Source organism: Peromyscus californicus, unplaced genomic scaffold, assembly GCF_007827085.1.
Source record: "Peromyscus californicus insignis strain IS unplaced genomic scaffold, ASM782708v3 Scaffold_8__1_contigs__length_139910024, whole genome shotgun sequence".
Lineage (NCBI taxonomy): Eukaryota > Metazoa > Chordata > Mammalia > Rodentia > Cricetidae > Peromyscus > Peromyscus californicus.
This window is the reverse complement of record NW_026294606.1, coordinates 125,608,425-126,185,140: the sequence shown is the minus strand read 5'-3', so window position 1 is coordinate 126,185,140 and position 576,716 is coordinate 125,608,425. Positions and strand designations below refer to the sequence as shown.

At 39.9% G+C, this 576,716-nt stretch overlaps 3 protein-coding genes and 1 pseudogene across 10 annotated transcripts; 1 reads left to right on the top strand and 3 right to left on the bottom strand.

Annotated features, from left to right (window-relative positions):
• Nucleotides 1–61,792: 61,792 nt before the first annotated feature.
• Neto2 (neuropilin and tolloid like 2) lies at nt 61,793–134,567 on the bottom strand. 5 transcript variants are annotated; one of them, XM_052726814.1, is made up of 9 exons: nt 134,346–134,567; nt 113,521–113,577; nt 109,671–109,811; nt 108,802–109,050; nt 103,000–103,044; nt 102,793–102,920; nt 83,057–83,285; nt 67,566–67,679; nt 61,793–66,378 (listed from the first exon to the last, which is right to left on the bottom strand). In XM_052726814.1, exons 1-9 carry the CDS (start codon nt 134,377–134,379, stop codon nt 65,798–65,800), a joined length of 1,578 nt encoding a protein of 525 aa, XP_052582774.1. In that variant the 5' UTR covers nt 134,380–134,567; the 3' UTR covers nt 61,793–65,797. The 5 variants fall into 5 exon arrangements, with proteins under 5 accessions (XP_052582774.1, XP_052582770.1, XP_052582771.1 ...); XM_052726810.1 differs by having other exon boundaries at nt 103,021–103,044; nt 134,346–134,511; XM_052726811.1 differs by lacking the exon at nt 134,346–134,567 and adding an exon at nt 130,693–130,815.
• Nucleotides 134,568–147,093: 12,526 nt separating this feature from the next.
• Itfg1 (integrin alpha FG-GAP repeat containing 1) lies at nt 147,094–295,654 on the bottom strand. The gene is made up of 18 exons (XM_052729033.1): nt 295,334–295,654; nt 293,619–293,691; nt 289,953–290,098; nt 288,183–288,240; nt 284,842–284,916; nt 261,832–261,926; nt 219,317–219,378; nt 214,878–214,959; nt 199,290–199,384; nt 196,817–196,989; nt 177,467–177,617; nt 175,323–175,431; nt 172,806–172,849; nt 167,293–167,371; nt 153,579–153,703; nt 152,909–152,991; nt 150,144–150,261; nt 147,094–148,430 (listed from the first exon to the last, which is right to left on the bottom strand). The coding sequence occupies exons 1-18, from the start codon at nt 295,536–295,538 to the stop codon at nt 148,371–148,373; spliced, it is 1,833 nt and encodes a 610-aa protein (XP_052584993.1). The 5' UTR covers nt 295,539–295,654; the 3' UTR covers nt 147,094–148,370.
• Nucleotides 295,655–295,774: 120 nt separating this feature from the next.
• Phkb (phosphorylase kinase regulatory subunit beta) lies at nt 295,775–503,623 on the top strand. 4 transcript variants are annotated; one of them, XM_052729031.1, is made up of 32 exons: nt 295,786–295,899; nt 297,803–297,908; nt 339,136–339,225; nt 341,685–341,823; nt 343,266–343,365; nt 354,201–354,308; nt 360,297–360,377; nt 386,418–386,533; nt 401,852–401,915; nt 409,407–409,502; nt 410,543–410,740; nt 415,859–415,916; nt 416,949–417,026; nt 419,298–419,456; nt 430,893–430,987; nt 454,767–454,822; nt 455,262–455,355; nt 460,010–460,093; nt 460,572–460,676; nt 461,623–461,705; nt 462,134–462,224; nt 465,157–465,218; nt 465,307–465,469; nt 466,473–466,554; nt 468,623–468,680; nt 470,801–470,891; nt 473,733–473,935; nt 487,096–487,230; nt 492,755–492,884; nt 500,039–500,146; nt 500,949–501,089; nt 501,716–503,623. In XM_052729031.1, the coding sequence occupies exons 2-32, from the start codon at nt 297,857–297,859 to the stop codon at nt 501,851–501,853; spliced, it is 3,258 nt and encodes a 1,085-aa protein (XP_052584991.1). In that variant the 5' UTR covers nt 295,786–295,899; nt 297,803–297,856; the 3' UTR covers nt 501,854–503,623. The 4 variants fall into 4 exon arrangements, with proteins under 4 accessions (XP_052584988.1, XP_052584990.1, XP_052584991.1 ...); XM_052729032.1 differs by having other exon boundaries at nt 295,835–295,853; XM_052729028.1 differs by lacking the exon at nt 297,803–297,908 and having other exon boundaries at nt 295,775–295,899.
• LOC128103677 (prolyl-tRNA synthetase associated domain-containing protein 1-like) lies at nt 422,271–424,538 on the bottom strand (annotated as a pseudogene).
• Nucleotides 503,624–576,716: the final 73,093 nt, after the last annotated feature.

The window sequence follows — 576,716 nt, the reverse complement described above, 5'->3', positions numbered from 1 at the left end:
CCAGTGTCACTTTAACAGACCATCCGGCCTTCTTCTGTTCTTGCCTTATAGCATGCTGTCCCTCACCCCATTAGTCTTTCCTTTCGCTTTTTTTTTTTTTTTCTATTCTAGCCTGGTTTGCAGGGTCCCTGTGTCTCAGCCTCCTGAGAGAAGAGACTTTTACATTTTCATTTTCCAACAGAATATCTTTCCATGCCCTTCTGCTTTTAAAGTTTCTGCTGAAAGATTGTTGCTAATTATTCTGGTGACCCTGAATTTATATGTGACTTAGTGTTTCTTGCTGCTTACAACACACTCTGTTCTGTATATTCAATATTTTAGCTATGCTATGACATGGGGAGTTTGTTTTCTTATCCTGTGTAGTCAGTGTTCTCTATATCTCTTATATTTAGATGGGCTTCTCTTCCTCTAGTCTTGGGAAATGTTCTGCTATGATTATACTCAAAGTATTTTCTGTGCCTTTGGCATGAAGTTTTTCTCCTTTTGTGTCTATAATTCATATACTTGGTTTTAACATGATGTCCCAGAGATTGTGCATGGCCTGTTCATTTTTGTTGTTGTAGACTGAATACACCAATTCCTCTACCTTGTTTTCAGGACCTGATGGTCCATCCTCCCTGTGATCCATTCTGTTAGGAAAGCTTTCTACTGACCTTTATAACTGATTTGCTGATTTTTTTCCACAGCATCAGTTCCATTTGGCTTTTATTCAGTATTTATGTTTATTGACTTCTATTTTTGTATCCTGCATTGTCTTTTCTATTCCATTCAGCAATTTGTCTGTATTCTCTTGGAAGTCATTTTGGAGTTATTCATATTTTCCTTCATTTCTTTCAAAGTATTTGTGCTGTGGGATGGTCTGTATGTCAAGTGTGTTGCTGATTCGTCAATAAATAAATCACTGATTGGTCAGTGGCTAGGCAGGAAGTATAGGCGGGACAAGGAGGAGAATAAAGCTGGGAAGTGGAAGGCTGAGTCAGAGAGACACTGCCAGCCGCCATGATGACAAACAGCATGTGAAGATGCCGGTAAGCCACGAGCCATGTGGCAAGGTATAGATTTATAGAAATGGATTAATTTAAGCTTTAAGAACAGTTAGCAAGAAACCTGCCATGGCCATACAGTTTGTAAGCAATATAAGTCTCTGTGTTTACTTGGTTGGGTCTGAGCGGCTGTGGAACTGGCAGGTGAGAGAGATTTGTCCTGACCATGGGCCAGGCAGGAAAACTCTAGCTACATATTTGTCATCAGTATTTTAAAATCTTTATCTGCAATTTCATCTAAGCCACCCACATTTGAGGGTCATTAATCTGGGATTGGTAGGTGTTGGATGCAGGGATTAGTCAACATATGCAAATCGGTAAATGTAATACATCACAAAAATGAACCTGAGGACAGAAATCACATGATCATTTCAATGGCTGCATAAGAGGCCTGTGACAAATTTCAACATTCTTTCATAATAAAAAAAAAAACCCTGAAGATCCAGGCATGGTACCCCAATGCTTTCAATTTTAGTACTTCTGAGGCAGAGACAGGTATGTCTCTGTGAGTTCAAGGCTAGCCTGGTCTACATAGCACATTCCATGCCAGCAGAGCTGCATAGTGTGACACTGTCTCAGTAGAAAATGAAAACAAAATCTCTGAAGAGACTAGGAATGTAGGGGACATGTCTCAACATAACAGGGGATGCATATGAGAAACCTGTACCCAACATCTTGTAAGTGGAGAAAAACTGAAAGTATTTCCACTAAGATCGGGAACAAGACAACACCATCTCTCTTCTCCATTCCTGTTAAATACGGTGCTTGATGACTTAGCTGGTACAGTGTCAAGGGAAGGAAAAAAGGATACACATAGAAAAGAAAGAAGTCAAAGTATCCTACTGGCAGATGATATGAGTATATTACAGATAAGAGACCCTAACACTCCACAAGAAAACTCTTAGGCTTGATTAACACTTTCAGCAAACCAGCAGGATACTTCATTCAAAAGAGAAAGAATAATCTATAGCCTTTCCTTTTAAAAAATTTTTTAATTGTTTTATTTTATTTAGGCCATAATGCTTTCTTTTAAAGCCTCATTTATAATTTTTCTTTTTTAAAGTTTATATATATATATATATATATATATATATATATATATATATATATATATATGCATATATATGGCTTTTTTTTTTTTTTTGGTTTTTCGAGACAGGGTTTCTCTGTGTAGCTTTGCGCCTCTCCTGGAACTCACTTGGTAGCCCAGGCTGGCCTCGAACTCACAGAGATCCGCCTGGCTCTGCCTCCTGAGTGCTGGGATTAAAGGCATGCACCACCACCGCCCGGCCCGGTTTTATTATTTTAAAAAAAAACCTTTTTATTTATTCTTTGTAGCTTTCACATCATGCACCTGGAAGTGTCACTGTACCTGAAGCTTTACTACAGAGCGATAGTAAAAACAGCAGGGTCCTGCTTATGCACACACAGATATATGAATCAGTAGGATGGAACAGAGGGCACAAATATAAGTGTACACAGTTGGTTTTTAACAAAAATGACAAAACCACATATTAGAGAAAAGGCAGAGTCTTTGACCAGTGGTTCTGGGTAAATGGCTATCTTCATGTAAAAGAACAAAACTGGAGCCTCATCTCACCCTGCACTCAACTCAAGCAGATCAAAGACCTTTATCAACATCAGCCCTGAAACTGAGCTAAAGGAAAAAAAAATATGAGAAACACTTAAAGATACAAGAATAGGCAAAACATTCTGATTAGGACTTTGGTTACTCAAGAAATAAAACCAATATTGGACAAATGGGATGTCAAAACTTAAAGACCTCTGTACAACACAGGAACATATTAATTGAATGAAGAAGCAGCCTACAGTAAGAGAAAATCTTCAACTACATGTCTGACAGAGGGTTGATATCTAGAATATTCAAAGAACTCAAAAAATTAAGTATTGGTGGCTGAAGAGATGGCTCATCAGTTAAGAGAAGGCTGCTCTAGCAGAAGACTGGGGATTAATTCCCAGCACCCACATGGTGGTTCATAAGCATCTGTAACTCCAGACCCAAGGGATCTGGCCTCAGTGGGCACTGCATGTGGTACACAGACATATATGCAGGCAAATCACCCTTATATGTAAAATGAAAATAAATATAAAAAGCTGGGTTGTGGTGGTGCATGCCTTTTGTCCCAGCACTTGGGAGGCAGAGGCAGGCCTGTGAGTTGGAGTCCAACCTGGTCTACAGAGCAAGTTCCAGTACAGCCAAGGCTGTTAACACAGAAATCCTGTCTTGAAAAACAAAACAGAGCAAAACAATATAATATATTATTTTAAAAAATTAAATATCAAGAAAACAACCAAATAAAAATCGAGAATATGAAACTGAAAATAATTCTCAGGAGAAGTACAAATGCCTAACAAATACTTCTTAAAGGGTACAACATTCTTAGCCATCATGAAAATGCAAATTGAAAGTAGTTGAGATTCAGTCTCACCTAAGTCAGGGTGGGTATCACTAAAAAACAAATGCTAACAAATGCTGACTAGGAGATGGTGAAGGGGGGACCTTTGTTTGCTGTTGAGGGGGTCTGTCACTTGTGCAAATATTGTGGAAATCAGGGTCGAAGTTTCTGAAAAATCCCAAACAGAACTGCGTGTTACCTAGCTATAGCACTTCCGGTTTACCTCCGAAGACCCTTGACCAGGGAGACACCTGCACAGCCTGTTCTTGTGCTTGTTTTGCAGTGGGAAAGCACCGGAACCAGCATAGGTGCCACCAGCAGATGGCGGGACAGTAAAAACGCAGTGTTTAGTGGTTGTTGGAGGAGAGAGAATCAGTTTTCTTCATTGACTTAGTCCCTTGGTAAGTTGTTCATGCTCCAGTAAATATCTTCCCACCCATGCTCAAGCAAGCAACTATAAACTCGGAATCACAAGAAAATGAACAAATGTGAAAATAAGGGGGAGGGAACTTATTAAGAATAATGGATCAGCAGGTGTGAAAAAGGAACGGGGAAGCCATGAAAATGACTAAAATACACAAGACGTGTTTGGGATTGTCGAAGTACATTAAAAACAACTCCCGGCGTCATTTTGGTTGGTTCCGTAGGAAAGGTGTCTTCCCCATTGAAAGGATGATAAACGGCGCTGGTGGCGGTGCTGGTTACCACGTGGAAATGACAGAACCCAGTGTTAGTTTTCAGAGCTTTATTAGGAGGGAAAGGGGGGCGGGGAGCCAGCCTGGAGAGAGAGAAAGATGGTGGGGTGGGTAGAGAGGGAAGCAGAGCAGAGAGAGCAGAGAGAGCATGGGGTCTGTATCCAGCTTTTAAGGCACAGATTGTGTGACCATGCCGTGCGTACATAGTCGCCAGCACCCATTGATGACATAAGATGCAAGACTCCAAACTGCGTATGTGCAGTCATGTAGCTGGAGTGAGGGCAGAATTCCAACACCCATAAATAGATCTTAAATTTAGCTATTCTTTCCAGGTGTGGCAGTGCATCTCTCGGTACTTAGGAAGCTGGTGTATGAGACCTCCATGAGATTGAAGCCACCCACACTACATAGTGACTTCAAAATCTGAACTATAATGTGAGACCTGCCTCAAAAAAAAAATATAAGTGTGCACACATACATACGCATACACACACGTACACACTCACACACACACTTCATGGTCTTCAGAGTTGTCCATGAAATTTTAACTAAAATTCTCAGGCCCACCATCAGATTTACTGAATTAGAGATAGAGGAAGGGATCATAGGATTTTGAATTTGGCATGACTGGACGGATCTTTCAGACCTATTTTTCAACTTTGTCTGTGTCCCTTGAGCAAATTTCATCACTTGTTGGAGCTTCAGAACCTTAAAGAAGAATGACATGACATGCCCAGGGCCTCCAAGGGTTGGCACAAAGGTGAGGTACCATTCAGCATTTGGTAAGTGGGACTGTCCTCTCCTTCCTGAACCCCTAAAACCACTGCCATTGCGACTTATTACATAATAAAAGTGCCTTAGTGTTCTATTGCTGTGAAGAGACATCACAACCAAGGCAACTTATAGCAGAAAGCATTTAATGGGGGCTTGCTTACCATTTCAGAGGGTCTAGTCTATGGCTATCATGGTGGAGAGCATGGCAGCAGGCATGTATGGTACTGAGCACTAGTAAGAGCTTGCATCCTGATCCACAGGGAGTAGGTAGAAAGAGCAGGCCTGGGCCTGGTGTGGACCTTTGAAGGTTCATAGCCCACCCCCAGTGACATACCTCCTCCAACAAGGACACACCCAGCCAACCCTTCCTGTTTACAGTCATCTAACTGGGAACTAAGCATTCAAATACATGAGCTGGTGGGGACCATTGTCATTCAAACCACCACATTCCACTCCCTGGCCCCCCTAGGCTGTATCCATATCTAATGTAAAATGTGTTCAGTCCAGCTTCAAAAGTCCCCATAGTCTTTTCAGGTCTGAGAACTGTTTAAAAGTCCAAAGTCTCTTCTGAGACTCTCTCAACTGTAACCCCCTGTAAAAGCAAAAGGCAAATTACATACTTCCAATGTACATTGTCACAGAATATACATTACCATTCCTAAAGAGAGAGAAAGGGGCATAGTGAGGAAATACTGGAACAAAGCTGAACTGAAACCCAGCAGGGGAAACTCTAAATTCTACAGTTCTACAATCCGATGCCCAAAGGTTTAGATCTCCCATTCCTTTCAGTCTTGATTGCAACACACTTATCTTGGGCTGGTTCTACTCCCAGTTTGGAGGTCTCTTTGGCATTTACCCCACGCTTCTGGCATCTTCAACATCTTAGGTTCTCCTATGCAATCCAGGCTTCATTTTCACAGCCTCACAGAATGGCCTCTTTGGGTCTCCATGTAGAGAGGGACTCCCCTGACACATGCCTGGCCTCAGCGGCTCTAACTAACTGCAGAGGGAGATTCCATAACTCCTTTACTCCTGTTTCCTTAAATCCAGGACCACAAGGCATAAATTTTCAAGTTCTGCTGCCTGCTGAGGCTGGAACCTGGCCCCATCCTTGCATTACATTTGCATAATCTTTGACTTGATCATTTTAGGCAGAGAGATCACCAAGGCCGTCTCCTTTCATTGGTTGCATGCAGGGTTAGCTGGGTGGGGTCTTGCACCGAGGGTACCACTCCCTTTATTTCATTTAGCATGGAATTTCTCACCTCCTTGAGCACAGGAACTGGCTCCAACATTAATTTCTTGGTGCTTATGCAGGTGGAGGCGGTGCATGTCTTTAATTCCAGCATTTGGGAGGCAGGAGCAAACAGATCTAGGCCAGCCTGGTCTACAGAGCAAGTTCTAGGACATCCAGGACAACACAGAGAAACACTGCCTAAAAAACAAACAAACAAACAAACAAAAAAACCTTGGTGCTCTTTTTCTCCTCAAACTATGCATTTTGTATTTCTCTTTGCCCTGCTTGCTTGTGTTCACTGCAGATCTGCAGAAGAGCAGTCACTAATAACCATGTGATACAGCCAATGCTAGGTCATCTTGAACTTTCCACTGCCAATGACATTAGTTCAAAACTCTTCAGTTTAGCTTCTGGCAGATATTTTGGGCAAGGGCAAAAGGCAGCCACCCTCTTTACCAAAATATCACAAGAATGGTCTCTAACTCAGTTACTACTGTTCCTTTCTGAAATCTTGTGAGCTGGACCTCCATAGCCCACATGGCCCTCAGTCTACTGTTTTCCAAGTTCCTACTAAATTAAGGAAAGCATGGCCTGGAGAGGTGTCTCAGCAGTAAAAAGCAATGGTTACTCTTACAGAGGACCTGGGTTTGATTCCCAGCACTTACATAGTGACTCACAACCATCTTTAACTACAGTCCTAGGGGATCCAATGCTCTCTTCTGACTTCCTCAGGCACCACACCCACACATGCTGCCCATACAAAAATGCAGGCAAAGCACTCATACACATAAAATAAAAACAAATAAGTCTTTAAAAAAATAAGTAACCCCTGGGTGGCAGAAGACACCCAAGAGCTGTCCTGGCCTCATGGTCTGGGGTGGCTGGCACTACTACAATGAACATATGTGATGGAAAGGTGGGAAAGATGGAAACCTGGCCCAGTGTATGCACTCGTAGAGAGAGAACTGGAGATGTGATGTTGGTGACAGGCGAGAGAAGGGGCAGAGGTTGACAAGCTGTCATTGTCCAGTCATATCAGCCCAATGCTGTACAGATGCAGATTTGCACCCCCTCCTGTGTGTCGTCTCCCCCCCCCCCCCCCCCCCCAGCTGCCTGAGGTCCAAAATGAGGAAAGTTTCACTTTCTGGGTTGGACCTCCTGGGAGGAGCACCACGGTCCCAATGCCACTGGAAGCCATGTTGGTGTCTGTGGTCCATGCTACTGCCCCAGGCCATGAGGAAGCCTGGGATCCACGTGGCCATAAGCAGTCTGTGCTGCTGCTGCTGCTGCTGTTTTTGGGGCTCTGCTGCCTTGGGGGGCAATGGTAATGTAAGTGCCATGTGTAACCACCAGAGGCCATGTTGGGGTTCATGGTTCATGCAGCTGCTGAGGGCCATGAGTGGGTCAGTGGTCCTGAAACGGCCAAGGGCCATATTGATGTCTGTGGCACGTGTTACCACTGAAGCCCATGCGGATGCTGGAAGTCTGGGTTGCTCCCTAAAGTCATGTTAATGTCCATGGGCACTGAAGAGCTGGTCCCATCCCTCATGGGAGAGCTGGCCCCCACCAGCCCACAGCATGGCGATGCAGATCATGGCATGGGTGTGGGGAGCTGGCCTCACCCTACTCTAGGCATAGATGCAGGGGGAGAAAGACTCATCTTCTCTTGGGGGGCTGGCCACTAGGAATTTGACCATGCTCCAGTGAGTATATACACAACACAAAATAGACATTTTTTGGGGGGACAGAGGTCACCGGGAAGGGGGCAGACACAGAAAGACTGGAAGGTGAGTATGATTGGGATGCATGATGTGTGATTCCCAAATAATCAATAAAAAATAATAAACCACTCCAGAGGGGCACTGGGGAGATGTCTCGGTAGCAGTTAAGAGCATTGGCTGCTCATCCAGGGGACCCAGGTTCGATTCCCAGCACCCACATGTGGCTCACAACCATCTCTAACTCCAGTCACAGGGGATCCAACACCCTCTTCTGGTTTCTGCAAGTCCCAGGCACACAAGTATAGACGCACAGACATACATGCCGGCAAAACATCCATACACATTTTTTAAAGCTACTGGAAATATTTATAGGAAAATGTGTGGAACTGGAAAATGTTATATTAAGGGAAATAAACTAAACTCAGATAAAAAAAGAAAAGAAAGTAAACAGGATGGGTATCTGAGATGCTTCAGTTCAGAGGGAAGAGGGGTAAATATAATAAAAATGCGTTTTATGCATGTTTGAAATTCTCAAAGAATAATAAAATTGTGTATATTTAAAATAAGTAAACAAAGAGTATGGAATTGAGGGCTTGGGAGGAATCTCTTACCATGCTCTCAGGCCTATTTAGTGGATTTGTTGGAGATTTATTTTTATTTTAATTATGTGTTTATGTGTGTGTGGCTCTGGGTATGTGCACTTGAGTGCAGGTGTCTGGGAAGGCCAGAAGAGGGCATCAAATCCCCTGGAGCTCGAGTTCGAGGTGGTTGTGAACCCTCTGACAAGGGTGCTGGGAACTAAATTTAGGTTCCCTGGCAGAGCAGCGTGCTCTCTTAACTCCCGGGCCATTTCCATTTCCAGCCCCTCACTGAACTCTTTGACATAGAGGGGAGAGATAGTGATACTACATTTGGGGCTTAAGAATCTTTTGTTTTTGTCTTTTTGGATTTTTTTTTAAACCAGGTCTCCTTTAGTGAAGACTGACCTTGCACTCACTATGTAGCTGAGGCTGGTCTTGAACCTCTGCTCCTCCTGCTCCTCCTGTTCTTACTTCCTAGATGCTTTGACCACAGCACACATTACCAGGCCCAGGGTGGGGCTCAAGTATCTTAAGTAATAGGACTGTAAAAGCTGTATGATTCATTTGTCCAGAATTTGTAAAGCTGCCTGTTTCCTAGCATATTTAAATGGGAACTATGCATGCTCTCTAAAGTCTCCAGGGTTCACACGATGGCTTTCCTAATTGTGTGCTTTCTAGAAAGAAGAACAGCCTGTTCTCTTATTTCTTATCACCTGGCCAAGATGGAAAAGCAGATTGTCAAACCTTTTCTACCTGCTGGAAGGCCTGTACTGGTCTGTGTACAATAGTTGGCCAACAGGTCAATGGAATGCATTTTACAAGGTGTGGTGGTTAGGTTTGTCAACTGGACACAAGTTAGAGTCATCTGAGAAGAGGAATTATTCCCTCAATTGAGAAAATGCCCCCGTCAGATTGGCCTGTAGACAAATGTGTAGGGCATTTTGTTGATTAATGGTTGATGTGAGAGGGCCCAGCACTGTAGCTAGAGATTTCCTGCCTGGCCCACAGTCAGGACAAATCTCTCTCACCCGCCAGTCCCAAGCCGCTCAAACCCGACCAAGTAAACACAGAGACTTATATATTGGTTACAAACTGTATGGCCATGGCAGGCTTCTTGCTAACTGTTCTTACAGCTTAAATTAATCCATTTCCATTAATCTATACCTTGCCACATGGCTCGTGGTTTACTGGCATCTTCACATGCTGTTTGTCATCATGGCGGCTGGCAGTGTCTCTCTGACTCAGCCTTCCACTTCCCAGTTTTTTCTCCTCCTTGTCCCGCCTACACTTCCTGCCTGGCCACTGACCAATCAGTGATTTATTTATTGACCAATCAGCAACACATTTGACATACAGACCATCCCACAGCACAGCACACTGTGGGTGATGCCACCCCTGGGCAAGTGGTCCTGGGAGGTATAAGAAAGCAGACTGAGCAAGCCAGTAAGCAGTGCAGTCTCCATCATTCAGCCTCAGTTCCCACCTCCAGGTTTGTCCTTGAGTTCCTGCCCGGACCTCCCTTCATGATGAACTGTAACCTGTAAGATGAGATAAACCCTTCCCTCCATCTGGCTGCTTTTGGTCATGGTGCTTACCACAGCAACAGAGAAGCAAGCTAAGACAGAAAGTGACTCAGTAGTAAAACCTAAACATCTCCTATCTCAAACTGAGATTCCTTGCATAAGTTAAAAAGGATCAAATACTCCCCCCAAAAACCCCAATCTTTACTAAATTAACTTTTACCATGGAAAAATTGGCCGAGTGTCATGTGGACTCTAAGTAAGCACTCGCAGTCATCTTGAGAACCAGTAAAGAAAAAGTTCACGCAGTGCTAATGGTGGCGCTTCTGAAATAATGGCAGAAGTGAGCCAGAGTGGCCGCCTCTCCCAGGCACTAGGCACTTGTGATGTTACTAAAGCACCAAAGTGACCTGCTAAGACCACGCAGTCTTTAGTTTTACATTGTAATCATTTTAATAATCAATTTCCTGTATATAAGCAAAGACACTAGTGATGGAACAATTTTTTTCTTTCTTCTTTTTTTAGAATAAAGCAAGTATATTTTGGAGTCTAGGATGGCTCCAAGGTCTAGGATGGCTGCTCTTGCAGAGGACTCAGATTTGGTTCCCAGCCCCCACTTGGTGGCTCACAACTGTTTGTAACTCTAATTTCAGGATCTGATGCCCTCTTCTGACCTCCATGGGCACCAGGAATGTACGTGGTTCACATATATACCTGCAGGCAAAACACATAGATACATAAAATAATTGATCTAAAAAATGAAATAGAAGATAGTGTAGTGTTGGTAGTATGAATGACAGATAATAATGAATATTTTATACATTCATATAATAATATTCATGTATTCTTGCTGGACCAAGCAAAAGGAGGCTGAAGTAGAACATCCTTCTGTTCCGACCTGCGTTTGGAGACAGGTGAGAGGACAGTACTTGGTGTGTTCAAACACAGGCTCCCCTTAGGTCATGAAGTGTAGGGCACGGATGAGCCACCATTCCTAGTTGTTGTGTGTCATATCCGTGGGTTCTGAGATCACACACGTGCCTGCCAGTGTGACTCAAGTCTTGGGATTTAAAAACAAATTCCCGCCGGGCGGTGGTCGCGCACGCCTTTAATCCCAGCACTCGGGAGGCAGAGCCAGGCGGATCTCTGTGAGTTCCAGGACAGGCGCAAAACTACACAGAGAAACCCTGTCTCGAAAAACAAAACAAACAAACAAACAAACAAACAAACAAAAAAAACAAAAAAAAAAACCAAATTCCCCAGAGAAGCTGCTGCCATGGAACTTCCAAGGAAACTTTCTGTGTCTCTCAAAATAGACCTGAAAACCCCCACCCCAACGCTTGAAAACTCCTAATGGGAGATGGTAAGCGAGCCATGCGGTTGGTCAGAGGGTAAACACGCCCCATACTGCTGCTGTTAGCCTGGGAGCAGCCAGAGGTAGGAAAAAACCGAAGCTGTGGGTGGGGGGTAGGGGTGGTGTGGGAGGGGTTGCCCTGGTTATCTATACAAATCAGTGACCTAACTTTACAGCTAGTAAAAACTGTAAATAATTTCAAATTAGATGTCTCCCACATTAAATGTAGCAAAACTAAAAAACAAAACAAAACAAAAAACCAAGTAAATAATAGTGCTAACAGAAAATCACATGGCAGAGAGCGTGAAATCAAGAGAAGGCCGCAGGTTCACTGGTACTGCCCACGGCTGGAAAACGTCTTCACTTAGTTCGCTAGCACACCACCGTTACCGCTTGTGTTTATGAACCATTACCACGCAACCACACCACATGAAGCCTTTCTCTTCACAAACGGAAAATTCCTCTAGTCAGCCTTGAAGCATTCTGCATTTCTTTGCCAACCTTGTAGCCGAGTATCTTGTTCCAGTTTATTTTGGTGCAGGTAACTGGAAACGGTTGGACAAGGCATACACAATACAGAAGCCGTTGAATAAAAATCTTTAACACAGACTCAGAGCACTGTCGTGGATTCTCTTCGAGACTTCAAACCTGTCTGCATCCTCAGTCGTCAGGCTTGGTGCAAGCACCTTTACCCACTGTGCCATCTCGCTGGCCCATGTACCAGACTGTTTGGAATCGCCAACTGGAAAGAAACACAAGGAGACAAGTCCGGCTCACCCTGCCGCTGCTTCCCCTGCTGCGACAACTTCTTAATTTTCCAACAAAAGCTTCTTAATTCAGGCTGAGTCGGAAATGAGGCATGGACCAATCTGGGAGGCAACCTCAAGGCCAGTGGCACTGGGGCAGCCTAGGAGGCATCCTCTGTGCTGTGCCACAAACTTGATTGTGAAGGCGTCCTGTTCGCTACCCTGTTGCTTAACGGAGCTTTCCAGCAGTGCTGCTTGCCACCAGCACCAGTTCGAGCCCACCCGGGGCCGTGCCCCTCCGGGATCCGCATGCACAGTTCCTGGATTGCGGGCTCCCAAGTGTGTTGCCTACAGAGGCAGGTACCCTGAGTCCTTCTGACAACCCAGGAGCAGCTGGGACAGCAGATCAGAGAGCTCATAAAAGGCCATTAGGATCTAAGGAGGGACCTGCAGGCTCTGGTGGCCCAGAGCGCTGTCCGGTCTTCTGACAGTGTCAGGAATAGGGACTGGAGGCTGAAATACCAAAATTAACATACGAAAGAAGCCACTTTGCAGAGAATGACCAAAAGTTTCACCTAATGAACAGTCTGGGTGAGAAGAGCAGGTGAGAGCCAGGTGCTAGCTATGGTTTTTCGCGGCACTCTTACCCTTCGAGGAAAAGTCACGAAACACACAGACTCCACTAACGAGAGTTTTATTCAGACAAGGAGAAAGGGACAGATGTGATCAGGCCTGCTGAAAAGACACGTGTGGGAGAAGGGGGGAGGTGGGACTGATGGGATTGGAAGCCTCATTTCCCATTAAGTCACCCTGAAAGTACAATTAAGTCTGGTGGGGTGGGTAAGGCTGTCCTCCCTACCCTGACAATAGGGAGATGAGGAGAGGACTGAGTAAGTGGCTCTGGTGTCCAGAAGGAAGGAAACAGATCGCTTGTGTGCTGCGTTCTGGGTTCCCTGCGAGCGAGCCTGTGGCCAAACCTAGGTCTGCTGGAGGTCTTAGTTTGATGCTCCCTTGCCCCTCGGTGCCTGGGTGCAGTCAGCTGACCGGTTGTCTCTCTAGGTGGCACTTTCAGCACAGCTCAGTTGATGGCCTGGCAGGGCACGCACTAGCCCACATGGCCTTTTTTTCCCCACACTTAAAACAGGGACCCAGCGGCTTTTGGGAGCTGGTCCGACAGTGTGTGCCAGCACTTGGCAATTTTGTTCTCGGGCGTTTTTATCTGTCCCCTGGTGTACCTTAAATGCCACAGCTGAAACTTCCACCTGTGGGGTCAGGAGCCTTGCTCTCCAGATGCTTACATTTTAGCCCTAATGTTAGGGAGCTCTGGGAGACAAGAGATGGATTTTTTTTTTTTTTTCTGGTTTTTCGAGACAGGGTTTCTCTGTGTAGCTTTGCGCCTTTCCTGGAACTCACTTGGTAGCCCAGGCTGGCTTTGAAAAGAGATGGATTTTATTCCCTGTCTTGAATTTTTTTTTTTTTTTTTTTTAATGTCTGCTGGCTTGAGGACAGCTTTAGGAAGACCCACCAGGAGGCAGGGTGTGAACTGATTTCTGGCTAAAGAGCCGTCCTGACTACTGTGATCCCCATGTGGGCCCTGATCATGAACTTGTTTGCATGCATCCTAGCCTGCTACAGACCCATCTGTGCTTCTCAGGGCAGCTTGAGAACGAGTGGGAGGAGTTAAGGTGAGTCAAGGTGAGAGCCAGGGTTGGGCAGATGCGGCCCGCCCAATACTGGAGAGTGGAGAGCGAGCACAGCACAGAGCGGAGAACAGATAAGATAAGGTTCTTTGGAGTCAGAGATTCCTTAGGTTTAGGAATGCACGTGGTCAGGAGAGAGAGAGAGAGAGAGTCAGAAAGGGAGAGGGACTTCAGAGCTTAGATAAAAGCGTGGGGATAAGGTAACTCTTTTCATTTGCCTGTTCGCTGGCAGAAGTTAGATAATTCCCGTAAAATATCAGGGTCTAAGGAACCATTTGGTGGCCATTTTTTGTTATTTTCTAAGGCATATTTGGGCCATCTCTTAGTGCAGAGACAGACAAGCTTAGCAATCTTTAAGCAAGGCATTAAGCTGAGAGGTTTTAAAGCTTCCAGAAGGCATCCTAGGGGAGAGGTGGGACTGATGGAATTGGAAGCCTCATTTCCCATTAAGTAACCCTGAAAGTACGATTAAGTCTGGTGAGGTGGGAGTCACAGCACCAATAAAATGAATGATAAACAGCACTGGTTACGGATGGAAAGGTCACAAGGCACGGCCAAGACTGCCTCGTAGTAGAGAGCTTTATTAGGGGGAAGAGGGGTGTGTGTGGATACAAGAGAACCAGGCCTGGGAAGGAGCAGAGAGAAAATGGTGGTGGGAGGGGAGAGAGAGCCCAGCAGAGAGAGGGTGGGGTCTGCGTCCAGATTTTTAAGGGCTCCCGGTGAAGTGGGCTTATGGAGCCATGCACACGTAGTTTCGTAGTTGCCAGCGTACACTGATGACGCAAGACACAAGACCCTTTGCTTAACTCCTGAACTGCGCATATGCGGTCATGAAGCTGGAGTGAGGGCAGAATTCTAACAACTATGTGAAGGTCCGTCCCAGGACTGGAGAGGGCTCTGCACTGCAAGGCCCATGACTTGTTTTAGGCTCTGAGCTCACTAGCCCACTTGTACTCTTGGGAGTGCTTCAGCTTTTTAGATGAACTCTAATTTTTTTAATGAATTTTTAACTATCCATATACAGCAAATATGTTTTTTAAGGTTTATTTATTTATTATGCATACAGTGTTCTGTCTGCATGTATGCCTACAGGCCAGATCTCATTACAGATGGTTGTGAGGCACCATATGGTTGCTGGGAATTGAACTCAGGACCTTTGGAAGAGCAGCTAGTGCTCTTAACTGCTGAGCCATCTCTCCAGCACCTCTATTTCTGTTTTTAACCACGTGTCCCTGATGTGGTCTTTTGTCTTGGGACACAAGAGCCTGAAATTGGTGTCCTCAAGTCAGATCTGCAGCCTGACACTAAGCAGGTTTTTTTTTTTTTCTACTTCTTTTCTTTTTCTTATCTCTTTTTTTGGGGTACCAGAAAAAAGCCTAAGCATGCTTTCCCTGACATTCTGGGCTTTCTTACTGTTTCTCCATCCTTTGTACCTAACCTAAAAGGCAGGGCTGTTGCTGTAGTTTTTGCTCTTTTAGGGGGCCCAATTAAATCACAAACTGAGGCTTTTTTTTTTGTTTTTTTTTTTTTTGTTTTTCAAGGTAGGGTTTCTCTGTGTAGCCTTGGCTGTCCTGGAACTCACTCTGTAGATCAGGCTGGCCTTGAATTTGCAGAGATCTGCCTGCCTCTGCCTCCTGAGTGCTGGGATTAAAGGTGTGTACTACTACCTCCTGGCTGGAAGCTTATTCTTAATTATAAATGCCTGCCTTAGCTTGGCTTGTTTCTTGCCAGCTTTTCTTAGCTTTAAATTATCCCATTTACCTTTTGCCTCTGGGCTTTTTCCTTTTCTTACTTCTGTAATCTTACTTTCACTCTTACTCCCTGGCTGGCTGGGTGGCTGGGTGGCTGGCCCCTAGTATCCTCCCCTCCTTGTTCTCTTGCTCTTTCTTATTTTCCTTCCAGATTTTTTCTTCTACTTATTCTCTCTGCCTACCAGGCCCGTCTATCCTTTCTCCTGCCTCTCTATTGGCCTTTCAGCTCTTTATTAGACCAATCAGGTGTTTTAGACAGGCAGATTAACACAGCTTCACAGAGTTAAACAAATGCAACATAAAAGAATGCAACACATCCTTGCATCATTAAGCAAATGTTCCACAGCATAAACAAATGTAACCCATCTTAAACTAATATTCCACAGCACAGAGCTTTTTCTCCATCTCCCTCTTGCTGGTTGTTTTCCTCCAACTTTACTAAAATTGCCCTCAAGCCTCCTTCCAAGTCCATTTCAAAATTATTTTATTAATCAAACGAAGAACCCAAAAGAAGACCTCAGTTTCCCAGGCAATGGGGCCGAGCTGTGAGCAGTGGGGCCTGGGAAGGGGGACATAGTTCCACATTGTCACTTGTACCAGACTGGGGTGTTCTTATAGAGCTCTCTACCTAGGTAAAACCAGGATTCTTGACTCATCTGCCACACATTTCAGGATGGGTCAACATGAAGCTGCTGGAGTGTATTAGGAAGATATTTAACCTAGGTTGAAGCTAATAAAGAGGGACTCAGAAAAAGATAGTATGCACCCAAGTATGGGCCAGGGCTTCTCAAGGGAGTCGTATTTGAGTGGCAGTAGCTGTATATATCATTTCAGTGGCCCTCAAGCTACACCGCAAAGGCTTGCTAGAAACTCTTTTTCTCCTATTTCCTTCTGATTTTTCAATAAGTTAGGTTATAGACTGCTTCTGGAAGTGCTTTGGATAACTTTATAACCCGATGAGATAAAGCCATGGGCCACAAAGGCTACTACTATACAAGAGGGTGAAGACATGCCTGTTACTGTAAATTATGAGATTTCTAGAAAACTGGGGTTTTCAGCTGGGAAAGGAGAATGGCCAAATACCATTAGACCTTAAGCATGACTTACAGTTGTTTCAACATCCTTTTTAAGATTTTATTTTTAGTTTTATTTACATGTGTTAATATTCTGCCTTGCCCCCTTGAAATCCCGCCCCTTGGGGCCGCCCTGCATCCTGATGTAGAAGCCTCTTAAGGAAAATCTCTGCTCCTTTCTCTCCCTCTCCCTCTCCCTCTCTCTCTCCCTTCCCCTACCATGAGGTGTATACCCTCAACCTCCCTCTCTTTCCCTCTCTCTTTTTTTCTCTTCTCTCCCTCTTTCCTATCTTTTCTCCACCTCTCTATTATAATAAACCATTTCTGCTCAGATGTAGCGTCTGGGTTGTGAATGTCCACCTGGCGCCCCACTGCCATGCCCACCTGAGTGGGTTGCCCGCCAGCCTGCTGCTGCATCTGCCCAGCATGCCAGCATGTTTCCCTGCACTCTTGGGATACCCTCGGGATCCCTGTGTAATATATCATAGCATTGGTGTCATGATCATAATAATATGTATGTGTTTTGCTTGCATGTGTGTTTGTGAAATGCATTTGTGCCTGATACCTGTGGGAGCCAGGAGAGGGCACCGGATTCCCCTAACTGAAGTTAAGAGTGTTGTTAGCCTCCGTGTAGGTGCTGGGAATCTGGATCTGGAACCAGGTCTTCCATAAGAGTAGCAGGAACTCATAACTACCGAGCCACCTCTCCAGCACCTTAATATTATTCCTTGAAATATTTCTTTTTTTTTAACATAATTTTATATTGAATCTTTGGTAATTTCACATCATGAACCTCAGTCACACTCATTTTCCAGTTCTTCCATGTCTGCCCTCCACCCTTGTAACCTCTGCCCCAAAATAAAGTAAATAAAAATAAGAAAAGAAAAAAAAAACCCAACCAACCAGCCAACCAACCAAGCAACCAAACTCTCCCCTGCCCCCCGCCCCCCTAAAAACCCCTCGCTGACACCTCTGGGCAACAACTCCTCCATCCATCACAGCCTTTTGTGCGTGGACAACTCCACTCCTCCCTCTTGCCTGCCTCTTCATCATGTTTGTTTGTAGGAGCAGTGGGAGCTGTGGAGTGTCACACAGTCTATCCTTTTGCCCAAACAGCTTTACTTTCAAGTGTTCATTGCAATGAATCATTAGTCTAGTTCAAGGCCTCTGGCTTCTGCTACACCATCGATACTGGATCGTCATTGAGGTTCTCAGATCCTGCTGTTGCCCCGGAGATCCTGTGGCTATGGATCCACAGGACCGGCCCTTCATCACTTCCAGCTCCTAGACGGTGAAGATGTTGGGGTGGGCCAACTCAAAGCCCTGGATCTGGGGTGGGTGGGAGCCGAGTTGGTCATCCATGCTATCAGGGCCAGCTCTCCTTCACCCATGTCACTGCTGGTGCCACCATGCAGTGGCTGGTGAGGGGCAGAGGCAGCTCAGTGCAGCCCTCTGACATCAACATGGCTTCAGGCTGAAGTACAGACAATGGACAACCACACAGCCTTGCCTTTCATGGTAACACAGGCACGGACATCGACAGAGACCCCTGATGTGGTAGGGCCATGGACCCAGACATGGCCCTCAGCAGCTGCACAGACCCAGACATCACCATGGCCTCAGGAGATAGCACAGGCCACTCCCGTCAGGCTGTTCCTCACTGCCGTCGTATCTCCAGTTCCACCTCTCTTCATAGTGCACAAACCACTTTGCTTCTCTCTCTCATCTCTCCACCACAGATTTGCTCACTTCTAAGTGCCCTCCTTGAAATATTTCTATAATAAGAGCATTGTCTTTACGTAGACAACTTTCACAGCAAACAATAATCGTGCTAGAATTCTCTTTGAATCTTTTAAACTTTATTATTACTACGTGTGTGTCTGTGTATATATGTGTATGTGGTGTGCTTGTTTCTGCTTTCAATAAAATTTGATGAGTCCCAGGACCTCCTTCCTTTTATTCTTGAAATCAGTCAAGAAAAAGAACCTATTCCTGAAACCCTAGCTGACCTCACACTTCCTTATGGGTCTCCAGGACAGGGAAGATCTCAAGCCCCACTCAGGCTGTCATTGATTCTCAGGCAGCAGAGGAAAAGGAGGGCATTCTGAGGAAGTACCACATACTGCATCACTAGGTCCTGGAAACCTCACACAGGAAGGCTGGGCTCAGGTGGGGTGTGGGCACTCTGATGTAGGGTACCAACTATGCAACAACCTGGATCCTCAGCATGTTTTATGTACAGCCTCGGGGAGGGGTAGCTGGTCCCTGCAGGAGGTGTCTGCAGGTGAGCACCCTCAGGCTGTAAACATCAAGGAGGAGGAAGCTGCAGTTGCTGGCTTTCGAGCACATTGCCAATGTCCACACTTTGTCTACATGGACACTTGGACTAGAGGAAGGCTTTGCCAATCCTCTAAGCCTCACTCTGGGGTAAAGTTCTGCAGTCCCTATGGGTCTGGGGCATTGGGTTCTTGATATGGCAATACCCACTTCAACAATACACACTCACTCAGGACATTACTGGCTTTTGTCTTGGGGTTTCTATTGCTGCAATCAAACACCATGATCAAAAAGCAAGTTGGGGAGGAAAGGGTTTATTTGGCTTACACTTCCATATTGCTGTTCATTAGTGAAGGAAATTAGGACAGGAACTCAAACAGGGCAGGATCCTGGAGGCAGGAGCTGATGCAGAGGACATGGAGGATGCTGCTTACTGGCTTGCTTCCCATGACTTGCTCAGTGTGCTTTCTTATAGAACCCAGGACCACCAGTCCAGGGAAGGCACCACCATGGGCTGGGCCCTCCCCATTGATCACTATTTGAGAAAATGCCTTACAGATGGATCTCATGGAGGCATTTCCTCAGCTGAGGCTCCTTCCTCTCTAGCTTCTGTCAAGTTGACACAAAACCAGCTGTACAGCGCTTTACACATTTCACTCAAAGCTGCTTCTGCTCCCCATGGGGAAGGAACGCAATACTGAGGGTGTGGGGAAGTGAGGCGGAGGGGCATATCTAGTTAGGTGTACCCATTATCCTGGCAGGGGGTGTGCCATAGTCCTCTGATGCTACTAAGTCTGGAGTCTTGAGGCCTGTAAGCTTCCTTGAGGAAGTGAGAATGGGCCCAGCTCCCAGAATCTGGACACCTGGGGAGTAGACTCCTAGATAGGCTCTCATGGAGGGGTCTTCTCCCTGTGGCAGCAGGGAGTCCAGGATCAGCTGTGAGGATAGACAGGGAGGGCTGCTGATGGGCAGCAGCTGGTCTAGGATTCTGATAACTAGCAGGTGTTACATTATTAAAACAGCTGTAGACAGAAGTCGGAAAGATAGACTTGGGCTGACCTGAGGTGGAACCATGTTTATCCATGGCAAGGGGATATTTTTGTCACCCACGTGTGTGGATGGCTAAGATGCCTACAGAAAAAGACAGGATTTGGCCCTTTATAAGGGCAGAACCACTCCGTGGTCCCTTCCTTCCAGAACTGCTTGGTCTGGCAGTAAGGGAAGATGGGAAGTGTAGTCTTTTAGCAGGAAAGAAACTATCATTCCTAAATGTAAGAGGTTATAAAAGTGCAGGGCAGGGGCATTATAGCTGTTTTTTTTTTTTTTTTTTTTTTTTTTTTTTTTTTTTTTTTGCTGAGGAGGTCTTTGTCAGAGGGGTTAGTTTTGGGTCCATTAAGGAGGGGGTTCTCTGGTCATGTGGCCTGGGGGGGGAGAGAGTCTAAACCTTATTAGGCGCAATGGATCATGTGATTACTGTCCTGTGTTTCTGAAGAGAATTGGAAAATAATTATTAGACAACCATAAGCAGAGGGTTTGGTTTACAACGTAAAACAGAGATTTTTCTGGGAAGGTTGAGGGATAGGGAGGAATGGAGGCAAGAAAATGGAGTGGGCCCGTGGGAGGAAGTGGGCATAAAGCTTGTTCAAGGTGACAGTGACTGGTCCCATTGCCAGATGTACAGATGAGCCAGCAGACATGGCAGGGAGGACAGGGCATCAAAGGGGGGGACAGGAGAAAACAGCGGACTGATGAAAAGGACTGTATCTGGCCTGGGGTGAAAGGGAGGAAGGCCCCTTTAGCCGGTTTCTCCACAGCATCCAAAAGGTCTGTTGCAGGTGCATCAGGAGCGAATGGAGCTGATGCAGGGTAAATGCTGTCGGGAGAGCTTACGTGGGACATTTTGTCTGGGTCTAGGGTGAAGTTCACGAAGTAAAACATTTAAAAGACAGGGTGAAAAATAGGCATGAGGATAATAAGGAGGACAGAGTGATCCAGGGGAGGAGCCAGAGAGGGAGGGAATCCGAAGTCCATACATAGGAGGCGGCTTGTGGTTGAATTTTTCCGGTCTGTCTGTAGACCCCATTTCAGATAGGATTTGTTGGCCTGGAAGCAGCATGTTCATGGAGGGGAGCAAAAATAACATTCCAGCAGTCCAACCTGATCCTATAACCTTGGAGTACTGCAGCAGTCATGGAGTCCATTGGTCCCGAAGGGCGTTAAGCTGATCTGAGCCAGTGAGACAGACAGGGTAATTGAGGCAAGGAGGCTTCAGTCCAGCTATTTCATTTGAGTCCCAAAAGCAATCAGTGTTCAGAGTGGAAAGGACAGGGATGAGTTCTGTGGTCCATGACCCATTAGTCCCCTTTAGAAGTCACCCGACTTGCTTTTAGGGGTTTGGGGACATCAGTCTCGGTAACAGCTTCAGGGCTGATGGAAGGGCGATGAGGAGAGCAGCAGTTAGAACGCCCCAGAAGAGGCTCTAAAACCTGACAGTTGGCGAAGATCCAGGACATAAGCCAGGAGGTGATAACTGTACAACTCTGTCTCAATTATGAGACAGAGTTACATGGGGGAAACTTTTTGGCTTTTTTTTGTGGTTTTTGTTTGTTTGTTTATTTTTTGAGATAGGGTTTCTCTGTGTGATTTTGGCTGTCCTGGCACTCACTCTGTAGACCAGGCTGGCCTCGAAATGAGAAATCCACCTGCCTCTGCCTCCCAAGTGCTGGGACTAAAAGATGTGCACCACTACCACGCAGCAACATATGGTGAACTTTGTATATTTATTTTAAATATTAACAAGACCAGCTATTATGTAATAAACAAAACCAGAATTTCCTTAGTAAAACACAATTTTTGGTTAGAAATAATTTGATAAGGTAAAGTTTTAAAATTGGGACTATTACTTTAAATGGCTATATTTTTTTTTTTTTTTGGTTTTTCGAGACAGGGTTTCTCTGTGTAGCTTTGCGCCTTTCCTGGGACTCACTTGGTAGCCCAGGCTGGCCTCGAACTCACAGAGATCCGCCTGGCTCTGCCTCCTGAGTGCTGGGATTAAAGGCGTGCGCCACCACCGCCCGGCAGCATATTTTTGTTAAAATCAAATTGATATAGCTAAGTTCCAAGATTATACACTAAATATATTTTATATTGTCAGGCTACATAAGAAGACAATTTAATTCTAAGTTGTATTACCCAAAAAGAAGTGGTTTTTAACTTTCAATTCAAAAATATGTCCAGAGACAATGATACCTTGCTTTCTCCTCAATGGGCACTTCTTTAGAACACTCCAGAACTACCTTAGTCAGTGACTGCCATGCCAAGAGTAAATGCTTTTTTTAACCAAGTTTTTTTTTTAATTAACTCTACTAACGGAAGCTTTTAAAATTTCTCTACAACATTTTCATTCCATACATTCACCCAACAGATGAAAAATGACAGCTGTCATGTCAAATCTATGATAAATAATTCACATGTTACATGGACTGAAATAGCAAAAAAGGCTAAAGCCAACTGTACTGCCTGGTTTTGTGTGTCGACTGGACACAAGCTGGAGTCATCAGAGAGGGAGGAGCCTCAGCTGAGAAAATGTCTTCAAGAAATCCAGCTGTAGGGCATTTTCTCAATTAGTGATCAATGGGGGAGGACCCAGCCCATGGTGGGTGGTGCCATTCCTGGGCTGCTGGTCCTGGGTTCTATAAGAAAGCAGGCTGAGCAAGCCATGGGGAACAACCCAATAAGCAGTTCCCCTCCACAACCTCTGCATCAGCTCCTGCCTCCAGGATCCTGCCCTGTTTGAGTTCCTGTCCTGATTTCGTTCACTAATGAATAGCAATATGGAAGTGTAAGCCAAATAAACCCTTTCCTCCCCAACTTGCTTTTTGATCATCACGGTGTTTGGTTGCAGCTACAGAAACCCTACCTAAGACACCAACTCTTTATGCCTTCTGAAAATGGACAAATCTCTAGGTCACCATGTGTTGACAACAGTAAACATATTTTTAAACATCATTCTATTTAAAAATACATTGGTTGTTTAGAGGCATTATTTGTAAAGCAAGATAACCACATTAAATGAGCTTTAACAAATATTGGCCTTTGGACTTTCTTAGAAAACATCCACAGGCATCACTGCCAAGGCCTGTGTACTCTCTGTCTGGGTAGAGACTAGATTACAGTCTCAAAGCCTCGGTTCTGGGGATCTCTGCAGCAGGAGGCAGGAAGGCACTTGGGTACAACACAATTCAATAGCCAGTGCTGGCTCACACTTCGGGTGTCTGATCCCAGCCGTTTGTTTTAGTCCCATTTAAGCACCGCACAATCTGGCGAAAACAACTTTTGCGATGATTATCTCAGTCCCTTGTGCACAGCAAAGCATACTTAAATCTCTTTGAGGAACAAAGTAAACTAAATACAGATGGGATGTGACTAGATGGAAACTCTAAAGTACACGTGACGCCTTCCATAAAGATAGTTCTATAGACTGCCTGAGAAAAAGGAATTTATGAGAAGGGACTCGGGGAGGATTTGGTGCTGAAACGTCTCCTGCCCCATAGATTTTGCAAAGCTCACCAGGCTAGCAAGTGTGTCCATTCCAGCCTTCTCGGCAGAAAACAGGTTTTTAATTCTTTCTCTTGAAGGAACAACCCTGTGTGCTTAATATTCCAGGTTCCTCTAGTGCAGTGATTCTCTTGCGACCCCTTGGAGGGGGGTGTCAAATGACCCTTTCACAGGGGTCATCCAAGACCATCGGAAAACACAGATATTTACATTATGATTCACAACAGGAGCAAAATGACAGTAATGAAGTAACAACAAAGACAATTTTATGGTTGGGGTCACCACAGTATGAAGAGCTGTATTAAAGGGTCACAGCATTAGGAAGGTTGAAAACCACTGCCCAAATGCGTGTCTATGAGCACAAAGACCTCTGTGTCCCCTATAACAGGTTAGTCCAGGTTGGTGGGAAACTCCTTCATCTCAGTCATCTCCTCCTGAAGAGCCTGAGGACTTGGGACATTACTTAATAGAATCATTGCAGACAATACAGACACAAAGCCGAATGTCAAAGACACCATTTGGATATTCTGAATAACTTTCCAAAGCTGTGAGATTGATGGCAGTATCTGGTGGCATCCTCCTATAATCAGGCAATATGGGTGACTAGGGTATAGACCCTGAATTTAGTTTTTGCTAGGAGGAGGCATTAAATGCCACGGTAAAGTGTTAGCATTTATTGGGGTGGGAGGTAGACCTTGGTGGGTTGGGCCCAAGGTGTGCTGCAAAGAGATCGAACCATGTAACAGATCTCACATAAAAGGTTTATTTGCTGGGGGTGGGGGGTGGGGGCAGCAAAAGGCTATCTCAGGGTGAGGCCATGAGAGAGACTGAGACAGACAGACAGAGAGCCCAGGAGACAGAGATTGAGAGAAAGCGATCTGGGGTGGCAGGGCCCTTTTAAAGGGTTGGCATTCATAGTGACGCAGCTGCTGAGTGATTCCCGAGGGCGTGCTGTTGGAGTGCCTGGTTTCTGGCATCCCTCCCTTTTGTTATTGTGAAAGGTGAGGAAATAGGAAGGGGTGATGGTGAGGCAGGAATGTGGGTGCCACGCTCTTTAGACGGCTTCCTGTTGTCTGGGTGTGTCAACATCTTTGGGGATGTTGGCCAAGACCTGGAAGAGCAGGGCGCTTCACTTGCTGTCCAGGCTCTGTGGGACCATCTGGGGCTAGGGAAGTGCAGGCCGCATTGGAGCAGTCTGTGAGGTTGGACCACCAGGGACTAGCCACTTTGGAGCTGTTCTGGATGCAGATTTTGAGGGAACACCTGGACCTGGCAGGATGCTGGGACAGATGTATATATATATATATATACACATATATATATGTATATATATACACACACACACATATATATGTATATATATACATATATATATATGTATATATATGGGGCAAAACATAAAGTTAAGGAATTTAGGGAGAAATTTCCTCAGGTGTACATTTGAAACTTTTAGGCCCATGGTCTTGGTAGTTGATGGAGGGGAGTCCTAGGACCAGAGAAAGGGGAAGAGATCCTACCCTCAGGAATAAGCAGTAGGTGGGGAAACTTAGGTTGCTGATTGACAGGAGTACTTATTTGGAGTCCATTTGACTCACAAGAGGTGTATTCAAGCCGATTCCCTGAAGCTTACAGAATTAGTTTATGGTTTTCTTTTGAGACGGGTTTTTCTTTGTAACAGCCCTGGCTGTTCTGGAACTTGCTTTGTAGACCAGGCTGGCCTTGAAGCCACAGAGATCTTCCTGCCTCTGCCTCCTGAGTGCTAGTATTAAAGGCATGCACTACCACTGTCCCTCTACCAGAAAAATGTTAAGTTTACCAAAAGAGATTCGTTTAGATATGTTAGCATTCCCACTGTAATCTGGGTTATAGAAAAGACTCACCCCTTTGAGTCACAGGGGAAGCTTGGGAAGCGTGGGTTAAAAGCATGGACACTCGTTATGAACAGAAATCTCCCACAGAGCAGAAGGGCAAAAGCCCACTTGATCTTGATTTTCAGTATGAATACAGGCCATGAAACCGAGGCCTCTTCCCTCTGTCCAGAAGACTGGATGTATATAGATTAGACAGACATTTTTAGCACAATGAGAAGCACTTCTAAGTCTATACTTAGAAGACAACCAAAGGAAATTTGAAATCTTAGGCCTGTGACTATTATAACAGTAGTCAAGGCTTACCAGAGCTAGATTAGTAGCTTATCAGAACTCCATTGATTCATGTTAAAACTCTGAACTTTCGAAGTCTTAATATAGAAATAGCATAGTGAGGGAAAGAAACATATTTCATTTTTATATACCTTAAGTCACTTATCACCACTTATGCTTTCATATCCTTATACCTTACAGACATTTCATACTTTTTCTAGCCAATCATTCACCACGAGACACAGGAGGTTGAGGGCAGTCATTGTAAATCAAGTTTCTTTCAATAAAGGAATAGTAAAAAGTTACTTTGAAATCTGTTTTGTGAGTTTATTCTGTTCTGAGTCTGGAAGCAAGGTAAACTGTGTCTAGACCTAGTAATAGCTCTAGGAGAGAGAGGCCTGTGGCCTGAATTTTACACACAAAGAGAACCGAGGAGGCATCTGAAGCCTTGGTTGCTGCTGTTAAACTGACAAAGCTATCACCAGCCTAGTGGTCAATAGTATCAGAGATCTGAGGATAAATTTCACTAAGCAAACAGGAAGCACAGACCAAGTAGCTTTCCAATCTATTAAAAATGGCAGAGACTTACTGGCTACCTGAACAATTACATTAGGTTCCTCCATGGTCACTGGGGACAGAAGTCCCAGGGCAGCATCAGTCTTGGCTGCCAGAGCCAGAAGGTCCAACAGACTTTCCTGTGGAGTGGGGAGTTGGGGTGGGGTGGGGTGGGATTGGCCTACGTTGTCTAGACCAAGTGGGGCAATCAATTCCTGGTGTCCTGCTTGTCCACAGTTTGGACAGTTTCCTGGCAGTGGGTGGTATGAAGGGCAGTTTTTCAACCAGTGGCCAGCTTTGCCACATTTACACCAAGTTCCAGATGAAGTTTCTTCTGTGCCCATCATCTTCTTTGGAGGAGATTAGGTGTGCTTCCAGGAGCTGGCATGTCTCTCTATCACAAAAAGCTTTTTTAAAATTAAACATTTTAAATGCCATATTTAATTTAAATGCCAGGTCTCTGAAGAGTACCTAATTTAGTTACTTGCTTTAGGCTTAACTTTGAAAACATATACAGGAGGCTAAATAAGGCTTGTTCCTGTAATTAATACACTAGTACTTAGCATGACTACAAGTATAGTTCTGAACATATTGAAGAATTTGATCATTTATAAGATGACTGACTATTTATTAACTTGCATGTCTGAATCATCTTTAACAGTTTACAGTAAGTTAGTAGCTTTTATAAGACTAGGATTTTACATTCCATCCCTGTTAGGTTTAGCCTTCAAACTAATGATTTTTGAATCGAAAGTCTTCTAGTGTCAAAATAAACTACTTGGTCTGTACTTCCTGTTAATGCCAGTGAAACACACACACACACACACACACACACACACACACACACACACACACGCACACGCACACGCACACGCACACGCACACGCACACGCACACACACACGCACATGCACATGCACACACACACATACACACACCTACAGATTTTAATTGTAAGCCTTTTGTTACAAGTTTAAAGCCCAATTTTGTTACAGATTATATAGATTTTAAATCATACCTGATGAGCAACTTTTACAAATCCTAAGAGTTTACAGCATAATCTTAAGATTTTTTTTTTTTGAGAGCAGAGTGAAAAGAAATCATAGAGATTAAAGATTTTTAAGGAAGTAGAACCTTAGAAGTGAGAGACATTTGGAAGTGTTGAGCACAGCAAGTTTAGATATAAGAGACTTGGGGATCATTTGTTTGTGGCAGCAGCAATTGTTAATGATTTGTGAAAATTTGGAAATCAAGTTCTCCCACCCCTTCCTTTCCCATTGATTTGTACTGAGGCCAAGCTGTTGTACTAAAATCTGAGTCTGTGGAGAAGAGAGAGAGGGACTTGTAGCTCAGAATACTGTGTGGGTGTGCATGGGAAATAAGACATGCCTGCAGACTTCTGGCATGTCTTATTTCCCATGCATCCTTGTCCTGTAAGGAGACTAGCATGCAACTTAATAATATGCTCCATGCAAGGGACCAACTTGAGTCTGCAGACTTCCTGCCATGTAAGTCTATTGTAAATTTAACCCATTTTATTCAAGCACTCGGTTTTTTCCATAACCAATTTTTATATACCTGATTTTGAATATTTGCTCTACATTAAACAAACCAAGTGTACATTAAACTTGGTTTGCTTAACATGTTCCAGGTTTAACTTTGACAACATACACAGAAAACTGTAGGAGGCACAGGAATCATGCTGTGTGTGACTTTACCATCTTGCTTAAGGTAACCACATGGTTTCTTCTTGCTTATCATTGCATCCCATTTTTTAGACTAAGGTGGCAACACCAGGCTTCCAAATGGTTTGTTTTAAAACTGGTCATATGGGGCTGGAGAGATGGCTCAGAGGTTAAGAACACTGCTTGCTCTTCCAAAGGTCCTGAGTTCAATTCCCAGCAACCACATGGTGGCTCACAACCATCTGTAATGAGATCTGGCGCCCTCTTCTGGCCTGCAGGGATATGTGCAGACAGAACACTGTATACATAATAAATAAATAAATCTTTAAAAAAAAAAAAAAACTGGTCATATAAAAACTGTGATATTTTTGCTATGTTTGTTAAGCTTCAGCTATTTGGTGAAACTGAGTCATATAAAAAACTAGTATTTTATAAAGTTACACTATAAAGAGCCAGTTGGTGTGTGTCTGCGGATGGAAGCAGACAACCTGGGATGCTTTTGCCTCTTAGCTGCTGAAGATACACGCAGAACTTCCCAGGGCAGGAGAGCCAGAAACACATGGAGACCACAAGCATAAGGCTCTCTGAGTTAGGGAAGATGCAAGTTTGGAGCCCAGCAGAAATGGCTGTGGGCATCCCAGCTCTGGTGTAGTTGTAAGCCAGAGCCTTGAGAAAGATTAAAGTGAACTGTGGACTTTATGGGAGATTGGGCCTCGGATCAGACTACCATTCCATTTTAGTCAGTTTAGATATTAGAAATCAAAAGTTCCAAATTTGGGCCAGCAGTAACTATTTGTCTATTGTATATTGAGGACAGATTTGGACCCAGAGCTGAACAAATGAACTGGATATGAGGTCTCCCAAATGGAGCTTTTCACACTAGCCTGAAGCCAGGCCATGGGAGCGTACTTTGGGATGGTGCTCAAAATCAAGGTAAAAACAAGGATCAATATCCAACTGCTTAGACCGCCCTCTAAGTCTTGACTTTGACCAATTGCACCTGGAAAGGGGATGTCTCCAACTTCTACAATTCCAGAATCAAGAAACCACAGAGCCAGTGGAAGGTTCTCGGAGCTTTTGGCTGATCATCTGGTAGGCCAGGGGAGAATTCCTGGAAATCGAATGCTCAAACTTTCTCACAGCCAGTGGAAGGTCTCTGGTGCCTTCAACCAAGTGGGTCTTAAGACCGACAGAAGAAAGCTCCAGTTAAGACCGACAGAAGAAAGCTCCAGTGAGCCTCTGAACCTAACTATGGCACCTTTGAGCTGTGTCCATCGAATTGTCTTGTCCCAGGGTTTTGTTATGCTTTGTGTGAGTGTTCTGGTTGACTGTAGCGTGGCTTCCTCCTTAGAGTCAGACTACGTCAGGGCAAGACAGTAAAGTGAGAAGGGGCAGAGACAGGGATCAAAAAGAAAAGGCTGCCTGAGAACAGTCCTGCCTGGCCCTCTCGGCCTGGGCCTGGAGAGTGTATGAGAGCCAGGGAAGTTTATCTGTGGGTGGGCTTGAGCCACTAGTGGGCTCAGATTTCCCATCCTGGGATTCCAGCACCATTATGGTAGATTATTAATACATGTGAGGTCATTACGAGCAGACCTATAGGCAGGACCATGTTTATTGGTGGGAACACGGCAAGGGGTCATTTCAGCTCTCACGCATGTGGATCGATGGGCCCTATGTCCCATGCCATGTGGGCCAATAAGAGAAAACCTAACCGCAGGTTTCTCTGTTGTCAGTAGACTGCAGCGTGAGATGGGGCTCTGTAGTGACTGCTTTGGGAAGACAGCCTGAAGGGCTTGTGCCACTAACAGCAGAGTTGATGGGGAACAGCAGCAGCCTCTGGCTCCTGCATCATTACGGTCTGCACGGGGCCAGAATAGAAGTGTGACCAGACTTAGGGCTAAAGCTTGTGCCCCAACAAGACACAGTCCACTGTACACCCTAGGTAACCCAATCAAAGAGCCAAAATGAATAATGAAAAGCAGAAAAAGGAGATTAAAAAATGTGGCCACCCTAGGAGGAGGGACAAAGAGATCCGTGACCACTCCCCACCCCAAGTCCATCCTTGGGGTTCTGACACAGAGTTATATGTAAGTAGGCAATGTAGTCAAGGTGTGGCCCCACCCATCCTTGTCGCCCCAAGGCGGTCTGACGAGGTGTTGGTACCGTGTGAACTATTTCAGGAGACAAGCTTCTCAGATCTGCTGACACCAGTCTTCCTCTCTCCCTTTTCCACGCATGAGGGAAGGTCTAACTCCCTGGGGTGCCTCATTTCACAGTCCAGTGGCAAAAGAGAGACACAGTGTCTACATCTCTATCCTTGCCAGGCCAGTTATAGGGCGGCCTAGATTTTCAGTTCTTATCTCCAGTTTCTAGTTCATGAGTTTTTTAAATGCAAATAGGATCCTCTGTTTTACTTGGGTATAAAAACAACAATTCCCCTATGAAGACGGTGAATATGCTGGGGTTTCACAGAGTCAAATTACCAGGAGCAAGGAAAATACCAGAAAGAGTGAGTGGACGACACGTGTGTTCCTGCATTTGTCAATGTGCATTTAAAGAAAGGGTGTCTGGTTCTATCAGCATTGCAAGATGTGTTTGAAAGCCACCGCATTTTTCCATCATTAAAGTCAACCTGAATTTCCAAGGAAGAGGACGAATGAATTGGACCTGCTAGGCCCAGCAGCCCTTGCTTCCTATTTAACCCAGTAATTCCTCCCTGTCGTTAAAATGAAGGTCAAGAGAATCAGACAATACCTTGATTTTAGAGACAGGAGTCTCTCTAGGGGCCCTGGAGACTATGGAGAGACCATGAGTCACTACAGAGTGCCTGGGCCAGTCTCGGGTCCTTCGTTAGCCCACGTGCATTCACAGCCTTTCTTCAGGCTTCCTGGAAAGAACCACCAGTTCCTCCCTCCCTCCCTCCCTCCCTCCCTCCCTCCTTCCTTCCTTCCTTCCCTCCCCCCTCCCCCCTTTCCTTCCCTCCCCCACCCTCTCTTCTTTGAGACAGGGTCCCATGTACCCTTGAACTGCTTTTAGTTTAGGATAACCTTGAACTTCTGATTATCCTACCTCCACTCTCAAGTGCTATGATCACAGGTATGTGCTGCTATGCCTGCCTCTTTCTGCTTCCTTGTGCTTATAAAGAATGTGCACACACGGCCCTCTCTCACAGGCTTTGAGGCTGAGGCCAAGCTCCAGCCAGAGTATTCTGGAACAGCTACATGAGAAGTGGAAGAATATGTTGCATTTGTTATTTTGGAAACCTAAACATTTGGCCTGTCAATTATTTTCTTTTTAACCCAGCTATTTTGGCACAGCAAAAGCACAATTTGAGAGATTCTTTTTAAAATATGTATTATTATCATCATCGTTATTATTTGTTTGTGTGTGTGTGTGTGTGTGTGTGTGTGTGTGTGTGTGTGTGTGTGTGTATGATCCTGGGACACATGCTATGGTGTCATGGGTTCTTTCCTTCCCTGTCCATGAATTCTGAGGATCGAACTCAGATCACCAGGGTTGCAAAGCAGGAGACCACCACCCCAACTGAAGTGTCTGAACAAGGCAAACTTTACCCCTGACCCGAGGGTATGCTCAGAAGAGCGGACACACAGAAGCAGGAAGTGCACTCATTTTTTATTATAACTCAGGTGGTGGCTATGCCTTTTTCTCATTGGCTGGGTCAGAGCTCACAGTCTTTTCTGACTGGTCAGTCTTCAGAAAAAACATACAAGATGGGAGAGATAAAAAGATTTGAATTCCTTCCCTAGATATCAATTTATAGGATTTGATAGAAAAGACTCATACCTAATATTTCTTATGTGCAGTAAGGGCCTTTACCCACGGAGCCATCTCACCTGCTCCAAAGATTATTTTTATTTTTATTGTTTTTAGATTATTACAATCTCATGGCTTTTTTTTTTTTTTTTTTTTTTTTTTTTTAGTCAGGGTCTCACTGTGTAGTTCTGGTTGCTTGGAACTCACTATATATACCAGGCTGGCCTTGAACTTACAGATATCTGCTCCCTCCTGAGTGCGGCCAATTTCATGTTTGGTTTTTTTTTGTCTTGAGTAATAATTGGATATTAAGCATTAGATATGGCACAAATGCCAGCTAAAGCAGCCAGTATGTAGTAGTGGCCAGATGACAGCCCCAACTGTTCCGTTCCCTTCAGGCCTAGGATAAGAGGGACGCTGAGGCAGGACTTTCCAATGGCATGTCCGTTTGTGAACTGATCTGTGAAAAGGCCGAGGGTTGATGGGCACCCACTGTGAATCTGATTCGTGGGGCTGATCCCTACTTCAGAGCAGGCGAGCTGCCCCGCTCATCCTCTGGCTACTCGAGCAGGAGAACACAGATATGAAGACCTTGAATTCCAAGACAGATAATCCATATAATCAAAAATGACAGCCCAAACTGCTTCTAAATGTAAGCCTATTTCAGAACGGCGATGGCACTGATTGTCTCACACAGCTTCATGTCTCACAAGTTTTTCAGCTAAATAAAGAGTCCTAATGGTCATCAGGGTCCTGCCCTGTGCAGTCGCCATAATCATAATGAATGGGATGCAGCATTGCTGGTAGAGACGAGGCCTCAGGAAACAGTGTCAAGAGACCATCACACCATGGGAAAGCACATCGCCTGGCCTTTGGCTCAGGCAGAGGCAGATCCTTTCCTGTTTGGTGAGTGTGGCGTGAGTGTGGCACTTGCCCCTGGTTTTATCTTCAGCACCAAAACAAAGCAAACCAAAGAAGAGGGCGGAATGCGAATGTGACACTGCTCCAGGAGAAAAGTCAGGAAGCCACGTGCATGCAATAAGGCATGGGAGGGCTGCTATTGGCAGGGGTCAGGGGGTGCTTACTCTGCGTTTAAAGCCAATCCAGGTGCTTTACAACGATGCGTCCCTTATAAGGTAGGCTTGGTTATTTCATGCTGCTGGGGCGGAAACTGGACTTTGGGGGAGGCTGCAGACCTGGCCTACTATTACATAGCTTGAAAACGCACAGGCGGCCTCTTCTAGGTTGAGATTTCTCCTCTTTTTTTTAAAATTTACTTTTATTGTGCTGGGATTGAATCCAGGGCTCTGGCAATGTGGTACATACGCAATCCTTTTATCTATTTGTTTGTTTGTAAGACAAGATCTTGCTTTGTAGCCAGGCTGTTCTTGAACTTGCCATCCTCTTGCCTCAGACTTCTGAGCACTGGGATTTTAGGTGTATGCCACTGGAAGGAGACGACTTACCAGCTGGGACAGTTTTATTTCAGAGTAAACCTGAGAGGTGCGCTGCAGAAGAGCGAGAACTTCTCTTACAGGCTAGGCTTTTTACTCAGGGTTAGGGAGGAGAATGGTTGAGGCGCTAAGGTCCGGTTCACTGTTAATAGTTCAGTTAGGACCTGGGGGAATGGCATCAGGAAACTGACTTTGGGAAACTGAAAATGGAGGTCACAGGTCAGGGGCCGCTGTCCCAGCTGGAATGTAGTCACAGGGTGGGAGTGGGGGGTTGGGCATAGTCATAGGAAGAAGGGGACAGTTACCAGGCTGGAGTGGGGTGTCCTCTGTGTGGTGTCCTTGTTCCTTCTGTAGTTATTGTATTTTAAAAACAGCGGGAAGAAGCCGGGCGGCGATGGCGCACACCTTTAATCCCAGCACTCGGGAGGCAGAGCCAGGCGGATCTCTGTGAGTTCGAGGCCAGCCTGGTCTACCAAGTGAGTTCCAGGAAAGGCGCAAAGCTACACAGAGAAACCCTGTCTCGAAAAATCAAAACAAACAAACAAACAAACAAACAAACAAAAAAAAACAGCGGGAAGGAGTCACACCATATAACAGGGCCCATGTGGGAGATTTGTTGAGGGGAGGGGAGAGAAGGGGCAGAGACTGGTCCCTGGGGACGAGAGCGAAGAAAGAGAAGGAGACCGGAGGAGGGTAAGGGCCACCTTTCATAAGGAAACTTAGCGAATGCGCACAGGGGTGCTCTTAGTGGCTGCAGCTGAGGATGTATCCTGTCAGGAACCTCAGGGCAGGCCAGTACAGATGCCTAAATGCTAACAGTTATACTGTCTCTTACATCACTTCGGTTTTTGGAATGAAGGGCCTGAAGAAGGAAGATGGCTCTGGTGGAGTCATGGAGGTCACTCAGGAAACTTCTGGAAGAGGTTAATTAAACAAGAGAGGAAGAGGAGGGGCCAGAGAGAGGGACCAGCAGTTAAGAGCAACCTGTTGCTTTTGCAGAAGACTGGGGTTCCCAGCATCCACATGGTGGCTCCCAGCCACCCCTTATCCCAGTTCTTGAGGCTCCAGTGCCCTCTTCTGACCTCAGTGGGTACCAGGCCCACACACAGAGCACAAGCAGACATGATAGCAAAATACTTACAAATAAATCTACAAAAAAGATTTAAGGGAGAAAGAGGAGCCCCAGTATGACAGGGATGGAGGAGGAAAGGGGGGTCTGGCTGTGAGTATGACAGGGATGGAGGAGGAAAGGGGGGTCTGGCCGTGAGTATGACCAGGATGGGAGGAGAAAAGGGGGGTCTGGCCATGAGTATGACAGGGATGGAGGAGGAAAGGGGGGTCTGGCCATGAGTATGACAGGGATGGAGGAGGAAAGGGGGGTCTGGCCGTGAGTATGACAGGGATGGAGGAGGAAAGGGGGGTCTGGCCATGAGTATGACAGGGATGGAGGAGGAAAGGGGGGTCGGGCCATGAGTATGACAGGGATGGAGGAGGAAAGGGGGGTCTGGCCATGAGTATGACAGGGATGGAGGAGGAAAGGGGGGTCGGGCCATGAGTATGACAGGGATGGAGGAGGAAAGGGGGGTCTGGCCATGAGTATGACCAGGATGGGAGGAGGAAAGGGGGCTGGAGGGCTGCCCATGAATTGGGGGACCTGCTAAGGGCAATGGCTCTACCTTTTCATCTTCGTGCCTTTTCTCTTTCCAGAGTTGACCTCTTGGGAAAGATGCATCACTGTTTATCCAGAAATGCACAGATTACCTCACGGGTAGGTGGCAGGAGTTGGGAATCCAAGCAGTCCTGCAGTGCAGCAGTGGCCAGGGAGCTGATCTGGACTTGGACTGCTAGGGGCCAATCAGGGGACACCTTTTAGGCTCTCTGATAAATGTTCAAGGAAGATGCCGTGAGGCAGTGGTCCTTCCTCAGTAGTCTTCCTGCTGGCTAGTATTGGTATAGCTGCCTAACATCCCTGTCAAGAGCTGAGACCCTAAAATCATTTAAGAGATGTGTGCTGAGTCCGTGGGTAGGTTGGGGGGGGGTGAGTCAGCTCTTAGCCACTACACAGCTTCTCTGAAAACCAACTGAACGTTCTTCCCAAGGGGCTTGAACCCTAGAAGCACTTAACTCCTGGTCAGTCAGGCAGGGGCACACCCCATAGCAAGACTGCTGATTGGTGGAAGTTGGGAGAAACCTCCAGGAAGCAGTGGTCTTGGAGGGGACCTTTTGGGGGATGGTTCCTGTGGCTAAGAAGAGCAAGGAAAGAAAGACCTGTCAGAAAAGACTCAGGTGAGCTGTGTCCCTGGGCTGCGGGTAGTGGATCAATGAAGGGGTTTCCAGATGAACTAACCGTAGTTTCCAACTCTGGTCAGCAGAGGGCAGGCTGGCTTGTGAAATGATCCCCCACCCCCATCACTCAGGCTTCGCTCTAGACAGACGATCCATTAGAACCAGGACGAAGAAAAACCCACTGGGTGAATCTTCCCAAAATATTGTGCCTTTGGGGACCAGAGATGCTTGCCCAGTGTTTGCCGCCAAGCCCCATGCTCAGAGGGCATGTGGAAAGGAGAGGGAGGAAGGAACTGGCTGGGTCAGTTCACAGAGGTGTCATGTTCTAGGGAGGGAACTCTCAGAGACATTTCCTCCCGAATGTTTTGCACACTGATTTCTAGCTGTGAAGGGGAAGGCGGCAGAGGGGCCAGAGTCATGGGAGATAGGAAGAGAGCAGGGTGGTGAAGGTGATGGAGGAAGGCACCGTGGCCTTCAAGTTGGACTGTGTGACCTTGGAGAGATCCCATAACCTCGTTTGAGCCTCTACTTCTGCATCTGTGACGCAGAAGTCCACTTCATCTGCTTCAGCGGTCAAGTGGGAAAAATGTGCCTGTGATGACACTCTGTCAGTGAGGGCTGTAATCAGCATGCTGACACTGTGCTCTTCTTAAAAAATTCGGGGTTCAGGGGCTGGAGAGATGACTCAGAGGTTTAGAGCACTGGCTGCTCTTCCAGAGGTCCCAAGCTCAATTTCCAGCACCCACATGGCAGCTCCCAGCTGTCTGTAATGGGATCTGATGCCCTCTCCTGGTGGGTAGGCATGCACACAAAGCACCCTTATACATAACATGAATAAATAAATCTTTAAAAATTAGGGGTTCAGTCAAAGAGTGGGGAGACTGCAGGAAGGGGGAACAGGGAAGACAGGAGCGCTCTTTGGGGGGTTTGATGTCCATCTTCTTCTTGTTAAACATTCTAGAAAACCTGGACTCTATCATCATCATCATCATCATCACTTTTATTTCTTCAGATGAGGTGATCATTCCTAATTCAGCAAACACTTGTGGATCCTCAGCTTCTGCGGTCCTGGGAGGGATTACTCCAGAAGGCCGCTGTCTTACCTGCTTTGGCATCAGAGTTACAAAGCACATTGAATGGCAGTTTTCTAATTTGACCTCTAATTTTCTAAATTGGCTGAAATAAGGTTACGTATCTATATATATTAATTTCAGAGGTAGGAAGCAAAAGGTTCAGTGGTACCTAGGCTGTGGCAGTGACTTGGCAGTGAGGGGTCAACACTGTCTCCTTCCAAACAAAGCGACCTTGTTTATTGAATAAATGAACTAGGAAGCCAGGGTCTGCGTCCCCCAGTGGGATGAGAAGGCTCAGCACACTCTGATCTCAAGGCCATATAGGGTGTTTTGTAGTCTGGTTATTAAATTTAGGGCCAGTGTTCCACCTCTGAGCTAAACTCTAGTCCAGTTTATCCACCTTTTGAGATAATAATCATGGCTTTAATTACTTTGGTTCTTCTGTGTATGAGGAGGCTGTGTCAAGCCTTCCACACAGATTCTCACTTAATCCTCACAGCATGAGGGAGGTACTCAGTGGTGACTCACAAGGTCACACAGCTGGAGAGGGTGGATGGGCTCTGTCGTCAGGGCCCTGGAGACTGCTTGTGGGAGGGTGAGCAGATTGTCCAGCCACCAGGCTGTCCACACTGACTTGGTGTCTCTTCAGTGTGGTACAGTCCTCATACTGCAAGTCTTTGTAGACTTGGTGAGAGAAAGGCTTGGGTGTGGGAGTTTCTGTGTGAGTGAAACACAAATTTCACATTCATTTATATTTTATGTGTAAAAACAACTCTAAGATGGCAACTAATTTTCAGTGACAACTTCTGTATGGACCTTCTGACCTGCAGGTTGAGGGTAACATAAAAACCTACAGTCTTCGAATATCTTGTAACAAGTTGGATATTTTAGAGGCCTTGGAATTGCACTGTTTATTATAGTGAAAATGATAAGTCATTTAAATGTCCCCAGCTAACCCAAGAGATCCTTCCTGACCCATCTGGCTAGGATGCTCTTCCAGCTCAACTTGGGTGGAGGTGTTGAAGGTTCAGATAACATCTGAGAAAGGGAATTGGTCCAGATGCAAGGCAGAGGGAGACTGGCTGTGGGATGTGGCAGGCTTGTCTTCTCCTCTCTGTCCAGTGGGTTCTGGATCTCTGTGTAGGTGGATGGGAACCCACATAGACATCTCCATCTGGTTTCTACCTGTTTTCTCCTGGAGGAAGCCTGTTGAGGGCTGGGGGAACAGAAATGCTTCCTGAGGACTGGTACAGCTAAAGCTTTCTCATGGTCTTATCCCTAACCAGACTCCCTGAGGGGAATAGGGTAGGAAAGGAGAATCAGGTTTGTCCTCTTCCTGGGTGACCAATGTTCTAGACTAGCAGGGGTCAACCCGTGGGGTCGTAACCCCTTTGGCAAACTTCTATCTCCAAAAATATTTACATTATAATTCATAACAGTAGCAAAATTATAGTTATGAAGTAGCAAAAAGTAACTGTATGGTGGTGGTGGGTCACCACACCAGGAGGAACTGTATTAAAGGGTCACAGCATTAGGAAGGTTGAGAACCACTGATCTAGACAGCCTTGACCCCAGGTTCTTTCCAATCCCGTTTCTCCAGGGGGTGGAAGGCAAGCCTGGACTCTCAATAGCTCTCCCAAACCCCTGACTTTTCCTGGAGTCACTGGGACACATGAATGTTATCTTTTGGAACCCTGATTTGATGGTAAGCATGTTGACAGATGTAGATATGTAGAGAGAAAACTTATGAGAGGGACCTGTCCAAAATGTTCATGGTGGTCATCTCCAAATGAGGAGACTGTGGCTGAGCTTCGGTTTTATAGTTATTATTATTATTATTATTATTATTATTATTATTATTTAAGCATCTTAGCTGGGTGGTGGTGGAGGCAGAGGCAGAGGCAGGTGGATATTTGTGAGTTCAAGGCCAGCCCCTGGTCTACAGAGCAAGTTCCAGGATGTTCAGGGCTACACAGAGAAATTCTGTCTTGAAAAATAAAACCAACCAACCAAACAAACAAAATAACAATTTCATACTATGTAGTCCAGCCTAGCCTCAAACTCACATGCACCTGCCTTCACTTCCTAAACATCTAAATACTGGGATTACAAATGTGTACTGGTACACCTGGCCCTAATTTGTTTTTTAAAGTTTGTCTATAGCTTCATAGATAAAACCACCAAAAGAGAAAGAAGAAGGGAAGAAAGGGAGGGAGGGAGAGAAAAATAAAGAGAATAAAATAAAACAAGAAAGAGAAGGTATGGGGAGGCAGAGGAGAGACGGACAGGCAACAGGCAGAGAGAATGGGGATGTACCCCAGTTCTAGACTGTGCTCTGGACAGGTCTCCCAGAGCAGGTAGCAGCTTGTATCTCAGAACTGTGTCAACAGGACCAAAGGCCAGGCATGGACTGATTTCACAGCTACTCGAGGGTTCCCTTCAGATGGTATGATATGTCTTCCTAGGACATTGGCATGGCAGAGCTTTGGGAGCAAAGCTGTGTGCAGAGCTGTTACCTGCAGTCTGAACCGTGTATTCCAGGTTCTTGCAACCTTGTTCAGAGAGTCGGAAAAGCCTATATGAATAACAAGGCAGTGAAGGGCTCCTTCCAAAGCAAAGCAAAAGCACAGAGTAGATATTCCGCCAGAGGACAGTAGGCCTGAAGAAGGTTTGCTCAAGAGCCCTGGGCTAGTGTATGGGCCTTTCTTTTATGGGTCCCAGAGAAGGAAAGTTGGCAGCCAGGAGGTAGATGTGTGTGGTTTCCTATTGTGATTGACAGGCTTGGGTTACATAAGTCTTTGTTCATTATGCACACTTTTATTAACGAGAATTTCATATACTGCATTTTGATCATATTTACCCCCATTCTTCTTTCTAACTTCTCCTGGATCTACCCTCATTTCCCTCCCTCTCAACTTTGATTTTTTTTTTTTTTTTTATAATCCATGGACTCCATCAGTGTTGCCCGTATACTCATGGGCATAGGGCCATCCACAGGAGTGTGGTTGATCTACCAGGGGCTACACCCTTAAAGAAAATTGATTCTTCTTCCCACTCCATGCTGACTGGCTTGATCATGTGCAGGCCTTGTGCAGGCCACTACAGCTGCTGAGTTCATGAGTACAAAGCTCCTGGCACGTCCAGTAGACACCGCTTGCTCTCGTCTTCAACCTCTGACTCCTACAGTCTTTCTGTCCCCCCTGTGGAGGGAGTCCTCTTTGGAAGATGATACAGATGTTCCGTTGTGGCTGAGCACTCCACTGACACTCATTCTCTGCATTGTGACCAGATGTGACTTCCTGCATTAACCACCATTTACTGCACAAAGAAACTTTAAGTGTTTATTATTTCTAAGTGTGTGCAGGGAGTAAGTGCGTTTGAATTTGCTGCCCCTAGATGAGAGAGGTGATGGATCCCCCTCAAGCTGGAGGTACAGGTAGTTGCAAGCCACCTGATGCGGGTCCTCCAACCACCAGGCTATCTCTCCAGTCCCTTCCTAAAAGCTGAATCTGAGGAAACAATTTGCTTTATTGTACATGCTGCCCAAACTAGTCCAGGGTGATCGGCTCACTGTCTCTGGTTCCAGGATATGTTCCAGATGCATTTGAGCATGAAGGGGAGTTGCTAGGGAGTTAAGGGCAGTGGCTGGTCGTTTTGTTTGGAAAGTGTGTGTATAGCTCAATGGAGGTAGAAGTCCCAGGTTGTGAAGATGCCTCCACAAACTGCTTGTCTCAGTGTCTCACTCTAATCCTAGCACTTGGGAGGCTAAGACAGGAGGATTGCTGTGAGTTCAAGATGGCCTGGGCTACAATGTAAGACTATGTTACAAAAGACAAAAATAAAATAAAAAAGGTTCTCCTAATCAGGGACAGGTCTTATCCTGGAGCAGGAGCAGGTGTACATTCTGCCCAGGATAAGCTATTTCACTCCTTTGAGAACTGGGTCCTTTGGGGTAGGCTTGCATTGTGAGGCATTCTCTGTGTGACTCAGAAACACAGGAGGAATCTGGTCATACTGTAAGAGGAGGTCTGCAATAGGAACGCTTGTTGGGGAGGGCAGGAAAGATGCCGAAGCTGTATTTGGTGGCTCATAACTGTAACCCCAGCAGTTGGTAGACCAAGGCTGAGTCTCAGGCCAGCCTGTGCTACACAGCAAGACAAGACCCTCCCTCAGAGAGGGATAGGGAAAGAGAGACTGGAAGAGGCAGAGATAGAGAGAAACAAGGAGACTAAGAGACAGAGGCAGAAAGAGAGACAGAGAGAGCCTGGGTTGCATGTTTGGGTTAGTGCTGAGCAAAGAAACAATGACAGTCATAGATATGAGAAAATTTGCTGGAAACTCCTGCAGGGCAGGAGATATCCCCCAACGTGACAGTTCCCAGGGATTCTTGTCAGTCACCTTGACAGGAAGGCTTGTGATCTCTATTATACAGATAAAACAACCTCAGAGAAGCTAAGAGCCTGTTCACGGCCGTGCAAGAGGCACAGTGGTTTAAGACGTCGCCTAGAAACATCTGGAGAAAGTTTATGCTGTGGAATAATCTTTTTGTTCACTCTAAAGATGTGTCACTCTGATTGGTTTAATAAAAAGCTGAACGGCCAATAGCTAGGAGGATTTCTGGGCAGAGAGGATGCTGGGAAGAAGGCAGAAAAGCCAGCTAGATGAGGGACAAGTCAGACACATAAAATGTGATAGAGGTAAATGCCATGTGGTAGAATGTAGATTAATAAAAATATGGGTTAATTTAATTTATAAGAGCTAGTTAGGAATATGCCTAAGCTGAATGCCAAGCTTTCATAATTAATAACGGTCCCAATGAAAAAGTCCAACTACGTAGTACAGTTCCTGTTTCTTGTGTCCCCAGGATGCCCTGGCTTCTGCCCTCCCAAAGGTGGGGAAAGTTCTATTCACTCACTCTTTCTTTTTATATGTGATCAGTCTGGATCCTTTTCTTTGGCTTCAGTAACCACAGGGAATTTCTTAGCCCGTTACTTAAGTACTCCATTTAAGTGGCATGTGAATGAGGCATACACTGTGTCTGGCCCTGGTCCCTCTGCTGGAGGAGCTCAGAGTCCAGAGGGGATGGTGGGCTCTCAGAAGGAAGCTGATGAAAACATGTGGAGAGATCAAGGAGATATATAGGCTGTCTGGAACTCAAAATGTATCTTGAGCTTCCCCAGTGACCACTATTCTCAAAACAGTTAGATGAGGAGGGAAATCTACCTGCCGCAATCTAGAAATAGCCACCAGCAACAGATCGAACAGAGTGAGCAGGAAAGAGAAGTTATTTGCAGGTTTCTCCTTCCTTCCAAGATAAGCGATTCAGTTCTGTTCAGACTGAGAAAACAAAAACAATTAAAAAAAAAACCTACCTTGAATCACTAAATACTCTTTCTGTTATCTTGATGGCCCTAGAGCTAGTGATTCATATCTTAGGTGGCCTGTGTCCAAGGTGTGTGTGTGGGTGGGTGGGCATGGTGTTTGGGTAGTGTGTGTATGTCCTGGGTGCGGAAGAGGGAGAGCAAATGCTCAGCCCCCCACCCTCCATTTCTTTCCAAAAAAGGAACCTGCAAAACTAATCAGCACCAACAGCCAGAGTGGGAGAAATTCATTAACAGATCTAGTTTTGCAGAACTTAGTCATTGGCATTAAAGCTTGCATGCTTCCCTCATTGGAATGGCCTTGGAGAAGCGTAAGGAACTGGATTAATCCCACAGTGGTGAGATACTGTTTACAGCAGCAGACATAAGCTGCTGCCCAGACTGGGGTCTGCTTCCACTCAGATGTTCTTGCTTGCTCTTTATAGTTCTAGAGGAGGAAGATGGCCTGGGTTATTTTCCTAGCGAGAGTGACAGGTGCTGAACTAATGGAGATCTTGTCACATGACTCGTGCTTCCCTCCCTACTGCTGTGGCAGGCCTGCTCCAAAAAGGGTTGTACTGGACACACATCACAAGGCACCAGTTGGGCATGCCAGCGGCGTGGGCAGTGTTGGGAAGTCTGGCAGCACCCTCATCTCGGGTGTGGGTTTCCTTCTTCCAGACTGTCTCAGGTCAGTGGTCCTCAACCTTCCTAATGCTGCCAGCCTTTGGTACAGTTCCTCATGTTGTGGTGACCCCAAACGATAAAATTATTTCGTTGTTACTTCATAACTGTAATTTGCTACTATTATGAATTGCAATATAAATATCTGATATGCAGGGTACCTCATATGCAACCCCCAAAGGGGCATGACCCACAGGTGAAGAATCCCTGTCCGGCTGGGCGGTGGTGGCGCACGCCTTTAATCCCAGCACTCGGGAGGCAGAGGCCGGCGGATCTCTGTGAGTTCGAGGCCAGCCTGGGCTACCAAGTGAGTTCCAGGAAAGGCACAAAGCTACACAGAGAAACCCTGTCTTGAAAAAAAAAAAAAAAAGAATCCCTGTCCTAGGTCAAACATTTCCCTTTTCTTGCTGTTTAGTTTTAACTGAAATAGGTCCATTGTTCCTTTGGATCATCTGATGGGCATGGTGTAGTCCTGCTGTCGATGGCCCTTCCTGAAGCTCTCACAGCTGGCCAGCCCTCCTGAGACCATCCTGTTTTCATCTGTGTCCACGGTGCCTGCAATTGGTTGGTCTTGCTGATGATGGTGCACCTGCCTCTGCAGGGGGACTGCTTTGTCCTGAGGTAATTTCATAGTTCAGCTTTCAGAAGGAAACCTTCTTCCTTGTTCTGAAGTTGAAAAGCATCCTGTTTCCTCCCAGCAGCCCTCCCCTACCTGTACAAAGAACACAGAGAAAAATAACACATGAGCTCTGCCTTCTTCACAGCTGGATGATGGGCCATGCTTTTGGATAGTGAACTCTACTTCTAAGGTCTCCCCTTTGCCTTGAAGATTATTTGGTTCAGGAATGCAGACTTGCAAAGAAAGCAAACTGGATCAGGAGGACTCCTGTAAATGCTGGCGATGTTTCTGGGAGTCAACACTGTGATATCCTGGTAAGCAGAGGCCTTTGGGCTCATTCAGGGCTCCAACAACCTTCTCCTCATTTCTCATTCTCAGTGTCCTTGCTGAGGTCCAGGATTTTGTGGCTTATCCAGACAGCGTGGATCCAATTTGTTTTCAGTTCTTCCTCCGGCCTGTGCTCAGCACAGCGGTCTTAAGGCTGAGAATGGCTTTGCTGAGTTAGTAAAGGCATGGATTCTAACAGCACAAGTTCACCAGAGGTCACTTGTCTAGGTCCTGGTAAGAGCTTCCAGAATCTTAGCAAGAATCTTTCTATCCTTGGGTCGGCCTCCAAGTCACCCTGTCTGACCCTGGTATCTTCCTCCATCTGAAAAATGGCAAATACCAGAATGCACTTTTCAGTTATGGCACAGATCTTAGAACCAGGCCAAGTGCTCAAGAAGCAAGACCCCTTCTCAGGGAATGTGGTCTGCTGGAGGCTGAACCCAGACCTCCTGAATGCAAGCACGCATCCTCCTACTGAGCCCCAGCCACACTAGCTCTTCTTAGTCCTACTTGTCTCTCTGAGCTGACTGCTTAAGGGACATCTATCTCCCTCTATTTTTCTTACTTCCCAACCCTCCCACTCTCTATGGAGACACACTATTGCTTCCTTCCAGAAAAGTGCACGCAAAGGGCTTTGGGCACTTCACCTTGAGGCGCTGTGGTTGGCTTGTGTGGAATGCTCCTGCCTACTCCCCTTCCTAACTGGTCATCTGAAATCACCACCTCTTAAGTCTGTTCAAGAAAATTGTTCTCAATCACTAGTTCTCGGGATGCTGCCGTAATTGCACTGTGGCTTCTGAGAAGGTAATGGTGGTGGTGGTGGTGGTGGTGGTGGTGGTGGTGGTGGTGGTGGTGGTGGTGGTGTGTGTGTGTGTGTGTGTGTGTGTGTGTGTGTGTGTGTGCACACATGCCAGAGGTTACACTTTATTTGTGAGGCAGGATCTCCCCCAAGCCCCATCCTAAACCTAGAACTCACTGATTTGGCTAGCTAGACAGGTTGATCCAGGGGCCTGTCTTCACCCTGAGTGCTGAGATAATAGTCAGGCAGCCATGCCCACCTGGGACTTGTGTGGATGTTGAAGATCCAAACTCAGTTATGCTGGCCCGGCAGGTGCTGTATCTATGGAACCAGCTCCCCAGCCCTTCCCTGCTCCTCATGTTACCTGTTACAAGTCACGGTCCATGACTCCTCACATTTTATTACTCACTAGAATGGCTTACAGAGCTCAGGGGTACATATACTGATTTCCTGTAAAGGAGACTGTAGTGGAGCCAGGTGTAGTGGTACACTTGAGGCAGAGGCAGGAGGATCTCCATGAGTTTGAGGCCAGTCTGTGCTGCATAGTGAGTTCCAGAGGAGCCAGGTCTACATGGGGAGACCCTGTTAAAAAAATTACAGTAGATAGTTGATGAAGCAGATGACGAGGTGAGGCCTGGAAGGGTCCTGACTGTAGGAGCTTCTGATTGCATGGAGCGGGGTCAGCCACTCTTCTGGCATGAAAACAGTTCACTAATCTGGAAACTCTCCAAACTCAGCAGGGATCTGTAGGAAATGTCTTCATGTAGGCACAATTGATATTAACCCACAGCCCTTCTTTGCTCCCATGGGATGCCCCAAGCTTTCTTACAGCTTGGCCTTTGTGCTGACCTGCCCTGTCCAGGAGCCACCACAGGGCACCTTGTTATAACTAAAGATGATCTGTCACCCAGGAAAGTCTAAGAGACTGGGAGCTGTACCAGGAACTGGGGATAACAACTAAAACACATGTCTCTCACTACATCAGATTATCATAGCCCGTGAGGGCCTGTGACTAGCTGATGAACTAGCTGCGCTTTAATGAAGACCATGGAACAACTGGTACAAAATCATTCATGTTGCATTTCACTCCAAGCCATCCCAGAGCTTACCAGCGGCTGCCACTGTTTGGCACAGTGTGAGTTCCAGAAGAGGAAGGAGTGAGTGTGCACACATTCACATCAGCTCTCAGAGCTGGTGGAAACTGGTCCTGTGCCGGGTACGTGAACAGTGCTCTGGGTGACACCATGTGGACAAAGAGCATGGCCTTATTCAAATATGGGCTCAAAAACCTGTGTCTTACTGTCTGTGCAGCTCGAGGAAGTGGATCTGTCTCCCAGTCTGCAATGGGAACACCATTTACCCCACAATGGTGCTAGGAGACTCACAGAAAAGTCTTAGTAGGTGGTAGTGTCCCACCTTTCTCTCCTGATACTTGAGTAACCAGCATGCACTCAGTTCTTAGTGAGGTGATCTGCTTCTTCCTTTTACAGAGGCCTGTGACACTTTTCCTGGAGAGATGTGAACAAATGTTTACTCACCCCAGACAGGAAGCAGACCAGAGTATGAATACTGCCAAAGTCCAACTTGCTGAGCCAATGAGTGTTACTGTGCCTGCCTACCAAAGCAGAATTCATTGAGAGACAGCTGTATTGCCAAAAGCCCACCCCAGCATGGCTGACAGCTTGAGCCGTGACAGCAGGCACATGGACAGGTTGGAGAGTGCCTTTTTTAGGTGGCCCTATTGGTCTGAGCGTCTTCCAGGCAGCTTGGCTGGTCTGGGAGGGTCCCTCAGCAGTACTGCTTATATATGCCTGAGCAGGAAGAAACAGTAAATATGGTCAGTTTCAGAGACTTCCTGAAGCTATTGAGTTGTTTACTTCCTGAGCTAAAGAGCTTCCTTATAGGATGGACTGTTTTACTTCCCCCAGAACATTTTGAGTCTGTCTCAGTTAGGGGTTCTATTGATATGAAGAGACACCCTGGCCACAGCAACTCTTTTGAAAGAAAACAATTAATTGGGGCTGGTTTACACTTTCAGAGGTTTAGTCCATTATTGTCATGGCAGGAAGCATGGCAGTGTGTAGACAGACATGGTGCTGGAGAAGAAGCTGAGAGTTCTGCATCCAGATTGCCAGGTAGCAGGAAGTGAACTGGCTTGAGCTTCTGAGACCTAGTGACTCACTTGCTCCAACAAAGTCACACCTACTCGACAAGGCCACACCTCCTAACAGTGCTACTCCTTATGAGTCTATGGGGGCCATTCGTATTCAAACCACCATAGAGTCTTAACAAGCTTCTCTCCAGGATGGGCGGTGTTAATCTCAGGAGTTGGCTGTGCAACAAGAAGAGTTTGCCCTGCGTCTCAAGGATGTAGCGCTCTTTTTGTACTACAGTAGCTGAGAGGCACTAAAGCCAAGCAGGTAGCAGCCTCTGCTAGGTACTAAAGCCTTGGTTCTCATGCAAGGGACTGTGGCTCTTGTTGGCCTAAAAGGCCTGAGTTAAAACGGAAAGTGCCTACCTCTGCTTTCAAAGTCTCAATTCCTCCTGTGTTTGGGCAGGTAGAACAGTCTGCCAAGAAGTGGAATTCACTGGAGGAAGACAATAGGGAGTGTTGGTGCTTTGGGCAAGCTAGGATAGGATTAACACATTCAAGCACATATTTGCCTGCATACATATGTCTGTGCATCACTTGTGTGCAGTATCCATGGATGCCAGAGAGGGCATTAGATGCCCTGGATCTGGAGTTACAGACAGCTGTTAGCTACCACATGGGTTCTGGGAATGGATCCTGGGTCTTCTGGAAGAACAGGCAGTGCTCTTAACCACTAAACCATTGCTCCAGCTCCAAGAACTTTAAATTTAGAAAAGAGTAACAGCAAAATTGTGCCACTTTAATTATCATTTAATGTTTAAATTTAGTGTACCCATTGTTTTAATAGTTTTAAAACATTCTCTAAGGTAACATGAATATTACCACATTGAGCATTACAAAATACCAAAAATGTACAGATATTGTGTGTGTGTGTGTGTGTGTGTGTGTGTGTGTGTGTGTGTGTGTGTCTATGTGTGTATGGTACAGACATGGGTTTTCTTCCACCATGTGGGTCCTGGGATTTGAACTAAGGCCCTCAGCCTTGGCAGCAAGCATCTTTATTCACTGAGCCATACTGCATGCCTTATTTTTTTTTTCTTTCTTTGTTTTGGTGTATGACAGAGTCTCACTATGTATATCCAGCTGGCCTTAAAACTCTGTGTAGACCAGGCTGGCTCCAATTTCACATAGATCTGCCTGCTTTTGCTTCTCAAGTGCTGGGATTAAAGGCATGACTACCACTCCTGCTATGGCCTTATTTTATGACCCCCGAACTCACTGATTTGGTGAGGACGGCTGTCCGGTGAGTACCAAAGTTGTGGCCCAGGCCTGGAGGACAACTCCTCTCAGCAAGATCACTTCCTCCACCTGCTGCCCCAGCCTCAGACAGATGTGCACTGGCCTGGGAAACACTGATTGCTGTACAGCAGGAAGAGGTGAGGCCAGGTACAGCACCCAATGAGACCCGGCTGGGCACCTGACACTAAGCTCAGCCTTAGCTACGTGCTGTCTTTAGTTTCTACCTGTGTGGTGTGGAGGAAATGTATATTAAAACTGTTGAATTATATCTATATATTGACATATTTTTTTTTTTATTGTTTGCATATGCCCTGTAGAGGTCAGGGGTCAGTTTTCTCTTTCTAGCAGGCCAGACTCAGGTCAAGCTCAGTGGCAAGCACCTTTACCTGCTGAGCCGTCTCACCAGCCTGAGTTATTTTTGAAATTGATCCCTCCCCTCCCTTCTTGGCACTGTGTTGCTGCCACCAGCTCTGATAGCTCATGGTGGGATCCAAACTAGATGCTGTTCAAGTTACGCTTCTCTGCAGCTCTCTCATCCCCATCCTCTTGGCCGATTCTGGGACCCTTGCTCCTACCGGGAGAGACAGACACCCACACACTGCACCACATCTTCATAGACTCCAGAGACATCAAAAGATCCCAGCATTCTGGAGGCAGAGGCAGGAGGATCTCCATGAGTTCGAGGCCAGCCTGGTCTACAGAGTGAGTTCTAGGACAGCCAGGGCTGTTACACAGAGAAACCCTGTCTGGAAAGAAACAAAACAAGACTACAGTGGCAAATGCACCCACCTCCACAATTCATTTGGAAACTTCCCTCATGGGAACTCTCTCCCTTGTCTGCTCCTTGGGAATCAGAGATAGCCTGGCTCAGGCTCATGCTGTGAGACCTTCCTTTGAGTCCTTTAAGAGATCCCCACTTTGCCTCAAGACCCTAAACTCTCCTCAGAGCCCCTGCCAAGTGTCTGTCTGTCCGCGGCCTTAATGACTCTTCTAATAAACTTACCTAAAAGGGAAGTCACCTCAATGTCCCAGTTGAAACCCACACCGGAGACCCTTCACTTCTGTAAGCTTAAAAACAAACAAGCAAACAAACAAACAAGAGACTCCCTCCCCCTTTGCCACGGTGTGTTCAGTCTGGGGAAGTTTCCAGCAGTACTCAGAGGGAACCCCTGCCCTCCAAGGGTGTCCGGTCTCTTCACATCGCTACGACATTGTCACTGACAAATGGGTGGGGTTGCATTCACAGCTATCTTGGGACACATTCAGCCTGTGGGCTGCAGGTTCAACATGCCTGGACACGATCCCGGTGAGTGGCCCAGGCCAGCAGGAGGCTCAAGCGTCTTTGCGGGAGTGTAGGATGCCACAAGCCTAGTGAGAAGGCCTCATGGAGGCCCAGGGCAGGATCACATCGGAAGAACTGTTGAAGGAACCAAGGGCAGCACCCGGGAGGCAGAGGCCGGCGGGTCTCTGGGTTCAAGGCCAGCCAGGGCTACACAGTGAGACCCTGTTTCACTCTCCCCACTGTGGTACCCAGTTCTCGAAACCCCAGAGACCGCCAAGGAGCCAGTTTCTGATGTGAGCACAGAAGGGCCCTTTTATTGTCAGGTTCAACCTGGGCCACCGCACCGCAGATGGAAGGAAATGTGGTGGTGGCCATGAACCCAGATGTAGAGAGTTTTTATAGGGAAAAACCGGGGTAGAAGGGGTATGGGGCAAGGGGATTTTTTTGAAATTATTGGTCTAGACTTTGGGTGCAAAACCACATTTGAAACCATTGGGTTAGACTTTTGGCGGGGAACCACAACCCGCTGAACAGGATTATCAAGACTGCTCAGCAGGATTATCTAGATATCTTTAAGGGCTGTAAACTGCAGACAGAATGTCTGCAGGAGGATATCTCTCTGTATCTGTTTGAGTTGCCATGGCACATTCCTGAGGTCCTTCCTGGAACTGAGTAGAGCAGGTGGTCTGAGATGGTGGTCCTTTCCCTAAGATGGAGCCTCTAAAGTCAAGTCTAGACCTTCACATCACCCACCATAAGAAAAGGACCAGGAGAGTAGAGAGTCTGGCTGTATTAAGAGAGACAAAGGCTGAACAGAACAGAGGTGGTAGACAGTGACACTGATGGCCAGGCCAGGGAAGGGATGGAAGTGGCTGAGGTCATGAGGCCTTCCACCTTCTTCTCTTCTCATCCTTCCCTTTGGCCCAGAGCTGCTTGAGGTGGGTGTGTCTCTTGTTCACCCCACTCAGGTAAGAACACCTATCACGGATGAGGCCTGTCAGTAATCACCTGTCTCCTTATGCTCGCTCGGCAAGGTGCTGGGGTGACGATTTCTCTGCCAGCTCTTAACGTAGCTGCTGCTGTCTATGGTCTGCTCTTGGTGAACAGCTGATCCTCGAATCTCTTTAGCTGGCTTGGGACACTCTGGATGGCAAACCTGGGTGTGTCTGTTTCCCATTCAGGTTGAACATAGTAAGGATGGGGACCTGTTAAGTATGTGCTGGGATCCCATGCAGAAAGTCCATGCAGTCCAAAGCCTAGGACAGCTACTTGGGTATGTCCAAGCCCTGTGTGCTCCATGCATTTAACTTGGAACCAAATGTGTGTCCTCCAAACTAACCTGCTTAAGGAGACCCCTAGCACTAGGCTGAGGGGAGGGTCTAACCACATGCCTCAGTGGTTATCAATTTTTTTTTATCAATTTCCATTTTTTTATGTGCATGACAACTTGAGGGTATGGGTGTGTGTGTGTGTGTGTGTGTGTGTGTGTGTGTGTGTGTGTGTACATATGTATGTATCAGAGGACAGTGGTGGTGCTTTCCACCTGTTGACACAGGGTTTTCAAGATGGCCCAGAACTTAGTCATATAGGGTAGGCTAGCTGGCCAACAGCCTCTCCTCTCAACCATCACTGGTATCACAGGTATGTGGTACTGGGTTTTATTGGGTTCTGGAGATACGGTGGTTTGAATGAAAATGGCCCCCATAAGCTCAGAGGGAGTGGCACTATTAGGAGGTGTGGCCTTGATGGAGGAAGTGTGCCACTGGGGGTTTGAGGTTTCAGAAGCCCAAGCCAGGCCCAGTGTCACTCTCTCTTCCTGCTTCTGGTGAATCCAGATGGAGAACTCTCAGCTCCTTCTCCAGCACTACGTTTTTCCTGCATGCCACCATGCTTCCCAACATGACCATAACGGACTAAACCTCTGAACTCTAAGCTATCCCCAGTTAAATGTTTTCCTTTATAAGGTTTGTGTGTCATGATGTCTCTTCACAGCAATAGAAATCCTACCTAAGGCAAGGATCTGAACCCAGGCCCTTGTGATTGCAAGGCAAGCACTCCACTGACCGAGCCATCTCTCCAACCCCAGTTTGCCTTCCGCCTCAGCACCCTTTTTTTTTTTTTTTGGTTTTTCGAGACAGGGTTTCTCTGTGTAGCTTTGCGCCTTTCCTGGAACTCGCTTTGGAGACCAGGCTGGCCTCGAACTCACAGAGATCCGCCTGGCTCTGCCTCCCAAGTGCTGGGATTAAAGGCGTGCGCCACCACCGCCCGGCTCCACCTCAGCACCCTTTATTCGAGATCTAGGAATACATCCCAGACTGGCTTGGGTCTTGTGATTGTCTTGTGCTGGGCTATAAGTGTACACTACTATACAGCCTTCATATTTACTTTATTACTATTATTTTTAGGATATGGTCTTAAGTGTATAGCCCTGGCCAGGCTGGAATTGGCTTTGTAGGCTAGGAAGGCCGTGAACTCACAGAGATCTGCCTGTCTCTCCCTCCTGAGTGTTGGGATTAAAGGTGTGTGCCCCCATGCCTGGCTCTAATTGCTTAATTGCTGCAGTTTGGGTGCTTTTTGTCCTCTGAAGATTCCAGCTTTGGGAGCCTGGTCCTGTGTGATGCTGGAGGTAAGCTCTTCACAGGGTAGGGGGCAGTGGGAGTTGAGTAAGTGGGGTGTGCCCTTGCAAGGACCGAACCAGCCTCAGTTTCTCTCTGGCTCGTTCCAAGCTGTGACCTCTTCTTCTATGTGTGCTTCTGCCTTTTGCCATGAGGTCCTCCAAAACGATCTGGATTATGCCTCCAATCTTTGCAGCTGTGAGCTAAATAAACTTCATTATAAAAAGGTTAAAACCAGGTGTGGTGACATACATTTGTAATTCCAGCACACTGGAGATGGAGGCAGGAGGATTAGGAGTCCAAGAGTTTGAGGCCAGTCCAGGATGCATAACTGTCTCAAAGCCTTTTTTTTCTTTTTAGCCTATCTCAGACCTTCTTCTTCTTTTTTTAAACAGTAATAACAGACTACTACAGCATATAAATGGATGTGAACAGGATCCAGTCTACCTTGTACAGCATGGGATCTTCAATGTACATGTACAGCATGGCAGTTGTGATGCTCAATAAATACTTGTGGAATATGTTGGGCGTCAAGGCTCAGGACTCTAACCTCTAATACCAGTTACTCAGGAGGCTGAGGCAGGATGAGTACACGTCCACGGCCTGCCAAAGCTACAAAGTGAGTTCAAGGACAAGCTCCGTAACTTATTGAGACTCATCTCAAAATAAAAACAGGCTGGAGAGATGTCCCAGCAGTTAAGGGCACTGGCTGCTCTTCCAGAGGACCATGTTTCAGTTTCCACATGGCAGGTCACAGCCATGAGGAACTACAGTTCTAAGAGACTCATTACCCTCTCCTGACCTCCAAGGATAACAGTCACGATCATGGAGCAAAGACATATCTGCAGGCAAAATATCTATACACATTAAAAATTAATTAATTAACTAACTAATTAAGAAAGGTAAAAAGACGTTTTGGGATGCAGCTCAGTGGTGGAGCGCTCACAAGGTCCTGGGTTCGATCTCAGTGCCACAAAACAAAACAAGCCCTGAATATTTGTGGAATGAATGGCAGAATGAGCATTCTGGTCCAAGTGTAGTCTGAATCAATTCAGAAGAGCAGCAACCTAAAGCACAGGTCTGAGCCGTAAGCCAGAGGATGAACGAGGGAAGGGAGGCAGTCCTCTCTAGGTGTGGAGGCAGCGTCAGACAGCTGTCGTCAGAGCACTGCTGGGGATGTCTTTCTGTTTGTTGTGAATGTGTTGCTCTGATTGATTGATAAATAAAATGCTGACTGGCCAGTAGCCAGGCAGGAAGTATAGTATAGGCAGGATAAGCAAGCAGAAAGGAGAATGCTGGGAAGTGGAAGGCTGAGTCAGGAGACGCTGACTCAGTACCGGTAAGCCACAAGCCACATGGCAACTTACAGATTAATAGAAATGGGTTAATTTAAGATATAAGAACTAGATAGAAAGAATCCTGCCACAGCCATACAGTTTATTAGTAATATAAGTCTCTGTGTGTTTACTTGGGTCTGAGTGGCTGTGGGCCCCAGTGGGACTGGAGAAATCTCCAGCTACAGAGCACCCTAGACAAATGCTGAATTCTGAGACCTGGGCTGGCTACTGAGAAGACTCCTTCCAATCCTAGCCTCCCTATCATCAGTCATCCAGGCACTCAGCAGTTACATCAGGAACGTCTGATGTGTGAGAGAAATCATGGATGCTGCACCTGGATTTTCTCTCTTGCATGGAAGTGCTCGGCACAGATAATGGGACTCAGCAGGACTCCACAAATGATTATTGAGCTTACAATCTAAAGAACAAAGTGACATTATTCAGCCAGAGAAAGAGCACAGTAGTTATCAGGGTTCTCTGGTTGCAGCGAAACTGCCTCGGCTGATGTAATTAAGTGCTTAACTAGACACACAAGGGAAGCAGCAGTTCCCAGAATTCAGGCACCTGAAAGAGTGAAGGAAGGTTTGTTCAGGCCCCTGGGGAACAATCTGTCATCTGCCATGAGTGCTCTGGCGCTTTTCCTAGGAGGGAGAGGCCTTCTGACTGACGGTCCCACGTAACAAGCAAGGCGGGATTGTTCAAAGGGAGGTGTGCAGATATTGGGTGGGTGAAGTCTAGATGCCAATGGTTTCAGGATCTGTACTGACAGCATGGGAGTCTCCTGGCAGACCACCCTTGCAGGGTTCCTGTCCTTTCATGTATGGGGCAAAATGTCAGGAGCTTTCTGGCTTCCTGGACCACTGGGATCTGATTCTTTGGCTTGGCCTTTCCACTCTGTGTCATGACACTGGTCCCTGTGTTTGCCTGGGCTGGCAGGTCAGACAAGGAGCCCAGGGAACCAGCTGTCAGCATCATGTCAGTGACCTAGGATATGGAGACTAAGGACAGAAGAAACTTGTTTAGGAAGCCAAGAGTGGACTAAGGGCCATCATACATTATATTTATCAACTGAAATGACTAAACATATTCAAACAAATTTGTCTTTAAAATTTTTTCATGAGCAGGATTCTAAAACACATGTGAAAGTAAAAAGTAGAAAGTCTTCACCCAAATAAACACACCACTTACAGCTTAAAGCCAAGTCTCTGGTAAGGAGTTCAGAGGCAAGTGATGCAGCAACTCTCTCAGAGAACTGGCTCTGGAGCCCTGTGCCAGGTAGGAGGGGGTGACACCTCACTGAAGCAACACTTGTCATCTGTGAAGAGGTGTTGTGTAGCAAGCTCTGACCTGGTGGTAAGAATGCTCAGTGTCTCATCATTGTCTCCCGTCTCTGTGAGGCCTGCTGTCTGTTCCAATTCGTTCTCTGAATTCCTTAGACAGATCCAATGGACTGACTTTTTAGAGTATTATATGTTATTTTCAGGGGTAATTTTTTTAAAAAAGACTTTCTTTACTTTTTATTTCACATGTATTGGTGTTCTGTCTGAATGTCTGTCTGTGTAAGAGTGTTGTATCCCCTGGAACTGTCTGTCTGGAGTTACAGATGGTTGTGTTGTGAGCTGCTATGTGGATGCTGGGAATTGAACTTGAGTCCTCTGGAAGAGCAGCCAATGTTCTTAACTGCTAGGCCATCTCTCCAGCCCCAGGGGTAACTTTTATCCAGTCCATTCTCTAGAAGCAGAGCTTGGGTCTAGGAGGTTGTACTGAACAAGGTGAGTAGCAGTATGGGAAGGATAAAGCACTCTCAAAGCCGAGGAGGGCCAGCAGGATGGCTTAGTGGGAGAAGAAGGCAGCTGTCACCAAGCCTGACTGTCTGAGTGTGGTCACCAGGACCCACATAGTGAAAGGAGAGAACTGCTTCCCACAAGTGTCCTCTGACCTCCACAGGGATGCCATGGTGGCCACTTGGGCACATACATGTGCAAATCAACAAATACATAAAATGTCTCCAATTTAGAGAAAGAAAATGACAGCCAAATAAAAGGCATTTAGGACCAAATAAACACGAGCAGAGAAGAACCTCACCACACAGCAATACTAATTTCTTTTAGAAACATTTATTTTTGTGCACAGGGAGTGTGCGTTTGCATGCAGACACCTCATAACATGCATGTGGAGGTCAGTGGGAGCTGGAGTCCACCATGTTGGTTTTGGGTATCAAACTCAGGTCAGGCAGGTTGGCACCAAGTTCCCAAACCTGCTGAGCCATCTCACTAGCCTAGTACTACCTTTTAAATCAGGGTTCTGTGTATGGAGGTGCTCACTGTTCTTTATATTTAATCATGTCTGAACTAATACAAAAAAGAATGCAACATCGTTGGTGTTTTTCACTTTTTTTTTTAATCCTCAAGTCTTCCTATAGCAGTAGTGTTTCTCAACTAGGCTCTATTTTTGTCTCCCATCTTCCAGCAGGGGACATTGTCTACTTTCAGTGGTTACCACTGGGGGCGCAGGGGTTGGGGGGCAGGTGCTGCTGACATCTAGTCAGGGAGGCTACCCAGTCTTACAATGCACACAGTGGTCTCCTCACTGCCAACTGTCACTGGGACCACATCAGGCATAGGGATGAGTTTGAGGAACTGTCTTTTAGTGTAAGAAAGCAAGTTTTTCAAAAATTGGATTTTCAGCCGGGCGGTGGTGGCGCATGCCTTTAATCCCAGCACTTGGGAGGCAGAGCCAGGCGGATCTCTGTGAGTTCGAGGCCAGGCTGGGCTACCAAGTGAGTTCCAGGAGAGGCGCAAAGCTACACAGAGAAACCCTGTCTCGAAAAACCAAAAAAAAAAATAAAAAAAAAAATTGGATTTTCTCCTCTTATTTAAAAAGATATGGAACAGAACTACTATCACTTGGCAGCTTGTTCACAGTATTTTTTATGTACATAAGCTTCTTCCTAAAGTAAAAATGCTTGACCAAAGCCACTCGGAAAACACCACAGCACGCAGGAAGCACATTTTAAAGCATCAAACATTATCCTCTGCATCAGCACTGTGGTGCAAACCTCTAACCTCAGCTTAACATAGTAGTGCACACCTACAGCCTCAGCTTAGTGCTAAGCACTTGCCTAGCATGCCTAGGGACCCACACCTGACTCTCAGCACCGCACTAAACAAGTCTGGATAATTTTGCTAAGTAACACACGCAGCCCAAATTGCTGAGTTGCTTCTGGTTGGAATCTCCTGTGAGGTGAAGGCCCGTGGACAGCAAGAAGGTTCCAGTCTCCCCCTCTTTAGGGAAAGGATGAAAGGGCAAGTGAGAAAAACAGCTTGTGCTTTCTGGCTGCAGCACATTGGTGTTCCATAGTGGACTAAATTCTGCAGCTGTTACTGCCATGTCTTGATTAAGCTCCCATCTTACACACTTGGAATGTTAATTACAGTCCAATAAATCAGTGCTCTTGAATTTTAGTTTATGTAAACCTTCTTCAATTTAAACACTTAATTCGGGAGCAAAGAGCACAAGCTATTTCTTTTCTAAGGATGAAAAGGTGAGGATGGAGCTTAAAATAGAAGCATTCTTTGGCACACTCTTTAAGAGGTGGCTTTTGGTAAAGCTAATTTCTCTATCTGGCCTCAGCCTACTGCTGACAGGCCCAATCCGTTAGTTCCTTCCTTCTCATGACTGGCCTCTTCTTCAGAGAACCTGGTTTGTGTGGGTTTTTTTAGTAGTGAAAGAAAAAGAAACCAAAGCAGATTTTCCAGACAGGAAGTTCTGAGAGCTGGACAGGAAGGATTTAACAGAGGCACATTCTGATTTAAAAGTTACAGGGCACTCAGGAGGCCTTCTTCCAGCTCTGTATAAGACAGACTGAAGAATTTCAGGAACACAGCCACTGAGGTGTGTAACTTCAGGACAGTGGAGGCTCAGGTAGTATTGCTGGGAGTTTGAGGCCACAAAACAAATCATGGTGTGCTGGATTTATGTCAACTTGACACAAGCTAGACATCTGAAAGGAGGGAACCTTAATTGAGAAATGCCTCCATAAGACCTGGCTGTAGGGCATTTTCTTAATTAGTTGTTGATGGGTGAGGACCCAGCCCACTGTGGGTGGTACCATCCCTGGGCTGGTGATTCTGGGCTCTGTAAGAAAACTGGCTGTGGTGGTTTGCATAGGAATGGGCCCCATAGGGCCCAATTAAATGTTTTCCTTTGTAAGAGTTGTGTGGTCATGGTGTCTCTTCACAGTGATAGACACCCTAACTGAGATACTGTTGAGCAAGCCATGAGCAAGCCAGTGAGCAGCATTCTTCCATGGCCTCTGCATTAGCTTTTGCCTCCAGATTCCTGCCTGTGTTCTTGTCCTGATCTCCCTTTCATGATGGACTATAATGTGGAAGTGTAAGCCAAATAAATCCTTTCCTCCCCAACTGGCTTTTGGTCATGGCGTTTCATCACAGCAATAGAAACCATAACCAGGACACATGGCTATTGACTGACTTCTAGAAACTGGAAATGTCAGGATAGGTACTGAGGGTATAGATCAGTGGTGTATTTCATGGTTCCACCCGGGGTTCCACTTTCAGTACATCAAAGGGGTGGGGTGGAGTAAAATGGGGTCAGGAGTTACAGATGGTTGTGAACCATTTGTGTGTGCTGGGTCCTCTGGAAGTGCAACAGCTGCTCTTAACTACTGATCCATCTCTCCCGCACCCCCCTCCTTTTAAGGATTTTTATTTTATGTGTTTGCATGTGTGTGCACCACATGTGTGCCTGCAGAGGCCAGAAGAGGGTGTCAGATCTTTTGGAACTGGATTACAGGTTGTTGTGAGCTGCCACCAGGGTGCTAGAAACTGAACCAGGGTTCTCAGCAAGAGCAGCAAGTGTTCTTTTTTTTTTGTTTTTTTCGAGACAGGGTATCTCTGTGTAGCTTTGCGCCTTTCCTGGAATTCGCTTTGGAGACCAGGCTGGCCTCGAACTCACAGAGATCCACCTGCCTCTGCTTCCCGAGTGCTGGGATTAAAGGCGTGCGCCACCACCGCCCGGCCAGGAGCAGCAAGTGTTCTTAACCATTGGGTCATCTCTTTTGACTTTGCCTTCCCTTTTTAGTTTTATATTGGTTAGATATGGCTGCATAAAAAAATTCATTTCCAAATCTAGTAGCTGTTTTAAACTGCAAACACCATTGGCTTTTTGTTGTTGTTTTTTGAGTCAGTAACCTAGGTGACTCACAAACCTGCAAGTAAGGTATCAGCTGCAGCCACTCCATGGTTCCAGATGCTCCTGCTGCTCCTGCTGCACCTCCTCTTGAAACAGGGTCTCACTATGCAGCCTTGGCTAGCCTGGAACTTGATATACAGACCAGGCTGGCCTAGAACTCATAGAGATCTGCCTGCCTCTGCCTCCCTGAGTGCTAAAGTGGTGGGCCACAAAGCCAGGCTACAGATTCCACTCTTTACAGGGTGTGGCAGTGAGGGCCTCAGTTCCACTTAGCTGCTGGACAGAAATGTCCATTTATCACCCAGGCCTCTCTCACAACATTGCAACTGCTTTCCTCGAGCAGGAAGCCCAGTAAGGCTGCACAAAGCAGCTAGAGGTTGGTCTGTCACCTTACCTCTGAAAGGACATCTGTGGCTAGGTCCTGCTGAAGGACAGAAAACCACAGAAGAGCTGAATACCAGCAGACAGGTCACCGCCATCATAGAAGATTGTCTCATCTTAGACGTTTCTAACTCCAAGTGTTTTTGTACATTAAAAGCTAACGACTAAGGAATTCCTTAACTGAATTTAAAAGGCGTTGGTTTTAGAGCTGAGCCAGTTGACTATCTTGTGTTCAGAGCTAATTATCTTTTGAGGTGTGCACATAACAGAGTGCCAGCTCCAGGGGCCAAGAACTCCCCTCCTCTTTTTCAAAATGTGATAATAGTTCTTGGAAAAACCACTTAATACAACACCACAATGTTATTGATGAAGAATAGAAGATATGAAAAGAAAGCATGGTTCAATACCTAGATTTCTGATGAAAATTCCTTCCAGCAATCAGCATCCAGTCTCAAAAATGAAAAAAAGAAATGTGTCAATGATCTACTTGCTGGCTGAGAAGACCGATAGCATGGATGCTGTAGACAAGAGGATGACAAAGATTAGAAGATGAGAACACTGTGGAGGCCCACAAAGGTTTCCTAGTGAGATCTGAGCTTGCTTTACCCGGCAGAGCTGTATTAGAGGATTGTTTGACCATGTGCATGGCTCCTAGGTGACTGAAAGGGTTTACCCTTGGCTGAGATGGGGGAGGTCTTTGCTTCACTCCTTGGCATTCCTACAAATAGCCCTTTAGAAGAGACAGAAGGGGCTGGTGGATAAGGATCTAGGCCCTCCTGAGGCTATCCTGTGTTTCTGTTTCTCTCCTCTCTATCCTTCTATCTAAATCTCTTATCCCTCTCTCCTCAAGAGCACCCTGGGGTAAAATGTGGGAGCCCATCTCCCAGCTGGGCTCCTACAGATGGTGCTAGGAACAGGGACCAGAGACTTGGCAAAGGGAGTGTCAGGGGTGTCTCGGGTATAAGGAGGCATGACTGATAAGGAATTAAAAATGAAGGCGATGGTACTTTATCCTCGGGAATGAAAGTTAGGTGGCTGATTGCCAAAGTTAAAAGTGAGTGAGGCTGAAGCATATATTTCTCTCTATCTAGGTTTCTTTCTTTTTCTCTCTCTTAATTTCTATCTCTAAAAATTAAGAAAAAATGTAAGGTAGACTATAGAAATATAGTGTAAGAAGAAATTTAGGAATAAGAGTAGAATTAGAAATATTGGGTAAAAAGAAACTCAGGGAAAGGTAGAATAAAATAAGCAACAAGGGGTTGGGGATTTAGCTCAGTTGTAGAGCACTTGCCTAGCAAGCACAAGGTCCTGGGTTCGGTCCTCAGTTCCGGAAGAAAAAAAAAAAAGATATAATGGATGGTTTGCCGGGCGGTGGTGGTGCACGCCTTTAATCCCAGCACTCAGGAGGCAGAGGCAGGCGGATCTCTGTGAGTTCGAGGCCAGCCTGGTCTACAGCGCGAGATCCAGGAAAGGTGCAAAGCTACACAGAGAAACCCTGTCTCGAAAAACCAAAAAAAAAAAAAAAAAAAAAAAAAGCAACAAGACAGAGGAACTATGTCCTTGATTTCCAACTATGGGACTATGAATGCAAACTCCTGAGAAGAATCAGTCATGAAAAAATACTATGAAACTTAAAAAACAGCTTTAAAAAATTAAGAAGAGGGAAATCGTACTCTCAGAAGCTTGCTGGCTGCCTGAGTTTAGTATGATGTGTGGAACAGAGAAATGTCAGCTCCAATGACACTCCTCCAGAAGAACTGGAGTAACTTTCAGAATGATATTAAAGCTGACCATGAACTCAGAACTTTCAGAAATAAAGCAGTGTTGAGTTCACTTATAATTTTTACTATGGTAACTCATGATTTGCATACTCTGCCTTGTTGAAAGAAAATAAGTTAGTTCTGTTAAGAGATTCTTTGAAATGATTTGAAATGACTGCACATATGTGGTATATAGACAAACACACATGCAGAACACCCATACATATAAAAATATAGGTTATTTTTAAAAAAAGATTCACTTTTATTTTTATTTATGTCTATTTGTGAAGGTATACTACATGTGTGGGTGCCCTCAGAGGCCTGAAGAGAGCATGAGCTCTCCTCATGCTGGCGTTACATGTGGCAGGGAACCAAACTTTAGTTCTTTAGAAGAGCAGCAAGAGCTCTTACCTGCACTGCTGAGCCAGCCCTCCAGTCCATAACATTTTTTAAAGATTCAGAGAATAAATATATAAACACAACTTGCTCAATCTGTATAATGTTACTTGGATATTTGCTTTCAGGACTGACCATATCATACTGGATAACCAACCAATTGCTGTGCTCTTCCCTGGGGAAGACTATTTCTCTAGTTCTCAGCATTCATTAGCTGCCTGTGGCTCTTTGCCTATAGCTGAAGACTCATGAGCTTCCCCTTCCATGCAAGCATGTCTATTGATGTCATCCTTGTCAGGTCATGTTTATGTAGTTATGTTGGTGAGACTTCCTGGATATAGCTTTTCTGACATTTCAAGGAGACAGAGTCTCACAGCAAACTCTTGGTATCTGGCTCTTATAATTTTCTACCCTCTCTCAAACAAACTTCTAAGCCTTAGGTACAGGAGTTGTGTTGTAGATGTATCAGTTGGGACTGGCTTCCACAACTCTGTAATTGGATCAGTTGTGGTTTCTGTAATGGTCTCCTATTGTAAAGAGAAATTTTCTTGATGAGGAGCGGGAACTCACTTATCTGTGGGTATAAGAATAAATACTTAGAGTGTAATTAGAGATTGTGTTGGTTTAGTAAATGGGCAGTTGTAGATTCCTCTCCAAGGTCCACGACTTCACTAGCCCTGGGTAGTTGGCTGTGTTTCCAGAACCAGGCATGATCTCCCTCTTGCTGAGTGGGCCTTAAGTCCAATTAGAGAGCTATTAGTTACAAATTTTATTTTATGTATATGAGTGTTTTGCCTGTATGTCTGTCTGTGTACAGCATGCATGCCTGGAACCCACAGAGGCCAGAAGAGGGAACTAGAGTGCCTGGAACTGGAGTTACAGTGGTTGTGAGCTGCCATGTAGGTGCTGGGAATTGAACCCTGATCTTCTGGAAGTGCAGTAAGTGTTCTTTACTGCTAAGCTATCTCTTCAGCTCCCCATCCTGTAACTTTATTTTTTTAAGCTCATCTTCTCTTAATTTGAAAGTAAAAAATGGTTCTTAAATTTAATAATCATCCAAAGTTACCTTAACAAATAAATCTCAACTATGACTATTTTATCTGGGAAGTAGTAAAAATAGGACATGCCTACTCTGTCCTAGGAAGGGCATGTAAATGCTGATGCCCAAAGCCCTAAATGTTCTGTTTACACACTTTAGAAATTGAGGCAAGCAAGAAAATCAAAACAGTAGTTTTTATTTGCAGTTCAAGGGTTAAATACTTTAAAGTGCCAAATCTGGATTAAGCACATGAGAATTCTTACATGATTTGGAAGTTGATCTCTAATAAAAATCTACTGCTTAAAAAAACAAGTTTAGGTAGTACTCACTATACGTGCACCCTCATCATTAGCTTGCTGGGCTTTTTAAGCCAGTAAACCAATCTCAGAAATATAATCAAAAGTATATTAAAAAGCTTAGTAAAGAAGAGCATATAACTAGTAGAGGTATATAAAACAGGTAATTGATGGTGCAGGAAGCTAAAAAGATATCCCAGGTCAGCTTGTTTTCTTATTGTGGTTCAGACTCAAATAATTCTCAAAACTCAAGATACGGTACCCCAATATTTATAATTTCTGTAATGTACATCGTTTCTTTTAACTTAAAAAACATTATAAAAGTGAAAGCAAAGATGCTTTCTCTCTGGCATCACCCTGTGTGCTGCTAATCAGCACTATTTATTAAGAATTCACAGTAATTACATATTTTGCAGGTGCCAACAAAGCCTGGTAACAAAAAAAAAAAAAAACACGGTAGGATAGTAGTGTTATATAAATTAAAAAAGGAGGGGTGGAAACCATAATGTAAACAAAATTATAGCATTACATTTTAGGTAAGAACAACTAACAAGCTTTGCATGGAACATCTAGGCTGATGTTTAAGACTGTGTGATTTTTAAAATCTAAGCAGGGAGGGAACAAGAAGCCAAGGATGAACACTGGGCTAGGAGTTCGGAGGCATGGGGTGCCACTTCATCTTTAGAGTTTAGTCTTCTCATTAACAAAACTAGACTAGATCATCTCTCTTGGATCTTTAAAAAGAGCAAAACCTAAAGTTCCTTCTGTCCATAATCAATGTGAATCAGGAATATTTCTTTTAGTATTTGCAATAAAGAAACGGACATACAGCAGACATCATTTTGCAACGAAGTGTAATCTCTGACTGTAATTATTCCTGGAATGACAACCAGGCTTTTCTCATCTTCTCTCAGCAGCTGGCATGCTCTGGAAACAAGTAAGCACCCTCATTAGGTAGTAACAGAACCGCAGAAGCATTTGGTGCAGACTGCGGCTCCTCAATGCTTAGTGATTACACAAAACACAACTGGGAGAGTGACAAAGGCTCTATTAAATCAAAGCTAAAGGAACCAGTTAGAGCTCTGGATGTGAAATGCGAATATCCTTTGGTTTTTGTGAAATATTTATATTGAATATCCCTCCTCTGCAAAAGGAATAGCACAGTTTCTTCCTGTGTCTTTGAGATAGTGGATGAGTAGGTTGTATCTGTGGCCACTGGGGCTGACAGCTATGCTAAGCTTGGGATGGAAGATAGCAATGCTGACATCATACAGCTAGTCTGTAGCGTTCTCTGGCACTGCAGGGTTTTACCACCTTCCTGCTTTACATTGTTTGTCAGAGGGCTTGTTTAGCACTGGGTACTCTGTAGGGTGTAATAACTCACATAAGATAGCTAAATTTCATGTCTGTCATTATTAAATTTATGGCTTTCACTTTAGCCTCTGAATATAAGTGTTTTCTATTGTAAAAAGGAACAACTCTCAGGTTAGTTGTCAGAGAATTTAGAATCAAATGACCATCCAAGCTTCTCTTCCTGAGTTGCATGAGATCATGCAAATCTACACTGTTGTAAAGTCTAGTGTTTTCTACAAACACCTATGTTTTATAAGTCTTTTCAAATTCCTTTCAAATAGGATACAGTGTTAAAAATAAAAATATAGCTACAAGTGATAATGATGTACAAAATCATACTATAAGCTCTATAATCTAAAAATTATGGACGAGTATGACAACTATTTTTACAATGGATATAATTTTACACAGGAAATATGTTAATTTTTCTTTCATGAGAAAGAACTTCATGAGATCACAGCTGTCAATTTAAGTATTTACTATGATGTTGGGACATTTACTCACCTAAGTCACCTAATAAAATGCCTACTTAATAAATAGTTAACGAAAGAACACAGTTTCTAATCTTTCTCTGGATAGTTAGTTCAGTGATTACTACATTTTGAAATTCCTTTTACTTTTCCAAGTTCTATTTTTAAGAAGCAGGAATGTTTACTGACTTAAAAAGTTAAATAATGATTATGCTAAGTGCAGGTTTTCCTATCTTCTTGATATCATTTCCAGACCAAAGCGAGTTCCAGGAAAGGCGCAAAGCTACACAGAGAAACCCTGTCTCGAAAAACCAAAAAAAAAAAAAAATAAATAAATAAAAAATAAATAAATAAAAGTGTCACACAGAGAACACTTTGGGCAGAAAGTACATCACACTGAAGGTCAGTTTTCAGCAATCTCAGAGATCAGATTTATGTAGTACTTAAAAGAATTAATGAAATCTAGTGAAACCTGAACTTTTCATTTCATTGAAAATTTAGTTCGATACAGAAAATGAGAATTTACCTCTTTAAAATGAAATTACTCATATTATTTATCATTAAATATATGGATTCTTCCCCATTCCATCTTATCCGAAGTATTTCTGCTATAAATAATATAATTGAAGGATTATGTAACAATGTATACTTTAATATAAGATTTCTGTTGTGATTTGGAACAATAAATACCACACAGTGAAAAACTTATCACCAACTAAATACAGCAGCAAAAGAAAGAAAAAGCTTATGTACATGACCAAGGTCTTTATAACAGTCTATAGTACAGTCCCATCACAGCATATTTCTACACAAAGTCTCTAATGTGAACACTCAAAGAAATCTGTCTTGTATGTCTTAAATCTTGGTTTAACAAAGTTTGTACAGTATCAAATAATATCAAAAGTCTAAAAAAACACGATGAGTTTTGATATCATGTTTATAAATTATTGTTTTATATACTTTACAAAACATAAGGTCAAAAGTGCTTTTAAAAAAAGTTGAAGCTGCTATTCTTGATGATAATGGCTAGAAAAATGCAGTGTTCCAAGCAGAAGCTATGTAAAGGCTCACACAGTTTCTTAGAGAATTTCTTTAAGTTTCCACTAACCATGGTTACCATGTGTCAAAGACAAACCAATACCAAGAGAACAAATAAATCTTTTTGAAAGATGATAGGGAACATAGATCTGACAAGAAGCTCTGCATGGAGCCATAATTAAAGGCCTGCCCACAAGAGAGTTCTAGGATCCTGATTACTGGGATGAATGTCTGTCACTGAATGAGACCCAACAACTGCAGAGGTCGCTACACGTTTTTAATCTTTCTCAAATTTTCACTCCTGACTAACTGGTAATAATACACCCCAAGATTATTACTTTTCTAGTGTAACTAAGACAAAGCATGATTTAAAGGTGATAAATCATGTCATCTATTACTTCCCACAGAAAAACAGGACTAAAGATGCAGTTATTAAAGACAATAGTATAGGAATGATTCAGGGAGAAATGAAATATGACTATGTCTTAAACTGCCATTCATCATAGCACTAGCCATATTCTACATGTAAGAGCAAATATATGCCCATGCTGAATTAAGCGACACATTATCCCCTTAACGAAGGAAATCAAAATGGTAAAACTATAGGCAAATAAAACATATTAGAGAAAAGAAAGACAAAAGGAATATGAAAAAATCTTACTTTTAAATTTACTGTGGGATCAAACTGATGGGGCTGTGTGAATAAGAACAGTATCCTGATATCAACACTTCCAGGCTGCTGAGCCTGGCTCAACATGACCACTCACTCCTCAACTGCTATTGAACTGTTGGTATTTTGTAGATAAGATGCCAAGCAACAGATGATGACTTTTTCTACTGAATACATTAAGTTCCTTGGTTGGTTTCACATATATAGATTGCCTGAGATAATAAAATCATCAGCATTATGATAAATTATGAAGGTCTTTCTAATTTGACAGAACAAGATTGGCTGCTGAGACAGAATGGGTGTTGGTGTAGGCTGCATACACATACTTAATAATTAATGCTTTTAGTTGACAATTAGAAGTCGATGGATATGGATGCTTGGGCAGAATCATCTCGCCCTCTGACATAAATCTCACAGGGGATCTCTTCCATCACTCTGTCCTCTAGAGCCTGTTCAGGGCACTCATGCGCTTGTTTGAAAGTGTAGCTGCTTTTTTTGAAGGTGCTATTAAATGTTTTCATTGGCTGTGGTTGTGCAAAATCATTTCGGAAGGGAAGTTCCATGGAACTGAGGTTGGTCCTGCTTTGTTTGACACTGGATGCTTGAGATCCACAGTGGTGGTCATGAATGCACCGGGAGGCCGTGGAGGAGCGCCGCATCTTCTGGTAGTTGTCAAGTTCTTCTGACAAATCTGCCAGGTCTGCGGAAATCTCTTTCTCTCTTAGTGAAAATAGTTCATAATGAGGAGGATCAAATACTTCTTGGAACCCAGTTTTATTAAATGCAGTTTTGCAAGCCATAACCTTTTTCCGGGGCTGTTTCACTTGTACTAAAATAGAAATAATGAGAAGAACCAAGACAATCCCTGATGTAATGCCAATAATTGTCCCATGAGTTTTAGTGATCTGTTCAAATAGTCCAGCTTTCTTCTTCTCTGTAACAAAGAAATGTTGAGGTTTTCACAATTCATTAATAAGAGTTCCAGCACAGACTGACTAGATATTTTTAGGTAAAACAGGTTATTTGGTGCAAATGTATCAAGAGATAATGCAACTGAAGAATTGGTTTTTAAAACCAATAGAAAATACTATTATGATTTTTGAGTCAAGTAACAAATCATGATATAGCTAGCTAGAAACAGAAAAACTAAAGTGCTTGTTCCTTACTCAAAAGGTTCACAAGTGCCTATAATCTTCAAATTATATTAATATAGAAAATGTCAAAAACAAATACTCCTGATCTATCAAGTTTAGTTTTCTGCTATAAGGCAGATTCAACTGCTATGTTGATTCCTATCTGCAGGATCAGACTAACAATCCAGGTGTACCACCATGGTCTACTGTTTTGGAATGATAGATAAGTGCATGCCAAGTAGTTAGTGTTGCCCTCAGATTACATCAGCTTCCTATAGTAAGATATTTATGTATTCAATTCTTAGGAAGTTGAAAGACAGATACGTTTTATTTTTCCAACTGATGTGACAACTAAGTTTCAGTATCTAATACCTCTCATCATCATATTTGCCTTTCAGAGTATATGTTAGAAATAGAAGTAACTTGATGAAGAGAAAAAAACAAACAAACAAAGAAGAAGCATTCTATGATGCGTTGCTTTTACATCACTGTGATAACCTATGAGTTGGTCTTATTAGTTCTTCCATTCTCGAGGCTATCCTCTAAACTATCTAACTACACAGTTCAACAATAATGTAATACAGGGTATAAAATACAAAGATACACTTCTGAATAACTTGACAATATACTCTACAAACAAAGAAAGGCTTTTGTTGAATATTTCTTTTATAACATTCCAGAAGTCAATTATCCTTTAAAAATGTTATTACGACAGGTCGTAGTGGCTCATGCCCTTAATCTCAGCACTCTAGAGGGAGACGCAGGCAGATTTCTGAGTTTGAGGCCAGACTAGTCTACAGAGTGAGTTCCAGGACAGCTAGGGATACACAGAGAAACCCTTCTTTGGGAAAAAAAAGAATGTTATTATGTGTCTAGCTCTGCTAAACAGCTATGCTAAGCACACCAGTAGAAAAAGATATTCTAGTTCCTTTCTTATGAAAGGAACCCCTACTCCTCATAGAAATACTGGCATTTGCATCAGACTTACCTTTACAGTGATTCTCATCCCAAGGGTATGCACAGTTTTGAACACCATTACAGACCAAAGAATTGTTGATGCACATGTTGCTATGGCAAAAGAAAGTGCTGCTTGGACAGGGAGCTGTAGAAAGAAAGAAAACTGGTGTTGCTAAGAATAGAGACATACAGACTACAAACCAATCTTCATTTACTTTGACTTAAGAATTTAACTTTAGCCTGGTGTGGAGGTACATGTCTTTAATCCCAGCACTCAGGAGGCAGAAGCAGAAGGATCTCTGTGAGTTTAAGGCCAGCCTGGTCTACAGAGTGAGTTTCAGGACAAACAGGGTTACATAGAGAGACCCTGTCTCAAAATAAATAAATAAAGAATTTGACTTTATAAGAGTAATTTCTTAGCTTAGAGACCTTTCCATGAACACACTGTAATACACAACCAGTAAGACAAAGGCCAATATTCTATAATGCTGGCTCATACAACATTTTGAATGCTGGGCACCAAAAGGTTATTTTCAGTGTAATGACAATACAAGTATAGTATATGCCCCATACTTCTCAAGGATTTCTACACAGGTGAGAAAAAATTTTCAAGACTTTGTAAGACCATGCTGGCAATTGTGGTGACTAATTATGAGCTGATGAGATTAGAACTGCCTAGGAGACAGACCTTTGGACATGTTTGTGAAGATGCTTCTAGAAAGGTCTAACTGAGGTGTCATTGGCTGGAGCCCCTCACTGAATGAAAAGGGGAAGGCAAGTGTGGCACCAGTGTTGTTTCTGCTTCCTGACCTTGGACATCATTTGGCAGCTGCCTCTTGTGCCTGCTGTCCTAACTTCCTTACCATGATGGACTGTCTCCTTAAACCCTGAGCCAGAATAAACCTGTACCTTCTGAAGTTACTGTTGTCAGAGCAACAAGAAAAGTCACTAATACAGAGGGCATGGAGACATTGGGAACCTTCTATGTGTTGCAGGTGGAAAATAAGCCATAAGATGTTGTGGAAAACTGGCTCCTTTTCAAAAATTATCTCATGATCTAGAAATGCTACTGCTACCTATATATCCAATAGTACTCTGTAGGAGCTCAAATTGGTATTTGAATACTAGTGGAGGGCAGTATCAATCACATTAGTCAACAGGCAGAAGCAACCCCTCTGTCCAGCAATGGCTCAAAGAAACCACAATAGAATATTAAGACAAGAAAAGAAATTCCTGCATGTATGGTTGAGAGCTGATAACATTATGCTAAGCACAATGAGGCAGCTATTTCAGTTCCCATAACTAGATAGTAATTATTGTATGACAAATACATATGACTTCATTTATATGAGGTACCTAAGCAAATTAAGAGATCAAAAATAGAACCAAGCTTATCAGGTACTGGGGGATGAAAACAGTATTTAATGGGAAGAGTTTCAGTTTGGAATGATAAAAATGCTTAGGAGGGGCTGGTGAGATGGCTCAGTAGGTAAAGGTGCTTGGTGTGCAAGACTAGTGAGTTGAGTCCGATCCCTTGAACCTACAGGTGGAAGAGGAGAACCTATTCCACAAAGGTGTCCTATGCCCTCTAAACACATGCTGTGGTACAAGCTTATCCTCCATACCCATCGTGCTTTGTACATATGTGTGAGTGCAAAGTTCTGGGACTGGGGGTGAATATGGCTTAGTGGAAGAGTACCTGCCTAGGACACATGAGGCCCTAATTTTGGTTCACAGAAAGGAAAACAAACAAACAAACCGTATTTTGTGTTACTAATTTTTTGCCAGGATAAAATCCATTCTTTAGAATTACAAAAATAAGGGCCTTTTATTCAAAGACTAACACACATATAGAGAAGACAGGTCATGTATTTTCACACTCTGTAGGTAGTTCTTTCAAGTGGGTATGTCTCCTTTCCTTAAGGGTTGCTATAATTTTTGCTTTTCAAGATAATCTTTTTTTCTTCTTGGTTTTCTGAATCAGGTTCTCATCCTGTAGCCAAGGCTGACTTCTAACTTGCAATCCCCCTGTCTCAATTTCCCAAGTGCTGGGATTACAGGTGTGAGCCCTTATGCCTAGTTCAAGAAAATCTTTAACGTTTTCCCATATATGAGAAATGCCCTTTATTCTCCTAAATATCTAGTCCCTCTGGTGTGCTTTTTAAATGTTCCATGCCTCTCTCTTTGACGCCTTCTCATGTCCAGGTGAACATTTATTATGCTGGGTCATGATGCAATGTGTTTGCTTCTGCTAAGATAAAACTTTAGACTGCAGAAAAAACTGAGCACAACAGACAGTATCATGTGATCCAAAGTAAACACACACACACACACACACACACACACACACACACACACACACACACACACACACACACACGAAGTCAAGGAGACAGGCAGCCTAATATTTTCCACCTAGACTGTAGAGGTATAACAAAACCTGCCAAACTCAACTGTTTTAACTTCTAAAAATTGTAACTTTTCAACTGTATAAAATGTATATCCCACCTAATACTATATATTTTCTTTTTAGAAAGTATATTATTTTTCAAGGAAGAACTAAATATTGTGATATATAATACTGACATATATAGATACTTATTTATATTAATATATTAAAAGTTTCTTTTATTTTCAGTGGGCTTTGGTGGTGCATGCCTTTAATTCCAGCACTCGGAGTCAGAAGCAGGTGAGTCTCTGAGTTTGAGGTCAGCCTGGTCTACAGAGGGAGTTCCAGGACAGTCAGAGCTACACAGAGAAATCCTGTCTCAAAAAACAAAAACTAAACCAAACCAAACCAATCAGATCCAACAAATTAACAAAGTCCGAAAAGTTTCTTCTCAAGGTGAAAGAAAGGTCTAAAAATGTACTAGATTAATAAATAAGTTTTCTCTCTAATCACACTGTCTTTTTAAAAATAAGTATACAATTGTAGAGATCCATAGATGTTTCCTAGTGAGAACTTACTCAGGGTCCGAGAATCTGGGCTTGCTTAACCCAGCAGGGCTGCATAAGGGGATGAACGACCACGGGTGTGGTTACCAGGTGTTGGGAAGGGTCTACACTTGGCTGTGCAGTGTGCTTTGATCTAGCAAGGCAGAGGTCTATTGCTCTGCCCGTTGGCATTGTTGTAAAAAGCCCTTTTGAAGAGGCAGAAGAGACTGTTGGGTTTTGATGTAGGTCCTCCCAAAGCTGTCCTGTGTTTCTATTTTTCTCCTCTTTGCTATCTTTCTATCTAAAAGTTTCCTATCCCTCTCTCCTCTCCTCACAGGAACCTTTTTAAAAGGTGGAAGTTGGCCTCCCACATACAATAAACTTCATTAAAATATAGCCAGGGCTGTATTTTTTTTTCTCTAAAGAGTGTAGTTTTGGGTGATTTTGGAATGTCTGGCCGTGGTCTACTCCTGCACAGTATCAGTAATATAACTGGCATCTTAGTGCCCACCAGCCACAACTTAATCTTTGCCACACTAACTCTCAGTATGGGCGGGGAAACAGGTATTTATTGGGCTCTCAGAAAACCCCAAACAAAACCTGGAAGTGTAGTTGAATGGAAACTATCCAAATTCTTTGCTATGAAGGCTGACTCCCCTGTAAGGTATCATTCACTAAGATTCCTGTGCAGTTGGTAGTTAATCCATGATTAATTATCACAAGCTACAGTCTGTTTCAAGAAGCAAATAAATAAAAATTGCTGGGCATTACAGAGACAACTGTAATCCCAGCACTTGGGAGGCAGACACAGCATGAATGCAGTAAATGTAAAGTCAGTCTGGGCTGTATAATCTGTTTCCATGAGACCCTGTCTCAAGAATAAACAAAGGCTTGGACAGCATACAATGCATTCCATAGTTCTTAGTTCTAAGAGCTGAAAGAGCAATGAAATCAGCAGTCAAAGTAATGTGGATCCTTTTGCTTTTAATAGAAGTGCAAAAAAGGTACATAACTAATAAGAGATTTACTACACTGCTAACTTGTAAAAACACTATCACTTAAAGCATTACTTAAGCAAGATTTATGATCGATCATTCATTCATTCATTCATTCATTCATTCATTCATTCATTCATTTTTGGGTGCTGGAGATTGAACTCAGGGCCCTGTTCATGTGAGATAAGCATACAAGCATTCTTGTCAATTGAGCCTCTACTCCAGTCTCAAGATTCTATGATTCTTCAAAGTGCTTGGTGGCTTCAAAGCCCATCATGAGATGGGAGGCATTAGTGATATAATTAAGCCACTGGACTAAAGGTTTTCAATGAAAAAGCACAATTGCATTTTATTTACTTTGTAAAATTTGCTAGTGTATTTACTTCAGTTGTGTCATGAATATTATAAAACTTTATCTATGATACTTGTACTTTAAGTATAAAGAACGGACTAAAGAAACAACAATTTTCACAAGCTGTATCATACACAATATAAATCATATTCTAATTCTACAACCTATCTTCTATAGTTCACAACTAGAGATCCAGAGGAGCTAAGTCATTTTTAAAAGACAAGTTGAATGAGTCTATAAACCTCATTATGTCTCTTTGGTATTCTGATTTACTTTAGAACATCATGCGACCATATTTTCATGGCTCTTTCTAACATCAAAGGTGTTGTAAAATATAGGTTCTCTGCTCTGTATTCCTCATATATTGAACACTTTTAGGGAAATACTTTTAGTTTTTATTATAGATTATTTAATTACATTTTAATTAATGTATGTGGGTATGTATGTCACAGCACAGGTGTGAGGTCAGAGAACAACTTGCAGGATCTCATTCTCTACTTCTACTATATGGATCCTGGGGATCAAATTTAGGTTATCTGACTTGATAGCAAGCACCTTTACCTGCTGAGCCATCTTGCCAGCCCATTAGTACAGGTTTTTCTTTTACAACTGTTCTCTGTATTATTTAAATTAACCAGAAGATTGCACTGATATAGTCAGACTGCTTTGTATAAAATTGTGAGTTACATATTTTTAATTAGTATACACTAATTATATAAAATAACTTGTTTCATTGTGATACTTTCATATGCACATATAATGTACTTTGATCATATTTACCAGGTTATTTATAATTGCAAATCTTTAACAAGAATTGCTAAATGGTCTTATTAATAAAAAACCCGGAGCCAGATATTGGGGTGAATGCTGAAAGATCAGAGAAACAGAACAAGCCACAGCCAACCTGTAGCTAGAGATTTCTCCAGTCCTGTTGGGGCCCCGCAGTCACTGAGACCCAAGTAAACACACAGAGACTTATATTACTTATAAACTGTATGGCCGTGGTAGGCTTCTTGCTATCTAGTTCTTATATCTTAAATTAACCCAATTCTATTAATCTATAAGTTGCTACGTGGCTTGTGGCTTACCGGTACTTTACATCTTACTTCTCATGGCAGCAGTAGCTGGCAGCGTCTCCTGACTCAGCCTTTCATTTCCCCAAATTCTCCTCTCTTCTTATCCCACCTATACTATGCTTCCTGCCTGGCTACTGGCCAATCAGCATTTTATTTATCAATCAATCAATCAATCAATCAATCAATCAATCAGAGCAACACATTCAAAACATACAGAAAGACATCCCCAGCACCAACCTCACCTTACCAAATCCTCAGTCTTCAGAGAGAGCTACTTCCTGTATACTCATGCCTTATATGCCTTTCTGTGTTCTGCCATCTTACTTCCCTTCTCTACTCAGCTTCATCACTTCCTCTTTCTGCCCAGCTCTATCACTTCCTGTCCATCTGTACAGACCTCCAGACCTCTATGGTTAACTAGTACTGGGATTAAAGGTGTGTGCCACCATGCCTTGCTCTGTTCCCAGTGTGGCCTTGAACTTACAGAGATCCGGATGAATCACTGCCTCCCGAATGCTAGGATTAAAGACATGTGCTACAACTGCCTGGCCTCTGTATTTAATATAGTGGCTGGCTTTTTCTTCTGATCCCCAGATAAGCTTTATTGGGGTACACAACTAAAATATTACCACACAAATCTGCTAAGCTTTATGTCTTCTCACTACATAAGCACAGATGTTTAAGACTTGGGTTCAGTTCTTAGTACTGAATAAATTGGGTGTGGCTCAAGCCTGTAGGATCAGGAGTTCAAGGTCATCTTCAGCTATAGGTCAGGCAGGAATACATGAGATCTTACTTCAAAAAAAGAAAAACAACACTGTCTACATTTTGATCCGCAGGCAGTAGAAGGAGAGACTGTGTACTGGGCGTAGCTTGAGCATATATGAGACCTAAAAGCCTGCCCCCACAGTGACACACTTCCTCCAACAAGGCCACACCAATTCCAACAAGGCCACACCTCCTAATAGTACCACTCTGGGCCAAGCATCCAAACACTTGAGTCTATGGGGCCATACCTATTAAAACCCCCACATTCCACTTCCTGGCCCCCATAGGCTTTTAGTCATAACATAATGCAAAATGCATTTAGTCCAACTTCAAAAGTTCCTACAGTCTAAACAATCTTTAAAAGTCCAAAGTTCAAAGTCTTTTTTGAGATTCATGTAATCTCTTAACTGTAATCCCCTATAAAATCAAAATAAAAAAACCAGATCACATACTTCCAACATATAATTTCACAGGGTATACATTACCATCCCAAAATGGAGGAAAGGGAGCACAGTAAGGAAATATTGGACTAAAGCAAGACCAAAAACCAGCTGGGCAAACTCCACACTCTGCATCTCCGAGTCGGATGTCAAAATGCTCTTCAGATTTCCAATTCCTTTCAGCTTTGTTGCTTGTAACATATTTCTTTCTCTTGGGCTGTTTTGACTCCTTAGCAGCTTTCCTCAGAAGGTATCCCATGGCTCTGGCATCTCCAACATCTTGGGGTCTCCAAGGCAATCCAGGCTTCACCTTCACAGCTTCACACAATGGCCTCTCCAGGCCTCCATTCAGGGACATGCCCCACCACATGCCTGGCCTCAGTGGCCTTCCTTAGTTATGGAGGGTGATTCCATAACTCCTTTCTTGTATCTCTGACTCTAAAGCCAGAACCACATGACCAAAGCTGAAAGTTCTGTTGCTTGCTGGGGCCAGACCATGGCCACCTCGTTCAATTATATTTTCACCAGCTTTCTGTTTTCCATGGTTTCCTTCACTGCCTAAGTTTGGCTGTCCTGGAAGCTTGCTCTGTACACCAGGGTGGCCTTGAATTCAGAAATCGGCCTAGTTCTGTTTCTTGAGTGCTTGAATTAAAGGTGTGTACCACTACACCTGGACCCAAGCTGTTCTTTAATTCATTTTCACAAGTTGGAAGATCAGATGGGTGGGATCTGGCCCTGAGGTCACCACTCCTTTTATTCCATTTAACATCAGGCTTTCCTTTAATCTGTTTATCTCCTTGAACACAGGATTTAGATCCATTCCACTTCCTGGTGCCCCTTTTCCCTCAAATTGTACATTTTGTATTTTCTTTGCTCAGCTTGATCCTTTTCATTATAGATCTTTATAAGAGTGAACGCTAGCCGGGCGGTGGTGGCGCACGCCTTTAATCCCAGCACTCGGGAGGCAGAGGCAGGCGGATCTCTGTGAGTTCGAGGCCAGCCTAGGCTACCAAGTGAGTCCCAGGAAAGGCGCAAAGCTACACAGAGAAACCCTGTCTCGAAAAACCAAAAAAAAAAAAAAAAAAAAAAAAAAAAAAAAAAAAAAAAAGAGTGAACGCTATTAACCATATGTCAGAGTCATTCCTAGGCTGTTTTGAGATTTCCTCTACCAATGGAATTAATCCAAAACTCTTCACTTTAGCCTCAGATAGACTTTTTGGACAAGGGCAAAAGCAGTCACATTCTTCACCAAAATATCATAAGATCAGTTTCTAGGCCACATACTAACATTTTTCTCCTCTGAAACCTCTTGAGTCAGGCTCTCACAGTTCAAATCACCCTTAGCACCAGAGTCTTCCATGTTTCTTCTAGTATAATCCATTAAGCCCCATTTAAAGTGTTCAACTGTTTTTCTAAACACAGTCCCAAAGTCCATAATACTACAAATAAAAAACATGGTCCGGACTATCATAGCAATACCCCAGTCTCTGGTCTTAGTTTGGGCTTCTATTGCAGTGAAGAGACACCATGACTATGGCAACTCTTACAAAGGAAAACATTTAATTGGGGCTGGCTTACAGTTTCAGAGGTTTAGTCCATTATTACCATGGCAGGACATAGTGGCATGCAGCCAGACATGGTGCTGGAGAAGGAGCTGAGAGTTCTACATCTTGATCCATAGGTAGCAGAAGGAAAGACTGTGTACTGGGCATAGCTTGAGCATATATGAGACCACAAGTCTCAAGCCTGCCCCCACAATCTCACACTTCTTCCAACAAGGCCACACTTCTTCCAACAAGGCCACACCTTCTAATAGTACCACTCCCTATGGGCCAAGCATTCAAACGTGAGTCTATGAGGTCCATACCTATTCAAACTACCACAAACACAGTAAGGGGAGGCCCTGGCCAGCAAAAATACTTTCTTAGATGAATCAGACTGCAACTGATATTAATAAAAATTCACAGAGGTATTCTCATTGGAAATGAAAGATTATCTGAGCAAGACTGACCTCTTGCTTTTCAGTAGCAATGAAATACTTCCATATCTGAAGAAACTAGGAGAAGAAATCAAACTTTGACAGCTGCTGGAGTAAAGGCTGTGGGTTTTTCCCATTTTTGCAAGGGCTTTTGGTGGCATGTCCCATGGAATCAGGGAAGTCATTATAGACTTTCCATAAGCCAAAATAAACTCTTTCTTCTACAGTAGCCATTTTCAACCTGTGGGTTTTGACCCCTTTTGGGATCACATATCAAATATCCTGTATAGTTTATTTATAATTCATAACAGTAGCAAAATTACAGTTATGAAGTAGCAACAAAATAATTTTCTAGCTGGGGTCATCACAACATGAGGAACCATATTAAGGGGTTGTAGCATTATGAAAGTTGAGAACCACTGTTCTACAGGTTGTCCTGGTTACAGAGTTTTATCACAGCAACAGAAAACTAATATAATGAACAGAATCTATTTTTTACCATAATAAATATGCACTAAAATAAACTACAAGTAAGTTTCACAAAGGTAACGAAAGATTGAGAAACTGCAAACTCTAAAATATTATTAAAATAAATGAAAGATGACAAAAGTATATATTTATGGGAAGACATTCTATGTTCATTGATTGGAAAATGTAGTTTCGATGGCAGTATTACCTGAACTGATCCATAAATTTAAAGTGACCCCTATCAAAATCCCAGGAGTATATTTTGCTAAAATTAAAAAAAGAAAAAGAAAATCCATACTAAACATCATGAAATCTGAAGGAAGTTAGAATAGTTAAAACTGTCTTGAAAAAGAAAATATTGGAGGAGCTGTTCTTCCTGATTTTATGACCTACTACAACAGCACAAATCAAAACAGCTGGGAGTAGGCAAAGAGTAGAACAGACAGAGAGCCCGAAAAGGTCAGCAGATTTTTGGCAAGAGTGCTAGCATCATCTTTTAAGCAAAAGGCTCCAGTAAAACTGGTTATCTACTTGAAAGTGAATGAATTGGATCTCTACCTTGTACAAACAAAAAAAATATTTCAAATGTATCAAAGACACCAACATAAGAACTAAGGTCATATAACTCAGCAGAAAAAAGGGAAGAAAAACTTCATGACATTGGTTTTTATTAATGTTTTTCTTGTTTATCACAGTAAGAGCACATGTGGTTGATGTACTGTGCACCCCAATAAACTTATCTGGGGGTCAGAGACAGTCACTATATTAAACATAGGCTTAGGCAGTGGTACCACACGCCTTTAATCCCAGCATTCAGGAGTCAGAGATCTGTCTGGATCTCTGTGAATTCAAAGCCACACTGGAAACAGCCAGGCATGGTGACACACGCCTTTAATCCCAGGAAGTGATGGCAGGAAGCAGAAAGGTATATAAGGCATGAGGACCAGGAACCAGAGTTTTTTTAAGCTTTTAGCTTTTAATAGCAGTTCAGCTGAGATCCATTCGGATGAGGACTCAAGAGGCTTTCAGTATGAGGAAACAAGATCAGCTGAGGAATTGGCAAGGTGAGGCTGGATGTGGCTTGTTCTATTTCTCTGATCATTTGGCATTCACCCTAATACCTGGCTCCAGGTTTGTTTTTATTAATAAGACTTTTTAAGATTCGTGTTACAAATATAGGTAACAAAAGAAAAAAACCATATAAATTGACCTTTATTTAAATTAAAAACTAATTTATATTACTGGGTGTGGTGATGCATGTCTTTAATCCTAGCATTGGGAGACAGAAGGAGAAAGGGAGTTCTCAGAACTCCTTGAGTTAGTGGGCAGCCTGATCTACATAGTGAATTTCAGGCAAACCAGGGCTAAATAGTGAGATTTTTGTCTCAAAATAACAACAAACCTTAAGAACTGTCAAAATACTGAGATAACATACAGAATATGAAAAATATTTATCTGATAAGGGAATGATAATAAACATACATAATTCTTACAACTTAGTAACAACCCAATTTAAAAATGAGTAAAAGGCCTGAGTAGACATCTCTCCTGAGAAAGCCTATACTAAGTAGCTCATGAAAAGATGTTCATGAATCAAACCTCCAATGAAATTCCATTTTTCATACAGTGAGGGGTTATTATTAAAAAAAAATAGAAAAACTGCTCAAGTGTTGCAAGGTTGTGGAGAAACTGGAACTCACTCCTGGTGGTATAGAATGGTATAGCAATTGTGGAAAAGTGTGTTGGTTCCTTAGAAATTTAAACATGTATTTATCATATGAGCTAGCAAAAAATTAAAAGCAGGAACTATGACCTGGTACCCCAATATCTGCAGCATCATTCTTCATAATAGCCAACAGGTACAAACAACAAAAGTCTCTATCAGTAAGTTTTAAGAACAACATGATGAACAAATACTGTTATGGTTTGAATATGAAATGCTCCTCACAGGCTTATGTTTTAAATACGACATTCCCAGACAGAGGTGCTATAAGAAGAGCTTGTGGATTAGGAAGGATGTAGGACCTAGCTAAACAAACACTAAGTCATGGGAGGTGGGTATATTATCTCTAGCCATTTCCTGTAACTACTACTTCCTGGTTGTCACAAATGAATGGTTCTCCTCTGCCACATGCTACCACCCCCATGATTCTCTGTCCAAGTGAATGGAGACAAATGATCATGGACTGAACAGTCTCAAACAATGATCCAATATAAACCCTTCCTTCCTATGTTGTTTCTGACAGGTATTTGGTCATAGGGATGCAATTATCATGTTTTAAAAAGAACACAATTCTGATATATGGAAAAGCTTTAAAGTATTAAACTAAGTGAAGTAAACCAAAAGTAAATGACAAACATTGCATAACCCACTTAAGTGAATTACTATTATTAACAGAGACAGTGGAGGAGAGTAGCGCTTACCAGGACTAGGGAGAGCAAAATTAAAAAAAAAATGGCTATTTAATGTGAGGAATTTCAGTTTTGGATGACAAAAATGTCTCTGGAGATGGATAATGGTGTGGTAGTTTGAATAAGAAAAACCCCATAGGCTCATACATTTGAATGTTTAGTCATTAGGGAGTGGCACTATTTGAGAAGGATTAGAAGGATTAGGAAGTGTGGCCTTATTGGAGGAAGCATGTCTCTGGGGTTGAGCTTTGAGGTTTCAAAAGCCCATGTCAGGTCCAGGCTCTCTCTCTCAGCCTGTGGATCAGAGTGTAGCTCTCAGCTACTGCTCCAGCACCATGTGTGCTGCCATGCTCCCCAGCATGATTATCATGAACCAACCCTCTGAAACTGTAAGCATGCCCCCAGTCAAATGCCTTCTTTTATAGAGTTGCCTTGGTCACAATATCTCTTCACAGCAACAGAACAGGGACTAAGATAATGGTAATAACTGTATAAGAAGATGAATGTACTTGAATGTTAAGCCCTACTAATTTGTACACGTGAAAATGGTTGATGGTAAGTTTTATGTATATTTTACCATAGTATATATAAAAAAAGAACTGGACACAAATGAGATACTCTATTAGGATGTTCTTCACAGAGATAATGGCTAGCAGTTTTGAAATTATGTGTATGAGTTGAAGAAATCAATCTGTTTTGGACAACTAGACAGGTTTTTCATATTAAGGAAAGGAAGCATGTCTCTAGAAATATGGTTAGTTCTAAAGCTGGAAAACCCAATGGGCCTGTTTCACCAAGGAATGCCATTAAATATAGGATTAAAAGGAATGACTGGACACTGAAGGAGACAGGAGGCAAACTCAAAGACTCATGGGGTTGAAGCTGGGATATTATACAACAAATACCAGGATTTTAGAGTGACAATAGTAATATATAATTATATAATAGAATAAATATCTATAAACTCACTGATGTATATAAATTGCTGTATAGCAATTTCTTCTGGGATAAAACCTCTATGTAAAGGGAAGCTCTTAAAGCCTAGACAGTAAACAACTCAGAGGCTTGAGAAAGTCTTTGGAACTGAGCATACACTCGTCCCCTCTCCCACCAAGGTTACATAAGCAGTAAGGACAGCTGAGAAATTCTCAGACCACCTGAGCTGCTCAGAAGAGACATTGTCCAACCAGCTGAGCTGCCCGCAGGCTGTGCAGTGTGCTTCAGGTTTCCAGCTTGGTGAACTGTCACCTGTGCTGGAGTGGGCTTTGAGGATCCGCCATCTTTGACTCATTCCTGTTCTTGTACGTAACCCTGGAAAAACTAACTGGCTCACAAAGTTGGGTTTTGGTAGCATCTTTACCTTGGTCTGTCACTGATTTCCTATTTGGAGTGAATAGGTATTTGTTCATGTCTTCCTAGGAATAGTGTCACACAACAAATGAATATGTAATCGAGGGAAAGACTAGACTAGTTTCTCCTCACAAGCAAAATTATAATTAGAATATGCAGACGGAATGATAGAAATTGAAAGTCATCATTAGGTAAACACTGAACAAATAACTACTGCAAGTTAAAGACAAAAAAATTCAATGGATGCTAAAATTAGTTGTGAAAAGATATTTTCACAGTCCCCAAAAGACCAGCAAAGAAAAAAAAAAAGAATAATTCTGTAATTGGGGAAAACTGGCATAACATTAGGAAAATGGTAGAGTTAATATGGTAGTCAATCAGCATTAATAAGACAATCAGTATTCCATACCCAACTTCACTGACACGTTGAACAGAGAAGGCACTTAGTATTCTAGATGAAATTCATGATCTCAATGACTCATTTAGAAAACATCACATAAACCCAAATTGGTGGCTAGTTTACTGAATCACTAACTACTATACTTCACATGTCCAGATCACATGTAAAGACTGAGTAGCTGTCAGATGGACACGACCAAGGACATTGGCAACTGAAAGCAATGTGGGAAACTAGATCATAAAAAGCCATTAAAGAAAGGGGAAAGCCATTAGGGGGAAATTAGTCATATGGGGTCTATAGATTGGTTAATAGTGTATTAATGCTAATTTTCATCTTGTTTTTTAATGATGTTAACATTAGGAAAGTCTAAATAAAAGTATAAAGTTTTTACTATTTTTGTAAATCTCTGCAAATTCAAAACTATTTAAGAATAAAAAGTGAAAAAAATATGTGGTGATATTTTGAACAAATAAAATTTGCCTGAAGATCAGATGACAGAACTAGCCACAGAGTTAGCCATAGAGGTCAGGCAGTGGTGGCACACACCTTTAATCCTAGCACTCAAAGGGAGGCAGGGGCAGAAATCCATCTGCATTTCTGTGAGTTCAAGGCCACACTGGGCTACATGAGATTAATTCAGTCTAAAAGAGAAACAGAGCCAGGCAGTGGTGGCACACCCCTTTAAGGGATCACACACCTTTAACGCCAGCACTAGGAAGGTTGAGACAGGAAGTGATATGGCTGGGCAGAGAAAGGAATATAAGGCTGGAGGAGACAGGAACTCGCTCTCTTCCAGGCTGAGGAGCTGGTGAGGTAAGAGGTGGTGGCTGTGGCTTACTCTGTTTCTCTGATCTTTCAGCTTTCACCCTGATATCTGGCTCTGGGTTTTTATTATAAGACCACTTAGGATTTGTGCAACAAAAATCTTCAACGTATATCTAAACTTCTGGTGTCCAAGGTTTGCACAGTTTGCAGGAGTCAATAATTACCAACGAAGCTGAATTACTACAACTGATAACTTTTCTTTCTTTTTGAGATAGGGTCTCTGTATTATGCAGCTTGGCTGTCAAAGAACTCACTACATAGACCAGGCTGGCCTTGAACTCATAGAGATCTGTTTGCCTCTGCCTCCTGAGTGCTGGGATTAAAGGTGTGCCACACCATGCCTGGCCTGATAACTCTTTTTAAGATAGAAAAATCCCCAGAGAAGACCCCACTTCTGAACTCTCTTTTACTGACCCAGTGCTGCCATTCACATACCAACACTTTTCCCCTGTCATAGCAGTCAAAATTTTAAGAACAGGCATCATGGCTGGGCGGTGGTGGCGCACGCCTTTAATCCCAGCACTCAGGAGGCAGAGGCTGGTGGATCTCTGTGAGTTCGAGGCCAGCCTGGTCTCCAAAGCGAGTTCCAGGAAAGGCGCAAAGCTACACAGAGAAACCCTGTCTCGAAAAACAAAAACAAAACAAAACAAAAAAACAAAACAAAAAAACCAGGCATCATAATTTCCTCATTTTGACATGCTTTTGGATACATGGTTTTGTCAAAAATACATATTCATATTGATAAATATTACTCTGGGGCTGAAGAGATGGCACAGTGGTTAAGAACACTTGTTCTTGCAGAGGATCCAAGTTCAATTCCTAGCACCCACATGACAGCTCACAACCATCCATAACTCCAGTTTTAACAACGTCTTCTGACCTCTGCAGGCTCCAGATGTACAGTCATGTGAGCAAAGCACTCATATGCACATAAAAATATCTAAAAAAATTAAAAATAATTCCTCTGGATAATTCACTTGTTTATAATAAAATTAATGTTGATACTTTAAAAATAAACAAGTTTCGCCGGGCAGTGGTGGCGCACGCCTTTAATCCCAGCACTCGGGAGGCAGAGGCAGGTGGATCTCTGTGAGTTCGAGGCCAGCCTGGTCTCCAAAGCGAGTTCCAGGAAAGGCAAAGCTACACAGAGAAACCCTGTCTCGAAAAACCAAAAAAAAAAACAAAAACAAACAAACAAAAAAAAAAACAAGTTTCACTATATATTTAAAATTAGTGTTTTATGGCATGTAAACTTCTGTTACAGACTGATTGATTACAATATTGATTGGACTCTGCATAAAGCACCATAATCTGACTCCCTGACCATCTGCCCTGACCATCTTCACTCTTGTATTAATTCATTGATATGGCATAGGGTTTGCTGTAAGTCAGTGGGGAAAAAATGTTCCTGTTGAGTTAAAAACTGCAGCGTGACAGTTTACAAAACGATGTTATAAAATAAAGTACTTTTTCTGTCAAAACAAAGTAGATATTCAGTAGGCATCTTGTGAATGATTTACTTACGTTCCACAAAGGAAGTGAAGAGCATCCTAAACCTGCTGAGCCGACTGCCTTCATCTGCCCACATCCGTATCACCCCCACTCCTGTTTTCAGCATTACATCATTAGCCACAGTGCTGCAAAACTTGGCCTTCAGATTTTCAATGGCACTGCTTCCATCATAGACCGCCACAAAATTTCTCTTGCATTCATTTGAGTGTTCCATTTGGTAATCTAAGAACCTCAAATAAATCTGTAATATCAAAACACAAGAATTTAAAAAAATACTTAAAATTGTTCTATTTTAAGATTCATAGTCAATATATTAGACTGAATTGTAACAACTGACTGAAAAACATAAAATAAAAATATCTAAAAAAATTAAAAACAATTCCTCTGGATAATTCACGTGTTTATAATAAAATTAACGTTGATGCTTTTAAAATAAACATGTTTTACCACATATTTAAAATTAGTGTTTTATGGCATGTACATTTCTGTTACAGATCAATATTGGACTTTGCATAAAGTGCCATAATCTGATGGATTATACCTTAGTAGTTAAGGATCTAAAAACAGTCTCATTTTTGGTTGTCTTAATAATGGAACTAAACATTAAGAAATCTAAAATTTATGTTTTATTTACAAAGAGGTGTTTATATTCTTATATAATCTCATTATGATAATTCCATGGTATTGATATATAAAAGAAATAAAAGCATTGTTCACAATTTTATTATTCCAACAGTCAATGTTATTAGTTGGTGCTTTCAGTTTTTTGTACATTCTATTACTTACTTATTTTCAAGGCAGCATCTCATGTAGCCTAGGCTGACCTTGAACTCAATATCTAGCCAAAGGTGACCTTGGATTTCCGTTCCTCCTCTTTTCTCCACTTGATGCTGAGATTACAGGCATATACCACCCCACTTGGTCTTACGCAATGCTAGGAATCAAACCCAGAGTTGCATGCATAGAAGACAAGTGCCTTGGCAGCTGAGTTGCATCTCCAACCCTTTCTGTACATCTCAAAACCTGAGCTTAACTATAAGATGCTCAAGATAAATACACCCCATTTCTGTAATAACACATCACAAGGGTCATCTACAATCTTTATTGCAATCCTCACTCACATAGAACCTTATCATTTATTTATTCACAATTCCACTGCTATACATTTAAGCATTTTAAAAATTCTAATCTGTAAACAATACTTCCTACTTTTTTCCAGACAAAACATAGGATCTGTATTGTAAGGACTATTAGCATTTGCTTTATTCATTTTATAAAATTGCTATTGGGGACCAACTGATTTATTAGTATTTATTACAATTTGGTTTCCTTTTGTCTGAAGATTTTACTTACATTTTTACATTCTCAGCTACAAAGACTAAGCACTAATCTCTAACAGAACCTTATAAAGCAAGTGTTACTTATGGCAAGAGAGATTCAACCTGCTCAGGGTCACACAGTGCAAGAAGGTGAAAAAAAACATTTATTTTGATTTATGTGTATTTATGTCTGTCATGTGTATGTGGGTACCCACAGAAGCCAGAAGAGGTTACCAGAACCCTGGAGCTGAACTTACAGTGGTATGTACCACTAATACAGGTGCTGGAAACACAACTGCGGTCCTCTGGAAGAGCAGCAAGTGGTCTTACCTGCTGAGTTATCTCCCCAGCCCCAAGGGCAAGGATTTGAACTTAGGTTGATTCGTGTTTAAAGTGTGTGTTCCTCAACTTTAAGGGAGGCCTTACATTCACATTCACACACACACACACACACACACGTTCTCACTTTTTGTCTTTACTTGCCTTGACCTAAAATTTTCTGGTGTGAAAAGTAGTATTTCCTCGGACTTGTCACTGAACTCAACCTTCCAGATGTTACTCAGGAGGCAGTGGTATTCTTTATAACCTTAAAAGGCTTAATACATCAAAACCATGGCAAAACAGCATCAAATTTTGATCTATTAATAACTTTAGTTTATTTGAAATTACCAATTTGCCATTTCCATGAGCATGGTGAGAAATTAATAGTAAGATAGGTTTTGTAATCTGAAAGTACAAAATCTTTGTGCATGTACCTAAACAAAAAAGAGACATTTTTCATGCTAGTCGTGGTAGCAGAGGCCTACAGCCTCAGCTCTTTCTGTTTTTCCCCATGTTCTACTTTTTATTCTCTATTTACTTAGATAAATAAATAAGGAAGCAGGAAGATTAATTGGAACTTGAAGGTTATCCTTTCCTATGCAGAAAATTTCTGACTAGCCTGGACTATGTGAGACTCTGTCTCAAAACCCCCCAAACCAATCAAACAAAACAAGCCTGGCGTGGTGGTGCCCACCTGCAGTCCCGGCCCTTGAGACATGCAGGCAGGAGTGCCAGGAACTCACACTTGCCTCACATGGCAAGTTCAAGAGTCATCCTGGGCTGCATAATGGCCCAATGAGAAATCAAAATGAAAACAATATTAATATTAAAATGCAATTAATTAATATTAACAAAACATTAATATTAAAAATAAAAAGTATATTAAAAATTTTTAAAAATTAATTTACTATTTGTGTGCATCTTGGTTGGTTTTTGTCAACTTGACCCAAACCTAGACGTATCTAGGAAACTGAAATGTCACCTGAGTAAATGCTTCCATCAGACTGCCTTTGGCAAGTCTGTGGGGCTTTTTCTTGTTAAGGATAGATGTAGGAGGGCTCAGCCCACTGCAGGAGGTGCCGATTCTGGGCATGTGGTCCTCGGTGTATAAGAAAGCAAACTGAGCAAGGACTCTGTGGCTTCTGCTTCAGTTCCTGACCTGATTTCCTCAGTGACTGACTGTTACCTGAAGTGTTCAGATAAAATAAGCCCTTTCTAAGTAGACAGTGTAAGTAGCTCTCATAAATTTACTATTTATGCAATAAAAACACTCTGTTTTTGGTTCTAACACTACAATTGTCTCCTCCATTAGACTGTAAAGGCTTCATACAGGAGGATCATATACTAAATAATAATCTAGCATATTTTTACTCAGAGAAGGTAATAATTAGGTTTTTAAACTATGAATTAGAGCCGGGTGGTGGTGGCGCATGCCTTTAATCCCAGCACTTGGGAGGCAGAGCCAGGTAGATCTCTGTGAGTTCGAGGCCAGCCTGGGCTACCAAGTGAGTTCCAGGAAAGGCGCAAAGCTACACAGAGAAACCCTGTCTCGAAAAAAACAAAACAAAACAAACAAACAAACAAAAACTATGAATTAGATCAGGATGGAGGGACAGAGTACTGGGAAAGACAACTGGAATTTGGGGGCATCTCTAGGACAAACTAGAGACCCAGTGCAATGGAAACTCCCCAGGAACCTATGAGGGTGACCCTAGCTAAGACTCCTAGCAGTGGGGGATATAGAGCCTGAACTGGCCATCTCCTGTAACCAGGCAAGACTTACAGTGGAGGGACTGATTCACCAACCCAGCCATACAATCTTCGACTTACAACTGTCCTGCCTACAAGATGTGTTGGGGGTAAAAGGTGGCACAGAAATTGTAGGAGTAGCCAACCAATGACTAGTCCAGCTTGAGACTCATGCCCACCCCTGACATTGCCTAGAGGGCCAGGGCTCAGAGGCTGGAGAGCACAGAGACCTAGGATAAAACCAAACATGACTGGCAAAAAAGAAAAAAAAAGTCAATGAAATGATTCCTAAGGATATTCTGCTCCAGCTACAGATTGGTGACTAGCCCAATTGTCACCAGAGAGGCTTCATCCGGCAACTGATGGAAACAGGTGCAGAGACCCTCAGCCAAACATCAGGCAGAGCTCGAGGAATCCTGCAGAAGAGAGGGAGGAAGGACTGTAGGAGCCAAAGGGGTCAAGGATACCACAAGGAAACCAACTGGGGCTCATAGACTGAACTGACAAACAGGGAGCCTGCAAGGAACTGACCTAGGCCCTTTACACATTCTACAGTTGTGTAGCTTGGTCTCCTGGTGGCACTCCTAACACTGGGAGCAGGGGCTGTCTCTGACTTTGTTCCTGCTTTGGGGACCCTTTCCTCCTACCAGGTTGCCTCATCCAACCTTAATATACGAGGAGGTGCCTAGTCTCACTGCAATTTGATATGCCATGGCTGGATGATGTTCATGGGAAGCCTGCCCTTTTCTGAAGAGAAAGGAGTGGATGGGGGGAAAGGAGGCAGTGGGGGAGGAACTGGGAGGAGAGGAGGGAAAGGAAACTGCATTTGTATGTAAAAACAAATGAACAAACAAACACCCATGAATTAGAAGAACTAATAAGTAGCAGCAAAACCAAAAAGATGTCTCAAGTGTTTACTGCCTCATTTTTGTGGGTGGAAGTGGTACTAGGTTACTTAACCCAGGGTCTTGCATATGGTAGGCAAGTGCTTACTACTGAGCTGCATCCTCTGTACATTCAATATTAGTCAACAGTTATTGATAGTAACTGATTATTGTGTACACACATATGCTACTGCATGTTTATGTGAGAGGAAAGATCTGTGGAGGTGGCTACTTCCACCTCTGCGTGGGTTCCAGTGATCCCCTGAAGTTGTGAGGCTTTGCAGTAAGCACTTGCCTCTGCTCAGCCATCACACTTCCTTACTAACTCATTCCTTTGAGAAAAGGAATTGTTACAAGTTGCCCAGAATGGTCTCAAACTTGCCATGCTCCTGCTTCAGCATCCTCCAAAGTAAGTGGGATTATACACCTGTGATAGCATATCTGCCTGTCTGCGTAATCTTTTAATATAAAGACATATGTTTAGGGGCTGGAGAAATGGCTCAGAGGTTAAGAGCACTGGCTGATCTTCCATAGAACTGGGGTTCAATTCCCAGCATCCACATGGCAGTTCACAACTGTCTGTAACTCCAGTTCCAGGGCATCTGACACTCTCACACCAATGCATATAAAATAAAGTTAAATAAATTAAAAAAAGAAATATGTTTAAATCTACAGTAAATATTCTTCAAAGACATTTAGCTCAAAGTAAGTCATACGAGACACACACACACACACACACACACACACACACACGTGAATACACTGAAACAGAACCAGGTGTGGTGGTGCTCACCTGTAATTTCAGAATTTAGGATGTAGATACAGGTGGTTTAGGAATTCAAGGCCAGCCTGAGCTACACAGCAAGTTCGAGGTCGGCCTGAGCTACAGGAAACCTTGTCTCAAAACTCCCTACAACAATGAAACCCTCAAGTTAATTTAGACAACTTTTAGAGAATATATGGATCTGACAAAGTGAAATGTGTGTGTATGCTACTCTCTTATTCCAGAGGGCATGTCACTCTACTCTTGCATAGCCCATTCAGGAGATTACACATATTGGAGGTTTTTGGCATATTTCTTTCTGGGAATTTTTTTTGTCAGTAATTTCCTTATATCTCCCGAAAGGAGCTTACATTGTATCTTCCCTAATTCTTAGATAAGATTATGAATGGTCATTACAGCTCTTGCTAGTAAACTCATGGAAGTCTTGGACATTTTTGTTAGAAGGTTTTAAACTATTAGTTCAAGTCTAGCTTAAATGTAGGATGACTCAGATTATCTAGTTCTAAGCTATGGTCACTTTTTTAAAGGCAGCTGATTTGGGGGCAGAGAGCTGTTTACCATGGGTCTCTTTTTCTTTTTTAACACTGGTAGAGTAAAACAGGTTTGATTTAGCTAGATACTGTTCGTTGCCCTTTATTCAAGAAGTTCTATGATTCAATGACACTTCTCATTTACTTGAAAAACTTTCTTTAATTTATTTTATAGCAGGTCTACAGGCAATGATGATAATCTCTTTGTCTTTAGGAATGTTTTCAGTTTGCCTTCATCCCCAAGCTTTTCAGGCTACAGAATTCTGAGTTTAAGTATTCCCTAGTACTTAGGAGGCTAAGGCAGAGGATTGTGAGTTCCAGGAGCCTGAGCTACATAGTGACACCATCTGAAAAAATAATCAATAAAATAAATTGATTTTTAATTTACTATTACTTACTTAATTTAAATAAAAATTTAATTTAATAATTATTTAATAAAATAAAAAATATTTTGAGGGGGAGGGATGGATATCCTCAGGAAGGGGAATTAGAATAGTTATGACTGGGGAGGAGACAGAATGAATGATCAAATGGGGAGGGGGAGAGAAGAGGGTTGAAGGAGGGAGTATGGGGGAGGGGCAGCTAAAAATAAGGGCCATTTGAGTTGTATGAAAATGTAATACATTAGAAGCTTCTTAAAATATATATATATACATGAAAGAAATCTAAGTGGAATCAACAAATAATGGGGAGATAAAGCCCCAACGAGACATTTGTTGTCTCCCAATGAAATATTTAGTTCCATGAATGGGTTATATCTAATCGAGTTGATGGTCAAAAAGAACCCATGGACACCCCAAACAACCAGAATATTGATAATGCTACTGGTTGCTCTCCACAAATTGATGGTAAGGCCCTATTGCTGAAGACAACACCCACATAACTCATTGAACTTGGAGAAGTCAAGCTGGTGCCTACTTAGAGCCTTCCCCTACTGATCAGTGTTCATGGTACTAGCAGGTACTCTGCATGCCACCAGGAAAAAGGTAAACAACAATCGAACTAGGAAACCTCTGATATACAACGTGACCTAACTGCCAGATACGCTGGTGCAATAGTGACCCAAAGCTTGTGGGAGTAACCAGCCAATATCTGATTAGATTTAAGGCCCACTCCACGAGATGGTACCCATGCCCGACACTGCTGGAGTGGCCCAGAACCCAAGATAGGACAGGGACCCTGGGAAAATTCAACTACGACTATTCTCCTAAAGGAATGTAATAATAAAATGACTCCTGACATTCAGCTAGACTCATAGATGAGTGCCTTGCTCAGCCATCATCAAAGACGCTTCCCAGAGAAGCTACTAGAGTGGATAGGAACAAAAACCAGAGACCCATAACAGAACAAAGTGCAGAGAGTGAGAGCCCTCTGAACACTCAGCTCTAAATGGGATGTCTTCATTAAAACCCTTTTCCTCAGAGCTCAAGGAAACTGTGGAAGAGAAGGCAGAAAGATTCTAAGAACCAGTGGGGATGGAGGACACCAAGGAAACAAGGCCTTCTAAACACAGCAGGACTGACACACATATGAACTCACAGAGACTGTGGCAGCATATAATACAGGGCCTGCACGGATCTGTGCCAGATGGGGGCCCAGTGCTGAAAGAAGTGGATGCAGGATGCCAGCCTGAACCCAGACACTATCTCGAATTAATAACCCCTTGCAAATGAAAAATTAGTTTTCTCCAATGAAGTCTAACGGGTATACAGACGATACTTAAGGGCAGGCCCCATGCCCAGCAATAGATGGCCAACATAAACTGAACTCAATAGAATTCTTTGAAATTCCTTGTTTCATAATGCTTTGTCTGGACATTGTTTTCTTTATAGATTGTATATATATTATGGTTTCTGGTGTTGTGTTTTTATGGGACTTTCATGTATGCAAATGTTTCCTGTGCTTTTCTTTGGAACCTTTTCTCCTGGTAGTTTGTTTGCATCATCTTATTCTGTTTTTTTAATCTTATTTTATTATTACTTTTTAGATGCCTGCTTGTACTCTAATGAGAGTGAAAGAAAGGCTGTGGATTCGGGTGGGTGGGGAGGATCTGGGAGGAGTGAAAACTATAGTCAGAATATATTATATAAAATATATTTTTCAATTAAAGAATTTTTTTCTCCAGTACTTTCAAGATTTTCATCTACTAGCTGTGTATTCCATGACTTCTGAAGAGACACATGCAAATTTATTAAAATAATCACTCCCTTATACAAAAAGCATGATTTTCCTGATAGATATTGGGGGCTCCATCATTGGTTTAAATAATTTGATTATGACGTGTGTAGCTTTCTTTTGCTTGTTTATCCAATTTAGAATTCACTCAGGTTTTTTTTTTCTTTTTCTTGAGATAGGGTTTCTCTGTGTAGCCCTGGCTGCTCTGGAACTAGCTCTGTAGATCAGGCTGACCTCAAACTCAGAGATCTGCCTTCCTCTGCCTCCTGAGTGCTGGGATTAAAGGTGTGTGCTGCCATGCCCAGATCACAGTGAATTTAAGTCTGTAAATTTTATATATTTCACCAAACTTGAGATTGCAAAAGCAAGTATTTCTTCTAATATTTATTATGCACTAAGCTTTTTCTTCATAGATTAAATGATACAAATATGAGACCTTTTGAAATTGTCCCACAGGTGCCAGAGGATCTATTAACTTGTTTTAAATTCTTTTTTTTTTTGTAATTTAGGTTAGATAATTTCTATCAATTCATGTTTGATGTTATTGACTTTCTATCATTTCCATTCTGACAGACATTATATTCAGCAATTCTGTAAACTTCAGACATTGCTTTGGGCTGATTTTTCAGTTTCCCTGCTGAGTCCTATCACCCCTCACTCCCCTCCCCAGTTTTGGTTACATTGATGATTTTAAGTTTTGACAATTTGATATTTGGATCCCATTAAGGTGGGGGAACTGTTGAAATCTAATTTCAGAATTAATACCATTTTCTTGGTTGTTTGTATGCCATTAAATTTTTTTATACTAGACCTTTTCTGTGTTAAGACAGACTCTTGCTATGAGGCCCTGGCTAGCCTGGAGATTAGTCATCCTTCTGTCTCAGCATCCAAAGTGCTGGGATTATAGCATGAGCTAACATACTTGCCACTCCTAGACACTTTGAATATTGTGATATAAGATGGAAACATCCTGGAGATCACTGAATTTTGTTCTTTCTATTGCCTTGGCAGGCAATCAATGCTGTTCCCACTCCAAGCTCAGCCTCACTTTGTGTGATGGATGGTGGTTCCAAATTAGGGTGTATTTAAAGCCTTCGCTGTGCTGGGTAAGTTTATCCAGGTAGTGATCCACTCAGAGACTGAGAGGGTGGCTTGTTCTGTAATTTGCCGTTTTGTGGATCTGCTGTCTGCACATGCAGCTGAGGAGCAGAGAATCAGTGCTGTCCCCTCTACTCCTTTTTACCATCTCTTCTCTAGCTGACTTGACAGTGTTCCTCCTTGTCCGTTTCACTGGCAAGAATGAGACAATTTCCTCAGTTTTAGTCTCCTAAGATGTTGTGAGGAGAAAGATATAGGATAGAAAGGGGGGCACAGAGAGGAAATGGGGAGATTCTCTACACCATATATCACAATTTAGACTACTTATCAACCTATTAATGAAGTTTTTTCCATGATATTCTTGTGATAATCTAAAAACTCTCAACTGGAAAACTTTAAACATGTAAAGCAGAAAAAATACACAATATACCCACAAACCATCCCCTCACCTTCACTAACAATCAACTCAGGTAGTTCTGTTTTATCTTTGTCTTTCATTACTTCTGCCCCTGTTACAAATGCCACACACTAATTTCATTTCTAAGTAGTTCTCTATGTACCAACAAATGTGGAGAGATGTCTCAGCTTGACTTTTCACCATAGTGGGGAGCTAGGCATGGTGGGCTTGCAGGACCAGCACTGGGGAGGTGGATTAGGTAGATCTCCAGAGTTGCTGGAGCCAGCTTGCCCAGACTAATTGGTGATCCCTAGGCCAGTGAGAGACCCTATCTCCAAAAACAAAGTGGATGGCTTCTAAGGAACCACACCCGAGGCTGACCTTTGGCCCCACATGCAGATGCACACATATGTACACACACAAATCCTATCCCATGCTACAGTCAAAATAAATAAGCAAACTCCTAATATCAAATACATCAATTTCCAATCATTTTTTAATATCAGGAATCATTTCCTTTTATAATTTAATTCCATGAGTTCACTGGATTTCGTATCTCAATTCAATGCTTCTCTCTGTTTTGTGTCCTCTGTTTATCTGATATACTTTATGGTTGATTTGTCTTACAATAAATAAATTTTTATTTAGGAGACTGGAGAGAGATAGCTAAATAGTTAAGGACACTGGCTGCTCTTCCAGAAGACTTGGGTTTGGTTGCCAGCAGTCACATGGAGGCTCACAATTGTCTGTAACTCTGGTTCCAGGGGATCTGATGCCCTTCTGATTTCTGAGGGCACCAGATATGCATGTGGTACACTTTATACACATCTAGACAAACACATATGCACATAAAATTAAAAACTTTACTTATATTTAGTTTTTATTGAATTTTTTAAAAATAGAATTTTACTATGTAGTCTCAGGTGGCTTAAATTTGCTGAAGCTGGCCATGGACTTGTCATCTTCTTGCCACTGTCTCCTGCATTTTGCAATTACAGGCATGTAATACCACCACACCCAGCCTACTCTTATTATTTATTTCTTCCCCCACCTTTTTGAGACTGTGTGTGTGTGTGTGTGTGTGTGTGTGTGTGTGTGTAGCCTTGGCTGTCCTGGAATTAAAGGGAGTGTGCCACCACTGCCTGGCTCATTTTTATTTTTAATAGACACATAGTAATTGCTTAATACAAACTACACTGTGCAATGATTAAAGATGATAAGCATATAGCTATTACTTTAAACATTTACCATTGTGTTAGAAATATAAAAACATCCTCTTTATCACCTTTGTTGTAACACAGAGAATTGTCAACTAATTATCCCACAGGACCCCCGTACCTGTTAGTCATTCTTCCCCTTCCTCTTCCCTGCTTTCCAGCCTGTGCTCATCACTATTCTACTCTCTAATGAGATCAGCTGTTTTTAGCTTCCACATTTTAAGTGAGAGCATGTAACACCTGTATCTGACTAACTTAACATAATCTCTAGATTCAGAATGACTGTTCTTCATTTTCATAGTAGAATAATAGCCTACTGTGTATATATAACCTTTTTTTGTCCATTTGTATATCTGTCGGTTTCACAGCTTGGCTACTGTGAACAGCACTGAAATAAACACCGGAGTGCAATTCTCTAGTTGAACACTGATTTGTTTTCCATTTGGCTGTATCTGGTCACAGAGGAGCTAAGTCACATGGCAGTGCTAGTTCTGAGGAAGTCCTACACTGCTTACTACAGGGCTACAACTAATACACATTTCCATAAACAAGGTAGAGCAGTTCCCCTTTCTTCAGCCTCCTCAGTATTTGCTACTGAATTTTAGGTAACAGCGTTCTAATTGGTCAAATTTTAATTTGTGTTTTGGTGATTAATAGTGATGCTTAGCTGTTTTTCAAATCTATTGGCTATTTGTATGCTTTCTTTTTATTTAAAAAACTCAAAGTATGTTATTTATCAATAATGATACAGTTTAGAATTATAACATATATTGAAAAGAACAAATACCTAGCATGGTACTCTTTGAGATTCAGGGACAATAAATCAGTATTCCCAGGTATTCTCAGCGCTTTCAAAAGTACATTATTTTAAACATACCTAATAACCTTTATAATTTGAGTAGCTAAAATTCTTGTTTAAAGAATAAAATATACAACTAAAGATAGTACTTACAAAGAACTACATTTTATAGGAATATTCAAATAAAACCATGATTTAAAGTTTAGGTCTCCCAGTAACAAACAGCAGCCCCTCATGGAATCACATATGGACACTGCTCATTAAAGGACTTATTTTGCACTGAAAATGCCTTATACCTTGAGATGGAATTAAAAGGGCTTACACAAAGTATACTATATGAGTGAACTCAGCAGTAAGCATTTTTCTTTTTTATAACCACATGTAATTTGTTTACTTACATAGTGTATACATTATAGTTTAGGATCTGCATATGAGGAAGATCACAAGGACTTTTTCTGAGATTGGGTGATACTGATTAAGATTATATGTTCTAAGCCTATCTGTTTTCCTTCAAATTTTTTGATTTCATTTTTATTTTAGACTGAATATTCCATTTTAAATATATACCATATTTTCATTATCCATTCATCTGTTGCTGGGAACTAGGTTAGTTCTACTTCCTTGTTATAGTCAAGAGAGCAGCAATAAACATGGGGATGCAAACATCTCTATGATAGGTATGGAGTTCTCTGGGTCTATGTCCCAGAGCAGAATAGCTGGGTCAGATGGTAGTCCTATTTTTAGGTTTTTTTTCTCCAGGAATCTCCAAATTGATTTCCATAATGACTATATTAATTTGCATTCCTATGAACTATGAAAAGAGTTCTTCTTTCTCCACATTTTTCCCACATTTGTCAAATTATCGACGGTATCTATACCCAGTTAGGTCCTAACTGGGGAGAGGTGGTATCTTAAAAATAGTTTTAAATTACACTTATCTGATGACTAGGGAGGCTGAGCATCTTAGAAAGTAGTTATTGGTCATCTGTATTTCTTGAAAACTGTCTATTCCATTCATTAGCCCATTTGCTGATAGATAGTTTCATTACTTGGTATTTAATTTCTGCAGTTCTTTTTTGCGTATTAGCTCCTTATCTGAGGTAAAGCTTCTCTTCCTTTCTGTAGGCTGTGTGCTCTACTGACAGTTTCCTTTGCTGGGCAGCAACCTTTTTCATGTAGATCCACCTATTTATTGACACTCAGTGTTACTTCCTGCACTGTTGAAGTTCTTTTTGGAAAGTTCCTGTGCCTACTGCAGGGTCTTGAAGAAGATTCCCTATGGTTTCATCTGAAAGTTTTTAAATTGATTTTTGTACGTGGATGACATAAATTTAATTTCATTCCTCAGCAGGTAGATGTCCAGTATTACCAGCACCATTTATTGAATAGCCCCCCCTCCCCATGGTGAATGTTTCTGCCTCCTTTGTCAGTTAGGTGGGCAGAACTTTGTTGGTTTATTCCTGGGTTCTCTATTCTGCTTCACTGACTGATCTGTCTGTACTAGTACAGGCTGTCTTCATCACTATAGCTCTACAGTAGAGTCTGAAGCAGGTATTGTAATACCTCCAGCTGTATTTTACTTCTTTGGTTATTTGAAGTCTTTTGTGATTTCATATGAATTTTTGGATTATTTTTATTGTTATATTCTATGGAATATAACAACGGAATTTTGGTAGGTATTGCACTAAATCTGGGATTAATTTTGGTAGTGTAGCCATTTCACATAAATTGTGCCAACCCAGGAATATGGAAGGACTTTCCACTGTCTTGTCTTTTCTGATTTCCTTTTTCAGTTTTTCTCTTCTTTAGTTAGGTATATTCCTGGGTGCTTAATTTTTTTGGAACTATTTTGAATTGTGCATGTTTTCCTTGTTGGTATATATGAAAGCTACTGTTTAAAAGACATTGATTTTGTATGCTCCAATTTTACTGTATTTATTAAATCTGAGAGTTTTCTAGAAGATTCTATAGGACATTTTAAGTATAGAAACATGTCACTGGCAAATAGGGATAGTTTGACTTCATTTCCTATTTTTATCCCCTTTATACCTATCTCTTGCTATAGCTCAAACTTCAAGCACTATATCAAATAAGAAAGGGGAGAAGGGGCATCCTTGTCTCATTCTTGATTTTAGAGGAAATGCTCGTAGTCTGCCTCTTTAATATAAGGTTGACTATAGGTTTGTTGTATACAGCCTTTCTCATTTTGAAGTATGTTCCACCTATTGCTAACATCTCCATTATTTTATCATGGAGGTAAGTTGAACTTTGTTGAATGCCTCTGTGAGATCAATCAAGATGATTACATAGATTGTGTCCTTAAGTCTGTTAATATGGGACATTACATTTATTGATTTTCATATGTTGAACCAACCTTGCCTTTTGGGGATAAAGCTCACCTGGTCAAAATACCATGTGTTCTTGAATTTGGTTTCCAAGTATTTTGTTGAGAAGTTCTGAATCTTTATTTATCAAAGAATTGGTTTCTAGTTTTCTTGTTGTCTTTACCTGGTTTTTGAATCAAAAATAATAATGGTTTCATAAAATGAATGTGGCAGTGTTCCTTCACTTTGTATTCTGTGGAGCAAGTTAAGAAGAATTGGTATGAGATTTTCCTTGAAAGTTTGATAGAATTCAGTGGTGAATCTGTCTTGTCCTGGGCTTTTCTTTGAGAGGATATTTTTTTGATTATAGCTTTCAATTTTATTGCTTGTAATGGGTCTGTGAAAGTTATTTGTAGCTTCCTGCTTTAATTTTGGTTGATATGCATTTATATGCTTTCTTTTGAGAAATGTCTATTGATGCCACTAGCCTATAGTGTACACATGTATATAAGTAAGCAAATATATATATATATATATATATATATATATATATATATATACATACACACATACATACAGTGTGACATTTAGAAAGCACAACAAAAGGTAGTTAAAAAAAAGATGCATGCATGCATGTCCTTGCTAGAAGTTGGCATTGGATGTTTTTCTAATCACTCTCCATATTATTTTTGAGGCAGGGCTTGCCACTGAATCTTGCCAATTTAGTTAGACTGGCTGGTTAGCAAATCCCAAGGACCCTCCTGTCTTTTCCTCCTCAGTGCTGGGATTACTGGTGTGTACTGCTGCAGCAGCTTTTGTGGGTGATAGCAATTACACTCAGGTTCTCACCCTTGTGCAGCAAGCACTTTAGTGCCTGAATCATCTCCCCAGACAACTTGTTTTTTGAGATAACATTTCTCATTAGAACTTGGAATTTGCACAGTGGGTTAGGCTGGCTGGCTGGGAAGCCCCAGGCTTCTAACAGTTAATTGTGTGTTTACTTTTACTAATTTAGTTCTTTCCAATAAGAGTTTTTAAATTTTGCTTTACTTGACTTATGCCATTTTCTATGTCTAATATTATCTAGGAGCCTTTTTTTCCCATGTCAATCTAGCTAGAGTCAGCTTTGGGTCAGATTTTTTTCTTTTGAAGCCTCCTAGGCTGGCCTCAAACTCTAGCTCATCCTGCTTCAGATTCCTGAGTAGCTGGAATTACAGGCCTTTGTCACCCATGACTGTTCCTGGGTGTCTTAGTTTCTGTTGCTGTAATCCAACGCTGATCAAAAGCAACTTGGGAGAAAAGAGTTTATTTGGCTTACATTTCTAGTTCATACTCCATCAGGGGGAACTTACCAGGAATTGAAAACAGAACCCATGGAGAAATGCTGCTTATAGGCTCATTCTCTGGCTAGCTTGCATGCTCATGCTTACTTTTTTTTTTTAAGTTTTTTTTATTATTATTTTTATAATCTGCGCATGAGCATTTTGCCTGCTTGAATATCTATGTACCACATGAGTGCCTGGTGCTCAGGGAGGCCAGAGGAGCATACCAGATGCCCTGGAACTGGATTACAGATGGTTCTGAGCTCCGTGTGGGTGCTGGGAATTGAACCTGGGTCCTCTGAAATAGCAGTGAGTGCTATCAAGCCCTGAGCCATCTCTCTTGGCTCGCTCTCGCTCTCGCTCTCTCTCTCTCTCTCTCTCTCTCTCTCTCTCTCTCTCTCTCTCTCTCTCTCTCTCTCTCTCTCTCTCTCTCTCTTCTTTAAATACTGTTCAGTACCAACTCCCTGAGGAATGTTGTCACACAGTGGGCTGGGCTCTCCTACATCATTAAAAATCAAGACCTTCTTTCACAGACATGCCTATAGACGACTTTGATGTCAGCAATTCCTCAACCAACGCTTCTTCTCTCAGATTACTCTAGGCTGTGTCAGGTTGACAATTATGGCTAACCAGGACATTAGGTTTTACCTTATTTCTGTTTTTAAAATTATCTTTTATTTTCCTTAAATTTGTCATTTTTATTTTTCGAGATGAATATTAGCTCATTAAATTCAAGCTTTTTTCCCCAAAGGAAGCATGTATGGTCATAGATACTCTCAAAGTATTGTTTTAAATGTATCCCACAATTTTTTGATATGAGTATTTTAATTACTGAGTTTTACATGTATTCAAACTTCCATCCTGATTTCTTCTGTGCTATATGAATTACTAAGTACCACATTGTCCCATTTCCAAACATTTGATCTTGTATGCAGTTTAGTCTAACACAGTGTTCTCAACCTTCCTAATGCTGTGACCTTTTAACATAGTTCCTCATGTCGTGGTGACTTCCAATCATAATTTTTTTCATTGATACTTCATAAATGTAATTTTGCTACTGTTATGAATTGTAATGTAAATATCTGTTTTTCTGATGGTCTTAGGTGACCCTTGTGAAAGGGTCATTCTATCCCAAAGGGGTTGCAGCCCACAGGTTGAGAACTGCTGGTCTGGTCTAATCCATGCATCAATTTTGTAAGTCTATGCTTAGGAAGAACACACTCTCTAGATGTTGTCATCAAGATACCACATGTTGTTTAAATCCTAATAGCCTTATGATATTTTTTTAACCTTTGGTATATTAATTATTGAGGTGAAATTACTGTAAATGGAATTTTTGATTTTTAGTTTATGCTTTGTATACTTTGAGGTCATAATCTGTAAGATTTTAAATTATGTTTTTCTTGTGAATTAGTGAGTCTGGATTCCTATTTTAATGGGTAATATCTACTTTCTTTTGGTATTTGCTGGCATTTCTTACTATTTATTTATTGTGTGTGATGCATACATTCATATGTGTGCAGGTATGCTCATTTGTGTGTGGATGTTTAGAGGGTATCTTCCTCTCACTCTGCATCTTACTGTCTGAGGCAGGGTCTCTTTCTAAATCTGGGCTCACCATTTCAGCTAGAGTGACTGTCTACTGGGATCTGCCTGTTGCTGTCCTGCCCCACCCCCTTCCATCCCAGTGCTTAGGTTATAGAAATGCCCAGTCCTGCCTAGCTGCCCTATATGGGTGCAAGGAATCTAAACTGTTTCCTAATGCTTACACAGAGAGCAATTTATTCACTGAGTCAACTTCCAGCCACACTTTACTTTCCTATCTTCAAATTTTTAGTTATCCTATAAACAGGACTTATTTGGATTTTAAATGTTGCACCTAATTCATTTATTGTTTTTACTCAGGAATCACTTAGCTTTGCCTTAATTCTTAAATTAGTTCAGACACAGAAAATGTAGGCTACTTTCTTTCAAGACACAACTATCTCCTTGAGCTTCTATTTTACTATGGAGGGTTTCTAGGGCAAACTGAAATAGCATCAGGCCAGCAAGATGGCTCAGTGGGTAAGGACATCTACTGTGAAGGCTGCTAACCTGAGTTTGACTCCTGGGTCCCAAGAGGAGAAATGAGAGAACTGTCTTCTGTCTTCCACATGTGCCAAGGTATGCATGTATCCCCTCACATATGAAATAAATAAATACATGGTTTCAATAAATGACTAAATATCCCTTTGGAGGCAATCTTCCTATTCTCGGGTTTAAATTTTTTCCTGTCTGTGGGCTCAATCTACACAACATTTAATCATATTTTCTTTTAGGGAGTCACCATGTTATGCCTTTCATCAATTCTTGAAAATGTCTTAAGATACTGTTATACCTTACTATTATAGATTTCCTCAGCTTTTAAAATAACCATTCCTTTTGTTATTGATTTTTTTTTTTTTTTTTTTTTTTTTTTTTTTTTTTTTTTTTTTTGGTTTTTCGAGGCAGGGTTTCTCTGTGTAGCTTTGCGCCTTTTCCTGGAACTCACTTGGTAGCCCAGGCTGGCCTCGAACTCACAGAGATCCGCCTGGCTCTGCCTCCCGAGTGCTGGGATTAAAGGCGTGCGCCACCACCGCCCGGCTGTTATTGATGTTTTTTATATGTAGTCCTTAAAAAAATTTACCTGGTCATTTTTCTTTCTCATCTTTCTGTTCCTTCTTGTAGGATATAGTTCTTGGAAATCTAAAACCTAGGAGACTAAGCTTCTTTCTTTTTGTTTTGTTTACTCTCACCTCATGATGGACTGTGAGCAGAAGGGTTATTACCTAATGTGGGATTGGGAGGTGACCTTCAGTGGCATTTTATGGGTGCAAACTCCATAGTATGTTTGGCTATTTTAGATTAATTAATTGCCTTAAAGTTGTGAGCTCAGGACTAGACTCTCTTGTTAATTTTTGTGAGTTGTACTTCCTGGACTGACCAGGGAATATCAATTCATATCCCAGACATGAAGGTTACTTTTTAAGTAGGAAATCACAGGAGAATGCCAGGCATGGTGGGGTACACATTTAATCCCAGCACTTGGGAGGCAGAGGCAGGTGGATGGATCTCTGTGAGATTGAGGCCAACATGGTCTACAAAGCAAGTTCTAGGACAGTCAGGGCTGTTAACACAGAGAAATCCTGTCTAGAAAAAAAAAAAAACCAAAAACCAAAAAAGAACCTTCCCTCACCAGAGAACAAGCCCCTGCTGTAACATGTTTCCTTGTTTTCCCTTTAGTTCAGTCATCTCCCTCTAAGAGTTCTGGATTGTAAGGGGCCTCACAATGGTGGTGTTGAAACCAAACTCATGGTATGTCCCCCGCTGACCCCTGAGGAGTAATGAGTAACTGAAATCCCCATAGGCATTTGTAACATCAGTTTTATTTTACTGTACTAATATACAGTTGTGTGTTTTCATAAGAATCACTGGTTTTATTTTAAAATTATATTTTCTTTTTGAGGAATACCTGGTAAGTTTTGTCTAATATTTCCAAGTGTTTTGACCTGTTTTAAAACATTTTCAGGTTATCTACCATTTTGCATAAATATAAATCTCATTTTTCATGCTTTTTTGTGGGAGGGTCAGATCTCACTTATGTAGCCCAGGTTGGTCCCCAAATCATGATATGTTCTTATAGTTCTCTTTCTTTCTTTTCCCTTTTCTACAAACACATAAATTAAATCTAATTTTATCTCTGTTGATATTCCTAGCAGTATAACTTAAAAATAAAAAGCACAAGTAGTCAACAATCAATCTCAGAGTTATTTAAAGGCATTCTTTTTTTGCAGCACTGTCCATAACAGGTTGACATGATTACCGAGAGCAGAACAGTGGGAACACAGACCTGAGTAAGATTCAGTGTTTGTATTTCACACTGATATGACCAATCCTTTAAGATATTTAACTTCTTCCAGTCTAATGTTCCTTACCAGAAAAAGGATTTCTTCTGAAGACATATGTGTGTCATATGTGTACACATGTATCTTCCTCTCTTGCTATCCACCTAATTAGTTTTTGAGACAGGGTTTCTCACTGAATCTTGAGCTCCCCATTTCAGCTAGACTGGGTGAGTAGCAAGCCTCTGGGGTCCGCCTGTGTCCCCTCCCTCCTTCTGCTAGTGTTACAGACGCGCACTACCACAAAGGTGCCTGGCTGTGTGTGGGTGCTGGGATCTGCACTCAGATCCTCTTGTTGCAGAGCAAGCACTTGACTCATCCAGCTGTCTTCCCAGGACCCTAAAGCACTTAAACAAAGTAAAACAAAACAAAACAAACAAAAACCCAGCAAGTATTTCATCAAGACTTGAATTCAGCAGTCAGAACTCTGTAGATTTTTAATTCATCAATACTTGCATTCAGCAGTCAGGACTCTGTAGATTTTTAAAAACCACAGTCTTTCAAGATGACGAGTCTTAATGTGGGGTTGATGAGATGGTTCAGCAGGTAAAAGACTTGCTGTGTGATCCCAATGACTGAACTTAACTCCCAGAACCCACATGGAGGTGGAAGGAGAAAAATCAACTCCATGAAGCTGTCCTCTGACTTCCACAGCTGGGCTGTGCCATGTGTCTTTGTGCACACACACACTTAAAAATTAAACAAGAACCTTAATATATGTATAATATCTAACTATTCCTATCTCAGTTTATTTAACTGTGAAAACACTGTGGTCCTAGTAGGTGCCCAATAGAGTAAAAGAAACAAAAAATTTAGTTACAAATATTTACATGAATCAAACAATACATTATAGAAATCATACATTCTTACGTTCGTCTCTGAAGTAAGTCAATATATAACAAACAATACCTTGGCTTTTGGGGTAGCTTTAATTGTCCATATGCAATCAACTGCTTGGCCAGGCTTTGTTTTTTCTTCTTGTTCTACCTGGCTAGAACGTATTATTCCATCAGCTCCTGAGAGCTCAAACTGGCAATCTAGAAAAAAAAAAAGATATTCAAAGAAAAATAAAACTAATAAAAAATGTCATAGGAAGAAAGAGGTAATATACTAAACCTGGGATGGGATTTAAAATACCTCCAAGGTAAGTAAAGTCTGGATCTGTAACAGAAAAGAAAAGAAAGTCACTGGTACTGAGCTTCCTTCAGACCTAACTCATGTCCAAAGCTTCACTACACAGCAATGTAAGAGACATTTTCATCGACAGATACTGCAGATCACTAGTCATTTGTGAGAAAGCTCATGGCGTTGACATTTAATGAAAATTTGTACACTTTTGATTTCATTATGTGTGCTTTATGCTACTGAAAATATTAATTGTCAAATGTAATAGTCCACTAACATATGGACAGATAAATAAAATATGGTCTATTAATACAATGGAATACTATTTAGCCTTAAAAGGAATACATTTCCTTTGTGTTGAGCTATAGTAAATGTTTTCTAAAACATTTGCTTCAATGGGTAGTGGTGATAATTTCAAAATAAGATAAATATACCCAATGCTAATGACTTATAAATAGTTCCTATTTAATCAGTCAAATGTTCTTTTTAAAAATATCACATATATGCCTCAACAATTATTTCTAAGTTAAAAGAGGAACCACAAATAAAAGACTGTATATGTACTCTGGAAAACCTAATTTACAGACATGGTTAAATCCAAGTAAGAGGACACTCAATTTTTATTAACACTGTCTTTAATTGAAGACACTTTAGAAAATCACCAAATTACATATTGGAAAGTGGAGAAATAAACTATTAGCTCAATTTCAAATACATTTCAGTGATTGTTCTTTTTAAACTAAAACTAAATTTATCCTCATTTAAAGAGTCAACTAGGAGCTGGAGAGATGGCTCAGCGGTTAAGAGCACTGGCTGCTCTTCCAGAGGTCCTGAGTTCAATTCTCAGCAACCACATGGTGGCTCACAACCATCTGTAATGAGATCTGGTGCCCTCTTCTGGCCTGCAGGGATACATGCAGACAGAACACTGTATACATAATAAATAAAACAAATCTTTTTTTTTTTTTTTTTAAAAAGAGTCAACTAGTGGACACCAGCTCTTCTGCAAAAGTATCAAAGCAGAATTAAAATCTTAAACTGTACTAGGAAAAAGCTATGAGAACTTTTTGGAAAATTAATCAGAATTATTTTTCATTTCTTTCTTTTTTAAAAAAATTATTTATTTATTTGAGACAGAGTCTCTCTTCATAGCCCTGTCTGTCCTGGAACTATGTAGACCAGGCTGGCCTTGAACTCACAAGAGATCTACCTTGCTACTATAGTGTATATAGGCTGGCCTTACTATGTAGTGTGCAACTGGAAATATGCCTGTAAATAACATCAAAATAAACACAGCTGTATTTCAGTCCATTATGTATCCCATATTTATTGTTATGAGTTTGTTTTCGAAGTTTAGAGATAAAACTGGGGAATTCCTGTCTACAGTAAAAAGGAAATATGACACAATAGAAAAAATAACCTAGGAAACTCAATACAGTCCTGAATTTGCTACTGTATAGAAAAGTACTTAATTCCTAAGCTTTCTCATCTATAAAACAGGATATTATGTAATGCTGATGATATTTCCATTAGTGAAAATTTAATATAATGAAGGTAGCACCACAAACCCTGTAAAGTACAAAGATAAAATATTCCAGAAATTCCAAGCATTTTTACCTATAAACTGTAAAAAAAGAACAAAACAAAACTACTTTTGTACAAAGTGAGTGTCTTTACATATAAAGTTGGCTGACTTAGTTTGTGTTTGTGTGTGTGTGTGTGTGTGTGTGTGTGTGTGTGTGTGTGTGTGTGTGTACAACTTGCAGAAATCAGTTCTCTCCTGCCACCTGGTGGGAGTCTGGGGATTACATTCAGGTTGCTGGGCCTATGTGCAAATGCTTCTTTCTACCTGCTGAGCTATCTTTCCAGCCCTAAATTTGGTTATTTAAAAAATATTTTTTAAAAAAGAATATTAAAAATTGTGTATGTATGTAGAGGCCAGATGTCCACTTGGGTATCTTCCTCTATCATGCTCCACTTTTTTGTTTTGTTTTAGTTAGAAACAGGATCTCTCATTGAACTCAACGATTCTCTCATAGAACCTAGAGTCTGAAGTTTTTGGCAGGACCAACCAGTGGATCCACTAAGTCTCTGCCTCCCAGTGCTGTGGTTACAGGTGTGTGTCACCACACACAGTCTTTCATTTTTACATAGTTTCTTTTACATGGGAGTGCATGTATACAGCAAGCAGTTTAACCACTGAAACATCTTTCCAGATCCTGAAAAGTATGTTTTATTGTCAATTTTTTTGTTTCAAAACTCTAAACTTGTAAAGATGTGACTCATATATAAGATTTTGTAGTAACATTTTATGACACTAAAGGGGTTACTTCAGTTAATTTAGGCTGTAAACATTAAATACATGACCTATGTAAACAAATAGCTTATTTTGTTACAAATAACTGGTTCTCAAGCTTCTGTGAACAAGTTTATAGGGCAGAATATCCTGTGAATCACCTCCTCAGTTATCCTTCTTAACTTCTTACATTTTGAGAAAAACAAGTTACTACATTTCAGTTGTAGTAAATTCCAAACAAAACATAGCACATTAACTATGGTTTTGAGACAACGTCTTGTGTACAGCCCAGGCTGTCTTCAAATGTGCTCTCTTCCTTTCTCAACCTCCTGAGTAGCAGGGATCCTAAGTGTGTGGCACCATTCTAGGCATGCCAACCATTTTTTTTTTTTGGTGTACATTTCAGTGATTTTAGTGCATAGACACAGTTGTTCAACAATCATCACTTTTTTTATTTTCAGAAATAGTTTTCATCATCAAAAAAGGAGTCTCTGCTCACTAAAGTGCTAACTTTCTACTATCTATTTCCATGAATTTGCCTTCTTGATGTCAGAACAGAGTCCAAGAATGGAGTTGTGTGAGAATTCTGAGTGCTTGTGAGAAACTCCAAGGAAACAAGATAAGAGTTGTGACCTCAGTTTCTTCAAAGCACAGAATTGTTCTTGGAATGTGTTTTTGTGCTCTTCACAGGTGTAGCAGACAGGAGTGAGCTTACTTCAGCTGTTGTATGTGCCTCTATGGAAAAGCACGTTTTTGCATGTGTTACTTGTCCTTGTGATTGAAGACCTTACTCATGTGACTCTTCTTAACCCTCAGAGTATAAACTGTCTGATGCTCTGAGTAAAGTTGGCTACTGCACAAAACTTTAGTATACCTCATTTTTAGGAACCTGCTTTCCCAGGTTCATGCCACCAACTAGTGGTAAACAACTTTAGATAATTTATACAATTGGACAGATACAACATATGCCTTTTGTTTCTAAATAATTTTCCTTAGCACATATCACAATTCACCTTGGAGCCTACATGACAGAGAAAACTGATTCCTACAAGTTGTCTATTAATCTCTATGTACCGTGACAAACATATACACAATAAAGGCAACACACACACACACACACACACACACACACACACACACACACACACACAATCACCTATTAAGCCATGGAAAAACGTCATGTTCACATAGTTAAGTGAAAGAAGTCAACCTGAAGAGTCAACGTACTGCACGATCCCAACCATACATGACATGGAAATGAGAAACCAATAGAGAGGCCAGTGGTTGCCAGCAGTTTAGGAGGAAGGATGTGCAGTGAGTGGAGCATAGAAAATTTTTAGGCAGTGAAACTACTCTGTAGAACAGTGGATATATGCTATTTACCAAACTCATTGAACATATAATATCAAGGGTGAACTATACTGTAAGCTAAAGACTTTGGGAAATTATGATGTGCCCATGTTGGTTTACTGATTGTACCAAATATACCACTCTTTTGGCAAGATGTGGATTCAGAGGAGTGGAGGGGCGCATCTGATAACTACTTCCTGCTAAGTTTTGCTGTTATCCTAAAACTGTTATTAAAGTCCATTAGACGAGTTTTACTGTTTGAAAACATTGTCCTTTCAGTATTAGATAGATGATACTAATGCAAAAAACTTCTATAATGCTTATTGATTCAGATACAAAGTGGTTTAATTTTTAAGGGAAAAAAATCTGGTAATAGAGCTGTATGCATAGCATAACCAGTTTTGTAAAAGCACACTGAGTAAAGAAATCCATCTTAAGAGGTAACTACCAAATTGTTATCAATGATTTAAACATAAAGTGACAGGATTATAATTAGTCTCATTTGTGTATTTTTCAATTAAATTTCCCCCATAAAAAACAAACAGAAAAGATTATACACTTGCTGCACTAGGCTGTCATTTCATTTTGTCATGTTTGTAAACTCCTTGGGCACAATAACATACCGATTTCTGAGTTTCCACATTAAAGTGTATGTACTTTCCATGGATAGCATTTGACCAGTGTTCTTACCTACAAGGTGTGGGTAAGACCATGCAGTAGGCTGACAGTGGAGTAGTGCCCAGATAGATCCACATCCAAATCCCCGTGAATTTTACTTTAAATGGTTATAAAAAGAGTATTATATTACAACATAAGATACATCAATAAGAACTTTAAGAAGACTGGGTCTGAAGAGACAGATTATCGTTTAAGAGCACTTGCTGCTGTTTGCAGGAAGAACTGGAGTTCTGTTCCCAGGATTCAGAGGGAAGTTCACAACCACCTGTAACTAGCTTCAGGGGACATGATGTCATCTTCTGGCCTCTGTGGGCATAAGTGCATGCAGACAGAGACAGAGACAGAGGACAGACAGAGAGACACACACCCAAAATAAAAAATGCACAGGAAACTATAAAAGCAAAAGAATTTTAAGAAAAGCTGTGAAGTCAGAAGTTAGAGCACTATGTCACAAATGCAGAAATGCCAGGATAGTCTTCCAGACAATGGAAGAGATAAGAACAGATCTAACTGTGAGTGATGGTGCACACCTTTAATCTCAGCAGAGGCAGACAGAATTGGAGGCTGGCATGATCTACATAGAGTTTAAGGACAGCTTAGGGCTACATAGGGAGACTGTCTCAACTTCCCACCTGCACCCCCAAACAAAACAAGATTCAGTTCCTAGAGGGAGTGAGGCTTTACTGGATTTTGGAATTTTTGATTTCCAGAACTACAACAACTCGTATTTCTCTTTCCTTAATCAAGTCAGCAAATTTATGTTATGTCAGTCCCAGGAAATGAATCCAGAAGGTATTACTATTTTACTATTGCAAAGTCTCAGGCACAACTTTATGGTAGAGAAAAGACTCAAACCCAGATCTAGCCTTCTTTTTTTTTTTTTTGGTTTTTCGAGACAGGGTTTCTCTGTGTAGCTTTGCGCCTTTCCTGGAACTCACTTGGTAGTCCAGGCTGGCCTCGAACTCACAGAGATCCGCCTGGCTCTGCCTCCCGAGTGCTGGGATTAAAGGCGTGCGCCACCACCGCCCGGCAGATCTAGCCCTCTTAAATGCAGGTGCAGTATTGATTATATTAAGTAGTTTCTAAAGTATTTATGCATGGTTAATAAGTGCAATTAAAAATATCTGCTTTTTTGGGAATTGTGAAAAGACAATGGATTGAATTATTTAAAAATATTATTTATTTTGATGTTGTTGGTCTTAGATGTGTGCCCTAAAAGATATTTAAGAAGAAAATGCAATGTTGCCTGGCCTATCACAGAATTGGACTGGGATGTGTGGTCTATTGCTCCCTATTTTAAACAGTTTTTACTTGTTCCTAGACTGATTTTCTTTTGACTTCGACAATTTCTTCAGTCTTATCTAATTACCTTGATCAAATGATCCTTTTCTAACCTTAAGATTCTAAAATTAGTGATATATTCAAATATTGAAAGGTAACTTATTTTTTAAGGACACTTAATTTGTTACCTGGGATGAATGAGTATTTTGCTCGAAATCCTAGTCCTTCAAGTTCTTCATCAGAACTAAATTTAATCCACATGAATCTTCCTGTTGATCTAATTAATGCAGGGCTTTTCATGCCACAGTAACGGTCTATAAGAGGAGAGAAGCCAAACGGTCCATCTCGAACTTCCAAGTGATCAAACCGACATTCAAATGATGGCTCTATATAATAGCGTTCGTCAAAGGTCAGCTCTATTCGTTGACGAGGAGCAGCTATAAAGTAAGAGTAAGCAAACAGGGCAGCATGAATAAGACATATAAGAATGGACCCAGATGACAAGCAAATCAATGACTTTAGTGCCTCACATCTGAGAATCTCACTGAGAACTATGTATGCAAAAGCCATAAGAAAAACTCACAGCAATAATAATGCCATATTCTAGAATTATAGTAACATAGTAACATTTCCCTGAGGTATTTCCCTGTGGTATATGTCATTTATTAAATTAGTTAATATACTTGGTTGACTAAAATGAGAGGAGGTGGAAGGCTAATTCTTGCTTACTTCATAAAAAGTAAGTGTATCATATGTGATACAGAGAAAAACAAAGGAACTCAACATGAACGTGCCAGTGAACTTACATTCCTTATCAGGGAATTTTCTCATACAGTGATGTACTTAATCGAACTATACTTTAAACAATTATGAATTCCCATTAAAATTTAACTATCATTTTGTTAATGTATTTGATATTTACAATATTTATCTTTATTATAATTCAAACACATTTAAATTTTGTTCAAACTGGTTTAAGCAGAGCATTTAGCTAATGCCCTCAGTTTTACAGTGAAGTAAAAGTTTATGTAAGAAAAGACAGAGATTTGTCAAATACCTTCCAAAATATAGATACACTCCTTGTTTGGCGGATATGAGTCAGGATAATTTGGTGAAGCAAAATGACCTCCATTGCTGGTTCGAACCCAAATGCCACACTGGGTTGCAGGAATGTGCTTGATCCCAATATTTTGTCCATCTTGAACAGAATTTTAAATATCATTACAGCAAAACTTAACAAGCATTATTTTCTTTCCCCCAACACCCTAAACAACTGCCTACCCTGTTGCATGTATGACTTCATAAGAACCACTGCCAAATGTGGTATGACAGCTGAGTACAGCAGAGGTGCAAGGAGGCTTTTATATATAATATACATCATATACATGTAATATATGCACATATTTTGAAAGCTTGACAGTAGAGGATAAGTTTGCCACAACAGGCACCTGCCACCAAGCCTGACAAACGGAGTTTGATTCTCAGAAGCCATATAGTGGAAGGAGAGGACCTGCAAGCTGTCCTCTGACCTCCACACCTAGGAGCAGTGGCACATTTCTTTGATGAAGGTAAAGCAGGATTAATGGACTGGGGACAACCAGGTGCAGCTGAGGGTGAAAATAGCAACTTGAAAATTGAGAAGCTGGTGAATGTTAACGAATTCAATGACAGTCCCAGGTTTCTCCCACTTGACTCTTGAAGTAACAGAGACTCTGACAGGAAACAGAGATTTATTTTTTGGGAATTCAATCTCTAAGAAAGGGTTAACAATACAGCTCAGAGAGTCCCAGATGTCAGTTCAAATCCAAGATGAGAGCCACGGCAAACACATCCTACCCAAACCTCCAGACAACTCATGATCAGCGTTTTAGTGTACCTGTTAAAGTATTAAGTACATATGCAAGGACAACCAGGAATTTGAAGAAAGCTTCTAGTATGAAAAATGGGTTGGAACACATGGAATAAAGCAACTCTGAGTAAATAAAGCCTATGCAAAAAAAAAATGAAAATAAACAATAAACCCAAGTTATCAACCAACCAGTAACAACAGGGTTTCATGCAATTTCCCCAGAGACAGAAAAGCAAATATATTCATAAAAGAAAAAGAAACACTTTCTAAAAAAAAAACAAAAACAAAAACCAAAAAACAACAACAACAAACATCAACAAAAAAAACAGAAGCAAGCTCCACCAAACAAAGAAAATCAGAGTGAGAAAGTTTAGAGCAGAGGTCCAACGCCTGTAGGCATGTGTTAAGTTTTCCTGGATCATATCAATACCTTTTAATCGCTCATTTTGGTTGCTTTCACACAACAAAAGAACTGGGTCACAGTTTCAGGGATAGGCTGATAGAGGCCTAAATATTTATTGGCTCTTTCCATAAAGTTTTGTAATTCTTAGTTTATGAAATAAAAATTGAGGAAGTCTCCCCAGATTAAAACAAAAATGTGTGAAAATATACAGAAATTAAATTTATATTTAATTCATTATATTGAGTTTCATAAGAAATTCACCACTTTGTATGTTAACTTAAAAAAAACAGTAATAAAAAACCCAAGAAAGCTGTAAGTAAACAATAGGGAATCTGAAAAAAAAAAAAAACTAGAGAAAATGAAGGAATTTATTATTATTAATTAATTAATTATTTTCTCTGCTCTATCAGTTCCCCTCCCTCCTTCCTTCTCCTTCGAGTCCCTCCCCAACGTCCACTCCCTCTCCCTTCCTGAAGGAGGAAATTTTAAAAATTGAATGAAAAAAATATTCCTAAACCTAAAACCAAAATTTGTATTGAAAAACTTTGATGAGTGGTTTAAATCGTGAGTGCTGATTTTTGCACTTATTTATTTATTTATTTATTCATTCATTCATTCATTCATTTATTTTGTGAGACAGGTATTGAAAAATTGTTCAGGCCAGATCAGGTCAGCTTTGAATTTGTGATCCTCCTGCCTCAACCTCACAAGTGGCTTGGATTAAAGGCTTGGACCACAGCCTGGTTCTGAATGTTGATTTGATCAGAACTGTGGTGCAATTTTATCTACAAGGATGGTTCAACAGGAAAGAAAGCGAATGCTTATAATATGTAAAGGAGTGAACAGTAGGTATATAAGTGAACTAAACTCTCATGTTTATTTCATGAGAAATCAGATGTTGTTGGAAATTGAAATGACCAAAAAGCAGCAGCTATTTACAGTATGCTAATTAAAGATTCTGAAAATTAAAAAAAAAAAAAAAGAAGTAGCTATTTTTGGTATAAGATGATTTAGAGCAGTGGTTCTCAATCTTCCTAATGCTTTAATCCTTTAATACAATTCCTTGTGTTATGATAGCCCTTAACCATAAAATTCTTTTCTTCTCTTTTCTGGAACTCACTTGGTAGCTCAGGCTGGCCTCCAACTCTGAGATCCATCTGCCTCTGCCTCCTGAGTGCTGGGATTATAGGAGTTCACCACCACCACCCGGCCATAAAATTACTTTTACTGCTACTTCATAACTGTAATTTTGCTAGTTATGAATCATAATGTAAATATCTTTTGGAGATACAGGCTTGTCAAAGGGATCTCGACCCACAGGTTGAGAAAAAACTGGTTTAGAGAGTTAAATGCTCATGCTTTTCAAGATGATGGCATGACTTCCGTCTCCATAACTCAGGGAGTGGTAGGAGAGAACCCACTTCCCAAAGCTGTCCTGCCCTACAGATGTGCACTGTAGCATATTTGTCTATCTTTCCCCAGACAAAATAAAAAAAAGTTTAAAATAGTAGTGGTTTTCATTAAGCAGGAAATAGGAAGAATAGAAGAAAAGTGATTTTTCCCAATTGTTTAGTATATTTTGATTTTTTTTTTTTTTTTTTTTTTTTTTTTTTTTTTTTTGGTTTTTCGAGACAGGGTTTATCTGTGTAGCTTTGCGCCTTTCCTGGGACTCACTTGGTAGTCCAGGCTGGCCTCGAACTCACAGAGATCCGCCTGGCTCTGCCTCCCGAGTGCTGGGATTAAAGGCGTGCGACACCACCGCCCAGCTATTTTGATTTTTTATCATGTGAACGTATAACTTTGATGAAAATAAAAAATAAAGTTGTAGAGAACATGTACTAAACTTTGACATGGAAATTTGCTAATAGAAAAAAAAAATCACACTAGCTAATCTTCTTCAAAGCCAGACAATACAATAGGACCAAAGGGCTTTGAAGACTGTACTGAAAGACTCTGCTTGTTCACACTAGAAAAGACACTTAATTTTTCTTAGTGATAAAACTGTAAATTTCGTTGAAATTTTGGATATAATTAACAGTGTATTAAAAGCTATGAGTGACGCTGGCTTTTGAAAAGTTGATCAGGGCAGGTTGTGTAGACAAGCTAGTAGCTGATTGTGGTTAAGTTGAGCTCTATAGGCTGATAGAAAGCTTTAGGTCACTACAATAATCAAGAGGAATGTGTTGGTTAGGATTTTTTGTCAACTAAGCTAGGGTCATCTAAGAGGGCACCTCAGTTGAAAAAAAAGCCCCTAGAAGGTTGGCCTAAGGGCAAGTCTGTGGGCGTTTTCTTGACTAATGATTGATGTGGGATGGTCCAGCCCACTGTGGGTAGGGCCACCGTGGGCAGCTGGTCCTGGGTGCTGTAAGAAAGCAGGTTGATCAAGAGTAAACAGCACTCCTCCAGAGTCTCTGCTTCAGTTCTTGCCTCCAAGATCCTGCCCTGGCTCCTGCTCTGACTTCCCTTGATGATGAACTGTGATGTGAAATCATAAGCCAAATAAATCCTTTCCTCTCCCAAGCTGTTTTTGGTCATGGTATTTTTTTTTTTATCACAGTAATAGAGAGCAAACTAAGACAAAGGATTATGAAATAGCACTCAAGTTATAATTCTTTCAAACTGCCTGAACATACCATGTACCTGTCCATACTTTACCTTGGGTCTTTTGGGCCACAGCAATCCCTTCCACTACAAGTACTGTTACTAGCAACACTAGAGAAAGAACAGAAAAGAATAGTTAAAAAGTTGAATTTATATTACATTTTACTAAGTCTATAAGGAAAATCTGATGACAATAAAAGATTAATAACTAAAATCACTTTTTTTAGATGGGTATTGTTATGGAGGCCAAGCTGGCTTTGAACTCAAAATCTGCCTTCCTTTATTTCCCAAGTGCTAGGATTATAAACATGAGCCACTACATTTGGCTTAAAATCACCATTTCTTACCCAATAGTCACTACAGAGTCTTTGAAATCCTAAATGTTATATCCTTGGGCTGGCGAGAGAGCTGGCTCATTGGATAAAGGTGCTTGCCACTGAGCCTGATAACCTGAGTTTGATGTCCGGAATCTATATGGTGGAAGGATGACTCCTCAAAGTTGTCCTCTGACCTCCCATGAGTACCATGGTGGGAATGTGTAAAAGCTTGAACATGCACACACACATATTCACAATGTAGATAAACAAATGCTATATTCTGATTTACTATTTGACCCTTAAAACAACCAAAGAAAAGATGTGACTGATTTTGTATTTCTTTATATAAGAACTAATAAATACCATGTGGCATTTAAAACAGTTTTTTCAATATGAAAACAAGCCCACATATATGTGTTGTGCAGGATTTTGCTAAGCCTCACTACTCCATTGACTCCACCTGAAGTGTGTTTATGCATTTGGTCAGCTGTGCAGTGTTTTATGCCAAAGCTCAACCGGATCACCCGACTTCTAGAAGTCAACTGAAACAGCTACTGTGCATCACTACGCTGCGGCTTTGCTGTAAACAGGAAGCTATATTTAGACACTAAAGCTATTTCACTCTTCACACCTAATATTTGAGACCCAACGAACAATATATTCTTTTTTTGTGTGTTTTGGAGATTCCAAAGACATTTTTTATGAATGGTGCCTTCTTTCATTCAGTGGAAAACTACTACTAGCCTACCCCATACTACTAGCCTACCCCAAACTACTGTGTGACTGAAGTAGGTATTCATATAGTCAATAGCAAGTATCTCCTTCTGTTGAAGGCAAAGGTATGGCTAGAGAATTCAGCAAAGTGCCTAAGAGTATGGACTTCAGGAGATATAGGAGTTTAAGTTTTTGTCTTATACCACTGTACTAGTTGTGAGGTCTTTTTAAGCTTATTTTACTTATTTGCAAAATCAGGAAGATGTACTAATATCATGGGACCAGTCTCAATGGTGTGCATATCATATGTACTAAGCATTCTGCTAAATAAATGGTAGATATTAGGACAATTAGCATCTTCCTAAAGTCAACTGTCAAAGACTACCTGTAATACAGGTGAAAACAGAGGTTTACAGACTGCCTAATGGAAACATGGAGAGGGAACTGATATTCATTCTTCTGGAGATAAAAGAGCAGAATGAGGAAAACATCTGGAAGTGAGGTATGTTCTGACAGACCTAATTGGACTTGAACCTTTGAGGAAGAAATATGGTGGCTTAGCAGGTTAGGAAAAAGGCAGGATAAGTCTGGAGAGTAAAAACTCTTAAATACCATGTTGATGGACTTGGACTTTCAATTACAATAAAAAAATCACTGTAGACTTCTGTTTGTTTGTTTATTGTGGTGTTAGGGAATGAACGCACAGCCTTGTGCATGCTAGCCAAGTGCAGATACATTTCTAGGTCCTCACTATAGGTTTTTATTTATTTTTAATTTAATTTGTTTGTTTGTTTGTTTTGTAGACAAGATTTTACTACATAGCCTTGGCTGGCCTGGAACTGTTAGGTAGACCACGCTGGCCTAGAATTCAGAGCTCTGTTTGCCTCCGAATTCAGAGATCTGCTGGAATTAAAAGGTATGCACCACCACACCTGGTCTCTCACTATTGGTTTTTTTTTTTTTTTTTTTTTTGGTTTTTCGAGACAGGGTTTCTCTGTGTAGCTTTGCGCCTTTCCTGGGACTCACTTGGTAGCCCAGGCTGGCCTCGAACTCACAGAGATCCGCCTGGCTCTGCCTCCCGAGTGCTGGGATTAAAGGCATGCGCCACCACCGCCCGGCCTCACTATTGGTTTTTAAACTAAGAGAGTGTATAACTGCTTCTAAGTTTCAGACCAACCCTCCTAATGGTTGTGTGGAGGCTAAACTTATAAAAAGATCATTTGAAAAGTAAAGTAATGACGATGTATTGAAGCAGAGATGTGACTGTGGAATTGCAAGGGAGAGAGACTAATGACATGATCAAGACACAGAGTAAACTGTAATTTATAGCTTACAAGATGTTAGGGGAGAAGGAAATAGAGTGATTGAAGACTGTGCCAAATGAGAGAGAGAGAGAGAGAGAGAGAGAGAGAGAGAGAGAGAGAGAGAGAGAGAGAGAGAGAGAGAACAGGTTTATTTAATAGCATGCCTTCAGTATCTATTAACAAGGCCATCAATGTTACAAAGATATAGTTCTTGTCAGTTAGTTTACATCTTAAAATCTAAGTATTTGATCTCTTCATCTTTGGTTTCTGGAATCCTTATTAACCTTTGTCTCCTTTCAACTATATTAATTGCCTTTCCCTTTTCAAGGACATTTTTTATGAATGGTGCTTTCTTCCATTCAGTGGAAAACGTACTACCAGCCTGTCCCAAACTACTGTGTAACTTGGAATAAGTATTGGACTTAAAATTAGAAAAACAAAACAAAAAAACCACTGTAGGCTTTTGTTTGTTTGATTAAAGATCCCATGTCAGAATGAACACTCTTTTTTTTTTTCCTTTTAAATTTCCATTTTAGGTGTTGTGGGACATGTCTTTAATCCCAGAACTCAAGAGGCAGAGAGGGTCTCAGTGAGTTCTAGGACAGTCATGGCTACATGGTGAGATCCTATCTCAAAATAAAATAAAACACTTCCCATCTTTATATTGGAACTGAATCAGAGGAACAGAGCCTGGAACTTAAATGCAACCACAAAAAAAAAAAATTAGAAGATTTATGATTAAAAAACAAAACAAACCCACAGTCCCCAAACATTAGGAATTTAAAATCCAGCAAATAAAACATCAATTTATGTGAGCTATCCTATCACAGGAAGCTATCTCCCATGGTGCATCATCCAGATGACACACAACTGTTCAAGAAATTTTTTTGTTCACGATCCTTTCCTTCCAGAATTACAGGTATAACTATTTATCAGTTTTCAAATTTATAACTTATAGCTTTAAAGCAAGTGCCACAAAGCCAGCAGACAGGGTAAGAAATCAACAAACAGGGCTGCAGAGGTAGCTCGGGGGTTAACAGCTCATAATGCTCTTGCAGAGGACCTGGGTTAAGTTCCCAGCACACACATGGGGGCTCAAAATGATCTGTAACTCCAGTTCCAGTGGATCGGATGCCCTTTTCTGGCCTTCAAGGGGACCAGGCACACATGTGATACACATACATACATGCAGGTAAAACATTCACACATATAAACTAAAAATAAATAATCTTAAAAAAAAAAGGAAATCAACAAACAGAAGCAGGACACCAATAATATAACTACGATTAAAAAAAGAAAGTATGTCAGAAAATTAAAAAAAATTAGTAGGTAATAAACACTCATACATACAAAATAAAATTTAAAAATAAATGGTTCTGGGATTGTATATTAATCACAGAAATAGCTGGGCAGCAGTGGTGGCACATGCCTTTAATCTCAATATTCAGGAGGCAGAAGCAAGCATATCTCTGTGAGTTTCAGGCCAGTCTGGTCTACCAGAGTGAGTTAGTTCCAGGACAGCCAGGGCTACACAGAGAAACCCTGTTTTGAAAAACAAAAACAAAACCCCCAAAACCAAACCAAACCAAAAATAAATCCCAGATTTGTGTGTGTGTCTGTGAATTTTAATAAAGACAGAAACAAATGTTTTTATTTTGCACATTTTATTAAAATATATAATATACATATTTATTTTATATATACATGGGGAAAATGGTTATACCATCAGCAATATGTACCAAAATGTAAAACCAAAAAATTCAGCTTTATTAATATTAAACAATGTAGATTTGGGGTTGCAGTGATGGCTCAGAGGTTAAGAGCAGTCACTGTTCTTCCAGAAGACCCAATATTGCAGCATTCAAAGCCAAAGACTCAAACTGCCTATAACTACAACACTAGGAGATCCCACATCTTTTTATAGCTTCCTCGGACATATGCACACATGTGGCATACATTCTCTCTCTGTCTCTCATAACACTCACTCTAATAAATATTTAAATAAAAATACAGTTCTTAATGAAAACAAAAAAATATTGCAAGGAAAAATTTTAAGGCAAAAAGAGAGACTTTCATCACAGTTTGCAAACTGGGGAGAGAGCCATGGGCATAAACTGTTAGTGTGATCCAAAGGAACAAAGAAGGATTGGTTTAAATAAAGTTCCTATCCAAGTTCTCATGCTGGACGAAGTGTTCAGTACTGTCTGTTGATATCTAAAGTTTAAGGCTAAGTGTGGTGGTGAACACGTGGTGGTGTACACCTTATGGTAGTTTGAATGTACCTGTCTCACATAAACTCATAGGGAGTGGTACTATTAAGAGGCATGGCTTTGTTGGAGTAGGTATGGCCTTGGTAGAGAAAGTATGTCACTATGGAAGTGGGTTTTGAGGTCTCATATATGCTCAAGCCATGCCCAGTGAGACAGACCACTTCCTGCCACCTGTGAGTCAAGATGTAAAAAAACCTCAGCTCCTTCTCTAGCATCATGTCTGCCTGCATGTTGCCTTGCTTCTTGCCATGATGATAATGGACTAAACCTCTGAACTGTAAGCCAGCCCCAATTAAATGTTTTCCTTTATAAGAGCTGCTGTGGTCACAGTGTCTTGTCACAGTAATTGAAACCCTAAGACACACCTGTAACCCAAGTACTCAAGAGGCAAAGACAGGATTTTTCTGAGTTCCATGCCAGCCTGGTCTACATAGTGAGTTCTACACCATCTAGGGCTAGAGCGAGACTCTCTCTTAAAACCAAACCACCAAACCAAACAAAACATAGTTTACTGTAGGTCACATGGCTTATTGGTTAGGTTTGTTTACCGTGACAGCTGAAATAGGAATATGACTAGGCATGGGACCCATAAAGTTTAGTTTGTCATTTCTCCATGAAAAAAGTACATATGATACCAACCCACCCCTCCATCAGCAAATTGTTACCAGACTTCATTTTTATTAGAGCCAGTCACCTGGCCCTCTTCTTGGAGCCAGCTGCTAGTGAGGGCATCTAGAAACCTGTTAGATCTCCAAAATCTCTTGGGTTAATTGGGTTCTGGTATCTTGTTGGGATGAATCCCAAAGTCTTAAAGGTTTTAACATTACCCTGAGTCTGCTGAGTTTCTCTTTGTAGTAGCTGTTAAAACAGGTTTTGTTCCTCTTAAAGAGAAGTCAAATGTCATTCCTAGTATGAAGAGAATCATTGAAAGTGGTGGGGCAGAACACAAGAGGTAATCAGTGCCAATTAAGACACTTTTAGAGATTTAGCCAACTTTAAGAGTCTGAAATTTTCCAATTCAATCTGTCCCAAAGTATCCAGGTACAATTTGAGGTACATAGAACAGAACTGACACTGCCCCATGCAAAAAGGACTATTATTTACGAGTATATGAGCACAGGAGTCCAAAGAGCTCTGGTGGGGCCTACTGGTCTTGGACAGTGGACTAGTGACTGTGTTAACAGCACAGGAGGGGCCAGTGTGATGACTGGGTCAAAGCACTTTCCAAATGAGGCTAAATTCAATCCCCAGGACAGACTCCTTAGAGTTGTCCTCTGATCTCCATTCGTATGTTGCATGCATGTACAACACACACCCAGTAATAAAAATTTAAAAACCCAGAATAGTAAAAGTTTCCAATTACATATTCATTCTAGGTGGTACCAATTCCTAGCAAAGATCCTAGCATTCTTCCATTTCTAGCCCAACCATAAGGATAATTCCTCCCAATAAATCATACCCTTAGGAATGCCCACAGATGTTATCCTTATAATGAAGGGTTGGCATCAGGGTAATTACCTCTAAAATAATTTTTAAAAGCCTCTCTCTACAGTGTGCTATTTGGGCTTGAAATAACAGTCTATGTGTAAGGTGTTAAAAGGCACAGCCAGATATCCAAGAGGTGGTACATCCAATCTCTCTCAAGACCTGTTCTCATAGCACAAATGAAAATAATTCCAGCAGGGGCACAAATGAGCTCTGACATATTTTTTAGGTTAAGATGACTTTCAGTGGATAGGGAGGTAAGAAGAAAGGAACATCAAGTCAGTGAGGAAGACACCCAGGCAGTAGTTCATTTGGCTTGTGGCTTATAATAGGAGGGGGTAGGTTTTCCAGATGACCAGTCCAAGTGAGAAGGTTCTTGTTGGTAACAATGGAGTTTAGCTTTGTAAGCAGCTTTTTTTCAGATCTGCTCAAGATACAAAGTTAAATCTCGAGGCAGGTAAAAAGTTAAGGAAGAGACTTCACAGATCTTAGTAAGCAGATTTATTCCTGAAAGGCTTCAGGATATGACACTGTAGAACAGGCCTTGGTGAAGTTGACACAACAGAGAATTATTAGGCTATTCATACCAAAGGCTTCAGTAGAGGTGTGATGGCATATCCAGTATTCCATTAAGTTTCTGCTCATGGCCAAGATCTGAGAGGGTAGATGATGGTGATCTGTGCAGGGCAGGAGGAGTGGCTAGGATAGCCAGAGCAATAACAAAAATCAATATTGTATTTCAATGTCAAAGAAGCTGAGTGGGGAAAACGTAAGGATCAGGGAGATGCTAGAGCAGTGGTTCTCAACCTTCTTAGTGCTGCAATCCTTTAATATATGTTGTGGCGACCCCCCCCCCAACCATAAAATTATTTTGTTGCTACTTCAAAACTGTAATTTTACTGCTGTTATGAATTACAAGAATTTGATATGCAGGATATCTAAAGTGCAACCCACAGAGGGTTGTGACCCACAGGTTAAGAACCACTATGCTAGAGGATGTTTATGATTTCCTGTCATGGTGGATCAAACTAGTCTAGGTAGTGAAGATCTTTAGAGAAGAGTGTTAGCAAAAGGGTTAAAGAACTGGAATGGATGTAAGTCAAAGTGATAAACAAAGAGACATTGGTGTTATAGGACTATGAAGAAAGAAAACAGTATCTCATGGGGAAATAGTGTAATGAAAATCCACAAGTTTTCAGCTAAATGCAAATTCATTTGGAAGCTGTACTGTTCTTGTCCTGGTTCTTGGGAGAAGCTCCTTTCTCAGATGTTATCTTATTTCTTTTGTAATGTAAGCTTCTTTTAAACTTGATTTTGATACTAGTGGCAGGAGCTGAGGTCCATTAGCTGAAAGTGGAGGGTCAGGAAATCTTTGTAAATGGTACAACCCTAGAAAACGAACCCCTATGCCTATACCCCTTAATTTAGCTGTATATAGGTTGGAAAAAAGCTTCTATAGAGGGAAAGATAAAGGTTCGTTAATAGTACTTGAAGGAGTCCCTTCAGTAGGACTAGAAGGAACCTAAACTAGTATCATTTCTAATACACTCCCTAGGCTTTAGGATGTAAGAGTAAGCTTTGTATACCAAGGGTATGCAGTTGAAGGAATCTTTAACAAAGGTAAGCAGTACATTGTAGGATGTTAAGCAACCCTTCCCAGCAATGCACATATCCTCTAATGAGCACAGGTTGTGAAATACTTTGTCTAGCACTTAGACACTAAGTGCATTGGATAGCCAGTAATGATCTCAAAAGAAGATAAAAATGTCTTCCTGTGGGAGTGGAGGGTTGAGGGGAGCTAATGGAAGGACCTTGGATAATGGCAGACTAAATATCTCAAAAATTTTTACCAACTAGGTGTTTATTTCTTCATTGGTCTTGCAATATATCTAGACAACTGGGGATATTAAGTACAATGGAGATATAGATAGGTTGATTCTACAATTTGAATAACGTGTCTAGTATAATGAATCCTTTCATCACTACAAAGTTCTTAGGGGATCCTCCTGGTGAATAATATTTTCCATGGTTCTGGACTAGTGGTAAGGGAAAGCTTCAACTCAAGATGAAAACATGCCAGCCATAACCAACACACACTAGTGTCCTGTGAAGTGGTACAGTGAATAAACCTTTTCAGACTTTGAATGGACCATTAGACAGTTGGAGATGATCTTGGAAGCATGATTTGGCTTTCCAGGGTTGTACCAGGGACATATTTACAGAGTCAATATACTTCATAAGCAGTGATGAGTAAGGGCTTCCAATAATATTGATTTTCCTATTTGACCACTTTGTCAATATTCTAGAAAGTCAAGACACAAAGGATAAAAATTAATTGTGCAGGATAGGATGCCAATTTATACTCACCCAAAGATGTGTCTTTAAATCAAATGATGTTCCTGTTTGTCCCCATCCCCAACCATTTCCCACTCCTGGCCATGCAGAAAACAGTTTGATCCTTTATTAGTTGGTGGCCTAAACCTAGGGTTGAGGAGGACACAGGGCAGCTTATAGAGGCGATGACATTAATATGCTTGCTTCTTGAAAGACGGCCATTTAAAGTTCATGTACTTTATTTTGTTTGAACTCTTGGAACCTGAGTGACATGAGCGGGCAAGGACATGGTCCTTACTTTCACCTGTTGTCCTAAGGAAGTAAAACTCTTCTGGGCTTCCAGAGCACACCTAGCACACATGTGACCCCCAACGTGTATCTACTGTTTATATAAAGGTTTCTATAGCCAGTGAATGGAGCTCTAGCCTTAGAAAAGGGTCTGAATTCTATAATCTTGTCAAAGGAAACTGTAGCAAAAACTGATTTGATAGTGACTACTGGATCATCTGAGATAAAATCTTTTACAAACTAATTGTTGTAGTATCTACTCCACAAAGGAGTTTCTTGTTCATCTAGTCAGAGGGAAGTTGATTAGTTAGGATAAAAAAGTCAGGAGGGGCATGTAGCTGGAGAGCTTCTCTCTGGGTCCTGCCAAGCCCCCGCAGTCCCGAATCCCACTTATAAAATAAACACACAGACGCTTATATTATTTAAACTGTTTGGCCTAATGGCTCAGGCTTCTAGCTAGCTGTTCTTATATCTTAAGTTAACCCATTTCTATTAATCTATAAGTTGTCATGTGGCTTGTGGCTTACCGGTATCTTAACATCTTCTCATGGCGGCGGCTGGCAGTGTCTCTCTGCCTCAGCCTTCCACTTCCCAGCCCTCTCCTCTCTCTTTGTCTCGCCTATACTTCCTGTCTGGCTACTGGCCAATCAGCGTTTTATTTATCAACCAATTATCCACAGCAGGGACACGGCAGTCTGGGAGAGGAAGCAGACCAGCAGAACCTAACCCATCCTAACAAGTGACAGAAGATGAGGTGAAGAGGAAAAGACTTTCACGGGTGGGCTGCTAGCAGAGGCATCAGTATAGTGAGAGCTGAAAATAGCTTCAAGAGAGGGAGGGACACAGATGAAAGACGATCCCATGATAACTGGTCAGTGAGGCAGTAACCTCATAGAGACAGGAACATGGTCTTTGGGCCAGTAGGTCTAGCTGCTGTCTGTACTGACCCCAGTGGTCTGTTTTACCTTCCTAGAGCTGAGGTAGGATTCTTGGTGTCTTCCTTTCCCATACATAAATATGTGGAAAGGGAGAATGTAACTGGGGTGTCTCAAAGTGGGAGTTATTGTCAACTGCTTCCCGATATCCTCGAAGAACCGTTTTGCATTGTAGAACCACTAAATATGGTAAGGACGGGAATTTTTCAGTAAATTGTACAGAGATTAGAACACCAAAGAAAAGTTTAGTGGCCAGTTCTGGGAGTAACTAAACAAGTCCTAAAAATCCCCAGAGTTGTCTTTTAGTGCAGGGAAGAAGAGAAGCTAAATGTTTTGAGGGCTGTAAAGATAAGATCCAGATCTTTAGGCATCAAGAGCAAACTTCCAAATGTGATAGAGGTTTGACAGAACTGGAGTCCTTATACCTTCTAGAGGACAGGCTATGACAGAATTGGAGGCTTTCAGTACAGGCTTCTTGGGGTGAGGCATGTAAAAATAGATTATCCTAATATTGAAGAAAAATGAAACCATATTAGAAGGATATATTAGCTAAGACATACTGAATTATCAAAAAGAAGTAGGTGGGACTTTCAGTATAGCTTCCCAGGTAGACTGCTGGTCCTTTTGTGTTAAAATAGAGAGGTACTACTGGCTATGAGGATGTACTGAAAAAAGCACCACAGAAGCCAATGGCTTCTCAGGGAAACACTGAACAATAAAGTACGAAGGCAAGCAATCACTGGCTGTTAAGGAATAACTATTTTGTTAACAGCTATTAGATATTGAAGAAATCTCCATCCTTTTCCATTAGGCTAGTGGACAGGTAGCCTATGTGTGAAATCATCCACTATGAGTTGAATGCTAACAAAGACCTAATGACTATTTAACACTGGTGAGAAATTTTTTAGGATCCACCTGGATTTTAACCGGAGATGCTGAATGGATATGACCAACATTAGTACTGGAATGAGTCCAGAGGTTCTTGGTCAATCTACTGGAATGTAGGTAGGTGTGGCAGTATTAGAACCTGGCTTTCTGGTGGGGATTAATTATATTACTGTTTCTCCCTTTGGGAAGAAAGAGCTTGATTTTGTGTCCACAAAATTTCTCCCTAAAATCTACACAGGGGTTGTACCAATTAGTAAGCAATATAGCAACTTTCCAGTATAGGAGAGAGCATTATTAGAAAGAAAAGGGTTGAGATTTGGAAACTGTCAAAGATTGGGTAACCATCTCAACCATCTGAGGGAACTTGGAACTCTGGGGAAGAGACATGAGGGTGTCAAGGTTAATAAGGAACAGATTATCCCATGTGTTGTGGTTTGAATGAGAATGGCCCTCACAGGCTCACATATTTGAATGTTTGGTTTCCAGTTGGTGGTCTGTTTGGGACGTGTGGCCTTATTAGTAGAGTTATATCACTGGAGGTGGGCTGTGAGGTTTCAAAACCCATACCAGGCTCAGTCTTCCTCTCTCTCTTGCCTGAAGCTTGTGGATCAGAATGTACTGAGCTAGCACCAGGCCTGCCACCACACTCCCTACCACAATGATCACATGCTAACCTTCTGAAACCGTTAAGGAGGTCCCTGATTCAATGCTTCCTTCCATAAGTTGCCTTGGTCACTGTCTTTTCACAGTAGAACAGTAACTAAAACACCATGTCCAAAAGTGATCTGATTAGCTGCTGTGGTCAATTTTATTTGTAACCATGACAAATACCTGAGAAACAAAGTAAGATTTATTCTGGCTCACGGTTTCAATGGTTTTAGTCCTAGGTAGCCTGCTCCACTGCGTTTGGACTGAGGGTGCATGTAATGGTAGAGAGGGTGTGATAGAGTAGAATTGCTCATCTCATAGCAGCCAGGAAGCAGATAGAGCAGAGGAAGGGGCTCAGACAAGATATATCCCTCAAAGGCAAACCCCAGTAGCCTCCTTCCTCCTACCAGGCACTATTTTGTCAATAGCCCTTTCAGAATAAGCACATCAAACAATTAACTTGTTGATAAAGTAAAATATACTTTATTTGTGTGTGTACATGTGTAAGCTAGAGGGGTTGGTGTCAGGTGTCTTCCTCAATCACTCTCTGCTACTACTACTACTACGACTACAACTACTACTACGACTACTACTACTACTACTACTACTACTACTACTACTACTACTACTACTACTACACGCACACACACACACACACAATTCTTTGATAACTTCATATATGCATAAACTGAATTCTGAGTCATTTTTAAACCCTCCATTATTCCCTTAAACACTCACATATAATCCATTACTGAAATCTGAAATCCTGGTTCTCTCAATAAGCCTCCTCCTACTGTGATGTCTTTTACTTATTTTGATCCACTGAGGTTAATTATTGTTGTTTGTAAAAGCAGGAGTAGGGAGTTACTGTGTTAAAATGCCTTCTAAATACTTACATTTATACCCATAGTTTAGTGCTGCTCTCAGCCTTTACTAGAGAAGCTTCATTTTGAAGTGAATGAATGGTCAAGAATGAAGCAACTCATTAATGCAGTGGTTCACAACTGGCCAAACTAGAAAATAAGCAACTGTGGAATGTTTGCATCTAAACACGGCATCTACAACATCCCCTCCAAGGCTTAGGGACCATCATGGAAAAGGAGGTACAAAGAATAGACGAGCCTGAGGTCAGGAAAGAGTACTGTGAAACAGTGTCGTCTGGACATGACATGGCCACTGTACTCATGAGCTCACCACACCTGTGGTTATCTGCACAAGACTGAGCCCATCACCACTTCATGACGACCCACCTCTTACTGAGGGACTCTGGGCAGTTACTGGTGCTGAGTGGGGGAACAACATTTTCTTCAGTGGTATAGCTTATCAGTAGATAAGTTGTCTACCTCACTTTTTGAGAAAAGGTTTCTCAATGAATTTGGAGCCGATCAATTTAATTAGAGTGGCTGGCTAGCACTTTCCAGAGCCAGGATTACAGGTATACTCCACTGTGCCTTATATTGCAAGCACAGTACTCTCTGAACCATCCCATCAGCCCGAGTTTATATCCAAACCACAGCACTGATTTATCTTCAATTTTAGTATTTAATTTGCCTAGTTGGTTGTAAGAAAAATGACCATGGAACCTCCCTAGTTTTGCTTGAAGGTTAGGAGTGAAGAAGTTTTATCATGTATTTGAAGCAACTGCTTGCAAAACAGTCAGTTTACAGAACCCAAGCAGAAAATCAAAACCAGTTCTTTTGACTGAGCTGTGGAGGCCATTGGTAGTTTTTAACTGGAGTTTTTAATTTGTTTTCTCCTAGAAAAGGCTTGAGTGGTTTTATGCCTATCCTTTTCAATAGAGTTTTGGTTAGCTAAAAGAGGGTGTTTCATGGGGGTGCCGTGCTGCTCTATTGAAATCCTGTTGTTTGACCAGGGTGTTGAAGGCTTCTGAATCTAGCTAAAGATCAAGTCAAATAAGTTTACGGTCTCTTCACAATTCCGTAACTTCTAAGTTTTGACAAAAAGTGTGTTCCAATACATTAAAGTGATTAAGGGTACAGGGCTGGCTTTATGGGAATGTCTTATATTAAGAATGACTTTTAGCTGCTGCTGCTGCTGGTGGTGGTGGTGGTGGTGGTGGTGGTGTGTGTGTTTGTGTGTGTGTGTGTGTTTGTGTGTGTGAATTATCAAATCTTCAAGGGACTCTGCCATTAGGCAACTAGCTTCCATTCCTGAACCTGTCCATTTCCTACAAACATGAGGTGATAAAATGTATTTGGAATTCAGGACGATCAGTTTGGAGGACTAAGTAATTTCTGAGAATTGCTGAACATTCCAGCAATTAGTATAAAGAGTGTCAGCAATATAATCTAGCTCTAGTTATTTGGATATTAAAGGGTGCAATTAAAAGAAGAGTAGGGAAATTAGGGACAGAAAATTAAGGGTAGCCTGGAGAATAGGGGGATGTGTGAAGAGGGGAGTGGAAAGTAGAGAGTAGATGGCTGGGAAAGTAGAAACAATGGTGGCTATATCTGCATTAGTAGCACTGATGATTTTAACTTTGTTGGTAAGTGTTTAGTTCCTTAGTTAAACTTGCTGAGTTTTGGTTTAAAATTATTCTGAGACAAGCAACAGTGAAATCTTAGACTTGTTTATAAGCTTTGAAACACCAATTAAAAAATACTTCCCAATGCTTTGGCCAAGTTTAGTATTTTTTTATTTGTTGTTTTGAGACAGGGTTTCTTTGTGTAGCCCTCATTATCCTGGAACTCACTCTGTAGACCAGGCTGGCCTCAGGCTGAAACTCACAGAGATTCACCTGCCTCTGTCTCCTGAGTTCTGGGATTAAGGTATGGGCCACCTGTCTAGCTAAGTTTAGTATTTTATCTGTTTTAAATGGGCAAGCAAATAGACAAGTTTTAGCTCACTGTGGGTTATCTAGGTCCAAAGAACTAATCAACCACTTTTCTGGATATAACTTTGACTCATGAAAAAAGCTGGAGTGGCAGAAGGTAACTATCAGCAGAGAGCCTAAACTTTGGCTTACGCCTTTTGTGTGCACCTAATGAAAAAGCCACTTCGCACAACTCAAGACCTCTACATGAATCAGAAGGGGTATGAAACAAAGGGATTTTACCTAGTGTGCTTGGTACAGCCAAGGAGACAACTGAACCTAAGTGCCTTTTTTTGTTGCGTATGTGTTGGTTCAGAATACCATATGAAAACTGGAAGAGCCCTTTGGATTTCAATTCTGATACCACTAAATGTCAATACAAATTTGTTAAAGATTTTAAACCTATAAGCAGGTTGTATTTCAATATTTTGCAAACTAAAGAAACAACAGCCTTTGGTACAAAATCCAAGTGTGATTTAAAAGAACAAAGAGAGCTGGCTGGTAAAGACAAAGCTTTGGCTTAGTCCTATACAAATGAGGAATGGCATCATGAAGAAAGTGCTAGGTTTGACTGGCGACAGTTAAATTTGTTTTCAGTCACAGCTAACTGGTGAGTCTTGGTAAGCAAAGCTGAGACTTATTTGGGGTTATCTTTTTTAATATTTATTTTATATGTAAGTGTTTTGCATGTATGTGTACCCGTGTGTGCTTGGTGTTCTCATCAGATCCCCTAGAACTAGAGTTACAGATATTTGTGAGCTACCATATTGGTACTGGGAACTGAACCCAAGTCCTCTGCAAAAACAAGTGCTTTTAACCACTGAGCCATCTCTCCAGCCCTGGAGTTATTTATCTTGACCGTTGAAATAGGAACATACTCAGGTAAGAACCAAAACATTCAGTTTGTAGTTCTTAGAATAAAATGAGCACCTTATGTGCTACCAGACCCATGTTGAATTTAAGTCCAATTAGCCTACTAACTAGAACAATTGGGATCCTTCCAGAATAATTAGCTTTTTAGTAAGTTCACCCAAGTGTTGCTAAGGCTATTAGAAAGGATGTGTTCACATTCTGCCATTGGATTGTAAGGCTGCACACCTTTTTGGATGTTACATCTGGTAATGTACTATGGTTTAAAAAAAGGTGCTGGTCCTACCTTGCCATTCTAATTCAGGTTTGAGAAAGGAATTAGAGAGTATTTTTCAAAGTTCAATGTACATCAGTCACCTCCAGGGTTATCGGATCAGACAGTGGTGGGTGAGTGGAACTTACTTTTAGCTATCTAGAGGTCTAGAGCAGGACTCAAGAATCTGTATTTTTAATTGATGCTGGTGCTGCTGGACCCGGGGTCGTACTGTGAGGACCACTGCAATAGGATGAGCACACAAAGAAACAGAAGAGTTGCTTTTCTTCATCTTTGATACTGACAGACAAGTTTGTGCCAATAACAGATGGGACAGGAGGTGGGCTGATTGGTTCTTGTAATGTTGATCAGGTGAATTGCTTTACTGTTTTCTTAAGGCTCTGCAAACATTTCTCATTGTTTCTGCCTATCACATTTGCTACGAATCTTTCTGCATCTAGAAAAATCACCTCTACAATGTTTAAAACCTCTTCCCTCTAAGAACTTCTTCCAGGTTAACTTTACTTGACAGAACCCCACTTTCATTTCTGTGACTATTTACTAGCTCTCTACTAATCTGAGTTTGTTACCTTTCAATTTGTGCATTCATACATTAGCATTAGGACTGGAATATGTATCAGAAATACCATAATGAACAGTTTAAGCAGGATACTGTCATACTTCTGACATATGAACAATTAGAGATAACCAGTCAAAGCAAAGTGAAGGTTGTTATTAGAGAACTAAGACCATTCTATCTTATTCAGTTAGGTTTTCTATTCCCAAAGTCATCTCAAGACTCAATGTGGCTATCAGGTTGCCAGCCATCACAACTTTCCATATTTACCATGCCTGCATCATACTCAGCGTGCAGGAAGACGTGGCATAGAGTATTCCTTTTCCATTAAAACAAACAAACAAACAAACAAACAAACAAACAAACACAAAACTTGCCCAGACTCTAAAATTATCTTAAAACAAAAAGTTTATTATAAATAACAAAGCAGCAATTTCCTTAAGATGTACGTATCATTTTATACTTATATATACCACTGAAACAAAATCACATGACCATACCTAACCCTAAGAGAGTCTGGGAACAATTTTTATTGTGAATAACTGTGTTTTTAACTAAATTCAGAGAATTACTGAAGAAGAGTAATGGCTATTTGGTGACAATCAAAAGTTGTGCTACAGACCTCTGTGGACTACTGTGCCAACGGCAACCAGTTATCTTTTCAAAGTATCATTCAGATCACATCATAGCCTTTCAAAAATTTTACAAAAGACTCCCATTACATGTAAAATAAACCCACCAGCCACACTCTTTTGAGGTCCAGTGGAACCTGGCACCTGATCACTTCTGATTGTTCTCTGTAGGTCCACAGACCCATTACTTCAATGTCTTGTCTTATGAACTAACCCATGTTATACGTCTAGAATTAGTCTCTGCATGGCCGATTCCTTCATTCTTTCTGATTTGTTGAAGCTTCTCTAATTTCTAAATAAATTCTGGTTTTTAAAATCATCTTACTCTACTGTCACTAGTATTTATAACATCTGATTTTTGTCATGTGTGTATGTGTGCTTATTTAGTTTCTTCTTATTAAAAAGAGGGGCCATGTTTGTCTGGTTCACTGACATATTTTCACTGCTTAGAAGATTGGCCTGGCCCATAGTAGCACTCCATACAAATTAGATGAATACATGATGTGACTAAGCAGGAATCTGACTGCACATAGTACTGAAAGAGCTGTACTAACTGACAAACTCACACCTTACTTAAAAGTAGCATGTGCACAGCCTAGCTTTTTATTTGAGCATAAATCAGGTAGGATACGAAAAGAACAGACTTTTTTTTTTTTTTTTTAAATTTGGCTACCAGACACTACTCTTGTTTATCAACATGGCTCAACTTACCTTTTCTAGCAATTAAACATGTCTCTTTCCAGGTACTCCTGTTTTGAGCATCTAAGCAGTAAATGTAAGGTTTGTTAAATCTAACACAAGAGACAGAATGATGGCTTTGTTTTTTTTTTTTTTTTTTTTTTTGACCAACTAGATTTCAAAGCACAAAACATACTCACACTTAAATATCATATATTATTGGTGGAGAACGCTGGGTAAACATTTGATCACTGCAACCTATAGATGCTGATCATCCTGCCAGGCACATTTATAAGAAAGTGACTGTGCAGCAGAAGTGCTTTCTCCTTCCTTCACAACGGGGCAATCCTGTTAGTGAGTGCTCTGAGGGCAGGTCTGTATGCTACACCTTGATTAAAGGAGTCGACTTTCCACATCCACAGAAACTGTCATCAAATTTTCATGTGATCAAGCCATATCTGAAAGAATAATTGCTATATTCTAGTGCTGTAATTTCTAATATATTACTCTATGCATATTTGATCCAACCAACTTTAACCAGAACAAAATTAAACTTTCTGATTAGTATATGGTACTCTGTCATTTTGTAAGAAATATGCTAACATGTTGAAAGGCAGTGGTTTCCCATGAAATACTCCTCTTAAGTGTTGTTCTGGCTTTTGTTGTTAGAATGCCTCTGAAGGGCTTCTGCCATTAAGGAGAGCTTAGGAATGAATCCCTGGTTAAATCACCTCTCAAGAGACTCCTTTCTAACTCACTCTTAACCTTAAAGTATTCCAGAAACACATTTCAAATATCCATAATTATTCCGAAGAATACATAGGAAGATGAGAGATTATGCTGAACAGGTAAAGCCTCTAAAATTTGAAATATTGTTTGAAAAATAGTCATGGAATTTAGAGTCTATCATTTTCCTATTGTATTCCCAAAGGACTGAAAGTGGCTTTGATTTAAACTTGCCTTGTAATGCACACATTCTTCCCCCTTAAGAAACACTGGTTTAAAAATGTAAATTGGCCTCTAATTCAAGATTTAGTATAATAAAATCATTGCTTAATAAGAAATTTCAATTGATAAACAATTTATTCCAAACTGTCTCTGTGCACGTAGGTGGTGGGCAAGTTTTAAGAAGGCTGTATTGAGAAGCTTTACTGTTAAAGGGATAGTCCCCCCTGTATCTTTCCTGGAGGAGGTTTAAGACTAAAGAACAGAAGGTAATACTCAGTTCAGACAAGACTTTTAAATACACAGGGCTAAGGAATAGTTAAGCTCCATTATGTCATAAACTTAACCTCAGATTATATAGCTTTGCATAGCAATTGCTTTAACAGGATTTTTTTCTGAAGCAAATGCACAGTATTTGAGAAGAAGCAATTGGTTCATAATCTCAATAGAAGATTCATAGGATTATAATGCCTAGATACTATAGAGAAAAGGTTGACTCAAATTCTGTAATATCTGAAGTGGTTAATAACAGAAGTGAAGTATTCACTTTCACTGATATTGGAAAGGCTCAAATAACCTAACAGAATTACTCTTTTGTTATAACTGCTGCAAAATAGAAAAAGAATAGTAGCATCTTTGAAAAGTAAAATTAGTGGCTGGCAAGATGTCTTACTTGGCAAAAGCACTTGCTGCCAAACCTGACAATCTGAGTTCAATCCCCAAGACCAACCTCCCACATGTTCTGACCTCCACATGTACGATGTCATATGTGCATGCACACACTCATGCGCGCACACACACATTACTGTAATTTAATAAATCACTTTCTATTCATAACTTCACACTCGTTTTTGATATTTAACTGGAAGCTGACTATTATATTCCAAAACAAGTGTTTGAGTAAGTAGCATCTATAATTATACAAGTGTTAAATGGCTACTTCAGAGAAGAGCCTCTTGATGTGGATAAAATTCACTTATAAGACACTTAAGGGATGCTTTTTCATGCCTCAGGACACAAGTAAATAGTAGCACTGGAAAAGAGTAGTTGTCTTAAAGTACATTTTTAATATTATTATTTTATATAGGAAATACATGCATTTGATTTAAAAAGCAAATGATTCAATATGTGCAGTAAAGCCTAAGCCCTCCCTTTTTCTTTCAGCCTCCAGATTGCCTTCTCAGGTTCAAATTTTGTTAACATTTTTTTTTAGTCTTTCCAAACCACATTCTAATGTTTACAAAGCATAGTATAGAAGAATTAAAAAAAGCTTGCTCTCTCTCTAGTTAAGCCCACAACAGCACAATTTTCTGGAGCTGTAAAAATACTTTTGCTATGTAAAAATAGTTCAGGTTGAATAATATTTGAAAAAAAATAATAAAAGCCAGATACTACACTGTTTTCACTGGAGCTCAGCCATCATCACAGACTCTTTTCCGGATAGGCGCAACAATTCGCGTTGGCCAGAGAGGGCAGTGTGTACCCACTGAAAAGGCACAGGCAAGCTGCAATTCCTTGAGTACCTATGGAGATTGCCCAATCCACTTCAGTTTCGTCCCGTTCTGCAGGTAAAGCTGTGTAACAGATCCAAGGGATTTCTTGCGGAAGGCTACTCAGATGGACTTGTCATTATGGTGTTGGCAACACTAACATGGTGGCTTCACAATCACAATGAAAACAATTCCCCTAAAGCAGCAGAAATCCAGTTGTGCATGTGGGTTCATTTATTATCAATGAGTGAAATAAAACGTTAATTTCCAAGGGAATGACTGCAGAAATCAGGACTTACAAGCAACTACAGAATTTTGGATTTGTTTTTTTTTTTCTACTAAAGGAATCACTAAGAATTTATGGATTAACTGAAATATTCACTGCTACAAGGTTATTGATTATCTTGGCACAAGTATTGATGCGTATAGCTGGGTTGGTAAATATTGAAATTCAATGGTGGTAACGTCAACTACGAATTTATTAATATTTGTCTAATAATGAAGTTTGTCTAAAACATCATTAGTTCAAGAATGATGAAAAGTAAAGTTCTATTGAACTTTCTAATAAAACAAAATTTGAAAATACAGTGGTAACACGGACCAGGGAAACATTAACATCTGTAATTGTGCAAATATTCAGCTTCAGTGCTAAAATTATACATGCCAATATTACCACTGTCTTAACGTTTCTTCAAAAAGCATTCAGATATTCCATTTGTCATTAAAACATTAGGGGAAAAGGAAGTCAGTTAGTGAATGGCGGTGCTTTTCCCCGAGATTTATAAAAGGATCAATCCAGGACGAGTTCCGGAATAAACTTTGCCTTCAATGTAAACGATCTAGAAATATTTATCTGACATAACACCTCGGGTAAGAGGCAGCTGCCAAGTGGCTTTCCGAGCTCCGTGCTGTCGGCCGGCCGGCCGCTGATGACCGGGTTCATCCTCCGCACAAGACCGGGCAGCAGGATCCTGCGATCCCGGGAAGGCAGGCGGCGCGGGGTGTGCGGGTCGCGGGCAGGGCGGCCGTGCGGAGCCCGGAGCCCGCAGTGGTGTCGCAGCCTCCCGGCCGCAGCAGGTGGGACCCGCTGGAGGCGCGGGCGTCGCGGGGCTTCTCGGAAACCGCTCCAGCGCGTCCGAGTTGGGGCTTTTGTGGTCTGCGCGCAACGACTTTCTGCGGTGACAACCGGGGACCGCCGGCCTTCGCCTCACACACTTTGCGAAGCGCGGCGTGGAATTCTCGGAGGCGCGAGCGCAGTCGCCGGCGTCCCCCGGCCTCCGCTCCCCCTAGAGCTGGCTCGCAGCGGCGGCGGCGGGCGGCCTGGGCCAGACAAAGGGCGCGAAGGCGGCGGCGGCGGAGCGGAGCGGAGCGCGGCCTGACCCGCAGGGGGCGCCGTCCGCGCCCGCGCCCGCGCTTACCTTTGAGGACCGCGCAGAGCTGCTCCAGGGCCATGTTCCTCAGCGTCGGCGCTCCGAGAGCGCCCGAGGCGGCGGCGCGGCGGTCACGGCCCGGCGCGGTGGCTCCGCTCGGTCCCCATCGCCGGACGCCGCCGCCTCCCTGCAGCGGGCGCAGCGCCTCAGCCCGCCGTGCCGGGTCCCCGACGGCCGCCGCCTCCCGCCGCGCCGAGGACAGCTGGCGGCGCCCGCTCCCGCGGCGGGCTCCCTTGAAGTGGCGCGCGCCGGGAGCCCCGGCTCATTTAAGCAGCGAGCGCAGCGCCGCGTGCCGGCCGCGCGGACACTGCGCACGCGCAGCCCCGCCCGCCCGCGTGCCCCGCCCGCCCCCTCGCCTCCCGGGCCTCGCGCGCGGCCGACCCCTCCCTGCCGGTGGCTCCTCGAGGCCTCTCCTTGCTGATCTCGGTGGAGGGCAGACCAGACTTGGGGTCCTGGACGTGCCCGGGTGAGTTCAGGGGACCAGCAGTCACGTTGTTGCAGTTACTGGTACTTCCACGGCAGTTCTTGAACCGTCACCAGGCTGCCGGGCACCGTGCCGCTTCTGGGAGCATCACTCCTAGTCCTCACCACAGTGGGCTGGAAGCTCTACACCAGCTAGGAAGATGAAACTTTTTGTCCTAGCTGAAGTGAAGACGGGAGGCAAGACTGAATCCAGAGGGTGGGCCACCCCAAGGCCACCCCTTACCCATGGCCATACAGATGGACTGCTGAGTGCCCCTGGGGGAAAAGTCCACATCTGTTAACAACTGTATAGTTTGGACATTATTACGTTTTCCTCCAGCACTTGTGCTTTGAAATTGCCTTGATGGTAGAGCTGTCTCCATTCCATTAACATAGAAACTACTTGAATGTAGGCATGCTACAGCCGTTATTTCACACATCACATATTTATCGGTATGAGTTATGTGCATATGTAACAATGACTGCTGTTGGGGAGACAACTAGTATTAAGCCCTACCGTAATAGATCTGGCATATAAATGTTGATCTAGCAAATTATAGCTAAGTTAGACTATCCAGCAACTGAACAAAATATTCCAAGGGTGTCAAGTTCATTCTTTTCTTGGATGTCTCTAAGAAAGGCACAAAAGTGTAAGTAATTCACAAACTTATAAATAAAACAAATTAACACCAATTAACCTAAAGTTGTTTAGTCCTTTGCTGTGAGCTTCCGTGGTTATGAAAGATGTGTGATTTGGGGTTTCTAAGGCAATCGCCTGCAGTTAAAATTAAAATTGCACCCAAGAATCAACCTATAAGGCATTTCAGAACCTTCCCACAAATAATGATAAACAAGCATAGTAAATAATAATTCAGTCTATGTCCTGAGCAACCGTGGATAAAGAAATTGAGAAGCCCATTGAGTTTCTGGATCAATATGCATGGATGACTGAAGAAAAAAAAAATCAGCCTGTGTGATGTCATCAGAGAATGCTCTCTGAAAGAGAGAAAAGAAGAATGGAAAAGCTTTGGATGGCAGGTGAAGATGAGAGAGGTAGGAGAGATTGTCAAGTCTCGGGTAAGGAGCAAGTGTGAGCACTGAATTTGGGACGAGTGTTATTTTCTGGAACTAAAATTAAAGATCAGGTGGACCTTGAATATGGAGATACAGCTATTCTCAGTATCCTGGGAACACTGGTTTTAGGACACCTTTCCCTAACCTCAGTTGGCACATGTCAAGTCCTTCAGAGGAAATGGTGATCATGGAAGCTATACATATCTTCCCTCAGGCTTCCAATCATTTCTAGATTAATTATAATACTGAGCACAGTGTAGATGATATGTAAATAGTAATTATACTCTATTCGCTAGAGAGGGACAAGAGGGGAAAATCTGCACATGCTCAATACAGACACTTAGAAAAGGATGATTGTTCCAGTATTGGTTGAACCCTTGGGTTCTGACGCCTTAGAATTTGGAGGGTTGACTGGACTTGCTTGAATGTTAAGCATAGCAGTCTGTACTTTGGTTTATAGGCCGGGGGATCATTTTCATTAGTGGAGTCATGGAGTTCTGTGAAGGTTAATCTGCTGGCTAAATTGAGGGGGTAAAATGGATAGATTAGAGAAACCATGGTAATTAAAAAAGTAGGTGCCTCGTACTTACTTAGCTTTGTAGCTTTTACTGATAGTATTGCGTTGATAGACTCTAGAAAGACTTCTCCAGTCTGATGGTTTGGGAGCAGACTTCAGTTGAGAATGCTAATTGAGTGGTCCATCTTAAGACACCTGTCTTTTAGATGTACTGTGGTAAAAATTTCAAGAAATGTAACAGAGCATAGATCATAGATGAGACGACCATGTAGTCGTGTGTAAGCTAAATCAAAAGGAAAGCACTTTGCCTTCTCTGTACCTGAATTATTATTATTTTCTGCAAAGGCCACTCAGTAGCACCCATTCTGTTCCCACATTGCCTGCCAGTTTGGGGGTGACAGAGGACTCTGTTTTTGTAGTATTCATGGCCTGTCTTTTAGGCATATAGTCTCTGCTGATTCGCATAGGATCATTCCTGTAGTTCAGATTTGGTTTTCTTCTACCAAGTCATTTGTAACATTTTACTAGTATTGTCTGTGCTGGGCATGGTGGCACACACCTTTAATCCCAGCAGAAGCAGGTGGATTTCTATGAGTTTGAGATCAGTCTGGTCTACATAGTGAGTTCCAGGTCAGCTAAGGCTACATAGACCCTGTCTTAAAAAAAGAAGAGAAGAAAGAAAAAAGGGCCATATGTCATTGATATCATTAAAAAATTAATAGGCATGATGGAACATGACTGTAATCCCAGCACTTGGGAGGCTGAGGCAGGAGGTTTGATAATGAAAGTAGCAGCATTTTATCTGAATGTTTGTATATGTAGTGGATTTTGTTGTTTCTCTTTGAGTAGTTTGGGAGCTCTAACAGTTTATTAAAAGATGGTCTATAAAGGTGAGTTGCTATGGTTAGAGACTGTTAGAGAAAAAATGCTTATGTTCCCTAAGACTCCTAAGTTAAAACCCTTAGGAAGTGTGGATTGTATTTTGAGACGGGGCCTTGATAAATACTGAAGGTTGATTGAGGTTGTAAAGGCAGAGCTCTGAACTGATAAAACTAGTGTCCCTGTAAGAGCAAAGAAAGCTTGTTCTCACCACACTGTCACCAAGGAAAGGCCATGTGAGGACGAGATAGTCATTTGCAAGCCAGAAAGAGAATCCTCCTAAGAAGCTGAATTGGCTGGTGCCTTGATGTGGGACTCCAGCCTCCAGCTCTGTGAGAAAATACAGGCCACTGTTTAAGCCACTTAGCTACAATATTTTGTGGCAGCCCAAGCTGATTAATTCAGAAACACAACTAAGGAAGACAAAGGGATTTATAACTTACCAAACTCTGATCCACAGAAAATCTATTTTATTAAAAAATAATATGTATCTCCAACTGCCTTAAATTAGTGTGCAAGTAAGACTACAGTAATATGAAATTTAGTGAAAAACCAAAATCATATAGGATCTTAGTGAGTGAAGATCTCATTATTATATAGCTGTGCTGGGGGCAGATTTAGGGAAGGAAAGGGTAAAATTACAAATGTTTTGGGTAGATTAGGATCCCATGCCATGGGTGTCCGGGAGGCTGGTAGACTGAGAGAAAAGTGCCAACAAGCTCGACTTTTGTTGCAGGTTCTTTCCTGCCTCGAAGACCACCACTCACCTTCTACATGTGGTTTTTACTCCATATTCCTGCCGCTTCTTCCCCTTGTTATAAGGATCCCAGTTGATTAGCAAAGAAACCAGCAGTATGGCCTTGTTTAATATTAATTATCTCTTTAGAGACCCTGTCTTCGAATGCAGCCACATAGATGTTAGGGCTGTACTAATTGCATAAGATGTTAGGTTATACTAATTTGCAGGTTAGTGGCATGCAATTCAGACTATAAGATACATGAATCCAGCTGTTAGTGACACCAAAGAACATCCAGGGAATGAAAAATAGGTCTTTGGTAAAACTATCAGCAAAACTTGTTTCCAAATTTTTGTTTAATAAAACTGCAAATTAGGAAAGTTTTAAGAAATATGACCTCCTATAATAGTAGTTTTTTAAATTTTACTTTATCAGGAAAATTTCAAATTATCAGAAGATTTCTGGTCACCAATTACTTTCACTTCACTGTGAAAGACAAAGACTCAAGTAATCTTTATTAGAATTAAATTGCTAACATAAATGGTATCTTTGTCTTCAAAGCTAAAATCCCATTTTGAAATGTCTGTTTACTTCCTATTTAAAGCTATTGTTAGCTGATATAAATCTCATTTATCCATGTAGTATGAAACTAAGTTTTTTCTTCTTTTTTTCCATTTTTCTTTGTTTCCCTTCTCCCCTTACCCTCTTCTCTCCTTCCTCCCCCTTCTTTCTTTTGTGGTTCTGGGAATTGAATCTGGGACCCTGAACATGCCAGGCAAGGGTTCTATCGACCACTAAACCACACTCTCAGTTTTGTAACTATAGCATTAAAATAAAAAAAAAAATAATTGAGGTAGCGTCTTGCTGTGTAGCCTTGGATGGTGTATGGAACTCACTGTGTAGCCCAGGCTAGCCTCAAACTTGTTGCCTCCCATCTGGCTCAGCCTCCTTCTGAAGTGCTGGGATTATAGGCATGTATCACCACACTACACCTGACTTTAAGTATTTTCTCTTTCTTCTCTCTTCTCCTTGGGCCGGTGCTGACACCTTCTGTGGTGAGGATCGAACCCAGGGGCACCTGAGTGCCAGGAAAGCACTGTTCACTTCACTTTTTTTGAGCCATAAAGCATAACTTAAAAAAAGGTACATTAACTTTCATGGATATGAGTGTTTTGTATGCATGGAAGTACATGCACCACATGTGTGCCTGGTATCCTAGGGGGCCTGGATTCTCTGGAATGAGTGACAGACAGTTGTGAGCCATCATGTAGGTGTTTGTAAACAAACCTGGGTCCTCTGACAGAGCAGGAAGTACTCTTAGCTGCTGAGCTGCCTGTCCCTCTAGCACCAAGTGTTGGTAAGGCAATAGTAATTTATTGGAAATTCAGTTTAAGGACTTGATGAACTGGGAACATCTGTACTGGTGGAAATGCATATTTTATTTAATAATAATATAATAACTATAACTAGTGATTTATATAACTCATCATATCTATCCCTTCCATATATATGGTATATAAAGTTATACTTAACCCAAATTTCTGAAACTACTTTGTTCTATAAAATATATAACCTAGGATTTGTAATGAAGCTCATTGCTAGATATATTTATCTAAAAAGAGGTCTTTGAGAAAATTTGATATTTTTAGGGCTATGACTGTACCTCAGTAGATAGAAGCATTTGCCTGGATTATTTGGGTTCAGTGCCCCAAAATGCAGAGGGCAGGGGAATGAAGCATGTTCTGTGCCCCAGAGTTCATCTCTTTGGAGGAGGATAGAGATGTGAATTTACAGGAAATGTTTAACAAAAGGAAATGCAGCCATTGTTTACAAAGCTCTCTGAGAGCCTAAGACTCATGCTCCACGCCCACCCCAGCATTTCACTGTTGGCAGCTGTAAGACTGTCAATCTTTTTGCTCAATTTTTTAATGTTACATACTTTTCTTTAAAAACCATTCTAGTCCAGTTTCTATATGTTGGGTCCTCAACAGTTGTATGCATTTTGTGTGGTTATCCTTTTTATAAAGTGCTTGTGATGTACAGGGGTGTTAATGCTAGTGCATTCCAGTGTGTTAGTGTCTTACTGATCCGTGCTTTTCTTGTTTTGGTTGCTGCCTGGCTGTGTAGCTCAGACATGCCCTTAGCTTTGGCTCCTCCTGTCACAGCCTCCCACTCTTCTTGGGTGATTACTGGTAAGTCAGATTCTCCCAGATCATGAAGTTACTTATATTAAGCTATAATTAGCTGAGCTTGGTAATACCTACAAAAGATCAAGAGTTCAAAGCAAGCCTGGCTGCTCAAGACTGTTTCAAAAACCAAACCAATTTCAAACAAAAAAATCCAACCACAGCAACCCCAACCCCCAAAGATCTAGAAGCTTATAAATTTACATGTCACACTTACTCTTAATACTCTTGGGATTGGTTTTTCTGAGAGTTAAGGGTGTTATTAATTTTTAGTCTTCATGTAACTTGCTTCAGCCTTATTTACTTTTAAAACTTTCTTCTTGTTCTGTTTACCAGTGTGATGGTTAACATAACATTTAAAGTATGCTTCAGAGACAAAAAAAAAAAAAAAAAAAAAAAAAAAAAGACTCTTTAATGTGTAAGTCCCTAACTTGTATAGGCTGTACTCTAGCAGGCCACTTTCTACCCCCATATGTTAAAGACTATTTTTAAATCAATTGATCTTATAAAACTTGTTGTTTAGCAGGCCATAAGACTTTTATTTTTGTTTTTGTAATCAAACTTGTTTACTCTGTTTAAAAGATGACTAGGGCAACTATAAGATATATATGTTAAAATTACATGTAGACAGAATATATGTAATCTTGTGGTTTTTGCCTTTATAAACTTCGGGCTGATGTGGCTAGGGGCTGCATCTTGGGAGCATTCTTGGGCACCAGCTATATAAAAAGCCTCTGTTTATTAAAGTTTATTTATGGTCATGGTGAACTTCTGAGGGACCCTAGACCCATAACACCAGCTCCATACTTTATTAATCACTATAATTTTATATATGGCAGGACAAGTCCTTGTTCTTTTTCAGAGTTATCTTTGTTATATTTGGCTCTTTGTATTTCTGAGAAACAGCAGGTCACACCCAGCATGGTGGCACACACCTTTAATTTCAGCACTTGGGGGGCAGAATCAGGTGGTGGATCTCCAAATTCGAGGCCAGCATGGTCTACATAGAGTCCCTATTTAAAAAACAAAACAAAACAAAACAAGAAACAGCTTATCAATTTCAGGAGTAACAACAATAATGATAGTGGCTACAACCCCCACTTGGAGTACTGAGTGGAGTTGGAAAGGATTTGGTATCTATAATTTTGATTCTTATAACTAGGGTATGTATTTATTTAAGATTTTTTTAGTATCTATCCATAAAGTTTTATAAATTACTCCACAGAGATATGGTGCACATTGTGTTAGAACCTTGATTAATATTATTTTTGTGTGTGCTTGATTTTTTTTTTTTTTTTTACATGCCTGTAATCTTAGCATTTGGGAGGATGAGGCAGTATTGAAAAGTTAAAGGCCAGGCTGGTAGGCTGCTGTCTTAGTTAGGCTTTCTATTGCTGTGATAAACACCAGTGACCAAAAGCAACTTGAGGAGGACAGGGTTCCCTTATTCCTACGGCTTGTAGTCGATCATCCAGGGGAAGTCAGTGTAGGAACTCAAGGCAGGAGTCTGGGGCAGGAACTGATATAGACACCATGGAGGGATGCAGAGACCAACGAGGGATGCAGCTTACTGGCTAGTTCCCCTTGCTTGCTCAGTTTGGACCACCTGCCCAGAGGTGGGCTCCTTGTGGGCTGGACCCTCCCACATCTGTCATTAAGAAAATGCCCCATAGCGGCATTTTCTCCGTTGAAGTTCCCTTTTCCCAGATGACCCTAACTTGTGTCATGTTGACCAAAAAAATAGTCAGCATGGCTGTATAGAGTATTCCAGACTAATCTAAGCTATTTAGTGCAGCTCAGTCTCAAAAATCAAAACAAGTAAACAAAATCTCCCAGTGATCCCCCTACCCAAACTCTTTTCTAGTCTGTGTATGTGATCAGTCACACGTGTATGCTTTATTGTGGGGTGCATGTACAAGAGTGCTCATGCACATCATGTAGAAGCCAGAGCAGGACACCAAGTATTGTCCTCTATTCTGTCTTAGTGCTTTCTGACGCTCTCCTACTGAAACAGAAGCTGGAAACTAGATGTTTTGGCTGGGATGGATGGCCAGGGAGCTTTTGGGATATGTCTGTCTCTGCCCTCCACTTCTGGGGTTATAGGCATGCACAGCCATGCCTGGCCATATTTTAAAAATTTTATTTTAAAATGTTTTATCATCATTTTATGTGTATGGATGTCTTGCCTGCATGTATGTCATGTGTGTTCAGTGACTATGAAGACCAGAAAAGGTCATGTGATCCCATGGATTGGAGTCATGGACATTTGTGAGCTACCATGTAGGTTCTGGGAATTGAACCCTAGTCCCCTGGAAGGGAAGCCTGTACTCTTAACTGCAGCCATTTCTCTAGACCCCCCACCCCAAAATTTAGAATTGTATTTATTTGTGTGTCCATGTGTGCTTGTATGTGAATGTCACAGTATGCATGTGGAGATCAGAGAACAACTTGTATGAATATGTTTTCTCTTTTTTCCTGGTGATCAAACTAGGGGCTCCTGCCTTGGTTACTGAGCCATTCTGATGGTCCTATTTGTGTGGGTGCTTGGAATCTGAAGTCACTGCCATGGCCCTAGTCCCTTAGTTGTTGCAAAGTTTGTATTATGAAAAGTTTTATTTGTCTATGTGTGTAGAGTATGTATGTATTTGTGTTGTGTATGTGTGCATATGTGCGTTCCTTTGAGGCAGGGTCTCTCTATGAGTTTTGGTGTCTGGAGCCCCCTGTTTTACATGGATGCTAGGATCCAAACCCCAGTCCTAATGTTTGTGAAGCAAGCACCCTTAGCTGCTGAGACATCTCTTAAGCATCCAAGAAAGGGTGTTGATATAGATTTACATAGAGTTTCATGTAGAACGGTCCGGAAAGACAGCTATATACATGAAGAATGGTGAGTATGGGTCTCTTAAGGCAGTCATTCTTCCTTATTCTTAAACTGAGTTACGTTTGTATTGTTGAGATTTCTACAATTTAGATATTACTCAACTGTTAGAATTGAATTTGCAAATATTTAATTTGCCTGTTTATCTTCTCTATCCATTCTCTTGAAAGGATCTTTGTTAAAGTGAATATTTTAAATTTTGGTGAAATAAAATTTGTCATTATTTTCTTTTGTGGATCATATTTTTAATATTATTTCTCTGTTCCCTCCCTCTCTCCACATATGTATGATGTATGTATGTATGTGTTTGTGCATATCTGAGATCAAACTGAGGACCTCACATATGCTAGGTAAATGCTCTATTGTTGAACTACATCCCCACCAAGACATTTTTACTCCTTCCATTACAATGGAATATAATTACAGTTTGTGTTTTTCCCTCAGCTAATTAACACTGGTCAGGACTTGCAGTGTTATTTTGAAAATAATGAGGAGATACTCTTACTTTGTTCCTAATCTTAGTGAGAGGAGAACATTGTTTCTTACATTGTTTAGCTGGAGATTTTTAAACGCATGTCTTTATTATTAAGGGAGTTTTTTAGATTATAATAAAAATTAGGAATGGCTTTCCTCATTGAAAGGAGTTAAAAAATTTTTGTTAATATGATGAATCAACTGCTTCTGTTTTCCAAATACATAATCAGTGTTACATTTCTAGGATGAGATCTTGGTTATGAACTATCTTTTAATCTATTTCTGGATACTTTTTTCTATTTATTGAATATTTTTGTTTGTATGTGTGTCTGTTTGATGACAGATAATAACCAGACATTTTATTTCCTTGTAGTATCTGTACTGGTTTTCATATTGAGGATTACTGGCCTCTTATAAGGAGTTTTCAAGTATCCCTTCCTTTCCTAGTTCTAACGAAGCAATGGATAAAATAGTACTTCTTTTTTAAATGTTTTCTAATTAGGTAATTCGCCCTTAGTTTCCTTTGTAAAGTTTTCTTTCTTTTAATTCTAAAATCACAATTAGGAAGTATTGATTTCTTTTGGATGACGTTAGTAACTTGCTATTGTTCAAAGAACCCGCTAAGTAAAGTTGCTGGTGGATGCCTGGGCATTGATTTGTTCCCAGGACTCCCTCGTTAGCTCTACTGTCTCTAGGACTAGCATGATGTCTTTTATTTTTTTCATTATTAAGTTAATTCATCCCCATTGTCTTTTCCTGACTAGCTTGACCATAATATTTTTTAATTTATTCACTTTTAAAGAATGTTTCACCTTTGTATTTCATTGATTTCTGTTCTAATCACATTTCCTTTGTTGGGTAGAATATTATTTAAGTATCTACTAGTTTGACTGTTTTTCAGGTCATTTCTAAACCGGTAAAAAAAAGTATTATTGTGTGCATGTGCCATGGCACACATGTGGAGACCAGAGGATGCGTGTGTGGAGCCAGATCTCTCCATCTACCTTCATTCATGTGGGCTCCTGGCATTGAACTCCAGTTTGCAGGTTGGGTGGGAAGTACCCTTACCATTGAGGCATCCCAGCTACCAGCTTTCATGTATTTTTTACTGTTTTTATCAGTAACTACAGAGAAATGTTGATGTTATTGACTTAAATGGTACAGTCATCTACTTTTCCTTATACATCCTTCAGTTTTTACATATTTAGTTTATGCACATTTAGGATTCTTGACAGTTTTATACATGAATATAATGTATTCTGATCATATTCATACCCTCTGACTCCCTCTTGTTCCTCTCTCCGGCTAGGCCCTCTTCCATTTTCATGTCTTTTTCCTGTTTTGGGAACATTTTTAATTAGGATTGTATATGTCAGCATGGTGAGGGTTATTTACAGAAACACTGCATGTTCGCAGTGACTGAACCCCAAAGGATCACCCCTCCTCCAGCACTCACTTACTGCCAGTAGTCCCTTGGGAGGGACTGAACCTCTTCAGCCCCATTCTGTAAACAATCAGGAAGTGATCAGTAATCTTGGATGAGTGTGCACTCTTTAGATGAGGCCGAGAGCAAAATACTGTTGGCACTTTCAGCCATCCAAATTATTAGTTCTGTGCTTTTAAAAATTTGCAAGGTAGCAAAGTATTGGGCTCCATTATGGCATCTTGGTGTGTTCTGTGTGAGTGATTACATTCTGTTCTTATTCAGCACCTCTTCACCCCAGCTGTCCGCCTCAGTCCACTTGCCTCTGCTCTTGCTGGTCTTCCTCTTCTAGTCTCCTGCATTTCATTATCCTTTTTACTACCTTCTCATTTCCCATAAATCTGTGACTCTGGGCAGAAAGCCTCAATACGACATCACAGAATCAACTAGAGGAGAATTCCCTATTTTTCTTTTGGAGTCCATTTTGGTGATATTTTCCTAAGAATCAATCGATTTTGTATACACTTCTAAATTAATTGCTATAAAATTATCCTTTTACAAACAGTTTTAAAACTTGCAGTTTCTATTGTGCTATCTTTTGCAATTCACAATGTTTCATATTTGTCTTGCTCATTATTTTTCTTGGTAGATGTTTCTAAGCTGATGACTTGAGGGTAAAATCCAGCCTCTTGCCTTGTTGTGGACAGGTCAGGAGAGAGGATGCCATCTCTTCTTGGAGTGCTCTCTGTTCAGGACACAACATCCCTCCATTTACGTTCTGTCCCAGCTTCATTCCTTCCCTTTTGGGCACAGCTGTTGATCATGAGTGTCTCCTTTCCTGTTATCTATTTTGTTAACTTCAAAAATAAACCAGGAAGTGGAAAGTCAGGCTTCAAGTCATTAACAAGAACTGGTTTACCACCAAGGTCTCCGGGGCATAATTTAACTTTTGAATTTCCTTTGAAGTGACTTTTAGGTATTTGTAAGAATAATAGGAAATGTTTTCTAAGTTGACCGTTAAGTCTCTTTCAGATTTATTTATTTTTTGTATACGAGTGTTTTGCTCACATGCATGTTTATGCACCACACTTGTACCTGGTGCCTGTGGAGGTCAGAAGAGGGTGTAGGATCCCTGGCACTAGAATTGTAGATGGTTATCAGCCTTCATGTGGGTGCTGGAAATTGAACCTGGAAGAGCAGCCAGCGTCCTTAACCACTGAGCCATCTCTCCAGACTGATCTTCAGTCTTAACCACTTGTTCCTCAGGGGACTACTGAAATACAACAGTCCGAGAACACCAGGCAGGAAGTGATGGCTGGTTACTGTGGCGGGGGTCAGAGGGGAAGAAAAGAAGCTGCATGTTCCTAGTGCATACCTTCTGTATATACATTGCCATTCTTGGACGCTAGAGAATGTTCTTCGTGGCAGGTGTTTCTCGTTAGCCTTGTCTGACTGATGAAGAAACCACAGCTTGACATGAAGTGACTAATTAGAAGTCACAGACTTAGGGTGGGCTCTGAGTCCAGTTATGTCTGCCCCCTCCAACAGAACATGTAAAATTAACACAAGGATCTTTGTTGATCTCAGTGTAAGGACACTTTTTTCAGTTTTTCAAGACAGGGTTTCTCTGTATAGCCCTGGCTGTCCTGGTACTCACTCTGTAGACCAGGCTGGCCTTGAACTTAGAGATCTACCTGCCCGTGCCTCATCAGTGATGGGATTAAAGGCTTGTGCCACCACCACCTGGCCTTACACTTTTTTTTTTAAACTTGCTATACCCAATAAATGATATCAAAGTTGTGTTTGGTAATACAGAAATATTATTGTCACCAAATATATTTTAATTATCACTAACATTTTATCTATAACATTATTCCTCATAGATTCTGATTCCAAGTGAGTTTTAGAATTCATATTTTACCAACTGCCAGATGCTAAGCTTAATTATCTTTGTAAAGGATGAGCTGATCTGTTCCGTGACCTTGAGTCCTGTCTGTGACTCACAGGTAATGGGCAAGTCACTCCATTGCCGTCCTCATCCACAGTGATTTATACTTGTTATCCCCTAAAGCTCAGAAACAATGATTCAAATGCCCACCACAGTACTGTCATTCAGTAAGGAATATTTATTTAGAAGATATAGTAACATGCTTAGATAGAAAAATGAACACATGCCCTTTAGTGAACTGTAATGAAGAAAACAACATGAACAAAACTGTCTCCGAGGAATTTTATATTTTAGAGCCATACCATGTCTTAATAATCAGAATGTTAGCTGTGATAATAATTTTATAACCTCTCTCCTGAGCTCTAGATTTAAATAATTTTAAAGTAAATTTTGGCACTGCAAAGCTCACAATATAAAATCTGAGGTCTGAATAGAAATGAGACAGACTTTCCAAACTTTTGAGAACAGAAATATGATGGTGCAGGTACACCTCCAGATTCTGCCTAAATCAGCTTTCTTTCAAGAGACCAAATGCTTTTCATTATTGCACAGGGATTAGTATTTAAATACTAATTTTTAGGACACATTTAGAGAGTATTATAATTAGTTGAACAACTTATTTTTTATAATATATGTATCACCAAGAATTTAAGTTTTCCAAAGAATATGTCCTTATGTCTAAGATAACTATCAATTCTATATATTTTGATAATTACCTTTAGCAGTAAAATAAAATCACCTAAAATAGCAATAATGATGGCTGCTGCTTCATGAACACTTAGGCACTGAGCTAAGCACATCCTGTACATCATACAGTTGAATGTTCATGATAACTCAAGTAGGCAGGAAAGTTAACCATCATATAAACAAAACAGGCTTAGAGAAAAGCTAAGCAACAGCCAAATTCAAATCACTTTTAAGTTGTAGAGCCAGGTGTCTAAGGCAATCTGTCCTACTATGATTCAAAGCCAAGATAATTAGTATCATTCTGCTCCATTCATGAGAACTTTGATCTGCTGTGATAAATGTTAGTTTAATAACTTTGCCATATATTTATGAAAGTACAGTTCACATTTTTTAAGATAAGAAGCAAGATCAATTCAGGTGGAACAATGCCTCTGCCCCAGCTCATTTAAATATTTTTTATTTACATGTCTTTCTACCGTCATTATTCTAATAAAATTATAAATGCAAATATACCAGAGTACATGCAACATATTCCACAAAGGAACAAAAATGTTCAGTGCTACTGAATAAAGAACCCCAATATTACATACAAAGTGCTTAAAAAAGACCTTATGAGATATCCAGGCCATATTTATTTTAGAATTTTCCAATAATTGACAAGGAAGGCATAATTTATAAATATCTCAAATCCATTATTTTTTACTATGAGTCAATCAAGTAAGTTCCATTATGGATACTTAAAGCAAAGTCACATGGCATCAAAATGGAACCGATGGGCTTCTTGTCGCTTCTCTCTATCGTCTGCTTTCTGAAAGACAAGTGTAGAGTAATTTAAGTACTCAGAAAATAGTAAGATTCATTTCTGAAACATAATTTTTAAAAGATCAAAGAAATTTAGAACATAACAGGTATGATTTTTATAATGCAGTAATATAAAATATTTTTATAGCTCTAGTAGCTATTTTATAATTAAGAATATATTACTTGAATTTAAAAATCAAGAAGAAATGTTCCATATACTTATATTGTCATCACTTATTATCTGCTTGATAGTGAGAGTAAACATTAGGTGCTAGAAGAACACAATCACTGTTAACACTAATGTTAACAAACCAATCTAAACTAATTATATTAAGATGATTATTGGTTAGTTAACCTATTGATTTAGCAGATATTTATTGATCATCTTCTCCCAGTAAGAAGGATTAAAAAAAAGTTTTGTATTTTGTTCTTCAAGCACTTGAAGCCTAGAAAGGATAAAAACAAAACTTGCTATGCATCAGATTGACCCTAATTGTATTACTTTGGGTTTGAGTGAGGAAAGGGCAAGCTTTGCAAATACTATTTATGGAAATGGGAAGGGGCATTCATTTCAAGCTGGGAGTTCAGCATAAGGAGGCCTGGCGGGTGTGGAAGGTGGAATATAGGAAAGGATTGGAAGACACAGGAGAGCAGGGCATGTTGTGGAGTGACAAGAGAAGGAGTGTGAGGGTCTGGGTGAGGAACACTAACATATGTTGACAGTGATGAGTGTCTAGTGCAGGAGAGAGGGGGGAAGATGAAGTCAGAGAGACCAGCCTGGATCTAAGGAAGTGGCAGAAGGAGGCAGATGTGGAATCAGCTACAGAGATCCTCAGGAAGGTGGCTGATTAACACTGAAGATGAGTACGAAAGGGGAGAGAGGAAGCCTTAGAATATTGGCTTTGAGGGGAGTAATCCTGGTAGAGATCATTGTAACAACTGGAAATGGAGAAAGAGATGGAGAGAGAACATTTTGAGATATAACAGTTGACTTTAAATGAAATTGGCTGGAAAGTGGAGAAAGAAGAGGGCTTTGGGGGCAGGTGTGTAGAAAAGTTGTCCTGGGAGAATGGAAAATTCTGCGAGAGGTAAAAAACCGGCTAAAGAAATAGAAGACTAGTCCCAGGTGATACAGTGTGTCCATGGTGACGCAGTCACTTCAGCTGCTGCATCACAGCTGTTGGAATCCCACGTTTATACCACAGTCGGACCTCCTGATAAAATAAGGAACTTAGTTTCCTTATTAAGGTCACCAGATATATTTTGGATTATGTTGCTTTTAGACAAAGTATAGAGTCCTTCTACAATCTTAAAGTTAACTGAATATATAATTGTTAGTTATTATTTCTGATACACAAGTGATCATTCTTTGGAGTGACAAATCTATGAATAGTTATTAGAATAATCAACATGTTTTCCTTTTCATAAGTTACAAGAACAGCGAGATAAAATAGTAATTTTAGTTAGCAAAACATGATTCTGGTAGGCATGACAGTCCAAAGGAAAAAGAAAAAACCTCTCCTTTGTGAGAGGAGCCTTTTTGGGGGATATTGCTGGCATCTATTGGCTGAGTATCTGATATTACTTTCTTCTCCTCTTTGTGTGGTGCTAGGGAATGAGCCTATGCCCTTGACCACTGAGTTATATGGCAGTTCTTTAGTTCTGAAGAGCACCATGCTACACCATACTAAACTAACCAGAGTTACACTGAGAAACAAACCTTTTCCTGCCAGTGTAAAATAGCAATTATTGCCAAGATGAAAACGCAGACACCAATGAGAGCTACTGCAGTCAGCAGGACGATGTTACTCGGTGTAAGATACAATTTGGCACTCCAGCTGGGGATAAAAACAGAACAATTAAAATTGTAAACTTTAACATAATAAGGTTAAATTGAGATCAGAAAGCAAAGCAGCATATTAATTAATGAAATTTCATTGGTTAAATCATTCACTCATCTTGCAAAAGCAATTAAATTTAGATAATATGAAGAATATTGATGATCCTCAAGTGTTCATTGTTTTCTTAGAACTGAACTAGAATTTTCTTTTTGGCATATGTTTTTGGGGATTAAACCCAGGGCCTCATGTGTGCAGGGCCAACACTTTATTACTGAAGTATACACCCATCTCTCTGAAGTAGAACTGTTGATGAGATATTTAATATTTATGTATTACTAAGTTTGATCTTCAGAATTATTAAGTAAACTTACCAATAGTACTTTAGACAATTAAAGATGTCTTTTGAAAAGGAGATTTTGATCTGTTGAATTTGAAATTTTTAACTCTAGGGCTCTGTAAGTCACCTGATTTCACAAAGCCTATAGCATCTTAGTTTCTGACTCCCCTGCCCACACATGTAGTACAAGTAAAACAATCACATGTCTGAGTGGGTGTTTAATTGATGTCTGTGTAAAGCTGGCTTCATGTTATGTTGAACATTTTAAATTATTACAGTAACTTTTATGTTGAGACTTATAAAGTCACTTAGCCTTTCTGTTAATGTCAATACATCAGCATAAACATAATTAGGTCTGCTCTCTTAAAACACTATACATAATGCAGCACCTGTAAACACTGCAAATCCTGAAACTGGGGTCTTTATGACTAACTCTGTGGGCAGTTATGCACACAGAGCTTCTTGTTCTCCCTGGAAACAGGAAATGACTGTGTTCTCATTTTAAAAGAGTAATAAGGGCAAGATCATTCTAATGAACAGCAAGTAGCTATTGATTTATTTTGACATAATTAAAATTTATTGATCTGTAAGTTAGTCTTTAGTCAGTAAATCTCAGAATACACCTCAAACAAAAATCAATTAGGGTTTTTATTATGTACATAAATTTGAAAAGGACATTTCTTTGGAAAGAGCAAGAGAAACATGAGAAATGTTCTGATTATGGAAGAAAGCTATGGCAGGATTTTTCAGAAATTCAGAAAATTGAGTATTGCTGAGTACCTTACAATAGAAAACCAAACTATGTTGTTTTTCTGAGACAGGGTCTTGCTATCTAGCCCAATATATCCCTGAAGCTGACACCATCCTGCCTCAGCCTCCTGGTATTGGGGTTACAGATGTGAGCTACCACGCTCAGAAAAAAAATGGTTTTCAATAAATCATTACACTTTTTAAAAATTCTTTTTATTTTGTGTGCGTGCCTGTGTGTGTGCATGCATGGCTATGGAGGCCAGAAGAGGGACTCGGGTCTCCTGGAGCTGGAGTTACATGTGGTTGTGAGCCACCTGACGTGGGTGTGGGAACTGAACTGAGGGAACAGCAATCGCTCTGTCACTGAGCCATCTCTTTAGCCCCTAAAACTGATTTTTTTCTTCCATCTTGAATTTTTTTAGTTCTATTTTTTAAATAGACTTTTCCCTCCAAAGATGAAGACATTCGTCATTTTGGTTAAAAGAGAAACAAAAGGTCAATCTTCAGTTGCCTACTCAGGAGATTTCTTGTATAGTCTGTCAGAGATATACATACATGAGCATGTATGTACAGACATCTTCTTTTAAAATCACAACATATATTTCTCCATTTTGCTTGTTTTCTTTTTCTCCCTCCCTATAACGTACTGTTCTGTGTCCATGGCAGTAAACATAAATGAGTCACTACAGTGTACTCTTATCAGTACTACATTTTCTATAGTTTCCCTGCTCCTTATTCAGATTTTATAGTTTGTTATCAACTTCATGTGGAGAAAGATACCACAAATATACAGCACTGGATTATTAAAACAAAACAGAATGAAACAAAAACAAACAAACAAACAGGCACCAGGGTCAGGCATGACAGTTCCAGGTACTCAGGAGGCTGATGTGGGAGGGTTGTGGAGCCCCAGAGTTTCAGATCAGCCTAGGCAACATGGTGATTTTTATCTTAAAAACAAAACAAAACCTCAATCTACTCCAACTCTGAACCAGACAAAATAGCTATATCTATTAATGTTATCTTATTGATACAGTGATGTGCTGGCCAGTTAGTTGTCTAGCAGGGAAGGTAACTCTGGTTTATGACATTTCTTAGTTTTCATGGGGTAAATTCTCTCAGAGTAAAAGACTTTAATGAATAAAGATAGAAAAAGATGGACACAGTGAACTCATGAGATGGCATGCACTGGTTCCCACTGAATGTACTCATGTACAATTTTAATGAAGACTGGAGCTAAGAGAGTAGCTCACTGGTAGAATGCACAAGGCATTGGGTTCAACTCCCAGGACTGCAAAACAAACAAACAAATCAAACTAGTATTTACAAGTAGTGAAAATTAAATATATGCAATATGTTTAAGCTTCATTTTGTCCTAATAGGAATGAGTTTACTCCTTATAAAACACCAGGGTAGGTGTGTTAAATAATTTGAAAGTGATTAAGTAAATTAAGTGTTGGGCACTCAGGGAAACAGAGTAGGCAATAAATATGATAGTTTATAAAAATATGCCACTGGATATCTACCAAATTGAGGTCAATCAAGGAAGGATATTACCTTCGAGGGACATTGTGAGGATATGGAATGACAATCAGCTGGGAATTTGGAATGATTGCTGTCCACTCTTGTTTTCTTATTGACTGAAAAGAGAATTTAAGAACACTTAATATCCAATTAGTCTAAATATGAAAAAAAAACCCCAACCAACCAAACAAACAAAAAAAGCAAACCCTCAAGTATTTTGAGAATCTGAAATCCAGATATAGAGGATTATATTTGTGTGTTATGAATTCAGTCATTCAACAAATACTGATTGTTCAATTTTAGCAGGCATTATTCAAAGTGCTCCGTGTAAATGCTGATTGGAGCTAAAATTCACATCAGGAAATGGACAAATGACACTATTCTATGTATCCTATGTATATATGTGTAAGTACAATAATGCTACTTTTATGGTAATAGATACTACTTATGCTGTAAGTGATAAAATATTATGAAGAAATAGCAGGTAAAATGGATAAGAAGTCACAAAGTTTAATGGGGAAGAAATGGAAAAAACTATATAATAACAAATCATGGTATGCTCTAAGATAAGGTTAGACAAGTCACTATGAATCATTTTTTAATTATTTAAAGGCAATAAAATATCTGAATTCAAATGATTGGATTTAAATGTTTAAGTCATAAGTATTAAAACAGATTGTCAAGCAACTAAATGTTTACTTGCCTTCTCTCCAGATGGACGGGGAATACCAACATAAAGGTGGTCCAGGAAATTGGCACTTCGGCCTAAACCAAGTACATTGTAAGGTAGTTGGAGAGCTAAGTGTGCTGACTGGCTGAGCTGTCCAGCTAGATTTATGAAAAAAAAAAAACACACCAAAAAAAACCAAATAAACAAAAACACTTCTGAAAACATTGCACTCATTAAGTCTTGAAGTCTTTAATATTTTAGTTAAATCCAGGTATAAAATGTCAGATGAATGGTCAGTTAATTAATATTAATGATTCATAAAAATATGCTTTGTTTGAGATACAATTCCCATACTATAAATAATGTCCACTTATAAAATATAGTAAAATGGCTTTGAGACTATCCTAAGGGTTCACCTTAGTGAGCACAATGTAATTTTAAGATGCTTTAATTACTTGAAAAACTCAATACCCAAGGCTGGTACTCTTGTCAGCAATATTACACTTCCTGCTGTAGGCATTCTCTCTAACTGTCCTATTCTGAGGACTTTATAAACAGTCATACAATAGATGGACTTTGTAACTGGCTTCTTTCACTTGGCATATTCTCAAGGTTCACGATAAAGCATGTTTCAGTACTTCATTAACTGCCATCTAGCATGATACATACTACATTTTGTTTCATTAATTAATTTCATTAATAGGCTTTTGGGTAATTTTCACTTTGGGTTACCATTAAATAATACTGCTCTGAACATTAATATACAATTTTTTGTATTTACTAGATTATATACCTAAGAATATGGATGATAATTAATTGCCTATTCCAAAATAGGCACCAGAGATAATCTCTGGTGTTCCTAACACAAAGCAATCATAAGTGTTTGAGGTGTTAGATTTGCCAATTACCCTGATCTAATTATTATACATAATATACATGTATTGAAATGTCACATTGTACCCCATAAATATGCACAATTATGATGTATTAATTAAATGTAGTATATATGTATGTAAAGATAAAAGGTACCTGTCCCATTTCATACTCAGACAAGCAACTGTATGAAGGTCCAAAATTTTCTATACACTAGCGAACACTTATTATCACCATATGATGGCTGGGAAACAACATCTCTGATATCAGAGTTTAACCTGAACTCCCTATTACCAAATGATGTTGAACTTCTTTCAAGTGCTTGCTGTTCATTTGTGTATCTTCTTATTTTTATGAACTTAGTTCAAACTGAATTTTTGTCTTTTTTTCCTGATCAGTGTAAGTGAAGTCTTGCTAGTTTTTAAATATGTCTCAAACGTATCCTTTGGTTTGCTGTTTCTCTCTATTCTCTACTTCATTTAGTTCCTTTTTATGTTTCCAGTTTCTCAAGGTGAAAGATGGCAATACTCATTCCAGACAGTTATTTCTACAGGGTCTCTAGCTCAGGCTGGTCTAGAGCTCTCTATGTTTCAAGGATTATCTTGAACTTCTGCACCTCCTGCTTCTACCTCCAGAGTTCTGGGATTATAGGCATGAGCCCCAGAAACAGGTTTAAGAGGTACTGGGGATCAACTCTAGGCCCCTGCATGGCAGACTACTATTCTCCCGGCTGAACTATATATCCCTACCTGGTTCTTATTTTTTTTAATATAGGCATTTGGAACAATCCATTTTCCTGTAAGAAAGATTTTAGCTGCATTCTATGGATTTTAATATGTTGCATTTTTTTGGTTCACATTTACTTCCATGTATTTTCTAATTTTTTTCAATCCATTATTTTAGAGTGTGTTGATTGATTTTCATGTATTTACAGATTTCAAAAATGTTCTTGATTTTTTAAAAAAAGATTCACTTATTTTATGAATATGTGCATGTGCCTGAGTGTACGTATGCACACCACATGCATACAGATGTTTTCAGAGGCCCCAAAAGGGTATCAGATCCCCCAGAACTGAGGTAACAGGTGGTTGTGAGCCACCTAATGTGGGTGCTGGGAACCAAACCCTTGTATTCTGCAGAAGCATCAAGTACTCTTAAATGCTGAGCATTATTTTAAGCTTCTTCTTACTGATTTTTAATATGTGGTCAGAGAACACACTTGTGTGTTCAGTCCTTTAAGATTTATTGAGTTTTATTTTATGACACGGTATGTGGCCTATATGGGAAAATGTTCTATGTGAACTTGAAAAACAATGCATTTTCTAGGTGCAGTGTTCTACACATTTCTGTTAGGAAAATGTTCTATGTGTCCCTGAAAAACAATCATTTTCTAGGTGCATTTCTGTTAGGTCTTCACATCTTTAATTGATTAGCTGCTTAGTTGTGTGACCCATTTTGAAAGAGAGATATTAAAGTCCTTACCAGCCCATCATCAATCAACCAATTATTGGTTAATCAGTGTGTCTCGATATGTTGAACTTCAGGACTCACATGATCTTCCTACCTTAGCTCTGGAGTGGGTGGGACCACAGGAAAGAGTGACATGTGACTATGTCTGGCTCCAGTTATTTATTGTTGAGTTACCCACCCCTTACTTCCATTCTTCATTAATTTTGTGGCTCTGATGTTAAGTGCATATATATGTTGAGTTGTTGCACCCTCTTATGGACTCACATTGAAATCTATTATTATTAGTGTATGTGTGTAAATGCCTGTCACGGCAGATGTGTGGCATTCAAGGACCACCTGCAGGAGTCAGTTGTCTCCTTCCACTATGTGGGTCCTGGGGATTGCGGTGGTTGGGCTTGGCAGCAAGCCCCTTTACTCACTGACCCATCTCACCAGACCATGGACTCACCTTTCACCGTTCTACTAACAGTTTTGTCTTTAATGTCTAGAGAATCTCCTATAGACACAGTAATTTTGTTATCAGTTCTGACACAATCTTTTGATGGAGTGCTTCTTTCATTTACTTTTAAAATAATTACTGATAACAGAATTTATGTCTGTGCCCACACAGGTCAGAAGAAAGTGTCAGATCTCCAGGCACTGCATTTACAGACATTTTTAGCAGCCCTGAGGGTACAAGAACAAGTGTTCTTAATCACTGAGCCATCCCTCCAGTACCTCAGTGTTTTAATATATTTTGAGTGTCACTATCCTAGTGGTTGCCCTGGGGATTTCAATTAACAGCACAGAAAAAAAAATCTAGTTCAGATTAATACTAATCTAATTCAAAGTTCATATAAAAATATGCTACAGTATAACTGTTGATCTGATTTGTATGGATTTAAATTGCTGTCTGTATCAGTCTTAAAGGGGATCTTTTTAGTGTTGGAGAGTTCTGCCAGTGTGATTAATGCTGTTTTAGTTTCTCTGAGCATATCTAGGGTACTTCATATTTGAAGGATACTTTTGTCTATCTTTGATTGATAATTCCCCTTTCTGCATGTATAATGTATAATCCACTGCCTTCTTGCATACAGATGATGTGATAAGTTACTTTTTTTGTTGCTTTCAAGAATATTTTTTGAGAGTTGATATGACTGAGTATGGGTCTTTGGGTTTATCCTATTTGGGGTTTGTAGATCTTCTCAGATGTGTGTATTAACATTTGTCATAAAATTTGGGTGGTTTTAGCAATGACTTATGTATTATTTCTGCTTTTCTTTCCCTGTTTTTTTCATCCTACAATTTCTATTACCAATATGATGGTGCCTCCACAGGTCCCTGAAACAGACTGTCAACTGATATATATTCAAGTGTTCAGATTATTTCCTAGCTCAAACATCACAGAGCCTTCTACTAGTATTTTCAAATACAGTAATTTCCGACTACAGAATTCCTACTTGATTTTTTGGTAGGTCTGAGGCTTGAACTGAAGGATTCAAGCATGCTGGAGTTAACTATTACTGGGATGCCTTCCTACCTCTCTTCCCTGTTATTCAATAAAGTGCTGGAAGTCTTAGGGTAATATGACAAGAGAAAGAAACAAGAGAGCTACAAACAGTAGTCAATTTATTTCTTTTGCAGATGTTATGATCTTGTACTTCAGAGGCCCTAGAGACCCCACTTGAAAGCCCTTAGACTTGTAAACACAGTAAAGTAGCAGAATACAAAAGCAACATATATTAAGTCTCTATAAATGATAAACTTGTTGAGGAAGAAATTAAGGTTCACAACAGCTTTAAAAAATATCCAGGATAATTCCAAGGATGCAAATGACTTCTACAAAGGAAACTTTTAAGACACTGAAAAAAATGCAAGGCACAGGAAGATGAAAATGCCTCTAAGACTCATGGATTGTCAAAATTAGTGTTGTGACAATGGCTATATTATCAAAAATGATACAGATTCAATGCAGTGCCCATCAAAATCCCCATGGCATTCTTCACAGTACCAGAAAAGCAACCCTAAATTTCATAGAGAAGCAGGTAAGATTCCAAACAGCCAAGACCATCCTTAGCTGAAAGAACAATCATACTAGAGATATCTTAGATTACCTGATCTCAAATTAGAGAGCTACAGTAATAGAATCAGCATGGAACTGGCACAAAAACAGACTTGGTGACCAAGAGAAGAGAAAGAAACTCACATACCTAGAGCCACAAAGGTGTCAAAATCACTCAGCTGGGTATATGTGTTAGCTCATCCCTACAATCACAAGCACTAGTGAGGCTGGGGTGTGAAGACTGCCATGAATTTCAGGTCATCTGAGTATACAGATTAAAGACTTTGATGTAAGACTTGAAACTGAAAGGAGAAAACCTTTTAAGATTAATGAGCACAGGCCAGGATCTTCTGAAAAGAACTTCAGGGCATAGGAACAATCTGAAGAACTGCAAAGTGGTGATATACGAAACTAAAGCTTTTGCTCAGCAAAGGAGACAGCTACAGAATGAGGAAGAAAGAAAAGCTTTTCCAACTTTACGTCAAGCACAGAAATAATATTGAGGATCTATAAAAGACTGCAAAAATTAAATACTAAAACCTCAAATCATCTAATCAATAAATGGGCTAATGAACTGAATAAGCTTCTCATAGAATTACAAATGGCCAATAAAAACTCAAAGTAGTGTTCCAACATTCTCAGCCATCAGAGAAATGCAAATTAAAGCTACTTTGAGATTCTACCCTAACTCTGGTCAGAATGGCTATTATAAAGAAATAGGACATCTGCTGTGAGACGGTGTCTTCTCTTTAGGTCAGGAAAGTTGTACCCATAAAATCTCAGCAATACAGTAGCTTAAACAAGACCTGGACAGTGGCAACACCAGCTGACATGTCAACATGGATGGAGGAAATATCACAAGGCTCCAATTCTGGATGAAGAACTATAGGCAATTAATGACTGCTGAGAGACAGGGATGGGCCCCTAATTGACTATCCAATATCAAGGAGACAATCCTAAAAACATATACATGAACTCAGCAGGTTGTGTGTATGTATCATATACATATGTATGTATAGATTTAACAATAATAAAAAAGAAAAAATGATAACTACTGTCAGATATCTGGTCAAAGAACAACTCTTATTCACTGCTGGTGAGAATGTAAACTTGTGTAGCCACTATGGAAATCATTATAAAGCATTCTCCAACAACAAAAAACTAAACCCAAAACTGAAAAGAGAACTGCCATATGGCCCATCTATAACACTGTGGGATGATGTGTGTGTATGTACACACACACACACACACACACACACACACACACACACACACACGCATGAGATGGCAAGTCAACATACCACACAGATACTTGTACATCTATTTATATTGCTGTACTATACAGCTAAGAAACAGAATCAGACTCAATGCCCATCAACAGATGAGTAGATGAAGAAAATATTGTATATACACATGATGCAATTTTATGCTACTATAAATAAAAATGAAATCATCATGACATTTTTAGGTAAAATAGAAACCATTCTTTAAGTCAAATAAGCCAGATCCAGAAAGGCAAATACCGCATGCTTTTGCTCTCATATGTGGAATCTAGATTTAAACGTGTGTGGTGGGGAGGGAAGGGAGAGATCTGAAGGGGAGGTGAGAAAATGGAATGGAATATATTTAGCATGAAAGAAGAAAGAACTATGTGGGGAAGGAAGGGAATCTTCTATAGGGGACAGGGCAGTAGTGGGGAGGAGGAGGGATTAGAACAGTATAACATGTGCACCACAATGTTATAAGGAAATTCATCACTTTGTATGGTAACCTAAAAAATAAAAAGGAACATGGTAAGACTTGGGATACAAAGGCTAATGACGCAAGTTGAACAAAATGTTTTCTATGGGACCTTGGAAACACCACCATATTTAAGAGGATCTTTAGTTTTAACTAAGTTGTGGTTACACACATTGAGGCAAAATTTACCTTAGCTATCTTTACCAGTGCAGGGACAGAGCACCAAGCTGTACAACCATCACTTCTTGTCTCCAGAGCTCCTAATTAAAACTCACTGCACTTCAGCCCTGTCTCCTTGCAACCACAGTTGTACTTTATATATATGGATTCTGCAATGAGGGTATCTCATATAAACACAATCTACAGTATTTATCTTTTTGTGACTGGATTACTGCAGGAAATCCACAGATTACTGAGAAAAGGACTACTTGTTAGTGGATTATATGGGGGAACAAATTACTGATACAGGATAAGGCAAATTCAGTCTCAGAGTCCCTGGAAGGCTGAGAACTAGTCCCACAATGCTTCATGCCACCTGACTTAGTCTTTACTATCCAAGAATGTGAGAGAGAAGGGGCACCGAGTATGGGCTCCCCAGATCTTAGGCTAGCCAAGAGGCCACGCCCTAGGGGCTGGTACCCCAAGGCCATAGGTGGAACGAATACCCACTCCATTGGATTATTTTACTTAGTACAATGTTCTGTTAGTTCATCTGTGTTGTAGCATGTGTCAACATTCTCTGTAAGTCTGAATACTATTTTTTCATGTGTATATTCTACATTTTGTTTATCTACTCATCTATGCATGGATACTTTTGACCCTGTCTCATTAAACTAAAACAACAAGAACAACAACAAAGAAACCTTGGTTATACAAATCTCTCTCAGCAAAACTGCTTTTAGTTCCTTTGCATGTTAATTCCAGCAGTGGATTTACTTCAAGATATGGTGATTCTGTTCACTTCTGAGGCACCAACACACTGTTTTCCACAGAAGCTCAGTTATTTTTTCTTCCCCTTAGTCTACACCTGTTAACTTTGTGTGTGTGTACATGTGTATGTGTGTGTGTGTGTATGTGTGTGTGCGAGTGGGAGAGAGGGTGGGTGTGGGTGGTGATAATGTGTGGTGTGTGTATTACTTGCATGTGAGTATTCAGGTGCATGCACATGCAGAAGCCAGAGCAGGACACTAGGTCCGCTATTGTTCTCTTACTGCTTAGAGATGAGGTCTCTCATTGAACAAAGCTTGCTGTTTTGGTTAAGCTAGCTAGTAATTTAGCTCTTGGAATCTACCTGTCTCCAACCCCCAATGCTGGGGTTACAGACTCTATACACTCTTTATGCAGGGGCTGGGGATTTGAACTCAGATCCTCATGTCTGCAGAACAAGCACTCCTACCCAATGAACTATTTCCCCAACCTCAAATGCTGATTAGCAGCAGTTATTTTGTGGACAGGAAGTAAAATCTTTTATTTACATTTTCCTAATAATTAATGAGGTTGAGTATCTTTTCATGTGCTTTTTTGGCCACCTGGATGTCTTCTTTGGGGAAACGTCTATTCAAAACCTATGCCCATTTCAATATTTTATTGTTGTTATTGTTGAATACCTCTGCATGTTTTAGGATCTTTTTTGGAGGTAATACCTATTTGTATCCTTATGCTTAATTTTAAAGTAGTTATAATTGCACAGAGCCTGTGATTACTCACAAGTGACAGTATGAGGAAAAAAATCAGTGCTATGAGAAGGAGTGGCAGACATTTCAAAATTAATTCAAGGTTTAAAAGTTCCATTCAATCATTTTGTTTCAAATATCTAGTTTTCTAAACTGAAAACAAAGCTGAACTTGCTAGCATTGGGACATAATTTCATTTTAATAGTAACAAGTTAAGAGACCATTATTGTCTACTTTTCTAACTATTTTACTGGTATCTACTTAGGTGAAAGACAAGTAAGTTGCCTCATAATAATGAATATCTATGCCATTTCATGTCTGTTTCAGATGTAACTAAAATTATAAAATGTTTGTTTATACAACAATGCTAATTACTTAATGAACATAAAAGAATAGCATAGGCAATAGTAGGTAGTAAGAACTACATGAATCCTAGTGTCCATCCTCATGTTTACACATTGTCATAGTTAGGATCTATTGCTGTAAAGAGACACCATGACCCTGGCAATTCTTATAAAGCAAAGCATTTAATTGAGACTGGCTTTCAGTTTCAGAGATTTATTTCATTATCATCATGGCAGGAAGCATGGCAGCATGCAGGTAGACATGGTGCTGGAGAAGGAGCTGAGAGTTCTACATCTGGATCCTCTGGGCCTGGCTTGGGCTTTTGAAACCTCAAAGCTGACACCCAGTGATACACTTCCTCCAAGAAAGCCACACCTACTCTAACAAGGCCACACTTCCTAATCCTTTCAAATAGTGCCACTCCCTGATGACTAAGCATCAAATATATGAGCCTCTGGGGGCCATTCTTTTTCAAACCACCACATACATTTTTCCAACACTGAGAGAACACTGTACCCTACTGAAAAGTCTTTAAAAACTGTACTCAACAAACTCTTGGGTATCCTTGAATGGATAAGAATCTTTATGACAAATTAAGATTTGGAGCCAGTCCTCAATGAGGATTCATGGGAGGTTAAGATGGAGAACTACTAAGTGATATAGGGCCTCTCTCTACGCTATGGCAGACATCATAGAAAGGTACAATATAAAGTTCTATTGACACTTGGTAGAATGAATTTAGCTATATGGTCAGACTTAAAAGTGTTGAGGCGCTGGGCAGTGGTGGCGCATCCCTTTAATCCCAGCACTCGGGAGGCAAGAGGCAGGCGGATCTCTGTGAGTTTGAGGCCAGCCTGGTCTACAGAGCGAGATCCTGGAAAGGTGCAAAGCTACACAGAGAAACCCTGTCTCGAAAAACCAAAAAAAATAAAAAATAAAAGGGTTGAGGCATAGGGATGGAGAAAAGGTTGTGACTAGAAAGATGAAAAAGGGCCAGGGACACGGAGATGGATTAGATATACCAGAAATCAAGCTGGACACGTATAACACACATAAAGGGAACATAAGTGAATATGATGGTAAGAAGTTCAGGGTTCACTTCTCAGTGAGGGAGAAGGCACTTGGATTGAAACTAAGCTTTGCATTAGAAAGATTAATTTCTACAACTAAGCTTCTATGTTATTTCAATGTCCTGAATGTTAATTGCTGATATTAGAGATGAAATGGGAACTTTTCTAGTGAACTAGGTCAGAGGCTGTGGGAACAGGAGAAAATTACAGAGCCATGCTGTGGTCAGTATACGGGTGAGGACGGGAGCTGTGGGCACTATGCTATGTAGGCACAGTGAACAAGTCTGTACTATGGTGTTTGTTTTTGCCTCTGATTCTGTTGTTGGCACTGATCTGTATGTTTACTGTCAAGTTTGTAGTGAACAGTGCATAAAGAAGTAAAATACAGAATCTGCTTCAGGGTAGAGCCAGATTGAAATCTCAGATCCCCACTAGTCAGATGACAAACAATACAATTCAATTAGTAACTTCCCCTTATTTTATGTTTTAAAATTTAGTTCACTACCTCATTTAACTGTAGTACTATGCTTCTAATAAACTTAAGATAAAGGTTAAAAATTAATAAAGGTGATGGACACCTATTTATTTTGTACATATATTACCCTATTCTACTTAATTTTTAAGCTCACTTTATAGGAAATGATTCTTTATATTGCATTACTTATAGTTAACTGCAGTAAAGAATAGTCTCATGCTACTTGTGCTGAGTGTTTCCTATGCTTCAGACAGTTCTATACATCATCACGTCTGTGAGTTTCAACCTTTACTATAGCACACAGTTGCTTTACATGGTATATTGACAATAGCCAAGTCCTGAACTACTACAACAAGAAGGAACATACCAGCAGTGTTACTGAGCAATGTGAGATATAATCAGATTCTTTCATTCTAAACACACTTACACAGTAAAGGAATTATTTCAACAGAGTGTAGATAATAACACATTGCTAGCAGAGACGGCAGAACAGATAAATAATATTCCTTTTCTCACTTCCTATTCCCAAAGCTCTCATGTGACAGTTGTTCTTTCAGCATTAGGCTCTATATTGACTAAATATTTTACTAGAAATTAGTCTGGAGTTATTTTGGAAAATGGCAGATACAAGCAGGCATAGGCTGCTAGACTCTTCAGGGAGAACACTGGGGAAAGTCGAACAACAGCCATAGAAAGGTGAGTAATGCCCCCAAATCTAGTTTAATAGCAAAGTAAAATAGGAAAACTTACAAAAGCAGAACATTGAAAAAAGCTAGTGTCCAACAGAGGGACTGATATGTTTGGGGAGCTACTCCTGCCTATGACTATGGAGGAGACACTCTTGAGTTTGTTCTGCACACCATGTTCAGCAAGGTAGAAACCTGGTTGAAGCTAGAGTCTGTATGGCAATACAGGTTCCAAGTGGCACGCCTGATATCTTGAAGGACTTCCCAGGGTGGGTACAATATTCATAACTAGACCAGTGGTATGACTAGCCTTTCTGACCTGGCAGGTAAAAAGCTGTCCACTAATGGGATCAACATCATGATGTCTTTACAAAGAACTGCTCAGGCATGTGACAGGCATTATGGAGACAGAAAAGGAATGCTCAGAGTCAAGACTTGACCACAAAGCAGGCAAGAACCTTAAGGTGAACGGGTTGAACAGTTACACAACTGCAAAGATAAACTATGAATAGAACACTCAAGATCTATGGGAAACTGTAAATGATCAAATCTATGACTCACAGACATAGAGAATTTCATGCTAATGGCATGAAAAACATCTTCAAGTTATAGCCATTCTACCCTCTAAACCTTGTTAAATTTTTATGGGAGAAACCATTTTTCAATAAAACAATAGCAGATTTCCCAAATCTTGGGAAAGAGATGTCCATCCAGGTACAGGAAGAATTGAGACTACCAAAGAAACACCACCAGAGAAAAACCTCTCTACATCACAGTCAAAACACTAAATACACAAAACAAAGGACATGTCCTGACTGAAAGCTGCAGGAGAAATAAGTAATATAAAAGGCAATCTCATTGAGTAACAGCAAATTTCACAGAAAAACCTTAGCTGAAGCAGAAAATAACAAATGCGCGGGTGAGGATGTGGACAGAGGGGACACTTAGTCTGCTCGTGTGAATGTAACAAGTTCAGCCGCTTTGGAGATCAGTATGGAGGTCCCTCAAGACACTACAACTACAACTACCACAGAGTCCAGGTATAGCACTCCTGTGCATTTATTTATCCAAAGAATTTCACACCAATACATCATAGAGATCCTTACTATGCATTATAAATTCATTTTGCATATGCATGTTTATTACAGATCTATTCACAAGAGTTAAACTATGGAACCAACCAAAATGTCCAACAACAGAGGTAATGGATAAAGAAAATATACTATTTATACACAATGGACTTTCTTCCAGCAATGGAGTTATGCTGTTAGAGTCAAGTGGAATCAAGTGGAGATAACCATATTACATGAATTAAGCCTATTTGAGAAAGACAAATATCTCATATTTTCTCTCATTTTGTGCTCTTTGGTTTTATACAATATTGTATGTATGAAAGTAGAAGCAACCCTGTCTAGGGGAAACATGGAGGGAGTGGTGGGGAGTACAATATGGGTATGCTCAGTGTATATTTGTGCTTATATGAGAATATCCTTACTGTAACACAGTATTCTGTACAATGAAAATATACAATGAAAAGAGTCCTGATATGAGCTCTACTATGGTACTTTCTGGGCAGCACCACCAAGAATTCTCTCATTATGGCAGTGCTTCTAGTTGTTAGTGTTTAAATATTTCATTTTGAAAGTTGAGTAGAGCCTCAGATAGTGCTCATGCATGTACTTGTAACAGTACCAACTTGCTAGTGCATTTCTACCGACTGGACACTACATTCATATGCCCTTATTTTCTTCTATGTCTAGCCCATTGTTGTATGTGCTCTCCCCTGTGCTCCCAACAGATGTTTATTGTTGCACTGTCTTAATGTAATGAAGAGGCAAATACAGTAGAAGGCTGACCAGCATAGCTACTGTATCTCCATAACAAAAAGCCCAGAAGAAATCAGGACTTCCTATGAATAGGCATACAAAAACATATATGGCATATAATTTTAAGAAAAAAATGTGATAATACAGGACTTTAAGATATTGGTGTATAGCTGTGATAAGTAAGAGATTTTCTCATTTTAAAATTAATAACACAGTCCTGAGACAATCACTTTTTTGATGGTGTGAAGTAAGTAGTTTTTGAAGTGTAAGTAGATTTAAGTTGCTAATGTGTAGATATGAGTTTCACTGAGAATTCACCAGTGGAGGTAAGTTTTGGATTTGGAGTGTGCTAATTTGCTTGAGTTTACCAGCATTGTGAAATAAAAATGAGTCTCACAACATCTCACTTAGCAGTGAAATTATTTGCACATTAAGAAAGAATTAGCAAACAATAAAAATATAATATGTATAGGAATTAAAATTTAAATGACTTCTTTGTTGTAGTGATATATCAAAATATTTGATTGTAATAGTCTTATCAGAATTTTCCTTAATTTTTGCTTGCAGAATGCTTCTATGCTGAAGCAGCAATATGATGAATTCTTTTTTTTCTTTTTCTTTCTTTTCCTTTCCTTTTTTTTTTTTTTTTTGATACAGGGTTTCTCTACATGGCCCTGGCTGTCTAGTTTACTACACAGACCAGGCTAGCCTGGAACACACAGAGATCCCCCTGCCTGCCCCTGCCTCCTGAAAACTGAGATTAAAGGGAGTATGCCACCACACCCACACAATGAATTCTTAAATGTTTATAATTAGCTACAAAATAAACTCATTATAGTACATTTAATTTATGTAAGGCAATTATATAATACCAAATTGGCCTCTAACACATTCTTTCTGGTTATTATATTAAGCTTGTTTATATTTCTTCATGGGCAAGATTCTAGGATTCTCAAGAAATCATCTAATGTTGGGATTTTATTCTTTATGCAGGTAGTTGGATTTACTGTAATTTGAAAGGAAGTTCAGGCACCAGTCACATGCAGACATCTTTTGGTCTGTTTCCTTTTTGTCTTGACTGAATTTCTCCACAGTGTTTGTTGCAATGGACAAGGAAGCTGTGCTTTTATAAAATGATATCAAAAACATCTCTCTAAATTTTAGACCTCTTATTCCACATTTGAAAATATGGGATTAATTTAAATTGTAGTATCAATTGGATTTCTAGCTTTTACTTTTCTTAAAATGAGCTAGTTTATATGATTTATCATTTCAATCTTTAAGGTAAGTCAAGTTACCTCTCCTTTTCTGTTATTTCAGCTGAGAAATAAGGAGAAGGGTTCGGTTCATCACAGTAATAATAAATGAAGGAATACATGTTGACATTTTTGTCCTGAATAGCTCTTAAAATTTGTTTATGTATATAAAGAAAAAGTGCAATGAGAGAAAATTGTATTCAGGGTTGTGACATAATTGTGACAGCAGCTCGCCTCTCCAATATACTGAAAGAAGATGCCTTGCATGTTGTAGACATCCCACACGCCTTACCTGAGCCGTTTTTCAGATAGCCATTTGCATCAACTGTTGTGTACATGATATACGGTCCAGGCTGGTTCACTCCAAAGGGCTGCATAAGAAAGGAAATGGTTGGTCTTGGAAAGTAAGTGAATGATTTGAATTTCAGGAAAATTTATTATATAGTAAAAAAACCCCAAAAAACCAAAAAAAAAAAAAAAAACCAAAATGAAGAATATTTATTCTTAGAAATTTTCATACATTTATAAACTGTATCTTGATCATACTCAACCTGGCTCTCAAATTCCTAGCTCCAAAGACCCAAGACCTCACCCCACTTTTGTGTTCTCCTCTTTTTAAAGAGCCCAATGAGTCTAAAACTTCAGTGCTGCCTGCTTATGCATGTGCGTATGTGGGGAGGGGCATCTACTAGAACACAGACAATCTACCAGCAGCCACAAACCAATTCTTCATTTTTCTCTCATAAATTACATCCCAACTGCTGTTTTCCCTCCCTCCTCTCCTTCAAGTCTCCCACCCCCAACCCCAGATCCACTCCTCCTCCTTTCTCTTCAGAAAAGGGGAGGCCTTCCAGGGATATCAACCAAACATGGCCTATCAAGTTAAAATAAAACTAGGCACATTCCCTCATATTAAAGCTGGACGAGGCAACCCAGTAGGAGGAGAAGGGTCCCCAAAGTAGGGAAAAGAGTCAAAGACAGCCCCTGCCCCCACTGTTAGTAGTACCACAGGAACCTCAAGCTACACAATCATAACATGTATGCAGAGGATGTAGGCCAGCCCCATACAGGCTCCCTGATTGTTGGCTCAGTCTCTGTGAGCCCCTAGGGACCCTGGTTAGCTGATTCTGTCGGCTGTTTTCTTGTAGTGTCTTGATACCTCTGGCTCCTGCAATCCTTCCTTTCTCTCTTCTATAGGATTCCCAGAGCTCCGTCTAATGATTTGCTGTGGATCTCTGCATCTGCTCCCATCAGTTGCTGGGTAAAGCTTCTCTGATGACAATTATGCTAGACACCAGTCTGGTTATATAAGATGGCTGGTTTGGGTACCATATTCCCTATTACTAGGAGACTTTGCTAGGATCACCATTGTAGATTCCTGAGAGTTCTATTGCATTAGGTTTCTACCTCACCCCTGAAAAGCCCCCCAATTCTAGTTGTCTCTCCCAGCACCCCCCCCCCCCCAAAACTAATCCCTCCTGTTCCCATCCACACCCATCCCCAGTCCACCCTTGACATCTTTCTATTTCCCCTTCTCAGGGAGATCCATGAGTCCTGCCTTGAGCCCTCCTTGTTACTTAGCCTCTCTGGGTCTGTGGATTGATTGTAGCATGATTATCCTTTACTTTACAGCTAATATCCACTTAGAAGTGAGTACATACCATGCACAAACCAATTCTTTTTTCTTTTCTTTTTTTTTTTTTGATTTTCAAGACAGGGTTTCTCTGTGTAGTTTTGGTACCTGTCCTGGATCTTGCTTGGTAGACCAGGCTAGCCTTGAACTCACAGAGATCCACCTGGCTCTGCCTCCTGAGTGCTGGGATTAAAGGCATGCGGCACCGCAGCCTGGCTACACAAACCAATTCTTATGTATATGTCTTAAATAATCGTAGCTATTTAAAAGAACATTTCCATAAACAGATAATAGCTCAAATTAAACCTGGTTAGTGGAAAATTATTAAAATTAGTTATTTATTGTATGTGTATGTGTATGCGTGTGTGCGTGCGTGCGTGCGTGTGTGTGTGTGTGTGTGTGTGTGTGTGTGTGTGTGTGTGTGTGTATGCAGCCATTTGAGTATTAAAGTGCATGTGTGTAGGTTAGAGGACAACCTGCAGGAGTTGGTTTTCCCTTTCACCATGTGGATGCTGGAGATCAAACTCATGTCATCAGGCTTGGTCTTTACATGCTAAGCCATCTCACTGGCCTCCGAAGAAAATTCCTAATACCTTATAGTACTTGAAAGTTGCATTTATATAGTTCAGAATTTTAACTGAGTATTTTAAAGACCTGATGTTTCTACTTTATAAGGGTAAATATTTTAAGCAAACTTTTCTTTATTATTCTGGTTTCATAGGGAACAAAACTACAAGAGTTTTGGAGTGAAGGATGCAGATTGTGGTAGAGAGTACCTGAAATACTCTTGAGTTTGACTACCAGTACTAAGAGAACCTCAAGCCTGAAAACGGTTTTATCATTACATTTCTTCTTCTTTTCCCCCCTCCTCTGTCCTCCTCCTCATCTTCTTCCTCCTCCCCCTCTTCTTTTTTCCTCTTCTTTTAGTTTTTTGACACAAAGTCTTCCTACATAGCCCTGGAACTCTGTAGACCAGGCTGGCCTTGTACTCAGATCTACCTGCTTCTGCCTTTCAAGAGCTGGGATTAAAGGCATGCACCATCACACTCATCGTGTTATATTTATATTGAATTGGACATATGCTACAATTTCTTACTAATGTACAAAAATGTCAAATTCTATTTATAATTGAGTGAAAATATTGACTTTTAGTTCTGTCACATTTAATCTTTTACACATTTAGAGAATATTACTTTCCAGTTTTTCCTGAGAAACTCAGAGCCTAATTGGATTGGCAGTTTATCTCAACTTGTATACCATTTCCTATTTATAGAACTGTCTTTAAACTTTACATAAAATGATAGACTTCCTCTCTTCAAAATCAACTCTAATCAAAAAGGGTATAAAATGTAGCTTGTAATGAACATCCTATTAAAAGTTAACAAATGCTTGAGAAATTTTTGTTTGAAAATTTATGACAAAAATAAAATGTTAGTGATCTTAGCAAAACCGACTTTCAAAAAACGAAGGAGAAAGCTTCATTTGGGCTGTAGCTCAGCTAGTAGAATGCTTGCCCAGCATGTATGAGGTCCTGGGTTTGATCCAGCATCACACAAAGCACATGGTGGGGGTACCTATAATCCTGTAGACAGACAGTGGAGACCAGGCTCAAGGCCAGCCTGAGGACATGAGACCCTACTGAGTGGGGTGGGGTGGGGTAAGAGGAGGAGGAGGAGGAGGAGGAGGAGGAGGAGGAGGAGGAGGAGGAGAGAGAGAGAGAGAGAGAGAGAGAGAGAGAGGAGAGAGAGAGAGAGAGAGAGAGAGACACACACGGAGGGAGGGAAGAGAAGAGAAAATGAGGAAAGAAGAAGAAGGGGAAGGAGGAGGTAGAAGAGAGAGGGAGGGAGGGAGGGGAGAGGGGAAGAAGGGGGCGAGAAGGGGGAGGGGGAGAGAGGGAGAGAGGGCGCGGAGGGAGGGAGCGGAGCTGAGAGAGAGGAGAGAGAGAGAGAGAGAAACTTCTGTGTTTTAATCCCTATTGTCTTCTTTGCATTTTTATGAATGTAGGTTCTACTGATGACAAACCAAAAATTTCTCAAGCATTTGTCATCTAGTTTTTTTTTTTTTTTTTTTTTTTTTTTTTTTTTTTTTTTTTTTTGGTTTTTCGAGACAGGGTTTCTCTGTGTAGCTTTGCGCCTTTCCTGGAACTCACTTGGTAGCCCAGGCTGGCCTCGAACTCACAGAGATCCGCCTGGCTCTGCCTCCCGAGTGCTGGGATTAAAGGCGTGCGCCACCACCCGCCCCGGCCTTGTCATCTAGTTTTACCACAATTACAGACTTGCTTCGGATGACATCTTTTCTCCTTAACTTCCTCAACTGTGCTGGAATACGGCAGCAGTAACTACTTTAATAGATGCAGCTTCTTCATTAATCTGCCTTTAAAGTTGAAACCTACTGTTGACTCTGCATCCATCCTTAGCTTATGGAAAATGCCTTGGTGTTGTAGAAGATGTAGTGATGCTTCATTTTGGCCTCTGTGCCAGGACAAAGACACTCACTTCCTGGATTCTGCTGCTAAATCACAGTTGGACTTGACCAACTCTTCTCAGCTTAGGGAGCTGTGTCACACATCTGAATGCACTATCTGATTACTGTAGGAGTTGAGAGACCCTCGCCCTCTGCCTCAGTTGAGGCTGTCTGAAGAATCGCCTCAGTTTTAGGGCTCTCCATGCATTGTAAACCAATCTCTTTCTTCCTGCCAACCCCTGCTTTCCTCACTACTTCAGTTATCGTTCCCAAGTACAGTCAAGCTGTCTCAACTACAGAAGTTTCTCAACTATATATACATGAAAGTATTGGAATTGTAGTGCTTTAAATGGATTGTAAGGATTTGAGACTATAATCAAAACATCTAGCTTTGTGTTGAAATTTCTCACTTGACTCCAAGACTTCGGAAACTTTAACTTGTGTGTGTGTGTGTGTGTGTGTGTGTGTGTGTGTGTGTGTGTGTGTGTATGTGTGTGGTGGTTAATAATTTTTGAGGCCTGGGAGATTGCTCAGTGGGCGAAAGCCTTGCAAGCCTTAAGAGCTGAGTTCAGACTCCTGTAAAAGCCGAATCCAGTGATTACTGTCTATGATGCCAACACTCCTTTGATAAGATGGGAGGCAGAGCCAGGAGAATCCCTTGAAGCATGTGGGCCAGTTAGCCTGGAGTATGCAGCACAGTGGCAAAAACAAGAGACCCCAGCTCTCCAACAAGAGACCCCAGCTCTCCAACAAGATGGAAAGGTGAGGACAAACTCTGGAGGCTATCTGCAGACTTCCACGTGTGCCTGCCCTATCAACACACACACACACACACACACACACACACACACACACACACACACACACACACACTGTTTAGAATGTGCATGATTCTGTGCTCTCTATCAGCTATGCAAAGGTGAATAATAAGGTTCTTTAGGGTTGCACTCTCCTGTAGACAGGCATCTCATGTTAAACAACTAAATGGGAAGGCAGCAATGGGAGGGCCTCATAAAACACTCGGTAAAGGCAATGATCCTTACACAGACATTTGTTTTTAGTTTCGTCTTGTTTTGAGATACAGTTTCCTGGATCACAGGCTGGCCTCAAATTTGCTATAGAGTTGAAGATGATCTTGAACTTCTCATCTCCCCTGGCTTTACCCACTGTGTACTGGGATTATAGACATGTACCACCATGCCTGGTTTTATGCAATACTGAAGATCAAACTCAAGGCTATGCTAGCTAGCAAGCCTTCTACTAATTGAGCTATAACCTCAGTTGTATAGTGATAACTTTTTATGGAGAGGTACCAAAATTCTAGCATTTCCTTGAGTAATAATGGATACTTTAATAACTACCAAATACAAATATCAACTTTGATTGTAACTTATGACTATTTTGCGTATATTTACTTATCCTGAAGATAATTTAAAAAAAAGATTATTTATATACTGGTTTTATGTGTATGAGTGTTTGCCCGCATGTATGTATGTACTCCATGTGTATACAGTACCTGAGAAGCCCTCAAGAGGGTGTCAGATCCCTAGAAGAAGAGTACAGACAGCTCTTAGCCTCTGGGTGGGTGCTGAGAACCGAACCCGGGGCCTCCACAAGAGCAGCAAGTGCTCTCAACCATTGAGCCAGCTCTCAGGCCCCTGAAGAAAACTTCATAGAAATATCTGTGATGAAGAATCAAGTTTACTTACTGTGATCTTACGAGGACAGTCATTAGAACACAGACCACTAAGAACTGTGGAAAGATAAAGAACAGCCTATTACTACTGTCATAAGCTTACATTAAAAATACAATCTAATTTCACCCAAAGTCTATTAATACATTCACTGACTTATGACCACAGATAAGAACCAGTTCAATTTCTGAGAAAATTAAATTTCACTTTATACCTATATGTCCTTAAAAATTAATTTAAAAACTTAAAAAATCTGTTCACTTTATACATATATCTTTAAAAATTAATTAAAAAATTTGAAATCTTTGTGTATGTTCCTGTGTTGGGGTGTGGATGTCTACATGACACAGTGTATGTGTGGAGTTCAGAGGTCAACTCTAATAGTATTAAAAAGAGCTATCCTCAACACTAATTCCTCTCAGTCAATGAGAAAGGAAGTGAACCTTTGAAATATGACCTAAGGAGAAGTCCTTGGACAGCTAATATGCCTAATGAGGAAACGTGATGCTCATGAGGGAAAGGTGGCAAAGATGTCCACTCTTATTCATTCTAGCTAGCACAGTAAGACATAAAAGGCATGGAGATTAGAGAAAGAAAGAAATTTGTTCCTTTTTGAAAATGGCTATCTATAAAGAAAAATTCTCCCAAAAACTATTTTATAAAATACCTTCCCAGAATCAGTGAGTCCAATGAGGCTACATTGAAGTATTTATTTCCACATACTAAAAATGAACATGTAAAAACCCAATGAAAAAACACAGCAGTATTTCAAGTCTTTGCAAAGAGTGCAGGCATACACATAGTAAAATACATAAGCCTTTATGAGCACAGACACTCCTGGGACAGGCAACTGCAAGGAACTTGTTACAGAAAAGAAACGGCGCAGGGAAATGAGAGGCCAAATTCTCACTGCCACAGAGGATGTATATAGAGAGACTGCAAAGAACTTGGAAGTACTGTGTGGGTTAAAAATGTAAGTAGTGGCAGGAATCCACAGTTTTATCATACATGTGACCAGATGTGTATGTATATGAAGCCTGACTTCCATTTTCTTACTTTTGTCGCAAAGGAACCTGGAAGAAATGACAAAACACTAACATGTACACCAAGCATCCAGAGCCTGGGTTTACACATGATTCAAGGCACAGGGCAAGCACTGGACAGAAGGAATATCTGAACGCCAGCCAGTTATGTGGAAGGTTGGGGCTGTGCATAGAGCTCAGCAGTTAAGAGCTCTTGCAGAGGACCCGGGTTTGGTTTCCAGAACCCACAAGGTGGCTTACAACTCTTAACGCCAGTTCTTGGGGATCTGAAACCCTCTTAGGACCTCTGAGGGTTCCTGCATGCATGTGGAACAGATACACACACTCAGGCAGCCACACACACAATCTAGTAAATAAATGTAAAAAAAAAATAATGTAGAAAGAATGATGGCAAAGCAGGATCATTATTTGACAAAAGTTGAGGCAGGAGCTATCAATAGACTCCAATGGTAGCAGGTAAAAGTTTGATATAAAAAGGATACAAGTAATATCAGAATGTCTGTCTGTAGGAATGGGGAAGGGAAAAACAGTGAATGCAGGAGAGAGAAAACTGGTCATCTTGGGGCTGGACAGATGGCTTTGCAGTTAAAAGTACTAGGTGCTCTTCTGACTTGAGTTAATTCCCAGCACCCACATGGCAGCTCACAACTGTCTATAATTTCACTTCCAGGGGACCTGACACCATCACACAGACATACATGCAGGAAAAACACCAATGCACATAAAATAAAGTAAATTAAAAACCAAACAAACAAACAACTGGTCATCTCAGGGGTAAAGAGACTGCTCAGTGGTTAGGAGCACTTGTTCTCACAGAGGACCAGGATTCTGTTTCTAACACCAACATGTGGTTCACAACAGTATGTAACTTCAGTTCAAGGAGATCCAATGCCCTCTTCTGACCTCTGAGGGCTTACAGGCACATATAAGGTACACAATACGTACATGCAGGCAAAACACTCATACACATATAAAAAAAAACCAAACTGTTCATCTCTGTGAGCAGGTGAGCAGTGTGCACCATGTGCCTCCTGGTCCAATGACCTGGAAGTGCAGAATCCCTGCTCTGCAATTCCTTGCTGTGGAGTTTTGCCAAAAATGGGTAACTGGAGTTAGATAGTGAGGAAACAGGATTATCTAACAATAAAAAATTTGCATTCTTTAAAATCAATGGAGATAAAAATAGAAAATGACTGAAAAAGTGTCCTAGATTGAGGAAGCCTGGAAAGATGTGAAAAATTCAACATATCCTGGGCAGAATACTAAACCAGAAGGGGAAGAGAGTCATTGTTGGGACAGCTGGTATATCTGAATGGGGCCTATGTATAGCTAGCACGATGTTCTGCTGAAGTTCATTTCCTGGTCTAGAGGTTGTACATGCATTACACAGGAGTGTGCACTTGTACCAGAAAATGAGTAGAAGGGAAGAGAGAGAGGAAAGGGAAGGAAGGAGGAAAACAAGATGAATGGTAACATCTAAAATACTCACCAATGACTTTAACAAAATAAGCATCTGCTTCAAAGTTATTTTTGAGTGTATGAATGGCGACATCATTCTTGGTGTATCCTTTACTGAGTACTATAATGTCCAAAATTCCCTGAAAAAACAAAAATTGTACTACTAGGTGAAAGAAAAAGACCACTGTGTGACTTGTGCTATAGTTTGGATAATTTACACCAAAGGCTCACATGTTAAAGACTTGCTTGGCAGCCTGTGGGAGGTGGTGGGATCTTTTGGGAGATAAGGCCTGTACATGGGTATGTTCCTGATGTCCCTGAAGGGGTGTTGTGACTTCAGCTTCTCCTATCTCTCTCTGCTGTTAGGCCATCACAGGTGAGCTGGCCTCCTCTGCCATGTGCTCCTGACATGGTGTACTGTGTGCTGCACTGGCCAAGAGACAGGATCTAGTGACTGTGGACTGAAACCCTTCGTCCTTGGAAGTTAATTTTCTCAGGGAGTTTGTCATTTGTACAACCTTAGTAGGTTGATGTTTGAAATAAGTTTACTGAAAATATATGCACACAATTTAAATAGGAAATAAAAAAGAAAATAGTCCTGGGAAGTAATTGTTAACATTTTGTTATATTTCCTTCTGGTCATATGTACATGCACAGTGAATTTTTTTTTCTTTTTTTTTTAAGACAGAGTCTCACTATGTAGCCTTGGCTGGCCTGAAACTGGCTAGCCAAGTTTGTAGATCAGGTTGGACTCAGATATACAAAAATCCACCTGTCTCTGCTTCAAAAGTACTGGAATTAAAGGTGTGTGTCAGCACACTTAGCCCTAAGATTCCCTCTTTAGACCCATTACTGTGTGTGTGAGGCATACATAGGGAGTGTAATGTGGAAGTCAGGGACAACTTTCGGGAATTGAGTCTCTTTTTTCACAGAAGGTTTTGGGGATCCAACTCAGGTTTCCAGACGTTTGCAGCATATGCTTTTTACATGTAGTAGAAGCTCACTACTTTGTGCAGGAATTTTCAGCTCCTCTGCAAACGGGGCCAAGTTCCCTGTTGCGGGGCCTGCGGCACTGGTACCACCTTTCCCTCCCTCTTTAACACGTAGAAATTCAGTTCATTTTATTGTAGAAAAAACAAACATTAATTTAAAGTTGACACTCTTCTGCATCTCATGATGCTACTCATTTTCATTTTATAAATGTTAGCAGCATATTTTTTCCTGTAAATTGACTATATTTTTCTAGAGAATTTTTGGTGACATCAGTTTCTATGAATACTTTTATATTAAGGATATTAATTATTTCACTCATTTGTAGCATTTCTATTTTCCATATTTAAAAATAATTTAAATTTTCATTTATTATATTTTTTGATGTATAGAAATTAAAAATTGATTTGTAGGCAATTTTGTTGATTTTTTTCTCTTGTAATATTTCTACCAATTACTTTTATGCTTGGAAACTGCTAATGAAAAATGAAATGAAATGAGATTTGGCAGCAGGAAAAGCAGAAGGAAATGTGGGTATCAATAATTCATCATTGAGTATAAGCCTCTTAAACTCAAAGCAAAATAGAACAACAAAATAGAAAGGTTAATGAAGACATAAATGTCCTGATGGGCTTTTACTTTCTACAGTAAACTATCTGCAAGGATATATGCGGATAAGTTAACTTTATATTCTTTAAAAGCTTTTTTTCTTCCTCTAAGTAGGAAACTAGAACTCTCTTTAGAAAGGTGGATGCCAGGTACCAAGGTGGATGCCAGGTACCTACAGAGTCTTCCACCAGCTCACTTGGCAACTGTGACAGAGCCCTAGAAGTGGCAGCAGAGATGCCTTGTTTCACTTTATAAGTGTGGTGGATGCACTCTTCTGCTGTCTGTGTGGGTACCTGTTGGTTCTGCTTTCGGTCAGCTGATGAACATGTACATCTGCTAGTCTTAAAGCACAATTTTGCAGCAGTTTATTCCAAATAAGTACAAGAAGAGCTAACATTTTCATATTCAACTACAGAGATCAACTATTCCTAACATTAGTCAGCCCCCACCCCTATTTAACATTAAAAGGTTTTCTTTAATGAATCATTCTCATTCCATTTGCTCGTATATGAAGCTACAGTGAAATGATCTAGATAGCAATTAAACTCTAAGCACACAGGACAGTTCTGAACTCACATCTTCATAGATATCAAAAAAGGTGGCAACCACGGCGTCTTTGATTAGATTTAGGCCTGCTAGGTCCCAGTAGACTTTAAACATCCGATGCACTTCCTCACAGCTTGCATTATTGCATGGGACATTCTCCAGTAAAAAGGCTTGCTGATTGCTGTGTGATAGACAAGAGGTAGGTATTTAGTTAAAATCAGTGCTGTGAAGTAGCAGCTGTCCTTTATCTTCCAGATAGTCCATGTAAAATTCTGGGGTTACTGGACTGGGATGAGAAATGCTCTGTTCTCTTTAATGTGGAGTTTCTACATCCATCCCTCCTTCATGTTTCCACTTGCAGTTTAAGTTCCTGGGGTAACATTTTAGATGTGCTGCTTTCCTTTACAAAGCTCAGGAGGATCCTGAAGGTTATAGAAGGACAAAGAAGAAAAGAACAAAGAACATGCTAGGGAGATGAGACTGTCTGCAGGGGTCTAGTGCCGGGCTCATGTGGAATCGCTCCACATGGAGAGTGGGTCATTGGTGCTGGAGCTGCATTTGGAGCTGAATTTGAGGTACCCATGTCCCAGTCAGCAACCCCACTCACCTCTGACCCTCTACGGAACCTCAATAAGCTCACTGTTTCACTGAGACAGATGTGTTTCTTTGGTCTGATCAGTGCTCTTTCTAGAATGAACAGATCTTTGCTCTCATCTCTTTAAGTCCGACACAGATGTGTATTAATGATCAATGAATATCTGAATTTGAATTAGGACTCTTGATTTCCCAAAGTCTTGTAAATCATGGTGTTCACAATTTCCAGTGTAAAGTAATAGTTTACAACAGAAACTTTTATCAAAGTCACACAATTTAAAAGACCATTCTTACTATTAATTTGTGTCTTGTATAGGGAGAGTCAGCATCTTATTTCTAAAAGTAAAATTTCATTTAAGCCTCACAGAAAAATTATGATCATTTGCTTCTGAAACCTTGGGGAAAATGGTCTTGATTCAGTTTTTCTGTATTTTTGGCAATTATATATAATGCGCCATTTAAAAAATTGTTTTATTTCCAAAATGATTATAGGAACTATTATAAAATTCAGGCAACAGGAACATTTAAAAAGTAAAAAATAATTTCTTTTCACAGATAACCACTGTAAATACATTGGTATGCATCTTTCTAAGACTGCTAGGCACATACAAGTATGAAAACACATTGAGAATAATACAGCAATAAATGTGGATGTGCAAATATCTCTATCTCCCTCAACTCAAAAACACCAAACCTAGGTAGGTTCTGTTCACATATTCTAAGGCTTTTTTCTTTACGTAATATAGTATACTCACAGAGAACATGTGTATAATCTGATGGGAGACACAGACTTGACACACTGAAAACCCCTCTCTAGACATTGCATCCTGTTTCTCTCTTCCTCCTGGCCGGTCACTTTTCAACTCCACTATACCAGTAAGCTGTCATTCACTTTAACATCTAACTCCCCAGAGCTAGTGAGGTTATGCGTCTTAGAGGAGAACTTACTGCCCCACTTCACTAGACCGGTATAATTCCCAACTGCTTTCTAAAATTTAACTGTGTCCTCACAGGGAAGTACAGCTCTCACAGAGCCCATTACAGAAAACCACAAGGGTTATAATCAGCTGATCTGGGGAAGCCCACCCCAGCGATCAATCTACAGCACAACTGTACACCTAAGACTCAGGGAGCATTGAGGAAGAGGGGTGAAAAGAGTGCAAGAGCCAGAGGACCAGGAAGTCTGCTATGAGACCGTCTCTTAGAAATGACAAGGGAGCTACACCCACAATATTTCAACAAAATGGCTGCCTAAAGAAAATCTCAATGACAACACCAACAGACATACTTATGTGGGGAAATCTCCCAGGGGCCCCCACCCACAGACAAAGGCCAACAGGAAACTATTGACTTCTAAGAGAGAATGAATTAAGTCTTTCCCAGGGATGAGCCCCCTAAATGGTTTTTCAATACAAAATGGTCAGCCCTGAAATCACATGAGCAACACCAAATGGACTTAGCAGGTTGTATTTATATAATCGCATCTCATCCTTCTCTCTCTCTCTCTCTCTCTCTCTCTCTCTCTCTCTCTCTCCCTCTCCCTCTCTCTCCTTCTCCCTGTGTGTGTGTGTGTGTGTGTGTGTGTGTGTGTGTGTGTATGTGTATGTGTGTTAACGATAATGATCAAAGAAAAAGAGGCCATCAAAATGAGGGGGTCATGGAAAGGATTGGAGGGAGGAAAGGGAAGGGGAGAAGCGATGTAATTAGATTTTAATTAAAAATCTAAAAATGTAGAAAATGATTTACTTTCCTGTGTGTGTGTGTGTGTGTGTGTGTGTGTGTGTGTGTGTGTGTGTATTCACTCATAAATGTGCACACACATGCTCGTGCAAGAGCTGGAACTGGAGTTAGAGGCAGTTATGAGCCCCTGAGGTGGGTGCTGGGAACCAGGCTGGTCCTGTGGAAGAGTAGCAAGCATTTGTAACCACTGAACAGTCTCTCCAGCTCCTGTATTCCTTTTCTTGAGAACAGACTATTCAGTTCATCAGTCTATTTATTATTGGGTGATTAGGAATGCGAAGGTTTAGTTTTTGTTGTTCTTTATATATTTTAGATAATAATACTCTGTCTGATGTGTAGTTGGCAAAGATTTATTTTCATCCTATAGGCTGTCTTTTTCACTCTGGTGAATATTTCCTTTGCTGCAAAGCAGCTTTATAACTTCATAGTTCCATTGCTCAATTCTTGGGATCACTTACTGTGCTACTGGAGTTTTTTCAGAATATTTATTGTTGTGACTTTGATATTTTGTTAGTACTTTTTCCCATCCTTAAAAAATTTTTGTGTCCAATGTCTTTCACCAAGAGTTTTTTTTTTTTTTTTTTTTTTTTTTGGTTTTTCGAGACAGGGTTTCTCTGTGTAGCTTTGCGCCTTTCCTGGATCTCGCTCTGTAGACCAGGCTGGCCTCGAACTCACAGAGATCCGCCTGCCTCTGCCTCCCGAGTGCTGGGATTAAAGGCGTGTGCCACCACTGCCCGGCCTCACCAAGAGTTTTATACATATTTATAAAGTCATCTGTCCATATTTTTATGGCATCTTAATTAATATTAAAGGGCATCTATCAGGCTGACTAAAGACAATAGTCAATAACAACCCAGATCTATACAAGGCATTAGAGAGCAATGGGTGCAGAGAAAGTCAAGCGTGCAGGCAGATAGGAAGTGCCTCAGTGAATGACATCTCTGCACAGGACAGTATTAATAACACCAGCGGAGAAACGGCGCAAAGCTGGAAGAGGCCAGACACACACTGCCGAAGAGTTGTAGAACAATCAGTGACATGTAGTATTACTAAAGACAAAACTCAAAGGTGGGCTAAAAAAAACCTAAGACAGCCACTAAAGCAGTATTTACAGTAGGTCAACAAAAAGGGCAAAATTAAAGCATAAAAACAATATTTAAATTAAAATCACAGTAGAAAGGGAAAATAAAGAAAAAAATAAAATGGTAAACTTTAGCCAAATCAACATTGGTATGAAATACAAAAAGCTTAAACCCAGAGTTAGATTGGTTAAAACAACTAAGACTCAAATAGTTTTTTTTAATAAGAAATATAAAGTAGGCAATATTAAACATAAAAATAGGTTAAAAAATAAAAATCATGATAAAACTTCCATGATCAAAAAACCCAGCAAGCAATAAAATGGCAGGCAACCCTGGTAAACTGTTCCTTATTAGAAAGTTGAATTTATACCATCATCCTTTTTCAGTCTGTGGGCTGGCCAGGGCCTCCTACCTTGCCAAACCTCCCTACTTGGTTCCTCCTGGGGTGGCCAATGATCTAGCTCTGGAGAGGAGGAAGTGGCGACACTGACCTATACAGGTACGCATCCGTCTTTCTACTTTCTTTTCTTTTCTTTTTTTTTTTTTTATAACTTTTTTTTGAGACAGGGTTTCTCTGTGTGGCTTTGCGCCTTTCCTGGATCTCGCTTTGTAGTCCAGGCTGGCCTCGAACTCACAGAGATCCGCCTGGCTCTGCCTCCCGAGTGCTGGGATTAAAGGCGTGCACCGCCACCACCGCCCGGCCCGACTTTCTACTTTCAACATTCACTATTGGTCACCCTGCTGGAGAGGTCAGTGTCAGTGTCAACTGATGGAGCTTCTGAGTTTCAACTCTATAGTGGATAAGAGGTTACCAAGGCTGATCTGATCAATCACCTAAGGCTTGGCTCTATCAAACTCCAGGTTATTCTCTTTAACATCTGGTCCTAGGAACCAAGATGGTGGCTACCTTTCTTATGTACAATACTAACTGCCTGGCCAAGTCTCCTGCAGCCATCCCTTAAAGGGGTCACTAGGGAAAGGAAGTGGACCATTAATTAAAAAGGGGAAACATGAGGCTGGGAAGGGTAAGTTGAGAAAACAGATAGTAAGAACAAGATCTGTATGAAAAAGCCCAAGGAAATCCATTGCTTCATATAGTATCTTTAAAAATTAATAAAAGAATATAAATACCTAACCAAATTTAAGATTCAATATTACATTCTTGGGAAAAGCCTCAAAACTTGCTGAGTTAAGCTAATTATGTATTCCTTAAGGGGATTAGCATACCAATGAAAATGCATTAAAATAAGATTAAATCAGGAATGTATAGAATCACCTATTAAATCTTTTATTAAGTGGAGGACAAAACATTTAGATAATTGACTAAAACTTGGGTTGAAAGAAGAAACAAATGTAATAGAATTAGTTCTTCTGAAATCCTGAAGACTTTCCCTCAGCCAGTTTCTTGGCTGTAGGTCAGTCACTTCAGGTGACCACCAAGCCAAGTTACATTTCACCATTACTCAGAAATGAGTTGAAAAACAAAAAAAAGATCATGATGGCTGTAAAACTGTCAAGTAATAACACGCAACAGTGAAACGTGACTTCTGTGTTAGTAAATTCATGCTAATAAGTTGCTGAAATACAGAAATGTACAACTATTGTGTGAGAAAGCCTGTAGGCTTAATTTATGTTCTGGAGAAAAGTAAGTCTTTTTAATGCTGTCGCTTTCCAGCCAGCGCCATGATTCCTCCTTCAGTCTTTCTAAGAAGACTATAAATTAGCATACAAAGTATTAGACTTTATTATGACATTTTCAAACAACATTCGCTTTCCTCCCTCACCTTCTCCCCGGTCTTCTGTCCCTTTGCCCTCAGTACTCTCTTCTTTGTAGGTACCTTGTAAGTTTCATAGCCTACACACATTTACATACACCTACTTCTACACAAGCCAGAGGACACACACACACACACACACACACACACACACACACACACACACACACACACACACTAGGACCTGCAATGCATATGCTCAAAAACAGACTTTCTGTCTGATTCTACCACACTCTTCACTGCATTTCAAACTCCATTTTGTGAAAAACATCTGATGCTCTTCTTACTTTCATCTTCTACTTGATTTCAATATGCATGAAGAGAAGAGAATTTTTTCTGCTTGGATTTATATTTCTAAATATTTTGCTAAGTTCCTGAGCATGTACAAACTGTTATTTTCATATCTTCAGTTGACACTGTCTATAGAGTCCTGAAAGGATGCATAATCAATAGTAGTACATTCTATCAGAACGTGAGAATCCTAGTCTCCCCTCATTGTTATAACATTTCTTCACCTGTTATTTTGTAGTACAAACTACTTCTACCTTGATTTTAAAATGCTAATTATGGGCCTAAACAAAAATGACAGCACATAAACACACAATAGTAGGTATTTATAAAGTATACTTAAATAAAATAGAGTATATTTTAATACAAGTTTACATCTTATGCAAGCAAAGGTTTTCAAATCAGTGTGGTAAAAATCATGCAAGTACTGGAGTTCTTTCATCTGAATCCAACTAATATATAATGCTTTGTACATTATAAGAGATCAATGTATAACTTGTAGTTATTAACAGCAGAGGATAGATGATTTTATTTCATATGCACTCTTCTTTATGGGATGTCACAAAGGAGGGATAATTACACAAACACACTTGTATACCTGAACTCATGAAGGCATGAATAGATTTTTACAAGTAATTTTGATGCTATAAATTACAAAATCTAATTTGTATTTCTCTTATGTACCAAAATGAAAACAGTGATCAACTCTGAGTGACTATGGAGAATTTTAGTTTATTTCCATGACTTGTATTAGAAAAACATTTAATAAATACTGTAGAAGATAAAGGTATATCAGTAGCAGACTGCATTTTCAACATGCTTGAACCCCCAGGTTCAGTCTTTGGCACTACAAATTATTATAATATATTATATCTAATAGTTCTATTTAATATGTAATAGTTCTATTTACTAAAATGTGAATTCCAGATCCAAGGAATCTGACATCATCTTCTGACCTCCGCTGGCGCGCGCGCACACACACACACACACACACACACACACACACACACACACGTAAGACACACACATACACACACACACAAACATGAATAATGAAATAAATAGAATAAATCTTTAAAACCCCACTAGTTTGTAAGCTAATTAAAATAAAAATTTTAAAGAAGGAAATGCTGGAGAGCTGGCTCAGTGGTTAAGAGCACTTGTTGCTTTTGTAGAGAACCTGGGTTTGGTTCCCAGCACCTATATGGTAGCTCACAACCATCTCTAACTCCAATTCCAGAGGATCTGATGCCCTCTTCTGGTTTCCATGAGCAATGCATGCATGTGGTGGAAATACATACACCAAGGCAAATACTCATACACATAAAATAAAACTAAATATTTAAAAAATAAACCCATTTTAATCATTTGCTTGTGCTAATCAGGCCAGTCCTTACAAAGCTTTAGAGTAGTGGCTGGTTATCAGGACATCCAAGCCTACATTGGAGGGTGAGAACTTTTGGCAATGCTCTGTAATCTTCAGGAAAGGTAGAGCAGCAGGAGCTGGAGTCTAGTTACAACAAATGTCATTTAATCAATTATGCCTATGTAATGAAGCCTCCCTAAAATCTACATGACTAGCTTCAGACAACTTCTGAGTTGTTACATGTGCACCCGTGAAGGTGGGATATTCCAAATCCATTAGATAAAGTCTCTCTGAGACACCGTCTCACCCACTTGTCACTTGGTTGACTATTTGTAACCTTTGCACAGAAATTCAGGGCAGCAGGAGAGCTAGGACCTGTGACAGTAGTCTGACATGAGAGTGGTCTTAGAACTGAACCCATGACAAATGCAGAGTCTGACACTAATTCTAGGTGGTTAGTCTCGAAGTAGGACTGAATTGTTATGAAGAAAAATAGTGCTGGAGAATCAGATACATGCAGATTGCTAATACTTTGTTGGGTAATTTTGCATTTATGTTTAAGAAAGAAACTAGAAATTGGCCTTTAGTTTCTCTCTGGTTATAAAATGACTCCAGTTGAATTCTTTGGGCATTACAAGGTATCTGGGGAAGCTTAACTAAACATGTCTTGGCAACTGTTCAAACCACATCTAGCACTGAACATATAACTGCTATTATCCAAATGTGATATGCTGTTTCCATGCCTTATAACAGATATAAAAATGATTAACATTTATACCTTTATTATACCCCTTTATGGAAACTTGGAAATTCAAAGACATCCCTTCCCTCTGAGGACAGTGGATTAGCTTGTGTGGTGATATATTGTGTACCCTAATAAAATTTGCCTGAAGATCAGAAAACAAAACAAGCCACTAGATCAAACATAGATACCAGGCAGTGGTCGCACACACCTTTAATCCTAGCACTTGGGAGGCAGAGATCCATCTGGATCTCTGTGAGTTCAAAGCCACCCTGGATACATGAGATTGACTCAGTCTAGGAGAGAAAACAGAGCCAGGCAGTGATGGCACACACCTTTAATCCCAGGAAGTGATGGCTGGGCGGAGAAAGGTATATAAGGTGTGAGGAGACGGGAACTAAAGGCTTTTTGGTAAAAGTGTCTCTTTCAACTAGAGGCTTTTATGGCTGCAGCCTTTTGGGTGAGAATTCAGAGGATTTCAGTCAGAGGATTCATGGAGTTGGTGAGATGAGATGTGGCAATGGTTTGTTCCTTTGTTTCTCTGATCTTTCAGCATTTACCCCAATATCTGGTACAAGGTGTGTTTTTTTTTTTTTTTTTCTTCTTCCGGTTTTTTGAGACAGGGTTTCTCTGTGTAGATTTGCGCCTTTCCTGGAACTCACTTGGTAGTCCAGGCTGGCCTCGAACTCACAGAGATCCGCCTGGCTCTGCCTCCCGAGTGCTGGGATTAAAGGCGTGCGCCACCACCGCCCGGCCTGGTACAAGGTTTTTATTAAAAGACCATTTAGAGATTTGTGTTACAAGCTTGTTCCTTGCTAGGAGCAGGAATGGAAATGGAATTAGCAAAGACTAGATTTCAAACCATTAACCAGTGGTCCAAGCATCAGAGACAAAGAAAGAGAAACAAAACTGTGGTCTAATATTTGAAGGACTCCCTGGAAAGATTTAGATTTTATTTTTCCATGAAGATTAAATATGGTGCCTGGCATCTTGCACATTCTTCTGTAGGGATTAGCCAGGGAAGCCTGCATGCTCCTCCCATCCATGCACCTTTCCCAACCCCCAAGATCTAGACTAGGCCACACATACAGTGCCCCAGCACAGTCTGGTCATTCCTGTATGTGTCTCTATCAATCTTCGGCCATGACCCTCCCTCCATCCCTCCAACTCACAGGCCCCTCTAATGCCATATCCAATCTCTAGACCTAGCAAGATCTATCCCTCGTACCTCAGGCTTGGACCAGGACACATATCCTGTACAGCATCCCAGTCCCTTGTATCCATCAGACTTTATTTCACCCAAGCCATAGCCAATCTCTAGGCCCAACTTGACATACACATCCTGTACTTTGCCTCAACGCAGTCTTTCCTAATCAGACACAGAACTAACAAAACAAGTCCATATGCCCAGATCTCACGGCAAAAATACAGACAATATGAAAGATGAAGACAGTATCTCCTCCCCCAAACCCACCAGTCCCATAGAAATATTTGATGATGAAAATTACCTTAATGAGCCCCTGGACAGAGAATTTAAATGAACAATCATAAACTTCATCAAAAAATTCAGAGTTTAAAGAAGACACAAAGAAATAGTTCAATGAAATTCAAGAGAAAGCTTAGGGAGAATAAACACCCAAGATATACCCAAGAAAATACAAACAAAAGGCTGATGGAAATGATCAAGACAGTCCAGGACTTAAGAAGAGAATTAAATAAAGAGAAGAGGAGTCATTTGCAATGAAGATGGAATTGAAAACCCCAGTACAATGCAAAGGAAGATGAATCAAGCAGGAGACAGAATATCAAAGCTTGAAAAAAAGTCGAGGAGCTAGACAAAATAAACATCAGAAATGAAAAATTTAAAAACACAGAGGAAAGGAACATACAGGAAATGTGGTAAAAGACTAAACCTTTGAATTACAGGGATTGATAAGGGAGAAGAATCCCAAGTTAAAGGCATAGACCAAGAAAACTTCCCCCCAAACTAAGGAAAGACCCAAGTATACATATACAAGAAGCACACAGAGCATCACATAGACAAGACCAGAAGAGAAAATCCCCACAGCATATAAAAGCTAACAGTAAGCATACATAACAAAGAAAGTGTACTTAAAGCTTCAATAGAAAAACAGAAGTCACATACAAAGGAAAACCCATTAGAATAACAGCTGATTTCTCAATGGAAACTTTGAAAGCCAGAAGATGCTGGAGCAATGGATTCCAAGTCTAAAAAGACTATGACAATCAATTAAAATAATATACCCAGGAAAAATTACATGCTTTAGTTGAAGGAGAAAGAAAACTTTCCACAATATAAACATCCTAGAAAACTTATACTCAACAAACCAAACCCAAAGAGAATACAGGAAGCAACATTTCTGGCTGAAGAGAGGAATGAGCACAGCCAAGACTGTGGAAAGAAATATGAAGCCATAATTACTAAACACAAAGAACACAAAAACTCAACAATATAATGACTGTAATCAGTACACGTTTCAATAATAACTTGAATTATTAACAGCTTCAACTCTCCAATCAAAAGAAACAGGCTAACTGTTGTCTACAAGAAAGGCATCTTGCTTTAAAGATAGGCACTGCCTTAGAGATGGACAAGAGTGCTTCAATCAAATGAGATCAAGAAACAAGCAGGTGTCACTATTTTAATGTCTGACAAAACAGACTTAAACGAAAACTAATCAGAAGAGAGAAGGGGTACACTTCATTCTAATCAGGGGAACAAGATGTAACTATCCTAAATATAAATTCACCAAACTCACCAGTGCCAAATTTCGTAAAAAATGTACTACTGGAATTAAAGACAGATTAACAACAACCCAATAATAGTAGGTGATTTCAGTACCATACTTTCTCCAATACACAGGTCATCTGCTCCCCATCCCACAAAAAGCAGAAAAACACCAGAATTAAATGACATCATACATCAGATGGACTTAGGTATCAACAAGATATTCCACCTAAACACCAAAGCATCATATTGAAGCCTCACTAAAACAGACCCCACACTGGGACACAAAACAAAACTTTACAAACTCAGAAAGATTCAAGTAACTCTTGAGTATCCTACTTGATCATAAAACAGTAAAACTTAAAACCAATAGCAAACAAATGACTAGTAAAAACACAAATTCATGTGGATTGAACATCTTACTACCAATGGGCCAATGAAGAAATCACAAAAGAAATTAAAAAAAATTTCCTGAACTAAATCAAAATGAAAACACAACACAGTAAAAACTCTGGAACACATTGAAAGCAGTCCTTTGGGAGAAACTTATAGTTTTAAGTGCCTAGATTAAAAAAAATCAGAAAGAGCACAAATAAATTACTTAATGACTACAACTCAAACAACTGAAAAACTAGAACAAACTAAATTCAAATCCAATAATAATAACAATCAGAGCAGAAATTAATGAAACAGAAACTAAGAAAACAATACAATGAACAACAACTCCAAGACCCGGTTTTTTGAACAAGACTCACAGACCTTTGGACTACCTAAGCAAAGAAAGAAAGATATGATTCAAACTAACAAGACTGGAAACCAATAGGAAAAACTTTACAACAAACATTAAAAAAAAAATTTTAAGGCAATACTATCTGTACTCTATTAATTTGGAAAACCTAAAAGAAATGAACAAAGTTCTAGATTCAGCCAAACCACCAAAATTAAACTAATAAGAGATGAATAACACAAACAGACCTATACCAAATGAAGAGATTGAAAGAGTAATAAAAACCTTTCCAACCACGAAAAGTCCAGAGTTAGATGGATTCATAGCATAATTCGACCAAAGAGCTTCAGCCAATCTTCCTTAAACTATTAAAAAAAATAGAAACAGAAAGAACAATCTCAAACTCCATAAAAGGAGTATCACTTTAATACCCAAACAAGGTAAAGACACAACAATAAAAAGAAAACTATAGGCCAATTTCCCTGATGAACATAGATTTCAAAATGCTCAAAGAAACACTTGCAAACTGAATACAGACATATACAAAAAAGATTATCCATCACAATCAATTTGCCTTTACCCTTGAAATGCAGGGATGGTTCTACATATGCAAGTCAATAAATGTAATAAGTTACATAAATAGATATAAAGAAAAAAGTTACACAGTGATTCCCTATGATCAGGGAAAGCTTGGCCAGGTGTAGTAGTTTGAATGTAATTGGCCACCATAAACTCATAGAGATTGGCACTATTAGGATGTGTGGCTTTGTTGGAGTAGGTGTGGCCTTGTTGGAGGAAGTGTGTCACTGTGGGGGCGGGCTTTGAGGTTTCTTATGCTCAAGATACCATCCAGTGTCTGAGTCCAATTTTTGTTGCCTTCTGATCAAGATGTAGCCAGTACCATGTCTGCCTGCATGCCGCCATGCTCCCTGCCATGATGATAATGGATTGAACCTCTGAACTGTAAATGAGTCGCCACCTCAATTAAATGTTTTCTTTTATAAGAGTTGCTGTGGTCATGCTGTCTCTTCACAGCAATAGAAACCCTAAATAAGACAATGTAAAACTGTAACTGTAAAAAAGACCATTAAATTATACATTTTCAATGCCTACATTTTATGGGATGTGTATTTACATCAAAAATGTGTCAGACAATATTAGAAAACATTAATAAAGTAGATGAAAATTATTAAAAAAATCACAGTATAGAGAACACTATATATTCTTTTAAGTTATGATATATGTAGCTTACCTAAGCAGATAGTGTGTTATTACATAGAAACCTTAGAAAATACTTTCTTCACACTCAAAAATGCCTTAATACAGACAGATAACATTCAGCTTCTCTGATGTCACTTGCAGTTGCAATGTCTAGTGTAGTGCAGTGTGGTGATATTCCAGGCAGCTGGCTGTTTCTGTCAACTCACATTTTTCTGGAAGTTGATTGTTTGCACTTCCTGTTTTACTAGGTAATATTATTTCCTTCTTGGGTCTCTAAGGGAGTTGAAGATTAGATAGTTGTAGTAACAATTTTCCTTGTTAAGAAATTCAAAAAAGAAACTCACTAAGGAGGTGTAAAGTGTTTAAGTTTGAAAGACATTATAAAGTAGTTTCCTGTTGGTAATACAAGATAGGATAGAAAGTGAATTAGGTACATTTTGAACTCAGCAAAATAGATAATGGAATATTTTCTCTGAATTTGTCAATGCAAATGGACTAGACACTGTTGATGTATTTACTGCTTGTATATATTATATATAGTTATTGTACTTACTGTATATAGTTTTTCTTATATTAGTTATAACTTTTTAAAATTTTTATTAATCAAAAAAGGGGGAAATGTGGTGATATTTTATTTGTGCTTTAATAAATAATGCTTGCCAGGAGATCAGGGGGAAAAGGACAGCCATTTTAAGTAAACAATATCAGGTAGTACACACCCTTAATCCTTTAGCAGGCAGGATCTCTGTGTGTTCAAAGCCACACTAGGGAACACAGCCAAGTGTGATGACATACGCCTTTAATTCTAGTACCAACCATGGAGACCTGGCGGTCTTTACAGACAGACAGAAGTGACAGAGCTGCGTAGGAAGAGGAAGTGAGGTAGCTGGGCTAAGATAGCCAATGAGAGGGCAGAACAGCAAGGCAATAAAGGCGTGGGTAGACAGGAAGTAAGGGGCATTTGGAAGCTGCAGAGCTGGTGAGGTAAGGTTGGCTGGTGGCTTTCTCTGATCTCTCTAAGGCTTTAACCCAAATTTCTGGCTCTGTGTTTATTTAATAAGACCATTTAGAAATTTGTCTAGAGTATAGCCATTGCTTAAACAGAGAAATATTCCCGTAATAATAGTGCCATAAAAGTAGCCAATGTCCCAGTAAGTATTTCAGTGAATTCTTCAACTACCTGTCATATTAATTCCTAAGTCAACTATGCTTGCCTTCCCCAGAGCCAACTTCAGGACAACTCTGCTCCCTAGAGACTCAAGAGAGGAATGAGCATGCTATTTTTGATACATTTTTGAAAACACCACGTGCTTGACATAATTCATGGAAGGATAATTGTTTCTGAAACTACATAGTGATTTTAATACCTCATCAATATACAAAATACCCTCAAGTGAAGTATTCCTCAATTGATGGGAAAGGTGATTTCACTGAAGTATTCTTAAATCTGGAGATGGACACCCAAGATTCTAAGATTTTCTTGAATCATATGTATATTTTAAAAATTTTTCAGTGAAGTATTTATCCTGGAGAAGTGAAATTATTGAAAATTGTCAAAACTATATGTGACAGGAGCTTACTTAGAACCAAAGTTAAAAGTAATCTGAAAGGTCAAGTATTATCACTCTCATATTAGAAAAGAACATAAAAAAATTGGCAACATTTTGCCGAATTTTGGACCTGTCATACATACTACTTCTTATAATTTTCTTTATGTCCATTCAATCTGTCTGGGCCTTGGTAAATGCTGTTCTCCCTCTGTAGTACAGCCATATTTTGTATTCAAAGGTAAGTTATATCTTTTCCTTTCGAGACAGGGTCTCAAATATGCTATGTAGCTGAGCATGACCTTGATCTCCTGACCCTCTGTCTCCCAAATACTAGTAAGATGAAGAAATGTGCCACCATATTCAGTAAGTTATTTCTAATTCCTCTAGATCCTATTTACACGTCAGTTTGTCTCGAGTCTTTCCAGGTCACTGCCTCCACAGTGCTGGTTAGAGGAGGAAGTTAACCATATCATGCCACTTGAGTGTGCATCTTACACATTTAGAACAGTGCTCAGGGAGGCTAGTACTAACTTAGTGATTGCTGCATGCTTGGCTTCCAAGGGAGGAGGGCAGAGATGGACCACTGTCTTTGAGGAAGGCAAGGAATCAGGGTAGTTAGAGGGAGCATTCTGACTATAGTAAAGTCTTAACAGAGGCTTTAGCTATTCTGCAGGGGCTCTTTACTTGGGTGGCTTGGCCGGGAGGTGGTGGCGCACGTCTTTAGTCCTAGCACTCGGGAGGCAGAGCCAGGCAGATCTCTGTGAGTTCGAGGCCAGCCTGGACTACCAAGTGAGTTCCAGGAAAGGCGCAAAGGTACACAGAGAAACCCTGGCTCAAAAAACAAAAAAACAAAAAAACAAAAAAGCAAAAAAAACCCTTCCCCCTAACTACACCATGGGGCAGTCATGTGGTCAGTTTATACTTGGGTGGCTCTTCACAGTCCCAGAGGGTTTAAGATCCTGCACTGACTAGGTGCAGAGGGGAAGTATATCACTGGACTAGATATCCCAGACAGTGCTAGTACATTCCTGCTGTCAGATAGGCAGGCACTTTCCCATGGGTTCTGAGACTATGTGCTGAGTAGCACATCACTCAGTAGACTGCTTATGTACTATTTGCTGGGTACAGAACGAGGATACCTTGTTTAGTTTGATCCTTACAATCTTATGAGGTACAAAATATTACCCCTGCTGTACCTGTTGTGGTTATAAGGCTATGGCTGAGAGGTGTTAAAATTTTCCACAAATAATGTGGCTGGCTTTCAACATCTATGCTTTTTCTATTATCTTTAAATTTTATATAGTTTGCCTTTAGTGAATGTTTACCAAGTATACACTGTTATTCAAAGGTTTAGGCCTAGAAGATTGTAGGGGCCAGTGTGGATGGAGGACACCAAGGAAACAAGAGCTTCTAGACACAGCAGGACTGACACACACATGAACTCGCAGAGACTATGGCAGCATGCCCAGGGCCTGCACAGCTCTAAGACAGATAGGGTTCATCTTGAGAGAGGAAGAGGACACGAGCACCCATCCCTAGCCTAGATGCTATCTCTAACTGATAACAGCTCACAAAAGAACAGTTAGTTTTCTCCATAGAGTCTCAGTGGGTACACAAACTAGACCTAAGTGCAGGCCATATCCATCAGTAGATGGTAAACACAAAATGAACTCAAGGTATTTTTGGAGGTTTTTTTTTTTTTTAAAGTCTCACAGTGCTTTATCTGGGCATCTTTCCTTCCCCCTTTTCCCCCTTCCCTCCCCCCCCGATCTCTCCTCTCCTCTCTTCTCTCTCTCTCTCCTACCTTACTTCACAAATCTTTTGCTTATATTTATGGTTTCCAATTTTGTTTTTATATTTTTTGGGTTTTTTTTTTTTGGTGTGTGTAATGTGAATGAGTGTGTCTCAACTTCTGTATGTGTTTCTTGTGCTTTTTTTTCTTTGGCTTTCTTTTTTCCTGTTTGTTGGTTTTGTCCTTTTTTGGTTTGTTTTTTGATTTTATCACCATTGATATTTTAGATCCCTATGAATATTCTAATGAGAGAGGGAGAAAAGAATGTGGATTTGGGTGGGTGGGGAAATGGAACTCTGCGAGGAGTTGGGGGAGGGGAACTGTAATCAGAATATATTGTATAAAAAAATCTATTAAAAAGTTAAAATGTTTGGCCCAGTTCTGGTTTCACTTTTGTTGCTGTGATAAAATCCCCTAACAAAAGGTAACTTAGGCAAGCAAAGGGTTTACTGGGTTTATAACTCCAGGCGATAGTCCATCATTATGGGGAGTTAAGGCAGAACTCAAGCCATTAGTGACCCCACATCCCAGAAGAGCAGAGAGAAACACATACATCCATGCTGTCTGCTTTCTTTCGCCTCACTGTTCTCACTCTCATATAGGCAGGGGTCCTCTACCCAGGGAATGGCACAGTCCTCCTGATCAATCTCCCACAAGATGTGCCCACAGCCCAACTTGACCTAGATAATTCCTCGACTGAGGGCCTCTTTTCAGAAGACGTTAGATTGTGGGAGTCGACATTTTAAAAACTAACCATCACAGGTCCACTGAGGCACACAAAACCACACTAACTGCTGCCCCTATTTTATTAAGTTCAAGCTTGATAGAATGCAACAAATCAAGAGTACTTGGTTAAGAAGTGATGCTATGAATTGGGAATGAAATTTAGTAGTAGAGTGATTTTGTAGGGTTGATCCTCAGCACAGATCAAAAAAGAGAGGGGCGGGGCAGGCTTGGGAGGAGGAGGGGGAGGAGGGCAGGAAAGGTGGAAGGAGGGTAAGACACTGACACATCAGAAGGTTTTGTTCAATAGATACAAGAGAATAAATCTCAGTTAGGTCTTATTTACTTTTGTAACAAAACAGTTACTCAGTTGAGCAAAGACTTTTCTAGAACACAGTGAAAAAGAAAAAGGGCAAACAATGTCAAAGGGTAGGGGCAGAAAAAAGAGACTAGATCAAGAAGCCCTTCTAATGAAAGCTTAAAGAAAAATTAACCAGAAGACATTAAAAAAAGGATATTTACATTGAGATGTAATTGGACCCACCACAATAACCTTGACAACACTTGGGTGAAGCACCAGTCCAGGATCTTAAACAGAAGAGCACAGGTGATCTGCACCAGAGTAATAGATTACATAACGTTTTATAGCAGAAAAAGTAAGTGTTAAGATTTAATGGTAAATTAACTTTAAGGAAAATAAAATGACTTTTAAGACTGGGAAAATCTCAGAGAATGGAGATTTTTCTAGGGAGCTACTTGAGAATCCACCCAGAAAAATGACAAACTTTTTTTTTAAGATTTATTTTATTGTATGTGTATGAGTATTTTGCCTGCATGTATATATATATGCATCACATGCCTAGTGCCCATGGAGGCCAGAAGAGAGCATTGATTCCTTGGAATCAGAGTTATAGGTAGTTATGAGCCACCATGTGGGTCTCCAGAACCAAACCAGGTTCTCTGTAAGAACAGCAAGTGCTCTTAGCTGCTCAGCCATCTCTCTAGTCCTCCTTTTCTAAAAAAAATACATAAATTTAAGAAAGAATGAAAGACAATTTATAATACTAACCCAAGAAACTATCAAATCTTGAAATTATGTGTAAATAATTGTAGAAACAAAGTGGGAAAATCAGTCAGTAAGTGAAATGCCATCATTAGGAGTGACTCATGGATAGAGAACTAGGAGTATGTCAAAATTCTTGACTCAGGTTGTGATTTCAATAGTTCCTTAAAAATAACTTTTTGTTGCATGCTTCAAAAATATGATCACTGTAACAAAGAACCAATAATGTAGGCTATGATATTAAAAATAGGCTATTCTTTTTAATAACATTTGAACAGTTGGAACTAACATGGTATGTGACATAGCAAAGCACAATTAATTTTGTCAAACAACCAGCAAACATTCCCAGTAGGTATATGCATGAGATACTTATTGTGTAATCATTGCAGTTAGGAAGCTTGTACATTTCCCGTATCCATAGAAAAAATAAAGCAAAAGTTTTCTTTAAACAGAAACTCTGAGTTATTTGGGTTACTATGCTTGCTTTGGAAATTAGGAGTTTTTTTTTTTTTTTTAACTGTAAATTCAGTGTGTGTCATTTGATTAGTTGTGGATATCATCATTACAAGCCAAAAGTTAAAGAATTCAGGTTAAATATTTGAAAGCTTAAAAGAGAAAAATTGACAAATAACTTTTAAAGGAAAAATATAAATTATTTGGATGATCTTCTAAGGATAAGAAATCAGGCTTAAAGAATTTAAGTTGTATTATTTTTGTGACTACAGCTGATGCCCCATAATAAAGCAATTTTATGTTCCTTCGTTTTTATGAGACTTTATTTTTTTGTTCTTCTCTTCAAAAAGGACAGGTCTTGCTACACAGTCCAGGCTGTCCTGGAATCTGTGATCTTGTAGCAACACCTTCAAGGTAGCACGTTGCCAGCCACTGTATTATTAAAAAAGAGTGATGCTCATGGTTCATTTGTCCACACACATAGAATAGAGAGCACACAAACATTAACACAGCATGAAGACTGTGCCTGAAAAAGGTTCTGTAAAACTAACTTCAAATTAAGGGTCTTAGATGAATTTAAGTTCAGATTACTTACAATTTTTCTAAAAGTATTTTAGAGGTACTCACTCATGGTGTTTTAAGGTAAACAATGAAATAATGTTTAGATGAACTGTGGGTAAGTAGTACAGGAAAGATTACCTCTCAAGGAATACAACTAGTTGTAAGATGAATGAAACAAGAGGAACTTAGGGGTAGCTACATTCTTGGAGACTGGCAATACTGGGCTAATTATGCATTTCAGCTTATCTTCTAGTATTTTTTAAAAGAAAAAACTTGCCACAGTGTCCAAATCACTGGTTATATTATGAACATAGTTACATACCTTATATATATATATATATATATATATATATATATATATATATATATATATATATCAATAATCATGTTGGGAATTCTGGTGCTTTTAGAAAACAAGTAATAATAAGGTAATATTTACTTAAGTAGCATTGATATGTACAGAGTATCTTTCTAAATGGCTTGTCCATTTATTTTTACCTCACTTATGCCAGAGGTATAATTATTACTCTCATTTCATATTTCATGAGTTTAGGTGATCTGTCCAAGGTCATATAGACAGTGCTGGGCTGAAACTGAAGTCTAGCATCAGTTCTTAACCACCAATCTTCAGTCTCAAAATGTACTGTCATTCATCTTTAGAAGAAAAAAAAAAAGAAAAAACAAAACTTGAACTTTCAAAGATCAAGTTTTGCTGAATGAAAAATAACTTTTCATTTTATAGTGAATGTTCATTTTTTTCTTTATAGTAAAATGAATCTGTAAAAGGAATTTTTTTCTAAGTCATGGGATGAGTTCATGGCTCACACAAGGAACCATGAGCTGAGCCCATCAAATCCTCCTTGGAGAGACTGTACCAGATTAAGTGCTGTCAGTCACAAGTTCCTGTGGTAAAGATATTTTACAAGTGTCTGTCATGCAACTTACTGTCCATACCTTCCAGATGTATTCTTTAATATGGCCAGAGCATCTGGGTAACCATCCATGTTGTAGTCTCCAACATGAAGGGTGAGTGGAATTGGGATTGATGTTGGTTGTTCTTCATGTGAAAATGGCACAAAGCCCCAGAGTGTACCCTTGTTGCTAAAATCCTGAAGCACAGGTACCCACTAAGGATAAAGAGGAAAAAGATTAATCACAATCACTTTAGGAAACAGTCATTATTTGCAAAAGGAATGATTTATTAAAATGCTGAAGACAGCCATCATTTTACTTCTTCATCTTTACACAAGGATAGGCTATTACAATTTACTGTGGTCCTTTGATGTACGCGTAAGACACTGGAGAACTGGTCTTCCATAGGCTTTGTCATGAGCATCTTTGCTTGAACAGCACACAGAGCCACAGGTCCCTCATAACATGCATTCAACCTTGGGAATGAAAAGCTCCATCCTCACCTGACAGGCACTGCACAGACAAGGAGGATGAGCTATGACAACCAAAGAGCTAGAAACAAAGGTTTCGTAATGCTTCTTATTTCTATAGGACCACAATGAAAAGAACAGGTTGCCTTTTAAGTGAGCTTTCTCTCTCCTCTTCTGACTGCACAGCTCTTTTCAACCTTTGATAAATTAATATAACACTGAGATCTGAAGAGTAGAAATCATGGCACTACCATTACAGATGTGCACATGTTCCCTTTAGAGTCACTGAACCTGGACATGTCGTAAGTGGAAGCAGGTACAACTGACTTCACATGGCAGGTGGCCAAACATGCCTACACAGGCATTTTTCCCCTCACAAGCAGCTGATCAATTTTTATTGTTGCAAACTAAACTATATTAAAAACTGCTTCTTTAAAAAAGTATGGTGTAGCAAAAACAAAAACAAAAAACAAACAAACAAACAAAAAAAACTATCACCAACATTTAATAAGTTTTCCTAAGAAAGTGTAATTTGCCATGGGAAGAGGGAAGACCCTTAATGATAAAGACATTGGATACATTCATTTAAGGAAAAAGCATTACTTTATATTTTGTAAACTTTAAAAGATAAACATTTAAGTAATTTCACCTGATTTTGAAAAAAACAAAACTGTTACATTTTGCAAAAAAGCTAGAAATTTCTTTTAAATTGTTACAAATTTCTGAAGCAGGGACCAGTGTGGGGTTGTATGCCTTTAATCCTAGTGCTCAGGAGGCAGAGGCAACTGGATCTCCATGAGTTCACGGTCAGCCTGTTCTACATAGTGAGTTTCAGGACAGCCAGAGCAACACAGGGATACCCTGTCTCAAAAAACAAAACAAAACAAAACAAAAACAAAACCCAAAACAAAACCAAAAATTAAATAAGCAACAACAAAACCCAACAATAAATCAGAACCAAACCCCACCCCCCAAATTTCTGAAGCAGTCTATGGTTTATGAATGAAGGGTAAATACATGGTAGATAAAGTGTTTCTATTAAGATAACTGTATTAAAACACTTTTCACTCAATTTGGCATCTATAACACCCATCAAAGAACTGTGATGTTTGTCTTATATAGGTAACTATATAATTTTCTTTCTTCCTCTTTTTCTCCTCCATTTTTCAAGATAGGTTTTCTTTGTATAGCCCTGGCTATACTGGAACTCACTCTGTAGACCAGGCTGGCCTCAAACTCAGAGATCTGCTTGTCTCTGCTACCTAATTGCTGGGATTAAAAGTATGTGCCACTGTTCCCAACTAACTATATAATTTTCAAGGGTTTTTATTGTATATTTTTATACCTATGAACCAATGATGTATATTTTTATACCTATAAACCAGTGATGGGAAGTTTCTTGAGCTAGTACTTTAAATGATTCACAACTATCCAAATACAGTCAAAGATAATAAAATAATTCAATGATTTTTAAAATGCTGAATATATAAAGATGTGTTTTATTAAGTTGCTGAATATAAAATGTGATGTTTCCTACACAAAAGGGCTATAAAAGTCAGCATGATATCTATGATTTATTAGTTAGTCCCCCAAGAAAATGAAGCTGCCTAACTCTAAAAGTGTCGGGACCTATTATTTCCGTATCAATCTTCCACTGTGACTCTCATGATTCTAAACTATGAGGCAATGGGCAAAAAGTCAGCATGAGAAATGGAATGGATCTGCACATGGAAACAAAAACGGAATTATCTTCCTTGTAAGTTTTTATTATAATGTGCTTTCTATATTGCTGGCATCTAAAATGCTACATTTAATTTAACTATAGGATCTAGAACGGCGTTTCCTCACCAAAAGTCAACACAGCAGCATTTTCTACCCCAGTGAAAGAACGAAAAGATTTAAATGTATTTTACTTAGGTAAAGCAAAGAATTCTATAATGTAATTTTGGATTTTATTCTGTTCTGCTTCTTTAGACGTATTTTCTAACGTTCAAGATTTTTCAAGCGTATAAACATCGTTTATAGCATCCCCAAAGCTGACATACCTGCCCTGTTCCGGATCTCATTAAGTATATGGCACTCTTCTGACAGTCTTTATCTTCACAGCCTGGTAGCAGGTGATCCATGTGTCCATCTCCATCTGTCAAAAGGAACTTCAGGAGTCCATTAACAGTCCAGAATAAGGTCTTCATGTGTGATAGTTAAAGCTCCTATTTGTTAAATGATTCCCCCAATCCAGACAAAACCAACAACTTGACACATGGCTTTATAATGAAGGGGAACCATTAAAAAACAACACTCTGGTCCTTGTCACTTATTATCTAGACTGTATCTTACTTGTTTTAAATTGCAAAATTCTTTGTGGTTAGATGTTATTATATATAATTATTGAGGTTAATCCCGATTTAAAATCATTTTAAAACATATTTAGAATTATTACTATTAATTATTATTTTGGTTTGGGGACTGAACTCAGGTGCTTACACATATTGGGTAAGTGCTTTTACCTCCAAACATAACCAACTTTTAAGAGGTAGTTTTTGATTCTGTTATATAATTATCTATATTGAGACACAAGAAACACATGTATGCACACAGTAACTTTATTATACAGCCAATTTTAAATACGGAGGATGTATATGTAGCTTTAAGTGCCTTTTAGCCAGCATGAACTTCAACTCATGAGTTACAGAGTTTTCTGTTCTTTGGCTTCTCAAAGCATCCATATATTTTCATCAATAAAGACATAAATGAAGGGAACACACTCACTGCTATGTGCAACTCCCATGTACACTGGATAGCTATGAATGTGGTCCAAAACATAACTGTTAACTAATTAAAACATTTAGAGACATTTTGAAAAAAAGAATTTGATCACATAGTTCTTGAGTGTGAACTTCAGAGAGTGTGAACACCAGGCTGCCTGGCACGGCTTCTTTACATCTGACTGGATTTTTGGCAAGAGTGCTACTATATACCTTCTGAGACAGATACACCAAAGGCCCTGAAAGCACCTCTTTTGATGCTCCCTCATACATGCAGATCCCACTGTCTGAGGTTTAGAAAGCTTGAGGGACTAGAGCTAAAGCCTTCTGCAACTGGAGTAGTAATTTAACCTCTAAATTTGGGGCATCTTTTGAGCTCCTTTAACCACTAAATTACTTGCTATGAGTTACTCTGTCATTTCACTTGGGCTCAATGTAGTATTTACGGTTGGCTGGAAATCAACAGATTATCAATACAGATATAGCCTTCATTGTATAGAGATACATGAAGAGAAGTATATGACTAAAACAAGCTTAAAGCACCTCAGATTTCATTTGAAAAAGAAAAGAAGTTAGACTGCATGGGATGAAGTTCTAGCCAATGGAGCCGGACCTTAATAAAAAGTATGTTTTTTTTTAAGATCACTTCCAGTATTTTAAAGCCATTCAAGGGGTAGTAAGTATTGGAAGGCACCTCCTCCTGCTCTTATCTATTGTCTTCTACAGGGTCAGTCAATGTGTTAGCTTCCTGCATATCTTTATATAAATACATAGAGCATGTGCTTTACAGTATATTCTATAGTTTGGCTACCTTGAAAATTTGACAAACCATGTTTACTTTTTAAAAAATGTTTAAAATTTTAAAAATTATGTGTATGTGTCTGTGTGTATGTGCATGTAAATGCATGTACCCATGGAGGCCAGAAAGAGGGTGTCATATCACCCTGGAGCTACAGGCATTTGTAACTGTCTTATGTAGGTGCTGAGAACGGAACTTGGGTCCTCTGTAAGAGCAGTACACACTCTAGACTGCTGAGCCATTTCTCCAGTCCCAGTTTACTGTTATCTTTGAGAGAGCTTGGTATTGTTAAATTTACATCTGGCTCCTGCATAGCATCTGTTACACTGTATGGAAAATACCTCAATATACTTTGTTCTTACCTGATGTCCTAACACTGAGCTGTGACAAGTCCAAATAATCCAACAATAACTAACTTAGTATAATCATATTATTATTTATTGTGTAAATGACATAAATGGAAAACTACTGCTTCAATCATTACACGATATTAAATTTTTTGTCTAATTTCCATAAAGGGGTTCTTTTTATATTTAAAACTCAGGATACTACACTCTTACTGACAGGTCATTCTGACAGAAAATAAACAGAGAAATAACTGAATTAAATGATATCAGACCAAATGGACTTAACAGATATTTATAGAGCACTCATCCAAACACTGTAGATTACACATTATAAAACTAATGTTTTTGTAAAATTTTGTAAAATTAATGTATTTCTCTCTTGATTTTTTTTTCAGTGATCCACTTTTTCAGTTGTCCACTGTTATCTTCAGGAGTCTGTGTACAATCTCAGGTTGTTATCTTCAGGAGTCTGTGTACACTCTCAGGTTTCTCTTGCTGCTGATTTATAGTCTTATCCCATTGTAATTGGATAGAATACAACCAATTATTTCAGTATTCTTGTATTCAATATTTTGTGCCCTGCTATTTTAGAGACATTAGAAATAAAATCAGTCTTAACAATAGTTAATGGTACATGTAAAGGCCTCAGAAAAAAAAAAAAACAAGCCAAACCCCAAATCACAGAAAGTTCACAATTCACAGAAAGAAATCATTAAGACCAAGACCAACATTCAAGAAATGAAAAACAAACAACAACAACAAAACCACACAGAAAATCAACAAAATGGTTGGTTCTTTGAGAAACCCTTAGCCAAGTAACCAAATGAAAGAAAAGATAAATTAATAAAATTAATGAATAAAAAGGGGACCATTGAAGCATATACCAATGAAATACAGAAAATCATTAGGTCTTATTTTAAAAAGACATACTCAACTAAATTGGAAAGATCTAAAAAAAAATGATGAATTGATGCATATAGCCTACCAAAATTAAACCAAGATGAGATAATTCAATGAAATTGAAGCAGTAATTAAAACTCTCTCACCTAAAAAAGTCCAGGCCCAGATGGATTCACTGGTGAATTTTGCTAGACCTTAAAAGAATACTAATGTTTCTTAAACTATTTCATAAAACAGGAAAGGGAGGAGCATGTCCAAGCTCTTTATGAAGCTAATATTACCCTTTTACCAAAACCAGACACAGATGCAACAGAAAGAGAAAATTACAAAGCAATTTCTCCAATGAATACACATGCAAATATTCTCAACAAAATATGTGTAAATCAAATTCAAGAACACACCCAGAAGATCAGTATTCATTATTCTAATAAAGTTGGCTCTATTATAGAGATGTAGGAATAATTCAACATATAAATCAATAAGTGCTATAAATTGGACTCAAGGACAGAAATACCATGGTCATCTCGATACACTCAGAAAAGACTTTTGACAAAATCTAATACCTCTTCTTGATAAAAGTCCTGAAGAAACTCTGAATGAAAGCAACATACCTCAGTTATATAAAGGCTATATCCAACAAACCTCTATATAACATTATATTAAAGTTGGAAAAATTTAAATCATATCCAACAAAGTCAGAAACAAAGTAAGACTTTCTACTTTCTCCACTTTTATCAAACATAATACTGAATACTAGCTAGGACAAGAAGATGTGGGAAGTAAAAGGACATAACAAGAGAAGGAGGAGATAAAAGCAGCCCTATTTGCAGATGGGATGATTCTATAAGCAAGAGACCCCAAAGGCTTTAGGAGAAAAAAAATCTTAGAGTTGCTAAGTAGTTCAGCAAAGTGTCAGGAAGATTAACATACAAAAAGACAAACAAACAAACAAACAAACAAACAAACAAACTTGATAGTTGTTCTAGTTGAGTTTCTTCCTGAGAAAACACTGACCCAAAACAACTTGGGAAGAAAAGGACTTATTTCAGCTTACAGGTAACAGTGCATCAATGAAGGAAGTCAGGACAGGAGTTCAAGCTGGAACTAAAGGAGAAGCCATGGAGGATTCTGCTGTGGAATAGTCCTTCTGTATACTGTATGAATATATGTCTCTATGATTGCTTTAATAAACAAGCTGACTGGCCAACAGCTGAACAGGATAAAGTCAGGCAGGAAAGTCAAACTGAGAATAATGGGATGAGGAAGGGCGGAGTCAGAAGAGATGCCAGCCAGAAATGGAGGAAGTAGGACATGTAGAAAATGAGGTAACAAGCCACGAGTCACTTGGCAAAGCATGGATAAGAAATATGGGTTAATTCAAATGAAAGAGTTAGCTAGTAACAAGCCTGATCTATTATTGGCTGAGCATTTCAAATTAATATAAGCCTCTGTGTGGTAATTTGGAAGTGGCTGCTGGGACAGGAAAACTCCACCTACAGGACTCTGCTTGCTGGCCCATACTTAGCTAGCTTTCTCACACTCAGGTTTCACCTATGGCTGTTTCCCAACTCAGCACAAATGTTCAAAAGTGCCTTAGCACAGTGGCAGGCTGAAAGGCAGAAAATTTGGTTGTTGGTAGTTGGGTTTTATTTACATTTCTGTTTATTTTAACCCTTGATATTCAAGAAAATCTCTACCAAACATATATATATATGTATATGTATATATACATATACATATATATATATAATGAAGAAACAACGATCAGTGACTTTACATGACAAGAACACTGTAAAAACACTTAAGAAAATTACTAAATAGACTATTACAAATAATCAAAAAAGCAACAAACCCTGGAGAAGACGAGAATCGGTTACCACCATTACTAGAGGTAAAACTGAAATGTTTGCTTTGTAAACAAGAATGGCAGCAACAAAAGCACAGGGCACACAGAGAACAAGAGAAACAGTCTCTTCAGTGAAGAAGCAAAATGAAATCACAGAGGACACCTTGGTGGAAGACTTACCACTACATTTACCAGATTAAAAATGTAAAAACATGATCTGTAACAAGTTCAAAAGCAAAGGAAATATGACCATGAACTGGCCGCTATTAAGAAAACAACATATGAACAAGATGGTATCAAAACAGAGATTGTAAAACAAATATTCTGGAGCTGATACAGTACAACACATGAAGCAAGAAGTTCAACAGAGAGTGTGTGAGGGTCAATGGCAGAGAGGAGTAGTCACGACAAACAACTGGTAAACCTGAAGACAGCACAACTGACATTAAGTGGGATGGAGTCAGGTAAGCAGACTTGAAAGGTCCTGTGAGTCACTATTAAGTGAATCAATATCTGTCTGGTGACAGAGAGAAGCAGCTTAGCATGAGCAAGGAACACTTAATAAACTACTGATTGTCATCAGAAACCCTAGGGACAGAAGATGGCCACAAAACAGAACAAAACACAGGCTGAGAAGATGGTTTGTTGGTCAGGGCTTGCTGTAAACACATGAGGACTAGAGTTCAATCCCCAGTACTAATTCAAAAGCTGGGTACGGTGGCACAGAACATTTGATTGGCATAAGGCAGAGCTAACAGTAGATACTTCACATGAAGACTCTTAAATCAAAGGAGAAAAACAGGGTTACTGTGAAGAAAAAATTTCTTGATAAGATACAAACTAAGAGAAGACAAAGAGAAATTTTGTGTATTTATTATTTAATGTTTAGGAAAGAGTGTATTCAGATATAGTTAGTTCCTGGTCCCAAACAATGAACAATAATTTAGAAGTGAGCTATAGCTAAAAATCTGCCTGAATTCAAAGGGAAATGAAGGAATTTCTTTCCAGGAGCCTACAATATGTAGTAGAAACAATAATGGGATGAATTTACACTGATGAGAAAATAATATTTGATAATAAAATCTTTCAAAACGGCAATCTCATCCCAAGACAAATCAACACTCAGTGAATTCTGTAACAGAATCATTTCTGCTTGGTGTTCTCCCACCCCCAGAATCAATAAACTAATAAATACATCGAGAACTATATGTGTATCATGTTTCTGAAATGAGTAACTTCAGAGAATTTGGTCATATAGTATAAATCTTTTCTAAGATTAAGGCCATTAAAGGTGTAAGAAGCAGAAGGAAACATTATAAAAGAAACCATGGTTTTAAACCCTTCAGATCGAATATAGCTGAAGCTCACTGTTGGCTGCCATCACTGAGGATGATCAGGCACACATCTTAGGAGCCAGTAAAGAAGAAGAGTACATGATACATGAAAACAGAGCTGATACAGAACTAAGCATCCTTTCCCATCTCTGCCACTTTCATCCTAGCCCTTGAGCCGTGCTTCTTCACCTCTGAATCTCAATTGTTCAGTGGAATAAATAATATTTCTCACCCCAGAGAGATTTGGAAAAATCCCTTGAATTACATGTACAACATTCCCTCACATCTGTAGAGATGGGTTTGCTCTGTTTTGTCTAGGTGGGTTTTGAACTTGGCTCAAGTGTTCTTCCTGACTCAGTCTCCCATGTAGGTTGGTTGATAGCATTGATCACTATGCCTGGCTTATAAAAATTTTCTTATAAAATAGTTCTTGATATAAAAGTATTATTAATATGAAAGAGAAGTAAATAAATATTTGCATATCCTAAATTCTAGATCCTTTCCATGTTACCGATAAAAAAAAGCTTGAAAACTTCCCCTTAATGAAGTTGTGACTATTAGTACTATGGGGCAATGTGATGACAGGCCATAGCAGATTAAATACATATAATGTCCATTCGTCTCTATGCATGCTACTGTGGAAGGGAATAGGAATATGGAATGTCTTTGTGAAAGCTGCTAATGGAATAGAATGCTCTGGGCAAAAGGAAAATGGCAAAGGACATTTTCACCCATCCACCTACCCTGTCACCATTAATCCAACTCACCTACCTATCTAATCCTCTCTTCAGTGGGTGAAAGTTAAGCAGAGGACTTATGTACCCACCTACATCCAAGAAACAACACAGCTCTGATCTTCCTAATTATTGGATGAGGCATTTATACAGAATGAAAACTGCAGAGTTGTAAAACGAAGAAAAAGGATAATCACAAACAGCCAAACTTGTTTGAAAATAGCACAGGACATTTAGTTCCTTCATAGCATTCAGACTTCTATATTCCTCTGACTGAGAGCAGGGAACTCCTCTCGGGTATAATTTGCCAGAGAGAAATACATTTCACCATCTTCTTAGATGTATGAATCTAGTAGGTCTAAGAATAGACAAGGTGTCTTCAGTAGTCACTATTACAGTGCTGTAGAAATCAAAGAATGAAGAGATTGTAAAGTTCACAGGGCACTCAAATGGGTTGTTATACTAATCAGAGTGGAATTATAGTGATACATGTTCAATTAAGTGGTGTTATATTACAAAATATTGAAGATATCCATTAAATTATGAAATATGTGCAAGAGTGTAAAAGACATCGTTATTATGTAGAAATTTTATATTCAAAGGGATAATTTTGCATTCACACTAATAGGCATCACTAAAACCAGTTAAATGTGCAGTAGTTTGAGACTGTGTAATTAAGTCTGAGGTATGGCTTTATAAAAAACTCATTCATAAGTCAAGAATTTATCATATAAAACCCTACACATAGGTTTCAGGAACACTGGGGTTCCAGCTTTTCCCTAAAAACATCTAACTCAGCTTTAAATGCTGAGTATGTATAAAAAATTCAAGAATCTAAAGTAGTAATTTTATAATTCTTACATAAATTTCTCTTAGTGTCTTTTCTTGTTGCTACGATTAAACACCTAGAAAAAAGCAACTGAAGAGATAAAGGGTTCATTTCAGCTCACAGTTCCAGGTTCCAGTCCATCAGAGTATGGATGTCACACCAGCAGGAACTTGAGGAAGTCAGTCACATTGCATCATATTCAGAACAGAGCAATGAAGGCATGCATGCCAGCGCTCAGCTGGCTTCCCCCACTTTTATCAGTTCAGGATTCCCTGCCTATAATTAATACAGGTTGTCCCACATTAATTAACAAAATCAAGACAACCCTTCCCAAGCATGCTCAGAGACCTAGTTCCCAGATGATTCTAGACTTTTTCATGTTGACAATTAACACCAGCCATCACAATTACCATTTTCAATAAAAACATTCAAAGTATTTATCAGACCCACGGCTGGCATCTAAGACTCATCATAATAGATGTCTTGTGAAACTTTGTGCTACAAAGTAGAAAGAAATTCTGGGACTAATCATGCCTGTTATGGGAGTGAGGCTGTAATCTGCAGTGACATGGAATGGAAATACTGATGAATTACGTTTAGTATTAGTATTTGTTTCAAGGCTTCTCTAAGAATACTTCTTAATACTTCTCTAAGAAAAACTTCTCTGAGCACTTCATTTGCCACATGTCAATGTATATAAATGTAATGTTTACTAAAAATTTATAATAGTATTATTACCTTTCTTTGGAGTGATAGAGGGAGAAATGTCTGAAAACAAAATTGTCAGTATAAAGATATAAAAGGATATTAAGAAGCTGTATAAACATTTTCTATTAAAATGTTAGTAAGTGCTGAAGGTAACATGCTTTTCAGTGGTCAGAACTCAAGAATTGGAAAAATGGAAATATGAAGACTGGCTTTTCCTAATCTCTTCTTCAGATCACTAGTTACATGCTACTCACCTCTCCATTGCTCCCCCACCCCCTACAATGCTCCCTGTTTACTTGCCTGGTTTCTACAGTTACTCTGGGTTATGAATCATATCTGAAGACTTAAGAGCTAAGAGGCTCACATGAGAGGGAAGATAACATGTTATGTTTGTATTTCTGGATCACCTCAACCAATATGATTTCTAGTTCTATCCATTTACCTGGCTAGACCCTGAAGAAGGGTGTGTTCGAAATAGTTTTGATGAATTATTTTAAGCAAATGAAACAGTTCCATTGATTAACTAATTTGTTTTTAAGAGTCAAGCTCAAATTTACTACCTAAAATTCTTCAAATAATATCCTAAGGACCCCTGATGCCAAAATGCTAAGGGATCTTTCCAGAAAGGGGGGGGGGGGCAAAAAATTTCTAAGAGCCAGAAGAACAGTGAGTTTGTGGTGGAATTGTGTCTCCAAGGAATATCAGAGAATCTATTCCCATAATGTTTGTGATGTCGATTCTTCATAATAAACTTGACTACATCTGGAATTAACTAAAATCCAAATGGAGGGCATATCTATGAGGGATTTTTGTTTAATTTGAAGTAGGAAGAGCTACTTCTAATACAGATCTTGAGGTGGAAGACATACCTTTAATCTAGATCATTTAAACTGGAAAAACCCACCTCTAATCTGGGTCATACCTTCTGCTGGAAGCCTGTATAAGGACATGGAAGAAGAAAGCTTTGCCTGCCATTCCTTCACTGGTATAAGAGTCTATTTGTGGGGGATTCCAGTATATACTGAAGATCAGCTGAGATATCCAGACTCATGAGATTGAGCAACTACTGGATTCTTGGACTTTCTGTTCATAGCCAGACATTGTTGGATTAGCTGAACTGCAGCTCATAAGTCATAAATACCCACCTCTCTTTATATATAAAATGCATATATATGTTATATATAATATAGATATTCATTTTATAAGTTATTACTGTAGAGAACCCTGACTAATACAAAGTCTAACCAACATAATCATGAGCTGAACAAGAACAATAACAGATATACTAATGTGGATGGGAAAGCCTAGGAGGGTTCAACCCTGCCCAAAGTAATGTGGAGTGGGAGAAATAGTCTTTCTCAGGGAAGAGGATACCATTTGTTTATACAATCCTAAATGATCAGCCCTGAAAATATACATGTAAGTAGCATTATACAGGCTAAGCAGGTAATATTTATGTATTTATGAATATATACACACATACACCATCAATTAATTAAAAATGAGGCATGAATTTAAAAGGGAGGAAGGGGCAGTATATAGGAGGGCTTAGAGAGAAGGAAGATAAGGGGAATACGACGTAATTATAATCTCTAAAATATCATTTATAAGCAGCATTGATCCAGACTTGACAGAAACAGTAAAAAGTAAACCACACCAATAGAGCACAGTTTTGTGGGTTCAACAGGTGGGATGTATAGCACGTTAGATAGAGAGACTAGGTAAGGAAAATAGGGTCCACAGTGTTGGGCATATGGCTTTCAATTTTGAACAAAGTGGTCAAGGAAGGCCTCCAGGAAATGGTGACATTTCAGTGAAATCAGAAGGTAGTAACATAGTAAACAAAGAGGAGATCTAGAGGAAGACAATTTTATAAAGAAGGATGAGAAAGGGCAAATGGGTCAAGAAGGGACTACTTGAAAAACATCATGAGGCCAGGTAGCTGGAGAAAGTTACAATAACAGTTTTGGTGAGGCAAGATGCTATGGACATAGGCTCCTTCAATGCCCTACGACCTACTGTCCACCTTATAAAAGGTGATGAAACAAGGCTTTGCTACTAGTTAAACCTAGTGGGTCTCCAGAGCTTATATCTTGTTTGTATTACATTTGAGTATTTAGCAGACAATTTTACTGTCTAAAATACTATGTATAAAATTTGTCAAAAGCACACAAATACTTGAATGGTACTGCTATGCAGATAGCTGTTCCAGCTAAATAACAGAAATCATTTTTTATTTTAATTTGATTTCACATCTAGTCCTTCAGTATGTGTTACCAACTTTGTCTCCAATATACCAAATGTGAGCATTTCTTTCTACTTCCTAGAATTGTGCTGGTTCCACTTCATCCAGAGTCCTTGAATGGTTTACCACAGGTTCTTTTTCTTTAAGAAATTCTTTTTTATTCATTTTATATATCAGTCAAAGATCCCCCTCTTCCCTCCTCCCACCCCTCAAGTCTTCCCCTCCTAACCCATCCCCTATTCCCTCCTACAAGAAGGTAAGACCTCCCATGGCGAGATACATTTTTAGTAGAGGCAGGTCCAAGCCCCTCCTCCTGCCTCAAGGCTGTGCAAGGTGTCCCATCATAGATAGTGGAATCCAAAAAGCCTGCTCATGCACCAGGGATGGATTCTGATTCTACTGCCATGAGGTCCCTTAAGCAGATCAAGCTACACAATTGTCTTGCTATGCAGAGAGCCTAGTCCAGTCCCATGAAGGCTCCACAGCTGTTGATCTAAATTTCATGAGTTCCCACTAGTTTGGTTTGGTTGTCTCTGTAAGTTTCCCCATCATGATTTTGATGCCCTTGCTCATAGAATCCTTCTCTCTCTTCAGTGGGACTCCTGGAGCTCCACCTTTACCACAGGTTCTTTTAACTAATCTGGAAATTTTCAAACTCCTTACCATAGTCCATAAACCCATATAAGTTCTTGCCAAGAGACAGTCTTCTTTTTTGCTCTTTGAACAGCAAACTCATTTAGCCAAGTCTTGCTCAAATGCAATCTTCAAGCAGTTACTTAAAGTACCCTTTATCAACTTCTCATTTCAGTACCCTGTTTTAGTTCCTCACAGCTCTTTCCCTACCTTTCAAATATTTTTACTTTGTTTAGATCTCTTCTTCAATAGAATTTAAATTTCATGAGCATATGTTTCATTCATGGCCAAATGTCAAATATGTGAAACAGATTTAATCCACATGACAGGCACTCAAAGACAATTTTTGAATACATTAATTAACATCTTGTATGTAGTATAAACTTTTCATTAAAAATGAGAAAGAAGCTAAATGGAAGAAAAATGGGAACATGATTTTAAAGAACATATTGAATTATTTGATTGAACCAATGCCCATACAATTCATCCAAAGAAAATAAAAGGTAATCAGATTCCTTGGCCCCATCACTTGATAAGTTTGTCCATATTATACTTATTAAAGTAACTCTGTATTTTCTTGAAAAGTTATGACTAGTGATTAAAGTGATATAGCAATAAATTTAAAAATTAATATCTAAGATCTCCAAGATTTTTCTGATTTATTGATGATCCTCACTGGAGTTCATTACTTTTATTTTCTTTTTTAACAATAACAGAAAATAACGAAGCTACTTAACAAGAACAACCAAATTTCAAATGTAAGAATTAGACAAATAAAAACAGTATTAACTTGAAAATTTGTAATTAAAGGTATCCTTAAATAAGTCACATAACTGTACCCAGAACATCCCCTTTACAACTGCATTTAAGATACAGTTATTGCTTGTCTACTGATTGTATTTGATTTTTAAAATTCTTTTGTAAGAGAGAATAAGAACATTCAGGTGCTAATTAACATATATATTAAATATAAAATTTAAATCTTTATACATGGTTTATCTGACTTCTTATTCCCCATCAAGCAACAACAAGAAAATTTAATTTATAAGACTGTTACTAAATGACCTGTCTGTAAACCGAGGGGATGTGAGTGCTCTAAGTGTTGTTTTGATATAATCCTTTCTGGTCTACTATGGTTAACCAGAAATGAGAAGAAAATTTTTACCAGGCATTATATAGATTTCCTAAGAGAACCTTTTGGTGACAGTTTCCTAATACTTCTTAATTATCTAATATGGTAGGTACAACGGTATCAGATTTGGTACTAACAATAAACAGCGCTATGTTTACATTGGTTGGTATTTTCCACTGTGTTAATAACCTCATGGATAATAAAGTTTTCTGTTTTACTAGACCCTTTAGATAAGAGACCTGGAGACTAAGACAACAACATGGATGCTTCAAAGTCATGTCTAGTTCTTGTTAAAGAGCTAGGTATCAGATACTATGATGATCTGATACATGAAAATATCAGATATGGATATATAATAAATATTGAGTTTTGAAGTGATTCCATATTTAGAAAATATCAATATCCTACATAAGGTTTTGTTTTTCCTTCAGCTATGTAGCCATGTGTTTGTTTGTTTTTTGAGATAGGGTTTTGCCTTAGTCAATGTCTATTGCTGTGAAGAGACACCATAACCAAAGCAATCCTTAAAAGAGAAAGCATATAATTGGGGACTTGCTTAGTTTCCGAGGGTCAGTCCATTATCATAATGGCAGGGAGCATGGTGGCATGCATGGCACTGGAGCTGTGGCCAAGAGCTACCTCCTGACCCGCTGGCAGTAAGGCAGAGAGATACTGGCCTTGACATGGGCTTGTGAAACTTCAAAGCCCCACCCCTAGTGACATACTTTCTCTAACAAGGCCACAATTCCTAAACCTTCTAATCCTTTCAAATAGTGCCATTCCCTGGGCCTCTAGGGGTCATTCTTATTCAAACCACCAGAGGTCTCATGTGGACCAGGGTGGCCTCAAATTTACTAGCTATATAGCTGTGGATGACCTTTACTTTTGTATCCCCTGCTTCTACTTAACAAGTGCAAGGATTGTGGGTGTGCACCAATATGCCTGCTTTTTGTGGTGCTAGTGACTAAACCAGGGCTTTATGCATATCTGGAAGCCATTCTACCAACTGAGCTAAACTCTCAGCCCAGCTATACAGCTTTTTCTTGATTTTTCACATTAGATCTGGTATTATATACATACAAAATTAATACATTTTTCTCTAAATCTAGCCTTATGTAATTTTTTTTTTGTTGGAAGAATGTACCTTATTTCTACCAAGTATTTGCTTTATATAAGTTAATAAAGAGAGACTTATTTGAAATTCTATAATTTGATATTCTGAGACTATGTAGGAAGAGACAAAACTAACATTCGCATGTAAAGGGCAGATACAGATGAAATGTAACATGCCTTCCAGAGCTGAGCACAGCAGTACACACCTATAATCAGAACACTTGGAAGGCAGAGGCAAGAGGATTATGGAACTTCGAGACCATATATAGCAAGTTCATGCCAGCCAGGGCCACACAATGAGATCTAGTCACAAAACAAACTAGAACAACAAAGCGACTTCTAGCAGACACACTTTCCACAATGACTGCCCACTAACAGAGGCTAAGACACAGCACTTTCCCCAGTGCCCGCTGGCAGCTGTCATTTACTACATGATTTCTACAGCTCAATAAGGGCCCTGAGTTCTACAAATGGTAACCTTGGTAAATGTAACACGCCACTAAACTCTAAATCCTCCTCTTGCCATCCTCTGACATCACATTTTCTGCCTGCCAGTGGTTCTGGCCCACCTTGAGCTCTCCTGCCATCATTTGTCCTCTGTCAGTTTTTGTTTTATGCCTTCCTTAGAGGGTTCATTTAACTCCTGATCTTTGGGCTCTGGGAGGATTCTCCAGCTTTCTTTGGTTTTATTTCTCTGTTTAGACTTACTAAATGTTCCAGCTTTGTTTCTATACACTTTATTAATGTGACAGGGTTAAAGCACTTAAGTATGCAATCTACCTTTATTTAATTTTTACATGTCTTACACATTGTACCATTATTATTCTTTAAGTCTTCCAGAATAAATTTATTTTACTTTTTAAGAGGGCTGGAGAGTTGCCTCAGTGGTTAGCAATGCTTGTTGCTCTTGCAAAGAACTTGGGCTCCATTCCCAGCACCCACATGGAGGCCTACAATGCTTTCGATCTCCAGGTCAGGCAATCTGGCGCCACCCTCTGACTGCCACAGGCACCAAGCATACATGTATTACACACACACACATGAAAGCAAAACAATCATGTACATAAAACTAACAACCCTAAAGACAAATGAAAAACAATTTTACTTTTCATCTATTCTAGTGTCCGAACAACTAGCTGACTTCCTGGTGCTTCCTTCGTAGGTTCCTGCACCTGCCTCTTCATTTACTCATGTGGCTATAACTCCATCCCTGACTGCTTTCCATAGACAGAAGTTAAGTGTCCTAAAACTGCTTCCAGCTGCCTCTCTTTGGACAGAAAACTCGAGGCGCCTCATAGACTCCAACAGTCTTCCCAAGGCCTGAGAAGCATTTACTTAAGCACATTCCACTAGATCAAAGGCTTTGTTCAACTTTATTTCTGGAAGTCAATATCTAAATGTGGTTTTAACCAATTCTTCAAAACTGTTCTATTTGCCACAAATTATACAGGATAAAACTAGTCTTTGCTTAACTGTAATCATTTCGATAACCCAAAGTGCTTAGTCAATCTGTATGTTTCTACATTTTTACAGAAACTCTCCATTCAAGCCAAACTGGTATGTTTACTGGTCACTAACCATACCATTCACATGCTACCACAGACTTAGATGAACCTTATAGGTACTTCCAAGTCCAGTCCAAGTTCCCATTGACCAGCCATGTGCTGGTTTTCACTTCTCCTGTGGTATCAACTCCATACTCAGAAAAGAACTATAGTCTCTTTCCCCTCTTATATGTAGTAACTGTTTTCATTGTTCTTGTATTTATTTTTGGGATATTTATCTTTGGTCTTCCCACTTACACTGTATTTGTTTAAAGGCAAGGCTCTTACTTTCAAAACTTCAGCTTTATTACATTGTTTTTAGTATATCAATTTAAGTATAACAGAGGTCTAAGTTTTGCATTTAATTTGAAAGAGCTAATGATCCTGTAAAATTATATGACTTTTCTAATGGAGTTGTTCATGTAACTGAAGATAGAATCAATTTTACAGGAACTAAGAAATTCTCTGACAAAAATTCTCACAACTATTTTGTTAAAAAAACCTTTACTGGGTAATAAATTCTTAACTTAGTTTTTTCTTTATCATTCTGTAAGTTGTTCACTCCTACTTTCACTACATAAGCACATAAGAGAAAGCAGGGAAGGCAGAAGTGAGATAATCTGTTATTTTGATCATTTCTAGCCTTGGTTGCTGTGTTTTGAAACTGGGAACGTGGGGGCACTGAGAGGCAAAAGCAGTCTTACCGAAGTCTGCAAATGCTGACTGTCCAACCACCACCAGGTTTTTAGGTTTTTCAAAGACACTACTGATAGAGAAGTTTCCATCCTGTAAAACCAAACCAAAACAAACAAACAAACAAAAAAGAAAACAACTATCAATTAGGCCATCATAATGCATTCATCTGTCAAGTGAGAAACTCAAGAGAAAAATACTTTAATCCTCTTGTTCTTTCTCTAAAAGCATCCCAATCTCCTATCCAGCTTTATTATCAGAGGAGTCACAGTGAGCCACAGAAGACTCTTGTGGTTTGCTTGTTCTTTGCGATTGTCCCATGATGCTTATCACCCCTGTACTCCAGTTCTACACCTCTAATCAATTCTGTGAATCACTCTTCTAAATTATGGTTCTTCCCACTCCATGTTAGCTATTTCCTTTGTCCTTTCTATTTCTGTGGTGGAAACACAGCACAAGTTACCATTACATTAATATATATCCTACCTTCTCAATATATCCTACCTTCTCATAGCTACCTTTTTTCATCCATTTCCAACATGGTATTCAAGTAACTCACCTTCCCTAAGTTACTGTGAATCTTGCTCATATTACTGTACCACTTCCAGGTATTCTCTATCAAACCATCTGATATGGAGTAGTAGCCATAGTAACTGGGATAACAAAAGTTCCATTCATCTTCCTCTCAGTCTGAAACCATTTGATAGCTTCTTAATAGATTAACAAAGAGCTAATTACTTAGAGTAGAAGTCAAGACCATGCTAATCTTGTCTAAAGCAGTTTTTCTAATCTTACTTTTCAATATTTCAAATCATCTCTCTTCTACTCTCTGAATGCATTTGGTGATTTCTGTACACATCACTTCTTGCCTGTCTCCTCCTCTGACTTCCCCACTAAAACCCTACTAGCCATTTCAAAAGCTGACTCTTTCCTAAAGCCTTCACTGCTAATCCTGGGTGAGGCAGAGAGAGGCAACTGCTCCTCATATTTTGGCTTCTGTAATGTAAGGTTCATCTCTCTCCTCACATCTCCTGGTGAGGAGGCGTCATTGACATATCAGTCTTGGCTGTCCTGGACCACACATCTTGATTTCTCAGAGTGTGATCACTGAGCTGAGCATGTATATGCTCTAGAAAAGTCTTGCTGCTGCAGCTTCAGTGTTCTACTAGTTAATGTGGCTTTATATATTTAAGGTTCTATTTGGTCAACTGATAAATTACTGCAAAGTACTTGACCAGTCTTTTACTAAAACTGGCCAGCTATGTAGCATGAGTCTTAAAAGGTCTTATTATTAAGAACGAACCTCAAGCTAGGTATTGGGGTGAATGCTGGAAGATCAGAGAAGCAGAACAAGCCACAGCTTCCTCGCCTCGCCAATTCCTCAGCTGATCCTGTTTCCTCAGACTGGAGGCCTCTGAGTCCTCATCCAAATAGATCTCAGCTGAACTGCTGCTAAAAGTGTAAAAGCTTAACCAGCCTAGTTCCCTGTTCTCATGCCTTAAATACCTTTTTGCTTTCTGCCATCACTTCCTGGGATTAAAGGCTCTTGTTACCACACCTGGCTGTTTCCAGTGTGGCCTTGAACTCACAGAGATCCAGGCAGATCTCTGCCTCTATAATGCTAGGATTAAAGGCGTGTGTGCCACCATTTTCTGGCCTCTATATCTAGTGGCTGTTCTGTTCTCTGACCCCAGATAAGTTTATTAGGGTGCACAATATTTTGGGGAACATAATATCACCACACAGCTATTTTATGAATACTGTTATCTTATTGAGTTAATTTTCAATATATATTTCCCTTCATTTATATTAGTGATATACTTAGTGAGTACTGACACAAGGTCTCTCTTTGTATAACTTCTATTAGGCTCTTTTAAGAATTCTACTTAGCTCAAACCTGGCCTTTCATCTCCATCCTTATAGAATTACAAAAAATGCAACTAAGTTAGGTTGGCCAGAACCCCTTCTTCCTTCAGTTAACTAATAGCTCTGGCTTGCCTTGAGCTAGGATCCTGTTAAGTGAGTTCAGACAAAGATCATTCTTTCCTCTTAGTAACGTTATTCTTTTGTTCCTTGGCTATAAAAATTTCACATTTTTTTTTTATTTGTAGTTGAGCCCAATACTCTCATCCCTATATCAAAGCCCCATTGTAAGTAGTCTCCCTAAATCAAACCCATCTTTCCATCTTTAGCAAGTGTTTAATTAAAAAGATTTTGTTTTTAAAAACATTTTAATTTTTATTTTATACGTATGGGTGTTCTGCCTGCATTTATGTCTGTACATCACATGCATGCAGTGCTTGTGGAGGCCAGAAGGTAGCACTGGATCACTTAGGACTGGAGTTGTGATCCACCATGTGGGTGCTGAGATTTGAACTCAAACCCAGGGTCCTTGAAAGAGTAGCTGGTGCTCATAACAACTGAGTGGTCTCTCTAGCTCCCTGGCTATTTTATTTGTTTTATTTTTGATTTTTGCTTGAGACAGGGTCTCATTATATAGCCTTGCCTGGCCTGGAATGTGCCATGTAGAGCAGGCTGGCCTCAACTCACAGAGATCTGTGTGCCTCAACCTCTCAAGTGCTGGGATTAAAGACATGTATCACCATGACTAGCTTTTTATCCAAGTGTTTGGATAATTTTTACTTTAATGGTTACTCATTGACCCTGTCACTTTATTAAAACAACTTAGTTTATGTTAATAAAAATATTTGTTTTCTTTAAAGGAAAAAATTTTATAGACAAATGATCTCAATCAAGAATCTGTATTCTTCATGAACCTCGTTTTGCTATGCTTGATCACCTGTAAATCAGGCTATAATGAGAGGGTCCTGTGCATGTAAAAGTGTTTCATAATTTCATATACAAATTCTACTTATTTGTATCAAGGCTTGCCCACACATCCCCAGTATAAATTAATCAAACAGGTCTTGTGTGCTCTAAGCTCGAGATTTACTTGAGGTAGGAATGAAAGGCCATCTTCAAGCAAGTGTTCTTTAGCAGTGCGAGTCTTAGTGTCAACTATAAGAAATACACTAACAAGATTTCTGTCATCAGACACAGAAATGCAGTTACATTTTAAACCCAGGACACTGACCAAGGTTACTGTGTATTCCACCATTTTTCTCACCTTTCCCTGCCCTGTTAAAAACCAACTGAGTGAGTCACCTAGAGGCAGTCAGAGGCTTTGATCCCGCTTGAACAGGAACTATAGCAACATCATTGGCCTTTGGGGGGCAGGAGACAACTAAAGGGAAAAAAAGGCCGGGCACTGGTGGCGCACGCCTTTAATCCCAGCGCTCGGGAGGCAGAGGCAGGCGGATCTCTGTGAGTTCAAGACCAGCCTGGGCTACAGAGTAAGATCCAGGACAGCTAGGGTTACACAGAGAAACCCTGTCTTGAAAAACAAACAAACAACAAAAAACAACATAACAAGAAGTGACTTTCCAGCAATCTCTTCCCATGAGTTTGTGCTGTACATTTGCTACAACTGATTATTTACTATCAGAATTCTCATAAAATCTAGGGAATGGCTTTAATTTGGACTGAATAAAAGACAACCAGATAATCAGGAGTAATTAGGTGGAAAATCAAAAAGTCTAAAACTAAACTTTGATGCCTACTCTGCACCCTTGTGCTTTCCTCGCAAATATTCTACTGAACAGACTATTTAGCCCATTTTCCATGAGGAATGAGACTTTCATACTTGACTAATATGTGACAAATGTCACTGAGTTGGCCATTTTTACTGACCTTGAATTCTACTTTCCATCATGCAGCTTGAAATTGGCTTTGATATTTCTGGTGGTTTGCTCTTTGTTAATTTATCTTTCATATGACCTATATTAAGCTAAAAATCAAAGCATGAAACTGCCTTGAAAACTTATTAACTATTAACACCTATGGGGAAAGACTCCTTAATCTCAGTCAACCTGGCAGTAAATTGTCATTTGTTTTTAATTATTCTTCTAAAAATTAATTTTGTTTTTTTGACACATTCATATAGTTGTATAATGTATTTTGATTATGCCATCCCATCTTCTCTTATCTCTCCCAATTATTTAGTTCTCCATGTAATTATGTAAGCCTAAAGGTGAGGAGAAAAAAATTACTTTTTTAAAAAAAGTTCACAAATCATCAAGCTGAAAAATTAAATGTCAGTATCCTCTTTCAACAGCTGTCAGGCCAGCAGGGGTCCTGTTAACATCCCCATTAGAGCAGGCTTATTGCTTTAATTGGCAGTCATGCCTAAAGACCTGCAGAACCTGATGCTTAAGCAACCACTTCCTTCAGTATTCAGTAGTCTGAGTGCAGCAATGCAAGCAAGGGCTCTTAATGCTCTTCTGTTTATTACTGCAACCAACCACATGATCACAGTAACCTCATTTTATAAGACTGTGTGCCTTTATGCAAAGCGAGAATTTAAAAATGCTTCAGAGAAATGATTTCTTACCAGATTTTCCCATATCTCAAACTGGAAGGTATTAGAGGCAGACAATGTTGTGAGGAATAAATCTAGAAGGAAAACAAACAGCGATGTAAATTTTTGTAGTCATACTGATGTTTATACATTTAAAAGCAGGAAGAAGCCATACATAGAATAGTTATTAATATATTTCTACCTTAACATAAATTGTTTGATTATATTTTAGCAAATTTGATCACATTTTTAAAAAATGCAGATGACCTTGAATAGAACAATTAAGAAAAATGTACTCTTCATTGTTAAGAGCACATTTGCTATGAGACCTCCAAATGCAATCTGTATTTTCAGGGACAATTATTTCCAGCTTTTTCTTTTTGTTCCTTTTTTGTAGAGATGGGGATAGAACTCAGGTTTATACATGTCAATAAACCACTATCTTTCACCTATAAGCCTGGTCCTAGCTTTTAAAATTTTATTTTATTTTTGAGAAAGTCTCTCTATGTAGCCCTAGCTGTCTTGGAACTCCCTCTGTAGACCAGGGTAGTCTCAAACACATAGAGAGCCACCTGCCTCTGCCTCCCGAGAGCTGGGATTAAAGGCGTGCGCCACCACACCTGGCTCTTAAATCTTCTTTTATTTCAAGGTACACTATTTCGAGCACAATCAGTTTACATTTTCACCCTTAAAGCTGCCTCTGTCTATCACAGGATGGTCCAGCACCATGTTCAATCTCAGCACCCAAAATCTTTTAGCTCACATTAAGTGGGCAGTAAGTCAGGCTTACTATTCTGAGTAACAAAAGGTTTGTCCTCATAAACTAACACTACAGGAAGTGACTACAAAGTGCATGGGTAAAATGTCTCTAGGAAACAATAGGTTGATAGAGAAATCAAACACCCTCTTAATGCCAAGGTCAGGCAAATGAGCATTTATTTGAAGAATATAACTTATTTTTTTTTATAACAGCAATTTTACCTAGTGACTATTAAAGGTCTGAAGCCTAGTAGGTGACTCTTGGAATTTTAAAGTGGTTTCACTCTCATATGCTCTAAAATTGCTATTATTCATTATGACTCCAGACCACGAATATTTTAAAGAAATGCTTTTCCCCAACATGATGCTTAGGAAACTAGCAGTCACATTTTATTACTTTGTGTCAAATTTTATACAAGTTTATGAAGGTGGTGTATGTAATTATTATAGCTTGGTTCAAAGAACTTGAACTAATTTGCTCACTCTTATAATTAGCTGAACTCAGACTCCTGGCTCCGGGGAGAATAATTTTTATGTCCACACATCAAATCCTCAGCATTTGCTACGATCAGTCTGAAGACACTCTGCCTCTAGACAGAGAATTGTAGCATTTGATGAAGATGACTGATACCTTTATTGTCACAGGCATACTCTGGCTGAGGTATTCACTTTCACATTTATTTGGCAGCATTTGGGATTTTGGTGATGACAAACCTACCAGCAATCTCCTCTCATTTGGCTATGCATTCTCCACTTACAACAATTAACCAAATGCGAAGTTGTTTTCATTCCTTTTATTCTGATTGTAGTACACATCTTTCATCTTCCATGGGAAAGCCTTATTATCTGTTTCTCTGCTCCTTCCCTCCTACTCACACAGGTACACTCTAACAGAGCAGTTGCCATCGGATTTTACCATACTTTCCCCGTCTACTTGCATCTACATGTGCACTCCATCTGTACTTGCCCTTTGTGCTGGCTAGTTTTATGTCAACTTAACACATGTTATAGGAACCTGAGAGGAGGGAACTGCAATAGAGAAAATGCCTTCACAAGACTGGGATGTAGCCTGTAGAACATTTTCTTAAATAGTGATTGATGTGGGAGGATCCAGCCCATTGTGGGTGGTACCATCTTGGGCTTGTGACCTTGGTGCTATAAGAAAGCAGACTGAGCCAAGCCATGAAGAGTGAGCCCACAAGTAGCACTGCTCCACAGCCTCTGTATCAGCTTCTGCCCAGTTTCATTCCTGCCTTGGCTTTCCTCAGTGGACCGTGACTTAGGATGGGTAAGCCAAATAATCCCTTTCCTCCCCAAGTTGCTTTGGTCATGATGTTTCATCACAGCAGTAAAAACCCTAAGATACTCTTATACTTCAGAGTCACCTTGTAAATGAATTCTTCAAAATTGGCTCAAATTTCTCCCTTTCCTTCCAGATCTTTCCTTGAGGCGCAGCATTTTCCCCACTGTTACTCCATGGTGACATTCTGAATTCACACATGTCTTTGGAGTTTCTTGGGTGTGGGAGTCTTGCTTAATTGATTATTTCTGTGGTTTCTATGTACTTGGAAAGAGTATGTGTTCAAATTATTATTGAGCAATTAAATGTGATTGGCTGTGATAGCTATTCTTGGTTGTAAACCTGAGTATATCTGAAATTAACTAAACACCAAAATGGATGGGCATACATGTGAGTGATTTTTTGCTTAATTAAATCATTTGAAGTGAGAAGATCCACTTCCAATCTTCTGCTTCTTCTTCCTTTTTCCTCTTCTTTTTCCTTCTTCCTCCTCTTCTTCTTTTTCCTTCTTCCTCTTCCTCTTCTTATTCTTTTCCTGCTTACTCTTGCTCTCACTAGCAAGTTCATTCCTTCACCGGCATTAGAATCTACTTCTTTGGGATTCTGGCATATACTAAAGCCCAGCTGAGACAGCCTTGTGGATGGAGTAACCATTGTATTCTTGGACCTTCTATTCACACACCTCCATTTTTGGACTAGTTGGGCCACAGTAAGTCATTCTAGTAAATCCCATTATATATACATATATATACACACACTCTCTCTCTCTCTGTCTCTCTCTGTCTCTGTCTCTCTCTCTCTCTCTCTCTCTCTCTCTCTATATATATATATATATATATATATATACTTTCTATAAATTCTGTTACTCTAGAAAACTCTGACTAATATACTGGTCATGGTGACTACTAAGAAGAATGTACACGATAATGCTTTTAAATGATTTGAAAAGGTAGCAATAGCTGGGCAGTGGTGGCACATGCCTTTAATCCCAGCACTTGGGAGGCAGAGGCATGTGGATCTCTGAGTTTGAGGCTAGCCTGGTCTACAGCTCAAGTTCTAGTTCAGCCAGGAATGCACAGAGAAACCTTGTCTTGAAAAACAAAACAACAACAAAAAAAAACAACCCCAAAACAAACAAAAAAAGAAAGAATAGAAAAGAAAAGGTAGCAATCAGCATATTAAAGTGATTTGGGATTAATAAGGATTATTACTCACAGAAGAATCAGAATCACTAAAAATGCATTTGATATAAATCCTGAGATCCTTGAAAGCAGTAAACGCAGAAGAGAGGCAGCCATGCCTCTACTACAGGACAACTGGGCACAGGTCAGAGTTCTTCAGACTAAATGGCACATGTCACTAAAACGGTGGGCTTGTTTAGTGGTAAAGGAGCTAGAATCTTCTGGACAAAGATTCAAAGGCTCAGTGCAGATCTTCAGGGGCCTGGAGCTACTTTGTTACCACACATAGTAGATAGCAGCAAGCAATTTATTGCCACTGTTAGAAGACAATTCCTTTTTCCTGCTGGTGCTGTATGAGTCTTAGCATAGTGATCGCATAAAATGTGGTAAATTATTAACTTCTTGCTTTGTGCATATTTGAAAAATTTAAGAACTATAACATACAGTGCTACTATTTTTATAGTTTCACTAGCTGCTTGTTAAAACTGTGTAAAGCACTAAAGCTACATGAGGAAGTGTAGTAAAGCTATACTTGAAGTGCCTTGTAGATAGATTTAAAAAAAAATCTCATTTCAGTTTTGAATTATGTAAAGAGGTTATAGAAAAATGTTTACTACTTGGAGAAATAAAATAGAAATGATTAATTATTGATAACTCATTATAAAGAATCAATCATATTTCAGAGTGAATAAAATAACTACTAGAAAAAATCTTTAGGACATCAGCTATGAGACAGTGTCTTCTACGTATGATAGGGAAGCTGCATCCATGAAACTGCAGCAATAACCTGAACAATGACAATACTAGCTGACATGCCAAGGTTGCCTCTCACAAGGCCATATCCCTAAATGAAGAACTAAGGCAACTGATGTGTACTCAGAGAGGGAGAATCAGGCTTTTTCAGCAACAAGTCTGATAACCCTGATAGTCAGAAGCCCCCCTGTAGTCAGTCCTAAACACATATTCATATGAACAATATTCATTGGACTCAGAAGGTTGTATCTATATATACGTATGTGTCCGTGTGTATATGTGCATACATAAATATTAGAATCAGTCTTCTCCAGGGACAAGCCTGATAATCCTGATAGGTCATAGGTCAACCCTGTAGTCAGCCCTAAACAACACCAGAGGGACTCAAAAGGTTGTATTCATATATACATACATATATACATATACATATAAATAAATAATAGGTCATGCATTTGAGAGATAGTGAAAGAGACATGAGAAAAGTTGAAAAAGGGAGTGGAAGGGGTGGAAATGATGTAAATTTAGTTCTTATGTGTGAAATTCTAAAAGATAATTAAAACAACATTAGAGACCTACACGATGGCTCAGTGGCTAAAGATGATTGCCACCAAGACTGATAACCTGAGTTTGATTTGAAGGTCACACAAGGTAGAAGCAGCTAATTGACTAGTAAATTGTTCTTTGCCCTCCACAGGGGTGTACCCCCACCCCCACTTCACCACACATACAATAAATACATGTAATAAAAAAGAAAAAAGTTTAGTCAAGAAAGCAACAAAGCCTCTGTCTCTCTGATGGGTAAGAGTAAGTTACACAATAAAATGAAAGAAAATGCACCCAAGATAATGCTAATGGATGCTCCCAGATCACCTCTCAGGAGTGAAGGATTTACCTGAAGAGCTGTGGGTAGTTCTGCTCTTAGACAGCCCTAAGTAGTCAGTATTTGGAAGAGGTTTTGAGAAACCCACACTCAATAACCTGTCAGTTTACTGGCAAGAGCATGGATCCACAAAGAATTCAGGGTAACCCTGTGTGGTCATTGCCTCTATGTTCACAGCTCGCATATAGTTATAGTCAGTTGAAATTTTAAGTGACATTAGATCAAAATACAACTCTGGTTCCTTTTCTTCTCATCCATTAATAGAATATTTCCTAAAATGAAACTTCCTATAAGGAGCTTCTCAGAGTCTGTTTCCCAGGGAATCAAACCGATAGCAACTGCTACCCAAAGTGACTGAAAAAAGCAGGCGAGAATGTAGAGTTGGACCACCTAATGTGATGAACAGCATAGTTAGGCCAGCAAAGGTATCTCTCCCTGTCTTGAGATAGTATTCTGGTATCTAATATTTCAGGCTTTTACATGAATATGGGCTAAATTCTAACTATAAGGACAGTGCATTCGACAGCTATGGCCACACCAATTGACAATGTGACAAAAACGTCATGATGGCTAAGCATGGTTGGTTAGAAATGAAATACTAAGTGTGGATGATTCCATCATGGCTAAATAGAGGTGGTTAGTGGTCAGCTCTTACAGCAGAGCTCAAACAACTGAACAGCAGCATTTCAAGGTGAGTGGCTGAAGGAAGACATTAGGTCTCAACGAGGGAGACTCAGAAACCATGTTAAGACCCAGAAATCTGAGCTGGCAACATAGAAAGAGGAACAAAGTACTGGAAATTTCCATTCAGGCTCTCTGTCTGGGAAGACTCACTAATAGTGGGAAGGGAAAATGAGACAGCCTAGCAGATGCTATTGGTGAGGAGGCCATCAATTTTAGCTTCAGGAGAATGATGGAGCTCTCCCAGTTAGAAGACTTGCTTAGAGTTGGCACAGTATGCTTTAAACAAAGAACTTAGATTGTTTCCAGTGCCCAGGTCCACACTGTTGCAGCATGGTCCCATCTTGAAAAACAAACCATTGTTAGAATTAATACTACCCTAGAGGGCAGACTTACACACACACACACACACACACACACACACACACACACACACACACACACCCAACCCCCATACCCACACCCACATCTTTGGAAGCCCAAACACATATCAAACTACTTGTACAAAAAAGGCTGTAAACTCACAAACCCAATTAGACTCAGCAGTGCAATTATGAACCTAGTATCCAAGCTTATGCAGTGTCTTACACTATAGAAAACATGTTGTTTAGCATAGCAGGGGTCAATGACCCAGCTCTGAAAACCAAGGAACCTGGCTCTGCCATCTTATTATCTGCTGCTGTTGTATGCTACCATCAGGCTTAAGAATAACACAGCAGTCTCTAACCCCAACTTCCTCTATGCCATAGTATGTTGTCCTTGTGTAGTTCACTCCTAAGAATGAACCTCCTGTTTTGTATGACTCCTGTTATTGATGCTGGCTACTATCATGCTGTGTTATCAGGAAAACTGAGGATGTGTGTCTCACTGGTCCTTGCTTCCAGATGATTCTATCATGAGCCATACAGCAGCACCACTCCTAGAACCACCAAAAGACCCACATTGTCAATGGAGTTTGTTCAAGCAGGGCTTAAGGACTCATATATTAAGGATAACAATACCGGAGACACTACTGACTGCTAGAAGCCCTTGTATTGGTAGTGTTCAGCCCTGGGTCCTGGGGACATACCTCACACTCTCAACAGCCCTGGAGTGACTGAGGTGGAATCGCCGCACTGAGGGTCCATTCCACTGCTGTGTGCACTATTTCTGTCTCTGCTACTACAGTGCTTCCAACCCCATTTGTCCAAGTTATCTTCCTTGACCAAAACCATCGATCACTGCTCAAAAAGACTCTACTACAGTGCCCAACTGGAAGCCAAGCCTAACAAATCAACCCCAAAGACAACACCAAACTCATTCTCAGAAGAATGTGGTCTACCATGAAAGAGATTTTATAAAAACTGGTAAGAACAACTAATTTCAATAGATGGGCAAATTATCAGTGAAGTAAAACAGCAATTATTAAAACACAAGGCAACATGATGCTTCCACAAAATGCAGTATTTCTAAGAGCACGAATAAAATGTTACCAAAAAGGGCATGATAAAGACTTTGAAATGATGATTCCATGGAAATTCAACTAGTTTACAAGAGCATACAGACAAGTAATTCTATCAAATTAGGAAAAAAAATGTGAAACAAATGAGGAATTTGGAAAAATATTACAAAATATTAAAAGGAAATCTGGAAACTGAAGAAACGGTGAAATAAAAGCATGGCTGAAGTTTCAATTCAGAACTTCTGAATAGAAAGTCATGTCTCACAAGATGTCTGCATCATGTGATGTCACCAGGTCATAGACTAGAGGAGCCTGTTGTGTTTCCCTTCACAACAGAGGACCAGAGGGAAAAATAAGACCTATTTCATTAGACTGTTTGGGGCAGGGCATTGGCCACAGTGGATATGTGGCAGAGTCAGAGTTCAGAGAAGTAAACAACTTTACTAGGGGTTAATAAAGCACATAGAACAACAGGGCTCATGTTCAGCAGAGTAAGGCCTAGTCCATAAATACAGACACTGCCAAGGCTAGTAATAGCTGAAAATGTTACATGGACCTACATTAAAGCAAACATCTGGAATGGAAGCTTACAACCTGATACCTTAGGTGATATTACAAAGAGAAAGGTTTTTACTTTGAAAGTTATCCCATAAAATTGGTAGAGGTAAATAATCATCAAATGCACACAAGCAATACTAACAAACAAACAAACAAATAAGCTCAACAAACCAACTAGGTAACATGTCATCTCTAAAGAAACATGATAACCACAAAGAAAAGATTGGCCAATTTCTCAAGAATTAAAATATATGAAAAGAGAGCCAGCAAGATGTGGCTAAAAAAAAACAGTTATAAGCCTGATTACCAGATTTTGATCCCCAAGACCCAGATGATAGATAGAGAGAACTGACTTCCCCAAGTTGTCCTTCGACTTCCACAGGTGCACTATAGCATGTCTGTGAGTGCAAACACACACACACACACACACACACACACACACACACACACACACACACACGTAAATGTAGTAAAAAGTTATACGTTCTTTAAAGAATATGAAAACATAGTAAAATACAAGAGAATACAGTCAGTCAATTCAGAGAAACTGGTAAGACAGGCTGTGATGTGAATGAGAAATCCAGCAAGGGGAATTAAAACGAATTGGAGAATTTGTAGTAAAAGAGTTAATAAACTAAAAAAACCACACCAAAGCAACAACAAAAAACCCCCAACAATGCAACGCCTGAGCAGAAAAACTATAGACAAAAGTAAGATCACTGAGCATGAAGACCAAGTCCTGAAATAACCCAGACAGATGAAGAATATTTGAAAAGCATCTTTGACACTTATGGGAGATCACGAACCAAGGAAGCATGTGTATTTTAGTTGCCAATGAACCAAAAGGAGAAGGAAAGGAAAGAAGGGGTATAGAAAAGTTAATGAACTTATTTTTGAAAATTTTATAAATCTTGCATCTTCAGGAAAAGGACATTTATAGGACTCAAATATATTAAATAATAATAATAATAAATAATAGTAATAATAATAGCAGCCCTCTCAGAGGCATATCATAGTCAAAACTGTCAAAAATCTAAGACAAAGACAGAAATCTAAATATAAAATAATTATTTATAAGGGATTCTCTTTAAACTAATAGCAGACTTACTATGCATAAATGTTACAGGCCAGGAGAGAATGGAATGATATGTTCAAAGAAAAAAAATACCACTGTAGTATAATATACACACCAAAAATTTCCTTCAGATAACAAGGAAAAGTAGATTTTTTTCTTAAGACAAGCAAAAAACAAGAGAACCTGAGGCTGAAGAGATTTGTTAAGAGCATGGGTTCTTTCTCAGAGAACCTGGGTTCGATTCCTAGCACCAGATGGCTGACACCCATTTGTAACTCCAATTCTAGGTGAAGGCACATATATGATACACGAAAAACGTAGGCAAACACCCATACATATAAAATAAAAATTAGAAAAAGACAAAACAACTTACCACTACCATAACAGCTCTATAAGAAATACTTAAGAAACTCCTATAGTAGAAGCAAAAGATGGAAACTACCACCATGAAGTTATGCAGACACACAAGTATCACCAGCAAGGCATATATACACAGAAAAAGAAAGAATCAAATCCTATCAATAGAAAAACAACCAAGTGAAAAGGATGAACAAGAAAGGAACAAAAGATCTACAAAACATAGCCCAAAAGGATGCCAAGGGCATATCTTTATTTAGCAGTAAGGAATTTCAATATAAATGGATTGAATTTCCCAGTTAAAAGATACAGACTTCCTGAAAGGGTAAAAATTAGACCCAATGAATGATACTCTGATTGCAAGAAGCTGACTTCATTTGAAGGACATACATAAAATGAAAATGAAGGGGTGAGAGAAGGTGTAAATTTAAAATGGAAAACAAAACAGAGTGGTAGGTATACATAAATAAAATGGGCTTTTAGGTGACAAATTGTAAAAAGATACAAAAGGCCACTGTACAATGATTAAGAGATCATCAGGAAGAAGTAAATTGCAAACTGATATGCTCCTAACACTCTTACTTAGTTATATACAGCAAACATTAGATCTAAAGGGAGAAACTCATATATAACCACAAAGGAGGATGAACAGCCAAAACAATCAATAACCATGAGTACCAGGAACAAAGCTGAGGCATCACAATCCCAGTCTCAAGACAAACTACCAGACAGCATGGCACTGACAATATCACACACAAAACAGTGGGAGAAAACGGAAATTCCATCAGAGACTCACAGATTACCAACAATGGCATCAAAACAGTTAACTGGAGGAAGTATAGCCTCTTCAACAAATGTGGGGATATAGGTTACTGAGTTAAAATGCTTCAAAAATGAAAATATAAGATCTGAAACTACAAAGCTATAATACCAGAAGGGAACACAGGGCAAACAGTTACAGGTGATGTTTTTGGATATGACCCCAAAGGCATAAAAATGAAAAGCAAAAATAAACAAATAGCAAAGGAAACATTAAGATCAAAGAACAAAATACTGGCTGTATTTATCTGACAAAGGCTGTACATCTGGGTATAGAAAAGGCACAAAAATGCAACATGAAGCAAACAGTACAACTTAAAAATAGGCAAATGATCTGGTACACATTCTCAAAAGAAACAAGTGTATATGACCAGTAAATAAAGAAATAATGCTCGATGTCATCAGTCATCAGAGAACTACAAATCAAAAGCACAATGAGATGTCTCTCCACAGTTAGAATAACTATTATCAGAAAGAACAAAAATGTTGGGAGAACATGCAGAAAATAGGGAATTTTTCTATGTTGTTTTGGAGTGTAAATCATTATAGCTATTATGGAGAACAGTGTGGAAGGTCCACAAAGAAAACACAAGAAAGAAAAAGAAAGAAAGAAAGAAAGAAAGAAAGAAAGAAAGAAAGAAAGAAAGGAAGAAAAGAGGAGAGAGAGAGAGAGAGAGAGAGAGAGAGAGAGACAGAGAGAGACAGAGAGACAGAGAGACAGATAGACAGAGAGACAGAGAGAGAGAGAGAGAGGTATTATTCAAGTCTCCAATTTTGGGAATATAACCAAAAGCAATGAAACCAACATATAGGAGACATCTGCACTCATAGCAGTGGTACTCACAAGAGCCAACAATGGATGATTGCTTTGGTGGTGGATAAGCACATAAATATATATTTGATAAGTGAAAGTGTAAAACACAACATGAAACAGAATAGCTGTTCTAACTGCACTAAAGTTCACTGACACATACAGACTTTGGCTCTAGTTAATCTCACCATGTAACTTTTTTATTTGCAAGTTCGTCACTATGAAATTTTAACTATTAAAAATAAAGTAAAATCAATTTCAATCGAAAGTCACACATTTTAATTAAGAAGATGAATGCTCTAAAATTTATGAGTAGAAGGCTAGAGAGATGGCTCAGAGGATAAAGCCTGCTGTCAAGCCCGAGTACCTCAGTTCAGTTCCTGGGACTGATGGTGGAAGGAGAGAACTGACTCCTTCTAGTCATCCTGTGACCTCCACACATGCTGCGGTACTCAAGTACCACCCCACCTCCACCCCAGCCCAATAATAATAAATAGTCAAAATATTTGTAAGTAGAGGCTGTTGGTCTCTGTACTAATCGTTACATCAGAATAAACTATAAAACACAACACAACAGATTTATTAAGGACTGCCATTTATTTTTGTAAATCCACAGAAAGCATAGTTAAATACAAAATAAGTTTTTGTTGTTGCAGTTTATTGTTTTTATGAGACATGGTTTCATGCAGCACAGGCTGGCCTTGAACCCAAAATGTAGCTAAGGATGAGCCAGCAGACCTCTAGCTAGTTCTCACCTAGTCCAGAAATTCCTCTTCTTTTCTTAACTGTTCACAGTTCCCTGTGTACACACTACCAAGGAACTTTCTACAGGACAGAATGACAGTGATGTTAAGGGAACATGGTGTTTCACAGTTTCCAGACAGCATGTGTGCTGAACTTAAAGGCAAAGTGTGAGCCATCCTGAGGTTCTTCTCCAGCTGAGAAATGATGTATTTACAGTAAATGATCTTTTCTTTTCTTCTTTTCTTTCTTTTTTGCACATCATATCCACTCATCTATCCAACATCTTCAAGAAGCTTCCATATGCTTAGCACTCAAACAGGTATCACAGAGACATGGATGAAGAATGTCTCTTGTGTTCGAGGAACTCTTTGTCCTTAGAGGAGACAGATGTACAACTGACAAATATTATGTAGCACTGGCTGTGCCAGAATTTAACAGATCCTATTTAAATAGGCACACTATCTGCTTGGATAAATTTGGGGAAGGCATCAAGAAGTGACATGTATGCTGGGCAGAAATATGTCCTTCTTCTGCACTTGTACATGTGCACATGTATCTGAGTGCTCACATGCATGGATTCATTTGAAGGTCAGAGGTTGAAGTTTGAATGCCTTCTTCAATTGCTTCACCATCTAATTTCAAAACTTATCTTCCATTCTTTGACAATTTCATAGATGCACAAGTGAATATTGGTCATTTTCACCCCCCACATAGCTTCTCATTTCCTTCCCTTTAATGTTGAAACTTTTCAATGAGCACCTCTTTGTTTTACACTGGGTGTCTTCCTCTATCCTTCCTAACTTATGTTTGAGACTGCTACAAGCTGCAGAAATATAAAGTAGGAATTCAGCTGATTATGACAGAGCTATTACCTAGAAGAGTCAAGGACTTTTTCCAGAGGAAGCAAGACTCAAGGAAGTATTGGTGCTATTGGCTTTTGAATATATCAGCTATCTCCTGCAATGAATTTCATGTGTGCTATTACAGCTTTCCCATTTGATTCTTCTAACAGTGTGATTGATAATTCTTTAGGCACAACAATCACACAGGCAAGACTTCCTTCTTCTAGGCTTTTGTTTCACCTTTTTAACATTAGAATCAGATGTCTGCCTTCTGTAATCATCTCCTTTTAGCAAGTATCCAAGGCCAGGGCCATCTCCGGATAAAAGGATTTTATCTGAGATACCTTTCAAACATCCAAGGACAGACAGCAGACAAAATAAGCATTCCAGACCACCTTCTAGTCTCCTGAATTGAGGTAAATATCCATATGGAGACAATCGCCAAGGTCAGGCTGATGTTAGGTACACAACTTTGTTTCTTGTGCAAGTTAAGCTTAGACCCTCCTTTCTTCCATAGCCCAAGTGGTATTCTCTAGACGTCCCCTCTAACAATTAACTCAGAACAAAAGGGCCTTTTCATACCAGGTATATCAAATGTGATATAGGCTGCCTAGCTACCCCTGCCCTGCCCGAAAACAGCACAGCTGAATTAAACTGACACAGATAAGGTTCCAAAGGAAAGAAAAGGCAGTTTTATTTTACTCATGAATTATTAGTGACATATAACTCCTAACATTTAACCTAACCACTTCTAGGAATGTAGTTTGAGCACATAAATTCCCCTTTTCTGGTTTGTTAACCTATTTTAGCCCTTAGTTGACCCCACCTCTTTTAACCATTCCTCTTTTGGGTTGTAATGACTCTGACAATCACTGTTCCTGATATGGATCCTTTCAGCTCCTTTTAGGACCCTGAAAACTTCACAATGCTGGACTGCTTGTAAGTGCACATAAACCAGTACCCCCACTACATGGGCGAATTTTGATTTAGAAGAATAAAGTGAACAGACTAAAGAGCTTGGTGTACTTAGATTCATTCGAGTATCCCTCAGATTTTCACCACTGGTAGTGTCTCTTTTGGAACCCTGGGAAAAGGCTATTTAGGGGCTGGACCCCAATAGTCTTTGGTATGAGACAAGGTCTCTCACTGAACCCGGAGCTCACCATTTCAGCAAGGCTGGTTTGTAGCTGGAGAGTTTTCTCTCCGGGTCCCGCCAAGCCTCAGCAGTTCAACAGCCCACTTATAAAATAAACACACAGACGCTTATATTATTTAAACTGTTTGGCCTAATGGCTCAGGCTTCTAGCTATCTAGTTCTTACATCTCAAATTAATCCATTTCTATAAATCTATACCTTGCCATGTGGCTCATGGCTTACCAGCATCTTCACATGCTGCTTGTCCTGGCATGGCTGGCAGTGTCATGTCCCCCTGTCCCCCCCCTCCCCCGCACCTTCCTGTTCTCTCAATTCTCCTCTCTGTTAGTCCCGTCTATACTTCCTGCCTGACTACTGGCCAATCAGTGATTTATTTATTGACCAATCAGAGCAACACATTTGACATACAGACCATCCCACAGCACTGGTTGGCCACAGGGCTAGATGGGGTTTTGCTTATCCTGGAGTGGCCACAAGCACAAGCTGCTATGTCAGGTTTTTATTAGGGTCCTGGAATCTGAATTGAGATTCTCATGCTTACATATAAAGTATTTTACCTACTTATCTATCTCCCTAGTACCAGAAATGTACTACTTTTTATTAATGACATGCTTACATTATCAATACATGATATTTTATAGCTTAAAGTTTTTTAATATACACAAGTTAAAATCAAATAATCAAAAATCAAGAAACTGTGAATTAAAACATTTCTGAAAAAAATGAGACCAATATCTTCTACCTGGGCCACAAACAAAACCATAGAACTGAGCTTTATTGTGTTAATGTAGTAGACATGCTATGAACACTTAATATTTATAAAACTGTATATTTCAGCTTTGAAATCTGAAGTCGATAATTATGAAAAGTTAGAAACTTATTCAGCATGATGGCTTTTGACTTATATAGTCCCTAGTTTTCTCATTTGAAAATGTAGATATTTATCTTAAACAAAAACAAGGATAACACTGGTAAAGAATGGAATGTTAGGGCTGGTGAGACCGTTTAGCAAGTGAAACTGCTTGCTGCATAAGCCTGAGTTCCATCCCTGGAAATCAAGTTAAAAAAACAGGATACAGTAGTGTGCAACTTAATCTTAACACTCCTAGGGCAAAATGGGTAACCTAACACTTTAACGATGAGATGGGAGGTGGAGACAAGAAAAATTCCATGAGCTGACCAGGCAGCTGGCCTGGAGTACAGGTCATGGCAGAAACAACACAGAGACTCTACCTCAATAAAGCAGAAGTCAATAATTGACTCCTGAAGGTTTTCTTTTGATTTATACACACACACACACACACACACACACACACACACACACACACACACACACACTCACACACATCATGGACATGCACTAATGTCCACATATGCACCTCTGTGCACACATACACATATGCACACCTAACCACCCACAGCCCCCTCATGCACACACACAGGCACACAAGTAACAAAAAAATATTTAAACTGTTTTTTTAAAAACTTCAACTCACAGCCAGGCAGTGGTGGCGCACGCCTTTAATCCCAGCAATTGGGAGGCAGAGCCAGGCGGATCTCTGTGAGTTTGAGGCCAGCCTGGGCTACCAAGTGAGTCCCAGGAAAGGCGCAAAGCTACACAGAGAAACCCTGTCTCGAAAAACCAAAAACAAAATAAAAACCAAAAAACTTCAACTCGATTAGTTATGCTAAATAATTTAAATAACAATCCTAATTTAAAGACACATTTGCACAGGGAGGTGGTGGCACATGCCTTTAATCCGAGTACTCGTGAGGCAGAGGCAGGTGGTTCTCTGTGAGTTCAAGGCTAGCCTGGTCTACAGAGCAAGTTCCAAAATAGGCTCCAAAGCTACACAGAGAAACCCTGTCTCAAAAAATCCAAAAAAAAAAAAAAAAAAAAAAAAAGACACATTTTTAGATTTTTAGAGTAAGTAAAAATTTCTGACTTGAATCCATCTGTTTGGACTGCCACAATAAGTACCCAAAACTAAGTGCCTCAACAACAGAAACATATTCTCCCAGTGCTGAGGACTATGTCAGAAGTGAAGGTGTTGGCATATGGCTGGTTCCTTCTGCAGACCTACTCAGTTCCCCCTGACTTCTATTGGCTGTCTTCATGCTCACCTGACGTCCTTCCCATGTGTCTGAATCTGAGCTTCCCCTTCTGTAAGGACTCACCCTAGAGTAGGGTAGGGGCTTACTCCATTCATCCTAACTAATCACATCTGCAATAATCCTATTTCCAAATAAGGTCACATTCTGCGGTAATATGGGTTAGAACTTCAATAGGTAAAGAAGGATAAGTTAGACAAATTCCACACCTAATAGGACTCAGTTCAAATTAGCTTTAAGTCTACTGTTTGAACATTGGTTCCCTCTATCCAGATACCAAAAGCTTATGAAAATGAAATAAAAGCATATGTAAATTAAAAAAAGACACATTTGCAAATTGTAAACCTTATAGTTACTTATCAATCTTAAATCTTCTGCCTATTTAACAACAAAATGAAACTTATACATTAGTATAAGAGTATTCATTTCAGTATAAGACATTTTTAAATGACAAAGGGTCTTAAATGAGAACTAGAATTCTTAGCATCTCAAACTGAAAACTATAATTAAAACACTATACCAAAAATAAGGAATAGTTTATCAAGCCAGACAAGAAAGTTCTAATGCTGCTTTGTTTATTTCTCATATTAAAATTTATAGAATGAATAACACGACAGAATAACTCTATTTAGTATCCATCATAAAATCCTCATCCTCAATGCAACCAAAACTAGCTAGTGTGACATTAGGATTGACAACTTTTAGGTAGGCAAATGCCTACTAGATGCAAAAGTTCCCTTCTAAGCCGGGTGGTGGTGGCGCACGCCTTTAATCCCAGCCCTCAGGGGGCAGAGCCAGGTGGATCTCTGTGAGTTTGAGGCCAGTCTCATTTACAGAGTGAGATCCAGGACAGACACCAAAACTACACACAGAAATCCAGTCTAGGAAAAAAAAAATCCCTTCTAGAATGAGAGGCAATGATCAGAAGCACCATATCATTCTGTCCTGTGTCTGTTGTAGAATACTGTCTTCAGGATGACATGGCCATCTTGAAACTTGAGCAGCTGTGGTTACCAACAAGCACAAGATGCGGCTTGTTTTTAACATTCTCCCATGCATGGACTTGGGTGACTCCAGCCGATCACCCGATCTTGTACCCTAGCTACATGTAGTCCTGCATGTGAACTCTGGCAGTGCTGTAGCATATAAAACGTGGAAGTCTGAGAAGGGGATTCCATCTGCAGCGTTTGGGAAGGTTGTCACTGTCACTGGGGTATAACTTGTCAGTGACATAGCTGTTTGGGAGTTAACATTGCTCCTGTAAGTAATTCCTCCCTCATGCTCTTGTAAGCCAAATGAACTCATTGTTCCCTAAACTGGACTTGGATGGGACTGTATCCTTGTTCATTGGTGCCTAATCTGGGATGAATAGGCATTTATTCATTTCTCTTCAGAATAAGGAACACCGCCACTTTTCTGTAAAACAGTGGTGTCATTCAGAAGGGCATCTTCATGGCTCAAGATTATGCCCTGGAGGAAAGGCAGGCTGCAACACAGACAACTACAAAGCTGAGCTTTAAGAAAAGCTCACTTGATCCAAAAGAGCATGTGGAGAAGTTCAAACTTAAGTGTGTGCTCACAATAAATAGAGATTTGGTGGAAACAAGAAGAGAGTATCTATCAGTTTACTTAGGCAATAGACCAGCTACTTTACTAGGAAATAACCATACAAAGAACTATTAAGAACCTTCATGGAGTATGAAGTCTACCACTGACCAAAAAAAAAAAAAACCCAAAACAAAACAAAAAAACAAAACCCAGAAAAAAAACTTGCAAAGGAATCCACACACAATTATTAAACTATGGAGCAATGTACATATATACCTAATTGTGGTGATATCTTATTTGTACTTTAATAAATAAAGCTTGCCTGGAGATCAGAGGGAAAAGCCAGCCACAACACATAAGTCATGCAATGTTAGCACACACCTTTAATCCTATCATTGGCAGGCAGGATCTCTGTGTGTTCAAGGCCACACTGGAAACAGAGCCAGGTGTGGTAGTACACGCCTTAAATTCCAACACTAGTTAACCATGGAGGTCTGGAGGTCTGTACAGATAGACAAGAAAGTAACAGAGCTGGGCAGGAAGAGGAAGTGATGTAGCTGAACAAAGAGAGCAAATCAGATGGCTGAACAGCAAGGCATATAGGTGTGGGTAGATAGGAAGTAACTTGCATTTGGAAGCTGCAGAGTTGGTCAGGTAAGGTTGGCTGGTGGCTTTCCCTATATTCCTGATCTCTCTAAGGCTTTCACCCCTATATCTGGCTCTGTGTTTTTTATTTAATAAGACCATTTACACCTAATGCATTATCAGAAACAACAGACTAATCAGTTGGCAACGAATGGAGCCTAAGAGCTGAGTCGAACAGGAGAGACAGAGGCCTGTTAAAAGAATGGACATCCCAGAATACTGGACAGACATTGGAAGCTACAGCCTCTGTGGAACAGTATCAGAAGTTTTACATCATAGTGAAAACATGCCAAAGATAGCCCAACGTGTGGAAAGAGCAAACAATACCAAGCTTTAGGAATGGGGCTATATTCAGAGACTTTGTTTTACAGTAAAAAGGAGTTGACTCCGTTCTTTGATGTTTAACTGCTGACAGCTTTTAAACTCCATTCCTCTTCCTCTGGTGCCTCATATCTGTGCAAGCTGATACAAAAAGTCTAGGTCCCATAGGTCAAGTGTCAGCAGGAAGTTCACAACATGCCACTTAGTGTGGAGGCCCCCAAAGGTTCCTAGTGAGATCTGAGCTTGCTTTACCCAGCAGAGCTGCATTAGAGGATTGCTTGACCACGTGTGTGGTTACCAGGTGTTTGGAAACGTCTGCACTTGGATGTCCGGTGTGCTTTGATCTAGCAAGGGGAGGTCTTTGGCATTCCTTTAAAAAGCCCTTTAGAAGAGACTGAAGGGGCTGGTGCATAAGGATCCAGGCCCTCCTGAACTATCATGTGTTTCTATCTGTCTCTCTCCCCTCTATACTTCTATCTAAATATTTCTCACTTCTCCCCCTTCAAGAGTACCTTGGGGTAAAAGGGGGAGGGGGTCTCCCACAACCTAGGCCTTGCCTCCAAACCATATACAAGCCCTCTAAGGCTGCCCTATCAAATGTTTCTGACCAGATAGGAAGGTCCATCATGCTAAGCAAAGTGTTTAATTAGTTGACTTATGAACTGTTTCAGACCCTTATGACATATACTTTCAACTTCTGGACCAAAGTTTGAAGAGCATGTATCAATAATTCTTTTGCAGGATGGTAACAATGATTAAAACATCTAATTTCCAAAAAAAGGACATTCATTTCTAGGTAATAAAAAACTCAGAGAATTTATCAAAAGCTGACTTACCTTTTATGAAACACCAATGAAGCCTGGTGTGGTGGCTTACATCTGAAACCCCAAAACTTGGGAGGCCGAGGCAGGAGCTTTGTTGCAAGTTCCAAGCCAGCCTGGGCTACATTGTGAGACTCAGTTTCAGAACGAAAAACAAATACTAATGAAACTTGTTCAGAACAAAAATAAGTAACTTTGGATTCAAACCCACTTGAAAACACAGTAATATAGCTATATAATTAGAAAAGATAGATAATAGAAAAGAAGATGGCACAGCGGATAAAGCGTTTGCCATGCAAGTGTGATATCCGAGTTCCAATCTTCAGATCCTGTGCAAAGCAGGAACAGTGTTTCTATGTTAAGATGGGACAATCCCTGAAGCCTGTGGCTCAAACGAAGTGGAAGAGAGACTGAGTACTTGAGCCTATCGTCTGATCTCCACAAATGCACCATGGCATGTACGTACCTGCACATAAAAGCACACTCGTGCGCACGTGCACACACACAATTTAAAAAAGAAAAAGAGCAAAGTAATACTTTTTCTTTCCCTTTCTGGTGGTTTTGGGGATCACACCTAGGGCCTCATACATGCTAGGCATATGTCCTACCACTATGACCCTAGCCCCAAATGTAAAGACATACATACCCCTGGTCCTTTTCAAAAAATGTAATTGTGCAAAACCATATGTTTACAACTACATCATTTACTTTTCTAGTTGTTGTGACCTAATACCTAACTACAGCAATTTAAGGAAGGAAAGATTTCTTTTGGCTCATAGCTGAGAATATATGGCATTATAGTGTGCAAAGCTTGGTGGTGAGAGAAGGTCTGGGCCCTAATGATGGGAGCCACTGAGGTGAGTGCTTGTTATGTGGTAACACCCAGGAGACAGAGAGAGAGAGAGAGAGAGAGAGAGAGAGAGAGAGAGAGAAGAGACAGAAAGATAGAGAGAGGGAGAGAGAGAGGGGGAAAGAAAAAGAGAGGGAGAGAGAGAGCGCAAGCGCTGGAATTGGGGCCAGGCTTTAGTCCTCAGAGCCCATTCCTTAGCACTCATATCCTCTAGTCAGGTATTGCTTCTTAAATGTTCTATGGTCTCCCAGTAGCTGGGAACCAAATGTTCAAATAAAGACCTTTAGCTATATTTTGGAGAATACTTTATATTCAACTAATTCTATAATATATAGAAACGTAAAATATTGGCATGACACACCCCCAAGAAGAGTAGGACAAGCTGTATTAGATTAAAGAAGTCACACAAGACAGTAAAATGATTTCATAGGGAGAAAAAGAGGATCAGAAACTAAGGTTAATATGTTATTAGCACAGACACAAAAATACATAAGTTAATAAATTGTAACAGTATAGATGAGTATGTAGTGGAAGTACTCTATACAATAAAGGAGGTAATAAATACAGCTATGTAGGAGTAAGATTTCTCTGTCCCACTGGAATTATGGTAGTACATATCTGAAGTAGATACTGGTAAGTGCCAATGTGGGAATGTCTTACTTGGGAAGAGCAGCAACAAGCTGCTACTTTCCTTCAAGTAGTTCTCAGGTGTACACACCTGCAATGGGGACATGAGGAGGATTGGATTTGTACAGAGAAGCTCATTTCCAGCCCATCTATTCAACTGGCTAAATGGATAGTGAATAAAAAAGTAGATGGTGGTCACAATATTGAGGAATAGGATGGATACTGACGTAAGCATATACACCTAATGAAGTATTGGCAGTTAGTTGCAAGTTTGTTGTGAGGTTTTTAAGTCTTTAAGCTTTACTTGTAAGTGAGTTTGTATGTGAAAACAAAGACAGAAGAAAAACAGATGAATGCTACTATAGAGAAAATCATCTCAGATAATTTCAGAATAAAACTAGGTACCATTGTGCTTATTATTATGAAAATATGCCTGAAATTTTAGGTATTACCTTAAAAATTGAGTATTAAAGTATGTTCATTCAATTTTAACAGTTACTGAATTACTATAACTATGTATAAATACATCATACTTAATGATGACCTAAGTGCATAAGAGATCAGACATGTACATAAAAAATAATGTAAAGTTAAGGTCAAAAGTACCATTAAGGGAGAGATGTGTTTGTTTAGCAAGTGAAAGCCTTGCCTGGAAAGCCTGATGACCTGAGCCTGATCCCTGAACTGAAGAGAGGAGGAGAGAACTGACCCCTGAAAGTGGTCTTAGACCTTCACATGTGTGTGGTGGAGTGCATGCATGTGGACACATACACAATAAAAAAAATCGCCGGGCGGTGGTGGCGCACGCCTTTAATCCCAGCACTTGGGAGACAGAGCCAGGCGGATCTCTGTGAGTTCGAGGCCAGCCTGGACTACCAAGTGAGTTCCAGGAAAGGCGCAAAGCTACACAGAGAAACCCTGTCTCGAAAAACCAAAAAAATAAAAAATAAAAAAAAATAAAAAACTTTTAAAAAGTATCATCAAGGATGCTATATGTAAAGCACATAAGCACCCTACCTGGAGAGATGTTCAATTAGAGTACATGAGAAACTACAGAGACTGTTGGTAACTGAGCCCTTGAATTTTTGGAGCTTGGGGAAAAGTGGGTACACAGAAAAGAAGTGTAAAGGTAAAAAAGTCAAGACCATAGAGAACCAAGTACTCAGATCAGGTTGCTCAGGAAATGTCTTATCCTAAAATAAACTTTAAGATCATGACCTCAACTTCATCCACCAGTACATTTATCTAAAAAAAAAAAAAAAAAAAAAGCTTAGCTATGTGAAACTATGTGCAATATTCTTTTTGAAAACATTAGAAATACATTTATGTGTGTTGTTAGGTTGCTAAAGGGTTTGGTCATGTACTGTGGGATGTCTTTCTGTATGCTGTGAATATGTGCTGCTCTGATTGGTTGATAAATAAAGCTGCATTGGTCTATGGCAAGGCAGCTTGGAGGCAGGCAGGAAATCCAAGCAGATATACAGAGAGAAGAAAGGAGAGGAGGGGGAGCTGCCAGCCACTGCCCAAGAAGCAAGGGGTCAGCAGACCAGTAATGTCATGGCCACATGGCAAAACATAGATTAATAGAAATGGGTTAATTTAAGATAAAAGAGCTAGCTAGGAAGAAGCCTGCCATAAGCCATACAGTTTGTAAATAATATTAAGCCTCTGAATGATTATTTTATAAGCAGCTGCAGGCCTGAGGGCCAGGTGGGACCAGAGAAACCTTCTGGCTACATTTGGTGCCCAACGTGGGGCACAAACCCATGACCCTGAGATTAAGAGTCTCATGCTCTACTGACTGACGCAAGATGTCAGCAGACCTTAGGTAATGCCACGGCCACATGGCATTTTATAGATTAATAAAAATGTTTTAAGTTATAAGAGCTAGCTAGCAAGAAGCCTGCAATAGACCATGCAATTAGTAATTAATATTAAGCCTCTGAACTATTATTTTATAAGTTGCTGAGGGACTGTGGGGCCACAGGGCCTAAGCAGGACCAGAGAAAACTTTCGACTACAGTCATGGGACTGTCTTCTGTCAAATCTGGCAGTCTCATTTGGGAATCAGGATTGAGCACTAATATCCTTGGAGTTGTTTCAATACAAACATGTATACATGTACATATTCATCCATCTTTTCATTTTTCAAGAACTATTCACTGAGTGCTTAAATTTTTAATTAAAATTATTGTTTTTGAGAGAGTCTCACTAAGTAGCCCAGGCTGGCCATAAACTTAGTGATCTCCTGAGCATTATGAACAACCAAACCTGGCTGCGTGCATAAACATTTGCTCCTGCATTTTTACATATGAAGAGGGAAAACATGTCATGTGAAGGAGAAAAGCAAAGCAGAGAGATTGGATACAAAGGGTCAGCTGGGTGAGTGTGTTTGGAACTTTAATAAGGCTCACTTAGAAAATGCCACTGAAGAAGAATTAAAGAGGAAAGGGGCATGGGCTGCATGGATGTCTACTTGGAGAATGTTCTGCAAAAGCTTTAGCAGTGTCAAAGCAGATGTGAAGGTGTGCCCATAGGAAAAATGCTACCTAGGTGTGTGTGGCTGGGTCAAGGTAAAGTAGCACAGACATCAGGGGTCACCCTGCTGGCCACACTAGGGACTCAGCTTCACACAATAGAGTTGGAAGTGCAAAAAGCACACAAGTTTTGAGATGTAAAAGTCTGCACTGCCAGTGATTAGCTGTATGATCTATTGGCCTCTGCTCTATACTCAGTTAATTTGTCAATTTGTTTCCACTAAATTGATTTTTGGTCTAACAGCAAAGACAGAAATGGGTTATTTACATGGAGTGTTTAACAGTGCTCTATATCAAGGTGTTGCTTAAGCCTTTGTCTCCTTGAGGTACTGCACCCAATTCAACCAGAAACTATTCAACAACTTGAACATAGAAGGAAGTTCGTAGGCTAGTTGGCCTGGATTATGCAGCATGGCTTTGCTTTTCTCTTCATGTGGCATGTTTTCCTTCTATATATGTAAAAGTGCAGGAGCAAATGTTTAAGCACTCAGCCAGGTGTGGCGGTTCATAGTGCTCAGGAGGCTGGGGCAGAAGAATCAAGAATTGATGGCCAACCTGAGCTACTCAGTGAGACTGTCTCAAAAACAATGGATTTAATTAAAACTACTGAGACTCTACTTCAAAAAGGTGGAAGACTACACATACACATAAGCCTTTAACATTTTAAAGGTTAAGGCATTAACACAAACCTGTGAATTATGAGTGAAAACAATTAAGAATCATAGAAGAGCCGGGACAGGCACTAAAACAACACAGAGAAACCCTGTGGAGAGAGCTGGGCATGGTGGTGCACACCTTTAATTCCACACTCACGAGGCGGAGGCAGGCGGATTTCTTTGAGTTCTATGCCAGCCTGTCTACAGAGCAAGTTCCAGGACTGACATGGCAACACAGAAAAACCTGTCCTGGGGAATTTAAACAAACAAACAAACAAACAAACAAAAAAGAATCACAGGGGAAACCATTGTGTTGCAGTAGTAAAATGTGTTATTCTATGTACTATGCTAAAAGAGGAGAGTCTCTTATTTCTGTATCTAAGGATACCAAATAGTATTTTAAAATGTAATTTTCTTTTTTGGAGTTGAATTATCAATGAAAATAGTCAACTCTGAAATGTCAAAAAAGCTGCTTCAGAAGCTTATGTGTTGTCAACAGTATGTATCCTAGAGATCAGATGAAGAACATATCTATATTCAGAAGCAGATGTGAAGAAATACCAAACCATGAAATACAATATACTACTAAATGTATCAGTCTCTTGGTAAAGAGAAACTGACTAATGTTTTAGTATCTGATGACTCAGTTACCCAAAGAATATTCACGTTTATTTAGCAGCAGCAGCAAAGGCTCAATTGTCACTTTTCATTCTCTTAAGTATTTTGGGGTGGGAGCAGGGAGAGGGAGGAAAGGCTACATTTGCCTTTGCAGCTCCCCAGAGCACAGGCATTGCTAACTGCCCAAACAAGGTAAGTACAGCTATTAGCTGTTGTCCTAAGTGCAACTGCTACCTTCCCGAAGGGCACCACCAAGGTGGAAGGAAGCAGGGGAGGTGGGGGTGGGGCAGCAAAGGAGGCAAGATTAAAAGGCTGTCACATATCTGGAGAAGAAAGAAGACTCAAATTCAAACTGTGACTGAAGTGAAGGAAAAGTTTAGTGAGTATAAGAAAATAAATGAAGGGCTTTATAGTATAATGAGGGATGGCTTCCCAACAGAGGTTATAATTGTTTTTCTTGGGGACAGACTATAGTTGGCTGGATATTCCTAGGATTAGAGTGTTTGCATCTAGGAACATCAGGTAAGATAAGTATATTTGTAAAATGCTTCTAGAATGGACAGAAGAAACGAAGACAGGAGGAGGAAGGGTGATAATAAAGCAGTAAGAGAAGTTAGTGAACCAGAGAGCCCAATGAGGTCCAAAAAGTGTAGCAAGCAAGACACATTAGCAGACAGTCATTGGATATTAAGTTTTCCAGTACCCACAAGGCACAGGGAATGAACTCAGATAGCTGAGGTGGGAGGTAACAGTGTTGGGCTAGGGCATCTCTGTGGATTCTGAAATAACTTGAAATAACACAACAGTTACATAGTTATGCAGGAAGTTACGTCTCCAGAGAACTAGCAAATTTATAGATATGAGAAAGAAGACAGTCGTATAGCTAGAAGGCAGAAAACAGCAAGGAAATTTGTACAATCAGTGCTAAGAATTAAAGATGTTTCAGAATATGAGTTGTGGCCTATTCTATTTGACCCAGAAGGATGCTTCCTTTAATTGTGAAGGAAACACTGTAGAAAGAAGAAAGAATGCAGCTGAGAATGTTGATCACTGGCCTACAAGTGATAAGACAGAGCGGAAGTACAGAAGAGAGTGCGGGGATGAGCAAGGGTAAAATGCGGAATTGACAGAACTCCAGTGCATGGTTCCCCGCATCAGGGAACAAGTCAGGAGCCAAGGAAGCAAAGAGAAAACAGGAACAAATCGGACACAAACAGCATCTCAGATGAAGCTTGATAGTCCACCTGACAGTACTAGCTCTCAGCGGGCCTCTTTTGCCTTCTATGGGATCCTGGGAAATGTCTAAAGACATTTTTGGTTGCTACTGGTATTTAAAAGGTAGAAGTTGGAGTTGGCAATTGCTGCCAAACCCAATGACCTGAGTTCAGTCCCTGGGATCCACATGATAGAAGGAAAGAAATGACCTCTACAAGTTGTCCTCTGACTTCACAGCTCACTCCACACAAAATAAATACATGAATCAAACATTTTGAAAAAGAAAGTAAAAGATAAGGATGCTGCCAAACATCTTACAATGCACAGGCAGCATCATATGCTAATGATCCTACTCAAACTGTCAACAGCGCCATATTAAAGATCAAGGCAGAGGAAGGAGCAAGGACAGAATGAGGAAAACTAGAGAGTATTCAAGAAAAAGTGGAGCCTGGTTCGGTGGACACATTCGATACTAGCAGAGAACAAGAGACAGTAAGACAGCCAGGGAATAAGAACAGATGCTGGTAAAGGAACTAGAGCCTCTCAGGACACTGAAAGGAGTCACTCATGTTTTTGAGCAAATGAATGTCATAAAACCACTGAGCGGAAAGGCTTTACAGATAACTGGAGAGTTGATAATCTGATCTTTTCTGTTTATAAGTACTTTTAAACATAATTTTAATCAGCCTTTAATGCTCAATTGAAGTCTCATTTCCTTAACTGAATTGTAAGGCCATGTGATAGACAGTGGACCAGGTATACACAGTAGTCAGGCATCAAATTCAGATTTTAAGACAGATCTCTTTGAAGTAATTATTGTGTACATTTGAGAATACAATATGATACCAATCATAAATAATGATAAGATGGTTATAGTGAAACCCGTTGATGTCTATCTCAATAAGTTTCCCATTTCTTTATGGCAAAGACATCTATAATGTATTCATTTCTAGCTGTGGTCTCCATGTCATGTGATAATCATGCAGCCTCCACAAAACTGCTACTCTGTACCCTCTGACTTGTGCCTCCATATTTCTTTCCTCCTACCTTACCTATGGTAAATATTTTAATCTTACTCTCTCTCTCTCTCTCTCTCTCTCTCTCTCTCTCTCTCTCTCTCTCTCTCTGTGTACATGTGTGCATGTATGTGTGTACATATAAAAGACATTTTCACATTGTACTGGTTAGCTTTAATTGTCAACTTGGCACACCTTAGAATCATAAGAGAAGAGAATCCCAACTGAGGGATTACTTAGATGAGACTGGTGTACAAGCATGTCTTCGGGTGACTATCTGATGGTTAACTGATATAAAAAGACCCACCCTGATATGGGCTGCACCATTTCATGTGCTAGGCCCTGAATTGTGGAAGAGCAAAGAAAGTTAGCTGAGCTAAGAGTGAGCCAACAGGTACAGCAGGCTTTAGTAGGTCTCTGCTCTGGACTGTGGATATGATGCGACTGGAAGCTTAGCAGAGTTCATGCCTTGACTTCCCTTAAGGATGGACTGTAACCTGCAATTGTAAACCAAACAAACCCATTCTCCCCAACTGGCTCTTTGTCAGAGTATTTTACCATAGAACACACATACAAGCACACACATATACACATACTTACATACTCACTCATGCACAGGTATATACACACATACCTGTCAGATTAAACTCATTCTTGCACAGGTAAGTACACACATACCCGTCAGATTAAATATTTTACTTTAAAACTATTTCTCATGTAAGTTAGATTAAAAAATTATTTTCTGTATCTGGTTTACTTAGTTTAGTATGATGTCTTTAAGCCCATCTGTGTTGTGCCAAATGACCAGATCTCCCTTTTTTAAAGTCTGAAAAATATTCCACTACATGTATGCACACTCACTCTACACACACAACTCTCCTAATTCACAATATCTTTCTCTACTCATGTGTTGATGGACATCTCCAGTCAGTTCCATATCCTGCCTGTTATAACTGATGTTACAATGAAATTAACAGTACAGATATCTTTTTGACATGGTGATTTCATCCTAGAGATGACTAGGTTATACAGCAATTCTATTTTTACTGTTACAATAAATTTCCATACTTTTAAAAAAAATTATGACTATACCAATCTACATTCCTATCAACAGCATAAATTCTCTATGTCTTTGATGATTAGTCATACTGATGGCCTTGTCTTATACCTGTTGGCTATTTTATATTGTATTTTCATGTTATATTCTTTTGCAAATATTTGCAAATATTCTTCCAATCCACAAACTGTTTTTTTATTTAAATAACTTATCATGTAACCTTTCAAATTCTGAAAACAGAGAAAATATGGAAGTCTAATTTCCCCTCTCATTCCCAGTGTTTATGAAGAAATACAAGAATGATATGGTAAGAAGCATGAGATAGAAAATGAAAAGGAAGAAAGAGGGTCTGAACTGATGAAAGAGATATCCTGATGAAAGTTGCTCCTGAAATACTGAGCGTGCACTATGCTGCTAGCTATAGGAAATGTTCATACAAGTCAAGCCTGCGGCACTGCCCTTCTGCAGTCTCTTTAAGCCTTCTTCAGGAACAGCTCAGGCTTAGCCAGCACCAGCGTTTAGCTGTTCTGTAAGCTGGCTTGGCTCACTTCAGTTAGCAGTTACTTTCTGTAATGACGGAGATTTATAAAAGCCTAAATATAATTGAGGCAATCTGCTCCTAAGAAGAGAATATTAAGTTGCCTTTTCTGTTCTGCTCCCTGAAAATATATGAAGCCAGCAGATAAGACCACAAAGGCAGTAACATCCCCAGATGAATCAGATCCTTTCTGACAGCGGAAGAATTTGATCTGCTGGCAGGATTCCATTTGGAATGATAACCACAATGGCAAAGTGTCATTTATTCTTCTTCCAGGGTACTAAATGGAGCCCTGGTGACATTAGAGAGCTAATACAACTTCAACATTCCTATTTATGCTCAGGTAAAGCTTATTCATCAGATAATGCTCCAGTGAACATTTATCGGAAAGAGAAGGCCAGCTCTCCACATTACATGCATGGATTAGGCTCATACAACCCACAATGGCAAACATTTTCTATCTGTGAGGAACTAGGCAGAGCTCTTGTTGCACTTCCATATCTGAGAGCAATGGACTGCAGAGAGTCAAAGAATTAGTACCAAGACACAGATAAATCAACTGATACCGCCAGTTAATGGGTAATAAATTCAGTGAAAATGAGATAAAAGTACAAATGAAGAAATACTTTTAGATGAATTTTAGCCAGGTGTGATGGCTCATGTTATAATCCCAGCATCTAAAAAGCTGAGGTAGTTGGATTGGTACAAGTCCAGGGCCACCTAAGATAGTATGAAATACTGCTTCAACAAACAAAAGAAATTTAAAGAACCTGAGAAGGCCAGGCAAATACCAGCACAGGCTCTTAATAACCCAGTTGAGAACTAGGCCTCAGTTCATGCCTCTTGAAACTGGACAGGCAGTTTCTGAGGAAGCCACGAGCAAAGGACAATCAATAGCCAATGCCCCCCTTCATCCCCATCCCTTGACAGCAATGACAAGGGGAGGCCTAAGGGAGTCCCCATCGTAGCTCAAGGTAATAACTAAATAAGGACAGAGCCTAGGACTTGTCCAAGCTTGCCCCCAAATGGAAAAACTGTTGCCTTAACCAGCTCTTGCTAGTCCTAACCAATCAGGAACATACTAATATGACTGCTACTCGTGTAAGCAAATCATAGATAGAAATGACTTAACTGCCTTAGAATTCCTTTAGTTGAATATAAAAGAAGCCTGTGAGCTTCTCTCAGAGGTAGGGTGAGGAGGGGTGAGTTTGGGTGGGAGAGTAGGGGGGATGTTGCCATTTTGCCTTTGTGTCAGATGTATGGCCCCAGCTTGCTGGTACCTTTATTCTTGAGATAATAAACGCTGTTGTTAATTGCATATGTGGATGGTGGTCTTTTCTGGGACTTCTCTAGGACCCTAACAAACCCTAACACTATAAAATAGAATTTCAGAGAGCAATTTTTAAATTTCCTTCTTTAATAATGCTTAATGAGCGGCTGGACAGATGGCTCAGTGGTTAAAAAGACTTGCTGCTCTCGCAGAGAACCCAGCTTCAGTTCCCAGCATCACATGTAAGTTCACAACTGTTACTCAGGTTCCAGAAGATCTGGCACCCTACCCTCTGGCCTCTGCATGCACTGCATATACATGGTGAACATACAAACACACAGGCAAAACACTCATGCACATAAAATAAAAAATAAGGAAACTAGAGAAATGGCTCAGTGATTAAGAGGGCTTCCTGCTTTTTCAAAGGACCTGAGTTCAGTTCCCAGCACCCATATCGGATGGCTCACAACTACCATAAGTCCAAAATCAGGGGATAGGACACCCTCTTCTGGCTTCCACAGGCACCATACACACAAATAAAAATAAACTTAAACAGAATAATTAAAAAAAAAAAAGAACACTTTCATGGTGGGGTACAGCTCAGTGGTAGAGTGCTTGCTTGGGATGCACGAGGCCCTGAGTCCATCCCAGCATTAAACACCACCACCATCACCAACACCACCAACAAATAAAAACAAAAGGAAGGAAGGAAGCAAAGTGTGTAGCCCACACTGGAATTATCATCCCTCAGATGGCTGAGGCAGGAGGATCATTAATTAAAGATGGCTGATGCAGGAGGATCATTAATTGAAGGCCACCCTAGGATACATGGCAAGACCCTGTCCCAAACCAGGCCTTATATTCTTGAAAAGAAAAAAGAAAAAAAATAATACTCGAGCATACCTTTAGAGTAAGTAGTTTCCATGAGGGAAAATACAGAAATTGAATATTATTTTCTGTCTGTTATTCACTACAATACACTCTTCATATCATGCAGCAAACATGATTTATAAGTTGCATTTTAAATAAATTATAGCTAGTTTTGTGGTTTCCTTTAGTAAGTAAAGACTTTGTTTCATGTCATATGGTAATTACATTTTTGTCCAACTGGGAATTCATGGGTTCCCATATTTTATTATTACTCAATAGTAGCCAAGAAGTCTCTATCAGTAGAACTACATATACTTCTCGAAGTTTGCATGCTTTCATTGACAAAACAAGCACAGTAAAACCAGCATGACGTTCTGGTTCTATCTACCCCATACACTTCTGATATAGTTGGCAATATGGAGGACACTGGGTATGTTTATCCTTCAAGTTCAGCACTGTTAACATTCCCACCCACTCATTTATTTATTGATTCACTTATTTATTCATTCATTCATTTACTTTATTTATTTATTTATTTACTTATGGTTTTTCGAGATAGGGTTTCTCTGTGTAGCCCTAGCTCTCCTGGAATTCGCTTTGTAGACCAGACTGGAACTCACATAGATCTGCCTGCCTCTGCCTCTTGAGTGCTGGAATTAAAGACATGTGTAATCACTACCCAGCTATCACTCTCACTTTACAAGATGAATTTGCCCATGAATGTATTATTAGCCCTCTTCTGACCTTGAGCACCAGACATGTATGTGGTGCACATACATATACTCTTACACAATACATATAAAATAAATAAATAAGTATTTAAAAAGACATATTGTAATTGAGCATTTGAAGTAGAAAGCCAAGGTGTGCCTATGGGGAAAGATTCTTGACAGCTTTAAGTTGGCTTCACAATGTGAACAAAAGAATTTCATTATAAAAACTTATTCCATATATAAGGATTAAGTAAGTAACACACATAAAATGCTTACGATAGGGTCATCATGCTTTTCTGAATGCCAAAATCATGATGGTTAATATTTAGTCCTGACTGTATTTGTTTTATTCACTGTTCTATTGTTGTGAAGAGATGCCATTACCAAGGCAACTCTTATAAGAGAAAGCAGTTAATTGGGGGCTTGCTTACATTTTCAGAGGTGTAGTCCATTATTATCATAGTGGGGAGCTTAGCATAGTGGGCATGCAGGCAGACATGATGCTGGAGCAGTAGCTAAGAGTTCTGCATCTGGATTTGTAGACACACACACACACACACACACACACACACACACACGGGGTAGGGGTGGGACAGAGGAAGAGCGGAAGGCAGACAGGTTACCATTGTAGATCAAAGGGTTGGTGTTTACTTCTCTCCTCTGGTAGCACGTACCTTCTAATACCATGGACACATGAGAGGAAGAGGGAGAGGGAGAGGGAGAAAGAGAGACTGGAACACTGGGTCTGGCATAGGCTTTTGAAACCTTAAAGCCCATTACCACTGACACATCTACTCCTCCTAATTCTTCTCAAATAGTACAACTCCCTGGTGAATAAGAAGTCAAACATATGGGGTCTTTCTTTTTCAAACCACCAAAGCATTTAAGAGAAAGACTAAAAAGACACTAATAAATTAAATGCTTTGGTAGACCTTTATTTCTAGATAAATTAGTCACTATAATACTGCTATAAAGTTAGCTGTTACATCTTTAAATAGCAGGTTATAATCCATATAACCTCAAAGGTTAAGTATAGAATAAGGGACTAGTGTGGAGGGATGGATTTCCCTAGGAAAGGGAACTAGAATAGATAGTTATGGATGGATGGGGGTTGCTGGGGGACTAGAACAGAAGGATCAAACAGGAAGGGGGAAGGAAGAGGAGGTAAGGAAAGGAATACGGGGAGGGATAGCTAAAATTAAGAGCCATTAGAGGGCTTGTATGGAAACCAAATACAGTAGAAGCTTCTTAAAATACACAGATACATGAGAGAAACTGAAATGGAATCACCAAATAATGGGGGAGACAAAGCCTTAATTAGACATCTCTCATCACTAAATGAAATCTTCAGTTCCGGGAATAGGTTATATCTAGTCGAGTTGTTGGCCAAAGGGCTCCATGGACAACCCTAACCAATGTGGCATTGCACCAAGGCTATTGATTGCTCTCCACAAACTAATGGTAAGACCCTATTGCTGAAGACAACACCTGTATTACTCAGTGAACATGGAGAAGTCAAGCTGGTGCCTACCTAGAGCCTTCACCCCTACTGACTTGTGTTCCTGGTATTAGAAGGCACTCTGTACGCTACCAGAGAAGAAAGTAAACACGAACCCATCTACAAACCCTTTGACCTACAATAGTAACCAACCTGCAAGATACACTGATGCAATAGCAGCACAAGAGTTGTGAATAATCAGCCAATATCTGGTTAGATTTAAGAACCATTTCATGAGATGAAACCCATGCCCGACACTGCTGGAGTGGCCAAGAACCTGAGACTAGCTAGGTCAGGAACCACAGGGAACTCCAGCTATAGTTCTGTTTAAGGAACAGAGCAATACAATGATTCCTAATGGCAGACTGCTACATTCATACATCAGTGCCTTGCTCAACCATCATCACAGAAGTTTCTTCCTGCAGTCAATGGAAACAAATGCAGGGAACCATAATGGAACAAGTGCAGAGAGTGAGAGACCTTGGGACACTCAGTCCTAAATGGGATGTTCCCATCAAATCCCTCTCCTTAGGACTCAGGAAACTAGTCACAAGAGGGGCAGAAAGATCCTTAGTGTAGAGGGGCTGAAGACCACCAAGGACACTCAGTCCTAAATGGGATGTTCCCATCAAATCCCTCTCCTTAGGACTCAGGAAACTAGTCACAAGAGGGGCAGAAAGATCCTTAGTGTAGAGGGGCTGAAGACCACCAAGGAAACAAGGCCTTCTAAACACCTCAGGATTGACACGCCTGACTCGAGAGACAGCACACAGCTTCCCTGCATGCGCCTGAGCCCGATGCCTGAGTCAGTGCTGAGAGGGCAAGCGTTTCTTGAGCTCTTTCTTTGGCTCTTTTTCTCCTGGTAGTTGGTTGCCTTCATCTTATTCTGGTCTGTTTGTTCTTATTTTATTGTTATTTTTAGATGACTGTATGTATTCTAATGAGAGAGAAGAGAGAGGAGAGAGGAGAGAGGAGAGGAGAGAGGAGAGAGGAGAGAGAGAGAGAGAGAGAGAGAGAGAGAGAGAGAGAGAGAGAGAGAGAGAGAGAGAGAGAGAGGAGAGAGAGAGAGAAGAGAGAGAGAGAAGAGAGAGAGAGAGAAGAGAGAGAAAGGGTGTGGTTTGGGGTGTGTGGAGGGTCAGGGAAGATCTGGGAGAGGAGTTGGGGGAGGAGAAAACCATTATCAAAATATTTTCAATAAAAAATACTGCCACAAAAGAATAATATCTCTACAGAATTTCTCCCTAACATGTTTAGTAAAAAACATCTGTAGGCATTAGGAATGTCATAACATACCTGTAATAAAGCATCCTCTATTTCTTTGTTTCCCTGGTGTGCCATCTTTACCAAAGAACATAAGTAATAATAATAGAAACAACAGCAGCTGTTAGTAAACAGGTCTCTTCATTTTTGCTGATAAAGATCACCTATTATTTAGAACAGAATTGGAGTCATTTCAAACAGAATGTATTTCACAGTGGATCAGATGGTCACCTTGTCAGAGAAGCTTAATTTGTATAAAAAAAGAATAACAAATATAAAAAAGATTCTCATCATTTTTAATATCTGCTTAAATAGGACTAACATAGTCAAACTTTCTAAGCTTTTCTTATATATTTCTGAGAAATCCTTTCTGAATGTTTAACCTGGTACAGTGATGCATACCTGTGGTCCAGCATGAGGGAAGAAAGGCAGGAGCATCTTTACAACATGAAGGCCAAGCTAGGGGACAATGAGACCCTATCTCAAAATACCATACCACACAGCACACCACAGCACAGCATATCATACCACACCCAAACCAAAAACCACACAAAACTTAACCCGACCAAAACCAAACAACAACAACAAAAAGCAATGTTTGGACTTCTGCAAATATGCAGAAATTTTTATCAAGAATTCCCTTTGTTATCTTTTAAATCTGCAGGTTAAAGATGTCTCTCAGTTCGGAATAGACTGGGCAGTTGAAAATGCAATATGCTAGCCCTGTTTAGGTACCATCTGCTGCCAAAGTGTGACCATTCATTCAACAGATACCCATTGAATCCCCATTTGGTGCTATGATCTGCTCTAGCCACCTGAGAAGTGACATAGAACAGGACAACCAAAAATCTGCCTTCATCAAGTTTAATCTTCTAGTATGGAATGACACAGCAAAGACCATGAATACATGACATTTTAGCAGGTGATAGGACTCTGGAGAAAAACGTATACAGAACTCGGGCCAAGGAGAGTACTCAAAGCAGGATTCTGAATACAGCAGGAATAACTGAAATTTAACACAATCTCAATAAAGTATTAGGGAGATAAATTTGGAGAAGTAACTGAAACTGCACAACTCACTGAACACTTGTCCCAAGTGTGTGTGTGTGTGTGTGTGTGTGTGTGTGTGTGTGTGTGTGTGTGTGTGTCTGTGTGTGTGTGTGTGTCTGTGTGTGCGTTTGGGCAGGGTACAGCTCAGTTGACAGTGTGTCTGACTGAGGCCCTACATTCAATCACAAGTCTGGGCAGGGCACTGGGGGAAGGAGGGCAGGGTAAAGGTAGAGGGACCGAAGACAGCAAGTTAGGGACAGACATGGCCAGTTCAACCATGAGGCAATACAGGCCAGGAGACAATTTACATGAACTTTTTATATGAACATTTAGAGAACTTTCCTAGTTCTTGAAATGATGTGGAGTCCCTGGAACATTTTGAAAAGAGTGCCATGACTTGATTCATACTTTTAATTGGACTGCAGTCATTTGTGAAAAGCAGCCATAGAAGGGGTGGGAGGAGGAGGAATGAGTATCTGTTACTGGGATAAATCAGAGGAGAAAGATGGGGCCTTGGGCCTGGCTGGGTACCATCGAGGCAGTTAGTAGGGACCAGATTGTGTAACTTTAAATGCAGAATGAACAGAATTTCCTAACGGTCTTAGTATTAGGTTTATAGAAAAAGGCAGCTAACATGACTTCAATGTTCTGTCACAGAAGGTAGAACTACAGAGCTGCTGTTAATGAGATGGGAAAGTTAGGGCATGCAGGTTTAGGAGGAAAGATCAGGGATGGAATTTGAGAAACAGAGCCTGCAGTGTATATCAGACACACACAGAGGTAGAGGTGGCTCATAGGCAGATGTAGATGAGGTGTGAACCCATAGAATTTGGAGATTTATCAGTTTCTTATCTCGGCATGGAATGATTAATATGTAGATGATGTTTAAAGCATGGGAATATCAACTATGTAAAAGTAAAGAATAAAGAGATTGTATGCTTGGGCCAGAAATGCTGTTGCGTTTTAAAATATCTGAGCTATAAATTAGCACATTCGAAGTGTCAAGTTTAAGTTTCTGAAGATAGAGTAAGTGGAGTGGTACCTTCTGACAATAAGCTGCTTCTCAAGCTATATGGCCAAACTGATAATGCATGTTTGCTTGTATGTATATACATCCATTGCCTCAAAGATTTTCATTGTAAAATCAAACTCCTAAATCAAGATTATAATGAAAGGTCCATGCAGTGGCCAAGGGCCTAGATTCTAATACTGCTCTTCTGTTTTGAAGGCAGGAGCTAAGCAGATGGCACGCTGATTTCTTTTGCTTGAATAACGTGATATAATAGGGTCCAGGCAAATGATAGCCAGTTCTGCTATGCATGGAGGGATAGGCCATGAGACTAGAAGCTGGACTTGATTTTTCTTGAGAAATCTTATTTTATCTTATTGAATTGATGGAATGATCAGAATGACAAGATCAGATTATAACATACAATGATTCAGTGTTTTAAATCATTTGAATTCATGAGTCTATTTATGAAGCTATAGTAGACATGAATCAGAATTGTCAGTGGTTATGAATTAAGTTCCTTATATTGACAGAATAATGGAACTTTAAATAAAAGAGAGATTATGAAAAGTGAGCAGCCTATAAGGAAAAACAGCAATCCATACAGGAAGTCACAGAAATTGTTAATTCACTTAGGGAAAAACATCTATTACAATAATAAGATGATGATAATCTGAGATATGCATGTCAAAATCATGATAAAATAATCTATTTTTATCTACCAAATTGGCAATAATTCAACAAAGGTAACAGCAATAGCAAAGGTGGGAACCTGAATTCACGTGAGTTTTGCTGCAGGGCAACATGGCAGCATTTGCCCACTTGGAAATGCTCATACTTGTTTACCATGCATTTCATTTTCAGGACCTCGTATTGAGGAACATGTGAGAAGTGTGGACAAAGCAAGGCACTAGAGCAATATGCAATCAATACATAGCCACAAGTTGCAAACATTTGTTCTGAAAAGGATTAGTTAGGTAAACATGCTATAATAATACAGTGGATAAGAGTCTTAAAAACAAAATATTTTCTGGTAATTTTTTAATAAACAAAAGTAATTAAAAAGAAAACCTATTATTTATTATTGAGAATTCACTTCCCATATTTCATGCCTTGTCTACCACAGAAGTTCAGTTTATATATGAAAAATTTCAAGAATGTACTCCTTGTAAAGATGTTATACCTTACAGAATGAGGGTACTGCAGACAATGAGACTATATATCCTACCATTTGAAGACTGTTCATTGACTTTTAGACTCACTGTGAACTGCTACTATCCCCCTTTTATTACACAATACTTTGTAATCAATATGCATTTATTTCACTCGCCATTCATTAAACTAGACTTACGAGCTTTTCCCAATAAACTAAAACTTTGATGGCTGAAAGTACTTTGTACCATCACTGCATCTCCTATAGACTTTATAAGGAAAAGGTACCAATATATGTTTGCTAAAGTATTTCATGAGCAGAAATAGGTTTTTGAATAAAATATAACACTAATAATTATGAGTTTTACACTTTCTCATTCATTTTAACTTCCAAAAGATGACTCATTAACAAACATTGCCTTAGTTAGTATAGGGAAAAGGGGCTGGCTAAAGAAACCCATCCTGACCCTGGAGCCCAGAATTAGGGAAAGATGGCTCAGACAAGGCCAATGAAAGAAACACAGTTTGGCTCAGATCAGAGCCATCTCTGCCCCTGGCCAACTGACTTGTGAAACCAATCAATCACAGAGCAGGACAGTAGGATCCTGCCCTAGGGCCAGTGAAAGAAACACAGCCTGTGTTTGGGACCTGAGCCAGAGAAATGAACCAAGGAAACATGCCCTGACTCTGAAACCAATACCAAAGAAACACTCTTGGCCCCTAGAATCAGAGTCACTCAATGAAATGTGCCCTAGCCTTAGAGGTAGTATCAAAAAGCCAAGAAAGGCCAGTGAAAGAAACACAATTTGGCCCTGAAATCAGGGCCATCTCTGCCCCTTACCCACAAAACTGACCAATCCCTGGGCAGAAAAAAACTAACCAATCATGGATTGACTCCCCCCACAGGACATCCTATATAAACTGGCTTGCCTGGTCAGTTGTGAGCTGTTCTCTCCACCCTGGTAGAGGCAGCTACTCTCCTGGACTCCTCCTTCCCAAATAGATCTTTTTCTCACTGGTGCACAGAAGAACCTTGCTGGTACATCCCACAGTGCATTGAGCAAGTGGGGAGCTGAACAGAAGAACCTTGCTAAGACATCCCATAGTGGATTAAGCAAAGGGGAGCTGAACAGAAGAACCTTGCTAAGACATCTCATAGTGGACTGAGCAAGAGAGAGCTGGTAACACTGAGCCAGAGGAGATTATGGCTCTCCTGGAGAGGAGCAAGATTGCTATATCCTGTGGGGAGACCATCCCCCATCACACCAGGTATACCTTGACTTTCCTAAACAGTCAGGATACCCTTCCCTACTGAAGCAGTTCCAGGCCTGACTCTCATGAGAAGTCAGAAAAATTTCCCTTCCAGGGTTGGGCTGCTTCTTTGCAGTTCCAGCCGTCAGAGCTGTGCTAAACAGCTCCAGGTGTCTGGGACACCTTCAGGGCAGAGCTGTTGTTCTGAGCAGCTCAAGGTGTCAGGGATACCTCGCCCTCCAGGGTTGAACTGTCTCCTTGCATTTCAGCCATCAGAGCTGTCCTAAGCAGCTCAAGGTGTTGCCTAACTCCCCAGGTAGTCAGGACACCAAACCCACAGAGCTGCAAAACTCACCTTTTGCAACCAATTTACCTACAGTTAGGGTTACTATTGCTGGATTAAAACACCACAACTTAAAGCAACTTAGGGAGGAAAGGCTTTATTTTGCTTATACTTCTAGTAACAGTTCATCACTGAGGACAGTGAGGGCAGTAACCTCCTGACAGAATATGGAGGCAGGAGCTGATGCAGAGGCTATGGAGTATGGAGGCAGGAGCTGATGTGGAGGCCATGAGGGGTGTTGCTTACTGACTTGTTCCCCATGGCTTGCTCACCCTGCTTTCTTATGAGCACCAGGACCACTAGCCCAGGGTGTCACCATCCACCACAGGCTGGGCCTTCCCCAATTATCAATGAAGAAAATGCCTTATAGGCTCTTGCCTATAGCCCCATTTTATGGAAGCATTTTCTCAATTGTGATTCCCTTCTCTGAGATGAAGCTACCTTGTTTCAAGTTGACATAAAAACTACGTAGTACAGTTTTTACATTTCATACAAAATATTTTCACCCTCTCCTAGTGCTGAGGATTTAACTCAGTGCTTCTTCGTATTTGTAAAGCCATCTGCCACTGAGCCATTCCCTAGCCCACTGTGGTGGTCTGAATAAAAATGGCCACCATAGGCCCATAGGGAGTGGCACTTTCAGGAGGTGTAGCCTTGTTGGAGTGGATGTGGCTTTGTTGGAAGAGACGTGTCACTAGGGGTGGGTTTGAGGTCTCAGATGCTCAAGCAAGACCCAATGTGGCATTCACTTCCAGGCCTGCAGACCCAGATGTAGAAACTCTTAGCTACCTCTCCAGCACCTTGTCTTCCTGCACCCTGTCATGTTTCCTGCTGTGACAATAATGGACTAAACCTCTGAACTGTAAGTCAGCCCCAGTTAAATGTTTTCCTTTATAAGAATTGCCGTGGTCATGGTGTCTCTTCACAGCAATAGAAACTCTAACTAAGACATCCATCAACAGATTATTTAATTCAAAAATCTAATTCCTATGAATCATTTCATAATGAAATTTACATGGCATATTTTGCTGCTTGTATAAAAATTCCCAACAAATTTTAAGAACTCATTTCAATGTAAAATCAATATTATTTAAGAAAATCTAATACTACTTTGCAAGACAAGTCTTTCCTCACAAAGGAATTGTGAGAAAAGAGAGGGACTGTGAGAAAAATGATAGCAAGTAAGCCTGTAACTAAAGGATTTCCTTTTTTTTTTTTTAAAAAAAAAAGAGTGTTTAAGACTGATTTTCTTTTTTTTTTTTTTTTTTTTTGGTTTTCCGAGACAGGGTTTCTCTGTGTAGCTTTGTGCCTTTCCTGGAACTCACTTGGTAGCTCAGGCTGGCCTTGAACTCACGGAGATCCGCCTGGCTCTGCCTCCCGAGTGCTGGGATTAAAGGTGTGCACCACCACTGACTATCATTACAGTACACTCAGAATCTTTCCTGGAAGTTTTGTAAGATTTAGCAAACCAGAGAAGCTACATTAGAAAATTTGCTGTTTCACCAATGCCTTGTTTTTTGATCCAAATGTGCATTCAAGGACCCAGCAAGTTAGAACCATAAAACGCTTAGCAGAACAGGAATCTTTTTTCTTTATTTTAAAGTGGTAAGTTGCAGAGTGTACTTACTTGGGCGCTACACTTTTCTTAACATTGCAAATTATATGTTAACAATGAAAATGTACTAGAAGAATTCAGTTAACAACTAACAAAAGGTTATGAAATCTTATTTCCTTCCTCAAAAAAAGTGTTTCATCATAGAATACTTTTTTTTTGTAAACATTATTGCTTCTATTGTGTGTGTGTGTGTGTGTTGCATGTGCCATGGCAAACATGGGGAGGTCAAAGCAGGAATTGGCAGGGGTCAGTTCTCTTCCTCTCTCACATGGGTCCCTGGGATTGAACTCAGATCATCAGGCTTGGCTGTAGGTGCCTTTAATTACTTTGTTTTCTTGCCAGCCATGGAACACTTGTGGTTTTTGAGACAGTCTGTGTAGCCCAGGCTAGCCTGGAATTTGTTATCTTCCTGCCTTGGCTGAGTGCTAGGGTTATAAGCAAACATTAGCACACCTGGCTACATGATACTTTTAAAAGGAGATATATATACTGTTAGCAGCAGCCACGCCTGATTTAAAAAGTTGCAATTAGTTTCCTGATTTGCAATGTTATTGAAAATTTGGATTATGAGTCTCTGACTGCCCAAAGTTGATGGGATGAGAGAATAAACATCTTTAATCACTTATTTTGCCTGTCTCAACTGTACTTCAGGTGACTAAAGAGATGATGGTAGCAGTTCTTTTTATTAACAGACAATTCCAGCTAATTCTTATATAGAGGTGTGAAAGACATCATGCCACTCCAACTGAAACACGGGCTCTGACAATGACTGCCATGCTGCCTAGAACCATGAGGGGATTATACTGATCTGTGCTCAGTAGCTTGAAAAGACTATTTAGTTTTAGCACTAGCATTGTAACACAGAAAAAAATTACCCATTTTCTTAATGAAGTGAAACACAGACTATGGTCAAGACTCTAAATCTAACTACTGAAACAAAAAGACAGAGTAACACAGTAACACCATGGGGACACATATCTTTTTTTTTTTTTTTTTTTTTGGTTTTTCGAGACAGGGTTTCTCTGTGGAGCTTTGCGCCTTTCCTGGAACTCGCTTTGTACACCAGGCTGGCCTCGAACTCAGAGATCCGCCTGCCTCTGCCTCCCAAGTGCTGGGATTAAAGGCGTGCACCACCACCACCTGGCAGGGACACGTGTCTTAGTTTGGGTTTCTATTGCTATGAAGAGAAACCATGACTACAGCAACTCTTATAAAGGAAAACATTTAATTGGGTGGCTTACAATTCAGGGATTCAGTCTATCATCATCATGGTGAGACACGGTGGCATGCAGGCAGACATGGTGCTGGAGAGGTGGCTGAGAGTTCTCCATCTTGTGCAAGCAACAGAAAGTGAACTAAGATACTGGGAGTGGCTTGACCATATATGAAACCTCAAAGTCCACCTCTGCAGTGACACACTTCCTCCAACAAGGCCATACTTACTCCAACAAAGCCACATCTCCTAATAGTGCCACTCCCTTCGGCGCCATTTTCTTTCAAACCACAACAGACTCAGAAAAGAGATACTTCTGCAAATTGGTAACATTTCTTTGCATGATATTCTGTTTAGCTCCAGATTTTATTTAAAAAAATTTAGGAGTATATAGGTTATTCTGAATAATGACTGCATACTTACTATTAAATTATTAGTATAAAACATTTTGGTTTCAGAATAATCTACTGATGGAGATAAAGGAAACTTTTTCTTGGGGTAGGAGAGATGGCTCAGTTGGTCAAGAGCACTTGCTGCTCTTTCAGAGGATCATGGTTAAGTTCCAGGACCCAACATGGTGGCTTACAATCATTTGAACTCCAGAATCCAGTGCCCTTTTTTGGCCTCATTGGGTACTAGCATGCATGTGGTACACAACATACATGTAGGCAAAACTTTTATATACACTAAATAAAAATAAATAAACCTTTAAAATACTTATATTCTTATTTAGAAGTACATATTAAAGTATTCACAAGTGAAATGATAAGTTTGTGATTTTCTTTAAAGTTTTCTGGGGTGAAGGGACATGTAGGTAGTATACAGATAAAAATTATCTACATATATGTAGCATTTATAATTTTTAAAGCTAGGTAATGGGTAAATGTGTACATATCACAGTATTATATGTTTAAAATTTCCCACAATAAAGAATTTTCAGGCCTGAAGAAGTAGCTCCGTGGTAAATTAGTCAGCAAGTGCAGCACCACAGTCAACAACAGTTCTTAAATGCCCCTTTTCAGTATACAAACGAAATAATTTTCAGCCATTAATTTTATGGTATTTATTAGTAAAAAATTTAAATGTAAAGGGAAAGAAATATTGAGCAACATATGTCCAAATTATCAAAAATTCCTAAACAGTGAAGAATTCAAATTACCAGGTGGTTAATGTGCAACAAAAGCTGTAAGAAGTAAGGTCATATTTATCACACTAAATACTTCCTCTTATTTCCAGGATATTAACCTTTGGCTACTTATTTTACACTGTAACTTTTTAAAAGTTTGATCATAGCATAGTGGGATTAAGAAATGATTTTTAATGTGATATAAAATCCCATCATTCTTAGGCAGATCAAAACAAATGTTTCATTTCTGTACAACTCACCTGCTGTAAAGTCTTCAGTCAGATCAATAAATGCATGAGAGTGTGGATTCCTCATTTTACTTTTAGTAGTCAAGGCAGGATGCCAAGATAAATTTCTAAAATATAAAAAAAAAATTCCTTAGGGAAAGTACCAAGTAAGTATTATACTAAAGCATAAAAATATTGGCAAATGATCAATTAAAATATTTTTCATAGTAATTAAAAATTATTTCATATACTATAAAATCAACATTTTTAATATTTACAGTGTAAAGTCCTTGCTTCTCTCAAAGTCCAAAACATTTTCATTTGAAAAAGAAATTTCAGATGCATTAGTCACTCCCCATTTCCTTCCTTTGGCAACCACTAATTTGGAATTTAGTATTTCCCAACCCAGGCCGCTGCACATAAATGTACACATAACAGATGGCACTTTATATGCAGCTTCTCTAATTTTCAAGTTCATTTACACCGCATGCATCAGAACTGCATTATTAATCTGGGCGTGGTGGCATTTGAGAGGCAGTGGCAGGCAGATTTCTGTGAGTTTAAGGCCAGCCTGTTCTACATAGTGAGTACCAAGCAAGTCAGAGCTATTCAGTTGGACTCTGTTTCAAAAAACCAAAACAATAAATCCTTCTTGTTTAAAAAACAAACAACAACAACAACAAAAAAAAACCCCCAAGATTTCTCTGTGTAGCACTAGCTGTCCTGGAACTCACTCTGTAGATCAGACTGGCCTCAAACCCAGAGATCTGCCTGCCTCTGCCCCTTGAGTGCTGGGATTAAAGGTGTGAGATACCACTGCTCGGCAAACCCTGAATTCTCTTTCAGTGGACTTAACATTCTGCTGTATGGGTTTACAGTTTGTTTACTCAGTCATCCGGTGAGGGACATCTGGTTGCTTCTACTTTTGCTTGTTCATTTTTAAGATTTTTTTTTTTTTGGATGAAATGTTTTCAACTGGAGTGGAATTGCTGGGTTATAATGTTTACTTTTTGAGGAACTATGCAAACTATTTCCCAAGGTGATTTTATTATCTTGTATTACCATCCTGTAGCAGAGAAGGAATGTTTTTACTGCTGAATCTTTGAAAATTTGCCCACCATCCCAGAAGAGTTGCTTTGTGTTTTACTCATGGCTAATGAGCTCAAGCATATTCACATGTTTCTTGACCATTTGTAGTTCTTCACTGGGGAAATAACTGTTCAAATCATCTGCTGATATTTCAATTGTGTCTTTCATTGCTTGGTTACTGATTCATTAGAGTTCTTTGGATATTAGATGTTAGACATCACTGTTTTCCAGTCTCAGGGTGTCTTTCAATTTCTTGATGGTGATCTTAGAAATAAGTTTTTAGTTTTGATGAATCCCACTCCATCTACTTTTCTTTTTGTTACTTGTTCTTTTGGTATTATATAATGTCATAAAGATTTATGTGTTTTCTTCTAAAAGATTTATGGTTTTAGCTCATATTGGCCTATGATTCTTTTGTAAAATAAGAAAGCAAATAATTTTATTTCATAAAAGTGGTTTAAAGAATGATGATTATTTAGAGCAGGAGAGAGAATGGATTTGAAGTCTATTTCACAATATATGCAAAATATTAAGTCAAAATATACCAAAAAGGTAAAACTATACAATTCCTAGAAGTAAATGCAAAGAAAATACTAATGTCTTTGGATATGGCAAGGAAAATTATTTGTCCTGAGACAGAGTCTCATTATGTATCCAAGGCACCTAGAACTTATAGAGATCTACTTGCCTCTGCCTCTCTAGTGCAGGGATTAAAGATATGTAACATCATGCCCTTGGCAAGGAATTCATAAATCTTGTCTCCCTCACCATCACCACACAACAAAAGCAAACAGATGAGGGCTGGAGGGATGGCTTAGTGGTTAAGAACAGTTACTCTTGCAGAGGACTGGGGTTTGATTCCCAACACGCACCTGGCAGCTCACAGCCATTCCTAATTACAGTTCTAGGGATTTGATGCCCTTTTCTGACTTCCTCATGTACTAGGCATGCATGTGGTGCACAGACATACACTCAAACACTAAATAAAATTAATAAATCTTTAAAAGCAAATAGATAAACTATACCATTAGAAATTTAAAAAAACTGCATGCATCAAAGGAAGGTGAAAGGACTATGTGCTGACATAAAAACTACGTTTTTATCTCAACTTGACACAGGCTAGAATTGTAAGGTAAAAACCACAATTGAAAATGCCCCATTACATAGGCCTATGGGGCATTTTCTTGATTTGTGATTGATGTGGAAGAGCCCTGTGGCACTGTGGGTGGTGCCACTCCCAGGCTGGTGTCCTGGGAACTGTAAGAAAGCAGGCTGAGCAAGTCATGAAGGATCAAGCTAGTAAGCATGTTCCTTCATGGTTTCTGCTTCAGTTCCTGCCCTGACTTCCCTGAATGATGGATTACAAGCTGTAAAATGAAATAATCCCTTTCCTCCTCAAGTTGCTCTTGGTCACAGTGTTTATCACAACAATAGAAAAGTAATTAAGACAGAAGATTATTATTAGGAGTGGGGTATTGCTATGATAGACCTGACCATGTTTTGGGGATGATTATAGAAATACTCTGAGCCAGAAAAGTCACTGAGTGTTTAGAACTTAATGAGCTGTTGTGGGAATGTAGAATAATTCTGAGAGAAGTACAGATTATTAATAAAGACCTGGCCTGTCAATTTTCAAAATCCCACCAATAATCTATCATGGTGGCTCATGTGGTACTTTGAATTAAGAACCCACTAAAATTAAACCTTTGCTTTCCTTGGATAACTGATACTGGTCAGTTGGGGCTGACTAAGAAGATAGCAGCATCACTGAGGCAAAATCTTCTGGGAAGTGTTTCCTCAGGGTCAGTACAAAGAAGCTATGATCCAGAAGGGGCCAAGACTATACCACATGTTGGCAGTAAAGCCTGGTAATATGTAAGAGTTTCCCAGGTGGTACTGGTCATGAAGGCTTGAAGGGATCAAGTACAGCAGCAGAGGTTTGCACTGTGAGCGACTAGGAGAGGCCACTGGTGAAGAAACAGCCTTAGTTGAAGTGGAAGCCCTGGGACTGAAGGGGACACGGAGAGAAGCTGATGCTTAGGACCATATGGCAGAGTCAAAGTCCCAGAAGAGTCCAGGAGAGGCTATGGGTGAAGGTGCATCCCAGCTACATTGAAGACCTCAGCATTTGGAGATGCCAGTACGATGGCACAACTACCAAGAATAGCAGCAGTTGTAGAGTGGAGCTGGCCTGAGCCTTTGACATGAGCTATGGGTCCTGTGACAAGGCTTTGAAGCCTAGAAGACTGTGAGTCTCAGAAGTTTGACACTGAGCTTTATAATGCTGTATAAAACTTTGGTTTGAATGTAACTGTGCCTGGTTCTTCATCTTTGAGTAAATAGTATTTAACTTAGTTTTGATTTTGCAGGAGCCCACAGAGACTTTGGAAGTTTTGAGAGACTTTGGGTGTTTTAAAGAGACTGAACTTTTAATGTACTTGAATTTTTAAAGACTGGGAGTTTGGAAGTTATTTTCGTGTTTTATATTGTAATGCTGTTATTAATATAAGGCCTTGGAGATGGACAATAAAGGAAAGGTTATAGTTGAATAGTGATGTGTTTGTATGTCAAGTTGACAAGGAGTCAATTGTGCTGCCTGGTGTTTATGTCAACTTGGTACATGCTAGTGTATATGCATGCATGTGTAAGTGCATGTGGAGGCCCAAGGTTAACAGTGGGAGTTGTCTTTGATAACTTTCTACCTTAAACATCGAGCAGTGTCTATAGATGAACCCAGAACTAAATGTCTGGTTTAGCCTGGCTCGCCTGGAAATTCTGTCTCCCGCTTGCTGGGATCATAGGAGGCCACTATGCCCAATCAGGCTTTTGTATGAGATCTAGGGATCTATTGTCTTCAGGCTCCCATGGCATATGCTTTACCCAGTGAACCACTACTCACCCTACAATCTATTTTTAAAATGGGCAAAGGACTAAAAACTTCCCCAAAGACTTAGAACTGTTGGGTACGGTGATGAATGCCTCTAATTCAAGCATTCAGCAGACTAAGGCAGAAGGTTAATAAATTTGATGCCAGCCTGGGTAACATGAGTTCCTGGTCAGCCTAGGCCAGCTGAGACCTTGTCTCAAAAAACCAAACTAAACAAAAACAAAACACTCCCATCAAAACCCAAATCAACAACAACAAAATAGAAACTAAGCCAAGGGGCTGGAGATATGGCTTAGTGGTTAACAGAGCATACTGCTCCTGCAGAGGACCCTAGTTCAGTTCCTAGCACCTACACCAGGCAACTCACAACTGCTCATAACTCCACCTCCAGGAAATCCTATGCCTCTAGCCTCTGTGGACACCTGCAATCACAGGCACAATATAAACACATACATAACTTAAAATAATAAAAATAATAAACCTTAAAATAATAAACAAGGAAAACAAAAAAACTGGCTACTCCATACATTGAAGATGCACATCATTATTGATCATTAGGGAAATGCTAATTAGAGTCACCATAAGAAATCACTTTACCATCACCAGAATGGTGATTGTAAGCTGCTTTTGGTATTAATTAGGGAAGCTTCTCTTTACAATGGATGGCAGTGAATGAATACAGAGACTTGGCTGCTCAAGGTGCTAAAAATAATGATGTCCACACAAGACTGAATCTGTCAACAGCCAGTCATAGATGGAGGGGGGCCTCTTGGGGTCCACCTCCCTGCTGAACTACTGGCTGCTAATGGATTCTGGGAGAGAGTGAGTCACTGTCTTCAGATCTGTATCTACTGGTAAATCCACCAGGAACCAAGGTTTCTATTTGTGGCTGATTTTGGTGTTTTTGGAAAGCAAAAAGACAGAACAAAGTAATTTGTTCTTAGAAGGCTGAATGTGGGAAAAGAATAAGTACTTGTCAAGTAAAAACTTTCTCTCCCTAAAGCAAGAAACAGCAGCCTCTTCTTTAGAATCTTTGTTCACATTCAATTCAGCATACACATAATCTTTTAAGTTAGACTAGAGAGTAAAATCAAAACCAAATAGCATACAAATTAGCTTCAATTGAATTAAAAGCAGGTTTCCTGACACTGACCTCAATGAGACTGATCATGTAACTATGCTTCAAGAAGCTACAGGTCTCATTCCCATAGTCTCTAGTTTATTTGAAGAAAGTTATAGCTTAAATATTTCAACAATTCCATTTGTGACATTTTATCCTGGGGCTTACTTAACTAACTGCATATTTATACTTCCTATTAACAGTAAAGAAAAGGTCACAGAGTGACAGACTTTGACTGAAATTCAGCACAAATATGTGCTTGACCCACAGTTACTCAAACGTCTTGAGTTTTCACTGCTGTAATAAATAATAAAACTACCCAAACCCTCAACCTATCAGATATCACACCAACATCTAGATTTCTATCATCTTTTGGAATATAAGGAGGTCAGATGGCCAGTGGCTTTTTTAGACTGAGCTGTGGTTTGACGCAGCCAGAAACTTTTGAAATGACCCAATCCTGACAAACCAATCACTTCCTCTGCTTCCTTCTGAGTCCCTCTTGATATATGAACATGAAACTCCTAAAAAGTACTCATTATACTCTAGCTTTCTTTAATGTTTCAATTTCTTCACAGTGCTTTAAGTTTTCTATTTGTCTATGCTCTACTGTTTTTACACGGGCATGACTTAAAAGGTAGTAACTAACTAACCCTTAGAGTTTAATTTATATGCAATGTCCATTTACCATTCTGAGAGCTGATGAAGAAGGGGAGACAGGGAAGAGCTGCTGTTTATTTTGGCAGTGCATTTTAGGATGGTCCAATCATAAGTAAATTACTTAAAATTTATAGTTGATAATAAAATTTACTTCTCTCATCTTTGAAATTGCCCTATGTGCACATCACAGTCTTCTAGAAATAAGAAGCAGGTAGCATATTTTGCAGGCAAGTGAACAATACAAAGTGTAATCTCATGTAAATGTTCAGCTGCTCTTGCAGGTTACTGTCACACACTGCTGCTGATTAAAACAGAAGGAAGGGTAGAGATGAAAATAAAATGGAGAGTTCCAAGCCAATATTAAGTTTACTCACTAACACTTCTTGACCTTTGTAGATTTCAATTAACTTCCCCCCACAGAAAACATAATTATGTCAAAGTGTTCTAATTTGTGGGCATCATCACCTTTTATCTCAAAGAATAGCATTTATCAAAGGATGAATTTACATGTAATTAATGCCAAGGTAGCTTTTGGTTGCCTATGGTAACAGCTATTTGAAATGACTTCTAATCTACCCACTTATCAAACATCACCTCATCACTGAATGTGAACTATTTAAGAAATTCTGGTCACAGCAGATAATAAGAGATAGGGTTTGGCACAAAAAAGAATATCCAGAAAGCTTCAGATATTTCCTTTTTTTTTTTTGCAATACAATGTAATAATTCATTTAACAAGTATAATAAAAGACATAGTAGTCCTTCAGTAAATGTATGTCCACTGAGGCCTAGTGTCTTGCTTTCAGAGTACAAGAATTAAATGAGCATAAAAATCAGAAATAATAGCATTTTCTCATTTCATTAAACATAAAACTTATGACATTAATAAAAGGAATGTATATACTATGAAAAGTTGTTCAAAACTTGAAAACAATGAATTTCTTAATGATCTTTACAAACAGTAAATAAAAACCCCTTCCAGTTATTCTTGGTGCTTCGTCTTTATGGTAGGTACATCATAACAGGAAAGTGGCCTTTCATCCCAAAGGATGATGACAGACTTCCAGAGGTAATCAGAATGCTCCCTTATACTTTCAAACCCACAGATCAAACTTTATATCTTTCCTTTCATATTTAATGAGCTCCCCTCCTCTTTTAAGGCAGTGACTCACTCTGGCCTGAAGTTTCCTGTGATCTTCCTGTTTCTGCCTCCAAGTACTAAGCTTACAGGTGTGAAGTACCATGCCCAACAATGGGCATTCTTTTTAGAGTTGGTGGCAAGTGCTCTTACCTGCAGAGTCATAGCACAGGCTCCTACTGATGTTTAGAGATGGTCTCACTCTGTTGTCCAGGCTGGCTGGGGACTCACTACAAAGCCCAGGATCTTGGCAACTCTCCTGCCTCAGCAGACCAAGTACTAGCTAGTATTAGTGGCATGAGCAACCATGCCTAGTCTACCATAACACTTTTCAGGATAATCAGTTACTAATTTCATGGTGAAATGTTACTATCAAATTTCACTGGACAAAACCCATAAAACTATGCTTTTCTGAAAAGATGATATTTTTCTGAATGACTGCTACAAATACATTTCTAAAGTTGGGGTGTGAGGCAAAGGGAGGTGGAGAACATTCAGAGCACCTTAAACCATCCACTCAGATTCACACAGATCCTAAAACAAAGCACTGTGAAGAAATCTCAGAGAATCTTAGGTTGATCCAATTGATCCCTCCAAATTGTATGGTAGGACTGTAGGAGACAAAATCAGATGTTTAAAGGACTACAGCATAACTCCTGAAATGCAGAATAAAAATAGTAAGTCATTTATTAAAACGTTTCATTATTTGTATGGATTAATTTTATAAATACAAGATTTTGGAGAAATGATTTATTTCTAATAGCAAATTTTTTTAGGAATAAAGAAATAATGTCATATTTTCATGGAAATGTTGATAAAAATCTGCTTTATCCAATTCTTAGAGATTCTTTTTAACAATGTTATAAAATATCAGTGACATGTACACATGAGAAAGGGTAAGGCTATCAATAAAATCCTAAGAAAATATGAGTCATTTCACAGCTGCTTTTACAAAAAGATTCTGCACACTAAAGTTGATTATAAAGTTAAAGATGCCATAGAGTTATTTGATTTGATTTATATTGTAAGTCTCATAGTTTTTATATTCTTTCACACGACAGATTCAAGTGATACAATATATTAGTTCACTAAGAAATATTTGTAATAGTTTGTACAGTGCATCACCATATAAAATCAGTATTAAAAATGAAGGATGATTTAAGAAGCCAATCATGGGTTATAATATGAAAGACATGAAAAGTTAAATGGAAAATTAGAGATTTATTGTTTTTGGACTGATAACAGAACTATACTTAAGTGGAGGACAGAGTTATTTCTGATAGTGGAAGGAAAACGTCATTTGCACAACTAACAGTAAAACCGGCAAAAAGTAAGTAAGAAGGAAGAGTTGGAGAGATGGCACAGCAGTTAAGGAGTCCTTTTAGAGGACAGGAGTTCAGTTCCCAGCACCCACATCAGGTCACTTACAACTACTTGTAACTCTAGTTCCAGGAAATCTGACACACTATTCGGGACTCCCAGGCACCTGCACTCACATGCACATACCAATACATCCCTATCCATGATGAAAAATAAAACAAATTTTAAAAAATAATTGGAAAACAATTTTGAATGGTGGTAACAGAAACAAATGATAAATGTTTAAGGCTTGACAAGATGGTTTAACAGCTAAAGTTGCTTGACAACAAGTCTGATGACCTGAGTTTGATCTTTGGATGCTACAAGATGAAAGGAAAGAACAGACTCCTGCCATTTGTCTTCTGACCTCTACTTGCACATCACGGCAAGTGTAAGTACATGTGTGTTAGCACACATGTGCACACATACACACTCAAACACATACTCAATGAATAAATAAAATGTAATAAATTTAAAAAGATAGCTTCCACCAGGACCCATCCAGACACACAGGTCCCTCCCACACCACATCCAACCTCTACACCCAGCCTGATCCTACACAACATCCTTTTCCAAGGACTAACCCTGTGAGTCAGCCTGACCCTCCCTACACCCACTATACCTAGCCACAGTCCCACATCCAGTGCTCTATCCTAGTCTGGCCACCTGTCACTGCTCAGCAACCAATCTCCAGGACTCTTCCAGGACTAATCCTTCATGTTCTGACCCACAAGCCCCTCCTACACTATGTCCAACCCCTCTACCCAGCCAGATCCTGTATAACCTTTTCCAGGGTATAACAAAATGAGTCAGTCTGACCTTGTCCAGCCCCCAAGATCTACAGCAGGTCCTATATGCAGTGCCCCAGTCTAGTCTGGCACCCATGTCTGCTGAGCAGCTAACTTCTAGGATTCTGCCAGGACCTGTCCTGCCAGGCCTGACATACAGGCCTCTTAACAGCATACCCAACCTCTCCATCCAAGCAGATCTTGCACATCCTTTTCCATGCTGTATCCCAGAGAGTCTGCCTGACCCTTTCCCACATGTGTCTAGCCCAGATACTATACTCACTACCTCAGCCTAGTCTGGCCAACCCTATCTGCACCAATCACGAGGCTTCTGCCAGGATCAGCCCTGCCTGCCTCAGACCCACTGGACCTCCACACCACATGCAACCTTCTACACCCAGTCAGATCTATGTGGTGGTCTGGAAGAAAATGGCCCCCAAAAGGAGTGGAACTATTGAGAGGTGTAGCCTTGTTAGAGGATGTGTGTCACTGTGGAGACAGGCTTTGAGGTCTCATATATGCTCAAGTCACCCACCGTGAGACAGACCACTTCCTGCCAGTCAAGATGTAGGACTCTTAGCTATTTCTCCAGCACTATGTCTGCTGGCATGCCACCATGTCCCACCATGATGATAATGGACTAGACCGCTGAAAATGTAAGCCCCCAATTAAATGTTTTCCTTTATAAGAGTTGCTGTGGTCATGGTGTCTCTTTACAGCAACAGAAGCCCTAACAAAGACACTAAGCTTGGACCAGAATGAACATCCTGCACACCAGCCCAGTCCTCTTTATCTACCTGACTTCATTCTACCTAAGCATATCAGACATTTAGGCCTAACCCACATGGACATCCATCCTGTCTTCTGCCCCAGCCTGCTCTGTCTGTATCACATACAGAACTAGCATGCTCAGATTCCAAAACAAAAATACAAAAAATAAAACAAAAGAAACAAACCCCCAAACACAAAAGTTCAAGCCAGTATTACCAATCCTGTAGAAATGCCTGTCAATAAGAATTGCCTAGATGAACTCTAGAACACAGAGGTTAAAAGAACAATCATAAACTTCATCAAAGAATTTAAGGAATAAAGAAGATACAAAGAAAGAGCCCATTGAAATTGAAAAGAAAGAACCCGAGGAGATTAAATGCCCAAATGATGCCCAAGAAAACACAAACATAAGGCTGCTGCTGAAGACAATCCAGGATGTGAAAATGGAATTTAATAGAGAGGAAGACTGAAGAGGATTCTGTTGTGGACTATCATTTTAAGGTGGGTTAAATTTGTTTATGCTGTGGAACAATTGTTTAATGATGCAAAGATGTGTTGCATTCTTTTATGCTGCATTTGTTTAACTCTGTAAAGCTGTGTTACTTTTCCAGCTGAAAGCACCTGATTGGTCTAATTTAGAGCTGAATGTCCAATAGCAAGGCAGCATAAAGGATAGGCGGGGCTGGCAGGCAGAGAGCGTAAATAGAGGGAGAAAAAGAGAGAAAAAAAGGAGACAGGAGCAAGACAACAAAGAAAGGAGGATGTCAGGGGCCAGGCACCCAGCCACACTGTCAGCCATGGAGTAAGCAGTAAAGGAAGATTTACAGAAGCAAGAGGAAGATCAAAGTCCAGAGGCAAAAGGTAGATGGGGTAATTTAAGTTAAGAGAAGCTGGCTAGAAATAAGCCAAACTAAGGCCGGGCATGTATAAGAAATAATAAGTCTCCATGTGGATTTATTTGGGAGCTGGGTGGCAGGCCCCCAAAAGAGCAAAGAGTAAAAAGGGTAAAAAAAAGCAACCAACAACAGGATTCAAGCTGAAATGAAGATGGAATTGAAAATCTCAATGAATCAACTAGAAACTCAAACAAGAGCCTTACAAGTAGATTGAAACAAGCCAAGGATAGAATATTAGGACTTGAAGATAAAATAGAGGATATAGTCAAAGTAAGCAAGGAACATACAGGAAATGTGGGACACCATGAAAAGATGAAACCTTTGAATTATAGTCACAAATGAGTGAGAAGAATCCCAGGTCAAAGGCACAGACTCAATCTTCAACAAGATCATTGAAGAAAATTTCTCCAAACTAAGGAAAGACAAGCATACATATACAAGAAGCACACAGAGCACCATATAGACAAGACCAGAAAAGAAAATCCCCACAGCATATACAAATTAAAACAGTAAGCATACATAGCAAAAAAAAAGAGTATTGAAAAACACAAGTCATATACAAAGGAAAACCCACAGAATAACAGCTGATTTCTCATTGGAAACTCTGAAAGCCAGAAGAGGCTGGATCAATGCATTCCAAGTCTGAAAAGACCATGACAGTCAGCCTAAAATAATACACCTAGCAAAACTATCAACCATAGTTGGAGAAAGAAAAACTTTCCACAATGTAAACAGCTTCCTCAAATTTATACTCAACCAAACAAACCTAAAGAAAGTATAGAAGGCTAAAAAGAGGAAGCGGATAGCCAAGAGACTGTGGAAAGAAATAAAAGTACTTCAACCAAATAAGACCAGGAAGCAAGTAGATGTCATTATCATAATATCTAATAAAATAGACTTCAACCTAAAACTAATTAGAAGAGCAAAAGGGTAAACTTCATTCTAATCAAGGGAATAGTCAACAAAGAAGACATTCCTAGCCTAAGCATATATGTACCAAACTCCATTGCAACCAATATCATAAAAAAAATGTACTGATGGAATTAAAGACAGAGATTAATCCAATAATAGGTGATTTTAATACTCCAATTTCTTCAATAGACAGTTTATATGAAAACAAAAGGTAGAGAAACATCAGAATTTAAATGACATCATACATCAAATGAACTTAACAGATATCAACAGAATATCCTACCCAAACACCAAAGAATATACACTTGGCTAAGAGCATATTAAAGCATCACTAAAATAGATCACATCCTGGAACACAAAACAAATCTTTACGTATCCAGAAATACTGAAGTAACTTACTATATCCTATCTGACCACTATGTAATAAAATGGACAGCAAACAAATCTCCAGTAAATACACAAATTCATCTGGATTGAACAACTCATTACTGAATGATGAATAGGTCAAAGAAGAAATCAAGAAAAAAATAAAAAAATTCCTTAACTAAATGAAAATAAAAACACAACACAATAAAAACTCTGGGACACACTGAAAGTAGATTTATGAGAGAAATTTATAGTTCTAAGTACCTAGATTTAAAAAAATCAAAAAGAGCACAAATAAATGACAGAATGAATGCAACTCAAACAACTGCAAAAACAAACAAAAACCAAAGCCAAACCTAATAATAATAAAAATCAGAGCAGATATTAATGAAATAGAAACAACAAAATAATACAAAGAACCAACAAATCTAAGACCTGGTTCTTCAAGAATATAAACAAGACTCACAGACCTTTGACCCAACTAAACAAAAGAAAAATGAACAGGAAACATTACAACAGACACATACACACACAGAAAAGAAATCAGAATATTATGAGGGAATACTTTAAAAACTTGTACTCATTAATTTGGAAAACCTAACAGAAATGGACAAATTCAGCCATTCTAGATTCAGCCAAACAACCAAAGTTTAATATCCAAATGAACTTCTAGAAATGATCAACAGACAGGTAACAAATGTGGAAATAGAAATACTAATAAATCCTTTCAATTAAAAAGTTCAGGGGTTAGATGGATTCACAACAGTTACAGAATTTCAAAAAAGATCTACAGCCAGTCCTTTTTTTTTTTTTTTTTTTTACTTTTTAAATTTTTTTATTTATTTTTCTCTCATATAATACATCCCAAATGCAGTTTCCCCTCCCTTTACTCCTCCCAGTCTCTACATTACCCCAGGCCCATCCCCATTCCTGCATACCCCAGAAGGATGCAGGCCTCCTAGGTATGTCAGCTGAATAGGTCACAAGAAGATACAATAAGACCAGGCATAAACGCTCACATCTAGGTTGGGTGGCAACCCAATAGGAGGGAAAGAGTCCTAACAGCAGAGAAAAGGCACAGAGACACCCCTCATTCCCACTGTCAGGATTCCCCCCTAAACACCGAGCCAACAATCATCACGTTTAAAGAGAACCTAGCACAGACCCATGTGTGCTTAGCTGTCCTGGTTCAAAGTGCTCGCCTTATATTGAAGGCAACTTTCATAGCGCGGTTCGCCCATCGGTTTGCGTCGAGAACAGCCAGTCCTTTTTAAACTATTAAAAAAAATAGAAAAAAAAAGGAGCACCTCCAAACTCCTTTTAGAAGCCCAGTATCACTTTAAAACCCAAACCAGGGAAATATACAAGAAAAAAGAAAACTACAGGCTAGTATTCCTGATGAATATAGATTAAAAAATGCTCAATAAAATACCTGAAAACTAAATACAGACATACATAAAAAATATTATCTACCATAACCAAGTCGGCTTTATCCCTGAAATGCAGAGATGGTTCAATATATGCAAGTCAATAAATGTAATAAACCATAAATGGACATAAAGACAAAAATTATATGATGATCTCAACAGATTCAGCAAAAGCCTTGACAAAACCCAATATGCTTTAATGATAAAAGTTGTAAAGAATACAGGACTAGAGGGAACATACCTCAACACAATAAAAGCTATATACAGGAAACTCACAGCTAACATTATCCTAAATAGAGAAAAACTTGAAGCCATCTCACCAAAGTCAGGAAGCAGTTAAGATCCTCAGCTATCCCTACTCCTTTTCAGTATTATACTTGAAGCACTAGTTGGAGGACTGAGACAAGAGAAGAAAATTGAAGGGATACAAATAGGGAAAGAAGAAATCCAACTACCCTTATTTATAGATGACACAATATTATACATAAGAGATTCTAAAAATTCTATCAGAAACTTCCAGAAATGATCAACAAATTTATCAATGTAGCTATATACAGAATCAACTTGCACAAGTCAAGAGCTTTTCTACAGATCAACAAACATGAGCCGGGCGGTGGTGGCGCACGCCTTTAATCCCAGCACTCGGGAGGCAGAGGCAGGCGGATCTCTGTGAGTTCGAGGCCAGCCTGGTCTACAGCGTGAGATCCAGGAAAGGCGCAAAGCTACACAGAGAAACCCTGTCTCGAAAAACCAAAAAAAAAAAAAAAAAAAAAAAAAAAAAACAGAGAAGAGATCATGGACACACATTCACAATAGCCTCAAAGGAAAAAAAATACCTTGAAATAAACCTAACCAAGGAAGTGAAGGACCTCTATAGTGAAACCTAAACCTCTGAAGAAAGAGATAGAGAATGACATTAGAAAATGAAAAGAGATCCCATGCTTATGGACTGGTATATTTAATGTTGCAAAAATGGCTATTTTTTGAAAAGCTATGTACAGATTCAATACAATCCCAATCAAAATCTCCAAATCTTTCTCCACAAACGAAAAAACTACCCTAAAATTGATATGGAACCACAAAAGACTGCAGATAGCAAAAACATTCCTGAGCAACGAGAACAATGCTGGAGGGATTGCAATTCCAGATCTTAAGATACATTACAGAGCTATAGTAATAAAAACAATATGGCACCAGCACTAAAACAGACAAGTGGACCAAAGTAACAAAACTGAAGACCCAAACATGGGTACAGAGTTATAGCCATTAAATATTTGACAAAGCAGCCAAAAACATAAGCTGGAGGAAATAAAGCATGTTTATCAAATGGTGCTGGGAAAACTAGATGTCCACATGCAGAAGAATGAAGTTAGACCTGTATCCATCATGTTGCACAGAAAGTAGCCTCCAAAGGATCAAAGACCTAAAAATGAAACCTGAAACATGGAAACCCCTAGAAGAAAACACAGGCAGTACTCAACATGATATAGATGGAGGAGAGGACTTTCTGGATAGGACTCCATGTGCCTAAGAATTAAGGTCAGCAATTGACATGTGGGATCTTATAAAACTAAAAGATGCCTGTACAGTCAAAGAGACAATCAATCAGGTGAAGAAGTGCATAGAGTGGGAGAGAATCTTTGCTGGCTATACATATGATAAAGGATTAATATCTAGAACATATAAGAAATAAAGAATCTGAAAAAAAACAAAACAAAATTAAATGACCCATTTAAATTGGACCTGGAACCTGAACAGAGAGTTCTCAAAAGTACACACACACACACACACACACACACACACACACACTAACAAATATTTCAAAAAAATGTTCATTGTGTCTAGTAAATTAGACAAGTGCAAATCAAAACAACTTTGAGATTTCATCTTACTTCAGTCAAAATGGCAAAGACCAACAAAGAAACTGACAAAAAATGCTCAAGGGGGTCTGGCAAAAAGGAAACCCTCATTCACTGTTGATGGGATTGCAAACTCATGCAGACATTATGTAAATCAGTGCAGAGAACTCCCAAAAAGCTAAAATTAAATCTAACATATGATCTAGCTATACCACTCCTTGGCATATGCCTGAAGTGCCTGGCATCCTACTTTACAGATACTTGCTCAGCTATACTACTCATTCAGTGTTTATTGCTATACTATTCACAATAGCTAGGAAATGGAATCAACTTAAATGTCTTTCAACTAATGAATGGATAAAGCAATGTGGTACATATATACTATGGAATACTATTCAGATAAATGAAATTATGAACTTTACAGGTAAAAGGATGGAACTAGGAAAGAACATATTGAGTGAGGCAATCCAGACCCAGAAAGACAAATGTCAAATGTTCTCTCTCATCGAGGCTTCTAGCTCTAGCTCTTCAAATGTGAGTATATATACTGAAGTAACTGAAGAAACCAGGAAAGTAAAAAGGGACCATTCTTGGCGTGGGGGAAGTAGGAGTTGTCTTGATTACTTTTAAATTGCTATAATAAGATACCAGAAAGAATTTCCTGGGGGCTTACAGTTTCAGAAAGTTAAAGAGTCCATGACCATCACTGTGGGGAGCATGGCAGCAGGTAGGCACCAAAAACACTAGAGCAGTAGCTAAGAGCTCACATCTTGAGACTACAGCCAGAAGTCAGAGAGAGTTAACTGGAATGTCCTGGGCTTTTGAAATCTCAAAGCTTGCTCTCAGTGACACACCTTTCCCAACAAGACCACACTTCTTAATCCTTCCCAAATAATTCCACCAATGGGGTCCAAGTTTTCAAACATCTGAGTCTATGGGGGCAATAATGAAGAGAATGGTGGGGTACAAGTGATCTAATGGGGTGAGTGTGAAAACCAGGGGGCTCTAGTTAGGGAAGGAGGAGAAAGATAATAGAGAAAAAGGAGGCAGGAAGGTAAAATAACAGTGAGAACATCGGAAAAAGTCATAAGGAATTATACTATTAACTATCTACCTAAATAACTATGATACACATAAGTAGGTGTATAAGCATACATGTACAGTTTAAATAATTTATAATTAATAATCTCACCTGGGCTGACAATGCTCTATCCAAGGGCCAAAGGCCATTTAGCAAAACCCCCGCATGAGGCAAGAGAAGCCCTCTTTTGAGTTGTTGGTCAGGGTTGTCCAAGAAATTCCCCAAATATTACACACTATTACTGTTCCCATGGTTACCCACAGGTAAGTCCCTATAGGTGAAACTCATCCTGAGGACTAGCTTTAATGATAATAGAAGCTGCACTGCAAACTTCCAAAAGAGGAAAGCAAGCAACAGTCCTGCCCAGCTAGACTGCCATGAACCACACCAACAAACAGCATGGCACAAGGGTGTAGCAGTGGCACCCATACCTTGGTGGTAAACAATAGCTCTTTGATTGAACCTAAGACTCTCTCAATAATATCTGGTACTGAAAACCTAGTGAACTACTAAGGGTTGTGAAGTCATGGGTCCTGGAGAACCTACCAACCTCCACTTCACTAAACCAGCACAATTCCTATTACATTCTCAATATTTTTCCTTATATCCATAGACAAATATAGTATTTACCCCTCATCAAGGAAACCTCTCTTTGCAACAGATAGAGACCATTACAGAGAATAACAACCAATTAAAATGCAAAGTTCTGGAGCCAGTCTCAACAGATACATCTACAACCCAACTCCTGAATATAAGGCTCAAGGATCATTGCAGAAGAGCAGACAGAAAGACTAGGGAGGCCAGAGGAACAGGCTCTCAGAGTTTGCTGTGAGATTGCGTCACCTAAAAATGTCAAGTGAAGTCTCACCAACCTGACTGCCTAAACATGAGCCAAACAAGGACAACAACAGACATGCTGAAGTGGACGGGGAAAGCCCAGGGAGACCTCAACTTTATACAAAGAACTATAGGTAACTAAGGAAGGCTGAGAGTGGGAGAAATAGTCTCCTCCAGGGATGAGTAAACCAATTGTTTACCCAGTATCAAATGGTCAGCCCTGAAAACATATACATACAAATAACATAATATTGACTGAGCAGATTATATTTTTACATTTAGGAATAACCATATTCATATATGTATATAATAATAATTAGTGGACAAAAGAAGGCAATAGAGGAGGTATATATGGAAGGGTTTTGGTGGAGGAAAGGGAAGGAGAAAATGATATAATTATAATCTCAAAAAAAGAAATAATAACAATAAAAAATGTTTGAGGTAATGGACATAATATTCTTATGTAATCATTGTATATTATATTGCACTGAAATATCACATTACCACCATTAATATGTACAATCATTATGCATCCATTTAAAATTTTACAATACTTTTAAAAGTTTTATACACATATGGTTGCTTTAATACTACACTTTGAAGTAAACAGAACATGGTAAAGTATATATTTATTAGGTAGCTCCATTAATATTATGAAGTTATAAAACTTGGGTTTGACTGAAAAATGTGTCTGAATCCAGTCTGTGATCCAGAGAAATCCCTAAAATAAAACCTTATTTTTACCCTTGATTAACATTACAGACACAAATGTTTTCATTTCAGTACTAAGTTATTCTGAAAGCTTATGCAACATCAGTTTCAAATATCCTTTTATAGAAAATGCTTATTAATGATCAGCTCACGTAACTATGGAACATGTTCTAACACTTCACAGCCAGATGTTATTTCTGAGCAATATAATACATTATTACACGGTTTCAAGCCAGTATAAAGTGAACTTGAGGCACAAACTGAAGCTTCACATTTGACCATTTGACGTAATACAATTACGCTCTCCATCTTATTAGTTTTGTTATCTCCCTGTTAGATAACCTCCACTGGATCAACAACATGGGACTCACCACCTACTTAAACTGACCACAATCACTGTAACTACAGCCAAAGTGATTCTGTTTCTTTTACTGTGGGCAGTCACCTATTTTTAAGCAAATGTTAGGCCAGGTTATAAACCTGGGATTCCCAGCACAATCTTAAAGTATTTGGTACCCTATGTAAAAAAAAAAATCATCCCAAGTTTTCTGTAAAACTATGTTGTTAGCCAAATTTAAGTAAATACACTTAGGAGTGGCATATCCATAATGCATAGCGGTTAAGTTGCAAAAGTTAGATTTGGTTCCTAATTAATAAGTCTGCATTGCTAATCAAAGTCTAAATAGTGCAGAATTTCTTTTGCTGGTGCTTTTTTCACCTGTACATATGTGCTGTGTTTTTCACCCGTGCTTACACCTGCACACATATGGTTTGGATGAGGTATGTCTCCTATAGGTTCACATAGTTAATGCTTCATCCTCCATTTGTAGCACTCTTTGGGGAGCTTATGGAACCTTTGGGATGTGGACCCTTTCTGGAGGAAGCCCAATACACTAATGTTTGCTCTCATAGGGATATGCTCAGCTTTATCTTATCGACAATCATCTCATAATGGTACTGACAGAAAGCCGGTATGTCTGTGTGTGTGCACATACATCCTTGTGTGGGGAGAACTGACCCAGGATTTTTTGCACGCTAATCATATTTCTTAGAAATAAACTATACTTCCAACCACAAGAGAAATTTTTGTGTGTGTGAATTAAAAAAATTGTTTGGGGCTAGAGAGATGAATTATAGGTTTAGAGTAAATATTGCTCTTGCAAAGGACCCAAGTTCAATTCCCATCATCCATGCCAGGCAGGCTCACAACTGTCTGTAACTCCAACTCTAGGGAATTGAACAACATTGGTGTAATGGGTACCCAACACTCCGCCCCCTCCCCGTCTCTCTCTCTCTCTCTCTCTCTCTCTCTCTCTCTCTCTCTCTCTCTCTCTCTCTCTCTCTATGCATGCACACATATACACTCATACCACATACACACACAAAATAATCTTTAAAATATTCATTAGGTTGGCCTCAGGCTATATCACTTAGAGAAAATTTGGCTACTACTTTTTAATCTGTGACTGACATTTGAATGAGAGATGTCATATAACAACAGAATATTAATTTAATCTGCTGCATATAAAAATATAGTTTAGGGTTGGGGATTTAGCTTAGTGGTAGAGTACTTGCCTAGCAAGCACAAGGCCCTGGGTTTGATCCTCAGCTAATATATATATATGTATATACATATATATATTATAAGAAACAAAAAGTAACATATTTTTAGGCAGAATAACTTTAAAAGCTATACTATTTAAAGAAGTATTAGAGAAAAACCTAACATAGAAGTTAAATAAGCCATGACACTTTCATATGATACTCTCAAGAGGTTTTCTGATTGATTTAATAAAAGTCCTTGGAGACATTGGAATTTTACTTTTTGAACTACTATTTTGGCTGTTTTATAGACTTCAATTTGAAATGTCAAATGAAATGAAGTGATAGCTGTTTCAATGATGGCAGACTGACCGGGCCTGCAGAAACAGGCTCACAGAGTGGGTCCTACTGGGTTGAGAGATGGTGGGCTAGCGTTGGCTGCTGCAGAAGCGCAGTGTGCAAACCCGAAGCTGGGATTCTCCACAAACACCTGTACTGACTCGTCTGAAGAACAGAGGGAAGGCTGCACCCACTGCAGCCTCGGAGAGCCACACCATGGGAATGTGAGAAGCATGTGGAATCAGAAACAGTCTCTCAATGGGTACAGGTCTTTTCAAACATGAACTGTGGCTAGGATGGAGGCAGGCAGAAAACATCAGTGGCAAAGGTAAAACCAAGCATGGGCTTATAACCCAGAGTCCATAAAATCCCACAAGGTAGTGTGATCCCCAGAACACCAGAAAGAATTAAGAAGCACCTCTAGAAAGAAAGTTAGAAAGGCTGACACATAGATTCCGTTTGGCATTGACATACAGTCTAACTGGTCTGAGTTATGGAGATTAGAATCCCTACTCTCCAGAGCCAGCCACAAAGTCAGAACCAAGGAGCTGGGGAAAACCATCTTAATTAGGAAGAAATACTGACTGATAATAAATAGTTCTTATTTCATTTCTTATCTTTATATTTATTTTTTTTGTTTGGTTTTTTTTTTTTTTTTTGTTTTTTTTTTGTTTTTCGAGACAGGGTTTCTCTGTGTAGATTTGCGCCTTTTCCTGGAACTCACTTGGTAGCCCAGGCTGGCCTCGAACTCACAAAGATCCGCCTGCCTCTGCCTCCCGAGTGCTGGGATTAAAGGCGTGCGCCACCACCGCCCGGCTTATTTTTAAAATTTATACTTCTGTATTCCATTTTTTGGTTTTGTTTAAGCTTTTATCTTAGCTAACAGATTTTCTATAACTGTTCACTTATAATTTATACATATATTTACTTATTTTGGGAGGGTTTGCATGCCATAGAATGTTTGTGGAGCTCAGAGGACAACTTGGGGGAGTTGGTTCTCTCCTGCTACCAGTATGAGTCCTGGGGATAGAGCCATGTCTCCCTCAGGCATGGTGGCAAGCATTTACATTCACTGGGCCACTTTGCTGGCCTTCTTTCTTTTCATGCACCTTCTCTATAACATTTTCTCTATTATTTCTCATAGTTCTAACCCATATACTTTCCCTTCCATTCATAGATTACTTCCTCTGTCCTCCTTTTCTTTGCCTTTTACTATTAGCACCCTTAGCTCTGAAAATATACACATTGCATTTCGCAACAGTGCTAGTGCTTCTGCCTCTGAGCCTTACTGGACACATACAGGAAGCAAACGGTGTTTTTACTGTGTGTTTACATTTGGACTGCTGTCAAATCACTATTTCATTGCTATAGTTGGCTTTCCCTCTAACTTGGCAATAGGAAACAAACCCCCAAAGACAACTCATCAGGAAAACAAACAGATGGGAAAATAACAATTAATCTTCAGTGTCTAACAAAAAGACACATCTATCTCAATTAATGTATGAAACACAACAAAAAAAAAATGAAAAAGTGTGAGAAACAAGCCAGTATGATACCACCACAACCTACTAAGCCCTTAGTGTTGGAAACTAAAGAACAGGAAACAGCTGAAAGATTTTAGAGTCCTACTTTCCAAAAGAAGCAGTGATCACAGAGGATAATTTAAGTAAGAAAATCAATTCAGGCCGGGTGGTGGTGGCGTACACCTTTAATTCCAGCACTCGGGAGGCAGAGGCAGGTGGATCTTTGTGAGTTCGAGGCCAGCCTGGTCTACAGAGTGAGATCCAGGAAAGGCGCAAAGCTACGGCAGAGAAACCCTGTCTCGAAAAAACCAAAAAAAAAAAAAAAAAAAAAAATCAATTCAGGACTAGATAAGAAAGTAACACAGCATATGAAGATGTGAGTAATATACCCAACAGTTTCAACAGCATAGTGGAAAAGTTCAGCAAGAAAACTGAGGATCTGTAAAAGGATCAAACAGAAATGCTGCAAATGAAAGTATCTGTCAGATAAAGAAACTACAGTGATGATATTCCAATGATGTAGGCCAAGATGGAGATGCCATGAAATAACTGGGCAGAGGCCACCAGCACAATCTTAGTCACGAGCCTGACTTTGAGAAGCCTGAACTTCCTGAGGAGTCCCGACCTTCTGGGGAGGGGACAGTGAGGGCATGACTTTCTTCCACTTATACTGTTCCTTTTAGAAATGGTCCTAAACCAAATGAAGATCTGCTTCAAGTTATCTCTAGAGTATGACTGGTTTCAGATACTTTGTAGTTTGGAGGAATCATTCAAGATTCACAACAATTTTCTAAAAGTTCATTATGATAAGTGTACAAACATTTATATTACGAAAAACCTTTAGAAAAGGTGATAGGAAATCTGAGAATTTCTCCACAAGACACCTTAAATATAATTTACTCATGTCCACCTATAAATTACATTAGAAAACATAATCATAAAAATATATTATGCATCAAAAACAGAAATTTGTTGGAGCTCCAAATAACTGTTGGAAGACATACTGACAAGGGTGATTCTCTGCACTTCCTCAAAGGCCAAGCAAACAAACTAATATGCTCTCTATACAGGGACAAAAATCTGCCTTGCCAGATGCAGAAAAAAATGAAACCTCAGAAAACAGATTGAAGGCCCCTCATGTAAAGCACCCTGCCATCACTAGTCCCGAGTTAGGAGGAAAGTTGTATTGGAATCCAGAGGAATTGAGCTATAGACCTTTGAACTGCATCCATAAACAACATGAAAACCTTCGTGTATACATACTGGTTAATGACAAAGTTCACACTGAAAAGTTTCCAGAACTAAAGGGGGTGCTTAAATTTTTAGGCAATTATTCATTTACTTTTTTATTTTACAAATGAAATAAAGAACTAAAGCTTATGAACTTAAGTATAGGAGCTAACAGAACAACGATGGCCCTAGCAGACTACAGTTATTCATCTTATTTAAATTCCAGCAACACCTAATGAACTGCTATTTACATGGAGATCTGTAAAGCCTATATAGCTACTTGCAGAAAGGACTAAGGCAGGTCTACATACAAAATGGTTACAAATCAAATCCAAACTCTTTGAGAAAGCTTCCATGTTGACCAAATACTCTCAAAAACATTTTTTTTTAAACAAGCATTTCCAGTAAGTAGGCTTTTCTTCAAAGATTAAAGCAAATGTTCACACACAGCCCTGGCAGCAGCAAGAATACATATGATTAATTACACAGCTATACTCTTGTTACTCACCCTCCTAACAGTATCTGTGGCTGGCTGGATTCATTTGTGATACCAAATACATCAGGAATTAGGTCACCATTGAAGCTGAAAAGAGAATAGTTTAAAAATTAGGCAGCTGTTTTATTAAAGTGCCACTTTTAACTTAGCTTTCAGGAGTGTGGAGCATTACCATACTCAACAGGCTCTATTTGTGGCCAAGGAAGCAGAAATGACAGTTGCTCCTTCCAGACCAAAGTCTTTTAGTTTTGCTAATGGACCCACCAGTTGCAATAAACCTGCTGCAGCAACTGTAAGAATTAGATTTGCATTATAAGGAATCATACCATTACCTATCTACCTAAAAATACATACAAGTTAAGTTCGTGAATAAATATACTTAACTGAAATGAAACTTAAATGAAAATTCTCACCCATGACAATGCTTCCTCCAAGGGTCAAAGACCATTTAAGAAAAACCCCAACACCAGGCATGCAAGCTGTCTTTTGAGTTGTTGATCAGAGCTGTCCAAGAAACACCCCAAATATTACCTGCTATTGCTATTTCATTGGGTTTCCCCCAGGAGGTAGAAGGTGAGTGTCTAGTGCTGAAGACATGCTCTTCAGACACACGACCAAGAGGTCCCTGAGCTAGAACTCACCTAAATATGTTTTCCCCGAGGACAAGCTTTCATGGTAACAGAGGCTGCAATACAAACTTCCAAAAGACGAAAGCAACCAACAGTCCTACCCAGCTAGACGCCTATGAACCACATCAACAAACAGCATGGCACAATAACCCTAAGGATGCAGTAGTGGCACTCAGATTGGGGTAGTAACCAACAGCTTTTTGGATTGGAACTAAGACCCTCTCAACAACAGTGAAATCATATCTGGTACTCAAAACCTTGTCAACTACCCAAGGTAGTGAAGTCATGGATCTTGGAGGAGAACTTACCAACCTCCACTTTACTAAACCAGCACAATCTTTATTACATTCTCAGTATTTGTCCTCATCCTCACAGATAAGTATAGTCCCCATACCTCATCAAGGAAACTTCTCTTTTCATTCTCTTTTCAACAGATGGAGACCATTCATTCCCAACTGATACATCTACAACACAACTCTTGAACTTAAGGCTCAGGGATCATTGCAGAAGAGGGGACAGAAAGATTGGGAAGGCCAGAGGAACAGGCTCTCACAGTTTGCTGTGAGACAGTGTCTCCTAAAAATGTCATAGATGCTCTATCTACGAATGGTTCACCAACATGACTGCCTAAACATGAGCTGAACAAAGATAACAATAGCAGACATGCTAAAGTGCATGTGTGAAAGCCCAGGAGGCTTCACCTCAACACAAAGAACTATAGGTAACTAAGGAAGGCTGAGTGTGGAAGAAATAGTCTCCTCCAGGGACGAGTATACTAATTGTTTATCTAGTATCAAATGGTCAGCCCTCTAAACATATACATAAGTAACATCATAGAGACTGAGCAGGTTATATTTAGGAATAGATACATACATACATATATGCATGTAACAACAATTAAGAAAAAAGAGGCCATTAATTTGAAAGAGAGCAAGGAAGGATATGTGGAGAGTTTTGATGGAGGAAAGGGAAAGAGAAAATGATGTAATTATAATATAACCTCAAGAAAAAAAAGGAAAGAAAAAAAAGAACTGTATTTGCATGAGCTACCTTTGGAGACAGAGGGGTTCTGACAGCTCGACTTTCTAAGCAGTAGCATAAAAAACAAAACAAAACAAAACAAAAAACCTCTTGCTAACCCATACTGGACGCATCTTAGAGCAAGAATTAATGTTAGTTTTGTGCCCTTTTGGGTTTATCTGTGAGCTTTGTGTAATATGGGGCTTGGCTTCTTAAAGGATGGATTGTGACCTCAAATGGGATTCCATAATTGATGTACGAGTTGCAACTATTTGGCAACAATAAAAAGGTTTTGAATTTTAAACAACCAAAAATTAATTTAAATCCAAACTTATGATGAATCTGAGGTATTTTTGCATTATATAACTGCACTGCAACTTTGGTTATAAACACAAAACAAGTACCAAGCACCATCCAATGGCAACCAATGCTCTGCTGCCTGAAACTCCTTGCTTACATCAGTACTACTGCACGGTATGAACTGCAGTGCTCTGAGAATACAGTTTGTGCTGTTATGGAAACATAATGGTTTAATTACAGAGAGAAAACAGGCATGTAAGTACCAAATTAGCAACTATTTGAATTGTATTGTTAGCATGTTTGATTTTTAAAATTAATTAAGTTGTTCACTTAATTTCATAAAAAAAAATCATTCAATAATGGCTTAGTATTAAGCAGACTTTCCAACAATTTCTGAAATGACCCTAAACAAACATCTGCCATTTAAAAAAATTATATATTTATTATATATATTTCTCAACATTGATATTTAGAAAATGAAAATATCTGATGTTTAGAAGATGAAAATATTGATCATCTTGGAAAACAATGAAAAAGGTCTACATGCTGCACTATGGAATGTTCAACCAAGATTTGGTTCCTATGTAAAGGTAAAAAAGAACACCCTCGTTTTTGTAGGTAAATTTAACTAATTTTAAATTAGCAACAAAATTATATGTATAAAAAGCAATTATTTTAAAATAAAGTTTTTAATGATTCACAGTCAGTGAGTGTTTGACTTGCATACCTCTATTATACATCTATATAGCAGTCATACAGAAAGCACTCTTCAGAAGTTCACTCTATGGGTTTCTAGTTCAGACTTATCACCTTTGACCCATGATGTGGGAATGATTTTACTAACTGTAAATGGTATCACTTGCGAACCAGAACGTGACCATATTTTATGTTCCAAGAATGATCTTTACCTCATTACCTATATTATCTTGTTCAAAATTTAGATTGAGTCATCTCATTTATTTTGAGTAAATAAATAACATAAAGGAAGATTTATTTTCAAGGACTACATTTTCTTCTTAATGTGGAAATCTTTCCCCATTTCTGGAGGGAACACTATATTCTTCATATTTGTCAATAAACATTTTAACTCAAAAATTGCTATCTTAATTAAAGAATGATACATGACTACATATCACTATACCACAAGGAACAAATATGAAGTCATCCAAATAAAAAAAATCCGTATCTTCCTTTCTGCAGGATAATCAAGTTTTTCTTTCGTTTGTGCCTTTACTTCATCACAGCAAACAAATCACATACACAGGTTCCTCTAAGTTTCAAGAAGTGAATTTAGTATCAGTCTTACTTAGATTGTAAAGACTGTAAAGAAAGTAATTTCCTACATAAAAGATTTTATTTTATGTTTCTAAGTTTTAAACTATTCAAAAGCAAGCACATACTTACTCCATAATCAGTGGTTGGTCTTGAAAAGTCCTATTGAGTATGGTCATGTTCTTAGAATCTGTAAAAAAAGGATATATATGTGTATATCCACACATATACATATATACATACAATACATACAAATATAAAGTGCTAGGCATTTAAAATTATTTTTCTTATCTACAAAGTATTCTTTCATTCAAAGAATTCTTTACAAGATTCATCTCTAACTTCCTGCAACAGTTACTACTAAGGAGACATCAAAAGTTTCATTTAATGGTAAGACATACAAGAGTTCAAGTTATAGTGAAGATTCAATCGACAATTTCATTTGAAGTTCCCATTTAGATATCCTTTAGTTGAATTATCTTTCTGTACAATTTAGTAATCAACAAGACTTCAATGTAAACAAATAAAATAGCGTCTCTAAACCTATTCCACTCTGCCATGTCCATGTTTTTGTTTTTTGTTTTTTTATAAGCAGCACTTGCATATGGTATCTTGTAAATTAAAGGATGATTGGATGCATTAAGATTATTGTTTGTATTCCCAAATGTTGACAAAAAGCACACCTGAATTTACCCTTTTTGAATAAAGCTGTCTACTTCTGAGTTATCAATTGGCTTTTCAGATAGGCTTTCAAGATTCATGGATGGATATAGTATATTGACTCACAACCTATAACTTTTAGTACTTTTCTGTACTGGAAAACTAGAAAGCAAAAAGACGGGTTTGCCAGATATTCTATCATTGCGATGCTAAAATAATGTAAGCCTTGCTGTGGTGATTTGAATAGGTATGGCCCCCACAGACTCAAGTGTTTCAATGCTTGGCCCATAGGGAGTGGTACTATTAGGAAGTGTGGCCCTGTTGGAGTAAGTGTGCCACTGTGAGGGTGGGCCTGAAGGCTCAGGTGCCTAAGATAGGCCTACTGTTGCATTCACTTCTGCTGCCTGTGGAGCAAGATGGAGAACTCTCAACTGCCTCTGCAGCACCATGTCTGCCTGCACACCACCATGCTTCCCACCATGATGACAATGGACTAAAGGTCTGAACTATAAGCCAGCCCTAATTAAATGTTTTCCTTTACAAGAGTTGCTGTGGTCACAGCGTCTCTTCACAGCAATAAAACCCTACCTAAGACACTTGCTAACCAGACAGACTGTGATTCTTACAGGCATGTGTGGTAAGGCAACGTCTACAATTCTATACCCCCATCTTTGTGTGTGCACACTGAATTTGGCAGTATTAGGAGGCCAAGTGTACCATTCATTTTGCTGAGAGACTATTAGCAGAACTGGCATATCATCTGAACAGCTGTTGTCCACCCGGCCACTTCTCATAGCTAAAGGACACAGCACTTTCCTTAATGTCCTTAGGATTGCTCCCTCAAAGCTCTGAAGTTTGTTCTTTTTGCCTCGAGACAAAGTCTCACATTTAGCTCTGACAGGCATGGAAGTCTGAGATCTACCTGTCTCTGCCTCCCAAGTGCTGAGATAAAGTTGTGCATTATACTAGGCCTGGAGTGAATTCTTTAGTTACTCCAACACCACTAAAAAGCTAATAGGATCTCTTCTTGAAGCAATCAAGAGTGGATTTTGCTCTCTAGAATGGACTAGGTTAGTTTGCAAAAGAAAATAAGCTTTTAAGAAGTTTTTACTAGAACATGAGAACAGAATATTCCATTGTTTTGAGAACAATAACTGTTACATTTTCATTAAGAATATCAGGTATGTTTTCAAAATTTATCCTTTCCAGTCAATAATAAATAGTAAAAAATTTAAAACTCACTTAATGTTTGATTTTGTCCCCAGAAGATAACAGCTCCTAATTCATTGTTGCTATGATTTTGGGGAAAATATGTGAGCAGGACATCCATTTGTGAATCCCCATCATAATCACCAGGGACTACACTTGTTACTAATGCACTGTGACTCCTAAAGGAAATAAGAATTTGAAAAATATCAGAAAAGTTATAGCAGAAAAGGCTGTCTATATATTTACTATGCAAAATATTTTCAATTCAAAATTCAAGATTTAATAGAAATAATTAAATTTATTGTTTCTTTTGTACCTTATGCCCCCTTAGGTGTATAGATCCTTCAGGTCTACAGAAGAATTAATAATGAATGGAACATATAACAGTTTCTATATACTACCGTAAAACTGAAGTATGTCAGTATGTTCAAGCACTGGCTCAGTACAGATGAGGCTCTGAGTTTGACTTCCATTGTTATTAAACATAAGCAAAATGAATACAAGGGGGCTGGAGAGATGGCTCCGCAGTTAAGAGCACTTGCTGTTCTTGCAGAGGACATGAGTTAGGGTCCTAGCACCAACAAGGTGGTTCAGAACTATAGTTTCAGTTCCAGGGGGATCCAATGCCCTTTTCTGACCTCTGAGGTCTCTTGTATGCACATGGTGCACTTATAGACACTCAGATATATACATACATATAAAAATAAATATTTAAGAAGAACAAAAACAAAACCACAGCACAGAAATTTATTTGAAAACATGGAAATAAACACTAAAGGTTAAAAATGGTTGTATCTGAGAAGAATAATAGAGTGCAGGAATAAAAAGACAATTATTTTTACTTTCAAAAATATTCTAAATGCTAATTAAAACAAAGAGCTGAAGAATGCTGGGCGGTGGTGGCACATGCCTTTAATCCCAGCACTCAGGAGGCAGAGGCAGGCAGAACTCTGTGAGTTCAAGGTCAGCCTGGTCTACAGAGCGAGATCCAGGATAGGCTCCAAAACTACACAGAGAAACCAAACCCTGTCTCGAAAAAAAACAAAAACCAAAAACCAAAAACCAAAGAAATGGTTCAGTGGTTAAGAAAATGTCCTGTTCTTGCAAAGGACAGGAGTTTGGTTCCCAGCACCAGGAAGGGAGGACAGCTCACAAACACATGTGACTCCTGTGGAGCAGAAGCCCACTCTAACCTCTGAAGGCACTTGCACTCACTCACATGCCCACGCACAGACATACAGATAGAGACAGACAAATCTTAATCTTCAAAAAATTAAAATAGCAATTTCTAAATTTAAAAATATAATATTGTATTAATTAAAAACAAAATTTGAGGTTTTGTTTTAACTTAATAAAACTGGCTGGGTGGTGGTGGACAAGGCCTTTAATCCCAGCACTCTGGAGGCAGAAACAGGTGGATGGATCTCTGTGAGTTTGAGGCCATCCTGGTCTACAGAGCTTTTCAGGACAGGCACTAAAGCTACCGAGAAACCCTGTCTTAAAATACCAAAAAACCAAAACAAAACAAAATAAAAAAATAAAATCCAAGCCCTTTATATCTTATGTATTTCCTTGACTTATAATTCTCAAAGGAAAAAACACCTCACTTTCAGGTGGTTAGTTCATTTCTTGTATTTATCCATTTCTGTTTTTCTTACTCCAAATACTCATGGCATCAATTACTCCAAAAATATTTCTGAGAATAAATTCTTTTTCATTCATTTATAAATTTCCTCCCAATGTTCTATATTTAAGGCCAATGTTTTACAGCATTCTGTGTTTAAATACTATTGGATTTGAGCACTAGTGAGCCCCACAGGGATGTGAATACACAGAGATGGTAGTGCATGCCTTCCTCAGTTGTTTGCCACATTATCTTTTGAGACTGGGTCTCTCACTGAATTGGAGGGATCTGTCTGTCAATCTTGTCCCCTCTATCCCAGAGGGGAATGCAAATTCAGTTCTTCCTGTTTGTGAAGCAGGTACTTTACAGAGCCATCTTCCTATCTCCTCTGCAGTAATTAAAAAATACATTACTTAGTCTATAATCCCAATTCATACTTTATGTAAATAACAGGTAAACCAATATAAGTACATTTTTCATAATGTGTATTTTGTACAACATATACTGACTCCTCTTTTCTCACAGAACTGAATTCAAACATTTTCAGTATTCAGGAAGGATGCTAGTCTGCTCTGACTTCCTTTTCCCAGACTATCATTCTCCCAAGAGTCTCTACCTTTTCTGTCAATAAATCTTCTCACTCATTTGCAAAATGCTATTTTCACTTCCATCTTTTATAAATGCTATGTACTCAAACTTAAATACTATCAAATAAATGTTATTCAAGCTATGTTGTTAAGCTCAAATCTCATGACTGTCTGGAAGCTGTAGTTTTGGTTTACAGTGACCCATCTCTTTCTCCATTAGCTTAGAGAGAGCATCCAACTTGTTTCCTAGAGTTCCCACAACATGTTGGCTCACTATCATTGGGATCAATGTTTCATCATAGCCAACCATGAAAAAGGAATGACAAGAACTATTATTTAAATCACATTTTAAAATTTAAGATAATTTCAAAAGCTTGATTTCAGTTCTGTCAAAATCAGCATTAAAAATTCACCATTAGATCAAAAGGAAAAAATAAAAACAAAACAAAACAGGACAGGTCTTTCTTCTACATGCAAAATATTTTTAAGATGGTGAGACTTTCATGAGGGATCTGCTTCTGCGGGAACTATCATGAGATGCAGTTCATTCAAGAAAGCATATTAATTTGCAAGGGAATGAAGGATGTTTATACAGAACGGACCTGGATCCACTGACAAAACTTATTTTTGTAAAGATGGATTATTTTTAAATTTTATTTTCAATTATTTATATGTATTTCTCTCTCTCTCTCTCTCTGTGTGTATGCTGTGTGTGTGTGTGTGTGTGTGTGTGTGTGTATGCTGTGTGTGTGTGTGTGTGTGTGTGTGTGTGTGTGTGTGTATGCTGTGTGTGTGTGTGTGTGTGTGTGTGTGTATGCTGTGTGTGTGTGTGTGTGTGTGTGTGTATGCTGTGTGTGTGTGTGTGTGTGTGTGTGTGTATGCTGTGTGTGTGTGTGTGTGTGTGTGTGTGTGTGTGTATGTATGCTGTGTGTGTGTGTATGCTGTGTGTGTGTGTGTGTGTGTGTGTGTGTGTATGCTGTGTGTGTGTGTGTGTGTGTGTGTGTATGCTGTGTGTGTGTGTGTGTGTGTGTGTGTGTGTATGCTGTGTGTGTGTGTGTGTGTGTGTGTGTATGCTGTGTGTGTGTGTGTGTGTGTGTGTGTGTGTATGCTGTGTGTGTGTGTGTGTGTGTGTATGTGTGTGTGTGTGTGTGTGTGTGTGTGTGTGTGTGTGTGTGTGTGCTGACACCACAGTGTATGAGGAGAGATCAGAGGACAATTTGCAGGAGTCAGTTTTCTTCTTCCACCACATGGATCCTGGGAATCAAACTTAGGTGATCAGACTTAGTAGTGAAGTGCCATCTCCCCAATCTTTATCATGTCTATTTTATTTATTCATTTTGAACAAACTGCTCACTACTCAGACTCCAGAACTAGGAACTTTGTGTCACAATACCACAGCTGAGCATAACTGATTTCAGATACAACCCAAGCTACAGCATATTCAAACTATAAGGGCTAATATTTCCCAAAATAAGCATTTGTACTTACTTCAAGGATACCTTTACCTTGGGTTTAAAATAGGGTGCACTCTGATCTGCTAAAAAGACGATTAAGTCATTTCCTAAAAGAAGCAAATAAATAATTTTAGAAAAAAAGGTCTTTGGTAAATCATCCAGTCAGTGCTTAAAAATTTCTAGGTACTGTTTCTATAAGAAGACTTTTATTCTAATCTAGCAGAGAGCACTGTCAAGGGTACTCACACTAATGGAATGTAGGAAAGGGCAGTATGGAAAAGCATACTTGTTCAAGGCAAAGCCAAGCCATGGTATTCCATCAAGAGGCTGGTGGGCTAAATTAAAAGAACCATCCATATAAAGAAGACATCTTAAACTATCCTCTTCTACCCGAGTATGAGATCCTGGTTTGATCTGCAGCAACGCAGAAAACACACACACACACACACACCAAAAACAACAAAACCCTTATTCTTTACTGTGCTTTACAGTAGTTAAGCCTTACTTTACTATAGTTAAGCCTTTGTGTTTTCCACATCCAATCCGATCTCCCTTATAGGAGGCTCTTTATTTCATTACACAAATTCATCATGCCAATGATTCAGGAATTCCTACTACATATTCTTCTCACAAGTAATAAGGAGACAATTCAACACATAAGCAGAAAAAGCAGAGCCCTCCAAACTTTCCTCCTTTGCTTGCTATGGAACTACCTTCTGCATGGATGGGTCCATGGAACTCAATTCTCACTGGGCCAGACTTTCAGAAATACTTAATCAAACATAGTGTATCTTTAACGTTAAGGAGAGTCTCTGGACCCAGTTTGGCCAGATTACCTAAATAGGTTTGCACCATTCTTACAATACGGGTAATTATTCAAATACAGGGAAAACAAGTCTATAAGAGATTCTTCCGTGCTGGAAAGAGCCCTCAAAAGTCCTTTTGGGATCTTGCCACTCAGCTCTGTATCAGCTTTTAACTTTATTCATGGCCTTGGTCCTTAACCAGCACCTACTAATGAATGTACTTTGTTAGCATCAGATTTCTTTCTTTTTTAAGGCTTAACATAGTTATTGAACTTTCAAGAATGGCAAGTTGGCCAAAGTGATGTGCAAGCCTACAGTGATGAGGTGTTGAAGACTACAGTAATAACCAAGGTAAGGAAGGGTCAGATGTACTCTAAAAGACCAGGCAGATCATGCTGGAGAAGTCTGCGTTTATCAGCAGTTAACAAAAAAACGCTTGTGTGAGTTGTGGAGTGTTTGGTGCCTTTGGAAGGCACACTGCCTTCAAAGAAACGTGGATCTTAACAAAAGGAAGGGCAGATGAACTGAGTAGTAGTAGAGGCAGTACATTTCTCATAAGAAAAAACTGTCAAGTTGCATCTTTTCTGACCAAAGAGGGCGGAACATTGGACAAAAGAAGGGAAAGCAGAGGCCAGATACTAAGATTCTCAGGAATCAGGAAGGACTTTGTCAGTCAGGTGAATATTCACCAGGTGAAGGCTGTAGGCTGGCTGAAGGGAGGCAGGCTGGTGTGTTCCTAAGCTTCAGGAATTGATGGTAAAAACGCGCGGTGATTGGGTCAACCCGGGGTTGATAAAAATTGGGGACAGGGAAAGCTGTCAAGGATGATGAAGATAAAAGGGAGAGCCTCAAGGCTGGGAAATGCAAGAGGGAGGGTAACAGGAACAAGGGGGCGTGGGTACACCGGGAGGGGCGAACAGAGGGAGGGCCGGCAAGCACTGACTTTCCCGCAGCACGAAGAGGTCCGTCTGCTTGTCGGAGTTGAGGTCCCCGAAGGCCGCCAGGGTGCCCCAGGCCTCCGCCCCAAAGAGCTCGGCCGTGACGTTGTGCAGAGCCCGCGCCGGGGCAGGCCCAACGCCCAGCAGCGCGAGCCCCAAGAGCAGCGGCGCCAGCAGCGCCCCGGCGCTAGGCAGCAGGCCTGCCGCCATGGCGCCCTCGGCCCGGCCGGCCTCCGCCGCGCTTGACGGCAGCCGCAAAGCACCGTGCGACCGGCCGACCGAGAAAAGACTCAGGGTGCGGGCTCACGGGCTGCCCGTCTCTGCACTCTCACGCTCGCCTAGGGCTGTCCCTCCGACGACCAAGAGGCCAAGGAACCAGGGCGACGTCTGGCTGGCAGCTCACTTCCGGCCGGCGTGCCTCCCGACAGTGTCGCGCGCGGGGGCGGGGCCGGGCGGGCGGTGCTGACTGGCAGCCCGGGCGGTGGGCACTGCGCGATGGCGGGGGCGGAGGGACTCATGGCCGAAGTAAGCTGGAAGGTCTTGGAGCGACGAGCCCGGGCCAAGCGCTCAGGTTTGGCTGCCTGTGACAACAACCTTGCCCCTGAGGGGTACAGTGGGTGGTGCTCTTCCTTAAGTCCCCTGGAGGGAGGCAGATGGGCTCGATCATGGGGAATCAACTTGTGTCTCTAAGTTGTCTTCGGAAAGCAATAGGTGGCCCTGGCTGTGCCCCGATCTTGTTACGCCCTGTCCTCCACTCTCTATGCCCCGCAATTCTCGCATTTAGAAAACTTCCGTGTTTCTTCCCCCATGTTATTTCCTCTTCAAAATTAGCGGCAAGCTGACTTCTCCAGGAAAGTTGCCCCAGTGACAAGTTCTTGGGAAAGGAAGGGTGCCTACCACCACTCCTCCCCTGAAAAAGTAGACAGACCTTCATTTTTAGTGAGATCCTAAAGAGTGGGCGACTATTCTTGTGTTATTTCTTATGTCCCCTTCACATTCCTCAGTAATTTTGAGCCGCACACAGTTCTGTGTGTCAGGAGTTGAGGAAAACAGGGTCTGGGCCACAAAGTAAGTTAGTGTACAGTTAGGGTTCAGAATGAAATTGGCCACTTCCCGAGCCAAGTGATCCCAGCACCTGTAGTTACCAGTTGTGGTTCCCAACCACGGAGGTCAGAAGATGCCAACAGTCCAAGTGTCCTGAACTGACTTGTTCAAATTGCAAAGTCACTGACGATTTAAAAGTTAGTACTCCTGGTTAATAACTCCTCGGAGAGCCAAGTTTGAAACTGCTCCCATTTAAACTGGATAGAATCTTGAGCAAAAACTGTGTCCTTAAACACGAGATGGTGGAATGACAAATCTTCAGTCAAGAACCTTTCCTTTTTAAAAAGAGTGAGGAAAGACTGTGGAAAGTACGAATTTCATTCTGCTTTAAATCTTAAAATCCTTGTCTTTATTTACTTAGGGCTGTAGTGGAACAACCACATGAAAAGTTGGGAGAATTTCTCAAAAAGTAGTTGACTTCAGTTTAGAGTAAGAACACTTTAAACAGTCATGGAATATGTTTTCTACTTTTTCTTAAAAAATTTTTATGTCCTAGGAGTATTGACTTGATTACTAACTATGTGGGAGTATAAATAGTGTTGTGGGGTTGATCTTCCTGGGCAAAAAGAATAACTAGTCTTCCGGGGAGTTGAACAACGCCCCCAACACATATTTTTTGCAACATAATTCCTTTTAGTAAGCATATAGAGTCTATTTTCTCTTCAAGTCTTTGTTTTGCTCAAATGCATGTTATAGCAGTGAACTTTGAAAACCTTACTTTTCTTAATAGGGTAAATTTTGTTTAATTTTGCTATTGTTGAATGCAGTTTCTTAAACCAAGTCCCATGTACAAGTAGTTACCTGTATAGTATCATTTTCAAATGTTCCTGTATGTTTAATTTATGAGTAAAATTTAGATAGAAGTAAAAAAAAGTTAGCAATTGAAGCAAATCTTTAAAAATTAGTTTGTAGTTTCTGATTTTCAGACTCTGAGAAATATAGACAAAAAAAACCCTCTTGAACCACATTATTTACTCTCTGCTTGTTACAAAGAATTAACTTGATTCTGTTTACAACCTTTAGGAGCATATATAAATAACCTTGTTTGAAACATATAAATTAACCTGTTGCTGGGATAGACTCCTCTTTGGAGTTCTAAGCATTGTTACATAGTAGCACAACAACTTTACTATACAATAAAGGATGCTACTTATGGAATGTTTCTTAGTAAGTGGATATTATGTTTCTGTCTATTCGTGTAAGCAAACTTAATTTACCAAATAAAGGAAATCAAATTTTCAAGTCGTAAAAGATGAACTAAAGTTATTTAATGATCTTCAGTTGTCTTGTGCACATTGCACCATGCTAATAACTGCTCATACTGCTTTCAATTAATCTAACGCTGATTGCTTCTAACCTTCACTAAACAGCTTTAAAATTGGTGTAGTTTAGCCTGCCACGCTTATGATAAGAGTCAAGTTGAAATGGCCCACTCACCTGATGCAGCCTTCTCTTCACCTGCTTTGTTAAGGTCTGGTAAGTGTACAGACCCCAAAAGGGTCAACTGATCATTTTATGTCGTCATTTCCGAAGGCTGATGTCACTATATGGTATCTTTTATTTGTTTTATTTCCCTTTTGGTGGACCCAACTTTGAGTACCATTTCAGTTCATGTTGGGCTTATGTTTTCATTGTGTTTTAAATGTGTCTTGTGGTGTACAAGGAAGACAAAGGGTGGAGGCCCCGTGCTGACAATTGCAAGATATTTGACCAAAGGAGGTTTCTTAGTGCCTGGGAACTTCAGTTGTCAAATGATTAAACGATTTTTGTCCATTTTCTAGGTATTGTAGTACACATGGATTCAAGTGTCTCTGTAGTGTGGTATAAATTCCTCTGGGTACATGCCCAGATGGTAGATTTATTTTTAGGTTTTTGAGAATCCTTCAGCCTTATTTCCAAAGTCGCTGCATTAGTTTATACCCCCACTAGCAATTTATAACAGTCCTGTTTATTAACATTGATGGCAGCATTTTTTTTTTTCATTTGTGATCTTAATGATGGCCCTTTTGACTGGGGTGAAATGGAATTTCAGAGTAATTTTAATCTGCATTTCTCTTATGTCCAAGGATGTTGATGACTTTTAAAAGGATTTCTTAGACATTTATAATTCTTCTTTTGAGAGCTCTATTCTTGTTTTGTTTCTATAGCCTGTGTTTTAATTGGGTTGTTTTTTGGAGTTAAGTTTTGGGGTTGTTGGTTTGTTTGTCTGTTTGTTTGAGACAAGGTTTCTCTGTGTATCCCCTGGCTCTCCTGGAACATGTTCTGTAGACCAGACTGGCCTGGAACTGAGTGATCCACCTGCCTCTGCCTCCCAAGTGCTGGGATTAAAGGCGTGCGCCACCACCGCCCAGCTGTAGTTTAGTTTTTTAAGTTCCTTGTATATTCTAGTTACTAATTCTCTTCCCTCAATTAACTGTTTCTTTTGTTGGGCAGAAAGCCTTTTAATTTCACAAGAGCCTGTTTGACCATTGTTGGTCTTATTTCCTATGCTATTCTGAACACCTTTACCTATCTGTTAAAGTGTACTTGTTGCTGTTTCATCTGGCAGTTTCGGCATATCAGGTCTTATATTGAAATCTTTTATAGATTTGGAATGTAGTTTCATGCAGGGTGAGATTTAGGGATCTAGTTTCATTCTTCTACAAGATGATATCCCAGTTTTCCAACCATCATTTGCCAAGACAATCTCTTTTGTCTAATATAGGTTTTTGGCTTTTAGTGGAAAGTCAGGTTGCTTTAGTTGTGGGAACTTCTATCTGGGGTCCTCTAGTCTACTCCACTGATTTATGTATTTGTGCCAGTACCATTCTGTTTTTATTACTGTGGCTCCCTGGATTAACTGGAACTCAGGAATGGTGATACCTCGTATATCAGTATTGCTTTGGCTCTCCTTGGTGTTTTGTTTCCCTATAAATTTTAAGATTGTGTTTTCACTGTCTGTGAAGATAGTCCTCAAAATCTTGATTGTGATTGCATTGAATTTACAGGTTACCTTTGGTAGGATGGTGACTTTCATAATATTGATTCTTTCAGGCCATGAGCATGGAAAACCATACCATGTTCTAGTGTCTTTCTTAATTTTTTTCTTCTGTGTCTTACAGTTTTCATTATAAAGGTTTTTTTTTTTTTTCATTACCTTAGTTGGGTTTATTTCCATTCATTTTATTTTTTGGTGGCTATTGTAAATGAGATTGTTTCACTGGTTTTTCTTTTAGTATGTTTGTCATTGATATATAGGAAGCCTATTGATTTTTGTGTGGTCATTTTGTAATCTGTCACTTTGCTGAGTATCAAGCTCTATTGTTGGAATTAGTGTCTCATGTGTAAGATTGTACTATTGGCAAAGAGTGATACTTTGACTAATATTTTAAGCCTTTACTTGCCTCTTAACTTCTTTCTCTTGTCTTGTTCTAGTTAAAACTTCAGTTACTGTATTAAATACAAGTGGAGATACTGGACATCCTTGTCTTATTCCTCATTGTAGTGGGACTGCTTTGGGTTTTTCTCTATTTACTATGATGTTTGCTATAAGTTTGTAGAATATAGCCTTTATCTTGTTGGGATATGTTCTCTCCATCTATAACCTGTTCATATCATGTATCATGAAGCAATGTTGGATTTTCTTGAAAGCCTTTTCTGTGTCAGAGGTCAGAGAGGGTATTGGATCCCTTGGAAACAGAATTGCAGATGGTGATGATGCTGGGAATTGAACTCAGGTCCTCTGAAGATCAACCATTGTACTTAGCTGCTGAACATCTCACCAGCCCTGATTGCAAGTATTTTATTGAGTTTTTTTGCATCTATATTTATCTGCGAGATTGGTTTGTAATATTTTGTTTTGAGCAGGGTAATACTGGCTTCATAAAAAGAATTTGGAAGCATTCTTACCTTTTCTATGTTGTGTAATTGTTTGAATAGTACTGGTGGTCTTTGAAAGTCTGGTTGAATTCTGCAGTGAATTGATCAGATTCTGCTTTTGTGTCCCGTCCCCCACCCCCACCCCCCACCCCCATCCCCACCACTTTGGAGATGGCTTATTGCTTCAAAGTCATTGGTTATAGATCTAAATTAGTACCTAATTATTATCTAAATTATCTAATTATCTGTAGATTTAAATTATTTCATCTTGGTTTAATTTTGTTGATTCATAGGCATATAGACATTCGTTCATTTCTTTTAGATTTCTTGATTTAGAGGAATAGAAAAATTTAAGGTATTTGCTTATTTTTTAAATATTATTAGCATTTGTTATGATATCTCCCTTTGTATCTCCAATGTTCTTATTGGATTATTTTCTTTCTTTTTGTTAAACAAAAGATTTGTCAGTCTTGTTATCTTTTGAATGAACCAGCTTTTCCTTTCATTATTTTTTCTCTTTTCCCTCTTAGACAGGGTCTCACTATGTATTCCTGGCTGGCCTGCAACTCACTATGTATACCATACTAGCTTGAATTCACAGAGATCTGCCTGCCTCTACCCCTTAACTGCTGGGATTAAAGGCTTCACCACCATATTCAGTTCCTTTCATTGAGTCTGTATCATCTCTCATTAATTTCCACTCTCATGTTAATTATTTCTTCCCATCTACTGCTTTAGGGTTTGGCCTTTTCTTATTTTTTTCCTAAGGCCTTACAGTGCATTATTAAGTTATTTATTTGAGAGCACTTGTATTTTGATGTTGGTATTTCAGGCTACAAACTTTCTGTATAGATCTGTACTTATTATGTTGCATATTTTTTGAAATATCATGTTTTCAAGTTTATTTCATTTAAAAAAGATATTTTTAAAATTTTTTGTTTGATTTCTTCAGTGACCAAATTATCATTCAATAGTGTGTTTTTTAATATCTCTATGTTTGTATACTTTGTACATGTTCCTTAGCTTTTGATTATTGACTTGATTCACTGTGATCATATTAAATAAGGTTGTTATTTCACTTTTCCTATATTTGTTTAAGTTTACTTTGTATCCTGAATTCCATTTGCTTGGAATATCATCTTTTTCCTGTTATTTTATTCCAAGGTAGTTCTCTATCATTGGAGGAAAGATGTGTTTCTTGGATCTATGAAAAGATCTTTTAGTCTGTGTCTTTTTAAGAAGGAATTGAGACCATTAATATTTAGTTGTTTTTGAAAGATGTGTGTTTTTGTCATATTGATACTTTTCTCTAGTCCTTCTTTGATTACCTGCCCGATATTGTTTATTTGTCCTTGTGGCCTCTATGTGTGGTTATCCTTCTTTTGTCTGACATACACCTTCCAGTTTCCTCTGTAGAGCTGGCTTAGTGGTCACAAATTCTGTTTTTATCATGGAAAGTTTTTATTGCTATATCACTTATAAAAGATAGCCTTGCTGAGTATAATATTCTAGATTGGTAGTTGTGGTCTTTCAGAACTTGAAACATATCTTTCCCAGCCCTCTGGCTTTAAGACTGTCTAACAAGTAACCAGCTGTTCCTCTAATGGGCCTGCCTTTTCATGTGATGTGGCCCTTGTCTCCTGAGCTTTCAGGATCTGTAGCTGGAGTTTTCCTGCCTGGCCCACAGTCAGGACAAATCTCTGACACCCGCCAGTCCCACAGTCACTCAGACCCAACCAAATAAACAGAGACTTATATTGGTTACAAACTGTATGGCTGTGGCAGGCTTCTTGCTAACTTCTCTTACAGCTTAAATTAATCCATTTCTATTAATCTATACCTTGCCACGTGGCTTGTGGCTTACCGGTACTTTACATCTTCCTTGTCCTGACGGCGGCTGGCAGTGTCTCTCCCTCACCCAGCTTCCTGTTCTCTCAATTCTCCTCTCTGTTAGTTCCACCTATACTTCCTGCCTGGCCACTGACCAATCAGTGATTTATTCATTGACCAATCAGCAACACATTTGACATACAGACCATCCCACAGCAAGGATCTTTTCTTCATTTTGTGTTTTTAGTGTCTTAATATGATATGTCATGGGGAATCTTTTTTCTGTTCCTATGTATTATTGCTTTGTGGGCCTCTTGTTTGTAAGGCATCTCTTTTCCTAGAGTTAGGAAATTTTCTTTTATGATTTTATTGAAAATATTTTCCATGCCTTTGCCTTCCAGTTTTTCTCCTTTTATGCCCAAATTTGTAGGTTTAGTCCTTTTATGGTATCCCAAAACATGTCCCATTCATGGAGCTAAAAAATGTGATCATGCCGGGCGGTGGTGGCGCACGCCTTTAATCCCAGCACTCGGGAGGCAGAGCCAGGCGGATCTCTGTGAGTTCGAGGCCAGCCTGGACTACCAAGTGAGTTCCAGGAAAGGCGCAAAGCTACACAGAGAAACCCTGTCTCGGAAAAAAAAAAAAAAAAAAAAAAAAAATGTGATCATTTTCTGTGAATGAATGACTGAGTTCCTCTACCTTATTTTCTAGTCCTTGTGTTCTATCTGGTTCATTCTGTCAGTAATGCTTTCCACTGAAATTTTTATTTGAGTAATTGAAAACTTTCATTTTACTTTGTGTTTTTTTCAGTAATTCTCTTACCTATTGAATTCAGTTTTCATATCCTTAATTGTCTTCCTTATTTTATTTACCTATTTATATTTCTTTGGACTTCAGTCAGTTTTCTCCTATTCTCTCTTAATTTGTTCAGATGTTAGTGTCCTCTTTAAATTCTTTGAACTGTTTGTAATTGTTCTTTTAAATTCAGTGTGTTTGATTTCATCCAAGTTGTCCTCTTAGGGGACCATTACTATGGTATTGGTGCTTTTTGTGGGCAGCATACTATCTTGGTTTTTTGTGTTGCTTGTGTTTTTCTGACGAGTCATGCTTCTGGAGTAACATTGTCTGTTGTGTCTTTTGCTATTTGTATTTAGCCCACTGAGTCAGACCTTGATATGAGAGGCTGGAGGAGGGTAGGGAGGCTGGACTGGGTAAGGGTGCTGTCTTATTGGGTCCTGCCTGGGCTGTTTTGGAGTGTCAACTGAAGAGGCTCTAGAGGTGGAAGAGGAAGTTAGAGTAGAGAGAATGCTTTGCAGATCCATCCTTAGGCCATGTCTTCTGTAGTGGCTGGGTAGGAGGGGACTGTGGGGCAGATTAGAGGTCACAGAGGTCAGGGTAAAGGGTTACCTGCCTAGTTCTTTGCTAGGTCTGACCACATTTGGTGATTCAACTGGAGCAGGCTCCTGGGGCAGGAAGAGGGTCACAGTTATAGCGACTGTCTTACCTGATTTGTGCTGGGCCAGTTCTCATATGTGGTGCTTATGCTAGAGCAGGCCCTCAGGGGTGGGGAGAGGTCATAGGTTGTCAGGATGTGGGCCTTCCTGTCTAGGTCCTCCCTAGCCTGGACCATGTGTAGTGGCTGGTTGGAGCAGGCTCCCAGCTCAGAGAGGGATAACATTTGGTAGGAGTGGAAAGACTGCCCTTTTTTCTTTCACTTACCAATTTTTTATAGATTTATTTTTACGTGTGTGTGTGTGTGTGTGTGTGTGTGTGTGTGTGTGTGTGTTTGTGTGTGTATACACGTATATGTGCACGCTTGGGTCACCTGCAAGAGTGGTGTACACTAACTGCTGAGCCACCCTGTCCAGCCCAGGGCGTGTCTTTCTATGTGTGGTGTGTTGGAGGTGGAATTGCACTTGCTCCAGTGTTCCCATGGAGGTCAGACTACAGCTATGTGGACTCTACTTTGCCTTTACCCTTCCCGGGTTTCTGGAGCTGAGCACAGATTGACAGGCTTGCACACCAAGTGCCTTTGTCCACCGCACCCTCTCATTGACCCCTGGTTTTTTGTTTGTTTGTTTGTTTGTTTTTGTTTTTTGGTTAGTTGGTTGGGGTTTGTTTGTTTTAATTTTTAAGCAACAGGCTCTGTTGTTTATCTTGACTTTCTTACTAAAGAGTGAAATTTTTTAACTACTGAATTTACTCATTACTCCAGGGGAAATAGAATGCTCAAGAAAGTAGAATTATATTTTAACATTACACAAAGTGTTTGAAGACAGCAGACCGGAAACTTATTAAATCAAATGCATCAAAAAGCAAAGTAGAAAAATACCAAACTCCAGTATTATCCATTTTACAGACTAATTCCTTGGCTAATGCTTTGAATGTTTGCATTTTGATGAGATTCATTTCACCAAAATTTACAAGGCTATAAAGAAGCGTATAGACATTTATTTGTTAAAATAATATCTCAGTTAATTTGCATCTATAATTTACTCATTTAGAAGTTGCATTTGTGTTGGAAATTGGGTGTTTTACATTATTATATTTCCATGGACATTGTCTTTGCAAGAGAATTCTTTATTGCATGTTTACATTAATAACCTATTTGAAGCATGACCTAAGGAGAGAAAATAGCAAATTCTGTCTAGCATCTATGGCTTGTGTTAGAACCAACTGGACTCCAAGGGGTTCGGCAGCCCTGCCCTGTTCTGTTGTATCTAACACACATAACCCCTCTCCTGGGCTGGCTCCTCTCCATTCTGGCAGTTTTTCATAGGAGATGTCCCATGGTCATGACTTGGGGACAGAAACATAGTTCCATGCTGTCACCTTCAGAAACTTAGGAGTTTCCCTAATCTTTTAGGGACTTTGGTCAAGTCAGACAAAACAAAAATTCGTGGCATTGATTAAAGGAAGGAATCTCAGACCTTGGGAGTTTAATGCAATAGTTGGAGATTTTATTAAAGGCAATTTAATGCAGACTTTAAGCATGAAGGTAAGGAGAAAAGAGATGGGCTGGAGGAAGGCAAGAAGCACATCTGAGAGCATGGATGTGGGCTTCTGGGAGTGGGGGTGGGAGGTTAGCGCAGAGGCCGAGGCAGAAGTAAGGCATATCCAAATGTAGAGGTGCACTCCTCAAGGGGGACTCACACAGAATCACAACTCAGCTGTAGGTAGGCCTCCTGAAGGGAGTGTTGCCGAGAGGAAGGCCTCCTAAAGCATGGGTAGGTTTCATTATGAGAAAGTCAGAGAGTAGGACATACCCAGATTTCGGGGCGGGCTTCTCAAGGGAGAGGTGAAATTAATTACTTTGGCATTTAGCCACATATACCGCTTTTGGTGGTTCTCAAGTTATGTGTCAGCAAGTTTCTGAGAAACATTTTTCCTTTTTCTCTATTGGTAGGTAAAATTATGCTGCAAGCAGCAGGAAAATGTGATGGAATTCAGCTACTATCACAAAAGCTACTACTTGGAAAAGTCAAGGACTTTTCTGAAGGTCAAGCCATGGCTTAAGAAGTCTTGGTGATATTTTAGCTTTTGTATCTATAAAGTTGGTTATGTATTATATATAGTTAGTTAATACAGTGATTTTCTTGTAAATGCTCTGTGTGCTTCCAAGAACTCCTAACAGTGTATTTACCTAAAATATCTATCAAGCATCTAAGGCCAAATGAAACAACACTTGTCTCTTAAGTCAGGCGGATAGCTTTATTTCTTGTACGATTTAGGGTGAAACCCTCCTTTTTATACAGCCTTACTAATAGACCCCTAACTTCTTACCTAACCATTTCTAGGAATGTAGACTGCTCACATAGATCCCCTTCTTGATATACTAACCGATCGTTAGCTCTCTATTGACCTCCTCCTTTACCACTCCCATTTTGGGTTGTAAAAGAGAGCCTCATGCTCACTGCCTGAGGAAAATTCTTACCTACCTTTTTGACCCAGTAAGAACTCAAGCCTGGCGACCTTGCTGACAAGAGGATTGCTATTGCTTGAGTTTATAATTGGATTCCTGAGAGACTTGGGGAGAACTGAGAGAATAAGGAGAGAGAGAGGAAAAAAAGAGAACGGAAGAACTAGATGGGGTAAGAATTGGAGAGGAATGAACTAAGTAAGATGGGGAAGAAGTAGATTGAAGGGCTAAAAGAGAGGACTAGAGGAACAAGATGGAAGATGAAGGAGAGCCAGATGGGGAAGAACAAGATGGGGAAGAACAAGATGAGAGAGAAGAAGGAGATGAGAGAAGGGCTAAAATGGGAAAGAACTAAATGGATGAGAACCTAGATGGGCAGATCTAATATGAGAGAATTAAGATAGAACTTAGGACAGCAGATAAATGTAGAGAGAAGTCAGGCAAGAAAGGAGCTAGGCATGAGAGCAGAATAGAAGCTTGTAGAGAGAGAACTGATTCAGAATAATAAAGTGTGTGGACTAAGGAGTTTCGTGTGTATAGATTCATTTCCTAACATCAAAGATTAATATTCAGCTGGTTGTAGATTCTTCCCAGAACCTGGGAGGGGACTATCGAGGGGCTGGACCCCCATAGTCCTCATTAAGATTATAAGATGGCTCTAAAGATGTCTTAGATAGTATCTCAGTTTGCTTTATATTGCTGTCATAAGGACTGAACACAACTTGGGGAGCAAAGATTTATTTCATCTTATATGTCATTGAGAGAAGTCAGGGTAGGAACTGAAGCAGAGGCTTGGAGAAATGGTGCTGACTCATCTACTCCCCGTGGCTTACTCAGCCTATTTTCTTATACAACCCAGGACCACCCACCAAGGAGTGTCACTGCCCAGAGTGGGCTGGGCCTCCTACATCAAGAAAATGCTTGTCAAGCTGGCCAATGAGAATCAGGATGAATTGAAACTCCTCTTCCTGGGTGACTATCAGTTGAACAAAAAACTAGCCAGCACTGTAAATGGAAGTTTCAGTACCACCACCAACTCCCAAATACCTGGCAAGCTTTCCCAAATTATCATACAGAGACTTATATTAATTACAAATGCTCGACCAGTAGCTCAGGCTTATTACTAACTAGCATTTACACTTAAATTAACCCATAATTCTTATCTATATTTAGCCATGTAGCTTAGTACCTTATCTCAGTGCGGATTCTCATCTTGCTTTCTCTGGATCTGACTGGTGACTCCTGACTCTGCCCTTCCTCTTCCCAACATTTTTTGTTTGGTTGCCTGCCTATACTTCCTGCCTGGCTGCTGGCCAATCTGCGTTTTATTAAACCGATTGGAGTGACAAATATTTACAGTGTATAAGAGGATTATTCCACAGCACAGCACAGACAGAATTATAATGTTAAGGTAAAGCAGGGAGTCACTAAAGGTATTCAAAAGGTCTATTACATGTCCTTTCCCTGTAAATAGATTCTGCAGTGAGATAACTAGAAAATCATAGGTTTATTGGCTAGAAAGGTAAAGGCTTACACAGTTGTTGATTATGCTGGATCAGTTCCTGTTTTACTGCTGGTGAAAGTTTCCAACTAGACTCCAAAATGAGAGGTTCCTTCTCATGTATCCACATTTTCCTGTTTTTCTGATTTATTGGCTTCTATGACATCTTAGGGTCTCCATGGTAACTTTGGCTTCACCTTCATGGGTTTTTGCAGTGGCCTGTCAGGGCCTCCTTGCAATTTTACAATTTTACAGTAGGCTTTTGCAGTAGAAGACTTTTTTGGAAATGCCTTAGGTAGAGTATTAGGTATCAGTTACACTAGGTTCAGATCCTAGTAGATGTGTATGTAGGTTCTTCAGCTGTAACCAAAGTTGGCAATGCCTGTAGATGTCTGTCATAGTAGTCTACACTGCAGAGGTTTGTGGGATTTTCCTGCTAGCTAGGATGTAGCTCTTTAGGTGAAGGGGGTTTGTTGGAGTCTCTTAGTGCTTCCTGTCTAGCTGGCAAGCGTCTCATAAGTTCTGTACATGTCAGATCTACTGAGTAGGACCAGGTAAGCAAGGCTCATCTGTTGTCACACTGGAGGCAGGATTTCTATCAGTTTAGAGGACTATATACGGGTCAAGCCACAATAACAGGCCAGTAGCAATGACACAGTGTTCCTTTCATGGTTTAGGGACAGGTGGGGACTACACTGCACTGGTGGATCCCAGTCGAGGTCTAATTAGTATGTAATGGCTTGTAGTACCTTTGCATGGTCTCATGGCCAAGCTTCTCAGGAAAGAACATCCAACCGCTCTGGTACTTTGGGTATTGGAGGTGGGATAGGGGGAGGCATCTAGTTACTTCTTGGAGACTTGAGAGGCTAATGTACTTCTTATGAGTGTCCTGGAAGCTTCTCAAGCCACAGTAGAGTTTGTGAACTGCTTGGCAGGTTTTGAAGACTGAATAACTACTTCTTCAAATATCAGCAGGCACCAGCAGGCTGCTTGGGTGCAAGTGGGGACTTCAGGAAGGTGGGTATCTTTCTAGCTGCTTTTTCAGATGAATAATTGAGGCAACTAAACCTTGTCACTTCTGAAAATCACAGTATCTTTCTAAATGTGTAATTGAAACTCACCCCATTTTGAAATAATCCCATTTTCAATTTTTCAAAATATACATCATTGGTCTTTAATTTAGTAGAAGCTTTTTCCCCCTGTCATTAATAACTTCATACAATATTCATAGTCATCCTTTTTGGCCTTTAACAATTCAAGTTTTAGCTCAGGAATGAATTTTGCAAATACATAGAGCTTGGTTGTAGAGCTTAACATCCATACTGTTATTTGGATTATATATCAAGACTTATCACTCAAGCTGAGAGTTGAGACTGTAATAGGTAGCTGACCTTTATCATAAATTTTGTAGCTTCTTGGTGTATATTGAAAACATATTCCTCCCAAATGGTTATGTTTCTTACTATATTTCTCCCTGTTTTGTTTTAGTAATTGAATCACTAAAGAACTTTATATGAATTTTGATATAGTCTTCTGGCAGTTAGACTATAATGTTGATTAGTTCTAAATAACTGATTGTATATTGTATTGGTAAATTGCATGGTCTGTTTGTGTTCATTAAGAGGCTGGCTCTGCATATGGTGTTACCCTCCTCCTTCCTCGTTTCAGATGCAAGCATGTTTTTCTCCAGGTGTCCTGTAAGACCCCTTCTCCAGGGGACAGGCTGGCTTCTGGCTCCTTAGTAGGGAAAGAGAAGAACTTAATAACACCCCAATATTAAAAATAGTACATTATTGAGAATAGCAAGATATAGACTGTTTCCAAGAAGTTACAATTGTTTTTATTCTCACAGTATAAAAATGCCTGTGTTGGAAAAGAGAAGGAGAAGCTAATCCATGGAGAAAAAGTTCTGTGGGGAACTCTGGCTGACTGCCTCAACTTCCCCAGTTGGTTACTACAACTTGTTAAGACCCTGATTTGAGGATGCTATCTTTGTCTCTGTGACAGTTTGAATAAGAATGGCTCACATATTTGAATGCTTAGTCACTAGGGAGTGGCACCTTTTAAAAGGATTAGAAAGATTAGGAAGTGTGTCACTGGGGTTAGACTTTGAGGTTTCAAAAACCCATGCCAGGCCTAGGCTCTCTTCCCTGCTGCCTGTGGATCAGGATGTAGAACTCTCAGCTACTTCTCCAGCACCATGTCTGCCTGTGTGCTGCCATGCTCCTGCCATGATCATAATGGATTAACCCTCTGAAAGTGTAAACAAGGCCCCAATTAAATATTTTCTTTTACAATGTTTGTCTTGGTCCTGATGTCTCTTCACAACAATAGAACAGTAACTAAGCTAGCCAATTGGGTTACCCCAATCATGTCTGGATATTGTAAAACCCTAATTTGGGGATATTTTGCTTTTTATTCGTTTCCATCTGCTACATGCTGTTTTTCTTTTAGTTCTGCTTACTGTACCTTTAAACTCAGCCATTCAAAACTAAAAACACTGATGTCTCAGTAGGCAGAGAACACTGAAGGTTTAGTTGCAGCTCATAAGCCCATCAAAAAGCATGAACCTAGCTTGCTGCTTTCAATTCCCTTCTACAGAGTGTTTTTAAATTAGGTTTAGCTTTCAGGCCAATTAATTATTTTTGCAATTCACATCTGAAGTTTTAATGGCCTCTGATTTAGAATGATTTTAGTCTAATTTTTCTGTGCTGTGTGACTGTCTTGTTCATGAGTTTTCATCTGAATAAATGAGTGGCAGTTTTGACACTTCAACTGTTAAGGAGTCTCCAGAATAGCTCAGTGGGTATAGCTGCTTGCCACACAAGCTTGGACACCTGACTTCTGTCCTTGGAACCATGTAAAAGTGGAAGGAGAGAACTAACTCTGTAGAACTGTCTTCTGACCTCCACACACTTGCTATGGCACTTGTGTACAAACATATCATGCATACATAACATACATACATACATACATAATATGTTTTTAAAAAAACAAGGACAAGAGACTGCATCTCTAAATTTAATGCAATTGTTGATTTCAGATGTTTTGATGTGTTTATTGATATATATTTAAAGATAGAAATTTTGCCATATCTCAAGTAGTAGTCTTTGCCTGTCTTTCTTATAACAAGTGACTTTATTGTTTACTTTCTTCTTGTCCTTGTGATTGTGAGCCTAGCCTTTTATGATGAGCCCTCTGTCCAGCCTTGTTTACTTCCTTCTTAAACAAAAGTATTGTGTAAGCATCTGAGCATCCTGTTGCTAGATGGTTCTCAGAGTGCTAAGTAACACTGTTGGACTTCAGCCAGTTGAGGGCTATAGCTTTTGTTAGGCATCATCTGGAGAACCATTGTAAGAAAGCCCAGGTTCTAGAGAAAATCTACTCTGTATCATGAGGCTTGGTGACTATAGGAAATATATGTATGCCTTGTGGACTGACATTTCTCTTAACCCTGCAAACATTCATGTTTTCTTATAGTTCTTTAAAATGTATCTTACTTTGAATTTTATTTAAAATCCTACTTATATATAATTTTGTTTGGTAGTCTGGAAAGTATTGATAGAGATTGTCTTAGTTAGGGTTTTCTGTTGCTGCAATGAAACAACATGACCAAAAAGCTAGTTGGGGAGGAAAGGGTTTATTAGGTTTACACTTCCAAATTGCTGTTCATTATTGAGGAAAGTCAGGATAGGAACTCAAACAGGGCAGGAACCTGGAGGCAGGAGCTGATGCAGAAGCCATGGAGGGGAGCTGCTTACTGGCTTGCTGCTTATCATGGCTTGCTCAGCCTGCTTTCTTATAGAACCCAGGCCCACCTGCCCCGGGATGGTACCACCCGCCATGAGCTGGTCCTCCCCATTGATCACTAAATGAGAAAATACCTTACAGTTGGATCTCATGGAGGCATTTCCTCAGAAGAGGCTCCTTCCTCAGCTTGTGTCAAGTTGACACATCAAAGCAGCACAGAGATCATCAGTTGTTATTGCTGCCACAGGAGTTTTTTAATTCAAATCTGGCCCTTTTAAACATGGCTTAAGTATGTTAACTTTTAAATGTGAAGGCTTTTATCTTTTATTTGTATTAAAGTGCTTTTTTTTTTTTTTTTTTTTTTTGGTTTTTCGAGACAGGGTTTCTCTGTGTAGCTTTGCGCCTTTCCTGGGACTCACTTGGTAGTCCAGGCTGGCCTCGAACTCACAGAGATCCGCCTGGCTCTGCCTCCCGAGTGCTGGGATTAAAGGCGTGCGCCACCACCGCCCGGCTTAAAGTGCTTTTAAGGGGTTCATTGATAGCAATTTTTTCCATGTTAAACATTATTAATATAGAGATATTTAAAGTTTGAACTTATTTTCCTAGTTTGCTTTGTGGACTCTTTTTATGAGAGTTTTTAATCTGCTTTTCGTATCTATTCAGGTAATATTCTCTGGTTACATAGTTTATTTTCATGAAAATATATGGTGAGGCCTGATTAATTACCTACTTGATTCTAATTTTCAGTAGACTTTCAGCTCTGATAATAGTTGTATGTTGAGTGACTACCAAGTTAGAAAAATCCTAGCAGAGTGTAAGGTTAATTACTATAATTTGAAGGAATAAAAAGCTACTTAAGGTTTAGAATTTAATAAATGGTCTATCCTGTTCTTATTTTACTGTAATATATTAGAAAAACATTGCCCCTACCATCCAGATTCTAATTTTCAGATGTATCCAGATGTAATATAAAACTCCCTTGTTTTCTTTTTTAAAGAAACTATCTTTTAAATATATATATTTACATTTTTTCCTTTCCTTTGCATATCTGATGTCATTGTCTTAATTCAAGATTATTTTGACTAGAGATGGACCTTTATTCCTAGGGCTCAGTTTTTCCTGTTGTCTTTTAATGCCAACAGGCCTCTGTATAAAAGGTGGCTCATTCAACCCACTGGCTCTCTGTTAGCTAAAGGACAACATGTAAATGTGTTACCTGCTGCTTAGCGTCTTTGGGTCTTAGACTGCTGGATGCTTTCCCAGTGTCTTCTCCATATATTCTCTTCTGACTTCTGTACCTTTATCGTGAGTTTCCTTGTGTATTAAGGAACCTTCCTCTGTAAGTTTGGTGCATACCATATCTTTTTTTTCTGCTCCGTGATTTCTTGTCTTATGTGTTTCTTGATAATACCTCTGTACCCTGGCTTTCCATTTCTGCTTGTTTCCATGACAGTTTTTCCATGATTCTTTTATTTTTATTGTCACTACATTGCTGTTAGATAGTGACTTACATGTTTTCTTTACTAGGCTGTGAAATCCTTCAGGGTTAGGGCATAGATCTATAATACTTTTGTATCAAGAGTGGCTGGTATAGGGTGTGATGCAAGGGAGTCTCAAGTGGGATAGAAATGAAAGTTAAATGAGTTAATGAAGCATGCTGAAAATTTAATGTGATTTTTCTACAAAATGAGCCTTCTTGCTGTGTTGCCTAATCATTTAACTTTTCCTATTTGTTGAATTTATTTTCTTTAGTTTTTGAATAGGAAAATGTATTCTAAGTAAAAGTATATTTTTTCTGCTAGTGATTAATGCTCAAAAAAGTGCAAAGGTCAGGTTTAAAAAAAGAAATGTAGGGGGCTAGGGGATAGGTTAGTTGGTAAAGTGTGTGCTGTACAAACGTAAAGGATCTAAGTCTGGATCCCCAGTATCCACATAAAAGCTGAGGTCAGTGGTGCTCCTCTGTAACCCCAGTGCTGATCAAAAGGAGACAACTGGAACCTTGGAGCTCACTAGCTAGCCATTCTATGATGTTCCAGAGGACCTGGGTTTAATTCCCAGGCTGTCTGGAGTCCAATCAGAGAGGAGAGAGGGGTCACGTGTTTCCTTCTTCCTTTTATTTGTTTATTTTTTATCCTGGCATGGTCGGACACCAGTGTTGCTCTGATTGGTTGATAAGTAAAGCTAAGCTGCATTGGCCTATGGCAGGGCAGGATAGGGTTGGGCAATACATTCGAACTGAAGACTAGATTGAAGAAGGGTGGAGTCAGGGGAGATGTCAGCCTGCCGCCCAAGGAGCAACAAAATGCCAGCAGACCAGTAATGCCACAGCTATGTGGCAATTACAGATTAGTAGGAACAGGTTGAGTTAAGTTGAAAGAGCTAGCTAATATAAGCTGACCCATAGGCCATACAGTTTGTAAATAATATAAGTCTCTGTGTGTTTACTTGGGACCAAGCAGCCCGAGTGGGACATGGGTGGAGTGGGAGAGATTCATCCCGACCACAATGCAGGGGAGGATGGAGAAACTTCTGCTTAAGATCCTAGCTGAATTCATGAAGTCCACATTCAGTGAGAAACCCTGTCTGGAAAAATAAGACAGAGAGCAATTGAGGAAAACACCCCCGATGTCCATCTCTGGCTTCTCATACATGTTCTGGCACATATGCATGTGTGTTCATGAAAACTCAGCTACCCACTCACCTGAACACATATTATCATACACATGAATGTCCTCCCCAAAATAGAAAAGTAAAAAGTAAATGCACTGAAGGCACTCCTAGCCTAAACTATATAACTCTCATGTCTTTTACCCCTTTCTTAAAACATGAAACAGTCACATGTGTTTGGTTTTGTTTTCCTAAAAGGGAAAGTGGGAGAAATCTCTTAGATTAGTTATTAACATTGTTATCAAAACTTAAGTCACTAGTAGCATTTTTATTTCATGAAGAGGTCAGAACTATTTGAAAGGCCTTATCTATTACAGGGCAGACTTCCCTTCAAGTAACCAGGAATTTAAACATGGCGTTTAAATATAAGGAGTCTGTTAGTGGAAGAAATGAAATGATACTCTTAAGTGAGTGAAGTGGGGAAAACTAGCACCCCCAAATCTTGCGATCTAGATAGCTTCATCTCACCACATTCCCAAATATGCTATACATGAAATTTGGTTCTAGAAAAGCCTTAAGCACACTGTTAAATAATCCACTAGAGAAAAGCTGTTTTTATGGTAGACTTCTTCAAATCTGAGGTTAGAATACTTTTATAATTAACTTTTGAAGGGCAGGTCTTTTATTTTTGTGCATTGTAGTTGTCTTAATTTTTCTGAAGTAGAAATAAGATGAACTAAAATCTAGTTAAAGGGGAGGCCCATCAAATAAAATAACTGAAACAACCTATTTTTGCTTTCATGGCAGAAAAAGTACAATAGTAAATATCAGAATTGTTTTAGAGCATACTCCACTATTTGGGGATAATTGTAAGAGCAGTGTTGCCTTGGAAGCAGACTATATATTGCTGTTGTTAGAAAAGAAAATTCCCAGTGTTGAAAGAAACACAGGCACAATGCAAAAGTAACCCAGCAATCCCCTCTTTTTGTTGTTCTTGTAAAAGAGGTGCCCTTTGATCCAAACCCAGGAAGCAAGCACACCCAGGTAGGACAGTGCTTAGTATTTATTCTGATTTAGGCAGTGACTGTGTCTCACTCCAGTAATGGGAGCTCGACCTCACAATCTGACACATTTGGCTGATTCATATTGGCATGAAGGGGAAGGGTCTTAAGGTGAAGTGCCAGGATGCCCAGGGTTGTAAGCAGGCATGTACATGAGAGTTACATATGATGGAGAAGTTTATGAAATGTTGGCTCTTGGCAGGCTAGCCATCTTTGACAGAAAAAAAAAAAGTTTCCTACACTGTGAATCTATTGTTTTTATGATTAGAAATAAGACTTTCAGAAACCTGAAATGATGACTCTGTTCAGCTCTTTTTTCTTTTCTTTCTTTACTGGAAACAGAGAAATAAGCCATGTTCCTATGTTTAAGTTGTAGCTGCTCTACCTACTAGCAGTGTGACTTTGAAAAATTTACAAACCCTTCACTTTTGGTCTTTAAAATGGAAATAATAGTATTTGCTCATTAGGGTTATAGGAGGATCAAATGAAATCAAAATTACAAAGCTCTTAATACAATATTTTACTTGTGGTAAATGCTTAAGTAATGTTAGTTACTTTTTTATGATACATACTATCATAGTAATGAGGCTGAATAAAAAATATGGAAAATTAAGGGGACATGGGGAGAAAAAGGAGCCCTCTACCCTGGAGTCTAGCTTGTCTGTCCTGTTCATGGAGTCGCAGAACCAAGAAGCTTCAAACACCTCAGAGAGGAAAATTGCGCACAGTAACTGTCTCCTGAGCACTCTGTGCTAACTCGGGGCCAGAATGCCTTATGACCTTTAAGGTTTAGCAGTGATCTCAGCTTCTGAAAGCCATCTGTGTGCACTTAGGGCCAGAATGACTTATGACCTTTCAGCTGTAAGACTCTTCTCAGATTCCTAAAGCCATTTGTGCCTCCCTCTGCCCAGAATGGAGAATTTTGACACTGCTCTGTCATCTATCAATTTTGGCAACACCCTAGTAACCTTTTGATCTTTAAAGTTTACTTTTAAAATACATTCTTTGAGAAATATATTTTAAAAAAGCGGAAGGTAGAGGTTCTTAAAAACTTTCAGAGATGTCACTTGGGAGCCACCAAAATCCTATTTATGCTCATTGTAAAAACATGTATGAGCCACTTGCCTTTTTGAAGTCCATGTACCCACTTGAGTGTCTTAACCTTTTTCTTTCTTTCTATTAACCTCCATGCTTTAAATCTTTTAAAAAATCTTTAATAAATTCTAACTCTGCTGCCTATTGGTTTGTTCTGAAATTCTTTTCTGCAGTGAACAATCCAGTTTTGTTGGAGGAGCAAGTGAACTCCTTGCTGTGAATGGCCACATGTAGCTGTGCCTTTGTCCCTGAAGCCACTGACAATAATGCAATTATTATATTATTCTTTGCCTTTTTTTTAGCATTTTGAATAAAATTTTAATTGTGTTGTACTCTGTCTAGAGTATTTCATATTGATAAGCATGGTGTTTTGAGTGTATTGGTAGTTAGAGTAAAATCTTTGTCCAGGACAAAGAGTCTAAAATAATAAACATATTCAAAAAACTATGTCAAACTCATGAATAGGGAACCTGGAGCTCTTATTTCTGGTATTGGATCTGCCCTTCACTAGCTCTACATTCTTGAGTAAAAGGTGAATTTATTCTATAAAACAAGGGGCTTAGACCCCTTTTGCCTTAGCATGTAGCAGCACTCAGTGCTTTACTGTCAGGGAGTCAAGGAAGAGTGCTGACTGGGCTTTTAGAGCCTCAGTTGGGTTACTTCTAAGGTTCACAAGACAGAAAAGGTTGAGACTGTCCTGAGCTGCTTTGGTAAGGTTGTAGAACCAGATCTGTTAGCATAAGTATGCAATATCCTTGAAGCACACTTTCATCAAAGCATGTCAATCTTGGTATGTAAGCTGTTTGCTTGGTTCATGGCTGGATTTTCCTGCGAAAACTGAGTTGCTGTTTAATTTTGCTGTTTGGCTCCTTCGACTACCACCCGTCCTGAAAGATAAAGAGCCAAATTAATTGTGAAAAGCAAGAAAGGGTTTATTTAATGTGGCCACATTGGGAACAATGACAAAGAGTTATAGTGCCCACCCTCAACATTCTGGGTCATGACTGAGGTTTAAATCTAAATAGATGGGTAGAGGTATGCATGCCTAAGCAGTTCTAGTCAAGCCTGTCACTAGCTAGCTCCAGTCTTCTCTGCAAGGTGCTCCAACTAGTCATCAGCACTGTGTTACTATTTCTAGGAGACAAATTTCCCTCTGGCTGGCACAAGGCTTCAACCTTTTCCTTTTCCCAACTTGATTCCTAGGGCAATGCCAATTTCTTGAAGCACAATGGTCTGATAGCCAAAGGGAAGCTTTTTGAAATTCTAAAGAGAATAGCCTCATGGTCTGCACTTTGAGGAGCAAAGGTCTGTTGTGATCCATATTCGCTAAGCAGAAGTCTTTCCTAATAGCCTCATCTCTTCTGTTTCTTATACTTTGGAGTATAGATCTTGGATCCTCAAAAGAGCACCCTCGTGTTCCTAATCTTGAACTTAGTCTGTGATAAATATGTCATCTTCTGTATTCTTCTCCACTGGACACAACCCTACTGCTATTGGGTGTGACTGGTATATTCTGTAGCTACTTTTCATTGTTTCTGTTGGTTTCCTGGTCTACTGTGGACCTCAATTTCTGGCGTGAATTTACCTGATCTGGATCTGAGGCAAGATAGACAAGGAAATTATAGTGACATGGGAAGAAAAACACAGATAAGAGACAAGACTCTTCATCTTGGGTTCATCTGGGTTGATAAAGGCAAAAACCTCAGCTACCAAATTTCCCATGAAGACAATATAGATTTCCCAAAAGACATGTTGTCAAAGCAAGTGAATTATACTTCCTCATGGCCTAAGTGATCTATTATGAGTTCCTAGCCCTCTCCTCTCATTCCTAAGTCTAAACAATTGCTCCTCATAAGTCCTCCTCACAACTTTGTTTAAAAAGAGACTTCTTTAACCCTATAAACTAAACTCTCTGAGCAGTACTGTTTTACAGAGAAGGCTTCGCGTGGCGATGTAATGTGAGAACCACCGAAAGCATATGGTCCTCATACTTGGATATGTCTTTTCTTTTCCAGAGTGTCTTAGTTTCTCTTAACCCTTATGCTTAAGATTTGTACTACAGATGTCTTCATAGTCTCCAACTCTGCTTCATATTGGCACACTGTTGTTTGACTTCTTTTGGGAAGACACAATACATTTGTGTATCACCCTAGATAGAAGACCAGTGATGGAGCAAAGAAACAGTTCCACCAGCTTGCAGCTTGCTGAACTATGAGCTCATTGGGTTGCTTACAGAGGTCTGGGTCCAGGGTTCCTTATAGGAGCATGGACAACTAAGAAGTTAAAGGCTGATTGCCATTCAAATTTGAAGGTACAGATACAGCTCAGTTTCATTCATAGTAGTGTACACTGTATACTTAAAATATCTGTTGTCTAGACTCCTGTTTTCATTTCAGTTTTGGCCACCATAAACCTCCTATAATTGAATTTTAATGCAAATTTTAATAGCCTTAGTGTTCATCAGAGTCACATTCTTTATTTTTCTTTTATTGAAAATAGATTATTTTCTCATACAATATATCCTGACTATATTTTCCCCTCCCTCTATTCCTCCCAGTTCTTCTCCACTTCCCTTTCCCTCTGGATCCACTTCCTTTCTGTCTATCATTAGTAAAGAACAGACTTTTAAGAGATAACAACCAAACATGACAAAATAAAATATAAGATGAAGCAAAAACTTTCATTATTGAAGTTAGACATGGTAACCCAATAGAAGGAAAAAAGTCCCAAGAGCAGGCCAAAGAGTCAGAGACTCACTCATTCTCACAGTCAGAAGTCCCATAAAAACACTAAGCTAATAGTTATAATGTATACACAGAGGCCGTGGGATAGACCCATGTAGACCTGTGCTTGCTGCTCAGGGTCTGTGAGCTAATTTCACCCTGCTTAGTTGAATCAGAGATCCATGTTTTCCTGGTGTCCTCTATTCCCTCTGACAGAGTCACAGTCTTTCAGTTTTATATCATATAAAAGTAAAAAAAAAACACCTGTATAGTCTAATATATATATATATATATATATATATGTGTGTGTGTGTGTGTGTGTGTGTGTGTGTATACATACATATATATATAAATATATATAAACTATGATATACTTAGAATGGACATGAAAAATTTTAAGCCAAAGTATAGGTTGAGTAATGTATAATGAATTAGAACTTCACGAACCCCTAGTTTAGTACTCTAGTTCTATAATTTTAGATGTATGTATTAAAAATACACTAATTTATATTTTAATACCTTCCTTTAAAAGTCTTAATATATATTTTAATTTGATATGTGTGTATTATATAATGTTTAAATAAGGTTATTGGTATTTCTATCTCCCTAAAATTTAATAATTTAATTATTACGTGTGTTTGTGTGTTGCAAGCACAGGTATGTGTGTGCCATGGCATCAGTATGGAGATCAGAGAACCCCTTGCAGGAGACTATTCTCTCCTAACACATAGATCCATAGAATAAACTCAGGTCACATCAGGCTTGGGGACAAGTGTTTTTATTTGCTGAGATTTCTTACTATTTCTAATTTTTAAATCTTTAAGTTTTAACAGGAGAAACTTGGTGTGGTCCCAGCTTTGCTCCTTCTTGTGGATGTTTTCAGTCCTTCCTTCATCCCACTCCCATTCCTTGGTGTCAGCTGCTTAGACCTAGAAACCCTTTCTCCCTTGGACCCCCAGTGAACACATGGAGCTGGCCCACAAGTAGGCAACTCCCACTGTCCTTCCTGTCCTCCATTACGGTCTTTCCCTTCTCACCCTCAGCCCTGTAATAACTTGCCTGCAGATGTCCCTTCTCCCACCTCAACTCCATTCACTGGAGACTCCAACTCCTGGGACAGACTCAGGGTCCCACTCGCCCTTTCATTCCTGTCTCTTTAGATTATTCTCTCTTTTGCCACAACCTACTTTCTGGGGGAAATGTTTAGATTGAACATTTTCTTTGACTGAGGTATATGTTTCTTCTATCTTGTCTTCCACACCTGATATTCTCTCTTCCAATGTCTTGAACTCCTCCCACCATACCTCTGACTCCTGGGGACCCTGCCTCTTGGTGTAGACAGGGTCCCCTTAGCTCTTTCCATAGCCCCTCTCAGCCATTTCTCCTAGCCCATCTCCGTTCCTCTCTGCCACCCACTGACCTGCAGAAGTGTTCACTGTCAGGAACCCACAGGGACTACACTGTCCTGTGATCTAGCGAGGGCAACAGAAACCAAGGGACAGAACACTCACCCAACAAAGACAAGACCAGATGTCAACACCTAGAATCACCTCAGTTATCCCAGCCCCAGATGCCTAGACACGAGTGCAAAAGCACGGACATTAACAGCCAGGACATTATGCCTCCCCTTGAACAGTAACTCTGCTATAGTAGGCCTGAGAAATGCAATATAGCTGATGAAGAAGACCGGGATTTCAAAACAGCAATTATGAATATGTTCAAGACTTAAAGAGAATGTGAATAAATCCCTAATTATGATGTCTGTGAAAACACAGTTGAATGAAATAATGAAAATAATTTATGACATGAAAATAGAATTTAACAAAGAAATAGAATGAATAAAGAAAATCCAAATGGAAATAAAACTGGAATGAAAAATGTAGGGAAGTCAAACACAAACCTCAGTGGTAAGCTTCATCAACAGAGTTCAAGACATTGGAAAAGAGAATCTCAGGTGTTGAAGACAAGATAGAGGAAACATATACCTCAGCCAAAGAAAATGTTAAATCGAAAGAAATCTATACACAGAACATCTAAGAAATCTGGGACATTCAGAAAAGATCAAATATACAAACAATAGGAATAAAATAACACTTGACTTCTCAATGGAGATTCTGAAAGCCAGAAGGGTGTAGACAGATTTTCTGCCAATTCAGAGTCTACAGGTGCCAGACCAGACTACTATACTCTGCAAAACTATCAGTAACAATAGATGGAGAAATAAAATATTCCATGTTAAAACCAAATGTAAGCAGTATCCATTCATAAATCCAGTGCTACAGAACACATTAGAAAGAAAACTTCAGTTTGAGGAGGTCCACTGCCTATCAGAAAAAACAAGGATGAAATAATCTCAGACCAGCAAATTAAAAGAGGGAGAATAAACCCACACCACAACAAGAAAATAACAGAAATCATTAATCACAACTCGTTGAAAACTCATTGTCAATCTCAACATTAAGCCTCAGTTCCCTAATAAAAAGACACAGACTAACAGAGTGGACTAGAAAACAGAATACATCCTTGCTGCATTCAAAACACTCCTAGTGTCAAAGGATGGAAATCACCTCAGGGTAAAAGAATGGAAAAAGTATTCCAAGGAAATGAACCCAAGAAGCAGGTATAGGTGTTTTAATATCTGACAAAATGGACTTCAAACTAAAACTAATCAAAAGAGATAGAAAAGGATACTGCATATTCATCAAAGGAAAATCCGACAAAAGGATATTGCAAAATCCTAAACATTTATGCACCAATCAGAACGGCATATAAGTTCATATAAGAATCACCACTACACCTAAAAATCACATATTGACACACACATCAATAGTGAGTGACTTCAGTACTCCACTCTTGCCAGTAGATGGGTCATCCAGACACAAACCAAGCAGGAAGAAAATGCTGTAGTTAAATAATATCATAAATCAAATGGACCTGGCAGATAGTTACAGAAGAGTTCACTCAAACACAAAAGAATATACCTTCTTCTTAGTAGCTCCTGTAACTTTTTCCAGAAGTAATCACATACTTGGACACAAAGTAAGTCTCAACAGATATAAGAAAATTGATAATTCCTTGCATCCTATCTGATCGTCATGGATTAAAGCTGGATATCAATAATAATGAAGTATACAAACTCATGGAAACTGAACAGCTCACTAATGAATGAAAAATGTTTCAAGACAGAAATTAAGAAAGAAATTTAAAATATTTTATGAATGAAAATGAAAATGTAACATACCCAAACCTAGAGGACACATGTAGGCAGTTCTAAGAGGCCAGTTCATAGCACTAAGTGCCTAGGACAAAATGAAGAACTAACACCCCAAACGAGTAGGTGGCAAGAAATAAACTCAGGGCAGAAGTCAACAAAATACAGACAAAACAAGACAAAGAACCAGTGAAAGAGAGTTTTTTTTTTCTTTTTGTGATGATCAGTAAGACTGATAAATGCTTATCCAAATTAAAAGAGAGAATATCTAAATTAACAAAATTAGAGTTGAAAAGGGTCTTATCATAACAGACTCCAAGAAAATCGGAGAACCAAAAGGACATACTTTGCTGTGTAGTTGAGGCACATGCCTTTAATCCCAGCACTCTAGAGACAGAGGCAAGTGGATCTCTGTGGGTTTGAGGCCAGCCTGGTCTACAGAGTGAGTTTCAGGATAGCCAGGGCTACACAGAGAAACCCTGTCTTGGAAAACAAAACAAAATAGCAATAACAATAAAAATAAAAAAGGTATGGGGGGCATACTTTAACAATCTGTACTCCACCAAAAAGAAATGGATACTTTTCTTGACATATACCACCTAACAGAATTAAATTAAGATCAGATAAGCACTTTAAACAGACCCCGTTTAAATATCCCGTTGTGAAATAGAAGCATTCATGAAAAGTCTCTGATTGATTTAGCATTGCTTTCTACTAGAGCATGACAGATTAATTAACACCAATATCCCTCAAATTATTCCATAAAATAAAAACTAAAGAAATATTTCCTATTTTCATGAGACCCCAAATTACTCTAACACCTAAGCTACACAGAGACACAACAAAGAGAACTACAGACCAATATCCCTTATGAACATAGATGCAAAAATTTTCCATAAAATACTTGCACACAAAATCCAAGAACACATCAAAAAGTTCATCCATTATGACCAAGTAGGCTTTGTCCCAGGGATGGTTCAACATAAGTAAACCAATAAATATAATCCACCATATAAACAGACCGAAAGACAAACCCCCCACGATCATCTCATTAGATTTAGAAAAGACCTTTGACAAAAATCAAATATCTTCTCATGATAAAAGTCCTAAAAAGACTACACATTCAAGGGACTTACCGCAACATAATAAAGGCAATTTACCACGAGCCCACAGCCAACATCAAATTAAATGAAGAGAAACTTCTTACGTTTCCACTAAAATCAGAAACAAGACAGGGATGTCTACTCCATACCTATTCAGTATAGTACTTGAAGTCTTAGCTAGAGCAATAAGACAACTGAAGAAGATCCAGAGGACATAAATTGGAAAGGAAGAAGTCAAAGTATCTTTATTTGAGATGATAAATAATCCTAAAAACTCCATTAGGAAACTTCTACAGCTGATAAACACTTTCAGCAAGTTAGCAGGATACAAAGTTAACACACAAAAATCAGTAGCCTTCCTATAAACCAATGCCAAACAGACTGAGAAAGAAATCATGGAAACAATACCCTTCATAATAGCTTCAAAAATACATCTTGGGATAATGCTAACTAAATTGGAAGACTCTTATGTTTAAAGATTTTAAGACATTGAACAAAAATTGAAGAAGACATTAGAAGATGGAAAGATATCCTATGCTCATATATCAGTAGGATTAATATATTGAAAATGACCATCCCAAAGCAATCAACCATTCAATGCAATCCCCATCAAAATCCAACACAGTTTTTTGGAGAAATTGAAAGAACAATTTCCAGCTTCATGTGAAAAAGAAAAACTCAGAACAGCTAAAATAATCCTGAATAGTAAAAGAACTGGTAGAAGTATCACCATGCATGATTTCCAGTTGTACCACAGAAGTATAGTAATAAAAGCAGTATAGTATTGACCTAAAAACAAATACATGGATGAAAAGATCTTATTTGAAGACCCAGTTATAAGTTCACACACTTATAGACACCTGGTGTTTGACAAGAGAAAAATACACACTGGAGAAAAGACAGCATCGTCAACAAATGGTGCTGGTCAGATTAGATGACTGCATGTGGAAGATTGCATATAGACCCCTATTTATCACCCTGGACAAAATTCAACTTAAAATGGATCATGCCTCTCAACATAAGACCTTACACTCTGAATCTGATAGAGGGGAAAGTGGAGGATGGGTAAGTTTGAACTTACCAGGACAGGAGAAGATTTTTTAAATACAACACCAATACCACAGGCAGTAAGACCAACAATTAATAAATGGTACCTCATGAACTGAAAAACTTCTCTATGGCATAGGACATCATTCATACAAAGCAGCAGCCTAATGAATGGGAAAAGATCTTTACCAATTGTACATATGATGTAGGGTTAGTATCTAAAATATATAAAGTACTAAAACAAACAAAAAACCCCAAACAACAAAGAAACACAAATGTAAGTGCTTATTTACCAGGCCAAGGTCACCTGATATGGCCATGAGAAATGAAACCAGGCCAGTTGGAAGGTCCACAGCAAAAGTTTAAGCTGTGGTAATTTTATTGAGAGCAATCAGAGTTTGTATACCTTTATCAGAAACAGACTATAATGGCAGTTTCCAGGATTAATGCAGTTGTAGTTGCCAAGATACAGTGACATTTGCAAACCATACAAGGTACACAAGATTAATGTCTAAGACCAATTGTCCTGTCAAGCTTTCATGCTTTCTTAACTACTAAGGGAACATACAGAGAAACACAGTGTGGCCTGAATGCTTCACTGCCTGAGGGAGTGCGTCTGTCTCTCAGGAACATGAAGGCACACTGTGCCCCAGGAGCCATGGACTCTTAACCTGAAAAACCTATGGCACATGCCTCTCAAGGCAGCTAGGCCAGGTAAACACCATGGTTCCCTGCAAACAAATAACATAATTTTAAAATGTAGTATAGAAATAGAGAGTTCTCAAAGGTGAAACACAAATGGTTGAGAAACACTTAGAGAAGTGTTCAGCATCCTTAGCCATCAGGGAAATACAAATCAAAACTACTTTGAAATTTCATCTTACACCAGTCAGAATGGCTAAGATCAATAAAACAAGTTACAGCTCATGCTGGCAAGGTTGTGGAGTAAGGGGAACACTCATCCATTGCTGGTGGGAGTATAAGCTTGTACAGCCTCTGTGGAAATCAGTGTGGTGGTTCCTCAGGAAGCTGGGGATAGATCGACCTCAAGATCAGCTATACTGCTCTTGGGCATATACCCAAAGAACTAGGCATCCTTGTTCATCCATGTTCATCCATGTTCATAGCTCCTTTGTTTATAATTGCTAGGAGGTGGAAACAGCCTAGATGTCCATCAGTGGATGAATGGATAATGAAAATGTGGTTCATTTATACAACACAACGTATTCAACTGTTAAAAATTAAAATCATGTATGAAGGTTTTTTTTTTAAGAAAATAATTTTAACTGGCATATAAAACCATAAAAATTATGTGTTTTTAAACTATTCTACACATTTTGTTTCTTTGTTTGGTTTGATTTTGTCTTTTTGATATAGGCTCTCATAGTGCAGCCAGCCTTGTACTTATTATGTCATTCTACATTTAAATTAAAAAAAAAATCACATTTCCTCATTCTCTCCCTCCCCCCGTGTGTGTACACACAAACACACACACACACACACACACACACACACAAACACACACACACATCAGAGGACTACTTACAGGAGTTCTTTCTTTCTACCATATAGGTCTCAGGGAGTGAACTCATATTGCCTGGCTTGATGGCAAGTGTCTTTATGCCCTGAGCCATCTTGCTGACCTCATTCTACACTTTAATTTCTCTCTCCAAATTCTTTAAGTTTAATTTGTTTCTCACAGAGAGATATACTTTTCTGGGGTGCTTGACAGTTGGCTATAGCTAAGTATGCAGGAAAATAGTGATATGTTAGTGAAATTAAGTTTAGCTCTTAGGAGTCATGCTATGGAAGTGGTTTATTTTAGTCATAAATTCTTGCATGATGACCTCTAGCATCCCTATGTATAGCATGGGATCATACTTTAGTGCATCTTGTTTCCTTTCCTAGGTGCAATGGTTACTGAAAGCTGTTACTATGGATTTCCATAGTCCTGCATATAGGTACTACATTGCCTGTAACAAAACAAGGCTGCCTTAATGCCAGATTTGTTTCACCCAACTATCCTTTCCTGTTTCTTAAAAATCACGGATAATTTAATTTGTAAATTAAAAAAAAAAACTACTGTGTGGAATATCCATCCTAATACTGATGAAAAAAAAAATTGTATTAACTACTTTTGGATCAGTAATTCTTTGATTTCCCATTTTGTGCTCAATTCCTCCCTAACTGCCCAGGAACATAAGAAAATTCATGGTGGGCAAATGAAGAAAATTAAGGTTCTTTTTTATGGTTTATTCTGGTAGATTTACTTAAAATATTTCATTTCTCTTTCATGGCCATTACATAATTTCCCCCACTTTTCCAATGAGAAGGTCTAGTTCAGAGATATTGCAGATCCTGGAAGTTGCAAGAAGATTTAGTAGTGATTACAGCTCAGTTTCCTGTTTTTAAGCCCACTTTATTGTCTCAGGTATTCAAGACAATTTTTCTCTAAGACTTTAGTCATTTCTAGGGACCACCATGAGAAGTGGGTTAGGTGGCTTCTGTTTTCCTCGCCTGAACTTTAGGTTTAATCACACTCACTTCAGAGTGAAAACTGGCTCCTGAAAGATGTGGCTTGTATTACATACAAGGAAGTTTGATCTGTTAATGACTATATTCTTTGCAAAAGTCAGTTCCTCTTCATTGATCTTCAGCAAATTGTTAGTGTAAAGATGATATACAGACAGTTTAGGAAAGATCAATACCATCTCTGCCCTGATATAGATAATATTCTAAACTTAACGGTTATTTTATGGGAAAAAAGTTGACTAGCATTCATTACTGGTGTTACAGTTGGGATCTGCAATGTCCTCCAAAGACCCATATGTTAAAGGCTTGGTCACTAGTCTCTGGTGCTACTGGGAGGTTGTAGAATCGTTGAAAGGTGGGGCCTACCAGGAAGAAGTTATTGTTTTCGAGACAGGGTCTCATATAGCCCTGGCTGCCCTGGAACTCTCTATGTAGACCAGGCTGTCCTTTGACTCATAGAGATGTGCCTGCCTCTGCCTCCCAAATGCTGGAATTAAAGGCATGCGCCACCATGCCTGACTTGTTACCAGGAAGAAGTTGAATGATTGTGCTCTTGAAAGTGATATTGGAATGCTGTTGTCTTCCTCTTTGGATCCTGGCCACTGTGATGGGCAGGCCTCCTTTGTCATGTGTTCTACTGTGTTACAGTGTGTCACTGCAGGCCCAATGTAACAGGCCTAAGTGAACCTGACTGAAACTTTGAACCCAAGTAACTATTCCTCTGTTTAAATGTATTATTTCTAAAAACATACTAAATTTATTATTGTCACACTCAAACTTTTACAATACACATGCAAACTCTATGCTCTCATTCAGAAAGAAATATTTCTAGTCTTATTTTGATTATGAATATTTTTATTTATGGTCAGAAAATAATGTTGCAAATAAAGCTCTTAATAATAATTCGTTGTTTATTGTAATTTTATTTAACATTCTAGACTTCTATTTATTCCTGTTTTACAAAGTAAAGTAATACCAGGAAAATGTTTAATTAGCGGTAATGATTTTGTATTAAATATACTGTGTAATATTGTTAAGACTATTATGATAGCAAGAGACATAATAAATCTTACTTTTGAAGACAGAATGCTGTGGTATGGTTTTTCCTTGTATATAGTTCAGTCAATGCTAGAATAAGAGCATAATTTCAATCTTAGATATTTGGAATTTAAATTTAAATTTGAAGTATCTTATAGTGGTTCTGGGTTTTCTTGAGAAGTCATCTATGTTCAGGTTTAGTGCTATCCCTTCTGGAATGACCCACTTAAAAGGCTGCATGCATAGTCTAGTGATTGCGCACATCACTTTTAATCATCACTCATGGTTTCATTCACACCCATCTTTATAAGAACAGAAAGACATCGAGACCATAACTGAGTGAGTTGAGTTACTCTTTGGTCACAGACTATGTGGTGGTTATGTGAGTCACCCTTAAGTTCATCTGCCCCACTTCATTTATTGCATCTGATTCTAAGTGGCCTTTGGCAAAGTGAAAACATCAGAGGACTATGATCCCATTGCTTACTAAGTATTTATAAGTACTATCGTATGCCAGACTGTATTGGCACTAGGATTACTACAGTGAATGTAAATAATCAGTAGCACATTTCATATGTTATACTTGTAAGGTTCCTAGCACCAACATGGTGGCTCACAAACACCTGTAACTCCAGTTCCAGGGGATCCAACACCCATTTCACCAGGTATGCATATGAATTGCACATAAGTAAATGTGGCAAACACACTTATATACTAAAAAATGTAAAAAATATTTTTAAAAATATTAAGAATATTAAACTTGTTTGAATCAGTTCTAACCTTGCAGAAATTACATGATATCATGAGTCTTTTGGGCAAGGTACTCTAGTACTGGACTATAAATACAAAGAAAAAATGGACTCACTAACTGAATGATTGGTATTCTTAAGGTCACATATGAAACGCCAGTCGTATTTAGTGTCCTTAAATGGATTTTATGGGCCTTTCTTCTTCTCTAAAGGGCACTGGAAGGACTTAGTATCTTTTTATTAAAAATAAAAGGTGAATGGCACACGGCCTTCACATCTTTGAACTAGGTGTAGAAGCAAATTTGACTTCCTTCTTATGCAATCATGTTGCTCATTTGCTAGCTTGTATTTTGTTTCAGATGTTTCTTACCCAGCTTGAGCTTTACTATGGTAACACATACATTGTGGAAAGTTCAGATGATATTCAGTAATAGCTAAGTGTATACACATGCACAAACAGTTCAGGGCAATTTGCTATTCAAAGCAGGAAATGAAATCAAGGATTAAGGATCACACTTCTCAGTAAAATGTTGTTTCATGAGACTGTAAGGACAAGAGAACATACACTGGTTTGTCTTCAGAGAGCCCTGTGTTCAAATTTACGCCATCATTCATACATTCCTTGTGTCTCGGTTTAATATCCTCCTCATAGCTTTGCCATGACTTTGAGACTGCATGGTGTATGTGAACTCTGTATGATGTGTTTTGGTTAGGCACTCAAATTTCCTTTTTCCATTTTGGAAAATTGCACAGGTGGTAAACAAATGCCTTCTCACAGGGTATTTAGATAATTGGAGCTTTGTGGAATAAAAGTATACTAGTCTCCTTAGTGGTCATCTTTTAAGCATTTGTTGTGTTGTGTCTTTCTAGACTTTTGGAAGTATTCAGTTACCTGTATGTGCACATGCAGTTGGAGACTACATACTTAGTTTTTAATCTTATTTTGCTACAGTTAGTGTCAAGCTGCCCGTGGAATATCTTACTATGTATCATTACAATTTTCAGATTTTTCTCATTTCAAACATTTTATTGTTCTGTGAGTGTAAATGCAAGTGTAATATATTAGCGATTTGTATTTTGAAACTTAATTACAGCTATTTTTATTACATCTAGAGTAAAAATATAAAATACTACTATTTATCTGAATTGTATTTCCCTAAATTTTCATTGTGAACACAAAATTTAACAAATTTTTTTACAGACATATCTATCATTTAACATTCATCATAGCTTTATTAAATATATCATATGTAATACATATTTAAAAAATTCCTGAAGAAGAAATCCATAATAATTTTTCTAATAAGAGGATTTTAATGTATGTTACTTAGAAGTATTTGCCATGTATGTGTGTGGGTATGTTTGTATACATCCATGTGTGCACATGTGAGGATGTGCCAAGCTATGAGTGTGGTCAGAGGACACCTTGGGCATTGTTCCTGGCCTTCTACTTTGTTTGAAGTGTGCTCTCTAGATGTTCAAAGCTGCATATGTTAAGCTGGCTGGCCCAGGAGCTGGGAGGGATTCTCCTGTCTCTGCCTCATGTCTCTCTGTAGGAGCATTGGGGCTGCAGATGCACTGTGTACCTAGCTGCATTCTGAAGAACCAGACGCAAGTTGTCACACTTGGATGACACCAAGCTACCTCTCCCGAAAACTCAGAGATAGTTTGATTAACATAAAGCATTTTATATAATTTTCCTGTTATCTTTGATTTTAAAAAGAGATTTAGAATTATTTCTTTCAGAATCTCTTTTAAGGAAATCATTACTAAAGCCCACGTATCCAGTGTAAAATTTCATAGTGTAGCAATGCTTTAATGACTCATTCGAATGTTATTCTTTATAAACAAGTAGTATTTTAAGGTTTTATGAAGCATTTAATAGAGCTCCAAACACCACTTCAATAGTTTTAAGAAAATAATAGTTTTTAAGTTTATGAATATGTATTTACTAGGCCTTTTCATATATCTCTCAGTAACTAGCATTCACATCTATACACACATTGTTAAATTAAGCATGCCAAGAAATAAAAAAGATTAAAAAGTAAAAATAACAACAGCACAAAATAAAAATTATTTATAAAAAATTGGAGCACCCAAAGGTTTTGTTAGTTATTTGGGGCAATTTTAGGGTCATATTCAGTTTTATTCTGTTCTGTCTTAACAGAGAATATCAGACAAACAGCCACATGAAAACAGTTGTAAACACACAGAGCACAGTTGCATTAACAACATATAAAGTTGTGTCTGTCTTTGGAGGGAGCAGGCTAAGTGTTGGGTCATCTTTAGTGCTGCCTTTGGTTTTTCTGCCAGCCTGTTCCATTAGATATTTCCATCCTGTAATGGAAGGTGGCTGTGCCAGCGCTCCTTTCCTTCAGTTCGTAATTGTCCTGGAGGAGGGACAATGGGCCAGTGCCTCTGACCAGGAAGTCCTTTTGTGACAGGTTCCTGAGGGAGAGGACTGGGGATGGGAAAATAAAGACAATAGGAAAGCTGCTACCAGGAGGTCTTTCACACCTGGTGGCTGTGTTGAGCAAGTTTGTTAAGAAGTAGGGCATCTTATATGTGGTTTTCAGTGGGGAGTGGGCCAGGTCAGCAGAGTGCTTGGTCAGTGTTGGCAAGAGAATGCAAGGTATCTTAGACACAGCTGCCTTAGGACTGATAACCACAGCCCTTCATTGGGGAAAGCCAGGCTCCCAGGAACCAAAACTTTGAGGCCCTGGCCCTAGCCCCAGACTGGTCCTTGCCAAGCCTGTCTCTGGGCAAGGATGCAGAATTTTTTTTCCCTTTGTCCTTTCATCAGGGCCTCTGGGAAAGCCTTGGGTCTGCCTGGATCCCAAAGATCAGGGTGTCTTTTCCATCTTCTGAGCCTCCAGTGTTGTTAGGCACATCTGAGCATGGCCGCAGAGGCACTGAAATGCTAGTCTAGGCTTACCCTTTCTTTGCAGAGGTTTCAACCAACAGCCTGGATTGCCTCTTGAGCATCTTTGAAGCTATGTGTTTTACCTTTGTGGGATTAGGCTGTCTCATTGGGAGGTCTGCAGTGGTCTTTGATTAGCTAATTGTTTTACTGTACTGTTAAGCTGCTAAGTTCAGAGAAAAGATTTCCATTCTTGAATGTCTTAGGTTTTTGTTTTATTAAGTCACCGTTCAGGTGAAAAGTTCAAATGGTTGTGGATTTTTCCTTTGGACCTAATGCTCAAGGAGCATTTTTTTTTTTTTTAACCCAGGGAATTATTTCTGTGCTCTTGCAAATAGTATTGCTTACAGTAGATGGAAAGGGAGGAGGTGAGGGCAATTAGGCTATAAAGAAGAAGTAAATAAATCATAGTAGTAGAAAATATAGACCAAAGTTAAGTAGGAAACAGTGAGCATTAGGACCCTACAGGTTACAGGTGACAGAACTGAGCTTGCAGTGGCAGCTAACAGTGGAGCTTCATCTGATTCTGCCATTCCAGTCCATCCTGGCAGGTGTCTGGGAACCTGGAAGGAAGATTGGACACAAACACATGCCAGTGATGTGGGAAATACTAGTAAGATGGTGGTGCTTTGAGGGCCCAACAGAATTGGATAATCACTTGGGCACTGCCGTCTTTTCTTGTCCTTACCCGTGTTCAGTGGACAGCTCTTTGAGAGCATTGACATATTTACAGCAGGGCATAAAATCCCAGGCGAGATTGGTGCTGCTCACAGATAAAATGTAGATCCTAAATGGCAACTGTCTGCAATCTTAAGTCCAGTACTTATTACCATTACCAGTGCATGTACTTTTTGCTCCAACATAAATTCAGCTAGTGCCCTGTAGAACAGGGGAGAGAGTCCATGCACAATCTCTATCCCAGCCATATAAACTGCACACAGAACGTTGAGAAGGGGAGAGGTGCCCTATGCTATAATCCCATTCCCTGCAGGAGCCTAGTCACAGTTTCCAAGTGCTAGGGGAAGGAGGGAATTAGCTGTATATTGCATTCCCTTGTTTAAGAAAAGGTTGAAATGTTTAAAAGAAATTTGTACCCACCTCTTTCAGGCTGTACTCTGATTTTATAGACAAATTTCATAATTTAGAGGGTACCCACTGAAGATTCTTGTGTTCCAGGACAAAGAATTGCAGAGGGACATATACTAAGGTAATAGAAATAGAGGCAGTTTATTAAGAAGCTGGGGGAATACATATGCTGAAAAGCACTGGGCCAAAGGCTCAGGAAGCTAAAAGTCATTTGTATAGCACCGACTTACCCCATGTTTGTATATCCTAGGCTGCTCTTGCATAGAGTCCAGGTCTCAAGGATTTCCAGTCCTCTGCCAACTCCTTTCTTTCATATATTTATCTTAAAATATATATTTATTTTATTTCTAATTATGTGTGCATATGTGTGCACATGTGTGTATATGCATTTGAGCATGCATGCAGATGCCTGCAGAGAGACTTTAGATGCTCCATTGCCAGAGTTACAGGCAGTTGTGAACTACACATTGTGGATGCTGGGTTGTTGCTGGATCCTAATGGCTTTCTTGGGGGAGGGGGTGAGAAGGCACGGCACAGAAACTGGGAGTCAGTTGAAGGTAAGCAACAAACTCGTTTATTCAATAACAGGGAAGACCTTGTATACCTTCCTCCCATCACCCAAACTATGTCCCAATCTGGTAGCATTGCATGGTCATCCCTCATTGGCTGGGCACAATCAGGAACTCTGACAGTGACTGGGAATTCTGACAGCGCCTGTTGCTAGGCCCTCAGGCAGACTTCAGGTTGGCTCATAAGGAAGTACGTTATGCGCATGCCTTGGCAACTGATTTGAGCCAATTTCCTTGACCCTATTGGCCTGTCCTACTACATTGGGTGAAACCCTGTTTCAAAAGTAAAATAAAAGAAAATGTTACTGTTGATTACTTTTCCTTTGACTTCAGATTTTTGGCACTCTTTGGCATGAATTGTGTGAAGCATCCTTGCATTATTTTGCTAGTTAGTAAAGATGCAACATAATTGTGATCATTAAAATGGTCATCAATCATATCAAGGTGTTTTTAAGATCATGGACTGTCTTAACTGGGGTTTCTATTGCTGTGATAAAAAAAATCACTAAAAGCAACTTGAGGAGAAAGACTTTATTTCATCTTACACTTTGGGGTAATAGTCTGTTGTTGAGGGAAATCAGGGCAGGAACTCAAACAGGGCAAGACCCTGGAGGCAGGAACTGAAGCCGACACCATGGAGGAATGCTGTTTAGTGGCTTGCTCCTTGTAGCTTGCTTACCTTGCTGTTTATAGTGCCCAGGACCACCAGCCTGGAGGTGGCATCACTCACAATGGTCTGGGTCCTACCACATCAATCATAATTAAGGAAATCCACCAAAGGCTTGTTTGCAGGCCAATCTTATGGAGGCATTTTTTTTTCTCAATTGAGGTTTCCTCCTCCTAAATGATTTTCGCTTGTGTCAACTTGACATAAATCTAACCAGCACAATTGGCCACCTGTCAACTTGACACACAAATACATTACTATTCAACTATAATGTTTTTCTCATTTGTCCTCAAGATGATACATTAATATGACAAAATAGATCATTCTAACTTTTAAAAGTCCCACAGTCTTTAAAAATTCAAACACCTTAAAAGTCCAGTGTCTTAAAAATCTTCAAAACATTACAAAATTTAAAACATTCAGTCTCTCTAAACCCCCCAAATCTCTGTAAAACTCCAGTCTCTGAAGGGGACCCCTGAACCATGGGGGACCCTACCCTGGATTAGGCACAAACCACACCCAAACACCTGTTTTCACAGAGAGATCCGTTATTAAGCTAGGAAGAAAAGTTAAAATGACTGCTCTCTGACTCAGGCAGAAAACAGTGCAAATGACCTTGCCTGTGTAATTTTTAAGAGAAGAATGGGAGCTCTGTGTTAGAATGGGCTAGGATGTGGTGGTGAAGGAGATAGGGGATGGGGAGAAGGGGAAGGGGACAAGGGAAAGGGGGCAGGGGTATTTGTCCCACAGGGACAAAGGACTGCCTCTGGATAGAGGGGAGACAGACCTGGCCCATAGGCAAATGGCAGTTTATAAAGGTAAAGGGGGAAACCCCATGTTAGGATGAGGTATTTAATGTTTTGTGGTTTTTTTTTTTTTTTTTTTTTTTGAGACAGGGTTTCTCTGTGTAGTTTTGGTGCCTGTCCTGGATCTCGCTCTGTAGACCAGGCTGGCCTCAAACTCACAGAGATCCTCCTGGCTCTGCCTCCTGAGTGCTGGGATTAAAAGTATGCACCATCACCGCCCAGCTGAGGTGTTTAATTTTAATGGGGCATGTTAATTAGGTGAACCAAAGGGGACTTCTGATCACTGGACCTTGGTAGTCAGCCTCAGGAGGAAGAAATGGCCAAATGAGGGTCTAGACCTTGATGGCTAGCTTTAGGAATGTAGTCTTAACAGTTTCTAGCAAGGCGGAGGAAATGGGGAGAAGGGCAAGGCCTGCCAGAGCCACATGCTCGAGTGGGCTAGGGTCCCTTCAGTCTCTAAAAGTTCAGTTTCTTAACCTCAGGCTCCTGTAAAATAAAAGAGAAATTGCATCCTTGCTTACTTCTGGAAGGAAGAATTAAGGCACATTCACAATCAAACAAAGCAAACTGAATTCCAACAGTGTAAATCATTTAGTATCCACTGCCTGTGACTCACTCATCATCTTCAGGCCTCCAGAGGCCTGTCACACCCGTGGCTTTGCCGTTCACAGCACACACACAGCTTGTCTTGTAGTCTCAAGCCTCCTGTACGCCTCAGCGCTGCTTTGCTTGGCACTGCTACTGGAATCTCCAAAGTGCCATGGTCTCCTGCTGCAACTAGGCTGTATTTTCACCAATAGCCACTTCTGGGCTCTCTTCAGGGGCTTTGGTGCCAAGCTTCAACTTCGCTCTATGACCCTCTCAATCCTGGGCCTTTCACTGCAACCGAGGCTGCACCTTCACCAGTGGCCTGTCCCAGCCCATCTTCAGGGATGCCAGCCTTACCACACAGGGCCAAGCCTTAGCTGCTCTCTATGAACCCCTCGATGCCTTCAAAACTAACACCAACCTGGTGACTCTTATACTACCATGTTCTGCTGCCAGCATGAGATGCAGTGGAGGCCACAGTTTCTGTGTGCTGACCCCAAGGATATGCTCCCACATTTTCGCTCAATAATACTGGTCTCTTCTCATCACAGCTGATTATCTAGCCCCAGCTGACCAGCATCCATTGTTCCTGTAAAGCAAAGGTTACACTTCAGTGGTGCTGGCCTCTTGTTAACACACTGATTCTTCAGCCCCAGCTGATTGAAACTTTAGATCCTTAATTTAAAGTATCTCATAAATGGCCCCCACTCTTTAAGGGGCTCTCAAACTTCCATTTGGAATTGTCCCATGTCAGGCCTTCATTGCCTGTGTTTTTTCAACATTCTCATCTTCCAAGCTCCCACTTTCAGAGCAGCCACTGAGGCTTGAGAACTCAATACCTTTTCCAGCCCAAAGTTCACCTGCTACCACAATCCTCCAAAAACCTAGACAGGTCTGTCACAGCAATAACCCCCTGCTCTTACCATTTTTTTTTCTAGTTAGGGCTTCTATTTCTGTGATAAAACATCAAGGCCAGAAGCAACATGGGGAAGTAAAGGTTTATTTTTCCTTACACTTTGAGGTGCCATTCCATCAGTGATGGAAGTCGGGCAGGAACTCAAGAAGTGCAGGTACCTAGAGGCAGGTACTGAAGCAGAAACCATGGAAGAATCCTTCTTATCATCTTGCTCCTCGTGGCTTGCTCAGTTTTCTTTCTTTATAGCACCCAGGGCCACCATCCCAGGGATGGCACCTCTCACAATGGGCTAATTAAGAAAGTGCTTGCCGGGCTGTGGTGGCGCACGCCTTTAATCCCAGCACTCGGGAGGCAGAGCCAGGCGGATCTCTATGAGTTCAAGGTCAGCCTGGGCTACAGAGTGAGTTCTAGGAAAGTTGCAAAGCTACACAGAGAAACCCTGTCTCGAAAAACCAAAAAACAACAAAAAAAAGAAAGTGCTTACCCATGGGTCAATCTGGTCTAGGCTTTTTTTTTTTTAATTGTTCCCAAATAACTCTAGTTGTGTCAGGGTGCTTAAACACAGGCAGACTTCCTTTGAAAATTAGGAATTTTCAATGAAATAATGATACTATGATAATCTTAGGAAGGAAGGAAGGAAAGAAGGAAGGAAGATGATTAGACTTTTCTGCTTTGTTTTGAACAGGCTTTCTTTACTTCCTCTCCTCTTCCTCCCTCGTTTCCTCTCTCTTCTCTTCCTCCCTTCTATCCTCTTCCTCTCTCTTTCTCTCCCTCCTTCCCTGTGTCTCGTTTTCCCCCTCCACTGCCCTAGGGACTGAACTGAGAACCTTGTGTTTGCCAAATGTTTTACCTTTTACTAAATAAGTATTTTTTAAAGAATCCTTTCTTTTTGTTTGTTTTCATGAAAATAAAAAGTAAATGGAAACCCCCTTCATTGATGCTTTTTTTGTAAAGAAAAGTATATAACAGTAATTTTAGTCTGTAGTATTAAATACAATGACATTTAAAGAATAATATTTTAGTCTGAAACCATGATTAATCAATACTATCTTTGAAGTAACCTGCCACTGGTTTCAGTTTCGCACATTCAATTTCTACCCATGTGCACTTACATCCGACTTAAGTGTAATAGAAGTACATATTCATTTTCTTGTGTGTCTATATGTTTTGCATATGTTTGTATGTGTTTGTGTGTGTGTTCAATGTGCAAGAAGGTGTGCACATGTGCATGTGACAGCCAGAGGTTACATCATATGTCTTCTTTGGTCATTTTTCACCTTAGTTTTTGAGATGGATTCTCTCATTGAACTTGGAGCTCATGAATCTGGCTAGATTGTGTGGCCTTGAGCTCTGAGGATCTGCCTGTCACTGCCTCACCAGCACTGGGATTACATATGTACAGACACTGCCACACCCGTCTTTTTACCTGGGTTCATGAGGATCCCATGCCAGGTCCTCATGTTTATGTGGCAACTACTTTACCAACTGAGACTTCTCCCCAGATCTCTATATATTCAAATTTTGATAATTTTATTTTTCACATGTAATGAAAAATATTATCTTTACTAGTAGAGAAGATATTAGGAAAAACAAAAATATTATTTGTTCATAATCTTTTCCCCTAGGCAACACTGTCTTCAGGCTACACATTCATGCTTAAAAGTTGTGATCATTTGCATCTGCTGTTTCTCTCTTAGTATATGAACATTCACTGGGAATGTATATTTCCCCAAATTTTAATACATCACTAATTAGCAGTGGTCTCATTTTTCTATCCCAACTGACAAGCTTTCCATACATTTGTATATATCCTCAGCTATGGCAGTGAACATAACTAGGCTTTTGTTTCCTGTGTCACTGGAGGAAAGTTGTTCTGGTGATCAGTGTATGTTTGCAAAGGTCTTTACTATGGAGCCATTTCAGTTGGTACTGTTACTAAGACCCTTCAGAAAATGTCTTAACTCAGAGCATATTATTTCAAATTTCTATTTGTTTGCTTAAGGGGAGTGGCAGGCATGCCATACCACCTCATGTGGAGGTCAGAGGACAGTTAATAGGTTTTTCCTTCCACTATTCCATAGATCAAACTCAGGTTGTTAAGCTTAACAGCAAGCACTCTTACCTGCAGAGACATCTCTGAGCCCTAGTCTGGCTTTAAATTAACATACTGAACATAGTAATTTTATGATAATAAATAATTTAATTTTATTTAAAAAGTCTTTTAATTTATGTCAACATGATTTATCTAACCTTGGTAAATGGTAAGTTAATTTTTGTACTTTTTTTAAAACTATGTGGCACATATTATCTGAATCTAGAGATGAGTTAATTATGACTGAGATGTTATGATTTCTGAGTGCTTTTAGCAAGAATGGAGTTAGTGCTCAGTCTGGTGGCTGATGGTTTGGGTGTCTTCCTTTCGTGTAGTAGCTGAGAAAGTGCATAGTCAAGTGCGCAATTTTCTGTACTCACTTTGTGGCAAATCATCGTGATTATTGTGTATTCTGTAGCTTCTGAGCAGCATGCTCTGCTGATGCCTTAGAATAGTTTCCATAACTGAGAGACATAAGTGAGTTTTGCTTGTAGTCAAGATAGTAATGCAAGAGAACATGAAAATTTAAAAATCCCGGTATGAAACATAGCTGAATATAGAGCAGATGTCTCTGGGGTGTGTGAGCTACTGAAACATAATTGAATATGCTTAGAATGGGTGACTTTGGGATGTGTGCACCTTCTCTTTATTGTTGAGATTTTTGAAGTGGGATCATTCCACAGATATTATGTACTAAGTATTAGCATAGCTCATGTGGTCTGGAGTTAGATCTGTTTCTCATTGATAGAAATCACTGAGCTTCTGACCACTCCATGAGTGTTAGGGGCATGAGGTTGTTAGGCCTGGTGTACACACCATATTGTTGGATGGAATGGTTTCTTTGAGGGCAGGACAGCATTTAGGGCTTTTCTATGCTCTTCTCTTACTGAAATTTTTTACCAGAAATGAATAGGGCAGTTCAGAAATTAACTGGAGATTATATTGTTGGTTATTGAACCATCATTTGTTTAGAAAATTTCATCATTTATCTGGGTGAAAATTACCTAATTTGATGAGTTTTCATTTTTCTTTTAGGCTCAGTTTATGAACCTCTTAAAAGCATTAATCTTCCAAGACCTGGTAATGAAACACTATGGGATAAATTGGATCATTATTACAGAATTGGTAAGCACCACCTGAGGAAATCATAGTAGCTATGATTAGTATTCACTATTCCATAGTTATATTTCAGATATTATGTTGAAATATTATTCTGTAATTTGGAGATGGGGTAGTTTCACTGCTTAAGTAGCTATATTTTCCAGTTGTGTTTCTATAATGGATTGTAAAAGGGAATCCACAGCCAATGAATAATTTTATGTTACCAATATCTTTTGTTTGTTTTAACCTTCCTAAGTATTAATAGATTTTATTTTTTTATTCTGGTATTTTGAGACAACATCTCTATATAGTCCTGGCTGTCCTAAAACTCTTTATGTAGACCAGGCTGATCTCAAACTGACAGATTTACCTGTCTCTGCCTCCTGAGTGCTGGGATTAAAGGTGTGTACCACCATGCCAACCTTAATACATTTTAGAACTTGAGTATGTTTTACTTTTTGTTAATAAACAAATGTTTCATATGAGTGTTAAGTTGACCATTTATGTACATGTAGTTAGTTTGTAACTAACCAAGTAAAAGATGCAGTCTCAATAATTGTTCCATTAATAGTATCAGGTCCTCTGGAGGTTTTAGTTGTTGGTTTGTTTGATTTTAAGTTTTGTTTGTCCAAGATCAATGTGGCAAACTTGTTTTTCAATGGGAAAAAGCAGTTTTGAGATATATATAAATGGAATCCTTGTTTGTTTATCAGATCATAATTGGAATGTCTATTTTTTCTTTTTCTTTTTTTTGCAACCTTGCTTCTTGTGATATTTATTGTTCTCTTATGGTAAGGGGTAAAAAATTCTATTCATCGCCTAAAACATGGTTTTCTTTTTTTGTCAGTTTCAACCTCATATAAGCTTTATTTGAGCTTATTTTCCATCAAGATTCTGACATGCATTCTTATATTGCCCTTTTTTGTTATCTTTATAGCAATAACAATCTAAATAGTAGTAATTGTAGTTTTAAAAGAAATAGCCAGTATTTACTTTTTCACTATGGGGACCAGTTCTTTACCATGAGAAAGACAAAAATGTTCTGGGAAAGATTTGTTTAGTCTGAGACAACAGTACTGAGTATGGTGGCCCAACCTGAACTCAGCATCCAGGAAATGGAGATAGGAAGATTATGAATTCCAAATTAGCTGCATAGTAAGACCTTGTCTTAAGAAACAAATAAACAACAACCAAAACAATGAAGTGTTAACATGTCAGAGCTGGAGAAAGGGAGCTGTATAGAAAACTTTCTTCTGAGCTCAACATGACTGTTGCATTCTTGACCTTAAAAGATCTGTATAAGATCGGACCCAATAACACCCTGTCATGGAGTAGAAGGGCCTATGGGACCTCACCCTTGCCTGACGATTTATACTCGGCTGATAGGGGAGGGAGAGACATTTTCTTCACTCATATATCCACTGGTAAGGTGCCAAGGCTCCTGTAAGCATCCTTTACTATTGTAAGCAACTTTAATGAAACTCATTGGACCACCAAAGGACTGAGGGAGGCATTAACTAGGAGGCAGCTAGCTGGGAAAAGGTAATGGTGAATATAATCAAAATTCAGTATCTGTATATATCAAAATGTCATAATGAACCCAGTATACATAACTAATATATGCTGTTACATTTTTTAAATGAAAAGAGATAGAAAAAGAGAAAGTTGTTATATCTTAATGTAGGTTACATTGATTTAGTGTATTTTGAGAAAAGCAGTGTTTGTTTATACAGAAAACTGTTTAGACAGAAATGAAGTTTCCTTTAGGAGGTATGAAAATGTCATGTAGGGTATCTGCTCTCCTAGTTTGGGACTCCGTCAAGGAGAGGAAAGCACTGATTTCAGACCCTTGCTATGTCCACACTAATTTCCCTGTTGCTGTCTTGCTATATAAAAATGGGATTTTACTTGAGAATTTTAAACAGATCCCCAACCTGTACAGTTCAGTAAGTAAATGAACACCTTGGTAAACACTAGTCATCAGTGAAATGCAGGTCTCTGGCCTGTTTCATGGTCTTCCTTCTTCCTCCCTGAATTGCGGACCATTTAGTTTTCAGAATGCAATAGAATTGACCTTATAACTTAGGAAGTCAATGATATCATGTATTGTACATTTGCTTTAAGTTTTCTCACCTAATTGAGTTTGACAAAAATATTATAGTCATATTTTTTGGTCAGTCTTTTCTCCCCTGTGTCTGATGTTAGTTTAATAAGATTTGTATCATTTATTAACGTTAACCAGCATAATTACAAACTTTTAATGCTCTAATTAGTTGAGCACTTTCTGTACAACTATAAAGACATGTTCGTGAAGTGTGGATTTCCATTTGGCCAGGGTGAGATGAAGTGGCTTAATATCTTTGAAAGTTTTATGCTAAAGCTAAGTTTAGAAACAACAAAACTGTCAAAAATAGGATGAAGAAACCAAGAGAATGGGCTGATTGTACGTTCATTCTTTGTCTTTGTCTTTTTTTTTTTTATAGTCAAGTCAACAATGCTGATGTATCAAAGTCCAACTACAGGTCTCTTTCCTACTAAAACATGTGGTGGAGATCAGAAGTCCAAAGTCCATGAGAGCCTGTACTGTGCTGCGGGCGCCTGGGCTTTGGCTCTAGCATACAGGTGAGCTGTGTGTGTTCTCCTAGTAGCTCCCAGTAAGACATTAAAAGAGTACTATAAAGCATATTTTGGAGATCATTGATAAATTTTAGTATAGACTGTGGATTATATAATACAGAATCAACTCTTAAGTGTCTTGAGTGTAATTTATGGTTATGTAAGAGAATGCCCTTTTTTTTTCCTCTCTAGAGATGCTTGTAATGATGTTTGTAGCTTTCAAATAGTAAAGAAAAATTACACTGAGATATGGAATATAAGACAAGATACTGTGAATAGCTGGTGACTCTAGATAAAGAATAAGTGGTTTATTTATTGTAGTAGTGTTTTAACGTTTTGCACATTTGAAAGTTTTGAAACAACACAGGAGCAGAAATTGCTTTAAGAGAGTAAATGCTGCAGAGGGGCTAAAGTCAGACCGCAGCCTATCCCAGAGACCTCCGAAGAGAATTGAGTCTTACTTTGCTGGGCACACTATCCATGCAGAATTGGTGGGTGGTGCTGCTTGCCTATCTCTGTCTGATATCAGGGAGAAAGAGGATACAGGACAAATGCATGCTATGCTTAGTTTAATGCCCACATTCAATAGGCTCAAAGATGTGCCCATTGTTTATGTTTCTGACATTCAGCCCCCTCTATATTTGAGAGCTACAGAAACAGAATTTAGTATACTTTATTTAAAGAGGCATGGATAGTTTTTATCAAGTGGCAGTGATCCGCAGATATTTAAGTGAAACAAAGAGTGTGTCATTCTTATTTTTTTAGCATTGGTTATTTCTTCTACTTTTTAAGGTCATTCATAATTAAAGACTTTTTTTTTTTGTCCAGAAAGAACATTTTAATCTAGTTTAATGATTAGATTTTGGCTGGTATTTTTTTTAAAGCAAGAGAAGTAAAAAAAAGATCAGTTGATTTTTAAACTAAAACTGAAACTTGATGCCAGAATAAACCATAAGATGTGTGTTTAGTTGAGGCCTCTTTAAGGATTGATATGCTCCCTGGGGCACAGCAAAGAAAGCTTATGCCTACCTTAATTTCTGCTTCTTTGAATCCAATTGGGAATTACATATCATAAAGAGATAGCTTGTCTGCATTTTGTAACAGTGAATTTCAAATAATTGTGGGTGATTTTTTTTTAGTGTAGAAATAAGCTTTAATTTTAGCTAGATCATTGTAGAAAATTCCCTTTTAAAAAGAATTGACTCACCCTCATGAAGCAAGGAAAAGCTGCACAAGTTTTACCATGAGGGTTTTTTTTTTTAATTTTTAAATTTTTTTTTTTTTTATTTTTGCCTAAATCTGTTGGGAAGATGAAACTTCCCTGGCAGAATTAGTAGATGTCACCAGAACACAGGATTAGTCAGTAGTTAAATACTTAATTATCAAAAGCTCTACACTCTTTTCAAATGCAATTCCAATTTGTTTCCTGAGTTATCTCTCTCGCCCAGGCGCATTGACGATGACAAGGGAAGGACCCATGAGCTGGAGCACTCGGCTATAAAGTGTATGAGAGGAATTCTCTACTGCTATATGCGGCAGGCTGATAAGGTAAAGCCTGTGACTGAAATTCTCATATCGCTCTAAAGGATTCATTTAACCAGTACTGCTACAACATCTTTGAAAGCCACGTCTTAGGACAGGCCATGGAGTTTAAATCAGCCTCTCCCTTCCCAGCCCAAGCCTTTGAAATCCTGAAACTGAAGTAGCACCTTCAGTGAGAGATGATTGAAAATTATTGTTTAGACTTGAATTTGTGTTCCTGATTTGTTTTTTCTATGATAAAGATCCAGATTCTCAGGAAGCTATCAAATACGAATAATTCTAAACAACTTATTATTTAAAGACTATCTTTGTCAACATTAATTTTGGATATGTGAATTGCTGTGGCAAAGGGGAATTTTTTTAAAGTATAATGTCTCATTCATTTGCATGCAAAGAGGCCAGGAATTACAGCTTTAGGAAACAGAACCTTAGAATGTTATATGGAAATGAAAGAAACAATACACCTAGCATGTTTGTCTAAACTGTAAAGTTCTAGACAAATATAATACACTGTTCTCTTTACTTACCTATTATGTTGAGTCCCTAACTCCTAACACCATGTCCACATATATACTTTGATGTGTCGTGGGTTGCTAAGATGACATCAGCTGTAATGATTCTCACAGCACTTATCAAAGTCATAGTTTGTGGTTCATTATAGCAAAAAGAGACAGAGAGAGCATGATTGAACAAGGAGGCACCTAGCAGTATGTAGGAAACAAGGTACCAGCTTCCCAGAGCAGCACATGTATGATGCTATATGCCAAAGTAGCTCATTAGAGCTCTTCCTCCTCCTCAAGTTTTTATTAGTGTATGTACCCTCTGCCTACACCTTAATTCCAGACTCCCAAGAGAAAATTTGGTGTAGCCTAAACCACATTAATTTAGATATGCAGGCCACTGTTAGGAGAGAATAGTGGAATCCCTTCCAAAATACAAGTTAGCACATGGGGGCCAATGGTTACACTTTGTGAACGTTCTTTTCTGAGGTTGTCAGGTGCAGGCTTACTGTGCCAGCTCTTTTCAGGACAATTGACAAGTTAATATACTGGCTTCTAATCTTACCAGATGTGTCAATTTAGATACGTTGACTTCCACATGTTTCTGTTTTGTTGTTGTTGTCGTTTATCTGTAAAGTATGAATCACAGTAATACCTGCTTCATACTGTGAGAAGAATGAAATATAAAAAAAAAAAAGAATGAGTATAAAAAGTACTTGGTACTGGTCCTCCACGTATTAATGTTTACCCTCTCCCTTTAGAGTGTGCCCTTCAGATGAGTTTCCAGCTTCTTGAGCAAATATGTTCAGCAGTGATCTCTTAGTGTTGTGTATGTCGTGACCATATGAATATATTGGGTTCTTTGTTTGTTTTTTTTTTTGAGACAAGGTTTCTCTGTGTAGCTTTGCACCTTTCCTGGAACTCGCTTTGGAGACCAGGCTGACCTTGAACTCACAGAGATCCACCTGCCTCTGCCTCCCAAGTGCTGGGATTAAAGGCGTGTGCCACTTCTACTTGAAAAAGTTTTCAAATGTGATAGCAGATAGACTTTCTGAGATCTATCTTTGAAGTCACAACTTTAAAAAGTACTATATTTTGCCAACAGAATACAGCAGCATCATTAGTTGGCAGAAAAAGTGTACTTAGTACTAGCTGAAAGGGAGGCATCCAACAAAGGCATCTCTTGTCTACTGAGAACTGATTTTGCAGATAATTGTTGCAAAGATTGTTTAGATGTTAAAAGAAAGTTGTATGTTGTACTTTGGTTGCTGGAATTAATCTAGTATGGCACACATTAAATTGATGTAATTATGGTTAATTTTTTTTAAGTGTGATAGTACTGTTCACTTCCCAAGTATCCCTTCATGAATGCCAAGTAGTTTTATAAGGCCAACATTTCTCTTTAGGAAGTGTTGTAAGAGCCATGAATTTCATGTGCTTGCTTGCTAAACAAGCTGACAGACATAAACTGAAATTGTTTATCAAATGAAAGGTAGTGATATAATGGCATAAAGCTCTCTCCCCAACTCTGTGGTATGATTAGCCAGTGTGTAATGGCCCTTTCTAAATATTATTCACTTTTACCAAGTAGTTTCCATAATTATGTTTTTTTTTAAGTAGAGCTTGAGTTTAACTTAAACTATTTAAAATCCCTCAAATTATAAAGAATTAATATTGCTTTCCATAGGTATTATTAATGTAGACCATTAAAATAAATGGTGAGTTGAATCATTTTGAGTTTTTATCTTGCTAAAATTACTTCCCTAAAGGAGGCATAAACAATGCCCACACCTCTCTCTAGAGTGCTAATGACAAACTGAACCATTTCACTGAAGTTTACTCTAGAGAATCAGTGGGTTTATTAGGATGGCTTACAGTGCATGGGTGAGGGGTTATGGGCAGGAGTATGTGTGGCCCTCAAAGCAGCTGCACTGAAAGGTCTGCACCCAGCATGGATGGTGATTCGCCCATGGCTATATAGATGGAACCTCTCCTATGTAGATGGAACCTCTCCCTAGTCCTCGCTAGCCTATATAGTCTAGCTCTTTTCTGAGTCTATCCACAATCAGGGTAGAAGACATAGAACTAGGTAGGGCAGGAGTTAGATGTTTGGGTGATGAACCATGACTCTCCTTGTACCTACTCCAATGATGGGCTGTCAATAGTCAGCAAGCCCAGCGGTGATGATATTTTCAGCTAAACTCATGAAGATGGTGGCAGAGGTGACTCAGAGAATCGTCCTGTACAGCACTGTCTATACCACATGTATGTCAGGGTTTCAAGTATTTTTATTGTCATAACCTTTCTTGAGCCCTATGTCTTTTTCAAGTAGGGAAGTGGACTATATTATTGTAATGCACATGGAGTGTGAGGGATGATTCAGAGCTTGAATGAATGTAGGTCACCATGTTTTGTATGAACTCTTGCTGGGGAGATGGGAACAAACATCTACTCCTCAGAAAGGATATAAGCAACAGAACAAAGTCCAATGTGGCAAACCTATGAGTTTCTTATGCTTGCCTACATGGATGAAGGATTACTTATACAGCATAGATGACTCAAAGCAGCCATAACACCAAAGAAAACATCACTTCAGCATGGATGACAACTTACCCATGGCTGCAGAGATGTGATCTCCTTTTCAGTTAACCTTCCACACTATATACTCTACCATCATTCTAGGCCACAGACTGCATAGAGATAGGTCACATTTAAAAACAACTGTGATGGAGATATAGGAGGGAGAGAAAGAGCTCTCAGTTGAGGGTTGAAGTCAACCCTCAGTTGAGATTAACAGGTCAGATCTATTTATTCGTTTGTTTGTTTGCTTGCTTGCTTGCTTGCTTGCTTATGTGTTTGTTTTTCAAGGCAGGGTCTCTTTGTACCCTGTGTGGAATATTTGTTTAACTAGGCGAAGATGTGTCACCTTTGTTTATGTTGCATTTGTTTAACTATGTAAAGGTGTGTTACATTTGTTTATGCTGCATTTGTTTAACAATGTAAAGATGTTTTGCTTTGCCTGCCTAAGGCACCTGATTGGTCTAATAAAAAGCTGATGGCCAAAAGCTTGGCAGTAGAGGGATAAGTGGGGCTGGTGGGCAAAGAGAATAATAGGAGGAGGAATCTAGGCTCGAGAAAGGAGAGGAGAGAGAACAAGGGAGAAAGAGGGAGACGCCCAGGGTTAGCCAGGCAGCCGCAGGCCAGCCAGACACAGAGGAAGCAGGAAAATAGGACATGCAGAAAGAAAGAAAGGTAAAAAGCCCCGAGGTAAAATGCAGATGAGGAGAAACAAGTTAATTTAAGTTACAAGAGCCAGTGGGGCAAACATAAGATAAGGCTGAGCATTCATAGCTAATAATAAGCCTCTGTTTCATTATTTGGGAGCTGGTGGTTGAGAAAGCCTGCTACATAGCTCTAGTTGTTCTGGAACTCACTCTGTAGACCAGATCACAGAGATCTGCCTACATCTGCCTCTCGAGTGCTGGGATGAAAGGTGTGCACTTGCATACCATGCCTAGCCACAGGCTGGATCTTAAGGGTCTATTCTAGATAGCACAGCAGCTCTGATGAAGGGAGTTTGTTTTAGCTTTTTATATGTTTCTGTGATAAAATATCCTGACAAAAAGCCACTTGGGAGAGAAAAGGGTTCATTTGGCTGTCAATTCCAATTACAGTCCATTATTTTGGGACTGTCAAGGCCAGAAGTCACTCAACAAATCACATCCCACCCACAGTCTAGAGCATAAAGAATAAGCACATGCTTGCTTGCCTGCTCCCACACAGCTAGCATTCCCTCTTGTGCTGTTCAGGCCATCCCCACCTAGACTGTGGTGCTGCCCACAAGGTGCTGAGTATTCCTACTGCAATTAGAAATCAAGGCACGCCCCTGCAGATATTCCCACAGGCCAGCCTGATCTAGATAATTCTTCAAAAGGACTGCACAAAGATTTCTTGTTTTTGTTTGTTTGTCTCTTTGTTTGTTTCAGTTTGAAACCAGCACAATGGTAACAGTAGGAGAAAAGTAATCTAAATATCATACCTTTTATTGCTTCTCCCCTTCTGGATGAGTCATTTTCTTCATGAATCTATGGCAGTAGACATTTGAAAGGAGTGAGTTCTCACTTTCCCCCATAATTTAGGGCCAGACTTGGTGGCAAGCTCATTTCTAGGTCTTTAAAGAGTGAAAGTATCTTTTCAGCTTTTCTTACAAGTAAAGCAGGCACATTTGTGTGATTAGGCTGTTTAGCCTCCAGCCTTATATTCTTTCTCTTCTGAAATCACTTCAGAATCTAGAAAGTTTGAGTTGTTTCTCTTCTTTGAGTGAGTGAGTCTCTCTCTCTCTCTCTCTCTCTCTCTCTCTCTCTCTCTCTCTCTCTCTCTCTCTCTCTCTGTGTGTGTGTGTGTGTGTGTGTGTGTGTGGTGTGCTCCCTGACATTTTTGTAAAAACATTAGTTAGAAGATACTTTACATTTGTTAGACAGTTGAGATGAGTACATGGCATTGTTCTTCATTTGTAGGATATGAACAGAACCATTTTGTGTTTTATTATCATGTCTGGGCTATTGTTTATTAATGTCTTACTTCCTAATATTCTGTTTGCTCTTGTCCTGTCTGGTTTTCTGTCAGCTTGCCACAAGCTGGAGTCCTTTGGGAAGAGGACCCGCAGTTGAGAAAGGGCCCCTACTCTCTCAGCCTGTAGGCAAGTCTGTGGTGCATTTTCATAATCAGTGACTGATGTGGGAGGACTTAACCCATGTGGGCAGCGCCACCCCCGGCTGGTGGTCCTGGGTTCTATAAGAAAGCAGGCCAAGCAAGCCACCAGCAGCAAGTGAGTCAGTAAGCAGCACTTCTTCACGGCCTCTGCGTTAGCTCCTGCCCCCAGGTTCCTGCCCTGACTTCCCTTTGGCTGTGATGTGGAGTGTAAATGAAATAACCCTCTCCTTCCCAAGCTGGTTTTGGTCATGGTGTTTCATCACAGCATAGAAACCCCAACTGAGACAGCTCTTTTCTTATCTTCCTGTGGAGAACACACAGAGCTCTCATGGCTGACGTGCAGTTGGCCTGGAGAGAGGGCTTTCTGTGATTGTGCCTTGTGCTTAACTTCATCCAAAACGCTGCTGAGTAGTTCTAAACAAGGAGAAATCCTGAAATTTTATAAACTAACACTTAGAAAGATGGGATGATTATTTTCCTCTAAATACGTGTTTTGAGGCTATAATTTAAGAATGGATGACAAACTAATCATCCCAAATAAGCTATTTACTCACAAACAAAAAAGTTTTCAGGAAAAATTTAAAATACAAGTAAAATAAAACTCTGATATAGTTTAGAAAAATGTGCTCTAATCGTTTTCTTGATCTTTACTTGGCAAATGCTAGGAAGCCTATAAAATACTAATTAATGTGTTTTGTTTCTTGACTGTTTTCAAGAGTACATTTTGTTTGAAGTTGACATACAGCATACTCCATTAATTTTCAAAGCTTACAGAATTAGATTTTTTTTCTGAAATCTTAAATTACTTGTCTTTTAGCAGCTTTGAAATTCAAAGCCTTTATATAACTCCCCATGTGAGCATCTTTAATCATTTAGCAGTTAGTTTTCCCCTGATACACTGGTTAGAAATAAAGTCTCCCACTGGCTTCTTGCATGTCTTGAACACAAGTGACAAGCATCCTCTTGTCAGCTGCAGCTGTGACCTCATTAACCTGACAGGACCTCATCCTGTGGATCCTTATTCAGTGGGTGCACTGTTAGCTGTCATCTTGACACATGTGGACCTGGAAGGAGGAACCTCGATTGAGGAATGGAATCACCTCTAGATTGGCCTGTGCCTATGATTAATGTGGTAGTGCCCAGCCCACTGTGGGCAGTGTCACCCCTGGGCATGTCTTTGACTATATAAGAAAGCAAGCTGAGCAAGTTGTGGAAAGCCAGCTGGTAAGCAGTACTTCCTTCATGGTCCTGCTTCCTTTTTGCCTCTTGTTTCCTGCTTGAGTTCCTGTCCTGCCTTCCTTCAGTGTTGGACTGTAACCTGTAAGCTAAATGTCAGTCGATGTTTTATCGCAGTAACAGAAGAGCAAGCTAGGAGAGAAGTTAGGTACCAGACAGTGGGGTTATTGATGTGATGGTCCTGACCATGTTTTGCAGGGAGGATTGTGGAAGTGCTTGGAGCTTTTGGCTGGGAAGGCATTGAGTTTAATAGGCTGTTCTTTGAGGGGTTGGAGATAAAAGTATTGAGAGAAATTCAGGCTATGGAAGCTTGACTTGGGAAATCTCAGGGAAGTTTGAGTGTTCCTTGAGGACTCTATTGGGGCTGTTCCTGTGATATATATGAATGAAGAATATGTGGAAATGAAACATGGTATGCTTTACTAGGGCAGTAGATGCTGGCTGCTGGGGCTGAAAACTCAGTTGTGGTTAATAGAAGACTAGCATCATTGAGGGAAGTGTTTCCTCAGGGTCAGGAACACAGCAAACTAGAACAGTAGGGAACATGAATCTTATTTCAGTTCAGCTATATTTTAATTAGGAGTCTAGGATAATGTTCATTTCTTTGAGATAATAATCATGGCAGTTCCAGGCTGGCTTATGTTCTTATATGGAAACAGAATGTCTGTCTTCTCTGAGTCCCTCAGTTACTTTATAAATGGAAAATATACATCCCCAATTATCTCCTCATTTGTTATTTTCTTAACAGACTATTTTTTTTTACTTTGACAGTTTTGTACATATAATATGTTCTGATCATATCCACCCCCACAGTTCACCCTCACTTCATGTCTTCTACTTAAAAAAAAAATCATGTATTTATTTATTTATTTATTTATTTATTTATTTATTTAATGTTTATGTACCATATGTGTGCCTAGGGCTCTTGGAGGCTAGAAGAGAGTGTTGGATAACCTGGGCTTGGAGTTACAGATGGTTGTAAGCCACATGTGTGTGCTGGGGATTGAAGCCAGTGCTCCTAACTACTCAGCCATCTCTCCAGCCCCCTCTACCTTTTCTCCCCCCTATTTATTTATTTATTTATTTATTTATTTATTTAGTAAGCCTTTGAGTCCAGTTAGTGCTGCCTGTTGGGATGTTGCCTGCCTTGTGGGCTTGCTCTGATGTGGGTAATCGTAGCTGCAATGCCTCCATAAGTGCAGTGGCCATGTCATGACCAGAAGACTGCATTTGGTAGCAGGTCGCCTTGTATTCTCAGTCCTAATCCATAAGTGCAGTGGCCGTGTCATGACCAGAAGACTGCATTTGGTAGCAGGTCGCCTTGTATTCTCAGTCCTAATCCATAAGTGCAGTGGCCGTGTCATGACCAGAAGACTGCATTTGGTAGCAGGTCGCCTTGTATTCTCAGTCCTAATCCATAAGTGCAGTGGCCGTGTCATGACCAGAAGACTGCATTTGGTAGCAGGTCGCCTTGTATTCTCAGTCCTAATCCATAAGTGCAGTGGCCGTGTCATGACCAGAAGACTGCATTTGGTAGCAGGTCGCCTTGCATTCTCAGTCCTAATCCATAAGTGCAGTGGCCGTGTCATGACCAGAAGACTGCATTTGGTAGCAGGTCGCCTTGTATTCTCAGTCCTAATCCATAAGTGCAGTGGCCGTGTCATGACCAGAAGACTGCATTTGGTAGCAGGTCGCCTTGCATTCTCAGTCCTAATCCATAAGTGCAGTGGCCGTGTCATGACCAGAAGACTGCATTTGGTAGCAGGTCGCCTTGCATTCTCAGTCAGGATGTCTTGCTCATAGAGCCTGGCTTTGGTTCTGTCGACGTTCGTCATGTTTGTTTGTGCAGGGCCATGGGTGCTGTGGAATGTTATTTTAAGATGTGTTACATTTGTTGATGCTGTGGAACATTTGTTTAATATGTAAACATGTGTTGAATTCTTTCATGTTGCTTGTGTGCCCATCTGCAACACCTGATTGGTCTAATAAAGAGCTGAACAGCTAGCCAATAGCAAGGCGAAGAGAAAGGATAGGCAGGGCTGTCAGGCAGAGAGAATAAATAGGAGAAATCTGGGAAGAGGAGATGAAGAAACACGAAAAGGAGGAGAGGAGGAAGCTATGGGCCAGCCACCCAGCTACACAGCCAGCCGTGAAAGTAAGATATACAGAAATAAGAAAAGGAAAAAGCCCAGAAGCAAAAAGTAGCTGGGATAATTTAAGTTAAGAAAAGCTGGCTGGAAACAAGCCAAACTAGGGCCAGGCATTCATAAGTTATAATAAGTCTCTGTATATGATTTATATGGGAGCTGGGAGGTGGGCCCCCAAAAGAGTAAAGAGCACAAAGAGTAAAAACAACCAACTACAATGAGGCCAGGTGTCTCAGTCCTAGATTAAAACTTTTTGTCATGATGGAAATGCTCTGTGTCCATATTGAGCATATACAGTTCCCCTATGTGGCTATGGAGAAACTGAAATATGGCCTGAAATCTACTTACTACTTCCTGGAATGTAGATCTCTTAACTGACTCAATTTTAATTAATTATAATTTGATTAGTCACTTGTAAAAAGTGGCTACCATTTTGGACAGGGTAGTTTCTAGGGTCATATCAGAGTGAACAAAGGAGAACCTTTCTTTATTCACATTACTTCTAATATCTACTGTATGGATGTTTAACACCAAGCAAATCTTCATTCTGAGACATCCAGCATTCTGCTGTTTCATTTAGTTCTACCAGCAACTACCTGGACTCAGTGGAGATTCTGGAGGCTGAAGGCTCAGTATTCTGAAACTGTTGCTGACTTCAGAGACCACTAGCAAGTAGTGGGCCCCCAGGTTACCTACATCTGACTTCACTATGAATTTGAGTTCCCATGAGTTTTCCTTAGGGTCAGTAGTTCATTTTAACAAGTTCATGGAATGAACATTGGCATCAGTAAATGTAATTCAATTGAGCATGCCCTGAAAGGGGATGGATGTTTCTGTCTTTGGAGTTATCTCTTGGATTGTTTAGAATTCATACTTTGTAATCTACAGTGATTAAGGTAGGAGCATTGGTCCATAGTCTCAGCTACTCCAGAGAAGTAGATAGATCCCCTCAGCTTGTTATTTGAGACCAGATTGGCAAACATAGCAAGAGACAGCAAACTGGGGAGAAAAAAACAAAGCAAATTATATGTGATTAGTAAATAAAAATGTGTTCTATATCTTCATAGAATTGTTACCTTGGTAATTATGTCTGGATGACAAATGAAAATGTATTTGCTATACCATAGTGAAAATGTGTTATCCTTAGAGAAAGAAGTCAAATCTGAAGTTTGGAAACTTAGCTGCATTAAAATATAGTCTAAAGTACTTTTCCATTTGACTGTCATGTTAAGCGTTTCCAGGTAACTGTGTAGTTGAGTACTATCACAAGGACCTTATTTTACATAAGAAATATATATTTTACTCAAAATCAAATAAGATTAGCTGGCAAAGTGGCTCAGCAGGTAAAGGTGCCTGCCACCAAACTTGATGACCTAAGTTCATTTCTCAGGTCTCACATGATGGAAAGAGAGAGCTGACTCCCACAGTTGTCTTCTAACTTTCAATAGCATGTGTGGCACATGTATGCACACTGTCTTAGAGTTTCTATTGCTGTGAAGAGACACCATGACTACGGCAACTCTTACAAAGGAAAACATTTCTTTTGGGTGGCTTACAGTTCAGAGGTTCATTTCATTATCATCATGGTGGGAAGCAAGGCAGCATGCATGCAGACATGGTGCTGGAGAAGGAGCTGAGACTTCTTACATATTGACCTGCAGGCAACAGGAAGTTGTCTGAGACACTGGGCATGGCTTAAGCACATATGAGACCTCAAAGCCCACCCCCACAGTGACACACTCCAACAATTCTATACCTACTCCAACGAAGTCACATCTCCTAATAGTGCCACTCCCTATGAGCTTATGGGGGCCAATGACATTCAAACCACCACACACACACACACACACACACACACACACACACACACACACACATACACACACACACACACACACACACACACTGTACTCACACACTATAAATAAAATGTAAAAACTCAATCAAGTAGTATGTAAAATATTGCAACAAACTGTTACTGTCATGTTCACATCGTGCTCCCTACTCCATTCGAATTCCATGCTGTGAACTACCATCACTTGACAATTATGTTCACTCTAATAAGTTAGTCATTATGAACTTTGTCTATTACAGTTCCTTAGAAAGGGTGATATTTCTACTTTGTTCATTCCCCAACCTATAAGCTTTAGCTTTCCTTATAAAAAACTGCTTGAAAATAACTAGCATTCTTAATTTTAAATGAGTACGTGAATGAGCATCATTCATATTTTATATTTGATTGTAGGTCCAGCAATTTAAGCAAGATCCACGGCCCACAACGTGTCTTCATTCCATCTTCAGTGTGCACACAGGAGACGAGTTGCTCACCTATGAAGAATATGGCCATCTTCAGGTAAAAGAAAAATTAAAGATTTATTTCTCTACCATTTGCATTTCATATCATGGCATGTTTGAGGCTGCTTACACTTTTTCAAAGTAAATTTCATAGCTTGAAAATAGAAAAGTAAATGAACCCTGAAATGGAAAAGAAATTTCATTGGTAATTGACAAGGCTGAAGGAAATGCTGTCATGGAATACTAAAGCAGACCAAGTTCATGGAGTGATCAGATGGGTTATTTCTCTTTGGAAGGTGCATGCCTACTTTTTCTTCAGTAAGTGAAGCTTAATTATATATTTAAAAGAATCTCTACACTTGAAAATAAAAGGCATCGACAGGGGTGTTGTAGCCCACTAGGTTTCCTAGTGGCTGTACTTAGCAGGACTGCATAAGAGGTTGATTGGACCATGGGCCTGGGGACCAGGTGACTGTAACTAGCAAGGGGGCGTCTTTTGCTCCACCCCTTGGCATTGTTATAAATAGACCTTTGGAATAAAGCTCTGGGCTGCTGGATAAGCATCTAGGACCACCCGAGTCTATCCTGTGTTTTCTCTCTGTTTCTCTTCTCCCTGTTTCTAACTAAGTCTCTTATTCCTCATTCCTCAAGAGTTCCTGGGGTAAATAAGTGTGGGGGCTGGTCTCCCACACAGGGGTGTAACAATTATTTAGAATTTTGTTGGACCACTGATCATTTTTAGTATATCAACCCCCAGTAAGGCTAAACACTTCTATGGGAATATCACAGACATTTTTGAGACCTAACAGCTTTGTGTTCTGTTAAATTCTATACCTATGCTAACAGTGTATCATAGAATTTTTTGCTTTGTTTTCACTACCACCCCCATATCTCTGTATTTTAAGATGGATATCTTGTGGCTTGCTTGTAAGATATAAATATTATATATACTACTTATCCTTAACAGATTTTCTTTTGGGTTACCTGTGTGTTGTTATTTTGGAATAAGGTACTTATTAATCATATATTCCTTACTAAAAATAAGAGTTTTTCTTGTGTGTGCACATACACTTACAGGTGTGCATGCACATACATCTATATATAGTACATTATTGCATACAGAGGCCAGGGACATCCTCCAGTGTAGTTACCTGGGCACTATCCAACTTGAGATAGGGTCTGCCATTGCTTTAGTGCTCACTGATTCGGCTGGGTGGGCTAGCTACTGAGCCCCAGGGATCTGTCTATTTTTTGCCTCCCAGCACTGGGATTACAAGCGGGTTCTACCACATTCAGCATGGGTTCTGGAGATCACTATGTCCTCATACATGGCAGGCACATTACCAGCTGAACTATCTCTCCAACTGAAGTTTCTCTTTTCTATAGTTTCCCCACCCTGTTTTAAATATCTTATTAAATTAGTGAATCAGTTGAGTGGATTGTATTATTATTTCTACTTAGAAGATGGAAACTTACCTTCAGAAATGAAAGCTTGTTTATAAATTTGGAAGAATTCCAAACTTTCATATGCTGTCTCCAAACACAGAAAATGCTGTACCCATTTCTTTTCTTTTTTTTTTTTTTTTTTTTTTGGTTTTTCGAGACAGGGTTTCTCTGTGTAACTTTGGTGCCTGTCCTAGATCTCACTCTGTAGACCAGGCTGGCCTTGAACTCATAGAGATCCTCCTGGCTCTGCCTCCTGAGTGCTGGGATTAAAGGCGTGTGCAACCACCACCTGGCTTACTGTACCCATTTCTATGTAGCAGAAACTTTTGTTTGTTTTTAATGATGATGAAGTTAAATGTATTTTCTAAAATCTTTGCTATAGATTAGTAAAATCAAAATAAAAAGTGTGTAACATTAACTTTCCTTTAAACAAATAAACTTTGGGTTAGAGAGATGGCTCAGTATGTAAAGGTACCTGCCACCCAACCTAATGACCTGGGAAAGAGAGAACCAACTCTGAAAATCTGACCTCTGACCTCACACATGTACTGTGTATGTATACATGCACATAGACAAAGAGCTAAAATGTAGTAGAGTTTAAATCCTAAGGATTACTAAATTTATAAGAAGGCTTTAACAGCCTACGTCAAAAAAGAGTAGTCCTCTCAAAAGAGTAGAATTGATATTTTTGTTGTTGTTGTTGTTGCTGTTCACATTTACCATTTTAATTCTTTGGGGAAATAAGTATAATGAAAAATATTTTTTAATTGGTAAACACTGTATATTCATGGGATCCTGTATGTAATTTCAATAAATAGATACAATGATCAGATCAAGATAACTGGCATATCAATTATTTCAGACACTTAAAATTTCTTGGTGTGGCAGACATTCAAAGTCTTTCTTAATAGTTATTTTCAAATACCACTCACTTTTTGTCAACAGTAGCTAACCTGCTATGTTAAGAACATTTAAAGTTATTCTTCCTGTTCGATTACACCAGCATGCCAGCTAGCACTCCTCTCTTTACCCCCATTTCCACAGCTTTCTGAGGTCTCTGGTAACCACTACTCTAGGCTCTGCTTTGAGATGGCCTAGTTAGCATCCATATATGAGAACAGACATCAGTTGTCATTCTGTCTCTGGCTTCACATATGTCCTCTAGTCCACTCATGTTGCACAAATGACAGAATTTCACTTTCTCATGGCTGAGTAATACTGAATTGTGTGTATATATCCCACTTTTTCTTTGCCCGTCCATCAACAGCCCAAGTTTTGTGTCTTGACAGTTGTGAATAGTGCTATAATGAGCTTCTGAGTTTAGATGTCACTTAGGCGTGTTGATTTCTGTCTTTTTAATATACACATAAGAATATAGTTCTAGGTTTTTGTTGTTGCTGCTGTTGCTTTTAGGAACCCCATAGTATTTTCTATGAAGGCTACACTGTTTTACATTCTCCCCGTATGAGAGTTTCCCTCTCTTCACATTCATCTTTTGTCTTTTTGATAGTAGTCATTCTAACTGGGATAAGATGGTATCTAATTATCATTTTGATTTACCTTTCCTATTATTGCTTGTATTTATTGTTCATTTTTATGTTCTTTTTGAGTGTTGTCTATTTAAGTTATTATTAAATTGTATTATTTTGTTATTGTTGCATTGTTTTCCTTATATATCCTAGAAATTAATCCCTTATTGTGGTGAATAGTACAGATTCTCTCATTCTGTAGTTTCTCTTTATTGTTGGTTTGCTGCTTGTGCTTTGGAGTCAATGGCTAACCTCCCCACCCCACTCCCACCCCCCCCACCCCTCCCATGTGTGCGCGCGCACGCGCGCACGCACATACACACACACACACACACACACACACACACACACACACACACACACACACACACACACACGCAAAAGCCTTTGCCTAGACCAATGTGGAACATTTCCCTGTGTTTCCTTTCAGTGATTTTATAGTTCTGTGCTTTACATTTAACTCATTGTTCTGTTGGGAATTAACTGTGCACATGAAGAGTGAGGGGTCAGATTTCTTCCTCCGGCACGTGAGCTTATACTTTTCTCAGTGCTGGTTATTACAGAAACTTTCTTTTTAGTATATTACCATTACCTTTGTCAAAAAAATCAGTTGATTGTAAAAATGTTTGCAATGAGTTAAGGTCCATTGGTCTGTCCGTTTTTAATCTGCTTCAATGTATTTATTTTCTTTCTTTACGTTTTTGTTTTTGTTGGGTTTTTTGTTTGTTTGTTTATATTTTAAGAGATGGGGTCTTTTTAGTGCACTGACTAGTGGTAAACTCCTGGGATCAAAGATGCTCCCTGCCTCAGCCTCTCAGGTAGCTGGGACTCAGCTTCATCTGTTTTATTTTGTAATCCAGAATTTAAACTTGGTGCCTCTTGCATTGTGGGCATTAAACTAAATCTGCCATAGTGTCCTAGTTATTGGCATTTCCTCGCATGTGTATCCTAAAAGTGCAAGCATAAAATTCTCTGCTGCTTCTAAGTGCTCCTGTAACTCTGTCCACAGGAATGGAATTTCTTTGAAGTCATTCCTGGCAGGCTGTTCTCAGTGCTAGGAGATTTCTGAATGAGCTTCCCAGTAGGGAAAACTCTTCTCTGGCATGTGCTGAGGAAGGATGTTCACAAACTTATGCTGATCGACAAGGCCCAAACCTAGCTACTCTATCTTCCTGGATGGTACTTTGACAAGCTTGCCTTCTGGGGTGCCAGGAGCTATGGAGACCTCCGAAATAGGCCTGGGTTCTGTGAGGGCCCGCAGCAGTGTCTTAGTGGCACAAGGCTACTTTGTCCAAGGCTTGGAAAGGCACCAGGAATTTTCTGCCCCAGCTTCCTGTTATAACTCAGTGAAAATTAGAGAAATGTTAGGGGAAAGCAAACCAGCAGCACAGTTAGGGAATGGTAATCTTTTACATATAAATGCAAGCTACACCTCGCTTACTTGTTCTTTTTAACTTCTTTACAGTATCCTGACATAGTTTTGTTTTAATCTTATTTATTTAATAACAACTTAATTGAGATATAATTTGTATGCCATATAGTTTACCTATTTAAGGTGTACCATTCTGTGTTTTTAGTATATTCTAAGTTATACAACAACTACCACACTCAAATTTAGAACATTTCTTCACTCTCAAACTCAAAGCAAAATCTGCTACTCTCCATTTTCCCTGAAGTGCCCTAAGCAACCTGTAGTTCACTTTATGCCTCTACAGACTGCCTATTCTTCATATTCCAAATTTAAATGCAATCATATAAGATAGGATGTTGGAGAAACTTTGGTTTGATTCAAGATATATTACCGAATGTGCTCCAGATTCAAGGAGCCAAGAGGGATGGAGGAAAGGATAGACTTGCATATGTACTTGAGATCAGGTATGTTCAGACTTGTGTCTGTAGGTAATATTTGGGAAATGGCTCATATAAATTTTTATTAATTTCACTTAAGAAATAAGATCTCACTATTATTCACACTAGCTGTGTAGCTGAACTTAGCCATCCAAATGGTGGAATTACAGGCATGCACCAGCACACCTTGCTGTTTATGTGATTATTGATGCTAAGTCCTACAACAGCCTATCTACAAGGAATACCAAAGATTCAAGTGGTGAAGCACATTCCACGTCTGAAAGTGTGGTCCTCAAGTTAGAGGCCAAAGGACCAAAAGGTGGGAAAGGACATATGATGTGTGAGCCCTAGAACCACAAAAGTAGAGAACCTAGAGTTTAACATTGAAGCCAGAAGAGTATCCTAGCCCTGGCAAAGAAAGCAAGAATTTGCCCTCCTCTGCCTTTTTGTTCCCCATCTGGAGGCAGTGTTTTCCTAGCTACCCAGGTGTCCTTGTGTCTAGTCAAGTTGACATTGAAATTTAATTGTCACTCAAGATGTGTCCATATTGGAGACTGTACTTTCCTGCTTCATATATTCTACTATGAATGCTTTATGGTTAAATTAGGAAGCATTGTTTATTGTTTAGATCAAATAAAGCATGCATTTAATACACTAATAGTTTCATGTGTTCTTAACATTTTTCATGAGTAGTTGTAAATTATATAGCATACCAATAATTAAAGGTAGCACATTCCTTTGTTGCCATAAATTCTGTTTCCTAATGAGACTGTTTTCAAGATGCACTCCTCATTGTTTACAGTGTCTTGGTGGAGGTGTGATGTCTTGTTTTGCAAATAGCTTTTTCATTTGCATGTATTTCAAATGGATGGTATTATATTAGTTCCTCTGGGGCACAACTATTCCAAAAAGAAGAGCTTTAGATTCAGAATTTGAAAACTGAAGGAAACAAATGTTAGAGGAACCATGCTAAGAATTCTCCATACAGCCTTCTCAAACCAGCCATGTGTCTGTTAACCAGCACTGTGAATTGGGGACTTTAGCATGCCATTTATAACGCTGCTTTTCTTGTTCTATATTGGGTTCATAGCTTTAATTTAGTGATAGGAAAAAATTATTTTTGTCTGGCACTATTGGGGAAAATGACAGCATATGTATTTAATTTCATATCATCATGTTTTCATTCTTTCCTTTAACTACTAACTGTTGCTATTTGTTTTCAGATAAATGCAGTATCTCTCTTTCTCCTTTACCTGGTGGAAATGATTTCTTCAGGTCTCCAGATAATCTATAACACGGATGAGGTATGATTTCCCCAAAGTTTCTGTTATTGAACTTCATGTAGAGGATATCTGATTTTTCCTTTCTTAAAAATTTACTTTTAGTTTGATTAAAAATGCATTTAAAAATTCATGTAGTTAGATTTTAGATGAAATCTAAAATTATCTTTTTACTAAAATTACTTTTCCATTAATTTTTTAGTGTATGAATAATGGGTTTCATTATAACATATACATACATACATATAGTATTATTGTACTTCCCTCATATTACCTCAACCCTTATCCCTCCTCCTTGCTTCCTATCTTTCTTCCTCTTAGTCTCTATTTCCTCTCTCTCTTCCTTTAGACTTCCTCCCTCTTTGTAGTCCATCTGTTACTTTCATGTGTCATGCATACACACACGTGCATGTGTGCACACATACACACACAAAACTAGCTTCCACATATGTCTTAGTTAGGATTACTATTGTTGTAACAAAACACTATGACCAAAAAGCAAGTTGGGAAGGAAAAGGTTTATTTGGCTTACACTTCCATAGCACTGTTCGTCATCAAAGGATGTCAGGACAGGGCAGGACCCTAGAGGCAGGAGCTGAATCAGAGGCCATGGAGGGGTGCTGTTTACTGACTTACTCCATATGGCTTATTCAGCCTGCTTTCTTATAGAACCCAGCACCAACAGCCCTCAAAACAAAATTTTCTCAGTTTTTTTCCCCCCACACATTCCTTTCTACAAGTCATCTTTTTACAAGTCAAACAACAGATAAACCTTTTATCTATCTTGTTACTTTTACTTCTAGGACCTTAGTGCTTCATTTTTTTCCCTCAAAACAAAAATGTTCTTATTCTCATTAGGAAAACTGTGAAGGATTTATACTTCAGTGCTGTGAAGGTTTACTCTGAAAGACATCCATATGAGAGTAAACACACTGACACTCCTGTTGACACACTCAGAGGTGCACACTCAGCCCATCCTCTTGTTTTCTTCCTTTCCTGGTCCTGTCTCTTTCCTAGTAAACTCTTCCCACATTGACATCTTTCTGTCTGTGTGTTTTTGACTTTGACCAGTGCCATCTGTGTGGCCATAGGGTTGGGATTATCAGTTGAAGCTTTGTGGGTGTCTCATGGCTGCACATCTGAAGATGATGGCTTCTTTCAGGAGCCAGTAGTTTAATGTGAAGGGGCAAGGTCCCATAAGCTCCTCCCAACCATGACTGACTATTGAAAAAGCTGATCTTGTGTAGGTATGCCACAAGAAACATTGGTTGTGCTGTGCCAAGGGGATAGGGTTTCTCTACCCAGCTTCCTATCTTTCAGCTCTTAAATTCTTTCCATTGCCTTTTCCACAGTGTTCCCAAGCCTTAGACAGGGGAGTATGAATGGCTTGATTATGAATGAGCCCTTATTTGTCCCCTATTCTCAGTATCTTTAGCAGCCATGAGTTTTTGAATTAACTACCATTCACTGTAAAGAGAAGATTGATGTTATTTCTATTTATCTAAAGACCAGACCTAATAGGGTCTCAAAGGGCCTACCTATGACTGTCTGAGAAATAGATTTTTTTATTAGGTTTACAGTACTAGGAATGATTTCCCTTCTATGGAGTAGGTCTGAAATCTAATAAAAAAAATTGGTTTCCCCCATAACAGTTATGGTACTATTATGCATGTGGATATGTCATGTCTGGCAGGTTGATGCTGTAGTTCATAAAGTTCATGGCTGGGTTAGATCCTTGATGTCTTTTCTACCCTGGAAGCCTGCATAGTACCTTCCAACACTTTGATAGCTAGCCATCCGTGAGGAGTTTTCCAACTCAGTTCCAGTTTGATTTCTCTGTATCCTGCAACTAAGGTATATGGAGTCTTCAACAATAGGGTCTTATATAGTTCTGGCAGGCAACCAAGAAAAGCAAGAGCCTGTATTGTAGTGGGAATCTCTGAAGCCTCCCCAACCTACAAAGTGTCCCATACTGCCTTCTGGGATTTTGTTTAGTGTCTCATTGCTTCTAGGAGTAGATTATCTAATAATGCAAGGTATCTCACTATGAAGTATTGTCATATTTTTAAAATTGGTTTAGGAAATATTAGGTTTCCATATGTTTTTTTTTCCGAATCCTTCATTTTGGTTAACCCTCCCCCTCCCATACCTTTATTTCCCCTATCCTCCTAATCCCATTCCCTGTTTAACCCTTTTCACCCCCAATATTACCCGCCTCTCCTTTGATGTTACCTGTGTTCTGCTGACCCCACAGACCTCTTCCTAACTACCTTGTTTCACCAGGCAGCCCATGTCAGACACATAGAACTAAGGAGCCCAGCATCTGCATATGAGAGAGCACATGCAGCACCTGGCTTTCTGGACACACAGTTTTACTTGTTCAACTTTCTTTCATTTACCTGAAATTGCATAAGTTCATTTTTCTTTATAGCCATATAGAATTTCGTTGTGCATATGGACCACATTTTCATTATCCATTAATCAATTAATAGATACCTAGGCTGATTCTGTGTCTTAGCTATTGTGAATAGGTCAGTATTGAACATGGTTATGAAAGTGTCATAGTAGGATATGGAATTGTTTTCCTGCGTAGTTAGGTATAGATAGTAGTTTTATATCTTTTTTTTTTTTAAAGAAATCTTGAGATTTATTTCCAAAATGGACTCACTAGCTTACACCTTCACCAACAGTCTACAAGGATGCCCCTTCCTCACTGCTACATGAATACTTGTTCTGAGTTGTATTCTTGATGATACCCATTTAGACTGAGGTGAGATAGAATACTACATGACTTTAATCTACATGTCCCTGATGGCTACGCATGGTGAGCCCCTTTTAAAATGTTTCCTAGCTATTCATATTTTTTCTTTGAGTGATGAGAATCCAATTTCATTCTTCTACATGTACGTGTATGTAGAAGTGTCATTTGTTGAAGAGGCTGTTTAATTCCGTAGTCTACTTTTTAATTGAGTTGTTTTCTTGATCTTTTTCTGAATGCTAATCCTCTGTCAGAAGTGGAATAGACAAAGATTTTCTCCCATTTTGTAGGCTACTACCTCTTTACTCAATCAGTGGTTTCCTTTGCTATAGTCTTTATAATTTCATGATATCCAATCTATCAGTTGTTATTACCTTTGATACCAGACTCCTATCCAGAAAGTTCTTACCCACATGCATATGTTGATGTGTTTTCTATATTGTTTCCTCCAGCAGTTTCAGGTTATCAGGTCTTATGTTGAGTTCCTCAGTCCATTCAAAGTTGAGTTTTGTGCATGATGAGTGATGAGAATCCAATTTCATTCTTCTACATGTACGTGTATGGTTTCCCCAGTGTCATTTGTTGAAGAGGCTGTATTTTCTCCAGTGTGTATTTTTGGTAAAACTCAGATCGATATAGTTATTTAGACTTTTTATTTAGATCTCTGTTCTGTTACAGTAGTCTATATGTCTGTTTTGTGACAGTGCCATTTTATCTTTATTACTGTGGTTCTGTAAGTAAGGCATGCTAACACCCCTAGAAGGATTTTTTTTTTTTGTTCAAGATTGTTTTGGCTATCTAGAGTCTCTTTATTACCAAATGATTTTCCTATTGTTTGACAAAGTCATGGAACTTGATTGGGGTTGCATTGAATATACAGGTTTCTACTGTGTGATAATGCTCTTGTACACTGTAAAGATTTGTTACTTGAATTGGTTTAATAAAATGCTGATTGGCCAGTAGCCAGGTAGGAAGTATAGGCGGGGTGACTGGACTAGGAGAATTCTGGGAAGAGGAAGGGCAGATTCAGAAGTTGCCAGCCAGAAGCAGAGGAAGCAAGATGAGAATGCCACACTGAGAAAAGGTACCAAGCCATCTGGCTAACCATAGTTAAGTGTAAAATATAGTTAGTAATAAGTCTGAGCTACCGACCAAGCATTTATAAATAATGCTAAGCCTTTCATTCAATTATTTGGGAAGTGGCTGCTGGGTATTTGGGAACAGGCAGGCAGGAGAGAAACCTCTGCCTACAGGTTGCTTTTGGTGTGATTGTAATTTTTACAATATTACTTCTTCTAATTAATGATTAAAGGTTTCTTTCCATTTCTCAGTGTCTTCTTCAATTTCTTTCATCAGTGTTTTAAAGGTTTTCATTGTAAAGATTGTTCAGATCCTTGGTTGGGTTTGTTCTAAGATTCGATGGCTTGTTTGTTTGCTTATTTTTAGGCTATTGTGAATGGAATTGTTTGATTTCTTTTTCAGTATGTTTGTCATTGATCAAGCTACTGAATTTTTTGTGTAAATTTATAAATTACCACTTTGATGAAAGTGCTTATCAGCTCTAAGAATTTTTTAGTAACACCTTTAATGTCTCTTTTATAGGATCATATTATGCAAATAAGGAAAGTCTGATTTCTTCTTTTCTTATATGCTCCTCCTTTCCCCCTTTCTCTTGTCTTATTGCTCTAGCTAAGTCTTCAACCACTACATTGAATAGAGAGTGTACATACTTATGTTCTTTCCCATCTTAGTAGAAATGCTTTGAGTTTTTCCTCCATTTATTGTGATATTAAATATAGGTTTGTAGTATATAGTTTATTATGTTGAAGTATCCTTTTTCCACCCCTAGCCTCTCATGTTTTTTTAATCATGAAAGAGTATTGAATTTTGTAAATGGCCTTTTCTGTATGTATTGAGGTGGTTATATAATTTCTGTCTTCAAATCCATTTATATGGTGACTTACATTTATTTATTGGCTTATTTAACCAAACCTGTGTTGGGAAATGATGCCAACTTGGTTATGATGAATGATTATTTTGATATGATTTTGAATTTGTTTTCTAAATACTTTATTGAGAATTTTTACATCAATGTTCATCATGGAAATATGTCTGTCATTTTCTATTTTGTGTTTGTCTTTTGTTTTAATATTGGCTTTGTTTTGTGGAATAATTTAAATAGTGTTTGTGTTAGTTCTCCTTTTACAGTCTGGTAGAGCTCTATAGTGAATCTATCTAGTCGTGGTTGGGGTTTTTTTCTTTCCTTGGGGTGGGGGCACTTTTAATTCAGTTTTACTGTTGGTTATAGATTTTTAAATTTATTTTATCTTTGTCTAATTTTTATTGTTATAGATATCAAAACATTCATCCATTTATTTTTGTGTAGAAGTGACCGTCTTATTAAATAAGAAACACAGAGCCAATGTAAAGATAAAAGCCCAAGAGGTCAGAGCTAAGAGCCTTACCCTTCCTGCTTCAGCAATCCTCTTCTGCCAAGAGAGACCTACTTTCTGTGTGTTTGTCTTTATATAGCCTTTCTGCTCTGCCTTCTCATTGGTTGTAAACCCAACCACATGACCGCCTCGTCACTGCCTGTCTGTACAGACCTCCAGGTCTTCTATGGTTGGTATTGAGATTAAAGGCATGTGTCTCCAATGCTGGCTGTGTCTTTGACCACACAGAGATCTACCTAGTTCTGCCTACCAAGTGCTGGGATTAAAGGCATGCACCATGAATACCCAGCTCTACTATGGCTTACTATTAGCTCTGACCCCCCCGGCAACTTTATTTATTAACATACAAATAAAATCACAGCCGGGCGGTGGTGGCGCACGCCTTTAATCCCAGCACTCGGGAGGCAGAGCCAGGCGGATCTCTGTGAGTTCGAGGCCAGCCTGGGCTACCAAGTGAGTTCCAGGAAAGGCGCAAAGCTACACAGAGAAACCCTGTCTCGAAAAACCAAATAAAATCACATTTCAGTACAGATAAAATATCACCATATTTTTGTTTTTCAGTTTGGTGAATACAAGTTTTTAAGTTATGTCATTTTTAAAATTTTAATGATATCTCTAGTAATATCCCCATTTTTATCTTTTATTTTACTTTATTGAGTCTTCTTTTTCCATTCATTAATTTGGCTATGAGTTTATTAATCTTATCCTTTCAAGTAACCAACTCTTCATTTCATTGATTATTTTATTTTTGTTTGTTTGTTTTTATTTCGTTAATTTCTGCCCTGCTCTTAATTATTTCCCCATCTACTGCTTTTATGATTGGCTTGGTTCTCATTTTCCCAAAACCTTATAGTAGATTGGTAGATCATTTGTTTTAGTACTTTCTGACTTTTGATGTTACATTTAGTGCTATGTATCTTCCTTGTATGACTGCCTTCATTGTATCCCTTAGATTTGGCATGTTATGTTTTCATTCTCATTCATTTGTAGCAATATTTTCTATTTCTTTGATTTTTTTATTGATTCATTTTTAACGTTCATAGTATATGGTTCAATCTCCATGAGTTTTTATACTTTCTGCATTTTGTCTTGTTGATGCCTAGCTTTATTCCATTGTATTCAGATAGAATACAAGATGTAATTTCAGCTCTCCTATATTTGTTGAGGCTTAATTTGTGTGTTAACATGTGACCTGTTTTGCAGAAAGCTCCATGTTCTGCTGACTAATAATATGTATTTGCTAGCATTGAGTGAAATATTCTATACATGTCTCTTGGGTCCATTTGATTAGTAGTGTCATTTAATTCCAATATTTCTCTTGAGTTTTTTTGTCTGGATGACCTTTCTATTGGTGAGTGTGGGTATTGAAGTTGCCTAACTTAACTGTATGGTAGATTATCTATGGCTTCAAATCTTTTAGTGTTTGCTTTATAAAATTGAGTTCACCTCTGCTTGCTGAATATATATTTAGAATTATAATATGCTCTTGATTGATTGTTGCCTTACTTATGAAATGGCCTTTATCTCTTATGATTAGTTTTGGTTTTAAGTCTGTTTTGTCAGATATCAGAATAGTAACTCAAGAGTGAGTGAAATGGCTCATTGTGTAACCTCCTTCTATGCCTGATGGCCTGTGTTTGATCCCTGGACTCATATCGTGGAAGGAGAGAACTGACTTCCATAGGTGGTCTTATGTCCTCCACATATATGCTGTGGGCAGCACATATCAAGTAATTACATTCTTAAAATAAAAGCTTAGCCAGCTTGTTTTCTATTTCCATCTGTTTTAAATACTTTTTTATACCTTTCTACCCTAACATGGTACTGTCTTTGATGGTAAAGTGTTTTACTGAGAGGTAACAAAGTACGCATCACGTTTTCTAATCTAGTATTCTATTCTGTATGTTTTTACTGGGGATTTGGACAAGTAATATTCAAGGTTGTTATTAACAGATGTGTTTGTTCTTGTTCTTTTTGTTCATTTTATCATGTTTTCCTATATTGCTTTTGATTAGTTGTCTTGGTATTATATATATTAAACTGCAGTTTCATGAGTGTGTGTGTGTGTGTATGTGTGTGTGTGTGTGTGTGTGTGTGTGTGTGTGTGTGTGTTGTTTTCTTTAGTGTCTAGTATTTTTTGTAGAATTGGTTTATATTTAAGAGTTGCTTTAGTCACTTTGTAACATGGACAGTTTGGTAGGTATAATAATCTGAGTACTCTGATTTGTTTTTACCATGGACAGTTTTGCTAGGTATAATAACCTCGGACAGCTAATCTGATCTTTCAGAAGCTAAAATCCATGTTTCTAAGCCCTTCTGGCATCAGAAGATAGGCCTTGTCCCTACACATGTGTGAGTCCTTTCCTCTGGCAGCTGTCATTGTTCAAATTGCTTCTCATACTCTAGACTCATTCAGTATTTGTAACAGTCAGATAAGGAGTTATTTTTGTGTTACAAATGATCAGTAGTAATATAGAGAGTCATTAGGTGGCTTCAAGGTTGCACATGGAGTAGTGCTACTAGAATTGGAACTGAATGGTCTGGCTAAAAATTTTATTCTCTATATTGTTAGTATTATATTCTTATTTCACTTATACAGATATGAGATATATATGTCATGCGAGAACTTATTGTTCAATCCCTGAGGCCTACCAATGATCCAATATGTTCAGATTTATTTATATATGAATACCTATATTTATTCGTATGTCCATATATGTGTCATGCAATTATTTAATAAAAATATCGTGAAGAATTTGTCATGATATACACTGAGAATACAGAATTGGGAAAAGAGATCAAACAAAATAACTATTGGAAGTAGAGTGTATTAGAACAAGCCTGTGGTTGAAGAAGTATTTGATCAAAAACTTGGATGAAATAAACAAGTTTTACAAACTTCTGGAGAAGGCGCCAGGCAGAATGATAGAAAGTATGGTTTCCTGCATGTGTATTCTTGCCATGCATTCATATCTAGAATGTAGTAGATGGTCAGAGCATGGGAGATCACTTCTGAGAGGTCAGAGACCATGATAAAGATCTGAAATTTTATTCCTAGGGTGATGGGTTGCCAAGAGTTTGAGATAGAAACAAGTTTTAAAGTGATCACATCACTGTGTAAAGACTCAATTGTAAGAGGTAGGTATGGAGTAAGAGGAATTGGTTTTTTTAGTCACTGAGAGGAAGACTTGTAGCTCAGATTCATGTTTTAGCAGAAGATACTTTTTTTTAAGATGTAATAACAGAGAGTCAGTACATTTATGAATGGATGAGCAGTGGAAGATAGATAGAGATAACAATTACACTACAGTTGTGAACCTACATAGCTGCTCAGTATTGTTAACTGACATACAGAGAGTTTAGGAAAAGAGTTATGTATAGCAGTTGGGAGTTTGTCTTTGCAAATGTCAAACTGAGGATATCTGTTAAACTTTGAAGGAAGGGGGCCTCATAGCCTCGTCAGAAGTCTAGGAGAGATGGCTTGACTGGCAATGGGAATTCTAGTGTTAATTACACAGGATGTTTAAATCATGGAACTACATGCATCTGAAGCATGAGGAAAAGGGTTGGATCCTCATCACATCAGTAAGATAAATAATGAGTGTCTAGCAAAGGATGTTAAAAAGCTAAAGTTACTGAAGGAGAACAAATTTTAAGCTAATAGAAGAAAGTAATTCACAAGGAGGTAATAGTCGCCTCTGCAGTAATATCAAGTACGGAAATTTTACCATTGTTTTAGCACCATTGTCCTTAGTGGGTAACCATAGTGGGTAACTCATCTCCATGTAGGAATAGTTTTAGAGTGAAGGGGTGCACTATTTATAATTACTTGAGGATAATAGACATAAATCAAGATTATGTATCGCTCAAGTTATCCTTGAGATTAGTGGGAAGAATTTCAGTGGGACCAATGTCTTTGTGGGAAGGAGGAAGAAGGAGAGGCAACACAGAGAAATGAACTCTTCCAGCAGTATCCTTAAAAGGACTACAGAAATGTGACAGTAGAGGTTTGGGGGTACAGTTCAGTGGCAGCCAGTGCTTGTTGAGCTTCCTTGAGACCTGAAGTCTGATCCTCAACATGCCCTGCTGGCACACATGAAAGAAATGACGAGCAGCCAATGAATAATCTTCTGATGGGAGAATTCTGTTATAGATGTAAAAATTTGATCATTTGGAACTGAATAAACTTACTCATTTGGGACTGAATGAGAAAAGGTCTTGAGTAGCCAGAATAGGGTGAAATACAGCAGTGCTTAGAAGGATCATTTTTAGTTTGTAGGTATAATGATTCAGACTGTAACATGGTGAATACAAAGAATGAGCCTTGTCTGATCTTATTTTCTCCATGAAACAGGAAGCAAGAATGTCATTTGGGCATGAAACCCTGTGGGCCACAAGAGATTAAAGAAGGAATGAAACAATCACACAGTCTTGTGATTATCTTGAGAAAGAATTCCAAGAACTATTTTCGATAACTAGTGTTGTTGTTTGTTTTTGCTCTTTTTGGGGACCCACCACCCAGCTCCAAAATAAATCTCCTTAGGTTGACTTGTTGCTAGCCAGCTTTTCTTAACTTATCCCATCTACCTTTTTCTTCTGGGCTTTTCCTTTTCTCTTACTTCTGTAAATCTTACTCTTACTCCATGGCTGGCTGGGTATCTGGGTGGCTAGTGCCTGGAGTCCTCCTCCTTCTCTGGCTGCTTCTCCCTCCTCCCAGATTTCTCCTTCTATTTATTCTCTCGGCCTGCCAGCCCCGCCCATCCTTTCTCCTGCCTTGCCATTGGCCATTCAGGTCTTTATTAGACCATCAGGTGTTTTAGACAGGCACAGTAACACAGCTTCACAAAGTTAAACAAATGCAACATAAACAAAAGTAACAGAAACTAAATAAATAATATTCTACAACAAACTAATTTTCATTGTGTGATTGTATATGAGTTAACATTTGGCTTTAATTAGTAATTTGGAATTTATGCCACAAACCATTTATACTAAATGACTGGTTTGTTAACTAGAATGGATCACTCATTTATTATATTCTTCTGAAATTTACTTACAAGGAATTATCACATCTTTGAGTCAGGTCTATAAGTCATCATTTGAAATTTTACTTCCATGAAAATAAATTATTAGTACTGTGTGGGAGGTCTCAAGGACAAACTCGGGTTTGAAATGTTTGTAGGAGAGAACTCACAGGACTCAACATATTCAGTCATGGCTGTGATTTACAGTGAAGGAGTAGAAGGGACATCAGGAAGAGGGATGGGTGCATGTGGAAACTGGCACGCAAGCTTGCAGGAGTCTTCTATCATCATACAGGACATGTTGCTTCCTTTAGCATCTACCGTGAAAACGTATGTGGAAGTTATCTACCAAGCTGACTTTTTCTTTTTCTTTTTTTTTGTTTTGTTTTGGTTTTTTTTTGTTTTTTCGAGACAGGGTTTCTCTGTGTAGCTTTGCGCCTTTCTTGGATCTCGCGCTGTAGACCAGGCTGGCCTCGAACTTACAGAGATCCGCCTGCCTCTGCCTCCCGAGTGCTGGGATTAAAGGCATGCGCCACCACCGCCCGGCTCCAAGCTGACTTTTTAAAGTCTTGTTGCAGAAGTTTTATTTGAGGCCAATCATACACACATCCTATGCTTAGTTATATTCTAATCTCAAAGTCCCAGAAGGAAATAAGTTGTTTATCTTAACACCTATTTATACAAAAATATTGTTTGCATAAGCAGTTTAGGAACATTAAACACAACTGTGGCTTAATAAATTATGCCTTAGTCTTCTTTGTGAAAGAATATCATATATTAGTCATCTTAATTACAGGTTTTTATAGCTTATGTACATAGAGATAAAACATTTTAGTATCATTCTCTGAGCCTTTGAAATAGGCTAATCAGCAAATAGTAGGTTCCCTAACAAGAGTCAGTATTATCACTTTTTGTCTGTTCTAATCCCAAAGGGAAAATTATATGATAACCCCTTATGTGTGAGAAACTCTAGGAATTTAAGAGTGTAACAGTGTTCTTAATCATCAGTATCCAATGAGAAATGGTGTCATTTTACTATGAAATTATGTAGTTTTTTCAAGTTTTTTTTGGTTTTGTTTTGTTTTGTTTTTTTTTTTTTTACATTTCTTCAGGAATTTAATACATCTGAGTTATCTGGCATCTTGGGGTCTTCAAAGGTTTTATTCAATTGCAGGGATATTATCTTGCTTAATTTTATTCATATGAAAATAAATAACTTTAAGTTTGTAGCTGGAGAGATGGCTCAGTGGTTAAGAGCACTTTTTGCTCTTACAGAAGACCCAGGTTCTCTTCCCAGCACCCACATGGTGGCTCACAATTGTCTATAACCCCAGTTCCAGGGGATCTGGCCTTCTCTTCTGCCCTTTATAGGTGTTTCATGCACATGGTGCCATACATGCAGGCAAATATTTAAACACATAAAATAAAAAGAAATCTTTAAAAAACTATAAATTCATCAACCATATCTCTTTCTTTTCTGATCTGTATGAAGCATTAAGTCACAGCTTATGGCTTGTGTGCAGAATACAAATTCCAAATATAAGTAAAGGTCCATTTTCCTCATCCCAACTCCTATTTACTGAGCTGACTCATTGTGCTCTTTTTGTTAGATTTGGGGGGGTTCACATTTTACAAGGAGAGTTCTCTTCTACTCTTAAGCCTCAACTATTTAGCGGACACGTCTCCAGAATATTCCTTATCATTTTGCACTCACGGGTTCTCTAATGGCTCCCCATCTTGATTCTTGAACCTAATAATTTGTGGCATCTATGACTTTTCATGCCCAGTCTTGCTTATGGCCTTTCAGAGTTTGTTTTGTTTGTTTATTTGTTTGTTTTTGTTTTTGTTTTTGTTTTTGTAGTTTGATTCCATTGAGACAAAGTCTCAATCGTGACCTGGATCTGCATTTTAAATAAAAAAAAATAATAAAGTGACAATTTCACTAATATATTCAATCATCTCAAGATGTCAGGTCTTCTCACACACGTGCTGGTGCTGATGTCTGTGTTTATGGTGCTGTTTGTTTGTATCTTCCCTCAGTTTTCCCTTTTTTCTCTGCATTCTGTGTTGTCATATGTGGCCTCTGATGGTTTTGCTTTGTTAATTTATACTTAATGACTGAACATGTGCTTAAATGAGTTGTCTGTGTTTAGGGAATCCAGGCTCAGGAGGCACACCTAGCCACTGTTATCTTCAGCAGTCTGATGAGATCTACAGTTTTAGTTACTTCGACTCAGGCCAAATTCAGGTATAGCCCATTGATGAAGCAGAGTTGGAGATTTTATTGAGAGCTAGGAGAGAAGTGGCATGGTCACTCAGAAGAAAGTAAGGCATACCTAAAAGTAGGCAAGGCCTCTTTTAGTGAGATTTGTAGCTTCTTTTACAGCAGCTAGATGTGGAGTCTTGGTGGAGTTTGAAGTTACTGTTTTATCACTGAGTGATTCCTAAGGGGCACTTTGGAAGATTGAAATTGATAAGGTCTTACAGGGATACTGTAAGGTGGGATGTCCTTAATATCCACAGTTTTGTTAGAATTCTTAGGCAATGTCTGGGAAAAGGAATGAGGCTCTACTCAAGGTCATATGCATTCAGACTTTAAGCCTAGGTCATTGCTACTTTATCATAAAATATCTACATACGAAATGAATAGTAACTTTGGGTACAATTATTTCATATTTATGAGGACAGCATGTGTATGCCTTGCCTATAGAGGTCAAAGGACAACTTGTTAGGTTCTCTCCTAACACTCTGTGGGGTTCAGGGATCAAGCTAAGGTTTTCAGGCTTGGCAGCAAACACTTATACTTGCTGCCATCTTGCTAGCCCCCAGAGGTTATAATTGTGCTGGAATTCTTGCTGGATGATGGGCTGCTTCCCTCTTGTCATCATAATTTCCCTGTCTCCCCACTCATCCTTCTACCCATCCCCTACACATCTCCTACTGGTCTATCTCCCTCCAGTCCATCCACTACCCATCCATCTCCTACCTGTCTGTCTCCTACCCATCCATCCCCTACATCTCCATCTCCTACCTATCTGTATCCTATCCATCCGTCTCCTATCCGTCTGTCTCCTGGCCTTTGCAACAGTCGTCTCATCTGCATGTGCTTTGGGGCATAATTTGGAAGCTCTCACAGTTAACACATGACTCTTAGTTTTCACTAAGTACGTTAATGACTAGCTAATACTGTCCCACATGTCAGAATTTTGCAAACAAATGTCTACTATGTAGTAACCTGTAAGCATTCAGTGACTATGTATGTGCCAGCCCTTTGCTGGTACTCTTTAGCTTCCTGTGATGGTACAAATATATGTTAATGCTGTTATTAGTAATCTTCTGCTGAATATTCCTTTTTGAGTGGGACACTTAAATTTTTTTTTTTGGTTTTTCGAGACAGGGTTTCTCTGTGTAGCTTTGCGCCTTTCCTGGAACTCACTTGGTAGTCCAGGCTGGCCTCGAACTCACAGAGATCCGCCTGGCTCTGCCTCCCGAGTGCTGGGATTAAAGGCGTGCGCCACCACCGCCCGGCTTGACACTTAAATTTTTAAAATGATGCTCTTACCTTATCTTGAGGTTGCTATCATTACATTGATTCCATTGAACAGGCAATGATTTTATGATTAGTCCAAATCAGTATCTTTGATTTAAAAAAAAAAAAATTCAGTCTTTTGTGGAGGCCCACAAGGGTTTCCTAGTGAGATCTGAGCTTGCTTTACCCAGCAGGGCTGCATTAGAGGATTGCTTGACCATGTGCATGGTTACTAGGTGTTGGAAGGGTCTCCACTTGGCTGAGCTAGAGGGAGGTCTTTGCTCCACCCCTTGGCATTCCTATAAATAGCCCTTTAGAAGAGGTAGAAGGGGGCGGTGAATAGGGATCCAGGCCCTCCCAAGGCTATCCTGTGTTTCTGTTTCTCTCTCCTCTATCCTTCTATCTAAATATTTCTTACTTCTCCCTCCTCAAGAAGTACCCTGGCAGTGAAATGGGACCTGGTCTCCTATAGACTTTAAAATATTACTTTTATAATTTTTGTTGGATGTATGGTAGTTTTATCATATTTTAAAAAGCCTATTTATAATTTGCATTTTAAACTAGCTCTTAAATTACATTTAATCGTATAATTCTGGGTTAACGCATCTTTTTCATTTGACTTCTGTGTCTTAAATAAACAAGTACTTATTTTTGTCATATAATAAGATGGTTAATGATAGCAGGCAGCTTGATTTGTTTTTCTTTATCCCAAGCTGCTTTTAAAAAAGGATAGTGACGTGCTGGAGAGATGGCTCAGAGGTTAAGAGCACTGGTTGCTCTTCTAGAGGTCATGAGTTCAATTCCCAGCAACCACATGGTGGCTCACAGCCATCTATAATGAGATCTGGTGCCCTCTTCTGGTGTTCAGGTACATGCAAGCAAGCAAAACACTGTATATAGATAATAAATAAATAAATCTTAAAAAAAAAAAGAGAGAGTGACAAGAAGCTGAAAGGTTAAGTAAAACAGAGAGGGATATTAGCTTCTTTCTGTCAAATGTAGTCATTTTTTCCCCCAGAAATATCAAAAGTCCCCAACATACTGCTATTCATGCCAGGACTGTTTTGAGTGGCTATTAGATGAGCAAGGAGGCTGAGAATATTCTCTTTCTATAGAGAGAAACCACGGACCACATAGGTAATTTACAATTTACTAGTGACAACATGAAAATGACAGATAAAATCACTTTGATACTATGTTGATAAATATGGAGTCTATTGTGATATTTTGGTGTATAATTCATTTATAAGATTAAAGAGACATTTTGTATTTCTTTACTTGAGGCCCTTTAAAATCTGCTTTGTATTTTTTACTGGAAACCTATTTACAATTCTAGTTCCAGGGCAAGCGCTACAAACGCACATAGAGACTGTGTACGGGTCACAGTTGCTTACGTGCTTTACCTGCCATCTACACAATAGTGAATGTTCCTGATGCAATAGGTAGGAATCTGAATTTGTTTTCACTTAGATTTTTTTCCATTTCTCTTCTGCCATAAATCCTAATGCATGTATGGCCTTGTTGGAGGTGGTGTGTCACTGGGGGTGGGCTTTGAAAAGCCCATGCCAGGCCCAGTCTGGTTCTCTCTCTCCATCTGCAACTTGTGAATCAGATGTAAGCTCTTAGCCATTGCTCTAGTCCCATGCTTGCCTGCCTGCCTACCTGCCACATGCTCCCCACCATGATGACAATGGACTAAACCTCTAAAAGGATAAGCATACCCCAGTTAGGTGCTTTATTTTATAAGTTGTCCTGGTCATGGTGTCTCTTCACAACAGTCGAACAGTAACTAAGATGTGATTTAAAGAAGTAAAACTAGAAATTGAGAAGTACTGTGGAATGACAATAAAGTGATATATTAATACTTATGGAAAGTGGTATTAGGGTCAATCTGAGCTACTCAGGAAGTTGCAGCAGGATTGTAAGCCCAAAGCTTATCTGGATTATGGAGTGAGTTCAAGGCCAATCTGGACAATTTAGTGCGACCATGTCAAAAACAAAAAGTAAGAAGAGGCTGGGAGTGTACTTCTATGAAGTATAAACAGAGATTTTAAACAGCCAAAATACTGTAAGAAGTTATTTTTAAAACACCAAAGTGTGATGTTTTCTAGCCAGACCATGTTATAGTCCTAATTGTTGTGCCTCACCCCCATCAATTTTCATGTTGAAGCCCTAACCTTTAGTCCATCAAAATATCTTATTGATGCAGTCTTTTGTGCCTTTAAAGAAATAAATGAAAATGTGTGTCTGAGATGAACCTTTGTGACCAATGTCCTTATAAGAGGAATAAATGTGAGTAGAAATAGTCACCAAATGGGGTGTATGACGACAAAAGCCAATTGTGTGAGGACTAAGCAACACTAAGATGGTCAGCTGCAAGCCTCAGCGTTAGACGATAGAAGGAGGACACTGTCTGTTAACCTTGATATTGGAGTTCAGGCCTTCATATCAGAGAGAAGTAATTTCTCTCCTTTAAGCCACCTGCTTTGTGGAATTTTACAAGACAGCAAACTCGACACAAAGTAGGGTCGTTTGGAAGAGAGGACCGTAATTGGCCTCCACAGCTTGGCCTGGTGGGCAGTGCCTTCCTTGCGCAGGTGTCCTGGGAGGTAGAAGAAAGGTGTCTGAGCTTGGAGTGCAAGCCAATGAGTAATTCTCCCATGGTTCTGCCGCAGTTCCTGCCACCATTTCCCTCTGTGATGGATTGTGATCAGGACATGTAGCCAAACAATCCTACACTGGTTTTGGTCAGTGTTTTTATCACAGCAACAAAAACCAAACTAGACACAGTCCATGCATACTAATACAATTACTACAACTGAATTCAGTAAAATTTAAAAATAATGTATGAATTGACTTTTAATGGTGTTTCTATAGCATTATAGCCCCTGAGGAAGAGAAATTTGTTTAAAACAATTCTTCATATTAGAAATCAATTACTCAGGAGTAAGATTTTATCAATTAAGATATGCTTTGGTGGGCTCTACATTATCGTAGTATCAATGGGCCCCATCCAGTTTTAGCCCTTGAGAAGTACATATAACTAGTCTTTAGTCAAATATAAATCAATAGTCGAAATCTTCCCCTTTCACTTGATCTTTTTAGAGGAGAGGAGGAACAGTGGCAGCATGAAAACATGAAATTGTAGACTAAGCAGGAGTCCATTGTCTTTTCCATTCCTCATGTGCTCCTTTGATCATTAACTACTCTGTAACAAGCTTATTGGTCTCTGCCAGTGGAAGCTGTTCTCCATAAAGAATGATGAAAACAAAGATCCTGCCTTTTGAAAATCATATTTTAGTTGGGCAAGTTAGCAAAAAGCCAGCTTTCCAAACAGACAAACAATTCAGTGCTTCCAGCTCAATCAACGTGGTGTGATAGAGAATGAAAAGTGCATTGCTTTGGTTGGATAGGAAAGTTAAGATCCTGAATTATGTGCAAACCAACTCCAAGGGACAGTAAGAAGAGGAGGAGACGCTGGGGAATGGCAGTGAGTCAAGTCAGTATCCGCTAAAGTTGTGCTCAGCTACTATTTAACAATAGTCCCACCAGGTAGTATCGGTTTTATTTCATCCACCAGTAATTCTGCATGTAGACCATCTAGACCATCTTGGGCCGATGTATGCTATTGAGAATGTAAAATACTTTTTACTTCGTTTGGTAAACATTATTGACACCATTTGTCTAAACATTATAGCTTCTGGATATCATGTCTGCATTGATAAATAAGAATTGAGAAAGAGGTTTTTTTTTTTTTTTTTTAAAAAAAAAAAAAAGTTTTTCAGGCCACTGAGATGGCTCAACACATAAAAACTCTTTCATCACAGCCCTGATGACCTGAGCTCCATCCCCAGAATCCATGGTAGAAAGAGAACCAACTAACAGAAGTCAGCCTCTGACTTCCACCCATGGTCCACCCATGGTCAAGTGCACATCTTGCTGTCTTGATGATAGTAATTCTAACTGTGGTGAGAGTAAATCTAAAAGTTATTTTAATCCACATTTTCCCAATAGCTAAGGAGGTTGGACATTTAAAAAAAAATTTATTAGCCATTTATGTTTCTTTTTTTTGAGTTCTTTTTCTCATTGTTTTTATTGTATTGTTTATTTCCACATTTATTTGTAGTTATTAATCCTCTGTCAGGTCTACAGCTAGCAGATTTTCTCCCATTCTTTAAGCTGTCTTTTCACTCCATTTACTATTTACTTTGCTATAGCAAAGCTCTTTTAATTTCTTGAGGTTCTGTTTATTATTTTCCATATTTCCTCAGCAACATGGAGTCCTAGCCATAAAGTCATGATGCATGCCTTCATCTTGAAGTATTTTCTTTACTTTTTCCTCTATCAATATCAGAGATTCTCATCATTGTTAAGGTCTTGATCAATATGGAGTTGGTTTTCATGCAGGGTAAGAAGTAAGGATCTATTTTTGTTCTTCTGCATGTAGATACACAGTTTTCCCAGCCCTATTTGTTGAAGAGGCTGTTTGTTCTCCAGTGTGTATTTTTGGGTTTTTTGTCAGAAATAAAGTTGTTGTAGCTATGGATACTTATATCTGGGTCCTTTTTTTATTACATTAATCTACATGTCTAGTTTTGTGTCAGTACCGTACTGCTCTGTTGAAACTGGGTGTGGTGATATCTCCAGCACTACTTTTTCCTCAGGATTGCTTTGGCTGTTCAGGATCTTTTTGTTTTTGTGTGAATTTTTAGATTGTTTTCTATAGTCCTCTGAAGCATGGTGTGGAATGTTGAAGGGGATTGAGTTATATCTGCAGACTGCTTTTGGCAGTACGTCCATTTCACAATAGTCATTCTGATCTATGATCATGGGGGTCTTTCCATCTTCTAGCATCTTCCTCAGGTGTCTTCTTGGGCATTTTAAAGTTTTCACTGTATAGGTCTTCATTTCCTTGGTAAAGTTTATTTCAACTTTTTTGTTAAATGGTTTTTATTTTTCTTTTTCGAGGCTAGTGAACAGGACTACTTTTTTGATTGCTTTTTCAGCATCTTTGTCATGGGGACATCGGAAGGCTATGGATTTTTATATGTTAAGTTTGCATCCTGACACATTGCCGAGAGTGTTTATGAGCTCTTGGTTTTCTAGTGGAGTCTTCAGTGTTTTGATTACAGAATCATATTATCGGCAGATCAGGATGCTTTGATTTCTTCCTTCCGCCTTTTTTCCTTTTGTTTCCTTCTCTTATCTGTGAGTTCCTTCGGGGTCCTGGTTGGAATTACAGACTTGCCCAGTGTGCAGTTCTTCAGTGTCTCCTGGGGAAGACTCTGTGAACATTACCCTGCAAACTTTGATCCCACAGCTTCTCAGCTCACTGAATGCTGTGCACATCTGATTCCAGGTTTCTTTTGTGCAGCATAAAGTCTGTCCCAGTTAGAGCTTGCTTTTAATGTGCCTCCCAGAGAGTCTCAGTTTGCTGAGCCACCTGGGGCAACCAAAGCTTTGAAATGGAGTCTTGTTTCCCTGGGCTGGCTACCATTACTGAGTACTCAAAGAAGTCGTCTCCTGGCTTCTGCCATTTCTGCTGCTGCCTTGGAGTGGCCATTCCCCAGCCGTTTGACATGTCTTTTTCTCTGACAGTTGCTTTTCAGATTTCCGACTATCATTCCCTGGAGACTGGCTTATATAGGATTATCCACCAGCTTAGATTTCATATCTTCATTTCTGGACATTTTGAGAATTCCTGAGGTTTTTGTTACCTGTTGTTTTGTGTTAAAAAGGGAAGAGGGGGTTGTTTTGTTTTATTTGTAATGATACTGAAAACCAAACCTAGGAACTCATGCTTTTTTTTAAAAAAAAAAAAGCACTTTTTGAAACAGTAGGGAAAGATATCATGAAATATTTCTAGCAAAGATAAACAGTAAGTAGAAATATAGCACTCTATTTTACCAATTAAACATATGTATTCTAGTCAGAGTTCTCTAGAGAAACAGAACTGATAGAATAAATCTATATATAGATATAGAATGAGGATTTATTAGAGTGGTTTACAGGCGGTGGTCCAGCTAGTCCAACATGACTGTCTCCCAATGGAAGGTCCAAGAATCCAAAAGTCATTCGTTCAGTCCATGAAGCTGAATGTCTCAGCTGGTCTTCTGTATATATCAGAATCCTGAAATGGGCTCTAACACTAGTGAAGGAATGATCTTGCCAGTGAGAGTGAAGGCAAGCAGGCAAAAAATTAAAAGCTTCCTTCTACTATTGTGCCCAGGTCGCAAGACCCCCAAGGAAGACTACCACAGAGCCATTATCCGATGCAAGCACACAGAGGTTCTTATTAACAAAACAAGCAAGCTTGGTCCACTGTCCAGCATCCGGCACAGTGGGTGGAGGAAAATGGCCCGAGCACTCACTTTAAGGGGTTTATATAGGAAAAGTTTACGTGCAGCTTGGGATTGGACGAGGGGGCTAGGAGTGAGTTAAGCATAAGGTTACTAATTACTAACAGGATTCAGGGTATCTATAGAGACATAAATTTTTTTTTATTTTATTTTTATTTTGCAATACAATTCAGTTCTACATATCAGCCACGGATTCCCTTGTTCTCCCCCCTCCCGCCCTCCTCACCTTCCCCCCAGCCCGCCCCCCATTCCCATCTCCTCCAGGGCAAAGCCTTCCCCACAGACTGAGATCAACCTGGTAGACTCAGTCCAGGTAGGTCCAGTCCCCTCCTCCCAGGCCGAGCCAAGCTATCCTGCATAGGCCCAGGTCTCAAACAGCCGACTCATGCAATGAGCACAGGACCCGGTCCCACTGCCTGGATGCCTCCCAAACAGATCAAGCCAATCAACTGTCTCACCCATTCAGAGGGCCTGATCCAGTTGGTGACCCCTCAGCCATTGGTTCATAGTTCATGTGTTTCCATTCATTTGGCTATATCCATTTGCTTTATCCAACCTTGGTCTCAACAATTCTCGCTCATATAAACCCTCCTCATTCTCGCTAATTGGACTCCCAGAGATCCACCCGGGGCCTAGTCATGGATCTCTGCATCCAGATCCCTCAGTAGTTGGATGGGGTTTCTAGCACGACAATTAGGGTGTTTGGCCATCCCATCACCAGAGTAGGTCAGTTCGGGCTGTATCTCGACCATTACCAGCAGTCTGTTGTGGGGGTATCTTTGTGGATTTCTGTGGGCCTCTCTAGCACTTTGCTTCTTCCTATTCTCATGTGGTCTTCATTTACCATGGTCTCCTATTCCTTGTTCTCCCTCTCTGTTGTTGATCCAGCTGGGATCTCCCGCTCCCCCAAGCTCTCTTTCCCTCGACCCTCGCCCTTCACTACCCCCACTCATGTCCAGGCTGTTCATGTAGATCTCATTCCATTTCTCGAGACATAAATTTTTATTCCCTATGTCCTGCTTTTGTTGACACATTCAGATTTATTGTTTCAGTCCTACTCTCCTCTAAGGTCAACTTCTGGTCAGTTAAGCCCATTACTCTCCATATCTTGTTTTGCCAAGTCCAGAATACATAGATTTATTACCCCAGCCTTATAAATTCAATTTCTGATCACTTCTGAAACTGCTGGTCAGGAAATACCTTTGGAGGAGGGGAGGGGGAAGCATCTCTCAAGATGGCTACTGATTTTTCCCTTTCACCGCCATGCCCTTTATTTGGGTTGCCACCAAAGGTGTGGCCTAGATTTAGAGTAGGTCTTCAGACTTCAACTAATGTGTATTTAAGGTGGCTCTTCCTACCTCACATGTTCCAATCAAGAAAAATCCTTCACAGGTGTGCCCAGCTGCTTGGGTTTTAGTTAATTCCAGATCTAGTCAAATGGACAACCAAAAATAGCCATCACAATGTATAATAAGCATATTAAAACTTGGCTTTTATTATTGGGTCTGACTTTTTTGTTTATGTGCACGTGTGTGCATTAGATTGTTATATGCACACATGTAGATGCGGGTGAGAGTGCTTATATGTGTGGAGGCCAGAGAAGGTATCAGGTGTCTGGCTCTATCCTCCACTTTACTCCATTGACTCAGAGTCTCTCACTGAACCTAGAGCCAGACTGGCAACCAGCATGCCCCAGCTATCCTCCTGTTTCTGCCCGTGCTCACCAACACTAGAGTTTTTACCTAGTGTTGGGGATTTGAACTTAGGTCTTCGTCCTTGCTCAGCAGGTTCTCTTTCCCATTGATTTTCTTCCCTAGGCCTTGAATTATTTTATTTTGATAAATTTTAGATAAGATATTTTTAATGACTTTGTTGGGTCATTTGTAACTTCAGTCCTCATCTAATTTCTTCATTTAATTTTTTTATTTTTAATTATTAATATTTTAAATTATGTAGGGGGGTAGTGTGCAGTTGCAGGTAATTCTGAGCTATCTAATGTGGGTGCTGGGAACCAATTCCATCTTCTGCCAAAGCAATAAATTTTCTTAACTGCCGTCTCTTCAAGCCCTAATTTCTTCACTCTTACTCAGAAATTGCCCTATAAATTATATGTGAACATTAAAAGTTTACTTGACATAATATATATTTAAGGTGTATAGTGTGATGTTTTGATTCAAGATGTATATTATATCAAATTAGGATAGGTAATTTAGCATATTAGTCACATTTTTTTTCCAGTCACATTTCTTTGTGTTGTGAACATTCAAAATCATTTCTTCTATAGCTTTTGGAAATATACAATAACTGCTAACCATAGTCACTTAACTAGTTCGAGGCCTAAGGAACCTTAGAATTTATTCTTAATGAAATTTTGTGAGCATTAACCATAGTTGTGAGGAATTATGATACATGCTGATTAATTTGACTTATTATAGTGAATGTTTTATATACATGCACACACATGTGTAATGCTTTTAGAGTTAATGGCAAACAAATTATAAAATTGTTAATTCACTCTGAGGTCCTCTTAATATCAAATTTAGCAGTTTATTATCATCGTATACCTTAAATTTTATAAAGCCTTCTAAGATTTTGCTTTTTAGCACAATGTTAGCCACAATTAAACTTTATCCTAAAATGTTTTTATTTCATTTGCACTCTATTGTCAAAGCATTTCAAATGTTTGCATTATTTTTTAAAGATATTCATAAAACATTCAGAAAATATCATAACCATGATTTGGAGGCGAATATTGAAGGAGTTTTATATTAGAAATATTTCCTATGGACTTCTTCCAAAACTAGATTTCAATGATACATACCTTCAAAGCAAGTTAACATGCATCAGAAATTGGTATGAAGATGGAAGGGGGCAAATAGCATTGGACACTGTCCCGGTTGGTCTTAATTGTCAACTTGACACAACCTAGATAAAAGCCTCAGTTGGGGAACTGGCTGGATCAGGCTGGTCTATGGGCATATCTGTGAGGCCTTGTCTTGTTTATTAATTGACTTAGGAGGGCCAGCCCACTGTGAGTGTGTTCCTGGGCTGTAAAACAAAAAGCTAGCTAAGTGTTAGTGAGCCTCCCCAGAGGGCAAGTCAACAAGTAGAGTTCTTCCATGGTTCCTGCCTCCAGGCTTCTGCTCTGAGTTCCTACCCCTTTCCCTGAATAATATGCTGTACCCTGGAAGTATAACCCCCACTCGCCCCCCCCCCCAAAAAAAACTGTCTTCCTTTCCAGGCTGCTTTTGGTCACAGGGGTTTTTATTTTGTTTTTTGTTTGTTTTTTTGTCTGTTTTGTTTTTTTTAGCACAGCAGCAGAATGAAACTAGCACAGATATATAGAATCAGTATTGAAGTTAATACAAAGAATACCTAGGAAATGGTTATGATCTTTGCGTTCATGTTTGTGCAACCTCTTGTCTCCTTGGGTACCCAGTTCTCTGTCTTTAAACAATGATGACTTACGGCAGGTATTCTCATACATCCAAATCATGTGTTTGTACCTGGTTCATCCCTGTTATCCTCTCCTTTCCTCCTTCCCATCCCACTGTTCTTCCTCCTCGTCCTAAGTATTTCCTCTGCTGTCAATTCCCTTTTAAGGAAAAACATGCACTATTTTGTCTCCCTGGGCCTAGAATAACATTTCACTTTTCATGAAGAGCTTGAGTTTCATCCATTTTCCTGGGAATTATGTAATTTTGTTTTTCTTAATTGTTGGATAGTATTCTGTTTGTCTAGATCACATTTTCTCTATCCACTCAGTTTATTGTAACTTGAGAGCCTGGATTCTCATCCGATCTTCTGCTGATATATTCATTTGAAAACCATAAGACATTTATATTTCTGGTCAGGAGAGTTATGCAGGTCTTTAGCTCCTTATTTGCAGAATCCTTTGCAATTAGGTGTATTTCAGATCTCAAGGTAATTTTTTTAAAAGGGGTAATACCTATGGTATAACGATGTATGCCCATTGTCCCACCTCCTTACAAGGCTGATGCAAAGAGTGCTGCAGTCCAAGAGTTCTGAGGTAGTTTGCAGTTTGCATAATGCAGCAGGATTCTGTGTCTTTAAAGGGGTAGAGGTGTAGCAAGATGTCTCAGTTTGTAAAGGTACATGCCACCTTGCCCAAAGGCTTGAATCGGATCCCTGGCACTCACATCGTGGGATATGGTTTTCTATTCCCACAGTTGTCCTCTGCCCTCCACATGCATGCTTGGTACACACACACTCACACACATGCACATATACTCACTCATACATACATACATACTCATGCATACACACATATGCACAAAATAAATGAATGTAACTTTAAAAGCAATACTGTTCAGATATACAATAATTCCAGCAAGGCTTAAGAGAGAACTCCATAGTCATCACATTAATATTTTTTTCTAATAAAACATATGAGTAGTCAAATAAAATGGAATACAAAGGCAGAAATCTCATCTCAGTTTCTGATTTTGCTGAAGAATGAGTTAAGGAGAAAGAAAATGGTTCAGAGCTTGTGGTATTTTATAGCTGCAAACAGGAGGAGCAGACCTGTATACTAATTAGAGGTGGTGGGAGGGCAACATGTGAAACAAAAAGATAATGAATGAGCTGTGCTTGTGGCTTTAAGAACAATGAGGATTATTAGCTATTTCATCCTTTTGAATCGAGGTTGAAGGAAAATTCATTTTTTGAAAAAATGTTTCAGTTGGAAATGAGCAAGACTAACATGATTGAACCACTTGGAACCCAAGGCACCAGTCAGAGGGCAGTTTAATACATAGAACCATGTGAGGAGAATGGGTAGATTAAGAAGGGCATGAATGTCCACTGTGAAAATCATGACACTGTTAAGATTCATAAAACATTTTTCCCAAATGTTGTGAAAAATGGTTGACCTCTAATTGATTTCAATAGTGATTTGGAAATTGGAGAATATCACCTCTAAAGATTTTGAAAAGACCACTCAGGACCCTGCAGAAGAAATTGGCTTTATTGTCAGAAAAGGATTGAAGGAAACAGAAGTAGAACAGAAATCCGATTGACTGTCCAGAGTTGCTCTCTTTATAAGATCAAAGTGGAGAAGGCTTAGCATGCTGCTGGGTGGCTTTCTTTGTGTTAATCTCACTGTGGCTCTCTCCAGTCTCCATTGTCCTGCACAGCCTCCAACTGTGGGCTGGGTTTACAGTCAGGATCTATAGTTACAGAAAGGACAGGAAGGAAAATTACTTTCCAGAAGCATGGACTGAAAACTCCAGGTTGATCAACATGGAACCAGAATTTTGCAGAAAAGAAAAATCCTTTTTCCTTTTTAAAAGGTTATTCTTTTAATCTTTAAAACTTTACAGTTAATATATATGTGTGTAAATTTCATACAGATACTTAGTTTCTAAATATTAGACAGTATAAAATACTGTTCATTTTACTTAGTTCTAATGACATGTAGCCTTTATTACTTCATTGAAGAATTATAGTTGAAACATTGAAAGAATTTAAATTTTATTTCTGTACTATACAAAACTAATTAGGTTCTCACCAAAAGTAAGTATTATATTTGAAAAACTAATATAGCAGAGGACTCATAATAATATAATAATCATAAGAATTCAATGTGTTAAAAAAGTACTTCAGAGTACTTAGTTGGTAGAGTGATTGCTTAGTGTGCGCAAAGCCCTGCGCTTGATATCCAGCACCCCCAAACTAGGTATGGCACATGACTGTAATCACAGAACTCAGGAGGTAGAGGCAGGAGGATGAGATGTCCAAGGTTATACTTGGTTACCGAAAGTTAGAGGTTAGCCTGGAGTACATGGGGCCATGTCTTAGGAAAAAGAAGGGAAGACAATAATATACTTTGGGAGATAATTTCATACTTGGATTTAGGTGGTATGTAATTGTTCTCAGTGTTGCATGTGTTCTTACGTTCATTTCTTTTCCTTTCTTTTAGGTCTCTTTTATTCAAAACCTTGTATTTTGTGTAGAAAGAGTTTACCGTGTTCCTGACTTTGGTGTCTGGGAAAGAGGAAGCAAATACAATAATGGCAGCACGGAACTACACTCGAGGTATTTGCCCAGTTTTGAGGACGGTTTTAGTTTTGTTTAAATGTGTGGATTTGAATATGAAACTAAAACTTCAAAGCATTAGATTGGATCTGTTGTCTCTGTGTTAATTCTGGTACAGCTTGTTTTCCTGTCTGTAATCCAAATAGGATTCACTTACAATAAAAGCAATGTTCTCGGCATCAAAGACAGATGTCTGAAAGGAGCAAAATCTGTCTCCCATCCTCCCCACAGTTCAGCCCTCTCTTTAGCCGACAGCTTGGCCTTTCTGGTAAACCATGCTGTGTCTTTTCCTCTGCAACTGCATTATTTGAAATATCAAATATATTAAAATGTCCAAACATCAGCAGTATGTGCAATGCATGTGAGATGCCTTTTCACGTTACAGAGATCATTTCTACCCGAACCCGAACCACAGGCTCTCATACTTTTCAATAAAACTTAGCTTTCTTCTGTATGAGTGCCATCACATGTTGAACTGTAACTTGTGTTCAAATAAAGGAACTGTTATGCCCAGATTGTGGGGACCCTCAAGAGACCACCAGGGAGACTGAATCCCATATGTAAAAGCAAAGAACCTTCATTTTCAAGCTCAGAGCTTGGACTCTCTGTCCTATGTAGCAGTGAGAGCAGAGAGCCCAGAACCCAGGCAGGGTGGGGTTTTTATCATAGCAGAGATTGGGGTGAGGGGATTTCCAGGGTTCAGGGTCCTGATTGGCTGACATTTGTCTAGGGGTATAGGGAATGTTTGGAATGTCAGGTATTTCCTGTTAGATCCAGGCCCTACAGGATGGGGTCAGCTTATGGTTTTTCCTGGGTCCAAGTGTTGCCTGCCAGAAGCTGTATCTGGGCCTCTAAGCCTGTCATGGCAGCTGTGTGGTCAAGCTGTTTTGGGCCCCCCCACAGAACAATAGCTGATGACTGAGGCTGGTAATTTATATTTCTCTGTATGTATTGTTGTTGAAGAAATAGCTTTAATAACTGAAGACACCTTTTATTTATCCTAACTTAATGCCCCAGGAGTTATCTTTTGACTGATTAAATACAGTACAAGTCCATAGGCTCTGCTCTTTTTCTGAGAGGTGGTGCACTAAAGAATTTAAGCAAAAGTTATCACTAACTGGCAGTTTGAAATGTTGAGACTTAGATGAAGAATATAAACAAGTCCAGAAAATACTGGTTTAGCATCTACATCTTTGGGGCTGGAAAGATGACTTAGCAGTTAAGAGCATGTACTGGTCTTATAGAGAGGACCTGAGTCTTATTCTCAGTCATTGTCTGGTGGCTCAACCCCCACTGTAATTCCAGCTACAGGTGATCTGATACCCTCTGAAGGCATCTCATGTGCACATGCCCCCAAACAGGCACACATATACACATAATTAAAAATAATAAAATTAATGATTTAAAAAAGAATCTACAACTAGGTATGTTTTGATCAATGATTAATCTACAATTAATGTAACATACTTATTTTAAAACTACCTCCAGCCGGGCGGTGGTGGCGCACGCCTTTAATCCCAGCACTCGGGAGGCAGAGCCAGGCGGATCTCTGTGAGTTCGAGGCCAGCCTGGTCTACGGCGCGAGATCCAGGAAAGGCGCAAAGCTACACAGAGAAACCCTGTCTCGAAAAACCAAAAAAAAAAAAAAAAAAACTACCTCCAGATCCTAGCTGTGTAAACTTGAATAAGTTATATAATCATTGTATGGCTCTATTTCATCTTTAAAATGAAACTAATGATAGTTACTTTATAGGGTTGCTACTGTTGTACCCGGTTTTTGAAAACCCCAGAGACCACCAAGGAGCCCGTTTCCCATGCAAGCACATAAAGGTCCTTTTGATTGTCAGGTTTGAACCTGGGCCACCGCACGGTAGATGGAGGGAAATGCCGCAGTGGCAGTGGGCCCAGGCGTAGAGAGTTTTTATAGGGAAAAACCGCACGCTGGGAATTACATGCTTTGGCAACTTGGGATGGGGTAGAAGGGATATGGGGTAAGGTGATTTTTGGAAACTATTGCTCTAGACTTTCAGCACAAAACCACATTTGAAGCCATTGGGTTGGACTTTTGGGCAGGGAACCACAACTTGCTCAGCAGTATTATCTAGATATCTTCAAAGGCCATAAACCACAAATAGAATGACTGCAGGAAGATACTGTCTTGTATCTGTTCGAGTTGTTATGGCACATTCCTGAGGTCCTTCCTGGAACTGAGTACAGCAGGTGGTCTAAGATGGTGGCCCTCCCTTAAGATGGAGTCTATATTGCCTTCACAGCTGCAATAATTTAAATACACTATATATTTTGAATTGGCTTGGCATTAGTGATATCTAGAATACTGATTTATCACTTATTTAAGAACATTTCAGTACAAAAGACTGAAATAAAAAGGACAGTCAGATTAATCCTGATAAGCTAGTATATAGACCATTCTGTATAGATCTTTATCACATGAAACCTTTTTACATGTAGAGCAGAACAGCAGCAATCATTGAGTTTAATGAAGTAGAGAAATTTTGTGGGAATGCTCAGTTTGACATTGTCTGACAAATACTAAAAATTTCTAATGTGTTTTATTTCTACTATCTGCTATCTCCTAAATTTAGTCTTAACATTCAGACAACAGGTAAATTACATGAGGAAAATGGATCTGCACAAACTGTTGTTTAATTTTTTTCTTTTTAGTGTTTATGTCCCTTCCTTGCTTTTTAGTAATCATTTAATTGTATGCTAGTCTGATTCCATTGTATTATTTTCCTCCTAAAATATTTGAACAATTTTTTTCCATTTACAGAAGCTATCATATTCTCAGGAAGAGCTCTAAATGAAAACCCCTACTAAAACATCTTAGTCAGGCATGGTGGTACACACCTTTAATCCCAGCACTTGGAAGGCAGGGGCAGACAGATCTCTGTTGCACAGAGAAACCCCGTCTCAAAAACCAAACTAATAATAATAATAATAATAATAATAATAATAATAATAATAATGAAATACAAAATAAAAATAATAAAAACAAAAGTGAACACCTTGAGATGTCACTAGTGAACACACAGAGACTTCCAGTGGTTTTCTTATAACTCGGTGCCAGATTTTAATTCAAGGATTAGAAAACCTTCCTGTGGTTTTTGTTTTGTTTTGTTTTTGTTTTGCTATTCTTTCATGAAAAATTAATTTTAACTGTAGCAGGGCAGTTTTATTCAACTGGATAGGTAATGAGGTTTGCCATTTGAGTTTGGATGATAGGTTTCATAATTTAACATTACCCTTATTATTCATTGTATAAGAATTTATAATCTCTGTAGAGAATTTTATTTTCCCTTACACACCCTCTTACAGCCCTCTGCATTGGTTCTGAACTGTTATGCACATATGCCCATTTTAGGTGTGTCATCTCTGATGCTAAAACAGTTTATTTTGAAACAGTAAGACAACTGTGGTCCATGGTGTTCATGGGAACCAGTACCTTTCCATACTGTCTAGTAGAATATAAAGCTGATTCCAGCTAGGGATCAAGTCATGACCTTTCATTGATTTCTCTAACCGGAGACCTCCATATTATGTGGGCCTTCTTGGATTTGTTCACTATCACTGAATTCACTAGCTTTGCTATATCCTTAAGTTTTTTCATAATTTCAGATTACTTTGAATTAATCTATATAGATGCTCTTCTAAATGGATAAGCCTAACATAGATTAAACAGGCCATAAGTAGAAAATGTGCTTAATATATTTACCCTACCAAATATCATAGTTTTGCATTATTTAGTACATCATGGATTATCAGCTGTTTATCCTCATAAAGACAGAATGGCTGACTGGGAGCTGTTCAGTATCACAGTAGTATAATTGTACCACATATTTCTAACCTGAGAAAAGGTAAAAATTTAAAGTATGTTTTCTACTGAGTTATTTCTTTTACACCACTGTAAAATAAAAAAACTAGTGTTTTAGTCAATGTTAAATTGCTGTGAAGAGACACCATAGCCAAGGCAATTCTTATAAAAGAAAGAATTTAATTGGGGATTTGCTTACAGTTTCAGAGGGTCAGTCCATTATCATTATGGCAGGAAGCAGAAAGGCATGGCTCTGAAGCAGTAGCTGAGAGCATTATATCCTGATCTGCAGGCAGCAGGCAGGGGGAGGGGATGCTGGCTTAGCCTTTTGAAACCTCAAAGCTGAAACCCAGTGACACACCTCTTCCAACCAGGCCATATCTCATAAGCCTTCCCAAACAGTTCCACTCCCTGGTGACTAAGCATTTAAATATATGAGCCTGTGGGTGCCGTTCTTATTCAAACACCACAACTAGTTGAGTCTAACAGAACTCTTCAGTCATTTATATGGATCCCACTGCAACAGCCTCCTTACATTTTCTAGGGTAGGGCTTCAATATCAAGATCTATTGCTGGATTTGGGAAGATGGCTCATTTGGTAAAGTGCTTGCCTTAAAATTATGAGGACCTGTTTTGATAACCAGGTCTCGTGTTAAAATCCAGGGTGTGGTGGTACACTGGGAAGGCAGAGACATGTAGATCCTTTGGACTTGCTGGTCAATCAGCCTAGCCAACTTGGCAAGGCCCAGGCCAGTGAGTGAGCCTGTCTCTGGAAAAAAATCTATTGCTCTAAATTCCTTGTCACTGTGATTCTCTGGAATCAGCATCTGTCTGTGTGTAGTAATGCTTGTGGTGAGTATTCATACTCTCCTCACTTTTTGGAGTCTGCCATTCCCTGTGTCTATGCTTTGCAGTTCTCTGTAGCAGAAGGAGTGGAGGATGGGGGATCTGACTGTTGCCTTAGTTTTGTCTCTTCCTTCTCCTGGCACACTGAGTAATGCCCTTCTAAGCTGTACTTGGTATGCAGGAAGGCATCTGTCTCTGCGCCACTAAAACACTAATTTCTGGTGTTCTGAGACTACTACAGCCCTCTTCTTTGACACCTATGCTTATCAGTCCTTTAAAAATTGCAGTCTGTGGTACTGCAGAGTTATAGACTATATATATATATATATATATATATATATATATATATATATATATATATGTATATTTCAATCATATAGAGAGCATCAGCCCCTTTTAAGAGGGAAAAATAAAGTTTGGAGGAGGGTATAATGTTGCCCTCTTAAATTATACACAGTAAATTAGAATCAGAACTGGATTCCAGGTCAAGAACATTAGGGTGAAAAATAAAATAAACGCACTACACTGTGGTTTCAGTTCTTCGCATTCAGCTCTATCGTCTAAACTTACCTAATATTTCTTAGATAAGCCCCAGATTGTTGTTGTTTAACCATACTCTTCATCTTTTATCTGAACTCCATGGAGCACAGCCTCACCCTTCCCCTGGCTTCAGTAGAAGCTCTATGAATTGCTCCAAATTTACCACTTTTCTCAAATGTTTCCTGAGTAACCTCATTTGCTGGACTCTGCTTTCTCTGCTGATTGGGCTTTTTCTAGGCCTGAGCTTCCTTTAGTGTCTCCCAGGACAGCCGGGATGATACCAGACCATGTTCCTTCTTTCTCTGCTGTTCATTCTCTAAGGCCTGTAATAAATGCTTGAATGGCACTTTGGTCACTATTTGTAGCAGCATCAGTTCACAACTCCTGGTTCATATTCAGTATGTCACATTACCTCTGGGGCTGCATTTAAACCTATTCTCCTTTGTTTTGGTGAAGACTCAATTTTACTTAGAAAATATCCATTGAATCCTAAGCCCTAACCTAACGAAACATTTTCTAAGCATTAACTCCTAGGTAGACTCTTATATTCAACCAAATCATCCCCTTCTTTGTCAGTAAGTCTTGTATTTGAGATTAAAGATGACATTAGAAGTAAAAGAATTAAAATCCAATTTTAAGTCTTAAAAGTTTTATATTATGTTCTCCTTGTTTTCTAGTAAAGAAAAAAATTGGATTAGTAGCAGTTTAATTCCTGTGGTATTCATTATTTAAGACAACTACTTAGTGGTTTTTTCTTTGTTTTTGTTATGTTTTGGGTTTTTTTGAGACAGAATCTCACTGAGTAGCTCTGGCCTTAAACTCACAAAGATCCACTGGCAGCTGCCTCCCAACTGCTAGGATTAAAGGGGTGTACCACCATGCCTGGACTAAATAATACTTATTTTGTTTTCTAATTTGGCTATTATAGAAGCGTCTCTATCCTTTCTGCTTCATTTTGTGCATTTTTCATACTGAACCGTTTGTGACCATCGGTTACATTTGCAGTACTGAAAGGTCCTTGTCCTGTAAATGTTATTGAGCAGCTCAGGGAGCTAAGGCCAAACTTCTCAGCAGAAGTTTGTGAGCCCGATTTCTGCCTGGCAGTGTGTAGGTTTCCTCATATCTTATAATTATCTAGCTCAGATCTTATCATCTTCTCTAGATTTGATTTCTTTTTTATAACAAATCATTTTACTACAAACTTTTTGAAGTAAATATTGCTATATATTAGCTTTCTTGAATGAATGCTAGAAGAAAAATGTGATATCACCTTGCAGTTATCAACATATGTTTTATTGAACAGTTACCTAATATCACCAACAACTGGTAATAGAATCATGAATTCCTTGTCTATTAAAGTATTTCTTAATTCTTTCAACAATACTTATTAGTTGCCAGTAAAATGTAAGATCAGAGTAGAAATAAGTTGCTACTGCCAGAGATTTAAATAACTAGTGAATAACAAATTAGTGTGTTTGTCAATTTATAGCATGTCTAATTACTTAATTAATTATATTTGGAAAGAAGATTAAAATATAAATAAGCAGTGAATGTGTGTTTTTATTAAGTGCAGTGTTCACGTCTTTTGTAAAACCATTTTCAGATTCGTTCTGTAGCCATTTAGTTGCCCCTCCTCCCCACCCCCACTGCCTTTTGAGATGTTGCCTTTACTATATTTACAAATGGTTCCAGCCTCTAGACTTAAATGATCCCCGATTCTGCCTCCTGAGTATTTGGGACCCACACTAAGCAAAACAAAACTGATGTTTATAATACTAGCACTTGGAAGGTGGAAACAGAGGCAGAAGGATTAGCAGTTCAAGATCATAGCTACATAGTAAATTTGAAGCTAGTTTGGACTACATAAGACCTTGACTCAAAAAATAAAAAGATAAACTATCCCCCTCCCCACCAAAACAAGATTTATTACAAAGCTACAGTAATTTAAGATTACATTATTTGTCAATACAAATAGACATAGAGATCAATAGAATTAACAGCTCAGAAGTAAGTCTGTTTATATGTGGTCAATTCATTTTGATAGTATAATAACCCAATTAAGAATAGTCCTTTCAGTATGGAATCATGGAACAAATGGATAGCCACATGCAAACCAATAGATAGATACAGATCTTACTTCACACCATGTACAGAATAAATAAACTTGATGATGTAGCTCAAAGACTGTATATAATAGGAAAAACTAAACATGGCCAAGAAGAAACTAAGAAAAGCAGTTTTGATCTAGGATTAGGCAGTGGTTTCTTCAATCTGATGCCTGATGCACAAGCATCACAAAAGAAAACAATGTTCCATACAGGTTTTTGTGTGAAGTGCAACTTTTCTAGGCTCAATGCATAGTATTGGTTATTGTATACGTAGTTATTATGTGCATATCGTAGTTACATGGTTAGTTTTTGAAGTTTTGAAAAATTTCCAAACTTTTCTAGAATACATGTGTAAACTTGCATTTCCAACAACAGTAATGATGTAGTTTGTGTCTGTCTTGGTATCGTCAGTAGTTTTTATTTTAGCCACTGTAGCTAGCTTATAATGATGCCTAATTCTGATTTTATTTGGCTTTCCCATTGGTTGATAATGTTGAACATCTTTTCATGTATTTATTTGTGGTCTATATATCCTTTTTGATAAAAATGTTTCTCTATATTTTTGTCAATGTTCTAGTTGGACATTTTGCTGATTTTTGAGAGTTCTTTTTATATTCTATATACCAGTCTTTATTTATTTATTGTTTGTTTGTTTGTTTTTTGGGGTAGTGGGAATTTAACCTAGGACCTCATGCACATTAGATAAGTGCTCTGCCACTGAGTTATAGCCACAGCTCTCATTCTATCTTTAAAATAATTTTAAATGATTTTATGTGTATGTATGTGTGTGCCTGAATATGTGTCTGTGTACCACATGCTTACATAGCCTTCAGAGGACCCCTGGGACTGGCGTTACAGATGTCTGGCACTGCCATGTTTGTGCTGGGAACTGGACTCACTGTCAGAGTAGCAAGTGCTGCTAACTGCTGAGTCCTCTCTCCACCCAGCTCATGCCAATATTAATACAGACTTTTTTAACGGGAAAGTTTTTAATTCCTATGAAGTCTAGTTCAGCAATTCTTTGTTTTATGGTTTATGTTTTTGATGTGGTTTTGATAGCTCCTTGCATCGTCTTTGATCCTGAAGATTTTCTCCATCCCCCACACACAAAGTTTCATAGTTTTACATCTTACATTTACATTCACGATTCGTTTTCAGGTAATTTGGTATAAAGTGTGAGACTTAATGTTGCGATTTGGAGGGTTTGTTTTTCTTTATTTGCCTGTCTGGAAATCAAGCTCCCAGCACCATTTGTTATAGACTGTCCCCACTGAAACGCTTTTCTCCTTCTTAAAAATAAAACGGCATGGTGTAGCTCAGTAGGTCACTTACCTACCTAGCTCAAGGCCTGGAGTTTGAACACTAGCATGAGAAAATAAATTTGATTAATTAGTTGGCTGATTCCATGGGCATAGGCCTGGCAAGATGATCCATCAAGTAAACGGTGCTTGCCATGCTACCTGAGGGCCTCAGTTCAAATCCTGGAACCTACAGTACAAAGAAAGAACTGACTGATAAAAGTTGTTCTCTCCCCAACCCACATGTGCCATGACACACAGTACATACGTCCACATGCATGTATACACACAATACACATATAACCAATAACTTTATTATAATAATAATTTTTAAATGGACATATGTATCATATCTCTCTGTTGCTGAGTTGTGTATCTGTATCTACCAGTACCACATGGACTTCAATACAATTAGACAGCAGTATAATAAATTTTGAAATGGAATAAATTGATTCCTCCACTTTCTTCTTTGTTTCTGCAATTATTTTTAACATTCTCCATATAATGTAGAGTAATCTTGTCTGTAACTACAAAAGTCCTGCTGGGATTTTGACGAATTTGACTTCTCTTTTAATGGACTTCTTACATACATAGACAATCATGGCATTTGGAAATTGAAGATTAGCTGTGGGATTTCTGTAGATCAGATTTCATTTTTAGCTATTGAGAACTTTTCTCATGAACAGACACTGACTTTTTCTAATGCCTTTTATCCATTGGTTGATATAACCATATAGTTTTAGAGTGTTGATAGGATAGATTATATTGATTGACCTTTTTATTATTAAACCAGGCTGTATCCCTGGAATAAATTCCACTTAGTTATAATGAGAGTTCATGTTCCACCTTGTTGAATGATGTTGAGGATTTTAATGGGTATGCTCAGAAGAGGTGTATAGGTCATAGGGGTCTATAGATTCGTTTTGTATTTTATGTATGTCTTTTGGTGTCAAGGTAATGTTTGCTTCATAACATGAATTCTACATGGGAGAATTGTGTTCAGTTGTTCATTTTAAATATTTGGTATAAATCCAGTAAAATCCTACAGTCATCATGATTTTGTCTTGACTATTTTTTCCTCTAATCAAAATATAATTACATCATTTTACACCCTCCCTCCAACACCTTCCATGCTATCCATTCTCTTTCAAATTTGTGGCCTCTTCTTGAATTACTGTTATTACATATATAAGTGAATACATACATATATATATACACACACACAACCTGCTGGGTCAGTTCAGTGTTGCTTGTATGTATATTATTTTAGGGCTGACTACTTGGTATAGTAACCACTTAGGGGCTCATCCCTGGGGAAGATCAATTCTTCTCCCAGCAGTTGTTAATTGCCTGTCACTCCTCATTTAAGGGTGGGGTTCTATGAGATTTCCCCTGTGTTGACATGGCAACTGGCATTGTCATTGTCCAGACCTTGTTTCAGCAGCCCTATTGTTAAGATTTCATGGGTGTAGCTTTCCTGTCATGTCTGTAAGATACAGTCCACAGCAGACTTCTTGGTCCTCTGGTTCTTCCAATATTTCTTCTCCCTTTTCCACAACGTTCCCTGAGTCTTTGGTGTAGGAGTTCTGTTGTAGATGTTTTAACAGGACACCCCATGGTCAGTCGCTATCTGTATTTTGACTGTTTGTGGCATTCTGTTATGGTCTCCATCTGTTGGAAAAAGAAGTTTCTTTGATGAAGGGTGAGACCTATATTTACCTGTGGGTATAAGGATACCTATGTGGAATGCTGTTAGCAAGGCAGTAAATTCTCTTAAAATCCATGACCTTATGAGTTTGGCTAGATTTGCAGTTCCAGGCATGATTTCTTTCTTGTTGATCAGGCTTTATGTCCCATTAGATAGCTGTTGGTTACCCCCAAAATGTAAATGCCATTATTGTACCTTTAAGGATATTTTGCCCTGTCACCTGACATAGGTGTCACAGTGGGGCAGGACGATTGATTGCTTCTGTTGGCAGCTTGCATAGCACCTCCTGATGCTATGCAAGCTTGACCTCAAAAGGGAGCTCTTGGATCAGATCAAGCTTAAATCCTTCAAGTCCTGTGTCCAAAGTTGGTGATGTCTTTAGCAACAGGGTCTTACCTTCAGTTTCTGGGAGGCAACCAAGGGCAACAGCAGTAACCCACATTGTTACTGTTTGGGGAGTCTCTTGGAGCCCCCTGGCCAGCTCTAAAGGAGGTTTCTCATGATTGGTGCTGGGATTTTTGATAGTCTGTGGCTCTTGGGGGAGATGTTATCTTCCCAAATGGCATAACCATAACTTCATTCATGTGTATATATATATATACTTAGACATATTTTATGTAATTTTAGGTTAATATAAAATAATGTAATTCCCTATGGCTATCTCAATCATCCTTAGTGTTCTTTATTTCTCCTCCTTCTCCTTCATATTGTCTCTCTCTCACCTCCCATTATAGCGCTATCCTATTTGTTAATTCCATATTAAGAAAATAGTGGTAGTTTGTGTTTTCTTGCTTACCTGGGAACTGGGGAGTTTCTAAGTGGCAAATTTATGCATGTAGAATTGTTTGGAGTTTTTTTTTTTAATTATCCATTTGATGTCTCTAGTGTTTGATACTGGTCACTGTGGCTTTCATTTTCCTTTCTTTACAAGTCTTTCTAGATATTTGTCAATTTTAGTTAGTGATACTTTTTTAAAGATCAGTTCATTATTTCATAACTTTTCTGGGGTTGTTTTTTTTTTTTTACCTTAAATAGGTTTAATTTGCTCTTTTTCTGGTGAAGGTTTAACTAAGGTGAAGGCTTAGATAATTGATTTGAATCTTTTCTAAATAAATACATGCTATAAAATTTCTCTCCCAGTTTTACTTTAGCCTTTCCATATACATTTTGATGTGTCATATATTTACTGTGTCCATTTTCTCCTTCATTTTACGGGAGATGTCCTCTGTGAGCCCGATGAGTATTAGAAGGGTGTGCCTTGTTTAGAACTGCTATGAGAAAACAGTCAATTCCTGTTACTCTTCTGCTACCAATTTCACTTTCATTCCATTGTAAACATAGAACACAGCATAACTTAAATTAGTTTATATTTTTGAGGTTTCTCTTCATGGCCAGTGTATGGTCTGTATTGGTGTATATTAGCATGTGCTTTTAAAGGATGTATTGTGCGGCAATGTGATGATTCAATGGGTGAAAAGCTTACTTTGAAAGCCTGACAACATGAATTTGGTCCCTAGAACCCACATAAGGATATGTAGAGAAAAACAGCTTGAACAACTTGTCCTCTGGCCTCCACACATGCACCATGGTACATGTACCAGCATATGCACATGCACGCACACACGCACACATTATATGCACATGCAAACAACAATAATAAAATAGAATAGAATGAAATAAAACTTTAAAATATTTGTGTGTTTTGCCTTGTTGTATAGATTATTCTAAAAGCCAGTTCCCATTGGTAGTGCATTAAGTCCTCCTCTATCCCAGTTCCCATTGGTAGTGGCATTAAGTCCCCTATATCTCAGCTCCCATTGGTAATGGCATTAAGTCCCCTATATCTCAGTTCCCATTGATAGAGGCATTAAGTCCCCTATATCTCAGTTCCCATTGATAGAGGCATCAAGTCCTCCTATATCCCAATTCCCATTGATAGTGGCATTAAGTCCTCCTGTATCTCAACTCCCATTGGTAGTGGCATTAAGTCCTCCTGTATCTCAACTCCCATTGGTAGTGGCATTAAGTCCTCCTACATCCTTGCTGATTGATCCCCTTGTTCCACCAACTGTTTAAAGACCATTGACATCTCCAGTGTGACTATCCTTTGATTTTTCTCGGTTCTTTCACTTTGACTTCACATACCTTGAAGCCTTATGGTTGGTACATATATACTTAGCACTACTATCTCTTCTTGTTACACCTATCTCTTTTATCATATAATGTCTCTCTGGTAATTTTCTTGGCTCTGAAGTTCACTTCATGTATTATTACTATATTCATCCTTGCTTTCTTTTGATTAGTGTTTACATGACATATACCTTTTACTATTCTTTTACTTTCATTCTAACTATACTGTTACATTTGAAATGAGATCTTATTAGCAGTATGTAGTTAAATTGTGGTTTAACTCTGCATTCTCTTTTAATTATTTTTTTAAAGATTTATTTCTTAGTTTTCATTTATTTGTGTGTTTGTGTGCACATGTGTACAGATGCCCCCAGAGGCCAGAAGAGGGCATTGGATCCTCTAGAGCTGTAGTTACATGCACTTGTGAGTCACCCAGTGAGGGTACTAGGAACTGAACTCAAGTCCTCAGGATGAGCAGCAGGTGCTCTTAACTGCCTGCCTCCCCACTAGGTCACTTCTGACACCATCTTAATAGGAAAGAAGCATTCCTTTCTTTAATCATTGAGGTATTGAAAGTCCAGAGTCTCTGTTGATACCATGATTGATTGGAAGGGGCTTCTCTTACCATCCATCTTCAACAGCAGCCTTAGCTTTCTCTCATTACTTGCTTAACATCACAGAGGCTGAGCATGCTGAGACCTAGCATGCACTGGACTAGACAGGACATCATCACAGTTTTATCTGAGTGGGCTGGCCATTGTCTAAGTGATTGCATTTCCTGGTCCTTAGTATTAGATAGAGCAGACCTATTTTGTGTGTGTGTGTGAGAGAGAGAGAGAGAGAGAGAGAGAGAGAGAGAGAGAGAGAGAGAGAGAGAGAGAGAGAGAGAGCCTGTGCATGTGCTTGGATGAACACACGCTGTGCCATGGGAAGTGGTGTGAGGGTCACAGCACACCCCGCTGCACAGCCAGTCTCCCGTGCCCCTCGTTCTTGCCTCCGCGACTGCACTGCAGACTCCAGAATAGTTAGCTATGAGCCTGTTTGTCAATGCTTTTTTGGAATGTCTCCCTACATTTTCAATTTATCTGTGGCTGTCAGTCTATAAGGCAAAGAAGGAACCCAGGGAAATCACTGCATTGTTATTTCTAAAGTTCTGAAGATGATGGCCTGTCTGCCTTCTTCTCTTTATCTTTTTGAGGAGTCATATGTTTGTTTTGTTTGTAATGTCTGGGATTTTCAGTTATACGTAATGAGAACAAGGAATATCATCCTCATTTCACTCTCCCATCCACATAGATTTTAAAGTGTTTAATCACTTTTTAATCTTAAAATAAATTGCTTAAGGACAGTTTATATAAACATCTAAAATGTTTATAAAGCAGTAATAAATAGCTTAACACTAGTTAGTTAGCCTAACAATAGTTCTAATTTATTCATTCATTTCCCTAAAGGAGTCCAGGGCCCTTAGTAGGAACATTCTACCACTGAGCCTGCTGGATTAACTTTTCTTAGGAGAGATGTGAGTGAACATCTCTCCACCCCAGACAGGGCCAAACAGCAGAACAAAGAACACCTGCATCCATGTTCAACTTGGTGAACCTTGACTCCACTGTACTTACTTTGAAGTTCCGGGTACTTCAAAGAACACGGTGAGCAGAGTACTGCATCACCAGAGCACCCCACCCCAGCATGGATCATGACGTCAAAGCTGCCTGGTTCTTCTGATCGCCACTTCAGTTCAGCTTCTACACTGTGCTTGGACACCCCCGGAAGCTACATGCATCTGACCAGAATTAAATATGCTGGGGGGATGCCAGATCAGAAGAGTGCTGGGATTTCAGATGAGGGTGAATGCCCCTCCCCATCCCTTGTGGGTAGTCACACATGCTCTGATTAAGATAGAACTTCCATGTAGTACCCTGAGGAAGGTGTCCTACAGCAGAGCTACACACTGGGCCAATCGTTCTGAAATTTGACATACATGCAAACACTTGGAGGGCAATAAACATGGTTTAGTGGGACCTCCCCGCAGTGAAGAGTGAAAACTGGCATTCCTAATACCTTCCTAGGTGCTGCTGCTCCTACTGCTTGGGAACTACACTAGAGAAATACTGACTTGATGACAGGTTGTTGATTTTCAATGATGTGAGCTATATGTGCAGTTGGGTCTGAGTAAAACAAATACAAATGTACAGTAAGTAAAGTAAACTGGACATGAGAACTTCAGTTATGCCAGGAACAGGCATGATCTAAGCAAGGACAAAAACTCACTCTGATTGGAACACTCGTATAGAACATTGTATTTTTAATGGAGTAAGTCATTTTCAGCACTGTTATATGTAGCATCTGAGAGGCCAAAGGAGTGACACACTGAGAGAAATAACACTCACTTTATTACAGAGAATATAGCCCAAAATGAGAGATAGAGTAGTGATCAGTAATTCTGTGAACATAAAGTAATGCCGATTTTATTGGATCCTAGAAAGTGCATATTTGAGTGGCTATGCTAAATCACATTCTGTAACAAGTATATGACACACAAAATTCCTTTTTAAGGCTCAGAGTTGACACCAAAAGAGCCTGTTTCATTGATCTGAGTAATGATGTCCAGCCAGGCGGTGACTGCACAGGGCACACCCCCAAGTTCACCATTCTTTGTTGAGTTCATGAATGGAAATGAAACTGCTCCATTCAGTGGTAGAGTCTAAAAATAGTTTCCATGAGTGATTAGTATAAAAAATAAAATTAAAATAATGAAGTGTGGGACTGGTGTTTTTCCCCCATGGAGGTTGTGATGACTGTTCGTAAAGAGATTTGCCATGATATGTCAGTAATAATGTCTTTTCTTCTCTCTAGCTCGGTTGGTTTAGCAAAAGCAGCCTTAGAAGCGATTAATGGATTTAACCTTTTTGGAAACCAGGTACAAAATTTTTTAAAATTATTTGAATGTTTACGTAATTTTACTATCTGTTGTCAAAGTCATTTCCTTAAAACTGTGATGACCTGTAATGTATGTGGCAGCCCATGCTTGAACACCTTTGCTTTGAAATAATTTGTCACTTAAAGTTTAGCTTTCATTTTGTGGCGGTGGTATCCTTTTTTGTATTTATTTATTTGTTTTTACATCCTGACCACAGTTCCCCCTCCCCTCCGATCCACTCCTCCTCCTCCGTTTCTCTTCAGAAAAGGGCAGGCCTCCCATGGACATCAACCAGTCAAGGTATATCAAGTTGCTGTGAGACTAGATACCTCCTCTCCTATTAAGGCTGGACAAGGCAACCTGGTAGGAGGAAAGGGTCTCAAAAGCAGGTAACAGAGTCTGAGACAGCTCCTGACCCACTGTTAGAAGTCCCAAAAGATCAAGTTACACAACTGTGACATATATGCAAAGGGCCCACCCAGATCAGCCCCAAGCAGGCTCTCTGGTTGTTGGTTTAGTCCCTGTGAGTCCAGGTTAGTTGATTCCGTGAGTTTTCTTGTGATGTCTTTGACCTCTCTGGCTCCTAGAATTCTGCTTCCCCCTCTTCTGCAGGATTCACTGAGCTCCGCCTAATGTTTGGCTGTAAGCCTCTGCACCTGTTTCTGTCAGTTGCTGGATGAAGCCTGAAGCCTCTCTGATGACAGTTAGGCTAGGCAATGATCTATGAGTATAGCAGAGTATCATTAGGAATCATTTCATTGACTTTTGTTTTCCAGGCATGTTCTGTTCTATTCTAGGTGTCTGGTCTATCCTGCATCCGGGTCCTGGCCCTCCAGGCAGTGTCAGGAGTAAGCTCTCTCTCTTGGTATGGGTTTCAAGCTGGATTAATCACCAGTTGGCCATTCCCACAATTTCTGTGCCACCTTTACCCCAGCACATCTTGTAGGCAGGGCAAATTGCAGGTCGAAGGTTTTGTAGCTGAGTTGGTGTCCCAATCCCACAACTGGAATTTTGCCTGGTTACAGGAGATGGCTGGTTCAAGCTCTGCATCTTCTGCTGCTAGGAGTCTTAGCTAGGGTCACCCTCATAGATTCTTGGGAGTTTCTATTGCACTAGGTCTCCAGCTTTTCCCAGACATGCCCCAATCCCAGTCATCTTTCCCAGTATTCACTTCCTCCATCCTACCCCACACCTGATCCCTCCTGTTCCATCCACACCTCGTCAGTCAAAATACCCCCCTAGTCCATGAGCAATTTCTATTATCTTCCCCTCCACAGTGAGATTTATGCTTCTGTTCTTGAACCTTCCTTGTTACTTAGCTTCTCTGGGTCCACAAATTGTAGCATGGTTATCCTTTACGTTATGGTGTACTAGTGAGTACATACCATGTTTGGCTTTCTGGGTCTGAATTACTTCACTCAGGGTGATCTTTTCTAGTTTGGTCCATTTGCCTTCAAATTTCATGATGTCATTGTTTTAACAGCTGAGTAACACTCCATTGTGTAAATGTACCATTTTTTTTTTTTTATCCATTCTTCAGTTGAGGGACATCTAGGGTTTTTTTTCCCCCAGTTTCTGGCTATTATAAATAAAGCTGCTATGAACATAGTTGAGCAAGTGTCCTTGTGGTATGGTAAAGCATCCTTTGAGTATATACCCAAGAGTCATATAGTTGGGTCTTGAGATAGATTGATTTCCAAATTTCTGAGAAACTGCCATATTGATTTTGAAAGTGACTGTACAAGTTTGTATTCCCACCAGCAGTGGAGGAGTGTTCCCCTTGCTCCACATCCTCTCCAGCATGAACTGTCACTTGTGTTATTGATCTTACCCTTTCTGACAGGTGTAAGATAGACTCTCAAAGTCATTTTGATTTGCATTTCCCTGATGGCTAAGGATGTTGAACATTTCTTTAAGTACTTCTTGGCCATTTGAGATTCCTCTGTTGAGAATTCTCCGTTTAGATCTGTATGCCATTTTTAATTGGATTATTTGGTTTTTTGATGGCTAGTTTCTTAAGTTCTTTATATACTTTGGTTATCAGCCCTCTGACTTGATAAATCTAACTTTTGTTGTTGGATAACCTTTCCATTCTCTGAGTTGTTTCTGAAGAGTTTCACATTGTTGACGTATCCCTGGCATTATGTACCATATAGTGTTTATGTCAGTTCTCATGTTGGTTTCAACTTAATGCATTTCAATGTATGTGTCATGCAGAGGGGGAGTTTTTGTAATGTCTGCAGTGAGGATGGGAAGTGGTGGGCCCAGTGAACTTCAACAGCCTGTAATCATATGTCTGAAATCACCTCTCTCTCTCTCTCTCTCTCTCTCTCTCTCTCTCTCTCTCTCTCTGTGTGTGTGTGTGTGTGTGTGTGTGTGTGTGTGTGTATGTGTGCATGTGTATTTGTATGTGTATATAAAGCAGAGCCCAGAAAATCATCTTAGATTTTCATGAGCTCTTTAAGCAGATATTGCACTTACAGAATCTAATGGCTGACAGTGGATTCTGTTGTTGCTGAAAGAGAATGAGTAAGAGAAAGCTCACTATTCTGGGTCAAGAACTAGACTAATTTTCTTGAGGAATGTTTGTAGATTCCTGAAATGACACAGCAATGTGACATTCCATGTGACTGTAATTAGCAGCTAGCTCCTGGGGTTCTTAGTAACAGAGGGATAGTGCAGAGGCAGTGGGATCCTCTAAAATGATTAAAAAAAAAAAAAAAAAAAAAAAAAAAAAAAAAAAAAAAAAGCCCGATAAAGAAATTAACAAACTGGGATGGACCAAGAATTCGCTAGCATTTCACAAGGCATCCTGGATTAAAGCAGAGGGGTTTAACATAACAGCAGTTTGGAAAGGTCAGACCTTCCTAGGCTGCCAAAGAGAAACTGAGTGGGGCTGAGTGTCCAGGTTGGCTGTGGCCTGATAGTGATTGGCTTGGTGTAGCTTTGCTGAAGTACCATGCTGTTTAACACCATACCCCCTCTTCTCCAAGCTCTTTTCATTACAGTCACCATGCTTTATCAAGACTTTTTCTGGAACATCTGACTTGCCTAATTAGGCATTTTGAGTCTTAGTTGTAAATGTTCTGCCAATATTGTTTCTTAGTGTGTTTTTTAATCTTGTGTGCACATTAGAAGCATTACAGAAATCAAAAGGCAGTTATGACACCCTGGCTCCCTCCTGACCTGCTATAAAGAAGGCTGTAGTTTTAATGCTCAGGTATTCTAAATTGCAGGCAAGAACATAGCTGTTTTTAAATAACTATGTGCTAAATGTTACTAAATGAGCTATTCATTTATTATTTCAGGTAGAAATAGAAGCAAATTAGGTCTTTTTCCTTTAGCCACACAAGTATTAATGGGAATAGATACAGAAAAAGGACAGTCATAAAAGCCTATTCAGATGAGACCCAACCTAAAACCAACCAGCCAGCCAGTTGACGTACCAAAGTGTACATGAAAAAGTAAAACATGGAACAAACTCTCAGATCAACTAGTATTTCAACTAGTCTCAGAAGTGTTTGTTCTGGTCATGAGGCTTAAGGGGAGAGGAGAGCCCTTCCATACTATTACAGCTCATGTCCTCATGTAGCTGGAAGCTTTCCTGTGTCCTGCCCAGTCCTGCAGCCACTCAGACCCAAATAAACACACAGAGGCTTATATGAATTACAAATTGCATGGCCATGGCCTATGGCTCAGTTTTCTTGCTAGCTAGCTCTTGTAACTAAATTCAGCCCATTTCTATTAATCTATATGTCGCCACGTGTTCCATAGCTTTACCTGTTTGCCATTACATGCTGCTTCCTGGACTTCGGGATGGCATCTCTCTGCCTCTCCTTTCTCTTCTTCCTATCTCTCCTGGATTTTCCTGCCTGGCTCCATCCTGCCCTACCATAGGCCAATGCAGCTTTATATATCAACCAATCAGAGTAACACACCTTCACAGCATACAGAAAGACATCCCATAGCATCCTCATATGATGGTCAAGTTCAGTTGTCTTGTGCATTAATTGGAGGAAGCAATGACAGATACTAACTTGGACAGAGAGATTGAGCTGTTAGTTGTAAAGAGGCTCTGGGTACAGTCAGCATACTATGCAGAGTTGTGGTTTTAGGAAGTAGAGGATAAAAATCAACCAGGAGAGATGGCTCAGTGGTTAAGAGCTCTATCAGAGGTCCTGTGTAGTTGGAGTTTTCCTGTGTCCACCTGGCTCCTGCAGCCTCTCAGACCCAAGTAAACACAGAGAGACTTATATTACTTATAAACTGTATGGCCGTGGTAGGCTTCTTGCTATCTAGTTCTTACATCTTAAATTAACCCATTTTTATTAATCTATAAGTTGCCATGTGGCTTGTGGCTTACTGGTACTTTACATCTTGCTTCTCCTGGTGGTGGTTGGCAGCATCTCCTGAATCGGCCTTCCACTTCCCAGAATTCTCCTCTCTGTTTATCCTGCCTATACTATACTTCCTGCCTGGCTACTGGCCAATCAGCATTTTATTTATTAATTAATCAGAGCAACACATCCACAGTATATAGAGTGATATCCACTGCAGTTCTGGGTTCTATTCCCAGCACCCAAATGGCAGCTCACAACTATCTATAACTCCAGTCCTAGGGGATTTGACAACCCATCTGGTTTCTGTGGGCACCTGGCACACATGTGAAGCACAAACGTACTTGCAAGCAAAACACTTATACACATAAAATAAATATCAAATAGCCAAAGTTAAGAGGTTCTCTCAAATAATTTCTGTAACACATCTTTTCCTGTTCTTGCCTTTATTTGTGGGAGGCAAGAGACTGACAGATGCACCGAGGTCACACTGTAATTGGTGATGACAGATTGCTCATGTTCTGCAGTGTGCAAAACAGGAGACATCTGCATTCCTTTGAAATCTGCAGGTGATAATTCCCCAGTGACTTTAAAGACTTGCTTCTAAATGGGAAATAGCTGTCTATGCCCTTGTGTGGTTTGGAGTTTTGTTTTTTTGTATTTTCCCCTCCTAGAAATCTGGGCCATGATGCCTTTAGTGTGGTATATATTTTTATACAAATGGTAGAGTTCTCTGGTAGTCTATCTCAGTGTTAGCAGGTGGTGACCTTATCAGATTATTTTCCCATAGGCATATATCTTAAAGGCTGGCAGATGAAAATTGGGATTTCAACAATTACTTGATGAATTTAAGTAACTAATGTACTTATTTGTGGCCAGAATAGTAGTTTACTATTTTTTTTTTTTTTTTTTTTTTTGGTTTTTTGAGACAGGGTTTCTCTGTGTAGTTTTGCGCCTTTCCTGGGACTCACTTGGTAGCCCAAGCTGGCCTCGAACTCACAGAGATCCGCCTGGCTCTGCCTCCCGAGTGCTGGGATTAAAGGCGTGCGCCACCACCGCCCGGCAGTTTACTATTTATTTTATCACATAATAGAGAGATTTACCAAATTAGCCTTTTTAGTTTCAAATTATCCTTTTCTAGATTATATATTTTAAAGGTCCAGTTTCAGACAGACGTTCTTGGCCTACAGACACATTATAGCTCCAGTTGTTTTGTGTATTCACAGACCCCTAACTCACTCACATTCTTCTAAGTGTCTGCTTGCTGCTGCTTCTGCCAAAATTCAGGCCCTGGCTTAGGACCTCACTTCTCCTGCTGACCCGGGCACTTAGTGCTACTTTTCCATCTAAGCCAGCTGTGAGGTTCTCGTGTGAAGTTCTCACCATGTGCCTCAAATCTGGGTCAGTTGTGTGTTCTGGAGCAGTATTCAAATTCATTCTTGTTTATGTCACATTGAATATGTTGTACTCTTACAGCAGCTACTCCAGGATGCTTTCTGAAGCCAGTAGAAATGTAGGGAACCCAGAACTCTATTCTGCTGCAGTATAGCTATTGAGAGAGCCTCACTCATCCATTATCAAATCACTTGCCAGAATTAAAGACTTGTTGAAGATGGTGTTCTGAATGAAGAATCATTCTGTTTTGCAAAATAATGTTCACAGAGAATACGACTTAACAGGAAGCACATGTAACTAGTTAGTCTGACACTTGGATCTCCTGTCTGGTCCTCCTAGGCTTGAAATTTCAGTCAGGTGATTGAGTCCAGGTATTAGAGTTTCAAGGTGTATGAGTCTTTGATGTTTGGTAGAATTGGGGTGAGATTTAGAATGTGATTTTAAAACTACATAAAATATAAGATGCCTGTTTTATTTATTTATTTATTTATTTACTTACTTACTTATTTATTTTGATTTTTTGAGACAGGGTTTCTCCATGTAGTTTTGGTACCTGTCCCGGATCTCTCTCTGTAGACCAGGCTGGCCTTGAACTCACAGAGATCCGCCAGGCTCTGCCTCCTGAGTGCTGGGATTAAAGGCGTGTGCCACCACCGCCCAGCTTCCCCATTTATTTTTTTAAGGTTTTTTTTTTTGTAATGGAAGCAATTTTTCTAGTTCTCTATTGTTATGTGTTTTAAAATATTTAGCTTCCCATTAAAGTTATGTTCATTTACACTGTACTGTTAAATATGAAATGTACTGTTGTCTAAATGGCAAAAATTTTCTTAAATGTTGTTGCAGACCAATTGACATTTTTTATTATATATGTCTTTTTATTCAAATTTCTTGTTCTTTCTTCAAAGATTTTTTTAGTGTAGGGAAATTATATAACCTAATGCTTCATTGAATGGGTTCCTGTGGCAGACTGGATTTTATCTCTTTACCCGGTTGAGCTAGGATTTGTCATCTTCAACTGGAGGGATAGCCCTAGCTACATGTAGCCTTTTCATGAAGCCAGCAGTGAGAGGTATGAGAGGAGCTGCTAGTGTTGATACTTAAGATTTTTTTACTGTCTCTTTGCACCTTCACATATTTTTATATACGTAATTCTATATTGTTACCTAAACTTGTTTACTTTGATCATCAAATCAAAATTATTTAGGTGTTCACAACACAGATTTATTAATCAAAATTATTTGATTTATCTCATATCATACTAGCTAAACTATTCATTAAAATGAATGTAATTTATTAGACAATTTATAAAATCAAAACACGATTTATAAGAAAAGAGGAAACTATTAAAATATCTAATGATATATGATTGTTTCAGAAAATATTGAAAACATGAAAAAAGAAAATAAAGGGCTAGAGAGATGGCTCAGGAGCACTGGGTGCTCTTCCAGAGGACTCAAGTCCAGTTCCCAGCAGCCACATAGAGGCTGACAACTGTCTGTAACTTAACTCCAGGCCCAGTGGCTCTGATGCCCTCTTCTGGCCTTCATGGGCACCAGGCATGCGTGTGGAGCACAAACATGAATGCAGGCAAAGCATCCTTTATATGTACAACAACTAATTAATGAAAATTAAGGTCTTTAATAATTCCTTATGCAATTGCATTCAGTGATAGAAAATTCTTGAATTGTCTTTTCTCACAGAAAGAATACCACATGGTTTACAATTCTCTTCTGAAATGTGTTTCTTTTTCAATTTCCAGGGCTGTTCTTGGTCAGTTATATTTGTGGATCTCGACGCTCACAATCGCAACAGGCAGACATTGTGCTCACTGTTACCCAGAGAATCACGCTCTCATGTGAGATGATGTACAGTGAACTAAAATGAATTCTTGTTTACAGTTTTTATTCTGTGTTATCTACCTCTCAAGAAAGCATAGTACAGTTCTTGCTGGATGAGGAGATGTGATGCAGATGTGTCTCCTTTCTCTAGCCTCTGAGGCTAGTCAGGAAGTAAACAGTGTTAGGCAAAACTGCCCAGTCCTTTGAGTCTTCTGTTAGACCACAGAAAAATAGACATTATCTTTCTATTTTTAACAAAGGAATCATTGTTTTTATAATGGGAGATAAAAAAAATTTATTTCAGCATGGCACAGTTGCAGACCATGTTTGACTCTTTGTCTGATGAACTTCTGTATACTTCTTGTACCTGACTGTACATTTTCCCAGGCATTCTTTATGGTTTTCTCCTTCAAAAACCACCCTAAATAGAATAGTTAACTATTTTATATGAGTAATGCCAGATTATAATGATAACAAAACCAATAAAGAAGCATTATCTGTTTATTTAATGATGTTCTGTCCATTTATTCTACCATTTAAATAGTCTTTGATGGCATTCTGATACATTTCCATGTATTTTTAGTGAGCATAACTTTTTGCTTTAAGAAATTAGAATGGTATTTTTTATGAGTTATTTTTCATTCAATAAATAAATTTCTAAAATATAAATCTAATTGCTTCTGCCATATAAATTCTAATGGGTACTAATTTACTCAGTTATTTGTTGGTCCTTTTGTTTATTTTCTACTTTTCATGGTTATAGGCAAATTGCTGTGTTAACTTAATTATGGTAATAAGTATTAATTTTTTTACATTCTGTTTAGTTACAATTTTTAAGTTGCAGCCTAATATTGAAATTGGAAAATTCTTTTTGTTGATGAATAAATTGTTATCTCTTCTATCAGGTTTACAGAAACATGTCGTAGAAACATCTGTCTGTCTTAAGCTCACTGTCACTTGATAAGTTTTTTGACTTAACTTTGACATAATTCATCTTGGACTGTGTTGGTCATGTCACTGCAGACACTTAATAGTCTCTTTATCTTAATGTCCCTAGAATACAGACGCTGCCCTGCTCCCATGCATCAGTTACCCTGCGTTTGCCTTGGATGATGAAGTTCTGTTCAGCCAGACACTTGATAAAGTGATCAGAAAATTAAAAGGAAAATATGGATTTAAGCGTTTCTTGAGAGATGGATATAGAACATCATTGGAAGATCCCAACAGACGCTATTACAAACCGGCTGAAATTAAGGTACCACCAGCACATGCAAGTGTTCGAAAGCATGGATCCAAGAGAGTGACTATTGATTTGAGATCCTGCTCCATCTGGTTGTGTTTAACATTATTTATTTCTAAAAATAATACCACCTATACCATGAACTTTTTCTGGGATTGAGTGCTTTTATATATTAATGCTTAGAATTGTGCTTGATACATAGTAACTGATCAAATAGTATTAACTCTTTTTACCATATGGGTCACATGGATTCATTGATTAAATAATATTTTTAGCATTTTCAGTCTTTTGCCTATTTCTCTTACATGGTTTTGTTTCTCTCTGTGATCTGCTTTTATGTTATTAAGCAAATGATTTCATTAAAGCTAATACTCTGAGCCAGGCATTGTGGTTCATGTGTTTAATGCCAGCACTTAGGGGCCAGGGGCAAGGGCAGGGGCAGGGGCAAGGGCAGGGGCAGGGGCAGGCAGATCTCTGTGAGTTTTAAGTCAATCTGGTCTACATAGTGAGTTCCAGGCTAGCTAGGGCTACACGGAGAGACCCTGTCACAAAAAAAACAAAATACCTTGTACTCCTCCACCTGCTGAGTACAGCTAAAGAAAGCCACAGACTGTGAGTAGGGGCCATCACAAATCCAGTAGACCCACGTTGACTTAGTCCTTGTAACTATTTTCGCTTCTTGTCAGTTCTGCTCTGTGATCCTATAAGAACTTCCCTTGGGGTTGGGGATTTAGCTCAGTGGTAGGGCAGGCCCTGGGTTCGGTCCTCAGCTCTGGAAAAAAAAAAAAAGACAAAATTAAAAAACAAACAAACCTTGGACACAAACTCTCAATTCTTTGCCTTATTCCTGCAGGTAATCTTTTGTTTCTGTGTGGCAGCCTCCGCTGCATCCTTCCCTTCATCAACGCTTACCCTTTGTGTCTTACCTCATGAAAGATGTTGTCTCTCTTTCTCGAGGTATTCCATATGGAGAAATACACAGACACACAGACACAGACACAGACAGACAGACAGACAGACAGACAGACACACACACACACACACACACACACACACACACACACACACACACATTTCTTTGTGCATGTACTTTCTATTTTTTTTTTTAACTCCTTTTCTTAAGAATCCCACTGAGCATTTTCTTACCTGATGGGATATGTGACTCTGTTCCTCATCTTTCCCACTTCTACCTTCCCTCCATTCTGCTTCTCTCAACTTACTTTTTCCTTTGGCATAAACATATTAATGCCCATTACTAGAGATATGAACAAACCCCTCTATCAATGTTAATTCTTGTCTGTCTCCTGCCTTCTGTCTGTAGCCATGATCTTGAAAAGCATGGTTTGTATTATGTGTATAGACCTAGTATATTAGTTACTTTTCTGGCTTACAGAACTAGAGACAGAAAGAATTTATGTGATGAAAGAGTAATTCTGACTCATAGTCCAGGGAAAACAGTCCACCAAGGCAGGGAAGGCATGTCTTTATGGGTGGCAAACAGCTCTGGTAGTATGAACTATGTGTACTTCCTGGACAGTCAAGCTGGAAGCAGAATCTATCTGAATTATAACTCTCAGAACCTACCCCTAGTGCCTTGCTCTGTTGGCTGCCAGCCCAGCCTTACCTCAAAAAGTTCTCCAAAGCTGCCAAAACAGCAGCACTGACTGGGGACTCCTTGATTGCCTCCTAGCTCTTGGCTGATTCCAGGCAATTTCAGTGGCTGGGTCAGAGAGATTATTGTTTCTCTCACTTATTTTGCTGACTCTTTGGTGTCTGTATATTTTAACTGTGTTCTCTCTTTTGTAGTATTGTGATTGCTGTGGCCACATTTCCCCCTCCATCCCTACCTACTTTCTCTGTCAGGCTCCATCGTCTTCTACCTCTGTCTTCCATTTCTTTGTGCTCTTCTTCCTACCAAGCTCTCACAGCTATTGTTGGTAATAATGTACTCTATCCCCAACTGATAGTGTGTCTTAAAGTGTCCTCCCTCATGTGGACCTGCTGTTTAGACATACGTCTTCACTTAGATGTCCTACAGTTAGCTCCTGTTCCTCTGCCTAGCCCCATATCTGAGTCACTCTAGGCATCTCCTTATCACTTAAACACATTTTTTAAATTAAACATTCTACTGAGTGATGTATCTGTATGTTTGTGTGTGTGTATGCACACATGCATGTGCCCATATGTATAAGAATGCTACAGTGAGTATATGGAGATCAGAGGAATAGCTTCCTGGGAGTTGGTTCTCTTCTTCCGCCATGTGGATCCTGGAGATGGAACTAAGGTCCTTGGGCTTGACAGCAGATGTCAATCTCTCCCATTAAACCATCTTACCATCCCCAAACCACTTAACCAATTTTATCATTCACAAAATGTGACTGAGTTATCCTCTTTAGAAATCCTAATTTGTCTCCCTTTTTCTGTATTACTCTGTGGCTTAAACCAGTAGTTCATAACCCTGAACAGTTTTGTCACCAAACTAGACACTGGACAGGAACTGTAGATTTTTTTATTATCTCTTGAGTTGGCATCAGATTATTGGAGGCTATGAATTATCGTTGCCTGGGGGACCAGCCTCCAGCAGCACAGGGCTCAAAGGGAATCCACGGAGTCGGCTTGTACTATGACTTTTTTTATCTGAGGGGGTTAAGGGGAAAGAAACTCACATTCTCTCTTGATGATTTTCTTCATTATTGTTCTGTATTCTTCTCTTGTGTTCTATATTCTCTTTTTTTAATCTTTATCTAGAAATGTTCCTTCTATCTCTCTTGATGTTTTCCTTCTCTCTTAATTTTTTCCTCCTAATTCTCTCATTCTTGATGTTTTCCTTCCAACTCATTTTAACTCTATCTTTATTCTTTCCCTTACAGCTTATATATCTCAGCAAAATCTTTCAGGCAATATAAAAATTACAATGTGGTTACATTTTTTTAAGTGAATGATTACAATGAATACAAGTAAAAAACAGCATATTTTCCATATCCCTTACATGATTAAACATTTTACATAGTACAAGTGAAAAACAAATTATCCCAAGAGCCCACATACATTCATACCCAAGCAACTTGTTGTAGATTAACAGAGTGTAAGTAAACAAGGTATTCTTTTATTGGCAGGCTGTATTCTGTGGTTACAAAGAAAGGGTCAATCACTTTATTAGATATCTCAAAAGGTAATCTTATAAGAAATCTTAAAGGAATCACAAACTTAAACTTTTATACATGAAAAACAATCAGTCAGCTCTACTTAAAATCTCTAGGGTGCATACCCACTCATCAATAGTTTTTTGTTTGTTTGTTTGTTTATATCAGGAGATTGAGGGAAGAAATGGATACAAGGAATTAATCATCACCTTTGGTCCTCAACCAATCCTACCAAGAAAGGCACATCAGCTAATGATAATTGGGCTGCTTTGTTCTTGTTTCCTGACCTTAAAGAGTTTCTCATTCAACTATGTGCCTTTCTAAAACTTTAGATTGCCTTCTAGGGTTTTCCACCTCAAATCTATTTATCAAAAACATCTAAGTTATTTTCAAAGCTTTGTTTCAGCTATGACGTACTGTGAAACTCATGAGCACATCTCCCAACATTAAGGTTAAAATAATTTAAGCTAGCTGGGCTACTGGGACTCAATTATTTTTCTTAATCATTAACCTAAGCTGTAATCTATGCAGCTCCTCAGTAGAAACTCATGTGTTTTAGCTGTATGACACTTCCTTGTTTTATTTTTATTCATCAAAACTCAATTTAAATTAACATTATTATCAATTAGACAGTACAGCTTAGGAAGAAATCGTCTTCTTAATAATCCACAAGTAAAAATGCCCAGTCTACTGGGATGTTTCCATGAGTTAAACACACTACATCACAGGCAGTGGGGATCCCCCGAACACCCATTCACACACCATGCCAGATACCAGAGAAAGATGGCAGCGGCAAACATGTAAAGGCACAGCAGGAGCAAAAGACAGTCTGGAGTCTGTGGTCACGGGGCCTTTCCTATGTGAGATTCACCCTCAGGGATTTGCTCCTGGTGGGGTGACACCTGAACTTCAGTTGCCACCTGCTGCTCCTCTGACACGGCCACCAGCAGGAAATGATACAGAATCCCATGTGTATCCCATGTTGCACATGAGTTATTTGTCAAAAATGTCCGTGGTACTAACGTCGAGACAAGCAGGGCTGGGTGTCATCTTTTCTCTTTAATTATATTTATGACTTTGAGTTGATTTCCTTGTTTCCTGTTCCACAAGTTGTAAGTACTGCCAGCTACCCAGCGTGGAAACAAGTGTAACAAAGACTTTAGACAGTTCTCAGTGTTCACCACTGGTTCCACTACCTCCAAGTCAGCCTGTCTTTGAGCAGTGTGAGTCCTGATTTGGCTTCCTGCCCATCTACTGGGCTTCCACTTTTACTGCTTACACCTGTATATTCTTGAATTAGTGAATTGTGATAGTTTCTTTAACATGTTTTGTCTCCCCTTAAGTCTGTAGTTTCTACTGTTTGCTCTGTGCATCACGTTTTAGCTGATTTCTTGCCATACAACCCTTCTCTGATGCTCAAGACAGACTCAGATGTTTCTTAATCTATGCTGCTAATGTCCTGTGTATGGACAGTGTATACTGAGCTGTAGTTATTTATTTATTCATTTGCCAGCCTCCCTATTGTGCTGTGAGCCTCTGAGGGCACAGTGTCTAACTATTGTCTCCAGGCCTCTGTCTGGTTCAACTGTTTTCAACCTGTGGGTCAACCCCTTGGAGGTTTCGTATCAGATATCCCACATATCATATATTTACATTAGTTAGTAACAGTAGCAAAATTACAGTTATGAAATAGTAATGAAATAATTTTATGACTGGGGTCACCTCAACATGAGGAACTGTATAAAGGGTCACAGCATTAGGAAGGTTGAAAATCACTGTCTAGTTAGTGCTGGGTGTTAGTGAGTACTTAATACATATTTATTTCATGACTGCTGTTTAATGAGCTTTGAATAAAAGTTCTGAAAATTTTTTAAAGAACAATTGATCTCAACCTGAATTTATTATTATAAATAAGTCCCTTACATATAACCTAAAATGTAGTTGCTCTAGTTTGTTAATGAAAATCTTAATGTTTGATTTTCTCTTTTAGCTGTTTGATGGCATTGAATGTGAATTTCCCATATTTTTCCTTTACATGATGATTGATGGTACGTGAACTTTTTCCTTAAATTTGAGATGTAGAACAAGTGGCTTAAATAGCTGAGGGTTGGGCAGATGGCCCAGCTGGTAAAGTGCTTGCCATGAGGGCCTGAGTCTGATCTCGGACACCTGCCTGAAAAGCACGTGGCTGTAATTTCAGCTCCCAGAGACCGACATAGGTGGATCTTTGAAGCTGTTGGCCAGCCAGATTAACCAAATGGGTGAGCTCCAGGTTCAGTTCAGGTACCCATCTCATAGAATTGGAGAGGGACCATGGAAGACTTCCAGTATCAGTCTCTGACTTGTTCACCTGCATGTACTCATAATCATGCGCCTGAAAACATGTACATAAGCCACACTCAAACACACAGAGTTAAAATAATAAAAATCTTAAAAGCCTAGCTGAAATGAGTGATTCCTTTCATGTAGCAGTAGATTAGACTTAAGTGATGGTAGCAACTGCATTTTTATGTTGTTCTGCTTTTTAAGTGAATTCAAATCTTTGAAGAAATTTTAAACATTTTTGTGTGTGTGTGTGTGTGTGTGTGTGTGTGTGTGTGTGTGTGTGTGTGTGTGTATACATGAATTCTTGTACAGGTGCATGCATGCCATAGCACAAGATTAGAAGTCAGCAGACAACCTTAGATTTCAGTCCCTGAATTGCACATGCTTAAAGAATTTTAAAAATTGCTTTGAAGTCTTCAATATTGATGCCAGTATCTTGTTCATACTTATAAAGGAAAGCTTATCATAGAAGTCATGAATACTATGATCATGATATTGAATAGCTATAACATTTATGTTTAAGCATAGTGAAATTTCAGTTAATTCAATATTTAATTCTAAATACTAACATGACTTTCTGAAATCAATTTCTATAAAAATGTCATATCTATTTACATTTCTCTTCAGTTTTATGTTTTCATTTATATAAAATTTGGCACAATAATTTTAAAAGGGCTTAGAAGTTTCTATAAGGCAAATTTTTTGTGTGGTTATTGAGCACAGCTAGTATTGGATTTTTTTTATTTTCTTTTTAGGTGTTTTTAGAGGCAACATCCAACAAGTCAAGGAATATCAGGACCTTTTGACTCCTTTGCTTCATCAGACCACAGAAGGTAGAGTTCTTTTATCAAGAATTCTTCCTACCAGCATTTCCTGTTCATGTAAAATGTGTGCATCATTCCTTTATAAAGCACAATTATCTATATTATATTGAAAAATAAATGAGACCTCAACTGAACTTAGAAAAATCTCTATGAATTTAGTTTAACAAATATGTTTTACAAAGCAGTTCATTAGGCATGACAGGGATTGACATGAATGCAGCTATCATGGCTGATGCTGAGGTGGTTTGCACATGGACAGAGATGTGTGACATTTATAGTATAATTCCTTTACTCTGTGTAGTGTTACATGCTATAAAGCACCTAGTTTTTGTCCAAGTCCTCAAAGATTATATGGCTGCGTGAGTGCTACCCTCCAGCTCCACCTTAGGAGGGCTTCCTGGAAAGACTGCTTTGGCTAAAGGCAGGAGTAATGGCACAGGAATTCTGAACTCTCCTTTGGAGATGCTTCCGGGGCTTTCAGCATTATATTTTGAATGTTTGCCCTTATACCAAGAAGCCATTCTTTGAAGATGGATTCAATGTTTTAGAAATAGTCAGAATGCCAAATCCTAGGAGTAAGGATGTGTTGGTTTCCATCAAACACCAGCAGGGCCCATCAAAAAGCTTAATTGGAAAATTCCCAAGGAATTTAAGGGCAGTATTCTAGACAGCTTTGGTTTGGAAATACTAACAGAACTATAATCTCATGAGAATAGCTTTGAAAATTTGTATGTAAGTTAAAATTTTTGGAGTTTTGATGTGCTAGTCAAAATGAATCCGTAGTCTTATGGACATAAAGCATGAATTGTCAGTCACAGCATTGGCCCCCATCCCTGCTGCACACAGAGTTTGTGACTAGGTGAGGGGGAGCAAGGTTCCAGGAATACCCGAATAAAATACTTCGTATTTTGTTTATGCTTTCAATGCTTATAATGTTAAAAGTTGTGAAATGTTGATGGATGGTTTTTTCCTCTTCTTTTCTCTTTCTTTTTCTTTCTTTCTTTCTTTCTTTCTTTCTTTCTCTCTTTCTTTCTCTCTCTCTCTCTCTCTCTCTCTCTCTCTGTCTCTCTGTCTCTGTCTCTCTCTGTCTCTCTGTCTCTCTCTCTCTCTTTCTTTCTTTCTTTTTGATTTTTTGATATAAGATTTCCATGTGTAGCTCTGACTGTCCTGGACCAGGCTGGCCTCCAACTCATAAATCCACCTGCCTCTACCTCCCAAGTGCTGGGATTAAAGACATGCACCACCACATGGCAAGCATTTTTTAAATTAAAAACAAATGCTAATTTTAAAAAAGGAGTTATGCTTTCAATATTCACTTATCTTCTTTGGAAAATAGTGCAATAGTGAAATATTTAAAGTTTCTGCAATCAGGTCTTTTAGTATTCTGGAAGGGATCATTGGTGCATGAAAGTGGTTGTCTAACATACTCTACTTTTTGTCTTCATGTTCAGAGTGATATGCACAGTATTCCCCACAGATCATAACCATTTCCTCTGATTTTAGACACACTTGTCACTATCAATTGATGAAGGAGCAAGGCAGCAGAACTTCAAGGCTATTGTTTAATTTTATTATAAAAATTAAGTTTACTGTAGATTGCTGTTACAAAATATCATCTGCTGTACCTACAAGGGTCATATATAATATCCTTTAAATAATAATTTTGTTTTCTGAAATGTATATCTTTAAAAGATATGTTTTAATAAAAGGTTGGTTTTTCTTTTCTTCAGTAACACTGAATGGTAGAAGACAGGCTTAATATTTAAATAGGGGTTTGTTTGCAGTAACCAATGGCTCAGAAATATAATTAACTAAAGATTAAATAGTATCTCATTTACAATGCTTTGATAGACTGATTTTATTTAAAATAACTTCTCTTATGGCTCTGAATATCTGTATACTATATATATATATACATATATTTACTGAGATATATATGCATGTGAATATACATATATGCACACATATATGTATACATATATATATATATATATTGACTTAAAAGTGCTTGCTGTTAAAGGAGATACATATACATCACTGTCTATTGGATTAGTTCTAAAGTTAAGAGATTTTTTCCATGTATTTCCCTAGCAGTATCTGAAAGGACCAGTGACATCTTCCTGTAGCTCACTGCATCAGCTCCTGAGCAGCCCACCACTGTCTATGCTGTTCTGTCCCCACAGGTTCTTCAGAGGGAACTCTGAGGAGAACATTGTTTTGTTGTATTTTAACATGTTTGCTTCTAAATTAAACTAAATTTTATTTTATTCTACTCTGTAGGATATCCTGTTGTACCAAAGTACTATTATGTGCCGGCTGACTTTGTAGAATATGAAAAGAGAAACCCTGGTAGTCAGAAACGGTTTCCTAGTAACTGTGGCCGTGATGGGAAATTGTTTCTTTGGGGACAAGCTCTTTATATCATCGCGAAACTCCTAGGTAAGTGGAGAAGATTGGGAGGCTATTTTCTTTCCCTGTTATCAGGTTGTTAGCAATAAATAGATCTCGGTGATGTTCTTCCTTTGGGTGGAATTGGATTTGGGTGGATTTCACCCTGTTCTTTGGGGAGTCTCTAGACTGTAAAGGTAACAGTGGTGTCCAGCAGTTCCTGAAAGGAAAGTGCAGTGGGTGAGGGTGTACTGTGACTGTGCGTGGCTGTGTCTGCTCCCTACTGGGAGCTTCTGGCAGAAGACGTGGAAACTTAGGAGAGCATTTCTGACTTACTCTAACTAGCATGTTTGAGCATTGCTTTTGTAAACTACTTGGTCATCTTTGAAAATTGTCTTTTCTCTAGTAAATATATGTTGGTAATTTTCATTCCTACCTAGTGGCTTAATGAGACTATATGTAATTATTTGAAAAATTATTCTTTTAGCTATTTCTACAACTGAATCAGAGTAGCCATGAGCAAATTTGACAACGACAAAAGACTTACTATGCATCTTCCAATCCTATACTTCTGTAAAACTTCTAGTATTCCTAGCATCCTTATCAAAAAGACTGTCATTTTAGAGTCATAATCCATGTATGACAGATTATGAAACAAGCTGACTAAACTAAAAACAGTACTTCTCACTGTATGCTATACTATTGCTGTCGTTGTTTGAGAATGTATATATCAATGTTTGTTTGTACTGGGAGAATGATCATATTTGGCTTGTTTTCATCTTCAGTGAGGAAAGATTTCGGAGGCCAGATTCCCAGGGTTCAGTTTGAGCTTTTCATGTATGTTACACAAAAGCAAATAAAACCAGGCAGAGAGCTGAAGCTGATGCTCTTTTCAGTTTGCGTCTTTTCTGTGTCTGTTTTCTCAGTCTGGGTGAAAATTTAACCCTAATTAAGAGCATGTAGGAAAGTCTTCTCTCTTTAAAGAGGGAAAGGGTTTTGTTTTGTCTCAGCAAATATTATTTATACAGGTGTTGCTTTTGGGTTCATAGAAAAGACACAAAGACTATTACTGGCTAGAATGCTTATGCTCATCTCTTTCCTGCAAATAGAAAGGTTTTTGAGACTCAAAGCTAAACTAAACACGTTTTTAGCCGAGGGGCAGTTAGCCGAGGTATACTTGAAGAATGTAAAGGACGTGATGAAATTTTCTGTGATTCTGGGTCTGAAAACTGACTCCTAGACCTGGGACTTGCAGTTGTAAACCTTTTTCTTTCTGATGTTTGGTAAATCTCCAGCCTGGAGTTGCTGCAGTGATAGCCTGGGGAAGCCCCTGGGGAAAGCTGAGGAATGAGGAAGCAGAATCGGCTGCACTCTCCAGGAGCAAACTGACCTTTAAAATCAGGTTGTTAGAACGCTTTCCCTCAGCAGAAAGCACTGGCCTGTTCTCCCTGCAAACCAAAGTGTCAGATGTGTGCAGGTCTTCAATGTAGGCCACATTTTCTTGTGAACAGGAATGTACAAGTTATGCTCCATGGCCAATATGAGCAAGAATGCTTCCAAACTGTCTGAAAAAGAAGGCTCTCTTTCCCTATGAAAGTTCTGAAAGGCATTAGAGAGCATGCAGGGGGCATATTTCATGAAATCATGTGCTGATTTCCATCTGGGAAAAGAAAAATCCGTGCTGTACCCCACCACACTGGCCTAGCTGCATCCTCTGGTCATGTGTGCTGGTTCAGGTCAGCGTTTAAGAGGCTGGGTTATTTAGCAGCTGCTCTGAATTCTTGAGCATCTCATAACCCATCAAACTTCCATGGATGGTCATTAAGATTCTGGACACAGTATTTACTAACACAGTTGTATTTATTCATTAAAGGAACCTTAGTTTGATATCCTCAAAATGAAAATAGAAAGACAGTTAACTGGAGTTAGTATTTTTACATGAGAATCATGTAAAAGTGAATGCAAAGTGAATCTTTATAAATACTCTGACTTTCACTAATTCAGGTCAGTTTTTATCCTACTGAAATCTAGTGAGGATGCTGTGCTATGTGTGCCTTAGTGAATTTTATACAACAAAACTGTGTGCCTTTTATTCTAGCGATCAAGAAAGATAATATGTATACTGCTTTTGCAATACGCACTGTTTTCAGAAAATGATTCATTTTTTAAAATCTATCCTTTTTCTTAGAAAATCAACTTCTAGAAAGTCAGGGTTTCTATTTAATAAGTAAATTATAAACATTTATTTTAAATCATATGATGTATTTTAAGACCTATTTGACTTGTCTTGAACCCATCATCTGTAATGCTTTCAATTCTTGTTTAACTTGAAAATTTTAAGACCAATCACAAGATTGGTCTGTAGAACATAGAGTACCTTTTTGGTGTTTTCACAAAAATAAATAACCTTAAAACTGTGATCTTTGGGCTAAACTATTTTTGTGGGAGTACAGAAGGTAGCTCTGGTCAAACTCTTTTTAAGTACTAGCTAATGACATAGTGGGTTTCTGTACAGCTTCTTCATACTTCCCTAGTTTTAGTTAAACCTTTTTTATTTATTCTTTGACAATTTCATACAATATATAATGTACTTTGATCACATTCACTCCCATTACCTTCTAGTCTTCCTTCCCACACTATCTAGAGCTCTTCTTCCCAGCAAATCCACCTACTTTCATGGCTTCATTCTCTGTGATCCAATGCGTTTAATCAGGGTTCTTGGCATGAGCATGGGCATAGGCTCATTTACTGATGTACAGGCAACTTAGCAGTATTGATATCATCACTGAAGAAAAATGACTCCCCCTCCCCTATGACCATTAATTGCCAATAGCCTAGAACTGACTCTATAGACCAGGCTGGCTTGGAGCTCAAAGATCCTGCCTCTGCCTCGAGTGCTGGGTTAAAGGTTTGTGCTACCATGTCCAGCTCCAAATTGATTTTTAATCTAAGTTTAGTAGCATGGGATCATGTCCAGTTATCTTCACAAACAGGAGAAAGTCTTCAGGACTCAATCCCACAGTTGCAGCATTAGTCATTGTACACACTTTCATGTCTACCCTCCAGGAAAGCTGAATCCAAAATAAATTTAATCTCCATCATCACAGAAGATTCGCCAAAGGTGTGACACAGCCTTAACCAACTTTTGGTTTTTCTAGCATGGCTATTTCATCAGCAAACTATGGATTTCCACCCCTAATACCTGCTTGCCAAATCATCTATATTAATTTTTCTCCCATGAGGAACTGTCATCACTCAATAGCTTTTCTTTTTGTCTTTAAAAAAGAAGTTCTTACTATGTGCTCCTTTCACATGTTGACTCTGTGAAATCATTTCTTCAACTGTAAACACCTTGGGGTGCCTCATGACCTCAGTGCAAATGGCCTGGGGGCTGAGCTTCTGTTCTAATGCTGCTCGAAGTTTCGTGTCCACAATTCCTACACCACACGGGCTGCTTGAAGGATGCCCCAGTCATGGGCTCTTGACCAGGTTTACACCATTAAGCGTGAATTCTGTCTTATATTCAGATACTTCGGGCCTCAGATTAAGCCTGCCAGCCATTTGTTACCCAGTGTAGTCATGACACTATTGTACTAAATGCATCTTGCCTGGCAGGTTGATAATATAAAACACAGGTGGCATTGGGTAAACCTGATGGTGACTTTTGGCCTCCATTGGCCTGGGATAGCACCTTTCAGTACTGCCAACGCTTGTCAGAAGTTAGGGCATTTTCAGGTCAGTTCCAACTTGTTTTCTCTGTTAACTTTGGTTAACAGTGGTGTCTTTAGTAGTAGAGTACAAATTTCCAGTTCTAGTGGGTACCATCAGCAATGCCAATGGCCTGTGGGAGCCTCGGGGACTATACTGACCAACAACTCACAAATGGTATCCCTCTGGCACTGGGAATTTTGTTTAATAACCTGTGGCTTCTGGGAACAGGATTACCCACCCATGCAGATTACCCATCCATGAAAAGGTTTCCTTATTTTTATTTGTTAGTTTGGTGTGGCTTGGATGTCACATTGTAGCTCTGGCTTGCTTGGAACTTGCTATGTAGATCAGGCTGACCTCAAACTCACAGAGAACTGCCTGCCTCTGCCTCTTGGGTGCCATTGTTAAAGGTGTGGGCCACCACACCCAACCTCAATTTTTAAAAAAATTTTTTATACAGCTCATGAAGTAGATGGGTTTCCAAAAAGCTTTTCCATATCTTCTTAGTTTGGATTAAACCTTCCTCTTACCCCCATCTTGGCTTAAACCTTTCGCCCTCTGTATTTCTTCCCTACATTCTGATCATATATATTCTATCGCTTACCCTCCTAACGGTCTCTTCCCCTTCATCCTCTCTTGGGCCTTTCTGACTTCATGGCCTCTATAGACACTCCAAATTAGACTCACAAATATGAATATTCAAAGCTAGAATCGGCATATGAGAGAGAACATGCTTGCAGTGTTTGTCTTTCTGAGCCTGAATTACTCACTCAATGTATTTTCCAGTTCTATCCATTTCCTGCAAATTCATTTTTTATCATTGAATAAAATTTCATCATATATATGTACAACATTTTCATTATTCATTTATCAGTTGATGGACATCTAGGTTGATTCTATTTCTAAGCTATTGTAAATAAACAGCATAAAATATGGGTGAGCAAACATCTCTGTAATGGTATAGAGTCCTTGAGATATATGCCCAGGAGTGGTATAGATGTCATATGGTAGCTCTTTTTTTTTCTTTTCACTTTTTGAGAAACCCCCACACTGATTTCCATAGTGGTTACACCAGTTTACACTCTCACCAACAGTGTATAGGATTGCCCTTCCCCCCATCCTGGCTAGCATTTGTTGTCATTTGTTTTATTAATGGTAGCCTTTCTAACTTTGGCATCCAGCAGACTGCAGTCATCTGCAGTGTACAGCAGGTATTGTAAGCATGTTGAGAACGTTTAGATTGTTGTACAGATGGGTGGTTTTCTTAAAAGAAAAACATTTTATTTAATTGCTACTAGGGCTAGAAAATTTTCATAAAAATTGTGCTAACATCCTCTTATTGATTATTTTGCTAATTTCTGTGACCAAATACCTTACAAGAAGCAGCTGATGGGAGGAGGGAGTCATTTTGGCTCACGGCATTGTCCAGTGTGGTAGAATAGCATAGCAGCAGGGTTAACTTGATGCTGTGGCTGAGGAGCTACTTGCTCATATGGCAGTGGACCAGGAGGCAGAATGAACTGAGTGCTGTGCTCAGTTGGCTTTCCCCTTTCCCCCTGTGTTATTCAGTACAGGACTACTGCCTATGGGGTAGGGTCGGTCTTCCTCCTTATTAATCTCCCCTGGAAATGCCCTCCCAGTCAAAAGTGTACCTCAGTGTCCTCAGTTAAGTGGACAAATAAAATTAACTATTGCAAATCTCAAATGTATTAGTAAATTTTAATGTGGAAGCCATGCTGCCTTGAGCCTGGGTATGTGCTTCCTATTTATTGCCACACTTTGTCCCACAAAAGCTAGTGCTATCCCTGCCTTAAAATCTACCCATTCTGTCTGTGCTCTGCATTTCACATTTATTATCCTGAGTAATCCTTGTTGCCTCTCTGGAACAGCAATTTACCCGGAGTGACAGGGCTTACAACTGAGGGTGTATTCCCAAATCTGCAGAGTGCTTCTGCCGTCTGTAACCTTTGTGGGCTTTTATTCTGAAAATGAACATTCTGTGCATGTAGTAAAGCTACTGTCTTGTTTTCACTTATATGGAGCTGGAGTTACAGATGACTGTAAGCTGCCTCACATGGGTGCTGAAAACCAAACTCTTGTCCTTTGCACCAGCTTTCAGCTGCTGGGCCATCTCTAGCTACTCTCCACCAATCTAGTTAAAAATAGATTTTAAAAAATGGATTGGGGGGGTATAATAGTGTTGTTAAGGAAATTAGGATCCCTTTCTGGGTTCTTGTCTCATCAATAAAAGAATTGAAGAACTTACTCAGAAGGAAGCATGAGGACAATTTTATTAGGATTTAAAAAAAAGCAAAAACAAAACAGCAGGGCAGTAGAAGGGGTTGGAGAAGAGAGAAGGCCATGTGTGTAGAGCTGCTGTTATGTTCAGCAATGGAGGCTTGGCAAGCAGCCACGTAACAGATTATCAACTGAATGGCAAGGATGAAGGGTGCTTTGGAGAGAGAGAGGAAGCCCAAAGTATTGGAGAAAGCATGCCTAGGCCTTGGCCAGTGTCAGAAAGAACGAGATAAGATGAAGGAAAGGAAAAGATACACTTCTGAGTCAGGACTCAGACATTGGGCTGACTTAACAGAGCTACATGCATGTTTTCCAGTGGACTGTACTGAGGCCAAGGATTCAAGGAAACAAACAGATATTATGTCATTAAAGGGGTAATTAACCCCACCCTACCCCATATCTTTAGCATGGCTTTAAGTGACTCATTCTTCCTAAGGTTGTCCCTTGGCCAAGTGATTTGACCAGGTGATTGAAAGGCTCAGCTTAATTAAGGAAGTGATAGTTATACTCCATGGCTTCACCAAGGGCCAGAAGCAGATTCCATCCTTTTGACTAGGAATGGGCTTGTTAGAATTAAATTTTGGGAGGAGGAGGCAAAGAAAGAGATCATCACTTCAATGGGTACATTGCTCACCAAAGCAGAACTGTGCAGGGGGGCAGGAAATGTAGTGATAACTGTCTTCTCCCCATTGGCTGAGGTCCCCTCATGGTCTTTTTTGATTGGCTAGTCTTAAAAGAATCATTGGACATGAAGAGGGAAGGGGTCAGCCACTTTAATCTGAGAATGCATGGGGTCGGGGTAGGGTGACGGTGACTTTGTATAGACAAAGGTTTTATGAGGTGGCGGGGGAGAAACACTTACATAAAAGTTACAAGGTTATAAAAAATTGAATTCCTTGTCTTAAGCACAAGCTTTATATTATTTGATAGAAAAGACTTGGTGTTTAATGCTTCTTAGAGGCCTCAGGACAATTGTAGGGGAGCGTGTGGAGACCAGAGGTCCACCTTGGGTGTCGCTCCCCAGGAGCCCTCTACTCTTGTTTTTTGTTTGTTTTTGTTTGGTTTTGAGATGTTGTCTCTCATGGCCTAGTGCGTGCGAATCAGACTAGAATGGCTAGCTGACAAGCTGCAGGTATGTGTCCCTGCCTCACCAGCATTGGGATTACAAGCACATGCCACTATGCCTGGCTTTTTTAATGTTAATACTTCTAGGGATCAAACCTAGGTCCTCATACATACACCAGACGCTCTTTACGAAGTTATCTCCCCAGCCACTACTGTATATCTTATTAGTTTGTTTTTTGGTTTTGAGTTTGCTTGCTTGCTTTGATACTCAAAACTAATTGAGGTAATGCCAAGGTGTATTTTGTAAACTTTTATTGATGACAAAATGCAAGCAATAGGTTACCTTTTGTGTTTTAAGGAGTTGAAAGGTGGTTATCCTTGTTAGGTCCAAAGCAAGTCATAAGTATGGCAGTGCCATTGACAATGTCCTAAATGACAGTCTGGGCTCAGCTCAGCCTGGACTCTGACAGGGTAAACGAAACTCAGCATTCCTCAGCAGTCTTATGAAGTGGGTTTCTGTTTGTCAGGAAAAGCTATTAGTTCCCTTACCCACCCACTACAGCAAACCATTTCTGGCAACGGGCATCTAGTTTCTAGTTTCTAATTATCCAGAACAAGCCTATTCCAGGTAAAAGTCCCCATTCTAGCTCCCAGGCTGTACTGGTTCATATCTCACCTCTCACTGCTCTTAATCCCCTGCTGCCCTGGCTCAGGCACACCACCCTTCACTACCATACCACCACCACCATCACCATTACCATAAAACTGACAAGACTTTTCCACCAGTTGCTGTTCTCTGCCTCCACCCCACCCCTAGACAGCCACAGCAGTTTGATTACCAAATAAACTTTCTTTCTACCCACCCAGTGGTCTAGTTCTGGTGGTTTGACTGTCTTCTCTTACAATCCTGTCCTGAAAATACTTGGTTACCATTGAGGTTGGGCATTGTAATGTTAATGTAGAAAGCCATTCTTCTTCTTCTTTTTTTTGGTTTTTCGAGACAGGGTTTCTCTGTGTAGCTTTGCGCCTTTTCCTGGAACTCACTTGGTAGCCCAGGCTGGCCTCGAACTCACAAAGATCCGCCTGGCTCTGCCTCCCAAGTGCTGGGATTAAAGGCGTGCGCCACCACCGCCCGGCGCCATTCTTCTTTTGTCCATGGTTTATTGTATGTTAAATATTCCATCTGTGGCCATTTACATTCTGTTCATGCTCATCTCTCCATATGAAAAACACATGCCATTGAATTGGCACCATGAGGACCTGTACCTGTCTCCTGAATGACAGAATCATGGTGGATTGGGGGTGCTGGGTGTGTGTGGGGGGGGTTGTGTGTGGAGGAGTGGGTGTGTGTGGGGGAGTGGGGGTGATATGTGGTAGTGGGGGTGGTGTGTGTATGCTATGGGGTGTGTGTGGTGTGTGTGCATGTGTGGTGTGTGTGTATGTGTGGTGTGTGTGTGTGTGTGTGTGTGTGTGTGTGTGTGTGTGTGTGTCTGTGTGTGTGTGTCTGTGTCCTGTGTCATTGATCCTCTAAGGATATTTGTCACTTTAACCACTATGGAAATTAATGCAATGACAAGGACAATTAGTGTTTCAATGCTTGCTAATACCACCAATTTCTTTTGATTAGTGAGTCAGTCTAGGGAGGTTCCACTGTGTGCGGGCCTGTACCAGGTACTGGGGATTTAGAATGAGGAAAAGCACACAGCCTGTGGTGTTCAGTGTACATGGCGTGAATGGAATGTGCAGATACACATAGAAGCAGTGCCCAAAGAAATACAGAAGAAATGCAAATAATCTGTCCAAGGACTTGCTAACCAGATGATTTATTATCTATTTTACTAGATTAGCATTTAAGCTTCCTAAGGAGAAATTTTTTTCTTAATTGATCTGTCATCACTTACAAGTGAAAAAAAATAAAAATAAAAGAATTTCATTTCTGTAGGATAACAGTGAAACATTATAAACTACTTGCCAGTTGTGGGAATTTTTTCACATATTTGTGATGATACAAATGAACTGGAGGAATAATTTGCTCTTTTAGAATATCAGTATACAAATCAACCCTTTATCATGAGCTAAACTGAATTCAATAAATTGTTGCAGGTAGATATCTGCTCAGTGAAGCCTGTGTTTATTTGGTTTCCATTTTGGAAAAAAGTTTTTTCTTCCAAATAAAAGTACATCTGCTATATGCTAGCTATGAACAATTTGCTTAAGCATTTTGTGTGAATTTTGTGATCTGTAAAATGAACAGACTGTTAGATTTAATACATGCTCAGTGCTAAACAATAGTAAGACCTTAGTAAGCACCTTTTAAGGGTGCCTGCCCTTGCTGTTTTTTCTGCTGTTAGGAGTGTTTTCATATTATTAATGAGAACTTCCAGGAGTTACCAAAATACTCTTTGGTGATTTTGTTTCTTGGACAACATTGCAGACATGCATGCAAGTTACCCGAAAATAGAACTATAATAGAAACATATTCCCAAAGCTGCAAGGAATTTTACAATCATTACCTCCCTGGTCTGTTTTTCAGAAGTAGTCATTACCTAAAAGCATTGTGGAAAATGAACTGTCCTTTTTAAAAAATAAAAATAAAAAATAAAGGATCTGTGAATAGAAACACATTTGTACCAAACTCAGCATGGTTGTTTTTATCTGATCACTGTATAACTAAAGATGGAGAATGAAATAAGCATTCTCTATAGGTTAATTGTTATAAAATACAGGGGTGTGCCAATGCATTTTAGTAGAAGTTAATTTAATTTTTTAGTGTTAGCTCTACTCATGTACAGGTGTGTGGACATAACTAAGATAATGTGCAAATGTAAACGTGTCTAGGTTGGACATTGTGCTCACTGCAAATTTGCACAGTATCTTCCAACCTGAATCCCAAGAAGTTCTGTAGACTCTCATTTCAGGGGTGTTAACCTCATGCCACCTCTCCCCAGCACAATGCCTCCACGCCTATGCAGAAACCTCGCTACTGTATGCTCCAGGTGCTGCTGACCTTCACCCAGGTGTGGTCTACAAAGCACCAGAGAAATACTGATGTAGGGCCCTCTTCCCACCTGCCTGACCCCAACCTCCCATCTGGATCTTGGCTTGCTTGCTCTCTACTTGGATTCTATCAAAAGTTGCTACATGGAACTGTGCTGGAAAGGGCTTCCCTGTGCACTGCATTTGAGGTTGGTGACACCTGCCCATCAATGCTCCTTGGAAATGCCCTTCGTTAACAGTGTTCTGAAGTTCAGCATCTGGAAAATGTCTGTGACAGTGTGCTTCTTCCCATGGTAACCTGAACATGTTTTAGAACACCTTTATTGGGGTGTAGTTCTTATTTACCCTTTTATCTGTTCGAAAGTTTGTGAGTGATTGATTTTAATTTTTCTTTAACTGTTTGGTTTAACATAACCAATGAAACCATCTTATGCTAGTTGTGTGTGTGTGTGTGTGTGTGTGTGTGTGTGTGTGTGTGTGTGTGTGTGTGTGGTATGTGTATATGGAGGCGCATGTGTATGAAGATGTGTGTGTATTTACAGTCTGAATTACTTTGTTTTTGCAAATCTGTTCAATTCTTACGTGTGTGCCCGCCTAGCATGTGGCCATACGTTTTGTCTTTGCATTCCTACTTCAGTGTTTGAATATTTTCTCTCTTCATTCTTGTTTGCTTTGGGGAGGGTCAGGTTGGCCATTTCTCAATATATTGTCTTAGCTTTTTATGCACCTGGTTTTAATTTGATTTTCTCTATTGTTTTTCTGCATTCTATTTCATTAATTGCAACTTCTATCATTTCCACTCTTTGGCTTTTGATTTAGTTTTCTCTTTTCACCAACCATCTGAAGATGGGAAATTAGTGTATGGGCTTTATATTTTAATTCTATTTAATAGGTACATAAATGGTGATAATATCTCAATGAGCAGCACTTTTTCTACATCGCCTAAATTTTGATGTGTTTACCTTCATTCATCTCATCAAAAGTATACTAGAGGAGGTTTTCCTCCTCCTCCTCCTCCTCCTCCTCCTCCTCCTCCTCCTCCTGTTTAGGCATGAGGAATATTGGGAATAGGACCATGCACATGCTAGCAAGTGCTCTATAACCTGGCCCTGATTTCCTTTGATTTTTCATATGACCATTGGTTACTTATGAGGGTTTTGCTGAATTTCCATATATTTGTGAATTTCACTAGCTTCTTATTTCATTGCTTTGTAGTGAGAGAATATATTTTCTGCTATTTCAATCCTTGCATTAATTTTTGAACTAACACATCTTGTCTCTCAGATAATGGCTCTGAGAAAAATGGATATTCTCTTGTTGAGTGAAATTTCTTGTAATTGTCTCTTTTGGCTCCTGGTGTTATGTATTTGGTGTTTTGTACTTTGTTTAGAATGTCACTTGCTTTCTTTTTTTCAGCTGATGAATTAATCAGTCCTAAAGACATTGACCCTGTCCAGCGCTTTGTCCCACTCCAGAATCAACGTAATGTGAGCATGAGGTACTCCAACCAGGTAAAGAGATGTTTTAATTCTTAATTTAGATTTATCCAAAGACATTTAAATGCTCCTTAGAGAGACAATTTTCTTTGAAATGTGTTTTTCTTGCTCCTTCTGTGGGAAAGATGTCTTTTTATTTAAGAGGAGAAGGCTATTTGTTGATAAGGAAGTAGAATAAAGTGTCCTTCAGATAAACATTTCCAGATTGAGATGATTCCAGATGACTGGATGGGTGTATGTGTTTGCAGGAGGACAGAAAACATGCTGTGGAAGGGAGTAGGAGGCCATGGAAGAGGGAGGGACCTGTGCTTGGTGTCTCCTGCTGTGTCTCCCTGACAGGACTGTGGAACTGGAGAGAGGTGCTCTTAGCACACAGTGCCCTATTCTGGGAAGGGATGACTTTTAAATTCTTCTGTTTACCAGCTATGGATTTCAGCTGTGTTGTGTCAACACACTCTAAAGTGTTTGCAGTATCAGCAAGATTGATGTTGACTTGAGCAAACCCTCAACTATTAAATGATACCAGTAATGAGGACTGTTAAAATGAAAATGTTGTAGGTTGTGGAAACTGCCTGAGGAGAAAGGAAATGAACCTGAGTGTGTGCCTGGGTTTCCAAGCAGTTAGCATGCATTTAATAAAAGTGGCATCAGCACTTGCAGTTGATATGCTTACAAATCCAAATGCTTGTTTTAAAAGATGCACATATGCACACGATTGTGTGCACACACACACAAAATGAATGAATGAATGTTAAATTTTTTTAAAAGAACATAGAAGCTTTGTGTTAATATGAAATAAGAAATTTTCAGTGGCCTGCTATCCTTTGTAAGGTAAGGATTGGCCTTTATCTTATGTCAGTGTGTCATGCGAGTGTACAACCTGTACCATGTGAGGTATTCAGGTTTACTTAAGTGTAAAATGAAGAGTCTATCTAACTATATTATCCAGTGCCAGGACTCTGCCATTTTCAGACTGTGTGTGCATTCAGATTGTCATTTGCACAGTATTTCATATGCTTGACCTAGTTCTCTAGGGTGATAACTATATTAAACCTTTTCTTAGATTGAGGCATAGAAGACAGAACTACAAAGCATGTTATAGGTATGTGGCTAGCAAAATTACTCATTTCTTTGTGCTTGACATATGTAAGGCAGGTTGTAGGCTATCTGTGAATTATAGAACACAATATACTTACAATTCTTTCTCTCCTATTTAAGAAAGTTTATTCGGAGCACAGGACAGTAAGAGTAAACTGTAGAGAGAGTTTACTGCTAACTACTTATAATAGTCAGAATTGTTTTCTAATATTGCTAGATGGCTTTGCATGGCTAGCCTTCTAGATGCAGCCACTTATAGGCTAAGAGAAGTTTTCTGGGGTGAAGACTGGGGTTCCTATCCTGCAGAGTGTATCTGTGTAGCACTAAACCGAGTTTCTGAGACGAAGGGGGAGGATCCCCAACAGAAAACTGCTGGGAACTAGGATTGTCCTCTCCATCAGCAGCCTGGCTGTAAAATAAGGTTCTCTTGTGCTGCTTCCTAACTATATTAAACAGGCTTGACATGCCTATAGCCATTGCTAGGGCTGAGTACATGAGATATAGGGGTTAGATATAGCACCAAATATGGAGCCCTCTCTTTGGTTGAACTGTTTGTTTTGTGGCTAGGTTGTGACTGACCATGTTGAAATCTCTGAGTAGAGGGTCTCTTGGGATTGACCAAGTGCTTTATGCTCTGCCTGATGTTGTAAAAGCAAATAGAGTGGTGAAATACAGATGATGCCTAAAGAGTAGTGGAATACAGATGAAAGGAGAAATCTTCCATCAAAGGAAGGTGTGTCAGGAGGTCTCAGCTCTACCTCTGGCCTTCACAAGTCACTAGAGGCCACAGAACTTGGAAACTTAGTAGACATGCAGAGAAAGCATACTGAATAAGACCATTAAAGGGGCAGTGCCTTGGGCACTTTCTGTGGAGACCAAGCTGAGCATCTTTTCCTGTGGAGCCACAGAGATGTGCTTAGTAACCCAGCCATGTACAGCAGTGCCACACAAGAAAGATGCTCAAGTATGCTTGCCCGTGACTCCTACTGAGTGTCAGTCATGCATGCATGCACTGGTGCACTGTGAGCCAAGGCCCCAGTGCAGGTAAACACTCCTCCCTTCTCCTGACACATGCACTGGTGCACTGTGAGCCAAGGCCCCAGTGCAGGTAAACTCTCCTCCCTTCTCCTGTAAGTCTTTTACATTCTCACAAGTATTTTTCATTATTAATAAAATTTGATTAAAATTAGAAGTTTAATTATTTGTCGTTGAGTATGTTCTTGCTATACTATATTGCTGTTTTCAGTATTCTTCACCTTTTTGCTCCAAGTCTTCTGTTGACCTCTTTCAGTCACACTTTAATTTCTACTAGTTCATTCTTACTATTCTTGACATAGTTTTCTTGATACTTTTATAATTTTTTTATTGTCAAAATACTTTTAAATATGAATAGTCAAAATTTTTAGCTATTAATTGAATAAAAAATTAACTCTTTAATTTGAAAGAAATAAAAAGCCCCAGGAAGTTTCAGAGAAAGTTCCTAGGAATCTTCCCTCAACCTCCCACAAGCACTGGCAGAGAGCACAGAGTTCCCAGGAACCTGCCCTCAACCTGCTGCCGTGCTAGCAGCCTGAGCACTGTTATTAAACAGCATGAAACACAGAGAGCTCGCCTTGGTGCAAGCTTTGCTTTTTACCAGGGGCTCTCACACGTATCTGTAGTGCTACATCTGCTGCATCACGTGAGCTCGGTGTCACGGCACTGCCACCGTGTCACCACAGACTTCCATCCTAGAACCACGCTTACTTCTTTTCCACAGGGTAGCCCCAGGTAACCGCCAATATGCTCTCTCTTATAATTTAGAATCTTTTTCACTTCAAGAATGTTAAATAATTAGATATAGCTAGCGTTTTGAAGACTGTCTTTTCTCACTAAGTGAATAACTTAACGCTCCTGTAAGACCAGCCAGTTGTTAAATGTTTACTCCTTTTCATGGCTGAACTGTACCCCCACGGGATGACTGTACCATAGTTTATTTCACCATTGCCTTGTAAAGGACATGCTGTGAAGATTTAACTATTTCCCTTCTGGTCATTGAACAAGTCCGATTGTTAAACTCTCTATTCAACTACAAATCTGATTAAAGAAATGCATTTAAGTGGAAGACGCTGCACTGCGCTTGTCTCACCATCTACCTTCTTGTTCCTTTTTTACTGCTGTTTCAAGAACTTCCTTACGTTATCTACGGATAATGTAAAGCAGCCAGCTTCATAGTTTTCGTTCGTCAGAGAACATTGTTAGGATGCCTTCGGTCCTGAAGTGTAGGCTGTGTGTGTTTGCTTGAGTATAGGACTCCTGGTTGATGGCGTCCACAGTTTCAGATGAGAAATCCTGTCAGTTCACATTTGTGTGAACCCTTGTCTATGTGCTCAGTCTCTTTGTGTCGTTAGGCCTAACTGATGGATGAATCTACCTTCTTTGTGGCTCTCGACTCCCTGGAGCAAGGGTTGAGTAGGTTAGCGACTCTGAAGCCACTGTGGGTGCTTTGAACTACCTCAGACATCAGGTGGTATAGAACTGTGGGGGCCAACTGGTACCTCAGTTGAGAAGCTGGGCCTGCACTCTGCATGGTAGGCTCTGTTGTGCTTCCATGTCCTGCTCCTAGAGTGAGAAAGATTGCTTTCTTTTGCTCTCTTGTCTGTGTCTGTCTGTTGCTTTAGGCTACCACCCTCTCCAGGGCCGAGCCAGGGAGTGCAGGGCCTCAGAATCCCACTTTGCTGCCATTATTCAGACTCTGAGATGTCTGGGGCTTCCAGCCTGCTGCCTTACCTGTTCTCAGAGTCTTTTAGAGTCATTTGTCTAGGGCACCTTGTTCCTCCTACCAGGAATTTTTAAATGGATAATTTATGTCTTCTGATGACTAAAGAAGGGTTTTGTGTCCTTGACCTTTCTTCAAAATTATTTTTCAAAATACTAATAATATCATTTTAAAGTATTTTTAACAGCTTAATGTATAATTTGTACTTATACACCTCACTAATTTAAAGTGTGCAATCAATGGTTTTTACACTGTACTTGCTAAAATCAGTTTTACTTTTTTATTGCTCCAAAAAGAAACTCTGCCCTTTTAGTCATTCTCCTGTCTCAGTGCTCTCCCCTCTCTGCCCTCAACAATTTTGTTTGTACGGTTTTGCCCTATTTGTATGATCTGTAGTATTTCGTGACTGGCATTTTTCTCAGCATAACATTTTTAAGTTTTATACCTGTGACAGCACTTAATAACACTTCATTCCTTTTATTGTAGAACAACATGCCATTTTAAGTATATGGTCTATATTGTCTATGAACATGTGAGTTGTTTCTGAGCTTCGGCCATTATGAACAATGCTGCCGCCGGTCTCCGAATGCAGGCACCCTGTTTCATGTGTCTTCATTTTTCTTGGGTATATATCTAAGAATGAAATTGCTGGATCATATACTTCTCAGATGAACTCTTGGGGAATTGCCAGACTTTCTTCCATGTGACTACACTATTTTGCATTTCCTCTAGTGTACAACAAAGGTTTCCATTTTTCTGCATCTGTACTAATACTTATTTCCTAGACTTTAGGGTGGTGTGGTGGTGAACTTGTATCTACATGTTTTGATTCACATTCCCCCAGTTACAAACATTAATCATATTTTCATATGTTGCTGGCAATTGAGTGACAAAACCTCTTTCTGTGTCCTAGATGATTCCTTTATGAAACTGCAAGCATTTTCTCCCATTTGGTAAACTATCGTTCCACTTTCTCATTGTCATTCAGAGCACATACATTTTAAATTTTGAAGAAGCCTAGTTTTTCTTCAGTTACTTTTGCTTTTAGTGTCAGGGCTAAAAGCCATTGCCTAGTCCAAAATTATAAGCTTGTGACTTATGCCTACCTTTTCTTCTAATAATTCTGAAGTATTAGCCCTTAAATCTAGGTGTGTTGTCCATTTTTACTTAGTTTTGTATCTGATATAAGGTAGGAGTCCAGCTCCTTTCTCTGCATGTTTATCTCCAGTCGTCATCACCTGTTGAATCTTAACAGTCATTTCTAACACACGTTTCTATGTAGAATAAATATATACAATGCTCATCATTTTAACCATTCATAAAGCAAAAAATATATTGGCTTTAAATATGTTGACGATATTTTATATCTGTCACCACTGTCCATATAAAAACTTTATAATAATCTCCATCTCCCACAAAAATGAAACCCATTTAATGACTGCTCCCTCCTTCCTCCACCCCTGGTAAACCCTGGCATACTTTCTGTCTCTGAATTTGCCTATTATAGGCAATGGTGGAGGCAGAATCACACGTAGTCATTCTTCTGTTTCTTGATCATTTCACTAAGCATAATTTTCAAAATAATTTTGTACTTTTCGTTAATGTGGTGTTCCCATCTCTTCCTGGTAGTTATTTTGCTTTGTGCCTGGAGTGATTCATTATCTGATTGTTTATAGTACAATAAATGTGCTGATTATTCTCAGACATTAAGTAGTCTCCTCCCCAGTAAGAAGTATAGAGTATAATTGGGAGGTTTTTCCTGGCTAGCCTCATTCTTGAGCCAAGTGTCTGCTAGGAAGCAATCCAGACCCACATCCCTCTGCCTTTGACAAATGCTGGAGTATGAAGGATGCTCTTTGCTGGAGCATCTAGCTGGACTGGAGGTAGTATACGCTTGTTTGCTTAATGTTGTTTTTGTTTTGTTTTTACTTTATTTATTTTTATTTTATGTGCATTGGTGTTTTGCCTATGTGTTTATCTGTGTGAGGGTGTCAGATACCCTGGAACTGGAGTTACAGACAGTTGTGAGCTGCCATGTGGGTACTGGAAATTGAACCCGGTCCTCTGGAAGAACAGTCAGTGCTCTTAGCTGCTGAGTCATCTCTCTTGCCCCTTCTGTTTGTTTAATGTAATGGAGGACATCCTTCCAGCGCTTGTGTTGCTGTCTTCTATGGTCTAGGTTTTCAGTAAACTTTGAGCAGTTCTTGTGAAGGTAGTTTATAGAGTGTTAAGGAGCAGTCACATGGCCAGAAGGCCGTCTGTGCAGAAAGTTGAGTTTGCTGCCTCGCAAAAAAAGGTTATATGGCCTCATCATTTAGTATACAAATTATATAACACTTCTCCAATGGAATGTACAACTCTTACCCTTCTTAGAGTCTTCTGTCAAGTCTGTTCAGTTTTAAAAGGTTTATTAATCTTGGATGATTTAGGAATATTTGCATATGACTCAACTTTATTTGGATTGGTTCATCAATATGGCCTCAAATAGTTAACCAGTTTTAGACATAATTTCTCCTTCCAAGAAACAAAACAAATTAATTCTGTTAGCTTGGCATGAAGTAAGGTGTTCCAGTGGGACCAAAAAGCTAAATTTATTTACCTATATGTGTAGGAGTAAAGATTAATAGAGCATAGAAATTCTTACGATTATCATAATAAAATAGACTAAAATAGTCAAGGCATCTACAATGTTTCTGAAAACTCAGGCTGGCTAGGCCACAGCCATGCAAGGGTTAGCCTCAGGTAATTCTCTGTATTCTCAAAGGAAATGTGACTCTCTTATCAACATTATTTGTACTAGAGCCTATTAAACGCTAAATACCTTGATTAAAAACTTCAGATCTAAGAAAGTTGAATTGCATGTTTAAAGAGAGCTTCTAATAACATCATTCTAATTAACCTACTGAACTTACTAAAACTAAGTCTCCATAATAAGCATGATATATAATAAAATCATCTGTAAGATGGAGATTTCCTTTAGTCATGGATTAAATATAAAAGTGGAAATAGATCCAACTAAGGAAATAAGATTTATGGTCTAAAATAAAGATACACAGTGAACAGTGGGGCCTGGCACTGTTTTAATGGTCATTGCTGACATCTTACTCTGGGGAACAGAAACGGTGAATGTCCTCATGAATACATGTATTAGCTTTACCTGGAACTTTCCTCTCCCTCCTTTCCTTTTGCCTTGTCTTTCTTTTCTTTCTCATGTAGCTCAGGCTGCCCCTACACTGGTTATGTCGCAGGAGATGACTTTGAACTCCTCTTCCTCTTGCCGCTATCTCCCAGATTCCTAAATGCTACAACTATTGGCGTGTGGCACCAAACCCTGCTTTCTCTTTACTTTTTTTAACATAATATTTTTATTGTTTATTTGGGAATTTCACATAATGCACCCCTTCACCCTTACTTCCCAGTCCTCCTAGGTCCACCCCCTAAAAAAGATTTTTTTTTTTTTTTTAAGAAAGTGCAGTTTATATTGTCCATATAGTCACTGCAGCATGGTCAAACTCTCCATTGATCATCCCCTTAAAGAAAATTGAGTCCTTCTCTGTCCTCACCCCATTGTTCATTTAGAAGCACCGCTTCCACCTCATCCTCCCCCCCACCCTCCATTCCAAACCCTGCCCTTCTCAGAAAGCCTGCCAAGCAGTGGCTCCTTCCCCAGAAATGCTCAAGACCACACCTACAAGGTATTTAAGCTCCGGTCCTTTGACTTGCCTCCTCCCTCCCCCGCCTCACTTCTGGGGGGCTTGAGAGTCACCCAAGAGTGCTTGGCTCATTAAACCTGGACTTTCAGTTGGATTTGATCTGGCTTATTGTGTTGGCTGAGAAGCCTACTACTGGGGATTCACAAGTGCCTATCACTCGCCAGTAGCCATCTATTTCAGAGAGCTACACTTCAGCATCCTTATCACAATTTTTAAGAGTTCTCTTTGATGGCTTCCTGTCTAGTTGTTACTTTTGGGGGGTTGGTAATCACAGAACCCTTCTATGTCTCTTTCTCAACTGTGAGTCTGGAGTCGATACCACTCCAGAAGAAGCTTCCTTGTCATTTATAGTTGGCAGGAACATGAATTATGGACTTCCACATAGTATCTGGCGACAGTACAAACTATGGACATCAACATGGCCTCCAGCATCAGCACATGCTGTGGACTTCAGGCACAGGGAAGTCACATCTACATGGCCCCCAGTGGCATCCAAGCCCACAGACATAACATGGCCTCAGGCATCAGGACTTGCTACAGACATCACATGGTTTCAGGTGACAACATAAACCATGGACATCTGTATGGCCTTCGGTAGTAACACAAGCCATGGACATCAACACAGCCCCCAGCTACAGCAGGACCAAGGACCCAGACATACTCACCCCACTTCCCCACCACAGCAGCACAGACACAGACATCAGCATGGCCTTGGGGGCAGTGCAGGCCAAGCACACCAACATGTCCTGCAGGCTGTGTCTTAGGCCTCAGACTTCGACATGGTTCAGCCTCCCTCCACCACACAGGCACTGCTCCGTTCCGCCATCCTTCTCACCCTTCCACCGCAAATTCGTTCATCGCAGTGGCATTGGAAACTGCAGAGCGTCACTCGGTATATTTTTTGCCCACACAGGTCTGCATGCAAATAGTTACTGCCCCAAGTCATTGGTCTAGCTCAATGTCTCTGCTCTCTGAAGCACCATAAATACTGGACTATGGCCAAGACTTCTTTGATCACAACCATGCTTCAGGTTTTCATCTTCTGTGGCAATGATGTGCCCCTGGGTCTGGTTCTGCAGCACACTGGCCCCTCCTTGCAGTACAACAGCTCATAGATGGAGTACGTGTTGGGGTTGACCAATTCGAAGCACTAGATCTGGGCCCAGATAGCAGCCAAGTTGGTCAGGCTGCCCCCATGCAGCAGGCCCTTCCCAGAAGCCACCCCATGAGGTGGATTTTCTATTTACTTTATTTAATTGTACACATTATGTATGGAGTCCAGAGAATTGGGAGCATCTGCTTCCCTGAGCAGTGACTTTTCCCTTATGAGGCCATTGGGATTCAAGGTGTTTAGGCCACTATTTTGGTGAATACTATTTTTTTCTGATGAGTTCTTTGAGCCAGTATTTCATCGTTGTAGCATAGTCATGGTGGAGCAGATATTGTGTGCTGAGAGATACTTGAGAGAATTCCCTTTTTCATACTGTGCCGCCCCAGCTCTCAGTCTGAGAGGTGGATTAGCACATTTAAAATGACAAGTAAAGGGAGCAGATCTGTTCTGATGATCTTCTGAAAAAGGCCAGTGCTCAGAGAATGTGTTTTAGTCATACGAGCTTTTTTCCCCAAGTTTTAAATGCATGATTTGGGGTGGGGGTGGGGGGTCAGTAACATACTTAACTACATTACATACATATTTACATAGGTCTAGGCTAAAAATACATACTTGTTGCTTTTCATATTCATAAGGCAGGAGAGGGATTATTTCTGCTTTGTTTCCTTAAAATATAAATACATAAAATTCTGTATGAGGCCAAGCATGGAGGTGCATGCCTTTAATCACAGCAGAGGCAGAGATAGGCAGTGCTCAGTGAGTTCAAAGCAACCCTAGTCTACCCATCGAGTTCCAGGCCAGCCAGGGATACACAGTGAGACCTTGTGTGGTGAGGCAATATTATGAAAATATCTCTTCCTTTCTAAGAGACTGGAACTTTTACTTGACATCAAAGCCAGAGCTAATAATACATCTTGGGATCACTTAAGATTTAAGGCTAAGATCCTACTGTGTACTCAACCTCTGTTTTGTTTTGTTTGTTTCTTTGTTTGAGATAGGATCTATATATATAGCCTTGACTATCCTAGAGCTCACTATGTAGACCAGGCTGGCCTCAAACTCACAGAGATCCACCTGCCTCTGCCTCCTGAGTGCTGGAATTAAAGGTGTGCACCACTGTGCTCAGCCTCAATATATTTGTTTAATTTGTCTTAAGAGAACAGTGAAACAGTCAGCCTGACTTGTCTTGGATTTCCCTTGTCATTAGCTCTTACAACCTAAGCTAATGCACAGCTCTAGTCTTAAATTATATCCTCTTCCATGCCCCTGACCCAAGGTGATGAATGTGTATCATTTGCTGAAAGCAGCAAATACAGAAGATAAAAGCAGCCTTCCAAAATGAATGAATACCTACCATAAATGGATAATGTTGAACACATTTGGATATTGCTTAATAAACAATGATGTTTATAATATTGTTTGTTATCTGTGTCCTTTGGAATCAATGAGTTTATCCCTTGTAAAACTCTGTTAAATATTTCTATAAAATATTCCAATCTCCCCCCCCCATGTGATGCTTTCTTTGCTGTTCATAAAGATAGGGTGAAGCCTTTCGTTAGCGACACACACAGGGAAACCCTTTGTTAGGGACACAGTCATGCACAGACACAGGGGTTCACCAGACAGCCTTGAGGCAGGCACAGATTCAGACTCAGACAGCAGCCAAAGGCAGGAAGACACATGGAGCATGAAGTTGAGAACTCAGATCTGGACTCGTTCTTGGTTAAGTGATGCCAAAGAAATTGTTTTTTCTTGTTCTTTTTTTTTTAATCCTTTTGGAGTTAATCACTGGTACGTTCGAACTGACTAAAATCTTGTCTCAAAAAAGAAAAGTAAATTCTCTATGATTTATCTTCCTGAAGATTAAGCACCAAGCATGTGAGTGTGTGTGTGTGTGTGTGTGTGTGTGTGTGTGTGTGTGTGTGTGTGTATGCAAATGCATGTGAGTACACATTTGAGGAAATGATGCAATGTGTTCTTTGCATCCTTTAAACCTAGCCTGTCTCTTCCATTTTTAACTATGGCCTTGAACAATTTAATCTCTCTAACCCTTTCTTTGTCTGTTGTATAGAAATAATAACTCCTGACTAAAGTGTCATAAATGGCAATGTATGTACACTTAAGAAAATGTGTGATGCATTGTAAGAGCTAAATAAGTATTATTTTTTATTTTATTTCAAATTGCATGTGTAAGAAATGAAAAAAATCTTGATAAGTCTGGGAGAAAATGTTGTATTTACAAATATGTGGATATATGCAAGCTTTCTTACTTTGTGGTTATAGCCTTATTAGATAGTCTGTTTTATAATCATTAACACATTTAATACTCAATTACTATTTTTTTTGTATATTACTTTAAATGTCTGTGTAATGCTTCCTCATTTGACTCCATAGCAAGTGCATTAGTAACTTTTTGTGTTTATATGGTAAAATAACAGACAAGAGCAGCTTTAGGGGGAAATGTTCATCTTGGCTCACGGTTTGGGGTACTGTCCACCGAAGGGAGATGTGGCAGTGAGGCTACTCTAGCTTGGTGGCATCATGTTAGATGTCTGATCACATTTCATTCATTCATGAAAGAGAAACAGATGAAGGCTAATTTCAGCTTTCTCCATTTTTGTTCTTGTCTAGTCCTGTACTCCAGCCCATCTAACGGTGCTAACCACACAGGGTGGATCTTCCTTCCCTAGCTAATCCTCTCTGGAAACACCTTCAGCATGCCCAGCAGTGTCTCCTAGGTGATTCCAAATCAGGCCAAGTTAACAATGAAGATTAACCATCACATCAAGATTCCCTTTACCAGATAACCGTTAATCATTTCTACAAGTTGGTCCTAATAGGAACCAACCACAGTCTGATGTTTATTGCTGTAAAAAAAAATACTGCTATAGCATTTTAAAACTATTGATGTGACTTGCTTTTCATTAGATGATTTCTATTTACTCAATACCCCACTACTCCTAAATAAAATACTTTATACTATATAGCTCCTAAAAACAAGGCAAGAGATTATAAAACAATTTAGATGTATAGTTTTATAAAAAATGAAAGCCACTGTCAGTAAACTTCCCTAAAATGTATTGTTGCAAACCTAGAATTGAAGATGGAGTTTTGGCTTGGTCTTTTCTCTCTCTTTTTAAATGCCTATGTAAGCCATTGAGCTACTCATCTCTGGAACAGAAAGGGAATTATTTTTCTCCTTCCATTAAGAAAATTCAGAATCATGTGCAATATCCTTAGGCTCATTGCCTATATCATATTATAGGCATGATAGACTATTAAGACCTTTGGTAGAGCCTTTCATTTTTTAAGTTGGGAAATTGACATGGAAATTGAAAGAGAAATGACATCTCTAAGGTCACAAAGGTAGCAGATACAGGCTTATACCCCAGACGTACTAATGTAGGGCCTTTTGACATGTGGTGGGAAATGTGAATTTGGTATCATTTTCCTGCATTCTCCGTTCCCTCATTACACCTGTGATAAAACCTCCTAAACAGTATAGTTCACATTGCTGCGTCTCTCACACCAATAACTAACAGTGTTTTTGTAGCAAGAGAGTAAAATACTCAGTATCAACCAGTAGAAGATAAAACCAACATACTTTCTGTGGTTCAGAACTAGAAAGTGCCCTGTTTACTTTAGCTCTCTAAGAACACAGGAAGTTTGCCTGTTACGTCTTATAAGTTGATAATATTTTTGGATTGCATGTTGTTGGTGTCTTTTGTAAATGATGAGTGAAGATTTGAATTGATAAAGAATTTTGAGTAATAGTGAGGAAGCCCCATCCTCATGAAGTGGAGAACATTGTTATTTTAGGGTATGTTAAACTTGATTTATTGTTTTAGCTGTCAGTTTTCTTAAATCTCTTTGTAATTAAGATGGTACTCATATATGTGTGAGCCATTGTTTTAGCTCAGGCAGATTTTTAAACTGTAGTTTTAGTTTCACTAAAAATTAGCTCTGCTAATAAATAATATTTTATTGATAGTTTTGATTTGGTTCAGATATGGCTTGTTTATTGTCCTTTCTCAGATTACATTATTTTTGTGTATTCTTGCTCATAAATATTGGATTATAAATGCCCAAATTTAATGCTTAATAATATTTGTTTGAAAATTGTTTAGAACCTAGAAGGCTGCATATTCATGTAGTTCATATCATTTTCCTATGACTTCAGGAATCTTCCTGAATTTTCAGCAAATATTTATATTTTGTGTATTTTGGTTTTGGCCATCATGTTTCCCAGCCTTACTTACAAAGGTCTTCTATTGTGGGAGCCTGTGATTATTTATAAATATGAGCTGGAAGGGACAGTGAATGCTCGTCATGACCCTTCTCATCATACTGTCTACTGGGGACTGAAAAGCTATGAAGTCACCCCAAGAATATGAAGTACATGTTGCACACTATGAGTCCTTCTTTATATTTCTTAAGTTAAAATTATTAAAAGTGAAAGGCAGACCTTTACGTTCTCAGAAAGGTTTATAAAATAAAATTCAAAGCAGATACTAAATCCTAGTGTGCACTGAGGCCCTGCCTCTAGTTATGACTGCAGGGTTCTTTGAGTTCTCCAAGGTTAGGAAAGCCCCTCACTAGGCATTAACTTGCCCTTCTTCTTTCATCCAACTTTCAAACTTCTTAAACTACATTCATTTCTTGCAAGAGGGCGCATGTACCATGGTGCTCACGTGGAGGTTGGAGGACAACTTGTGAGACTGTGCTCACACTCCTTCCACCACGTGGATCCTGTGGGGCCAACTCAGGTCATCGTTTGGCAGTAAGCACCTCATTAGCCCTTTTCCTCCAGCTTTAAACTGTTGCATATTTTTTATTTTATTTTATTATATTTTATTTTTTAATGACAGTGTTTCTCTGTGTAGCCCTGACTGTCCTGGAACTCACTCTGTAACCCAGGCTGGCCTCGAACTCACAGAGATCCACCTGCCTCTGCCTCCTGAGTGCTGGGATTAAAGATATACACTACCATCCTTGTCTAGCTTTTCTGTTCTTCCGATTTCTAGCTCTCTTCAGTTTACAGATTTACCTGATTCTGCAGCTGTGTTTGAGTGTCTTCTCCCCTAAAAACAAAGTGTTCCCCAAACTCTTTTTTCCTTTCTCACCTCTCGCATAGAATTCTCTCACCTCTTCCACTGTGCTAGGAGAGAAGCCAACATTTTTAACTCAGGCACCAGAGAACTGATGCAGTGAGTATAAGCACGCAGAGGAGAAACCTAAAACAAGCCTGCCTGCTGTCCTTGCTACTTTTTTACCTCATGCTTCTAAGCCTGGCTTCCTTGTCAAACACTAGGGATCTTTCTTTGGTTGTCAATCACAACATGGAGTCCTTCTAATGACACAGAAACTCAGGAGGGAGATGACCAGCCTTGGGGACTGGCCCTTCCAGCTGCTTCCCCCTCCATCTCCAGTCACAGATGTACCTGAGGGAGGCTGGTTTTCCTGTTGTTGTCCTGTTGGTTTCTCAGTATTTGTCCTCCCTTGGATGGGTTCAAAGCTGTGAATACCATGGGTTGGGCTCTCCAGCTGGGGCGTGTAGCTGCTCTATTGTTGTTTCTAGGAAGGAGGCAAGACCTTTAGTTCTGTCCTTTCTTTAAGATAAGTATATGGAAGCATCCAGTGACAGAAAGTGCTTTTGAAGGAGGTAAAAACTGTTTTAAAAATCAATTTTTTATGTCAAAGTTCCTGGTGTTCTCCTGTAAGGTAATTGCATTCCCTGGAAGAAGTGTCAGCAAGCTTTGCCTGTTCATTCAGACATTGGAAACTGTATCTGGGAGCCACCGATACTTTTTAAAATTATTTTTTAACTTTTAAGTGAAATTGTAGAGAATCACTAAGCTAATATATAAATAGATGGGCCCTTCAGGCTATTTCTCCCTGACTAGCTCTATTTTTAAGCCAGTTTTAGCCTTCTAAATATGCTTGACACTCTTATCTCTGATACTTCTATTTACTTTCCTTTTATTTCTATTGGGCATTCCAGGTTGTTGCCTTGACCTACCTGGGAATGTCAGAACAAGACGCCCCTCATCATAGACTGAGTGTGCCTGTTCATTTTGTAGCCTGTTCCTTAGCTCCTTGGAGGCAACACTGTGGTGCAACATCTCCTTTGGAATTGAGATGGACAAAGTGTCTGCTAGGTTTCTTCAGCTAATGAGGTTTTGCTGAAGACTGCACATAATGATGAAATGCGGAATGCTGGCAAGACCTACTGCTGAGTGCTAATGAGCATAGATGGGTGTCTGTGACCCCAGAGCAGAAGGCAGGGGCTGCAGATGTACTGCCTTGGAGACAGATCTGGCCTTGCCTTTATTTGCTGACTCACTTTTTTTCTTCTTCCTCTCTTTCTTCTCTTGCCTTTATTTCAGTAAAAGGCCAATCACCGTAGATTATTTCATGCAGCATAGAACATATTAAAAATGAAGTGAATTACGTCAAAGTTCAGGGCAGTGTTGCAGAAATAAGAATTGTAAGTTTTCCATACTATATAGATTATTTAATAGAACCGATTTTTTATTTAATTGATAAGCTCTAAAAAATTATGTTTTCTCAAAAGCAGATTTAGAAAACAGTGTGTGTTTTACAGGCAGTACTTGAAGTTATCTTAAAACCTTATCCCAAGTGGCTGTTGGTGGGACTTGACACCATTCCACCTGTCCCCACCAATGTTACACTTCCCTGTAAGCACATAATGGCTAATTTTATGTGTCTTAAGACTAAGACCACAGACTGCCCAGATATTTGGAAAATTATCCTGGATGTTTTAATGAGGGGTTTCTGAATGAAATTAATATTGAAGTCCAAACAGGAAGTCAACCTGACTGCCTCACCTGTTGTGTCTCGACCACTTCTAGCTTTTGAAGGCCTCAACAGAATAAGACCACCCTTCTAAGTAAGGGCAGGGTTCTCCTGGTGGAGATACCTGGGGCATAGGCTGTTTGTTTGCCTTGCGGCTCTTCATGGATAGTAGGTCTTCAGCCTTTGCACTGGGCTACACCATCACTTTAGATTCCAGCTAGAACTGTAGATACTGCCTCCTGAGTCCTGCTGTCTTAGTTAGGGTTTCTATTGCTGTGATAAACATCATGACTAAAAGCAACTTGGGAAGGAAAGGATTTACTTACACTTCCACATCTCAGTCCATAGAGGTGAGAGCTTGTAAGAACCCAGAGGCAGGAAACTGATGCAGAAGCTATGGAGGAAGGCTGCTTACTGGATTGCTTCTCATGACTTGCTCAGCCTGCTTTCTTGTACAACCCAGCGCCACCTACCCAGGAGTGGCACCACCAATAGTGAGCTGGGCCCTCCCATATCATTAATCAAGAAAATGCCTGACAGATTTGACTATAGGCCAGCCTTATAGAGGCATTTTTCTCAATTGAGTCTCTGTCTTCCCAAATCACTGTAGCTGTGTCAAGTTGATGAAAACCCATCCAGGATAACAGCTTGTCACCAAACCCTGTACACCTTGGAATTTATCCCATTTCCTTCGTGCAAGCTACTTCCTTACAATGATTCTCTTCTCCACTTCTGTCTCTTCCCTTGCCCCTCTCCATATGAATGTGCATGTGTGAGTTCTCAATCTCTAGAGAACTCTGTTTAGTATAAAATACAGTAGCAGCAGCACATGATTTGTGAACTATATGCTATGACTTCAGCCCTTGATATATAACTTCAGCCAAGTTCTCTTCTACCAATGAGATGTGTGACTTTGGAGAAATTCCATAGTCTCTCTCTCAGTGCCAGTTTCCTAATTTTTAAAACATTGTCATGAGAACATACAACAGAATGCTGAGTAACACATGGCATGTAGCAGGCTCTTGAGACATACTAACATTCAAAACATTAACATTCTAAAGCCATAACAGAAGACAAAAATTAGCAGTGAAATAACAAGACTCATCTTATCAGAAAGCTGCACTTTCTGTGAATAAATTGCTACTGCACAGCTATAGTGGTATTTTATTTATACTAAAATGTGATTTGTATGTTAATAAAGTTGCCTGGGGGTCAGAGTTATTAGAGCCATAGCAAAAGCTGGGCGGTGGTGGTGCATCATCTTCAGCGTATCTGACAGACTCATTTGTGAAGTAGGATGTACACAAGGTCAACAGTTCAACCTCACATTGGGTGAGAGCAGTCCATGTACCAGAAACACCTGAATTCTACTAGTGTCATGTCATGATTCAGGATTTTAAATTCTGGAAATTGTTGATGTTTTTTTTAATTCAGCTGTCCATTCTTCTTGGCTATGTATATGTGGCTTCATCTCAGCACACAGCTGTGTATCTTCCCATGCCATCATCTTGAAAAAAGGGGCCACATTTCCTCCTCAAAGTTGGGTCTGTTGATCTCTTCTCAGTTTTCTCGTGACTCACACAATCCAGTGGTGATGATCAACGCCTTGAATGAGTTAGGTTGAGTATTTAGCTCTTAAAAGCAAAATTAACACCTGCTGTTTAATGGTACCACTATGTAAGCACAACTATTTCCAGAGATTTCAGGGCAATAGGTTGGCTTCTCTTAAGTGGTTAAAAATGTGAGATAGTATTTATTAATCAGCATGGGACAGCTATAAAATGGATTACTAAATAAAATGAACATGAAGACATGTTCTATATTCTGTGTGGTAACATGAAAAGAACACCATGAAATATAATCATTAAGTGGAGAAAAGCACCAGGAGTATTCTATGTTTCTGTATATTCTCACCTGCTTTATAGGCATGGGCTAACTCTAGAAAGAGGTATAAATAATCATTGAAATTTCCTGTTTGTGAGATGATGGTAAACTAGGTGAGTGGAGATGCAATTGTTAGACATTACAGAAAACCTTTTATAATTTAAAATTTTTTGTGTCTTATGGGTGAATTGTCTATAGAAAAGCATTAGATAAATGAAAGAATCAGAGAGAGAAAAGTCTGGGGACACACTGCATTATGGTTTCTCTGAACATCCTTGAAACTTTATTATACTGTTTATTTATAGTTCCCAGGTGCATATCTTCCCCTGCTACTACTTTGGCCTGATTTGAGTAATTTAAAAGCTTGAATTTAGACAGATGTACATGCAGTGTCTTAATTAGCATCTCAGATTTTAAGCAAGATGAGTTGCAATTTTAATCTAGGTAGTACCCAGCTGATGGGCAAGGCATTCCATAAATGTTCTTCTATCTACTTAAAAAATGGTTAATATTGTAAATTAATGTTAAATGTATTTGTTATCAAGGTGGAAAATGTAAGAACAAGATGCAGCTTGGTTTTATTTATAGACATAAAAATGTTTAACGAATATTTTCAACTATGGGTTAACAGTAATTATCATGATTAACATGGTTGTTTATATAAACGTATATATATTTAGATATGATTATTTCCTATAGTTAAAAATAACCCTTTTTATATTTGCAAACATTTTTATAAGATTTATTTATTTATTTTATGTATGAGTGTTCTATCTTCATGCATGCCTTTATGCCAGAAAAGGGCATCAGATCCCACTAGAGATGTTGTGAGCCACCATGTGGTTGCTGGGAATTGAACTCAGGACCTCTGGAAGAACAACCAGTGCTCTTAACCTCTAAGCCATCTCTCCAGCCCGATATTTGCAAACATTTGCTGTGTATGTTTAGGATTTGTATATTGCAATCAGGAATACTAAACGTTTATCTTCCAAGCCATGAAATGGATACCAAGTTATTACATCCATTCCTCGTGTAAAAAAGGGTCCTTCTAGTCTGTCATTACGTAGACCACTCATAAACATTCTATAGGCTGCTAACCCTTCTAGAAATGGCCTAAAGTAGTCTGTGATTAGTGCTCAGTAACTTTCGGAACCTGCTTTTGCTAGCAGAGATGGAAAATAACACGACCACTCTGGTGTTTTAGAGGATACTGACTCAAAGGAGTCAGGATGTGAATAGATAGGAGAGACTTGCAGTCCTAACATGAAGACAGCAGGCAGAAACTTGAGATGGGCGATTTGAACTGTGTTTTCTAGTGAAGTGTTCTAATATAAACAGGGAGGAGAAGGTCACATCTAGGTTGTAAAAGTCCTTCTAGAGTTTTAGCTTTATTTGAGAGACACTGGCTGGAGTAGAGAATGGATGTCCTAAACACTGCATAGGAATATCCATTCTTTTACTCATCATTTTTCTCTTCATTTATTCAACAATTGGCTGCCTCCTTCATGCAAGTTAATGATATAAAAAAAAAAACTTGGCTCTAAAGTACAGAAGACTGATAGAGGGCTGTGTGAAGCAAAACACCAAGGAAGCTGTTGGAGTGGCATCAGATGTGTGGTAGAATTAGTGGTCTTGGATTCCAGTGTTAAATGTGTGTGTAGTCATCATAATTATATACAGTAGATATTTTGTTTTAGTTTTTCTGGTTTTTTTTTCTTCAGCACTGGAGATTGAGTCTAGGGTCATGTGTTTGCTGAGCAAGTGCTCTACCAATTGGCTGTATCCCCAATCCTGAAGTAGACTTTTATTATTTCCAATTATAGATGAGTAAGTAAAGACTGATTGAAATAAAGGTGACTTCTGGAGTCACATGAAAAACAATAGTATAAATATCATTTGTTTAGTAAATCAAAGTTTCTGAATATTTTACATGATGTCATTTTTAATTTGAACATGTGGTAGACCTAATATTACAGATGAACACTGAATTGAAGGACTTTCCTGGGCAGTCATTTTTCAAGCACTAATGGCTATGGAGCAGAGCAGTACACATAAGGTAGCTTCAAGTCCTTGCTCTCAAGGAGTTGCTTTCTGCTGTTGAATAACAATAAATAATGTAACACAGTTTCTGGGGCCTACAGGACCTTTAAGGTAGACCTAAAGGTAAAGTGGACCAGAGAAGCTGGAGAGTCCTGGGGAAAGTGGGGTTAGCTGTAGAGGAAAGAGAAGACCCTATGAGGAATCATGGTTGGACCCATGTGATTAGAAGACATTCATCCAATAAGCTGTAGGAAAAGCATTCTAGGTAAGTGCAGCCACTGCAAAAGTCCTGTGATAGGAACCCAGCTGCCATGTTCAAGGGGCAGAGAGACCCCGGGGGTTGCTGGAGCATGGTGGGACAGAAGAGAGAGAATGAGGTGGGCAGGAACTGGAGTGGGAAGGACCTTAAAGCAGTTTGGTTCTTGTCTGACAGGTGACAGGAAACCATTAGAGAGTTTGTGTGGTATTCATGTGGGGTGGGGTGGGATGCCAGTTATAAAGGATGGATTTCTACTTTCTAAATACCTGTCTGTAGGGTGGAGGTTATGAATGGCAGAGTTAAGGTTGGGGTAGATAGACCAGTTAGTTGACCAAGTACAGGATCGTGGAGCCTTTGAGTAGGATGCTAGTGACAGTGCAGATGGAGGGCTGTAACTTATTGAGGGTATGTGGGGGTGAAGGAGGATGGGCAGAGCTAATGGGACTTACTGTTGAGTTAGCAATACATTAGAGATGCACATAGCACACTGTAATGGTCTAAGAAATAGGCTAGACTGGTTTGAATCCCAGCCTTGCCATTTACTGACATTGATATGGTTGTATAAATATTGTTTTTTTTGTGGTGCTTGGATCAAACACTGGGGCCTCATGCATTCAAGACGTGTGCTCTGCCTCTGAGCTATACCCCAAACCCATGATAAGGTTTTTTAAATGTGCTGACAATTTTTTTTTTAAGTTATTATTGATCATGGGGCTTAAAGAGGGAAAAAGGGAACCATATTTTTTTGACCAGAGAGAATTCATAATGTGAGCTTCATAAGAATAAAGAATGTTTTGAGGATATGTGGAATTAAAGTTGGCCATGAATACATCTGGTTTTGTCAGGGTAAGTTTAAGGTTCCTGTTAGATGACCAAGATCATGACTGAAGGTGACAAGCTGGGATTCTATGAGACTGATTTCTTCAGTCTCCAAATTTGCCCTTTCTGTGTTCCTTGTAAAGGCAGGACAAGTGAATTGTTAGGGGCCCAGATTCTGGGGTCAGACTTCTTGGCTCTGAATTCTAGTTTTGATGTTCGCTAGCTTTGTGTTCTTGAATATTAGTTGGCTAAGGTTTCTGGGCCTCATTATTTTCTTATCTTTAAGGTAGAAATAATAGTTTGTTAAGCACTTAAATGGTTCTTATACACAAAGTGGTATTTTAAGTATTAGCTGATGTTATTTTTCAGTTCAGAAAACTGCTGTAGAAATTGGATTTAAAGGGTGAAGTCTCAAAGATGACTCTGAGGCACTGAGAGACAGTGACCAATTAAATAATTGTAATAAAAACCTATTTGGAATGAGGGTTGGGTTAATGGAGAGTCAAGTTTTAAAACTCACTTTAAAAAGAACCTAGAGAAAAACATCCATAAAACAAGTAAGTTGTGGGAACTGAAACTAAAAAGCAAGTTGAAAACTAGAACTCACAGAAAGACCTGCTTAGAGATAATAATTGGAGGCTTCAGAGTGAATGAGGCTTGTGGAGAATGGAAAGGAATAGAGTGAATGCTCACAAATTCTAAAGGACCTCAGTATGTGGGCCATCCGTCCCTGAAGGCAGAGCACAGGCAGGGAACAGAAGAGAACGAGGAAAAGTGTCTCGTCTGCTCAGCTGCTGAAACAGAACACCACAAACCGGGCATCTTATGAACAACATGTTCTCACGGTGCTGGAAGCTGCCGCAGGTCTCAGGGCCCTGAATGGGCAGACTTGTATCTAGTGTGGGCTTACTTTTCGGTTAAAGTCTCACTTCAGAGTTAAAATTTCAGCATCTGAATTTGAGGGGGAAAGGAGACAGACATTCATACTATTGTACTAAGGGAGATGGCAATAATCTTTTGAAATACTTTAAAATGTTTTAGGGAAGAACTAGCCATATGTAATATGATAATGGCTGATATACCAGAGTGATGTAGATTTTTTAACTCACCAAAGAGAATCAGCTGTCCTAGGATAGGCATAAAAATAACTGAGGACAGCTGTAGCAGTAGTGCCCTCTTGGTGACTGTCTTGTACGTCAAGTAAGTGAAGCACTTTGCTTTCTCCCAAAAGCCTTAGCAGTTCTCTGAAGTAAGAACAAATCTTCCCCAGAAGCAAAAAAATTAGAAACTACCCATGTGCCTATTAAAGTAAGCATTCCTTAAGTAAAGTATGGTCTGTCTGTATAATGTAATATACCCTGAAGATAGTTTTCCTAACAAGGTAGCTCTACTGTAATAAAATGCCATGAAAGATTGTATGATGTCATAGACATATGTCACAGCTTGCAGTTCTCCAGCTCTCCTAGTGGATTCTGAGCTCCTCACGGAGAGACACAGCTCTATTAGCCGAAATATGGTCTAATGTGGAGCCTTGTGTATTGATACGTGCTTGGTCAAGTAAGTGAATAAATGATGGGAAAGGGAGAATAGTGGTACCACAGGGCTGGCAAGAGAGCAAGGGGAGAGAGAGGAACTTTGGAAGTTGAAAATATTATATTATTAGAGAGAATATCACTCAGGAAGTACTAATTACCTTACTTTCTGATAAGGAAGTTATCAGAGCAAATTTGCAATCTTTAGATAATGATTGGTTTTAAAATATGGTTCTGACTTTGACAGTGAAAGGCAAGGAGTTGTGGTGGGACTACCCCTGTTGAATGCTTTCTGCGGCTGGAGTGGGCTGAGGGGGTATAGTGCTGGAGTTGCAGACCCCAGCCCCATCTGATAGATGACTGAATCAGAACTCTGTGATAGGCTGGTTTTCTGTACTGTTAAGATTTCTCAGTCATCTAATGAGCCTAACTAGGTACTTACTCATTTTGATTCAAGGTATAATGGCTGGTTTAGATCTAAACACATACAAGTGGCAACAGTGTGACTTCAAACCCACCTGTGATTCTGAAAGAAAATAGCAGCTGACCAGTCAGAGGCTGTAACTGCTTCATTGTTGATGTCTGTATTGGAGTGTATTTTTTGACTTACTGTTTACTAAGAAACCCATAAGCATCTTTGTTCTGAAGACAAATTAATTACTAGGTCTCAGCTTAGTGGTTTTATTTGTTCTTAGAAATAAATAACAATGAGACTCTGAATAATTAACTTTTCTCATTGTTTTGAGAAACAGTCATTTGCAAGGTCTTACCAAGTATCAGTTTATAACCTTGTAAGGTGTGTTTGATTTTGCTGGATTGTTAAGTCATATTTCTCTTATACATTTACTTAAATCAAATGACAGTCTGCCTGTAATGTCATTTTCATGATGATTCTGGGAACTCTCCTATTGATTTTATGATATTTACTGCTAATATAAGTATTCCAGTGTTTCTTGCCTGCAATCCCATAGAAACTGATGGTAAATCAAAGGTTTTACCGCATACTATTAGGACTGCTGGATTTCTTACTGGGAAGTGGTTAGAGTTGATCAGTACTTTCAGAGTGCCCTAATATGGGTAATTTATACAGGCTTGAAGTGGGTTCATTTTAGCATATATATTAATTATATATGTATAATATATATCATAGTGATTCTTCCTACAAGACTAGCAAATACCCAATGCTGTCTTGATTGGAACTACTTAATCCAACAGTTAATATTTAATTAACATAATGGTAATTATATAGACAAATATATAGGAACTATATATTAGAAAAAAAGATAATTTGAAATACATAAAGTACCAAAAGAAAATTGGCTAACAGCAAAGGGAATAACCTTATATATGGTTAAGATGTCAAATGAACAGTTTTAATTCACAGTCATTTTTTATGGGGAGCACATAAATTGAGCTTTTTATTTTTAGTTCCTCCTCTTCCCTTCAGAGTTAAATGATGGAAAATTACTCTCAGTCCCCAAACTACTCTTATGCATCATTCAAAAAAGCCCTGACAAGCTAGCCTCTCTAGTGGTGGTGAGATTTATGACTTTCCCTTCCTGATGTTCTGGTACTCTGTCCACACCATCAAATTGATTAGTAGGCAGTGATGGGCAGGAAAAGAAAGGCAGCTCTTAGACCCAACTGGTGTCCATCACTTTAATGAACTGCTTGGAGGTAGTTAATATTGTCCTTGAGTCTCATTACAGCTGGCCATGACCAAATCTTTTTCAGTGTCTCTCCTTCCTCTTTTTTGTCTTGCAGGGTCCACTGGAAAATGACTTGGTGGTTCATGTAGCACTTGTAGCAGAAAGCCAACGGTATGAGGTGCAGATGAGAGGGGAAGGGAGGGGATGGCTGCTTTAGGTTTGTCATATTGAGAATGGTGATGGAAACCAACCTTGGCAGTGTCAAGCATGTCATCAATGTGACCTTAAGTGTCATACAACATACTTTTCATGTTTAAATGTAAATGTAAATATGAGAAATTAGTGCCCACACATTACAGATGTTACCAAATCATTGCCTGTCTTCCTGACTGCCCCCAAAGCTCCTGATACTTTGGGGAAGAAGCTGTTGAGGCCTTCGGATTCCAGTGTATATGGTGTATTGCAGATAGTAACAAATTTACCATATGTTCCAAGTTAGCATTGTCTGTTCCCTTTACCTCCTTCATTCACATTTCCTGAACTATAAATGCAGTGTCTAAAAATAGCTCTCTTCTTCCCTCTCCACCTCATCTCTCTGTTCTCTGTTTAGCCTTCAAGTTTTTCTCAATACATATGGCATTCAAACTCAAACTCCTCAGCAGGTGGAACCTATTCAGATCTGGCCTCAGCAGGAGCTTGTAAAAGTAAGTAATTCTGTGTCTTTACTTTCTCCCTTGTGCAGAGGTATTGGAACAAAATTGTTGGACTTAATTCAAAGGCAGGATGCATAGTTAAATTTAAATCCTGATAGAAGATCACTATCTTAAAGTTGATAATTAAGTTAGCAAGTCCACTTTATCATATTTTTACTTAATAAAATCCTTCATTGTGTGTGTTTCTACATTATATTCTACATTATATTTCTACATTATATTCATGAGTCATGCTGATTTCTTTTCCTGGTGAAATCAGTTACTAGACTTAACTAAGCACTTTAAATAACAAATCAGTATCAATTTTATTTGTCTTGTGTAATATCGTCATTTATAGTTTTATTTTCCCTCATATTACCTTAAAACCTCAGTTTTAATTATTTTTTTTATACTCACTGCCCCCTGCCCATTTCATTCTTACATGTTTGGTTTGTTGCATCTAAAGAAAGTAAATGATAATATCTGGCTTTGACATAGTTACATGCCTATTTGGGGTGTCTGAAGATGGATACAGAGGGGGCTGTGTTTGGGGGTGTGTAGCTGGAGTCTTCCTGGTCCTGCCTGGCCCACGGTCAGGACAAATCTCTCTCAACCACCAGTCCCACAGCCGCTCAGACCCAACCAATTAAACACACAGATAGACGCTTATATTATTTAAACTGTTTGGCCTAATGGCTCAGGCTTCTAGCTATCTAGTTTTTATATCTTAAATTAACCCATTTCTATAAATCTGTACCTTGCCACATGGCTTGTGGCTTACCAGTATCTTACGTGTTGGTACTCACAGCGGCAGCTGGCAGGGTCTCCTGACTCAGCCTTCCTGTTCCCAGAATTCTCTTCTCTGCTTGTCCCACCTATACTTCCTGCCTGGCTACTAGCCAATCAGCATTTTATTTATATAGAGCGATATCCACAGCACTTAATATGGTAATATTTTATTTGTGCTGAAATGTGATTTTATTTGTATGTTAATAAATAAAGTTACCTGGGGGTCAGAGCTAATAGCAAGCCATAGCAGAAGTCTGGCAGTGGTAGCACACGTCCTTAATCCTGATCCCATGACAGGCAGATCTCTGTGTGTTCAAGGAACCACCAACATGGAGACACACGCCTTTAATCTCAATACCAACCATAAAAGACCTGGAGGTTTGTATAGACAGACAGTGACGAGGAGGTCATGTGGTTGGGTTTACAACCAATAAAAAGACAAAACAAAAAGTCAATAAAAAAAACAAACACACAAAAAGTAGGTCCTCTTTCTCAGGGGAAGGGCAACAGCGGCAGCGAAGGGTAAAAAGGGGTTTTTAGTATCAGCTCTTAGCTACTGCTCTGACCTCTTGGGCTTTTAACTCTGCATTTGGCTCTGTGTTTCTTATTTAATAAGACTGTTACATCTACAGGGGTGTTCTTGCTTGTTGGAGATAGGAACTTATCACTCCATTTGTTACTTATAAATGCATTTTATTTAGTAATTGGTTTCAAAAATCCAGAAACAAGCTACCCACTGCTTGACAGAAGTGTTTATAATAATACCTCTCAAGTTAATCATGGTTAAATTGATATTAATGATAGAAGTCATGGCCTTGACTGTTACTAAAGAATGAAGACTGAAAGAAGTGAGGTACATGTTATATGGGACAATGCAGGGTCACATAGTGTGTGCTCATCAGACTTGGCTTGCCAATAATACAGCACAAACGGAAACCTGGGTTTCGGGGCACCAAAAGTACTGCTTCTTAGGGAATCCTTACACTCCTTTAAAGCACAGGCCTTTGGCCAGTGGGATGGCTCTGGAGCATAAGAGTACTACCACAGTGCCAGGTCTTGCTTAGATCTCCAGAACCCACATTGAGCAAGGAAAGAACTGACTCCTACAATTTGCCTTCTAATCTTCACACACATGCTATGGCACATGTGTACCTACACAATAAATAAGTTTAAATGTGTTCTTTTTTAAAATTTACATCCCTTCTTTTTCCATCTACTCACCACACAGTAGAAAGATAAATTTAAAAAATAAAAGAATTCTTTTGTTTCTTTGTTTAGTATTTTTTTATTTATTTCAAATTTTCATTTTACATACTAAATCCTGTCCCCCCCCACTTCCCTCCCTCCCCTTCTTCCACCTCCCCTCCTCCTCCCCCACTCCCATCCCCTCCTCATAGGGGCTAAGTCCTCCCTTGGGTAGTCAACACAAGCTAGCATACCAAGTTGAAGCATGACCAAGTCCCTCCCCACTGCATCACGGCTGAGTAAAGCATCACACCATAGAGAATGGGCTCTAAAAAGCCAGTTCATGTACCTGGGATTAAGTTCTGGTCTTATTGCCAGGGGACCCACAAACACATCAAGCCACGCAACTGTCACCCACATTCAGAGGGCCTAGTGCGGTCTCATGTAGGGTCCTCAGCTGTCAGTCCAGAGTCCATGAGCTCCCACTAGCATGAGTAACCTATATGTGTGGTTTTTCCCATCATGATCCTGACCCACCTTGCTCCTATAATCAATCCCTCCTCCCTTTCTTCAACTGAACTCCAGGAGCTTGGGCCAAGAGCTTGACTGTGGGTCTCTGCATCTGCTTCCATCAGTCACTGGATGTAGGTTCTATGATGACCATTAGGTAGACACCAATCTGAGTACAGGGGAAGGCGAGTAGTTCAAGCACCCTGTCCACCATTGCTAGGAGTCTTATCTGGGGACATCCTGTTGAAGTTCTGGGGATTCCCCTAGCTCCAGATTTCTCCCCATCCCCTTAATGGTCCACTCTCTTTCATTGCTCTTCCTCTCCGTCCTTCCCCCAACTCGGCCATCTCAAACCCTCATGTTCCCATCTCCCATCCCCTCCCTTCTACTCCCCCCTCCCAGTTTACCCAGGAGACCTTAACCCTTTCCCCTTCCTGGAGTGATCCTCTTAGGGTTCTCTTCTTTACCTAGCTTCTCTGGGGTTGTGGATTGTAGCCTGGTTAGTCCTTGATAAAAGTATGGCCTCAAAGCAAATTAACCTAAAGCTTGTTCTTCAAGTCTAATTAATATAAGCACATTTTTAATGATAGGTAGATAATTTTCTAACAGATGACATGCAATTCTTATGTAAAAGGATAGTCAGCATAGATAAAAAAATTACTTGAATGTGGCTTTTATCCATTCATCAGCAAACATCTGAAATATGCAAAGCACTGAGTGTCACTTAAATGACCTCTGAGTCTAGTGGTATGTATGACATTTAAAAAAAAAACAGTTAATTATAGTTCACACTGACAACAGCTACAATAGGTATTTGTACAAAATGTTATGGGCTCACAGAGGCAGTAGAAGACATTCCATTACACAGTATCTGAAGCATGTCCTCATTTACATTTTATTATTTTAAAATGGTGATAGCAAGGGATTTATACCTTGGTGGTGGGATATGACTTAAGACAAATTTATGACCAAGAGCCCAGCTTCCCTGTGCTTGTGTCAAGAGGGAAGAGTATTTGTTGATTGTGGCTACAACCTGTCTTCCAAACCAGCTGCTTTGTGGGCTTCCTCCCCTAAGATACATTGTTTAACATTATATATACAGTCTTTTTGGTCAAACAAGTCTCAGAAATTATCTTGTAGATACAATTACATACTGTCCAAAGATACTACTTAAAGTGGTTTTTTTTTTTTTTTTTTTTTTTTTTTGGTTTTTCGAGACAGGGTTTCTCTGTGTAGCTTTGCGCCTTTCCTGGTACTCGCTTTGGAGACCAGGCTGGCCTCGAACTCACAGAGATCCACCTGGCTCTGCCTCCCGAGTGCTGGGATTAAAGGCATGCGCCACCACCGCCCGGCTTAAAGTGTTTTTTAAATAACAAAAAATTGAGAGCTAATTTCATCGGGGGTGGAGTCTACATGGGTAAAGGGGGGCTTCCTGGTTGGATGTTTTTAACTCATAGCAATTCCAGTGATGGATGTTCTACTGTAGTACCTTCCTGTCCCCTCGTGCCTCTGTTTGACATCGTGTCTGGAACACAGCCATGATAAGCTCAATGACTGTGACATCAAGAAGACTATATATCATAGGAACCATTTGTGTAAATGTGTGCCCCTTGATCCATATGTATATTGTGGATATACATTTAACCTGTGTTCTTTAAGAGTCTCTTGATGCTTCTTTGGACTTACACAATAACTTACACACCCCTTTCAAAATATATCAGAGTCAAATAATTGTTGCATAAGGTATGAAAATAAACAAGACCAACATTTTGGGTTGGAGTACTTTGAAATTCATGTAATCAGGAAACAAATCAGTAAAAACGATTCTATTTTCATAAAATGTACTTGAAAGTAGAAACTCGGTAGAAGATGTAAGGCCCTGATTTTTTTTTTTAACTTTAAGTGGATGGATTTCTTTTGTTTTTTGTAATGACAAGGAAAGCATTTGTCTCTTTTAAATTGCTTTATGAATCAAAACCATGCATGTTGTACACTTCCACCAATATAATAACAGTGTCACAGTTTAAAATGTTGCTAAGTGAATCTAAAATTTTGCTCTCAAAAACTCAGTTACCTAAAAATCCACCATTCTTTGACCAGTTTGTTGATCCTACATGGAGCTTCGGCAGCATCTTTTACTCTAGAAATATCGTTAGTAAGCCAAGGGACTTGTATCTTACAGGCTTATTTTCATCTGGGTATCAATGAAAAGCTAGGACTGTCTGGAAGGCCGGATAGGCCCATTGGCTGCCTTGGTACATCAAAGGTGAGTGTGCGCTTTCCTCATGGAGTAGCTTTGGTTAGTAATTCTGCATGCTGAAGTCATGCTTGGCCTCTGGCCATCCCTTGTCACATTTCATTATGTGCTTGAGGCAGTTATTTGAATTATTTCTGCACATAAATCTTATTGTGTCTCATATTACTGAAGCATTCTGGGAATATATGAACATCTCATTGCATGTTATTTCTAAGCTTTGTAAAACATTTATAATAATATTTACTCAAGTGTAGGGTTTTTCAACCTTATTAGGAATGTTCTACTTTAAGTTTACTGTCATACTGACTCAAGCAAAAAAAAAAAAAAAAAAAAAAAAAAAAAAAAAACTTTAAAATTAATACTTTATGGATTTTGTAAGCTATTACTTTGCCTATTCAGAAATAAGTATTAGCATTAATTGTTGTTGAGACTTAGGATACTACACTTTTGTGTTGTGTATCTATTTGCTTTCTATTTCCTCTTGCAGATTTATCGCATTCTAGGAAAGACTGTGGTTTGTTATCCCATCATCTTTGACCTGAGTGATTTCTATATGTCTCAGGACGTTCTGCTGCTGATAGATGACATAAAGGTAGCTCCGAAAAGAGATGATTTTGTTCACACTGATTTATGTCAAGTGTTGTTAAATGGAGAGTTCCTGGGTGTCTGTGACACTGTGCAGCATTGAGTAAAGCAGCGCCTTGGTAGAGTTTGGGATTCTGACCGTGCTAAAATAAAATCATACTTTTCTAGAAATGGAAAAGATATAGTTTAAAACTGAGCTTCTGTGATACTAATAGTACATCTCTTTTTGAGCAAAAATTGAATTAGCGGAATAATTTTATTTGTGAAGACTGTCCAGTCGGACTTCGACTAACCCCTAATTGTATGGGTTAAGCTCTGCTCCACTCCACTCTGTGTGTAGAGCAGAGAGGCTTAGAACCATAGTCACAACCTGGGCCAGAATGCAACTGCTGAAGTTTTGACTTGGTTATTAACTGGGCAGGTCACTTAGCTCCTGTGCCCCTCTTGTCTCATCTATAAAACCAGATAATAAAAGGACTGTTCTGAGGAACTGATGAATTAATACATATAAAACACTCAAAAAGTGATGAGCACGTGGTGAAAAGTTCTGTGATGGTGATGCGAATACATATTTACTCCAAGCGCTCTCTACATGAAACTGATGGTTTCCACAGGTCCAGTTCAGTCTCTTCTGTCTCTTGGCACTAATCTGTAGTGAAAGGTAGTGACAGTCTTCTGGAGGTAATGTTTTCTCAGTTCATTCATGAGCTGTACTTTTATAGGAAGAGAAAAACATGAAAGGAGGGGGTAAAAAAAAGTGAATAAGTCAGAGCCTCAAAACATAGAATAAAGTGTAACATGAAAATGATTCTGCACTTCTGAGCAGCCTAAATTATCCAGGGTTTGATTATCAACTACTACAAGTGTCATGGGCTCTTTGCCTCCAGTTAATGACCCTGAGTAACCTCAGATATTACTCCATTACATCCTACCTCCATCTCATTTTTTGATAGAATGCACTACAGTTCATTAAGCAATACTGGAAGATGCACGGACGCCCACTTTTCCTTGTCCTCGTCCGGGAAGACAACATAAGGTAGGATGATGGGGAGTAAAGTGTGGGGCTGGAGAGATGGCTCCGCCGTTAAAAAGCTATACGGTTCTTGCAGGGGACCTGAACTGAGTTCACTTCCCAGCACTCATGCCAGGTGGTCCTCACCAACCTGTGACTCCAGCTCCAGAGGTCTTATGCTCTCGTCTGGCCTCTGTGGGTACTGCATTCACACATACACACCCCCACACAGTCACACACATCATATAACTAAAAGTAAAATACCTATGTTTCTAGAAAGTAAGCTTCACTTGCCTTCTGTCTATTAACACAGAACATTTGAAAACAGAGCCTCCTGGTATTTTTGTATTCTTAGCATGTTGCAAGCTCTCACACATATATAGCAAATATTTGATTGTTAATTTCCCATTCTATTGTTAATAAACTTGTTTTGTTTATCTGCTTTATTCTAGAGGTAGCAGGTTCAACCCCATATTAGACATGCTGGCAGCCTTTAAAAAGGGAGTGATTGGAGGAGTCAAAGTTCATGTTGATCGTCTACAGGTAACCGTCTAAACATCAGCATGTTGCTGGTTCTGGATAGCTCATCTCCGGGCAGTCATGTTTCTCTCTGTGTTTAACAAGTTTTATTCTGTGCTTCTCTTCCTGCTCTGTTGTCATCACCTCAGTTTACCCAGTTGTACCAGTCAGGTGCTTGAACAGTGACTGTTTCCCAAGCAGAATTTTAGACTTTGGTAGCTTAACTTCATTCTGGTATTTGAGGAAACAAGTTCATAGGTAGACAAGTGACTGGCTTATTAACCTTGGGCTTTTACAGGCACTTGGGTCACGTGCTGTTTTGCTTCCTGAGCTATAGCATCCAACCAAGAGGAATCATTGTTCCATTCAAGCATCACAGCACGCCCACTCAATTTCTGAGCAGAAGCACGCATTGTTCTCCAGCTTGAGCACTCTTGCCTCCTTTTATGCATCCTCTTCCAGAAAAATCAAGTATTTTTAACTAGTTTAATACCCTCTAATACCAAGTGATATTTTCAATTTGAAACCTATAGAGTATTAATCTATAGAGATTTGGCATTAGCCAGTTAGCTTACAGTAAACGTTTACTTTATGAACAGAAATATCCAATAAGGATAAGTAGGCTATATAAATATAAAATGTTAAATACAAGTTTCATTTGTGTGCTTTCAATACTGTTATTGGCTTTAAGAATTTGGTAGTTTTTTTTACGTTTTTCGAACCCTACATGATAATCACTTACTAAACCCTGTTGTCTGTACCTTTGGAGTGTATCCAGACTCTAACTCGCTTCTCCTAGTGTTGACACCATGATGCAGACTACCATTGTCCCTCACTAAATTTTTCTGTCATCTCCTGAATTATACTATAGACAACTAGCTTTGTCATACTCACCTATAACTGGCAGTCACATAGGTTGTAAACCTCTGGTGATTTCTTTTCTCACACACACAAAAGTGGAAACCAGAGTCCTGAAGAGGGTTCATGTGATCGATAAATTCTGCACCTGCATCATGGGCATGGCTTTTTACCAACTTCCCCGCCACTCTATTCAGCCATGCTGTTTCTTTATTGCTTCTCAAATTCACCATGCATGTTCCTGCCCTGGGACCTTTGCACTTGATGGTCCTCCTTCAGCCTGAGTGTTGACTAAAGGCCTCCTCCCAGTGTCTAGTTTACATGTTATCTTCTTAGAGAAATTTTCTGGGTCATGTTCATATAATGGCTAACCTGCCTCCTCAAATTCCTCTGCCCTCGTACCCCATCCTCCAACTGTCCTTATTTCTACTTGGCATTTATTTTTCTGCTTTGCACTTACATGATCTGGTGTATACTAAGTTTATAGTATCCATCTCATAGACATACTCATAAGGTCAGTGGCTTAGTTTGGGTTTTTATTGCTGTGAAGAGACACCATGACCATGGCTACTCTTGTAAAGAAAACGTTTAATCAGAGTGGCTCATTTACAGGTTCAGAGGTTTAATCCATTATCATCATGATGGGGAGATGGTCATGGCAGTGTGCAGGCAGATGTGGTGCTGAAGCTGAAAGTACTATATCTTGCAGGCAACAGGAAGTCAACTGACTGTCACACTGAGGGAAGCTTGAGCAAAAGAGACCTCAAAGCCTACCCCCACAGTGGTACACTTTCTCCAACAAGGCCACACCTCCTAATAGTGCCACTCCCTTTAGGGGCCATTTTCTTTTGAACCACCACAGTCAGCTTCAAGGGAGCAAAGATTTCATATATTTTTTCATACTAATCCTTAGCACCTAATACAGTGCTTGCACATGGCCCATTAAAATTTGTCTAACAAATTACTTTACCAAAGAACAAGATGTATAGCTATGAGCTCATGTGTTAAGAAACACCCTTCAACAAATCCAGACAAAGACCATGCCCTTAGACAGTTCATAATCCAAGAGCGGTCTACTTATAGTTGGGCAATGTTGGAATGTACACAGAGGTTGCACATTTGGCTTTCTTATCCTTATCTACAGGAAGATTGGTGTGCCTGTGTTGTATGTCCTTCCTGCATCTTGTGTATTCATGAATGTTCCTCTAGAGAAATGAGGGGTTCATTTGCCACCAAAAGCAATATCTCCTTCCCACTGCTTTTTTTTTTCATATTTGAATCAAACTAGGACAAAATGGTATTTGTAAGATGATCTTAATAGGGATACTTAATTAAAAAATACCTTTCAGCTTATTTTCTGACAGTAGTATAGATTATTAAAAGTGATAAGTAATGCTAAAAACCATTATATATAATCATCTATTCATACTACTCACCATGATACATTGACAAGTAAAAAATGTGTTTGAGATTAGACTCATTTAGTTTACCCAACTTATAATTGAGAAGTAATAAAATAGAAAATGACCAAGTATAGGCTGCCACATGCCAGAATTCCGAGAAGCAATTGCTTAGTTAATCATTACCTTCATGATCCCGTAAAAGGGAAAGTTGATTATTACATCACTGGATGGCCCTGAAATATATTGCAATATCAGAATCCAGGGTATAATTTTCTATTGCCTTTCCCTAAACCAATTTAGTACTTCATTTTCTAAATGTTTAATAAGTGCTAAAATATTTTAGTACCTACTTTAAAATAAAGCATATAAAGATGGAGGTTTAAACAACCAGTGGAGACTCTGGGCTCAATCCCCAGCACTGTAATAAATGAGTAAATGCTTAAAAATTCAGGTAACAGAGAGACCATCTCGTGGTGGCTTTCCTATTTAATATGACTCATGAACTTTTTTGTTTAGTGTATGCAGTCTATTTATAGATGTTTGTGTTCTGTTTTCATTTGTTACATATAGAAATCTCTGAATTTAGGAAATCACTTCAGAATCATGTTTAAGTAAGCTTCAGCATTGCTTATAGAAAAGTATGCGCATGGAGTATAGTTTGATAGATGTAAACATTTTCAATCATCACATTTCAGACACTGATATCTGGAGCTGTGGTAGAGCAGCTTGACTTCCTACGAATTAGTGACACAGAAAAGTAAGTTCCCTTGAGTTACTTGGTTTTTGCATTTCTTATGATTATAGTAAGAAGTGGGAAATATGAAATGTTTTCTTTTGATTTCCAGACTTCCAGAATTTAAGAGCTTTGAAGAACTAGAATTTCCCAAGCATTCAAAAGTCAAACGACAGAGCAGTACCGTAGATGCTCCTGAGCTGAAACAGGAACCGGACATCACCATTACCGAGTGGAGAAACAAACCCACCCATGAAATCCTCCAGAAGCTGAATGTGAGCAAGATATAATCATACCTGCCAGAACAGAACCTCCCAGTCAGGCCGTGTGTCTTTGTGTCCTCTGAGAGAAACAGGTGGCTGATCTGTACCCAGGGCAAGCAGTGAAAACTTGTCCTATTGGGCCAGAGTCAGTGTGGCTGCATGAAAGAGTGCAGATGAATAGGCTTTCTCAGATTGGAGTTGGCTGAGTCAGTGATGGCAGCCTATGGGTTCTTCAGATCCTTTTTTCAACGCTCTTTTCTCTCTCTGCTCCATCCATAGCTCTCCTGCCCCAGAGTCTAGCTCCAATGAGTGCTTTGTCTCTCCTGTCACTGAGGAACATAGTCCTCTTTCTGTACCCACATGAGTGTTTTAGCAATTTATTAATCTCTCTTGAGATTATTCACACTTATAAAAAGAAATGAAACCTTACTGGTAGAGCTGTAAACACTGGGTCTTGTTGGGCCACACAGATTTGAGCATGTAGACTAGATTCTTTCATTCCAGTCATGTCTAGCTTCTTATTAATCCATATAAACAAAAATATCCCTTATCAGTCACAAAGAACATACACAGTGTTCTGAAATATAAATATTCTCTATGTGTCCCTTCCTGTTATATGTCTCTCCATACACCATGGTAGTAGTAGCAGCATGGTCTCCCATTTATAAGTAAGTAAAATCAGAAAGAGAGTGACTTGGCCAAGTATCAGATAGTGGTGCATTAATATTTGTACACACTATAGAATCTGTCCACCAATTGTTTTGTTTACTGGAATATTTGATCATTAAATCCTGCTATATCCAGAACCTGGCTGTGTACCCTCTGCCTTCAAGGCATCTCAGACCAACAGGTCTGTAATGTCATCTTATATTTATTATATCAATGACATCTTATCTTTCTTTAGTTCCATATCAGGCTATTCCCTCTCTGCTTCGTGTGGTTTTGTTATTAGTTAAATCCTATGGTTACTGATACTCATTTCATCCCAGTTCCTTATGCCAATTGATGTTTTCAGGACTGCAGTTGTCTGGCTGGTCAAACCATCCTGCTGGGTATACTGCTCAAAAGAGAGGGCCCTAACTTCATCACAATGGAAGGTAAGAGTAAATGAGCAGGGACATATGTATAAGAGAACCTCTCTATATAAGATAATATAAGAGGAATTTCTAACAAACATGCATGAAAATGCCCACTGTTCTAAGTTATTTCCTCTTCCATTAAATCTCCACCCCTTTAAATGGAAGGCATTCCTTCACCCTCTAATGCAGTACACTCGGACATGACTCCCATGTAGTAACTCGTGCATGTGCTTGACTGTTCCTAAAGCCTGAATTCTGCCTGTGACTGGGAACTTCTGAGCACCCCATAGTTGCTTATTGACATTGCTGTTTCCCATTTTATTTCCTGCAATTTTTTGAGAATAGTATTGAATAGCTACATTTATGAAAATTGGCTTCTTCGTGGTTTGTAGTAGCCATTTGGAACAGAATGTGGTACTTAATAGAATTTTGCTCTTAAGGTAATCAATAGAAAAATAACTCATTTCTAATTGTGTCTGTATCCACTCTGCCCTGAGGAGGAGACACAGTTATCCTTGAAGTCCACATTTGTATGTTAGGTTGCTGCTGTGAGGAATCCTTAAGTTCTATATGGTGATCTGTTTCTGGCATTTTATGGTACAGAATAATATAGGATATGTTGAAAAATGTTTAATTTCTAGTCATGGGATTTTTGGGTTTGTCTCAAAACACTGTTCAGGGGTACATTTTGGTTAATTGGGTAATTTGGTTAAAGTGGAAGGGTCCTAAATGCCACTGTTGCACTAATAGTCACAGTTCTAGTAATGAACTAAACTCACTTAGATAAAGCCTCCCTAGTTTCTGCATTATTGTAGCAGTCACGGTTCTCCAGTATTATGAAGCAGATTTCAAACAAAATCTTTTTTTTAAGTCTTAATACTAAGTATTAGCAGAATCTTAATTGTATTAAGGACAGTCATTGACATCCAACCTCTAGTTAAACCAAAAGGAAGTAAGATATTTTTAAGTTAAAATTAAAAAAAAGAATTCAACATATTACTAGGAATCTAAAATTTTAAATAATTATTTTAGCAATGTTTAAATCTTTTAAATCATTAAAATATTATACAATAAAATACTGGGAGTTATTTTGGGGTTTTTATTTATTTTTAGTTATTTATTACTGGGAAATATTTTCAAAGAATTTTTTTATAAACTTGAAAATAAAAGTCTTTTACTTAGATATTCGAAAGACTTTAGTATTGCTTTTTTTATTGTTTTTATTTTGCAGCACTGGGAGTTGAATCTCAGCCTTGTGCATGCTAGGCAAATGCTCTGCACTGAGCTGCATCTCTAGCCCTGTTATTGCTCTTTCCTCTGAGGCAGCCTCACTAGCTTGTGCACACTATCTGTCCTTTGACCCTTTCCGTGGTCCAGGCAAGCTCTGCACTTGCAGTCCTCCAGCCTCAGCTGAGTGGCTTGGAATACAGCCTGCAGCACCAAGCCAGTGTTTGCAGGCATCCGTGGAACCTGGCTATATTTCATCTAATTTAAGACTGTAAAAATAAGTGATAGGAAATTTTAAAGATCTTTTTCCTTATCCTTACTAACTTTTGGTGCTCAATTCTGTCACATTGTTTCTTATTGACAAAACCAGTCCAGAGTGCTGAGCATATGTGAGCCATGGCCAAAGTGTGAGTCCTGGGGGGTGTGGGGGCTGACCACATGTGGGTCTTGGTCAAAGTGTGAATCCCAGGGGATGGCCTAAGTGTGCATCTTTGGGGTTGTTGCTGGATGATCACAGCTTCACATACTTAACAGTAACCCTTCACTGAAAAAAATAGGTATAGACCTAGTTGCCTAATTATTTTACTATGTTCTATTTTCTGTAGAAAGTTAAAATAATACTTGTATTTGCTTAAAAGTTTAGATTACATATTAGTTAAGAAAACAATTGAATTTTGAAAGCACTACCAAATCATAAAGGTGCTGGGACCACATGCTTCTTTTTTGGGATACATATTTAAACCAATTAGTTCAAAACAAAATGAAGATTTAAGAGTTTTTTGTTTATTTAAGGGAAATAAATGTTGTGTGTTTAATTAAAAGCTTTCTTCAATGAAGACTTTTCTTATCCTATGTCTAGGTACTGTGTCTGATCACATCGAGAGAGTGTATAGAAGAGCTGGCACCAAAAAGCTTTGGTTTGTATCGTTTCCTTGTTGTGTTTTCATTTTTGTATTGTTATATTCAGTACCTTAACGATAACAGTTGATTCTTACAGATGGTGCTCATCTTCATTTTGATGTTTAAGCTCTAAAGTTACAGCACCCTGCCTTCAGCCTTTGAAGGCTGTGTCACAGGACACTAAAGGAAGATCTCTGGGGATAAGAACCCTGCAGGGATTGAGTCTTCCCTCACTGGGATGGCAGGACCGGGATTCTGCTGTTCTGCACTATCCTGAGGAGGTTCTTTAGGGTCCATCTTATGTTTAGAAAATCTGTTCTATTGTTTTAGAAGACCATAAAAGACCATTTAATCCTAAGCAAAAATAATGAAAGATGACGATCTCATCACTTAAGTTGAAAGAGTCATGAATAAAGCTGTTTAAATTCACAATGAAGACAGTAGACCTAAATATGCAGCTCTGCGTTTTGATGCAATTAAGTCTCAAGTTGTTTCTTATGAAGCTCCCTTAATCTTAGTAAACCTCAGCTTTTTATTCTCTGAAATAAGGGGACTGGACAAAATAATTTCTAACTAAGTGCTACATCTCTGCTTTATGGTAACTGCACTCTTCCTACCTAGGGAAATAATAAGCACCCAGCTTAAATATTTCAATTTTCCACTGTAAGTTCTCAGTACAGTAAGACATGCAGTCAGTAGATGTTTTTATAGATTGTGGGTTTCTCATGTACCTATAGTATCATTTGCACTAGGCAAAACCAGTTCTTGCTTCTGCATTATACTGTGTCTTTGATAAAACACTAGTTAGCAAACATTTAGAAATGCTGACTGTTGTATTTAAACCATCGAGTTCCAGAAGCTTTATTTATTCTATTCTCCCTTTTATGGCTTTCCACTGCCCCCAGGCTGGCTGTGCGGTACGGGGCTGCATTTACCCAGAAATTTTCCTCCTCTATAGCCCCTCACATTACCACCTTTCTGGTGCATGGGAAACAGGTAACATGCTCAGAATTTGGGAAACTCAAGTTGCTTGATCTGTGTGGGTTTATCTGCATTCCGAGGGTTATATGCATCTTTTGGTGTTCAAGTATTTGGTAAAAGTGTCTCTCTAGGAATGGGAAGTATGTGTCTCACTAACTTGGTCAGCTATTGGCTTGATTTTCTACTAGTCTATTCATGTTGTAATTAAGAAATAGAAACGCTTGTTATAGGCCAATTTCTGTGGAGATCCTGAAATTTAAAAAAAAAATGGTTTTGATTTTACTTTCTCTAAATGTTCATATAAATTTTACTTTTGAGGGGAAATGTCTTATATTGCATGTGGTGTAATTTGGGGGGGTGTAAATCTGTTCTCTCTACATTCTAAGACTTTTTTCAGGGATGTAAAAATAGAAGTGTGAATTCCTTCCCCCAACAGTCTGTCTTTATCGAGAGAGAAAGTGAGGTTAATTCATTTCTGAAATTCACTACTGAATCTCCTAATCCAGGCATCTGATTATCCAGATATCAAAAGAAACACAGTTCAAGGCTAGAGAGAGATGGCCCAGTAGTTAAGAGCATACACTGTTCTTCCCAAGGATCCAGGCTTGGTTCCTGATATCTGGCAGCTAATGACCACTGGTAACTGGCTCCAGGGGTTTCAGGCTGCCTGTCTCTGCAGGCACCTGCACGCATATACACATGTGTACCCACAGTCACACACTCACACACACACACACACACACACACACACACACACACACATGATTTAAAAGAATATTTTAGAAAGAAATGTAGTATAATTGGTATAGGAGTCAGTCACAAGCATCGGTGATGCTTTCATTCATCTGTTGATGCAAAGCAGATGAATTCTTCCCCCTCTCATCCCAATTAAAAGAATAGTTAGGACCTCTTGGTTTTTTTCTTTCCCCTTTTTTTGATATTGATCTTGGCACCAGTGATGCATTTTGCCACAGCTTGGTGGCTGCAGTGAGGGTGAGACTGTCTTTCAAGGGTCAGGTCTAATGACAGTTTGTTTCTTCTCTATTATGTGAGGACCCAACTGTATATATTTTAAGTTTCCCCAAGTCAAGGGCACCATTCATTCATCATCTTTTCTGTTTGTGAAGATCTGGCCTGCTTTCTTCTTTGCCCTCAGGTCGGTTGTACGCCGTGCAGCAAGTCTTTTAAGTAAAGTAGTGGACAGCCTGGCCCCGTCCATTACTAATGTTTTAGTGCAGGGCAAGCAGGTAAGTATCTGTTTTCCACATCCCACTCCCAACAGTTTCTGCTTAGGACTCTTATGTCTGGCCTACCTTGATGGCACAGATGCTCACAAAGAGATTGCCAGTGGCTGGGGAGTTTCTTCAAAAGTCTTCTTTCCTCAAGCACAGTCCAAAAGCTGCAGAGCATTTAGTGGGCCATCTCATCTTTGTCCTGCACATTGGGCTCTCCTTTTCAGCCCCCATGTTTACTTGAGTGCAGATTCTGGTACAGAAATAGAATAGTGTCCCTAGTGGGCACTCAGACAGGTTTATGATGTGCAGAGCAGAAGCCAGGTGCATAGCAAAGCACACATTTTCCTTCCACTCCACCTGATCCCTCCCTTCCCAGTCCTTATAAATTCATGGATGCTCAAGAGAAGGCAGAGTCTACATGCCTGTACTGTTCCTCTCCCCTTCACACTCCAGGCCATGTCATCGCCTACTTCCTTCCTACCCACCAGGGTCAACTCTTTCACTTCTGCTCACAGACCCATCTATAGTTGGCACACTTTCTCTCTTTCCCCCTCCTTCCCTCCCTCTCTCCTCCCTCACCAGGCCTGTGTCTCTTTCCACAACCCTTGATAATAAATGGGTTGGCTTGAGCTGTGCATGTGAAGTCTGGTGCTACTGCTCATTTGCTGTAATCTCTGCTCATCTGGCTGATTCATTGTTTGATTAGCATGTAACCCTGTTTGCTTTCTGTCTCCCCTTTGGAAATGCATGCATTTATTGTGTGTTCCTGACAGCTAATCTAGGGATATAGAAAGCTGTAATAATAATGGAGTTCTTTAACTTTCCTCAATACCATCAACTAATTGCTCATATTTCAGGGCTCTTAATTAAAGCTGAAATAATTTCATTCAGAAATCCAGCTTTAGGGATATTGGAATAATGTTATTTATCTTCTCGTATGATGTTGTTTTCAACAATTAAAAATAATAACACTAATAAGAAATTACTGAGAGAAAGTTACTTTCCATATAGTTTATTCCATGCTCCACGTTAGGAGGTAAACTTTAAACCATTGTCGATGATTTGGCAAACCAAAGAATAGAAAGTCATTTACCTAGTACCTTTTAGTTTCAGGATCTTTATCTGTAGCCAGAGCCTGTGCTCTTGTCCAACACCATTGCATCTGTGAAAGAAGTTAGCCAGGCTTTGAGAAACATGTTTCTGCTTGGTTTAAATCCCCCATAGCACTGAAGTCTAGCTAATTCTCCTGCCTGTGCTCATGGGTTTTAGAGCTGTTGGCAGTTACTGGCCTGACACTAGAAGGGTGGGTTTGTCTTATCCATTCTGAACAATATCCATAAGAGGCTGCAGCCTGCCTTCAAGAGCCTGCTCCCACATTCCAGAAGCCTCAGAACCTGCCTTCCAGCTATGGCTGGACTATTGTCCACCAGACCAACACATCTCCCAGAGAAATATTCCCTTACTGCAAAGTGTGAGGCCAGATGCCAACAGCTCAGCCTAATGACCAGATGCAGGTAGTTTCTTCTTCAACTGGTTCTCATCTCTTCATAGACAGAGTAATGGAAATAAAGCAAAGTGTGCATTTGCTCATTTATAAGATCTGCTCCAGCCTGAAGTAGTGTGGTTTCCTCAAATGACTTGTAAATTGTCTCAAGCTTTCTTGGCTAAAAGTAGTTTAGTCTCATTATCTCTAGGAGCCAATAATGTACCTCTGTTTTCTTTACATGATGACATTTTAATCAAAGTAATCATACTCATATTTACTGGTTGGTGTCATTAATGTTTGCTAAATCAGTAGTTCTTAGAGGTTACTTGGTTCAAATATACACATTTATATATATATATATATATATATATATATATATATATATATGTATTTATGTATGTATTATCTAAAGCTCAGGCTGGCTCCAGATTCATTATCCTCTTGCCTCAGCTTCCAAGAGAATTGATTTGAGATGTTTGCCACTATACCAAGCCAGTTCTTTCTTTTAGTCCAGTACAACATTAGATCACGAGACCATGTTCTGCTCCTTATCCCTCATCTCTAAAAGCACATGTCTTTGAGATGCTGTTGCTTTTCCTGCCTTGTACAGTTAGGAGCTGTATGCAGAAGAGATGAGAAGTAGTGATGACAAGGAAGCAGGAGCTGCAGAGCCTCTGAGAAGCAGCTGGCCAAGAAAGAGGAGAGGTGTAGGCATTCTCTGCCAGCTCTATCAGCACTTTCTGCTCTGAGTTTTCTTTGTCATTTCCTTCTGAGCTTTTTTCCTTTGGCAGGCTTGAGGGCAGCCAATCCCTTCATTCCATAGGTGAGCCATCTAGTACCATGGATCGTCACCCTCCATATATACCTCACATTATTTCAGGATCAGTGAAGGCTACACAAAAACAGCATGGCCTTCCTCCTGACTCTGGAAAGGTTGAAATGTTTTTATAGAGCAGAAGGTTCTAGTTGAGAAACCGTAAAAAATAGATCTCCCAAATGCTGAACTATGTAGTAAAATACAACTATCGAATGTATTCTGGTTCCTCTAGGGACTTTCTAGCACTAACACTGCCCTCCCCCACAAATTAATAGTTATTTATATCTACTCAGCCTTCACTCCCCTTAGACCCTCATCTGCCCTTACATTTTAGACTAAACTCTGAACCATCATGGACCTCAGGGAGAGTCATCTTTGAAAGCCATTTTAATAAATATCAGAAACAGTTATCCTTCTAACTCCTTAGCTTGCATAGAGCAATTTCAGCCTGCCAGTCATCCTGAACCTTGAATTTTTTTCCTGTTTTTTTTTTTTTTTTTTTTTTTTTTGTAGCTAGGAATTTGTTAACAGTACAATCTGGCACTTACAGGTAACTTTGGGTGCCTTTGGACATGAAGAGGAGGTCATCTCTAATCCACTGTCTCCAAGAGTGATTAAGAACATCATCTATTATAAATGTAATACCCACGATGAAAGGGAGGCAGTCATTCAGCAAGAACTGGTCATCCATATCGGCTGGATCATCTCCAACAGCCCTGAGTTGTTCAGTGGCATGCTTAAAATACGAATTGGGTAAGTGCTTTGATGTGCATAGAGACTATTCAGTGGTCCTCCAGCAGACCAGACTGCACGTGTAAACCAGCATCTATATCTAGAGATACTTGGGACTGTGCCTCTTTCTTCCATCCTGTGAGAGTAGTATCTTGTGGTGTGAAGAAGTGTATTCCAGTGGCCTAAAAGAATCCACATCTGTATTTACTGCCCAAGTAAAACATAGCAGTGCAATCAAACTCCAAGGACTTCAGCAGCCATATCACGTAAAAATAAGTAAGTAAACAAATACTTGTCAAAATTCTTAAAAAAAAAATGGATGAGCAATGACAGAAAAATGATATTCCAGCAAAACTATGTCAGGAGACATAACCCAGTAAGAAATTGGCATTTTAAGAATGTTCTGTATCTGTTTTCTACCAAAATCTAGTGTTGGATTGTTGCTATTGTAAACTTGGGTAAAAAACTGAAAGTAAGGCACTGGCGGTTCCAGATGTCCCAAACCTAGAGTTTGTGGGGAAGCATGAGTAGGGTGACAAGCTCGGTGGCCCTGGGAGGGTGCTAGGCCTCCCCAGCCTTGCTCCACATCAGCCTCAGTGCCCCAGGTGAGGAGGAAATGCTTCAAAAGCCATGGCCCATGAAGTGTATTATAAGTGGCATATAAATATGCCCTTATCCAAAACACTCAGATCATATCCAAGCATGTAGAGAAACAAATTGTTGGAAAGAATGTGTACTCACTATTTGGCGAGTGCAAATGCATGGGTATGTAAGTATGAATAAGAACACTGTTTCTGCTCTACTTGACCCTGAATTGTTGATAAAAAATCTTTGCAGTTTCTCATATCAATTTCTCCTTGATTTAAGCAATTTTTTATCTTCACTCGTGTGTGTGTGTGTGTGTGTGTGTGTGTGTGTGTGTGTGTGTGTGTGTGTAAGAGAGAGAGAGAAGTCTCCCCATTTCACCATGTAGGTCTCAGGGATTGAGCTGAGGTTGTCGGGCTTGGTGGCAAGTGCCTTTATAATATGTCTTCCTTTGTGTCACTTATTGCTTTCCAACTTTTTAATTTTATTTCCGACGTCTGCCAAAGTGTAGACAATAATGTGTTAATAACTACTTGTCCATACTGTCTGCAACGCCATGAATACACTGTTAGTATCAGTTCTTTGCCTGTGATTAGGTGGATCACAAGGACCTGTAGCTTACTCCTGCTACCCAGAATCATGGGAAAGTATGGTATTGCACATCACTAGTTCAGATAACGATTTGAAGTATGGTTGCCATTAAACTCAGGTTGATTTCACATGATCATGAAGCTATAAAATGAGAAAGTCCAAGGTTTTAAGGAAACATAAAAAAATGAAACTTTACACCTTTACTTGTGAGACAAGAAATGCAAATGGTTTGAAACTAATTCTAAGTCCCTTACATACTCCAAGAGATAGAGTAAGGTGGTCTGAAAAGTTGGAGTTCTTGGAGCAAGTTGTTCCCTCTTTGTAACATTGGAAATTACCTCTGGCAAAGGAGAGTTTCATCATGTTAACCACACGTAAATTAAACAAAACAAAACAAAAATGTAAAATACAAATCTTTTTACTTGCTGATAGATCCATACTGGCTTAATCAAATTAAGAAGAGCTTAAAATGATTTATCTGATCATACTTTCAAGGTCACTATTTGCACTTTGAAGCAGTAGTTTCCTGGAAACCATGCTTTGCCTTTATCTTTTTGTACATCTAGGGTAGATGTAAATTACTGATTAGTGAATATGCACTAGCCCTGTGGGCCATTTAGTAAGTGCAGCAAGGGGAAAGATGACAGGCTATAAGTGAGTAGAGAGTTGCTGTTCATCTTCCCTAAGGAGCCCTTAGATCCCCTGTGGTCAGACTGTTCTTGCCATCTGCTCCACCTCTCTAGATAGCAACTTGTGTCACTTGGGAAGACTTGAGCCTGAATCCTAGTTCTGCAGCCATATCATGAGACTATCTTGGACTTGTAAGTTACTCTTCTTGTTCTCAGAGAGAGAGACATAATGCCTACTGGAGCCCACCTTCTGAATCCCTGGGATAAATCATAAGATCCTTTCAAAACCTCCACTTTACAGACAAGCCATCAGAAATGAATGAAATTAAGTAATTTGCCCATGGCCATAGAATCAGGATTGGAAACTGGTGTAGATGCTTCGGAGTCACTGCTTTGGCTCACTCTAGAAAAGGAATTTGAAGATAGTTTGCAGCATCATAACTGAGATGTTTGTTAAGTTGAGCTCCTTGTGACATTTGGAAAACAGGTTCCCCTGGGGAATTCCTTTGAAGCACTACAAATCTCAAGAATCCAAAGGCAAAACATCCCCAACTATAAAACACCCCCAACCACCTCCCCCTCAAACACATTGTAGACACAGACTTCTGGATCTAGCTTTAGAGAAGCCTTGTACTCTCACTAGAGACGGTCACCCTGGAAGTGGAGTCCTTTTCAGCCTAGAATCCTCCCTTAGGGTCTGGTAGAATGACCCCCAAAGCATTTCATACAGAAACTCAGAATCCCAACAGGATTATCTGCTTTTATCTGGCACGGTCCAAACTCCCATTTCCTGATTGGATCTCATGAAACATGTCCAATCCTGAAGCCTTCCCCATGCCTGTGCCCACAGTGATCATTCATGACATTCATACAAAGGTTTTAGAATGCTTTTTCTGTAATAGTTATTCAGTCTGTGGACCTTATGAGATGCCCCCTCTCAAGAGTAAAAGACTATATTATGCAGAACAGAGTGCTCAACCTCAAAGTAAATAAGAGTGTATTCTAAGCCAAAATATGAGTGAGTGTCTGTGGTCCAGGAACATGGATTCAGGTTGCCCTGAATAGCACCATGAACAGAGAGAGGTATATTAATTTTCTGTAGAACAAAAGAAAGTCATAAATCAGCATATTTGCCAAATATAATGGTAGGGGCCACCAAGCAGACAGGTGACAACAGAGCTAGGAAAGCTCTGTTGTGGGTTCCAAGTGACATCTGATAATACTCTTCACTTGTGGATTGGTGGAAGGTTAGTTTGTCAAGAATGGAGGCTGTTAAAGACTACTGGGGTCCAGCCCCTAATAGTCTTTTTTTACAGGGTCCAGGGAAGAATCTATCAACCAACTGAGAATCTATTCTTAAGGTTGGCAAATCAATCTATGCACACAAAGCTCATTATTCCATTTTCTTTATTCCTCTACCAGTCTCTAGCTTTACAATTATATAGCCAAGCAGTTGCAAACCTCCCCCTCCAGCCAGGTCACCAAGCCTGAATTCCTGTAAGGTCATAAAGGCAGGTAAGAATTTTTCTGCGGCAGTGACTGTCGGGCTTTCTTTTACACTCTGAAAAGGGAGTGGTTAAAGGAGGAGGTCAACAGAGAGCTAATGATTGGTTAGTATATTAAAAAGAGAATTTATGTGCTCAATCTACATTCCTAGGAGTGGTTAGGTAAGAAGTTAGGGGTCTATAAAGTTAGTAAGGATGTAAGAAAGGAGGGTCCGAGCTAAATTGTGACAAGCTATTACTTAAGGTCCACCTGACCTAGGCGGTGTCTCCGTGTGGAATTTACCTTAAATCAGGAGACTAGCATGTGGTGGTCTGGACTGTTATTTCTGTTTGTCCTTGAAAGTGGCTAAGAGAGATATCTGATTCCTGTGCTGAAAGGGGAGAAACGGGTGGGCTGGGGGGAAGGAAGCCTTTCCTGAGGCTGTTCTCCAAATACCTCGAATGTATATGTCCAAAGAGTGATCAGTCCACACTGTTAGCAATTCTTAGAGAAAAATCAGTTGGGAAAACTATGAAGGCACACATGATTTTCATAACAGAAGACAGCTGATATATAACAAGCCAAATAACACCAAATGCTCCTTGGTATTTGTCTTCCTCTGGAGGAATCCCTTGATCCCTTCAGGTAGTGGCTTTGCCATAACCAGCTGAGTTCTTATGATATATTCCTGCAGCCCATAGCAGGAGGCCAAAGCTGGGTGTGGTGGCACTTGTGGAGGCAAAGGCAGGCAGATCTCTGTGAATTCAAGGCCAGCTAGAGCTACACAGTGAGACCCTGTCTCAGAACAAAAACAATAACAAGAATGGGTTCTAAAGAGGGTGAGAGGAACAGCCATGGACAATGAGTAGCTTTGGATCTGCAAGGTCTCACTGTCCACACCAGGGAGTTCTGCAAGGTCTAACTACCCACATCAGGGAGTTCTGCAAGGTCTAACTACCCACACCAGGGAGTTCTGCAAGGTCTAACTACCCACATCAGGGAGTTCTGCAAGGTCTAACTACCCACATCAGGGAGTTCTGCAAGGTCTAACTACCCACATCAGGGAGTTCTGCAAGGTCTAACTACCCACATCAGGGAGTTCTGCAAGGTCTAACTACCCACATCAGGGAGTTCTGCAAGGTCTAACTACCCACATCAGGGAGTTCTGCAAGGTCTAACTACCCACATCAGGAAGTTCTGCAAGGTCTCACTGTCCACACCAAGGAGTTCTGCAAGGTCTCACTGTCCACATCAGGAAGTTCTGATCCATGGCCCTGCCAGACTCTTCAGGATGGGTGACGTTTTCCTCCCTAGGACTCCAGTTTACATATGTTTGTCTGCTAGAGTCTTCACACAGGTGACATTTTTCTCTCTGGGATTCCAGTTTACATATTCTCTCTTTACATATTCTTCTTATATTTACCTCATACTTAGTAAGTTTTTACTAAGATCTCTACTCCTTAAGATGACACCCCACTGCCCCCTCCCCAGCACGCCTTGAATGGTTGCCTACTGGCAGGAGCAAACACATATTCCATATGTTTCGATATGAAAGGTTATCTTTAATCAGTCCCTGGAACATTTTTAATTGGCTAAAAATTGGTGAACAAATTATTCGCACAGTTTTTGAAGGCCAAATTGTTTGTGAATTGTTGAACCTGTAGCTGCTTCTAAGATATTCATTACTGTAATATTTTTTTTAAGTTGGGAAATTAAAAGAAAGTAGTTTTGATTTCTTTTTTTTAATTCTTTAGGTGATGACAGCATCTCAGGTGTTCGTTCTTGTCTGAATTTTTTCAATTATTATTTTCTTTTAGTGTTAGTTATAATTAGACATTAACTGGTCAGATTTTTATATCATATTCTTCTTGAAATGCCGGCATTCACTAGGCTGGACTGAATGCACATGCTTTAATCGTGTTACTTCTTATCCTCAGTTCCCACATGCTGCCTACACTTTTATCTTTGCTTCAACCTTGCTGAGTCTTTTTCAAGGTTTCTTGATTTGCATCACACATTGCCCCAGCTGCTCTTTAAACCAGGAGCCCAGTGTTTTCTCCTCTCTCCAAGGCTAATCCTGCCAGTGAGGTGTCTTCAACTTTACTGTGAGCAGAATCAGCCTGCTCACAGGAATGTTACCCCAACCTTATAATGATTTGATTTGCTGTCTCATTATTGATTTGTGTGCCAGCTTTCATGTTGAAATAGATCAAGTTCCTGACAGGCCATTACTGTAAAGACCTGCAATCAACTGCTCTCTACTGTAGGCCTGTCAGTCAGGCTTTAATAGGAGAAACCCCTGGGGATGCATGCTATCAGGCCTTTCTCAGCTCTGCCTTTCATGTTGCCTTGGCATTCTGTAACCAACTATGACCCAGATAAATCCTTTCCGATGCCCAAGACGGCCTCTGTAGATCACATATTTGGTGCTCAGAGAAGGCCACTAGTGTCAAAGATACAGACTTCAGCATTGCTGGGGCAATACAGAAGAGAGTTGGTGATTACAGCCCCAAGTTCATTAGCTTCATTTTGATACCTTTGTCTTGAAGGACGTTTGATGGGGGGTGAGAAAGTGGGGTAACGGCTGTCCCACCTCTATTCTGTCGATGAGGTTTGGGACAAGGGGGTGAGTCATGGTGTTCCAGTTCTGTAACTGGAGGCTCAGTTGCTTCATCAAACTGTCACACTTCCCGTGTTAGTGTCAGTCAAGCCAAAAGTCCTCCCTTGCAACTTCCCCACTTCCTGTTCCATGGCGTCTTAGACATCTTGGGCTGCCATAGTAAAATCTCACAGGTAAGGTGATGTAGTGGGTAGCCATTCCAGCTTTGATCTGGAAGTTCCAACCCCCATTGAGACTTCGGCAACTGTCACGCCTACAAGGCGGGGCGAAAGGAGGCGCCTGGGGACCTGAGATCTGGATCGGCGGGCTCGCTCTCTGTTGCGGGACCCTGGACTGGAGAGGTGTACCAAGCAGAGCTCCAGAGAACACCGCTGGACTGCGATACACCTTCCCCAGACTCCGCGACCTACCTATCCCTTAATTTGTAAGTTACGACATTAAATAAATCTCCTTTTATCTACGTGGAGTGGCCTTAATAATTTCACCAATAAGGTGACTCAAATAGTCAAATTTTATTTTCTCTGGAGTTCAAGGTCCTGATATTAGCTGGTTTGGCTCTGGTGAAGAGACTCCCTGTGGGCGGCTGCTCTCTGTTGATGTTGCTTTGATCTCAACTAACCCTAGTACTTTCCAAAGGCCCTGGCTCCACATATGCTCCCACTGGGACCAGGGCTTCAAGACAGGGATTTGGAAGGGACAGTGTTACAGCTTAGTGAATAGCATGGTTTAGGAAGCTGATTATGTGGACAGTCATTCTTTTCGTTGTTGAACCACAGATATCAGTCTTTATTCTCTTGAGATAATATACAAATAATTGCTAAAATTGTTTCTTGCCCAGGATCAGGACTATTATTTGTGGCTTGTGTTATCAGAAAGTGTCAGCTGTCTAGTTTGAGCAGTATCAATTACCTGCACTTTTTTCGCTGTCATTCCTTGATGAATGCCATGCTATTAAATAAAATATTGACACATAAAATGGTGTTCTTACCTAACTCACCACAGGAGAGTTTTCAGAGGGTAAACCTGTTATCGGGACAGTTCTGGAGTAGTCCTCCAGCGGTCCTGAGGGAGGACATTGTCATCCTCTACCGACTGTGAAATGTCTGAAGGTTGATTAGTCAGTCGTGTGTGTCTGCCACTTTCTCATTTGCTTATTGGCAAATTGAACGTGTCTCTGGTTCTTCAGACAGCGGTCCAAGGATAACCATCATTCTCTTGACCTCCCACATTTCTTCCTTTCTTTCTCCCATTTTGGGAATTAAATGCTTTTATTACTGGAATTGCCACATCGTTTGTGACCTTGGCAATGAGAATGAAGGCCAGAAGTAGAGTCACCTGTGGACTTTATAACTATTACTAGTCCTGGATAAAAATGTGTCTTGATTTTCTCCTTGATTATTCCTTTCCCATTGGCATTTGATTGTTATAATGACACTGGGTCAAAATCTCCTGATCTTCACAGTGTCACTGCTGGGTAATTTGCTTTCCTTGAGTCTCTGACACCTTCTGTAGTACTTTATATGTAATGTTTTCTGTTTTTATTTTAGTCTTTCCAAAGTTTTAACGATATAAAGAAATTAGCATTTACTAACATTTTTGTGATTCTTTAGACTTTCCAAAGACCTTTTTAAATACATATGGCTTTATTTATTCTGCAGTGTAATATGTTATTTGAGAAATAGTAATATCCCATTTGAAAAGTAACTCAACAGTGGGGCACAGTTGGTAAGTGATGAATTTTGGGTTATTGTTTTAGTTTTCATTATGTAACTGGAGTTTTTAATTGGGGCTGGCTTATAGTTCAGAGGTCTAGTCCATTATCATCATGGTGGGAACCATGGCAGCATGCAAGCAGACATAGTGCTGGAGAAGGAGCTAAGAGTCCTACATTTTGATTCACAGGCAACAGGAAGTGATCTGAGACACATGTCCTCCAAAAGTGCCACACCTAACCCAACAAGGACACTCCTCCTAATTGTGCCACTCTCTACGAGTTTATGGGGGCCAATTACATTCAAACTACCACATTCCACTCCCTGGCCTTCATAGGCTTGAAACAGTATCATAATGCAAAATGCATTTAGTCCAATTTCAAAAATCTCCATAGTCTCTCACAGTCACAACAACATTTAAAATTCCGAAATTCCAAGTTTCTTCTGAGATTCATGCAATCTCTTAACTGTAATGCACTATAAAATCAAAATAAAAAAACGGATAACATACTTCCAACATATAATGGCACAGTATATACATTACCATTCCAAAACATAAGGAAGGGAGCACAGTGAGGAAATACTGAACCGAAATGGGACTGAAAACCATCTGGACAAACTCTAAACTCTGCATTTCTATGTCTGATGTCAAACACTCTTCAGATCTCCAACTCCTTTCAGCCTTGTTAACGGAAACACACTTCTCTCTCTTGAGCTGGTTCCACTCCCTGCTAGCAGCTTTCCTCAGCAGGTATCCCACAGCTCTGGCATCTCCAACATCTTGAGCTCTCCAAGGCAATCCAGACTTCACCTTCATAGCTTCACACAATGGCCTCTCTAGGCCTCCATTCAGGGACACCCCTGACACATGCCTGGCCTCAGCAGCTTTCCTTAGTCAAGGAGGAATATTCCACAGCCCCTTTCTTCTATCCTAAAAACCAGAACCATGTGGCCAAAGCTATCAAGTTCTGCTGCTTGCTGGGGCTGGAACATGGCCCCTTCATTTAATTATATCTTCATGAGCTTTCTGTTTTTCTTGGTTACTTTCACTGCCTAAGCTTGGCTGTCCTGGAAATCACTCTGTAGACCAGACTAGCCTCAAACTCAGAGATACTCCTGCCTCTGCCTTCTGAGTGCTGGAATTAAAGGTGTGCACTGCCACACCCTGCTCTAAGCTTGTATTTAATTCCTGAGTGGGATCTTGCCATGAGGTCAACACTCCCTTTATTCCATTTCTTAATCTGTTTATCTCCTTGAACACAAGACTTAGTTCCATTCCACTTCCTGGTTCTCCTTTTCTCCTCAAATTGTACATTTTGTACTTTTCCTTTCTTAGCTTGCTCCTTTTCATTATAAATCTGTATAAGAGTGACCAGTAATAACCATACAATTGAGTCAATACTAGGCTGTTTTGAGATTTCCTTTGCCAATGGAATTCATCCAAAACTCTTCAATTTAGGCAAATTTTTCAGACAAGGGCAAAAAGTAGCCACATTTTTTAACCAAAATTTCACTAGGCTGATCTCTAGGCCACATCCTAACATTCTTCCCTGAAACCCTTTGAGCCAGGCCCTCAGAGTTCAAATCACCCTCAGCACCACTGTCTTCTATGCTTCTACTAGGATGGCCCATTAAGCCCTATTTAAAGCATCCAACTGCTTTTCTAATCCACAATCCCACAGTCTATATTCCTCCAAACAAAAACATGGTCCAGCCTGTCACAGCAATACCCCAGTCCCTGGTACCAACTTCTGTCTTAGGGTTTGTATTGCTGTGAAGAGACACCATGACCATGTCAACTCCTATAAAGGAAAACATTTAATTGGAGCTGGCTTACTGTTTCAGAGGTTTAGTCCATTATCATCATTGCTGGAAGCATGGCAGCATGCAGGCAGACATTCCAGTAGAGATATAGCTGAGAGTTCTACATCTGGATCCACAGGCAACAGGAAGTGAACTGAGACACACTTCTTCCAACAATGCCACATCTACTCCAGCAAGGCCACACCTCTTAATAGTGCCATTCCCTGTAAGCATTGGGAGCTGATTATATTCAGACTACCATAGCCTTGACCAGGTTTATAGTAGCAGATATGACTTTCCTCAGGTGAAGCAGGCCTCATATGCAATCCAAAAGTACTTTGCTAGCCATTTCCTCCGTAGAGTCATGCCACAATGCACCAGTGGACACATCTTGCCTGGCAGGTTGGTGTTGTAGCCACAGAATCCACAGCTGTGTGGGATTACTGATGCCGTTTCTTCCCCAGGAGCCTTCATAATACCTCAGGCATCATGAATGCCAGTCAGCAAAGCAGAGACTTGGAGCTCAGTCCCAGTGTGATTTCTCTGTGTCCTGCAACTGAAGTGTGGATCATCTTCAGCAATTGGGTCCTACCATCTAGCTCTGGTGGGCAGCCAGGAGCAGGGACAATAGCCTGTGTTATTTTGGAAGCCTCTAGGGCATTCTGACCAAAAACTCATAGGGCGTAAAACCACATCCGACACTGGGGTTTTCATTCAGTAACCTGTGGCCTTGGAGAAGAGCAGTATCCATCCATGCAGGATCCTTCTGTTCAAATTTTTTAAACTATATTTTTAATCAACTTACTCTAAAATAAAAGGTTCACATAGGGCATTTTCATAATGTTCAGTTTTGGTTAATCTTTCCCTTCAGCCTCTCCTCTCCCCTATTTCCATACCCTGTCCTTACTTAAGCCTCTCCATCCCCCAACTACTTTCATATTCTGTGTGTTCTTCTATGTCTCCCTTCCCCTCTCTGTTGACCCTTTTTTAGCTTCCTGACCTCTAAAGACACTACAAGTTAAACATACTAGTCTTGGAATTCAAATGTAGGCTCTGCAAATGAGAGCAATCATGTTGCATTTGTCTATCTGGACCTGGGGATACTTTGCTTGGTATATTTCCCAGTAATATCCATTTTCCTTGGAATTTCAGAATTTCATTTTTCTTTTCACCTGAATAAAATTCAGTGTGCCACTTACACATGTGAGTGTGGCAGTCATCATATCTGCCATACTGTTATATTCTGTTGTGTTCCAAGCAAGTTTCCAAATGTTTTGACATTCATTCCTGAGTATCTTAGAGAGTAGATGTAATCCTTTTAAAAGGGTCTGTAATCCATCCAAGCACATGGGAAAATGTGACAGGATTACCACAAATTCAATACCAGCTTTGACTTTCTCAAACATAAATAAATAAAAAGGAGGGGCGTTCTGTTTCTGTTGTTGTTGGTTGGTAGTTTGTTTTTTGTTTTGGTTTGATTCATGGTCTTACCATATAGCCCAGACTTGCCTCAAAGTCAGGATCCTCCTGCCTGTACCTCCTAAGACAAGAAGTACTGTGTATACCACTGTTCAACTAGCATGATTTCTTAATCACAGTGGTGTTATCATACACCCAATTGCTAGCCCCCAAAGACATCCTACCTCTTCTTTAAAGGCCACACTTGGCATTTGTAGTACATCTCTGCAGTCACATGGTCTAGAAGAGTACCTTCCATTCCGTGTTTCTTTTTATTCCATTCTTTCTAAGAGACCAGAGTACAGATTTTCCACTGCATGACTCAGTAATGGGCCATTACTCTAGGATACTACAAATGTAAAATTTAGCATTAAATGGGAGGGAAATAAAGTAGAATTATAAGTAACTTTAAGTTAAACCTATGTAGACTATAAAAAAGAAAAGCTTCAGTCCCTTGAGAGGTTTTATTGTTGTTGTTGTTTTGTTTTTGAACTGAAGTGTTTATAACAATTAATTTCATAAGGAATTTTAACATCAAAGCATCCAAAATGACTGTGTTCTTGTGACTGTTATCTTTGTATACCATTTTGGCAAATATAGTCTCTAATACAGGAGGTGAACAAGTCAAGAAATTCTACTTTTTACCAGATAGATAAGCTGAGTTCAGTTTCCAGCTGATTTAAAGAAACACCCAGAGGTTCAGGGAAGATCAAGGAAGATGGGGAAAAAGAGCTGGAGGTGGGAGGCTGCTGTGAACTACTGTCATCTGGGTGTGGCCTGGCCATTGCACCCACGATGTCAGTGCAGCTGTGCATGAGCCCTGGACAAGATCGAGCCACCAGAATCTGGTTATCAGTCAGCACTGCAACAGATAGCACTAACTGGGTTCACTAGGTTGCCAGGGTAAAACTGGAATGGACATGAGTGGGGATGAGAATGTGTTAAAGATGCCTGGGGGGCAGTTGGCGTGGATACAGTCAAATCCTCCAATGATTTTTAATACATTGTTAACATCCTGTCCTTGTGTTGTTAGTGGGTTTTCCCTTACTGAAACAACGCATTTGAGAGACTCAACTTACAAAGACAAAATTTGTTTTGGCTCACAGTGTTGGAGGTTTCTGTCCATGATCACTTGTCTCCATTGCTGTTGGGCATGGGGCAAACAGCACAACACAGCAGCAGCACCTGGCAGAGCAAAATCCTGGCACTCGAGAGAGAGTAAGCAGAAAGGACCTCATGACCAGAACACCCACCCCAAGACCCTGCTCTTAAAGTTTCTACCACTTCTCAGTAGTACTGAGCACATCAGTTGTGTGTGTGTGGTGATGGGGAGCAGGGGGCTAAGATCCAGATGAGCACTTTGTTTCTCTCAAGCTAAGCGTTTTATGGAATGTACTCAAATTCCTGAATCCAGACAGAACAATAGGAGATAGGGGAACTGAAAATTATGTTCATTTCAGACCAAAGAGATTGGAAGTCACAGACCAGAGGGAGACTCGATCCGGCCTGTGGCCTGGCCCAGCACACAGGGACCTGTGCCTTGTCCGCTCCACCTCTGGCTCACCTGGGTGCTTTAAGGTTTTTCTCCCATCATTTGCACTGAGACTTTCAAGTCTTCCCACAAATGAGTGTCACCATTGTTTTGCAAACCAGCTTTGGCAGAAAGAAGGACTGAGTCCTTTGACTGTATCCTCTAGTTTTCACCTCTGTGCACACAGTAGCCAGGTGGATTATTCTTCCAGGGAACAGAGAGTGACAGTCTTCTGTTTAGGGGCAGTGACTCCTCTAACACACTGCTATAGTTAAGTTTCAGTTCACTGCTCCTTCTATTCCAAACACAGCACTTCTCTGTCCCCACCAACTCCAAGTCAATGACTTAGAGGGTTAAAAAAAATTGGTATTTTTAGAAATCATCATTATTCTTGTGGTTCCCAGGAAGAGAACTTTTATGTGGTAGCGTATCTCAGCCCTTTCTTAAGGTGGATTGTTTATGTGCCATTTGTTCTTGGCATGTGTCTTGTGGCAGCCACTTGCATACATAAACTATTATACGGCAATAGTGAGTCTGACCTGGAAAGACTCTCAGGACTTAGCTTTCCCCATGTCTTACAACTAATTACATGTTCAGAAGCATCCTTAAGATTCTGATCAGGGACACTGGATGGAAGAAGTATCAATGATCCAGGAACTTTAAATGACCTTTGCTTCCTTCCGCTCTGGATGTGTCAGTGCTGTGAAGGGTGCTGTCGAAAGCAGCAGGAGGTGATCTCGTGTGAAGAGTCCTTTGTTCTTGTTCAGGTGGATCATCCATGCCATGGAGTATGAGCTGCAGATCCGTGGTGGCCACAAGCCGGCTGTGGACTTGTATCAGCTCTCACCCAGTGAAGTTAAACAGCTGCTGCTGGACATCCTCCAGCCTCAGCAGAGTGGACGGTGAGTAGAAGCTTCTGTCACCCAGAGATACTCAGACACAGAATCATCTGCATTTTTAGCTGATATGGATGAGAAATTAGTATAACATTAATAGGAAAATTTGGAGGTCAGGCATGGTGGCGTACACCAATAACTCTAGCTCTTACGGTGGTGAGACAAAAGGATTGTCTGGCTTTGTAGTGAGTACCAGGCCAGCTGGACCAGGAGGAGGCTCAGCCAAACATGAGGCCACCTTCCCAGCCAGACAGCATAGACACAGATGTATCGAAATGTCTGGATTTAGGATTCTGTGTTGATTTGCACTTTATATTTTTTCCAGGTATAGTTTATACCACTTTCCCATTTTTGATTATTCTGTGCAATATATAACGTTTTATACAACTTTGATTAATTTTCCTTTCTGGAGCTTTGTAGTGCGTGGCATCTCCTCCTAACACTTCAGCAGAAGAGATTGGGTTTGGTAACATTATGTAGATATGCTATCTGATTTTGTCTTCCTATGTAGACTATGAGCATCAGAGATAAACCCTTTCATATATTTAACTTAGAAGAGAATAAGAGCAAAACAAGTATTTGTGGATTGCCTTGAATTTAAGTTGTTGTTTAAAATCCAGAATGAACAGTAGTGTAATTATTTAGGCAAGTACTTATTTAGTGTACTTGTGTCTAGCTTCCTCAAGATGATGAAGTTATATGCCTAGAAGATTCTAACTGGACTATCTACAGCAGAGGTTGTCTATTAAAATGTGTCTGTGTGTGTACATATGTATGTGTATTTGTTTATTACATACATATATGTATATATGTGATTACAGATATATGCCTTGCTGGCTTCTATAACAATATATTTGGACAAACAAGTGAGTTTCCTTGTTATAGACCAGTTAACATTATAGAATGTCAGTTGTGAGTGTAGCAGCATCCCAGTGACATCCCAAGAGCTGTTTGCTGAACTTCATGTGGAAAAATTAACACGAGAGAAGAACTGACAGACATAGAACAGCTTTCTCCCACAGTTTTAAAGCATGTCAATTAGCTTCTGTGATTAAAACAATGTGGTACTAGTGCATAAACAGGCCCATTGGAGAGGAAAGAGGGTCCAGAGATGAACCTTCAATAAATACACATTATGAATTTGCTTCACAAGTCACTGGATCAAGAATGGACTGTTAAAATAAATACTTTCTGCAACTGGATTGCTGTTTGCAAAAAGAGTAAAATCAGATACTTGTTGTGACTCACCACAACCAGTTCTAAATAACAGGTTTGCATGTAAAGCATAGGTCAGAGAAGACGACATTGGTGAATTTCTCTTTAACCTTGGAGTGGGGAAGGCCTTAAGCATGATTTAACCTGAGGGTAGGATAAGAAACAACTAATAAAGTTTATCAAAATTTAAATAACATTTTCATGGCAAAGATAATGTCAAAAGAAAACCAAAAAACTTGACCCAAACATGCTCTGAAGAGTTAGTATCTAAAAATTCTCCATAACTGACGGGTAACCATCCCAACCATGACGAAAATGGAGAGGACCAGGAACAATATGTGCATTTCATTAAAAATGGCCTTTGTCTATTTTAAAAGATGCTCATATTAATATATAATTAGAGCTATGTCTGGGGCATGCCAAGAGACTTCTTACCTGTCTCAGGGCCTAAGTTAGAACATGTAGTGAGCATTTGCCAAGGCTGTGGGGAGAAAGAACTGCTTATGTAACTGGAGCTACAGCCCTTCCTGGTGGAATTTGACATCTAAGAACTCTTTCCTTCAACCCAGGTCCTTTTAGTAATCTACTTTGAAGATGTTTCCAACAACATGAAAATGTGTGTGCATAAGATCATTGAATAAATCATTGCTTATAATTGAAAATTTTAGTATTTCTATAACCTAAATGTCCATTCACAAGAAATGATTGGGACAAAATGTGGTATGCCATACAACAGAGTGCTTTGCACCCTTGAAGAATGGAATTCTAAGATATATTGTAAAATGAAACAGCAAAGTGTAAAGGAATGTCAGTTGTTATTTTTAAAAATGTATATGTTCCTTTGTGTAGAAGAAGTTCAGGAAGAATAAGTCAGAAACTGAGGTGATTAGTGCTATCAGGGAGGGTGAGAGCAGGTGGGACATGGTGCGAGCAGGTGGGACATGGTGCGAGCAGGTGGGACATGGTGAGAGCAGGTGGGACATGGTGAGAGCAGGTGGGACATGGTGAGAGCAGGTGGGACATGGTGAGAGCAGGTGGGACATGGTGAGAGCAGGTGGGACATGGTGAGAGAGAGCAGGTGGGACATGGTGAGAGAGAGCAGGTGGGACATGGTGAGAGAGAGCAGGTGGGACATGGTGCGAGCAGGTGGGACATGGTGAGAGCAGGTGGGACATGGTGCGAGCAGGTGGGACATGGTGAAGCCGATACAGGGAAACAGTTGAGCACCATGTAAGCCTTCCCCAGCTGATCTCTGCATGGAACACTTCCTAAGTGGTAGGAGTGCTGTATGCACCCAGAATTAAGTACTGTATTAAGTCAGTCCATGTGTGGAGGAGCCCAGAGTAGAGCCGAAACCACCAAATGGACCAGCTCACACAAATGAGGACTGTTACACTCACTGAGGAGAGTGCAAAGTCAAAATCCGTGTTGAAAGCTTTACTGTACTGGACACTGAAAGGCCAAATAAGCAAAACTACACATAAGTGCTGCCTCCAGTTAAAGCATGCTTCTCACCAATGCGTATTCACTGGCGATTGAATGAATAAGTGTGTTATGACTGAAAAGGAGATTCCTCACTGGTAGTGGTCATTCCTATAAAGTAGGTTGATTGGATTGATGAACCAATGTGAAGTCATAATTTTACACCAGACAGAAATGAACATGGATCTGTGTTAGTGCGTATACATCCATGTGTTTCTAGTTCTGTCTACTGGGATACCCCAGGAACAGTGAAACTACCACAGTAATGAGCAAACCTGAAACAGCTGCATTCTAAACACCATAAGGAAAAGAATCAGCCCTTCTTGGAGAAATGGTTGATTTCAGAGGGAGGCAGAAAAAAATGCAAGGTGAGCCAGGAGTATCTTTGTGCCAGAAAGCAAAAAAATCTCAAAATTTGACAGAGATGTGCAGGTAGACACTGGAGAAACTGGAAGAGGCTCCTGGGACCCAAACTGAGATGAGATTTTTTTCCAAATGTGTACCTGCTCATTTGTGTAGAAGAAAAACACAAATAATAGTAATAGATTATAAAGCTGATAGAGATCAGTGAATGGGAGAGAAGGGACTCTCCCTTAAGGCAGAATCTAATTAATAAGAATAGATAGACTGATGAGAACAGAAAATGATCACTGAGAAAATACAGCAGTAGCTGCAGGCAAGAACCATTGTTAGAAGTAATGTGGAGTGAAAACTTGCACGATATCTGAGTATTTCTATTCAATATACAATAGCAAAGGAAAAACAAGTAATTTTATCAACAGTTAGACTCCCTTAATCAAAGAATAAAGATTAGCATCACTGGTGATAAGACTTCACTTTCCTGTACCCTCATATGAGGCTTTGAAACTGACCCCAATCTCTTCTGGATATTCTTGCCCAAAATGCATTATTTTATAAGAAACCACCATAGAACCCAAACAGAAGAAAATCCTATGGAACAGCAGATATTACTAAGGTATGAAAGCTTAAAAACTAAATACATAAGTGAAGAACTACCACAGATTCAAGGAGCCCCCAGGACATAGAAACTAATGACACATGCCGTCCTGAATTGGAGCCTGACTTGGCAGAATGTCAGTAAGGTTCACAGATAAATTTATGTTATTGTATGGCTTTTGATTTCTTGGCGCCAGTAATTAAGCTATGATTATATAAGAGTGGGAGAGGGCTTGAGTAAAGCGGCATAAGAAATTTGCATTATTTTTGTGACTTGTGGAAGTATAAAGTTTTTCAAAATAAAATAAGAGTTTTAAAGTAGAGCTGGAGAAATGATTCAGCAGTTTAGAGCACTGACTGCTCTTACAGATGCCCCGACTTCACTTCCCAGCACCCACATGGTGGCTAACAACCACCTGTAACTCCAGTTCCAGGGAATTCAGTGCCCTCTTCTGGCTTCCACAGGCACCAGGCCTGCACATAATATACAAGCATACATACAGGCAAAACACCTATACAGATTATTATTATTATTATTATTATTATTATTATTATTATTATTATATAATGTTTTCTAAAATAATTTCCCAGCTCCATTTTGAGTATTCTCATATTCTTTTTATGTTCTAAGCAAATACTCCTTTTTATACTATTAGCCTTAACTTCATACAGCTCTGAAATATATTTTTGTTGTTGTTGTCATATTTAAGGAATATGGTTAAAAACCAAATGCAGAAGGTATTCAGTTACCAAAGAAAAACATCACCAAGGTATCACTTGGTCCTTGACCTTCTTGTTGCCTTTTAGCAAAACACTGAAAGCAGTAGTGTGATCTACTGATGGAGACCTCGACCATCCAGAAAAGATTCCTCTTAATCACTGAATTGATCAAATTGCACTGGTCCTCTGCCACAACACCAAGTGCTTTAGCTGTTCACTCTGTCCTGCATAACCACTTTTGTACTTAGAAATATTGTCAGTTTGTTGATCCTGACACACCTTGCATGTGATAATTGTGTATTTCAGTCTGTCTTTCTTAAGTACCAAGTGTAAACAGACACACACAGGCACATAGACACAGACAGACAGAAACACACACACACACACACACATTCACACACACACACACACACACACACACACACACACACACACACACTCACACACACAATTCTCAGCTTTTGCAAAATTATTCTGTGTCATTGTATGTTCTTTAAAAATAAAGGAAGTTCTGTACCTTTGATAATTGTGAATGGTATATTAGGTTAATACCTAGAATGTAAGTTTAGTATTATGGTTCTGGTCATAACTCTGATGTGTAAGAATCTCTATCTGGTTGATATTTTAAGATTTTATGTCTAGTTTTTTGGACTGAGTCTTCAGTCTTATTTAAATTGGCAGCTTTCATAAAATTTAAAATAAGATAATTTCATTTTGTATGTGCACATACATACATAGATATGTAGATATGTAGTACTTTTCTGAACATTTGCTTGTTCATTTCTTACTAAATATTTATTGAGCCCATCTGGAATGGATCTATAGGATCAAGCTATATGGTTTCCATGCTTTTCTGGTGCTTGCATTTCATTAATGTGAGAACAGTATAAAATAACTGTGAAATTGGTTGTGTCCATTTCTGATATGGGAAGGTCATCTGATGATGTAGTAAGCAACTCATAGCTTGCTGGAGAGCATCATTCTGCCTGCTCATGCCTTGAATTGTGACATTTCCCTCTGTTCACTCCTCCCCTGAACATGGCAGATAGGTACCACTGAAGCGTTTGCTCTTGCTCACTCTGTTGGCACACGTAACCCTGTTCTCTCCAAGAACAAACCTGATTTCCAATGCTGAGACTTTTCCTTTGTTCCACAGATGTTGGCTGGACAGGCGTCAGATCGATGGGTCGTTAAATAGAACTCCGCCAGGGTTCTATGACCGAGTGTGGCAGATCCTGGAGCGCACACCCAATGGTATAGTCGTAGCTGGGAAGCATTTGCCACAGGTAAAGTGCACTTAATTCGGGAGAAAGGGCCAACAGGAGGAAAGGGATTCTCTCCTCTCTGCACTGCAACAACTTTTCTTCTTTGCAGTGTTCTAAGAATGTTCAAAGTAGAGGTGCTCAAGACAGGATAAAATGCCAGAAAATAGGTCATCATTCACATTGGAATTGTTTTTTATGCAGTCCATGTTTCTTTTATTTCCCAGTTTCGGTGTCTGTGTATACAGAAAAAGCTTTACCAAATGTGTAATTGCTGAGCTGTATCTATGTCCTCTGCTTCTTTGATGTGTTATCATTTATTTAGTCCTGGTATTTAATTCATTCCACGTATACAGAAACAGAAATAGAGTACTATATCTGCTTCTAGTATTGAAACTTTAACAACATTAATTTTGAGGCTCTTTATATGAAAAAAAAATAGTCTCAGATATACCCATATGTATTTTGCATAAATAAACACAAGAGTGTGGAACAATTTCACAAGAAATTGGTAGTGTTCTTCTCCTCAGGAGTGGGTGTCTAAGGACCTGCTGTGGGTCCTTCATTGAACCCCCTTAGCCATTCAAAGTTTGAATTATGTCACAGGTCTAGTTCTTACTCAGAAACCGAATTCAAAAGTGGAGTGCTCTAGCCTTCTTCAGATGCCCTGTGGCTGCTTCTCTAGTCAGCCTGTCTCCTGACAACATGGCAGCACCTCTGCTGTTAGCCCTGAGGCTTCTCATCCCTGCCCTCATTGCAGTACAGTGTGGCCACCTGTTGACACCTGTCTCAGCCCCCCCATCCCCACCCCACTGTACCTACCAGGCTCCATTGGATTCTGTGGTAGCCTCAGCTACATTTAGCAGCCTCTCTGCATTAAAAATATGTTATCTATTGTTTCATTTTACAAACTCAAGTGCCATTTAGCTCTGGTAACAATTCTGTGTAAACCTTTCTTTTCTTTTGTCCTTCCTTCCTTCCCTCCTTCCTTCCTTCCTTCCTTCCTTCCTTCCTTCCTTCCTTCCTTCCTTCCTTCCTTCCTTCCTTTCTTCTTCATTAATTTTTTAAGTTAGGATACAGAATAATGAGTTTCATTATTAGATTTTCATATATATGCAATGGGATAATTCCACGGAATCTATTTGATGGTCAAAGGAATTTATTCAGGGGTTAACTCACAGCAAGAATAAAGGAAGTTGGTCACAGAATCCTGAAGGGGTGGGGCATGGTCCTACATGGTTCTTAGGAGAGTTCTGCCATGATCCACAGCACTAGCATCCAAGACCACAAGATAGCAAAGAGGAGAGAGAGAGCGCACATACCTACGTGCATCCCAGGTCTTAAGAGTATCAGTCCAGGCCACGCCCAAGGGGGCAGATACCTAGCCGCTATCTCCTGCCTCACTAGGGGCGGGCTTCAGGGTATGGCACAGACAACCACCACTACATCTATGTGTCAATAAACTTTGTTCTCATTCATTTCGCTCCTCCACTGCCCTCTTCCATGCTCCCTGCTCCCTCTGGCTAATCCCCTTCCTTCTCCCAGATAGTCCCTTCTGCTTTTATGTCACATGTGATCTATTACACCTTCTCTTTCCCTACTTGATTGACTCTTTATCCTCTCTCACGATACACTTTCCAGTCTCATTATGTATGTGTGTACATAATGCGTACACACACACACACACACACACACACACACACACACACACACACACACACAGAGTATAGTTCACCTGGTCATGAGGTCTGTCCAAGTCAGCCTTACATCTCTTAACATAATGATTTCTGGTTTGATCCATTTTCCTGCAACTGTCATGGTTTCATTTTCTGTGTCTTTTTTGTTTTGTTTTAATTATTTTTTAGGTAAATATACAAAGTAATGAGTTTTATCTTCATGCATGTATTGTCATACTTTGTTCTTAGTTCCTCTCCTCAACTAATCCTCCCTCTATACCCCCTACCCCCTCAAAGCTGGTTCCCTTTCTTCCCACCTTATGCTTTCTTATTACATGTATTCTATCACCATCTCTTACTTCCCCGTCTCTTAAGATCTCTTTATCCCCTCTCATGATCCACTTTTTATTTTTGTGGCACATGCACACTCATACACACACACAAACACACACATGCACACACACACGCACACACACACACACACACACTTTTAAATCTAGGTTCTCTATATGAGAGAAATTTATTCAGAATTTGTCTTTCTGAGACTAGCTTAACAAAACCTTTTCTAGTTTTATTGATTTTGCTGCAAATGTTATGACAGTTTTCTTATTTTCATTGTATCTTTATCTAACATTGCTATGAGGGCAGTGCTAGCTCCCTAGAATGAATTTGAAAGTAAGAAAAATCTATTATATGAAATGGTTTGAGAAGCATTGGCATTAGGTCTTATTGAAAGATTTGGGAGAATTTGATGGTGAATCCGTCCATTCCTGCACTTTTCATTGGGGGCTTTACTGCTTCAGTCTCACTGATTGTTACAGACCTGAGCTCTTCTATGTAGTGCTCTTTTAGTCTCCATTAATTTCTGCCCTGCTCTGTATTATTTATTGCCATCTATTGCTTTGGGATTCAGAATGTTCTTTTTTTCTAAGACCTTGTGGTGCATCATTAGGTTATTTATTTTAAATCTTTTATTTATTTTAAAATTATTTTTAGCATTTTTAACTATTCATATTGTATTAGTCAGGTTTCTCTAGAGTAACAACTTATAGAATATGTGTGTGTATGTATGTATGTATGTATATATGTATATAATGGGGATTTATTAGAATGACTTACAGGCAGCAGTGCAGTTAACCCAACAATGACTGACTGTGAACAGAAAGTTCAAAAATCCAGTAGTTGTTCAGTCTACAAGGCTGCATGTCTCAGCTGGTCTTCAGTATATGCTGGGATCCTGAAGAAGTAGGCTCTAATACCAGTGAAGGAATTGATTTGCTAGCAAGATGAAAGCAAGCAGGCAAAGAACAAAAGCTTCTTCCTTCCATGTCCTTATAGGCTTCCAGCAGAAGGTGTAGGCCAGATTAGAGGTATGTCTTCCTGCTCAAGACCTAGATTAAAGACATGGGTCTTCCCCAGCCTATATACCTCCATCATTATCAAACCCTAAAAAGGAATAACAGTAAGCAAAAGATCAATCATAAAAAACGTTAGCTCAAGGTGTAGCCTATGAGATGGGAAATAATAGGCTACATTTTCTTAATTAAAACACTCACATTATCCTTTATGAAATTTAAAGGACTAAGGAGGATTTAGTAGTAAATTAAGAATAGAGAGCTTAATTGAATAGAGCAATGAAGTATGCATACACTGCCCACCACCGTCCTCAAATTAGACATATGATCCCTGATTCATAATCACTCATCAGCCAGCCTATGAGAGGAGACAAGTCGGAAAAAGGCAAGCATCCTGGAAAGTGTGCTTGGAATAATCACAGCGTAGCTTACCTTACAAAAGCATCTGGTCTACACCCAGAAGAATCCATAACCATTGGACACTTAGAACTAACCCTAGCTCCAACAAACATAAATTAAAATACCTACTTATATAAATTAACACATTGAAGTAAATAGAAGTATTAGGAAAGAAACTCACTTTTAGGAGTTATAGAGATAGTACCATAAGGGAAAGATGGAAGACAAATTTAAAGTACCTCAAGACTGGGGATTAAAGATGTGTCTTTCCCAGCTTGAAAGATCTGGATTAAAGACCTGTGTGGTGAGTATGTACACATGAGTGCAGGTGCCCACAGAGACCAAAAGTGTCAGATTGCCCTTGGAGCTGCCTGTGAGCCACCTGACATGGTGCTGAAAGTGGAACTCAGTTCCTATGGAAGAACAGTATATGTTCTTAACCACTGAGCCATCCCTCCAGCCCCTTCCCTTTAATGTAAGCTATCATATAACCTTTCTTCTTTAGAACTGCCTTAGCTATATCTCAAAGGTTCTGGTAAGTTGTACTTTCTTTTTCATTTGATTCTAGAAATGTATAGGTTTCTTCTTGATTTCTTCAGTGACCATCTGGTTATTCAGGTGTTGTTCATTCTCTACATGTTTATGCAGTTTCTATAGTTTTTCTCACTGCTGATTTCTAGTTTTATTGCAGTTTGGTCTGATAAGACATGAGAAGTTATTTTTATTCTTTTGTATTTGCTAAGACTTGATTTGTGGCCTAGAATATGATCTATTCTTTTAAAAGTTCCATAAGCTGCTGAGAAAACTATGTATTCTGTCTCTGTTGGGTGGAGTGTTCTGACATATCTGTATTTGATCTCTGTTATGGTTTAATTCTGTCTTGGTTTTGTTTCCTGCTGCTCTGATAAAATACCCTGACAAAAGCAACTTAACAGAGAGAAGTGTATTTGACTCACAGTTTCAGATGGTGGCCATCGTTGGTGGGCAGACAAGTAGCAGGGACTTGAAGCAGATAATCATATTCTGTCCATAGTCAAGAGTAGAGAGCACAGTGAGTCAGTGTGTGCACACTGGTATTCAGTTCTCTTTTCCATTGCATAGACATTCCAGGATCCATAGTCCAGGGAATGGTGTTACCCATAGTGGACAAGTCTTCCCATTAGTCAGGATCATCCCTCACAGACATGCCTATAGGCTGACTTAATCTAGAAAGCCCTTCATTGAGACTCCCAGGTGGTCCTGGATTATGTCAGACTGACAACTAAAACTAGCCATCATGAACTCTGAAGCCCCTTTCACTACTTATCAAAAGATGAGAGTTGAGTGCTGAAGTTGCCCGCTATTATATTAGGACTTGTGTTACCTTTTGTGTCTGTTTGTATTTATTTATGAATTGGAAGTCCCAGCATTTGGTGCATATATATTTACAACTGTTACAGTTTTGTGGTGTATTGTCCTCTATATTAATATTACTGTAATGACCTGATTTATCTCCTCTAATTTTGATTTGAGTCTAATTTATCAGCTATCATAATAGTTACATCAGCCCATTTCCAGCCACTGCTCACCTAATAGATTGACTTCCATTCATTGATTCTGAGTTTGTGAGTATCTTTACCAGTGAGGTGTGTTTCTTGGGGACAACAAATAATTAGGTCCAATCATCCATTTTAAAACCAATCATCTATCCAGTTTGTGTCTCTTTATTGGCAAGTTGAGACTATTTACATTGAAGGTTATTATTTACAGATGTTTACTAATTCTTGTAATTTTATTGGTGTGTTTTCTAGTTGGTAATACTGAGTTAGACATGATCAGCTCTTTCTTAGTGCTTGTTTATTCATCTATTCCTTCCATGAAATTAATTCTTTACTGGGCTGTTATGCCTGTGACTGCCCTTCACCAGATTACATAGAGGCAAAGACTAGCTGTCCATCTTACCCCTACTTCAAGAAAGGTACTTTATTATTCCCATGCAATTCAGGATGAGGAATTCCAAAACATTGGAATGATTTTCCCCAGAGTCCCACACTGAGTAAGTAACTGACAGCTGGTGGGTTGGCTTCTAAGCCTTTTCTTTACCTCTCTGCTCTCAGTCCTTGCAGAAGAGTGGAAAATAAGGCAAGCTTGATGTCTCTTCTCTATGATTAACTATCATCAGTGCCTAGGAGAGAGGCTGCCTTTCTAATAAAATATATTAAGAAGTTAATATGAAATAAAAAAAAGAGTCTTTCCTTCCTCCTATGAGCACACTAAGCCTATTGTTAGACATCTAAACACTCAAAGTAGCCACCTGTCTAGGCAGCCAAGCTTCAGGTTTCCAGGTCATGTAGTACTTGTAAAAATATGTTGGAGTTTGCTGACTGTGGAATGCAATAGTTGTACTGAATATAGGACTGAGGCATATCACAGCAGACTGAACAATTTTCTGTCACCTATGTCAAGAAGAAGGACTTCCTCAGTCCTGATCTAGGTAACAAATGGTTGTCTTTTTTTTTTTTTTTTAAAGCTGTGGCTAAGTTCCATGTAAACCACTGAGATAAAGCAAATGGGCCCTGTCCTCCCTACATCTCTTGTATAATTCCTTTTTTTTTTTTTTTTTTTGGTTTTTCGAGACAAGGTTTCTCTGTGTAGCTTTGCTTGCACCTTTCCTGGAACTCACTTGGTAGCCCAGGCTGGCCTCGAACTCACAGAGATCCTCCTGCCTCTGCCTCCCAAGTGCTGGGATTAAAGGCGTGTGCCACCACCGCCCGGCCTCTTGTATAATTCCATTGACCTTCTCTGCTTTCTGGCTCACAAGTCCAACATTAGGACTCTCCTCTCTGTTCTTAAGGGCTCTCTCTATTATATTTACTTTGCTCATCACCAAGTACCTGGCCCAAAGCAACAAAGGGAGAATGGGTCTATTGTAGCTCATGGTTCAGAGGAATGCAGTCCGCTGTGGCAGGGGAAGGGTGACAGTGAGAACAGTTGGATTCAAGGTGGTGACTGAGAAGCAGGAAGTGGGGAATACCAGTGCATAATAGGCTTTTCCCCTTTTAGTCAGATTCTAGCTCCTGCTGCCTGCATTTAGGCTGGGTCTTCCTAACTCAATCAAAAGTGTGCCTCATTGATGCTCTGTGTGCTTCTTAATCCAATCAGGTGGACAGTCACAGTTGGCCACCATGCTCTGATGTGGCTTGGACTGGGTGTCCTCCATGAATAAAAGATGGTTGATTTGTTCTAAACAAAAGTCAAAGGGAAATTTTCTTTTAGTTTTGCCTCCTTTTTCTGTTTCTTGCAATTTCTGCACACAATTTTTTGCTTATTTGTAGCATTTTTCTGCTGGAAGCTTGGAAAAAAACAACAGAAATGATATAAATTCAATAGCAATGACTTACATCCTGAAGTCCAACATCCATAATGTCTCATGTTAATTCTGAATGCAATATGTACTGTATTCATAGTCTCAGTTTTTAGCTGTTACTTTTATTTATGGAATGGATTTTTAATACAGTTCTTTCCCCTAAAATTATTAACATAATGAAGATGACTACTAAAAGTGGGAGGCTTAATTTATCACAACAGTCGGCTGGCTGGCTTCAGTAGTTTGACATATATAAAATTTAGGCACAGGGGTGAAAATACTCTCTCCGGTTTTATAGAAACTGGAAAGACTATTGATTAGAAAATGAAATTCCTCTATTAAATGATACACAGAGGACAACATTCAGCATGCTAATGTGGAAGTTTTTTTTTTCTTTTTCAGCAACCAACCTTGTCTGATATGACTATGTATGAGATGAATTTTTCTCTCCTTGTTGAAGACATGTTGGGAAACATTGACCAGCCAAAGTACAGACAGATCATTGTAGAGGTTTGTATTTAAAAAAAAAAAAAAGTAGGCCGGGCGGTGGTGGCGCACGCCTTTAATCCCAGCACTCGGGAGGCAGAGGCAGGTGGATCTCTGTGAGTTCGAGGCCAGCCTGGACTACCAAGTGAGTTCCAGGAAAGGCGCAAAGCTACACAGAGAAACCCTGTCTCGAAAAAAAAAAAAAAATGTAGATCATTGAAGGCTTGCTTTCTGTCTGCTCACTAAAGACTAACATAGGAAAACTACCCTCTCCCCCTGACACCAAGAACTCTGTCCATCACCTGTCAGCTCCTCCAAAAGAGTCATCAAGAAGACAGACATCCTTGACCTGGATCAAGTACTGTGTCCTATGGTTCAAGTACCTTAAGCTCCCTTAGGTGGAAAAACCAAACTGACCACTCACCCGGCTGCACTCATCCTCTGCAGCCAGCGCATCAGCAGTGCCGTAACAGCAGAGGGAGAGATCATTTCTTTCCATTTAGTTTTTAGTTTTTCCTCCATATAGGAATAATACACTACTATTGTAGAATGTTGCAACAATTCAGAGAATTATAGAGAGCAAGAGATCATTGCCATCTTCAAAAAAACTAGCAATGACTAAAAAGATCTCTCTGTGGCCACAGGGATACTGTGGTAAACATGCATGTTCCAAATAGAACAGGTGCTGCCAGTTTTCAGTAAGAATTCTATCCATAGGTACTTCTTAATATACAGAGCACTGCTCATCAGATCCAGTGATGAAACCCTGTACAGACTGTGTTGCCCATGGTTCATGTCAATGGCTTTCCACATCTATCTCTTCTAGTTACTAATGGTCGTGTCCATTGTGCTGGAAAGAAACCCTGAACTAGAATTCCAAGACAAAGTGGATCTAGACAGACTGGTCAAAGAAGCATTTCATGAGTTCCAAAAAGATGAGAGTCGGCTAAAAGAAACAGAAAAACAAGTAAGTGCAGAAGACAGCGTTCTGCAGAGGGTTTCATTGTCTCAGCTGTTGAAATGGTCTCTGATCTTATCATTTCATGCCCCAAACAGATTTACAGACTACAAAATTAGAATGCTTGAGAGGCAGTCAAACTTACTTGAGGAATTAATATTACTTTTTAGCTAATTACTAGTCGATTGAATGATGAAGTTCTGACAAAAGAAGAAAAAGAAATCCAAGATGAGATAATTTTTTTATATGGCTGACAATTAAGATGTGTTTTGCCAGGGAGGATCCACTGATTGCAGAAGGCTGTAAAATAAATTCAGAGGAAGATGGGAGTGTAGAACGGGCATCACTGGGGCTGTGTACTATCTAATGTAGTCCCTTCTGGCTCTCTGTTTAATATTGTATGCTCATCTGTGAAAGGGTTCCCTAAGTAAATAAAAATTACTGGCAAAGAGAAGGCTGCTAAAAATGTCTGCTTTTGTTTTATATGCTGAGAAGATGCCTCGGGAAAATGAAAGCGAAGTTCGGGAAGCTCATAATTTCCATGAGGAAATCTTTCTGCAAATTTATTTCCCTCTTAGGCAGCTGCTGATTTCACCTGTCAGTTCCAAGGACTTGTTTGCTCTCTTCCTTTGTAGGATGATATGACCTCCTTCTACAACACGCCCCCACTGGGAACACGGGGAACCTGCAGCTACCTGACGAAGGTGGTGATGAACTTGCTGCTGGAAGGAGAGGTCAAGCCAAGCAATGGGGACTCGTGTCTGGTTAGCTAGCAAGGGGGGTGTGGAAGCGTGGGTGACAGCTCTCCAGCTGTGCCTTTTGTGGTGAAGCTAATCCAGGCAGCCAGTAATGGGTGAACTGATGTGTTAGTGAGGTAGATGTTGTCTTCCATTTGCCATTATTCGACCTTTGCATGCCAGTGGCAGTTGAATGGTAAGCAGTGATTGGAATCAAGTGAAACCCCAGTTTCCATGATTTGTGCCAGCTGCTATCATCTTCACCAAACCACAGAAATAATTTGTGAATTGAAAATTCACTACTGCATGTTTTGTGATCAAATAATTCATCAAAATTCTGCTTCTTTAGACTGAATTTTTCACCTTCTATTAAAACAAACTTGCCAACTGGTGATGAGTGGGACTTACAGGGTATTGTGAGGATGGTGAAGGTTGTGCCCCTGTCGTACTAAAAGAGCAAGATGTGCAACGCAAATCAAAAAAAAGCAAAGTTAACCCCTGATGGTTAACTTCAGAGGCTGCATTACTAATAATGCTGTACAAAACTCTTAGTTTTTACCTTGTAAACATGGCTATGGTTTGGTATTGTGTTAAATGTAAGGATTGGACTAAGATATAATGTATCAAACATTTTCTGAGCATCTGTTAAATATAGGATTACAGAAGTGTGTTAACTGCACTCACATGCACATACCACATGCAGGCACACACACACATAATTACAAATAATAATATAAAAAATTTTAAGTAGTTAAATTTAAGACTATTAATCTTGTAAAAGCAAAGTTGAAAGTCAAAAAATTCTGTTTCTGAACTAACAAATGTATCTGGAAACATTCTTTGTTCAAGTTCACAATACTGAACTTAGTAATCCTGAATGTTTTCATTTAATTGATTTGGACATCGAATTTGCTGCCAAATTTACCTAAGCATGTAGATTAAATATTTAAATCTTACTAATGTATTTCCTTCCTTGATGTCACAATGTGGCCCACTTGATTGGGTTCTGATCCCATCCAGCAAGCATCATTTTTCTGACCAGTCTTACTGAGTTTCACCTAAGAAGTCAGATTTGTTACATAAAATATGTAGCCCAAGTTAGAATCTGAAAGATTAAGAAAGGACAAGTGGTTTTTCCAGGTTACAAGTCAATTGATACCAAGTCAACTGATGTGTGAACACCTGAAGAAAGGCAGCCCAACACAGCTCCAACCAGATCAAGGTATGACTGGCTCCTAGACCATGTGTGGGACACTGTGTGTGTCAGTCAGCAAAGCTGGTAATAATGTTACAACCCAGCCTTGCAAACTAGAAAAGGAAGAAAAATAGATTACCTATTCAGTGTGTGAAGAGAAGTTATGAGAAGATGGTCCTGAGGAAGTCACTTACAAAACTTAAGGCAGAAAAACATAGTCATGAAGCCCGTGGAGACAGTAAGTTCTGATGGCTGATGGGTAAGGAGGAGAAATTAAAGAATGACAGAGAGGAATAACCCTTGAAATATTTAATACTTGTTAAAAATTCAGAAGAAAGTAAACACGTGTATCCTTAAGAATTAAATTTTTTGATTAGCTGAGCAAAGTTGCAAGAAAACTGCTGTCTTAGTTGAAATAGACATCACTTGCAAATCTGTTTTCTGAATGAGCAGTCAGCTTCCTGTTACATATGCAAAGTTTTGACATTTTCTTCTGCTCTTGAAAGTGTTCAAAATCGGCAACTATGTATCAACTTTTTAAATTATGAAATGCAAAATTTATTGTTCTGCAAGATATTTTTGGATGATCAATAAATCTTGATGTTCCACTATCAGAAGTGATGTCTGCTTTCTAATTAGAAAAGCAAAATAATCCTAAGAATCAGAACTCAGAACTCATGAAATTTAGAAGTCCCATTTGATCTACAGAGCCCACATGTTTTAACAGCTGCACTAGAGGCTGACTGAAATATTAGCATGTGTATTCAGGCATGACAAGCTCTAAACCTGATTTAAAGCTGCTCTGTCACACTGGCAGAGTCTCTGTGTTAAGTTTATTGTACAATCAACGTCTGTTGGAAACTCCTGACTGCATATCAAATCCAACTGCATTTCCAGAGCATTGTTAGAAGCATGATGTTCTCGAGACTTCCTTCCATTTTATTTAAGGCTTAAAAATGATATTTCAGCTTTTAAAAATCAAAATATGAGATCATCTTGATGTCATCTTCGATAAGCTTGCAATGCTTTATGGGTACCAATAAACATGTGTTGAATATCTGAATACATTCAACTTTTCACCCAAATCCTAAAGACTATATTTGGGTGCACTGCTAAGCCCTTCATAAACACGAATATTAAATAGATGCCACATAAAAGTCTAAGAGGCGGCACAGTGTGGAAACAGCCCTAGCAGCGAAGAGGCTGGAAGCAGCATAGTAGCACACAGCCAGATTGTTAGAGACCTGTCTCAGAAACTAAATGTGTGACTGAGAAATGAGGGAGACCAGATCCATAAAAAAGCAGCAGCAGCAGCCTTTGCACAAGGGGACAGGCACCACATAAACTTAGGAAAACAGCAAAAAGACAAAAGAGCTGCAGGAATTTGTCTGTGGCCCTCATATTCTGGCCTTTCTGAAGCTGAACAGGTCCATGGGTAAATGATGAAAAAGTCTAATGCATTCGGAGACTCGGTTGAGTTTGGCATCCACATCAGGAAGGAAGAATGGAAAATGTAGTGAAAGCTCTTCTCCCAGCACATGTTCCACCAACCCATCATAAGCTCCAGCAAGACCACTGCCAGCCCTTGGATTAGAAAAGAGCCCTTTCTAGACAACCCAGCCCTATGGGCCCCCAATACGTGGTTCTTTGAACAGGTAAACTCAAGGACGTGTGGCTCAGAATGAACTGGATTTCCACCCCCGTGACTACCACAGTTTTGCTGCCCAAGCAAAGGGAAACTACTGAGCGTGGTCATTTTGACATTCCATCTGAGAGTGGGACAGATGAGGAGCAGGGGTGACCATGATCCCTCCAGAGGAGTTATGTCTACGGTAGACAGCCTGGGAGCTGGTGCCTCCCACCTGTGTTTTGTTCCCTGCAAGGGTAAGGCTTATGATAGGATGTGGTTGTATTTGATGACTACACAATCTCTCCTACCCTCATTTGTTTATTTTTTTCCTGTAATGTCATTTGAAACTGTTGGTTCTGCATTCACTTTGCTTAGTCAAGGGCATAGATCCTGTTTTCATGCTCCATCCTGTTTTCATATATCCATGAGTATAGCATACAGTATAAAGTGTTCTTTGACAAACTAAACTTTGGCTTTTCAGTAGTAATATATGGACACCCTTATAGATATACCCTTCACTCCTGTTTTCCCACAAGTTGCCCCTCTTCTCCTAGCTAGTGGAAGAAAATGTAGCCTGTTCCTCAGTGGCAGTGTGGACTTTGAAATAAGCTTTCTTTAAGTTTTCCCTTACTCACTTGGGTTGGGAACAGACCTAGCAGTTTGTTCATGCTGGGAAAGCGCCGTGCCCGAGAGCTGCCATTTCATTTTTCTACTGGTGCTGGTTTCTGTTTAAAATGGTTATCAGTTTAATAAACTTTTGAAAAACTAGGGAAACTTCTAGAGGAATTGTAGAAAGCTCAAATGCCAGTATTGCAGTTTATTTGAAGCAATTTATGCTTCGGTTATTAAACAAAAAGAGATGAGCCTGTCTAGATGAGAAGTCTGTTAATGGGTCACACTTTGGAGTAACTGCGGCCTCAGTATTTTTCTCTACCTGGGTGACGGTTCGAAAGGGGCCTCACACTCCCTTAAAAATCTCCACATGCGTCAGAATAAGACCATTTCTGTTAATGCATTGTTATATTGTTTTACTCCTTTTGCCCAGTTACAAAGCCCAACGAGATTCATAAAGTATTCTGAAAAGTTAACTTGCCCTTTTTGAAGGCAAGTTTGTGGAAATGGCGGGATAGAATCAGAGCCCTTCAGGAAGTCCCCACTGACTTTTTTTTTTTTTTTAAGAAACAGAAGAAATGTATCTTATAAAAAAGCCACCTCAATACCAGAGAAGATCTGCTATGAAGGATGCTGAGCCTGGCTTGCTTTGTAGTCCGGGGGGCTTGGTTTCCAGCTGCTGGCCTCCATCTCTAGAGCCAGTTCTGTTAACTTCCTGACACTAACCCAGTTCTCATTCCAGGACCAAGTCCCCTTGCGTGTGTCTCATCTTCACTCATACGTTTCTGTGCTCTAAAGTTATTTTTTGTCTTTTTCTTACTTGATGCAGCCTCACTGTGAGTTTCACCCCAGGTGGCACTGGGTGGGGATGCTGTAGAACAAACAGGATGCTGACTCTCCACGAACTGCCCTTGCTTGTCCTTAGCATATTCCAACAGAGTTTGTAGTCTGAGCAGTTCCAAGATTAACTTCCACTGCTTCCTGTATGTTGGCGAATTAATGGTGGTTCAGAGTGTGTATCCATACAGTTAAAGGTGCTGGGGGATATATTTCTGTCCTGCAAATCTCTACTAAGAGGTTTTTGTGATCTCCATTTTTGTCTATCCCATGTGAAACTGGACTTAATTCCTAGAAACTTTCATCTTTCTCAGGAATAGAATGTAAAGCATCTAGGTCTATCTCCTGGCCCTTGTTGGCACCCACTGCATGAGAGGCATACACATCCCCCATTCAGGACAGTGCAGAGAGGTGGCAGTAGCCTAGACTCCCATACACACTTCCATGCCTTGGCTTTGGGGGAAAGGCACCTCACCTCTGTGAAAGAGTAGATCAGAGTCACCCATTCCTGGCCTTCAGCAGCACCAAGCCACCATTTTAGACCCTTTCTTCCTGAGGGCTGCATTCTCCTGAACATTCATGGCTAAGCTGAAGGGGCTGGGCTGGTAGCAGCTAGGACAGAACATGGGTTCAGACAGTGTGGGATGAGGTTCGAAAGGTCACAGCTCCAACTAAATTGCTGAAACACCGCATGAACTAAGTCAGCTTGCTGAGCGTCTACCAGACACTGTTCTGCATGGAGATTAAGACAGACAGAGCAGCTCTCTGTGGAGCTTGTGTTCTACGTGGGTCTAACGACTTGATAAGGATTGATAAATTCTATTAAGATAAGGTGAGGGGAGGCTACTGGTCTGAGAAAAACATACCCAAAGCATGGCCCACTGGCGTGCTGAGTGTTTTGAGCTATAGCGGACCCATGGTTCGAACGCCCTTCCACCACCCTGACCCTCTTCCTCACTAAAGCCAGAATGGGCCTTTCTTTGAAGCTTCCATTCTACCTAAAGCAGAATCTTTACCAGGGTAACTCAACAGAAGAAAAGCTGCAACTGAGTTCACATCTAAACCAGGTGAACTTTGCCCCAAGCTATTGTTTATTCTTCATACTCGCCCTCTCTAAAAGTCTTTTACTCCTTCTCTAAAAGTGTCTGTAGCCACATTTCCCTTTCCCCCTAAAGAGAATATTTCCACCAACCACCTGGGGCTCCACTTTGAGTTCCTGCTTCTTATGACTCCAATTTTTAGGCCAGTTAAGTTTCCTGTCTGTGAGAAGCCTCTGGTAAGGGGCATTTGAGCAGCAAGACAATCACAATGAATGCAGGCAGGAAAGGGTGGAGTGGGGGTGGGCACACTTGGCTCAGCAAAAAAGAAACTCAGTGTATAGAGAAAACTGTGAACAACACACACACACACGAGTTGAAGATACTATAAGCTTTTACATAAAGAATAAATCTGCTGATAAAAAGAATCCAGAATGGGGCTGGGGAGAATGCTCAGCAGTTAAAAGTACTTGTTACTCTTGCAGAGGACCAGGTTCAGTTCCCAGCACACCCATAGTGGCTCACAACCTATATATATATATATATATATATATATATATATATATATATATATATATATATATATATATATATATATATATATGGAGAGAGAAAGAGAGAGAGAGAGAGATTTATTAGAATGACTTACAGGCTGCAGTCTAGCTAATCTAACAATGGCTGGCTATGAACAAAAAGTCCAAAAATCCAGCAGTTGTTTGGTCCATGATGCTGGATGTCTCAGCTGGTCTTCAGTAGATTCTGGAATCCCAAAGAAGTAGGCTCTAATGCCAGTGAAGGAATGGACTTGCTAGCAAGGCAAGAGCAAACAGGCAAAGAGCAAAAGCTTCCTTCTTCCATGTTCTTATACAGGCTTCCAGCAGGTGTGGTCTAGATTAGAGGTGGGTTTTCCCAGCTCAAATGATCTGGATTAAAGGGGTGTCTTCATAACTCCAAGATCTAGGTTAGAAGTGGATCTTCCTACTTCAAATTAAGCAAAAACTTCCTCACAGGTGTATTCTCAATTTTGAGGTTTTAGTTCAAAATATAGTCAGGTTGACAACCAAGAAAGCCATCACAGGTCACAGAAGTTCTAACCAGTCATTCTGTATTGTAGCATTGTTAGCAGAGGTGTATGTAGCTGCTTTCTGTGAGCTTGAGTTTCTGTTCACAAAATAGACACAATAAAACAAAGCTATTTAATGAAGCACTCAACTTATCCACTTTAGTTCAGTATTGTGTAGTATGGTGGTTTGAAAGAAAATGGCCCCCAAAAGGAGTGGCACTACTAGGAGGTGTAGGTTTGTTGGAGTAGGTATGGCCTTGTTGGAGGAAATGTGTCACTATGGAGGCGGGCTTTGAGGTCTCATATGCTCAAGCCACACCCAGTGAGACAGTTCACTTCCTGTTGCCTGTAAATCAAGATGTAGGACTCTCAGCTATTACTCCAGCACCATGTCTGCCTGTGTGCAGCCATGCTTCTCCTGCCACTCATGACAATAGACTAAACCTCTGAACTGTAAGCCATCCCCAATTGAATGTTTTGCTTTATAAAGGTTGCCATGGTCATGGTGTCTTTTCACAGCAATAAAACCCTAAGACATGCAGTGTAATGCAAAGCTTTTTTATTAAATCCATTGTAAAGATAGACAACAACAACAACCAAACCAAAAAAAAAAACCCTTTTTGTCTTTGGGGGAGGGATCCTAAAAGTCAAAGATAAAAAATTTTAAATACATGAGGACTTAGAAATCATAACTTTGGGCCTTTCTTGAAAATACTTGGTTAAATTCAATCAACAAGAGGACCAGGGTAGAGGCTATAGTAATAGAGAAAAGAGAATACTTGTGAACTATGTATGACTATGAGTCCATTGGAATGTATGTTGGAATATAATAAGAACGCTAAGCAAAAATGAGGTTGTCATAGAAGCAGATGAAAAGATGAAAGACAAACTTGAAACTATTAAGTGAGGTAACTAACGTACTGAAACAAAATTCCTAGCGCTTCTGGCAGCTCAGTGGGGGCTGAGCAGGGATTTCTGTGCTTGGTCTTTCACAAGACACCAATAACCACTTCATTTTATTGTCTAATTTTATTTGGTAAGAAAAAAAAGTTTACCATGTAAAATGTTTTTAAGTATTATCATTTTGTGTGTTTGATTTGGAGCACAAGTGGAAGCCAGAGAATTAGAAATGAGCATGAGTGGGCACACTAAGGGGGGGGGGAGATAGTAGATTATCAAAAAGAGAGAGGTGGAATATTGGGTGGGGGTAAACAGGTAGGAGAGCAGGCATACGGAGGAGAAGGGAGACACTCACCCAAAGGAAGGGCATACGAAAGCCATGTGGAAACCCACTGTCTCACAACTCAATTAAAAAACGTAATTAGGGGCCTAAAACAGTATGAGGTGAAAGCGAAGTGAACACGGGGGTTTAAAGGATTGAGTAGGGGTAGAGGTGGGGTGATGGGGAGAAGTCATAGGTGAGTTTAAAGGACTGAGTAGGGGTGGACGTGGGGTGATGGGGAGAAGTCAGGGGTGAGTTAACTGAAACTAAAGACACATGGAAAAGTCTTGTGGAACTCACTAGTTAGTAAACTAATCCAAGCACTTGGGAAGTAGAGGCAGGAGGATCTCTGTTGGTCTACATCCTGGTCTACAAATCGAGCTCCAGAACAGCCAGGACTATATAGAGACCCTGTCTCCAAAACAAAACAACAAATTTTAAGTAGAGTGGACAATCCTATTCCCAGACTTGGATTATTAAATGTGTATCACAGTGCAATGCATGGTCTCTATCCATAGTTACTGGTCAGGGAGATTTCACAAGTCCCCAGAATAATACAGGATATTGCCATTACCCTTGGTCACCCATCACAGCTATATGGTAAGATCCCAGTGCTAAAAACATCACATACTGGCTAAAGGCCAAGAGAAACCAATCTTGAACTGTCCAGGCCTCCCTGCTGGTTAGCTTCCATAGTGCCATAAAGTGCTATGCAGGTTCCTGAAGAAAAGACATCAGTGGTCTTCCAGCATTGGACCCTCCATTATCATACCAGCTTAACCAGGTATGGTGACCTGCTGGTACAATAATAGCATGATTGTTATGGGGTAACTGACAGCATTCTGATTGGATTTGAGGTCTGTTCCACAGGAAGGAATCATGTCTGCTACTGTAATCCTGGTCAGAAGCCCTTGGTAGGAGAGGTCCTGGGCCCTAGAGTAGAACCTGCTTTTTTGCTAAATGGTCATGCTATCAAATTGCCTTCTGTCACAGTTTTTGTTGACTTGACACGAACCTAGGCCTGCAGAGGGAATTTCTACTGAGGAGTTGCCTCTATGAGATTAGCCCATGGGTATGTGTATCTGCGGGGCATTGTCATGGTTTCGATTAAGGTTGGAGGGCTGACTCTCTGTGGGTGCTGTCATCTCTGGGCAGGTAGGACTGGACTATATAAGGAAGGTAGCTGAGTAAGCCATTAAAAAACTTTCCTCCATGTCTTTGCTTCAACTCTTGCCCCCAGGTTCCTTCCCTAAGCTTCTGTTCTTCTTCCTTTGACATGGATTGTCACCTATAACCTAAAACAAATCCTTTCCTTCCCCAAATTGTGTTTGGTCATGATGTGCTACTAGTTTTATGTCAACTTGATACAAACTAGAGTCATTTGGAAAGAAGAGACCACAACTGAGGAAATGTGGCCCTCCCAGATTGGCTTGTGAGCAAGCTTGTGGTGCATTTTCTTGGTTACTGATTGATGTGGGAGGCCAGGCCACTGTAGGTGATACCATACTGGACTGGTGGTCCTGGTGTGTACCAGAAAGCAGACTTAGCAAGCTTTGAGGAGCCAGCTAGTAAGCAGCACTCCTCCACAGCTTCTGCTTCCGTCTGCCTCCAGGTTCCTGCCCTTGGATGACAACTTCAAGTTGTAAGAGGAGATAACCCTTTCCTCCCCAGTTGCTTTTGGTCATCGTGTTTATCACAGCAATAGAAAGGTAACAAAGACACACAGCAACAGAAAAGGCAAAATCAGGCACCAAAATCAGGCACCTTATGAGGATTCATGTTTACACCCATAGACAGTCACTACTCCCACCTGAGCCAGGGAAGCTTCTTTCTGCAGTTAATGCAGAACTCATCATGGTGTTGAAAGGAAGAGACTGAGTACTCATTCCTAAATTGGGACATCGTTATTACTCCCCAACACACACGTGTATGCACACTACCACCGAAGCTCAGAGAATGTCTCGGTAGGAGATGAGAAGAATATTAGAAGATTTAGGAGGAGTGCTGTGAAATACAGTCTTCTGGACTTGACATGGCCATGGCCACTGTGCTCATCAACTTACAGCAGCAATCTTCTCCACAGGACCCGCGAAAGATCAATCCAGCCAAAATTCTGGTGTAGATGCAACCGTCTTATTAAATAAGAAACACAGAGCCAATGCAGAGATGAAAGCCCAAGAGGTCAGAGCTAAAAACTTTACCCTTCACTGCTGCTGCTGTCCTCTTCAGCAAGAGACCTACTTCCTGTCCGTTTGTCTTTTTTATAGACTTTCTATTCTGCCTTCTCATTGGTTGTAAACCCAACCACATGACCTCCTTGTCACTGCCTGTCTGTACAGACCTCCAGGTCTTCTGTGGTTGGTATTGAGATTAAAGGCGTGTGTCTCCATGCTGGCTGTATCCTTGAACACACAGCGATCCACCTAGCTCTGCCTCCCAAGAGCTGGGATTAAAGGCGTGCACCACCACCGCCCAGTTTCTGCTATGGCTTGCTATTAGCTCTGACTCCCGGCAACTTTATTTATTAACATACAAATAAAATCACATTTCAGTACAATTAAAATATCACCATATTCTAGAATTGATGAGAGGTGCTCTCCAGGCCTCATCCTTCCTGAGGAGTTAGTGAATGGGGAGGGAGAATCATTCTCTCTTGAATGGTAGAGTTCCCATGCTCCTGTGGAGGGCCCCATACTCATGAGCAGCACTAATTAGATTTAGTGGGTTATCAAAAACAAAAATGTCAATTATAGAGGGAGCTTTGTTGGGAGACTGGATAAATTGAAGGTGGGAAGGGGTAGATATGATCATGTTTCATGGTATATAAGTAAAGTTTCAATACAAAGAAAAGATTATTATTGGAAGTTTTCAATTACCAGGAAAGTATCTGAGGCAGAAGGCTCAAGATAAAAGGAAAATGACAGCCTCCTAACCGAATGCAATTTGTAGTCCAATATCAGACATTGCACCAAGTTACAGTGCACCTGTAACTAGAATGCACGTGACAGAACAACACTGTAGCAGAAAGTACTCGCTGTACACCAGTATCTACTGCACACCGGGATCATAGCTGGGCATTGACTGCTCGACTAGCCATGCATTCTGAGAAATGGGAACATAAATCCAAGTGGCCCTCCTAGTCCTGTCTCAACCCTCAATGCTTGCTCCTCCTCCTAAGCCCCATTTAATAGCCCTCTTCAGGGACTGCCAAGTCCCATCAACTTCTCACTTTGTTTAGAATCTGCCAGCTCCCTTTGTTCCCACTGCCAGGACCCATGGACGTTGTCTTGTCAACTGCCCATTTCTTTTCTGACTTAAGCAGGGAGTCATCTGCCTACTTATACGTGTGCTTACGTCATGAATGAGGCACACAAAGAATGCAATGGGGGGACTCAGCTGCCAGCCTAGAGAAAGGATGCCTGGTGGTATGGTGTCAACCAGAAGTGTTCCCCACAGTCGCACTCTGTGAGGACTTGTTTCCCAGCTAGTGGCACTATCTGGGGAGATGGTGCTTTGCTGGCAGCAGTGACGTCCTAGGAGCAGGTCTGTGCAGGTTATACCTAGCTCCTGTTTCCTGCCATGCTGTCTGCTTCCTGCTCAGTTCTGATATGAGAACTGTCTCCACTGTGAGCTGAGTTACTAGATCATGACAGGCCGAAACCATGACCCCACACAAGTCTTTCTTGTTTCCATGGGGCATCTTGTTACAGTGATGGAGAAGTGGCTTTCCAGGGGTCCTGATCAGAGCCTGGCTATGGACCAGCCTGGGACTCCTTGCCAAGAACATTAAGAGTTTGAGCTACACCCCTGCTAAGCTCTTTGCATAATGTAGCTGGTTAAGACATCGCCAGTTCTGTGAGGAAGGCAGTGTTGTTGCTTCCTTTTTATGAAGCAGTAACTGAGAGGTTCAAGAGACTGGCCGGTCAGGAGCAGAGCTGGTTGGAACCAAGTCTGTAGGATTCTGATCTGGACTCTGAACGTCAGTAACTGGCTTAACCTTTTAAACTGTTTAGTTTGGGTTTATTTTTAAACCATCTGCATCCCTTTTTAAAATTACAATTATGGCTAGTAGAAAGCAATCCTGAAGTAATGATCTGGAGAATAATCCCTGCTGTAGAAGAATGGAATCACTTCTCCATTTCTGTCTCCTCAGTTTCTGTTCCATCACATTCGAGACCTCCTCTGCTCTTAGTGGCACTCAGCAGCACAGTTAAGGACAGTCACCTAGAACTGGGACATTTGGTTGTCTTGCATCTTGGGTGTTGTCTCAGGTTGATTTTCCCCAAAGCCATAGTTCCCAAGGGCATGGTGCATTTGATTGATAGGGATAGCAGGGCTTGTATATATCATTCCCTATCTAGAAGCTTGTTAATATTTATGGTCTTAACTGGGCATGGTGGTGCACACCTGTAAACCTGTTATACTCAAGAATTAGAGGCAGGAAGGTCATAGTTCAAGGTTAGCCTGGACTGCATAGAGAATTCCTGGATTTGGTTCGGCCACATGGTTGCATGCCATGGTCAGGAGTAGGTATGAAAAGGGGTATTAGGGTCCTGGAGAAGTCCCACAAAAGACCATCATCCATGTATGCAATCAACAAGAACATTTTTATTCCAGCATGCTGGGGCCTGCCATCATACAAAGACAAAATGGTGAAGACCTTGAGAGGGACAAGTAAGCTCCTTTTAAGCACAGCCAAGAGGAGTTCCTAGGGCAGTTAGGTTACTTTAGATATGATTGGCTTAAGCAAGTGGCAATCATATTATAGTACGTTCTAATTGGCCAGGGCTAGTCAGGGGCTGGTTAAGGCTATAGCTTTCCATTTTGGGGCAGGCCTGGACAAGTCCCAGGCTTTGTCCTTGAGCTGCTGTGGAGGTGGCTGGCCTAGTACACGCTGACTGTGTGAGCTGGCTCAGCAGCCCAGGCTTGGTACGTCTTATCTCCCTTGTCCTGTTGTCAGGGGCATTAGTGATTAATTGCCCTTTGTTCAAGCTCTCTCAGAAACTGCTTGTTCAGTCTCAGGAAAATTGAGGCCTGATGTCTGAGAGAAGACCGAGCAGCCTGATATGGTGTCTGCTTGGTCCTCTCAAGGGATTATCTTAGATTTTTCATTGCTGTGGTAAAGACCATGGCTATAAGTAACCCGGGGAGGAAAGGGTTTATCCCAGCTTAAAATTCTCAGGTCACAGTTCATCCTTAAAGGAAGACAAGAGCATAGAAGCTCTTTTTCTTCGTATTCCTGTGTAACAGTGATTACTAATAGTTAAGCAACAGAGTCACTTTTTAGGCTGCCTTGAAATCTCCTCCAGAGAAATTAGTCCATTGCTTTCAATTTGGCCTCAGGCAAATTTTTAGGACAAGGAAAGAAAGCAGCCACTTTCTTTGCCCAAATATCGTAAGAATGGTCTCTAACCCAATTGCTAATTTATTTCCTTCTGAAATCTCTTAAGTTGGGTCTCCTCAGTCTACATAGCTCTCAGCATGACTGTCTTCCAAGCTCTGAATGAACTGGCTCATTAAGTTCTGCTTACATCATTCAAACACTTTCCTAGTCTAAAGTACCTTTCACAGTCCTCCCAAAAACGTGGTCACGTCTGTCACAGCAGTACCCATAACCTGGTACCAGTTTCTGTCTTCACTACTTTTCTATTGCTGTGACAAAACAAAATGACTAATAAAAGAAAGCATTTCATTGGGTTTATGGTTTCAGAGTCCATGATGGCCGAGCAAGGGCATGCCAGCAGGATCAACTGAGAGCACACACCTGGATCCACAAGCAGGAGGCAGGGAGAGCTAACAAAAACAAAAACAAAATGACACAAGCCTTTTGAAACTGCAAAACCGAACCCCAGTGACATACTTCTTTCAGCAAGTCCACACTCCTAATCCTCCACAAAGAGCCACTACTGGAGACCGAGTATTCAAAGATATGACCCTCTGAGGGACATTCTCATTCACACCACAACTGGGACTTTCCACAGCATGTTCTTGCCCTAATCCCAGAGAGGAGGCCCGTAGGTCAAAAGCCCTGAGGGTTGAGGGAAGGAGGCAGCAGGCAAGGAAGGCAGGCCTCGGAGGGACCAATGGTAATGCTTATTCTAAATGGTTCTTTTCAACCCAGAGGTCCAGTGCTGAAGCACACATCTTCCATGGGGAGGGTGCCTTTTATTTTCTGATTAGATATTACACCACTCCCCTGTGCCTACCTTCTCCAGACACCATCAAAAGAAAAGTGATCTAGAGAGGTTGTAAAGACATCCTTTTTTCTGCTATAGAAGAGAAAATGATGTTATCCTGGGATCCTGATGTTAATTGTTAATTGTATATAATCACACTGCCGAATGGCTCCCCTATTGGTACTGCTTCGGATTAATATTCTCTCTCCCCTCTCCTCTCATAGCCTATACTTTTAGGATTCTTTGCTTCTGGATTCTGCCAGGAAAGTAAGACAAAGACTGAGCAGGTCAATTTTTGTCACTGAGAGGTTATATTCTTCTGCTAAGTGTTTACCTTCTGCCTATCCAGGGTTAGGCTCAAGTCTCACTATTTTCTTCCATTCACTGAAGCAAAATGGAATGTCTGTAAACACTTTGTTCAATTTGTAAACAAACCTTCACTGGTCCTTAGTGTCTGTCTGAGCCAGCTCAGGCTAGTCACAATCTTCAAGCTGTGGTCCCTTGTCTCAAATGTGTCACCTGTCCTTGTCTTTTACTGAAGAGGTATCTTTAAGTCCTCTTGCCCTCTAGACTCCTGAAGTTCTGTATCTTTCTATCCTGGAATGCCTGAGATGTCAACATTCCATACAATTGTAGACTCAGGGATCCACTAGTCCCGTCATTGTTTTATAAAGTCAATTTCCCTTTATATGGCGTGTAAGACTCTGAGGGCAGAACTCAATGACGGTTAAATAAACTGGATATCTGCAGCCAGCACCCCACAGCATATGCTGAACATGCAGCAGAAGCTAAACAAATGTTTGCTGATTGCAGTTTTGAAAGTGACAGAACAATAAATAAAAGGAATGGAGACTTCTCTAAGGGGAGATATGATTGAAAATCACATCAAAAAGTAGGAAAAGGTCTAGTGGCTGTTTTCCTAGTCTTATATATGACTGTGAAGTTAGAGGAATTCTGCAAACCTCTATATATTTATCTCATCTAGAAAAAAGAAAAAATGTAAACTTGGCATTTATGAGAACAGCTGATGAATGACTTTAGTCATTTGAAAGCAAAAAGCTGAGGATTCCAACTTTGCTTTACAAAAATAGCTTTCGAATCACATCTGAAGTTGGGAGGTTTTATTCAAATTAATACCACAGGTGATTTTTCAACTTCTGTTGAACGGGGAAGTAAATGACTAGATCCAGCAGATTCAACAGCAGGGAAGTAGTTCTTTTTTCGTTGTTTAAATTTGTTCTTTGACAATTCCATGCGTGTATATAGTGCTGTGTACTCTCACCCCCACACTCTCATCTCCCTCCTACTCACTTTATCCCAGAGCCCTGTCCACATTCATACTGTCCTGCTTTGTTTTAGTTTTGTGACCTTCGGATTTTACCCAAGACAACCCATGTGACCATAGGTTTAGAACAACCCTTAGGAGCCTGGGGGGCTCACATTTGGTACACAGCTGAAGGAAATGACTGTCAGTTGCCAGAAGTTCATTGAGGAGAGGGTAGGGCTCATGCACTCCTCTCTGTCCATTGACAGGCCAAGTACAGGCAACCATAGCTGCTGTGAGATCATGTGTTCCATGGCTGTACCTTGCCCTAAGGTTTCAAATCTCCCTGTCTTCTGGCTCTTACATTCACCCCACCCCTTGTAATCTCTTTTACAATAACCCTATTAGAAGGGGTAGCATAGAAAGGCCGCATCAAGTACTGTGCCATTAGTTTTCTGTTCAGGCTTTGTAGGGTGGTATCAGCACAGTCCATCCTCTCTTGTCCCGTAGCTCCTATAGGAGGTCAGTTGGCAGCCATTTGATGTATACACATAGTACCAGTGAAAAATGCCTTAGATTTATTAACTAAGAAGAAACCGGGACTTGCAATGAGTCATATTAGTTTGTGTAAGCACCAGCTTGCTTCACTACAAGTTGGAGAACATACATGTACTCTTCTCTCAAGAGAGACTGCCTTCCTTCCTCAGCAGAGTCTCTGTACAGCAATATGGGGCTAACAAATGAGAAAATGCACCAGAAAGTAGTCCTTCTCTGGGGCAATGTAAACAAGGACAATCCCCTACTCCTAGGGTCCCAACAACAAACTAAAAGTACTTTGAGTCTATCAATGGGGGTGCTAGGCTTACTTACAGAGCATGGGTAAAGATTTGTGGTGGCAGTATGGATGACCACAAGCTTCACTGAAAAGTCTTCACCCAGCCTGGATATTGGTTTTCCCATTGGTAGAACTCCCTCCATTAATCTTCCCTGTCCCACACACCTTTGCCCCTCCCAAGACTCCTTGAGGTCACCCAGGGCCAGATAAGGCAGAATTGCTACAAGTGGCTGGGAGAAGCTGCTAGACTCCAGTGAACTTCCCTACCGGCTTCTTCGGAGGCAATGCCAAGAGTCTAGGTGCCTGGTGGTGACCAGCTCTTGTAAGCGGGCAAAACTGATCTGATGAAAATGGAGACTGTCTTGCTCCAGAATTGCATTCCAAAACAACTAGTTGGCAGATTGTCATGTAATTATTGAGCTTTTCTTGGCATCAGATACAAGTTTGCAAAAATGTTACATAGTATATAAAATGAAGTTGTCCACATACACACAAACAAGCACTGTGATGGTGTGAGTGTGAATATGGGAGCCTGAATGTCTGCTATGTTAAAAATAGTGACTGTTACCGGCAAACAGGAAACATTGCTCCCAGAACTGTCACTGGAGAGAGACTGAGGGAGAATTGAGTTTATTCACACTAGTGGGCTCATGGAAACAACCTCCAAAAACCCTGAGTGTCAGAGCATTTATAAATAGTACAGCACGGCCTTAGATAGGGTTTCTATTGCTGTGAGGAAACGGATCAAAAAGCAAGTTGGGGAGGAAAGGGTTTATTTGGCTTTCACTTCCATATTGCTGTTCATTTTTTAAGGAAATCAGGACAGGAACTCAAACAGGGCAAGAACCAGGAGGCAGGAGCTGATGCAGAGGCCATGGAGGGGAGCTGCTTACTGGCTCATTCCCCATGGCTTGCTCAGCCAGCTTTCTTATAGAACCCAGGACTACTAGCTCAGGGATGGACCACCCACCATGGGCTGGGCCTCCCCCATCAATAACTAAGAAACTACAGGCCTATGTACAGCTGGATCTTATGGAGATATTTTCTCAATCGAGGTTCCCACCTCTCAGATGACTATAGCCTGTGTCAGTTGACATAAAATTGGCTGCACAACATCTAGGGGTCTTGATCAGGTTTGTTTGATCTGCCAGTTAAAGAATTAAAATGAAAGGGGAAGTTCTAGCAGGGAAAATCTCAAGCACAATAGACAGACAGACAGAACCAGCTAATGAAGTAGCCCTTGTATTAGGGTAGCCCTGTTATTATTAGGGCTGAGGAAGCATGCATACAGCAGACACACAGAGAAAAAGACCCCTGCAAAGCAAAGGGGGCACTCAGAAAACCCAAGCTGAGTCCCTGCTTGAGGGCTGGGTCTCTTTAAAGCAGCAGTTCTCAACCTGTGGGTCACGACCCCTCTCAAGGGGTCACCCAAGACCATCAGAAAACACAGATATTTATATTACCATTCATAACAGTAGCAAATTACAATTTATGAAGTAACAACGAAAATAATTTTATGGTTGGGGTCACCACAACATGAGGAACTGTATTAAAGGGTCACAGCATTAGGAAGGTTGAGAACCACTGCTCTAGGGTCTCTGAAAGGTTTCCTCCCTTAATTTAGGTTCGGTCAGTTTGAAGGAAGATGGGATGGCTGATTGGCTCACAACTGTTGTGTAAGCGTGTCCTGATCCAGTTTTGAACTTGTCTAGACCGTCCATCAACAGGAGCCCTACCGGTGGAGAGAAAGCCCATCAAGCCACCAGCCTGCCAGGCTTCCGTCTCTGGTCAGGAGTATGAGGAAGATGCAGCTTTCTTGGAAGTTTGCCGCCTCTATTATGGAGTCATGGCCCCTCTCCCTATCTGTCTGCCTACCAGGGAGTCTATCTAGCTCCTAGTCCCTCATTCCCCACTCTCGGAGTTTGGGGGTGACCACTCTAGCTTCTATGAGTGTCAAAAGGAGTGATGGAGGGCAGCAGTCAGTGTCTCGAAAGAGGGGCTGTCTAAGGTGCCGTGATGTACGTTAACGGATTTTGAAGATTCAGAACCTAAGAACCATGTGGTGATGGCGTGGATCCTTGGAGCATGGTATGCATGTGAGGTAGCACCTGTAACACAGAGAGTGAACCTGTTAGTACTGCTATAATTTCTACTGACAGCACTGTTAGGAAAATAGTTGGGGCAGTTTTGCCTTTATTAGAGAACATGTCCATTACAAGATGTGAATCCTGAAGAAGGCTCAAGAACTCGAGATGGTTTTTACTGGCCAGTGTTAAATTCGGAAAGTCGACCATTGTGTCGACTCTTACAGCCTGTGGAGAACATTAAGAGACAAAGTTAATGAGGAAAGTTCTTTGGCATTATGATTAACACAGGTCCTGTTTAGTAAGGTGAAGCATGATTGTGCAGCTGGCCGGACTGTGTACTAGAACCCTGTAGAGAAATCGTCTTCTTTATATCTAGAGGGATGTAAGTTTTATTCAGCAGATCAAAGTGTAATGGTGCCGCAGCTGTTTATTACACCAGACTCCTGCCTGAGGAGCAAAGGGCAGGAAAGTGTAAGAGAAGTCAGTTAAAGTAACTGCCCCAGTGCTCTGTCCTCCCAGCAACAGATGCCTCTGCCGGGGTGTCAGGTGTAATGCTCAGTGGGAGGGGACACTATGAGCCAAACCTGGATATATGTGTGTGTGTGTGTGTGTGTGTATAGTTGTCCAGGGACATTCTACTCTTGTATCCTGAATAATTTCCTCAAACCTGTGAGTTTAACAACAGCCTCCTTTAACTGGGGAACATGGAAGTTAGATGCAGAGGGACACATTACAGCTGTGGGAAGTGCTCTTCCAGAAGGAAACAGTGGTCCATAACTGGTAAAAGTGGTTTCTGTTTTTGTTTTCAGCATTTAAGTAGCTAGGCCTGTTTTTCTCAGCTGCAGATAGACACTGTCGTGCTGAATTAAGCTGAGGCTTGTCCTCTATCTGGGCTATCTATCTATCTATCTATCTATCTATCTATCTATCTATCTATCTACCAATCAATAGATAATCTCAAGAGGAGAATCATTAGTGAGAAATAGTCCAAATAACATTTCGTTTGGTTAAATATAATATCTGAGGACCACAGTCCCTTGGACTATTGAAGAAACATACTTTGCCTATCAGAAAATCTGTTTAACTCCTACTTCCTCAACAAGGGAACTTGAGGGGCTACCTGACTAGGTACCATGGTTGGGGGTGGGGACTAGTGACCTCAGGTGTGTGTGTGTGTGCGTGCATGCCCACTAGTGGAGTTGGGGGTAGAGGGGATCCCAGTAGCAAGCACATTTACATAAGCAGAAAATGGGTCAGGCCAGGCCGGCCCTCGACAAGCAGCTGAAACTTAAGCTAAGGCATGGTAGTTTTACTTCCATCCCGTGCTAGTCTTTTCCTATCACATGACCTCTCAAGTTTGGGCCACCTCATATCTCCCACCAGAAATTTCTCTTCCTCTTGGTTAACCCCATCTTCCCAAGTCTATCAGTTCACCACTGTATTAGTCACCAACTGACATTCTTTTACAGACATTATTCCTTTTTAGCCTCAGAACCCAAAGCACCTGCTCTGGGGCCCAGATTCTCTTTGAGCTAGAGGTGTGGTGTAGTGCCTCAGTCCCCACTTCACATGACTACACTGGAGTGTTGGGAAATATTACTTTAAGGTGTGTTACTTTTGTTTATGTTGCATTTGTTTAACTCTGTGAAGCTGTGTTACTGTGCCTGTCCAAAACACCTGATGGTCTAATAAAAAGCTGAATGGCCAAGAGCAAGGCAGGAGAAAGGATAGGCGGGGCTGGCAGGCAGAGAGGATATATAGAGGGATAAATCTGGGAGGAGATATTGAGGAACAAGAGAGGAAGGGGGAGGACTTCAGGGGCCAGCCACCCAGCCACCTAGCTACACAATGGCACAGCCAGACACAGAGTAAAAAGGGGGAAAAAAAGTTATATAGCAATAGAAAAAGATAAAAGCCCTGAGGTCAAAGGTAAATGGGATAATGTAAAGTTAAGAAAAGCTGGCTAGAAACAAGCCAAGCTAAAGCCAGGCATTCGTAAGTAAGAATAAGCCTCCACGTGTGATTTATTTGGGAGCTGGGTGGCAGGTCCCCAAAGAGCGAAAGAAAAAACAGCCAACAACACTGGAGATACATACCAACTATCATTGCACTTGAACACTGGTCAGGGCTAGGCAACAGTGGACTCAGGGATGAGAGGAAAGGTGCATGAGGCTTCCTGAGTCCCACAGAGCAGAATGGGAAGGGAAGCAACTGCTTTCTCTGTCATTACTATTCTGCCCAGGGTCTATCTTTATTCAGCTGATTGTATAGGAAATAGAAACAAAGGCAGTCAATCATTCCAAAAGCTGGTCAGCCAGGTGGTCAGCCTTGGCTCCATGGTGCTCACACTCTTCTTATTCCTCCTGCACTTACAATATAGACTACAAAGGTGCCCCTGTATATGCCCCTCCCCCATCCGGATCATCCTGATGTTAAACATAGTAGCAAAGCAATACCAAAGTAAGAGCTGTTGGTCCAGGAGAGGAAGGTGCTCGTAATTCCCTTCAGAAGCAAATTCACTGGGAGAAAGAGCCGAGAGGACTCAAGTGAGAGGGAGAGACAGAGGGCGATAGAGCAGCAGCTGTCAACTTGAGGTAGTCCGGAGTTACCTGAGGGAGTCTCAACTGGGGAGGGTTGCCCCGTCAGGCTGGCCTGTGGCTATGTCTGTGAGAAATTGTCTTGACTGATGGTTGTTGTGAGTCAAGTGCCATCCCTGAGCAGGTAGTTCTGTGCTGTATAAAAAAAGCCGGCTGAACACAAGCGTGGGAGTTGAGTCAGTAAGCAGCATGCCTCTGTGGTTTCTGCGCCAGGTCCCTGACTTGAATTCCATGAGAGGGATGGTGAGTGGAGGTAAGGGATGAAGACAGAGGAGCCTCTTCAGAGACCTGCCTGATAAGTTTTCTGAGAAGTCCCTAGAGCAAAGTGGTTGGTTTTTTTTTGTTTTTTTTTTTTTTTTTGGTATTTTTTTTTAAACTTTTATAAGTTTGGGGAGGCTGGTTAGGGCCATAAATTGGGGACTGTTTTTTGGCCACAGCACTGACATTCTTAACTCTCTGTCCCAAAGAGAAAGCATGGTTCTCAACCATCCTGATGCTGTAACCCTTTAATATAGTTCCTCATGTTGTGGTGATCCCCAACCATAAAACTTCCTAACTGTAATTTTGCTACTGTTAAGAATCATGACATTGGCCGGGCGGTGGTGGCGCACGCCTTTAATCCCAGCACTCGGGAGGCAGAGCCAGGCGGATCTCTGTGAGTTCGAGGCCAGCCTGAGCTACCAAGTGAGTTCCAGGAAAAGGCGCAAAGCTACACAGAGAAACCCTGTCTCGAAAAACCAAAAAAAAAAAAAAAAAAAAAAAAAGAATCATGACATTGACATGCAGGCTATCTGAAATGGGACCCCAAAGGGGTCATGACCCACAGGTTGAGAACTGCTGCTATAGGGGAAAGTATGGTAAGTATGGACATCTCTGTTAACTTTTTTCTTCTTCTCAGAATGAAGCCCTGCTAGGCCAGAGACCTGGGATAACAGTTAGTCACAGAAGGCTGAACTCCCTGGGAGTCCAGGAGAAGAAGCAGTTACCACCAAGGGAATCCCCTGGGGGATCTTGGTGGAGCAGGGTGGGACTAAGTTTCAACTCAGAACAAAGCTAGGAGGGGTTGGGAGTAAAGACACTTATAAGGAAGCAGGAAAAATAATGAGTCCATCTCTGAGGCATGTGCTTGCCTCTGACTGACTCCCCTAAACATATGTTTAATGAGACAAATAGACAGACAGACAGACAGACAGACAGGCAGGCAGATGAGGAGCAAGGCCAAGGGCTCTCAGCCACCGTTAGTGGCATAGGACAAATTGGGGAGAAGTGGGGATCTTTGAGAGTGACAGAGACTTCTCAATTCTGCTGCTAAGAGCTCATGGCCACACACAAGTACCACAGAGGAGGTGGCTTCAGTTCTTGTCTCATGAATTCAAAGAATTTCTGTTGGTTATTTGCAGCGCTCTTACCTTGCGAAGAAACGTCACGAAACACGACAGAATCCACTAACAAGAGTGTTATTAAGATAAGGGAGAGAGACAGATGTGCACAGGCCTGTGAAAAAGACACATGAGTAAAGATGGAGCCGGGAATCATAGCGCCAGCTTGTAAAGGCTGGGTTGTGCCTGCACACACAGGCCCATGTGGCAATTCCATGCCTGCGTGTAGATCACATGGTTGCGCTGCATGCTTTATGCAACCACGCAAAGCCACGGGGGTCCTGGTCATGCCAGACATTTTGACCCCAAAATGACTAGGCAGGAGTGACTAGGTTCCGCCGGGCATGTGCGACCATGCCCAACCATGGGGCGTGTCCATATCAATTCCATAATACAGTTTACAAAGACATTTTATTTTAGGGAGCTTCTGAGAAAGAAACAAAAGAAAAATGTGTATGTGTGTGTGTGTATATTTGTGTGTGTGTGTGTGTGTGTTAGAGCAAGAGAGAAGAGAGAGAGAAGAGGGAGAGGAGAGAGAGAAGGAGAGAGAGAGAGAAGGAGAGAGAGAGAGAGAGAGAGAGAGAGAGAGAGAGAGAGAGAGAGAGAGAGAGGAGACTTTTATATAGTGTGAATGTGTCCCAGAAAATGAGGGACACAAGCTGTTAGTTCAGAGGCTTTTCTAGGACTTTTGACAGAACTGGGGTGAGGAATGGAGTGATGGTCAGTCCAGTTAGCCCACCCATGAGGTGTCTAGGTGCCTCCTAGATTTGGTCACATCCCACATAAAGTTTGCAGGTAGGGTTCTTATTTAGGGAAAGAGAGAACAAATGAGAACTCCCTTCAGCATGGCCAGCCTCTGGCAAGGACAGTACCACAGACAGGAACAAGGACATTTGCAGCTTCTCACAAGGAGAGGATTAGAGCTGTTCATCTGGGGTCCCTGCCCTGAAACTGACCGTTTCTGCCTCCTGTCTTTGTCACTTGCCGAAGCTCAGTGAGAATGTTCCTGCCTCCAATGTGGCAGAAACAGATCGTAACTGACCTGACCAAAAAAAACCGAGGCTATTATTGTAAAAGATGCCCCGTCCCTCACTCGGCCATCAGACTAATGAAACAATAGACCCCATGAAACGGGGATTTTCCCAGGAATTTCATGTTGGGAGAAGAAAGGGGCTAAACAAATGCCTGGCCCAGCCAGCCAGAGGGAGGGATTGTGTCTGGGAAGAGATTTGTAACTTGTCAGAGGACCTTGCAGGGGAGACTGGAGCTAAGGCTTACAGTCAGTGAGGGACCACAGCTAGACTTGGACCCCTCAGCTGTGAGAAGCTCCAGTCTCTACTTACACATATGTCTCCTGCTGGAGGCCCACATGGGCTTGAGGAGTCACTGAACTCCTTGCAACTCTTTCCAATGTGGCCAAACTGAATAAACCCCCCTTTTCTGTTTTTCTCTATTAGTGTGACTTTCAACTGACTTATTAAGGATGAGTGGCTGCTTGATAATCCGTCTTCACAAAGTTTATCTGTGTCAAAGTCCTTTAAATGACTGCTTGTAAATGACTATTTTCAAGTTATTTTAGTACACTGAATGCCCTGTGTATCTGTAACTAGAAATATGTATAGCTATGTATCTGAACTTCATATAACATGCAAAGTTTATAGAGGTAAAGTCATAAAAGTTTACTACATACAAAGTGACCAATAAGTGCTGTTTTCAATATATTCACATCAAAACCCTGCCACTTGGGCAATCTTGTTATTTGAAATACTGTCTATTTGCCCTAAGTGTTTTATCATTGTAATTGTTAAGTATACTTGAATATTGTTTGTTTGTAGTAATTATCTTTGTTCCTTTAATCTATAAATACTCTAAAACTTTGATTGTCAATGCTATAGATTCACCCTACTGAACTAAAAGTTTTTAAATTTGTTTTAATTTAGGAGCTAAGTTAATACACAAAAGGCTTCTATATAGTTCTATATAATGATGCTAATCACCTTTGGCTCTTTTATATGTGTATATACCTCTAATATTATAAAAGCCTTCTAAGAATTAATAGGTATTGGACTTTAGCAAATCTGTAGACAAGTACCTAATTTTCAAATTCATTTTCTTTAATTATTTGTTCCTATTAATTGTGTTTGTAAAGCTTAATAACTTGTCAAAAACAAAACTGTCTTAGTTAGGGTTTTATTTCTGTGAAGAGACACCATGACCGTGGCAACTCTTATAAAGGAAAACATTTCATTGGTGCTGGCCTACAGTTTCAGAAATTTAGTCCATTGTCATCATGATGGGAAGCATGGTGGAGTGCAGGCAGACATGGTGCTGGAGAGGTAGCTGAGAGTTCTACATTTGAATCTGTAGGCAACAGGAAGTAAACTGTCTCACTGGGTGTAGCTTGAGCAAAGGAGACCTCAAAGCTCACCCCCAGTGACACCCTTCCTCCAATAACACCACACCTACTCCAACAAGGTCACATCTCCCAATAGTGCCACTCCCTATGAGCCTTGGGGCCATTTTCATTCAAACCACCAAAAGAACAAAACAAAACCACCAAACAAACGAAAGCCCAGCTGGGTTTCACATATACCTTCAATCCCAGAACTTTGGAGGCAGAGACTGAAAAATCTCCGTGAATTTGAGATCATCCTGGTCTGCATAGCAAGTTCCAGGCCAGCCAGAGCTATATAGTAAGACCCCATCTCAAATAACAAAACAAAACAAAAGCAGTACTTGTAGAAGTACAACTTCTAACAGAGGAACCTGAACAAATATTTTTTGAGATGCTAGGACAAGCACAATGGACTTGAGATATGCCTGATCTAAAAGCCACTGCATCTGTCCCTCTTCATTGCTTAAAATTAGCACTAATCCTTGACACCTATCACTCACCTCCATCTCAGTGTGGGGTCAAGTCAGACCACAGGGACTTCACAGGCACGGTCCAGGAATTAAAAACGACTAGCCTGTGGGATTCTATTATCTGATGCCGCAGAACTACCGCCTCTGCTCTCTGACTCATGCTTTGACCAGAACTGTTCTTATTTGCGTGGTCCTGATTTGTCTGGCCCCTATTTGCATAGCAGAGTTTGTACAACTGGAAACTATGTACACAGTGTCTCGTGCTACACACCAGAACTACACACCAGCCAATCTTGACTGTCCACCTTCACATGGCATGAATTACAGGGGCAGGAAAACCCACAAAGAAACTTACGTTAACCATAAAAAGCACCTTTCCCAAACGGAAACCCCTGCAGCCCAGAGTCTTATCCATCCAGTTAGATCTCTACTCTCCAGCCTGTCGTCCCTTTGTGGTGTATTCAATAAGCCATTTTCCTGTTCTGGTCTGAAAAGCAATTTCATTCACCAGCTAGTGAATACCCAGTCCACTGTACTTCTAAGTGCCAGCTGGGAGAACAATGCTGCTGGAGTGTCAGGGATGGCTGTGATTCAAATGCTAGTTCTCTCTATAGCATAGCCAGTTGGCATAATCCCAAATGCGCTCATCTGATTGCTGCAAGATCTTCAGATTTTTTTTTTTCTAGAGTTTAAATCATTTGTGACAAGAGTTGAAGAGATGGCTCAGTAGTTAGGAACACTGGTTACTCTTCCAGATGTCCCAAGTTCAATTCCCAGCACCCATATCAAGGGAGCTCACAATTGCCTGTGACTCCATTTCCAGGGGATCTGACAATTTCTGGCCTCACCAGGCACATGGGCAGACATAGTTCTCATACACTCATGTGGGCACACATACATATAAATAAAAAATTCAAAATTATAACAATGAGTCTCTTAACAGACTCATTCATTTCAAAATATCCAGTGAGCCCTGTTATAGGTATAAAGGATCTAGTGGTGGACGAGGCATGGCCTCTCTTCTCAGTGAACTTACAATCTATTATGAAGAAAGGGCAATAGGTAAATAACTAAACAAAATGATGACAGAGATGGAAGACAAAAACAACAGCAGCGGACTGATTAGAATATCTGGAGGGACAAGAAATGTTCAGGAAATCTATGAGCAGGGCATATTTGAACTGAGTAATGGGAAGGACTTAGCCATGCTCTGAAAAAATCTCAATCATTCCAGAAACAGAGGATTTTAATGCAAAGTTCCCCAGGCAGGAACAGATTGGTTGTGTTCATGAGCAGAAAGGAGCTGAGGGAACTAAAGTGGAGTGGACAAAGAGATTAGAGGTATGTATGCAGAGGGCTAGGCAGGAATTTTGCAGACCTTGGCTGTGGTCTGACTCTTAGCAGAAAGAGCAGGTGGAAGTGTTTGGAGGATTTTAAGTGTCTGGGTGTAGGAGCAAATGCCATAGAGCACAAAAAGAAGTTAGTGGACTAATGCCAGAGCTCTGAAATAGAGGGACAGTTCCTTCCCAGGCCAAGGATAGTGGGAGTTGGTACAGCATCTGAACCAAGTTCCAGAATCCCTGTTTCTTAGCAAACTGCTCCTTGTGTTCCCAGTTAGATCCTTGACTTTTCTTTTGAGACAAGCTGTAAGAAAAAGTACCCCAAATCCTCCATACTTTCAGTTCTATATTTAGCCAGTAACCTCCACCCTTTCGATTTCGGTACAGCAACTTATATTGGATTTCTGAACTCAGGTTCTATTTCCTTTTAATGAGGACACTCTGGCCTTAATTAAAATTATTTGGCCACATTTGCAGAGTTAGCTTTCTGCCTTTAAAACCACTGCCACCAGACTGCCAGGCTTCCAGAGCTGCCTAGTCTCCTCTAAAAGGCCTCTCCTTCCCGGCTCCCCATCAGGACACAGGCAGGTCCCTAATGGCTTCAGGAGACATTTCCAAATGCCAGGCAAGGCTCTTCTGCAGCACTTGTCAAAGTCCTCAGAGGCAGGGGATTGCCCATTAGCCACATCATCTACTTTGGGAATCTGGTCCAAACACCATTTACCCAAAGTAAACTAAATTATGTTTTGTTTTCTGCTGATTATAGATAAGAAATCAGAACATTTCTAAAATGTATTGCTCTTTTTGCAGGGGAGAAATGAAAAATTCAACACTAAAAAATAACAGCATCCATCATGCTATTTTCCTGTGATGTGCAGACTCAAACCTTTATGTCCTTCACAAGTAAGGGTCGGTGTCTGGGTCATGGTGCACAAGGGAGGTGCAACTTTATGATGAATCTCAATGCTGCATTATTCTTTGCTTCCTTGTGACTGGCTTCCAGCAGCATCCCTGCCAAGCTGCTAATGAATTATAGCATGCTTTTCTTCAATAACATTTTGACAGCTAGAGCTAAGGTGATAATAATGGGGGCAGGAAGAGGAAATAGATCTTTAAACAGCTCTTATTTTTGTAGTAGGTGGAGAAAGCAGGGCATGGGGTTAGCTTTGAATGAGGCCGATGGCTAGATAATAGGGCTGACAATTTTTAAGTCTATTCTACACATTTATAAAATGTTAATCATAAAGGCTTTCATGATAACCCCACAGGAGCAAGATACCATTCTGCCATCTTTTCAGGGAGCCAGCAAGGTAGCTTTGGAGGCTAACACCTCTGAATTAGGATATTGGCACCAGGAGAAAGCAATAAGGACTTTGATTGATGTAATTGATAAAGGCTCTCTCTGATGATAAGTCTCCCAGCAAAGGAAAGTAAAAGACATCTTTGCTAGGGTTTGAGAGCTTCTCGTACCTCTTTTCCTGGTGTGCTGGTTAGTTCTTTGTCAACCTGACACAAGCTGGGGTCATTTGGGAAGAGGGAATCTCAGCTGAGAAAATGTCTACTGGTGGTTGTGGATTATATGAGAAAGCAAACTGAGCCAGTCATAGAGAGCATTCTACTAAGCAGCACTCCTCCATGTCCCTCTTCAGCTCCTGCTTCTGGGTTCCTGCTTCCCGGTTCCTGCCTTTCCTTCCCTTAGCAATGGACTTTAAACTGTAAAATATCGAAATAACCCTTCCCTCCTTAAGTTGCTTTTGGTCATGGTCTCTCTCACAGCGGCAGAGAAGCAAACTAGTACAACCAGAAAGATTTTTGTCCCCTGATACTGGTGTCCATTTTACACTACAGCAGTCTTTTCCTCTGAAGCCATAATCTCTGGCTTTCTGCTAAATCCATGCATACTGCTAATGGTTCCATATATGGGAATTGACCATCTAAAGGTGGGGCCTGTCCTGGTGTTGCTGTAATAAAATGCCATGAACAAAAGCATCTTTAGGGAGGAGAAGGGGTTTGTTGGGCTTACAGTTTCAGGTTACAGTCAGTCACTGAGGGAAGTAAAGGGAGGGGCTGGAAGGCAGGTCTGCTTGCTATTCCACACAGCACCACCTCTTACTGAGGATCTAACTTCACAGCCAAGGAAGCGTGGCAGGAACCAGGAACCGAGGAGGATGCTGTTTGCTGGCAGGCAGGCAGGCTTATGTTCAGCTACCATTTTAGATAGTTCAGGACCACCCCTCTAGGGAATAGTGCCACCCACAGTGAGGCCCTTCCACATCACTTAGCAATCAAAGCAATCCCCCACAGACATGTCCACAGGCCAATCTGATCTAGGCAATTCTCAGCTGAGATTCTCTTCCCGGGTAATTCTAGGTTGTAGCAGTTGACCTGGACAGCTAACCAGGAAAGGCCTCAGGGGTTTCCTCCTCCTCCTCCTTTTACTTTTGCCATCTCTCTTCACAAGTTCATCTTCCCGTCAGCCTTTCAAGCCTGAGTCTTCTCTTTCCCCTTAGCTCCAGCATTATATCCCTCCTAATTGCTCCTCTTCTCTTTAAAATATTTATTTTATTTTTAATTATGTGTATGTATGTGGGGGTATGTGTACATGAGTGTGGGTGCCTGTGAAGGTCAAAAGTGTTGAATCCCTCTGGCGCTGGAGTTATAGGTGGTTTCAAACTGCTCCACGTAGATGCTGGGAACTGAACTTGGGTCCTTGGCAAAAAAAGGTATATGCAGTTCCTCTTCTGATCAGAAACTTTGTTGGCTCCTCATTCTTTACAAAGTGAAGTCTAGACTTCTTAAATTGTGTCTTAAGGAAAGCTGTATTCCGTAACTCGCTGTGTAGAGGTGGATGGGGTGGGGTGAGTCATGCTGTTCATCTAGCTGTAGAAAGGAGGAGCTGGGGTGGGGAGGTCATGTTGCCTGTCTGGCTGTGGAGAAGAGGGGGTAGGGTGGGGGTTATGCTGGCTGGCTGTGGAGAGGAGGGGGTAGGGTGGAGGTTATGCTGGCTGGCTGGCTGTGAAGAGGAGGAGCTGGGGTGGGGAGGTCATGTTGCCTGTCTGGCTGTGGAGAGGAGGGGCTGGGGTGGGGGTTATGCTGGCTGGCTGGCTGTGGAGAGGAGGGGGTAAGGTGGGGGTTATGCTGTCTGTCTGGCCCAGAGGCTGAGCAGAGATGCTTTAGAGACAGAAAGAACATTTTTGAGCATGTGGAGATGATGGACAATACAGATGTAGAGGGTTTGCTTTGTTTTTCCATACAACAGCTTAGATTATCGAAACACCTGCTTTAAAGAGCACGTCATACTTTTCATGTGTATTCTAGCTGAATTATGGAAAGGGACCGGAAGCAAATACGCAGACACTTTGCACTGGCCCTTTTTTCGACGCTGTCTAGGTACCTCTGTGAAATAGGGAAAGCGGTAGCCACTATCCCACTAGGAGGTAATGCTCGTATCTCACAGCAGTGGCATCGCCCAATCCGGCCCCCTTGGGCTGCCTCGTCCCTCTCCTCACCCTTCTGGGGGCATTCCGAAGCCCATGTCTGTCTACCCAGCAGTACCTGTAGGGCTCTCTGCGCATTTGAAACTCTTACTTCTCTGATTGAAGCCAAATTGCCATCAAGGTTCGGCCCAACTGGATTCTCCAAGGACTCGTCTTCCTACCTTCAGCTGTGTCTGCCGACCGGGGCCCACCCGGCGAATTGACATTGTCCCTTCCAACTTTGGAGACTTGGGAGGACTTTGAAAGATTCTTGTGAGCTGTCACAATTGTAAGAAAATCAGTCCTGTTTCCCACAACTTCAGTTTTAAGAAGGCACCTGAATCTGGCACACTCCAGCAAGGGACTTCCCGACTGTAAAATGAGCTTTCCTCTAAGTCTATGTAGACCCCGGTGTTGCGGGATATTTGATCGCAATGTGACACCCTGAGACTTTGTTAATAAAGTTAACTTTGAATCAGGGGGCAGAGCCCGTGGCTAGCTGAGTGGAATTAGCCATAGAGAAGCCAGGGATACAGATGGAGAAGACACAGGAAAGACTAGGGAGGGACTTGGAGATTTCGCAGTCTCTTAGGTCTGGGACTTGTGGAGAGAGAGGCGCTTGCTGGGTCTCCTGTGAAAAAGGGAAGGTCAGCTGGTTGCTCCTCTGCCACTTCTTTGATCTATCAGGTTTCCACTCCAATATCCGACTCCTGAGTCTTTACTGGTAATAGAATATCTAAGATAAAAACAACATCCTGGTTTAATAGAATGGACTGGAAATCAGCTAACCTTCCTAAGCCATGGTGGTCTCTCTTATAAAACAATAGAAAAAGAGGATGAGAGGGTCCCAAATCTCACTTTCCAGGCTTGAGGTTATTTGTTCCTCTGTTCATGCTGTCATGAAGATGGCCAGTTCATCAACAATGTCCTTCAGCAATGGCTCCAGATGACATCTATGTCAATAGTATAGAATGTAGAACAACACACTGAGAAAGCACCCCCTTTTCAGAACATGCCAGCCTTTCCCCGAACCCCACTTGTCCCATTGTGCTTCCAGATAAAACAGAAGGTTTTGCCTCTCCTGGTCTAATGATCTGCATCCCATGGAGGCTTTCATATCTGGCTGAGTCACGCTGGAGACAGACTGGCAACCTCTTGGCAACAAATTTGTGTTTAAGTCATTTTGTGTACTCCTAGCTGCTCCTCATATACATATATATTGAAAACTGCGCACACTTCCTCTAGTTTGGGAAACCTTGACAACAGAGATGTACCATACCAACAGGATAGCGATTTCTTTTATGCACCTTGCTGTGGGATGCTGTCTTTCCTGAAGGCACATCTCTCCCACTTTTGTAGCCCTGCCTGTTTCTACTCCATAAACATAGAATCGTCTATCTGTAAATAGCCGGCTGGCCTGCCATCTTCTGATTTCTTAGGAATAGAGGAGTTACACTAGCGATTGAATTTCATCTCTACTCCCCAGTCAGATGTGGCAGATGGCTGGCTCTGGGAGCCAGCAGATTGAAACAGGGTCTCTTGCAACACACGCCATGTTCAAGGGCACAGTGCAAACAGCAGCCATAATCAAAATGAAAGCTGTGGCTGATGAGGGTTCCCCACTTCTATTAACTCCACATCCCTTTGCTTCCAGCTCCAGCTTCACCACAGCACAGCTCTTCTTCTGTAGACCAGCTTGTCTACCAGATCCCTCCTGTCTGGTGGAGTTTGGGTGCTAATTCCAATTCAATTGATCCTACATCACCACCATGGAAAGATGATCTCAAATTAGTCTGAAATCACTTACCTAACATTCTCAGGATACCTCAATAAGGGACTGAAAGATTAAACTAAGGAAATAGTATAAGAAATGACAGCAAGCACTGGCTGAATACTTTCATTGTGTCTCATACTATCTATGCATTCTTACTGCATCTAATTTGTACCCTAGAGATGAATAAATCACAGCTCAGACGGGTTCAAATAGCTTTGTCAGGGTTACAGAGCTAGAAAGCACCATCATGCTGATCTGTACACACAACCACACCTCACTTGTCTTTTGGGAAGATGTGGATGGAATCTGGATTTCTTAATCAACCAATCTTTCTTTGTGTGTGTGTGTGTGTGTGTGTGTGTGTGTGCACATACAGCACAGACTTGACACTCACAAGTGTGGAAATCAAAATACATCTTGGTATTGTATTTTTGCCTTCACTGGCCTGTGATCTAAGAGATTGTCTTGTCTTGGCCTCCCATCTTGTCATAGGGGCACTGGGACAATAGACATGTGCCACTGGTTCCACTTACATATGGATCCTGGGGATCTGAACTCAGGATCATAGTTGCATTCCAAGTGCTCTACTTGCTGAGTAATCTCCCCAAGACCTGATTTATTTATTTATTTATTTGGTTTTGATTTAGGATCTCACTGTGTAACCCTTGCCACCTAGAACATGTGTGTAGCCCTAGAACATGCTATGTAGACCAAGCTGGCTTTGAATTCATGGGGACCCACCTGCCTTTGTCTCTCAACTGCTGTATTAAAGTGCATGTCACCATGCCCAGTCCTCTCTTTCTTTTCTTTTTCTTTTTTCTTTCTTTCATTCTTTTTTTTGAGACAGTGTTTTATGTAGCCAAGGCTGGCTTCAAACTCTCTATGTCAAGGAGGATGACCTTGAATTTCTAATTATTCTGCACATTGTGTATGGACTCTAAACTTCAAAGTCTCAAGGTGAAGTGGTTAAAATGGAATAAGATCATTTTTCTTAAATGACTTGGGTGCTGTCCGAGTGATCTGAGTGGGGCCAGAATGTTGTGTTTACAGTTTTGTCTTTAAAGATTTATTTCTATTTTTATGTATGCGTGTGTATATGCCAAATTGTTGAGGTGCTAATACCAAAAGAAAGTGTCAAGTTCTCCAGAGATGGAGTTACAGGTGGTTGTGAGTTTCCATGTGGGTGCTGGGAACCAAACTTTGGTCCTCTGGAAGAGCAACAAGTACTCTTAACTGATGAACTGTCTTTCTAGCTTCTACATTTCTTTAAAAAAAAAACAAAAACAAACCCCAAACCAAAAAACCATTTATTACATTTTATTTCTTTAACAGTGTGTTGGCATACAAATGGAGGTCAGCTTCAGGATTTGGCTCTCTCCTTGTACCATGTGGGTTCATGGGATCAAATACAGAGGGTCAGGCTTGGCAGAAAGCACTTTCACCCGTGAGCCATCTCCCACGCCCTCGCTTGCATTTTAAAAGGGGAGTCTATGCACAAACACTTGGCTCTTTTTTATGGAGAGACATTTGCATGCACAACTGCAAAAGACTGCAGGCCGTGTAGTCAAGCAGAACGAATGATTTTGCTGGTGAATGACATGGTCAGTGAAGTGCACTGTAGACACTCAAAGATTTGTGATGTGGTAGTCAAGGGAAGACCTCCAGGTTTAGCCTGTAGGAAATGGAGGAGTGGAGTGGAGAAGCCAGCCATTACACAGCAATGCACTGTGGGGAGCAGCATCGCACTGAGTTTCAGCCCCTGCCTGGGAAGATGCCTCAGGAGAGTGAGAGCCTTGTTCTGCTGCTCTACTTGTCATGTACCTGAGAGCAAATTGAAGCCTGTTAAGGTCTCCTTTCATTTGACGTTTCTCCTGCTCTGCTAGGGTCTGGTTTCTAGAGAGGCGTGAGAAAGCCTGCACTGTAATTGCGTGATGGATTCACTCCAATGGAGGCAGCTAGACGCCACATGCTACAGGGTTCAGGTTGGTTGTGGCATGGTTAGGCAGTGAGGCCTATTTAATAAAATTAGGAGGAGAGGCTCATTTTAAAAAGCTGCAAGGGGTAATTGCCATCTCTGTGTTGGCCTGTTCTGTTACGATGAGAGTGTGGCATTTACATTTAAACTCCACTAGGGCACTTCAATGACCACTCCTCATCCCACTCATGTGGATTATGTCTTAATGAATGGTAGTGACCAGCTCTCTAGGAAGTAGAAATACTCACATTGTGGAATTAAAAGATCTGTTGATAAATTTTGAGTCAGCCTGGCTTCCTTCCAGCATTCACAGCTCTCATCTCTGAACACTTAGTTTGTGCCTACTTGAACACATAGCTAAGGTAATTTCACTACCCAATTAGTGAAAGCACAGTTCAGGAAGCAAGCAGAAAAATATCCTAAAAACTTCACACATTCCTAGCTCAAGTGTAAATTACTTACATTCTTCTTGGAATTTAGGGGAATGGATTACAATTGTATTGCAAACCAACTGTGCAAAAATAAAGTTTTCCTTAGTTTTTAAAAACAGAGGCTCAGACAACTTGGAAGCATAGATAACTTTGAGATATAATCACAGATAAAATACTTTTTTTTATCACTGTGATAGCTATGTACCCAGATGGCATGTCATACAGAGCTTTCGAAGGACTGCTGACCACAGGGAACTGCCACACAACGTTTATGGTGCTTTAGTACTGTTTTGCTCATTCCCATGTATGGGATGTTCTTGCCTCACTGGTAACAGTTGGGGCCATTTCTTTTTCTAGGAGCCTACCTGTCCCAGGTGTTTTCTAGCTCAAGGTAACCTGAGGAAATGGTGATAACTACGGTGCTGTCTCCCAGAGATTTTCAGAACACAAGGAAAGTTCAATGAGACAAACTGTGTGTGAGTGTGTGCATGTGTGTGTGTGGGGGGGGGGGGTGTACTCAAGCTTGGCACACATGCATACACACACAGAGTCTTACTTTTAAGAGTGTACCTAATTATCTAATAAATGGTATCTCAATCTCTCTGCTGGTTTCTTGACTTTTCTGTGGCCTTCTTTAACTTATCTAGCTCATAGCAAAACAAATCCAGTAGCTCTGGACCACTGATGATGTGAAGTACAGCTTTCAGAAGTTCTGATCTCATCTTGTTGATAGAGAGCTATATGAAGAACATGGTCCTCTTCTACAGGGCTCATTTTCCAGGGAAGAGACAGGCCTGAGTCTGTGATGCATGTGGGATCTTTTAAATGATGACATGCTTTTTTTTCTTTTGTCATTTGAACTACATATCAAAGTGATTTTCAGAAATTCCAACACTATTGAAAACAATTTCATTTAAAATAGTTCAATATTCTCAAGATGTTTGCAGAAAACCCTAGGGCATGTAACATTCCTGTCTCTTACAAAATTATATCAAATGATAGTAATTATTATGTAAGGAATTCCTATATTCTGTGTGTTAGCTTTCCATCACTGTGACAAAATGCCAGAGATAAACAATTAAGAGGAAGAAAATTTTAAGTTGGTTCCTGGTATCAAAGGTTTCAGTCCAATTGGCTCCATCACTTTGGACTCGTGGTGAGAGAGAACATTATGGTGACAGCATATTGTGGAGCAAAGGTGTTCATCTCGCAGTGGCAGAAACTGAGAAAAGAAAGGGAAAAGCACCAGGATACCAATATCTTTTCAGGGTCACACTTCGAGTGATATAACTCCCTTCCTCTGGGCCCTCCCAAAAGGTCCCACACTTCCAAATAGTTCCCCACACCAGGGACCAGTTCATTAACACATTGCCTTTAGGAGATGCTTAAGGCATAAACTAGATTACTTAGTGTTATTCAGTTCAAACATTATTCATATTTAAATTCAGCACTCAAGTTAAGACGCTCATACCACTGGGCCAGATTTTAGTGGTGATGTTTGAGGGGCAGAGAGCTGATGTCACTAGGCCTGTCCCTAAATACACACCACTTTCAACTGGGTTTCTCCATTTTTGCTTAGCTTTGTGGCCTAACAAAGGAGTACCACGATGGCCCAATAAGAGAACAAAACTGACAAGATTTGTCATGATCTCGCACATGAACAACAGGAGTTGATCCTATTTACTCCCTATCACCTTCTTTTGTCTCCCTCTTAGACGTCCTCTTCCTAAATAATGCTTATCACACTGGGAGAACCTCGCATCTTACACAGATACAAATAAAAGGCTTGACTTGGCTTCTATAATGCAAGATTCATGATCAAAGAGACAAAAGCAAGCACCGGAATTTTAAGATTATTTTTATGTGTGCAGTTTACTTTCATATGTGTGCACCACTTATGTGCGCAGGCACAAGAACTTTTACAAATAACGTTTCCTGCATTTGGATTTTAGGTATTCTTTGCCTCAGGGCTCGACTTTAGTGGCTTCACTATTTTATCTCTCTTCTTATGTGACCACATTTGCAAGTGAGTGGGATTTTCAGGAGCCTGAGATCATTTCAGTGCAGCCCTTGGGCAGCCAGCAGTGAAGATCTGAGTGAACTGCTGGGCGTCTTGCCTGGGAGGCAATGGGAAGGAGTGGGTTCTGTGGTACACCAGTAGTTCTTAATGCTCTGTGTGTACATGTGTGTGTGTGCACACGTGCAAGATTACTTGGTGATAATAAAAAGAAAGGCAGAATTTTATACATATTCAGAATCTCTGGGAGCAGGACCCAGCCATTAGCATTTTTTTAGAGCTCCTCAGGTAACTTCAATGTGCAAGCCAAATTAGTAACAAGTAAATTAATCCAATACTTTTTCATTTTTAGTATGTGAACAAATATCTGGGGACCTTGTTGAAATATAGATCATGGTTCATCATGTCTGATGCAAGCCTGAGATTCTAACAAACCATCTGCCCTTCTTGAGTAGCAAGGATCAATAGTGAGGCTCTCAGACTGGAGGGGAAACTAAGTGGACAGTGAGAACAAGGTATCATATGGAGAACGGGATGAAGAGGCAGGCAGCAGTGAGCCCCTGGGTAGTTTTATATCACAAGTTTTGACACAAGCTAGAGTCATCTGAAAGGAGAGAACCTCAATTGAGAAAATGCTCCCATAAGGGCATTTTCTTAATTAGTGATTGATGGGGGAAGGCCTAGCCCATTGTTGGTGGTGCCACCCATGGGCTGGTGGTCCTGGGTTCTGTAAGAAAGCAGGCTGAGCAAGCCATGGGAAGTAACCCAATAAGCAGCTCCCCTCCATGACCTCTGTATCAGCTCCTGCCTCCAGGATCCTGCCCTGTTTGAGTTTCTGTCCTGACTTCCTTCTATGATAGACTATGATGTGAAAGTGTAAGCCAAAGAAATCCTTTCCTTCCCAAGTTGTTTTTGGTCATAGTGTTTTATCACAGTAATAGTAACCCTAACTAGGACAGGTGGTATCTTAGTTAAGCTTTCTATTGCTGTAAAGAGACACCATGACCATATGAACTCTTATACAGGAAAACATTTATTTGGGCCTGGCTTACAGTTCAGAGGTTCAGTTCATTATCTTCATAGCAGGGAGCATAGTGGTAGGCAGGAAGACAGACATGGTGCTGTAGAGGAGAGTTCTACATCTGGATCAACAGATAGCAGAAAGAGAGAGACCCTGAGCCTGGCTTGAACACTTGAAACCTCGAAGCCCATTCCCAGTGACACACTTCCTCCAACAAGGCTACACCTAATATTGCCACTCCCTATGGGCCTGCAGGGGGCATTTTCATTCAAACCACCACAGGTGGTATACTAACCCTTCCCCAATTTTTTAGATAGGGTTGCATGTAGCCCAGGCTAGCTTCACATTAGCCATGCAGCTGAGGATGGCCTTGAACTGATCCTCCTGCTTCAGCATCCTAAGTGCTAGGATTACAGTGATGCCCTAGTAGGCTGTCCAGCTTCCCACAACATTTTAAAACATGATTTGAGTCAATAATTCAAAGTCAAGAGTGTTTTAAAATTTCCTATGTTTGGTTTCCTTAGGAAAAAGAAGAAAGATTCAACAATCACAGTTCTGCATTTTCACATAGGCCAGGGCTGGAGAGTGACTGCACCTGTGTGAGGTGCAAAGGACTCACCAGGGAGGCTAGTTCTGAAGTGCCTTCTCCTTGTTTAGGAATAAGAGAGAGATCTCTGATTTTCTGTGTTTTCTGGCATGTCTGCATGTACCACACAATGCTTCTGTGTGTATTATCACAGACAAAGGCTTAAACCTTAGATGTATGTTTTATTAAGGGCCCTATTGGTTACACCAGAAGCCTGCTTGAGTTATTTTAAGGAAAAAAACAAACAAGAAAGAGTTATTATAAATGTATAGGGGTGGCTCATGGCCCCACAACAACTCAGGTTTCAGGTAAGAATGGGATCAAAGATACACATGGGCAACAATGATCATTTCCTAGTTTTCATCTTAGCTGCTCTGAACACATTCCTTGTTCCCTCTGTTCTCCAGAATATGTGGCCACTGGAAATACCTGGGTTCTTATGTTGTGGTGGTTTGAATAAGAATGGTCCCCCAAAGATTCATATATTTAAATGCTTAGGAAGTGGCACTATTTGAAAGGAATAGGAGGTGTGGCCTTGTTGGAGGAGGTATGTCACTGGGGGTGGGCTTTGACGTTTCACAAGCCCAAGCCAGGCCCAGCAGTTCTCTTTTCCTGTTGCCTGTGGTTCTGAATGTAGAAGTCTTAGCTCCTTCTGCACCATGTCTGCTTGCCATGCTTCCAGCCATGCCTTCCTCCATGCTGACAATGGCCTAAACCTCTGAAGGCAGCCCCAATTAAATGTTTTCCTTTATAAGAATTGCCATGATCATGATGTCTCTTCACAGCAATAGAACACCGTCTAAGAAACATGCCAAGATCCTTGCCATAAAATCCCAACCCATAGATAGTCTCAAGGACAGGATCACAGCGGCTAGCCTGGTAGAGAGGTTAATGATTTTCAGAGGCACCATGGTTACCATTTAAGGTTGAGAGGAGGCTAAGGATGAGCTGAAATTCTTTGTCTAGGAAGCATGGTAGCCAAACCCAAGCCTACCTACAGGTCGGGAGAAGAGACAAGTTCCCTGGCCTACTTGACTCATGAGCCATTGTTGGCTTCAAAGAAGTGTATGGCAGGAGAGATGGCTCAGCAACTAAGGGCACTTGTTGTTCTTGCAAAGGACCTGGGTTCAGTTCCCAGCACTTATGTGGAGGTTCACAACTATCTGTAACAACCATCTGTAACCTTTCCACGAACACCAGGCACATATGCAGTGCATACGCATGTATGCAGAAAAAATAATTAAATAAATTAAATAAATATAAAAATAAATACAATAAGAAAGTGATTGCAGACTCAATCATATCTCAGTAATAATAACAGTACTTCAAGTCATGGCAAGAGTAGCAATGACTAGATGCATTGATTTCTTCTCTCTTCAAAATACAATGCAACTTGTACAAATTAAGTAAAGACAAAGCTGACAGCCCAGGACAGGAAACTTCTGTGTTGTGAGTGAAGCTGTGTGGGTGGCATTAATTAAATAGCTCATAGGAACTATCTTTGGATTTGGAGTCAGGCAACATATCCGTTGCTCCATCAAATAGAGGTGTTCCAGGTGTGTTTCTGTGGGTAAGAAAATGGGGTTAAATGTGACACATGGAGAAAAGAACTAAGTGTTAATAAGCCAAGGAGGAGCGTTCAGATGTGCACATTTACTCTCTGTAATGAGATCTTGGGTTACCTGTAGAAACTTTAGCTCTGATTGTTTTAAAGAGAAGAGATAAAATGTTTAATATGTGGTACCCTGGAGTGTGCCTTTTTTCTATTGGAAATGATAATCCTAATGCATCAGCTATACTGTGCAGAGATCAGCTTGTACAGCTTCCTATCAAAGGATGCAATTGAGAACAATGGTGCAGATGTTACATATTCAGATGATGAGGTGAGAGCACTTCTGGGGATAAGAGATGCTCAAGTGCCTTCTGCAGACTGTGGAAGCTCCCACCTGGCCCCAGAATTCAACTGTCTGACTTTGACCAGGATGTTTCATACTGCATGGGCCCAAATGCTGAGTCTACCCTGTAATTAAAAATATCCTCTGGGGCTTTTCCTTGAGATCTGAGAAAGTCTGACTGTACTAAAATTACAATGAGTCCTTGAGACCCAGACAAGTGGTGCTGGAATGTGGGATCAAGAAAAAGAGAATCATCTATAGGGAGGAAATAACCTACTTGTTCTGAGGTAAAATCTTTGGCTAAGGTTTGCAGAGGTCCTTACGTTTATTTGTGCATTTTCCTGACTGCTCCAGGCAGATGCATCCGAGAGTTGTCACTTTCTCCTGTCACACTGGGGTCTCTCTTGGAAGAGAAAAGTTCCACTTTTCCCAGGAATTAAGTAAGGAATGAGATGGAAAATACCCTTTTGCAGAGGTCAAGTGACAGGAAAGACAGCTGAGTCATTCTGGTTTTCCATTATTGAGTTCTTAAGTTGTTTCTTTTTTAATAATTTTCTTCTCTTATTAAAAATAGATTCTTTTCTCATATAATACATCTCGATTACAGTTTCCATTCCTCTACTCCTCCCAGTTCCTCCCCACTTCCCCTCTCCTCTGGACCCACTCCTTTTCTGTCTCTCATTAGAACAGAATAGGTCAGAGAAACACTGTCTCGAAAAACAAAACAAAACAAACAAAAACAACAACAACAACAAAAGAACAGAATAGGCCCCTGGTAGATAACAACCAAACATGGATATATATATATACAAGAACTATCACATTGAAGCTGGACAAGGCAATTCAACAGAAGGAAAAGAGCCCCAAGAGCAGACACAAGAATCAGAGACCAACTCGTTCCCACACTCAGGAGTCCCATAAGAATACTAAGCTGAAAGCTACAACATACACTCAGAGGACCTCATGCAGACTCATGTAGGCTCTGTTTTATTGCTTTGGTCTCTGTGAGTTCATGTGACCCTTGCTCAGTTGATTCAGAGGGCCTTGTTCTCCTGGTATCCTCCATCCCCTCTGGCTCTTACACTCTTTCTATCTCCTCTTCTACAGGATTCCCTGAGCTCTGAGGAGAAGGATTTAATGGAAACATTTAGAGCTGTGTGTTCCAATGTCTCTCACTCTCTGCATATTGTCTGGCTGGGAGTCTTTGTATTTGTTCCCATCTGCTGCCAGAGAAAGCCTTCCTGATGATGGCTGAATAAGGCATCGATCTATGAGTATAGAAGAATATCACTAGGAGTCATTTTATTGCTACTTTTTTTTTACCCTAGGTCTCTGGGCTATCTATTCTCTGGTCCTTTGTCACTCAAACAGTGTCAGCTATGGGTTCCATCTTGTGGAATGGGCCTTAAATCAAATTAGGCATTGAATGGCTATTCTCATGAGTTCTGTGCCACCATTGCCCTAGCATATCTTGCAGGTAGGACCTATTAGGTTGAAGGTGGCTGGGTTGGTGTTTATGTTTCTCTTTTGGTAGCCTGCAGAGTACCTCCCTGCACCAAAGACACTAGATCTTAGGGGTGAAGCCTCCATGCAGGCTCAGCTCAATTTATCCATGTTCAATGAGTTGTGTGGGTATTGTCCTCAGCAATGGGGTCCCACTGTTGTTGGAAGGTTTCTCCAGTCCTGCCTAGTCCTGCCTGGTCCTGCCCGGTCCCACCCGACCCCACGGTCCCTCAGCCACTTATAAAATAATCATTCAGAGGCTTAATATTAATGATCAACTGTATGGCAGGCTTCTTGCTAGCTAGCTCTTATAGTTTAACTCAACCCATAACTATTAATCTATGTATCGCCATGTGTTCCGTGGCTACCTGCATCCCATTACATGGCAGTCTGGCATCTCTCTCACTCTGTCTTTCTCTTTCCTGTCTCTCTCCTTGGATTTCCCATCAGCCTCTAAGCGGCCTTGCCACAGGCCAATGCAGCTTTATTTATTAACCAATCAGAGCAACACATATTCACAACATAGAGAAAGACATCCCACAGCATCCCACAGTCAGTTTGTGGAGAGCAACCCTTATCTTAGCAACAGCCTAGGTTGTTTGGGGGTTCCTATGGGACCCCTTTGACCAACAACTCAATTGAATGCAACCCAGTCCCAGTAATGGAAGACTGTTTTGGTGACAAGAGATGACCAGTTGTGACTCTATCACTCCCATTATTAGGAAACCTCCTTAGGCTCACCTTCATAAATTTTAGGGAGTTACCACTGCACTAGGTTTTCATACCATCCCTCAAGTGCCCCTCAATTTTATCTGCCTCTCCCCAAATTTCCTCCCTCAAACCTCTCTTCCCTCCCCACCTAACACTCCCATTCACATCCTAACCCACTCTCAGTCTACCCCTAAAATTTATTCTATTTCCCCCTCCTGGGGAGATCCATGTGCCCCCTCCCCAGCTCCTGCCTCCATACCCAACTTCTCTGGGTCTACAGATTATAGGTTGGTTATCATTTATTTAATGGCTAATATCTACATATAAATGAATACATCCCATATTTATCTTTCTGTGTCTGGATTACCTCACTCAGGATGATTTCTTTCTAGTTCCATCCATTTGTCTACAAATTTCATGATGTCATTTAAACAGCTGTATAATATTCTATTGCATAAATGTATCACATTTTCTTTATCCATTCTTTGGTTGAGAGACATCTAGGTTGTTTCCAGTTTCTGGCTATTATGAATAAATCAGCATGAACATGGTTGAGCAAGTGTCCTTGTGGTAGGATAGAGAATCCTTTGGGTATATGCCCACAAGTGGTATAACTGGATCTTGAGGTAGATCGATTCCTAACTTTCTGAGGAATCACTATATTGATTTCCACAGTGGCTGTACAAGTTTGCACTTCCACAAACAATAGGATGAATGTTTCCTTTATTCCACATCCATGGCAGCATGAGCTGTCATTTGTATTATTGATCTTAGCCATTCTGACAGGTGTAAGAAGGAATCTTAAAGTAGTTTTGATTTGCATCCTTTCCTGATAACTAAGGATGTTAAACATTTCTTTAAGTAATTCTCAGCCATTTGAGATTCCTCTGTTGAGAATTCTGTTTAGATCTTTACCCCATTTTTAAATTGGATTATTTATTTTTTTGATATCTAGTTTCTTGAGTTCTATATATACTTTGGATATGAGTCCTCTATCAGATGTGGAGTTGGTAAAAACAAAACAAAACAAAACAAAACATTTTTCCATTGTGTAGGTTGACACTTTGTCCAAATGATGATGTCCTTTATCTTATAGAAGTTTTTTAGTTTCATGAGGTCCCTTTATTAATTGTTGGTCTTAGTGCCTTTGCTATTGATATTATGTTCAGGAAGTTGTCTCCTGTGCCAATGCATTCAAGGCTAATCCTCATTTCCTCTTCTATCTGATTCAGTGTATCTGGTTTTATGTTGAGGTCTTTGATTCATTTGGATCTGAGTTTTGTGCAGGCTGGTAAGTATGGATTTATCTGTATTCTTCTACATGCAGACACCCAGTTTGACCAGCACCATTTGTTGAAGATGATGTCTTTTTTCCAGTGTGTATTTCTGGCTTCTTTATAAAAAATCAGGTGTTCATAGATGTGTGAATTTATATCTGAGTCTTCAATTCAATTCCATTGATCAATGTGTCTGCTTCTTTGCCAATACCATGCAGTTTTTACTATTATAGCTCAGTATATAACTTGAAATCAGGGATAGTGATACCTCCAGCAGTTCATTTATTGTTCAGGATTGCTTTAGCTATCCTGGGTTTTTTGTTTCTCTATATGAAGTTGAGACTTGTCCTTTCAAGGTCTGTGAAGAATTGTCTTGTTATTTTGATGGGGATTGCATTGAATCTGTGGATTGCTTTTGGTAGGATGGCCATTTTAATATGTTAATTCTACCAATCCATGAGCATGGAAGATCTTTCCATTTTCTGATAACTTCTTCAATTTCTTTCTTCAGAGACTTGAAGTTTTTTTTATCATACAAGTCTTTAACTTGTTTGGTTAGAATTACCCTAAGATATTTTATGTTATTTGAGGCTATATGAAAGCTGCTATTTCCCTGTTTTCTTTCTCAGTCTGTTTGTCATTTGTATAGAGGAGGGCTACTGATTTTTGTCAGTTAATTTTGTATCCAGCCACTTTGCTGAGTGTTTATCAGCTGTAGGAGTTTCCTGGTGGCATTTTCAGTGTCACTTATCATATCATCTGCAAATAAAGACACATTGACTTCTTCCTTTCCAATTTGAAGTTCTTTGATCTCCATCAGTTGGCTTATGGCTCTAGCTAAGACTTTGAATACTGTATTGAATAGGTATGGAGAGAGTGGACATCCTTGTCTTGTTCCTGACTTTAGTAGAATTGCTTTGAGTTTCTCTCCATTTAATTTGATGTTGGCTACAAGTTTGCTGTAAATTGCCCTTATTATGTTTAGGTTTATCCCGTGTATCCCTATTCTCCCCAGGACTTTTATCATGAAGAGGTGTTGGATTTTGTCCAGACCTTTTTTTCTTTCAGTTTGTTTAAATGGTGGATTACATTTATTGGGTTTTGTATATTGAGCCATCCCTGTAACTCTGGGATGAAGCCCACTTGATTATTGTAGATGATCTTTTTTTTATGTGTTTTGGGATTTGGTTTGCAAGTGTTTTATTGAGTTTTTTGCATGCATGTTTATGAGGGAAATTGGTCTGTAATTCTCTTTCTTTGTTGGGACTTTATGTGGTTTGGATATCAGGGTGACTGTGGCCTCATGCAATGAAGTGGGGAAAATCCCTTCTGTTTCTATTTTGTGGAATGATTTGAGGAGTATTGATGTTAACTCTTCTTTGAAAATTTGGTAGATAAAAATCATCTGGCCCTGTTTTTATTTGTTTGTTTGTTTTGTTTTTGTTTGGGAGACTTTTAGTGACTGCTTCTATTTCACTAGGGTTATAGGTCTATTTAAATTGCTTATCTGATCCTGATTAACTTTGGTAAGTGGTACCTATTGAGAAAATTATCCATTTCTTTTAGATATTCCAATTTTGTAGAATATAAGTTTTAAAGGTATGTCCTTATGATTCTCTGCATTTCCTGGTTGTCTGTTGTTATATTCCTTTTTTAGTTTCTGATTTTGTTGATTTGGATGTTCTTTCTCTGCCATTTAGTTGGTTTGGATAAGGGTTTGTCTATCTTGTTGATTTCCTCCAAGAACCAACTCTTTGTTTCATTGATTCTTTGTATGTATTGTTCCCTTTGTTTCCATCTTATTGATTTCACCCCTGAGTTTGATTATTTCTTGCCATCTACTCTTCTTGGGAGTGATTACTTCTTTTTGTTCTAGAGCTTTCAGGTGTGCTGTTAAGTTGATAGTACAAGATCTCTCCAGGTTTTTTTTTAAATGTAGGTGCTTAGAGCTATGAACTTGCCTCTTAGCACTGCTTTCATTATGTCCCATAAGTTTGAGTGTGCTGTGTATTCATTTTAATTGAATTCTAGAAAGTTTTTAATTTCTTTATTTCTGTCTTACTCCATTTTTCATTCAGTAGTGAGTTATTCAGTTTCCATGAGTTTGTAGGCTTTCTGTTGCTTCTGTTGTTCTTGAAATCCAGCTTTAATTCATGGTGGTCTGATAGGATGCGAGGTATTATCTCAATTTTCTTGTGCACATTGAGACTTTGTGTCCAAGTATGTGGCCAACTTTGGAGAAAGATCCATGAGGTACTTTCTTTTGGGTTTGGGTGAAATGTTCTATAAATATGTATTAGATTCATTTGGTTTTAGCATCTGTTTGGTCCAGCATCTTTCTGCTTTGTTTTTGTCTGGGTGATCTGTCCATTGGTTAGAGTGAGATATTAAAGTCTCCCACTATCAGTGTGTGAGGGTCAATATGTGATTTAAACTGTAGTAGTGTTTATTTTGCAAATTATGGTGCCCTTGTATTTGGGGCATAGATGTTAATAATTAAAATGTCATCTTGGTGGCTTTTTCCTTTGATGAGTATGTAGTGTTCTTCCTTGTCTCTTTGGATTAGTTTTGGTCCAAAGTCTATTTTATTGGATATTAAAAATGGCTATGTAAGCTTGCTTCTTAGGTCCATTGTCTTGGAATATTTTTTCCAATCCTTTACCTGGAGGTAATGTCTATCCTTGATATTGAGGTGTGTTTCTTGTACGCATCAGAAAGAAGGATCTTGTTTTCATATCCATTCTGTTAGTCTGTGTCTTTGTATTGGGAAATTGAGACCATTGATATTAAGAGATATCAATGACCAATGATTGTTGATTACTGTTATTTTTGTTGTTGGTGGTGGTGGTGTGTGTGTATGTGTTCTTCCCTTCTTTTGATTTTGCTGTTGTGAGATTATTTATTTCCTGTGTTTTTGTAGGTGTAGTTAACTTCCTTAGGTTGGAATTTCCCTTCTAGCACCTTTTGTAGATATTGTTTATATTTGATTTATTATGGAATATCTTATTTTCTTCATCTATAGTGATTGACAGTTTTGCTGAGCATAGTAGTCTGGATTGGCATCTGTGGTCTCTTAGAGTCTGCAGCACATCTGTTTATGACTTCTGGCTTTTGGAGTCTCCATTGAGAAGTAGGGAGTAGTTTTAATAGTTCTGCCTTTATATGTTATTTGGTATTTTTCCCTTGCATATTTTAAAATTCTTTCTTTGTTCTGTACATTTAATGTTTTGATTATTATCTGCCAAGGAGACTTTCTTTTCTGGTCTAGTTTATTTGGTGTTCTGTATGATGCTTGTACCTTTATAGGCATCTTCTTCTTTAGGTTAAGAAAAATGTCTATAATTTCATTGGAAACATTTTCTGGGCCTTTGATCTGTTTCCTCTCCTTTCTCTATTCCTATTTTCTCAAGTTTGGTCTTCTCATAGTATCCCTGATTTCCTGGATGTTTTGTGTCAGTAGTTTTTTGGATTTAACATTTTCTTTGACAGGTTTCTATTTCTTCTATCATATCTCAATGCCTGAGATTCTGTCTCAGGTATTCTGTCTTGCATCTCTGGTATTCTGTTTTTGAAGCTTGCCCCTGTACTTCCTGTTCCAATTCCTAATTTTTTTATTTCTAGGATTCTTTCAGTTTGAGTTTTCTTTATTGATTCTATTTCCATTTTCAGATCTTGAAGAGTTTTTTCATTTCCATATACTGCTTGTATTTTCCTAGATTTCTTTAAGACTCAAGAGAAGCTAAAAAGTTCCAGAAATCTTAAAGTTATTATGATTGTGAGATATTTTAGAAAGAAGAGTGAAGATAACAAAAATTTTCAAATTAATTTTCTCTTTAAGGACCCTTATCATCTTTGTACAGGCAGTTTTAAGGTCTTTCTCTTGTGCTTCAGCTATGTTGGAATATTCAGGGCCTGCTGTGGTAGGACAGCTGGGCTCTAGTGGAGACATATTGCCCTGGATGTCACTGATAGTATTTTTCTGCTAGTGTATATGCATTTGGGATTGGGCTGATTATAAGTCTAGGTGAGGATTTCTAGTTTTGTCTTTTTTGAGTGGTATTCTGTTCCTTGGTTTCTGTTTTCTCTCTTGATTTTCAGAGAGTGTGATGATTGTGTGTTGCCTGGTAAGAAATTTTCTTTGGACCTAACAGTTGTGGCCACTGGGGGTTCCAGGTAAAATGTGTTTCTGGGCATTGGGAGCTGACACTTAGGAATGGAGATAGGCTAAGTGTCTGAGGGGTTTCACAGGAGGGAGGAGAGCAGTGTTCAACAGAGATATGTTTATTTCATCTCCTTGGAGTTGGGAGAGAGAGTGAAGAGAGGTCACCCCAGAGGGCCTGCCAAAGCACTGAGGATGAGACTCTTAGGTTGGGTCTAGAGGAACAAAAGGAGAGGAGAAGATCTACAGACAGTCTACTTGCTTTCTTGGTGGGAATGATCTGGGTTATCAGGGAGTACCTGCTGGAGTTGGGGGCTGGGATAAAGCAACAAGTGGAGAGAAGGAGGTTAGGAGGGGAAGATCTGTGGAATCTACAGGAGGTGTGGATGAGGGAGAAGGAAGACTGCAGCAGGTGTTCTGTAGCAGAGCTGGGGATGAGACTGGGGGATTGGATCTGGGGAACAGAGGGAGAAGACAGGATCTGTGGACAGCTTATCCTACTTGGTTTTCTGGAAGGCATGGTCTGTGGGTTAGCAGGGGTGCCTGTTGGTGTTAGTGGCTGGGATAAAGGAATAAGGGGGGGGTGGAGTTAGAAGGGAAGACCTGTGGGATCTGCAGGAGATTGTAGCAGGGAGTAGGGAAAGCTGCCATGGGTGTTCTGCTGCAGAGATGGGATTGAGACTCAGGTATTGGATCTGGGGGAACAGAGGGAGAAAAGAGCTCTTAAATTGTTTATAAACCTCAGAGTCCTTTTGATTCATGAAGTAGTTAATGTTTTAAAAAATGGATCTAGCTGGGTGGTGGTGGCGCACGCCTTTAATCCCAGCACTTGGGAGGCAGAGCCAGGCAGATCTCTGTGAGTTCGAGGCCAGCCTGGGCTACCAAGTGAGTTCCAGGAAAAGGCACAAAGCTACACAGAGAAACCCTGTCTCGAAAAACCAAAAAAAAAAAAAAATGGATCTAAAAAGATTTGTTTTCATGCAAAAGTTGAAGTTTATCACTAGCATGCTCTCCCTGAAGAAAACACTAAGGAAATAGTGAATACAGGCACACACACACACACATGCACACGAATGCATACACACAGACATACACATATATGTACACATGCACACATATACATGCACACACACCTACTTGAGTTGAGGAAAACCAGAAAAATGAGATGAATGACAAAATATCTATAGAGAGATATAAATAAGTAGACTACATAAAACAAGAGAACAAACACAAAAAACCTTGAAATGCAAGGGGAACGAGGAAGTGGAACTGGGAGGTGGGGACTCAGGAGAAGCTAAAAAGTTCCAGAAATCTTAGTCATTTTAACTATGAGATAGTTTATGAAGAAGAGTGGAGACAAGAATAACATTTTTCAAAGTTCCTTCCTTATTGCACTAATGTACCATGTGACATGACCCATGAAAAAGGCCAGTTAAAAGTGTTGACTAATTTGGCCTCATCTTTCTATGCAATTGCACAATAAAATTTGGACTAAAATTGCCTCCATATATTGTGAGCAGCAACCTATCTTGATTTGCAAGCAAATTGTAACCTAATCCAAGTGAGTACTGTAATAACTAAGTAACCGAAGCTCTGCAATCACAGCAACCATACCTTCAGCCAATCCAGTTTAACAGATGCCACGTATTTTAGGATACTGTGACAAAACTTGGTGACCAAATTGAGTTGGGGAGGAAAGGGTTTATTTGGCTTACACTTTGACATCACTGTTCATTGTTGAAGGGATGGGAACTCAAATAGAAGGAAACTAGAGACAGGAGCTGATGTACAGGCCATGGAGGGGTGTTGCTTACTGGCTTGCTCCTCATGGCTTGCTCAGCCTGATTTCTTATAGAACCCAGGACCACCAGTCCAGGATGGCACCACCCACAATGGGTTGGGTCCTCCCCTATCAATGACTAATTAAGAAAATGCCCCACAGGCTTGCCTACAGCCTGATCTTATGGAGGCATTTTCTTAACTGAGGTTCCCTCCTCTCAGATGACAATAGCTTATGTCAAGTTGACACAAAACTAGACTGCACACCACATTATGACCATATAAGGCAAATGTCAACTGTAACCAATTAGGATGTTTCTGTATGTCACTTCCTTTCATTGGCTATACAGTCTGTACGTAGGGTAGGATGGGACATTATGAATCAACTTTCTTCAGGAATGCTGCTCAATGATTTTCTTCCTTAGTTATTCTTAAGTTTAACTCATCTCAGATTTATCTTTAATGGTTAGTGTGCAGTTTAGGACAAAAGCACTAAATAGGGTAAAGAAGAAACAATAAAAACTACAACGTGCAAATAAAGCAAATCACATCCATGAGGAAGGCTGAACTCATGAAACTGATCAAAACTAACCACTGGACATCTTAATCATCCTTCAGAATTGAGTGTAGTTGTTTATACACCTTTGATCCCAGCACTCTCAGCCCTCAGGAGGCTGAGGGCAGGAGGATTGTTGGTTTGAGGGCAGCCTGGGTTACATAGACCCTGTCTCAAACAACAACAATAAGCAATCTGTCCTGGTTGGCTTCTGTTTTTTTTTTTTTTTTTTTTTGGTCAACTTGATACAAGCTAGAGTTAGGCTTGTCTGTAGGCAAGTCTGTGGGCAGCATTTTCTTGATTAATGATTGATGTTAAAAGATCCAGATCATTGGGAATGGTTCTACTCCTGGGCACAGTGGATGGTATAAGAAAGCAAGCCATGGTCTTTCTGTAGCCGGGTCTGTATTGATGTCCAAGTCCGTGCCACCACTGAAGGCCATTGGATGACCATGGTCTGTGCTGTAGCCTGAAACCATGTTGATGTTATGGGCTGTGCTGCCACTGGGGGCCATGGTGATGTCCAGGTCCATTCTGCTGAATAGGGTCATGTTTGGGTCCATGGTCTTTCTGCATCCAGTTCTGTGTTGATGTCTATGGCCCATGCTACCACTGAAGGTCATCGGATGTCTGTGGTCTGTGCTGTAACTTGAAGCCATGTTGATGTTCATGGGCCGTGCTGCCACTGGGGCCACGTTGATGTGGGTGGCCTGAGATGCCACCTGGGGCCATGATGATGTCCAGACCCATGATACTGCCAAGGTCCGTGTCTGGTTGTGTGGTCTTACTGTGGCCAGGTTGGTGTTCATGTCCATGGGTCACGTTGCAACCAAAGTCTGGGCAGATGTCTGTGGTCTATGCTGTGGTCTGAATCCATGTTGATGTCCCTGATCCCAGATGCATTATAGGACCTTTTCCAGGCCCATGGCCCTACAGCAACTGGGAGCCCCATTTGTAGTCTGTGCTGTCAACAGAAACCATGTGGAAGTCCATGACCCATGCTCCTATGGAACGTAATGAGCAGGTAAGCTACTTTGGCAGTGATATCAATGACTGCAGGTGCACAGTTGAGAAAAAGGGACATGGAAGGCTTCTGTGACAGCTCCTTCCTTCACTACAACACCCCCCCACACACACACACACAAAATAGTAGCAGCCTAAACAGGAAGCCATCAAAGAGAATTCTTAAAAACTGTGATAGGATGCTGATGCTGAAGTGTCTCTCCACAATAGATGGCTTTCAGTAGGGGTGTGAGAGGTGTGTGTGTGTGTGTGTGTGTGTGTGTGTGTGTAAGACTCAGTTCTATTTAAGGAGTAGGCCCCTGATAGCATATAGATAAAATAAATTGGACATTTTATTTTTTTTTGCTGGGGTGGGTAGGTCACAAAGGTGGAGGGGTGGGGTGGACAGCAAAGGGCTAGGAAGTGAATGTCATAGGAGTGTATGATGTCATCTTCCTAAAGAATCAATGAAAATGTTACGTTGAGAAAAAAAGAAAGAAAAAAAGAAAGCTGAGCAAGCCATGTGGAGCAAGCCAGTAAGCAGCACTCCTCCATGGCCTCTGCTTCAGTTCCTGCCTCCAGGTTCCTGCCTTGAGTTCTTATTCTAACTTCCCTTAATGGACTAAAACTGTAAGCTGAAATAAACCCTTTCCTCTCCAAAATGCTTTTGGGTACAGTGTTTTATCACAGCAACAGAAATCAAACTTAGAACATGACTCAATCCTATAATTTTATTTTATTTTTTTAATTTTTAAAAAGGTGAATTAATTTATTCTTTTATGTGTATGAATGTTTTACCTGAATATATGTCTCTGCATCACATACATGCCTGGTATGTATGGAGATCAGAAGAGAGCATTGGATCCCTTGGACTGGAATTATAGGTGGTTGTAAGCCAACCAAACCCACGTCTTCTGTAAGAGTAACAAGTGCGTTTGGCCACTGAACTATCTCTCCAGTGCATAGCCATATTTTTAGAAGAGTAGAGATAAAAGAAAACTTGTAAAGCTTGTATAGGATTTCTATGTACCTTACATCAATTTTTCCTATTAACATCTTACAACAGTGTGGCATGTTTGTTATAATTAATGGACTGACACTGATAAATTTGATTAACTAAATACACATTTTATTCATCTTTCCTCAGCTTCTCTCTAACGTTCTTTTTTATCTCAGTATCCCTTCCAAGACACAACACTCCATTTAGTCACCATGTCTCCTTAGGTTCCTCTTCTCTGAAGTAGGTCCTCATATTCTCCTTGTTTTTGATGACCTTGAAAATCATCAGAAGGCTTGTTTGGACCACACTTCCAGAAGCTTCCATCCATAGCTACTAAACTTCAGGGCTCCTGGGCCTATATGGAGGCAGAACATCACAGTGGACAACATGTGCTGGAACAAGGTAGCTCACTTCAAAGTGAACAGGGGATAGGGGGAGGGATTGGGAGAGAGGGAGGGAGGGGGAGAGGGAAGAGGAGAGTGAGAGGAAGGTATAGTCCAGGGGTAAGGTGTATTCTTCAAAGTCATTCCCCCAGTGAACTTCTTTCTCCAACTGGGCCCTTCCTCCAAATAACCCATTCATAGATAAGCTCATCAATGGGTTAATTCTATTTCATCACAATAGCACCACTAGCTGGGGTCAGGCCTTTAGCATACAAGCCTTGAGTGGGATACTCCATATTCAAATCGTAGCATGACTTTATATCTTGCAACTCTGTTGAACTCACTAATAGTTTTGAGTGTATGTTGTTTATTTATAGTTTGACTTCTTTTGCAATCTGGATGTATTTCTTTTTCTAGACTAATTACTCAACTAGATCTTCTGGAACAATGTTGTGTGGCAGAGGTGAAAACAGGCATCGATGTCTTGCTCCTGATCTCTGGGGAAATCTTTCAGTCCTGTATTGCTTGTGGTTTTTCAAAATGCCTTTTATTAGATTGAAGGAAAGTCCTTCAATTCCTAGTTTACTGTGAAAGGGTATTGGATTTTTGTAAAATGTTTTTTTCTGCATCTATTAGGGTAATCATGTGGTCTACATTTATTATTATATGACATATTAAACATAGTATATTATTACATTGATTAATTTTCCGATGCTAAGCCAACCTTGGATATCTGAGATAAATTTGACCTGGCCATGAAGTCCTGTTTGGCTTTTTTATATGCCATAGGATCTCAGCATTTTGTTAAGGATTTTTGTTATATTTTCATGTGATTTTCTTAAGCCTTTGACTGGCCTTTGAATAAGGGTAATAAATCTTCCCTGTTCTTTTGAGGGAGAGACTTCATAATAGACTGTTGTGAATTTGATTCTTTTTGGTATGTTCTTTATTAATTACATAGAATTGTTTCATTATGACATTCTTGCACATGTGCATAATGTATCTCCATCACATTTGCCACCACTACTCTTTCCTGCCCCTTTCCCACTCCAGTTGGTCCTGTCCCTCTTCCTAATCAATCCTTTTCTCTCTAGCTCTCCCCTACGCCCTCTGGTGGCCTAATGGGCTTCATTACAGTTGTTTACCAGGAGCATCCATGAAGACTTGCTTACAGGAGTGTGAGCACCTTATCAGTGCCTACAGCACTGAAAAATAATGGATTCTCCCTCCTCCATCATTCAGAATTGATGGTCTCAGTCTTGTGCAGGTAAAAACTCACTACTGTGAGTTCAAGAACACAGCAAATGTTTCATGCCCAGGATTCAGCATTCTACACCACTTTTCTTTTCTTATTTTGTATCTAAAATTCTCTCTTTTGTGAAATTTCCTGGTGCTTGGAGGGATTTTATAGAGGTTTAATTTATGACTGAGAATGTTGTGAGTTCAATTATGCATTTAGTAGATAGTAGAATTACCATCAGTGATAGTACTTGGTTCTCTCTCTCTCTCTCTCTCTCTCTCTCTCTCTCTCTCTCTCTCTCTTTCTGTTTGTGTGTGTGTGGTTTTGATTTATAACTCAAACACTTTCTTATATGCCTCTTCAAGTTTTCTCTCTTCTTTGGTACTTTGTCTCTTTCTAGAAATGTGTTCACTTCACCCACATTATATAATTCGCTGTGTGTGGTTGTTTATAACCTCTTTTACAAATCTTTTTTTAAAAAATAGGGTTATCATTTTAATTTCTTTTTAAAAACAATTTATTTTTATTTTATGTGCATTGGTGTTTTGCCTGCATGTATGTCTGTATGAGGGTGTCAAAATCATGCCTTAAACTCTGTCATCACTTAGCTTAAGAACTAACAGGGAGGAACAGGAGCCAGTCTTGTTTTTATTTTGTTCTTTTGAGGCAGGGTCTCTCTGTGGCCCTGGATATTCTAGAACTTTCTGTATAGACCAGGCTGGTCTCAAATATATAGATCCTCCTGTCTCTGACTTCTGAAAAGATTTTTTTAAATTTTTTATCAACATTTAGTGTTTTGCCTGCATGTATGTCTGTGTGAGGGTGTCAGATCCCCTGGAACTGGAGTTACAGACAGTTGTGAGCTGCCACGAGAGTGCTGGGAATTGAACCTGGGACCTCTGGAAGAGCAGTCGGTGCTCTTAACCACTGAACCATCTCTCCAACCCCCTTAATGTCTTACTTTAGCAGTTTTAATTCTCTTTTTCTGGGTCAATCTAACTAGAAGTTTTCAATTTTGTTGGTCTTTTCAAAGAATTAACTTAAACTCTAATTGATTTTCTCTATTGTTTTTTTATTCTTAATTATCTTAACTTACTATTTATTATTATTTCCTTCTTCCTAGTTGTTTTGGTTCTAATCTTCTCTCTTCATTCTAACTTTGAGGAGAGAAAGTTAGATATATTATAGATTTAATTTTTTTCTGTATGTGTAGGTACATAGTGTGTTGCTTGTGCATGGCATGTGTACTTATTAGTGTTGGTGTATGCAGATGTGTGTGCATGCATGTGTGTGCACAAGCACACGGAGGCCGGAGGTTGGTGTCAAGTGTCTTCCTTGATCTCTTTACATCTTTGTTTTTTGAGACAGAATCTCTCCCTGAACCTGAAGATCATTCAGTCAGCTAGACTGATTGGCCAATGTGCATCATAGATCCTCCTCTGTCCACTTCCCCTCTCTCCATCTCAGAGTAACAAGTGCACAGACTGTACCCAGGTTTTTATGTGACTTCTGGAGATCTGAACTCAGGTCTGCCTTCTTGTGGGGCAGGCACTTTACTGAGCCTTCTCTCTAGCCCCAATTTTTTTCAGAATTGTAGATATTAACTTTCATTGTGATTTGTACATTGTGAATTCATTCAATTCCAAGTATTTTCTGTTTTGTTTTCTCTATTCTGCAGTGTGCTGGTCATTTCACACAAATTTGAATCTATCAAATTTCCTTCAGCTATTTATTTCTAATTTCATTCCACAATAATAAGAAAAATACTTTGTATGCATTCAATCTTTTCAAGTTTACCAAAACTCTGTCCTGAAGAATGTTCCATGTCCACTACAGAGGTCTGAGTGTCCTACTTTCACTGGGTGATGTTCTACATAGACCCTTGTTGAGTCTAATTGGCTTATGATATCTTCTACTTGTTTGTTTGTCTTTTGTTTAGTTGTTCTGTATGTTATTGAAGATGGGGTACTGGTACTTCTAACAATGATTGTAGAGCTACCTATTTATTCCATCAATTGTGTTTTTTGAGTTCTTGTATTTTGTAGTTCTGTTGTTGGTTATATGGAGGTCATGATAGTTTTATCTTGTTGGTAAATTTACTCTTAATATTATAAAACATTTCCCTGCATTTTTCTGAAGTTCTAGTTTGCCTTCTACAAACATTATAGAACTATAATAAATTATAGTTATAAACATTCTGGCTCTTTCTGGTTATTGTTTTCAGGAGCCTGGCTGAGTAGACTTAGGAGCAGAGTATTTCAAAATTAGTCGTATTTGTATCTATAGAATAAAGTATCTTTGAAGTGGTACTCAAACCTAGCCATGGCAAATTAATACCTGCCCCTTCACTCCATGAAGATCATTTTTAGTGTGTTTTAGTGTGCCTCTGCATTGAGGTCAAGTAGAGGATTTTGTACTTGTGGCATCATGTGTGTTCTGCAGCATTTGGATTTTGTAACATTTTGGTTTCAGATTTTAGATTAAAGATGCTGACTCTACATATCTCTCTATGTCTCTCAACACATTTATGTCTTTTAATGGAAAGTGAATTTTGTGTAGCATATGGTTGAATCATATTTTTAACCCCTTCTGTTGGTCTCTACCTTTATTACATCTATTTTTACTGTAATTACTAATAAAGGAGAATTTATGCCTGATGGTCTCTTATTTCTACTGTATATTCCATGTTTTTAAAAAACAAATATTTATGTGCACGAGTATGTATGTGCATCATGTGCATGTCTGCTATCCACAGAGGCTAAAAGAGGGCATTGGATCCCTTGGGACTGGAGTTACTGCTGGTTGTGAGTCACCACCTGGGTTCTGGGAACTGGAGCTGGTCCTCTGCAAGAGCAGCTACTGCTCTTAACCACTGAGCCAGTTCCCTAGACCCTCTTAGCTTTCTTCAGCTCATGTGGAAGCCTATTCCTGCCTGAACTGTAGCCTTCTGGCTTTAAGGAGACGTCTCTTCAACTTTTTGCTTCAAGTTTTTGGTTAGTCTACTGTTCATTCCACATGTTATTCATAGCCCAAAGCATCAAGGATTTTAAATTATCTGACATATTCATTCCAGAGAAAAGGTTTTGCATGGACATGATTCTAATGAAGTTACATAAATGCAAGCCAAAGAGCCATCAAAATGGTCAAATGACTTCTCTTTGATAATGAATCTTTGAGACAGTGTTTCAGCTCCATTCTGTCCCTTCTCACATCTGGAATGCTACTATTATTTCATGGGACTTCCAGAGTGGGATGGGGGAATGGGAAAAAGTAGATGAATACACAAGGTGGCTTGATCACTAAACTCAGACTTGCCCCTTGTTTTTGCTAAATTCTCCCAAATTTTCTATGAGCCCTAAGTTAACTTCCAGAGTTCTGAAAGAGCTGACTTTAAACATTTCTTTCCCATTACATGTTTAGAGAGACAGTTTTATGGGGTCCTCTATCTGATGTTTCTGCTGATGTGTCAACCTTGATACTTTGTATTGTTAAATATTCTGAAGAGGTCCTTCACCAAGCTGTGTTACCAGTGATTTGACTGAAGCATGTTCTGGGGAAGGATACACGGAGATGGAGTGCCTTTCCCCTTATAAAACATCACCTGCACTTCCCACACGCACAGTCATCTCAATCAGTGGGTGACGGAGCACTTGTATCACCTACTGAAAGTTTCTCTATTCCCCCTCCTTTCTGTGCTCTACTCTGAGTAAAGAAGTCACAAGACATGGCTACTCTTGAGAAGTGTGAAGTTAGGGTCACATCATTGTGGGTGGAGTTGCTATGTAAATGATTTGGGATTTTGTGTGTAAATAGATTTATCTATTTCACCCCATGTTTAATTCAAGGGTTTCTATACAAACATGAGTTTGTGGCTCGATTCTATACTTTGGGCTGTCGCTTTGTTTCAGGCAGCTTTACATCACTGCGACAAATAAACAACCTAAAAGGAAGATGTGTTCTGACTCCTGGTTTCAAGGTTTCAGGCCATTGTAGACAGATTTTTCTTTGGGCCGCCAGCTCACAAAAACATGACACTGAGACTTATTATTAATTATGAAAGCTTGGCCTATAGCTTAGGCTTGTCCCACTAGCTCTCATAACTTAAATCAACCCATTTCTATCCATCTACGTGTTGCCACACGGCTCATGGCTTTTACCTCTCCTCCTGCGTGTCTTGCTCCCTCTTGTGTCCATATGGCAACTCTACCTTTCTTTTTCCCAGACCTCTTTCTGTCCAGAAAGTCCTGCCTATACCTCATGCCTAGCTATTGGCCATTTAGCTTTTTATTAAACCAGTCCCAGTGACACATCTTCACATAGTGTAAAGGAATATTCACAACAGTCCATGGTCACTTGACTCCATCAGTTTGGGCCTCTGGCAGCACAAAAATCATGGTCCTTGAAAGTGGCAGAGGTTTCCCAGCTCAGGGCATTCAGAAAGAGAAAGAGAAAGAGAGAGAAGGGGCCTGGGGTCCCAACATCCCCTACAAGGACAGACTCCAGTGACCTCACTTCCTCCCTAGATCTAGTGGTCCTGTCATCTTCCAGGAGCCATCCCAGATGCAGATTAGAATAACCCTACACTGCTGTATCTACTCTGCTGCTCAAATCATTCATGGTTGATCAGCAGGTGTTCTTCAAGTTGGCTCCAGTGCACCTTTGAGAAAGATTTAAGAAAGAAAGAGAGAGAGAGAGAGAGAGAGAGAGAGAGAGAGAGAGAGAGAGAGAGAGAGAAAGTAAGAAGGAAAGAGAGAGAGATGAAGAAGAATTTGATCATATGTGCTTGATCTGGTAACTGCAAACAAATGTTCATGTCATTCAAGTGTAAAAGACATTTTTTTCTTATATTTTCATAAAAACTGAAGTTAGCCATGGAGAAAATCTTTAACTCTTAAAGAAAAAAGACAAAAACACTTCAAAAGCAAAGCACTCAGCATTTAGAATTAAGAAAAGTAAGCAGATAAACTAAGTAACTAAGAAGAGGGAATTAATAAGATGAAAGTTGAAATAGTGAAACAAAAAATGAAAAAAGATAATTGCAGAAATTGGTTCCTTTGAAAAATGCTGTAGCTTTCAAGTCTAATTAAGGCAATAAAGAACAAAAATAGGCAACATTTGGCATGAGCAAGGGACTATATACATTTGAAAAATTACAAATAAGAATTGTGTGTAACTCTGTGACATTTAGATTTAGAGCCTTAAGGAAATAGGGAATTTTTAGAAAAACAAAATTACTAAATATAACTGAGGAGTTGGAATAGTTGGCTGAACAAAGACTGTAGGAGAATCTAAAATCTTATTTAAATTCTATCCTGGTAAGCTCTGTATGGTTGAAATGAGTTTATTCCATAGAGAATAAATTAATCTCTTAAGAATTATTTATTCATGTTGTGTGTATGTATCCATGTGTGAGAGTGTACTTGCATGTGTGTGGGGGTGTACATACCTGTATGTGCAGTGGCCAGAGGAGGTCTTCTATCACTATTCCTTGGAGGCAGAGTCTCTTCCTGAGCTTGGAGCTCACATTTTTCTCAGCTAGTCTCGAAGCTTGCACACCTCAGTGATCCTCTGTGTCTGCTCCTCTTGAATCAGGAGCTACAGCATGTGTAAGATGCCTAACAAATTTAACTGCTGAGCCATCTCTCTATCACCAAGAATAAATTAGGATGGTGTTTGGTAGACATTTCAGGCCATGGAAAATACAAACCTTCACATTCACTTTATAAAGTGAAAATTTTGCATAAAATTTGCTTTAAACAAATGTTACTTATGAATAAATAAGCATTTTTAGACTTTCCCCACTATGTTTAAATTTTATATCAAAGCAATAACTATGATTTATTCAAGGAATGAAAGATCAACATTGTTATATATCAGTATAATTTATAACAATAATGAAATAAAGGAGAGAGTCATATCAGTAGGTAGAAAAAATATTTAATATAATTTGATAGCTGTTAAAATTGTGAATAAAATGGCAGTAAGAGAAAATAGAGTTATGATGACAAATAATAGTTCAAAGGTGCAAAGAGCAAAAGTGAATTTAAATAGCAAATAAACAAATTTCAGTCTATCTAATAATAGCTAGAGAACAACCTGTACAGCCAGTGTTTAATAGAGTCTTTAAAAGTGAACATAAAAACTGGGCTTGCTGGCACATGTCTGTAATCCCTGCACTTGGGAGGTAGAGTTCAAGGCAATCTTTGGCTACACAGCATGTTTGAAGCCAGTGTTGGTTGCATGTGACCCTGTCTCAAAAGAGAGAGAGAGAGAGAGAGAGAGAGAGAGAGAGAGAGAGAGAGAGAGAGAGAGAGGAAAGAGAGAGAGAGAGAGAGGGAGGGAGAGAAGAAAAAAGTGACAACAAATACAAAGCATGAAACAAAGCATCTAAATATTGAGGGGAAAATTAGCAACTGTATTATTGAGGGTTATTTGTAAACTTAGAGAATCAAAAAGTTAGAAATTAAAGTTAGAATTAAAAATTGTTTTTTAAAGAAACTGAAAATTTGGAGAGGTATGGAAAAATGAATTACACCACCCTAGAAATCATTCCATCAAAATATACAGACATTATTTATAAAACGCAAGTTATACAGTGTTTAAAATAAAATATACATTTAAAGCTGCAGGAGCTATTTGATGACAATTATAAAACTGTACTGATATTAGAAATATCTTCCAGAGAAACTTATCCTTAAATGGGAATTCATTTTAAGTCAACTCTTCCTAAATGAATATATGGAAATTATGCAATTTCTAAATACAGATACTTTGTGGAACCACAAAAAGAATCTCATAATATATGTTAAAGAATAAATCTCTAGGAATAACCTAGAAAACCATAAAGAATACCGATGATGGAGAACTTTCCTTTTAAGAGTATGTTTGTATGGGTAGACCAGATGTCTCACTGGGTAAAGGTTCTTGCCTTCAGTCATGATGACCTAAGTTTTGCCTACAGAGCTCACATGGTGGAAGGAGAGAAGAACTCTTGAAGGTTGTCCTCTGTCCTTCTCATGAGCACTGTGGATCATGCGTGAATGAACACATACACACACACACACACACACACACACACACACACACACACACACACACACACACAAACACACACAAATAAATAACTAAATGTTATGAAGTGAAATCACTGTAAATCTGTGCCATACTTGAAGACCAGAGAAATAGAAAAGGGACTTCAAAAATGTATTTGTGTTTGAAAACATGATATAGGACAAAAATGGTTAATTATATAGGGACAAAGATGATGGCCAATGTAATAAATGTGCTAGAACAATTGCACATATAGCTGTATCAATTCTTATACTCCTTTCAAAAATAAGTTTCTCACAGACTCCTCCATGTTTCTAGTTATAATAGGATAGAGCCATGTTAGATAGCACATGACTGTGGTTTAAGTGTGTCCTCCAGTATTTCATGTCCTGGAAGCCTAATCTGTACTGACTTACAATGGGAGGATGTGAGACCTTTAAGAGATGGCCTTTGGTGGAAGACAATTAAGTCATTGGAGGCACTATTCTTGAAAGGCATTATTACAGTTACTCTGAGACCCCAGGTAGTCCCCACAAAAGAGGGTGCTATAAAAAAGCTTGAACTGCTCCAGCTTCCACTCTCGGTGTCTGATCTCTCTATACAGCCCTTCTGTAATGATGCTGTCTTCCATGTTGTGATACAACCAGAGGGGCTGTGAAATCCACGGGACTGATGATCCTCATACTGAGCTAAGGAAAGCTCTTTTCGTTCTAAAGTATCTAGCCTCAGGAATTTTACAACAGGAAACAGACGAAGACAGTGCCTTCTACAGCAGAAAGCAAACACAAGACCTAAGAGCTTGAGGCAGCAGAGAATGAGAGAGACTCACGGGAAGCAGCTGCTTACTTGCAGGAAGGGGGATGAGGGGATCTACAAGAGCAGAGCATGTGGCCAAACCTGCCTTCATTCCAGCCTAGGGAACAAGAAAACTGAATTTGGACTACTATGCACACTGAAGCGGATGTGGGAGGGGGTATGTGTGGCTGTTCTTGGCTTCCAAATTGTTACTATGCAGAACACTCAAAGCAGCACCAATGGAAACTTAGATTTGGGCTCGGTGAGGCTGAGGCTGTGTCTCCAGAAGCAGTGATTGGAGTTTCAATACAGTCACAAAAGGATCTGCAAGAACAAAGGGAAAAACACTTCTGCTGTTCAGCAGAATCTACAATTGTTACTATAACTTTCATAATAGAATTGTTACTATAACTTCTAGATCCCATCCAAAATTATCTAATGTACAAAGAACTAAGAGGTGGCTGATTGTGGTGATGTAGGCCTGTGAAACTAGCACTTGGAGTCTAAAGTCAAAAGATCATAAATTCAAGAACAGTTTGTTCTGGGTAGTTTATTCATTGTATACTTCATGTCAGCCTGTCCATTAGAGGAATACCTTTACTCAAAAACAATCAAACAGCCACCCTAAAACAATCACAAAAGAACTAAGACAACAGGTCACATTCTCGGGAAACTGTGACTATTCTATGGTAATAATTTTGTCTTTAATGAGATAAGACAAAACAGGTTGTCAATGAATGAAAGTCTCAGACAGACAAGGAAATATCACCATAAAAATAGGAATTTTCTAGGATTGAAAAACAAAATATTTAGAATTTAATGATTAGATTTAAAAATCTAAGCAGATGTGGCAGGAGAAAATTAAGAAGTTGAAAACAATGATAAAATTGAGTGGTAAAATTGAGAAATAAGAACATTGGGAAGGCAACCAGTTTGATTGCATGATTTATGTATTTGCTTGCATTTATTTGGTGTGTGTGTGTGTGTGTGTGTGTGTGTGTGTGTGTGTGTGTGTGTGTGAGTTCATGTTTGGAAATCGGAGGACAATTTGTGAATGAGAGTCAGTTCTCTGTTTCCACCATGTGAGTTCCAGGGATGGAATTCAGGTCATCAGGCTTGGGGACAAGAGCCTTTACCTGCTGAGCTGTCTCGCTGGCCCTGTATGTTTTATTTTTAAATATTGTCCGTGTACTGCATTATGGTCAATCTTCTTGGGCTACTCAGAATGCAATCATGATGCTTCTGTTCCATAGCTTTATTATCATTGTCATTTCTGGGTCAGTTTGATTGACTTTCCTCATTATGGGTTGTACATGTCCTACTTTGCTCACTTCATAATTTTTGCATATTTGCCAAGTTTTGTCAAATTTTGTCAAATCCTCCGAGGATCCTTTTACATATCCCCACATATACTTGAGCCACACTTGGGCATGCAGTTCTGTTCCTTGGAAACAATTTGATCCTGTCAGGTCTGATTTAAAGTTTGATAACGAAGCAACAGGGCAATGTCAACTTAGGGTAAAATTTTCTCTTCTACTAGGCAAAACTCTTTTGAGTGTTCTCCAAATCCTTAGGATTCTGAGGATTTTCCACTCCAGATAGTGAGAGCAGGCATTGTTCTGCTCCTCTGCAGGGCTGGCTCTTCTTTATAATCCTTTGCTGGCTCTCACACCCGACAGCGCTGGCACTCTGGCAGCTCGCGGACTTCCCTTGCTCACAGCTCTCTCCCCTGCAGCATGTTGCCCGGCGATTCCAAGCCCCCACTCAGGCCCACCACGTCTGGAACACAGCATAGCATAGGGTGAGAACTGTACCCTTCCTGGGTTGCCCCTGTGTGTCCAGTGAGAAGTTCTCTCCAGACCATACACAGGTGCTCTAAGGCTCCTCCTACTCGTAGCCTGTCTTCCAGGGATCACTATCCTTAACCCAGAGGCCAGCATCTTGAGACTTTCCCATAAGGCTTTGTCCCAGTCATTAGTTGTTTCAGGCAAGAAGGCGAATCTGTTCCCTGCCACTCTCTCACTAACACATGCCCCTGATTCCGAGCTCTGCCACCCAGGCACTCTAAGAACCCAGTTTCCATCTTCTGTTGGAAAACAGTGGACCTAGTAGCTGATATAATCTTGAAAAGCATGAGTAATCTTGGAATACTCATACTATCTGACTTAAGACTTGCTATTAAACTATGGCAACCTCTGGGTGGCAGTGGTACATGCCTTTAATCCCAGCACGTGGGAGGCAGAGGCAGGAGGATCTCTGTGAGTTTGAGGCCAGCCTGGTCTACAGGGTGAGTTCCAGGAAAGGCGCCAAAGCTACACAGAGAAACCCTATCTCAAACAAACAAACAAAAAACAAAAACAACAAAACAACAACAAAAAAACAAAAACAAAAACAACAACAACAACAAAAACCAAAAACAACCAAAAAAACAAACAAAAACTAAAATACAAAAAAAACTATGGCAACCAAGATTGTCATAAAGATGGCCATATGACCAACAGAATGGGATAAAGTTCAGGACAGTACACATGTGTTTGTGTGGTCAGTTGAGTGTCAAGACAGCTGAGAAGGGATCATTTTTTTCAAACAGTGGTGGAACAATTATATATTCACATGTAAAAATACAAACTAACACCCTTGCCCACACTATACAAAATTAACTCCAAGTGAATCTCCACATAAGAACTTAAATTATAAAACTTCTGGAGAAAAACATAGATCTTTTGTGAATAGGATACAAAAAGCATAAAATGTAAATTAAAATGGAAAAACACAGACTTTATTCAGGTTAAATGCTTTTGAATTAAAAAAAAAAACCACAGGCGAATAGACAGGCAGTCTATAGAGTAGGAGAAAAGTTTGGGAAAGCATGCATCAGACAATGAACCTGAACCTAGAAAACACAAAGAACTCTAACTGAAAAATAAAATAATTACTCAACAAAATTTGAAGAATGTGCTTGGTAAAACAAGGGCCAGATTTGTAAACAGATATTGTATAAGGGAAGATATGCAAAGATAACAAAAAAGCATATGAAAGAATTCTTCATATCGCTATCCATCACAGAAACACCAGTTAAAACTTACATCCTATTTCATTGATAAGTACTGACAATACCCAGCACCACTGAGGATGCTCAAAAGATCCTGAGTCCAGCTGGAGAGGTACTTGCACATCCTTGTTCATTGCCATTCTATTCATAATAGCTGGGAAATAGCCTACCTACACGAAATTGTCAAACAAATTAATTTTAAAAAGAATAGTAAGGAAAGAAAAGAATATGGTAATGATTTTTGCCATGTGATCCAGAAATTCCATTCCTAGGTATTTACTTAAGAGAAATCAAAATATTTCCATAAAGATATACACACAATACTTTATAGTGGGATACTTTGTAATTATCAAACAGCAGTGAACAGAAAAGCTGATCATGGTTTATCTGCTCTATGGAGTTCTAGACTTCAACAAGAACAAAGATGGTGAATGCATTCTACATCAGGTTTGAGTCTCAAAAACATTGTAAGTGAAAAATTCAACATGTACAAACCATATTGACTGATCCTTTACGTGAAATTCTAGAAAATGGCAAAACCATAGTAACAGAATGCAGAGCAGTGGTCACCTGGGTTGAGTGTTGGGGGTATGAGGGAGGGGGAACATTTGATTTGGAGCTGTTCCATAGTGACTATGGTTACTTGATCCTACACAATAATCACAGCGTATCACACAGTATACTTAAAATAAGGACGTTTTTATTTTACATAAATAATACCTTGATTTTAAAAAGGGAAAGTAAGTTTCATATTACCAAGGTGCTCAAGTTTGAAAAAAAAATAAACTCAAGAAAATCTTGCAATTTAAGAATCAGGGAGAAATTCTTAGCGAAAATAAAAATATAATGTTATAATTGTAATTCCAAGTACTTGTGAGTTCAAGGCCTGCTGGGGCAACTTCACAATAGCCTATCTCAAAATAAGAAGTAAAAGAGGCCTGGGGATATAGCTTAGGGGTAGAGTGCTTGCTGAGTATTTACAGTGCCTTAGGCTCAATCTCCAGTGTGGGGTGGGGGAGGGATATGGAAGAAATGATATTTCTTTTTCTTTTCTTTTTTTTTTCTGAGACAGGATTTCTCTGTGTAGATTTGGAGCCTTTCCTGGAACTCACTTTGTAGCCCAGGCTGGCCTCGAACTCACAGAGATCTGCCTGGCTCTGCCTCCTGAGTGCTGGGATTAAAGGCGTATACCACCACCGCCTGGCACAATAATAATGTTTTTATGTGACTAAGAAGGCAATTAAAATTAAAAGGCAAGAACATCAAGAAAAAAATCACATAGTATAAATGACACATAGAGGTATGTAATCCATATATTCAAAATCCTTGTTCAAACTGACAAAAGCAAATCCAGATGGCTTAAGGGATATGAAAAGATGGTTAGTGTCAGAAGGATCCAGGGTCAATGGGCAGTGATGTCCCAGTTTACACTTATTAGGAAAAGCTGTAGCACTTTGTACTCCGAGGACCATAAAGAAGACAACACACACACATCCTGATGGAAGTGTTTCATGTCATGGTCCTTGGCAGAAGTAATCTAACATCTATGAAAAATAAAATCGCATAGTATGTATCATTTAAACTTACTAGGTCCCTACTGAGAATGCCAACGGAAATCAAAATAGACATATCGACACAATGAAATGTTTATTGCTGTGCTGTGTCTAATGGCACAAAACTAGATCACAGTGGGTGTCTATCAAGAGACAAACACCCACTAAATTCTACTACACACATACAGCGTTCCATTGAGCCATCAGTAAAACGAATGATTTGGAGCTACCAGTGGGTGGCTTTGTCTGCCACTTACTATGCAGCAAGATATTAAGATGTAAAACAGTCTATTTGTTTCTATAAAACAAAGTAAAATCAAACTGAATGTACACATTTCGAATCGAATGGCAGTATGAGCATTAGGGTAAAACACAGAAAGCTGGGACCAGGTCTTTAACCCTTCTCTGAAGGCGGCCACACCATCAGTATTGATGACCGCATGGGTGCTGGTGGACCCAAGCAACAAACCAGCAAGACAAGCAGTAAGTCCCAAATGGAAAAGCTGGTCTCTGTCCACACATGCATTGCACTGCGACAGTTAGGTCCCAGTGCACAGCTGTGGGTGTATGCCACAATAAACAACTCAAAATCAAGTGCTTATGAACCCAGGGTGTTTCTGGCAGCACCCGGATATGTTGCTTCCCTTGACTGTACCACAGCCTTGGTTCTGAATACGCACCATGAACACCCTGCTGGCATTGCTGCCGTTCAGTGAGGAAGAACACCGCTGGAAACATCTGGTTCAGATTCCAGACTAGTGTCTGCTAGGGATTTCAGTGGCTTTACAGTATGCACAACCGGTCTGCTCTTTCAGACATCTAGCAGTTTAATTATGGGAAAATGCTCTTAATACCTCCCTACTGTTGTTTCTAGCATGTCAGTATCAAAGCAGCCCATAGCACATTAGACTGCTTATTGAAAAAAACAAAAAACTGCTATATAGTTGCTTACTTAAACTCCATTAAAAAAGAACTCATCAATTGAATGTTGGCTTGAGGTTAGGTCAGAATTTCCAGCAGTGTCTGAAATGGCCTAACCATATTTCTGCCATTTTGTACTGTGTATTTATGTGAAGGGGTGCCCCCAGTCATTTCCCAAAACACTGATCAACTCTAAAAACCCCGAAGCTGCTCAGCTTCCTAGAGCTTCCAAAGTTCAGGTGAGATTTAACTTGTTTTGGTTTCTAAGAAAGCCTAGAATGATGTGTATACCAAATAATTGTTTTAAAACAAATTTCTTTGGGATTTATTATCAGTAAATATTCGGGTACTTGTATATCTGGGATCATGCAAAGATTTCTCAGATGGGAAAGGGTCACAATTGGGAAGAACTTAGGAAGCCTTGAGTGAGGTTACTATATTCATAAATTACCCAGTGTCTCCATATTAATAATCAAAAAATCGTTTCTTGCTCATGCAAAATGTGAGGATCTGAGAGACTTCCTCGGTAAATGTTCTCATTGAGCTAGCTAAAACTTCCATTTGGATGTTATGGAATCTCCCTACTAATGTGTTTTCATGATTGCTACCATGGAGAGGTACGTCCAGAGGTGGGAGGGGGGGATAGAACCAGACTACCTCAAATACAGGTTTTTCTTCAGAAATAGATGCCTCTTTTTCTTTTTCTTTCAACTTTCTTTTTTATTTTGTTTTGTTTTTTGAGACAGAGTTTCTCTGTATAGCCCTGGCTATACAGAGCCTGTCCTGAAATTAGCTCTGTAGACCAGACTGGCCTTGAACTCACAGAGATCCATCTGCCTCTGCCTCCCAAATGCTGGGATTACAGGTATGCATCACTACGCCCTGCCTTTTTTCTTTTTCATAAATCAAGGTACATGGCATAAATAAGTCCAAGGATTAAGAAGAAGGCAACAATATGCTGGTGAATAGCAAGGCACTAGATTCAATATATTTTTATGCATAAGATATAATATAATATTTTGGAGCATATACTATTCTATGTATTATATATGTAATATATAATACATAGCCTTGGTTTTGTTACATAAAGATGTAGAATATATGCATTTTAACACTATTCTAAAGCAAGTATGATTTAGATGACTTTTTGTTCTTTATTTTTTTGTGTTGTTTTGAGGATTTTTTTCTTTTTTGAGACAAGATTACACTAAATAACCCAGGCTGGTATTGGAATTAGAATCCTCCTGCCTCAAGTTCCTAAGTGCTCATATTCAAGATGGTGACACTAGCCCAGTGTCTATAAAGAATAAAAGTCATTTTAAATAAAATTATAAGAAATGAATGGTAGAAGTTCATTCAGTTACACCAACCCCAGCAGCTTGGGTAGGATTGCAAAGGCTGATAAAAATGTGGGGGAGAGTCTCTCCTGAGATCCTAGGGCAAAGGCAAATATGTCTCCTTCTGAAACATAATCAGGTTGATGATACCAAAAGTAACTTCAGTTCTCTTTTGTCTCAGCAGTCCAACATAAGAACTCACCCTTCAAGTCCAACAGATGTGAATCGATACCTGCAAAGAACCGTTCACCCCTTCACAGCACAACGGAGAGCCTAAAGCACACACACCAGGGACAAGTCATCATCACATGCTAACGGCACAACACAAGGGCATCCAAGAGATGAGAACTTTTAAATTTGTTTCCACATTTAAAAAAGTTCATAGTATGTTATGATTATTGGTAATGTAACAAATACTCCTATTAATAGTGGGCCCAGGCCTCCATGGATGGTTTGTCTTTGGCCCACAGCTATGTGACCTGGGGCAGAATACCTGCCTGGTACCCTAGTCCAATCTGATGTCTTTGCTTTCCAACCAGAAGTCTCTTCTTCCAGGTTTTCTTGGGCTTCTTCAGAGCATGGTGGTGCCAGGGTAGTCCTACTTCCATTACAGGAGGAAGCTGCTGATGAGCAGGAAGTGGGAGTGGCCAAACTAGTGATGATTTGTGTATGGAATTAGCTTAGTAGTATGCCTGCATAGTCTGCATATTGAAGCAATCTAAAAGCCTGCTCTAACTCAGCGAGATAGACAATACTTCCTGTTAGGGAGTGGGAAGGACAGGAAGAGATCATAGGTTAGGGGGCGTGTCGTAGTCACCTTTCCATTTCGGTCTGTGCTGTATTATAGGACTCAATCTATATAAATATTCATGCTTTTTATATTTAAAATTCAGAAAAAAAACATTGTAATAAAACTATGTTTTTATAGGACCTAGCTCTTCAGGATACCTTTTATTTTAGTTTCAGTGTTCGATTTATATATTTATTTTTTTAACATAGTGAACACAAATTACTTTAGTAATCAGGAACAGTTTTTAAAACCATGATTTTTATATTGAAAACAAATTCTTTAAAATGGTATTTTTCACCAAATTTGCAGTGCCCACCGCACACGTTTAAATGGCTATTTTTCTCTCTGTGGGAAATTTCATGAGGAGACTCTACATTTAAGTTTCCAGATTTGCAGATGGAGTGGGAGGGATGGATGGCTTCTGTGTAAATCTGAATTTGAGTAGTGAATTTAAATAAGACACCATTGTTCAGGCTCGTGCAGCCCAGTTCCACCCAGATGAGAGACTGGGGCACGAGGCAGAGCCGGTAAAGCCTGGCCATCTCCTCCTGCACATGATGTTACACTAGAAACAAAACCGGAAAATGATGCAGACCAAAATCTTCAAAGAGGAAGGTCTGAGGGAGTAAGCGCCCTTTGCTGCAGTGGAAAGATTATCACAGGCTTTTTAGTCATCTGTGTGATACTTGCTATTTTCAGCAACATCATTCTTGTAGCTGTCAGTTATCAGAATATCAAAAAAATAGAAGTGTGTATCCGAAGATTTTCCAGTGCTTTCACCCATCTTCTCAGACATACCCAGAAGTCATATGCTGGAATTACGTTGACACAATCATCCCCATGGAAACAGAGCCTGGTGTCATAAACATGGCATTATGACTTCTCAGCAGGAGGATGCAGATGGAATTTTGGCACTCAATGTGTAAGGTTTATTCAAAAACACAAATGTCTTGGAGAATAACACCAAGGGTGGGGAGAGAGAGGAGAGAAAAAAGCGTGAATTTCTTCCTATAAAAATACATGTTTAAAAAGATGGTTCCTGAGGATTTGCTCACCTCTGGCAGACTCAACTTCATTCTTTTTCTTGTGCATTACTGTGCTTGGCATGGCATGCTTCTATCCTGGTCTTGTCTGCCCAGAGTGCATTTTAGAAGGAGAAACCTTGAGACCTACAGAAGCAAATGGACTTGTCCAAATCACATCCATCAGTGTCCCTACCAAAGCCTTTGCCTGATTCTCAAGCCATGTTTTTCTTTTTTCTGTCTCAGTTACATTTTGACAACATAATGTGTGATCAGTTAGAACATTCATTGGGCTGTCTGATATCGTTTAGGTATGATTTGAGTGTGTCCCTTGGTGGTTTTGCATGCTATGAGTATGGTCTTCAGTGTGGTCGTAATTGGTGGGGGGTGGTGGGAGTTGGTAGCACCTTGAATAGGCAGAGTCTAGCAGGAGGTAGTTAGGTCATTGTGAACATCTCCCTCAGAAGAGATCGCTAGATTTGGATAATTTTTTCAGGACCCTGGTTAGCTCCCATGAGGGTTCCCTGTCCTAAAACAGCAAGCTTGAAGCTTAACTCTCTGACTTCCTCACCAAGTAATCTGCATTTGGTCCCATCATCATGCTGCCTTCCAACATGAGATACTCACCAGAAGCCAAGCAGATAGATACCCTGATCTTGGACTTTCAACCTCAAAAACTGAGCTAAATAAACCTCTTCATCATTAAAAAAAAAAAAAGTATTAAACTTTTTTTTGTAGTAACAAGAAAAGGACTAAGACGCTGTTATATTGAGATCTTTCTCTGTACCTATCAAAAGTATTTTAAATAGGATAGAATTCCCACCCCCTCATAGTAGGCTATTTTTCTACTAGCTCTATAGTGTTACCCTTACCCACGAGCATAGTCCGTCCCCCACTATATTTACAATGTAGATGGAGTAAGCAGAGGACACACACACACACACACACACACACACACACACACACACACACACACACACACACACACACTGCTTCCAGAGCACAATCTGAAAGCTCCTCATGTTTACATCCTCTTGGTCAAGACTTGGTCATCTGTCTGGTTTCAGAGGAATCTGGTTAGTCCCATCTTCAGCTAAAAGTGGGAGAACAGGAGACCAAATCTGGCTAACTATACATCTTCCTCAGAGCAATGTTTTTATAGACTCTCAACCCCCTTCCAGTCACACCTGTGATGGCTGAAGACTGGCTACAGTATTTATTTACTCAAGAGTATTTAAAACTGTAATGATTCTAATAATGGAGACTGTTGAATCACCAGTGACCTTGAACACTGAGACTTGAGACCATGTCAGAAATGAGTTGCCCATTAGAATATGTATTAGGATTTGAACAGAGACTCTCCAATACTATGACTGTAAGAATAAATGATTTTTTTTTCTTTTTCGAGACAGGGGCTCTCTGTGCATCTCTGCCTGTCCTGGAACTCACTCTGTAGACTAGGCTGACCTGGAACTCAGCGATCACCTGCCTCTGTCTCCCTAGTGCTAGGATTAAAGATGTGTAAGCCACTACTGCCCAGCGAATTTATTTATTTATTTTTTGACAGTCCAAGGTTTGTGGGCTAAGGTTGGTGAAGCTGTTTGTACCGTGGGAGAAGACAGAATAGTTCTTAGTGGGCAGCTAGTGCTTTTCTCCATAGGCAGCCCAGCTGGAAGGACTGCTTCCAGTTCATCCCACTCATCTCTGTATCTCTCGTTAAAAGATAAAAGCAGGAAAGGGAGATCAAGAAAGGGGAAGAGAGAGAGAGAGAGAGAGAGAGAGAGAGAGAGAGAGAGAGAGAGAGATGGTTTCCTGGATAGTTAGGTCTGGGTTTGTATGCTCCTAGGTAGCTGCTGGGAAACAGGAAGGAGGGCCATGGTACTTCCTTAAATACTTAGATTACATTCCCACCAAGATTGTTCCCAGTGCAGTATTGGTCAGATGTTTCCCTTGAGGCCTCTCTGTATCCAGAAATATTCCTTATCATTGTTGTTATGTAGCAGCTGCAGTCTGTAGGTGGAAGTTTATGTCCCCCCAGGTTCTGCAGCTGTTCAGTCCCAAATAAACACACAGGGCCTTATATTATTTACAAACTGCTTGGCCTATGGCTCAGGCTTTTCATTAATTAGCTCTTACAACTTACTTCAACCCATTTCTATTAATCTAAGTTTTACCACGTGGCTTCATGGCGTTTACCTGTGTTCTATTACATCTTGCTCCTCTAGCATCGCTCAGCATCTCCTCCGACCCCACCTTCTTCTCCTTGTCTCTCCTTGGATTCCCCACCTGGCTCTATTCTGCCTTGCCATAGGCCATAGCAGCCTCTTTATTAACCAATGGTAGCAACACACATTCACATGTATAGAAAGACCATCCTTCAGCAGCAGTTCACTAGTTTCCAAGTAGCTCTAGTATTTTCATGTTCTTAATGGTCAGTTACCTTGGTCTTTGGTCTTATTGGCTACAGAAAGGCAGACTATTCCATGTGTACATTTGTACATACTCACCAAGGATCTGTGCATCTGCAACAGACTTAGGCTTTCAGTAACAGGATTCATTTTTTTTTTCCACAGTGACTCAAACAAATCCTGTTTTCAGACCCATGACATCATTAATCACACAAGGTAAGTAGGACCAGTGCTGTTCACTACTTTGTCCTTAGGGATTAAATGATCAACCACCTCCCAGCAGACATTAGTTCAACTGCTGCTTGGGCATCATCACCCATTGAATAAATTGAGTTCAGCTCTCTTCGGACTCATAAGCATTGACAATTGTTCCCGCTCATCACAAATGGCATCATCCTGTGTGAAAAAAGGAAGTTGTTGCTTTGTAGATCTCCTACCTGCAAAGGATGGGTTCAAAATCACTTTTCACAACCAAGTAGATTCTTATGTTAGAAATGCAAAATTCATAGAAAAATTTGAAAATCAAGCACTTACAATTCACCTTATTAATAGTTCTTAATTTTTTACAGAGAGTGCTAGAGGAATGCAACATCCTCACTGTGGATTGGCTTTTCTTTTAACATTGTATGTAAATATGCAACAATAGGTTATAGTGCAAAAAGGGGTATAGACATAAATGTAAATCCACAATAGCAAAAAAACCTCAATATATAACATAAAACAATGAAATCTTAAATATGGCATTTACAAAACACAACAACAACAACAACAAAAAGGAGTTTACGGAGCTGAGAGCACTTCTTAAGAGTATTTGCTATTCTTCCAAAGGAGGAAATGTCGTTCCCAGCACACAAGTGCTTTTAGGTCCAGGTCCAGGGATCTAACAGCGTCTTCTGTCCTCCACAGGCTTCCATACCCATGTGCACACCCACATCCACACATACAAGTAAAAATCTTTGGAAAAATACTCTAAAATTATCAGTTTGATTTCACCAGAATTAAACCCACCCGTTTACTCTTTACTTGTCTCTTCTCAAGACAAGAAGGGGACTGAAGAGATGACTTGGTTGGTGAAGTGATTATTTCACTGGCATGAGGGCCTGAGATCCCAGATGTCTATGTTAAAAGCCAGAAATGCTGTATGTGCTTATAACCTCAGCTTTGGGGAGAGAGGATACCTTTTATGTAGTTGTGGTCCGAGAAACTGAAAGGAAGGTTGACTTTGGCTCACAGCATCAGAAGGTTTTCAGTCCGCCACACAGGAAAGGCATGATGGCAGGAGGCATCTACCCAACATGGTGGAAAGCATGCATCTACTGATGATCTCATGACCCACAGAAGCAGGGACTGCGGAAGGAAGCAGGGGCAGAGACAACCTTCAAAAACCTGCTCCTACAGAGCGCAGTGGCACACTCCTGTAATTCCAGCACTCAGGAGGCAGAGGCAGGCAGGTCTCTGAGTTTGAGGCCAGTGTGATTTACACTGTGAGGTCCAGGCCAACAAAGGCTACACAGCGAGACCTTGTCTCAACAAATAAAAACAAACAAACAAAGCAAACCTGCTTCTAGTGACTCCTAGGAAGGTCCACCTCCTAACAACTCCAGAGCCTACAAAATAGCTCTGAAAGCTGGGATTTAATGCTCAGAACATAAGCCCATGAGGAACATTTCAGGTTCAAACCTATCAAGGCAGAAAACACTTAGGTAACAGCTTCTCTACTCTAGCTGAGCACCATGGGAAAAGAAGGGCTCCCTTTTCCCTCACATACCATCAAAAACCAAGTTAGAAAATTCAGCTGTCATCTTCAAGAGCTGTACAAAGGCCCCAAGACCCATCCCAAAGAGATGATGTGACAGAGACCAAGCAGGGAGAGCCAGGGCCTTCTGCCCCATAGTGTCAGTGAAGCTTCTGGACTTGTACTAAAGTCAGGGTTATTACAAGGTACCCCCCTTCCTCTCTGGTAGGCATGAAGGCAGGAAGAAGAGAGCTGGATCTTTCTCTACTACCTAGTGGTATTGACGTCATCCCTGACATAGAATCACTGGAGTTCACATGGGAAGTCCACCTCTGCTTAGCAGAAATGAGGGGCCCCCAACACTGAGGGTCAATGGATGCTGAACAGGGACCTTCAACTTTACTCACACTTGGTAGTACCAAGGCACTACCACCTTCCCTTACCAGAGGAGATTCAAAACATACAACTAAAAATGTTTAAAAGAGTATTTTGAGTTTCACAATGTAAATAAAAATGTCCAATTAAAAAATCATTTGTCTGAGGGAGACAGGGTGGAGCCACTAAGGAAAGCTGAAGGGAAGTAGTGGTTAGTGGAGGTAATCAAAATATTCTGTACAAATGTGTGAAATGTCCATAGAATCAATGAAAATATTATAAAAAAAATCATCTTGTAAGGATATTCAGAACAATATCAAACTTAATGAAAAATGACAACCAATACACGTTGACACAGAAATTTTAGACTTCTCTGACACAATAATAAAAGAAACTCAGTGAACAATTATCAACATTATGTCAGCAATGAAGAAATAGACACATCAATGAAACAGACGATATAAACAATGAAGTATAAATTTAGGGTGGAAAATGAAGTAGCTGAAACCAATCCCAGGGGTGCTCCCTGCCCACAGCAGAAGGAGGGAAGAGACTGGGAAAAAGTGAAACTCCAACAGTAGAGGTTGCTTAATCTAAACAACTGAGAGAAAAGTAGTCAAAAACCATGACCATCTCAGGGACATGGGGGACTATTACCGCAGATCTACTGTTGGTGTCATTCGGGTCTCAAGAGGAGGGGAAAGCACGTGGCTGATAGAGAACCTGAAGAAGTAAGGGCTGGAACGCCCCCAAAGTTGCCAACAGATAGAAACCTACAGACGGAAAACGCTGAGCAAATTCCAGGCAGGATAACGCCCTCCAAGTCACGCCAGCACATACCACTGTTGGCCTCCAGAAACTAAAGAGGAAAACGGTCTTGAAAGTGGAGGAAGAGTAACAAAAAAGGAACCTGAACAATAGTGGGCCTCTAGAAGCG

Coding starts and splice junctions, on each gene's coding strand:
- Neto2 (XM_052726814.1), bottom strand. CDS start 134,379: ATGGCCCTGGAGCAGCTCTGCGCGGTCCTCAAAG. Junction 102,921..102,999: donor TATTTTAAATCCCATCCCAG/GTTTAGTATATT, acceptor TTTTTTTTCTAG/ATTGCCAGTTTGAGCTCTCA. Junction 66,379..67,565: donor GGATGAGAATCACTGTAAAG/GTAAGTCTGATG, acceptor TCTTTGTTACAG/AGAAGAAGAAAGCTGGACTA.
- Itfg1 (XM_052729033.1), bottom strand. CDS start 295,538: ATGGCGGCAGGCCTGCTGCCTAGCGCCGGGGCGCTGCTGGCGCCGCTG. Junction 261,927..284,841: donor CCACAGATACTGTTAGGAGG/GTGAGTAACAAG, acceptor TTTATATTTTAG/AAATTTATCTTGGCATCCTG. Junction 177,618..196,816: donor TTAAAGAATACATCTGGAAG/GTATGGACAGTA, acceptor TCTATCACACAG/CAATCAGCAAGCCTTTTTAC.
- Phkb (XM_052729028.1), top strand. CDS start 295,824: ATGGCGGGGGCGGAGGGACTCATGGCCGAAGTAAGCTGGAAGGTCTTG. Junction 354,309..360,296: donor AAGAATATGGCCATCTTCAG/GTAAAAGAAAAA, acceptor ATTTGTTTTCAG/ATAAATGCAGTATCTCTCTT. Junction 465,470..466,472: donor AAATCCTCCAGAAGCTGAAT/GTGAGCAAGATA, acceptor TGATGTTTTCAG/GACTGCAGTTGTCTGGCTGG.